The 530,361-nt window shown below is 41.1% G+C and overlaps 13 protein-coding genes across 33 annotated transcripts; 7 read left to right on the top strand and 6 right to left on the bottom strand.

The window, feature by feature from the left end:
* Positions 1-79,296: 79,296 nt before the first annotated feature.
* On the top strand, positions 79,297-241,599 carry TMEM108 (transmembrane protein 108). 5 transcript variants are annotated; one of them, XM_063420538.1, is made up of 6 exons: positions 79,297-79,423; positions 86,952-87,081; positions 157,591-157,672; positions 230,666-231,778; positions 240,022-240,173; positions 241,271-241,599. In XM_063420538.1, the coding sequence occupies exons 3-6, from the start codon at positions 157,633-157,635 to the stop codon at positions 241,391-241,393; spliced, it is 1,428 nt and encodes a 475-aa protein (XP_063276608.1). In that variant the 5' UTR covers positions 79,297-79,423; positions 86,952-87,081; positions 157,591-157,632; the 3' UTR covers positions 241,394-241,599. The 5 variants fall into 5 exon arrangements, with proteins under 5 accessions (XP_063276608.1, XP_063276582.1, XP_063276598.1 ...); XM_063420512.1 differs by having other exon boundaries at positions 240,019-240,173; XM_063420528.1 differs by lacking the exon at positions 79,297-79,423 and adding an exon at positions 79,429-79,562 and having other exon boundaries at positions 240,019-240,173.
* A 2,814-nt stretch (positions 241,600-244,413) lies between these two features.
* BFSP2 (beaded filament structural protein 2) lies at positions 244,414-267,438 on the top strand. Its single transcript, XM_063407608.1, has 7 exons — positions 244,414-245,440; positions 253,627-253,709; positions 255,603-255,759; positions 259,170-259,331; positions 264,365-264,496; positions 264,954-265,174; positions 265,971-267,438. Exons 1-7 carry the CDS (start codon positions 244,985-244,987, stop codon positions 265,972-265,974), a joined length of 1,215 nt encoding a protein of 404 aa, XP_063263678.1. The 5' UTR covers positions 244,414-244,984; the 3' UTR covers positions 265,975-267,438.
* A 5,752-nt stretch (positions 267,439-273,190) lies between these two features.
* Positions 273,191-290,278, top strand: CDV3 (CDV3 homolog). 4 transcript variants are annotated; one of them, XM_063407629.1, is made up of 5 exons: positions 273,191-273,569; positions 275,924-276,003; positions 278,187-278,329; positions 279,542-279,704; positions 287,563-290,278. In XM_063407629.1, the coding sequence occupies exons 1-5, from the start codon at positions 273,342-273,344 to the stop codon at positions 287,585-287,587; spliced, it is 639 nt and encodes a 212-aa protein (XP_063263699.1). In that variant the 5' UTR covers positions 273,191-273,341; the 3' UTR covers positions 287,588-290,278. The 4 variants fall into 4 exon arrangements, with proteins under 4 accessions (XP_063263699.1, XP_063263707.1, XP_063263716.1 ...); XM_063407637.1 differs by lacking the exon at positions 287,563-290,278 and adding an exon at positions 281,184-286,423; XM_063407646.1 differs by lacking the exon at positions 287,563-290,278 and adding an exon at positions 280,933-281,177.
* A 2,016-nt stretch (positions 290,279-292,294) lies between these two features.
* On the bottom strand, positions 292,295-316,906 carry TOPBP1 (DNA topoisomerase II binding protein 1). The gene is made up of 28 exons (XM_063407596.1): positions 316,862-316,906; positions 316,446-316,533; positions 315,719-315,853; positions 315,049-315,192; positions 314,354-314,535; positions 314,040-314,233; positions 313,049-313,228; positions 311,969-312,138; positions 309,861-310,024; positions 308,662-308,909; positions 308,058-308,377; positions 307,099-307,271; positions 305,866-306,077; positions 304,995-305,284; positions 303,586-303,759; positions 302,609-302,718; positions 301,438-301,561; positions 300,914-301,066; positions 300,317-300,425; positions 299,527-299,719; positions 298,506-298,732; positions 297,290-297,453; positions 296,226-296,340; positions 295,523-295,690; positions 294,471-294,607; positions 293,463-293,552; positions 292,877-293,038; positions 292,295-292,534 (listed from the first exon to the last, which is right to left on the bottom strand). Exons 2-28 carry the CDS (start codon positions 316,524-316,526, stop codon positions 292,391-292,393), a joined length of 4,563 nt encoding a protein of 1,520 aa, XP_063263666.1. The 5' UTR covers positions 316,527-316,533; positions 316,862-316,906; the 3' UTR covers positions 292,295-292,390.
* Positions 316,907-318,590: 1,684 nt separating this feature from the next.
* On the bottom strand, positions 318,591-326,367 carry LOC134562865 (C-C chemokine receptor type 5-like). Of its 3 annotated transcripts, none has more exons than XR_010083273.1 (3): positions 325,745-325,870; positions 320,938-322,113; positions 318,591-319,170 (listed from the first exon to the last, which is right to left on the bottom strand). XR_010083273.1 is itself a non-coding variant. In XM_063420497.1 (3 exons), the coding sequence occupies exon 3, from the start codon at positions 322,100-322,102 to the stop codon at positions 321,032-321,034; it is 1,071 nt and encodes a 356-aa protein (XP_063276567.1). In that variant the 5' UTR covers positions 322,103-322,113; positions 325,745-325,840; positions 326,232-326,367; the 3' UTR covers positions 319,662-321,031. The 3 variants fall into 3 exon arrangements, 2 of the variants coding, with proteins under 2 accessions (XP_063276567.1, XP_063276558.1); XM_063420497.1 differs by lacking the exon at positions 318,591-319,170 and adding an exon at positions 326,232-326,367 and having other exon boundaries at positions 319,662-322,113; positions 325,745-325,840; XM_063420488.1 differs by lacking the exon at positions 318,591-319,170 and having other exon boundaries at positions 319,662-322,113.
* Positions 326,368-333,424: 7,057 nt separating this feature from the next.
* On the bottom strand, positions 333,425-343,099 carry LOC134562856 (C-C chemokine receptor type 5-like). Of its 2 annotated transcripts, none has more exons than XM_063420476.1 (3): positions 342,980-343,099; positions 337,070-337,226; positions 333,425-336,433 (listed from the first exon to the last, which is right to left on the bottom strand). In XM_063420476.1, the coding sequence occupies exon 3, from the start codon at positions 336,420-336,422 to the stop codon at positions 335,352-335,354; it is 1,071 nt and encodes a 356-aa protein (XP_063276546.1). In that variant the 5' UTR covers positions 336,423-336,433; positions 337,070-337,226; positions 342,980-343,099; the 3' UTR covers positions 333,425-335,351. The 2 variants fall into 2 exon arrangements, with proteins under 2 accessions (XP_063276546.1, XP_063276536.1); XM_063420466.1 differs by having other exon boundaries at positions 337,074-337,226.
* An 8,644-nt stretch (positions 343,100-351,743) lies between these two features.
* On the bottom strand, positions 351,744-357,698 carry LOC134562849 (C-C chemokine receptor type 8-like). The gene is made up of 2 exons (XM_063420454.1): positions 357,604-357,698; positions 351,744-355,400 (listed from the first exon to the last, which is right to left on the bottom strand). The coding sequence occupies exon 2, from the start codon at positions 355,389-355,391 to the stop codon at positions 354,336-354,338; it is 1,056 nt and encodes a 351-aa protein (XP_063276524.1). The 5' UTR covers positions 355,392-355,400; positions 357,604-357,698; the 3' UTR covers positions 351,744-354,335.
* A 31,695-nt stretch (positions 357,699-389,393) lies between these two features.
* On the top strand, positions 389,394-392,007 carry XCR1 (X-C motif chemokine receptor 1). The gene has a single exon (XM_063420438.1). It carries the CDS (start codon positions 389,467-389,469, stop codon positions 390,469-390,471), a length of 1,005 nt encoding a protein of 334 aa, XP_063276508.1. The 5' UTR covers positions 389,394-389,466; the 3' UTR covers positions 390,472-392,007.
* A 4,550-nt stretch (positions 392,008-396,557) lies between these two features.
* Positions 396,558-441,131, top strand: FYCO1 (FYVE and coiled-coil domain autophagy adaptor 1). 4 transcript variants are annotated; one of them, XM_063407558.1, is made up of 19 exons: positions 396,558-397,082; positions 406,171-406,347; positions 407,848-407,954; positions 409,065-409,190; positions 411,186-411,292; positions 412,138-412,281; positions 413,016-413,109; positions 413,391-416,021; positions 416,907-416,999; positions 418,006-418,124; positions 419,009-419,176; positions 419,608-419,757; positions 421,194-421,399; positions 421,734-421,878; positions 430,679-430,762; positions 433,580-433,675; positions 435,330-435,540; positions 436,825-436,934; positions 437,381-441,131. In XM_063407558.1, the coding sequence occupies exons 2-19, from the start codon at positions 406,293-406,295 to the stop codon at positions 437,454-437,456; spliced, it is 4,722 nt and encodes a 1,573-aa protein (XP_063263628.1). In that variant the 5' UTR covers positions 396,558-397,082; positions 406,171-406,292; the 3' UTR covers positions 437,457-441,131. The 4 variants fall into 4 exon arrangements, with proteins under 4 accessions (XP_063263628.1, XP_063263644.1, XP_063263651.1 ...); XM_063407565.1 differs by lacking the exon at positions 396,558-397,082 and adding an exon at positions 397,175-397,981; XM_063407574.1 differs by lacking the exon at positions 430,679-430,762 and having other exon boundaries at positions 396,560-397,082.
* A 14,740-nt stretch (positions 441,132-455,871) lies between these two features.
* On the bottom strand, positions 455,872-457,782 carry CCR9 (C-C motif chemokine receptor 9). Its single transcript, XM_063390601.1, has one exon. It carries the CDS (start codon positions 457,780-457,782, stop codon positions 456,613-456,615), a length of 1,170 nt encoding a protein of 389 aa, XP_063246671.1. The 3' UTR covers positions 455,872-456,612.
* A 6,395-nt stretch (positions 457,783-464,177) lies between these two features.
* Positions 464,178-471,564, top strand: TMPPE (transmembrane protein with metallophosphoesterase domain). Of its 3 annotated transcripts, XM_063407526.1 has the most exons (3): positions 466,331-466,540; positions 466,868-466,922; positions 467,009-471,564. In XM_063407526.1, the coding sequence occupies exons 2-3, from the start codon at positions 466,904-466,906 to the stop codon at positions 468,412-468,414; spliced, it is 1,425 nt and encodes a 474-aa protein (XP_063263596.1). In that variant the 5' UTR covers positions 466,331-466,540; positions 466,868-466,903; the 3' UTR covers positions 468,415-471,564. The 3 variants fall into 3 exon arrangements, with proteins under 3 accessions (XP_063263604.1, XP_063263596.1, XP_063263614.1); XM_063407534.1 differs by lacking the exons at positions 466,331-466,540; positions 466,868-466,922 and adding an exon at positions 464,178-464,316; XM_063407544.1 differs by lacking the exon at positions 466,868-466,922.
* GLB1 (galactosidase beta 1) lies at positions 464,182-504,223 on the top strand. The gene is made up of 16 exons (XM_063407514.1): positions 464,182-464,316; positions 474,224-474,393; positions 479,999-480,149; positions 480,436-480,496; positions 481,296-481,390; positions 482,573-482,753; positions 483,936-483,994; positions 484,875-484,996; positions 485,078-485,118; positions 485,591-485,703; positions 488,536-488,610; positions 493,971-494,060; positions 495,169-495,282; positions 496,282-496,413; positions 499,719-499,955; positions 503,717-504,223. Exons 1-16 carry the CDS (start codon positions 464,263-464,265, stop codon positions 503,984-503,986), a joined length of 1,965 nt encoding a protein of 654 aa, XP_063263584.1. The 5' UTR covers positions 464,182-464,262; the 3' UTR covers positions 503,987-504,223.
* A 15,490-nt stretch (positions 504,224-519,713) lies between these two features.
* On the bottom strand, positions 519,714-529,938 carry CCR4 (C-C motif chemokine receptor 4). Of its 6 annotated transcripts, none has more exons than XM_063407451.1 (5): positions 526,271-529,938; positions 526,056-526,185; positions 525,284-525,344; positions 522,783-522,903; positions 519,714-521,552 (listed from the first exon to the last, which is right to left on the bottom strand). In XM_063407451.1, exon 5 carries the CDS (start codon positions 521,534-521,536, stop codon positions 520,460-520,462), a length of 1,077 nt encoding a protein of 358 aa, XP_063263521.1. In that variant the 5' UTR covers positions 521,537-521,552; positions 522,783-522,903; positions 525,284-525,344; positions 526,056-526,185; positions 526,271-529,938; the 3' UTR covers positions 519,714-520,459. The 6 variants fall into 6 exon arrangements, with proteins under 6 accessions (XP_063263521.1, XP_063263541.1, XP_063263551.1 ...); XM_063407471.1 differs by having other exon boundaries at positions 526,056-526,126; XM_063407481.1 differs by having other exon boundaries at positions 526,056-526,474; positions 529,149-529,938.
* Between the last annotated feature and the right edge of the window lie 423 nt (positions 529,939-530,361).

Below are 530,361 nucleotides of genomic sequence, written 5' to 3'. Positions count from 1 at the left end.
TAAATGAATGGTGATAATGACCTGAAAACAGAAGGAGCTTTAAATGAAAGACAAGTGACCAACTTCTGCACAACATCCTTTCTGTTAACTCAGAGGCTGGAGTGACTTTTAAGGCTGTATACTACAGGCATAAGCAAAGTGTGTTAAAAATCTTTCACAAATCACTATTAAATTGTTTTTGCCTACACTGAAGGGAATTGAAAATATTTTATTGCCTCATTCATTATTCAAAAATGTCTGTGTCTGATTGAACATGATAAGGGAATTCTAGTGAGGACATAGAGTTAAAAGACGTAGAATGTAATTCTTAAAAGATTGCTTTTGTTCTGGATTATACAGGCTTTTTACAAGGACATGGAGTGATAGCACAAGGGGCAATAACTTTAAACTTAAAGAGGGTATATTTAGAGTAGATGCTATGAAGAGTTCTTTACTGTAAGGGTGATGAGGCACTGGAACAGGTTGCCCAGAGAAGTTGTGGATGGCCCATCCCTGGCAGTGTTCAAGGCGAGGTTAGATGGGGCTTTGAGCAACCAGATCTAATGGAAGGTGTCCCTGCCCATGGCAGGGGGGTTGTAACAGATAGTTTTTAAGTCCCTTCCAACCCAAACTTTTTCATGAGTGTATGGTTCTATTCTCAAAAGGAGACTTGCTATTGGGCTATTTTTTATTAACTTGTCTTTCCCTAGTACTGTACATTGAGCACAGAGTGCAAGTCTGAGTAAGCCAAATGGATGATCTACTTACTCAGCTTCTTTGTTTTATATAACGAGGCTTGATGATTTTCAGTTGAGAAGATCTATTTTGAATCTGGTACAGTAGTTCCATAAAAGCTCGAAACTGCCAAATCTTAGAATTACTTTGCTGGTTTTTGCCCTGTTGTGACATCTGCATTTTGTTCATCTGCATGGAAGACATCTGGACATCTGTGTCTGTCTTCCTCGGAGACCTTCATGCCAAGCATCTGCAGTTCCATGATTCACCAGCCAGTCTGGCTGGTATGTGGGGTTCTGGAGCCATGTGCAGCTGAGGGATGGCTGGTGGATGGTGGAGAGATAGACGTCTTTCATTTTTCTTGTGCTGAAGCATGGCTGTGGCTATGTCCATCGTTATGACTGGCTTACACCTTGCAGTCTTCCTGTGACCCGACATGAAATTGCGTAACTGGGATTTGAGTCATTTGAGGTGGTGTGAGTATAGGAGACAGGGTAACTGTTTGAACTGATCACAGTTCATCATTAGCTCAACAAGTTAGAAATTAACACTCATAAGCAGGACTTTGTCATAAACTTTTTTAGAAGGAGGACTGTACAATTGAAGTCTGAAGAAATGTGCTGAAAATCACGTCTAAAGTCTTAGGATAATTTATTTCAATAGGCATGTTTATGAGAGTCTCTAATACATCTCTAATACATTTTTTTCTTTTCAAGCTAAAAATGATTAAACATACCTGTGGTTAATTGTAGGCTGCTTAACAAATTCAATCTTAAGGCATAGTTCTAAGTTCAAATAGCTACTGAACCTGCTATGTTTCACGCAATAACTTTGCTACAGTCTAGCAAGTTGAAATCATCAGCGAGAGGCCTGAAAGTTACCTGGAGCAGAGATGGTGAAAATCATAATGAAGGAGAGGACATCTGCTTTCAAATGCTCCGACAAGTTTACATGTCATAGCCCTTTGCCACTAGAGGACAGCAAGGCCTCAGGAAAATGGGGCTGTGTGAGGCAGTGAGAGGAGAGAAATTGCTTACACAAGAGTTAAGAAAGCCTGAGTTCAGAAATTACATGCTTCTAGGCATAATCAATCTTCTTAAAGGTTGAGTCAGTTTTGGAAGATAGTTCAAGACAAAATACGGAGGAAGAAGATAAATAAAGCTGAAGTTTTAAAAGTTTTACTATAGTGCTTTGTCTATCACTTATAGATAATGTTATTTGAAAGTACAATACTAATTAGCTTTGAGAGCTGTATGCTGTTTCCATTTAATTAATATATAGTTTTGTATTTATTTCAGCCAGAATAGAGCTTTGCTTTGAGTTCTTAAATAACTCATAGGTGTTCTGATTTTTGATGACTAAATTAGATACCCTAATGTAGAAAGGTTCTTACAGTCTGTTATTTAGAAAGGAAATAATAGACTGAACACACTGAAAAGGAATCTTTTGCTTCTACACCTATTACTTGAATCATATTTATGTCTGTAACTTCTAATATAAGTACTCATTAAAGGTTTGAACATAAGCTATAGGAAATGCATTTGGAACAGTGCAATTCATAACCAAAATCAAACTTTTCATCTTCATGGGTTTAGTATGTCAGACAAGAAAAAATTATTTAATCTTTATGGTAAGTCACTTGGTGATATTTCTCCATCAAGAGTTCAAAAGCCTCTTTGAAGTGACCTTAGTTTGTCATAACTCTGAATTGAGTTTTAACCGAAAATTACACAATGAGTTATAATCCTAGAAAGAAGAGCTCTTGAGCATCTATTTTATCATCACTGGATCATCACTGAACTGAGAAGGACATATCAGATTTTGCAGTCTCATGGTCATTTTATTCCAGGCCAGTTGGATTAATGTATATGAGCACAAGGCTGAGGAACAACTAATCTTGGTCACCAGAAAGGTAGGGTGAAAGTGAAGGAAATATCCAAACAAACAGCAAAATAGAGACACAGTAATGACAAGCAATTGCTGTTGCCATGCTCTTTATTGCTTCAGCCTAGAGCCAGAAAACATCAATGGTGCATAGCAAGGGATGAATATAGAGAAATATGCTGAAACTTGCTCCTAATAATTTTGACGATCACTTATGAGTGCTCTTTACAAAATCTTCTTGTGTTAGTGGGAATGTGAAATTTAATTGGACCCAAGTGAAATTTTGCGAGTACTTTCATGCTGCATTGTTCATCCCCAGAACATCTACCTTCCTGGCAGAGCTGAGTGTCCCAATAACTTATCCTGTTTGGGATTTGCAAATTAGGCATCCTAAATCTGAACAAAATTGTCTTTGAAAACACATGGAAATGGCACTGCCAACATGAAAGTTTGGTACCTGAGTGAGTTTTTTAGCCAGTGCTTTTTTAGCCTGGAGTGATTAGATCCTGCATCTTATCTTTCCCAGAAGGTTGCCTTGACTAAGGTGTTGTAGGCAGGACTGGACTCAGGCATTCTGCCGCTGTCTGGGGACAACTAGCATGTCATACAGCAGAGAGTGCATGTTTTATGGGACCATAATGAACTATAGGAATCATGATTCTCTCAGTCAGTGATTAGGATTCCTTTTCTCTTCCAGCAAGCTAAAAAAAATGTATTCTGTCTCCATATGTATTCAGCCATACCCAGATAAGGATGAAATGAACTCTTACTTCATTTTAGATGCCTGATTCTGGGAAGCACCAGAGATTTCAAGAGTGATCAGGTATAAACCATAGTCATCCTTCATCATTCCTTTAGGTAGCTATTGTCTCTGTCATTCTGTATTCTGTCTGCAGTCAAGTGTGACTCTGCCCTTGTAGTTCTCTAGAGAAGTCAGACATTTAAAGCCACAGAGTGCACTGTCAGGGCAGGAGGCTTAAAATTTGCTGTGACAGTGCTAGAAGATGTCATATTTAACTCTCTTGCTAGAATAGTCTTTATTCAGGGGTGCAAGTGGTTGCAATTCACTAAGGTACCAATTTAGCAGTGTCCTTAATCATGCCTAATCTGTAATCATGTCAGTATTTACTTTGAAATCCAAGGGGCTAATTCCTTCCTGATATTTTTTCTAGCAGTTGGTGTCATCCTTATCTTCAAGCACAAGCAATTTTGTTTTTAGGAGTCACAAGGACAGCCACAGAGATTTTTTTCCCAACTTGTTCAAATGCAAAAGAAAATATGTTGAAATCCTGTGAGAAGTTTCTTCAGAAATCCCTGCATTGTTAGGCTAGGGTAGAAGTGTCATCAGAGGCATGGCATGTAGGATGTTGAATCCCATCTTTAAAAAAATAAATACTAGAAAACTTCCCAGAAGTTCTTTGTACATTTGAAACTCTGATTTCAGATCTAAACGGGTCCCATCAAAGGATTATATGCTCTGAACTTCCAGAGGCAGGTCCTTTTCATCTAGCTGAAAATTAAATACTAAGTTTTTTTAGCTTTTCATTGATTCCCCCCAGTTTTAATTATGTAGCTTGAAGTGCTTATAACAGGGGTGCTGCTATATTTTATTATGTGTACTGCTCAACAGGATACAATTTCAGGAAATTAATTGGATAGTGTGGAAATTGATGAAATGAATGAAGAATGTTAGGTATTTTCCATGGAGTTCATGTTATTAGATAGAAAATGTAGTTACTTGTGTGCTACATTAGTTCTGCATTTATGAGCTGAAACTGGCAACCACATGATGTAGAACTTTATCTCTAAACCATTATGTGGCGTATTTCTGAGTCAGTTTACGTAGTTCCCTAAAAAGATTCTCTGGAGTAGCAGCTCTTTTTAGTACTTCATTTTTCTATTGTGTTTAAATTCTCTATATGAGACATGCATTGAAACCAAATTACGTTTCTCTTTTTATAACTGCAGCAGATTCTGAATATCCTGAGGCTATACCTGAGTGGCATACAGAAAGATTAGATAACCATTGCATAATAGGAGTGTCTGGAGAACACTGGAGCTGCAAACACTCTTTTAAAAATATGGAATTTTAAAAATGTGACTCAAATGAAGAAGGATTTTGGGGTCAGATATGTATTAAATTAAGTTACAGCTTATGCCTTGAAGACTTCAAAAGAAAGGACATAGCACATAATTATTACTTCATTTCTGAAAAGTATTTGCCCAGTTGTCCTTTACAAACTTATTTTTTCTCCTTTCTAGTCTTCATTCCCATGTCACCTTTCACCATCTTTCAGTACATGCCAAGGGAATAGTCAGACAACCAGACAGACACTAGCAGGGCCTCTTCACTCCTGTACTCAAGTACGAGTGCTGCAATGGCCAGACATTTCTCTTCACTCTTTTAGGTATTGCTCTGTACCACAAGTCTGACTTCATCCCCTCAGATCCTAATTTAGTCTTCTGTCTCTTAAAAAAAACCCCCAAAAAAACCCAAACAAAAAAAACTAAACCAAAATGAACGAAACCCCCCCCAAACCTCAAACAAACTGCCCACCAACCAAAAAACCTCCAACAACTGCTGTTTGAAAGGACATCACATATGATAAAGGAAGGGAAAAATATGAGAGGTATCTTTTTGGCTTGGGGTGGACATAGATGAAAGTATGTTCTGGCAACTGGAAGACTGCAGTCTCATCAGTATCTCTGTGGTAGGAAGCAGAGAACAGGTGTTTCAAATCATGAAAAAAAGACAAGGCAGAGTGCTTGGTGTGAGGTACAATTTAATACATGCTAGTATCTCAAGCGCATGAGAAAAATGTCTTTGAAGTCATGAGGGCTTAACTTCTTTTTGAAAGTTTCTGCTCTTCACAAAGAAAGCAAGTGGTGATGAGAAGAGAGACCTAACTCCCCAGGGAATTTCTAAGAACAAACAAAGCAGAGTTTTTCTGTTGAACCCTGGAAAGACTGGGGACTAGAGTAACGCGAGACCAACCAGTATGGTTTCCAGCACGTACTCCGCTTTATTCTGCGAGATGGCCGGTTAAGTACAGAGCGAATAGTTTACAGTTAGCAGGTGCACTATGATAGGCAGTGAACATACAGAAGTATGTAAGCAATCTAGGATTAAGGTGGCTACGGAGATCTAGTGCCATTACCTCTACGCTGCGAGTGGCCATACCTTAACACATACCTAGTAGGAGATAAGTTTATCTGCTACTACGTATGCTGAACGTTTTGCGGCCTACTAGGCCCAGGCCTGAGGCCTAGTTTGGCCTAGTCTGGAATAGCTCAAATGGTATCTGTGAGCATATCATGCCCACGATACCTGAGAAACTCAGCCACATTTTTCTACTTGTTTTAAAGACCTTTTAAGGTCCTTTTAAAGACTTTTGAAGACCATAATCAATGGAAAGGGGAACCAGGCTATAAAACATCTTTTCAATGTATTTATAAACAAGAAAATGTCACTTTATTCTCAAGCAAGGTAAATAAAGCCATGAAATACATAGCGCAGACCTGTCAAAAATATACTGCCTTTGATTCAGAAGAAATATTTCCCACTACTTGTTCAAAACAATTTTAAAATTCTGTCTGGCAATGAGACTAGTCTTCAAAACAGTAACCCTACCTAGCTTTAAACTGTTAAATGTCAGAGCTGAGCTAATGTTCACAATGGAACTAAATGATGAACAGCACCAATTGAATGACCTTTATTGAGTAAACAATTTGTTGCAGTCTCTGGTGAAGCCTTTCCACTGACATGCCTTTAGATTAGAGGATACGTTAGAATAAACAATACTGATAGCTAACAGTAAACATTCAAAATACTACTTTATTTCCCCATCCTCCCTAAAGCCTGTCACTTCATTCTCATGTACCTGCTAAAGAAATGCCCAAGGCTGCTTGAAACATTCAGGGATTTCTTTGAAAATTAATCTGCATGGAAAAGGAATTGAGAGCAAGGACAACCTTCTTCCTGCTACTCAGGTATATAAGTAAATTTTGGGTTAAGGGCCATCTTGTGTCAGGAAGTCAGGAAGCAATGAGCTTTTCTTTTCCCCCACAACACTTGAATAGCTTGGAAATTAACTGGGCACAAGTGAAGTACCTTTGCTTTGAGGTATCGTGCCAGTGCTTCCTCAGGGAATCAGGAGTACTGAGGTGGGGCATTCATATCTAGCAAATAGCAAACTCGTGTGCTTAGTTTCAGAACCAAATGTCTCCAAAGTCCTTCTGCTGGCAATGTGGCCATGCCTTTTTGGAATTGCCTTCTAGGGTCCATTCCCTGCAGAATGCGCAATGGAAATGAGGCCATGTCTCTGTTCACTTCTTGTTGGAGTTTAGGGCATGATCTTAACACAGAGTAATGTCACAGAATTACAGAATGTGTTGAGTTGGAAGGAAACCACATGGATCATTAGTCCAAGTCCTGGCTAGGCACAGGACCATCCCCAAGAGTCACACCTTGGTCCTGGGAGGATTATACAAATGCTTCTTGAGCTCTGTCAGGCTTGGTGTTGTAACCACTTCTCTGGGGAGCCTGTTCAGTGCCTGACAAGTCTCTGGGTGAAGAACCTTTTTTTAATGTTTAACCTAAACCTCCTCTGACTCAGCTTCAGGCCATTCCCTTGGATCTTGTCACTGGTCAACAGAATGCCTGCCCCTCCTCCTGCCCTCACAAGGAAGCTGCAGACTGCAGTGAGGTCTCCTCTTCTCCAGGCTGAACAGACCAAGTGACCTCAGCCACTCCTCACCAGGCTTCCCTTCCAGACTCTTCACAATCCTTGCTGCCCTCCTTTAGACACTCTCTAATAATGTCTTTACATTGTGGCTCCCAAACCTGCCCCCAGCACTTGAGGTGAGGCCGCCCCAGTGCAGAGCAGAGCACTGCTTCCTTGCCTGGCTGGCGATGCTCTCCCTGATGCACCCCAGGATGGCCTCCTGGCCAAGGCACTGCTGCCTCATATTCAACTTGCCATCAACCAGGACCTATCCTGGAGAGGATATTGCAGTGTTTGGATACATCTTTTCAAAGGCCAATGTGTGCCTTTGGTTAGCCTGAAACATGGGATGGTGTTTAAGTGGTTATGGTTTGTTTTTCTGAGCATAGGCAAATACATGTTTCCTATGAAGTGTCTCCTTAGGCACCAGGCACTTTCAGAAGGGTGTGAAAGTAGAATACCAGCCTAAGAACGCAGCTCACAGACAAATGTTCAGAGCACAGATGGGTTGCTGTGCCTGAAGCCCACAGGGAATGAGCAACAGAGCTGAGCATGTGTTTTCTTCGATGATGGTTGGGTAGAGACTGTTTGGTAGTGGGTTCTGATTTTGTGTTTCAGTGCAGTCATGAATTTTCATGAGGTTTAAGAAGATACCTATTTAGTTAGTCACACTGTAGGAAAATTTTGGTGAATGTGTGAGTATCTTGCTCTCTTAGCATGTTTTCATTGGGAGAGAAGAATTGGTTCTTTTGTCAGTTATTTAAAACGAATTGGTGAAAAACAAGTCAGTGCTAAAAAGTTCCCTGCCCAATTCTGTGCTAATTAATGAGGAATTAACTTAAATCTGTAACAAATTCAACTAAGAAAGTAGTCAGTCTTTCTGTGTGGTAAATAGATTCTTTGTCAACTTGAAACCTGTCAGTATGTTTATCAGGTAAAGACAATTGACCTATGCATGTTCATGCTTCTGATATTAATCTAGCTGTTTATCTCCTTTTATGTGTTTTCTCCTCATTAGTTGTCACATGCATCATTTATGATCTAGTTTTTCAAAGCATAGATTTCTGTACATTGGTTCCTGTATATCCTCTTGTAAAGCTTTGTTGTAGAAAACTTAAAAATTAAGAGGATCATATCATATTAATGTATAAACCTGTTCAGAGTGACTGAAAGAAGCAGCATATTTTCCCTGCAAACTGATATTGTCTCTTTGCAGGGTTCCAGCTACGTGGAAAGGACATGAAATTGTTTGATTGATTTTTCCAGTAAGTGATGCACGTATATTTGGTTACCTGAGACATCTGAAGTTCATCTAAAACAAGCTGTGCAAGATTTGGTGTATTTGGTAGGGTGCTTGCCAGTGTTCAAGGTCATGTGGCTGGGTGACCTGCAGGAGCTCTCAGAACAGCTGAGGTATTACAGGAGGACAAAAGGACGGGAAGAGTAGGAGGCTGCAGGAGAGCAAGGGTGGAAGAGTGAGCCTGCCCCAGGGCAGCACGTTTGGATGTAAATGGGGAGGTGAGAAGTGGATATTAACAGAATTTCAAGCAGCTACACTTCCATATGGTTAAACAGCTGTGTGCTTGCTGCTCTCAGAAACATGTTTTCCTATTACAGCTTGGAGCTGATTCATACAGAGTTGCACTCCAGACCATAGCATAATGAAGCAGAGCCTTGCTTTCTATCTGGGTTATGATATTTTAATTAAATACCAGGTAAAATATTAAAAAGACCTCTAGGTGACTTAGAAATTTAATTTCCTTTTTCATCAGATTTCTTAGAACAGTGTTGGATTGGTCTTAAATTCTGTTTGAACCAGCATAAAAATGGGCCTAAATACCAGTGTCTAATGTGCACCCATAATTATTTATTTTAAAGAATTTTAGTGTTTGTTAGGAAGTGTAGAAAATGAAAAATATTATTGTTGCACTTTTTTTTTTTTAAATCACTTAAGCTGAATTGTGAGAATGAAGAGTAAACAGTGGTATTGGCAGAACAAAGTAGGAATTTTGCTAAAAACATAAAGGAGAAATCAAAGGTGACAGAAATTGAGTGCCCTGAAGGATTATTTTTTCTTATTATATAATTTTTTCCTAGACCCATAATACCTCTGAACAGATTATTCTATTCTTAATTTTTGTATCTTAAAAGTCTACATTATAATTTACTCAGACTGTGGAACCTTGCATTTTCAATCTTCACTAATGTCTGTTGTAAATACTATGCATTGATGAAAGAAATTACTTTGGGGGGGGAGTTAATATTTTGTTTCAGTCTCTCTTGCTTAACTTTGTTATAATCCTTTAGGTAAGCATTTTTAAATAATACATATTAAAGAGAATCAAAATATGGAATAAATTTGGAAGATTTTAGGAAGGTAGCAAAATCTTAAATGTAGTTGAAATGTTTGCTGACACATCTTTATTGTGACAAAATATACTGTATAACAAAGCTGTAACGAATGGTGAGATTACATAATATTTGGATTTGAGTCGTTCTTCTGGGCTTTTGGTCCTGAGATAAAATCCATCCACTTCAGATGCAGTTTCAACCGCTCTTGTTTTTCTCCATTTGTAAGTAGAGCAAATATGACTGAAGCATCTGTGTACAGACGTAGGTAAGAGTCACTCATCCATGTCTTTTCTGCAAAGCTGCTGCATTTAACAGGGCTGGAAATCCACAGCCTTCACTCTTTAGACCTTCCTTTTCCTTCCTGTAGAATTCCTGCAGACCCAAATTAGCCCGAAATCAGTGAAGACAGAACAGAACCCAAATAGTTCCATAAATGACATGTCATCTTGAGGTGAGGCTGTGACAGGAAAGGACTTCCTACAGTTTAGACTTCTGCAGAGGAAAAGTTCAGTCTGTGTGTAAATAACTCTTTTACATATTCTGTGGGATGGATGAAAATTGTAGTATAGTATCACACATGGCACCATTTTCATCACATTTCATAATTTTGTAGAAAATGGCCTACTTTATTTGCCCACTTCTTTCAAGAAAAACTGTGTTAAAATACTTCAATTGTGATAGTTCCATGTCCATATTACTTATTCATACTTTCACTCAAACCTCCTGAACTTTATGGAAAAATATGTACTGCATTCCATTTTTAAACCACCTATTCATGCAGCCCCATATCCAAAAGAAGTTGACCTTTGAAGAAGTGACCCCTAAGTGTTCCACTGAAATACATACCCACTTTGCAAGCAAATGTGTGTTTCTTAACAAAGCAGATAAAAATCCTTAAAGGTGCTTGTGAAAAACTCTAGCCCTTTTTGCAAAAATATAAAAAATCACTAGCAACACAACTGAATATAATAAAAGATGTAAAGAGAGAACTGCTTTTCCTTAAAAACAGAAGCAAAAATTTCTCTCCTAAGAGAACCTTCAAAAAGAAAAAGTAGGATTATTTCAATTGCACGGTTCATGTCATAAATTTTCTAAAGAAAGTGTAATCCTGTGTTAATGCAGCTTCTTTAACTTGACTGTACAAGGTTCATTTTGATCCCAAAAATCTCTTCAGGAGTTTTAATATCTCTCTCAATACTCTGGAAGAAGAGTGAGATTCTACAAAGGAGACTTTGCAGCAGATATTTAAAGTCTTCCAAAAAGAGATTTTGTAATTTTCATACATCAGTGGGGTTATTTTTTTGTGTTTGCAGTGACCCAGAATTTTAATATGTTTCTTTTTTCATCACTTTCAGTATATATGGTTATAAACCTCTTTTAGAGTCACTAATGATAAAATTCTTGCAAACAAATATAAATGCATCAGAACTGTATTTTCTAGGGTGGCAATTCTGAATCACTCTAAATTTTTCAATCAGCATTGGATTTCTTTCAGTCAGTTAATTTCCTTCAATTATGATGTTGAGCTAGATTCAAGGACTGCTCTGTAATATATAGGAGAATTTATATATTTTTTTAATCTCAGTGTCAGGTGATTTACATGATTGTAAATTCTCTTCGTGGATATTGAGTCTTGCAAACGGGGGAGGGGATTTGGATGGTGGCATGAGCATGGAAGTTAGAAACCACCAAATGAAAGCAGAGGACAAAATGGTGTGAAAGGAGAAAAGTATAAAATAAATGAGATAATGAAGGTTATAGATGAGCATTCAGTTTCAGAAAGTCAGAAGAATGTGTCTGACAGACCACAAAAACAAGTGCAAAGGACAGAGTGGATTGAAAAAGAATTTGGTACATTGCACATTTTCATCAGAACCAAGCTTTGCACTTAGTTGCCCAAGCCTTCAACTTCTCAGGTACACTGGTTGCATCAAATGGAACTGAATTGATCCCATCTTTCTTTTGCCTGATACCAATCAAAAGACAAGAACATGAAGAAATTCTTAGGGCCCAGCAGGCTATGAAATGCATTTTGAATAATGCAGCTCCTTCTACAATACCAAATTAAATTTATCAGCTTAGTTACTATGCCAATTAGCTATAAATAGATCTTGTCATTAGATAACACAACAGCTGTATATTTGATATGATTTACTTTGCTTCCTCTGATGGCAAACACTGCTACACCATAGTGCCAGATTGATTTCTATAAAGGGATTTCTAGCTGATATAAAATATCATCCCACTGACTTAAATCCATCCAAGTCTCAGTTTAGGTCGGGTGTTTGGCCAAAGGGTTTGATAGCTGATGCCAAGAGGGGGAACAGTAATGCAATAAAAAAAAAAAAAAAAAAAAAAAAGTGAGTGATGAGGGGTCTTCATTTTAAAAACACTTATCTGATTTCTAGGTGAAAAAGTTATGAGATGATAGGTGCAAGCTCCCATCTTACTGAGCAGCTCATTTATGTATACTGACTGCAGAGTCCTGTGAACAGAACACATGACTGCATACCTTAATTCTACCAAGGAAAAAACTTTCACATACTCATTTGCTTTGCTTTACATCAAGGAATGGCAATGAATTTAATTGTCCAGCAAATGAGAACAACAATCTGCTGGCTTGTTTTGTAGTACTGGTAATTTCACAATGTTCATTACTCCATTTCCCATCCTATAATAAAAGAGATGTATTAATTTAATAGAGATATATTATTTGAACTTATTATTTTGGATCCATATCAACTCATTTTCCCCAAGTTTCTAGTAGTATGATTTCTAGATAGTATCAAAAGGCTTTTGACAATTTGTGCAGCAGTTGGCTATGAATTTCTCCAGACATTTCTGAGCTTTGAATCAAATCCTCCTCAGATAGGACCCATGAACTATTGCTGATCATACAAGAATCATCAGACTGAAATGAGTTAAACTACTGCAAAGTATATCAGACTTGCAATGAGTGCCCTGGGTTACTACATCGGCTAAGAAGAATGGCTCAAGGTCCTAAAATTGCATGAATAGTGAGAGCTTCTCTTCACTTATGAAGCAGATAAAAATGCAGTTCCCTGATTTGTGTTGACTTTTAAAATTAATGGTAGTCCTACAGAGCCCAGTGCTAGCAATGAAAAAAAGCAAATGCAACCCCCAAACCCCATGTACATTTGAAGTTTCCTCTTTAGAAATTTAAAATTAATTGTGTTTTACCAGAATCAAGTAAAGTTTGCTTTTCAAACCTTTCTAATTTTACTTAAAGGAATATTGAAATACTTACATAGATTCTAATTTGTATTTCTGGTTAACCATATCAGAGTTTTAACAGTTGCATTTTTCCTCTGCTGATTTTATGCCTTTTGAAAACTGTTTCCCTCCATCATCTGTATGGAACAAAAGCAATCTCTTGGGCTGATTGTCAGGGAACTTTATTTCCATATTTTTAAACTATGTGGAAAGAAAGAGTCCAGCTACATAAAGCTTTCCAGAGCAAGGTCACTCAGTGAACATATTAAATAGTAAGCATTTGACAGAAGGTACAAGGGCACTGTTATGCTTTGGGCTTATATAGGCACATAACTCCCCAGTGGGCAGGAATAGTTGAAGTATAGACTGTTTGTAGTGTCTAAAATGAAACATGTGCAGTAAGCCTTTGAAGGAAAAAGAACTAATTTTACTGGGTTTTGATGTCAGCAAAGAGGAACCTGACCTAATGTCTTAGACAGCTGTCACCTCCTTAAATGGCATACAACAGTGGATAATGCAAAATTAAAAGCAGTTTTGTTTAAAGGCAAAAATCAAAGAAAGCTGTGACCTATGAACTGTTCTGCAGCCCTCTGTATGTTCTGAAGTGCAATGATCTTTGCTGATGCTATCTTCAAATGGAAAAGTGAATTTGAGTGGTTCACAGAACATCAAATTTATAGTGTTGTTTATCAGAAGATATTGAAAAACTTCAGAGAATGTTCACAACTCTTACAATGAGGCATCTTCAGCTTGAGTACTTTGCTGTGAAAGCTGTGGCACTGTGTATTGAGAAAGATGTGAATGCCAGATAATGTTTACTGAAATAAAAATTCTTATGCATTCCATCATGGAAAATATTTTTGCACATTTTTAAATTATTATGCTGCATGTACTGAAGCAGTGTGTTTAGATATGATAGCTGTAATATTTCACTACACAGTATTTTAGTTAATATAGTGTAATTAATTACTTAGTGTAATTTAATACTTAATATTTTGTAAATATGGAAAAGGCCACCATATTATATATGTCTTCTTGATATATGGGTATTAAGTATTTTAATAAATGACCTTTTTAATTTAATAAAGGAGAAATATCCACTTCAAAATATTTTGAAATTCCGAGCCCTTTTCAATAGTGATATAAATTAGATGGAGTGGCAACCATTTGATTGTAGTGCCTTCAGTTTTCTTAAAAATAATTTGACTTTGGGAGGGAGCTTTAATACACATAGAGCACAGGGGAGAGAAACGAAACCCCTTTCAGTGCCTTTCCAGTATGTCAAGTGCTGCTTATGTAAAGTTTGTTCAGCATCCCTATGGAGTTCCAACAGTGAGGCCTTGACCCTCAACTGGGATATGATAGCTTAGATTTCTGTATCTATGAAGAATCCCTTTTAAGTCATTGGTGTACACCTGAATGTTTTTGTCACAGTTTATCATCTGTTCTGTTTGTTTTAGAAGACCACAAGTATCTAACTATATAAAACTAGGCTCAATATGATTCAAAAAGATAGGGCAAGCTAAAGAAAAGGTTGATACCACAAAAACTGCCCTTTTAACAAAATAAGGTCAATGTCAAACAGTTTTTAATCTTGTTTAAGGAAATATTGACATGAAAACAATGCTGTTCTTGATTTCAGGTTCACCATTCATAACATAGATTTTTCTCCTTGCAGAGAGAGAGGGGAAAGAGATCATTCACGATAAATAGGCAATTGCACCTGCAGGCAGATGACATCTACCAGCTGTAACTGAGATCAGAGTTGCACCTCTCTTCCTTGAAGGAAGACTTTGAGCACTTTGCCATATGCCTATAAAAATGGATTCTTTTGGCTTTACTGTGCTCTGGCAGTTCAGCCAGATGTCTTGTTTATCTATATTTGCTTTTTATGTCCTTATGAAAAAGGTCTTCAAACAGTGTAAGTAATGTATACTCATCAGTAAACTACAACACCCAAGCTTAAAGAAACATCGAATTACCTTTAACACCATAGCTTGGACAGAAGATTCTAATTACTTGCAAAGAGGAGATGGAGAGTGCATAGCTTCCCCATTTAGAGAGGAGCATTTAAGAAATCACTTACCTTAAGTTTATTGTGTGACATTAAACACTAGGAAAAGCAACTATAGGTTTTTCAGAGCCACATCCTCAGATAGAAAAATATGTATGAGAAACCAGGTTCTAATAGCAAGAGTGTTGTTATGCTATGGATCTCATTTCATTGAGAGCTGTGCACACAGAAAAGAAAAACTGTGGTTTTAGCCTATAAATTAAATCTCAAATACAAGCCTACATATTATAAAATGGGTGTAAATGAAGACCAAAAAGGGAGGACAAGTATTCAGTGAACTGGTTTTGCTCAGTCTGATGGCCCTTTGTGTTAGCACGCCAGTACAGCAAAGAGAGATGTAAGGAGAATAACAGGGCAGCTGTGCAGATGTTGAGGTTAACATATGCCCAGAGCATCATAGCCAGGAAGAAGGAAAGCATAAATTATGTTGCTGTTTGCTTGCTTGCCTGTTCATTTAGTGAGCCTAAAATGAATTTGGCATTGACAGATCACCATGCCTGTAAACTTTGTTTGAGAGGTAGAGATACATATACACATTCTGTAAATGCATACCAGCCTTTTCTGATTTCTTGTAAGAAGAGAGGGCAGCCAGTGGAAGCATGCCAAGAAACAGCAGTTAAAATATGAACTTGGAAAATTACTTTTTCAGCAGCTTTCTGGATATGTATGAACAGAGCCATCTTGCACTGATCAGACCAGCAGGAAGGAGGCGGCAGTATTGCAAGGTAACGAGATGCAGATCCTACAGTTTGATAGCATGCACAGAATCTTAGAGGTGGAGTGGAAGTTTCTAACTTGATTGAGATTCAGATGCAATGTGTGAGGATTTAAGAGGGAAGTCTAACTCCAAAGTAGTAATCTGTTTCAAAGCTGCTGTAATGAATACTGATGAGAGAGATTTGGTGATTGGCAAAGGAAAAGAAGGGAGAGATTAAAAGAAAATGTAAGAATGTCTTAGTTTTACTCATGTTGATGAATCTGTGAGACAGAAGGAGACATCTGAGTCATTCAGTTTAACACTTATTAGTGAATCTGACTGGGTGAGTACATGGTTGTCCAGTGTATTCTTAAACAAACTCCAAAGCTGTGGCTTCTGCAATTTATCTACTTATGCTACTTACCTATCTTTTATTGATTCACTATCTTTATCACTAAAATATTGTTTCTAATGCCTAGTCTGAATTGATTTTGCTACAGGTTGTGTGTCTCCTTCAGCCCTTTTTTACCATATTAACTATCTTTCATACTTCTCGTGAAAAAATAACATAGTCACTTCACTTAATTGTTCAGTCACTGATGGACGTAGGATTTTAAGCTAGGTATGTGTTGGATTGGTTCTCAAGTTACTGAGGTTCAGTTTCAGTGTATATTCACATTTCTTCTCTCGCTTCTGAAGACCAAGAAGACCAAGAACCTCCATTTCATATAGGATCAAGGAAATTGATTGATAAAACTTGTATGGAACTTTTGGATGACCTCCCTGGTGCAAACCCCCGTTCAAAAGAATGCCAGCCAAGATCAGGTTGCTAGCAGCTTTCTCCAGTCTTTAATATCCCAAAGAATGGAGATGTTGCAGCCTCTTTGAACTTCTTTTAGGATTTGACTGCCTTCACGGGAACATTTTTTTTTCTCTATATGCTCCTACGAAGTCATTGAAGACCAAGATGAGTCTACTTCAGTGTTCTCCAGTTGCTGCTTTCTATTATTAAAAACAAATACTGAGGAATATTTGTATATAGTTCTTTTTGACCAATGCATTTTAAGAGCTGACTAGACAAAACTTGTTCCTTCCCCAAGAGATTTCTGAGCAAGGAAACATCCCTCATTCCCACCACTCAAGTTTGTTTTGAATGATTTTGCAAAAGGCCTGCAGAAATCTCGATTTATCTGATTTTGATTATTTGGCTTCATGTATAACCTTTCCAGAACAGATACCCCTTTATTTTTTATTTTTTCCTGTTCATTCTTATGCTTTCAATGAGTTCATCCACATTCCAGGCTTCAGAGCAAATTCCTCTGCAAGCAAATGTCACCTTCTCTCTTTGCTCTCTTCTATCTTCCTGAAACAAACTGGGTTAAATGTGGGGCAACTGAGTTATACATTTGCATCTCTTATTTCACACTCCTGGTCATCTGATTTTTACCACCTCATGGTTTTTTTCTTTATTATAAAGATATCTAAGTTGATCAGTGCTGTGCAACATTTGTTCCTTTTGTCCTTCTCATTTCATCTTCAGCCATTTGCTCAGACAATATTTCTTTGTCCCATTATATTGGATTACTATTAGTAAAACTGGATTAAAATAGAATTTTAAAAATTGAAAGAAATCAACACTTGTCTAAAATTAATGTGTAGAAAATGTGTTTCTATGGAGTAGGTTTTCTCAAATGACCTGTAAGCACTTCAAGTGCTGACTCTGTAATGTAAAGAAACATTACAAATAAGTTAAGTGCATGGAATGTCATGGTGAGAACTGATATCTCATGTTCTGAAAGGATGATCACAAAGAATACAGCACTTTCAAGATTTTATTACTCTATAAACTACACCCAGAATTTTAAATGAAGGGCTATAATCCTGTGAGATTGGAACATATAGGATGGATAAATTGAATTTATATATATCTATTTCCAAACATAACATAAGCAATAAAGCAGTTAATATGTACTATGCAGTAAGAACTGCACTAGTATTTTTATTACATAGTTAAGGGCAAAAAACATGCCAAAGGAAGGAAAACAGCATAATTATGAAGTTTAAAATTGCTTCTAGCAGCAGGGGAAGTAGTCTGAAACAAAAAATGTTTACTTTGTAAAGTATTATTTTTTATGAATGCTAAATGTGAAGGTCAACTGACTCTGTGGCCTCAACTTTTGTTTTGTAGAGTAATGTGGGCTTTGTTGGCTCTGATATGCAAGATTCCTGTGATCAGAAAACATAATTATAGAAAAGCAGAATTTGAGTGTTGAAGCCTAATGACCTTAGTGTATTCAATTTCATGCTATTCAAAGACAATTACACTGAGTTTTTATAAGGCTATTTTTAATAGCTGCTGGACATTTTCCATTTAAGAGAGCACTTCCTATAATTACAGAGCATGAGAAACCTAAACAGCTTTAAGAAATTTAACCCTTTTAATTTCTTCTGGGTTCATTGCTGATTACATCATCTGACTCCTAGTTGTCAAAGTTACATGGAGATAGTCAGGAAATAAATCACTGGGGGTGCAGTGAACAGGGTGCTGAGCTGTCTCTCCTCTCATTGAAGTCCAGTAAAAGCAAAAAGATTGGATAGTCTAGATCAATCTACTTCAGACTTTGTTCTTATCTTGACTAAGAAACTCTGGACAAAGTATTTAGTGAGTGTTTTTAGGCCATTATAGCATAGCGTGTCTGCTTTCTGACTCACTTTTGCTTCCGCAAAGAAAGTGCTCTTCAGACAAGATTTCAGATTAACCTTAATTTTGCTTTAATTCAAAACAATATCAACAGTATTATAGATAAAGAATGCCCTTGTAGCTAATGTTATTGAGTATATTCAGGGACCTTGGTGTATATTAATTGAATGGCTCAAGGCAACTGTCCAATGACTGTCAAGGAAAACTCCCTCTTTGCCACTCCGCTTGATCTTCACATTCTTAGTGCTTTTCCTGATGGTCTTCTACTGAGTTTGACTATCCTGTATTCCTGTACAGGGCAACTTATGTGTATATGTATGTATTTATATATCTATATACACACACATTCCCTCTAATTAGGCTTCACAATGGAAAAGCAGTTTCTTCTTTTAATAGTTTAAGAAAGACAATTTATTCTCCTTTTACTGCAGAAGTAGTCTTTTTACTTCTAGCTTATTTGACTTTCTAGAAGTATTTTCTCAACTGTTCTAGATTAGTCACAAATCTTTATTTCAGATACCAATATCCATTAATCACAGATCTGTGCTCTTCTAATTTAGGTGTGAAGACACAATTGTGGCTTGTTGTCTATCTGTGCAGAATGCATGTCTTGTGAGAGCATTGCTGTCTTACAGTCTGTCCTTCAGGCTCTCTGCTGTTGTTTTTCCTCAAGTTTAGTGATGAACAGAATTCTGCAGCAGCAGCAAATTATTTCCTGAAGAATTCAATGGATTGCTAGAATCAGATCCTAATATAATACTATAATATTTCCTATAAAGAAACTGTCCATATCTTTAAATGTCTACAACACTTACCAAATGTTCTTTTTTTGTAACTTACATATCATATCTCTTTTGGTCTGACATCCTGATTGCTCATTTAACTGTAACTGATAATAAACTTTAACAGATGTATAAAAGTATTGCATTTGTTCTGTAATTGGCATTTCATTGCCTTATTTGTGTGCAGCAAATCTCCTTCAAGGTATTCATTACATATATTCACTTTTTTCCCATGTATTTATAGGTATGGAGATGTAGTTCAAATGTTTTAGGGAAAAAGCAAATGGATTAGAAATTTAATGTGATGTACCTGGGTCATAAAAGGAATTTATTGACTTTTGGCAAACATTCATTTATTTTCTGTCATTACAGTATATTCTTACACAGTAACTAATGGGATAAAGGAAATACCAGGTTTGCCTGACTGCTTGGATTTTCGGAGTGGTTTTTACTTCAGCTTTACCCCTGTTCTCCCTCTTTCCACCTCTTCTTTCCAGTTTGGGGCAATATTTTGTCTTTGTGGCCTAAGACAGTATATTGTCTGGAAAGGTTGTATCCATAAAGCAGCGGCTTGGAAAGATGTAGTTCCTCACACAGCTATCCATTTTTCACACACATGTTAATATATGTGACCCCTTTATGTTTCCTGTGAGCAAGGGAATTAATTGCTTTGTTCCTAGTTGCAGAATTATACTGGTAAAAGGCAGGAGAGTTTCCCCTTTTTCTGTAAACTGTCAGGAAATAATTTGTATGGTCATTTCAGTTTTATCATTTGATGTAAGATGCTTCACTCTTCTTATAGATTACTATAATTGGATGTGAGTGAGAGATTGTAATTGCATTGACTTGGGAAGTTGCAATGCTACTGAAACTGATCCCATGTCCAACAGTGATCCATAACTGCTGTATGTTCCATTATTTATAGAACATTCTCTGTGTTAGGTCAGTTTATTCCTCAGTTTAATTCCAGTTCTTCCAAGGGCAGTTTGAAAAATGACCCTGTTTACAGGCAGAATCCTGTGTTTCTGGTTTCTGATCCAACTACAGACTTGATTTAATTGTCTCATGGAATGGCAGTTTTCACTTACACAGTCATTGTGCTCAGGCCATCTGCAGCTTTACAAATGCAGTGGATGCAAGGTCTTGTTTTTCAGAGATTGTGGCAAATCATCATTGGATTGTAAATTTATGGTGGGTACTGCCATCAACATCTTAGCTGCTTCACTGGTTACCAATCTGCAGCAACAATATAAAGGAGAAAATTAGACCTTAATGACAACAGTTAAATTAAAGTAGTCTGTTAATTACAATGGAAAACCCCTTCAACTTTTTTAGTTTTCTCTTGTAGGATGGAATGGTCAATACCACTTCTCTTTTATGAGACTTCTTACAAGCATGGAAAAATGAATCCTTTATGTCACTTTGGTTTATATTATATTTCTAGGCTGACTGCTTTAAATATTGTGAGTTCAAACCCATTACTGCTTTGTTTCTGCAACTATGTTCATCACCATTTTGTTTCTTGAAAGGAAGCAGACTCAAAAGTCATTTTCTAGAAGATTGTGACTTTCTAATTTTAACACTTTGAGATCTGAAATTCAAGTCTCTCTGAAAGAAAACAGAACAGGGAAATCTGTTTTCTACTTTTCTTTGATGAGTGCTCTAAAACAGACTTTATTTCTGAGCACTAAAACCAAAATTATCTGGTTGCAGTCTGAATAAACAAGCTATTCTTCTAAGCAAGAATATATTTTGGAAGTCAGTGCAACTTTGAAGACAAATGGAGACAAATTCAGTAAAACAAATTCTGACCGTCTGCAGGTGAGATGAGAACTACAGCCATGCATATTTCACAGTGACCTTAGAAATATGGTTGTCAGGATATGTGCTATAGCTATGGCTCAAGTATTGCATTGCAAGATTTAAGACATTAACATGAAGTAACACTTTAATTTTGAATTCCTGTTTCACTCTTTATATACTTTATGGCTGTAGTAGTTCAATTCCAGAATAAATTAAACCTGTAATTTTTCTGATGATCTTTAGATAAGTCTTTGCAATTCTCCCAGTTTATGGAAAGAAGTTACTTATGAGAGACCATGGGATGAAAAATAGAATGCTTTTTCCCTTCTCATTTGTAGGTGGATGTTAGGCAGGACAACAACAGCTAATAACCTTATTTTTGGCAATATTTTGACTCATATAATTTTTGAAAAGTGAGTTAAAAGCTTGAACTGTGCATAGATCTAAGGAGCAATTATTTTTAACCGAGAGTGATTTAATATTAATAGTAAGATGCTTTTTACTTGAAGAAAAACTAATGAAAGAAGAAACTGCCATGGGCAAAATTAGATGGCATAAAGGACCATTTGTTTTCGTATTTTTGAAGCAATTGGTGCACCTGGGGCCTTTCACAATGCAAATAATGGGGAATGTTGAAATTATTGCTGCGCTTGCTTTCAACTGAAAAAATTATTAGATTCACATTCAGAAATGTTTTTGCAATATTTTTATTAATTAATAGCTGTTAAGAAGAACTCGGAGAATTAAAAGTATGAGATAAATCTAGTCACCATGTAATTACTTTAAAATTAGATTAGCAATAAAGACTTCATTAAAATTTTTGTAATATAAACCGACACAAAATATTTAGATATTGAAGAGATCAGTCTCTAAAATTATTTAGATCACACTTATAAGATTAGAGCCTTTAGCTTCTCTCTCTTTGAGATAAACTCTTCTTCAGTCTACTGTGAAATAAATCCCTGTAAATTGGAAATCTTGAAATTATTCTGTTGGAACTTGCTTGAATGCCATTAAAATATAGAGAGGGTAATTTTCTTTGTATCCCACTCACCAGTAACTGTGCTTTTAAATTGTAAATCCACTCTGTCTCCTAGTATGGGCATCTCTTTACTTTGTGTGAAACATTATTCTGCATAGTTATTCTACTTATTCTGTGTACTTAGTGTTAATACAGGAAATAGTGTTAACAGAGGAAGTTGGTGTGCATTAGCTATTGAATTTCAAATTCACCTGTTAACTTCCTCATCTAAACAGGGCTATAGAAAAACAAAATACCCATATTCAGGCTCGTTATAAAATAGAATTTACTAGTCAATAGTCTTGCATCTCCTTCCTGTTATTCCATGAATTTTCACATAAATAAAGGCAAGGGTGCATATTCCCATTAAATCACCTCTGTTCATGCAAATGCTATTGTTACAAAAATTCTGACCATTTTCGTATACATTACATACTGTATACACCAACACCATATCTGTAGGGCATATCAATATGCAACTGTATATGCCTTTATATGTACTGAAGATACTACCTATAACAAGATCTAATTTAAAACTTTATATTTGCTCCTGAATCTCAAGATGTAAAAAGACCTTCTGCCTACTCATTATTATGAAATCCATTTTGCTCTACGTGCATAAATATCTGCTACTGAATTTTAGTGATATTTTAATTTTAAACTAACCTCACTTTTCTTCATTCTCTCACAAAGATGGTTACAAGAACAGGCTGGTCTAAACTACTATCAATGTCTAGCTGTTTAAAAATCCAGTAGGATTTTTAAATGCATTGTGCATCTTCAGTCTAATCTCGTGTCTAGTGTGATCTGGATTACAATTTTCAGTAATCCATAACAATTTCTTCTCCAGGACTGTTTATTCAGTTGACAATAGACAAATGGGACATGTCTCATAAATGTGTGATTCTCTTGTACTCATCTGAGATTATTGGAAGAATTTTGTATTTTGAACAGAAAAGCTGTGGGTTTTAAGGTCTTGTCTTTACTGACATACTGAATATCTAGAGCATAAAAAGGACAATATCTTCTATGTAGATTTTACACAATGTAGAAGTTATATTTTTTCTTCTTGCAAATCTTGATTGTTTCCTTTATAAGAGCGATTGCGAGTGAGTGTGCTATGGAATGATATAAAACAATTGCAGTCCATTCATCATTCTTACTGTTTTAATTTTGATAATTCATGTACTCCTACAGAAGGAAAATACAAAAGACAAGAATAAAACTTGGCTTTGTGAGTTTTTTAGGAAAGAGAATGTTTTTGTCTGCAACAAAGACAAAGAATGGAGGATTTGCTACTTCTTGCAGCCCTTGCAGCTGCTTCAGGTTGAGGTGACGGGGGGCTCACAGAGAATAGTGATGGTGACATGAAGTTTAGTGGGGTTTTGCATTGCTGTTTCAGAAGGGAAGCAGTAGCTCACACTGAGACAATGCATGCCATATGCACTCACGGACATACAAAGTAAAATGCAGCAGTATGTGACATCCTCTTGAGGCTAGAGCACCTTCTTTTCATCCAGCCCATTACTTCAGTTTATAAAACTGACTGAAGGGAAATGTCAGGAGTTAACAAATACAGCTTTATTCAGAAAAGGAAATACAGTTTTAGCTGTATTTACTGAAGCACAATGGTAATCTTGTAGGAAGATCTGCAAAAGGAGCTGTTGTTTGTACATCAAATGAGACAGAGCATGGCATACAAAGCTGCTTTGTTTCAAAGTGATACAATATAAGCTCTGCCTGTGTTCATGTTGCCCTTATGGATGTTGCCACTTCTTAGCTATTTTTCATTCATTCCCTTTTAGCACAGAGGAGATACAAAAATATAAAAGGACTGCTCAGAAAAGGAGAATATGCTCGAAACATAGTTATAACCGGAGGAAGCCTGGCGCATAAAATCCTAGTAATTAATTGGAAATAATTAGCAAATGCCTTAGGCAAGGAGATACCCTGAATTCCTCCTGGAAAAGAAGAAAATTATGTTTTTCTGTTGTATTTCACTCTTTTGAAACCTCTATAGAACTTGAGAGATCTCCTGAAATTAAAATGCATCAGTCAGAATCCAAATGCTTCAATATTAAGCTTGAAAGCCATGAGTCTATGTGGTCCTTAGTGAATACCAATAGGTACAGATACAATTAGAAAATATAATACTCAAAGCATATGAAAAGTGCAATGTATGATATATAGCTCAGCAATCTTCAGTTATGAACATGGAGTTAGCTGAATGCAGCAGTGTGATTTTAGCTCTCAGCTGAATTCATTCAAAGAAAAAGAAAGCTTGCAAGATTGGGAAGGGGGTGAGATACACCTCTTTCCACATATCTGTGTATCTGTGGAAACAATGTACTCACTTAAGGCAAGTACTAATTTGTACTAATTTCTGTGTCTCTGTGTTCATTGAGGAATATCTTCCTTTCAGTCATGCCCTTTCTCCCGTGGCTTTGCAAAACCTTGCTGCTTATTCGCATGGAACTTGTAGCTGTATGGGAAAAGGACCTGGATGGAAGAGGTACACTTATATTGAAAATAGACATCATCACAGCTACAGCTGTAACAGAGCACATGACCATCCTTAAAGGTCAGTGTCTCGGGCAGGGCCATTCTAGGATCATGGCTGTTGCCAGCTGCTCTTTAAAATTGTCAGAGGATTTACATGTTCTGGTGTTAGGCTAGAGGAACAGAGTTAGACACTCTGTGGCAGTTAGCGTTGAGTATTAAAAGCTTAAGTCACAAAGTTGACAGTTTGGATCAGAAGTTGTTAAGAATTTCATTAGTATGTATCAAAGTATTGAAAAGGAGTGGCTAATTCTGCATCAAGATTGTAAGCAAACTGCCAAGTAAAGCACAAAAAAATTCCTTGGGGGGTTGGAGACCAAACTGTATTAGCAAATAGGAGTTTTGACCCAGGAAACACTGTGATTCTGTGTCCAAGCACTTGAATAAATCAATTCGTTTTTTTCTTTATTTCCCTTGGTGTTGGAGTTTTAATACACAGAAAAGGCCAGCGTAGTGTTTTGGAAAGTAACCAAACTTCAGAGCAGTATTTTTTTGCTGTGGTATTCTGCTCCCTTTGGGGAATATTACACTGAAAAACTGAGGATTAAAACAACTTAATGGAGAACTATCTAGGCCTACTGGTGGGTGATGGGTAGGGGGAGAATATTTTTCAGATTTCTTCCTTGCCTGGAATGATGAAGAGCTGGTAAACACAGCACTGAAGAGGGAATGATAGAAGGAAGTACCAAAAATTATAATCAAACATGCTTGATGTTTGATTATAGTTTAAAACTTAGGAGAGTGAAGAGATGGTGCTGAAGATGTTCTGTTTGTTTTCAAAACAGAGAATAAGAAGGGTGGCAGGGGAGTAGAGGAGATTGTGTGTGGCCCATGGATCCAGAAGTCTTAAAAGAAATTATTAAAATTAAGCAATTAAAAAATCTTATCTAAAAAATAAGTAATCTACTTTGGTGGGGAGACGAATCCATGGCTCTCAGGGGATATAATGAATCCAAATGTTGTCCATGAAACCGGATGTTGCATCTGGGTTCCAGTCTGACTGACAGATATGTAAAATCTCATGAAGACAGACAGCTCCCCACTGGCTCTGCATCTGAGGAAGGTTCCTGTGCAATGTTTTAATTAAGGTTATTTATTTCTTTATTATGATGATTGCATTTTAATTGCTCGTGAAGCACTCCAGGGGTGGAGGTGGAGGTGCCTTATAAATATTATATGACAGTATGTAAGGAAAATGTTGCAGTTTGAGAAAATTCTTCTGATGCAATCTAAGAATGAAAGCAGAAATGCTTCTTTAAACCCTCTCATAGCTTTTGAATAAATAACATTATCTTATTAGTCTTCTCCATTTAACATAGGTGACTGGCAGTGTAACTCATAGCTGTGTCCAAGTCGTAACTACGTAAAAAAGATCTCTGATGTACATCTCCACTTTCAGAACTCAGTGGGACCTTTTGAAAAGGATCAGGGTAGACATTTATACTTCCAGTGAAAGCACTGCCTGAACAAATCTCTACTGGGAAAGCAGAATGGGAAAAATAGCAAAATAAGGAAAAAAAAAATCCTGTTTTATGACAAGTCTCTCAGCTGTTTCTTCTTCAAGTGTTGCTTAGGTTTGTGTTTCACAGATGGACGAGGTGGAGGTGAGATCCACATAGTACAGTGGCATGCTCTGCTTGCATGGCTTTATAAAAGCCTTAGGATTTCTCTGTCTCATGCAAGGAATGGTTTTGAGATCAGGAATTAAAGCTCTTTGTTTATATTTCTACATACTGCTCTTCACATTCATAGATTCTTGCAGTTACAAATTCTTGTTTGTGGTAGAAACCTGTGTTATGATGCGTTGTAAATTATTTGCATCCATCTGAAGCTGGATGTTCTTTTTCTGTTAGCTATTTTTGCAAATTAATTCTTGAATCATAAGCGTGCTTATGCATGGACAAAGGTATTTTTTTCCTTCTATACCATATTTGTTTTTAATGCTTAATTTATGAATTCAGAAAATGTTTTTTTTCAAGATGTTTTTTATCTGGCCAAACTGGGCTTCTTTTTTACTTCTTTCAACATTGAAAATCATTCATTATAGAATAAAAATAAAACTGAAGCATTTCATTAATCTTGAATTATTTGACATTGTACAACAACTTCAAATTTATTTGAGCATTTCAGGCTTAAATATGCACTTTAATTAGGAAGAGATTTCATAATTTTTCACACAAACACTGAAAGAGATATCTCATTGGGTTTATAAACAAGAACTTTAGTACTATCTGTCAGAGAATTTTTTTATTCTGCAGTAAACATAAAAGCATATGTACATCTCTAATTTTCTCCATCTTACAATCTGAAGATTGTCACATACAGTAAAGCACAGGAGCCTGGGATACTGTCTAAATGGAAGTTTTTGTACTGTGACAGTAGAGCCTAAAGAGTTCTGGTTCTTTTTTACACCTCTTCAGCCACCTAAAAATTGATTTAAACAATGGTTATCTTCAGGAATAAGGTACCCTAATTTGTGGCAGGATAGTTCCATGTAGTTTCTGTGTGTATCAATAATACTGTGGGTTGATATTAATTCCCTTAGAAACTGTTTGCTTTGTAACTGTTACCTTTTCTGAGCTAATTCCTTTATCTCAAATAAAATAGAATTCTGGATGTGAGAATGTCCTGTTGCAACCTTGCTGCTAAAAATAGTATCACTGTTAATATGGCTACAGCTTGCTGTACATATGTGAGTGGTTTTCATGTGCAGAAATCAAAACTACAACTTCCAAAACAATTTTTAGGTCTTCTCTGTCCTTATTTTATCTGCCTCTGCTTTATTTTGCTGGCAACGTGTCAGAAAGAATGTTCTGCTGGTCCTTTGACAGTAAAGAAACTTCTCAGCCTCTAAAGAAAATAAAAATACACTGGGGAGGGATATTTTAGGTGCCACATATCCATGCTAATGATTCAGTTGCCAGAAGTGCATACACTGATGTCTCTTCCTTAGCCATTCACTATTACATGAAGTTGTGGTAGAGCCATCTCCTCACCACTACGAATTCCCTTCTGTGTAAGTTCTGTCCTTTGAGGGCTACAGGTTCAGGGTAGCAGAGCCTTCGTAAGTAATTTCTCCATCACACTGTGGTTATTCCATCATTGCACACAAATTATTTGCATATGAAATACGACAAAAATTTTTCAGTTGTTCCCTCTTTCCTTTCTTTCGTCTCTCTCACCTGCTTCCTTTCTTGTCTTTATAGCCCCTTAGTTTATTTCTGCCTCTTCCTCTGGTCTCTCTTCATCTTCCTTTTCCTCCTACCAGTTCCATTTCCATCCCAGACAATGCTGTCTGATGCAGTGCCTGCAGTACTCAGACTGCTACAGCACACAGAGGCATATATGAGCTAGCTTTGTACTTACTCATTTTGGTATTGATAGCACAGTTTGTGTGCTGTATCCATCTGCAGCCCTCCACTGAGTGCTCTGGGCACTCTATATGATGGATTGAGAATTACAATATGAGCTTTGGCAAAACTTTTTACAACTGTTATCCCCATTTTCTGATTATAGAAAAGAAGGAGGAAAATAGGGGCAGGGAGAAAATTAGTCCATTTGGTGTCCAGGAAGTAACTAACTCCTCAGAGTTGCCATGATCCTGTTGAAATAGTGCCACTATAACTGAAATACTCATAGAGGGAAGGTCAGCACCTGTGTATGTTTTGAGGGAAGAGGTTTTCTGTGAACAATTTAAATAGCATAACAAAATGTCAAAAAATGCTTGGTATAATTTGTTCACACTGTCTGAAAGATTTTTTTTGAAAGATCTTCTGAGGCCTGATAGAACATTAGGTTTAAGTTTTTAGAATATTAGGTTTAAGTTTTTTCCATAATCCACACTGAATTACCTGCTCCAGGTGAAACTCTGAAGATTCTTCTGCAGAGATACATGCAGCTGGAAACTTCTGTCTCAAGTGTATCTTTAAGCTGAGAAACCTTTGTTATTGTTTTTCAATCATAATTCTTGAAACATGAAGAAATACTTCAAATCTTTATGGATACAAATACCTAATCTTCAGCTTTCAGACTTCAATCATAACCTGACTGTTAATAGAAACAAATTTTGCAAATGCCAAAACAGCTTTATTTCTTGGACACACATTTCACTTTCTTCTTGTTAAGTGCTGCAATTAAATCCACTAAAGTCCATTTTCTCTCATCCATTTTCTTAGAATATGAACATGATTGTTTAAAGAATAAACAGAATCTATTTTAGTTCAATGCATTTAGTTCAAGATTATTTTGGGCTAGTCTTCTTTTTGCCTAGTTTTTTCTTTGTGTGCCATTGTCCCGTTTTAGTAATGTCTATGTTTAATGTTTAATGTTTTACGTTTTATGTTTAATGTAAAGTAATGTTTATGCAGTCTTAAAGTGTCTGCGCTGATATAACTAACTATTTTAAATGCAAGGCAACAAGAAAGCCTGCTCTTACTTAGATTCCAGCTCCCAAAATGAAAAGATTTTCCTTCTTTTTTTCTCAAGCAAAAAGACTTTCCTTCTTTGTATGTTTTGTGCTGAAAATTCAGCCTATAGTTATTAAAGAGAGATGGGGGAAGGAAGATCTCATAATCACTGACAGTGGTACTTGATGATCCAAAAGGTCTTTTCCAGCCTAAATGATTCTATGATCCTACTCAGAACTTTCTATTCCAAGGTGCAGGAGATCTATTCCTAATCTCTTTCTAAATGCCCCAGTCAGGGAGTGTTTATGATAGACACAACTCACATTACAGGAAAACATACAAGTCTTTCAGGGTCTACAGATTTTCCTTCTAAACATTTAAAAAGTAGGTGCAACAAATACCCAAGTCATAATGAAGTAATGTCAACTGGGGGGTTGAACAGTGACTGAAGAATGCCAGTTACTCATTAACTCTTGAAGATTCTGTAGGAAACCAGACATGAATATGTTGACATCATGGTGTTCATTTTCATTTCTGTGCTTTGTTTCTCCAAGTAGTTCTTTGGCTGGAAAAACAAGATAATTTTGAATTTTCTCACTCTTCGTTCCAGGAAAGTCAGATACTTGAAATATCTTGTGCATCATCTTGTCATCTATATTTTTGTAAGCCTGAAGGTATAATTTTATTTCTAGATGAGTTTGGCTGTAGTTCTTTTTTCAGTGGTTCGCAAGTATTTTATTTAGCAGGATTTGCTGAAGAACACTGTCAGTGGAAAAAACCTGTGTAACTTTTTATTTAGCCTTTATTTAGGTGAGATCACTTTTGACTGGTTAAACTAAAGACCCTGCCAGGTGAAGATGTAGTTGTAAGGTTTGACAATGAAGCTTGTTTGAGATTTTGTCTTTTCCAGCTCTCCTTGCTTCTGCACTGCAATTTCCTTTGGGGAAAACAGGTTTCTTTGAGCCAGACAAGTTGTTTTTAGTTCTTGTGCAATTGGCTTGAGGGTATTTTCAGTTTCTGTCTGCTGTGTGAGAGACAGTCACTTTCATTTTCTGATGTTGGACTAATCTGGAGGTGTTTTGCTTTTTATGGTTTCTGTTGTATCCTCCTAGTATCTGTTTTCCAAAAATAAAATTTATGAACATAAATTTATGATTGCTATATACTTAGAGTTGCTGTAACAAACTGCTAAATTCTTTACTTGATTTCTGCTGTTCCTGCTTGCCTTCAAGTACAGAGATATTTTCCAAACTACTGAAAAATATAGTAGCAGTTGTAGCTGAGATATATTGTCATCCTGAGATATGATCAAGTGGCAGAAATATACTTAAAATTATTGATTTATATTAGCCATCACAGAACTGGTATTCAATAAGAAAACTATATCTCCGTCGGTGTGCTCACAGAGAGCCAACGGGCTCTGTCACCGCTGGCCCAGACACAGCGACAGAGTGTTAGGGGGTCAGTCTGCAAGCTCGCAAGCAGTACTGACTCCCGTGGGTTCTTTGCCTGGCAGAGGCTTATGCGAGCGATGGAGATCCGACGGGCAGTGGAAAGAAAGGAGGAAACAATTTCAGACGAACAGAGGGTTTATTGCAAACACCTCCTCAGCCCGAAACTGCTCGGGGGGAGAGGGGTGCGGGGGGTTTTTGTCCAAAGGATTTGGAGGGGGGACAAAGGGGGTGGCCAGCCGCTGCCAGCCAACCGGGGCAGGTTGCCAGGGGATACAGGTGTAATAGAACATCGCTTGGACTAATCAGGGGAAAAATAGGAGGGATTTACAAAGGTGGGAGAAATGACAGGCAGCTAACCGTGTGTCGCATGGCAGGTGCCGGAGTCATGTGAGTTAAACAAAGGAACCATCGAGGGGTGGGATACAGGGAACCCAACAAGTACAAAAGTATAGAAAGCCTAACCGATTAAATTAACACACTGCCACATATATCTCCCTGAATGCTGAAAACATTAGCTATATTTTAATTGTGAAACATTCAATATTTGCATGCTTTTCAAATTCAGTGTAACTTGGCCAGCTGGTTATATATTCTTTCCAAAATCAAAATATAGCTATTGGTGTATGTCTTTATGAATGTTTAGAAACCTAGCCATATGTATGACACACTAGGTATTACCAGTTTTTCTTAAAATTTCTGTAAAGGGCCTGAAGATTTAGGCCTATACTTTCTATAACTTTTATTGATGCCACTGTTTTAAAAAGAATAACTATATAACTATATTCAGAACACAATCTTTTTCTGTGGATGTTTTTATAATGTAAAAAGTACAATCTATAGACCTGAAATACAGCAGATTTGCCTCCCATGACTATTGGGTAAGAAGATGACACTTTGAAGATTGTAATAATTTTAGCAGAAACTATTCTGTTGAAAAACATCACAGTATATGGAAATGCTACATGCTGTTATGTGGTGGTGTTAATTTGCATTAACAATGAATGCATTATAAACCTCTTACAGTCTTTTTAAGTACAGTCATGCTATGTGTTTGGTGGTGGATGTATTTAGAAGTTTAAATACACAAGCTTTGACAACTTCAAAGTGCTTTTGGTTTGAACCCCATCTAACAATGATGTGTAACTTACCTGAATTAAATTAGCAACCAAGAAAATAGTTTTTTCATCCTGCCTTCATTGAAAAGTCCTATTAGGATTATTTTTGAAGTAGCATTTGCCCATGGTTGTTTTGGGAGAAAGAGGGAAGCATACTAACTAATAAGGATGACAATTTTCTTGTTCATTTCTACAAATCACTTTTTAGAATCATATTGCTGTTGATTGCAGTTTTCATTCTGCCTGACTCTTCTGTCATGCAGGGTTGGTCTTTGGTGAAATCCATATTGTGCAGAATGGATCACACAGTGTAAATTCTTGCAGGTTGCTCTGTACATTGACTTTTGCTAACTCTGCTTCTTAATCCAGAAAAATATCATTAGTAGAAGCCATGTGTCCTATATAGCTAAAGTGTTATACAGCATCCTAATGCTAGAAGCAAGGCTTTGATGGAATTATTATAAATAAGACCATATGCTTATACAAAAATCTGACAATGGTGACTGCTTAATTCCATCAGTCATCAATCAGTTCCCAAATACTGTATGTGCAAAATATATGTTATAAAGGGTTTTAAAAAAGAAAACTTTAATGTAAATGTATGTGTGTGTAAAAAAATCTCTTATTCCAGTTTGGGTTGAAGATATATATAGAAAGAAGCTTATACAAAGAAGCTCCATTTCAATTCAATGTAAATGAAGGAACAGTTAATTCACTTTTGTTCAGCCATAGCAAAAATAGGAAAAGGAGAACACAGTCCTGGATAAGAACAAGCAGAAACCATTTAGGCTAATGCCTTTTCTTGGGAAATGATAAAATATGCAGAAACTAGGATTGACTGGAGAAAGGAGAGAAGGAAAAGGAAATGCAGACAAATTAAAACCAAAGAAGCCAAAGTCACGATGACCTTTAAAAAACTGAGGGAGGCGCAGTCTCATGCTGAGTCCTGACTGCAGTAAGTCATGGAATTACTCGCTGGGCTTCAGGGAAACAGGAGTTTTCATTCCTTTGGATACAAATAAGGATAGCACTCAAGCTACTTGTGCTTCCAGTATCAGTTATTCCTCCCCAAAGAAGTAATTTGAAAGCTCCCACATTCTGGTGACCAAGCAGATATACCAAGACAGTCTTCTATTAGTAGCTCAGCTGATCTGATCACCAAGAACAGTAAAGCATAGGAAGACATTTGAAAATTACATGCAAGGGTGTATTGGAAATGTGTCTAACGACTTGTTGGCTTGCTTCCAGAATTAGCTGCTTAGACTGTGGAATCAAAATGAGCATTTGGATGATGTAACAGTTCCTACTGCAGAGCACAGATAATAAATCTGCAGTTAGTAATTCGCTCACTGAATACATTTAGGAGGCCAGACATTTTGTAGTTAAAACATGTAATGGCAGGGAACTTCCCATCTCTCTAGGTTTCTCTGCATTTATTCAGCAAGCAAGGGGTGGGGAAATCAACCCAGTCTTAATTTTCTACCCTTGTTTTTCAGCTGTCAGAAAGAATTACAGTTTTCTCCTACAAACTGAAAAATTATGACAATAGAAATGGATGGATCAGATTTGCTATTCTTGTAAGTGGGTACAATCCTATTGAAATTAAAAAAAGTGCCATTGAATTTGCCTGAAAGTATCATTATACTCCTAAGGTTTCGATATGTAGTTCATAAATATGATATTACCATTGGGTTCATGTACATGATCACTTTCATTTGCATCTCTTCCAGCTTTTTGCCATCTAATTCCTGTAACTGCAACTGCATCTGTCTATAAAAATATTTTTCTGGTTAAGATGGTAATTTACCAGTTTGAGCAAAGCTTATTGTAGGAAAACTACTTAAAGTCAAGTGAAGTTTTAATTTTTTATCCTACACTAGCCAACACTCAGAATTTCAATACCTTTAAAAATAATGATAGTAGAAGATTGAGGTAATCATTGATTGATAGTAAAAACATGGGTGCAATAGTATCAGTTTCCCACAGAAACAAAGGGAGAGGGGTTTTGAAAATATGTTCCAGCTTAGCCTTTCAAGTCAACTTTCCTGTCAACACAGATGACTGTCTGCTTTCTGAGCTAATCCTGATGTTTCTTTCCCTGGTCAGCCAAGTAGTAGAGCTACTGAAGGTTCTCACTGGCTTCACACAGATCAAATGTACTCTCTAAGTTTTGACATAATAGAAGTTGAGGAGAGCATTCTCTGTCAGCATTATACTAGCCGAGAGGCAACACAAACGATTTACTCACCAGGTTGCCAGCAAAGTAAATATGAATTAAGATACCTTTTTTGGGAAATATTGAAAGCTGTAATATTAAATATCAAGAGACTGATTTGTCAAAATAAATGGGATGTATAAACCAAAATTCAAACTTCAGTGATGTTGTTTTCACTTCTTCACAAATTACTGCTTTACTTTCTTTACCTCTTCAAGTTCTAAGTTCAGAAAAACTTGAGATAAAGTAACTTGATAAAAGGTTCCCAAAAGCAAATATTTGCAAAGTAGAAAGAAATCAACAGATGTTATCTATGTAGCATCTATGTATTTCAGAGGCAGCTTCCCCTAGATGCTATTTCTTCCCTGGCAATAGAATAAGGACAGTGCCACCACAATTAATATTTTCTTTGTTTACAGTCTCTTCTGCTCATATGAACTTCAGTTCTTATATTCACTCTTTTGTTCGTATTCAGTTCAGTGAAGTAAATCCTTTTGAACATGAAACCTGCAAACAAAGGAAAGGAGAGAATGAAGAATACTGGAAAAAAATTATAGAGGAGGAGTAGTAGGAGTAGGAGTAGAAGTAGGAGTAGCAATAGTAGTAGTAATAGTAGTAGTAGCAGAAGTATAGAAGTGACTGGAGCCCCAACTGCAATTCTCAGAAATCCATTGATGCAAAAGCATAATTGCAACAGAGTTGTGCATAATTTTCCCAGCAAACTTTTCTTATTGTGGTTGTTGTGTTTGGAGTTTTTTAAATCCAATATTGATAATATTTGCATGAGTCTGACATTTGCTGCTTATTTTTCCTTATAAAACAGATCAACTACCAATCTGTCTACATAGGAAAGAAATATTGTACCAACTGTGAGCCTGTATCCAGACAGGAAAATAATCACATCCTTTCATCTTCAGTGTATGCAGAGATGTCTGCAGTTGAAACAGACACAGAAGAGACAGTGACTAACTAATTCCTGCCTTTCTATTGTTAGGATTCAGACAGCTTGGTCAGCAGTCAACACAAATAAATTCCAGAAGGGAATTACAGTCAAGACACTCATGTTCTCCCATTCAGCCCAAAATAACATGGGATGCTGTTACTTCCAGGATGTAACTCCAGAAATGACGGGTAATGGAAAACAAGAACCATAGTAAAGAAGTTAAGATGAGAATACCTAGCTGTATCAACCTTTATTTTCAAATTTTATTTTTATTTAAAGAATTTACTGGTTGTGATCTGTTATAATTCAGTTGTTTTCTTTGGAAGGGATTGAGTAGAAATTATTTTTATAGCTTTCTGTAGGTGATTATGAAAATAATTCATGCAAAAAAGGACCTATCTTTGGTTAACTTAACCTTCTGAGGCTTTTATGGTGTACCTAGCACTGTGCTTTCTTAAGAGTACCACAAAAAGTGACTAAGGAAATGTCACACTTGGGTAGCAGTTTCTTACTGGCTCAGAAGCATGCTACAGTGCATACTGAAATATGCTGTGTTTTATTTCCTATAATGTGCTACTTTGCCTAGGAAAAAGATGCCAGTTGTGTGAGAAGTGACTCGTGGGACAGGATGTGCTGATCCAAGGTAGTACAGAAGATGCAGTTCCTGATTACTTACTGGTTTATCATGGCTGTTTTCTAAAGCTTTGCGAGACTCTGCTTCTACAATATCTTGTTGTGCTATTTAACACCCTGTGTATCTAAGTATTTAAAATATTGGAAAGCATATGCTATTTATTTGGACATTGTGCAGTATACTAACTGGACCTTTTCTGAAGATTTGCTAACTTAATATACTGCCTGTGGTCAAATTTTATCTGAATGTCGTGGTTTTGGATGTCCAAACCACAGCCTTACCCAAAGGTGCTAGGTTCTGCAGAACTAGGAGCAATGGAGTCTTCTCTCTTTGTTGGCTTTGGTGGGGGGGTTGAACATCTCTGGCCTAAATCACCACTGGCCTCATGTTAATGCCCCCAGAATGGCTGTACAGTACAAGTCATGGGCAAGGATGATGTATAAACCTTCATTTTAGGGGCTGAGGAATGGACTCAGTATTTTTTGATGCCTAAGATCTGAGGGGTAACGTAGAAGATCTGAGGGTGTGCCTTCATGTCTTCTTTTCTGTTTTTCTGGCATAGTCTCTTCTTCTATATTTTTTTTTCCTCCTTCCCACACAGGTTCTTTACACACAATGAAATCCTCTTTGGTTTTTTGTTGTGTGTTAGGAGTGGTACTTTCCAATTCAGTGCCCTCACTCAGACTTTTCAAAGCCACATTGCTGCTTTCTCTTGCTCCCATGTTTCTTCCCTCTACCCACTGCAGTGGGATGGAGTTGAGAACTGGAGACACAAAAAGCAAAGATCACGGGTTGAGTTAAAAATTTACTGGAAATGGCAATGGGATAAGAAAATGAACAGTAAGAGTCACGATATTAATAATAAGAGTGTACAGAAGAGAAAGTGGTTCACATGCAAAATGCTCATTGAGCCCGACCTGACCCAGCTGCACCCAGAGCCCTTCCACTGCTCTCTCCAGCTTGGGACTGGCACCTTGCTAACCCGATCCCCCATCTATCCATGATTTTCTTGACTGGAAGGAGCCCCTTCCACCTGGAAGACCCTTCCTTCCCCCCCACCCCCAGCAATGACATGTGGTGATATAGAATAGTCTCAGTGGCCTAGTCATGGCCCACTCCTGGCTACTGCAAAAATTGACCCTGTCCTGGCCAGAACCAGACACTTCTATTTGAATATTCCTATAAACAGCGGGAAACACTTTGGAGTCTTATTTTTCTCTAACTCTGCTTTTATTTTCTTTTGAGATTCTTATTGTTGAGAAAGGTCCTGTGACAGTCTTTACGTGTCTGTGAGGCCTAGTAATTTTTATTTTTTAATTCTCTTTCTATTGTATTGGGGATTTGGGGGGATGAAATTCTACTCCTGGATGTAATATTGGAAGTGAGGATTCACCCATGATTTTGATATTAGCATTATATCCTTAAATCTGTATTTTCTTCTTAATGAAACCTAATGTGTTAGCATGATTTTTAGGTACTGGCTGAATACTGAACAAATGTCATTATTCAGTTCTCCTTGATGACTCCTTTTTCTTTTTTCTCTTTTTTTTCACTGGGATCTTATAACTAATTCAGAAGTTATCAGTGTATATGAGTAGTTTAAATTGTTCTTTCCAAAGTGCACTGCCTTGCACTTTTCTACCTTCAATTTAATATGATCGTCATAAAATCCAATTGCTTTGTTATAATAGGTGCTGGTGGAGCTCTTCCGAATGGCTCGTTCAAAGGTTCCTGAGCATTTTTATCCTGCTGCCTTCTTTGTCAGTATGGTAACATGCAGGAGTTAGGAGATCAATATGAAACCCCAATGGGAAAGCCTTGTGCAAGCTAAGAGAAATAAAACCTCCACATACATTATTATTAAACCATGTTCCTCTTATTAAAAAAATGACCTTTTTTTTCCCTATGGGCTTTTAAATTACGCCTAATGTAACCCTTTATTTTTAGACAAAATTTAGTTGGCAATTCAAAAGGATAAGACACCATGGAAAATTGATGTTTTTTTCTAAATGGCATTGTAAAAATCCTTTCCATAAGGGGAGGCGCTAAAATATAATGATGTATTTGAATAACAAAATGTACTTTCAAGGAGAAAATAAATGAGAAAATGTTCATAAATTTTCGGAAGCCCCTTTAAATAGACCCTATAAATAGAGAGAAACAAATACAATACGTTCCTAAAATATGATAGTATTGCATGATTTCTGGCTTGGTGGATGCCATTTCAATCTCGAGTCATTTGCAGTGTATGTGTACCCCTACACTTGAAATATCGTTAGTGCTGTACCAAATCCTTTATTGCTCTTGGCATTTGATGGTTTTCCAACTAAAATTAGAAAACTAAAGTTAGAAAACCTGACCTTTTAAAATTTTACTTATTTGCATTTACTTGGCAGAGCTTTTGCTCTCACTAAGCTTTTAATTAATAATACAAAAATATTCTATTTTGAAGCTTTGAATAAAACAGTTTTCCATTATATTTTTTTTTCAAAGGCAAGTGTTTGGTTTTCACTGTAAATTGAAACTGCTCCCCTTTTTTTGTTCTCGCTTATCCCATGTTTCAGTCTGTTTGTTGATTGATTCAGGAGGATCTTGAAAACTTTTAAAACAAATTCTTGAAATAAAATATGTTACTATATTCAGGGTAAATTGTTCTGACATGAAAAATAAAATTCACCCAAACTAAAGGCTATACTGAAAACTGGATTTAAGTTAAGATTCCAGTAAATTTACTTCTTCCAGTGCAAGGCCATCTATAGTTTAATAAAATTATCACCTTGTAAGTTGGTTGGTATTAATGAACTTTCTGGGATTTTGTGGTCACAGGGACATCCATGTGTCAATAAAGCTATTGTTACTCTTTCCCTTCTTGTGCATCTAACACTAGAGTAGTAATGAAATTTCATGCTTGATCTTAGCAATAATTTCATTACCTAATTATACATAAAAATCAAATCTCAGAGGATTTTTTCCTATGGAGTCATGAACCTCCCATCACATCCATATTTATCACTCACATGAGAAGATTAGGTTCAAATGCTTGTGTGGTACATGTTGCATATGTAAGAAGGAATAGAAGAAGCTAGAAATTAAATCAAAATGGTGTTAATTGCTAATAAATGCAGGATGCACAGCTGGAATGAAATTTTCTTGTTGTAGGTAGAGTCAAGATTCATGTTATTTAGATGTTTGGCAGTATCTGCAAACTTGGTCTCCTCTATATATTCTTTCTATTTCCAGTGTTTCAAAATGTGGACTTGGAATATGAGAAATCCACACTCGTGCCCAATCCTCCTTATCCTCACTCTGGAGATAGCAATAACATAAACCTATGGGAGAATACTGCATTTGACAGAATATTGCTATTTATATAAACTATTCATTTGCCTCCAATACATATGAGGAATATTATATGGAAAGGTTCTTTCTTACTCCAAATACTCAATATTCCCTTACAAATAATATCAAGATACAGACACAGAACAATATCATTTTTCAGATTATCATAAATATGAGGATTTCATAGGGTGCAAATACACTACCTCACAAAAAACCATGCAAGATGCCAGTCAGTTCTTTCAATAAAATAAACATCTGCTTGCCTGTTGTAAACAAAGCACCAAGCCATATTTCACAATTGCATAATAGATGGCAATATTTTTCTTTAGTATTTTAAATAACAGCCCCATGAGAACTCCATTCTGTCTTTCATGATTAAAACATTTCTACAGAGGGAGTTAGAGATTAAAATCTATTCATTATGGAAACTATTTTCATGTTGTTGGAGCTTTTATGAAAGATTCCAAGTTTCCACACCATTTATTAGGCAATAACATCACAAGAGAGAACCCCCAGGAATATTTTAGATTGGAGGAAATCTAATAAGGACTTTCAGAACTGGGGTGGACATGATTTGAAAATATTTCAAAGAAATCTTATCATTACTTTAGAGATAGGGAATAACCTCCCTGCCCCACCCTCCCATACTATCCATTTGGACGAAAGTCATATCTTTGCAATTAAATCCAAGTTATTATGAGTCATATGGTGACTTTCCATTTGGTAATGGCAAACAAGGATGTTGGAGCAATAGTCATCAAAAGGATTCACTGAGCTGGAAAATGCAGTTTTGATGATAAACTCCAAATAATTTAAAACCTATGGAGATGTGATGATCTTTGCCAGGCTTTGCTGGCTTTTTACGGAGAGAGATTTAAAACTGTCATCTGTTTAACAGTAATTTTGCTGGAAGATACAGCAACTGAACAGTGTAAAAACATCCAAGGGGAAAAAGAGATAAAAGTGGGGTTTATTTTGCATTAGATTGCCCTGCAAAAAGGTCAAATGTAGACCTGTGACCCACTGGGTGAAAAGCCCACCTCTTTTTCCAGTGGAAAGTGATGGATTTTTCTTTCTTTTGCTAACATACCCAAATCCAGAAAGATAGCTGTGCTTTTCTTTTTCTTTTTATTTAGAAGTTTCTCAGAATTTTGTGGATTTTTCTTCTTATACTGTAACCTTGGAGCTTTGAGAATAAAAGAATTAGAAATCTTTTGTGCTCAGAACCAATGCAGGGTAAGACTGCTGTTTTGACCATTATAATACACTTTAGCTCAAGTCTTAGTATACTTGTGAAACCTGTCAGATAGAAGAGATTTTCTGATGGTAGGCAGCTGTCTATGCAGAGCTAGGGAAAGGCAACGAATTCCCTGAAACTGCTCAATGTACTAAAAGAGGTACTAATGTAACCTTAATACATGGTAAATACATCATCCTTAGCTGTGATATTACAGCTGCCTTGTCCAAACAGACACTGCATTTCTTTATTGGTTTTATTTCTTATATTTTAATCTATTTCTTTAAAATATTGTCCAACTCTGGCCCTGCACAGGACACCCCAAGTGTCACACCATGTGCCCGAGAGCATTGTCCAAATTCTGCTTTAACTCTGTCCGGCTCGGTGCTGTGATCACTTCCCTGAGGAGCCTGTGCCAGTGTCCAGCCACCCTCTGGGTGAGGAATCTTTTCCTGATATCCAACCTGATCCTCTCCTGACTCAGCTTTAGTCCATTCCCTTGGGTCCTGCCACTGGTCACCACAGAACAGAGATCAGTGCCTGCCCCCTCTCTTCCCCTCACAAGGAAGTTGTGGTCTGCAGACTGCAGGTCTCCCCTCTGTCTCCTCTTCTCCAAGCTGAATAGACCAAGTGACCTCAGCAGCTCCTCATGAGGCTTCCCCTCAAGGCCCTTTGCCATCTTTGTAGCCCTCCTCTGGACACCTTTTAAAAAATATTTCATTTCATTTCAATGCTATTTTAAGACAGTTACTGTTCAAAGGCTTCAGATTTTCAAGGACGCAATAAGAGAGCGCCAGCGCTTCTTTAATCTATTGCCTTTGGCTTTACCTCCTGGAGCTGCTAATCTATATTTATTTGCTTTTATTTTTTGCATGTGGTCAGAAAGATCTCTGCAAAATTATTTTGAAAAGCTTTTCTTGTGTGAATGTGCATGTGTCTTTGTGCCTGTGTTTATATAGGGGAGTATATGATGGCTCATTATTAATCCATACATTACAATTTCATTTCTCTTCTGTGGTATTTTTCAAAGCCTTTACAGACAAGAGCTTCTTTTCTTTTAGTATCCATCTGCTCTGGATGCTTTTATCCTTATTACAGTCTCACATAAGTAATAAAATTGAGAGTCATCTGAAAACTGTTGTGTGTGATAAAAAAGATTCATCATTTGTCCAGACCAGAAGGCTGCAGCCATCCAACATAAAGCAACACTGTGCAGGGATATCTGCACTAGAATACCAGAAATTATATAGTTGTGTTCACCTAAAAGCAGAGCAGTGCTAATTGCCATTGCTGAGAACACATCTCTAGCATGAGGCCAGTAAAAATGTCAATAGAAACTGCTGCAAAATTAATCCAGTCAGGAACCTGCCATTAGCAGCCAGAGTCCCCCTTCTACGGTAACTGCTAAGTTCCTGGAATTGATCAGTAATTACACAAATTGGCAATCTGCTTTGTCATAAGACAAAACAGTGCAAGACAGTCTGACAGATAACAAAGAGATCTATTCTTTCCCTGTGCATCATTTTGAGCCTTAGAAATCATACTTCTTACTTCAGTATTTCCTAGCACTGTATTTTATAGCATGGTTTATTTTTGTTTCATCATGGTTTTTTTTATTCTTTCTCAAATAATATAAATTATACTTCAGAAAAGGAAAATAATTTACTTAGAGTATTCTCTGACATATCATCACCATCAGAGTCAGGAGTGGAAATATCTTATTGGATCAGTCAGTTCACTCCTTTCCAAACACAACAATTTCTTATGATTTATAATGGCTGCAACCAGGATTTGAATTTGAATTACTTATTACTTTTATCTTTTTGCTGCATAAACTATTCCATGCTCTGGGAGAGCCCACGAACTAAAGGTATGTTCACTGCAGGGCAGACAAACCTGGACACACAGCAGGATGGTCATTAATTTAAAGTTGTATCAAAGTAAGATTTGTGAGACTATGATTTTGATTTGCATGTAGAAAAATTTAAATTCACTGACCTAAATGAAATTATTAGGTATTTGTGACAATGAAGAAGAGAAAAAACCCAGGGAAATAAAGGGGAAATAGAGGATGAAAAATAACAAAGAAAAAAAAAAGAGTAAGGGAGGAGGGTTTTGAAACAGATTTTGAAATTGTTAATATTTAGGCCCAGGTAGAGATCATATATAGAGAAATTCTAAAGAGGAGGTCATTAAACCCAGTAAACTTCTATGAGTTGATAGATATAGAAATAAAAATCAAATTGAATTGTATAATGTGTAATGAGTTTCAGAGTGCTCCTTACTATCATGGCTTTTGAGCATAGGACAGAGTCCAGCTACTCAGTGCCTGATAGTTCAGAATATTCTTCAAGAGTTGGTAACAAAACTGTAGAAAACATGGTCATAAATAAATGGAAATAAAAGCCAGAGCATAAAAGGAATGTGTTTTTTTGCAAAACTCTTTAATTCCAAAACCTGTCAGAGGCTGAGATGAGCTGGAAAGATGACAGAAAGCTCAAAACCACATAAATTATGCTCTTGATAATTGAGAATTAAAACTTTGCAGCTGCTTCTTCAAGGAAGAAACCAAATGGTTCTAAATAGGTAATTTTATTCCACATTAATTCAGCAAGCACCCTTCTGACTAGTGCTGCCCCCAGTGACAACAGTGAGTGTAAAAGCCAGGAGCTCTGGTTGCAACTCCTTTGTAGCTCCTTAGCTGCTTCTGTAGTAACTTCCCCTGAATGTTCTAGGTTGGAGACTGCTCTCATTTTGAAGCCCTAATTCTGATGTTGCTTTTCCCAGCAGGACACACAAAGATTTTGGGGAAAGTCACTATGAGTTTCCTAACCAGAACCAAATTCATAGCTCAGAGTGCAGTGCTTTAAAGGATGGAATATTTAATTTTAGAATAGTGTGTTATGGCACAATTACATTAACTGGGAACATCCATACTACACTTTTAAAGTATCTAACTTCCTAAGTCCTTCTGAAAAGGGAGCAATCTGTTTATAAAATGCAGCCTTCATTTGGAGAAATGACTCCTTGTGAAGTTGTTTCCTAGACGTCAGCAACTTCTCTGTGGCAGTTTAATTATGGAATAGCATTCTTTATATATTCTAGTTACAACTAATTTCTTATTTAAGAATGAGGGCAGAGGATAAAGTCACAATAAAATAAAGATAACCTGAAGCTGGCTCATTTTGTTCTCAAGGGATAAAAATTCACAGTCTGACTAATAAATTTTATTAGAATTTCCTATTTTATTGCTAGAAAAAAGAAAGTACTGCAAATAACTAACCGGAAAGTAGCATGTTGAGTTATTTGCCTTCATAGCACATAACACATTTAAATATGCAGTCTTTCAGCAAAGACCTCAATGAGCTAAATTACAAGGCAGTGTGCTGTAGGTGGACAGAAACCCAGAAACTAACAAATTAAGTTAGGGTTTTCTCATGGAAGAGCAGAATTTGCAAATAGTCTCAGTGCCCTCATCCCCTAAACTCAAAACAGGTGGATATATTCATGTCTTCCTGGAGAGCTAGTCTGCACTCTGAGCTACAAATTCAGTTCCAGTTAGGAAATTCATAGTGATTTCCAAAAGTGTTTGTGTGCCCCACCGGGAAGAGCAAGAGCAAAATAAGGGATTCAAGATGGAAGCAGTCTCCAACCTAGAATATTCACAGAAGGTTACCACAGAAGTAGCTGAGGATATACAAAGTATTTACACTCAAGCCTCCTGGGTTTTAAAATATGTACATCCCATCATTTGTTACTGCTCCTGGTAGGGTTAGTCAGAGTCAGGTGTAATTTTCCACTGTCATCTCTGAGTCTTCCCAGACACATCAATTAATAGGCTTTGTCCTACTGATCATAACTGGCTTGAAGCCAGGTACTTTGTCTTTCTGAATTTATGTTTTCAAGCAGGAGCCAGAGAGACTGATCTGTCATCACTAATCCACAGAATACAAGAATCTATGAAGAACTTTTTCCTTCCCTTTTGGGTGGTACCTTGTAGTTCTGGGTGATGCAGTTGTCAGAACACGGTGATGATAACTGATGCTTTTAGTTGCATAGGAGATACTACAGAGAACTGACAGCTGAGTGAAATTGGGCCTAAAATCCCAATGGAAAAGAAATGGAGACCAAAGGTTTCAAATTGATTATTTGTGATTAGACATATAGGTTTTCTTCCTTTTAATTACGTAATTCTGAAATCCAAGTATGTCCAAATGAGTTCCAAACATAGATTTTCAGTTGCTGAGATATTAGGAATTCTGTATCTGAATTCTGCAGCTGAGCCTACTTCTAGTGACCCTGATCACCTCTCAGTTGCCTTTCTGAGTGCTTAAAACTTACCTTACAGGCATTAATTGTTGATATCCTGGAGGGTTTTTTATGTATACCACTGTATCTAGTGGTATGCTGTTTTCTGTCAGAAGTTGGCTGGCCTTAAAATAAAACCCTAAAATATTTAATGATAGAAGACTCTGGGAGACACATCCCACACCAACAGCTTCTTAAACCTGGGGGTGACTTGCTAACAGAAAAGACCTTGGGTGGAAAACAGTTTATATACACAATTTTTGAAAAAAAAAAACCATTTTGGGTACAACCCTCCAGAAAAAATGGTGCTCAGCATTTTATAATCTTGGATCTAGAACTGTTACAGGAAGTGAAATTTATTTCAGGTCCACATGTTCACAGTATCCCAGGAAAAGTGACGTTGCACTCACATTCAAAATGCCATTGTTTTCTGTCAATGTATGAGGGATTTCAAGTAAGTAGTCTAAACCAGTACTGGCAGTCAAGCACATCTTATGAGTATACATGAAAGGGATCCCTAATTTTTTAACCTGTCATGATATATTTAAAAATATTTTAAAAATAGTGTATCTGCAAGTTTCTGAGCTGCAGATTAATTAAATAAAATATAAATATGAACAAGAACAATTATCCAGCATAAAAAATATTAGCTATTTCATTTTCTCCTTTTGAAATGTTTATTAAAATTATCCAAGATACAGAAATCGCTGCTGTGTAACATTGCAATTCTCAGCAAGATATCTGTATTTTGTTATTAGTTCATTAAATCTTTATGCCGTTCATTTTTAAATGTTTTAAAATAGAATACAAATAAACCCTGATTCCGGTTCCCATTTCTAGACTTTCAGAAAACTCGATAATGGCCCCAAACCAACAAGTTGATAAAAATGGAATGCAGACACTCTTCATGGTATTATCACATGAGCAGAATGGGAGTTCAGGGTCCTCACATTTTCATTAGAACTGGAAGAGAGTGCATTGTTTAAAGCCATAAACCTGTTTATAAGAAAAACCTGTGCAAGATCTATTTTACCCTCAGATTATATCTTAAATTAGGCAGCCAAGCATAAAACTATTTTCCCTCCCCTCTCTGCACCCCCATGAATCTTGGGATAGCTTAAATACCTAAGCTGAAGTTAAAATCTTGGTAATAGAACTAGCTGAACTCCCTAGAAGGGAGTGCTTGGTCAGACATGGATTTCTTACCAGCATAAACCTTTGCTAAATGCACATAGAACTTGTAGTGCCCATACCATTCTGCTTGCCAGCCCAAGTGGACATTTCTCATGCAGCATTTGTGTGGGTTTTGTTGCAGCAATGATGGTCTTTTGAACACAATGAAATTAGGTGTAAATCAGATCATTTAGCTGTTGCTTCAAGGCTCAACACTGAATGACGCTTTAGGTCTTTATTTCATATCCTGGGTGCTTTTTGTGGCATAAACCAAGCTCCATGTCATTACAGCTTTGCATTTTGAAATTTCCTATGCAGCCTAAAGTTAACAAACTGATTAAACTATAATTTAATTGCATACCTAAGCTGTCATCACTGTCATCGCAGTGCACACATGTCCTTCTGCTTTGCACAGAGCTTATTTTGATGGGTTGATGAGATGGTGCAGAGACCTTGATATAACCTAGAATCATGCCATATGGTTTCCCAGGAATTATTTGCCCCAGCACTTGGCTCATTCTTACTGCAGAGGGGACTGGCTTTGGAGTAGGCAGAGTTGAACACATGCCTTTGATTTTGAGGGTACTTACATATTTTGATTAATGATGCTGTGGATCTATATCCCTTTCTGGGAGCTGTATCCAGGAACGTGTTCTTCCCTGAATAGATCTTATCCAGCATAGTGTTATTGTGAAATAACTGTTCTATAGAGATGCAGAAATCTCACCTTTTGGTACTGTTTTGCAAATCTGAAGATCGGCTGGGGATATTACATTTTATTCTAGGTGGGTTGTGAGGTTTTCACCATTGTGTGCAATCCTGCCTGTCTAAATTACATATTCAGATAAGAAAGAAAAGATCTTTCTTTTCTCCTTGCTAAAAACTATCACAAAATGGTGTTTGCATGTAGGAAATTGTCTCACATGAATATTTTAAGCCTAAGAACACTGCTGCCAAACATTGGTTAAGCAATAGGGATTCAAAACGTGCTTGACTGCAACTCTAAATGATTGATTCACAGAAAAATTTAGATGTTTTTAAAAATTCCAGAGTTGCCCTTACATTGATAATCTTTCTGTCTGAATTTGCAAAGTTTAATTTCTTTTAAAGTCTTTACATGAAGAGCGAAAGTGACTTCTGATATCATTTTAAGGGAATGATATCAGAAAGTCATTAACTACCATTTAAAACCTATAGTTCAGACTACAGCTCTATACATCCCCAAATTTAATATGGTTCTAATTAGGATTTTATTTTCAGAACGTACATAATTCCTTCTCGCAAATTAGCCATTATTAGTGAGTCATTCTCTACATGGTATGCATTATAAATCCTGATTTTTGAGAATGGATGATCTTGACTTTCTGGCGGCAATGTTTTCACCTTCCACTGTGTTTGCTTATTCCTGTGGGATGCCGAGAACCCTCGGCTCTCTCTGTCTTTCACACAACCAAGCTCTGAGCCTACTTAGATTCTTTGATTAAAAGTTTGTTCCTGCGTTTGCTTTGCACTCCCAAAGGCTTTTCTTCCAGGCAGCCCACATTCATTAAAGACTCTGTGGAAAACACATGGGACAAACTTAATTGAGCAGTGCCAGTCCAGAATAGCAATGCATGTTCAGTGAGAACAAGGTGCAAGACAGTTGGCATCTTGGGAACTGTAAACCATCACCAAGGTCTTCAGAGACAGGTGCATTTGCTGGAGACAGTGCAGTGTGTCAGGGGATTTTGCATCTCTCTTCTGTAGAAACAGGAATTTTAAAGGTTACTGTTTATCTTTCCCCATTACCAAATATCACACTACTCTTGAACTATATGTAGTATGCATTGTACTCTTCATCCAATTGCTTATTCCAGATAGTTTGGGGTCTTTTTTTCTATTGTATGTAACAGAAATGGACTTTGGTCCTGTTTCTGCATTTACTGAGATACATCAAGTGTGCCAGCCACTTGAGCAAATGGCAGATTGAACAAAAAAACCCACCAACACTGTGTTACTTGGGGTATTGAGTAGTGTATGCACTACCTAGAGTAATAAATACCTCATTGATAGCTAGCAAGTACTTTTACATTAGGAATGGAAATCAGGAATGAAATATAATGTAAATTATTAATCTCTGATCTAAAATATTTACATTATTGATTGAAATACAACTACAAGTGTGATTTGCAAAGTTACCGTGAATATTATTTAGTTTAAAAAAAATAAATAAGTACCAAGTAGACATGATTTCCCAATAAGGTGATTCAGCAAAGAATTTTTGATCTTGGTGAAACAAATTCTGCATCTATTTCCCAAGTGACTTTAAGGAACTACAGAATTAGGATATTTATTTTTAAATGTAAATGTTATTAAAGTTCTGGATTTTCCCCAAAGAACTAGAATTTCTTCTCCCTGGCAAAAGTCATAGAACATGATATTTTGTAAAAATGGTGGTTTAAGTAGTTACAGTAGAAATTGCAAAGCTATTGCATACAGATCTCTTAAAAGCAGCTTTTCTATGTTTCCAGATAAAGAGATTTTTGCAGGTTGTGTAGGAGTCCAGACTCACGAGCAACAGTCAGCAAATAGAACCCCAAGTCAAACAAAAGATTGAAGCATCCTGAATGCAAAATAATCCACCTGATAATCACCAGTGCTCCTGGTGATGCAGTCAGGCTACTGTTTGGTTTCCTAGATTTTTTTTAATCTGTTTTCTGAAGAAAGGTGAATTGAGACACTGGTTGTCCTTTTTTCCATAGAAAGGAGAGGTGATGGAAAAGGTTGTTTGCAGCTGTTTTTGAAAGAGAAGGAAACTAAAGTTTGATGTTTGAGAAGGAACTAAAATCGATGAAGTATGAAGCTAAGACCCTTATGGAGTAAAAAAAAAACTTGTTTACCTTTTCGTCTTATGATATGTGTTCAACATTTTTTAAAAAATCTGTTAGGTAGCACTGTCCCAACTAAATAAGCTTGTCTCTGGAAATTCCAGCATCTGCACAAAAATGAAAATTATCACTTAAAAGCACAAATATCTCATAATTTCTACTTTGTAAAGCTTTTCAGTATCTGTAGAAGCCATCTCTCCTCCTAATGTTATTGAATCAGCCACTGATGTTTGGTAGGTTAGGCATATGCTGATGCTTTTTCTGCTACTTTGCTTGTAAAACTAGGACTCGTTTCTAAGTCTATTTTATTTTTTAACTGGTTTTCAGAGTCATTAATGTGATTTTGTTGTATCTAATTGGAAGTTGTATCACCATCCTGGTGATTTTAAGGAACAGAAACAGCAAAAGCTTGGTTGGGTGGCCATGCTTAAGAAGGACCCAAACCTGTTGTGCTGGATGAGTTTGGTTGCAGGTAAATGATGAATATGCCATTAAGCGTTTCACTTTTAACTCCTTATTCTAGTACCATAAGCCCCAAACCAGAAATAGGTCACAGAAATTCTTTATATGTTGTCAGTTAAACGGACACAGTGCCTTGCAGGAATGATTGATATGGCCAATTAAATCCCAGCATGTTACATGCAGCTGATATTTTTGAAATATTTCTATTCAGTCCTACATTTTTCCTGTTCACAAGAACAAACTTATAACTCCCATGCTTTTGGACGTGATATAAATAAAAAGAGTGAGATTGTAGGGGGAGTTGAAAATAAACCAAATAAGTTTGCGAAGTATGCTATGGAATTTAAGACAGTGAAGACATCAATATTTTTAGTGCTTCATTATTTCATTCACTTCTGAGGGGTGAGTGACAACCTCTGACTAAACGACCAACAAATCTTTTCCTTGGATGCAAAGCAAGAAAATTATTTTTCACTAGAAAAACGTCAGAACCTTCAAAATTTACAGTTTCTTTGATCAACACATGTACAATTTAAGAATATATTTTCATCAAAAGTACACTTAGTGGCAAGGCAGGGTAAGATTTATGTACCATACAGCTCAATCATTTAATAGCCTTCTCAGAGCTATTATTTAATACAGAAGACAGTATGTCAGGAGTCTTAAAAGCCTACTTTTAACAATTTGTTGTTTTCTGAATTATTCATTTCTTTTGGAAATTATGCAAGTTTTTGCAATTCAATTGTGTTTGACGATGAGAACTTACTGTGTTCTATGGGCATAACTTGCCTAAGTGAAAGGTCCTTCTTCCATGCTGAGAACCTGTTTTTAATCATAGAATCACAGAATGGTTTAAGTTGGAAGTTAAGATCATCTCTGGTTTTCCTGAGTCCCAATGTTGGGATATGCCAGAGGTCAGTAGTCCAATGGAAATGTCCTGATGCAGGACATCTTATAAAACAATTCACAGAAATGTTTCTGCAGCACAAGTGCTATTGTTGTATACTTCAATGACCACACCAAAGATTCACTCTGTTGAAAGTTTCCAAATGCATTTGGATTGTAATTGCCATCTGCATTTGCTGTTTTCTTATCTTTCAACATCTTGCTCTGCTAGAAAAGCACTGTCTTCTCTGAAAGCATTGACTTCAGTCTCCCATGGCTGGTCATTTGATGAAACAGGTTTATTATGTGGGTTTCTGAGTGAGAAAACAAAAACAGCAATAAAAAGAAAGCAGATTGGCAGTTGCTATGGCAATTCCGTCCTTTGCTAGGGTTTAATACAACTCTTAGGAGCTAGGGGGAATGTTGGAAATGGTAATTATTCTTTTTTCAAGGGAATGTAATTTTCCATTGTGAACAGAGATTAGAAAGTCAACAATTTTACTGGAGCAACTGGAATCTAAATTTTATATTATGCATTTCTTAAGGAGGGGCAAGGGATATTTTCTGTAAAATAGTTGTATTGTTACCTGCATTTCCAATTATGTACTGTCAAATTCTATTTCAGATTATTGGCTTTTTTTACAAGTGTATATTGGTGACAATGGTTAATAATATCTGAGCAAACACAAACCCAGTAAGGTATGCTATTTGTTGCAAAGAGATTCATTCATTTCGATATACAACATGGTGCTAAAATAACTTAGTTTTTTTCCCAGAACCTGAGAGGAAATCATTAAGTGAAGTTTTGGGACACAATTTTGAGGGATGATCTCTGCGGATTGCCTGAAAATGAGATAAAGTTGCAATTATGTGGTATTTATCCATACTGTACATTTAGTAGATAAAAAAGGGCTTCCAAATTAGAAGTTTGATGCCAACCCATTGTTTTAATGGAGAAGAAAATTCTTGTGACAATGTACGTACTACTGCTGCTATGGAGTACCTCTAGGGTAAGGGTAGACTAAAGGAATATGCAATAATACTATTCTCCATTTATTATTCTAATTCCACAGGCATCTAATGGCTCTCATTATATATTGGTTTCTTATTCTGAGACTCTCCTTATATTAGTAGTTATTCAATATTTTGCAGTGATGGATTTTTTTATATTTCTAAGGATGGATATTGAATAGGTTTAGTGGTTTTTTTGGAAGTGTAATTCTTGAAATTCTCTGTAGAAACTGCAGCACAACCACAGGACATCAGTTGTGTATCACTTGATATTTGTTTCCAACAGAGTTGAGTTTATAAGAGATAATATTTGTTGTCAAAAAGAACAATTGATTCCTACCCTCTCTTTTAAAATCAGTGTACTTATAAGAAAAAATAAACTTTTACCATTTGGGAAGAGTTGCATCCAACACCTTGTATTTACTAACACGGATGTAACACTGAGGAACATAGAATGAAATGCTCTCACTGCTGTATCTGGAAAGACAAAGGACATATTCTAGGAAAATTAGCTAAGAATGGAGAAGAAGTCATTTTAAATAACAACAGATGAAAATATAGAGTCCAGCTAGCAGCTGAGTCACTGTATATGCTGAAATAAGCCTGCAAATTCAATCAAATAATTGTCTGGCTTTCCTTTTTTTTTCCTCGTGTTTCCTGCAAGATTTTTTTTCAAAGAACATTGACAAGGCAAGATAAATGTACATTTTAGAGCCCCATTTTAATTAAATTGTCATTTCATTTTAAAAGATACTTTTTAAAGTATATGGCAGCAGAACGCAGTCAAATTTTGAATTATGCTCTTGTTTCCCACAACAGTTGTATTCTAAAAAGAACTTCAAAGGAGAGGAATACTGTAAGTCATTATTTTCCTATTGTGATCCAAGAGATTATGATTTACAAAACAAAACCAACATTCAAACCACAACACAAAAGGGAAGAAGTTAATAAATTGCAAGGAGGAACACTTCAAAGGCTGAACATGGTGTCTTTCTCTCTGGTTAGTAGTAGCTGCTTCTGATTCACGCAAATGAGAGAAAAAGCAATATTCTTGTGTGCTTCAGTTTTGAGGTACACAGGAGCATAGGACACCTGGGTGGAGAGAAGACTCTATATGCATGTGGATGTATTCTACCTCTGAGGACATCTGCTCCTCACTGTCATCGAGTGTAAAAGGAACACTTTAAGTGAAATTATTAAAAAAAAACCCAGGGTAAATAACCTCTATGTACTTCAGAAATAAAGGGATATTATCCTAAAATCCTCATATACTTGCAGTATTCTGAGAGGCTTTCAGGGATGACTAAATAACATTCTTGGAACAATTAGTACTCACTTTTTGTTTGTTATGGGACATTAATTAGCCTTGGAGATGGCCCAAAGCTGCATAACCTACCTGCACAAATTTTCATACCCTAGTGTGCTCTGTAGGGAATGCCAGGCATGACTGGGGCTGTACTTGTCCCATAAGTGACCCCCAAATGTAAAAGATCAGATGAATCCCCTCCTAGGGACTGTGGGCTGAGAGAAACAAAGGTGTTACATAGCACTTCACAGCTCTGAGAATCCATTAGGAGATCTCACAAAGAATATTTCTCCAAGAGAAATCATCTGACCAGAAGCCTGCAGCAGAGCTCTTAGAGCTCCCAGGGAATTACTTTGCATGCTAACTTTGCATGTCTAGACTTTTTGAATAATTTGTGTTGTAGAGAGATGCTCCAGAAAGAGTACAGAAAAGTATTTTCTCAGGACTCTGAGGAGGGAAGTATCAATTAAATTGTGCTGATTAGCATTTTATAATATTTTCTTTGTATTACCATCCAGGAAGTAATTTCCTATTGGTTCTATGCCATAATCCAATAAAACAGTTTAATACAGTGGAGCACACAAGTGCCAGTGTTGGTGAGAACACTTTCTCCTCTGGCTGTCTGCATTACAGGTTCCTCAACAATGGGAATATACTTACAAGAATGCAGATTTTTTTCTTTCCCTGTAATGGTCACAGACATGAACAGAGTTGGAAAAGGTCTGCAATATTCAAGTCACAGAAGGGCATCTCTAAGTGTATACAGTTGTTGCAGGGTTCTTTGCCATCTGTCTCACCTGGAGGTGCAGAGGTGAAGCAGGCTGGGCTGATCTAACAATATTCTGCAAGCGACTGTAATGTTGGAGAGTGAGATTTATCTCTGCATGCTCTGCCTCTACACTGATATGACCCTGAGTACAAACCCAAAGCAGACTAAATCTAGTGCTCTGCAGAGCTACTCTAGTTAAGATCTGAAGAAAGTGTTGAGTCTTCTCAGTCAATTGCAATTGGCTGCAGAGGTGTGGAACAATTATTCCAATCAGAAACACAACACACACATTGTCTTCCTCCCTAGCATCCTAAAATCTGGCAAAGCTTGCATTCACGGAGCTTGACCCTGTGTGCTGTGGCTAGGGATGGAAACATTTTGAGCTGTAGGCTGCAAAAGCAAAGAGACTCAAATCCTTCAGCACCCTCTCTAATGAAGAAAGAGTAGTAGCAGCGGGGAAAGTGAAAAAGCCAATGAGCAGAAGAAAACAAAGCAGTGGGATGTGTTCTGGAGCATCTAAATATCTGGGTGCAAGAACACCATCTCAATGACATTATCTTTCCTGACTTAGGTAATGGAGGTTGCCAAAGTGAGACACGGATTCTAGCAGCTTTGGGAGAAACAGAACAGGAATAGACAGGTTTTGCACACAGGCAGATACTTTCTGACCAATTAAACCTTTTTAGTTCTGCAAGTTTCTCTGTGATAATGTAATTCTGATACAGTTTTACAATGTGATAAGCTTGAAGAGAACAGGGATTTCACAGTAAATGGAGGTACAGTGAAAGTGTCTTGTAAGGTTCACACCCCATACATCAATGTATTTAAAAACCTGAGTAATTTTGTATGACATCTTACATTTTAATGTATTAGTTAAAATATGGTTCATGGTCTAAAATTAAACAGCCTGGGGTGATCATATGGTAGAGGATAAAATATTAATCTCATTATAATTACAGAACTGAAATATAAAAGATTTAAACTTAGTAGTGTTGCATTTTGAAAAAAATATTGTATTGTAATTCTGGGGGTTTATGTGAGCAAACATAGGATTTTAAAATATTATTTTGTGGCCTTAATAATGCATTTTCTGTTGGATTCAATTTCTTCTTTCCTCTGTAAAAAAAGCAAACTAACAGTGTCCTTTTCACTGAGTGGTACAGAGAATCATGTTACAGAGAATTTCCATATTTAAAGGTACATTTGCAATAATACCACATGAGTAATGGAAGAAAATGCTTCCCTCCCTGCCAAAAATATACACACAGCAGAAAAATCCCCTTGAAGTCTACACAAGGAGGATGTGAAAAATAGCCTAGACAAGAGTCATCAGAGGGAAGGAAATACCAGTTTTCAAACAGGAAAAAGGTTGCTAAAGAAGAGATATCCTGGGTCCATCCACTCTGTTATTCTAAATGTAGCACCCTCAGAGGACATAAAAAGCCAGTAATTTGTACCAAGAAACAGCAATCCACCTTCATTATGTGCTCCCTCCCCTGCTTATTGGACATCTTAGACACAGCAATTATGGTGAGACTACATGGCTGGGAGCCATCATGGAAAAGACATTGTTATGAGAGAACTGGAGAACCTGCTTAACTTGAAATGAGGACAGCTCCCATTCCAGCTGTGATTTACTATTAACTGCAATGACACCAAGGTTTTCTGACTCAATAGCTTTTGAAGCACAAGTTTCTGGCCTCTCTACGGCCATAAAAAGCCATAATAATGTTATAATAGGATTTTAGAGTGGAGAAAGGAATGCAGGATGCAAATTCAAATACCACTGGGCAGGTTTGTCGTAAGAATATATGGCTAGAGACAAAATATCAATAAATCAAAATATTTGTAGATATAAACTTAACTCAGACTTCAAAAAATGCTTGTAAAGGACAGGATACAGTCAGATTCACATGAAGAAAGCTATTGCCAAACACATCAGCCTTTTGCTACCTCTTCAAAGTCTGCAACAAACAGTTTAAGCAACAGCTCTAGTAAATAAATGAAAATTATATGGGGTATTAGATGTAGATCCTTTTCCTCATTTCAAGTTTCGATTATTGCAGACATGCCATTCACCTGGAGCATCCTTGTTTAATTGTGTAGCATTTATGATGCTTCCTTTGGAATTTTTTGTCATGTGAGCAACTTCTTCAGTAAGAACATAAGCTTCTGGGTCTGTTCTATACTCTGAATCTCATTTAAAAAGTGGCACATAGTTGTCTGGGAGGTCCAGATCAGTGCCCACTCATTAATATCTCATCATTTTAATGGTTCTTTCACTTTGCAGTATTGTTGTTTCATGGTTATAACACCCAGCAGTGCTAAAGAACAGCCAAGAACAAGGCCCTGTAAGGGACAGATTTCCTTTTTAAAAAAAGAGAGGGGAAACGGCACACTTTTTTTTTCAGTTTTTTGAGTCTTTGATATTGACTGTCAATCAGGTTGTCATCAAATACAGTCAAACATGATGATCTTCCCTTCAATCTTGTCAACAAAGGAAATGCCATTCTGCTCTTCATTGTTTCTCTAGTTTTCTGTTCAAAATGCTGCACATTTCATGAAATTGAACATACTCCTTGCATCAAGACTGATTTTTCTGTTTTTGTAATAAGAGACTTGATAAGCCTCCAGCCACTCTGATTCTATTCTCCTTTTCTTCCTTGTATATATCATCAAAATTAAATGCAAACCTACACTTGTGTCACAGGCTGGTATTGAAATTTCTAAGCTGTGCTTTTCTGGTGTGATGAAGAATGGGAGAGTTTGAGCAACTCTTTCCTAAAACAAATAATAATTCCTCTGGCAATACATTGCTTGCTAGATGAGGTTAAGTGAGCACGCTCTGACCTAACTACCAGTTCATTTGTGCAAAAAAATTTGAACTATTTGCATTTTTTGCAATCAGAAAGAAAGTATTAGTTGTACAGAGCAACTTGTGTACAATGGATTTCTGGAGCAAATGTGCAGATATGTCAATACTCCTGCTTCACTGTCTCCTCCATAACAATTGAGGTAAATCTTTTTTGATCTTTTGTCCAGTTAAAGACATTATGACTAAAAAATGGCATTCTCAGGGCTGCATCCAAAGCTGTAGCAGCAGCAGCAGCAACAAGAGGGAAAAGACTGCATAATCTGTATTTAGGAACTGTCCTTTGGCTTTCTCCCATCCACATACCAAAGTGAGTAAACTGCTGTTAATCTTAACATCAGCAATCTGAACCGGAAATTAGACCATGTCCATTATTTACAGAGGAGGGGTGGAAAGTAAATAATCTATTTTAGCATTAAATTGCAAATTTGGAGAGAGATATGCAGGTTTTGGGTGATATGACAGAGAGAAATAAATCTTACTGCTCTCCCAATTTAACACATCAGATTCTAAAGACATAGAAGTGGTTTTATTTGCTGCATCCCATTTGGTTACTTCCCTCTTTTGGACTCACATCTTAATGCATTTACTCTCCATTGTTTTTGCAAGAGACCGAAGTAAAGCTTGGGTATACTATCAAGACAGAATAAGGAAAGTATGGGCTCTAAGCCTCCTTTCAATTACACCAGTGTAAAGGAAAAAAATTAATTGAAATTACATTTCCTTGGTGCAAGACCTGCTGACATCAATATTGCCTCTACTATGAATCTAGTAAAGTAAAAGATAGTTGATGGATTTCTTGTTCACTGTGGACAGCACCTGCTTTTCCATTGACCACACCTGAACATCAGGTTACAATAAAATTTTGCTGCTTGTTAGTCTGTTGTTGCCAATCTGGTGCTTTGATATAAAGGAGAAAATAAAATTGTACAATAGTACAATAAAGTTCTTTGCCATTGCCAAGTTTTAAGGAGTTCTTATCTAACAGGAAAAGACATTCTTTCCCCATTCCTTCATTATGCTTTTTTTTCCCTCTTTCATCCAGTGTTGCTTTTAAAGTCTTGTTTCTTGAGTGATGAGAGAAAAATAAATCTTTTTTGCAAAGAAATGAGGATAACTTCTTTAAACTCTGCTCTAGGCTGCTTTCTTTGTTGCTGTGAGTCTGCAGCCACTTGGTATAAAACAGTCCATATTTACAATCCAGAAAGACAACTTCTGGAATGTGTTGGAGGCTATTGACCCTAGAAAAATAAGCTAGCATTTCCATTTAACTTCTACCCTGGAGGCTTCTCACTCGCATGTCAGGATTCATGGTCTACACAAAAAATCAAGCTTAAAAAAACACGCAAAAGGGCTGGGTAAGCAAGTGTAGAGCAAAAGAGTTTCTTGCATATCACAGCATTTTTTGCATATGTCAAAGAGCTTTCTGGGGATGCTGATGTAAATTCAAACAGGAAGTGCAATTTTCTTAATGTCAGGGATATAGCATACTCCCAGCTATGCCTTCAATTTTTGTAAGTAATGCTGTTTTTCTTCTCCCTCCACCACTCCCTTCCTGCTGCCATCCCTTTCACCCCCTTGCCTTTTTCTGCCCGGCCCTATTTACTTTTGATCCATTCATTTTTTAACTCAGTGTTTTCCCTTCTTACTTTCTTCAGGGAAGCTAAACTCAAGAGCATAGCCTGAAGTAATTTAGTTCTTCTTTGCAAGATGTTGCCCGTAAGGGTATACTACTATCAGGCAGATATGTTTCTACTCCATTCAGTGCTTTTCCCTATGCACTCCTTCCAATATGGAAGAATTCATTAGCTGATTGACTCCTATCTCTTTCCCCACAGTGGCTGGTAATGTTATCTATGAGCATTCAATTTAAATCCCAGTCCAACTTGATGTTGTGTGGTCATGAAAGAGCAGGCTAAGGCTGTGTCTGTACTGAAGGATAGTGAGATCAAGCAGGAGAAAATTGGGTCTTTGTTCAAGAACTACAAATTCCTTACATGCAGCACTATGTCCTTTGAAAAAAGAGGTTTACAGCTTCCTCACACACACAGTAGGGCTTATCTTCTGGTAATGGAAATGGACATTGATCCACTGGATTACTGGAGCTATTTGGATCGAAAACAGTTGAGGACTTGGCCCCCTAAACCTGCTTTCCCATGCTTTTTCTCAAGGAGAGGCTTCCAGTCAGAATACACCAGCAGCAGAGGTGGTTTATCATCACTGTTAAAAACAGAGACATCTCTGTGAGGAGCACTAAAGAGAGCAGGGCACACCTGAGCTGCAAAGACCATTGACATGGGCTTGAGCAGCCTTGCTGCACATGTGCATCAGCTTAGACATAGCGTAGTGCCAGGTTATGCTGCTGTGTGTTTTCAGAAGTTAATTGCTATCTCCACATGAGACTGGAGCATATGGAACTGCCATGCCAGTTGGAGTTGTTGTGGAAAGCAGTCAAAATAGGGGTTTACATGGCTGAGATCTATTCTGCTGCTATCTAGCACTTAAGTGTGGTGGAAGGTGGCATATCAAGGAGGGAGTTGTCTTTGCTGGTGTCATCTGACTGCTGCTCTGAAGCAGCAATGAACAAATAAGAGGATGAACCTGCTAAGAGGACTTTTTTTGGCAAACTGCATATAAATTTCTCATATAAAAGAATGATGATTTCATTTATCCTTCAAAGACATGAAGGTCAAAGAACAGATAAAAAGTAAATAATGCAGATTTCTTAGGACTAAGCTTTTTCTGCATCCTTTGCAGTGTTCTTCCCTCTAAAGACAACTAGAATTACCATACAGAAGGGAAGGGAAGGTTTGATTGCTTTCTTAGTAGGAACGTTTGTTTGACTCCTTTCTAGTGGGTTTTTTTTGCCCCATGGCTTGAGGCTCTTCACCATTAAATCACTGAAGTTCCAGAAACATAGGCGCCATACTCATCTTTCTATCCAGTCTTTCAGGATCAAGAAAAGATTTGCATTTGAAATGTTAGTAAATTCTTAGTCCATCTGCATACTTTTAGACTGGCTGCAAGGTTACCAACAGGAACATTTGGTATGCACTTGGTTATCAGACCTATGTTGTCAGTGTCATTCCTTCTCCAGTTGTATGCAAGTTACTTTACTTAACTAGTTCCATCAATATATTAAAAAAAGATAGGTTTTATGTGACTATCATAGATTTGCAGATGATGACACAGAGGATATTAGCTGAACTCTTGCTCGTATTTACTGATTAGCAAATATATTTTGCTGTAGATTGGAAATGTCCTTCTCCTTTTAGTGCAACCAGAACAGATGTTGGCAGATAAACGTAAAAGGCAGGCTGCAGGATGTTAAAAGGTCCTGAAATAAATCTGGACACATAAAATTATGTCACAACTATCACATATAAGGTGCCATGCATCCATTTTTTATGCAACTAGCTTAAATTTCATGCTTATAAAGTTGTGTAGATAAAAATTTTGAAATCAAAAGCCTAAAATCTGACACGTACAGCTGTATTCAGACACATAAATAGAAGTGCATGACTAAATTGATAATAAAGGTACCTGGCATGCTATTTCTTTTAGACTCACAGCTTACATGATGACTGGTGATTTAGTAAATAACATTTCTTACATAGAAGAGCTACAGCAGGTCAGACAAGAAGGTGACCTTCCCTGGCATCTTTGGCAATGTACAATAGCAGATGCTTTAGAGAGAATATTGAAAAATTACAACCATACACTGACACTACTATCAGCATATCCTCCCAACTTCTGTCTGTTTAAAACATTAGAGGCATCTCTTAGAATGGTGTTTTCATCCATAATTGCAAACTATAATACTATTTGATTCCCATTTAAGGATTGTTCTTGCATGAATTCACCTAGCAATCTTTTGAATCTCTTCATACATTTGTCCTACTGTGGCCATCAGTTCCGCTGCTGAATTATTTTGTTGTGTGAAATTGTTATTTTTTGTTGTTTCTTATGTCCCTGCATTTAAAAATATTGTGGTAAGCTCAATCTTTCCTGGTCTCTAATTATTGCTTCAGTATTTTAAGAATTATTTAGGAGTGTGATTTTTACTTGGGAAAAAATAAGGTTCTCTTGTTTCTGGTGTTCTTTGGTGCTAACTAGGCTAAACTTCCCTCTCTGCTAGCTTCCAGGAGGCAGACAATGACAGTACCATATGTCATGTGTGATGTTCCCAGGTGGCAGGTAAGTGATTCCTAAACACAGGAACAGATTGGTGATGTTTTAGACTCCTCTCTCTCTAACGTAAAACACTTCAATATATCTCACTGTTGTAAAAGAAAATCAACTTCTTCAAATATTCTTTTAAAAATGCTAAAATTAGCACACACCTGAACATTTCAGATAAATCAGAATAAAGAGATGAATTCCCAGTAGGAGAATGTGTTGTGGAACTTCATAGATCTCTTCCCTTTCTAACTTCTGTTATACTGTCATTCACATTTTAAAAAATTTATGTTTCTGACAAACAGAAACCCTCTGGAACCTATTAGAGAGATGTAAGCAGCCTCTTAAGATGAGGGTGGTGTTCACTAATGGTACACCAGTACATCTGAAAGTTTGCAAAGATTACCTGTCCAATCGGCCCAGCAAATCTGAGCACTGGGTGAGAACTGCATTTGCTGCTGACCTTAGGGTGCCAAAACCTCTATTTATTCCTTCCTAATGCATCTCCTTCACATTTCTGCTACTATTTCAAACTGCTTGTTAAGGAAAAGATGGTACAATTATGACCTCAAATTCTGACTTTTTGAGAAAGAAACGGTAAAATAGAAATGTACCAAATTTGATGGAAAAATATTAGAAGCTTTTTGGATTCAGGATACATACTGCTGCAAAAGGGCCATATGAGGAAAAAAAAGATCCCCAGAGCAGCTAATAGCCACTAACCAAGACATTCATTTGGGTTAAAAATAGATCTGGTCAAATCAATATGTTGAATACAGAGCAAGGGCTCAAGCAAGTGCCATTGTATCTGATGAATGCCTTACACTGAAATTATTGGCTTTTCCAGGATGGAAGTCTCTCAGACTTTGGATTCAGTTCCTGTGCTTTGTGTAAGAACGCCACCTCTCTTGGCAGCAGAGAAATTAACCCTTGTGATGGATGGTTAGATGTCTCCTGTCTAGAATATGGGAGATCCAAGAATGGCAGCTCAGTGGACCTGTGCCTCTCACACGTTAGGAGTTGGTTGCCTTGATTTAAATAATCTCTGTTCAGCATGTCTCTCATTATTGCTGAGAAAATATTGGCAATTCTTTATAAAAAGAGCAGTCAATGACTGAAATCTCAGAACTTTTCATGCATTCTCATTTTCTGACCAGTTGTACAAAAGCACTCATCAAAGGTCTGAAATTATAATTCCTTTGTAAGGGTTGTAGGTTTTAATTATACAGTACTTTTAAGAATGTGAAAAACACTGCAGTTTGTTGGAGAATAAGGCCTGAGCATTGTCCTTATAGTTACTGCTCCATCTAGGTAGAAATGCTTTACTCCTGAAAAAGGTTTCTAAACATCAAAATGAACATACAGAAATAATTTCTGTAAATTATATGGCATATACAATATGCAGCATGGCATAGATGTTCAAGTGGTTCAATATGGGGTGATACTCATGACTTCAGCACCCCAGAGTAACTAATCCTTTCACTGTTCCTTCTGCTGCTTCTCTCATTGCCAAACACATGTTATTCCTTCTGTGAGGGCAATACACTAAGACTTTTTATCTTACTCTATCATTCTCCTTTAAACAGAGTATAAAGTCAAGGCAGTCAGTCATATTTTCAAACCATTTTATTATTGGGTTACAATTGCGCAGCACACTCTGCTCCTTTCTCCATAACTGAAACTAATCCTTAAGGGAGATGCAGAATAAATTTGTATCTTCTGTAGAATGCCAGTCATGTCTTTATAATGATACAACAAGGAATTTTAAAAAATTATACAGGATCATCTTCTAAAGACAGCACTTGGCATTGCTTAAAATTAACTGCTGACTGTTCAGATCTTATAACTTTTAGTGGGTACAGTAGTGGAGGTCATTGCATTTTTCACTAGTGTCTCCATGACCATGAGATGAGAGATGCGTAATTTAGCATCATTTCATCAGAAGGATGTCTGTTCTGGTTTACAGCTATTATTTATGTCCTGTGATATATATTTGAGCTTTAAAGTAATCAGATTTTACTCACCATGTAGACTAAGGGAAAACTGGCAAACTATAGGCAGTACATGAAACACTTGCCATGTACTGAGAAAGAAGTAAAAATCAATCTCTTTTTTTTCACTGCTAGTCTGCAGATGGAACATTTATTTTTTTGAAGTATTTCTGTGTAATAAAATTCTGAGATTCTATTTGATTATCTTTCTCACTTATAATGCATGTGGAACTTAGTCTGTATAGATAATTAAAATAGACAGATAAAATGAATTAAGTTTTTATCAGCCAAGCACTGTGGTTTGGGCTGAGTCGAAAAATCTGAATCTCGTTTCACATTCAACTCTCCTTATGAGTCAAAGACATATGACGGCACTGGAATCATGAATTCTGGAACAGCAAACTCTGTAAATAAAAGGCAAGTATAGATATGGAGGAAAAATGTCAAATTTAGATTCGGAGTTCAGATCTGATATTTTGATTTAAGTTAAACACCCTTTATCTCTTTCTGCTTTCAATTCAGAAAGGTAGGCATTGTTTACCCTGTTGTTAGATTCCCAGAAACTAGGCAGTTCCTGCCAGCTGCATTCCATTTTTTCATGCTGTGCTTCCAATCATCATTTTCAATAAATCTGCTATGCAAACTGACCTTGATATTTAATGTAGGGATAAACTTGTCTATTGCTACTGAGATATTGAATTTAAAGCATGGGAAATTGTGTAGTCTCACTTCAATGCATTTTGCCATTGATGGTATCTCTCAGTTTATTCCTTAAACTCCGATGGTTGCTAAAAGCTGGATCAGAACCTCAAGTCACTTCTCATTTTTCACTCTTACCTAGGCAACCTTTTCTGGAAATCAATTTTATTAAAACAAACAGGAATTTAAGCAATACTTCATATTTAGGACTGTTAAAAAAAAAAAAAGTGATGTGTAGTACCAAAAGGCAGTGCTGGTTTCTCTTCGCTGTACCTGGAAATGCTACTCCAAGGGATGACACATCTCTTGGTCTCATTCTCATGCAAAGCCAGTGGAAATGCTGTGTGTTGGATAAAGCAGTGAAGATAAAGATGATAATAGAACTGTGAAATAAAGCAGTAGTCCAGATGCTGAGAAAATAATCTGGTTTTGCTCCATTTGTAGATAACGCAGTGAATGAGTTTAATAATTTCACTTGTACTAGGAATTAATTAAGACCTTAAGGCTTGACCAGTACAGAATAATCACTCTAATAATCTACCGTGTGCAACCTATTTATGTCATGGAAAAGGCAGGGATAATTACAGGTTATAAATAACTTGGTAGACAAAACATGAAGACAGAGATCTCTCATTGTGTTTTTTATATGAAATCAGTACCTTTTGATCCCTTTTCTCTTTGATTTCTTATTGAAGAAAAGATAATAATCTCACATTAATATGCTTCCTTTTACCTCAAAGGACATCAAAAAGGTATACTCACATAGTAGCATGTGTGTGTAATGTTTTACAAAAATATGAGACCTTCCATTTGATAGGAGATACCAAGTAGATGGAGGCTTAGAAGACGGAATGGGAATATACCCCAAATAACCATTTCACATTTATTGGGCATTTAAATCTCCAGAACAGAACTAGACCAGGTTGGTCGAGTTCTGGGAAAGGGATTCTTGAACTTTTTAGGCCGTGTAGCATCCAGCATTTCAGGTTTATAAATGCACAATGCCACCAGCTTCATGACAAGATGGCTGCACAAATTTAGCACAAATCACTGACCTCCATGATACTGAAAGTGTTGCATATGGGTAAGACCTTATAAAATATGGGCCTTGTTTCCCTTGTAAAATCACAGCTGAGGCCTGCTACTTGGGCTAAGTGGAAGAGGACTGTGGGAAAGTGACTCAGCTGAATTAGAGGTGGAAAAACAAGTTGAATAACCATTAGGTGTTTCCATAGTGGTGTATGGCAGTTGGTTGAATTATGTTCATTATGATTGAAAACTAAATAACTGATAAAGGCCTAACTGCTTAAAAGGCCTGGTTTTTGCAATAAAGCACCTCTCCTTTGCAGCTGCCCGGGGACTCTGTGTCACTACAGACCCTCACGAAAACAATTTCATCAAAGCAATTGAGAATTTCAGTGATTTGCAAAGGCCAAAAGGATTAGTTTTGTCTCATCATCTGGATGACAATCACGCCATTGCCATGGTGAAGAGGAACTGTGTAGGTGCTGATTTGGTAACTGTTGATGCTCCTATGGCTTCAGGCTGGAGCTTCCACTGTCAAGCACAGTGCTGGCCAGATCCTCATGAACTTGTGGAAACAAAAGTAATAGCCTCAGGTTTTCCACAGGAGAATGAGCTAGAGAATGAAGGAGAAATAGTCCCTCCCTAGAGCTGGTTGCTGTGTGGCAGAGGACATAACATTTAGGATCAAATCTTGTCATTCCTTATCTGCAATAAGCACTGCATGGGCCAACCAAAGTAGGGGAGGATCAGACAGCTCAGAATAAATGCTCTGAGAAGCACAGGCTAATGTACAGAAAAAAACAGCAGTTGTGTTCCCCATGGTCAGCATAGAAGCAACAGTGTATGATCACTCTAATAAACACATCAGAATACAGAAACTTTGTGTCATATATATTAGGTTTCATTCTTAATTTTCTTTGTGTATTAGAAACACATGGAAAGGAGGCAGCTGTGTGGGAATGATACATGGAAAACTTTGCAAATGTTACCAATGCACAGAGTTAGCAAATAAATTTGGTAATGGAAAATCATGGAATCATAAATTGAGGTGTGATGCAGGGTTAGGTTCGGAAGGGGCCTTAAAGATCATCTAGCTCCAGCTCTCTCTTCCATGAGCTGGGACATTTTCACTAGACATGGTTGCTTAGTGCCCCATTCAGTTCGGCCTTGAACACTTCCAGGGATGGGACAATAATATCTTCTCTGTGCCAGTGTCTCACCACTATGACAGCAAAGAATTTTTTAATATTTAATATAAACCTGCCCTCTTTCAATATAAGGCCATCACTCTTTGTCCTATCACTACATGTCTGTGTAAAAAGTCTCTCTCCAGCTCTCCTGTAAGCTCCTTCAGGTACTGAATGATGCACTAAGGTCACCCTGGAGCCTTCTCTTTTCCAGGCTGATCCACCCCAAACCCCAACTCACTCATCCCTTCCTCATAGAGCCCTAATAATGTAGCAGAATCTTAGGCAAAAGGAGGAAGGCAGAGTCTGAGTACACTTTGGAAACAATGGAAGAAACAGCTTTTAGGCTGTGCTCAGAACCTTGCAGGAGTGATCTGAAAGCAACACTGGCGTGTATGGAAACATAGGCAGGAAGTTTACATTTTGATGAAATCTGTCCAAGCCTTTCTTCCCCCTCAGTGCTTCAAACAAACCACCATGTGTTACTCTAATGAATAATGGGGCCAGAAATGTGAGCAGTAAATAGCATTTTATATTGTTCCATCAAATAAATGATGTTTTACATATCCTTTTAATCTTGGCTCTGTCCACTGCATTATTATGGCATGGTATAAGTTCTGCTAATGTAAGCCTTGGTTACAAAAAGCATTGAGTTTCTCAGATGTGCTGTTTCCTTTTGGAACAGCAGCAATTGAGACAGACTGGTTTCCCCAGGGCCCAGAGAAACTTTTTTCTTTGAAGTACTTTTTCCTGTTGATAATTTGGCCTGATCCTATGATCTTAATAGCCAAGTTGTTTGGTGGTTTTTCATTGTTGTTTTGTTTTGTTTCTACCATTAGGAACATGAGTATCTCCCTTTGTTCTATAATACCATCAGCCTGAGACCAAATTTGAAATCATCAGTTCAGTGGTCCAGCAACTTAAAAATCAACCATAGTCTGTTGTATACCAAGTATTTTCTTCCTCTTTTTGGTAGAACCTCTGCTTTAATCTGCATGGTAGACATAATATTGATATAGCACACACTCTGCCTCAGACTGACGCATAAAAAACCCACTTCACTGTCTTGTCGCTTACCTGGACAAGAATTTCTTGATTTCACCAAGAACAATCATTATCAAAAGCAATGGGTCTTTAGTGGTGACAACTTCTGTGATGACTGTCAGGGTAAGGACATAACAGAGAAATGTCTTGATTTTTTTCTAATCAGATTCAGAAATAGGGTACATTTTTAGCTAAGAGTTAGTAAAAAAAAGTTTTAAATCTAACCAGTTGATGATAAAATGACAGATGAATGACAATTTAGGAACACTGGTATACATGGGGATTGAGATCCTAGTCAGGGGCAAAAAACTATGGGGAAATGTCTGCATAGGGCATCTGTAGCACTTATTTTTATTCTGTATTCCTAAATACTTGTGTGATTTCATTCAGATGTGATACGCTTCATTGAATTTTGCTTTTGCATAGTTATATATTATTTCTTGGCTGGTTTCTCCAATGTAACACTTTTCTTTGTCAGAAAGAACCTTGGATTTTGTCCTCTTCTCACAGGTGTTTCCTTTTCCCAGACTAGTTTCTTAACATTTCCAACACTTCCCATTTATTTCTCCCCAGCTGTCATGCCATACCAATACATTCATGCAGTAAGCATCTCAACAACAGAGTAACTGGAGAGAACGTAAATCAGCACAGACCAGCTAAAAATCTGTCACGATACAAATTTATGAAGCCAGAAGGTCTGTAGATTTGAACCTCAATCACAGCCATCTCACAAAGAAATTTGCAGCCAGTTGTGTGCACCAATACCTACCCTATAATAACCTTCATACGCAACAAAATCTATTGTTCAGTTTCAGGGAAGTTCAGTCTTCTCTCTTAACTGTTTCTCTTACCTATTTTCCTTCCCTCCTTTTCCTTGACAAAACCAGGAAATCAGGCCTTATCAATAAACTCTTCTTTAAAATTAATGTACAAGGCACAAATAAGTAGTCTTTGTGTGATATTTGTGTGTGTGCATGACAGAGAGACAAAGCTTATGAAGAATGGCATTAACCAGCTGATACAGTTGGGACACACAATTAGGCTCCACATGCTTGTGCCTAGAAACATGTCCATTTCTCCTGACTGAATCATTTGAACTAGTAAGACGATGTGCCCATCTTACAGACCTTGCTTTATCAGAACTATAAGAATAGGTTTTTGTGCATCACAGTTTCCTCAACTCATGACTTGCTAGCAAAGCAAAGTCACATACAGTAATTAATCTGGCACTGCAATCCTGTCAGCACAGGGTAAATTTGAGTGACAAGAAGGAATGAATGTGAGGGATCGAACACTGAAACATCCAAATGGTTCACTGAAAACTAAATGAAGATTTAAGAACACACCTGTTCATCAACCCTGAGACAGCAGTGAATAAATGTGTTTCAGTAATGATCCAAAGAAACAACAAGGCATAGCCCTCTATTACTGGGACTGACAGGAATAAGAGCATGGGAAAAAATTAATTGCTTGCCTTTGTTATCCAAACAAAGATGGAGAACATAAAGTGAACTGATACTTCTTTTTATGCTTGATGGGGTAAAATCTGCATGCTTGACTTATGCTGAGCGCAACCTATTTATAACCATGCTCCTGCAGACTTAGTGGAATTTTTCCTGCAATCAGATGTTCATTGCAGTATCAATGAACCTTCAGTCAGGACCATGCCTTTCTATTCTTCAGTAGAGCAGCACCTGCAGATGGGTACTTGCAATGTGAATAAATGTGTCAGAGTCGTCATCTTTTATTTTTAGCAAAGTGGATAAAAAATTAGGAATTGAGCTATAGCAACCTCTTTCTCTCTGAAATATTTTGGGCAGTTGGAGGTCATTATAGTTGATCTCTGATTTTATAAAGGCTTATGTAAATTAAAATTAGGATTACATAATTCTATGCATTGAAATCCACTACCGTTATTTCCATGCTGCATAGCTAGCGAATGGATATGCAGTAATTAATTCAGAATTACTATCACAAGCAATAACTGATATAAGTATCCTCCTTCTTAACACAAATTCTTATATCTTCCTTCTTAACCCAAATAATAAATCCTAAGTCTACAACCAGACAGAGTCCCATCCTGTTTGTAAAACCCTGACTTATCCAGCATTATTTCCCTTAAAAAATTCCATTCTTTTTGTAGACTAACTCATTTCTATTTCTCTATTTTATAATATTTTCCTCCAGACCTTTAAAGATATGACAAATTAGGCAGCATTCTCAGAAGCAAATCATAGAAACATTTAAATCATGGTGAATTATTTCTGAGGAACAGTTTTTAAAACAATGTGAACAAGGCAGAATAGTGGGGCAGAATTGTGTTTTAACAACCAGTATGTAGAGGATGAAAGTTAAAATGAGAGAGATGGAAGTGAATTGCTTCTGGCTAGTGAAGTGAATGGCAACTTACCTGCACTTTTCTGTTAAAGGAATGCATGAAGAATGCCTCACTGTATCAGCATGTTGCTGCTGTTTCTAGGGGCATTTACTGTACATTCAATTAGGCAAAACCTCACAAAGAAACTCTGAGCTTTTAGACTCCCCTGTGTTGTCCTACTGTATCACACACAGCCTCCAAAATCTACCTTCATTCATGTCAAATTTGTAAATTTGTCCCCATGTTTTGAGCAAACTTAGGTCTGTTTTCCAATTATGTCTTCCCTCATATTTTCCATTCAAACAAGAGTAGTGTGCAGAAAATTATAAATGTACTCATTTATATTTTAGTGAACAGCTCTTTCAGTATGAAGAAGCAGAATGCTTCTTCTACCAGAAGCTGTAGAATTCTTTGTAGAATTCCTTGTTGAACAGGAAATCCCTCCCAGGTCATCCCCTTGAATCATCCTAGGTGCTAAAAAGAGTGGTGATAAGATCAGGAAACTTAGTATGACTTGTGCCTTATCTATTTTCTTTTGCAACCAAGGTTGTCTGATAAAAATGAATAAGCACTGCTAGACCATACTCTAGGTATGTTTTCTTAAGGAACTTCTTTTTCATTAAAATTGCCTATACACAAAGACTCATGTCTTTAGTATTTCACAATCATTTGCTGCTTTAGCAAACACTCTTGAAAGTAAAATTTCATTTTAAGCAAAATGCAAGAAAAATTAATTCTGCAAGAGTAATCTGCCTGCTTCAAAGCCAGTACCAAACACACAGGGGTTTTTTGCAAGGGCATAATATTCTTCCAGAAAAAAAAAAATCTGATACCTTACAAAACATTTGGGGATTTGCATTTTCTAAAGGAATTGTTTCTTACTCTTTCTGTTCAAATTTAGCACTGTTGTTGGTCCCATGACTGACTGGCGCAGTTTCCTGCTATTTTTAGTATTTCCTTATACCTTCATTGCTCAGTTCTCTTTAACTTTTTCACTTTATGGACAAAAATCACCCCAGACTATTTGTATGTCTGCTATAAAATTGTTAACCAAGAATGTTTGTGTCCGGCAAACAGATTTCATTTCAAAGTGAGATGTAGGTTATTTCCCTTCCTTTTAATTCTTATGTCTTTTCTAATCTTCAGTCCCAAAGTTGACCAATTACAATTACACTCCAGAGGAGATTATCCTGAACAGGTTTAACAAATGCAAAAGATGTCTCCATTTTCTTTTCATTTCCCCTTGTATTCAGGGGCATTAGTTATTTATAACCTGGTAATTATTTTTAGTCATTCAACTGAACAAGATAGGAAGAAAGCAACAGGTAATGAGAAGGTAAAATCACTTTTGAAGCTAACAAAAAATATGTTGTTTCAAAAACAAATCCTGACTTGCATCTAAAATAAAGTTCTTGATCCTTGGAGTCAACATCAGGACTTACACTGACGTCAGCTGGCCAGTACCACTGCCAGAGGTCTTGTGATGCCACTGCAAATGTGCAAAGGGATGAGAGAGCCAATAGCAGCAATTGAAGTACAAAAATTCTGGTAGGTCAGCATTATATAAACCATGAGTGTGTATTTAATTTTTTTTAATAATTTCTGGTGTTGTTCAGGCAGACTTTTAACCAAGTTTGTCTCTTTAGACTATATTTTATTTTGCCTGGGAGTATTGTGTTCCCCATATGATCTTTCTTGCTATGGCTAGGACAGAAAGGAAATAAAAATCAAGAGGAAAGAGGACAATCAGTTCTAGTTTGCTTTAACAGTGATACAGTCAAAGTTGATGCTAATATAAATAATGTAGAAACACAAACTTTTCCTGATGGACAGAAACTGTTGTGCTTGGAAAAACCTGTAGTGAGCAATGAAAAATATATATGTGCATATAACTGTGCGCATGCAGTTGACAAAGAGAAACAAATTCCTTCACTGCTTACTTTGAAAAATGGAGAATTACAACTCTTCATTAGGTAAAGCATTTCTTGGAGGAGATAAATAAGTAAGTTCCTCGCAAGACATTGGTGAAGGTTGAAGAGGGCTGAGATGAGGCAGATGCCACACTGAATGGCATTATAAATTAAAAGGTACCAAAAAAAAAAAAACCAAACAAACATTGGTTGGAAGAAGTTGATTATGGTTTGTATAAAGTTTGACTTGAATCTGTGATGGGGCTGGAGGGGTAGAGGAAGATGAGTTTAGAGATTTCTTATTGAAGGAGGATAAGTCTGAAGATTTAGCTGTCTGACACAGGTACTAAATAATTAAAGCTGTAACTTGTCTAGGACCAAAATGGTTACATCACAGCTGAAATGTGGTCAGTGTCTCCCAACACAAAAAAAAAACAAAAAACAAACAAACAAACAAAAAAAAATCAGACTGAGAAAGAGAAATTTAAATGAATTTAAATGTTTGTTGGAATTCAAACATGTTGCACAAGTGCTAAAATTCCATGGGCAAATTATATTAATTTTACAAATGCTCATTTTTTCTGTTCATTTCCTCATTCTTTCCTTTCATCATTCCAATAACAACTGTAGTGAGAAGCAACTACTCGTGATCTTCCTCTAAGACAAAACAAATTGAAAAAAGAACAGCACTAAAACATACTCTTTTTGACTGAATACAGCGTTGCCTTTACATTTTCTCTAATTAATTTTATTTTTGAATGGCAACTTAGGAAAAATAAATTATACACTGAGGTACTACTCACACAAGTGCAAAGTTCAGTAAACTATTAATATTGTGAATCTGTTACAATTTTCTCTGCTCTATTACATGCACATGATTTAAGTCGAAGCTCAACACATTTGAAAACTTGGACATAATTTTGAGTCCTGAGGGAGCAAGGCTTAATAAGTACTCACACTTCTTCCCACTTCATTATTACTAGATTATTGCTTTCTTATTCCGCTATCTTAACTTGTGTGACTTGGCTATTCAAATAGAAACTCATTGACTTGAAAATGAGCCCCTTCAGTTGGCTCTACAACTTTTGCCTTAGAGGAGAATTTTTAATGATGTAAACCTTGTGAAACTGCAGATACTTGCACAGGAAGAGAAAAGAATGAGGGAAATATTTCCACTTTGTCTTCAAGAGAAAAAGGGCTATGCAGGGAACATTGTATTTTTTGTTCCTGTGTCTGCAGCTCTTAACCAAAAGCTTTAACATTTCTGAAATCCTTATTCAAGCAAAATTATTAACTTCCAAGTCTCAGAATATGGCCACCGGCCTGTAAAACCATTAGGATCATCTTGGTTGATGTGTGTTGGACTGTGAGTTGCTAGAGGGTTAATAACAGGGTTGAATTAAGCAAACAGAACCAGACATAGAGATTGGAAACCTCCATTTTCCATGTACAGTGAGGAAGTTACAGGATAGATGGAAGAAATGTAAATTCTTCAACACCTTATGAAAACTCCTTTGCTTTTGAGCTGAAGAGCCTGATGCTAATGCTGATAAAACAGTTTATTTGGGAACACTTATGAAAGAGGACACGGATGCTGTGTTGGAACTGAGCTGCAAATCACATGTACTACTGCCAAATATGCATGTTCACACTCAGACATAGTTTGCTGTCTATTCTGTGAATTCGAGGCATGACATGACACCCCTAGTGAGAGATTCCCAAGTCCCTTTGGGTTGGTTGTTTCAGGTGAAAGAAGTCCTGCTACTATCAGTCCAAGCTCAGCAGCTACCAGCCTGATTCCTTTACACTCTTACCACAGGGCTGGGTGAATTACTACAAATTTCACAGCCTGAATACACCTATTTTCTTTCCAAGGATTGGCCTGTTGGCATACCAATGCATCGGATACTGCTCATTTCAGAGTGTGACCAATGTTCAGCCAAACATGTTATGAACATATTCACTCACATTTGGCACCCTCATTTTTACTGAACATAAGCAAGAAGGCAAAACATTTGCTGACCCATCCTTTCCAGGGAAATCTCTACATGACTCATGCAAATACCAGCAATTGTCCTCCCTGCACAGAGTAACTTGTAATTGCTTTAAAATCTAGACAAAATGGATGGAGTGCTTGCTTTATTGGATGTTCAGAGGTGATTGAGCTTACCAACAGACTAAAGACCTGCTTACAGACAGACATCTGCAGACCTGTCAGTCTGTGGCTGCATCTGGTTGACAGTGGGAGGGTTATTATGAGGAATGTCCCGACAGAGCATCACCTGAGCCCAGCACTCTCCCCAACAGGAAACCAGGGAATGGCACTCCTTAAGACTCATCTCTTCGATCGTAGTGCTGTGGCTGACAATTAATGTCAAAGTTGATTAATATAGGTAATTCATACACATTATGGGATATCCAAAGAATACCATCAGAACTGATGTGGCAAATGTAGAATTTGGAGCTTTGTATTGCAAAGCTACAGACTGGTCTTTCCAGAATTTTGGAAGAGTCAGACACCTGAACCCACAGGAAACTGATGGGCAGAGGTTGTTTAGAAGGTTGGCCCTGAGAAAATGGGAGCAAGCAGGGATGAAAGCAACAAATGGTAGAAATAGTAGGCAAAAGGAGGATGGCAAGGTGGGTGGAAAACAAAGAGGTTTTTTGCCCTGGAATATACTAAAGAAAAAAATATACTAAAAGAAAGGAGAGCACTCTCTGAAAATGATTTTATTTTTCCTGTTTGTGGAGTAAACAAAATATCACACTCTGAATTAAAACAATCAAAAGAAATCAATATACTAGAATAGAATTCACCTTCCTGGTTTCCATGTAATATATATTTTTACTTTTTTTCACAGAAAACAGCTATGTTTTATTTGTTTTTTTTCAATGCTCCACATTTATTTTAATATTAAACAAAAGGCAGATACCTTGGCCATATCTTCTACTTGGCTGAAATATTTTCAGACTTTAATTGGAAGTCATATTTAGACAAAGTGCCTTCTTTTTCTCAAAAAAGGGATAAAAAATATTGTTTTCAGAACATGGAAGCTGTTGTGGAAGCCTTCTGGAAAGCTGCACTGACTGGGGCATTTCCAGGAGTCACACCATCAGACAAGTAATGCACTACTGAATCAAATTCCAGCAGTATGTTTTGTGACCAAATGCACTTAAAAATCTCTACAAAAAGCTAATTTTAATGAATTAATAGCCCCTGAAAAAGACTTATAAAACTGTTTTGGTAATGCAGTTTTTCAAATACTTTCATCCAGCTATAAAGAAGAGATCCAGTAGGCTCTAAATGGTTATATTTTCATAGAACCCAGAAATAAGTGCCAGGATGGCAGAGGAATAGTTTTCTAATTGGATCAGGGACAGTGCAAACAATTTTAATCAGACATCTGTTTCTGAAGTCTCACCTCCTAGACTTGTAAGTTATGTGACAATTAATTTTAAGTACAAAGTCTAAATCTTGAGGTTGGAAACTTGAATTTTCTATTCCTTATCTATGCCTTCTCTCCCTGAAAGGCACAGAAGGATGTCAGAAGAAGACAAATAGCTCATCTTATTTTAGTCTTTTTAATTTGAGAACTGTAATAATGAATTAATCCAACACCTTGCTAATTGGAATGTGATTGTAGTTATAAAGATTTTCACATTTAGGAATAAGAACTGCACTATCTTTTCAGGGGAACTTTTAACTGAATATGACCTTTTGCAACTTATAGAAAGTCCTCACTGTATATATAATTTCTGCTTCTCGAAAGTTATTTTACAAGTAAATGCATCCAATCAAAAACTTCTGATGGTACTGTGAATGTGGACACAACTCCAAAAGAAAAGACATGCCATTTAGGAGAAAAAACAAGGAAAATTTTGCTTTACCTGTGTTTACATGACAGATGGTGAGCACAATCTTGGGTAATCTGTTAGTCCTCATGAGTGAAATCTATTAAGTTTAGAAAATCTATTTATTGCCAGGGAGATTAAAAAGTAATTAGCAATTATAAAGAAATCTGTAAAGGTCCTAATTATAATGAAGCAATGAATTCAGTTTCTGAACAGGAGGGAGGTTCTAAATACACAGGAAGTTTGTAGGGAAGTTTGTATCTTATTTGTTGTTTATTAAGAAAATAGCAAGCCCTATCTTTGTGGTGTTTTGGTGATGATGTTTGGAAAGGCCACCTGAATTTTTTAACCACAATGCTGACACAATAGCAACCACCCTAATACCAGTTTAATAAAACCCAACTGCAGTATTATGTACTTAGTTAAGAGCATTTCAAAACAGATAGGAAAATAATCTTAGATTTTGTTTAAAAAAAATCATGCATTTTAATATTTTCCTGCAGTTGCTTCTAGTTTTATTTAGCGCTTTACTTGCACCATTAAAATAGTTCTTTTTTTTTTTTTTTTTTTTTTTTTTTTTTTTCCTAAGAGCTGGGCATAAGGAGAATAATTTCATTTTCACACTAAGTTTCTATGAGATCTACATCAGCTGAGATCTTTGCTGGAAAGCACATACTAAACCCCAGCCTAAAGTTGGAACGTTTCTGTTGACCATACAGACATAAATTAGGGAAACACCAAAAATGAAGGGAAAGTCAGCAACAACAAATCCCTGGCGTTTATGGGACATTGAAGCTATGTGGCTTCTTGAAGAGACTTAGGTATGCTGTGAGGGGAGGTCTTGTTGGTCAGCTGCTGTGCAGCTTCTTCCCCGCTGTGCCACTGTTAATACCGACTCTGATAGACACGTGGTGAAATGGAACTTAAGCCTCCACTGGTTCTGGTGGGATGTGGTGGCCTTTGAGGAACATAACTCCCACCAATAGTGATTGCTCAAGCAATTTTTTATGGGTGAAGGCTACTTTAAACTAGTTTACTTGGTTGACATGTTTTTTAAAATTGCTTTTCTCTGTGTGAATTACTCTCTTTGTGCTGAACCAAAAAACCAAAATAACCCTACATTTACTTTCAGCTACCAGTGATCTTCCTCAAAAATGTGTTTCATTAAGGTATGAGTGAGGGATACACACATCCTCAACACATCTGGCTTTGAATAGTCTATTCAGCACATTTATAAGAGAAGCATCCCCATTCCAAAGCCTGATATGTAATATCTAGATACAGATCTAATATAATTCTGGCAAGCTTTGAGAATGTTATATTTTAGCTTACTCTTTTCGGTGGTATACTCCATGCTCTTCTGTGAAATCCCTCAATAGCCTCAGTCTTAGACAATGAAAAGTACTCTCAAAGTCTTCTGAATTCTCCTATAAACCCTTAGGTTTTTCTTTACCCCTGTGATAACTTTTAAAGCATTTTTAAATAATAATAAATTTTAACTTTAAATAATAAATAAAGTAGTTTGGGGTTCTTTTGTTTGGTTGAAGATTTCGTAGTTTTAATATGGTGCTTCTTTTCCTCCTTGCTTAATTAACTGCTTGGAGACTTCTGTTATGTTCATGCAACCAGCACAAGAACAACTTCCCCCTATTAGCAGCTGCCTTTTTGAGAGCCCATCTTAACCAATATTCATCAAAGTGAAATCTGTGAGCACTTTCCTAAAACTATTCAATATATGAGCATGTCTTATGAATAAATGACTTTGGCATTCATAGCTGATAATTTTTTCTTTCTTCAGTCCTTCCTTTTCTCCTTACAAATTCTAGGGAGCTTATTACATGCTTCTGAGAAACAAAAGAGGATAAAAAACCCCAAATATGAAATCAAAGGTTTGTGAAGTCTGTAGGCTTAATGTTGGATTTCCAGGACCACGTATAAACATTTAATTAAACAGTTCTCAGTCCTAGAGCTGCTAGATATTTATAGCTTCTATAGGTAGGTAAACATTTAGGACGCCTGAAAATCAGACTATTTAACCATGGATTCAGGGATCCAATGTTAAGCGTAAGCATAAATAAAAAATTACAGTGGTAAAAGAACCCTCCACTGCCTGCTCTTATATGAATTCACAATCAAAATTAACCCAGTGAATGTAAAATTAGAAACATTATTTTTAAAACTTGATAAAATGGCTCAGGCCTATGCTGTGGTCCTGAATGAATGAAACTCCAATATTTTCCTTAGTCTTCCCGGTATTTTTATTATTACTTTTATCAAATCTTTGTGAGGTCCTTCCTTCTTTCATTCTAACTCATCGTTCTTAGCACATGCATAATTTCATGACTTTGTAAAGACCTAGAGATGAATTAGATTTGAGATGAAAGGAAAAGAGATTAATAGTGAAAAGGAAAAAGCTTTCTCCCTTAAAAAAGTGACTCAAATACTACAGATTCACTGCCAGTGCTTTTCTGAGAAGTATTTATGATCACAGATATTTATAAGCCAAGACATTTTTGTAAAAATATATCAGGGATAGTTTTATGCATCTAAGGAACATATTCTTAGCAACTCATCCTCAGATTTTATTTTTAGAGCACTGCCACAATATTTTAGTATAATTTATTAAAAATTTATTATGCTGTTAGCTCTCAAGCTGTAAATGAAGCATGTAGGAGGAGAGGGATTACTACTGTACAGCTTCTGCAACAGGGAATAATTATAGTCCTTCTAGAATAAGAAGGGGGTGGAAAAATACTGTGTAATAAGTTGTGTATAGTGTTTCCTTTCAGTTAGAGACTTATTCAGTTTTAAAAACCGCAACTCTCTCAGCTCCTGCTGGGTGTTGTTTACACACCATGCGACTGGCCTACAGAGAGAAGAAATGGATATGGTCAGAGGACTCATCTGGGGCTCCTTGGGGCTGTAGCTCTGAGAGTTGACAGCTCAGTGTTGCTTGTGCACCTCATCCTGATGCTTTGAAGCTGATGGGGATCTATCAGGCTTCAGCTCTCTTGAGTGCTAAGGAATCCTTCAAAGACAAGGAGTTCTCGTATATACCCTCGTTCGTCCCATTTTACAACTTCCATTCATTTTGCAAAAATAAATTTTACTTTATATCTACACCAGTTCAATTTGGATTCTCTATGCACTAAAAATTTACATTAATTTTGGTTTGACACTCCTTTTTTTTTTGCATTATCATTAGAAGGTGAATAATGTCATGTGTTTTTACAAGTCTCATGGGGATTTTGAAAATTTCTTATAACTATAGTTATAACATCAAAAATAATTTTGTTCCAGCGAGAAAGAAACTCCAATTTTTTAATTTGTCCTTTATAATTACTTATGAGTTACAGTGCCTCAAGGGAACCAAACCTGCTGGCTTTTGGCCAGAGATAAGTCATAGCCTCTCTTCAAAGTGTAGATCTCTGAAGTGGCTGAACTTTAGTCTTCTTCAGAAAACATCTTTTAACCTGTAATATCTACTGCTGGCTAGTTAAATAAACTGCCTTAAAATGGTTAACCTCAGTATGTAAAACATAGGCAGACAAATGATTTCTCTGAAACATGGTTTCCAAATGTGGTTTGTCTGAACCCTGGGATAATGTTTTCTTAGCACCTGAAATTTCCTCCTGAACTGTATTAGAGCAACTATGGAAGAAAAAGCTTTTACAGAAAAAAAAAATATTTTTAAAGTTGAGCAGAGTTGATGGACATTCTGCCAAACAAACCCCCTCTGTGTGGAGCAAGAGGGTCTATTTAACTTCAGGCTGTTACTTTATTGTGTATAAGGCAGCAGGGAGATCAGGTTCCTTCTGTCTTTGACTATGAACTAGAGTATCCACAAACTGGCAGACAAACTCAAGGCTGCCAGCCTGGGAAACTCTCCTCATATCTATTTGCTCATCATATAGGAAGGTGAAAATTTTACACCTCCTAGTCAGTAATAGGTTACTCTGTTATTCCAGCTTCATTAGCATATTTAGCCTAATTATTTAATATTTGTACTGTGAAAACATAACAAACTGGAGATGTTGTTAGTTATTGGTGTGTGACATGGACTCAGCCATTCATGCAGCAACTTGAAGGAAATATTAGGCAAAAGTAGAAATAAGAAGGGAAAGCCAGAAAAACATGGCAGTGGTTGGTTTTGCACTTACAAAGTAAAATCTCACCGAATAATCCACAGTTTCAATGTTGGTGATATTTCACCAGCAGCAACTCTTTCTTTAATTGGAAGGAAGTCTTCAGAGAATTGTAAAGCCTGTTGAATGAAGTGCTGAGCAACCAGACAGATGGAGAGATCTTGTTTTGGTCTTTCAATTTCTAAAAGGGAGCATATGAGAAAGATAAGAACAAAGTTTTTAATCGGGCCAGTTGCGATAGGACCAGGGGTAGTGGTTTTAATCTAAAGAGGTTGGTTCAGAGGGTGGTAAAACACTGGCACCGGTTTCCCAGAGAGGTGCTGGACACCCCATTCCTGGTAACATTCAAGGTCAAGTTGGACAGAGCTTGGAACGACCTGATCTATTTGAAGTTGTCCCTGTTCATTGCAGGGGGGCTGGACTAAAGGACCTTTAAAGGTCCTTTCCAACCCAAACCATTCTTGATTGTTCCATACATCAGAAGCTCTGTGTACTGCTTCGCACTCTTAAGTCCTAAAGTCCTGACACACTCAACACTGACGTAATAAGAAATAAAAAGTAAGATAGCTACACTGTCAGAAGACTGGTGTAGCTGGTTCTTATCGGCTGATAATAATTATACAGCATTAGCAAACCTAAGGCAAAAAGAGGTAAGCAAAAAAAGGCAGAGTTTCCCCCTCCATTGGTTAATATAGAAATTACCGACCAATAATTGTGGCTAATGAGGGGAGAGGCAGCAAGGCTTAAATTTTTCAGGAAGCAGTAGTGGTTTGGGTAAGGCATTGAACTGCAACGGACCTGGGCTGGGAGCTGCCACTGTTTCTAGATCTGCACTTCCGAGGCTCAGTTTCTCTTGGAGCAGCCACACCAACGTCCTTACAAACGTTCCCTTGCCTACGGGATAAATCCTAACTCATCAGTAGCAAATTTCCTCTGGAGGTCTCTTCCAGCCAGGCTCAAACCTGTAAGAGTTGCCCCGGTGTAAACGAGTGGTAAAACGCTGCCGGAATGTCGAACAACCCACTGCTCGCAGCGGAAGGGGCTACGTGGAGCGAACCGCTGTGGCAGCCACCTGTAATTTCACCGTAACGCCGTATTCCTGCCAACAGCTTCTGCCGCGCATTTAACCTCTCCAGCCCGGCCCCCCTAAACCCCGGGCTTCCCCTCTCGGCGCAATCACGGCTAACCCCCCCCTCCCAGCCGCGGTAAGACCCTGCCCCTCATCCCTGACAGCCGCTGCCGCAGCCCCTCATTTCCATCCGCCGCCGCTCCGCGCCCCCGCGGCGGGGCCGCCGCCTCCCCCGCCCTGCCGCAGCCAGGGACCCTTCCCGGGGAGGCCGGGCCGGCGGAGCCCCGCCCGCCGCCGGGCCAGCACAGCGGCGGCAGCGGCGGCAGCAGCAGCGGGCGGCGGGGGGTGCCCGGCGGTGGATGCCCGGCAGCAGCAGCGCCGCTCGCTCCGCAGCGCAGGGGAGGTGAGCGGCAGCGGGGAGCGGCGGCTGCCTCCGGCTCCTGCTCCTGCAGGAACCGCGCGGTTCGGTTCGGCGGCACCAGCTCCGGAGCGAGGGGTGCCAGAGGCATGGGGCTCCGCTTGTGAGACGCGTTCGCTTCTCGGTTTGTCTTCTTGTTTCATGAGAGATGATCTGAAGTGGCAGCAGCCTGGTGGTTTGCGCCCATAGTTTAAGGGGCGCTGCGTTGTAAGTGTCCTTCTGCAGCGTACTGGGCTCGGTTGTATGTGAATAAGCAGTTTCGGGGTAGGCACGTAGTGAAAATAGCGTGTGGATTATTACTCTTTTCGAATGGGTGGGAGCTGTGAGGGAAGGTGACATTAGTGTCTGTCATTGCATGAAAAGCGTCGAATCTCGCGTAGAAGGCAGGATTTTTTTTTAAAAAAAATTGTTTTTCAAGCAGGAACTATCAGATGCTTGTCATGAGCAGTTTGCAGAGGTGTGTATTCGTAATATACAGCCAAAGGCACGAGACTGCTCCATATCATAATGAACTGGGAGCCTGTGGCTTGCATGATGTATTTAAAGTAGAACACTGCATGTAAGACGGCATCCTTTTTTAAAGATGTCTTGAAATGTAACCACAGAAAAAGCTTGTTGTAGTAGTGATAGGCAGTTTACTGGAGATAGCCTACATATATTTCTCTCATATAGTAGGAGGGGCCCGATGACTGATTTAGCAAAATATTTTAAAGAAAAGATTGCATAGATGATTGTAGCAGAGATAAAACAACTCTGGATAAGTAATTAAGGATTGAACAGACTTAAACAGGAAAAATTGGGAAGGAAATTGAACAATGCTATGAATAAATGGCCATACTCGTGCAGCAGAACTACAAAATACATACTGTATCAGAGAAAATTCACCTCTCTCAACTGCAGAGAGAAGTCAGGCATTCAAGGTCTGTGGAGAAAGTCCTTTATATGGAGACGCTAGTGTGGAAAAAAACACTAATTACAGCAAGTAGGATCAGTTCTTTATCCTATTGACAATTTAATGTTTAAAAATGACTCTCTGACTGTCTGAGAAGGTAAATCAGCACTGAGAATGTGCTTTTGTTAAATGAGGGTGTCATTTTACACCTGGACTTTATTTTTTGGGGAGATGGGGGGAGAGGCGAAAGTGTGTAAATCCGTAGATTAAGGAATGCAATTCTAAAGAAGAAAAAAATTTTAAGGAATAATTTTCTGCGAATGGTTTGCAGCACTACCTCTGGAAGGCAGATGCAACTGTTCAAATCTATCTTAAGTTCTGACTCTGATGTTTGCAGGGTGATTTTAAAAAGATAATTTGTAGGAATAGATAATGGTGTGGTAACAGTGACTACCTGTATCTGAAGATATTCTGGTGACTTAAAAACTTAACTAGACCTAGAACTATACATGCAAGCAACTGGCCATTGCCTCCTATGCTTTTGTCCCAGAGTGACCTGCTCCCCTCTAGTTTATGTCAGGCTTCTGTAAATCATAATCATAAAGTAATACTTCATGCAGATGCAGTGAAATTATTATGCTAAATTTCTGATTGTGGTGGACCAGTTATTCCTTTAAAAAAAAAAAGTTACTTCTGAGGAATCGAAAACTGCAGAAACACCTTTAATCCTGTTAGAACTGATGGAATTTGTTCGACCCTTGTAAATTTGTTCCACCCTTGTTCCCTAGACTGATGCCAGGTATGGAATAGTTTGAACTTTTGTCTTTCCACTGGAGAGATTAAAGAAAGAGGGAAGCCAATTACAAGTGTTACAATGGTAAAGATGCGATTATGTGATTGCAGCCAGGATCTGCAGTTACAACAGCCTAATGCAGAATAAAACAAATCTCAAGGTTATTATTGGCAAAATCTGTCAATATACTGCTGACATATCTGCAATATTGTGCATACATTAAAGAGATTTTATGTGTTGTCACTGCCTTTAAAAGTTTGAAAACGCTGGGCAATCTTTCCTCTCCTGGCAACAGGAGGCAATATTCCTAAGTGCTTGTGCCGTAGCATCTGCTCTGGTGCTGCCTTCCATTGGAGGTCTTGCCACAGCTGAGTGTTGCCTTAGCAGATAAGCTGAATCAGCACAGATTACATTTCTTCACAGCCTGCAGCTCCCCAAAGCAAGAATTTTGCTAAGCCTGATCCCTTGGTGGCCATGCAACAGATCTCAGTTGTATCAACAAAAACCGACCAACTCCTGCTCCAGTCTAGCTCATTGGATTATAGGCAGACCAGAAGTTTTGGCCATGCTATTAATTGGATTAATCAATTGCCAGGTAAATAGAGGCAATTAATGTAATAGATTCTAGTGTATGTGTTTGCAAATAATTTATTCTTGTCAGAACTAGTGGATCTGTGTTGAAAACTTTCCCAGACTTCTTCCATGCCATCATTGCTTGTGTAAATTATGAACTGGTATGCCTGGCTGTGCTAAACAACTAAATGAATTAATAAGCAACATATGATTTTTTTATTAATAGGTACTAAGTTTTTGCATCCAAAGCTCAGCTGTGTTGTGGAGCAAAAGTAAAGACAATATGGTGTCTACAACAGATCTCCTTTGAGTGATAGGGAGCAATTTCATGACTATGATACTGAAGATATTTAAAGCTTAAAATTAGTAGAAATTAAAGTGAGCCAAAAATCTTGTTATTCCCTGAATTATTTCAAGGAAACCACTAGACACAGTTACTGTGGGGTAACTATGAGCGACTCATCTGGAGGCACGTGCTGGCCACAGTAAATATACAAAATAGGAAGTATGAAAATCTCTTTCAAGTTTTTATCTTAACATCCACAAGGAGAAAGCCTCATGGTCAACTTTCTTGTCTGACGGAAGACTGAGTCATTCTTCAAAAGAAACAGGAGTGAACTCAAGTTATAACTTTGGATCTGCTTTGTAGTCTGTCATAAATAAAGCTTTTCAGACTTTAAGATGCTAGGACTCAGAATGGTGAGGTTAGAGGTGTTACCGATGGATCATTAGTTACATGAGTGTGGTAACTGTTGAAATAAGGAGTGAGGCGTGTAAGAAAGAATGACCTATCTCTTGCTCCTGGCTGATGGAGGAAATGAATTATGCAGAACACTTAGCTACCTCTTTGGGCAAGAACATGATACATCTCTGCTTGGTACTAAGTAATCCTTGCCACTGATGATGATATATGTAATCCATAGGTAAAACACTCATTGTGACCTTTGGTTTGCTGACAGCATTCCCTGAATGAAGTGTATGAGCTGGCATGCTTGCCAGTTTTCCTTTGAAAAGCTCTCTGGAGCTGGGTAAGGGTCCAACTTGTTCTTTATTATAGGAATGAATTCTCTATGTTTTGTCTTTGTTCTTTCTGCACCAGAAAAGCAGGTTTTATCCAGTGTGCTGGGAGGCTGAGGAAAAGATTTGCTAAAAATTGCCTTGGCAGTCACCATTTGGGAGCATGATATAAAGGGCAAGACATAAATGTAATTTTACAAGTGGGTAATGTATTAAATGCTGAAAGTAGGAGTACTGATCTTGCTCCAGGCAGCAGTGACCACTGGAGCTTTTCCCATATGAAAACCATAAAAGGAGCTGCATGATTCTTAGAGTAAGAATCATCTCTAACGTATGGGTACATTTTCAAAGTCATTTTTTCATAAGTCCATTCCATCTGTGAAGTGTGGAGACCTCAACTGAAATTCTTGTCCCACTGTTGAGGATCAACTTTTTGATTTGGCCAGGTCAGTAGCATACTATGGTGAATTTGTTTTAAAAAAAATGGGAAAAATTGGGAACAGGGCCCTGTTTACAGGGTCATAGAATTGCTGAGGTTGCAGGGAGGTTGTGTAGCCAACCCTTTGCTCAAAACATCTAGAGCAGGTTGCACAGGACTGTGTGCAGCTGGGTTTTGAATGTTTCCAGTGTCTGGGGTTGGAGACTCCACTGCCTCTCTGGGTCACCTGTATCTGTGTTGGACCAGCCTCACAGTGAGAGTCTTCTTCTGTTTAAATGCAGTAACTTGTGTTTTCAGTTGTGCCTGTTTCACCTTGTTCTTTCAGTGAGCCGCTGAGAAGAGCTTGGCTTCATCTTCTTTGCTGTCCCTCCTTTGTCACATGGACATGCTCCTTGCCTGTGGTCAGCTTGTCCAGTGAGAGTCCCAGCTCTTGCTCTGCAAATCCATTTTGCTAGCCAGTTGCCCTCCACCCTCTGCTAGCACAAAAGGAGAGGGAGGGCTAAACAGAAAGGCGAGAAGAAGAGAAAATGACAAAGAGAAAAGAGGTGGAGATGTGGTGGGAGGTGGGTGGGAGTGTGCAGAGGAATGCAGGCATCTGGAGACGTTATGCTGGTTGCAGCAGGCTGGTTTACCTCAGCCCCTTTATAGTGCTATTGAGGGAAGACCACATGTCAAGCCACAAGTGCTTTTATGCCTGGTAATTTAAGCAGGATTTAATGCATCCTGTCGTTGTAAACAATGACATCGGTATGAATCAACAAGGATGTGTGAGTTTTTTCTCTGAGGTTGGTACATACACTTCCAGGGCAGCCAGGAATTTTCAACAGTCTTTGCCATGGCATAAATTCAGGCAGTTTTGGTATGATTTCATAAAAGGTTTGGCTGGGCAGCTCACTTTGCCTTAAGCTATCTGTTAAGGCAGACTTTTCCAAGAATGGCCTTTCAGTAAAACATCATAATGCCTAAAAGAACAACAATAGTTTTATGACAAGCCACTACAACAATATGTTAGTTACGGAGGACATGGGTGAGAGGAGCCTTCTGTGGTCACTTAAAGGATCACTGGCATTCATATTTTAATCCAGTGGTAGTCCTCTAGAGTAGAGGTGCAGGACTACAGTTAGGAGTCCTTTGTGGTGGTTGTAAGATGGAGGTTGTGCAATAAGTTTAATTCTGTTGTTTCATAACACATGTACACTGGACCATAGAATTCCTTAGTGTTTGGATATCACACAGGCACACTGGGAGTCTTTCCTAGCTCAGAAGTAGTTGCAGCTTGTCCTTATCATTAGTCCATATCCACATCCACTGTTAATAGGTCACTCAAAGTCAATGGAGCAGTATCTGTACACCCTTTGTACTTTTGTTTTTTCTTCCAGAGGATTGAAAGTCACCCAAGAAACATAAAATATGGTTTTCCTTTTCAAAGTCACCAGAGGATCCATGTGATCCATGCTAAGGTGTTAGAACAGTGCCATTAAAATCTGTTTACCTGCATCCAGGCACATGCCAAGGCCTATGTCCCAGATGTCCCTTTTCTTAACCTGCTGCCTCTTTCTGCCAAGTCGAGTGGTCCTAGTCCATGTTTCAGTGAAGCTCCTCTTTGATCCACCATTCAGAGGACAGCAGCCACTCACCTCTGAGTCCTGCTTGCTTTAGGATCCTTGGTGTTACAGGGAAAGAGAGATCACAAAGACTTGCTGGCTGCCTCTCCTGACCTACAGGCCCTGGTCCAGCCAACAGGTCTGAGATGGCAGGACAGTTTCATGTGTTAGGACCAGATTTACTTATTTGAAGGTATTTGACATTATGTTTGATTTGTATTCTGAAGGAGTAACACAGTATTATGCCAAAACCCTGGCAAAAGCATGGTGCAGCAATTGTAATATATAGTGGAATTGCAATGCAAGCTGCTTCCCCATGCCAGTCTCTGCATGCTCCACTGTCATGAAGCAGGTGGATTTATTCTAATTAGAGAGATCCAAAACCGTGGGTTGAATACAAATATAGCCTGCAAATGTTCAGATAACCTGCACAGTGTGGCATTTTTGGTACTTTTCCCTAGCAGTTTGCATTGTGGTGCTTAATTTACAAGAGTGTGTGTTGTATTTCTCCCCATGTTAGGTCATTTTATCCTGTAATTCTGAAGGACAAATCTTTTACTTTACAGAAACTGCATCCTGAAACTTGTTGTGAGTAAAAGGAGAGCCTGTGTAATGTTGTTATTATTTGAAGATTCAAAATCAAGGATTCTGGGGTAATTGTGTGTGACCTTTCAGATCTGAGATCTGTCTGCATCAAGGCAGCGACACAGATACCTTAAAACATGTCCCAGGATCAAGGCTTTTCCTGGCTCCATCAGGAGTTTCAGGTCTGAATAGCAATCAAACCAGATGTCATGTGCCATCAGTGTGCCACCCTTCATGGTGAGAATTTACATCAGGATGTAAAGCTACAAATGGTTCCTGTGTCACCCCTTGTGATTTTTAGGCATTCTGACTGAAGTGAGTTAATTTTCAATTTTCCATTATAAAATAGGGAGGGAGAGAGCAGCCTACAGAGGATGTGTATACTGCAAACCACATATACACAAAGCTATACTAACCTTTGAAATACTCATAAACAATTTCTGTGGAGAGCAGAGACAGCTTTTAAGCAGCAGGAGCCAAAATATGGAAAGCAGCAAATACGCATCCCGTTTTCTGTGCCATGGTGCTGGAGCCAGGGGTGTCTGGTGAAATCTCATAATGAAACAGTTGTTTGAGCAGTTGAATACAGCTCAGCAAAGCAGCTCTTGAACTAACATGGGCTGCCTGTTTGCCAGTAAACAGATAATTACACTCCGTTGTTTAATTGAGCTTCCATGAAAACTGCAATATGTTTTTTGTAAGATCCACCATGAAAATGTGTTCTGCTTGTGGATCCTGCATATAGGGATCAAGATATTGGGGCGGGGTGTCAGGTACAGAGGTAATGCTCTGTGTGCTGAGCAATCTGCCGTGGGGAGTCAAGCATATATAAGTGGCTCCCTCATAGCTTTCACAGAGGAAAACTGTACTATACGAGCAGAGAACCTTTTGCTTGGTTTTCTGAGGTCATTTTGATTCAGGTGACCAAATTTAGATACCTGGAAGGCACTGCAGCTCTGGATACATTTGAGGAATCTCACTGTGATTCCCTGAGTAGTTAAATATATATATATATGTGTATATATGTATATAATCTCTGATTGAATTTTTCTACTGTCCCATTTTGTTCCTGAAAACCATTGAACAGTGGCCAGGGTCACTTTTTTGGAAGGTTTTTTCTTTTTTATTACCTTGATTGCTGAATGTGAATCTTGACCACTCTGTCAACCTCCAGTTTCTTGTATTAGTAGCTTTCTTATTCTGAAACTAGTATTTAAATCAAACTTAGTCTCTTTCCACAAAAATCAACCTTTACCAGATAATTTAACAAAGAAATTGACAATTCAGAGATGCAAGTTGTGCCATGTTTTTTTGTTAAGTGTTTGAATTTTATAAAATTGGGAGCAAATTGTGAAATCTGTAGGATATACACATATGGAATGTGACAGTCTGAAAAGTCTGAGTCTGCAAAGAAATCCTAGAGTCTTCTTCTTATACTCCCAAAAATCAATAACCTACAGAAACAATGTGGTCTGTAATCCATTAACTGAAAGCTCTGGAGAGCAATAGGAGCCACATGGCATAAGGCCATATGTATTTAAATTGAATGCCTTATAAAATGAGATGAATAAATATCTTGGAATAACACACCCATTTCTGTAAATTTACAGGTTGCACCAGCTGGCAGATAAAAAATAAGAAAACAAGAAGCTGGAAGAAGTTTGATTACCAGGAAGATCTGAACCAATGGACTGTATGGATATAGATATGTTTGAAGGCATCTGCTCCTCCCATTACAAAGTAAGGCACAAATTGATTTCTTTGCTGGTTTGGGTCTCTTCAGTGCAGTGCAGCTCCCTTTTGTGGCACTGCCCAAGATAATAGTGGAAGTGTTCTCCAAAGCTTGTTCAACCTAGGGGCTGACTGCTAATAACTGTGGCCAGTTACTCATAACATAAGTGGACGATATGCAGACCCTAAAAAGCCTCAAGTTTCAAAATCCAATGATAAATTTGGATCCTCAGGGCCTGTAAAAATCAAAGTTTTATTATATGAAATATCTGTTCAGGTACCTCTACAGGTTGTCTATTTTTAGCATGTGCTAATAGACCTTCCTGCTCACCTGAGGCATCTTTTTTATGTGCTTAATAATTGCTGTAGATTGAAGTAGACTTGAAACCTGTATGTAGTGTGGCAGCTAATCAGGATAAAGTCTCTAAACTGGTTGCCAGAAAATACCTCTGACGGGAGATGCAAGTTGTGCCACTTTCTTTGTACAATTTTAGCGTTTCACTTTCAGGATTGCTATATGGTTTGTTTACAAAGCCTGCTTAATTTTCCTTTCTATTTTTTTCCTACCAATCAAAATAATTACTTATTGGTCTAAGCTGAAGGTGGTGGAGATCTTGATAGATTTGCTGGGTGTCTTTTGCCCAGATATACTGTCACTTACTGTGAATGTTTCCTTTATCGAATTGTTTTCAGGGAAGGTACAAAACAGAGATTTTTCAAAAAGCTACTTGAAACTGGTAGAAACACTTGAGAAATATATGAACTGAACTTGTTTTAAAGTAAAATTTTTCATTTTTGAGATGATGCATTTCTGCATGTCTGGGGAGCGGCTGTGTGGGACTTCTTCATATTTTAACAATTCGGATCAACACAAGTTTGCTACAAAGCAAATGCAAAACCATATCAGCTCTGTGTTATTCAGGAACTCAAATCAGGCAGCTGAGCAGTTGGAAAAAGAGACAGCTGCAACTGGGCTTAGCTGGTCTCTGCTTTAAGCCAGAGAGGCTGAAGAGAGGACGTTCAGCTTAAGTCAGGGCGACACTTAATGTCTCCATTTTCACCAGCCTGTGTTAAATGACAAAGGAACAACCCTGTGCAGAGCACTGCCATTGCTTCTATTTTGTATGGAAATATGACCACCAGTGTTATAAGCCTGCCATTTCCACAAGTGTGAGATAACCAGTCTCCTTCTTTTGTGGAAGAACTAAATTTAAGAGATCCTTAGGTGGGGAATGTTAGACTGTGGCATTGCATCTTGTAGATATAGGCGGGGGGGGGGGGGGGGGCGGGCTCCCTTGCATGCTGAAATAACAGGAATGACATGTATAAAGTATTCAGAAAATGCAAAGATAAGCAATAGCAAATAGAACTTAAAATGAAAAAACATTCAAACTCTTGAGTACTTGGGACATTCCAGTAATTTTCCTCAGCTCTTGTTAGGAAGGAATGTACATAAATCATGAAAAACTGTAGGATCTGATCTAAATAGCAGACACTTCTCTAGAGAGTTCTATTTTCTCTACTAGATGGTTGTGTAACCCTTGGTGTCTACACTCCAGTGCCCCAGAGGAGTCCGTATTGCCACCAGTTATTGCCAGCTCCCATGAGTACAAATGCCTGCTGGTCTGTGCGTTCTTGTTTGAGCACCTTTACACAAAGCGTATGCAGGGAGGGTGGGGAATGATCGCTTTGGTTCTGCATCTGTGAAGGGACAATGCCATCTCCTGTGCCACCTTGCCTGCTTTAATCATGTCCTTCCCTGGATCAGAGCTTCTGAGTTTGTGCTTCTTGGCACAGCAGGGAGCCCAGCCTTGGACAGGGCCCCTGGCTGTTGTGTGGCAAGTAATCCCTCCAAATAGGATTTGCGTTCTTGCAGCAGCCGTTCTGGGCACAGAGACTGAATACATGGAGGCAAATTGTGCTTACACAGACATAGCTCAAGCCCAGCCATTCAGAACACCAGTCAGTGACAGAGCTGGACACAAATTGAGTATCTGAGTATCCAAAAAGAACTTGTACTAGTGGCTAAGAAAAATGTGCAGGGTCAGAGCAATCTGCAGTGTCTTAGTTAACTGGATTTATTGGTGCTGCTTCACAGCACAAATGTTGTTAGAGCCCCAGAGTTGCTTTGTTACTTTTCATTGCCAAAGGCTGTTGTCCCTGCAGTGTTGCTGTGTGGAAATGGGAGACTGCAACTCAGTTACCTCTGTGAATGGTCGGTCTTCTCACCTAAAACATCATTGCGCTTTCAGTGCTGTGCACTCCCTGCTTTAAAGCACCTGAGATGGTCTACTCTAGTGGCTCTTGCATTGGTGTAGTATATATAGTATAGTTGATAGAGTATATGTTGAATAGTGATTCTTGATGTTAGCCTGCAGCTGCTGGATAGAATAAATATCTGGAGGTAATAGTGGATTAAATCAAATCTAGACTTGCAATTTCTGAGCTTTTAAATTGTGGTTTATTTGTGGGCATTATTCTTGATAGCTTTTTGGCCATGATTATCCAGTTTTGGCTGAGAAATGATGGAAACACCAAACACAGCTTAGGAACTGAAGGAACAAATGACCTTCTGATTTATACCCAACACAAATATTCCAATATTACAAGAAGCTATGTGAGTTTCATTTAATATTCATTTCAGGAAAATGAACGCCTGAAAACCTCTGAAAAGTCATAGATTAGAAAAGTTAAAAACTGAATAAGCATTTTATTTAACTCATCCAAATATTTTGTAGCACTAGTTTTGTTGTGGGTTTTTTGCTTGTTTCCTCTGCAGAACACAAGGACGTTTTTTTCTCCATATTGAAGCACTGGTAATTTTTAATGAAAACATTTATTTTTAAACTAAGGGTAGCTGAATCAAAATGAGTTCACTTTGCTAGGAGTTTGCAGTCCAGTGAAAGACTTCCTTATAATTAAATTAAAAAAAAACAAAAAAAGATTTTACTAATGACTTAGTCCTGTCTTTCTCCTTTCTGGTGCACTGACTTTTATGTTCCTATTATTCACTTTTCTAGTAGTGCTAAGAGACCCCAGGCCTTGATGAGGCCTCAGTTGTTCTGCATACTGTGTTGGGTCCCACATAAATTGCAAATGCATCTTTCTGCAAAGAATATATGATCAAAGAGGCAAGAAAGATTAGATGGGTATGACCCAGGAGCACAGGGACAGTGAGATATTTTTCATCAGCATGGTAAGCAGTGCCTTCAGGAACCTGCAGGCAGCCGTTTACATATACAGCTCTGTAGCCTTGAGGTGGTTGTGTTGTAAGGTGGTGGAGAATCAAAGCCTTTCATCCATGCAAGTGGGGAAGGATCCCAAGAACTGCACATCGTGTCACTGTAGTACTCTCTCTATGCTGTTTTGATTTGAATAAGAGCAGTTTGATTGAAATCAGCTTGGAAATGGGAGCAGGTTCTTGGTGGTGGGGGAAGCCTTTTTCTTTAGGAAGCGAGTGTGGCATATAGCTTGCCTGTCCTGCTGTGTAATTTGTCCTGACATTTGCTGGCACAGTATGTTCTTACTAACTGCAGTGACATTTGCCCCGTGTGACATAATTCTGAACACTTTTTTATAATACTTCCACTTGAACTGAAAGCAACCAAACTGTCTTTTCTAATTTCAGCCCTCTTGATCCCTTGTCCCCAGTGATAAGTTCTGCCTTGCAGTGCTTCCCAGTGCTGCCTGAAGTAAAAAGATGAGATAGCAGCTAGCAACCCCAGGCTTTTCCCTTGTTGGTATTCAAGATCATGCTAGAAGTCACTGATCTTTTATGAGCTAAATCCTGAAGGAGTTAGCTTTGCAAGTCAGCCCTCCCCAGGCAGACATTTGGATCCAGAAGTAAAAACAGAGCCACCTAATAATCAAGTGTGTTTGTTCTTGCCTCTATTACTACTAACACTGGTCACTAGTCACAGAATATTATATTCAAAATCAAACAAAAGGATAATGGTACAAACAAAGATCACTGTCCAAACACACAAAAAGCATATTTTTGGTTTAGATGGGGAATTGTTTCAACTTTGTTTTCAATTTTTTTCTAAAAGGAAAGTATTCCGTATTCTTTAGTAAAGAATACCTAAACACTCGTTGCTGCTTATTCATTTGTTCAAACAGCCTGTGAGATGCAGCAGTTATTTCTTGATGATTGATGGAAAATAAAGTTGTTTTGATAGCATTTTCTTCATGTTGATGACACTGAATGTATCTAATTTACTCGACTTGGTGATCTGGCCCTGACAAGTTTGATCACTGTTTCTAGCAGTAAATGATAGTGTATCTTTTGGGTAGGAGACAATGGGGATGAAAAGTCTTCTGGGTGCCCTTAAACGTTGTTAAGTGTGGTGGGGAATTCACCACGAAGTGGAGCAAGTTTGGGATTATGGTCTCTTGTTCAGTATCTGGTATGGAAAATAAACTGGTGTATTGCATAAAATCAGACTGTGAAATCTGATTAAAAGTTAAACTTGCTGTGAACCTAGTCTAAGAGGGTCCATCAGTACTGGCAGAAAGAAAGAAGCAGGAACCTGGCTATGCAGGATGTCATAGTGCTTCCTCTGGTTTCTCACCAAGCACAGAAATGAAAACTGGGAGACTTTCAGATATTTAATTATTTAGCCTTAGGTTCCTCACAATCCATAATGAGCCATAGTTTTGAGGACAAACTTTTATCAGCTCTGTGGAGTGGGGAAATGCCCTTATCCCACCCCCATACAGATGGCCACTGAGATTAGCCCAGGATCATGCAAAGCAGAGAATTAAATTCCACTTCTAAAACTAAGTACCAGACTCTTACATCCGTGGGCTGATCTTTCTGCAGAATGAGTGGGCCATACCTTACCTGTCCTGAGACTGAGGATCAGTCTGTTACATTTCAGCTGTGCATTTCTAGGTCAGATTTAAAATGATTTTAAAAGGTCACACTTCAACTCTTTGCTCTTCAGGAAGAGAACTGAAAATAGTAAATGGAGTACAGAGAGCTACAGAAATTCAAGAGAGACTCAGTTTTCAAGAAGCAGGCCACACTGAACTTTTAAACTCTAATAAATCTGCAAAGGTGAAATTGCAGCTGAGACAGCATCACTTTGTGCCAAGGAAGTCCCTATAAATGAAGATTCTCATACAAGAAATTAAGTCGGTATAGGAAATCTATACAAGGTGACTTGTGTATTTGTTTTTGTATTTGGGCTATTAATCGCATGCTAGATTACTAGAAGTAAATTTTTAAAGCTCTATTTTTGGTTTAACTTTTACTTGTTTCTTATTTTCCTCTTGTTTTTTATTCCTTCTTACATACATTTTGTGATTGCTTAGATTTAATTGGATGTTAAACTGCTTTAAAACAAGCCTTTGCAAAAGCAAATGCAAACATTCTTTTAAAAACCTCTCTTTTTGGCATTTAGCATGCCAACAGCAGTGCTAAGAAGTCAAGGGAATGCCTGCAACTACAAAGGCAGAAGCACATCGAGTGAAGTTTCACAAGTGAAAGCCAGTATCTTCTTTTGCAACTAGCTGAGGATGTTTATGGCTGTGAAAAGCTTGCTGACTGCAGAGTTATCAATTCAAATAGCTTAAAAGTCTGGAAAGATTTTGACTTCTCAACATTCTGTAAAAGCCTGTTTTCATGCTTTTTAGTGTGGGATTCACAGTTAAACTGTTGACTTATTTCTAAATGTGTACAGGCATGGGGAACTGATATATATGATAGACTATGTTAGAAGAAGGCACAATGGTATTTTTTTTGCTAGAAAGTGAGACGAAAGATGATCTGGACCTGGTTTTACATGCAGGATCTGACTGGGGTTTTTTTTCCCTTGTCTTTAGCTAATTTCCTATCTGTCCACCTTAAATCTTTCCTTTGGTTGAACGGAGTAATATCTTGACTTTGGGAATGAAATGAGGAGGTGGAAATATATGTGCAGTTGCTGAAGCTCCAGATTGTTAAGAATGCAGACTGCTGCATTATACAACTTTGGTCTCATTTGAACAACATGATCAGCAGGCAGCATTGTCTGGGCATCGTAGCATACTACCAAATAAGTATTTAATTCCTTAAATCCTCTATTGTGGTTGTCTTTTGTATGCATCAATGTCATAACTCATGTTCTCTTTTATAGCTATTCAAAGAAAAGGTTGGTGCTTTTTTTAAAGTTATGTTCTTTGTCCTAATTCTTTTTTATGGAATACTCTGAAAGTTTGTACTTCTTGCTCCTTTAGCTGCATCCACTGCTGACTTTCCTTGCTCAGCTTAGTTAAATTTTGGAGGTAGGATGTATTATTGTCTGTAAACTTCAGGTAGTTCAGCTGCTCTGCCTTTTATGCTGAATCTTTTTTAATTTTCCCCACCATTGTCCAGAAGAGACTTTCAAAGCTAAGAATGACTTCAGAGAGTCACCTTGTTCTGTTCTTTCTGATTTGGTCTTACTAGCTACTCATGCCTTGTCTTATGGTAAAGGCAGTTCCAAAACTGGTGTATGTAAAGTCTTATTCTCAGAGCTCTTCTTTAAATTGAAAGATGTTTAACCTATCAGAATAAAGATACTAATTTGCAATTGTTTCTTTCTCTTTTCAAAAGTCATCTTCATGTCCTTGAGTAGAATCTCTCTTAACATGACGTCTTAGGCAGACAGGGTTTATTTTATTTCCTGATTCTGTCACAAAACCTAATCGCTTTCAGAATGGAAGCTGTCAGGTACCAATTGGCAGGAACCACCACACTTCTATTTTGTACTTTCTTTGTCAATTTAATAATACTGTATTCTTCAGTTTTCTGTTTCTCAGTAGTAGTTTGTATCTTTCTTCATATTTCATTAAGGCAAGACATCATTTATGTCTTGCCTTGATTTTCCCCTTTTGGAGGATGTGACATCTTTCTTCCTTCCCCTTAGGCTGTTGAAATTCTTCTTTCATCTTCCTGCACCTTTCCTGGTTAATTTTAGTTGCCTGCTTACGGGTGATCAATCTGTTTTTATCCAGCTTTACACTAAGCAGAATCTTCTTTGTGTTTCCCTCCTGGGACTGTCTTATCCCTTGAACTTCTGCTGTGTGGAAAAGTAGAAATATTCTGCTTCCCAATCACAAAAATATCAAACACATTTTCATGCTAGTAAGTAGCTTTTCTTGTTTCTTTACCTAAATGCATATCAAATAGACTTACATGGTGTCTCTTAATCTAATGCTAGCATTGCAATAAGTCCTGTGCTAAACTTACTAGGCATGGCTGACATCATGTCTTTCTGTCTCTTGCAGCATCAATTATATGTGTGTGTGTATATATATATATATATATATGAAACCTGTGCTTTGTGCTCTTCACATACTTGTGTAAAACTTCCCAGTGACTTTCAGCTGGGTATCTACTGAGTTTCCAGCCTTGTTCCATCCAGAATCTTGTCTAATTTAATGTTGTTGCTCTCATGATTCAAGTTGCAGAACACTTGACTTCCAGGCTCAGAAGAGTGAAGGAAACCTGGACTTGTTAAAAATTTTTTGGGAAGAAGTGAAGGTGGTAATTTTCGACAACCCAGCCAGAAATAAGTTGAGAAAACTTAATGCTTGCTTTGTCTCTGGTGTAACCGGTACTGTGTATTTTAAAGTAAGCTCAGAAATAAAAGACTGAAATTCATATGCTGTACACATGGCAGACCAGAGCAAAGCAGTCCTAATGAAATAGCAGTCCTTTCTCTCTTTACATGAGCAGCTGCTGGGACAGAAGCGCTGTGATTTTCTCCTGCACAGGTAGAAAAGGCACAGAAAAGTGATATTGTGTAACCTGTAAGGGAAATGTTCCTTAAAAATTCTCTAGAGTGTCAGCTTTCAAGTATGAAGGCTGTCTAGATTGATCAGTAGATCAGTTCAGGTATAGAAGAAACCATTCTGCAGATCTTTCCCTGCAAAACTGCAGAAAATTTCAAACTACCTCAGATATCAAAAGCACCATCTCATCTAAGGTGTGCATCTGTTTCAGTGGAGCAAAAAGGAAATAATTGGCTACTTTCCCAAATGTGTGTTTAGCTTGTAAGAACCATAGGGTGCAGAATACCAGCAGGGCTCCCTAAGAATTAGGTTTGAATAGATTGCTGCCAGCAGCAACGTCTTCTTAAAAGGAAAGGTGATTTTAGGTATCAGCAACTAATAGTACAAAACCAGTCTAGCACTCAGTCTGATAGCACCACTGTTGAAGTTTGGTGCTGAGGCAGGAGCTTGGGCGAGAGTCGAGGAAGGCGTTGAGGGCGTGGGAAGATAATTTTCACACTCTGCACAAGTAACATAAGCTCTGTGTATAATCTACTATCCTGAAATCTGACATGGATAGCTATCCTCAGGGGATATTCACAGACTAATTGTAAGTTCTTTGACGAGAGGAGGACTCACTGAAACATTGCAGGAAGTGTAGCTGTGAAAATTTTTCCACACGTTTTTTTTTTTTTTTCAGTGCTTCTTGTCTCCAATTTAACCCTATGTCCTACTGAATTGCCTTAATTTTCCCTGTCTGATATAGAATACATTAGTGGGTTATGACAAGTACTCAGACCTGCTGCAACAATGGGATCATTCACTATATTTCTTCAGACTTCTAGAAATATTGTTCAGTGGCTGTGGCACACAACCTTGCAGTGATGCAATGGCCTAGCCTCAGGCTTTCCCAGTGTTTTGTGTGCAATAATTAAACATTACAATACCCTTCTGAGGCAGCATCTGACCTGTGTTAGGCAGTGCTCTATGAGTAGTTACATTGTAATGATTGTAGCTATTTACGAGTGGAAGTGTGGTGTTGGGTAAAATCATGGAAGCTGGCCCCGTCACATACCACATATCCTTCTCCCAAGGTCTTAACACAATGATAACAGGAATGACAAAAATAGAAACTATGAGTCTCAGCTCCTGGGAGAGTGACTTCATCATTGGGCAGTGTCTCTTCCCTTAGGACCTTCTATGTATTTGCTTTAACCCATCTTCTTTCTACCTTTGTTATAAAGAAATAGTCTGACTGAATAAAATTTTAAATTAAGATAGTTGCAATAATACATCTCTTCCAGAGGGGGTTTGCATTGCTTTTCTTTTTGAGTTAGGTATACTAGGAATTATACTGAACTACTTGCTGTGTAGTCAGTTCTGCATGAAAATTGACAACATTCAAGCACTTTTTTGGAATAGAATGCCCTTAATGATCTTGCAAGGCAAGTAAGTTCTCTTAGTCTTGTTTGTTGAAAATCAACCAAACCACAACACTATTTTTTGTTTCCCTCATCCCTGTGTCACAACCCCCCTTTTTTTTTTTGTGTTAAAATGTTGTTAAAAGCTAAGATTCTCATTCTTTAGAGAGCTTGCACAACTTCACTCTGTCATTGTTTGGATTATGATGTGAGGTGTAATCAGGGTTTTTTATATCTTTAATAGTTTTTGCATTCTAAATGCAACAAAACTTGCAAAATGTGATCACCAAAGGACTGTTGAAGCTGATTTCTTATCACTGGAGCTTACAAGCTGTAGCTGACAGCTGGGTATACATGTAACTAGGTAAAGGTCAGAAGTAATCCACCTCTTTGCATTCTGGCACTGCAGACCCATTCTAAATACAGTAACTAGCTGCAGAGGTGGGTTCTGTTCAGACCTCCCTCCTGGCATGCACAATAGGATGAGATAAGGAGCTAATGAAAGCTTAGTTTTTTGTTCTGAAAGGGCTTGCCCAATTCCTTTTACTAAAGATCAGGCTGCCCACTGCTTTGCTTTAACATCATCATCATCCAAAATAACATACTGACTACTCCAGGGTAACACTGACCACAAATCCTGGCCAGGAACAGTAAAAGTAGCTGATGCCATAGTGCTGCAGGGGAAGGGCAGGAGCAGTTACAGAGACAGGTTCTGTGCACGTTTGTTCACTGGTTTTTGGGACCAGTCCCATGGCTGAATTTATTTGCTCTGTCTCCTTCTGTTTTAGGGACTGTGATTTATTTATTTATTATTAAGTTGTAATTTGGTTTTGGTTTTGTTTGATTTGGAGGTTGTTTTTTTTTGGTTTGGATTGGTTTGGATTTTTAACATGGTACTGGAGATACCACCTCAAGAGAATCCATAGAGGTATTTTCTCCCATTTATGCAGCATTTTCTACTGTGAGGATAATCAATTCTCTACTTAGTATGAGGCAGTCTTTAGTAATTTATGCTGGCATCTTGGCTGCAAACTACAGACTACATCATACATATTTTTGGAAAAGCACAAGAGATCACTTATTGAAATTAAAAGTAAACTTTCTATTGACTTAATGGTTGAAATTGTTTTTGGTGTTTTTGTGCAGTAGTTTTCAATGATTTAGACAGGACTGATCACAGGAGAATGATGAAGATTTAATAGCAAGAAATTAGGGTTAATTAGAAACCATGGGGTCCTGCAATCACCCTAGGGATCACTGAAGTAGGCAGGACTTTCGTTGAACATACTAGTTTCTTGTCTCCAAAACAGTTACGTTCCAAAGTGTGGATAAAGTTGTTGTAAAATGTGCTTCTCCAGATGTTGTCATTCATCAAGATAAAGAAGCTTATTTTTTGTTTGTTTCTGTTTTGGAATTATTGGAATAAACATGAATCAGTTTTTCTCCCATTGACTCATGAGTCAGTGTGAGAGATTTTGATCCTACACTGTTCATGATTATAGTTTTAATTGCAATGTTTTTATGCAGTGCTTTTAGTTGGACTTTTCCTCTAAGACTTTATATTATTTTTGTTACTTTATGTACTACAACACTGTTTAGGACATTTGAAAATTATATTTTGCTCAAACTCAAAATTTCCTCTGTCATTTTGCAGTAAAACAGTGTTATGTTACCATATTTTTATAATCTTCTGAAGAACACCATCACTTGATTAAAGCATAATTTCTGTTTATTTAAAAGGCTGAAACATTATAGTTTACTTCAAATCTGAAAAAATTAATGAGCACTCCAGAAACATCAGGGATGAATGATGAGTATTAGTTAGTCAGCTCCACGGCTTTTCTCTTTACTCCTTTTCCTTCACAGAAGGAAAAATTCTACTATTAATATTTTTATTCTTCTTTATTCAGTGAAGATATAACTCAAAATGTATCAATAGCTATCTGCAGAGTGCCAAAGAAGTCTAATAAGATAACAAAGTACCTTGAAAACTAATTGTCAACTTTCTGTACTTATTCTTGATTCTGGACCATGTATTTTCAGTGTGTAAACCACTGTTCTCTCAGATATTCTCTTCCAGTTATTACAGAAAGTTAATGTTTGGTATGAACAGGAATACAGACTCAGGTTTCAAAATAATTTATCTATTCTGATCTGTGAAATGCAATACAAGTAGTTTAATGTATTTTTTTAAATAAATAATTACAGTGTATTTATACCATCTTTCAATTCACATAATTACCCAGCAGATGATGAAAAAGATCATAGATAATTCATTGCCATGCCAAAGCAGCATTGTTCCTGGTGTCCTGTTTTCCATGGCATTACACAAGGGAAGAAAGTGTACACTTTTCGGTAACTTGAAGGACAGATTCCCCATAATTTCCTCCTCTTGTCTAGGTAAGGTTGAGGTTCTTAAACAAGTTTTGTTAAGAGGCTCGTTCTTTGTTGCAATCAGAAGTTCATCAATGTAGAATGACATTTGCTGAGATGAATCCATGTGTTTTGTGTAATAATGGAGCAGTTTATAAGCCTTAATGACTGGATGGTGAAATTGGAAGAGAAAGCATGTGACCCCTTGACTTAAAAGGGTCTGAAAACGTAAAAGTGTTGCTTTTTGAGGGTGGTTTATTAAGTGATTGGTTTACGGACTCTGCAGTAAACATTAGGTTTTGTATTCCAACCTCCTGGGAGAATTCAGTGGTTGGTAGGTTTCCTGGTTAGGCAGGAAAAGTTGTGGATTCAGTCCCTCATTATGGAAGTGGCTGTATTTCTTAACTAGAATTAGTAACTTCTTATGATCTAGAGAGAGAGGCTGATCTGTAGTATGAGTCTCTTCCCATTTCATAACTCTTTTTCTATGTGAAAGGATTAGCAGTTCCTCCTACTCATTTAAAGTCACCTTAATCCAGGTAAAACTTTTTTTCTTCTCTCTTCTTTCTCACAGCCCACCAGACTTACTCAACTAAACCTTTAGTTGTATTTAAAAGATAACTTTAAAAATGTTTCTTTTACTTTTTGCAAAATTACACTCAGTTTCTTCCAGAAATAATTTCCAGTGTGAAAGTGCTTCAAGTGAGCGCTGTCTTCAAGTTTTCGCACTCTCTTCTTTGTTTAATAGAGAAAACATTGAAGAAATGATAGAACTTGAACCTCTGTGGCTTGTTATTGTCACTTAAACCAGCTACCATAAGTGGTAACTGAAGGACATACAATCCAGCATTTATCTTGCTTGATTGGCAGACCCATTGACTGAATTTTATTCTTCCTGACACTAAGGAAATGAAGTTGCTTGCCCAGCCTTCTCAATTCTGGCCAGCTAATTATCTCTGTAGTATTAAATGCAAACAAACCTAAAAAGGCAAATGGTTTATGCTTGGTTTTGATAAGAGGTGTTAAATATTCGTTCCCATTTGTTGTCATTGTTAAGGAATTGTGCTGACAAAAGCACTTTGCTCATGAAATAAGAGGAAGGAGAGGGCAAGGCAACATTAATAGTACTGAGGGATGTGCATGTGGCTAGGCAAATTGAGCAAGTGGAGGAGGTGGGGTCAGAGTTCCTGACTTCACTGCTAATAGACTGATTTTCTCAGTTTAACTGATTTATTCTGTGACACAGAGTACCTTGGCTCTTCAGTACGCCCATCCAGAAGAAAGTTATGTTACCTGATTCAATAAAGGGTTCTGCAGATTATTTTGTAAAATGCTTTGGGAAATTTGAATGAGAAGATTTATAGCTGGATAGGCACAGATGTAGAAATAAATACAGAGATATGCATCTTAGCCTACTGCAGTTACAGAGCACAGCACTACTGCCACCAGTGGAAAGGACTGAAAGAAATCCCCTGGAAGCTGTTAAGTAATTTTTTGAATCTTTTCACACATGTACTAGATGTTGCATTTGTTAGGCAACAACTGTGGGGGGATATGCAACTTAGTGCATGGATAGAGGTAGAAGTGTGGGGAGAAATGATCATTTGTTGAAGTTTTTTAATTCCTTTGTAACTTCATCTTAGAACCAGAAGTCATTCTTTCTCTCCTCTAGAGCCCTAGCTATTTACTCGATGTTAAGTCATGTTGTAGTTTAAATTTTCCGGGGGGGATCCCCGGGGAAGGTTCCCTGGGAGCCCCCCGGGCTCTAGGGTCGTGGGTGTTCCCGTGCTGGCAGGCAAAGAGACTCCAGACGGCTGCTGAGGTGCTGATGAGATGAGGGTTTATTCAGAGTCTTACCCCAGGAAGGCAGCATGGTCACTGAGGGAGGAGGGGGAAGGGAAGGGGGGAGAGGGAGAAGGGGAGAGGATGGGGAGAGAGCATTCTCTGAAGACCACCAGGGCAGTCCTCTCCGATTGCACCCTTAACACAGAGGTTCAAAGTGGGCGCGGTAACATTCTACAGCCAATAGTTACACGATACTGCAGGGAGGATACAGACTTGGGATAAACCATACACTTTTCAGGGGTGAGCCAGAGCAAACCATTTCCATAAAATGCAATCCCACAAAGTCACTGGCATTTTACATGAGAGAATTTCAATACCCAAGAATTGCATCTTGAGGAGAAATAAAAAGGCTTTTTATTCAAAAGCATAATTTTCTTGAAGATAGGGTACTGGGTAGATGGTTCAGCTGGTTAGCTTCAGGATGGCAATTTTTAGATGACTATAGCAGCTCTTCTCTGAACACTTACTTCTCCTATGGCTCATCAGTTCCATTTGCAAATCACTCAGTTTTTAAACCATTTAACAACTCTGTTTTAAAAACTATTTAAAGCTGTAGTGATCTGCCAAAAATAACACCAACCTGTTCTTCTACAGCACTACAGGATTCATTCCCCTTGCTTTTTATCTTCCATGTATTTCTCCTTTAGATTCCTCTTCCTCTTTCTTCAGCTTCAGCTGTCCTTGTGGCAGTGGTGTTTAGATGGAGTAGAAAGCAAGAAGGGAGAGCTCCCTGAAAGCATTTTTGCTACATCACTGAGAGAGAAGCCTATTGGTGTATGTCAGCAGGGACAAGAGGCGAGAGGTAACAGATGGCATGAAAGAAAAGGTAAGAAGCCATGAAGGTACAAGGGAACAGTATTTGTCAAAGAAAGATAAGTAATGTCAAAGAAATGTGGAGGGAAAGGAGACAGGGACCTAAGGCAAAGTGGTCAGAGCTTGAAAGTGACAAATACCATTCTTCCCAGAAAGAGCCTTCTCTGGGATGAGTGGCCCACGGTGACCTGCTGAGAACTGAGGGAAAAGCTTTGGGCTCTTCACACGGAGCTGAAAGACCCTGTTTTTTAGATCAAAAGACAAACAGACCTCTCAAGTACTTTGATTCATGTTTCTCCTTGAAGTCCTGTGCCATTATGGGTACAAATTGAAAGAGGGGAAATTTAGGTTCAATATTAGGAAGAAATTCTTTACTGTGAGGGTAATGAGACTATGGAACAGGTTGCCTAGGGAAGTTATGGATACCCCAACCCTGGCCTTGTTTAAGGCCAGGTTGCATAAGGCCGTGAGCAACCTGGGAGTTGTCCCTGCCCAGTTTGGGACTAGATCTCTTTAAAGGTCCCTTCCAATCCCTTAACATTCTGTGATTCTACAATTAAGCCATGCAATAAGGGAAGAAGCTACAGAGCTGCAGCTGAAAAGTGCTAATTTTGCCTAACCAGTATGGCTGCATTAACAATAAACATGGCCAGCACACCCAGGGTCACTCAGGCCCTGAGCACAGCTAGTTACATGCAGCTCAGCTCTATATAATCAAACTTTTTTTAGTTGTTAGCTGATAGCCACATGTAAACTGCTTGCTTGGTGTAGTGTCTGTAGATTGCTAACACCTGAAGTGGGTCTGGGAATTGTCAAATCCGGGACAGTGACCCTCTGAGTGATTTAACAGCACTGGTGATTGATTTCCAGTACTCAGGGTGCAATAGTATGGCTTTCTCTGAAGGGTATAGAAGGGGATGGAAAGCTGACATTATAATGATAATGGAAGGTCAGAGGTAGGCAGTGAGGATGCACAATGAATCACATGGATCTTGACATTCTTGACAACCCAAAGCCTTTTGGGTTGACTTCACTCAGTCTTCAGGAACTGAGAGAATATTTTGAACAAGTTTTGCTTTTGAATGTCCAAACTTTGTTTGAGCCTCAGGAGCTCAGTTGGAAAAGTGAACAGGGACAAACTGCAAGCCTTCTTCCACAGAACGGCTTCAGTTTTTATCAGAACTCTCTGCACAAGGAGAACAAGATTATTTGGACTTTATTCCATGAGGACCAATTATGAAACAAGGCTAAAAAGAGGCACTTTTCTGTTGACTGCACACTTGCCAATGACATGTCAATGTCATTGTAATGCCCATTTGCAGCAATGCTGTAAGCAAACTTATACCATGGTTTATTTCTAACTAATTAAAGTCTTAGTTAGGAATGAGTAATTTGTACACTAGATTTATTTATTTATTTATTTAAAATCACAGAGGCAGGCATTTCATGCTGAGGTCTGCTGGCTCTATAATGCAACTTATTATCCCAAAAATGATCTGGGGTTGCTTCTCTGTGAATTCAGGCATCTGTGACGTTAATGTTACTGCATTTTATAATTGGTACTTGATAGTTTAAGTGGATAATCAGCTAAGACATAAATGCAGCTTACCAGGAAACAATTGAGAATTTAGGATAATAAGACTGATTAGACACTGTTATGCCAGTCTCATGCGAAGATAATTCTACTGAGTTGAAGTTGTACAAGTAATGTTATAAGATGTGCAGTGGTCAGGCAGGCCACCTTCACATATGCTTAACTGCCTATCTTTGAGCAGACACTGTCTACAAGGTATTAAGATCTTGTTAGTGAGAAACATTATATATGGTCCTCAAGTCTAGGGTCATAGACATTGTTTTCCTGGGATCTTTGCTCCTTCTTTCACAGAGGCATTTGAAAAACAGTTAATAAAAGCAGTCAAAGAGGTCATCATTTTAAATACTTTTCTCTTTATCTAGACACTGTATTTTAGATTAAAACATAAAGGGAGAGGTATCTTGTCCATCATTACATAAGCCTGGTGGCTTCCAGCATTCTTTGGGAATGCTTGTGTGCTGTTAAAACAGGTATTAAAGCTCTGTGAAGGAGGGAACTGAGTGCTTTTTTCTGGTGGACAAGCACAAAACTTGCAGCACACAATTTGTACAGGCTCCTAAATCAGGGCCCAAGCAGTGGAAGGAACCATGTGGTCCACTTGAGCTGTTAGGTAAAGGTGAACAAAGAAAGCTTTATATTACCTTTGGTACAAGCCTTCATGAGAAGCAATTCAGTCAGTGTCACAAAGATATCAGCCTTATTGTCTAGGAATCAAAGGGAGCTGACACAGCCTGGTGGGGAAGATGCTGCTGCTAAATACAGTGGTACAGGAAGGAGACGATTATTTGTAGCACAGACAGGAGACCACTCACTCTTTTGTCTCAAGGGCTCATTCTGGGCCTGATTCCCCAGGTCTGGGGATGGAGAGCAAATGGAGAGAGTTCAGTGATGATAATTACAAGTAGGTTTTTTTCTAGAGTATTCTTTCCTGATACCAGGAGTACTTCTACTCAAAAGACTGATACGTCAGTATCTTGTGCGGCTCTGGGACTTGCATAACCTGAATCATTTGGATCCATTTCTCAGATTCCTCTGTACTTACTAGGCTCATGAAATCCATGTGCTCTGAGGAGCAGTTAATGCTCTCTCCAAAAGTGCTGGCTAATCCCCAAGTGCGCGTTTGGCACGCCCTTGACAACTTCAATGTCACAGGAGCAGCAGCTGGAGCTGTGTGTTCAGTGGCCGTATGATGGTTGGTTGGGGTGTATTAGACATATGCTGTGTGTTGTGTTCAGGGCTATTTAAAGGATTAATTTACATGAGCCACGCAACTGTACTGAAGCTTGTGGTCTTCAGTCTGGGCTCATTACTCTGTCATGCTTAAGCACAATAAACCGTTCATCTTATTGCCAGTTTATTTTTGCTCCCAAAAATTCACCAGTGGGGAAAAAAAACCCCATGAGAATAGCAGAACACCTTCCATGGCTGGCTGGAAGGGAAAGAATGAATGAATGGATTTCCTTAGCTTTCCTGTTCTAGGCTCAGTCTGGCTGAAGCCAGCTGCCCAGTCTGGTTCATAGATCTGAGTGAGCCACAGTACCAAGGAAAGACACTGGGATGGGTGGGTGGGGAGCTTTTCTCAGATTTTTAAAGCAGAGGGGAAAGAAAATTACTGTTTAGGAAACAGGCCACCAGTGAAATGATTGATTTTTAAGCAATTTGGGAGAATGACTGCTTTTTGAGCTAGTAGTCCCAGCATTTTTCTTCTTTAGTTACTGACTATGTATTGGGTTATTCTTTTAGGTCTTTACAACAGAATTTTTTGTTTGTTTTTTTTTTCCCATAATGGCACTTTTCTATTTCCTGTACAATAAGAGTTATTTCATTGTGTCTTTCAAGCATAGGAAGCTTCACTTTTTTTTTTTTTCTTTCTTTGAAGTTAATAGATTTACTTTCTTGTTCTTAGGCTGAGAATTTTTTAATTATTACTTTGTTTGTAGAAGTATGGGAAAAGTCCTGAAAACTGTTGTCCAAAAGGAACTAGCCTATTTGAATTTTTGCTTTCATACCAAAGGAATTTCTGTAAAGGAAGGGACAACTCTGGTCTCTTTGTCACTGAGAAAATATCTGAATTGATTTCAGTAGAATCTGGTAAAATCAGCATCACCCTTAGCCACTGGAAGAAGACACTTTACATTATTGTCTTACTTCTTAATAACAGCACAGTACCGTTTCCATCAAGGTTAGACAATTCTGAAGCATGCTAATAAATATCTAACGATAGCTGTTCCAGTGTATTGGAATGGCTCTGAGTCAAGAAGATTGAGATGCTGATGTCTGTTCATTTTTTGAGGTACCAACTGTCCATTGACCTGTCCTTCTATCAAGCTGCTATTGCTAAGCTATGCATTAACTTTCTAATAAACAACTTTTTCTTTTCCCCCCCCACATTTCTGGAATGCTTGTTTTATTTCTTTATGCATCTATTTATTTATTTATAGTACATCCAGCGAGATGAATCTGCATGAAGAGCTGACTGTAATTCAGCTGTGTCATCACAGCAGATTTTTCCAAGGAGAACTGGAAAATCCCACTATGACAGTCACAGCCTGGCTGCACATCTTAAAACTTACTGCAGCTCTGAATTTTAATAATTAAGTGGATCTCAAATGGTTTTATTGCAACCAAACAAATAGACACACAATGAACATGACCCTGCCACTGTTGACTGACATAAAACATTATAAAATGTCATATTTCACAGTGCAGTTAAACACCCAACAGCCCCATCTCAGCATGGATGTCACATTTATATTGTAACAGTGCTTTATGATGGCCATGATTTTTATTGATGACCCTTGCTACCCATACAAAACATGTTTTCTTCTTGCAACTGTGTTATCAAACTGATATCACCCCTTTTCTCTCCTACTCCACATCCACAGCAACTTTCCACAGCAGATGGATTCAGGTATTTCACCTGTTCATCTGCTTTGAGAAAAATCACTCATAGGTTAAAACTGCAAAATGAAATTATAACATTTCTTACAGTTCCCCTCACAAAAATGTTTGTGGCGCAGAACCTTATGGAAGGGAAACAATCATATCAAAATCTTATATAGAAAGAAAAACTAATCCATCTCCTGCTAAAGATGCTGATTTGTGAGGTTTGGGAATGATCTTAGCTTTGATAATGAACTGAATACAAATCACTTGAAAAATATGAGCAGTTGCCCTGTTCCTTCACAGGACTTACATACACTAAGCTTATGGTTAAATACCATTTCCCCTATGGTCAGCCAAAGATAGTGTTAAAGGAAGGAAGTTTGTTTAAATTCAGAGAAGCCAAATCCACTGTCTCAAATGGTCAGTAGGAATAGGGGGGTTTGATTATTTTGGCACCTTTTACATCCTTATTCTTGCGAAACTGGAAGTACTGTGTGAATAGCGTCCCTCTGGGAAAAAAGTTGTATTTTATTTGCAGCCTGTCAGGAATGGAGAGATCTGAAACCTGGTTAAAATGAAAACCAAAGAAAATTGTTTGGATTGGGCTGCTGCCTGAAGAAAGCTTGCTCTGAATGCTGGACTATGTATTACTTCATGTTAAAAATGCCTCCACTGTTCAAACTATGTGTAGTAGATATAATTTATTTAGGGATGTCAGTGGAAGGTGCATTCTATGTTGGGATGGGAAGTAATTCGTATGTTTTGTGGAAAGAAACCTGATTTGGTTAGGAAAATTACTTGTAAGTGCAAGGTACACTCATGGCTGGAATTTTGGTCTGGTAACGTACTGAATTTACAGTCAGAATTTAGTTTTAGGTGGGATGGGAAATAGAGCAGGTTAGATAATCTTTCTAGCTGAATGGGGGAGCAAGTTTTCTAGGAATAAACAACCAGCTGATTTTTTTATTTTCAAGGTAGTTAATGTTCTCCAAGGTCTCTTCCTCAACCTTCACAAGCAGAGCTTAAACAGTGAGGGGTGAATCTTCAGTGCATCAGTTTCACATCAGCCCACAAGAAGCATTCTGCCTCTAAATGGTGCTGAGCCCTCACTGTACAGCAATGCATTGCCTGCACATGTGCAGCAGTTCTGCTTCTTTCTAGTTGCATTGAACACACTGCATTTTGGAAGGTTTAATCTACAGGGCAGGTCTTGCACAGTTGTCAAATGCATTTTTGTGATGAGGTAGTCCTCTGACCAGGGATGTTTAGTGTCCCAGAAATTCCAGGCAAAGGGTTGAAACTTTTTTCCCTGTCTGTAAAATTCCTCAAGCAGTAAAAAAACAGACATGAAAAGGAAAACAGAGTAGTGTTAATCACAGTTATCTGCTGTAATAGGCTTGGAATTCAAAGAAAGGCTGATAATCTTGAGGCTTCTGACATCCTTTACTGCAAAAAAATTGCTCAGTCACATTGGCTGCAAGCTCTGTCCCTTTGCCTGTCCTCCTGCATGGGCTGTGCTGCTCATTATTAGGGTCATGCTCTCCCGTGCTGAGTTCTGTGCAAACTTGGTGTGGGTTCACTTGGAAAACTGAAGATAAAAAAGCAGATATAGAAAACAGAAATATGTGTTCTCACCTGTTCTGTCTGAGGTAAAGCAAGTTGTTTACTGACCTTTTCTTGCTTTAATGATCTCTGTGTTCCATCTCTTATTCCAGGAAGCTTTGCTTGTCTGTTGGTGCCTATGACTAGAAAGCATTAATTTGGACACCTGGATGACAAAGAATTGTTTATTTACACTTAGGCAGCTGCAGTGTTGGAGTGCATCCTTTGAGGATAAGAGCACATGATGGACACTAATTGGAAGACTTTGAAAACTGAGCAGTATCTGCCTTGAATTATAACCTTGTGCTATGCTCTGCACAAGATCTGTAAGATCAAGGCAGAAAGTCTCACTGAGAACTAGGACAGAGTTTCAGAGACTGCAGAAAAAAAAAGCATTGGCAGTCCTAGAAATGCCTCACTCAGGGGTGAGTGGTAGACATGCCTCTCAACTGCATGGGCCTGAAGGACAGAAAAAAAAATCATGTGCTGTTGAGGAATTCCAAGCTCTGTTGTGTTAGTTTGCATGAATTGTAGATCTTTAGTAATTTAAGAAGGTACTAAGCCTCAAGACCTGAACAGGCTGATTTTTCATGTGCAGAGTTTTGCAAAGACTGCTTTGTAGATTGACTTTTTAGATATCTATGAGCTTTACAAGCCACTGTACAATGGGCACAATGAAAAGTATGTAACCCAGAAGTACAGACAGTGAAAACTATTATCTCACCAGGAAGTGTAAAAAGGGAACACCGTTGAGGCAAGCAGCTGAGTGAAAAACTTTGACAAATGGTAACTTTTTCTCTTTATCTCTTTGGAGCTTTTCTGGATTTGCAGGGCTGTGGGTAGAGTATCAGCTGGGGTAGAAACTAAGCATCAATTTTAGTGGGACATGCGTGGTGGCAATGACTGTGACGTGGAGGGAGGCAGCAGCCTCGTGGAGAATTACCTTGTCATTCACCTAAGATGGCAGCATCTTAGAAAGGGAACTAGAAGAAATTCCAGTTGTATCTAATCTAACAAGATGCATTGTTGTTGTAAGGAGTAAGTGCAGTGATGTTTGCCATTTTCCTTTGCAGGACTGCCTGGCAGCCAGGCTGCTCTCAGGAGCAGTATGTTGACTTGCAACAGAGAAAGGCTTGCTGTATCTTGGTCACCTTGGGTAGTTTCTGTAGTAGACACCAGTTCAGTGACAAGATCCTGTAGTTTTTGTGTGTCCCCTAGAAAGGAGTCACTGCACCTGCCAACTCTTTCTTTTGTAGATGTACATCAGCCTGTGATTAAACATAAATTTAGACTATTGTCCTGTGCCAGAAATCTGTTCAATGTTTTCATAATGCAGCTAGAGTGATTTTAGGCATGTGTTTCTTTTCTTTAACTTGCTTGCCAGTCATGTTTATGCCTTAAAGAGTACATTGTTCAGGGTACTGTTTGGCCATCTTTGTGAAACCCTTTTTCAATTGTGTTGGTGGTTTGTGTCTAAAGATGGAAAGCTTTTTAGTCTTGGTCCTTCACAGAAGCACTTCAGTAAAGATAAACACTTGGTATATAAAGTACAATGCTAGATGTAATGAAAGAGTTGTTTCCTTGAGTTATTTGGGTGCAGTGATTTTTACATGGATGCAGCTAGTGCTGGTTTCCCATGTTGACAGCCTTTTAGCAGGGGTGTTTCACTTATAGGGCTGTTTTGGGGATTTGTTATATGCATCGCTTATTATATAGGGAAAATGATATTTTTAAAAATAACTTCTACATGACAGCTTTACTAACCCTGGTATCTGAAATGCAGATCTCACTTTTGTGGAGATTTGAGGTTTAGAGGTTCACGTGTTCCTGTACAACAAAAAGCCTTTCATTGCTATGTGTGTCTTATCTCGGTGTGAAATGCTGACCTAAAGCCTTGCTTGTGTTTCTCTTTGTATATGCTGGCAGCAGAGTAGCTGGTATTGCTGCTGCAGGAGTAACAAAAGCTTCCAATTACCGTCTGTCATGTCATACTTATAATTTTCAAGATCCAACCACAACTCTCCTGGTGCAATTGGCTATGAATCATGATTGACATTAATAGCTATTTTTAAAAGTCAGAAACTGGGCTTTATTTCTGACAAGAGGAGCATGTTTGATTGATACTGAACTCATTACAGTAATACAGTCAAGTCCAGGAGTCCTGTGGTGACATTTAGGACAGCTTTGTTTCACATGCTCTAGTTGTGTAGGGCCTGCTCCAATGCTTTGAATGTAATGCCACGTTTGGGGGGTTCAAAGAAGGAAGAAGAAGGGAAGAGGGACCTGTAGAGGCAGTGAAAATCCCTTTTAGAGAGTTGTCCTATTGCTGAGTGGAGGAAAATAAATAAAATGTAACTCTTATGCATTGGCTTTAGCCATATTTTTGTTTGCAGAGATGAGAAACCTTTTTTAAGCCATGGCATGCTGGCATCGAACAATGCTCTGCAAGGGTAGTAAATCCCTAGTATTTGGAACAGACTCATTATATGCTTGAGAAATGCAGACTTTTGATTATCCTTATTTTCGTCATTCATACTTGATTGCTTCTTATTTTATATACAGTAAGTAGTTTTGAGAGATACAGGCAAAAATTTTTGATTCAACTTTAAAGCCAGACTAGAAATAAAACATTTTTTGCCAAAAAAACCCAAACAAAAACAAACAAAACAAAACAAGCCCCCTCCCCAAAAAACAAAAACCAAACCCAAACAAAACCAAAAAACAAAAAAAAAAACCCCAAAAAAAACCCCAAAAAACCCAAAAAAAGGCAACCAGACTTTTGTGAATTAAGTTGACAAAAGTAAATGCTGCACTAGCTTTAGTTGCATTGATTACTAGAAAAAGAAGAGACAGATGTGAATGAAGTCCAAAGGACACCACCTGTGGCCTGAAAAATCAATATATTAGAATAAATTGTGTAAAACATTGGCTGTCATTGAAAAGCATGTTCTGTCGAGAAAATCTTTAGAAGTAGGTGTTGTACGTCAGAAGTTTGCCTTGTATTCAGTCATTTGTCCACTTCTGTAAATTTTTAATAATTTGTGAACAGACTAAAATTAAATTCTGAAGGGTTTTCTTTTTTTGTGGCAAAGTTTGAGACTTTTCAGTGCTCAAAATATTTAAATTTAAGGTTAAGTGATAACACACTAGCATCTAAGTCTGCCACCAAAACTAGCCGTATAATTTCTGTGCAATGAGAGGTGTTTCTGGTGATTATGAGTCTGTTTCTGTCCTGTATAATAAAGTTTTCAAAGGGTTTCCTTCCAGCTCTCTGCCTCATTTTTGGGTTGTGAGTTTGAAGGGCTGGGCTGGCACCAAATTAAACAGCTCTCATGTCTGCTCTCTCTGTCTCCCTGAGACATGGAATAAGTAATAATAGACAGTAAAGACTAGATAAGATTAGAAAATCTGCATAAATAAATAATGGAATAAAAATCAAGTTTGACAGTCAGGGACAATTTTGTCTTCAGGCCAAGTGTCATAATTTTTAGAGAAACACCTCACAAATACATAAGTTTATGTAATAATTTGTGAAAATGGCAAGCCATGAAAGGCAGAGGTTCTAACATATCTGTACAGCAACATGACACATGAGTAGAATTTTTTTAATATCTAAATGTATCCAGTGCAACTTCTAAAATAAGGCAAACTTCAAGTAGGCATTTGTCATTACCATCCTCTGTCAAAAGGTGGGATAGAATATACCTATCTTGTAGTCCCTGGGAGCACTGCTAGTATTTGGCTGGCAAACAATAAAGGTTTTCTAGCAAAATTATGCTCATGGCTGCAAGAAGACAAACTCACATTTGAACAAGTATGTTGGATTATGGTGCCTACAAGCATATAGCAGCCATCAGGATCCAGAGCCAAATGTTTGCTTGTCTATGTACAAGACATTGTTGTTCTTGTAAGTGGTGCATGAACACTTTTGCAGGTAGTTACTGGACGTTCTTGTGAAAACTTGATCTTTCATTTGACAGCCCAATGGGCTGATACTGTATTTTAATTTTCATTAATACACATAAACTTGAATTGATTTTGCATGAATGTCACTGAAGAAAGGATGTAACTTGTGTGCAGGCCCGTTAAATTTTGTCCTTTTCCTTTTCTAGGCTGTGCTTTAAAAAAATTGAAAAATTAGTGTTTCTTGGCATGAACTTCAGATATCTTCTGAAGCAAACTTCCTTTTTTGAGCTGACTTAGCAAAGTGCCCTGTCTCTCTATAGGATTCATGCTCTGAATGCAAGTTTGAAATGCAAAGAAGGTGTCTGTTTTAATACCACCAGCCAGGAGCAGTGAAAGGAGTGCAGTTCTTCTTACCTTCAACATAATTGAGTGCTCCCAGTTCTACGGGAGAGACTACGGAAAGAAGAATCCTCAGTTTGGGAGCAACCAATGATTTGTCTTTGGCTGGGTTTGATTCCAGATCCTTGACCAGGTATGACACCTGACCAGGATCTAATAAGAGGATCATATTTTGAATTAAAAAAACCTAAGTAGAAATAGCTGGGGCAAAAGCTTTCAAGTACTTCTATATATAATAGAGAATATTTTTCTCAAGTACATGAGTGAATGTTTTATGTGAAATTTGTAATGACCATTATGTTCTTTTTGATTCTTGTACATATTAAAAAGCTGAGATATGAGATAGGCAGATAAATTTAATCTTAAGTTGGTTTTCTTTTATTTGGAAAAAACCCCAAAAATGAAGAGATATGAGACTTAGTACTATCCTCAATAGCTCTGAGGTGTGCTAAGGAGGGCTTGTGAAATTGTTTCCACTAGGAAAACTGAGTTCAAGTATTAGCTGAAGCTCCCCTACTCAAGGGGGCCCATGCCAGTATGAGTAGGCTCATGGAGGCAGCTCTGTAGTCCTGGAGCTCAGTATAAAGCTTCCTGGGTAACACTGAGCTCCTCCTAAGTGTTCTATAGCACAGAGCAAAGTAAAGTAAGTTTACTTCAGGAGGTTTAAAATTGATTGAAACACAGGCTCACCTCTGTTGGAAAACACCTAGGGAGGTCTGCAAATGGAGAAAGATTGAAAATCACTAGACTACACAATTATATATGTATGATGTCCTGGTTTAGGACAAATTAGGGGAAAATCTCCACAACTCCCACCCCCACCAGTGGGTTCGGGAGGAATTTCCTCAGAGGAAAAGTGGAAAAAACTTGTTTATTGAGAAACAACGAAAAAACACTCCCCAGCACAAGAAAAACAGTCCGAGATGACAACAAATGTTTTCACCAGTCCAAGAGAGGGTGAGCAGTCTCTGCTGGGGAGGGTGCCAAAGCTTCTCTCAGGTGCAGACTCCGGGGGGTTTTGCCTTGAAGTTCCCGAATCAGGGCCCGAAGCAGGTCTGATGTCTTCAGGGAAGGGGAGGAAGGAAAGAAGGGGAAAAACAAAAGCAGAAAAACGGCAAAAAGCAAGCAAAAAAAGCAGAAAGCGAGAGAGCAAAGCCAGCAAAGCGAGCCTAAGCTAGCAGCAAGCAAGCCAAAAGCAAGCAGCTGGGGAGGGGCTCGGCTATAGACAAAACAAACTGAGAACGTGGGAACAGAAACACACGATTTGGGATACAAAGCATGAAAATGTCCTGTCACCCCAGGACAATGATTATTACAGGGAGCTAATCTAAACACAGGTAAAAGCCCCCAGTATGGATTACTTTAACAACTGGCATCGTGTATATGCTGGAAAAGAAATTATTTTGATTTCTTCAGATGAAGTATGTTTAAGTGTTAAAGAACACTTGCCCCATCTGGTGGGACAAAAACCCCAGACAGTCTCACTGTCTGGTCTGTTTTGAGGTATTTTAGCCAACAGATAGAATGCTTTTATGGTCAGCCATCAACTAACTGTGATGAAATAAGACTTTCAAATCAATTATTTAGATATCAAATGCTACCTTGGCACAACTGTTATCTTCAAGCAATGACTTTTTAAGCAGATTGTACTCCAGAGAAAAATGAAAATGTCTTTCTGCTGTTAGTGTGATTTATGCTTCAAGAAATGTGCATACCTTGAACAACAATACTTGCATACTCAGTTTTATTTACAAGTGAAGCTTCTTTTCATAACTTCTACTAAGTTTTGCTTAACACATTAAGCATATTAATTACATGATGGATGGAATTGTTAACAGACCAAATTCTAATGGGTGGCACTAGTTACTACAGTCTGGATGTTTTTTTGAGCAGACTTTATGCAGTTGAGGTGAGTTTCACGCATAAATTCATGTTTAGATATTACATGCTTACTTTTGTCTAAAGATTGAGCTGATCACATGTATAGATATTTGTAGATTAAGTGCTAGACTATAGCTTAATACCCAAGAATTTTTAGAAGATACGAGTATGCTGAAAAATCTATTGTTTTAGTTTGGCTTCAATGTATTTGCAGTACTTGTTGTCATTTTTTAGCACATGCATATTAATGTTCTGGGGTGAATTTTTAAATTGGATTATTTTGTATTTATGTTTGAGTCTGAATGAAGAGCATTTGTGAGCTCTGTCTTAATTTCCTTTTAAAGAAATAGGTTGTTATAATACCTATGTGTGCTAGTCCAGTAAACTCTGCACTTTGCATATATGAAGAATGCAGAGTACAAGTTTGCAAGTTCTTCTGTGTCTTCATTCACCAACTTTCTGCTTGAGAAAGGGCTTGTGGTAGGAGAGGAGACTTTGTAATTACTGCAGATCTCTCTTTAAAATCATCCATATGGTTATCTCTTACTTTGCTCACTGAACGTTATTTTCTTAGCCGTGGTCAGGATGGAGAAAACATCGTCTGTAACATCTCTTCCTTTTACATACGTTCTTCTAATGTCACAAGAGAGTATGTTGCCTTCAGGTAGAAGGCTGGCGACCTGGTATCAAAGGACAGCATGGTGGCTGAGCCCTACCTCAGCTGCTCGGGCTATAGATAAACGCTGACACCAATATGGTGGATGGTCAAAATGGCGATTTATTAGCTTGTATCTTGGGGTTAAATACTCGAAGGGGTTTCGCTACGTCACAAAGGGATGGTGGGTCTTAGTAGTTAGTAGGGAGATGAAAACTACTGAAGTTAGAGGGAGTTGCATACCTCAGAGGGACTTTTTTCGCTTATCTCTATGGATGAGGCTATGGATGAGGGGGAGGAAAAGTCCTAGCTGCCTTCCCGTTACATTCTGAAATCTTCCGCGGCGCCTGTGTCCTTGCCTACCACAGAGTATCATTCTGAGGATAAGAGACAGCGGAGGATTCCAAACATATCCTCATACAACAAAGTCTTCCATTTCTGATTGTCGGTGAAGGCTCTCCACTGAGAGAGGAGTGCTCTAGAAAACAGGAGCAATGCCTTCTACATCTTAACCATTGACCAAATACAGAGTCACAGAACCATATAAATTGGTGATAAGCAGGCGTCTCTGGATGTCACCTGGTCCAGCCTCCAGCTCAAAGTGGGTTACTGCCAGCAGCAGATCAGGTGAAGCGTAGCTTTGCCTTGCTGAGTCTTGCAGACCTACAAAGGAGGTTTTTTCAACCTCTTTGAGCAAAGTAGCACTCCAGCATGGTAATTTTGGTCTTGGGCAGGAGGTTCAGCTAGTAATCAGTTGGTTTCATGAGCACACAGTTCTAGGTGGCAGAAGGAGGAACTAATCTCTCAAACTGTAAGACCTACACTGTAAATCAAAACATTTTCCATAAGTAGGTGTGCTGAAGAAAGCATAAAGGAGAAATTCCATGCTGGTTTTCTTTAATCACTTCAAAGCTCAATAGAGAAATTTGAAAATTAGTTATACAGACATGACTGTAAGCCAACACCTCTTTTGGAAATAGCAGAATTGCTACTCCTCATTTTGCTGATCATGTCATGAGGAATCTGAAGCAGCAATCTCAACTAACTGCAGCTTAGGCAATGCTTTATCAGCAAAACAGTTATGGATTTGTGGTTAGCAGCATATTGACCATGTATTTTAGTGCATTTGGCAATTTTATCGTTTAATCTGCTTGTAAGTCCTTTTCACCAGCTTGTAAGATAGGCATTCTCAAGAAGTGTAAGCTGCAGAGGTGATTGAGTATAATGGGACACTGAGATGAGCGTCTCTCATGGTTATGATGCCATTTTTTCTTATTGGAACTCTGGGAACAATTTGATAAATAATGTAATTATAGATTTCAATAAAAAAGGGCAAGAACAGAGTAGGTCAAGCTGGAGACAACCATATAGCACAGTGGTTGGTTTGAAAATATTTTTGAAAGTTGGAATGTACTCAATCTGAAGTCTGAATTAGGACACAGAAATGTACTCAACACTTACTTTCAGAAGTTATTTTTGATTTCTGCTGGAAATAAGACTGACTATGTGTCAGTGTAGTGATGGAAATCCTTTGAGATACCCTTGGTTTTGCAGTGTGCAGACACTCTTCGAGATTCTTTCAAACTATTTCTCATTGGAAATTTTGTGTGCATTTTGCAAGCAAATATGCCCGTGTCCTTGAATTTCAAGAACAAGCAATCAATTTAAGTTACCACTCATGGACAATGGAATACACCTGAAAATTTGCAGTATTTGTTCCAACAGTTCAGCAAGATTTCATGTCTAGTTATCAGGAATGCATGTGACTTAGAGATGAGTGCCTGAGGGCAGATCTTGCTTTGGGTGCCTCTTCCCTGCTGAGCCCTGCTGCTTACGTCTGCTTATCCAGACATGGATTTGCTGCAGTTGAGTTTGCAGGCTGCTATGGGCATTAAGTAGTTCAAAATGTGTTCTCACATTTTAATAACAGAAAGTTCCTGTCCTTCTGGGGCTGGATGGTAATAAAATTACTGTGTGGAAATGGATAGAGTACAAATGACGTGCTGCTGAAAAGCTACATGTGACAAGCAATATGGAAGAATAAGACATTTCCAGGGCTTTCATTTGTGCTGCATTATGTGAAATGGATGAGAAATGGTTTCTTTGTTCAGTCAAGATTTTGTTATGAGACAGCTAGGTCACCGAGGCTGACTTACAGGGAAAACAGGAGGAGAATATTGATGGCTCCTGATTGCTAGCCAAAACCAGGAGAGAGGGAACAGCAGTTCATTTAAAATCGAGAAGCGTAAAATGTCACAGAACACAAGAACACAACACTTGCTGTTTCAGGAGAAAACCTAGGTAGAGGACTTTTTGGTCTCACTGTGAATAGGCATCAGACTTGATTGTACATACAGTCACAGGTATGCCAGGTCTTAAAGCTGTACAGATACCATTACCAATGGCCTTCCCTTGCAATCCATTCCAGCTTTGGAGTACTTGCATCCACTTACTGCATTGAAAAGTAATGACTGATAAGTTTCTGTTTATTTCCATCTCTCTTCCTCCCTCTAACAGGTTAAACATTTTCTGTTTCTGTAAGAAATGAATCAATAAAAGTGGTCAGAACCCCTTGAAATGTACAACAAAGCTTATTTTCAGTGATAGGGTTGTTTTTTGGGTTTTTTTTTCACGACAGCACTTTAGGTCTATTATGTAGTTAAGAATCTTAACCTTCCCCTAAGGTAGGCAAGGTATATTCTCTCCATTTGCAGCTAGTTACACTGCAGAAAAGCAATAAAGTAGCTTATCAAAAGCAGTGCGGCATCATTTCCTGAGAGGAATCCAGGACTCAAAAGTTTCTAATGACACTGGAGTGTATGTTTGAAAGGCTGTGTTGCTGGCATAACGCACATAAAATTTCCAGGTAACCACACAAGTGAAGAAGAATGCTGTTTTCTGTATTTCTTGACTGTTTCCTCATGCCAGTCATACACCAGTCATTTAACCAGCACCATTTGCTAATATTTTTGTTAACTCAAGTTTACTGAGTATTCTCTCAGCAATACACTGAGAATGTCATAAATTGCTAGCAAAAGGGCAAGAGTCAACTTCACTAAACCACTTCCTGAGTCCTTTTCTGCATTGGGTACATATCCCTCTGTAGCATGTACCAAAGACTAGTTGATTTCTTGGTACAGCAGATCTTATATGTGATTGAATGGGATGAAATTCTTCCAAGGGTTAAAATAGTTATCTATGCCTGGTAGGGCTCCTTTTAAGTATGTTTGTTTACTTTTTTTTAGATTGTCTCCATTGATCATTGTTCAATGCCTTGTTTTCTCTTTTACTGTTTAGAAGTTACTTTGTTTTTTCTGCAAGCAAGGCAAAAGAGTTTGTACATAAAGAACACTGTGGAATATTACCTCTCTATGTTCAGAAAAATATGGAAACAAATCCAAACAACTAAGTGTACAAATTTTGAAAAAGAAAAATACTGTGCATATATGTAAGCATATTAATATACCTGCATACATAAGTAAAGATACAAACCCGTGCATGCTTTTCCTAAATCACTAAAGCTGCTTGAGATGCATCTTGTTCATAATTGTGTTTATGAAATTATCAACTTGAAGGCTGAGCTCTGGTAGACCGGGGGCTAGAGCTACGTGAGTCCGACCAATATGGTGATTAGGCACGTACTCCGGTTTATTTCCCGAGATGGCGGGTTATATACAGAGAGAGTCGTTTACAGTTAGCAGGTGCACTGTGATAGGCAGTGATAATACAGAAGTATGTAAACAATCTAGGGTTAAGGTAGCTACGGAGGTTTAGTGCCATTACTTCTATGCTGTAAGTGTCCATACCTTAACACATTCCTAGTACCAGATAAGTTTATCTGCTACTACGTATGTTGGACGTCTGAGGCCTACTAGGCCCAGGCCTGAGGCCTGGTCAGAGGCCCAGCTTGAGATAGCTCTTCCTTAGGATATAAGTCAACCTGTTCCTGCTACATCAACTCATGTACATCACCACTTTATTTTTCCTGTGTCAGGGAAAAAATGATTTGAGATGAAGTTGACTTTGTATGATAAGTCCAGAAAAGAAGGGGTACTTGTTTTATAGTTGAATACTGGCATAAGGTTCTTGAAAGCATAAGGTCCTCTTAGCTTATAGTTTTCCAGTCTCTCTGAGCTGGAACTGCAGGATTTAAGTCCATACGGCATTCTGACAAAAAAAAAAAAAAAAAAAAGAAAAAGTGGGAGACAGACATCACAGACCTTGATAAGCAAATCAGAAGACCTATTGATCCAAAAGTATTAAAATTGCTTGGAGTTTGATATGAGGAAAGCATCCAATTGTTTGTGTAGGTTTGGTTGGACAGCAGTTTAAAGTCAGTTCATGTTTAGGACCAGATGATTGAAAATAGTACGTGGACCACATGGACAGGTGCCTTGAGCCCTTGATATAATAATGCCTTTTTGTGTGGCCAGTGAAGATAGGACAGTTAGAGAGACATTAATTCTTGATGCGGGTTTGCTTTTTGCATTAAAAGTTGGGCATGGAATGTTGCTGTTGGTCTAGACAAATCATGTCTGACACTGGTTGATCTCTGCTAGCTAGCCAAGGCATACATATGAGGTAGCAGAAAATTTTTATCTCCTACCTGCTCAGGACTGCCTTTTCACAGACCCAAGAAAATCATAAATTGTACAGGGTTGTAAGGGAAATTCTTCTACTTCCCGCCCTTCTGAATACAGTCACAGCTTAATCATCTTTTACCTTTTTAATAAGAGAAAGATTCAACACTGAAACTTAAAAAATCCCTACTTTGGTGTTACTCTTGTGATCTCTACTGCCCATCTAACACTGTCTTCAGTGGCTTGTACAGAGAAATTCTGGTCTCATATACACAGATCATTTTTCATTAAGCTGAGCAATCGCTGGAGTAGAAGATGGGAGACTTTAAAATGCATGTCATGGCTTCACAAGAGTATGGCTTTGAAATTGTAAGAGAATGTCTACAGGCTGGCAAATGGCATTTCTCAGTGGAACATTAACAGTTGGTCATGATCTACCAAATGTACCTTGGAGTTTTTTCAGCCTGGTCTCTGACTTTTGCACCTCTGAAAGATGGCAACCCCAGCCCTTGAGATCACATTTGTTCATCTCCTCAGTCTTGACTCTGAGGTAAGACTGCCATCTATTGAATCCTCAACATCATCTCCCACAAAATTTAGCTTTCCACCTAAATACTGACCAGTTGCAGTCCTGCTTTGGTTATGGGATCTGACATGACTGAGGCCTCCCTGGCATGCCTTCAGGCTAGATTACCTTGCAAGCAGAGATAAAAGTGTCAGAAAGCAGCAGCTGAGCAAGAGCTCTTACCTTGCTGCACTGATTCTTTTTGCACTGAAGGAAGACATTACAGATGCATCTTTCCAGAGCGTGGTTGTCAAATGCATTTTTACAGGGCTGTCAACTGCAGTAGGATGCAGCTGTCTTCCATCAAAGAGAATTTCAGGCACTTGAGGATAATAGAAAGAAAGAGATAAGAATAACTTTCAGAAAACACAAAATTGGAACATGATTATAAAGAAAAAACCCTTCCATTCAGTTCTTTGATTCCTGTCAATGATTTCTACTTTCATTTATATGCAGAAATACTCTCAAGTGTAATAAGATTCATACCCTGCACAGTAGTACCAGAAATTTTTAAAAGCCGTGGTAGTATGCAATTCTGAAATTCTGCCTTCTCCCTAGACACCACTTCACCTTAATAGTTTGATAATGTGGAAATCCCATAAGCACAACACTTGAAATTTTGAATGTTTTTTTTGCATTTCAAGATGTATTAAGAGCCCTGTCTAAGGCCCATGGAGATCCTCTGCTGAATGCAGTGGACTTTTAAAGAAGACCCCCTCATTTAAAGAAGTAAACTGATCACAGCCCAGAGTTGTTTGAAGCCATGTGGCTCAGTGGCCTTTTCTGGATGCCAGTGCAGTGGGGCTCTAGCAGTTTAGCTAAACTGACAGGCCTTGAGCATTCTTTGTTAATCTCCAGGGACTTCTCTTGCAGAGTCATGTGTGGGAGGATGGTGAGGAAGCTGACAGGCTCCGAACACACAAGGATCACTACTAACCTAGCACCTGTTGTGTTTCAGACGTTGCATCTCCAGGCACTGAACAAACGAAAGGCGCGTGGTTAAAAGCTTCATTTCACTTGACATATTCTGCACATCTGTCTAGAACACATCTGTAAGGCTTTCCTTCTTTAGCAATTTTCCTCGGAATATCTCCTCTGTATAATCATCTCCAATGGTATCACACAAAGCAAGTTTCAAGCAAAATTGTAAATATGCACTGCAGGATGGAGCTAAGCATTGAAGATGTCTGATGTTTAAGTTATGACTCCTCAGAATATTAAGGATTATTATTATTTTGTGTTGCCTGCAGTGGAAATGTTTGCAGCTATGCCAGCTGAAAAATAAGGTAAATCACAGGCCCAGTTCTTCCTCTTGCTCTCCCCAGAAACTGATGTGTATTACTGGGAGCACTCAGTTCTGAAGTGTGGTGTATTCCCCTTCAATGATAAAGCAGTAAAGCTGCTTGTACCTGCAGATCCTTCCCTTTGGATTTAGGAAGGATAATGCTTTCCTATTCAGGCACCATAAATGAGATAACCTATGTCCATCAGAAGGCAATGGAAAAAACAAGGACCAAAGGTTAGCATCAATCTTATGCTAGTTTGGCATTGCCTGGACATTGGAAATCCACTGTCCCCTGCTCACTTCCTACAGCCCAAGGAGCAGAGACCTCATCTTGTTCTGCACATAGCAGTCACTTGTGGCCCTTCTCCCAAGGCTGTGAACTCCTAATGGAGCAGGAACTGCTTGGACATTGTAAAGTGGAGCATAAGAGAAACCTCCTCATCCCCCTTAGGGGGATAAATTGGATGGACACAGAAATGAGAACAAAAGGTTTTGGAGTGGAATGAGCAAATAATATATTTTACCACACAGAATATCAGCACATGCTGGGTGAACATACTGCTCAAAAGGGTATGTTCAAGTGCATAACTGTTCACATATGGGCTTGTATGCTCCAGTGCTGTTCTGTAGGTGTTCTTGTCACCCATTTTTCTCACTTATACACAGGCAAAGTTTGGCTTCACCCAGCCTAATCCTGCACAGTGATCCTGTATGAGGCCTTTCAGCACAATAAAAGTACCTGTGCAACTTCTCTCAGTCATCCTTGGGGCTTTTCATTCAGAAATCAATAAATTCTTCCTTGACTGCTGGGCACCCAGAAAATGATGACGGCCTAAGAGCTTGCTGTATGCTCCAAATTGCAGCATCTTGTCCAATTCTTGACTTCAGAGTCTAAGGGAGATTTGGTTCCCCTGAGCACATTGGGTAAAAAAACTGGGAAGTAGTTGGGAAATTACAAAAACAAATTTCCCCACACTTTGTGTGAAGTATTAGCCAGAAAAACACAACTAATGAGTTAATGTATGTGTTTTATTCCTCCTGAGGCAAATATGAATCTGAATCATCATTTGTTTATGCTGGACAGAGAATTTGCATAACTTTAATAGGGCTTTCTGTTAGTTTGTGACAAATAACAAAATGCCAATATATTCATGATTCCAAACCCATTAAACCTGTCAGCTTTGCAAATGATTGATAAAATGCTCTGATTTAGACTTGTACATTTAATCCACATTTTACTACCGCCACTGCTTCATGTATGAGGCACAGCATTCTCACCAGTTTCTCATCAGGGATAAGTAATTGGCCAATTAAATCATAGGCCATGATACCTTGTAGAGTGGAGTTAAATCAGTGATAGTCTATCTCTGAACAATTTGAATCTTAATGTAGGATAAATTAAGCTCCCTCCTTTCCAGTTGCCTTCCTATGGAATCCTCTGGTGTGAATAATGGAAAACCTGAATTTGTCAGTCAGGAAGGCCATTTCATCCCTTTTTTTTGTCACAGATTTGTTTCCAGAATGGGTTCTACCCCTACATTTATTACTTAGGAGACGTTACAGCTTGGTTGATAAAATAATACCTCCCTTATTTATGGCTGAAGCCTGACATCATGGCAGCAGGAAACGTTTTGTCAGGACTAGGATTCTGGGACTTGATTTTGGACTTTTCACAGCTTACTTTCCCCCATTTTCAGCTTCTTAGTGCTAGGAGTTGAACTAATATTAGTAGTCCAGGAGTGTCTAGAGATTTTGAGCTGTACCAGAGCTCCATTGTGTCACAGAGTCTATATAAACCCATAGTGGGGAAAAGTCCCAATCATTCAGAGACTGCAGTATAATCATGTGAGAAGATGGGTAACAAAAAGGAAATGATATCTCTCTTTTTCAGATGGGGTTTCACTATTCACACAGGATAACAGAACAGTAACGCTGTTTTCAGAAGTGTGGAGAAATAAAGCGTTTTGCCAAATGTCAAAAAGAGAATTTCTGTTAGAGTAGGGAATGAGCTGAGGTTTCTTGAGTCCCAGTACACTACTCTGATAAAAAGACAATCCTCCTGCTTTGTGATTTCTAAACAAAATTTAAGCATATCTCCCATAGGCTGGAAGCTAAGTAACATTCTTCTGGTAGATGAGAAAAAGGACTGTACCAAGTGGGGAAAGTGCAAAAAAGTAAACAGAGATCATAAAAATAAATTAGCTTTTCTTTTTTTCCCCTCTAAATAATTTATAGATATCTTAGCAACAGTGCTAAAAATGTAAGAGTTGCTTCTATTTGACTCAGAGCACTGCCTCATAGTTGGGGTATCTCTTTTTAGCACTCAGGGTTAATCTGGATGTTCAGCTAAGAAGGAACAAAAGAGGTGAAGTGTGTGTTGAAGTTCCTAGTAACAAAAATGGCGTATGTGACCAGAGTTTGCTGTTTATACTCTTGGATCACTTTTCTGCATTCCTTTGCTGGCAATGACTGTTCCCTAACTCAGCACTGAATGTTTTAAGCAAAGTCTCTTCCTGAAATATGCAGCAAACTCAAATCTTTATTTTTAAATTAAGCCCAAGCATAGGTATTTTTCCGTGGAGGCAGGGACTCCAGCATGGGAGGTACAAAAGCACCATTAAAGCCATAAGTTCTCTTAAGACAACAGAATCGTAGAATCATTTACATGGGAAAAGACCTTTAAGATGATTAAACCTAACCATAAAAAAACCAAACACAAACCTTTTTGGTTTTGAAGAAGCTGATAAAACATGGTTTATCTATTCTTAACCCATCCTTTGGTTATGAGTCAGACAACACATGCAGAAGCAGTAGCAGGACCATGAAAAGTCCTGATTTGGACTACATCTTCTACTGAATCCATGGACCCAGTTTCCAGTGGTGAGGAATTTGGTGTGATGTCATGTGGCAGTTGCAGGGGCAGATGAGAAGGACAGTAATGTTTCCTTTGCTTCACCAGAAGAAATTCCTGATGACAAGAGCAGAATGTCAGTCTTGATTTTTATCAGTGGGGTTTTCCCAGCCCAGCATAGAAAAATGAGGTTTTGAGCATTTCTTTTTGGTGCTCTGTGAACTTTTTGTAGGTGGATCATGTGTTCATACACTGAGGAAGGAACAGACTTGGCTTTTCACACCACATCAGAAGAGCTTGATTGCTTTTTTGGAGGGAATGTGTCCAGACACCATCAGGGGATAAGTAGTAACCAGCTGGTGAGAGGTATTTAGAACTGAGACACATTTGGCGATTAAGTTTTGACTTACACTGATGGCCTTCAGCCTCGTTTCCTTAATGGGGCAGACTTGGCAGCAGGGAGGAGTCAGAACACCTGTCTGTTGGCTCCCCCGCTCCAGCTTGAGCATCCTATCATTCCAAACACTGGACATCTGCTGCTAGACCCTGTCTTTGTGAGCATTTGCATACGTTTTCAAATACTTGCATATGAGATAAATGCCAAATTCAGCTGGGGCAGGGTGTCAGGGGTCAAAAACTGGACCTGAACACCATTGCTTCTGATCAGTGGGCTTATTTAAAAAGATCTGCAGAACAGTAGTGCAGCAGGTCTCAGCTGTTATGCATGGTAGGATTGTGCAGACTCTGAAAACCAGATGTAAAAACCACCTGCATTTAATCAGTCTGAGGAGAGTTGTCTCTGAGCTTTATCAGGACTTCTGATCAACTGCTGGTGCCTAACAACACCCAGGGAGGCACTGGGAGTTGTTATGTCACTGGCAAGATATAATGCTGTTGTTAATTTAATGTTCTTTAGATTGTTTAATTTGGAAATTCAGGTTTAATCAAATGTCAAACTCACTGTCCAAATTCCTAAATTAAACATGAATTGTTTGGAAGCTTCTCCAGAACTGCTCTTTGTTGCATCAGTCCCACAGTCACTTTTATTGGTTGCAGGAGCAACCATTTTGCAACAAGGTAATTTGGCCCTTACTACAGGAGTCAGAATAGCTGCCTTGAGACATACTGAGCCCGTTTTCTGTAAGAACCTGTGATTTTTGATAACATCATCAAAGTCATTTTGGTGGAGGCTGAACAGGAGTGGAATGAAAACCCACAAAAGGAAGGGTAATTCCCATTCTCATTAAGGCATTCATTTGGTCTCTGTATCTTGATGTATGTCTGCTTAATGACTGTCATCTCCCCGATCCTCCCGAGGGTATCCGTGTTTGTCTGCTTTTATAAGAAATGAGTCATCAAGTTTGGGCGTCTTTGTCACATAAAAACATCTACAAAGATCTGAATGTAAACACTAGGGTTTTGTTCTGCTGGTTAAAATCATATGCTGCAGGATTCTACTCTGCAAACGCTGTGCTAGCTAAAGTTGCTTCTAGTATCTTTGTGAAAAGGGGGAAGACCAGACTTGGAATGTAAATTATGTATGAATATTTGCTAGCAGATGAAGCTCTGGAGCAACTTTTTAACTTGATACTGGGATTTTTGATGTAGTGTTGTACATGTCTGATTGCTACAACACTGCAGCCTGGTTCCTTGCTAACAACAGGGCTTGTATGAAGTGTGTGTTGCTGAAAGGCCTGTCCCTCTTCTGCGTGTGAACGGTTCACAACAGAAGTACAGGTCCATCTGGATTTTATTGACTTCCTTCCACACTGGCACTCTGTAACAGCATTGAGGATGGGCTGTGAGACAGCAGCTATTCTAGATTATAGTACAAATTCCAAGTGTCTCCCCACATTGTCCTTCTGAAGAGTTGAAGGATTTGGACAAGGGCTTTGTGTGAGCATGTTATTGCATAAATGTGTGTGCTATTAGAACAATTTTCAGAACAGTATGGTTTCTGATCTTTTGTAAATCCAGAACAAATTAAACAAATGAAGTTTTATTTCATATTTTTCTTAAGCTAAATGAAAGCATAATTTAATCCTTAATGCAAAGTATAAGAAATAAAATGGTCTTAAAGTTAAGTCCCCTAAAATAGTGACATTGCACTCAGTCCAGGAAGGCTTACTGAAACATACTCTGCTGTTCCTCCTTTCTCAGGACCACAAACAATGCAAACACCCTTGCTCCAAAAATAGACTTAATCAATACCACTCGTATTTAGATTTTTATTGCATTTATGATTGTCTTTCTACTGTTCTTAATAAAACAAGCTAGCGGTAGTTCACCAATTCTGTTCTTGGTGCTACTGGCAGAAAGGCAGTTACAAATGTGTTCTGTTAGTACAGAATGGATTTTCAATATGCACTTAAATGTCAGCCTGACCCATGTACTCTTTTATGCTAAGAACACTGAAACTCGTGTCCCACATCTATTCAGGGATTGTCAGTGGTACCAAAACACTTGCATTCTGGGCGGTGTAAAAAGAGGTGAATCTTCCCTGCAATGCTCCAGAGAGATGCTGGGGTTGCTCTGTTGAGGCAGTCATAGCATTTGGTATTGATGGGACCTTTACCTTGCCAGATCCGTTGCAGCAGGATGTTACTGAAAACTTCTTAGCCTAGACCAGTAAAAGTGTTTGTGTTTGTGTGTAAGATGGGACTTCCCTCAGTTCAGCTGATCTGCTGAACATGTTCAGAAGCCAGCAAACAGCTGCTGCTTACCTTTTCTTTGCTCACTTGTAATTTTTGACTTGTTACTTTAATTTTGTTTCAGCCTTGTTTTTACCCAAATGTGACTCACACTTGTCACTTCCACCTGCAGTATATGGAGCAGGAAAGGAAAAGCAGGAGGGAGAAAGGGATAGGAAAGAAGCTGGCAGTGTGGTCAAATCCAGATGGTATAAGAGTATGTTTGGGGAAAGATATCTGGCTTCTGAGAATATTTTATACCCTTGTTATTTAATTTTTTAAATGACATAATTCTGTGGTTAATATTGCTTTGTCACCAATGTCTAACAGCTAAAATGTGTTCTTCCTAGTGCTGCAGAAAGCTGTGTCCCAACTAAAGTGTGAAGCAACATGTCAGAAAAACAAAGTGACATACCGAGTCCTGAGCAAGACTTCTCTTTTTTTTTTTTTTTTCTGAAGGGTAGTGAAATCTGGAAAACAGGGAAAGCTGTTTTGGTTTAATATATCTTGCTTTAATGCAGGACTGGTAGAGGACAATATGAGTGTGCTGTGAAGTGGACATACAGAATGGGTAATTTAATTTTGTTGCTGTTGTAATCTGCTGGGCATTTTTCCAAAACAAGAGTAGGGAGTAACTGGCATATTTCATTACAATTGCCCAGATGACTAAGAGGAGATTAAGCCTTTAATTACAAGATGGAGCATCCTGAGCCAGCATTACAGCTTGTGACTGAAGCCACAGTCAATCTTAGAAAAATCTAGAGGTTTTCAAATAGATGACCTGTATGTACCTGCTAAAGACTTTGTCTTGCCTGTTTACATATTTATTTTATCGAAATTACACAAATGTATGTATAAGAAGTTTAATATTTTCCATGAATTGGAAATATTCTGATGTGTCTGGTCTCCTAGCCATGTGGCATTGAAACAATCTGACAGCCAGTTCTTTTCCTCTGTGTTTGCATATCAGCAAGATAATTTTTAAAAGGTGCTACCCTGTGTGGATAGAACCTTTAAACACCATATTTAAACCCCTTGTCATCTTTTTTGACTTCTTCCTTCAAATTAGCAAGCCTGGTTGCCATCAGGAGTGAACGGTTAACAGTCTTGCTGATTTTACTTGCCATCAGACTGTCAAGTTAGGAGATGACATGCAATACTCATGTAAAAGTGGCAGAGAAAACATTTTTGGGGTTTTTTTTTCCCTTATTGTATAATAGGTAACAAGCCGAATGGAGTGATCTCAAATGCCAAAAAGGGCTGTCTTTTGACAATATTTCATTAAATCAGCCTGTATGAAGGAGCTGATTTCACTTTCACCCAGAACATTTATAAGGAATAATGATCTATGACTTGAATATTTTGTTTTTTAGGGTGCTCCTTCAACTCCATTTGGCTGTAATGGGGGTTGGAAGGGCTCAACTTATTGCAGGAAAAGAGCCCTAAAATTATGCTTTATGCACAAGACTTAGATGATTAAATTTGGGACCTTTTCAGAAAATTATGCTGGAATAGTAGCCAGAGCAGAGTGAAAACATTTATTGTGCTAGTTCATATACATAGGTTGAAGATCTGGCATGGAGAGCTGTATTGTGCCAGTGTTAGATGGTTTCCAGAGAGGAGCATAATGACATAATGCTTGAGTATTGCAGGCAGTACCTGGCTATGAAGAGCAGTCATTCTCTCTCAGCTGCACAAAGTTGCTGGATATGGGTGATTTTGTTATTCAGATACCTTAAGGCCTGGAGCAGCACCTGACTTTGATAAAGCTCTGGTGCTCTGGATGGTTCTGTTCTCTGGCACTGGGAGCAGGGTGCATTAAAAGGGGCAGTTGAAAACAGCCATCAAATTGGACCTCTTTTAACACACACACTGTGTTTTCCTCACATGTGTCTGACTCTGGTTGGCATGAGGTGGCCTCTTCCTGACGGAGGTCTCTAAGAAGAAAGCAAAAGTACAGTTTTTTAGACATGACAGTGTGTTTGTCTGAGACAGCAAAAACTAAGTGGTTGCAGACATGTCAGCTGTAGTTGAATGACTGAAATGTGGTGGCCATCAGGGAAGACCTAAAAAGGAGCACAAAATTCAGCTTTAATGGGATTACTGTGAAAAACGGTGTCCTATGAGCATGCAGTTTTTGATGTTGCTACTCAGAAATCCTCTGGAGATTATGGAGAAGCTGTAATTTTACATGGGGTAAGTGCACTTTTTCTCTTGAAATACAGCATATGTGGGCAATGTCCTAGTGAGTTAATACTCTTCAGCATCTCAATTCAGGCAACACTGCTGTTACATCAGTGGGATTTTTCTGCAACTTAATTGTCACTAAATAAGAGGAGAGAATATTTTCAAAAGTGAAAATATCCCTGCTAGCTTTTTTGGAAAGGAGTTTTACCTTTGAGGGCTTTGAAGTTAACATGAGAGAAGTCAGTAAACTAGCAAGCATTCTGATATGTAAAGGTCAAGGACAGCTATTAGATGGAGTGGCTGGCAGAGAAAATCCAGGCATTTAGCAGTGGATTCATGCCACAGTGAGTTATGATCAGGCAGTTAAATAGCAGGGTTATTTGCATCATCCATGTGGCTCTGTTATGCTATTAACCATTCCTCCTAGTGTCCTCTGCAACAATGTTTTTGAAAGTTAGTATTTAATTGCGTATATATCCTGAGGCCCAGATTTCTTGTCCTTGTGTTAGTGGCTTTAGCAAGGATATCAAGAGATGCAGGATAGGGCATATTGCTTTAGCTTAAGAAATTCAAAGACTGCATTAAAGCAGCTCTTTCCCTTATTTGTTCTTGTGTATTCTGCTTTTCATCCTTTGAACATGACAGGAATTTATTCTCTGTTCCCCAATAGTAGAGTGCATTGTGAGCACTGTATATGTCCCTCAGCTATGACTGAAAAATAAAGGAGAGAACAGTTGCAGCTATTCCGTAGCCAGCGGCAGCAATCACTGCATGCGGGGTTGCCTGCTTGGCAGGCTCTACAGCTCCCTGCTCAGTAGCTGGTACAATTACCTCAGTTTATTTATGGTTACGGAGGGACATAAAGAGTAAATTTGGGGAAAATTTCCATTTTCATGGTATACCTGAAAGCCTCAACCATTGCACAAACTCAGCAACCTTACCTTTGTTGAGGTAGAAGCTGAAAATCCATTCTAACCCAGCTATAAGGGCCTTGGGTGTGCTTCTCTTGTGACCTCGTGTCTGTGTTTTCAGTGATCAGTCCCATTGAAAAAGAAAGACAGTGGAGGGTACATCTGCACTAGTGTTTGAGTTTGGTTTAGGAATCTGGTTTTGATGTGAGTCCCTCCTGTTGTCTCCACTTCTTATGCTTTCATTCACAGCAGTCCTGATGCTTGTGAACTGGAGTGGTTTTGGATAAAACTGAAACAGAAGCTGCAGCTCTGTATGCAAATTTCTCAATCCATGGGAGACTAAAGCAAATCTAGTCCCAAATAAGCCACCCTAAAACATATAGGATGTGGTTTCTGGATCTTTAGCAACACTGTCATACAAAACTACTCCAGCTGGGCTACGCTACTTGCTTCATAGACGTAGCCTGGAACTACCGAGCTCTGTAGAGCAACTCGTTCCATGGAGTTCAGCTCAAGCATTCATGCATCTCTACTCCTTGTAGAAGACTGCATGTAGAAGACTGCATATTCAAACCCTCTCTTGATGAAGGTGGTGATGCTGATTTTCTCATCAGCCCCTGAGTACTCACAGCAGGGCAGGGTGAGATCACCTCAGGCACCAGCAAATTCCCAGCTGCAAATTCCCTCTTTTATCCTACCATAACTGTGGTACTTTGAACATGGAGGATCTGTATGAACTCCACTTTGATTTAACTTCCTCAGTGCTGTAATGAAATGCTACCACCAGGACTCCGGATCTGTTGAGGAACAGAAGAACAATTGTGACTGCTTCATTTCACAATTTGTTAATTAAAAGTTGCTGAATACAGCACAGAATACAAATACTTCCTGAGTAGCAATGTTTATTACTACTACTGCCTGGATGAAACAAGACAGATTATTGTAGTTCTGTAGTTGTTAAATGATCAACAGAACATACATTGTGTGGAGGCCATGGAAGTTCAGAAAATGCCCCACAGCAGCTGAACAAAAGAGTGGAGTTGCAGCTTATTCCCACCATGTGAGCTGGGTAGTAACCAGTACGGTTCACTCTTGCCAGGACAACTGGGTGGGCCTGTTTTCTTTCATGCTGTACAAGAAAACTGTCTGTGGTAGCCAGACAATGCTAGTGTTTTCAGTATTACATTACCATAATTGAAAATACTACTGAATTGCTAGAAAACTGCCAAATCAAATGTTCCAAATAACCGTGGTGCCATTTGTCTGAGAGATAATGTTTGATTTTCTGAAGAACCATACAGCATGCAGAATTAGGCGAAGGGAAATACACTGCATGGTTATTAATTCTTTAATACTTGAAACTACTTAGCAAAGAACATGTAGATCAAAGCTTTTGCCTGAGAAGATTGAGCTTCCGAGACAGGAGATAGCAGGAGCAGTCTGGAGCAATATAACAGAATCCTGGAGGATAAAAAACCGAACTGATTACATTTCCATTAGTATTAAAATCTCCTTTGTGTTCAGTTTAGACATTTTTGTGGCTCTTGAATTCCAGGTTAAATGTAACCTGTTAAGCACTTGATCCATTTTTCAAATTGACAGGCACTAGCTTTCCATTTTTAATAAATACACTTGGAATTTTGGTAGCTGTCCTTCAAGAAGAAAGCTAAGATGCTTGTTGATTTCTGACTGTTACCTTAGATTATGAAAGTGGTGGGTTGCAATAATCCATTCTTCATTGAAACCATCCCCAAAAGACATATTTCAGACAGATCAGATTTTCATGACCTCAATTGCTATTACTCACAGAATGGAAAAAGGAGGGATAATCCTTTTTTTCTTGTTCTGATGTGCATTTAATGATCTGATTCATATTTAAAGCCCAAGTCTACTGTAAATACATTCCCCATTGACTTCATTGGAAACAGAAATAGTATTTTATAGCCCAAAATCCTGTAAATCCAAAACCTGACCCTCCTGAAATCAATGACAATTATACCAGAGATCTTGTAAGTCGCAAAATTTGACCTCGGTCTCCTCTGGATATACATGGGAGCTTCGGAAAAATGATTTGGAGCACTAATCCAATTCAATTACGTGAAAAAGAAAATAAAACATTAAGGGTCATTTTCCCCTATTGGTGGCTTTTTAGCATTTCATGTACTCAGTAATTTGATAGTATCAAAACTGAGATTCTATGCTATCTTGCAGTTTAGCGTTACTGAAAAGGATCAGTTAAGCAAAATACTGACTTTCATTGAAAACCCATTATATTTCATTAAAATGAATTTCATTTCTCCTTGTATAAGTTATCGAAGAGCGTGAATTTCATCTCACAAATCTCTAAATCAGTTGAAGCAAATTAAGACCTCTACAAATCTTGTATGAGTAAGAAAAAAGTTGATAACACTGCATTTTTTATATTTCCCTGACATATAATTGTGTTTATTTCTGTAATTAGCACAAGTGTGAAAAATAGCACAGATTAAGAGAGCAAACAGTCCGGTTTATAGAGCTGAGGCTTTGAGTGACTTGGAGGGGAGTGCTGAGCCCTGGCTTAGTTAAATACACAAGCCAAGGAGCAAATCATCAGAACACACAAGTAGGCTTTAGGAGATGTTAATGCTGCTTATGTTAATAACCCTCCATGTGATACAAGAAAGTATATAAATGGATCTTTCACCATTGCTGGTTTTACCCTTTTGGTACTAACTGGCAAAGCTTCAATTAAGAAAAGGTCACCAAAAGGTTAAATTCTTAGTGGAATTTTTTCAGCTCTTTAAATGAAAAACACTTTTTTGTATCTTCCTTCTTCTCCCCTCTCCACCCCTTTCCTGACCCCTTTTTAATGGGTATAAGCAATACTGGAGAGTATTTCTGGGATGTTTAGGAGTCACCGTGGCCCCATTGACTAAAGAAGACATATGTTGATTTTGACCAAACACCTGATGTTTTATTTTATTGTGTCTTTTCTTCCAAAGAGATGCCTGAATCTTGACTGCTTTTGGAGGTTTTTTGGTCTTTAAAATGCATTTAACATTGCTAGATATCAACTGGCTTTTTTAAAACAGTGGCAGTAAATAAAAATTAACAGACAGTATAATATGCCATAACAAATATAATTCTATCTTCTACTGCTAATTAAAAGTTGAAAGTCAGATTTTTGCGTATAATTTGTGTGTAAATAGAGTAAATCTTTGTAAGTGAAGGCAGTCAAAAGAGGAGACTTTTAACAGTTATCTTTAATTTATAAGGTGATTTGTTTGTTAACTGGTTCATGCCTGCCACAATTTTGGGTGCACCTGAGAGTGTGGGCACCCAACCTACTGCTCTGTGTTTTAGCTGTGCCTCGTCCTCTGGAGGCACCATTACACCTGAGACTCTGAGGGATGCAGGGCGTGTAGAATATGTAACAGCACACAGCAACTTGCCTCATGGTGTGCATCACAGCCCACTGAACACACCTGAGGCATGTTGTGAAGCATCTTGGAAAGGCTCAATCACTTTTACAAACCCAAATTTACTTACATGCTCAGTATTGGTTCACTGGTATTGAAGTATTGAACGCTTTCATGAAGAGGCAAATGTGTAAAATTCAAAATGAAGGGGGTTATGTGCAGCAGGCTGGATTGCACCTTGAGGCATCATGTGAGTCAGAGCAGAAAGGAGAGCTTTTGGCTGGCAGTGGCAGGTGTATTGAACTTTTTATAGGTGTGATTTATGTTCCTCTCTGCTTTCCAGCCACTTCTGCTGGGCTGAGGGTGAGAGGAAAAAATTTATCCCACACCTCTAAAACACAAATCAAAGGAAGTTAAAATCTGCTAAATTTTCTTCCCTCCTTCCCTCTTTTTTGAATTCAGTATACCATGGTACCATTCAGTGTAATGGTAGCATGCTAGCAGCAGCACAGACATCATTGAAAACACTGAGAGAAAATCCTCAGGTCGTGCCATTAGCTATATCAGATGAAGCACTACTTAACAGGGCCTGGCTGTGTTCTCTTGAATTTTGAACACATTTTGTTGGTATTTGACCATCCTTTGTTAGTGTAGCATTATGGTTTGCATACATTTACTTCATGGCATTTACTCATTTCATTTTACTTCAGAGCATTTGCCACTGATGTCATTTTGTCTGTGCATGTGAAGTGTTGTGCAGTCAGTACTCCTGTTGGCACTGAGCTTGGACCTCTTAGATATGAATTACAACAAGCCTCAATGTTCAAAATGCAATATATTCTGTCAGAAAATAATTTTGCATTGAAAGGAAAGTGTTGTTTTACTAAAATACACTGCCATTTCACCTAATCTCTATTTGTCAAGTCCAATGTCAGACAAAGAATGTCCCTCTCCAGGGTATTTAATGCCCTCCTAATGTAGACACTCATGTGAGAAGCTCAAGGTGTAGATTCAAGTCCCTGGTTGAATCTGTCAAAGCAAAAATTTGTGCTAGTACTTTTCTAGATCAAAGGTGGAGATTTTTTTAGGGTTTCTGGGCTTGTGGAGGTTTTTTCTGCTTTTTATTTTTTTCTTTTTTGCCCACTGACATTTTAAATGTAAATTCCCTACCCCGGTGTGGAACTGCAAAATATCCAAAATGTTGGCAATTTTCTGAACAGAAAAGACCCCCTGCCCTTTAGTATAAATTGCAAAGAACTCTTTATTTAAGTGATGTGTCCTTCAGGAGGAAAACATGATGGGTTAGTTTGGATTCTGTATTATGTGCTGGTCTAGAACTCCATCTGACTTGCCCTGAAAAGCAAGAAACAAAGTCTCCAAACACTCCCTACTGCAACAAGGGAGCTTTTGCATGAACATACAGATTTTCGGAGCTGCCATATCCACACTGTTGTACAGATGAAGGAATGTGGGAACACAGTGTAAGCTGCTCTCTGCATTGTCTCCACTCATTTAGAGCAGAGTTTGCATTTGGGGACAGAGGGTGGTCCTTATGCTTTCTGGAAGACGAGGACACAGGTTCTTCCCAGCCATTGTGGAACTCTTGGGTGGGTGGGGAAGGTGCTTGGGGCTTCAGTGGAGCTCTTACTGCCTTCTGTTAGAGACAGAAGAAAGCTTTTGTTTTGTCCCCCTCCGTCTTTCTCTCCATTCCCCACATCAGAGCTGTGAAAAATCCCTTCTTATAAATACTCCTGAAATACGTGTCTGTATGTTTAGGTACACACAAGTGAGTGTATGTGGCTGTTTCTTGGATTGTGCTGGGGACGTGCAGGTGGTCAGCAGGTGGAGAGCACTAGCACACAGCAAATGACCTGATTAGTTTTCCCCTGTTAGTCCAAACAGTGCCAGCCCTGCTAGTTATTTCTGGAATGTGTTATAGCCACGTTGAGCAGAACAATTTTGTTGCTAAGGAATAGCAGCAACCACAGGGAAAAAAAAGGAAGGAAAACTGATTTCTAAGCTTCTTGAAACAATGTCTGGAGGGATTTCCCTCTGGACTTAGTACATTAATCTTTCCATCTCTTATCAGAATTACAGTGTATTCATGTTCAGGTATCATAGCTTGGCTGGGGGAACATTTGTAAACACAGACCAGTGTGTCTTCTCTGAGTATTAGGGGTCTTTTTATTTCAGGAAAGCAATTTGGCCACTTCAAATAAATCCTTTACATCTTGTGATTTCAGCTATTGGGAATAGCTCTGGCTTGACAACCTCAGGTACACAGGGCTTTTGTTTTTCCTTAGAAAAGGGAGAAAGATGATTTTTTTTCTGATGTGATGAGCACAACAGCACCTGATCTGCAGAGAAGCAAACCTAAGTAGTATGGTAGCAGCACAGAGTTCTTCACATCTGTCTGTCCTGTGGCACTCTTAATAACTCAGCAGAATTAATCCCAGTGGTGGTTGTAGAGAAGGACATGAGTTTGTCTGCTGTTGCTAGTGAATTGTAATATCTGTTTAGTTGCATAAACAGGTGCACTTTGGTGCTAAAACCTGTTTTCCGTAGCTGCTGTAGGTGGTCTGTGGGCATTCTACATGAACCTCTTAACTGTAGGTTTCTTAGCTGCTGTTCAGTAAATTGAATTGGAGATTGCATCTTTCTTGAAAGAGTACCAAGAAATAAATATGCAAATAAAGAAGGAAGTGGTGAGGGAGAAAAGTAAATCTGTATGTATCCCATCAATTGTAAGCATCACCTCTACACCAATATCTGGCTTAAAGCATCCACAAGAGCCACGTACAATTTACTCCTGTAATAGAAGGGGGACAGGTACTTTTCTGTGTGTGCTCACAGCTAATGGTCAGAAAACTGGATAAGTATAATATTAATACATAAATAGAGTCATAAGTATGAATTTTTGCTCTACATAGGTCCCTGTTTACCCTTTAGATATGTGCTACAAAATTAAGCCCATTTCACTAAAGAATGAAATAATAGAAAGCTTGGTCAAGAAACTGTTTCCTGCTTCAAGAGATGAATTCTCTGTAGCTATAACTTTTTTTGTATCACCAGAATTATAAAGCTGAATGTAGATTGTGTAAGTTTTATTTTTCTTGAGTATTACTGTCAAGTAAATCCATAAAAATGATTAAAAACTGGCTTCCTCTCGGCCCTTTCATTTGTAAGGAAACAAATGTGCCAGTCTCAGCAAACAGATGTCCACATCATAACAATCATCATCACAATTGGCTTGAAATCTTGCCTGTCTCATAAATGCATCTAAGGACTAAAGAGACGAGGAATTTTACCCCTCTTGGTCTCTCTAGGTCAGACCTGAGAGAATAGCAAAGGAGAGTAAAGAAATCTGCTTTGTTACTTGGGTGTTATATTGCATGGATTTTGAAATCCCATGACTCCTGTTGCTGGCCTTTAGGGATATCTTGTTATTAAAACAGACTTAAAACCAAAAATATGTAACAATGTGATTGTTACTTTATTCACACCATGCTAAGCCTGGGAGGGGGATGCATTAAGGATTTAGTGCAAAAGGAGTGGGAGAAGGAATTCAGTTTTATCCCCAGCCCTGGCACAGGCACTTGGATCACTGTGAAGGAAGGAACTTACCAGAACAGGGAGTTGATCTGAGTGCTGTGGGGCAATTTGGGGGAGCTTTGTGCAAATTCTTTTACTGATTCCTAAAAGAGTGTAAGTCAGACTCACTGGACATGCCTGAGATCTGGCTGTATGTTTTTCAGATTCAAAGATTGCATGAAAATGCAATTTCCTGAATCCTGTTTTTTTGTCCTTTCTCTGCATAACAACAACTCTTTAGAGCCAAGAGTAAATTTACAGACAAAATAAGGTGTTTAGACCAACACTTTATTGAAGCAGAGCTTCAGATTTGCTGTGGGTGCTATAGCTTATCAGCCACCAGCATATGCGAGAAATAAGAGCAGGATGCTTTGGGGGTGGCTTTGTTCCTGAGTGGCTTTGTGGATTTCCTAAAGCCTGAGATGTCTGCCAGTCAGTGTTGCTAAGTAGTGTCTCACTGTAGGGTGAGTGGGGAGATTGCTGGAACACTGAAGTCCCACTTCATGGATTATGGTGCTGTTCAGTGCCTATGCAAAGAACAAAGAGGCTGTATCTCAAAGCACTTTTAATAATCTCAATTGGATTTTTGGCGAAAGGAGTGGGTAATTTTAGACTACTACACTGTAGGGTAAGGTCCTGTACTCCCAAACTACCACAAAGTGTTTTCTCTAGTTTTTATCAAGAGTTCATGGTGCCATGAATGAAATCTGCTGTGGCACTGGGATGGGATGGATCTTTCCCTACAGTCCTTAAAGAACTGACTGTATGAGGAATCTTGCCACATGTGGTGTGCAATGCACGGCATGTGTGTCTTCTGCTTCCGGTGCTGTGACCTATCTTGTGTGTAGGACGGTGGGGGTAGGGAGAGGTGTCTGGAAAATATTTGTCTTTCAAAAAGACTACATCTTGTCTGCCTATACAGAAATGATAATGCTGAATTTCTTACAACGTTAATTTCCATGGCAACGAAAAATAATCTCATAAATGTGGGATTATTGCTTTAGGATCAAAGAGGGGAGAACCTAGGCTGTGAAAGAGAAAGTTCTCTATTTTAATATCTTAGTAGCAGAAGGAATGACAAAACAACTCTTGAGATTTGAGCACATTCTTCTTTTACTTCTTGATCACCTATAAACCCAAGCCTTAAATATTAAGCAAATAAAAGCAAGAATGTTAATCTCTCTTATTCTATTATCTTGTCAGCATTGTTCATTGCTTCTGAGTGCTCAGGAGATGATGATATAATTGCAGTGGAGCAATAAGGTATATCTAAAAGAAATCCCTTCTTCTTTCAGCAGTGCCCTCGCAGCAAGTGGCTGGAAGCTTTAGACCCCAAAAAAGAACATGATACTGTCCGTGTTGTGAAAGTAGGTGACTCATCCCAAACAGCTCTTAATGGGGACCCCAGTGGAAATATTTCTTCTAAGCAGGCTGGTTGGAGGGCAGCAAAAACATTCATGGGCTTGCTGAAGAATTCTAGATGGGATTCACTGCAGTTTTCACCATGGGAGGATTGCTGCAAGCATCTCAGTGTCCTCTGCTTCTTTTAATCACATGTCATTTTGAAGTTGTTTGTCTCTCACATACCTACTTACACATTGAGAAGCTACAGAGGAAATGTAGGTTTATAGAAAGGGGCTCACCAGCTGCCATTTTTCCTAAAAGAAAAGCTGCAATTTAACATTAACCTAGCAATTAAGCAAAAATTTACACTAACATGCTGCTTTCTTGCATAAAATCCCTCTCAGCAACTCTGAAAATGATCTGTGAGAAAGGTAATTTAATAATTCCCAGCATCTTTGATTTGGAAAAGCCATTTTCTGGCATGATTGATATTTCCTTTGTGTTAGCATGGGAGGCTGTAGAAAGACGAGTAATCTCTCTGATGGGTGTACTCCACGCTGGTGCCTGGGGTCCATGATACATTTGTCAGGCTTTAATTAAAGCTCCGGAGTTGAATTTCCACAGTAATTAACTTTTATTTTCTGTTATGCTATGTCTCTCATTTTTGACACTGACACTTTCCTGTTAGAGATAGGGGCAGCAATTGGCATGAAAAATAAATAATGTGGAATAATTTAAGAAATGGCATTGTATTTGCCATGACTTCTCTCAGTAGACAAAATCACATTTTCCTTCAAAGCTGTTTTGTGGTTAGCTACCTAATATGTTTTCTCTTCTGCATAAACACATATCCTATTACCTTGGTTACCCTTCCTTATGCAAAGTCCGATAGTAAAAAATCAACTTTTTTTTCTGTAGTATCCTCCATCCCTGTTACAACAGGTCTTTCTCATTATGTCTCTCAGAAATATTTTGCTACCTTGTGGCAAATCTTGACTTTCAAGCATGAATGTGTGCTTGTATTAATAGAAGTTAGGCACTTGTATCTCTCTTCTGCTTTTAATTCATGTTATTTTCACGCATACTGTGAAGTACTATTATGTATGTAGGAACACAAATAACGAAATCATGGATTCATTGTCATTTGGCTTGGCCTTTTAGGCTGAGAACAAAGCAGCCTTTCCTGGAACAGAGAAATGCAGACCTGGAATCCAGTCCCCTTTCTGTGTGAACTGCTGTACCTGTTGACAGACACACTGAGCTTCATTTTAAAAACTATGGGTTATTGTGGTTCTTTTTACGCTACCACAGCCTAAAATCTCCACTGTTTATAGACTCTCTTCTGATTTCCACTTTGAGTGGTGTCCCAGCTGGTTGTCACTGTGTCCTCACATGTTCCAGCCTGCATGTTCCTGTGCTCCTAGGTGGGATGGGTGAAAGCCTCCTTGCAGGATGCAGTAATTGAGTTAATAACTCTCAGAAAATATTAATTTCCCAGGTGTCTGGATGTTGTCACGTCTCACCCTCAAGAATAATCTTCCAGAGAGGAAGATAATAATAATAATCTTCCAGCTGCTTTCTAGCTTTACTTTTCTCAGGCCTGTTGGTGTAAACTAACTTTGGAATTTGCTTTCTGTAATTTGCAGCAGCTTCTTCTTTCCCAAATACTTGAAATGCATCCCTTGTTTCTAAACTGCAGATCTGGTCTTGCTGCTATAGCTTTGAAACAGGTGATGGGATGGGCCCTCCAAATGCAATATTACCAGTAAGGAAACAGCTAAGAATAGTATCACTTCTGAAATAAAGCACTAAAGATAATTAGGCAGAACAGTGCAGTAAATCAGGGTGGCACTTAAGGGCATGGCAAAGGCCATGAAAAAGAAAGGTAATAAATTGTATGGTGAGAGATGCTAATTGATCATTGTTTTCAATTTCAAGCTATGTCTCCAGATTTCATTTTAATATTTCTTGTGGCCCGAAAAGCAAATGCAGAGCTGAACTGATTGTGATCCGATAGAGGAATGGAAGCTGCAGAGAGACATGGACTATTCAGGCACCAAATTCCTGTGAAGTAATTCTGACTGGCAATATATTTCCAAATGTTTTGCATATCTATTATATAATATCCTGGCTCTACTCACCCCACTTGTCTTACAAAACTGTTCCATAACAGAATGTATCTGGGTGCTGTGAAATCCTGTATGATATTTTCTCTATACTTTCTGGGTTTTAATTTGTCTTGATTCTTCCTTGATTCCACCATCTTTATACTTCATGTGTCCATAAATTGTTTATCCACTGTCTATTAAAATTGATAATTGCAGATAATTTTACCAGCTCTTTGATCAGCTTTATCTCTGAATGTACTTCAGTGCTAGCATCTGTTTAGCAGTGCTGTGTCAAAGACTGAGTGGCATTATTTTACATGCAGTTGCTCTAGAGATGTCACAGGGAGGAATCTCATCTATGTGTTCCACTCCAGTACCCACTTGGAAGAGAAACTTGGGGTTTGTTTGATTTCTGACCCTGCTCAAGTTCCTTGATCTGACTTTGGACTAACCTGTGGTTAGTGACCCATCCTATACAGGACCTCGTCCCAGCTTTGTTAAGATTGAAAAAGAGTTTGTGTAAATGGTTACAGGAGATTCCCAAAGATGGGCCTTGCCTCAAATCTGCCATTAAACTGAATAATATTTCCTCCAGACACCTGGAGGAAATACTTGGAGTCTTGAAAAGCAAGAATTAATGTGCAGGGGTCATGCATTGGTAGAGAGGAATAGCCACTGATGAGGTCACAACTCTATAAACCATATTTGCAGCATTTCTTGGAAACTTGTGTGTGATATATTGTGTTTTATATCATTACTATTGATCTTTTTTGTCGTAAGTACATTTCCAAAGTGTCCTTCTTCATCTGCAGAGCATTTTATGCCATAAATGTAGTTCTTCCGGGATCTGTTTTCCACATAGAGCTATGACTTCATGTTTTACAGAGAACACTCTTACCAGGAGTAGAGTTTCCTGCCTGTTAATTGTCCTGTGATGGAGTTTTGCAGACCAGTCTGAGTTCACTTTGATCTTGGCTTCCCCAAGCCTAGTTTGATTGGGAAGCCCTGTTGCTGTCTTAGCTGCACTTCATCCAGTCAGCTCTCTCAGGAGGTTGGATTTATTTCCTAGAGCATAGGGCCACACTGTGTGGCTTTTGCCCTCAGCCAGCTCACATTGTCAGTAAAATATGTCTGTCCCTATCTGCATAAGGCCATGTAGATGTAATATTTATGTGTAGAGTGAATGTGTCTTGCCTGGGCTTGCAAGCTCTTGGCTCCCTGGGGAGGTACTTCTTTATATGTACACAGTGTCTAAGAGCAGCAGTTGTTGCCATTCCAAAACCTTTGGGATGTTTGAAACCCTGCCCTTCATGTGGAGAAACAGACTGAATGTGCATTCAAGATGCTTTTATGGTACATATCAAAGGTGAAAGCACACTGTGACATTGACTGGAATCATCCCATCACACAAGGAGGCTTTCAAGGCACCCGCTCATCATTTAAAGCATCTGTGGTCTTTCCTGACTCTTTCTGTAGCCAAAATATTGTCAACACAAGTTAGCTCAGCTGCTTTGCATCCTTGTGCTTAATATCTCTGACAAAATGATCATACGTTGTGAACAGGATTTAGTATTGACCACAAATCTCAGGCTGTTGATGTTGATACATAGATGTCTCAGTCAAGAAATGGAGAGAGGAAATAATGATCTGAGCTTTAAATCTATGTGTGTCATTTTATTCTTTTCACCTAAGGCTACAGGCTGCAGTCAGTCTGTGCATCTTAGTCCCGCTATAGCCATTTTGTCTCAAATAAATAGTTCAGTGTTCATGGCCAGAGAGAGAGACAGAGAAACTCAGCCTTCCATTTAGTGGAGATTCTAGGGCATTCTCATTATAGAGAGAAGACTCTGGTTTTGTGTCTTCTTTCTTCTCTTTTACTAAATGGGAAAATAGCTCTAGGAGGGCAGGGAAGAAAGCCTTTTGTTAGAGTACTCACCAGAATGATGCTTAAAGTACTTATCTAGGCTGTGGATAACTAGCTTAACCACCAAACTGGAAGGAGCCTTATTTTTCTGAGATGAGTTGAAAGGCCATTTTTCCATCCAAGAGGAATGGTCAAATATCTGAAACCTCAATAAAAGAAAAAAAAAATGGGGTGGGAAAAATATCTGACTCATCTCACTGAACAACACTTTCAGTTACACACACCATCAGAAAGTGTCAACATCATATATCACTCTTCAGTTTAATATTTCTACAGTTAACAAACCAGAGGTTGGGGCAACACTGCATCAACTCTGCTATTGCTGCAGTATTCTAGGCCTGTGACCTGAGGCAGTAAAAAAACAAGTCAAAACTTTAACTCCTGTCTAAGTAATGATTCTCCAAAATGCACAAGTAGGTGAAACTGGAGTAAGAAATCACATTACTCCTTGAATTAGCAGTTTGTGGCCAGTGCAGTTCCAAAGTGTGAATACAAGGGACTTGCACATATGTTAAGCTCCATACATCAATTGTCCTCCTACTGACATCTATAGTGCTGTTTGCATGGCCAGCCTGCTTCCAGAGCAGTCAGATGTCAGTAAAAGTGTCACAGACCCCAGGTAAGATAACTCTGAATATGTAGGTCTCATCTGCATTTATAGCACAATGGGAAAGACTTGACAGAGTGATGAAGATGTAAGAAATGGAAGCTTACACAATTCAGGTGCTGTGTGCTAAGTTACTCAGGCATTCTAATATAAAGACATGTCCTGTTTTTTCCTGAATCTTTGATAAGGATTATTCAAAGCTGCAATTGATTCATGGATAATGCAGACGTAGAAATATTTTCACTGGAATGCTGAGAGAACTGGTTCATACAGATAAGTTGTTAAAGAGGAATGGCACAAGATTTTCTTTCCAAGTGAATAATCATCTGCATTGCCCTCAAAATGTCTAATATCGACTTCTTCCAAAAAAAAGAACACCAGATTCAGTGGACCACTGCTTTTGTGACTGTGCCTGGTTTGTAGATCCAGGATCACTATGGCAAATCCCACTGTTCTTTGGTGTAAGATACACTGTTTTCTCAAGAAAACATGAAATGGTTTATATAAAGTCAATCTCACTCCCAGTCCTGACAAACTACTCCAGCACTGGTCTTTGTTTGCATTGTTCCATGTGCATTTAGCCTTCTGGTGAACAGCAAGTGAAAGTTTTGCTCTGCCAGGTTACAGCATGCTCAGTTGCACTTCTACCTGGTGGGAACAGATGTATCTACTTCTCCTTCTTCAGAAATGCCTTGCAGGGCTTTGAGACTTGAAATGGCTTATTATCTACCAAATAACAGATGTCTTCACAGATTAGCCTCTTGGAGTAAAAATACAGGCACACCATACAAAAGATGATGATTAGCTAGTTGAATAACAATAGACAAACTCCAATGCAGATGTACAGGAAACAAGGAAAGGATCAGACACTTATATTTCTGTTTTTCTGAGTTCATTATATACACATTCATTTTTACAATGACATCTTAATGTTAAAGCTGCCATTATGCAGCTTTCTGTTTCAAAGCTTCTAACTTATGATTTTTTCAAATTAAAATAATGTATTAATATTTCTCCCAATTACATGCTAATAAAAGACTTAATTCAGTTTGCATACAATTAATGCATTTGTTGCAAAAGTATTCCATATGTTACTTTAGTTAATTTCTTTAAATATATTTCAGTTAAAGATTTGCATTTATATCTTTCAGTATGAAGGAGATTGAAGAATGCTTCAGTGATAGATCTTGCAAATTATAATATATCTCTCTGTGTATGGTCCAGCAGAAGCCAAAATTTTGGTCACATAATTTGGAGTGAAGAGTCAGACACATTTATCTACACAAGTTCCCCTTCCTTGTGCTTTGCTTGTCTCCTTGCAAAGACTTGAGTGCCTGCTGATTTGGTGGGTCAGAGTCTTCCTGAATGCAGAAAACATAGACAAGGACTCTGTTGACCTTGAGTCTGGTAAAGGTTGCCTGATACCTATTTTAGTCTGTATTTTTTTTCATTTCAGTAAGAATAATTTAGTCTCTGAAACAAAAAGAAATTAACAGAACAGGGGGACAGGCAATCATGTTTAATCACGTTACAGTACCTTGTACTATTTTGTGGGATTTCCATGTCACAGATCAGGAAGTTGAAATCTGTTAGGAAGAGAGGACAATGCAGGACAAAACTAAGCTCTAACTAAGGTTAGAGCTTTTCTCATATTACTGGGAAACTACCACATTAGACTGCCTTCTGGTCTGCAAATTCCTTATGCAGGTATATTTCTTCAAATTTTGTGGTTCAGCTGTCCTAGGATTTTGTCAGTAGGGAGCATGCTTCAGATGGGGGAGATACGAAGATTGTGGCCATGGCCCAAGTGGTTGCCTTGGGTATTGAAGTGATTAAGAAAGGACAGGGCTGGGGTATGGTCACCCTGGAAGGGAATCTAGGAAAGGGACAAAGAGATTACTAATATGTGTAAATAAAGTGTTGAGACAGAGAGAGAAGGAGCAGAGGGGTTCTGAGGAGGAGAGGATGGGACATTTAAGAAGGGATGGAACCAATGCACAGGAGAAAGAAACGTGGACAGGATTCTGGGAGTAGGGACCAGACCAGCAGTAAGGCAAGGTCAGGTCAGCTCAAGGGTTAAAGTCTGGGCTCAGAACAGAAAAGGCTCCAGTTCTCTGGGGGATTGTTTTTATTTTAATTTTTAAAAAGTCATAATTTTCTTTTTTTGTTTTTAAACTGTGTAAGTTACACTTAAACTCCTTTTAAGGGTACAAAGCAAAGCTCACTTAAATATGGAGAGATTTCAGTCAACACTGCTCAGATGAATCAATATTTTATTTTATCATAGTAGTTCATTATGTTACCTCTTTGTCCTGTAACTGTACATCATTCAGAGCCAGCTTTGAAGCCAGCGTTATTAATTTCCTGGAGAGCACTTCTGTGGCTCTCATTATTTTGGCATCCGAGTACTTTAAAAACATTAATGAATTTATCTTCACGATGTGCCGATAACGTGAAATGACATTATGCACTGGAGAAAATTATGCACAGAATCATAATGTCAACAAGGGACATTTAATTTAGATGCCCAACTTGAGATGTTCTTGCCCTGACTTTCCAGAAACAGCATTGGATCATCCTCTCTTTGTTCTGGAGTTGGCTTCTGCTGAGTCCATCACAGTTGGAATTGCTCCACGCTTCCACAGTTCAGAGCGCAGGTGTTACATGCTCTGCTCTAACCAAACAAAGAAGATGCAATTAATGACTGCCTGCATGGAGTTTGGGGTTTTTGACCAATGCCTTAATGCCTTCTTTGGCATTAAGGCAGAGACAGAATCCAGTTCCCCAGGGCAGCTTTCCACTGCTCTAGGCACCATGGTCGTTTTCCAAGCCCTTACCTCAGTTTTGTTGGACTGTCTGTCCAGTGCCATCAGTGGTGAGTGAGGCAGAGATGCAGCAAACATCTTGTTGTGACCTTGACTTGCTGAATGTGTGCAGTCAATCCTTGCTCCTGCACTGATTGAGGCTGTATATTGAACTAAAAACCAAGGTCTATGTGTTTATTATTTGCATTGTCACAGCATGTACAGACCGTAGCCAGTGCAGATTTCTTGCACTGCTGGGATAGATTCACCAAAAGGGCTCTCATTCCTCCATATTGATTCATATCTTCTGTAACTCTGTTGTGGCAATCTTTGCATACAGGAGCAGGGGCTCCTGAAGCAGAGAGAAGCTGCAATTTTATTTGAAAAGGATCTTTCATTGTGTCCCTGGATGGCCTCAAATTGTGTGAGCTGATTTGAGGATAAGGTGGGAACCATGTCACAAAATACACCTGTGGCTGGACATCTGTCTTTGAGCTTGCAAGGCTGAACTCATGGATCAGAAGTGCATTGCACCTAAAAGACACAACATGTTTTCCCTGATTTTTTACAGCCTGTAGGAGCAAAGCTGTGGTGCAGTCAAGCAGGACATAGAAGTGACAATCTCTGTATCACTGAAAGATTTTTCTGTAGTAGGAAAAGAGAGCAATATAAAGGTACAGAGAATGTTTTTCAGATGCACAAATAGAAGTTAGTCTCCATTAACTTTCACAGTGAGAAGGAGGAGTCTCACTGAAGTCTGTACCTGCAAAAATGCTGCTGCAATAATCCAGTGTCCCCCACATCCTCCCTGTTCTGTTCAAGACCTTTCTTCCCCATTTTCCTTCATCAGTTCATTTTCATATTGAATTGCACTGTGGTGGGACAGAGTCACTGGAATTACTCTGGGTTTGCGGTCAGCAGCTCAGAACATGGCTTAGTCCATGTCAGTGGCAGTGTAGCAAAAAGTATTGGACACACCTGAAATGGCCCTCATCACATTTTAGATGCAGACAGTTATTCAGGCGCATGTCTATTTATTAAATCCACCTATCAGTCCTTCACCTAAGCAGTTCTCTTTCCCTGTCTAGGCTCTTCTTTACTACTGTCAGGAAAAAAAACCAAAACAACCTTCTTCAAGTGGTGGCATTAGCTTGCACTGCTCTATGAATCTTGAGCCACGTGCTGCATCTGTACTGAAATCTCTTGTCAGGGTCAGTGGGCTTCACCTGAGGAAGAACACCTGAGAAAGAACTTCACAGTCCCAGGCAGTAAATGAGAATTTTCACTAACCTATTAGAATAAGCTGTGCATCTGAGCATAATCTTACTTGACAGCATAATGTGGTTTTAGATGCTGGTGTTTTGAGATTTCCCTTTTTTTTTTTCATATGTATTTCCTTCTGGCTTACTTGCACCTCTGTATATGCCAGTGAACCTTTTGAAGGAGGGAAGATGAGCTGTTTAGCCAGTAGCAGTCTTGCTGGCTGCACAAACTGAAAAGGAAGAAAATAAGACACATGGTGATCTGCATGCTAAATCCTCTGTAAAGCTACAGACCTGTCATGTAGAGCTAAATCTCTGTCAGTGCCAGGTTTGCATCTTACCCTACCTCTCCTTCCTTTGCCTTCTGTCCCCTTCTCCACAGCCTTAAGTTGTAGACATCACATTGACACAGACTAGGGCATTATTATTCCTCAGAGTTGCATAAAAAGTGAATTTATATTGAGTAAAACCAATAAGCTGTACTGCTCTGACATTTAATTTTCTTGGAAATTCTTCATATTGAATCAGACAGCACTACATGCATTTTCAAATGAAATCCAGTGTTTGCACTACAGTAACCTTGTAGGCAAAAGAATGAATAATTTGGAAATTACCAAGAGCCTATTTCCTGCCTTCCTCCATACCTAAATGTTTATGTGTCTATATTTCTGTGTGATACCGTGTTAAATTTTTGTTTTATTTCCATCCACTGTCTCAAAATGGTGTGCAAAATAGTCTTCTATAAAAAGGGTTGCTGTTAATGGCTGGGTCACTGGTTGGTAGTCTCCTATTTTTTCTGTGTCCATTTCTTCCTTTGACATGAAACCCTGGGAAAGTTGAGGATAAATAAATGGTGTCCCTTGAACTTGACATGGCTGTAATAAACTCTCAGATGAAATGTCAAGTCTAAGCAGGTGTACTGTTCCATTTTCCAGTGTCTGTTGATCAGCCCACCAAAGCAGTGCAGTCATATTTCAGAGCTCACTTTATCTCCCTTCTCTTCTTACCATATTGAATGTCTGATTATAAAGGAGGTAGTAAATGGCTCTGTTAAAAGGAGGTTTAACCAGAGGGACGTAGGTCAAGACATCATCTTACTTTCTGTGTCAAATGATCATGCATTTATGCATCCATCCATTCAGATCTGCCAAAGATGTTCCTAATCTTAGAGCTGAAGTTGTTATAATTTCATAGAAGAAGCTAGTTCAGGCAGACCTTGTCTTTGAAGTGATGGACTTCATTTCAAGATGAACGTGTGCTCTAAAATAGCTGAACAAAGGAAACCAGCAAACACTCTAGTTGGGATTGCCCCTGAACTAACACCCTGTCATGGAGGCAAGAGAGTCTGGCAGAGCACACAAGAAGGTCTTAGAAATGCCCAGCCTTTCACATCTGTTTACCATACTGATATTTTGACAAAAAGTACTGTTATAAACCATGTTGGGTTTTCTTGGGATTTGTGGTCTGTTGAAAAAGCTAGCAGTATAGGTTAGTATTAAATACATTAATGCACCATTGAGACGGAATTGTTAAGAATTCAGAAGGTGGTTATGCTTTCCTACTGCACTTTTTTCAATTATAATAAAATGTTTCTTTCAATCTTAGGTACTTGTGTATGTCTATTATAACCTGTCATTGTGGAATTAGATCCTTATGCTGTACTTACACATTATGATTAGAGCTGGTTCAAAATATTCAATCCAAAACTGACATGGAAATAATCTTGAACATGTATTTTGATGGGAAATATAATATGATTTTCTTTTGACTGAAAAGGAAAAGGAGATCTGTTGTACAGGCTTATTAATTTTTTCTTCTTTTTTCTTTCCTTTTTTTTTACCTTTTGTCACTGGGAGAGTCCTGCTAGTATAAATTGGGAAGGAAAGTCAAACAGAAAACATAGCTATCATTTACACGTATATCCATAAACAAATATATATATGCAATTTAAAATTACAATAATTAATGCATTGCTTTTTATTTAATTTTTTGGCAACTGAAGTGGTTATGTTCTCCTTAACTGTGGGATCTTGTTTGGTACAATAGGATGGGCCACAACCAAAATACACAGGCAGGGCACTCTGACGTGGTTCAAAGTTCTTTTTCACCTGTCTTCAGTTCTCAGAAAGGCTGGGTCTGTGGGCTGGGCTCAGCCTCTGACAGAGCCAGGAGAGCACTACATTGCCATCCTTCACTGGTGATCATTTCCTCTGTGCTTTGTAGATGTAAACCAGCCTAGGGAGTTGAGAGGCAAGGCCGAATGGATGGGTCTTGGACTCGGGTCTGCTGTACTTATCTTACAGCAGGTCAGTTGAAGTTCCCCTAGAGATGGTCCAAAATTTAATTAGCCTATCTTGATCTTTTTCTTCTTTCATATCCCTCAATCTCCTTAATCTTTACAGTCTCTTGAGGAAAGTTAGTACAAGAGACCTTTTTTACAGATGAAGTTTTCAAAGCCAAAACCCAGTAAGTGAGATTTCTGTCAAAACAATTAGAGGCACTTTCATCTCTTAGCTTGCATCTTTAGTTCACTGTAAATCACATAATGCTGATGCACAATATTGAGCCTCCTTTGTGGTGGTGTCTTAAGGATTGTTTGTTTAGCTAGGTAATTGTGACATTCACTAAGGGGAAGACGATCTTGCAGTTAAAATGTTATATTGAGATGTTTCCATCTCTACTTCTCCTTTAAAAAGGAAAATCTGGGGCCTGTGTAACAGTGTTTTCGGGACTCCGATACAGATATGTTTGACAGCACAGGACATGCTTGCATTTTGGAGTACTTAAGCATCTTTGGCCTGAATTTTAGACATGCAGAGCATGCATACTCCTCTTTGTGTACAGCAGATGCTTTTCATTCTTGAAAATTACACCCAGTCAATCCATCTTAGGAATACAGTGCCATATTGTAAGAGAGGGAAAATAGTACCTTCTCTTTTGCATGCTTTTTTAATCTACTTGAAATACTTGCATTTAATCAAGCTGAATGATGTGAAAAGCCTGGTTTCAGCTGCTTCACAAAGGTAAACCCTTTTCTGACTCTCCTGTGTTTATTACAATGCAGGCAAAGCTATTTGCTTGCCTGTCCTTTACATTAAGTCTTTTTTTATTGTATATCCTACACAATGGGAACAAGAGAACAGTTTAACACAGCTGCAGAGAAGTTAACCCCATAAGCCTTGAATTCCCTGTAGCTGGAGAAAGTTCTAGGTGAGATTCCTTTTACAGATGTTGGCATCCTCATTTTCAGTGTTACAGGCTGAAATCAATTAATTGACCTTCAGCCCTTTGAAACTCAGTGGAGAGAAACAGCCCCACAAAAGGAATGGGCCCCTTCCTCCCAAGGGAAGCGTTTTCAACAGGGCACAGGCATCAGGCTGCAGAGGAGCCAGTCCACCTACTCATTGCAGAGAGAGCTTCAGGGAGTAAATCAAATGGCACATCCACAGTGTGGACACTCTGAGGCCCATGAGATGCCACAGAAATCCTCCAGGGAAAACCCACCATCACGAGTGGTGTGGAAGTAGAGCTGGTTTCTACATCCATTCCTTGCTGTGAATGAGAAGGAAGAGCAGGCTGTATTTTCTTTATTTTTCCAGGAGTTACAGAGACATCTTTACTAAAATAGTCTTGTGTGCCAAAAAAGTCTTTTAAAAGGCAGGAGAGCTTCCAGTGGTTATAAAGTTTTCCTGTCAAAGGGCAGGCAGTTTACACTGTTGAATGCTTCCTTGGTGTACTGCAGCCTGTGAAATTTTCATCATGAGCTTGAGATGAATATTAAAAATCTTTCTTTGGCTTGGCTGTCATAAGATCCACAAAGAAAATTTTGAAAAATTACACAACTGAGTCTTAAATTTGTCATATTTCATTTTAAAAAAGGTCTTTTTACAAGAGGACAGTGAAAAATGCTTTTCACTATGGACGTTTTCTGTACAACTTTCTTGACTCAGTTGTTCCACTTTTTTTTTTCATCATGCATTGTGAAAGATTATTCTCCTAAGAACTCAGAGAAGTTGGACTTTTTCCCTTCAGTCACCCAAAATAGCATGTTTCAAGGTGCATAATAAAATTTCAGTATCACAGTTTCAAACACCCATATATTCACAGGTATTGAGGGGATTGCTTACTGGGAAAGAGAATATTGCTAGGTGTCCACAGAGATTTCACAAAAATATTTCATTATTTCATCATTGGATATTTTATATTCAGCCATATACAAGTTCTAAAATGAGCACAGAAGTCTTCCCCTGCCCACCCCTAATATTTATTAATGACAAAATTCTAATTATCCCTACAGGTGCTAATTCAGTTTGATCTTTATGAAGCTGTTAGCTTCTCAGGGCTCCACAGACATGAATGATGTAAGGAAAGGCTTCTTTGTTTCTTACTCTAAAACTAGACAGACAGACGCACTCACTCATGTCTTTACACCACTGAAAACAAGAAGCAACCAGAACAACTGTTCAGACTTTTCTCCCACTGAAGCTGCCATAAGAAGTATTTGCCAATAGTGGGTAATTAGGAACAAAGAAATAGTCAAGAAATATTCCCTTGCACCATTGATGTAGTGTGAAGGACACTTAATAGCCTAGTGCTTTATAGTTTTTCTCATCTCCATCTCTGGGACTTCTCAGTTTTATTTAGCCAAGAGAGTAGCCCTGTCTGTCACAGCTTTTCCAAAATGGTCATCTCTCTTGCGAAATATCTTTAATTTCCACCCAGGTATTTTTCTTCTCAGTTTTCCCTACCCTTTGAATGATTGCCTTTTGCTGTTCAGTGATTGCTCATGAGATCACCATAGAGGCCAAGACATTAAATAGCCAAAGGCGACAGTAGTTTTACTCGGCCTTTTCCAACAAAGTCCTTCCCCTGGCCATGGTCACTTAGATGTAGGGTTCTTCATGTCCATCTGTTTTTATGACAGTGAACCTCAAGGGTTCCTTTCTTCCCTCTCCCTTTCATCAGCGCGCCCCAGGTCTGACATGTGTATAAAGGAAGATGGTGAAGGGTGAGCTAGCTGGCAACATCCTCCACTTGCCAAACAAATGATAATAGTCTTTAAGTGATCATCTTGCCTAGAGTTGTTCATGGAAACACTGTCACAGTTGGGAGGAGGGCTATGGGAACATAGGAACTGTTATGTTAGAGAGATGAGGGATAGTTAATGATGAAGTAGGGAAGCTGAAGAAGAGAGAACAATTGCTGGCAGGTTTCCCTTGTATATCAACGCTGCTTTCTCTGTGTGTTTTTCTTGACTGGTGCTTATCTTTGTGCTTATGGGGATGTGTGCGTCCAAACACCAATACAACAAACCACAGCCAGCCTAAGGTCCAGTGAGGATTGTAGATGCTGTGCATCTGAATTCAGAGGGGAGAGACTTTGGGAAGGTTGTTTATTTTCTGGTTTTGTTTTTTTTTTCTGGATGCTCTGAGGTTCTCTGCTTCCAAGTTTGTGTCACATAGGATGCAAGAAAAGCATGGTAGTAGCTCTAGTTCAGTTCCCACCTGACTATTCCTTAGGCACATGTGACAGCCCTGCACTCCACCACCAAGACTGATTTCAATCAGCTTTCAACCTGAGGGTTGACCCTACTCTTTGGAGACCTTAGGAAAGCCAAGGGTGTACACTTCTCTGGGTAAGAGTGGAAGTAGATTTGAATTTCTCATTCTTAAATCTGCAAAGAGGATTCTACTTCAAAGAGTGCTGAAAGATCTAAATATAAAGTGGACAGAAATACAAAAAATTCTGCACTCAGAATGCTATGAAGAAAGGTGGTAATGGTGGTTTGCATGTTCCAAGCAGTGGGAAATAAATCACAGCAAACAATGTGGCACATGTTGAACAAGAACAGAGAATTCCTGCTCAGAGGAATCTTATTGCTGCCAGTTAATCATCTTTTTATTAGCATGCCCTGAAGCTTTTTGGGATATAAATTTTGGAAAATAACATCTGGATCGTGAAAGCAGGCCATAAAATTAAGAAACAAACACAAATGAAACACAAAGTTGTGCTTGAGCCCTGTGTAGTCAAGAAGAGGACCTGCTTTCTTTTATGAGGCACACTGGAACAGAAACCTGTGGGATGCAATGGATGAAGACCATGGTGGTGGAATTTACACTGGAGGAGTAACTCCTGGGAGTAGTCTCAGCTCTGTTGAGGAGCCTGTGCTGTTGATGTCTTGTAAGAAATTCATTGAACATCCTGGGTCAATATTATATTGAAAGGATCAAGGCTGAAAACTGTGGTGTAGCACTTTCTTGTTTCCAGAATGATCCATAGCAGACACAAGGCAGTCCGAGATAACATCATGATTTAGGTGCTTCATGGATGGGAGTGGCATGTCTTTTGCCTGTCTCCTCTTTTCATTAACATTTTTCAGCTTCTTTATTCTAGTCTCCTGGTTTCCATTTGACAGACAACAAAAAAGAGTTCTCTAGTGACTGCTAGCTTTGACTCAACGTGCAATCTTCTGTTCTTTCTCCTCTATTTCTTCTTTAATTTAAGGCCTGGTTGGCATTTTTTCCCCATCAGACATAATGAATGGCTGGGAGCTGTCTGCTCTTTTGGACTCTTGTCTTCAATCCATCATTATGTCTTCATTGTCCTCTTTAATTTAACTGATATGTTGAGGGCATCACTTACTGTGAAAGACAATATTGCTAGCTGTCCACAGGGATTTCACACATCTATTCATCATCTTGGTAAGATAAACTATTTGTGATATTGTGTACTAAAAAATGCAAAATACGCAAGTCCATTTCAGAAACCAAGTGCTTAACCAGTATTTTCAAACACAGGTGTCTGTGGCTAGACATGTGACACCTTTTCTGGATACAAATTTTGTTGAATTTAACTATGGAAGATGAATATTTCAACCTTGAAATTGATTTGACTGCAAACTTGCACTAACTTTATTGCTTTGTTTCGAAGTATGTCAGTAGGTACACCAGTATGAACTGCAATAGAACTGAAAAAACAATCATAATTACACCTTTATTTCCTGGTTCTCAGAAGGAGTTCAGAGCAATTGGGAATATGCCCTTTCACTTGGAGGCCAAAATCTAGGAAATTAACTTTAGAATACTTAAACTAAAAAAAAATCTCAGGGATTGGGTATATCTGTATCAGATTTGAGATTCTCTCAAATACTCAGAATGGCCTCTCAAACATTAAAGCTCAGTATGTTTCAAAATTAGTCTTTTGGAGAAGTCTACTCTCAAAAACCTGAGGGAAATGTTGAAGAAATGAGTGAGGAGTATAAAATGGATACAAAAGTCAGAGACTCACATTAGATTTTGGATTATTGAAGTTTAGCACACATTTTTGAACTCATTTTTTTTCCAAGACCATTTCTTTTTCTGCTCATTCTTAATTTTTTTTCTTGTAAGTGACAGTTTGTGTATTTAAAACAGGTGGTGATATTTTGGTTTTAAATTCAACTGCCCAGAGTCAGGAACTGGCTGTGTGTCTGCACTTCCCATCTGCATATGCACAACTTTGCTAATCTATTAGTGCCTAAAATTACATACTCAAATACCTAAGAGAGCATGGGCGGGTGAACTAGAGCACTCTCAGCTATCAGCCACTCAATCTGTAACTTTCTTTGACTATGATAAATAAATTTACTTACAGAGAGGAGTATGGTGATGGCTGGATATGGGTTGATACTCATAGAGGATATTTCCTCTGCAGCTATTGAAATGCCTGACCGTGAGATTTTGCTTTTCTTCTTAGAGGTACAGAAGAATTTCCATGATTGGAAGGTATTATTGTAGAAACCGTGGCAACTTCAGAAGTCCTTATATATGATAGGTATATATTTGTAGTATAATAATAATAATAATAGTCATTCAACCCTTCATTGCCATCTCTCAAAAAAGTCAAGGTAGTAAATGATTGTGTGGTAAAAATGGCAGATGAAATTCCTTGATGATAATTGCAAAGTCACATCCACAGGCAAAAATTAGTCCTGGCTCTAAATATCTGAGGAGAGGCTTCAGAGGAGTTATTGTTACTTAGCAGGCAGCTGTATAAAACAACAGTGTAGAGCTCAAGAGCAGTGACGAAGACAATGACAATTGTAGGCACAACTGGGAAGAGAGTAGAGAAGAAACAGGAAATATCACTGTGCAGTATGAAACTCCAGTACACACTCAAATTTTGGTGGCTGCATACAATTTTGTTCCCTACTCTTGAGATCTGGAATGGGTAAGTTGAGCTTAAGGCATGTCAATTATCAGACATAAGGTATATCTTCCTTATGAAAAAAGAAAAAAGACAGGAATTCCTCAGCTTGAAAAAGAGATTTTAAATGATCTAATGAAAGACTATAATGTATTACTTAGAGGAGATAAGTGAGGAATAATTATGCTCAAGTTAAAAAAGTATGGCACCTTAAGAAATTTATTCCACTCAGGCTTGCTGGAGATGGAGCAGTCTACGGCAGGGTGTAAAGATTACCTTGCACTGAGGTTGTTTCACAAATCATTTCCCTGCTGTCCTGATGGCAGCTCATGTTTAAGTCAGGGTAATGGGCTTGCTGGAGCTTTCACCTGGGTGGGTGCAGCAGTGGTTCTTCTGTTCTCATTCAGGTCATCATTCAGGGACTTGATAGGCTGGCTCATCTGCCTCCAGTTTGTGCAGCCTTGATAGTCATTGGGAGCAGTCTCTGCCTTTGGAAAACCATCCCTGGTGTTCCTGGGATTCCAGAGTTATACAAATAAATCTTACTAGATGTCTCTTGCCTCACAATAAAACAAATCCTTGTTTTGCAAACATTTCCTGTACATAAGAAGCAGAGTATTAAAAACTGTGGAAAGTTTAATTGAAGTATTTTCTGCACGTTTAAATTGCAATTAGTTGAACTAGATGATCATTGTGGATCCCTTCTGACTGAAATGTCCTCTTCTATTAAGCCCAAATCACACAGTGGACTCTAAAGAAATTGAGACATTGTAAATTCATGGCAACGTTTCATTTATGTATGTTCACTGAGTTCTCTATGTATAATTTCATGACCATGTGGTAGAAAGGATAAATCTTCTATCTGAGACCAGCAGAAGAACACAATGAAGTTTTCCAGTGATAACCTCTGTTTCTTTGTCTGTATGCACACTAGTTCATATTCTTAGCACAGGGTAAATTACTTGTTTAAATAAATACATAACAGAAGCATACAATTTATTTTAACCACAATACCAGACTTTATGGGCAAATACCTTTATTTATTATGGGTGGCGATAATGTGGAGGTGGAAGAGAAAAAAAAATTGTGGTTCACAGCCAAGAACTGCATCATATCAACATTGCCAAGCATAGTTCAAATTATAAAGTCAATAATGTGGATTTAGGGTTGCAATTTCAGATTCGCTCTTTTTTCCATTGTATTCTTATGTCTTCACATGGGTCAATGCTTGTAAACCCTGTTTTGGTACAAACTTAATTTATTTGTACTTTGTGAGAATACTTGGGTATATGGTTTCTACATTGTCAGGGAATAATCTGGTTCTTGTCTTTTCCTGCATTTTTTTATTAATATCTTGATGGCTGCTAAACACATACCTTTTGTATATGCATGTTGGAATAGTGCTGTAATAGATTATACGATGTCTATTTATACATAAAGACTAAGGTTTTTTACCTCATCTGTTTCATCATTTGGTAAACCATAGGGAAAAAGGGATAAACAGAAGTCCCTCAGCAAGTTTCCAAGATAATACTAGAGAGTGAATCGAGTGCCAATTCTGATTAAAAATGGTAAGCTAATTCACAGGTGATTTCTTCTGTTTAGGAGAAAACACCTTGCAAATGCTGACATTTCTGCAAGTTACAGAGATGTTTTTAAGGTCCAGTTTTAAATGGAAAGTGTGGTGGAACCCAAACACACAGCATTTGTGCGCATAAATTTCCATGTGGAATAACTTAACAAAGCCCAAGCATCTTTTGTTACGGGCAAGAAAAGTCATGATCTTTTTGACTTTTCCACATAGAAGTCAAATATTGCTCTGTGTTCACAAGCTCTGCAGCATTTATGCAGTTCAAAGGTGTTATTCATTGGTTTCACTTGTTTATCTCATGTCTTCAAGACTGCATTTTAAATAAGCTCTGAAAGATTTATATGCATGTTAAGACGACTCAGAAATGTCCCTAGGAGATCAGAAGATGAAAATGTGTTGAACTGAAAGCTAAAGGATACTACATGCTTTTTAATACTGGCCTTTCGAGGAGGTGATCTCACTGTCCTGCTTTTCACAGTTGGTGCTGAATGTTTAGCAAATTCTTTTTTCTGGAAAATAGAGCTTGAATGTTGTGTTGTCTTTGGGTACTCAGTGAGACATTGCTCACAGCAGTGCTTTGGGACCACATTTGCTTTCACTTCTGATTTATGCATTTATTTTCCTCACAATGTGAATAATTAATACCAGCGTGATTGGGATATATCTTTTCATAATATCTTTTAAACCGAGGTGAAAAAATATCCATGTCAAGTGTTTGAAAATACCATCTGAGGACACATAAAATACTATTAGTTGCTCCCCGAGTGGGCAAAGGCAGGGAGGTAGGGTGGTCACATATCTTTGCCACATCACATTTTCAGGCAGGCACAAGAATTATGAGATCCCCTTTTGCACCAAGACAGTTCAGTTTAGAAGAAACAGAAAATGTCTAGAGACAAAGAGAAGGTTCTCCAGCCTAGGTAGCTGGTGGGGTATATCAGGAAGGAATGTAACCTACAACAGCTGACTAAAATGAAGCTAAAAATGACAGGACAAAGCTGCCCTCTGTGCTACCATTTCAGCAGAGTTTGGGATCTCCTCTTCTTCGGCACAACTGAAATATTCATTGGGAAAGGAGGGGGTGGGCTTTCTACATCTTGTTCTTCTTGAGGGATGTGAAAAGGGGGGGCTCAGGGAGAAAACTACAGCCCCATGTGCCCAGCACAGCTGCCTGGGGGTGTCTGCATGTTGTGTTTGCTTCTCCACTGAGGACGCTTCCTCCAAACTAAAAAGTCTCCTATCAAATTAATTTTATCAAGCCATAAGCATGACATGAAAGTGATTTTCAGTGTATTTCACACTCTTGAGACATTTTTCCCTGTTTGGCCATAACTCTATCCTTCCCTGCCATGCTGTTGGAGAGCATGGCTAAAGCAAGCAAAGTGTAATTAGGCAATTTCTCAATGCTTATCAGTACAATTTTCCTGTGAAGCTTCATCTGACTTTGTAATGAACAGGTAAAACCAGGCAGCCTTTATTTTTCATACATAATTTTATCCTTCTCTTGACTTTTTTTTTTGACAGAATCATGAATAAACTGGCAGACCAGCAGGACCACATGATACCATGAAGAGAAGCTTACAGGTCCTCTATTGCCAACTGTTTAGTAAGTAAATACTAATTTTTATTCTGTAAGAAAGAAACTATTCAAATCCTTATGTAAGATAGTAATATTTATGCAGGGCACAATTCAGGGGAGTACTTAACCACGTCTTGCTTCAGGTACCTGGAGGAACCATATGGAAGTTAAATTACCCTGTTGTCTGTGATATTTAGCAATGTATTAAAAATGAGTTAAAGGATCAGCTGATGCTGCAGAGTTTTATACAAGAATGTATGTAACTGATTTGCTGTCTCTTGCAACTGAGGCAACTGTCACCCTCAGAAAAATGAGATGTAGGTATAGAAGATGGTGGCTGGATGAAATAATACAACATTTTTGGAGGAGGAATCCATCCCTCTTAACATTTCTGGTGGTCACCACTCAATAAGATGTGTGAGTGAGAAGTCTAGGCTCACACATACCTAACTTCTGTGTCACTTCCTGAGATGAAAAGTTTCCTTTTTTTCTAAGTTTTGGCTTTCAGAAGAGTCCATCCAATGTGAAAGTCCAGCAAAAACATCAGGTGGAATTTAGACTGTGTAGACAGGGTCTGGCTCCTGGCTGTTCATGGAAGTAAAGGAAGGTTTTAGGTGTAAAACAATATTGACACTGTTGGGGCATTTTTGTATACTGACAATTTTCAGTGCAAGCATCATAAGCAACAACTTTTCTTCAAAATTGTAGAGATTAATTAAAATAGGACTAGACAAAGTGTAAGTTTAACCACTTGCTGTCATGTTTTACAAGGGAAATTGCTAATATCCAGTAAAAATGAAAAAAAAAAACAACAAACCAAACCAGTTTTTTTAATGTTGTCACTTCAATTTGGCAGAATGTCTGGCTCCAATATACATATTTTCATAGCCAGTTTTGTATGGATTTCTCTTACTCTGGCCAAAGCAAGAGAAAAACCAGGAAATCATGCTTACGTTGCTTGGAATGAGCAATGGAAGGACTGTTATTTTTATTGGATGTGTGAAAATTAAATCTAAGAAATATTTTGTGAGCTGTTACAGAAATCTGGTTACTATCATGTCTTTACTCGTGCTCATCAGGGTACAGAGTGAGAGATTTCTTTTGCTTTGCTAGGTTGGTTGATGTTCTTATTCCTTCTCCAATGACACAGGGGAAACAGAGGTGTGTCCTCATGACAGTAGAGGGGAGGCTCCAGAAGTGCACCCAAGATTATTTTGCTCGAGCATAAAGCTAAGCCAGATATGCCTCCATGACCTGCTCAGCAGCGCAACTCTGGTTCCCAGAGCTTTGGTGCCTAGCTGGAGTGCAGTGTGGGAAGAGCTTCTCAAGGAGAATTTTAACCAGAAACCTACTGAAGGCAGGGGGGGCTGTGGTATTTTTACCATAGCTAAGGACCCAGAATACTTTACTGCATTTTGCCATGTTGAAATGTGATTTAATTCTAAAACTAACTTGGTTTCTGGATCAACATTAGGTTCATTGTAAAGAAAATATGAAGCAGAACTGTATAAATATGTTTCTACCAACATGTAGAGAAAAGAAGGAAGGTATTATTAGTTCATCCAACCTATCACAGTGTTGTGTCTTTCTGTAACTATTTTTATTTTTTTAAATACCATGTTTCCCTGATTGGCAGCATTCCCCTTTGTTATCCCTGCTGCTTTAAACTGTATTTTCAGGGTCATATGTTGAAGAGATAGGTGGCAAATAGAGGAACACCGAATATAAAGAGGAAAAAACCAAGAAAACTTTATATATGTATATACACACACATATATAGTGTGACTGTGCAACAGTATTGTCAGATCTGTGATGTAATTTCAAAAGATGGTTTCTGAACTTACTACTTGTAATGACAGGTAGAAAACTGCTTTGTTTATCTGAGTGCAGCAAAACCTTGTAATAAATGTAGTTTCCATTAACAAATGCAGCAGCAACGATAGCTATATAAGAAGTATTTTGGGCATCTGAAATGTATTTTTTCACTGGTTGGTTTATAAAAAGCCTATGACAAGTTACTTAATTTCTGTTATGCCAACTTTCTTTTAGATGCCCTGAGGTGTGTTACCTAAGCTCACTTTTCCCCCAGTTACATCACAGTGCTAAAAACAAACTCCAAGACAGTGCATTGTGTCCAAGGAAAAGGAAATTACTTTAATGTGTTTCCTGTAACTGTTCTTTATGGTATAAGAAAGGCCTGCAGCATGGTCTTATTTGTTTCATTTGGACAAAAGAGGAACATTGCTGCTACTATACAGTTGAAGAAAAAGCAGACTTTCAGAGAAAGTATCAAAAGAGGGTTTTCTGCTTTGGGCTGATTCACCAATGTCTTCCACCTGCCTGCCTTCCTCATCTGCAACTGCAACAAGTGAGTCTGTGGTGCTGCCTCGATAACGTGGCAGTGTTTTTGTCTTGTCTGCTGTGGCATGAATGAGTGATTGAGACCCAAGGCTATTGAGAGAAGTGCCCTATGTATGCATCCTTGTAAATGTGAACACAGGGCATTCATAAACACAGAAAACCTAGGATAGCTGGAACAAAGTGTTGATGGGTTTTGTAGACACAGGGATCAGCTGGAGAGACAGGACTGTGTGCTTGTGGATGTGCCTGTGGCAAAGAAATGTCAGAAGAAGCAGTTTCACCTCCAAACTGGTGTGTTGTTATGAGGCTTGCCACATTTTGTTTGAGTCCCAGCTGTGCTCCTGGGCCAGTAGTGGCTACACTCATTTGTGAATACTTTCCCACCTCTCTCCATTTGTGCTCTGTTCAGCTGTGTTTGTGCAGTGCCTGCGACAGCAGGACTCTGTACTCTAGAGGGCTTCTTGGCTTTGGGGCTGGAAGAAAAGACATATAGTTATTGGTTTGATTGTCAAACAGTGGGATTTGTTAGCTGTATTTTTAAAAATCAAACCCATATATAAATAAGATTTTGATGGTAGCTTATGTCTGGGTTTTTTGGTGAATTTCATACGAGTTATGTAAACATTCTATTGCCATCCATATTCTTTTGCTGTGCTTTCCAAAAAGAGCGCATTCCATCCATTCATGCCGATCAAGAATAGCATGTGAAAATGGCACTAGCAACAGCTGCTCTTTTGAATAGAGTCGTAGCTGGCTTGAATCTGATCCCAGCTGTCAAGAGGTAGAGTTTGTGAAAATTGTAGTGCTACACTTGGCCCAGGACAGGGGCTCTGGGCGATGCCACTTTACCTCTAGTCATTCATAATTTATGAATAAGTAATCAAACATGTGATGTAAAACTATAAAGAAGTAGTGCTTTCATACTGTATCTTCAAAGATTCTATTTAATCTGAAATCTCTTAAGACATTAAAGAAAAAGAAAACCTTAAAAGATTGAAACAAAAAATTTGGAAGAGGTTTCGTAGTAAGAGCTCTTTGAAGTCACTAGCTGGATTGAGTTGATGAGGACCAATTAAAGCAAAACATGTGTCCACAATTTGCTGCCATTTGTTCTAGGCACATCTTTATGGATGAAGTTTGTTGCCTCTGTAATGATGAAGATGCAAATGTCTTTCCCATGAGGCTGAGCGATCTCCATTTTTTATAAAGACCTAATGTGATGATTTAAGCCCTACAGCGTGAGCCACAATGTGTCTGCGTTTTCTGTAATAAAACATGCACATGATAATTTGCCATGGGTGCACTGTTCACTCAGGGCTTCCAAGTTGCATATAAGATAGAGAAAAATGTGGGGACTGGTGGCTCGTGAAGCTCTTGGTGCACAACCTCTATATGGGACATTCTTCCACAGGCATTTATTTTCCTGAAAAAATGCAAAGACTTATTTCTTGTTTACTTACAGCACTACGGTCTGTGTGAGGACCTGTCACCATAGCCTCTGAAACAAACGGCCAAGTGCTTCTTCATGTCATTAGCACTTAGTGTGTTCCCAAGTATCACTCTTTCATCTCAGAAGCCTGGCATGATGCCCAGCAATATCAATAGGAAGAGTTTCCTATTTGCAAGTATGTACCACTCTGTAGTAAAATGAGCAAAAACAGCTGTGAGTGGCCGTGCCTTATAACACAGGCTGTCACGAGGCTTGTATCCCCTTGCTGTGGATGCAGCTTGCCTTCCCCAGTGTTAACTGGCAGTCTGGCTGCCTCTCAGTCAAGTCTTTGCAGGGAAATTCACCCTGTAGAAAGGGTTAGCACAAGCCTGCACTTCATTCCAGTCTGAAGCAAGTCCAGGGGCTCATCCCTCTTCTCGTAAATATTTGATAAGCAATGTGAGTTTGTGAAATCCCTGTATTAGAGAGGACCCAGTCATAAGTATCTTCTGAAAGGCACTGAGCAGCATTACCTCCTAATGCCTCTTGCCTCTGGTAGGAGCCCACACCCACCAGCTTTTCTGTCTATTGCCAAGTGCTGTCTGTGAATAATTACATGTTATTAATAAGATGGTATGCACTGATGGCTCGTTTATACAATTACACATGGCTCATTTAGAGCAAGTGAAGAGGCATGGTAACAGGACAAAAAAACTGCTGCCAGATGCAGGGGAATAAGCTGCTCTCTGCCCACAGTAGTAGATGAGATGTGAAGAAATGGATTTATAGAGCAGGTAGCTTGACATTAGGTATCAGGCAAAAATGCTTTATCAGGTTAGGGTATTGAAACCCTAGAACAGGCTAGTCAGGAGGATTTAAGTCTGCCACTGAAGCACCAAATGGAAAAAAAAACCATCTCTCAGGGGAGACAGAGGTCATCTAGATGATTTCAAAAGCTCCCATCAAATCCTCTGTTCCTGTGACCACTAGGTACTGTGTCCTTAGTGCAAATGAGCCTGCTTGCTTCCACAGAGAGCTCTCAGCTTGCACAAGCCATGTATAATTAATCCCTGAGCTAGAAATGTACAGCTGACATGGGCTTAAAGGTAATGGGGATCACTTGATACACATCAGCAGAGAGTGTCTTCCTATCATTCACAAGGACTCAGAGAGAGGAAAGAAAACAGCATTTTTGTTGTGCTCTGCTAGACTGGCAGGTATTAGCTTGAGCATAGACAACAGCAGGCAGTGGTTATCCAGCAACAGATTCCATCTGGTTTTCTTAAAAATTAGAAAGGTAAACAGCCTCTAGCTATGCAGTGTATCATGCACAAAGCTTTTTGGGATGCTCACTGGGCTGAGGCATTTGTTTTTGAGAGTCACGTGTCTTGGTAACAGCCTGCCTATCGGGCTGCTCACAGCAAGCAATCCCTCAACACTTCCTTTTCCCAGAATTCAATTAAAGGTTGTTGCTTCAGTTTCTCAGCAAAAACTGCCATCTTGAAAAAAGCTGCAACGTTGGAAAACAGACCTTGTAAAAAGGGCCTTTAAAAGCAAAACAATGCACCTTATAAAGCAACTAAGTAGAATATACACTTTCTTATCAGATGTAGGCTCCACTGTCCTTGATGTGTCCTTTAGTGAGATTTCAGCTGCACATAAACACAACAGGGAAGGTTCCTGTTTGCTGCCTGAATAAGCAAAACTCTGTGAATTGGATGGCTCTTGCAATTCCAAAACGGAGATAGTTCCCATGAATAGCTTGCAGTATTTATTTTAAATTTCCTGGTTCCATGAGCATTTGTGCCCTTAAAAGCATTACAGTTTGGTAGGATTTCCCAGATAATGTGAACTCCTTAACAAGTTTGAGGTGCATCTGTGGGGTGGGGATCTTCTGCCTTGTTTTTCCAAGAGCAGTTACAAATTCAGGACATAGCAACACAAACAGCTAACATATTGTGTAAAATTCTCCACTTTTCTTGTATATTTGCTGAAACACAGAAAGAATGTGGAATAGGCCTGGGGCTGTAGAATTTCAGGTCATGGTTTAGGTCCTTGACTCTGAATTTGGGATAAAAAGCCAACAGGCAGTTAGGTTATTATATTTGCTCTTTCTATTTGCAAACAAGTGATTCGTGCCTTTGCACATATCATTTGATAGTCCTAAGTATGTTCTTGGCATTAAGCACCTTCAAATTTATACTTATACTGGTGCTATTTACACTAGGACCCTGTAGATTTTTCAAAATTAATGAGCACGGATTCTTCACAGTGTTTGTATTCATCAAGCATTCACACACCAGTTGTGTGACATTCTGGTAACAATGTCCATGATTAGTATGCTAGAAAACCAAGAGATATTAAGTATTATTATATAAGAAAACCAAGAGATATTAATACATATTAATAGGTATGCTTAGCCAAATTTTAAAATGCTGCAAGGATTTGGTTTTAAAATTCCTTACCACCTTAAAGCAATAATCTGACATAAACCCACAATATTACTTCCATCTTACGTCATGAATTATTTGTATTTTGGACCCGAAGTGATCCCCACTGTATGACACCATATCTGTCTAATCTGTTTTAGATTCAGTACTGTTTGCCTCAAGCCCTGAGAGAGATGTTTTAGAGGGAGAGAGAATAGGCAGGAGTACAGATGTGACTCTCCTTTATTTTCCCTTTCAAAAGTCTATTCATCTATCTCTAACAAAAATGAAACCTCAGGAACAAAAACGTAGCAGCCTGTGCAAATTCATGTGTGTGTTTTGAGACCCAGCATCAACAGAAGGAAGAAATGTTGCTGATGATCAGGCCTAGCAACCATGAAATATCAGTCCTATTGAGTTCAATGGCAAAATTCCCATTGACATTAGTAGGATTGGGATTTTATTCCCAGCATTCATGTTCCCAGCTTGCTTTGATATGTTGTAGTATAAAACAAAAATATCCTGTCAAACATTTATTTCTTTCCCCAAAGCCTTTTTTTCTTCCTGGCTGTGCCTAGGAAGCATTGTTATGGTTTCTGACACTATTGCAATTAAGGCCTAATTCAGCAAAGACAGTTAAATATGTAAATTGAGTTGTTAGCTCCAGCCAGACTGCTCCTGCAGCAGCCACTAGCCTTGGGCTTGAATCGCCATTGAACTATGTTCCAATAATTTGAAATAAGAAAATTTGTATGTCAACCTGCACACTGGTGTCTCATGTCCATGAATTATCCAATGGCTATGACAGTGTTCCTGCAGGAAAGAGAGAAAAATTGCTGTTAGATACTCTGTTACATTCTTATCGGATATTCCCCGTGTGTGGACTGCCCTGCACAAGGATTTGTACCACTGCTAGCAGTACCAAAGCAATATTTAGACCCCTGTGCTTAGGTGCTGAAACTTTTATATGTTAAAAGTGGCTCTGACTACTTGCAATGCCTTTGAACTTTTCTCCCTCCAGCCACCCCTTGGCATGCTACATTCCATTCTTTTTGAGCAGGAAAGCCCTAACTGTGGATGTTATGGCAGCTTTCATTGCTCAGTTGTGTGTCCATTGTAGCTCACTGCAGGCTGTGTAAATAATTTACTTATAAAATTGGGCTCACTGCAGGCTTATTGCTGACCTTAGCAGGAAACAGTTTGGAAGAAATACACAGACACCAAAGTGTCACCTAACTCGGCACCATGTGATGGGTATTATCCTTGTCACTTCTCTAGACAGAAAATATGTGGATGCCCTCTGCGGGTCTACAAAAATTCTCCAAAGAACTTGAGCATACACCAAAACTGAAGCACATTCAACTCAGTGAAAGACTTCAGAACTCCAGCTGTGAAAAAACTTGGTGTGAAACATCATCCAGGTTAGCCTTTGGAACAAAGCCTTTGCTTCTAGAAACAGTGCATCCCTCTGGTCCTTGTGTGAAGACAGGCATCTGCAAAACTTCCTTGACAAATCCAGGCCCTGTTCATAGTTGCTATGAATGCATTGTTTTGTAGCACATTATTGGTTTAAACTACATGCATCCTCTAACATCTGAAACCTCAAGGGCAGGATGTGCTCCCAAGGTCTGGGAAAAGCCAGAGTCTGCTTTCATATTATTTTATTCCCCATATTATTTTTGGATAAGAGGAAGATGTTTGTTATATATTCTATGCAAGATGTTTGAAAAGTGACCTTAGGAAAAATTCTCTACCTCTGCTCTGGTAACTTAAAGCCATCCCTCTGCTGGGTTCACAAAAGTTTCTTAGGAAATTAGGAGAAAAAGTTTATAGCGGGTCACAGCCCTTCAGCTAGAGAAGGCAAGGGAACCACAACACTGAGGCCGTATTTCCTTGGTGTTGAGGTGCTGGGCCTCCACTCTGGCTGGGTGCATCTCATAATGTGCATCACGAGTGCCCAGGAGGAACCACCACTTTAAGTTTTGAAGGAAGAGTGCAGTATAGCCCAGCCAGCTTTCCCATGACTGAGCTATTCCTTTTGCTCAAGACCAGGCTCCTGGTCATATCCAGGGCCAAGGACAGGATTTCTGGGGCCAGGTTTTCCATATCAGCAAATGCTTAATAACTGATCTTGGCACTCAGTGAATTTTCCTAAGTACCTAAGCAGATTAACCTGCTTTCTTCCTGGTGGCTTGAGCAGGGAACTTCTGCAGGTGGCTTGAAGAAGTGCATGAGGCACGTCTCTAATGCAGAGTGCCAAGATACTTTGGAAAATCTGATCGCTTTCCCTCGAATTTAAGGCAGCAGTCTTTGTTTCAAAACTATGTAGTGCTATGCAAAGCATGAATATTTTGCCTCAGAATTCAGAGTAATAGTCAGTGCTTGCTAAGACCAAGTTATAAGGAAGGGGGTGGCGAATGAAGGCACGTGGAAGGAAGCAAAACACTGTGGGTGGGTAGAGACATGGCTGGATATTCCTCATTCAAAAGTAAATAAATTAATAATAAAGTAAATACATCCATTTCTTATTGCAGGTTTAATTGCAGTCTTTAGGTGTATGTCACATACCCGTTGAAACACTTGTGCTGATTGGATTCATTGTGTGGCTATTTTGTATTTATTAGATTGTTGTTCCTTACTCTCACTACAGCAGCATGTAAATATCTTTTCAGCCACTGCTATCATCAGTAGAAATGTGAGTGCTGTGACAGAACAAAGCTTACTCTGCTTGGAAATCTAAAATACTGCTTAGAGGGAAATGTTCAGACCACACAACAAATTCTGTCTCATGAGGTTTTTAACCCATGAACCTTCCTTAATGCTAGAAAAGGAACAAGCAATTCCCTCTCATCCCTGAGGAATATTGGTCTTAAATAAGTTGATGACCAATGTCCTCAGTTGTTATGAGTCATTGAAAGAGACCCTGAAAGAGTTTGAAATTTTTGTGCACTCATAGGAGACTTCAAATCACATTTTATTGCGACTTTCAGAGTGAACCAGTGAGTATTAGTGACAATACTTTGGTGTAAACTGTGAAAAGCTGAATGATTTCTGGCCACAGTATAAATCCATTTTGTAAAACCCATGGCTTTGTTGCTGCTGGAATTCCCATGCAGACAGCCTGGGAGGGACGCTCAGTTTTCTAATATGAAGTTTGTCATTCTTTATGCATTTGGAAAAGTCACTGCATCCTTCAGTTAGCATTGCATGGGAAGGACGATGACTTTGCACTGTCTTCTAAAGCATTAGATTTCACTGGCTTCTGTAGAGGCTACAAATTCATTATGCTATTGCAGCTTCTCATTGCTGAGGGCATTAACAATTAAGGTGCAAACACCACAATGAAGATGTCAAAGAGAGGAAAGTAAAGATAACAAACAAGGAGAGAACCTGATAAATGAATATCAGCATGCTTGCAGAGCAAAACACTTGGGTTTGTATAGACAGACTTAGTTTTGCCTTAAAGCATAGGGAGAGAAAAAAAGTGGCTTAAAATCCTGTGAACTTTCAGCCTTGTCTTGGAGGTGGAATGGATCAATTATCTCCCATTTTTTGTTCACTTCATCAGTGCAGTGGTTTGACACTATTTTTTCCTTTGAGAACCTGACCATTTCACCTAGTTCAAAGCTGTTTTGTTGTGCCATTTCAGGAAGGAAGAGCTGTTTTTCTGATCAAGGTTCTGTACATGCCTGAAAGCCTCACATTAAATCCCTGCCCCAGGACCTACTTCTTAATGCTGAGGTTGTGAAGCATAAAGTTAATCACATTACAGTCTGTACTGCACAGAGGTGCCCTGAAAGTTATTAAGGATGAAGCTTGTGTTGGAGAAAGGGCAATAGGTGCTTAGGGAAGGAGGATCCTCCAAGACTGATTCCCAGGAGCAAACAAGGAGGATGTGCAGGAATGGAGTAGTGTTTACAGCTTATTAGGAATGGGCAGTAGCAGCTCTTTCTTTTTTTTTTCTTTTTTTTCCTTTTTTTTTTCTTTTTTTTTTCTTTTTTTTCTTGTTTTTTGCTTGTTTTTTCTTTTTTTTAATGCATAACAATCCCTTATGGGAGAGATCATCTACAAGATAAGAGTGATAGAGCCCTGGGCCTCAGCTATGCACACTGCAGTGCATCTTTTCTTGCCCTTGGGACATTTATGACTGGGACCATTAGCTTCAAAGTCACTGCTCGGCAAGTATGTGACTGACAGGGAATCAGATATAAATCCTCTAGCCGCTGAGGTGGAGATGAATGGAGACAGGATAATGCAGAGAATACTTAGTGTACATTGTCAAAGAAAGGGCTCCTACAGGAAGGTCCTCTTTCCTTGCAGTTTACAGAGCTACAGAAAACCTGTGGTGAGTGGGGTGCAGTGTGCATAGACTTGACTAGATGTTATTTCAGGAAAATTTGTTTCAGAAATGAAAGGCAGTTCTGAAGAAAAGTCTTGGTCTGAATTGTTGTTGGGAACATCTCTTAATGCTCCTAGCTATCAAGCTTCTCTCAGTTCCAGGGTACCTGTTTTCACCAGTATTTTCCAACATGAAAAAGATCCCTCTTTCTTGCGAAGAAGGTGGTGACAACATTTAACGACTTCTGTCACTTCTTCTCAGCCCTGAGGAAGCCACTGTCTCTTCCTGTGAATGTTCCTTGCTCTTGGCACTTCAGTTCTACCAGAGCAGTGTGCCTTTTCCACAGTGGTTTTCACTGCTGCATCAAAATTTTCAGCTTCATTCCCCTGGTTCCGTGGCAGCCCAGAGCTGCAGAGCACAGCTCAGCACAGCAGCCTGTGCTTCTGTGGGCTATGGGCTGGCTGTGCTCCAGAGCAGCCCCATCACAGAAAGAACAGCTTGAGGGTTACAGTCAATTAGCATAAATTGCTAAGGGCCCAAAATATGTTGCAGAGCCAGTGTGGATTGTTAAGCCTCGAAACATGTTCCCTTTTTCTTGCTTCTTTTTTCTCTGCTGATTCTGTGGAGGAGAAAAGGCTTAGAGCCCATTTTTGTCATTCTCAGAGAAGGGATGTAGCTGATGCAGCTGGAAGAATAGGGCCAAAAGCACCTCCTAATACCCAGCAGACCCTGGGCTGTTGTTTTTGTCACTGAATTTCTCAGTATCTCCAGTTCCTGCATGTCTTATCTATTGATTTGTAAGCATTTGTGGCTAGAGGTTGACAGTATTTGGATGTGTTATGCAGTGCTGAGCATACTTTTGGCTCTTATTTAGTAATTACAACAATTAATAAGAAATACCATATGGCTAAAAATATTGTAACTCTCAAAAGAATTCTTGGGCCATTTATTTTTTGTGCATATGAGTGTGTGCCTCATTTAAGCCAATTATTTTTGTATTAACAGGCATTGGTTATGCCATCCTTCTGCTTTTATTTCTAGTGGTATTCAGATTATTACAAAAAGTGTGAAGAGTGGATGAAAAAAAGAAATCAGTTTCCTAGTATTTGTCTTCTAAAATTAAATTTTCTGGTTGAATAGTCCTACCTTTTATCCTCAAAGGGATGTGTCCCCTAGGGGGAACATTCTCTGCACCCTCAGGTGCCTGCTGTCAAAATGTCAGAGGATAGGAGAGGAATCCAAATGGATTAATGAATCCAAATGGATTAATGAATCCAAATCCTTGTTTGGAAATCAGATGGTGTTTGATCATGGCTTTACCATCTTTAACCACAAATGTGAAATTTATGGACTAGGGACATGTCACTCTCAAAATTCATTTCCCAGGTTGTGTTCCCCTCTTCAAACACTGCAGCAGAATACGATAGAGTCCCTCTTACTCCCCCTCTTGTCAGTTATGGGAGACTGGGAAATCTCAGTATTCAGTGTTCCAAGATGAAATTTTTAGGTCTAGCAGAGATGGTCCTTTTTAGTAGGGCATAGACAAGTGTAAAGCCTCTTTTGTCCTATGGATTGAAGGGATTCAACCTTTATATCTGTGGAGGAATGGAGATTGTACATGGTCCTGGTGTATCTCCAGACTGCCTCTGTGTGTCCCACTTTTTGCACTGGAGGCTATGACAAAGTTTCTGTTCCTTTCGGTGATATTTTGACAGCAACGTGTTGTTACTGAGCCTGTGATCTGGTGCAAAGGATGCATCCATGTGTGTTTGTACTGGGCAGCAGCATCCACAAGGGAACAGGAAACACAGACCAAGGACTTGGGTTGCCCTGGTACTTAAATCATCAAAGTAGCAGAATTTTAAAGTAAGGAATGAGCTTATAGAAGTGTATTTCTGTAAAATTCAGCTTTTAGTACAATATGATGCTTATTGCTGTTAAGAAAGGACTAATGTAGTGCACCTATTTTAATGATAATTTCAGAACTATTTCTTGTGTTTAAATATTAAGTAGAAATTATTGAAAAGCTTTGACTACTGCCTTTTTGAGAACCAAAGCACAGGTAAGTGAATTTTTAAGATGTGATCTGATATGCTGAGGGGGAACACAGGGGAGAGACATGTAGAAGAATTCAGGTTTGTGTTAGTACTTTTTAAAAAATAGCTAAGGTGTTATTTTGTGAAGTAAAGTTGTTTTGTGGTGGCAGATGTATAAAGACATTGGTTGTTTCAATGTCAGGTGTCACTGGCAGATGAATAACAAGATTGTGGGAAGAACTGCAGTCAGATCAGCAAGGCTGGTTCTTACCAGTCAAAGAGCATTTGGAGATTACAGTATAGCATGGAGAATTTATTGAGGTGATTTATCCACAGTGCTTGTGAATACATTACATCCATACTCTGTCTCTACTAGTGTAGAGTGGATCTCAATACCTACAAATGTATTATTGATGTTACTTTAGAAAGCAGCACGTTTTTGCATGGTTTCAATATCCTTCATGTTCATGGATTTTGAACATAACTCTAAAACTTGCAGTAAATCTTCTGCTGTTGAAATAAATAAATTTGGGGAAAACATAAAAAATACTTACACAATTACATTTGATAACATTACTCAGTCAGCCTTTCTGCTGCTGAGAGCTCCTGACAAACAGAAATGGAAATTTCTGTAGAAGGGACTTCTGAAAGAAGCAAAGGAGGAAAATTGAATATTCTGGTTTTGCCTGCGGGGCTGTCTTCTTGTTTTGGAAGCTTCCGTCAGTAGGTGCATTTCGTAGAAAAGACAGGTGGAGAAAAGCAAGCTAAAAAAAGGTGACAGACAAAGCACTGTTTCATGTTAAGTACTCTGTTTTTCCTCTGCATCTATAAGTTCTTGTTCTGTGAGGGAAACAAAACCAAAAAGACTTGTTAGAGGAGGAGGCCAAGAACTTTTTTTTTTACAGTCAACGATAAAACAATCATGTGAGAAAAGACTGTACAGTTCGTGTGGTTTCCTCTGTCATGGTATCACAGAGGGTGAGTTCATCTCTCTGCTTTACAGTGTGAAGCAGTTCCTCAGCTGTTCACCTCATGCTCACAAGATCCATTAGCTGACCATGCTGACGTTGCCTGCTGCCCAGTCTTGCAGATCCATATATTTTGTTGCTCAGCATCTACAGCCAGGGATGAGTTACCAAAAGAAGTAATTCTTTACAGCCACCAAAGAATGATCCCTACCCAGGATTTTTTACTGCAGCATTTCTGAACAGTCCTTGTGAAGTGCAGAGAAAGGAGTCTGGCAGAGCTGTCCCTTTTGGCATCCTCTTGGAAACTACCACTGGAGACAGGAGGAGAAGAGTGGTGTGTGCAAGGGTAGCTCCCCCAGCAAGAGTGGGGAAGATTGCTGTCAGATCAGTGTGGCACCCTGCACCTCAAAGCTGTAGTGAGAGAGAAAATGAAGTGGTTACAGGAGGCCAGTCATCTGTGGCTGATCTTTCATAGCAAAACATATTTTCTACAGTGCATCTTCCAACAGCAAGAGTAGGAAACAGTCATGACTTTAACAGTGAGAAAATTTTGCCTTTATAACATTATTAGCTGCAATGGTTTCACTTTGACAGCCCTGAAATACACAAGACACTGAACTGAGAATTTTGAATTTTGCAAAATTCAAAACTTGTATTTTTGCACTGAGTTATGCCAGGACACTGTGGAAGCCTCTGATAAATCATCTTTAAAGCTTATGTTTGCTTTTCTGAGTAAGCCAATATATATTTGTACAGAGGCAGTAATTTTTATGCAGATAAGCTAGGATGCCAATAGTGTTATGTTCGTCATTTTATAAGATCAAAAATGCATTCATTTATAATATTCATTCCAATCTCAAGACCCGGTTAATTTCAATGAATTTCAGGGTCTGGTTTGAGGGACAGTGTTTTAATGAAGATATAAATCAGCAGTCATAAGCACCTCTTGCTGTTTTCATACGTAAAATGAGTAGCTGTAGGTTCACTGATAGTGCTTTTGGTCACTACTGAAGATGTATTTTTCCAACAGGTCTGGGACTTTGTCATTTGTAATAAACTGTGAGAATAATGGATTCAGAACTGTACGTGTCTGAGGGCGAGAGGTACCTCATAGTCTACTGAATTTGCCACATATTTCAATGTTTTAAAATATTAATTTATTTTTATTACATTTTCTAACCAATTTGTCCATTGTTCAGCATGAGAGAATTTCAGCCTGTCTGCCATACATGCATTAAGCACATCTCCTACCCTTTGGTAACAGTCACCAGCCTCTGTAGATTGTTAAGGCAATGCCTCTAGGGCAAGTTTGTTTATGAACCACATCAATGCTGTGCTTTCTTCCCCTTCTCCTACCCCATTTTCATTTGCAGAGGGCCTTGGCACTGCTGTTTGTCAGAGGAATGTGGTAGGATTGTTGAACAGGAAAAGGGGAGAGGCACAGCTCTGCCCACAATACATTCAGGCAGCTATCTCCAGGAGCTGCAACAGCAAAGGACACGACATGGAGAGTCATCAGTGACTTTGCAGATGCAGTAATGTTCTGGTGAGGGTAGTGGAATTTCAGTACTGTTTTGAGCTCAAAAGCCTTTACAATCCCCAGCAAGGGCTGGGAACATGTTTGAGTGCTCTACAAACATAGAGGTGATGGATATGTGTGAGTGAAGTGTGTACCCTGCTGTTTTGTGGTCTGGCGGAGAAAACATTGCTGTAATGCGTTTCACAAAAATGTTGCAGAACTTCTGAAGTATTTTGTGAGGAGACGCTAAAGTTACCAAACTATCTCCTACAGCCTTCACAGAAGAGGCAGAAGCTAAACTGTGTTATGGGTGGCTAGTCTTCACCCCAAAAGAGTGCTTCATGGCACAGTTTGGAGATGATGTAAAGCAGAGACCTTGGAAATGTATGTCTGACTGCTATGCTTCTATAGTATTCCTGTCAGCAGACTTCTAGCTATTTATTCAGCTTTGAATGGAATTATATTTGTGATGGCTCCTCTCTAAAGCCAGTTTTTGTGATGGAGGGGATTAATGGGTCTCTTTTTTAAAGGAGCTTTTCTTAGTTCTAAGTCAATATGCTAAAAGCACCCTTAGGCTGTTTTTAATGTATGTTGGGATTACAATACTCTAAAACATTGCTGGCAGTGATGGAGCACATGCAGTTTTCATTCTTTTAATTTTATTTCCTAGCATTTGAACAGGAATTAATCAGACTGTGAGGAGACCGCTGCAAGGTTTAGGTAGAGTTATGGCTGCCCAAGCTGCTTTCCTCAAAAAAAGAATGTCTGTCCATTTCTCTGTGAGCCTGTCTATGCTGGCAGTCACTTCATCAAATACTTAGCCTGAACAAGAGAATGGAAAGTCCAGCTGAAGAGAAGTTCCAGAATTATTGAAGAAGGAAAAAAAGTAGTCCTAAACTTCTCTAAAGGTCGTCGTTAAAATTAAGATAAAAATCGTTAACCTGCTTTGGTAAAGAGGAGCCTCAGCAGGTACAGGTCAGTCAACTAGGCAAGAGTATACATGCATGATGGGAGTGTGGATGCATTGGAAATTAGGGTTGTAGATGCACTAGAGGTTTAGTTTTTAGTATTGTTTAAGAAATACGTCACAAAAGTGAACGAGAATGCAAGAGCCTGAAACATACTCCATTCACTCCACACCAAAAAGAAACACATCACCAAAGGGAAACCCTGGGATCTCTGCTGCTCCCAGTACCACCTTCAGGTTTCTTTCTGAGTTTTCATCTTTCAGTATATGAGTTTCTTGACAGCAAATTCCTTCATTGCCATAAGGAACAAATAAAAGTAGTTTATTATTAATGCTTCTATCGGGTTTAAAGATCATACTCTGTGTTTCCAGCAGTGTCAGACCACTCAAATTTCTTTAATTCACTGAATCAGATTCTTAGTGGACAGAAAGAAGGGCATGATTAGCTTAGTTTAAGTCATTATTGCTCCATGGAAATAAATCACAAGGCAAGTAAGAGAGTTTTGTCTGGCTTTCTTGTGTCCTTCTGCTAGAGTTCACGTTATTGAAAACGCTGTTTATTCTCCAGGAGCTGGTCAGGTAATGGTCATCTTCTGGGCACAGCTTTACTGCAATTAATAAAACAGTGGTATTGTATTTCAAACCCATAGATTTAGTAGAACATTTATTTGCAAAACCTAAAGCTAGTAGATATTAATTAAAATATTTTTAAAAGGATGTACCTACTGTTTTCCACTTTAGTGTAGTCCCAGAGAAATATATATGTAAGGTCTGTGCCAGTCCTTTTTTGCGTGCAGCTGTTCACATAAATGCTCTAAGTGAAATCCATCAAGCATCTCTTAATTTATTTTCTGATTCTTGATAATGTCTTTCTTTTGCTAGTACAGCATTTAAGCATTGTCAGAACACAGCTTCAGATTCTCATCTTGATTGCTGTGATAATTTAATTTTCAGGAGAAAAATTTAATTCAATAGATCATGTTTGGATTTATACTAATGTTAAATGTGATCTGGTTCATTCTTCATGTGTTCCAATGAGAAAGCCAATCTAGTGAATTATTTTAATATTTTCGTATCCCTTCTTTGCTGCAGTTGCTTTAAGTTTGGCCTATTTATGACAGCCCTAGATAGTAAACAGGTATCTAGGCTGGTTGACTGTCACGTGAGAGACCAGTAGTGGACATCTGGCTGGGGTGGGATGCTCTGTAGGAAAATGATCCCCTGAAGTGCACCGATTTTGCAGCTATGCACAGCGCAAGGAGGAAAATTGTGTGGAGTGGCAGATGGATGCCTCTGGCTGACCTCGCTGTAGGTGCAGGAGGAGCAGATGGCAGGCAGGGTAATGTCCACACATATGATTTTAGGTACCTTTGACCCTCAACATAGCTGGGTACAGTAGCAAGGAAGACTGGAATCTTGTGGGTCACTTTTCTGTGGTGCAATGTGCTCCTCTAGAAATTCAGACAGAGACACAGTTATGAACAATTATGAAAGAATAATGCTGTCCATTATTTCTTCTTCTGAGGCTCTTGTGGTGTCTTGCATGGAACAACTGAAGAGCTCACTCCCCATTAGCAAGAGCTACAAATTAACCACCTGTAACTGTTTCTGTGTTTCATGTGCTATAAATACATGTTGTAGGTAGAAATAGGTACTGTAACCCTGTTCGTAATTAGTTCTGTGCCTCTTTTGCAGGTGAGAAGCCAAATCTATACAGGAGTAGTTATGATAGGTTACTAATTGAGATAACTTACTATGTAAATTGTGTGAAGACTCTCAGCAAGTTAGTGATAGAATAGAGCTGGAGTGCCACCTTTTCTGTGTAATTCCTGGTTGTGGTAGGTTTTTGGTGAACATGCCCAGATTCTGAAGTTTTCCTCAAAACATTTGTTTTTCCTTGACTGGTCTTAGTTCGTGTGATGATTTGATCAAAGCAGGAGAGTGATGATTTGACCTGAGATTGCTTTTATTTCTCTGAGTGATGGCTGAATAATTCTCCTTTTTTCTTGAATGAAGTAATGCCTGATCATGAACAGACATTAATCTCTACTGAGAACATTTTGTATGATGGGAAAATGGAAAGAAAATGAATCACGGCTTTTATGCAGCACTTGGCTTTCTTCTTCTGTAGCAGAAAGAGCTGAGTGGGTTATAGGAAGGGTCCCAGTCCTTCTCTTTTTGGTCCCAGCCAGCAAGCAGCTAAAGGCTAGATACAGCAAAGTGACTGCACAGCCAGGATATAGAGACCAGGCTAATCTCTGATATGACAGAGCCCACTGACTATTGAGGATCCCTGCAGCCACCACAGCAGCAGTCTTGCCCACAGTAATTGAATCATACAAGGAAACCCTAATTTTGGGAAGCTTCTTCCTCTCACCTATGAACAGACCCATCTATCTCTCTCTCGCACCTTTTGGGAGCCACCGGAAATCGGGTGTAGAGATGAATGAGGCTGTTTAAGGTGAGGAGGGTGAAGTTACTGCTGCCAGTAGAGTTTCTCTCAAATACAGCCATTGTCAGGGTTGTGCTCCTCAAGTGTCAGGGACAAAAGCTGAGGAAAACTTTATGTAGCTTATTATTTCTGATGAGAATAACAGTCTTTTTGCATTCAAGCAGGAGAAGGGCTCATTTTTCAAACCCTGTGCACATATGTGCAATGCCATTCTGGATCCTAATGCATTTGAAATCTGAACTGAAAGAAGATGAGCAAAAGCACTATTTTCGCATTGGAAAACTGAAACAATGTAGAAACTGGCTTCTTCAAGATTGGAGGGAGATGTGATGGTTCTAAACTCTACCCTCACTAAGTGCTTTAGTGCACATTCTTCACTCAGTTTGTCAACCAGCCTAGCTTACTGAATTATGGGGAAAATTGATGTTGTGTTAATTTCTCTTCTTTCTGGTCTTCAGGACTGTAGATATTAAAAATAAGCAGCACAAGTAAATAATTTGATTTTTATTCCACTCAGAACTGTATAGTAATTGTAAATCCTGCAGATAGTTGCTGTGTGATAAGCACTCTGCTCACACAGGGAACTTATCTTAAGGGGAGGTGGAAGTCCCCTGTTTCCTTGTAATCAGTATGGTTTTGTGAGGGAGAAAAGCAACATGTAGGTTATACATACAAAGAGAGGCTTTATCCCCATAGTGGATAAACTACAGTGAAGTGGTGGTGCCTGTTAAGCACATGGTAGGATATAATTTCCTGCCACAGGACAATGAAATAGGTGTATTTCTTTCCCTTTTTAGTATATACTGAAACCTTTGCCCTTTCTCTTCACTTGTCATTTTTGTTAGAAACTGACCAAGAATATGGTCTGATCATATTATGTCTCCTATCATATCACAGTACTCAGTGGGTAGACTGAGCACACACTGAAATGTTTGTGTGCACCTATTCCTTACTCACTTTCCCTGGAAGAGGGAAAATGTGAGGTTACACATTCTATTAAGAATCACTCAAATCCTCTTTGATTATGTTGGGTGTTTTCAGCTATGCTGAGTTCTCTTACTGTCTCATGTACTTTTTTTTCACAGTTCCTTTATCTGTCATGTATTTTTGTAGTCATTGTGCAGCTTCTCTTGGTCTCTCACATTTACTCAGCTTGCTGACCATGGCCAGTGGCATTACCCTGCTGCGTAATGCCCAGATAGGAGCCATATCTTGTCTCAAGCATGGCAAAGCAGGGCTGAGATCTTGCTCTGAGTAACTGGCTCCACTGCCACCTTCTGTGTTTAAATCTCCCATTTAACCTTGAAAAACTTGCTCCATCTTTTGCCTTGTTTCCCCATCCCTGCACCCTGCCTGGCCCATGTCTTGTGTGGAGACTGGGACATGCAAACATAGCAGAACTCGTGGCCGTAAGTAATGTGGTGATTTAATGTCATCTTGTGGGTTTTCTTTTTAAATGGAAGCCAACCGCCTTCAGCAGCAGTCATAGATGAAAAGGTCTTTAAGTGCTGGTGAGGTTTAGCAGGAAAGGAACCACTTATTCTGTGTGAGCCTGAGTGTACCTTGGAGGCTTCTCAGAAGGAGAACATTTGGAGAAAACAAGAGCTGATTTCAAGTCCACTCAGACCATCCTCTGCAAAACAGGCTCAGTCCTGTGCTATTTCTTTTGTTCATATTGCAAATTGCAGTTAAACACACTTTCACACTGATCCTTTGCAATCACCTTATAAACCAAAGCATAGACTTTTGGGGTTTTGTTCCATGTGTGCATAGTTAGTGGCCTGATTAAGACTTTGCATGTGTACAGAGAAAGATTGAGAGAAACAGGAGCTGGCTTATCAGCTCAGGAGAGGTGTCCTGCTCTGGCTGTGGCTTCTGGGGACATGCTTAGCATGGTGAATATGTGAGTGTAAAATGTTTGTCTGCTCTGAGGATGAGCACATACTGTACCTGTGAGGGAAGGGATGCTGCTCATCACCTTGTGCTTGCAAAGCATTTGGTGCCACGTGCCAAGCCCAGTCACACTCATTCATTTGATACTCTGCTACTAAAAGCTGATTTTATAAAACTGCTTGTTTAGCACAAATTCACAGACACTGGAAACAGAAGGAAAAAATATTTTAGGACACACGGTTTATTTTTACCCTCTGCCAATTATCTCCAGATGTTCCCACCTCATACTTTCCAGCCCTGAGACAGTCCTCTCTCAAGTCATACCTTTTGTATAGAAATTACCTAGGAATAACAACTAAGGTCTATTTTTATCTCTCCCAATACCTCATGACTACACAGGACACGAAGCCTAATTTGTATGACACAGAGCTAGAATTATGTGGGAAAGGCCACAAAATTTTTCCTTGTCTCCTTTTCTTGTCTGTATACCTTTGGTTTTGGTTGAGCTTCATTTATTTCCCATTAACCCATGTGCCACTTCTGGTACATTGTTCTTGTTTGAATGTAAAATGCAATGGACAAATACTCTGGTTCATTGCAGAAATTGTCCAGGGAAAGTTAAAGGTTCCAGTAAATAGACTACGTATTTTGGAGCTTTGGGTCTGTCAGGCAGTCTAGCCTGACATTGATCAAAAACCTGATTAGGAGTGAACCTCCCTTGTTCTTCCTTCTTTACACAAAGCTGGAGGTGACTTGGAAAGTATGCTTGAGGAACCTTTCACAATAAAAAATCACAATATAGCTTAATATATAATAATAACCACTGCTACCTACTGCCAGGGAAAAGGCACACGGCACTTCTTCCTGCTGACAAGACCATGAACATGGCAGAACGAAGATACTTAGTTTGTCAGCATTAGTATTCAGAGTGAACAGAGCTCTGTGATAAGTCATAAGATACCACTTCCAGATCTGGAACTGCTGCTTATGTATTGTGCTGGCTGAAATTAGGAGGGATGTTTGTTTATGTGTTTTTACTTTTTCTGTACTTGAAGCACTACCAATTTTAAATCAGATCTCAGAAAGGCATGAAGCTAAGGTTTTAACTTTAAAAAGGAGGCATTCCTATTTCTCTTTCCATCATCTCATAGCCCTATATTCAGAGAAATTCGATTTATTTCCTTGCAGGCTTAGTGATTGGACTAAAATCCCACTAATGGCTGCACTGCTGTCTAATGTGCTGTGTGGACCTGCCAAAATGTCCATGGTGCCCCTTTGCAGCCAAACAAGAGCAGGGGCCCTTGCACCAGGTGCTAGCTCTACAGTGAGAAATAGGTGGTCTGTATTCCCATCCAAATACCCTCACCTCCCATCTTCCTAGACATTTCAAGAAAATCATTTTGGAATTTGGCAAGGGAACAGGAGATCATACATGGACAGATTCCCCTGCACAGACAGCAGAGCAATTAGGCCCAATTTAAGACGACAGTCATCCAAGCTGTTCTGCGTGGAGCCAAATTGAAGTATACCCAAAGCAGATTGCAGGATGTGAGCCTAAATTTGAAACCTCAATATTCTTAGAACTTTCCTTTTATATTTAATTATTATTTACTGTTTGTTTATTTTGTAGCAGTTCTTCCCTCCATCATCAAGCAGAGCATTTCCATAAAAATCAGCCAGTAGATTTCTGTAAACGTGTCAGAATCAAGCTTTCCTTATGAGTAATAAAGAATACATTTATGGGACATTTCTTTTCCACAATGTAGTGCCAGCTTTTCTTTCCACCGGGAGAGACTGTCTGTTCCATGGCAACTAGAATAGAAATATGATTTTTCAGTTGAAGTATCCTAAAGAGGCTCATAACAATGAGGCCCACCTAAGACTGATGGGAGGGAATTGGTGATTTTGAATAAAGTGTCTGACCATTTTAGACAGGGATATTATCTGAAACAGTGGGGCAGAAATTCTCTGAAAACCCAGACACTGTCAGGCAAAGAATTAACTTCTTGTTTGCTAAATTGAATTATCACTGGAAGGGAAAAAAAGCTACGTAATGGTTTACCGAGGCTTTGATTCTCTGTTGTTGTCAAACCTCAGCTGTTCTGTGGAAAGGAGTAGTGGGGTCAAAATATAGCCCTTGTTCCACACCATGGAGGATCAATACCTGCAATGTAATTCAGGTAGTTGTAATTACAAGGTCTTGACAGCTTTACCTGTAGGTTAAATGACAGTCAATACCAACTTGGTAGATTTCTTTTTCCTGAAAGCCCCTAAAGGTGTGGGGTTTGCTTCTTTCTAACAAGAAGAGATCTTTGAGTCCTGGAACTTCTAAATTATGTGCTTTGCAGACTGGTGTATCTACTGAGCCTGGGTGTGTAGGATAAACTCTGCTTCATTTACCCCAAGGAATCCCATTACTTTGCTTTCTATGCAGCCTGCAAATCATCCTATTTTATAACGTTCAGATTTTTTGGGTAATGGTAGACATGGAGAAAGGTATTTCCAATGACCAGGACCAGCTTCCCTTTCATGTGAAGGACAAGGCTGAGGTTTCCAAAGCAGCAGCATGTGGTGGTGGGTGGGATGGCAGCTCTGGAGTCAAATCACCAGCACTCCAGAAAGATATGCTGGAGAGCTTTTTGGATGGATTGCTGCTGCTTCTGGATTTCAAGTGCTGTCTTGAAATTCTCATCCACATCTGCTGTCACTGTGGATTAAATTATTTGTGTTCTTACTATACAAAAGGACAAACCATAAGGCTCCTTGTGTACTTGTGTGCATGCAGGCACTCATGCCTACCTAACACTCCTCTTGTGAGCTAGTCACAGGGTTCACAAGAGACATTCTACCCTGGGAGGACTCCTGCTTTACTGCAGCACAGCTCACCACTGCTGCTCGGCTCTTACTGACTTCCACCAGTGGCAGGAAAAGGATGGTGCCCAAAACAGCCAGGGCTCAGTGGGACCAATCACCATTGCACTGATAGGACCTGCTTGGCTGACCCTACGTGTGAAACAGTGCAGGCAGTACATCACTGAAACGATACACGTGCAACTCTATACATTAAAAATGATGGTACAGTGCTAATCAGCATTGAAATAAAAGCAGCACAGTCTGCTGTCCTAAGAGACCCCAGTGCTGGGGCACTTGGAGCCCAGCTGAGCACAGCCCAGCTCTCCATACTGAGTCCCAAAGCCCAGAAATGAATCATGTGTGAACGGGCTGTGGTACTGTGTGTGCATCAGTTTGATAGTTTTGGGTGCTGCTGAGCAGTCCAACTTATGTAGCATCAAGGACAGGGAAAAAAACCCCTGTGTTACATCAGTTTATGAATGTAGAATGCTTTTCCTGACATTCAGTATGGTCTGTGGCACTGGAAGAGTTTATAGACTGATCTATGTACTTCCTGGGAGCGTATTCATGTTGAAAATTTTATATTGTCAGCCTGCATTACAAGGAAGAACAAGTAGATTTCTTGCCTTGATCTCCCCATCCAGAACCTCTCAAAAAATTTGGTATTTACCCAACAGCTGGTGTGCCTTTCCAACAGACTTTTCTGTGTATTTGAAACAATCCAACAGCTCAAAAATTTTAGTTGTCTGTCATGTCAGTTCCCCCATCTGGATATGAAGTAGACATGAAAAGAAAAAAATCCTGAGCTTCAAACAATCATATATTGTTAATTATTACTGCTGATGGAAACTGAAAGAAAATCCGTGTCTTGCCCTTGCAAATCATATTTATTCTCCTGCTTTATATTTCATCTGAAAAAAATAGCCTCCTTAGTAACATTTAGAAGTCACACTGTAGTGTAGAAAGGGAAGTGTGCCACCCTATGAATAACAAACTGTCAGGAGTACCCAAAACCTATGATTTTTTAGAGGTCTGTCATCTTAGAATTCACCAGACTAAACCATACTTAGCTGGGGAGACCAGATGAGATAATAGACGAGTTACAGACTGTCCCTGCTGTGGACAGCTGGTAAAGTCATTTAATTTTTAGCCGGAGATTTATCTGCAGACTTTCATTTAAACAGCCCTGAATACAGAAACAGAGAATTACATCTGTCTATTTAAAAGTATATATATAGTTTTTATATATTTTAAAGAATGAGAACGTACTTAGGAGTCAAGATGTAAGTTTTCAAACTTAAGTTGTTCTAATAAAATAAAAATTTCTTGATGCACCAAGTCCACAAAAAAAAAATTGAAGGACAGTGTGAGCAACATAACCTTATATTTTCCATACGGATTTGAAATGAGGCTGTTTAACAAAATGGAGACATCTTTCAGTTTGAAATTTCTGTAATCTCTCTGCAATTAGGGGATAGACAGGTAATCGATTGGAATTTTGATTTTTACTTGCACTGCAAATCCATCCTGATCCTTGTTTTCACTGAAACATTTGGTGTTAAAATAATTTGGATCTCCATTAGGTAGGAATGCCTAGAACAGGATTTACGACTAATATATGCAACGAATAGGGAAACAATATTTACAGGCATCCCTTGAGTCTCAATCAAGGCATTAGCAACGGTTACTGTAACAACAAAGGAAGGTGCATCCCCTCTTGGCAAATACCTGTTGTTTGCTTATTTCATATGCAGCTCTCTGGTGGGTTTTTTGTGGTTTTGTTTTGGTTTTTTTTGAAGAACATTTATTGATTGTTCCTCATTAACAATCATGTTGTATTGAATGAAAAGAGTCAAGTTGTGTTTGATATACTGCCCTCAAACCCTTAGGCTTAGCATATCCGTCCTGGTTCCATTTTTTCCCATACTGCTTCTATTCATTAGTTTTAATGGACACTTTGAAAACCGCATGAGTAGGAGCTGATTGTGCTTAATTATTTTCCTTTCCTTTCCTTTCCTTTCCTTTCCTTTCCTTTCCTTTCCTTTCCTTTCCTTTCCTTTCCTTTCCTTTCCTTTCCTTTCCTTTCCTTTCCTTTCCTTTCCTTTCCTTTCCTTTCCTTTCCTTTCCTTTCCTTTCCTTTCCTTTCCTTTCCTTTCCTTTCCTTTCCTTTCCTTTCCTTTCCTTTCCTTTCCTTTCCTTTCCTTTCCCTTCCCTTCCCTTCCCTTCCCTTCCCTTCCCTTCCCTTCCCTTCCCTTCCCTTCCCTTCCCTTCCCTTCCCTTCCCTTCCCTTCCCTTCCCTTCCCTTCCCTTCCCTTCCCTTCCCTTCCCTTCCCTTCCCTTCCCTTCCCTTCCCTTCCCTTCCCTTCCCTTCCCTTCCCTTCCCTTCCCTTCCCTTCCCTTCCCTTCCCTTCCCTTCCCTTCCCTTCCCTTCCCTTCCCTTCCCTTCCCTTCCCTTCCCTTCCCTTCCCTTCCCTTCCCTTCCCTTCCCTTCCCTTCCCTTCCCTTCCCTTCCCTTCCCCTTTTTCCCTTTTTCCCTTTTTCCCTTTTTCCCTTTTTCCCTTTTTCCCTTTTTCCCTTTTTCCCTTTTTCCCTTTTTCCCTTTTTCCCTTTTTTCCCTTTTTCCCTTTTTCCCTTTTTCCCTTTTTCCCTTTTTCCCTTTTTCCCTTTTTCCCTTTTTCCCTTTTTCCCTTTTTCCCTTTTTCTTGTCTTATATTGTAGGAACATACCAGCTTGTTCATTTTGGCACATCCAACACCTAGATATGGATATGTTTAATCTGATATTATCTTACTGAGATTGGCAAATATGTTGGACCAGAGTACAGGAGGTTCCCTAGAGAACAGCTGCTAGTTTAATTTTGCTTATGACTGACTTTTGTCCTAAAACAAAAGAGCTTATTGTTCCATTTTAAGCTAGCTAGATTAGCAGTGTGCTGTTCATTTTTTTTTTTCCTCTTGGGTAGAGATAGATTGGCTCTTGATGACTCTGATTAAATTCCTTTTTTCTACAAGAGTAACACAGGCCAATTTATGTTCTTCTCTCCTGTTCAGAACCATTTACCCATCTAGTTCTATTTCTACAGCTTCTGTTTTCACACATCTCGCTATTCTACAAGTCTAGATACTATTGAATTTCCAGACAGAGTAAATAGACATGTCAGATTTACCTTTTATCATTATTAGTGTGCAGAACTGTCTCAGAATCCCTTTTGTGCATGTCATCTCTAAGCCTTAAATCTTCATCTCTTCAACTTATCCATCAGGATAATCCTGAATAACTTTAATTATTTTTAACATCATTCCCATTTTGCTCCTGCCAGGAAAAGTAGAGATAATTTTGGGGCTCAACATAATACTGTTTATCTGATTGTATCTGTTACTGAGCCCTACGTCTATACTTTACTTCATCATATTTAGCAGAATATTGGCTACATAATTAAAAAGGAGAACAAGGCATGTTGTAATGTTACTCGATAATTATATAAACAAACCATAACTCCAAGAAGTGACATTTTAACCATCGTCAGCTAATTGAACTTAAACTTATAAATAACTGGGGATGTAAGACCTCTGTTTGAAGAATGTAGTCCTGCTCCTTCAGCGTGCCCATAATTCTGCTTTCTGAGTCACCAATTCCCAAGCTGCCTGTTTTTCTCCCGATGGCAGTGCTGTACACATGCATCATGCAGCACTGACACAAACGCGGTTTATTAAGCCACTTTCATCTCTGGTTAAAGTAAATGCTACTGCTGATGTCTGCTGCAAAGTCACCAATATCAGCTGAAAAAGTTCTGCTATTGTTGTCATATCAACAGGCCATAATCCTTCAGAGCTCTGGAAAAAGAAAACAGTGCCAGCTACTGGTTCAATTGGAAAAATAGATTATTTTGGGGGTGCCTAACGAGCATTTTGGCATTTTTTAATTTAATTCTCAGCAAAGTTTGTTCTACACCAATAAAATTTAAATATATATTTCCATCTCCTTGGCAAGTAATACACAGATTTATATCAAAATGCTGCCTGAACACCAGTCAGGTGCAGCTAAATGCCCTACATGCCATGCCAAGTCAATTCTTTGTTCCAAAACCATTAAACAGATACATCTTGCAGAATTATTATCCTCTCTAAAGTAGCTGCAAACTAATTTCATTTTTCTCTTTACTGTCAAGTGATTTTTTTTTTTTTTTAGTTGGAAGTGCAAAAGGAACAGGTGACACCTGACAATGGAGAGGGGAGTGAGATTTTGTCTGAACATCCATTTCTGAGCAGGCGGTTTCTTTATGACCTTAGCATGCATTTCAGCAAGCAAATTCAACACCAGCTGCATTTCCCCTCACCCACAACAAAATTATCCTTCTGGGGCTTAGCTTAGTTTTCCAAGAATTTTCTAGCCTTAAAAATTGTGGGAAAAGCTCAAGAATGTGACCTCAGTGTCACAGGACACCTCATTGCAGACAAGTGTTTTAGGTGGTTAGTTTCTTGCTCCATTTTGGGATGTTTTGAAGCGCTCCCAGCTTGCATGCTGACCCTACTTGCAGCCTCCCCACAGCGCATGCAGATGCTTTCCAACAGACACATACATGTGTGCATTTTGCTCACTAGACTTTACCAGAAAGGTTTCCTGGCTCACTGCTCTCACCAAGCGATGTTTGTCTTTCTCACTTACACAAGACCTCACCTCTGGGAGTTGCAGCTGATTCCAGTTTCCATCCCTCTTTGAATTCCCAAGTTACCAGAGGATATGAGACAGCTCCCTTCACAAAATCCAGACCCCTCAGAGTCAGGATCTCACAGCAGACATGGCGGTGTGCTGTGGCTTGGTGCTCTTGGCTTGTGCTGATTTGGAGTTGAGTGCTTCCAGCAGCCACCAAGGTGCCCAGCTTCTCCTGGGGGCCAGAGCCCTAAGCCAAGAGAACTGAGCCATGATCCACTGCAGATCACACATTAAAAACAGCTATCAAGGTTTTCCCAAGCCAGTCTGATCTACATTTTGGAAGCCACTTGAGAAAAGCCATCCTGGAACACCTGAGACAATGTGTGCTGATGTAGCCTCTGCTCTAGGTCCCTACAGCTCCTTTTTAGATGTCATCTAAAATGTACAACTGAGACGATGCAAAAACTGATGACTCCAGGTTCTGTGTAGTGGGCTTTATCTTTGCTTAAATTTGCAAATAGCCTGAAATACTAGTTTTGAGCAAATAGCCCACCTTACTGAGATGTTTAGAAACAAAAGGCACAAAATGAAACACTGAAAATATTGGAGTGCAGTATAAATAAAAGCAGATTATCTCTTAAACAACAATAATGATGATTATTTTTCCTACTTTGTCCAACAGTTACATATTTTAAAATGATGTATATCTGTCCCACAAATGTTGTAATAACTAGGTACTTTGCAAAGGAGCTCGAGCCATGCTACCACTGAACTGTTGCAGTCAGGGCTGTAATACATATATCTGTGGTGAGGTGTATGGAGAGAAATTTGAGTGTATTTGAGTATTTGAAAATCGGAGTTTGACTTTGTGGTGGGTTGACCTTGGCTGAAAGCAGGTGCCCACCAAAGCTGCTTTGTCACTCCCCTCCTCAGCTGGAGAGGAGAAAAAAAATTTATCATAAGACTTGTGGGTTGAGATAGGACAGGGAGAGATCGCTTACCAGTTATTGTCACAGGCAAAACAGACCTGGACTGAGGAAATCAGTTTAATTTACTGGCAATCAAATCAGAGTAGGAACAGGAACAGACTGATCCAGCATTAGTCCTGTAGAGGGTCACAAATCTTGCCAGCAAACCTGCTACAGTGCAGACATCCCCTGGCATCACAGCATCCTTCAACATTTATCTGCTCCAGTGTGGGTCCCTCCATGGGCTGCAGGTGGATCTCTGCTGTACAGTGGAACCTCCACAGGCTGCAGGGGATGGCTGCCTCACCATGGTCTTCATCACAGGCTACAGGGGAATCTTTGTTCTGGTGCCTGAAGCACCTCCAGCCCTTCCTTGTCTACTGACCTTTGTGTCTGCAGAGCTGTTTCACTCACACACTCTCACTCCTCTCTTCTCTGACTGCAGTTTCTGCTGTGCCCTTTTTTCCCACCTTGAATGTGTTCTCCCAGAAGCACTGCCACTGTCACTGATGTGTTCAACCTTGGCCAGCAGTGTGTCTGTCTTGGAGCTAGCTGGCATTGGCTCTGCCAGACCAAGAGGAAACCTCCAGCAGCTTCTCACAGAAGCCCCTCCTGTAGACCTCCTGCTACCAAAACCCTGCCATGCAAACCCAAGGCAGACTTACAAGAATATAACCATCTCAGAGGAGCCAAATCCCTTGACAGAACTGTTGAGCAACACTGATGTATTCAGACATCAAACTAGATGGAGGCCAACTGTTTGGAATCACAGTCTCTACCTGATTCTTCAAGACCTTGCTCATATCAGTATTTTGTGGAGGATGCCTGTTGGTTGTCTCTGTAGAAGGAGGTCCTCCCCTGATCTTTACAGTGAAAAGCTCACAGGCAGTTATGCAAACTTGGAGTGCTTCTGAATAATGGGCTCTGCTTCACCAGTTGTCCACAGCTGCAAGCGGTATGTTCTTCATGCAGACCATGCTGTATCATCAGATAAAATGGCAATATTGCCTCCAAATAATGATCCATTTACCACTGTGTCCTGGTCAGGCTCGTATCAAAATATTTTGAAACTTATTGGTAAATGGTGAGTTTTTTATATGGGTGAAAGTAGCTCTACTTTAAATCTTGGGGTTGGTATCAGAGCACTGGAGCCAGCTTTGAAACTTTTGTCCATGAGTATTTCCTCCTCAGCCCAAGACAGTTTATCCTATGGTCATGTATAAACAGTAGCACACTGATGGATAAACAGTGTTCCTGCTGTGTCCTGTTTGGGAGCTGTAATTATTACTCAACAAATTACTGAGTACCCTGCTGAGACATTATTTAATGCTACTTCAGGTGCACAGGAACTGATTAATTGAATGCCCCTGTAAGCAGCCATTACATTTCAATAGGATTTTGTTGTTTTGTCTCTCCTCTGTTGAGTATTTAGAGGATTTTTTCATTGCTTAACTACCCCATATCACAAGCATTTGCATCTGAGGAAGAGGGAGGAGATCTATCCCTTCAAGATCTGTCTGGGACTATGACTTCACCTCTGCAACAATGTGCACCACATAAATCGATGTAGATGATGGTGGTTAGTTCTTAAGCTAATACAACTGAAGGTTTTCCTCCCCATCTAACACATGCATTGGATTAGCAAAACCATTTAACATGACTCTTGGTCACAAAAGAGAGCAGTAATCATGGAACTTTAGCCAGTGAATCCAAATGAATATGTCTGAGATGGAGCTCACCCCTTGTATGGCGGCCAGGATTGGGCTAATCAAGACGAGTTAATGGAAAGAGAGTTTGGGCTGCTTGTGAGTTAATCCACAGCAAAATTCTAAATTAGCTGTCTGGATACAGAGAGAATTAGGATCTTTTATAAACCTTTAAACTGTTCACAGATCATGTTTTATTCTGCATTTTAAATCAGTCTCATGCAAATCAGGCCTATGGGAGAAAAAAGGGTTAGTTAGATACTGATTTCTAACCTGCAGTTTTGCTTAAATTATGTTTTTCAGACACTGATTTACAGACATGAAGTATAATTCTATAATCAGAACCTCAGATAGACTAAAACAACATGATTGCTATGGCTAGGGGAATGCTGTAAATTTGGATCTGCCTCCGTTTATGCTGCAGTAAAGAACTATTTTGCTCTTTCATTTTCCTTTATTTGTTAGACTTCATCCTGCAGAGAAAGTAGATCTGCAGATAGCAAAAGATAGTTTGTAGTTCCATGAATATATTTCTTTTAAAACATAAACAAGTTCTCACTTTCAAAGTGGTTTTTAGTGTCCAGCTGCCTGACGCTGAGACTTTTAGTGGTTTTCATCAAAGTGTCTGTGAGCCTTGTTACTAATGCCTTGATGATTTCTCAGCTCTGATTTCTCTCCCAGGTAACCAGCATTGTTAGCTGGATAGGTACCTCAAGCTCCCTGGTTAGATGGGTACCAGCACGTGTGCATGATCACTTCTCAGTTTATCTCTGCCACAAATGAACATCAGCCGCACATACTTGGAAAAACTGACTTGATTAACAAGTCCTCTTTCTTCTTTTCCCTTGTGCTCCTTAAAGACCTTAATTAATCTCAGTGGAGAAAAAATAATAATCAACACTTAAACAATGAGTTTTTGCTTGAGACTCTGGGCAGTGGTTTTTAAGCAGCTCATGGTGGTTCAGTCATGTGCAACTCACTTGAGCTCAGTGAGTGCTGCAAAAGCACTATGCAAAGCAGTTTGAAATTTGTACATACAGCAGTGTATAAACATTAAGTATGAATGCTGTCTGCTTTCAGCTAGCTTTTCATGCCACATCTTGTACATGAAGAGGCACCAATTCTGCTGACATCTTTATGTGGGAAGAGGAAATCACAGTTTTCCTGCTGTCACCTTCCCAGACAATACACAAAGCTGGTAGTTTCTGTGAAAATCTTCACATCTTATTCAGTATCTTTTCCTTTGTCTTTTTTTCTTTATGGTCTAATGTCTGTAGACTTTACAGTCTACAGTCTATACCTGTAAAGTCTTGTAACTCTAAGCAAGTAGTGTTGTCAGTTTCTTAATTTCTTGGGTGCCTAAAGCATATGGGACTGCGTTAGTGTGTCCTCAGAGTATTGTATTTAGTTTAAGTCCTGTTCTTTTGCCCAAGAGAGCTATGGATTTCAGCAGCTGAATCTCATTTAGACTGGCAGTGTAGGCTAGGTCAGCATTTTTGTTCAGATTAGGATGATACTTTTGAAGTGAATCTCCTGCCTGTCGCGATTGCTGCACTTTGGTTCACATCAGGGAGCTTTCACAGCGTGCTGCAGTTTGATCCCCATGGGTGAAACCAGGCTGAAGTGCTCACCCTGGGAGCACACTGTTGCACCTCAGCTGCTGATGCATGCTAGAGATAATCAGAGTACACAGTGTACATACACAGGGTAGGTGTTGGTCTTCAACAGCTCCAGCACCACTCCAGAGCTTCCCATCAGTTGCTCCAGAGTACTTGCTAACGTGAATGTTGGTGCTTGTTTCTGGAGTCCTCTGCTGCTCCTGGGTCACGTTGGGTTGAGTGTGCTCTCTGCTCTGAGCCAGTATTTCTGGGTGAGCCAGGTTGCTCCAAACAAGTCAGTCACTAACATCACGTCTGCACCAAACCCATTATCATTCCATAGCAAAATCATTGCTGCTGTGAGATTTACTACATATATGTGCATGAGGTGAAATGAAGAAAATTTTTTCCTTAAAAATGAGTTGACAGGATAATGAATGAATGAACGTGCAGCTCTTACTGACACTGGATCCCTAATTCAGAAGTCATCCTGCCCATGTTGAAGTCATAATTACCACCAAATGGGAAAAACATCCGTTTAGCCCATGCTGCATTTATTTTAAGTTGCTTCTTTCTCAGTTTCCACGTGCTATCAGATTTTGAGTCCCCTGTTGTCAAGTGTCATTACTTCAGAAGGTTCGGTCAGAAGAATCAAATCACAACATTTTCAATATCCCTCTTCATACAGCACTTTCCCGTGACAGGAAATGCAGTACAACTGACTTGGTAAATGCTTGAAATAATTGAATAAAATCCTATTTGGAGTGCAGAATAGAGAGGTTCAAAGCAAATGGTTTCAAATCCAGAGATCAAAATAGAAATGCTACATAATGGGTGTTGAAGGAGCAAGGAAAAAATTTCCTTCCATTATAATGAAATTCTGGGTTCTTTCAGGTTCCCTTGCAGCAATTCTGATTTTTTTCATCATTTTATGTTTTAAACCACAATTCAGATTTAATACTGTGCCAAATGAGATAATTTATCTTCGTCTGACTGCATATTTCTACTTAATCTACTTAACAGATTTCTACTACAGCTCTGTCAACCATAAACACAACTCTACCCTTACACAGATTTGTTTCAGTGCTTGTGTCTGTGTGATTACCTCTCCTGTCTTTGCTTCTGTAATCTTTCTTTCATGCATAATGGCTTACAGCTCAGTTGTGACTTGTCAAAAAAAAAAATGTTTCGTATGCATATAGTTATGCTGTTGGGAATATAGCATCCCTTCTTAATCAGAAAATGCATTTGGAGTATACAGCAAAACTGCTACCCTACCATGCTTTTCACTGATACTGTATTTTAGTCCCTTGCAACATGGAGTGTCCAGTTCTCAATTATCTTTTTGTGCTACAAATAAACAAGTGTAATGTTTTGCATATTCTCAAGTGTAAATAGTTTTGAAATTGATTTCTCCGGCAGGTCCTGTGTTTCCCAGCCTTGCTCCCATTCAGCATATGGTTAACATTGTACCTCTGGAAGTGGTTCCAGCTGGTCTTAATCTTATTCCACATCTCTAATGGGCACTTCAAACTATTTATGCTGGTATCTACACTAGTAAATTAAGCGTTCCTGCGAGCAGTCCTGAGAGCTGATGCCAACTGGCAGGAATCAGTGGGCTGCTGAGGTTTACTGACATCCCCAGGCTGGGAAACTGTCCCAGCCTGCACAAGAGAGTTGCTTGCTCCCCACTGCACTTGGCAGCAGTTTGGTAGCCCTGCTGGAGCAGCTCCAGTACTATGTCTGAGAACCCTTTTGCTTTTGGATGACATGGACAACTGCAACCCAGGACCTGGGGGTCTTCCCAAGTCTTAATTAATTAATACAGGCAGAGCTTTATTCCCGGCTGGTGTGCTGTATTCCAGGGAAGTTAGTAAGTGCAAGTCCTTAAGTCAGATTTACAAATTAAGATTCACATTTTTCTGAGATGGTGAGATTTCTCAGCACTTCCGAAAGAAACACTTAAAATTATTCATACTGCCTGGTTGTCATGCAAGTGAAACAGCGCTAATGGTGTAAAGCGGTCAGAAGTGAGTTTGCATGGCTGTTCTGTGGAGCACTCTAGTACTGAGCAAAATCTGAAATGTTAACTTGGAGATTAGTATCAGTGCTGTGTCATAGAAAATGGGTGTGGAATTACTCCTTTTAGTTAATTTATAGTCCCAATTTCTGTGATGATGAACTGTGATATGACCCAGCATGAAAGACATAGAAAAATTTCTGTGTTTTTTTCCAGAATCAAGGAATGAAGAGAAATTAACATATAACAAGCCTCATTGATTTCTGTTAGGGTGCTCTGTTTGCTGTCTTCTATTGCAGTGTTATGATTTGCTTTGATATTGAATTAATGTGGGGTAAGAGAGCTCTGTGTTACAATTTATGTCTCTTGGATGGGGAGTTTGAACTGAGATAACAAGAAAGAGTTGCATTCATTCAGTCTCCTTGAGTAATGGTTTTAGTTACCAAATCATTCTTATTTTCAGTAGAGAAAAAAAGGTTTTTAAACATAAATCAGGATATATGACAAATAGTTCTCCCTTTCAACTATTTTAACACAGTGTGTTTTTTAGAAATAGATTCCATTAATAAAAGAGTAAATCGTGAGCCAGAAAGTTCTGACTCTTTTTTTTTTTTTTTTTTTTTTTCAGTGATGTATTGTAATAAAGCTTATTCCTGAAGTTAATATATGTCAACTGATATTTGTTTAATCTGGGCAAAAGAATTGCAAGAACAGCAATAGATCATATTCTGTTGTGTTGCATTTTTGGTCCACTGAAATAGATCGTAACAGGAGCTGGTAGTGTTTTTTGCCAAATAAAGAAAAAAAGAAAGCTGCTCTGATTAGTTACTGACTAGCTCATCTCTTTAGGATGTTGTCACTTCACTTATGTCACCTTTTCTTCATCTTTCCGTAATAAACAAGATCAGCTGAGAAACATGGAGAATTTTTCTGCAATGAAATAAAAATGAGGAGATCGTTAATGTTCTGGTGTTAACATCCTCTCAATAGGGAGCTTCTGTCTCAGTTCAAGATAATAGACAATGAAGCTCTAAGACAGGAGCAATTTAAATTACATTTTAATCAACTCTCAGGAGGGAAGGCAGCATTATGTGAAACTGCTAATAGAAAAACAGCAATGTTTCTTACTCTATCATTTGCGTGTATAATGCCTGAACAATCCGATGAATTAACAGATTATCTCCTAATTCAAACACTTCTGTGATGCTTTAAAAGAAATCCCATCCTACCTTCCTGACACTCTTTCAGAACAATAACATCAGCAATGGTGTTACCACTGCTTCATTGTGACTTTGAATGGAAATATTTTTTCTTCCTTAGACTTTTATGCACCCTGTCAATGTTGCTGGAACAACCTATAATCTGTGTAATAAGTGCTAGAGATTTGGCTGGGTTTTCATATAGCTTGTTCTTCTTTCAGAAGGCAAACTCAATCAGCAAAATGTACCAATTGTAACAATTATTTAGTGTGAGGTGTCACTGACAGAGATGAAATGGCAAGTGTGCGGTGCTAATCCCACTTCCCAGGCTGGAAATGGAAACTGTTGATCAAGAGCAGCAAATCAATTTGCTAACTATAGTTCTAAAAATAAGGTGTGCTGCAAATAGAAAATTAATGGGAAATGGATAATGTTGAATGGATTGATCAATGGAAATGTAAGAGAAGACAAATGATGTGTAACTTTACTTTTCCCTGGGCTAATCAACTTCATGCCCATATGTAACCAATAAAAGGAGAGGCAGAGTACACATTAGTAAAAATTAACCAACGACACTGAACACTGCTCCTCTGCAACCCTGAGGAATTAGTGCAGGAAAGAGGAAAAATGTTTTACATGGAAAAAAGCTTGTATTTTCCAGAGCCTTGGTTTAGCTGAAACAGATCCACTGTGTGCTTATATTATCCCTGGATCCACCAGTCTGTAAGAAGGAGATACTGGAAAGGGGAAAAAACAGAGGTGGGGACATTACTGGAGGGAGAAGGAGTAATGTCTAAGGAACTTGCACTGGAATAGAGGAAATATTAAAGTTTAACTGTTCATTTCCATTGCGGGGTTTAACTTGCAATGATGACAATTCATGGTTTCACCTCACATGCTATCCCAATGACTGATTTGGGATTACTTAGGATAAAATAAAGTGAAGAACTTTTCCTCTTAAGGCTGAGAAATGTTAGTGAAATTTAGAAGAAACTAAGCAAAAGCAGAATTTTGCAGCTCAGAGATGCAGTTGTGCTAGAACCCAGATTAATCTGAATACCTGCAGTTGGGCTGTCTTTGGAATTCCCACCTTTGAGAGGGAGGATAATTCATGACCTTTTCTGGGAGTCACACAAATATATCTGCATGAGGCTCCACTACTGATCTTGTGCTCGTTGAGAGCACATACCTCTGTGTTGCTCTAGGAATCTTGATTCCTGATACGGAAACCACAGCAGTGTTTCTCATTCTCCTCAAGCCAAGCATGGAGTAGTGAACAGCCTGGAGAGAATCTAGTGTTTTGGTGCAAAGGTCTGTATTTGGGATAGCTTTCTTTCATGACAATGGGGGGCTTGAACATATTTTTAACAGAAAATATTGATTTAATAGGTATATTTGTACTAATCTCTATAAAACTGAAAACACTGATTTGATGATGAAAACATTCTGATTTTTGAAAAAATAGAGAAATCTGGGGGATGTTTGTCTTCAAGAAAAACAAAATGAAACTGGTTTTTTTGTTGTGATGTTTGAAGATCCCCAAAATCTAGTTGCCTTTTAAAATTCAAACAAACAAAAGCACAAAAAAAATTAATGCAGTGACAATTCAATCCCCCATTTCTTTTAGGAATTATTTGCCAGTTTCTTTCAGGATTTATTTGCCATCTTCTGACCAGGAGTGTATCTGATCAGGAAGCTCAGCACAGAGCAAGCACAGAATCCAGCACAGAGCAAGTTCCTGATGATGTGAATGCCAGTGCTGTGTCCTGCAGGCTGCTCAGGGCAGTTGACTCTTTTGGCAGACCAGAGATTTCAGCAGCCTGCACTACAAAGCGGGCACGTCCTGGTGAAGGCTTGTTGGCTTTATGCTACTGACTGCAATCATCACAGCATAGCTTCATGTTAAAATCATGAAGCAGGTCCAATCCCAATGCCATCATGGCTTTGCACAGGCTTTCCACAGGTATATCCATCAGTCAGTAGCTGGAGTATTTTGTCAGATCAACGTGTCTTCCCCATATCTGATCCTTCTGCTTGTGGCAGTAATAAGATTTATGAGACTTAAGGCACCAGTAATTGTCTTTTCAAAATTATTTGTATTTTCTATGTGCAGAACCAGTTTGTAATTACTCCATAATTATTGTGGGCTGCTGAGATATATTCTGAGATGAGCTGTATTTTTATTTAATTAATCAATTTCCTGAACATGGATGATTATAATAAGCACAGTGGCAAGTCTGGAGCAGGCCAGTGTTGATACCCAGCACAGTGAGACATTAACTGAGATCAAGTCCAGCTTGCATCTACTGCCATAAGCTATCACAGGGCTTCACTTGATTACTTTGGGAAGAAAAGAACTGGGAAAGGGAGGATCTGAGGTGGGGATCCAGGTACATGCATGAGATGACTGGGTGACCTTAGAGATGGCACGTGCTGTTGAACAGACCAAACAGCACTTCAACAAAAACTTAAATGATGTTTGAAACTCTCACAAGAAATGGTGCTTTGAGAGAGTATATAAGTCAAATAATGGTACTCTTTATTTGGTTCCACAAGCTAAGGCACGCCGAGATTCCTGCATTAGGATGTGACCATACTGTTCTAGCATTTGGGATCCATGAAGTATCCATGTTGTTGGCAGTGCCTGGATATATGGAGAGCTTTTAATCTGGCATGGCATGTCATCCCAAGGAAAACACTGTGCCTGAATCTTCAAAGATGATCTTGTCTCATTGGCTTCCAGTTGTGTTTACTGGCAACCTGCAGCGTGTTGCCATGCAGCTGGTGTGCAAGCTGAGGAGAACATAAACAACACAGTTGGGAGACAACACATGCTGTTTCAAAAAGAAAAAAAAAAAAAGAAACCAAACCCCAAAAAAGCAGAAAAAAAAGCAGCAGCACATTTTTATGAGAATTCCATATGGAAACAAAGCACAATAGGGAATCAATCTCACAGATTATTATTTTTGTGGAAAACCTTCCCTTTTCCCTGAAGCTTTCTCTTCAGCAATCTTCCAGTGTAATTCCTTACCACTGACTAAGGTTTTTGGCAGGCTCCAGACATGGGTCTCGCCTGCAGCTGACCCTTTTGGATGCTGCCATCCTGTAGATAAGGGGTGCCAGGGCCACCTTATCTTTGCCATTACTAAGAGTCAGCTCTAGTAGTCCAATAGCTCTAAGGCAGCAGCATCCATCAGCTGAGGGCTGTGGCCAGGACACCCAGCCATGCTCTGCATACACAGCAGTGAATGCTGGAACACAGGCTGCTGGTTTTGAGGGCAGTGGCAAAGTATGCTGCTGTAAGCCACATGCTTCCTAGGCTGTTAAGCTGGCAAGACAGCTTCACCTCCTGGTTGGCTTTCTTTCCTGCATCCCCTGCTCTTCCACCTAGCCATGGCTTTTTTGCACAACATCCAGGTCCCACAGTGCATGTTCTGTTTCCTAGATGTCATGACAGTAGCTCATGAGAGCTGTGGCTTATTTCAGCAGATACAAGCCACTGATGCTGAAAGCATTGCCTGTTTCCTCCCATTAATTGCATGCAAACTGCTTTAATCCCTTGCTTCCTTCTGTCTGCTAAGGACTGCAGATCAGGAGCATGCCAGGGAAACAGGCAGAGGTCACACATGGGTTTCATCTTTCCACAGAGACCACTGTGTCAGAAAAGAACGCGAGGTCAAAGGCACCAGTGGGCATCAACATCTTTGACTTCAGAGATGGCTTTTCTCATCACCGCTTGGCCTTTTCTTTGCTCTGTCAGTATCTTGCTACCCTGGACTAAGTGTGCCTCACAGCCTTCTTAAGCTGTGCTTTGTGAAGGCAAGATATTGTCAGTGCTCTGTGTCGGATCCAAAAAATACCTGCAGAGGGTCAGGCTGAAGGGAGTGCCACAGCCTTCCTGCTGCAATGGGCTTTGTCTCTGTGTTTGTAAAACCAGATGTCGAGGATCATACATGTGAAAAGGCGAGTGGTTGGTAAAAAGTAATTTAGTAAATAAAATAAGTGGATATCACATCCCCAGCTGGAGTTATTGAGGTCCTAAGTGCTTGAAAGTTATTAGTCAGGCTCCAAGAAATCCTGAAATTGGCTTAATATGAGATTAGAAAGTGGGTTTGGGGTTCATGTAGTTCTTTTCAATACTGAGGCATTAAGGGCTCACATGGGTTAGAAACATATTTTTATTAAAAAGTGAAGCAGGGATTTTCACTGAGGCTGCTTCCATGTTTGAAGAAGTTCACAAAATGTGGCAGAACTCACTGAGGCGGTTTCCTCAGTTTTTGATCTGGGGAGGAGAGCAGCATCAGCTTTCAATGCGTTCCTCTAACTCTGCAGGTGCCAAGGCAGCTGCTCCAGATTTATTATATGACTTCAGCATATGAGACCAGAGACAAAGTAGACTTCAGGTGACAAAAAAGTGGTACAATAAATTTATGATCAGTCTTTTCATTGGTTACCTTCTAATTACCTTTTGTACGTCTTAATTTTCAATGTCAGGAAGCAAAGCACAGGACAAAAAAAGTGGACTATTTATAATGAACATGACCTTCACATACTCAAGGCCATGGTTTTTGCAGTAAAGGTGGTTATTTCTGGTCAATCCATTTGTATGCTGGCACAAAGATCTCATATGAAGATGAGGATTTTTTTTTGAGATATTCATGTATCTTCAAGAAAAATAAAATCTTTTAATTGATGTAATCTCTTAGTAGCAGTACCAAGGTACATTTTAATAAGAGCAGGCTAAGAATCTTTAAAATTCTGTATCTTTCTTATTGATACAAACTAAACTCACAGCACTTTTAATTAAGTTGTCAATGTGATGACAGTGACATTGAGAAGGTAGTTGCACAGTCACTCCTTTTTAATGATATCTCTTCTTGGTAATTAAAGTAATTCCAGATTTATGAGGATTAAAAGAGCCATATACCTTAAATTTGTTCTTAGAGGTTCTTGTAAGAGACTGAAAGCATTGTGTCAATGTAGTAAAACCAGAGGCAAGGTAATGACAGGTAGATGATTCTCCCTTTCTGAAATCATGTCCTTTGTCTTCTGGAACATTTTTACATCTATTGTATGCATGGCTGGAGAGAGAGCACAGGCTGCCCACAGACACAGAGAATACGCTGGCATAGAGGAATGATGGAAGAGTGTTTCTGAAGGAAGAAAGGGGTGCTGCTTACTGTGGTGCGAGTCTCCTACAGTAAAATTTTACCTGCCTTTTAAATGGGAATAATTGTTTGGGGCACTTCAATGTAAAGCATTATGAAGGTTGGGGAGTAAGTTCTTAGAGGACAGGTAGTAGCAGCCTGTTCAAAATCAGAGTGCTCTGATGTTTCTGACATTGATGCTTGGAAATTGAGGCATCTGTATCCAGAAAAGGGGTCAGTGATGTGCCTGTCAAGTTAATTTCCTTTTATTCCCCATATTTTTCTTCACACACTGCAGTCTCTTCATGTGCAGAGTTTCTGTTCAGCAGGTAGATTTGTGCAGGGCAGTGGAGGAGGCCAGGTGGTGGCAATGCCATGTGTTCCTGCCTTCAGCCCCCTGCCAGTGCCTGCCACAGGCAGAGTTAGCTCGGTGCCACTGTTCCCCACGTGCCCAGCTCTGTGCTGCCCACCCACACCAGCAGGACTTCCATTAATCGCCAGTGCTTCTCCCTGAAACAGCAGTGTGTAAATAAAGCCAGCAGACTCGGAACAGGAGCTGAGAAAGGAGGTCTCTGGGCAGGATGCAAGGGACTGGCCAGTGCCTTGGCTCTGTCTTGCATGGAAGGGGGCACTTTGCCCAAGCCCTGACATCTCCTGCCCATAGCTCTGGTTTGAACAAGATCCTTTTCATGTATCAGAATTAAGGTGCAAGGTATTCCTGCAGAGATGCCTTTCCCGTTCCTCAAGTTCCTGTCTCCTGCAGGAGGACAGATCAGCAAGCACACTCTGCAACATATACTCAGTAACTAACTACTGCCTGCCTTTTCATGTGTCTGATTCTTGACATCTGTTTTTACAAAGCCAAAGTCACACCTTAGCTACCTGGAATGGTGAGGCATTCACATGCTGAAATACTCCTCTGAGGTAAAATTGCCACTAATGCCAATGCTACTCTTACTTGGGGCATTGAAGGTTTAATTTCTTAACATAATAAGCAGCTGCCACAGTGAGTGGCAGCCAGGAGAGCCAGTGCTGGGAAGCCCTGGCTTGTAGGCAATGATGGCACAGCTGTTGCCAGCCACATTGGGGCTGAGGCTGCATTCCAGGGTGTCTGGAGCTGAGCAGGAGCACAGGCGTTTTCCTTTTTCCCTGAACTGGGGCATGCTTTACCCACTAGGACAGTTGGCTTATGGTTGCAGATATCCTTTAAATGAAAATCTTGTTCACTCAAGAATGCCTCAGGATTCTAAAGGAAAATGCATAAATGAAAACACAAACAGTGAGCAGAAAGTGGTAATTAATGGCCAGTGCACATGTGCAGCATGGCTGATAATGTTGCCTGGTAACAGAGGAAGCGGTGGCAGAGCCTCACCAGGAGCCAGTGAGTCCTTTTCAAGTCTGGGGTTTTGCCCAGGGGACAGAGAGAGCCCCACTGACAGCTCTCTCCTTATTGACCTCCGTTTACAGATGTACATGCATGCATACATGCATACTTAGATTTCTTTTGGGGCTGCAAAATGCCATCCTGAATAAATAAATACATGAGCTCTCTCTTTTCATCTCAAACCAGACACTCATGTTTTGCTGTGAGGTGCCTACAAAGGGCTTTGAATAGCAGCATGTTCAGTGGGGAGAATTTTTGCATCCTGTTCCTTTGATCATGGTAGCTTGGTGAGAAGGAAGCAGACTGTCTTCAGTTCTGTAACTAGGTAGGGTGCCCAACTTGACAAGGAAAAACTGTTCTTACCCTACCAATTTGCTTTTTATGACCTAAAGAGCGTTATAGAACAATTTATGCATTTGTAAGTGCATTAGAAAGAAGCTTGAAAAGAAAATTGGTGAATTCCTCAGGAATCAGCATTTTTTCAGTCCTTAATATATTCTGTTCTATGAAATTATAATCTGTTTTCCTTGGGTATTTTTTTTACTATGTTTTCCACAACTACAAAGCTAGTGTCCTTTTGTGTTCCTGCTGCAGTACAAGACTGTTAAATAAAATTTGCAAACCATGAACAAGCAAAAATATTTTATTGTTGGAGCAGCTACCAAGGCCACAAAAAGACACTCCTGAATTTACACTCCCAGCAGGCTGCAGCAAGGATTTTGATTCATCCACTCTAAGTCCCACCTGGTGCTGAAAACTTGAGGCCCAGGATGGAGTCCACCCAGAAACAGCATGCACTGTCGAGTCAAACGTGCTCTCACAAACAAAATTTCCATCTTGTAAAGATGGAACTAATTGTATTAGGTGTTTCAATGCTGATGCAAGTCAGGCAGATTATTAATGGTTCTCACCAGCTCTCACAGAAGTCAGAATAGTCTTTATCTGCAGCTGACAGGTACCTCAAAAGGATGTGCATTTTCTTTTCATTCAAAACTACCTTCAAATAAATTCCTTCCTGCCAGAAGTGTGGCAGAAATTGCTGGTGGCCAGCATGAGCTTCTGGGAGTCATCTACATCTTTATTAGCTGAGTTTTGCAATTCATTCAAGAAATAGTTTGTTGCTCTCAGTAATTTGTATATGTTTTATTAAAATGTTGATGGCCTTGACTGGAAATGAAATGAAAGGATTTTTAATTTCTAAAAAGCCTGTAAGTAATTACCAGTTCATGCCTAGGAAACCATAGAACTGCAGTAGAGCCTCAGACCTTTTTTAGCGTCTACCTCTAGCTATTTTTTAGAGTGTAGAAGATTAGAATTAAGAAAACCTATTAAACAATTGAATGCCTGCTTTTACAATAACTGTAATCTAATAAAAGATTAATGCATCAGAGCAGATCTCTGTGTGTTGCCAGTGGAAGGTTTTTGACTGAGCCGTTAGAGGTGTCACTTTCATCACAGGCTAATGACTAGATAAATAAAACAACGTCACAATAAAAGAGTTTCAGAAGGCTTTTTTATGGTAATAAAAATTAATTGCCTACAATCAAAAGCAAAAATGTAAGTACACAAGGGAGATCCGTTGTTTGAAGAGAATCATAAAAATTGTTAGGAGAATTAAAAAGTTACAACACAAACAGTGTGATTCCTGTCACCACAATCTTAGTATGCAATGAACAGCAGAATTACCAGCTTCATTTTGAAATTATAGCAACACTGATTGAGGACAATAAAGAATAAAAAAATCTTCTTTTAAAGGCACTTTCCATTTACAGACTGCATTATTCAGAGACCAAGTGCTGAATCCACTAAAAAACATTTCATGTTTAAAATCATGACTCAAAACAACTTTGCAGGAGTGATCTGCAGCCACAGTTCTAATTACTTGCAGTACACAGGACAGATGGATTTTCTCTTTGCTTGGGATTGTCACAGCAGCAATGAACTGGGTGTTTCTGAGTGAGAGACTTAGTGAAATATTACCTAGCACATTGAGCAGCCATGAGATTGGAGGGAAGGTTAGACACCCTGAAAGGTGTTTTTCTGCAGCTCTGAAGCCATGAAATTGAGCAGCAGCCAATCCCTTTTAAAGACTGCTCAGTAATGAGCTGTAAAAAGCAGGGTAGTTCAGTGAGATGCTGCTTTATAAACAGTAGGAGAGAGATTTTGGCTAGCAGACGAACTCCTTCCAGCATCTTGATGAAGCAAACATCATTTTCCTGCTGGGATGCTGCCCATTAGCATCAATCCAAGCCATCGTGCTTTGGGTCTTCCAAAGGAGTATTTTACACTAATGACATTAACAAGTATAAATTCAGATAGCACCTTTTAGCCTTACTCTGTGTGGTTTGTCATTACTAAACACAACAGTAATCACAATAACAATGTATCTGAAGCGAAGTTAGGACATGGAAATACAGTAGCACCTCCACAACCTTGTGTTGGGTTGATCCTCTGATCTTAGTGGGAGCTTCATGCCATGGAAGTTGGGTTGCTGTTTAATAGTGCAAAATACAGCTTCATGACTCCCTACACTGGAGAAGAGAACATAGCCAGCAAAGGCTGGTTATTTTCCTTTTCTCTGTTTGCTGTTATCCAACTGTATTGGTTTTTTCCCAGCGATCTGCTGTTGCCACACAAAACGTGTGACAATGGCGATCGCCGTAAGGAAATGATTCACTGGAGGTTGTTGTGAATGGTGTCCTCACCTCCTCAATGTAGAGCACAGCCTGGGTTGGTAGGGTTCCTCCCTGACCACCTGCTCACTTTGAACATTTTCTGATGACAGTCTAGCAGGATAAATGCCGGCCATCAAAACTTCAGTTTAATGCTGTAATATGAAGCTAATTGAGCCTCAGCAGCCATGGGGGAGTGACAGAGAAAAACAGGTAAGCACAGCAGGATGGACTTGGGTACCATCTGCCATCAGGAGTTCTTCATAACCTGGCTGTTCTCATTTTCTCCAAATTACTTCTGCTAGGAAGGGGCTACCCCCTGGAAATTAGCTCACTCTTGTTAGGTACTAGAATACATATTAACATACTTAATTTTATGTGTTCATATTTGGTAATCTCCATCTAGGAACTCACAGTTTGAATGGATGTGGGAGAAAACTCATGGTAAAATTCATTTTTATCTCACATAAAATCTATTACATTTCTAATTTTGGCCATTTTTTAGACCTGTAGTCTTTGGACCAATTTTTTTCATGACTTTACCTCAACACATTAGCTCCTAGGAGCTGAGTTTGGTTCAGAAAACGAATTAGCAAATTAAAAATTAGGGGTTTTTTTAATGCAAGTTATTTCATTCTGGACATTGAGAATGAGTAACCTTCCTAATGTCAAATTTAGAAGCACACAAGCCCTGTTTGCCTTCATTTTTACCCATGGTTGAGGCAGCATATTTTGATTAGTCAGGGATCATTTAGATAATCCTTTAAAAGTCTGGCCAGTTTCATCAGTTTTTGTGAGCTTACTGCACCCACCTAGTTGTTTAGGAAAGCACCAAAATCAGATCCTCAGGACGCTTTTGTCTCTTAAGAAGCTAAAAATTCTCACAAACAGGAGGTTTTATCTACTTATGGCAAAGATGTGGTTTCGCCTTAGTGTAATATTTGAGACAACGTCCTGGCTTATCCTGTTCTTCCTAGATGCCGTTATCTGCAGTACCACTGAAATACAAACCTGATGGTCACCTTCTGTGCACCTGTGAACTTCTTACCTTACCCCTGCACTCAAAACTGTAATACACTTTGTGGTGTATCAGAGGAAAAAATGGTTCATAAGGATCTTGGGTATCCAAATCTTTGTGTTCAGTTGTGTGTCAAAGCTGTCGAAACTGGAAGGGTTCTCGCATGCCATATGTATCCATGTTGGATATACCTCCACCATCTATGGCACAATAATAAGAACAAGATGCAGGCCTAGAAACTGACAAAAATGCAAACCTCAAAGCTGCCAAATTAAGTAAATTTTGTCAGAGAAGCAGTGAAAGCATCTGCAGGCTGCATCTCATGAATTTCATAAGGAAGAGAATTCCACCAAATTGGGGCCAGGCATATCCCAGATGGCACAGATGGTTTAGCAAGTGACAGATTGGAAACAGAACCCAAATTATGAGCAAGTACATAAACAGAAATCAAAATTTCTCCAATAGGTAGGAATCAAAGCCTGAAGGGTCTTCAGAGGCAATAATAACATGTTAATTTTAAGCCTTAAGAAGTAGCCAAGTTGAATGCCTGAATAAGGATGGAAGATGACAAGTTGTGAGAAGAGCACACAGCTTTTCAGTGGCTGCCAACTTTGGAGTAGATTCTCAACAAAACTGAGAGGCAGAAAATGGCCACCCAAATGCAGTTATAGTCCAACCTGTAAACTGCAGGAAAGCAAGTCAAGATTTCATTAACCGGCTCATTGCAAGACCAGTCTGGATACTGGATGGAAAATATTACATTGTTATGTCTTTTTAAATCAAAATCCAGTTCAGACTAGCTTTTATGACAGCCAGTTTATAGATGGGTAAAAATGTGCAAATTATAAAAACAGTCAGTACCTGTGACCATGTGAAGAAAATGTGTGAAAACAATAGGAGCAATGCAAAAAGAATCAGAAGTAAGAATATTTCAATATCAATAAGGGAGGGAAGGAAATCACAGCAAAGTTAATCCTCAAAACAGCATGTGGGAAAAAGTGAGAGGAATCTTAGCTCTGACTTAAACAAAGACTGATTATTTTATTCTCCAGTAATATTAGCCACCCTATGCACTTTCTTAAAATCCAAGACAGCAAAACATTTTAATTAATTGAACATTAATTATACTGTAGGGTCAGGATAAGAACTTTGGAGTGTGAAAATACCAATTATATGTTTGTTTGTATATGTGTATGTACATGTATGTACACAAGATATATTTATACACACGGACATGTAAAATGTATGGATAAAATTTTACAGCTGCGTCTCCTACTCCCTTTAATGCAATGGCAATAAGGCTTCTAAACAGCCATCCCTTTCTTGGCAATGCTGTCCTTCATTGCTGATTAATCCCTAAGTGTTAAACATGAGCTGTGGGTCTTACTTGTGTGTGAGAGTTGGTTTTGTGGCCCAGGGAAGGATTTCTGTAGAATCAGAGTGATCAGGAGTGTGCTGTGAAGCTGGCATGCTCTCTCTTAATACCTCCTAGGCTTTTCCTGGCATTATGGACAACAAGTATTTTCCTGGTAAAAGGTCAAATAATAAAAACAGTGGTGGTTTGGTATTTCAGGCATAGCTCTTCTGTGTGGTCCTTTTACAGAGAGGCTATAGGCATTCTTTTCTTGGTCTTTTTTAAGGAGCTGAATGTGTTCCACCTCCTATAGCCACATGAAAAAGGCTGGAGAGCCTCAGTAGCTCTGCTCTCTCCCACCATGCACACTTCAGTTTTCTACATTCCCCTTCAGTTTTCAGGGTGGCAGAGGGACATTCAATCTGATAGGTTTTGTTTATGCTTTTATCTGGCCAAGTGCATTAAATGCACATCCCCAGGATCCAAGGGTCAAGCTCAAGATCTGGATTTATTCTAATGTGGATACAAGGAACTGTCTCAGGCAGAGCTAGCTCCATAATACTTTGGTGTAAAACTGTATGATGGCCCTTCTGTCACCCATTGTCAGAAAAAAACAAAAACAAAAGCAAAAAACAAAAACAGAAACAAACAAAAAAACCCAAACAAACAACCAAAAAAAACCAAAACAAACCAAAACAAAAAACCAGAGGAAAAAAAAGGTACATGTAGCCTATGAACAACCCATAAAATGTCTGAGAAAATTAAGTGGGAAAAAATCCTCTGTATTTATATTGAGCAGTTTTTCTTGCTGGCCAGCTGGTTCACCTCTTTTTTTATGTTTTAATCTGGTCTATCTGATATCATCTCTGTACCGCCTTCCTGATTTCTTTATGTTCTGTCAGTCTCTGCCCTACTCCTTGCCCTACTGTCTTTCTGAATTTCTTTGATATTCAGATTGACTCAAATATGGTCTCAGATCAAGCAGTGGAAAAAAAGCAGTAATTTAAGTCACATTATAAATCCCAGATAGACACTAGAGGTTTCTCTCCATATCTGCCTCCCTCCCCTCCAAACATCACCAGCATGTTTTCAGGGTCTGATTCTGCCTGCCTCCTTTATCTTTCCTGAATACAGGAGAAAAATCCCCTGTGGGTGGAGAACACAGAGATCCTAAAGCCTCTTGTCTCCTCTGATGTGCAGCACGTGCTGATGGCATGGGAAGGAGGGGATGGAGCTCTGCCAGGGGGAAATCATTGCTGTGCTCCTTGGGTAAAGGCAGCAACCCTGTAGCTTAATGAATCGGCGGCTTTCATCTGAGGAGGGGCTTGCACAACATCCCTAATTGGATCTCTCTGAAGAACTTCAGGTCCTAGACCATCACCTGGAAGGGGCAGGTGGTACCAAACATGGGCAGACAAGGTATGGTGTTGCTTAAAGAGAAGAGAAGCTACTGGGTTGGAGACAATGCCAGCACCAGCCTCGTGTGGCTGCTGTGATGTGACAGAGCCCACATCAGTGATGGCATCTCAGGCACAGCAAGAGACCCTATTAAAAATAGAAGAAAACTGCCAGCCTTCCTAAAACAGCACAACCTCCTGTGTGACAATTTATCTGACCCCAGAGGGATGCCAGCATCCCTGGAGGACATCTGCATTCTCACCTCGCTCCCCCATCCCTCACCCTCACTGAAGCTGTGCCATCCATCTTTGGGCTCACCCCGCTGACTCCACTGTCTCTGTGGGTGTCTGATGTGGATGCTGGGGGCACCGGCAGGAGCCTGTGGGAGCACCTGGTCAGGAGGTAGGAGCCTGCATTAGGGCTGTGCCAGGGAGCAAACAACTGACAGATAACTAAACGTGTCTTTAGGCTGTGGTCACTACCCCTTTGAGAAGACTGGTAAAGGAAAAATGCATTGGTGTGTTCTCTGTTAGAAAAAATGTGTTTAAAGTCTCCATGTCTGTCCCACCATATGTGGAGGTGGAGATGTTCTTTCAGTGGAGGCCTGGGACAATATGTGATGGGCTCTCACTAAGCAAGAAGACGCAGATACCAAGAAATTTTTCCTGATGACTGGGAATTGCCCTGTAATTCCTTGGATGTCCATATTTTGCCCCTGCTGGAGTTGCTGTTGATTTCAAAGGAAGCAAAAAGACAAATTGGATTTCTGTGTGTATAAGAGGGTGTATTCACTGGTGACAACTTTGTCAGAAACCAAATGGAGTCTTCAAACTAGATTATCTGATTTTTTTTTCTTGCTCCCTCTATTATGATGATTAATTTTTCTAAGTAATTTTGTTCTTTCCCTTTCATAGTTCCACTTCAGATGCCTGATCCAGCCTACTACTTTCTCTCTGACCTCACAGTCTGTTGCCATGGAAATTCAGCTTGGTAACTTCAGTGATGGATTAGGCAGAAAACAAAAGATAGACTGGATAGGAAATTGTTACCAAAAATCCATAAAATAAGACTCCTTAACACCAATGTGGCGTTAAGAAGGCATTCTTTATTTGGTGCCAGATGTGCAAGGGGATATTTGCACCAAATTATTGCCCATACAGAGTACAGAAAAGGCTCTTGTTTATAGTAGTTTGCATGCATATTCATTGATTTCCCAGAAGAAACATGGATATGATAATCATTTCCTCGAAGTCATCAGTTATTTCCTCCCTCATCAGCGCACGTGTTCTCTTGTCACAGAGGTCTCTCTGGTGGGCTTTGATGGTCACTGAGCCTGAAGTTGTAGTTCACTGCTTGTTGAACACAATATTACTCCCCAAATATGGGGCTGAGGTGGCACAACTAGTCTAGTTCATTACTTTGGAGACCCTTGATCAACAAAATGTACTCTCCTCTCCCTCTCCTTGGTTAACATTTAATGTGATCCTCCAAGCTGTGTGGTTTCAGAGGCTAATGGTTTCGCAAAATAATCGTCTTTTCCCTACCAGCAAATAGTTCTTCATCTGGCAACAAAATGAACTTTTATTTGCTAAAAGGGCAAGACCAGTTGTGGCTGTGCTTCTTCCAAGTCTGAGGAAGCTGCTGAAAGCAAAGTCCTGACTCTGGATTTGCTACACGATGCCTGGGATTAGGTTCTTGCCCAGCTCATACATGACTGCACCAGGAAAGTGGTATCCCTGTCAGCCCAGTGCTGCAGGAGAGGTTCAGTCTGTGCCTTTGCCCACTGCAGGTGGGTCACATCTCAGTAGCCTGCAGACAGGTGCCAGAATTTTATCAGCATTTCATCAGCCCCTGCTGGGAGCCAGGGCTACCAGGTCTACATGGCTTCAAATCCTTGATTTACCAAGCTGAAGCACACAAGGCTCTCTTGTTTATTTCCCTCCCAAGTGAAATATTTTTCTATGGAAGGTCTTGTAGAAACTCCCAATAAGAAGCTCTCTATTAGCGAGACAAGGCCAGACGTCCATTTAATGTTTTGTCTACTTGCACCTAATCTTTGCAGTAGAAAGTTGTGAAGGGTATGCTTGGCCCCAAGGGTTTATGTGGTGATTTCAGTGGGTTTCCAAGAGGGTGGGTGAGCAGCGCTGCTGCCCCCATGCAGCGCTGCACAAGTTGCTGACAGTGCATGGATAGGGCCAGATGTGCAGCACTTTGCAGATCAGCTCCTGAGAAGCAGAGCTCCTGCTGCTTCCAGGACACTGCTTGACATTTTGGTACAATCTGACGACTTTCAGCGTGTGCCCAGAGCACTGGATTGATGTCACTGTGCTGGATGTGGGCCAAGCATCCAAAGGGCAGTGAGTTGGTTAACATGATAATCACATTGCATCCTAGTCTCTCCATATGACAGAGCTTTCTATTCCTGTTCATGACTCTGCCACGTTTTTCTCTGAGGGCAAATGTGACTTAAGCAAAGTGGCAGATGGGAAAGAGACTAGTCAGCATTCATCAGGGAAAAGAGGTATCTGTGATGTAAAACAGTAATATTTGAGATTATAAACATCAGGAACAACTCCCACCACTGCTGGATAGTTTGTTGGATAAATCTTAATTTATCCAACCAAATACTGTCTGTTTGGTTGGATAAATCTTTGAGGACTGGGAGTCCTCAATAAGCAATAGGAGTGGTGGAAAAATAATAACCCAGTGAGGGTCAAGAAGCCTTGAGGTGGCAGGGACTTCCGTGTCCAACCCAGCAAAGAGAAGGGGGAGCTGACATATCTCAGGAGAGGTGGTGCCTCTTCTCTGAGGGTTGAGAGCTGCAGCAGCTGGAGATTGTGCATCTGGCTGCAGGCAGTGTTTAACAGCTGGCTTAACATCCAGCCCTACCGAAGGGCAGAGCTGCCCTCACATCGTGGGAGTTATTTGGGTTCCCAGCATGATTTTATGCTCATGCCAAGAGTTAGAGCAGTGCAAGGTCTCTGTCGTTCTCTGGAGACAGAGTAGGGCACAGGAGCTTGTACAAAATGAGAGCCAAACAAAAGGTTTTGGCTAAAGCCACTTTAGATTGGTGGAAATGCTTTCTCTGATGGCAGTGGCCCCAGGATCAGGCCTTGAAACTTTGCATTTGGCCTTGAACAAACACGAATCGTTTTTGATGTGGGTTTATGTCATCCTAAGGATTTGCCAGCATTCCCAGCCCTGAACTGAACTCTGGAGTCTCCAGCTGCACCTGCTTCTCCTGGGTTTGTTCAGGCTGAGTTTGGTGGTATTCCTTTGAGTTCCTTGGGACAAGGGCTTTCAGTTGCTATGTGCTGGGTAGTGGGCTTAGCTCATGGAAACTTGTTTCTGGCTGCTTTTTCCAATTTCTTGGGCACAGCTTGGCGTCATAAACAAAGAGAATATAGGCAAGCAGACCATAGGGAAGGAAGAGGGTCTTGATGCACCCATCCAATTTCTTCTTTATGGCAAGGATGACATGAACCAGCAATCCTTTGCTATTGAATTTGGTATTTTAGTGGAGAACATAGAAACATTGTTCCTGCATGCATTGCTCATGCCATACATTTTCCACCATCAGTCTGAAACAGAATATGGACTGATGAGATCAATATTCGATGAGCAAAGCTGTAATATCACCAGATGAACCAGAAGAACTTTCAGCTGACTGGCAGAATCTTTTCTTAATGTATCTATACAATACTTCAAAATATTTGCAATGTATTTATTTCCAATTGGGTCTAAATCCTCCAGCAAACTTCAAATTTATTACCTCTGCCGTGTGCAAAATACCTTCTTTATACCTCATATCAGCTTCCTTTCAAACCAGATGGTACTTAGAGTTTATGGCATACTACATTATAGTCACTTACCATCGTATGTATTGTGTTCTTCCATGGCTCTAAATGTTAAAGGACACCTTTTTGCCCTATTTGAAAGGAGAGGAAGAGCAGAAAACACATGTATTAGCAAAATTGCTGTCATTTATTTCATCACATCAAGGCTGAAATAACCAATCCATTATAAGGGAGGTAATACATCATACATTATTTGCTGCTTGCTATGGCAAGGCACTGGCTCAGCACATATAGACTTATGGATTTGGTACATGGAAAACTGTAATGAATGCGCAGTTGTGATGAGCAAAATTCATGCTAATATTTACTGCTCTACACAACTGCTGTATATCAACAGCTTTCCCCTCCCTTCCTATTTGCCCCCTTCTGTACATGCAGGCAAATATTCCAGCTATTTAATTTCCATCCCAGCTATCACTCAGTAGCAAGCTTGTCAGCAGGGCCTCCGACCCTTTAGAGGACAGAAATGGAACAGAGGCCTGAGGGAGGTTGGTTTGCCATGCCACTGTGACCTCCTCTTTGGCTGCTGTGCCTGTGTGTGAAAAGAAGCTCCAGAAAGATGCTGCCTGCAAACTTCTCTCTCCACAAAATAGTTTAATCAAAATGTTTTGGATCAACTGGAGAATGTCCGGCTATGCAAAGCAACAGTGAAATTTGGCATCAAATGTTTTGAACTACTGTAACAACATGGTACCTTATAGTGGTGTATATATATTATACTTCTTATTTTTATACCTAGAAAGACATAAAAAGTATATGTTACAGATAGAAAGATAGACAGATAGACAGACAGACAAATAGATCTGTTATTATATTCTTACAAAGCCACCTGATTGCAACACTCCATAATTTATTGGGTGCCTTTATTTAAGCCCCTGTTCCATTGATGGCAGGGTCAGAGTGAGGCATAAGCAGACTGGATCAGCTGTGTCCTGCCCCACTTTGAGTAGGAAGAGGACAGGACACTGTGGGGACACATATGGCTCTGTCCTTGTGCTCCCAGGAGCTGCAGACAACCCTTCTGCAGCTTCATAAGAGGATTACTATGGCAACTCTTGGAAAGGCAGGGATGGGCAGGCAGCATGACTAATTGTCAGAGCTTGGGTGACTTTCCATGTGCTCCCTGATGCTCTTTGCATGCAGCCTTTAGGTCCCTTTTGAAGTAAAGCAGAAACATGCACATGTCCAAGCCTGGCTCTTCACAGTCGCTGTCTATTGATGCAACAGGGCGTGCTTGAGGCTTGGTGCTTACAGTTTCTGGACTCATTAACTATATGTCCATGAAGTGAATCCATAAAATTAATTAACCCTGAATGATGCATCAGTAATCCCTGTGGTGCAGACATCAGCCCTGTACTCTTATTTTTGCAATATGGACAGCAAGAGCACACTCCAGGATTAGTTCTGGCCAGAACACAGCTACTCCACAGGCACATCCCAGGCAGCTGACCCTGTGCTAAATCTTCTGCCCTTTGGAAAGGCAGGGAGAAACCCCAGGTCAGCTGACACCAATATAACTTGTTTCACGTGCAGTGCAACAAAATCATTGCTACTATTGCAGTGTACCATTATTTTCAGGGTCTGAAATATTTTTTTAACCAAATTTTTGCTGTTTTCCTGAATGCTGGGTTGCAGATGATTTATAACTACAACTATCCTGTTATTTTTAAATAAGAATGCTGTATGCTCACTGAAAGTCAGAGTGGCAAACCTCCTATTAATTTGTCTCTCCACTTTCCTAGCATTCCCAGGTCACCCACTTTGGCACTTGGAGAGCAAATCCCCATGAATATGCAAGCACTGTAACCTGTTTCTGAAGAGGAACAGCTGCACTATTACACTTGGTTTCTCAAAACAGCCAGAAGATAATGGGTCCAGATTTGTCCTCAGCTCTGTTTCTGTAACTCCTGTGATTTCAGTGCCTTGTAGGTGCCTCATGGATGGGCAGATCTTGCTTCTCTTTGTGTCTTGTTTTGCCCTGATTGTTGTCAGACCATCAGGGTGAGGTTGAACCTGATGGGAAGCCTGGTGGCACAGGTGGACTACGCAGGCTTTTTGTCTTGAGAACATGAAGCAAAAATGGCAGAATAGGTACCTGGGTCCTTGAGAGATATCTGTCTTTTGCCCACACCACTTCCCTTCATCACCATAAAAAATGTATTTCAGCATCTCAGTGATGCTTCCTTTTGGCGATCAAGACATGGACATTTGTGTCTTAGTATTTCTATGTTTGCCAGGAGAGCTTGAGAAGGAGCAAAACAAGTCATTCATGGCTCACTAGAGCAGTGAGTGGTTGCAGCTTTTGACAGCGTGACAACTGAGTAATAACATGTTTTCACATGGTCGCCCCGCGTGATGTCCTCAGCATCTTCATGCTGAACTAGAGATTCCCTGTCGCAGGGAATGACACGTGAAACAGGATAGTTACATGGTGTTTCATAACCACAGCCTTTGGCTAAGGATGTGCATGCAGTTAGGCTGGTCAGGAGCTTTTCAACTGCAAATAATTCTTATCTAAGAAGGGACTAAAGGTAAACCAGATTTTTTTTTTTTTTTGTATTTGTCTGTGTACCTCACGTGCAACAAAACAAGTCAGTTTGCAAGCACCCAACTCAAATTCCTCCTTGAACCTTCCAACATGAGCATTTGGAGCTGTGGGGTTTACTCCCAGTGGCTCGGACTTCTAAAGATCTCATTTGATCCTATCAAAGCTGCAGAAGGCAAACATGGGTACAAGTGTTCCTTGGAGAGTGATCAGATGACTACAATGTCCCTGCAATGCCTAACATGGAGCAGGCTCCTCATCCAGCCGACTTTTCTCAGTGTGAAAGGCATACGTATATCAGATGATGATAAAACCCCTGGGCAGGCTTTGTGAGCATGGTTCTGGCGGTGGTCTGGGCTTCAAGGTTCAGCTTGAAAGATGGGGTTGCCAAAGCAGGCAGTGAGCAAAGAGAAGTCTTACATGTCTTCCGAGTCTTACAGTCTGACTACATTCCTGATAGTCTTCTTGGCAGGGTTCCTGTCTGTGAGACATGAGGAACAGATAAAAATTTCCCTGAACAACCTATGATTATCTGATGCTAAGAGCAAAAATGTCTCTTCTAGCAAAGAAGAAAGCCAAAGTCCCACTCAGGAGCATGTAGGCTCTTCCAAAGCTAATTTGTGATGGAGGTGTGGGAATTGTTAATTACTTCTGTGGAAACAAAACTGCTATTACTGCTTCAGATCCATTTCTTTTTCCAGGCTCTTCCCCAGTTTTCACTTGTTCCTAATTTTCTCAAGGAAGTTCCTTGAGGGGTAGCAATGTACCTTTCAGGCATAGCTCAGTCTAAAGGTGAATATTTTGAGAACTCTCAGCAAACGCAGCCTGGCTGTTTTTATGACATGTGGGAATGAAGAGAAACCAGCTATTCCTATTTGTTCCGGTTGCAGCTTCTCTGACCTCATAACTCAAGAAGAGCTGATGCTAGGAAATTTGAACCCAGCTTGTTTTATAGACCTCACTGATGAAGGAGAAAACAGTACATGGCTGAAGAAAATCAATATTTCTAGAGCTGGGAGCAATTAGAATTGATGGCCAAATTTTGCTTTGAAATACTGCAGCACAGCCCTCCTGAAATGCCAGTCTGAGGGAGAGCTCATCCTGGCACAGTTTGTACATATTGATGGAGAATTTCATTTTTCCTAGAATGTTAAACAGAGGTTGAAGGGAGGAATGTCAGATTTATTCTGCATGAAAGGCCCAGTTCCAGCTCTGACGCCAAACTCTGGGCCAAAGTATAAGTAATGTTCATTCAGCAAGGAGTAAATATCTCAGCCATGCCAATAGGAGGTTTGTGCAATGATCAGAAAGAGGATTTTTGCCATATACAAGCAATTAGCTTTTTCAGATAACATTATTTATTCTGAACATAGTTCTTACATCCAGTAGTGCTTGGTAAGAAAATATGCCATCTTCCATTCTTGTTTTATTCTGTTCCCTTTTTTCCTTCCTCTGTCTTTCTCCGTACTCCCTGTCTTGGGGTATCTCCTTGTTCTTCCTTCTTACTTTCCTTCCTTAGAGCAATTCTCTAAGGCTGCTATCTGCAGAGGTTTCCCTAATATCTTACCCATTCCAGGGAGTAGTAAAGAGTTAATGTTGGAATTCAAGTATTCAAGTTTTTGGGCTTTGACTTGACATGTTGGTGGCAGTAGAGACAAACTTTCAATTTTTAGAAACCCAGAACACAGGTATAGATAACATCTCATCAAAATATCAAGGGATTGGTCACATAAATCCATCGAGTAAGTTTGAATCAGCCTTTGACTTAGGTTTTTCATTGGGTGAATTTTGTTGTTTCTGTCAAGCTGAGCACTTGTGTGAAATTCCACATAAAATTCCATCAGATCTGCCCCTTCCTCTTCAAATAAGCTTCTTGACCTAAGAAAAACCACTGTAGACTGCAAATCATTAAAGGGAACAGACATATTAAAACCCCTTAAACCCATAACGTATTTACAGAAAGTGGATTTTTCCACCTCCTGCCTTTATTGAATCGTCACGTGCCGTGTCAGGCAAACTGCAAATGAACAGCTGTTATGAAATCAAGTCTTCCTACTCCTAAACCATCAAAAGACACCTCCACAAATGACCCAGCCATCCCCTGACATCTCATGACAAAATTCTCTGCTTAGTCTGACAGAGGCGTCCCTCAGCAAAGCCTTCCAGGTCTAGCTGAGGTCAGTTTGTCAGCTAGGGCTCTGTTTCACCCAGTTCAAAAGGATTCTACCTCTTGTGGTTTGGAGGCAGAGTACTCCATTCTTACACCTCAGCTGAGTGTCAGTTGTCATGACATATATTTGGGGTTAAGCAAATGTGGTTGTGTCTTCACTTTGCATTAGGAGGCATCCTTTTAAATGGATTTTATATTCATATGCTGCATGCCGTGTGTACATGGTAGAAGATTTTGCCATAAGTAGAGATAATGCCTCCAAATGAGTAATTTTGCTCAGGGAGTGTAATAGAGATGGACAAGGAGACTCAAATGCCTGGATTTTTATCTCCTCTCCTAATGGAGATGATGCTGCAGACGCACCTCAGAATGCTCCATCTGATTCACAGTACTGCCCTCCTAAAGTTTTAGCCTGCTGCAAAAAAAGATCTGGATCTTCATTAAAACTTAAAGGATTTTAAAGAATAATTTCTGCTGCAACCTGCTGGTTTTATCCCTGCTAAGCTTTCCCTTGACTTTGTCCCACATGGGCTGCATGGCAGCAAACAGGAAAGCCCTGATGTAGTGTGCAACTGGCACCAGAGCTTTTCATGTCCTCTGTTGTTTGGGAACCACAGTTCCAGACAGTTGTTTGGGAACCACAAAGGGAGCAAGATTTAAAATGTTTCCCTTTCAAGCAGCTGTGAGGCACAGCAGCTCTCTGCGAAGTGACTCAGCCTGCCCTTGGGCACATCTCTCTGCTGCCATTGCAGAAACCATGCGGCAGAGCTCTCCAGCTGCATCCTCTCCCCTTCCTCCCCATCCCTGTCCTACACTCACATCAAGGTCCATCACAGGCAGCAAGATAGAGCTGTTCAGATAATTCGGTGCCACACAGACAGTGTGGGTTTTGTTGAGGGAGGCTGTGCTCTTCCTGTGCCTCCAGAGATGCTGTATAGGTGACTGGGCAGTAAAGAATCAGCTAAAATCTCATGCTCAGATAAAAGCTTGGTGTCAGATGTTTTGCTTTCCAGTAACTCCATATAAAAAAATGAATCTCTCTTTTGTTTTCAGGGATCATTTTTATAACAAGCTTGTAAGAATTGTCATCATATTCCCCTTTTAATCATGCTCTGCCAGGAGCAGCTGCTCCAGAGGTGAAAGGGTGTTTGTGTCCAGCTGCTCCCAAGAGCCCAGTCAGTGAGCAGAGACAGCACTGCCTCTGTTTCAGTTCAGGGTTGAGCCTTGCTCCTTCTCCTCCTCTCTTCTGGAAATATCACCCCTGGACTGACTCCAAACCTGAAATGTTTTAGCCCTGTTAAATAATTATTGTGATAGTTATATGTCTCTTAAAACCACGGGCTTATTAGGGAACTGTCATTTTGATCTGTGCCTTAGGTGGTACATTCTTCCCTCCTTTCAGTTCTTTCTAAACTGTTCCACATACATTTTTAACATGTGCCAAAGATTTCACATAGGAAAAGAGGGTAAGTTTGGAAACAGCACTGGATAAGTTAGGTAATATGATGTAATTTCAGGGAATAAGTCTGGATATGTTTTTCCTCCTGCATGGTATGTGCCACGTAGCTTGGAAGATCAGTTAGTGCCTTGGTAGACACGTGCATGGTAGCTTGATGATTTTTCAAGGGACATGCTGAAAAAAAGGAAGTTAGCCAAGCCTGAACCCAGTGCAAAGAGTTACACAGCCTTTGAACTTCAATTAGTAACTAAACTAAAAGATGAATCTGACTGTAGAAATTAAAAATATGTCAGAAAAAAAGCCTGTAAAGTGCCCAAGGTGCTGCTGATAAAAATGGAACATTCACGTCTTAAGAAATGTATTTTTTCATAATTATCAGTTTATGGATTTGTACTGTTCAAAGCCCAAACAGTGAATGTTCTGTGATGGATGCACAATAAAACAGGACTAATTGGAAGCATTAATTTAGACTGAGGCAGGAGTTGACATGGAGCTCTGAGTAAGAGATGCTTTCTATTACCATAGCAAGTACAAAGTGCTTGCCTGTAATTTGCAAGCTCAAATCACACCACCTTCACAAACAAATCATTGCAAACTGTTGCTGTGTCATTTTTTCCTCTTTTTGTTTTATTGCTCGTCTGATAAATACCTTGGACCCAAGGTCATCTTCAGGAAATAGTTGCAATGCAATAGAAACATTGCTGTAGGTGCTGCTGTGTTTCTGGCCATGTACTTGACAGTGAGTGAGCATGCAGGAGCAGCTCCCAGCAGGGACACTTTTGAATAAATATACAGTAAAGAAGCTCAGAGGAATGGGGGAGTAATGTATCTCCATAAAGAGCAGTATTCTGTACATCCCCCCAAAGCTCTTCTGTGGTTTAAGCCTGTAAGAGCAGAGGTACATGTCAGTGTTGCTGCTCCCCCTGCTTTATCTGCCTGCTCCCACCTCAGTCCCGGTTCAGTAAAGTGTGATCATGTGTGACACTTCTGGCACGTGGGTGATGCCACCGACATCAGATGGAAGCAGCTCTCGCTCCAGAGCGTTTCTGAGGTAGTGCTCAAAACAAGAGGTCAGATTCTGATTGCATGAAGATACAACCTCAGGCAGATTTCTTGTTACTTTAGAGATTTCGGCCACAGACCTTGGTTCACACCAGATCACTTGTTTTTAGCCACTACATACAAGTTACTTTTTGTGAGTAATCTTGGACTAAGCAGCTGTTTTACACATCTTCGGTATGCAAGTACTTGAGTTTTATTTAAATCTCCTATTTGACCAAAACACTGATGTCCAACAAACAAGGTAAAGGGGGAAATTAAGCACCCAAGCACCCAACCGAGGTTGTGCTAAGCTATCACAATGGCTTCAGAAGGTCCACCCACACTCAGATTTGAAGAGAGCAAAAGATGAGCCTTTCCACTCCTTTGACTATTTCTTGCAATTCTTAATTGCCCTTAATCTTCAGATTATTTCTTACTCCTAATTTGGTCACTGATCTTCAACTCCCAGCTGTGTTTTACTTCTTCAGTTCCATTTAGTGTTTCCTCTGTTCTCCTCTGAGAGTCATTTGTATGTTGGATAATCTTCCTAATTGCACGGGAGTTGTCTTGGATTTACGCTGCTGCAGCAGAAGCCACCATCAGTCCCAGGGGACTTTTCCTGACGCTGCTCTCTGTGGTCCTGGAATTGGTACTTCCAGCAAGCCTTCTGTTATTTATTTCCATCCAGTCCTTTGAACTCATACTGAGCAGGGCTGAAGCTCTGCACTTAAAATTATGTCCTTTGTATAATGCTTCTTGATATTCCTTCCTCACGGTGTCCTGACCTTTGCTAAGGCTATTGCTAATATATTCTCTTAGCCATGGTAGTTAATGCTAATGCAAAGACTAATGTTCTCCTGCAGCTTTAACGCTGATGTGCCACACTTAGTGCTCTGTCTCCAAACAGAATTATGTCCTGAGACTGCACTTTACTGTGAGAGTGATTTTGCTGTTCGGGTACAATGACAGCTGAGAATGCTTAAAAAGAGAGAGGAGGGGAAAATGTAATAAGGCAAAAGTGTGACAAGACACTTCTGTCAGTATTATCATTGCATTTCATGGGAATATAACATCTGACTGCCACACAGCTCTTCCAGCATCTATCTGGTGAGGACTCAGAGTGATGTTTAATTGTAGTTCATTCAAAGTGCTTGAACAGAAAGTTCTTTGTTTGTCAACAGCTCCACTGCGCCCTAGTTTCAAGATTATGTTTTGCATATTAATAAATTAAGTCCAGACCAAGGAAAGCCTAGAAAACAGCAGTGTAGGCAGTAAAAACATGTTATTATCTATTTCAGAGATGAATTTGTCTTTCCAAACGCACCTCTGGGTATGTTTGCACTTGCACTGTTTCTAAGGAAACAACTCACAGCTGTGTTGGAAGTTTGTTGCCAATGTGCCAGCAGATCTCAAGCCCTCTCTGAGGCCCAAGCAGTCACACATATTCAGGGCAGTGCAGTGAAGCCAGGTGCTACCACTGAGGTAGGCACTGACACTACCAGAAATCAAATGTCCCTGTTCCATGGCTGGCATTTCTGCATTTCCACCAGAAAAAAAAAAAATCAATAGTCCTCAAGAGCTGTGCAGAAGGGTCACGGGCCAGAGGCACATCTCCCTGCAAAGCACTAGGACAGGCACCTCGGGACTTGGCTCCTGCAGTGCTTTCTCAGCATGGGACACCCACGTGCTGTAAAGGCAGAGGTTTCTGAGCACTTGGTGCTCTCAGTAGCCACCCAAGATTGCTGCACAGCTTTGCACAGCCACTGTGCTCTTGGAGGGGAGATGGTGCAGGGGAGAGAAAGGAGAGCAGCCGCCCTCTGTTTTGCCTTCTGATGCCAGCTCCCATCTGCAGTTGCTGAAAAATAACCACTGTGCTTTGGGAACTATGTTATAGCCTGACTGAAATGAAATGAAGCTCCCAGTATAGTTTCTGGAGGGAGAAGGAGAGAGATAAGATGTCCACATCATATCTCCAGCAACATAACTGGTATTAACGAAACAGAAGTCAAGGATGAATGAGCATTGAGGCTGAGCTAACTTTCACATCAAGAGAAGATCCCCAAAGGGCTGTGTGCTGACAGGGCAACATGGAAAAGCTGGTACACTTAATCTCTTCACAAGGGCTGTTCTGTGAATAATCAGAAGTTGTTAGGGTTGTCAGTCCAATTTCCTTCCAAAATAAAATTAAGTGTGGAGGTGATGACATTTCAGAAATGGGTAAAGTAAATTCTTTCCTGAATATAAATAGAGGCAGGTTTAACGAGAAAGGAGAGACAAATAAAATATCTTACCTGTAACGTACTGTGTGAATAATGCTGCAGTAGGGTGTCTGCACATTATTATTGCTGTAATTCCAAACAGTTTTTCTATGTTGATGGTGTCAAGTGCCAGCCCATCATGTGTAAGGCAGGATGACTTTAGTCCACTAGGAACACTTAAATCATTGAATGTAAATGATGCTTCAGCCATGCAATATATGCCTGTGAAAAGACAAGACCAACACATGTTCAAAATTGCATTCCAAAGCAGCACACACACAGCTGGTAGTGGATTTTTTTTTAATGCAAATGGGGATGTAAAAAGAGGCCATCCACACAGAAAGGTGAAACATTTTACTCTGTTGTGTAACTGCATTCATGCTGAATTGCAAATATGAATTGCAGAAGTGAATGAATGGCAGAGTTGATATAGCAGATTTTTATAAAGTGAGATCCTTTTCCTAACTTCACGTGTATTTCCATTTAAGTTACTCATCTCCTGGCTAATCAAATACTCTGTGTCACCGTGTCATCTCATCCTTCTGTTCCTTGTGTATGATATTGCATACTTCCACCTCTTGAACCGAATTCAGAAGTAATAACACTGAGTGAAATACAAGCAGTGGAATCCTGCTCTCATTAGCAGAAATTATATCCAGCTCTTGCTGTGACCTTACTTATAAGTACATGTGATTTACTACAGCAACTTGAACCATCATTCCTTCCAGACCAATACCCACCTCCAAAGCATGGCAAAAAATCCATACCTGTGCAATCTTGCAATTCACCTAATGGAGCAAAACCCCCATTCTTCATCTCTGCAGCCAGCAGCTGATATTTTCAAGAAGGGAATTGGATCTTCTCCTTTTATGTTTGTATGTCCTAATGGAACGTGCACCTCTGACATTGTGGAGTTCCAGGCGTGCACCTCTGGTTTTTTGCTGCACTGGAGTTTTGCTGACCCCCTCCGGATATAAGCAGAGCTCCTTGGAGAGTAGCTCACAGAGCATCCATGTGGCTCAGTGTGCGTGGACCATGATGAACATCAAGATTATTCTGAAATCAGCTTTAGCCAAAGCCAGGTTCGATTCAAGACTGCAAAGAGGCAATACAAATTTTTGTCCCAGGAGCCAAAGGAAAGTTGTCTCTAGTATGTAGGAAGGACGAATAGAAATGAAAAGTAAGAGCTCACTTCTTTCCTAGTAACCTTACATCCACTCCAGAGGCATTGCTAACCTGTATAATCCAGCAGATAATAAAATCAGATAATAAAAACAGCACATTACAGCCTATTTGGTTGATTTATGTGCAACCTTACATCCTTGTGCTGTTCTCACAGGAGAAAATCTGGACATGGAAACTTTCACTCCCTATTATATCCCAAGTCCATCTTGGGAATAATTTCCATTTACATCTGATCCTTCGTATCCCCAAACCAGTCCACAGTCCTCCATGCCAAAAATGCTGACTGTCTTGATCCTGACCTGGTTTGCTTCTCACTTGCCCAGATGATAAACTGGGATTGTAAATAATTTGCACAATCCTCCCCTGTCCCCTGCCCATTTACTCTGAGGCAGTGCCCCTTTTCCTTCAACTGGAAATGATAAAAAAATCAGAATAAAGCTTTCCTGCAGGTAAATATAGTAATTACTTTCTAATTGTGTCTTATCTGCTCATATAACAAATCAGTGCAAGTTCCTCATTACCAGCTCTCATTGGAGATCAAGCACAAGGATAACCAGGGCACTTGGAAGTAATAATGTGTTTGAAGGGGGCATAAGTGATAAATCATCCAAATTACTTTCAGTGAGCAGATGAAATGACAGAAATACCCTCAGGGTTTATAGAATTTAGCCAGCCTGTGCATAACTACAGCATCCCTCTCCTGGCTGCAATGTCAGTGTTTCTGTATCTGCAGCTGGAGATGCACAGCTTTTGCAAGTGGAGGAGAAAAAGATCTGCACCGTTGAAGCAGAGGGATCCACAAGTGGGGTGCTCTGCTCCACCTCACCAGTTGTCATACAGTGTGTTACAATGTTTGAAATCAGCCATGGATCAGGAGCTAGTGGGAAACAGAAACATAGGGTGGATAGAGGATAGATAGGCAGGGTCTGTTCCTTTAAATGTTTCCTTAGAAAAGACAAGTTGAAATGACTGTGCTGTAATGAAAGAGTATCTTGAGTCCAGAATAAGCTTCCTTGATTGATAGGTAAGTCAGTGTAAATTACTTAGAGCTGGAGGCTTAGTCCTGAAGAAATTAGGTTTGGAAAAGACATGTCATCTGGTGCTAGAATCAAATGCCTTGGACTGGATTGCATGCAACAGCAAGTGGAAGGATTTTGAAAGGCATGCAGCAGGCCTGAGAGCTGTGTGTTTTTGGAGAAAGGTTTATGCATGAAGAAGTGGCTCCTAGTTTCTCATGCTACCCACCACTTTCCAGTTCAGCAGGCACCAGACATCTTGCCTTGCAGGGGCCAGGAGCAGCTGATCTGTAAATGTGCTGTTTCTGTGAGAGGCAACAGCTCCAGTTTCAGCTGAATTAGGGTTTGCCCACTTACCCTCTAATATGTGAAAGAAAAATGCTTCACCATGGAAAGGCTATCAGGCCCTGTTCTAGACCACTCTTTATGCCAATGTACTGTTGCTCTATAGAGCTTGTTGTTCACTTGTGGTTCTGTAAAAACTGATTCTGAATGTCCACAGAAGTGGGATTTAATCTCCTGGAAAGTATCACAATACAGGGACTGCATTTCGCCTTTTCAAACATCTCTTTTATTTATCCCTTTTCTGGTTTGCTTTATGATGATGCAATCTAAATAGGTAGAGGGATATGAGGTGGGATTCCTCTCACCTAGTTTTCATCACCTGAAGGATGGACATCAAGTTAAAACCCATCATCCTCAATGTGATCTCTTTTGCTAATGCAGGAGAGGTGCCTCTCTGAGGTACTGGCCAGCCTCTAGATGGAGTGAATTGCCTGCCAGAGCCACAGCTACCTTCGACCAAACATGTAACTTCTATGTATGTGAAGTTACTCAGAAATCTTTTTAGGATGGCTTTAAATCCTCTTTTCTCCTTTCTTATCAGTGCTGGGAAGTGGACACCCTGGCTTGAGTTAGCATCAATGGCACCAACTACATCCCCGCTTTGGCAAGGTCCTATTTTAAGCTTTTCGTCAGAGGCCACAGTTATTTGTGTCATTGTCAAAATTCTTCAAAGGTCTGGTGACATCGATGGTAGGTCTCTTAGAAGCCAAAGGTTCTGCAGCAACACAAATAGGATCAGCAGCACTAAGTGCAGGTGAAAGAAAAGCCAGCTGCACATCCTTTCTGTCTCCCTTGGCAACAGCATCCTGCCAACAAAAACTGCTGCCAAGTCAAGGCTGGAAAGGAAGGGATGTGCATTTGCAAAGCTGGGGCTGGACAAGCTTTGTGTGAGGGGGGAGCTGTCAGAGCAAGGAAGGCTCATGTGCTTTTAAAATTATTTTTGGATTGTTCATGTGTTTTTGGACAAGGGAATGCACAGAGCCTCTGTCCTTATGAAGAGTTTTCATCTGAAATTCCAAATGACAGTCTTTGCAGTTTTGGGCCATATGTTTCCATCCATGACAGCACACAGGGAAGAAATCTGTGGTGAATTACTACTTACAGATGTGGCAAATCCCCCAGTAAAGGTTAAAATACGTGGCATGGTTCTCTTGTTACACCAGCTGCAGCTTCGTGCTAAATCATTGTTTCAGCAGCAAGCTCTTAATCAGCCCCGAGTTCTAGAAACTGCTAAACAAGCTGATACTTTTAAGGACCTTTTTTTTTTATAATGCACTAAATATCTTTATTTAGAAAAACCTTCAGACTGGAAAGAGTAAGGGCAAAAAGTGAACTGCAAATGGCTGGGAGACAAGGAGCATCATCACAAAAGCACAGAAATGCAAAGCAGACCTAAGATTATTATTCATACTTTGTTTTTCCACATCCTTCATGGAGTTGTCATGCCTGTGAATACAGACTTTGTGTAATTGTGGGTGAAATATGTTTGTGATATATGCACCTGCCTACTCTCCTGATAGGGACTTTTGTTCCCAAAAATCAGCATTGGCATTACAGTCAGAGTCCCTATAGCTGCTAGTGCTGCCAGATCTCAAACCTATTGTCACAACATCACTTCTTACAGATTCGGCCATAGCGTCAAAAAAGAAGTCTGACGGCAACATGCTTATTTCCAAGGCCTGAAAAAAACCAGGATGTTCTCACCTGGTATGGTAAGAGAGAAAAAAGAACTGGTTTTTCACTCTAGAAAAATACTACTAATTCATTTTGTGAGGAGCCCATGTAACAAACTGCTCAGACTGTTGCAGCACCTTTGGATGCAGCAGGAACTCTGAATCAAAAATTCTGAAAAAGCCCCCAATTTGTTGCTCTCTTGACATTTTCCTGTCCCTTTTGAAGGACTGGTATTTTGCTGCCCAGGACACATTTCTGTGCTCTCCAGGCAGCATGTTCTTCCAGACACCCAGCTGTGCCAAAGAGACAGAGAGAAACATAAAAAAAATAAAAGAAGTGGAAGAAGTGAGGCAGGATTATGACTACAGTAATCACAGGATCTGTGGTCTTCTCTGTGGTCACAAGTTGAAATTGCCCATTCACCCCTGAGGAGTGAAGAAAGAAAATACAGAGCGTGCATTTTGATGCCAGGGAAGGAGAAGGAAGAGAGGGTGATCACTATTTCATTCCCTGTATTTTCCTCTGACAGGAATATTAATATCATTAGAGATAATTGAATAAGTGGAAAGTCTGGTGGAGGTGCAGAAGGAGGAGGTAGATCTGTAAAATCTATCCACACACAAAAAGCTAAGCATTGCTCTGGAGAGAGGGCACGCTGCCTTGAAATAGGGACTGAACAGCCTCACAAGGGCATGCAGCTGGGGTGCTTGTTACTGTTTTGTTCCCAGAAAACGAGAACTGCCAGCAATCCTCTGGCCTCTGAATAGACTCGTGTCAGACAAACTGTATCTGGACTTGATGGGAAACCAAGCTGGAATACCAAGCAGCCCTTCGATCTGCTGGCAGAGAGGGGGACTGGCTCAGTAAGTGATCTTGCCTTGCAGTTGCAAAGGTACTCCATAAAGGAGTGAGCCCTCTCGCTGCACAGCCCTGCAAGACACGCCTGCCTGGGCTGTCTCTGTCCTCATTCCTTCAAACCAGTTCCAACAATAACAGCAACTCCTGCGTGCAACTGCCTCATTAGAGAGATGTATTTTTCCTTTCCCCACTGAGGGATGAAGCTTCCAAATCCTTGTGATGTGAGCAGGTGAGGATGTCTGCTGACAAGTCCAAATGATATTTTCAGGTAAGTGCTTACCTTGAACGAGCAGCTAGAGTCAGGCTCTTTCTTTTTATTACCCTCCTCTCAGTAATTACTGTTGCCCTGATTGTCAGTAAGCCTTTTCTCAAGCTTGAACAGCTCCAATGTCTGTATGTATTTAGCTGAGTAGGGGATCTAAATAATTTCTAAAGTACGTATCCCTGTAGTATCTCTGAGTCTCTAGTGCAGTGAGAGAACGAATCGGGAACTGCTTGCTCTGTGACTACACGGCACTGTTCTTTTTGTATCACCCATTGTTTAACTCTCTGGGGGGGCAGAAATTAATTTTGATTCGCAAGCTCACTCTCTCAAAGTCTGTGGTGTAAGTGCATTTTAAAGCAGCAATAATGGTCTGCAATGTTTTTGTATCTTTAAAGGACTGTGACTTCTTGCCACATGAAAACCGTACCTGCTATTACTGTTGTTGCAGAGGGAGTGTCAGCAAGAGCTGTTTGTGTTTGTACATGTGATTTCCAGAGCTTCTGCTGATGCTGTTTAATGTTACTGTAAATAGAGCTGTTACTCTGTGTGTCTCATTCCCTGCATTTTACCAGATGCTTGTGTGCTGAAGTTCAGGTTGATCACTCATCTATTACCAGGGAAAACAGACAATAACTTGTAAGTTGATATCTGGGACTTCTGGCATGATAGACAGACTTTTAAAGAAGAGAAATTTTCTATGCAGAGTAACCTACTTTTTCTTCCCTCAGTTCTGTAACCAATCATGGAGATTAAATTTGCTTAACTCTTTGTTTGTACAAAGGCTGCTTTATTGTGAGTGAAAATCGTATTGCTTAGACAGACTACAAAGAAATGACCGTAACAGAAGTAATAATATGCACTTTGTACACAATTTCCACCTATTAAAGATTCATTTTGCTCCCTGTAATGTTTTAGGTTTGTTGAGAGACACATGAGAAGTTATTAGTGTTGAGAAGAAAGCTTTTGTTACAACAATGCCATCGTTGTTGCTTTGAAGAGGTTTTGCACAATCTCCTCTCGCTATTAGTGTGTCAAGACAGGAGCACGGAGAGGCTTCAGCATCCTGCACTGTGGCCGTGTGCACCCAAGCCCTGGGTCTGGAGATAATGGGTCCTTTGTAGGACAGCTCCCGTTGTTTTCCTTGCCCACGGCAGTCTGAAATAATGAGTCCAGCAGTAGGTCTCTACACAAAAAGCTCCTCCTGACTTCCTAGAGCAAAAATGTTTGCCAAGTACTGCTCAGGCTGGCTCTGTTTGTCTTGCTGCAAGGTCCGAGGTAGCAGAGGCCAGAAGGGGTCAAACACCAGACTGAGCTCGTTGTGCATGTTCATTTGCTGTAGAAAATGTAAATGTGCAGCTCAAAAGTTTCCACTGTCTCTCTGGCAATTAGGACTTGATCCAAAGCTCGCTAGAGTCATTGGGAACCTTTCCACGGGCTTTAGGACAGGAGTTACATAAGTTTGTGTTGTTTAAAGGGGGTGCCCCAGGGAGGCTGAATGCATGAGCTGACTCGACAGCCACATGCCTGCTCTGCCATGTCATGCAAAAAGGCTGTTCTCAAAGTGGCCATGAAGTGTCCCGTGCAGCACCAGGCAGCATTAACTCCTCAGGGGAACCTTTTAATGCTGTCCTGTGCCAGGACACTGGCTCCTAGGGGAGCCTCCCAAAGTCCAGAGATAAAACAAAGAACATAAGCTGCTGAGGCCTGAATTGCTTATGTTTTCTGTTAAGGAGGGACACAGTTCTGCCACTTGTGTGCAAATAAAAGGGTCACAAGGAAGTTTCCAAGTGGTAGAACTCTAAGGATTTCATAGTCTAGGAAAGTGAAGTACTCCTAACCCCAGACTTTTCTGAGACTCATTGAAGACATAAACCATAGTCTTTTAAAACATTGATGTAAAGGAGCTACTTCATTTCCTTCACATACACAGTGATACACACCATTTCTGGGCTTCTCATGTGAGTGTGCAGTGGGAAGAAGCACTGCAGGGAGATCCTGTTGACATTTGAACCATTGCACCATGTCAGGAAGGAGTTTTTATGGCTAAATGCACTTCAACACCCTCTGTGTACATTCTGCTGTCACTCTGCTGTGTTTCATCCTTGAGTTAATTTTGTACTTAATATGCCCTCCCTGGTGCACTGTGGTCAATGCAAGACCACAGTTCACACCACAGAGATGTCAGGTCAATCAGCCTTCTTACTAGGGTTGAATGGATTTAATGTAGTCATAAAATTAGGTTCCAAAAGCGTGGATTTGACACATAGCATTTAAAAGACAAACCAGTTTGACCTGTTCTGACCTTGAGCTCCTGTACTTTAGAAACAGCCCCTTATGAAAAACTTCATGGTGTGAGCTTGCCTGTGAAATTATTATTATTTGCTATAACATATTTGCATCGGTCTGTATTACTGTTATGCCCCCAGATCATAAGGACTGCCAATCTTTACTCCAAAGGGCTCATGCTCTAAGTAAAATCAGGTCTAAGAGTCTTAGGCAGCAAAAAATGAAGGATTCTGGCAAAGACTGCAGGACTGCATTTTGGACTAAACAAGAACATTGGCTGTCTCACCTGGGATATCAAAATTCAGCCAGGAGAGCTTGATAGCAACCAGAAGGCTTCCTTTCAGTGGTAGGGGAATTGAAGTTAAGCTGAGGCACCAGGGAAGAGCTGGCATTGTACCCACCATGGGCCTTCATGTAGTACAGGTATGTTTGTGAAGCACAGAGGGAAGAGAAGGAAGGAACGTCACAGGTGCAGGATAAGTCCATTTCTGTGACAAATGCCTCCTGTGCCTTAGTATGGAAATTCAGAATATCATCTTCCTAGGCTTAAGGCAAAGTTGCCACCAAGAGCAGTCCAGTATCAGGGAATTCAGTAGGAGCCCCACTTTATAAGACTTTGCATATGCTCAATGATAGAAAACTAAATGGGAGCTCTGGGCAATCAAATCACTGCAAATCCAGACAGAGCATGCTTGGGTGATGATGCACAGCATCTAAAAATACCAATTCCAGCTTTACTTTTGCTTTTGAGCAAATTAATTCTACTTAAAAGAGCCAAGAAAACCCACTGTGAAGTCCTTATCATCAGCTGTTTCTCTCTAAATATACAGCACTGGCTATTTTTACAATGATCTGCTAAGCTGAATATTTTTCCAGTAGTTAGGGGCACAGATTAGCTCTGGTGGTTACTGAAGGAATTACTGTGGTACATCCAACCAGCAGAAAAAATGTCCTAAAAAGCTGAAGCTTATAGGGCCACAGTGGCTCTGCAGCCTCAGCACAGACTGTTAAAGAAAGAGTGGCAGATGAGCAAAACCTGACTGCCACAACCTGAGATGGCTAAATGTCATGGGAGTTATTGTTTATTGCCAGATAAATTACTTCTGATGTAGTATTTCCTATAAATATTTATTCATACTTCACAAGCCACCTAAAGGTATGAGCTAAATGCATCTGGTCTCCCATGCCTGATGTGCACTGACCTGCTACCACAACAGACTGCCCCGGGGAGACTATGAATCTTTATAGGAGCAAGCCTCAGATTTATCAGTATTTCAAGAAGTGGAGATGGATATTAGGTCGATTTTCAGCAAAAGATCAGAGTTTCTAACCCCAGGGCACAATATGCAGAAAAGCTGACAACTTCTTTATTCCTTCAGGAATATCCTGGAAAAAAACATTAATCCGATAGTGAGGGGATTTTTTTGTGTGTGAGGTGTGAGAGAAGGTAGTTACACAAAGAACATCCAAAAATTCTAATAGGCATTACAATCGTTATAATCTAGTATCTCATAATATCTCTGCCAACGCATTTTATCTTGCGTGCTCAGAACAGCAGGCCCAAAGTTTCCTGGAACATTATCTCCACGCACCAAATCCAACATAAATCGTCATCCTTTCCTCTTTGAATTTGTTCTGTGGCAGCAACTTGTCTTGGCATGAAATATTAGCCATATGGACACTAGAATATCCGCTTTGACCTTGACCTCAGAATAAGCGCTGCCAAAAATGTGAGGAAAACTCCTGCCTTTTATTTCCAAGAGTGATGCTCCATGGGTACAGCCCAATCTGCTCTCCTGGTTGCATCTCAGTGTAGAGAATTCATGGGTTTTACTTTGAATAGGTGTTCTGCTAAGAGCATATTGTCTGTGGCTGGCTAGGAACTGGGAAGCAGTATCCCAGACGATGGTTTATTTGGCAGAGATATCTATTCCAGAAATTAAAAAAAAAAAGAGAGCTAATTTTAGCATTAGGCAGTGGAAAGTGCATTACTTGTAATTGGCTCTCACCATGTTATTTAGTCAATGTTTTCATCTTCTGGATACTCTTCCAAGTAACAGGAGGCTGCTGGGGGCAAGATGAGCTGAATTTTTTTGGTTGCAGAGCTCTGCGCTTCTCTGGTTCAGAAATGGTGGGTAGTGATCAAAGCAGAACATTTAGCTGGGTAAGAGGAACAGAAACTGCTCCTTTGGTGAGTTTTTGCTACATTTATTGCAATGCTCATGAATGGGTGTGAACAATACTCGGCATTCAGACTAAACACATTTCATCACATTTGCATTTGCCCAGCATGAAACAGAACCAGCGCAGCAGACACTTAATCAGAGATCTTCTTTCATTTTCCAGAGTCCCTGTCTTCCTCTGGCCCATACAGACATACCCAAATAGTGTACAACTAAATGCCATAACAGTGCTCATGGAGAAAGCTGGCCAGCTAGGAAGGGTAGAGCAGGGAGCGGGAAGGCACTCCACAGTCCTGCCTGGAAGTTGATCATCACCCAGTTTGGAGTCCTGCAGTTCTGACAAACTCATCTCCCTGATTTGTTAAGACTGTGACAACATTTTTCACCTCAACGCTGCTGGTTGAAATTCACACTAGCACTAGTGCTAATGGTGCCATCTGATGATGCTCAGTGGACTGTGCAAAATGGATTTATTCCATGTGCTTCCTAATAGGCAGAGATCCACATTACACTTGACAGCTTCAACATATGGAAATGGTGACATGTGATTGATGTGGTCCCTGCAGGTCACACTAACTCACGGCGTATCAGCCCTGCATCCTGGGGAGGCTTATGCTACTGCAGCTGCCCACCTCCATTATCTGAACTAGGAATAAATGAGAGAATTGATGTTCCCAGAGGTGTGAATCTGGCACCTTGTGAAATTATGTGCAGCGCTGAGGGAGGTGGGAGGCCAAATTCACACAATCCAACCCCACAGCACACATGAGCACAGAGCAGGTTACAACCAAACTTTGGTGATGGGTGCGAAGGGCAGTTATGTTAGATCACAGTAATCACAATGTTTTTTTAAAATGGCTGAGTACCTGTGTTTTCTTGTTAATTTTTGACATTTGGAGTGACTAGATTTTCCTAAGTCGCTAAATAAAGCACAGCGTGTATAACCCAGGTAGCCCTCTCATCAGACATACCTTCTTGACCTAATTTTCAGCAAGGCCTAAGCAGCTGCTCTTTCAAAAAACAGATTGCTTAATGGCAGCCAAGACTGGAGGCAGCCAAATTTAGGGTTTTGTGGCCAAAGGAGTGAGCAGACTAAGGTTCCCATAATGATATGGACATTCATCTGGACACCTCCTGGCCGCAATGAAAATGAGGACGTCTGTTGTTTCTGTCCCTGAAACGTAGGATGCTTTTTAGCTTCTCCAGGGAAATCACCTGCCTATGGCATTTTAAAGCTTCACATGAGTTGATACTGCAAGGTTCTCTCTCTCTTTGCCAAAGAAATTCCCTGGTACCTTGCTCATTGCTCTCATGGCCATAGGGCCACCACAGCTCCTGCAGATCTGTCTTTCTCTTCCTACTTTCACACACAAGCAAACAAAGTTGGCTGCTAACTCTTTTGTCCTTCTTCAGAACATGGAAGGTATTCCTTCCTGCCATCCACACAAGCCATGCTGTCCCCATCCACTGGTTCCTCCCCAGTATCTCACCCTCTTTTTTGTGTTTTTTCCTCAGGTGTTCTACTGATCTTGGCACTGACAGAAGAGCTGGTGTTTTCTGTTCAGGTACTGTCTCCCACTGTCTCCTCCTCTCAGGGCTTCCCGATGAACACTACAACTATCACAGCCATGGGAACAACACCTCACCACCAAGACCACCACACGGCAGAGCCCCTTCCCACGTCTGCTCAAGCCATGTCCCACCCCATCAGCCTGGTGGGGAAAGCCCTTTCCACCGGGCAAGAGCAAGAGAGTGGCCCTCGCGTCGGCGAAAAGGAAACTTACCATTTATACAACCAGAGTGCTTTGTACTCAGGACAGTCTCGCCCCAAGGGGAAAATATTCCAGGTTTTCAAAGGCAACTTCTCAGAGTCGTCAGAGCCTTACCTAAAGACGACCCTGCACTCTCCTTTCCCTACCCTGAGCAGCCCTTTCACAGACCACCCCTTTCAGTCCCAGACCACAGCATCCAGCGATCCAGATGGAACGGGGCTGGCAAGAACTACACATTCAGACCCTTCTCCCCACAGCAACACCTCGGGAAGCCTTAGGGAAGCAGAGCGAGGGGATGGGACCGAGGTAGTAGTGCAGGAGGCAGATTTTGCCACCACAACTGCTGGACCATCAACTGATCCTGAAGCAGTGTCGGTGCCTTTTAAACCCACCCGCTATGGTGTGTGGGATATGCTGAGCAAAAACAACTCTTGGGTAACCTTGAATCTCAGTACCAGTGTCCCTCTGTTTGCTGGCTCTGGATCTGCTACAGCAGCAGCTGGTCACTCGGTTCAGACCAGTTTTGACGTCAGCGTCTCGTCCCCGGCAGCGGGAGACCCTGAGGGACTCACTCCAACGCAGCACGGCGCGGTGACCAACGCCACGTCGCCAGGCAGTGCTCTCGCCTCAGTGCCTGCCACGAGGTTGTCCAGCTCCACTTCCACAGCTGGCTCCACCGCCACTGGGAACTTCCTGAACAGACTAGTTCCTGCCGGGACCTGGAAACCAGGTGTGCAAGGAAACATCTCCCATGTCACCGAGGGGGACAAACCCCAGCACAGAACAACCATCTGTCTCAGCAAGATGGACATTGCCTGGATCATTCTGGCTATCAGCGTCCCTATATCCTCATGCTGTAAGTTAATTGCCACTTTATTTTGCTTTCTCTTTACTTAAGGTTCAGATTTGAGCCCACGATCCAAGGACTAGCTGGAGACCTAACAGAGGCAGGTCACCTTGGGATGGATTAGATGCACAGGCATTCACTGACCAAAGTGTTTAACTTCAAAGTGCAGAACTAAAATGTTACAGTCAAAGCATACTTGCTGTATTGCTATTAAAAATCTTGTGGGGTGACTCTCCATTTGAGGGTGTAACACTAGCCTGAACAACTCCAGAGTGTGAAGCAGCTTTACTCCAAGGTGTTAAAGACAGTGATCAAAAACTTGATCAAAGACAGTGACTTTAAGACATTCTTTTATCTAGGAGCTAGTATTTGCTGCCCTGAAATTGGATTTGAAAAGCACACTGCCAACCCAAAGGATTAACAACATCTGTAATGACTAATAATTCAGGAAACACCAGTTTTCCAATGTAATAAAATATTTCATTGCAGGCAGTGCATGAACTATCAGATTTAAAAATCTGATAACCAAAGTGCTGGTTTCCTCCATTTCAATTCCAATTTACAGTTGCCAAGGGAAGAGAAAGAGTAGGAAACCTTGGCCTTCAGACACCTGGAGTCAGCCCCCTGCAGGATCAGGGCAGGTTGGGTTTCCAGAGCTGGCTCAGGGTCTTGTTGTTTGACTCAGGTACAAAAAACTCATGAGAAATTATGAGCAAGCTTGTGAGCGCTTGCCAGGATGTCCCGTGCCTAGCTGGGTTGTATCAGCTTGGTGGGACAACATATTCTCTGGGGTCTCACTGTCATAGGGTGTGATTATTCTGATCTGCCTGGAGTGAAACAAAACCAAACATTTCCCAGCCTTTGCTGCCTGAGGAAACATGAAGGGATAGCAGCCAACAATACTGAGCATTAATGCTGTTATTTACAGCTATGGGCTGTACTGAGGACAGGGCTAGATGAGCTGCCTGAGCCAGTCTCACACACAGCTTGCACCAGCCAAAAAGGACAGTGCTGCTCTCTCCTGCTCTTTCTAAGGTGCAGGCACCTGATCCTGCCCCTCTCTTTCTGCCTGGGCCTGACTTGTCACCTCCCTGAGACACTTTCAGATTGTTAAATTGTTCAAAACGTATTCACTTCACTCTTTGGTACTTTCTGTCCACCCAGTGAGCTGAATCAGCTCCCCACAGAGTCAGATGAGCTTGAGACCCAGAAAGGATGACGCTGCAGGAATGCAAACCTGGAGAGGGGACCATACTAATCCTCTTAGCAGCTGCAAATTATTGGATTGGGTCAGCATATTTGTTAGATTCACAGCTCTGGGACCATCAATTCCGCTATTGCCAACATGGTTAAAACCAAGTGAGGACAAAGCTTAACGCTAAAAGATGGACAGTCAAAGAGAAACCAAAGCAGAATTTCCATATGCATTTCTGTGCAAGATGGAGAGGAGACACTGAGACTTAGCAAGCACATTTCTGCTTCTGTCAGAAGCAGAAATATTTGACAATTTGATGAACTATGCCTTGTCTGTCCATCAATAGAGGATCAAATAAATTCTTCCAAGAATTATGTTTTTGGCCAATATCCAGAAAGAAAGCTGAGCTGGATAGAAAGCATCTAAATACAAAATAAGAAGTATAAAACCATACAACACAAGCATGGGAAGCATAGCCAGTGGGTAAACTGGCCTGTGCATGCAGAGTGCCATATGTGAGGTAAATAATAACAGTAACAATAACAATGGTAGTAATAATAATAGGAGAAGTCTGATAGCAGGAGTACTAAGCCACTATTCATTAAATAGAGGTGCTAGCACTTCTTTCCATTTGTGCCATAATGGTATTTGTTCATGGCACTCTGCCTATGCTGGTTCTTGTATTCATAAGCTACATTTTTTTAAAAAAGTCAAATGCTATTTTGAAAGATGTCTGTATCAGCTCTAATATAACTGAGTGTTTTAACGAGTCAGGTATTTAAGTCTTGCTTTCAAGACCAGATTCCTAACCATGGCCTTCATTGGGACTCTCCTTTCAAAATCCGGAGATCCTCGGATGCATTTCAGCGTTGAAATGAACGGCAGGCAGGCATTTAAATGATATTTCTGGGGGCAATCTGCCTTTAGTGCCTAGGAAGTTGCTTTCCTCCGGCGTTTGGCGGCTGCTGGCCGTGCGTGCTGGGTGCGCGCCGCGGGCCGGCCGAAGGGCGCTGCCGCCACCTCCCGGCACAGCGCTGCAGCGGGGCGGGCACCCATCCCCGCCATCCGCGCCCCTCCTCGGCCCACAGCGGGCTGCGCCGGGACAGGGTGAAGAACAGATACCTGGGTGTCGTTTCATCTTCAAACAGGGAAGAAGTTTTCCGCCGGAGGCTTTATTGTTGTGGGCACGGATTGAGAAAAAAAAATATTGTGGTGCTCCTGCCTTGGGATGCTGAAAGGCCATAGAGACACGATCCCATGCTCTGAGCTGCCTTAGGAGAGACCAAGCCACGGAGAAAGTCACCGAGGAGCCCTGTCACGGGAGGGTACAGATGTGGGCTGGTGGCTCTGCACTCAGACAGCTTCGGGACCAGGCAGAGAGACGGCCTCAAGGCAGGGAGGTTAGCCACGAACCCTGGAAGGCCACGGGGAGAGGTGAGGAGAGGCAGCCCAGAGCCTGTGCGAGGCTGCAGAGCTGCAGGAATCAAATTAACTCGGCTCCCTTGTCCTGCTAATGAGGGGTGCCCCTGAGCCGAGCCAGCTCGCTGACCTCCGGGCTGTTTTTCCAGAGCCTTTGCAGAGCTGTGCAGTGGCCAGCACAACTCTCCTCTGCCAGGAGCACTTGTGTCTTTCCATATAATCTTCTCAGTGCAAGGAGTTACAAGGAGGCTGGAAAGCTACAAAGGAAAAGCTTTCTTTGGAGGGAGCTTGTGCTACCCAAAAATCCGTGGAAGGGAAAACACATCATGATACTGCAAAGATATCTCTGTCCCTCCCTGATCCCTGCATGCTGCTTGCTGTCACACCTTTTAGTGACAGGCACCTGTTAAATGAAAACCTGTGGGCATTTGAGCTTCTGTAGCAGGGGCAGTGACTTGCTAGAGAACAACCACAGGCGCTTTTGGTTCCTCATCCCCACTGGAAGAGGTTCTTGGGATGCTGCACTTCTCCTCACAGAGGACAGACCCTGGGGTTTCCTTGCTGGCCCATCCCTGCCGTGGGGATATGCACCAAAGAGCAGGAGGCAGCTGAGTGTTGGCTCAGCATCACTGTGCCCTGATACCAGTGCCTCACTGAGGACTGGCAGTGAGGACTGGTGACACAGCCCAGGGACTGTAGCATGAGCCGGAAGATCTGTGCCTCAGGAACTCACCTGCTTAAATAAGAGCTGGGATTTAGCCTCCCACCCTTACAATACATACTTCTTTACAAATGCATGGATTTCTGATTCCCACTGAAATCCCTGAAACTTCTAGCCAGAGGAGTAATGCTTTGAGTAGGAATGCACAAGCTGTGTCTGCTGTGTGAACCTAGGGAAAACATTTCACCTTTTGGCAGCTCAGTATCATGGTATAAATATGAGGGTAATGTTGCTAATGTCATGGGAAGGCTGCAAAAATGAAGGATTCCGTATCATGCCCTTCCCAGAATAGCAAAATCATATGTAACAGTGCTGTCATTATTGTCTTCATGTCACTCAGTTTGAGTTGGTTTTGCAGTGTCCTTCAGGCAGCCTTGACCATTTTTGTGCACGTGCTATTGTACATGTGTAGGTGCCTCTCTCTGCAATGCAGAACAAGACACAATACGAGCTCATTTTAAAACCCACTGTTCCAGTCCTTGGGCTCCTGGTCCTTGCGTCACTGTAACTACGGAATGACGCAATAAAATGTGGAAGAACAGGAGCTTGCAAATCAGATACACAGAAGTGAATTCATCCAGTCAGTTCTGCTGACACTGGAGAACACAAGAGGAAGGCTGAGCCTCTGAACACAAACATCAGCAGAACTCAAAGAACACGTGAAGAATTGCCTTGGGCAATTCTAACCTCACTTAGCTCAAATTTCATGCACTGGAAAGCCTATGCTTGCTTCCCTGTCTGAAGTGAGAGGGATCCCAAGCCCTGAGCCTAAGCCTCAGGTGTGACCTCAGGCTGAGCTGGAATGACTCCTGTCTCCAGATATAAGCAGCTGTAATCAACAACCAAATCCATCCTGCTACCTCTATCACAGTTAAGTGTGTGCTGCTACATATAGGAAACGAGGTAAATCAAAAGAAATATGGAAAAAGCACTCTTGGTCATTGAGGGAAGGGTTCTTTAAACTTAGTTTATGTTGTGATCTGCAGGCATACAGAGAAGTAAATGAAGATCCTTCACCCTGAATTTAGCATAACTTAAGTGCTTACAATTTCAGGTTTGTTAACACCTTGATTTGTGTGGGAACTGGAAAGTGGGGGAAGGGAGTATGCAGCTGTGTAAGAGTGGTAAAATATTTTACTGAGTTGAAAGGAAAGACTGTCAGAGAACTGTAGGGAATTGTCATGATCTCATTACACTGCATTAATGAAGCTGGTATTGGATGTGGTATATAATCATAGTGGGTTATATTTTAAAAAAAAATTCACCAGAAGATTAGAAAAGAGCCATGGAATGATTTAGGAGTGAAGAAATGCAACATAATTCCACTTGTCATGATGTAGCACAAAAAGAGGCTGAAGCCTGCATATATAGGGGAGATTTCAGACAGCATGGTGGAAGTTTTTAATGGAAAAGGCAAAAGAACATGGAGGAAGTGACAGTTAAAGGTGAAGGTATTTACACAGGAGTAATGTAAACGAGTCCCCATAATGGAAATTAAACAGTGAAACAAAAATTGTGGGAATATGATGGATATCTGGTCGCTCTGTATCCTTGAATAAAGTTGAGTATTTTCCTATGAGATGTGCTGTATCTTAAATACAGATAACGTTAAAGGTAGCAGGTGAAAGTCTCCTTTTAGGTGTGCAGGTGCTATGTGGGTGACAGTAGGTGATGGACATGTTCCCACCAGCCTAGAAACTTGAAAATCTGTAAGAATCTTATATCTCCCATTTGTGGGATGTTTCATGTCCTGTTTCATACATGGGGGGGCAGATAATGCAGAGGCCAAAGAATGTCCAGTGTCAGAGCTGGAGCTCATCGGCAACTCAGCCCCTGAACATGTGAAAAGATATGGGTTAGAAATGTTTCCAAAATCTCTGAACCTCCAGAGTGCCCTGATATTTCTTAACATGTCACAGTCTCTGTACAAGGGACTTGAGGCTGACACAGGGACAACACTGACGTGTCCTTCTCATGGCACTCGCTATTGACTTGAACATGGAGCAGGCAAAGGGAAGTTAGTTGAGCTTTGCTGACCCCCAGAAAGCAACCACAGGATTTCTTGAAAACCTGGGAAGAACTAAGCACATAACATACCAGGATATAGACAAGCAGGGTGTTGCAGATACTAGTTATCTCTTCAGCTCTGTTATTGTCATTACTGCCATATGTACCTTCCAAACCATCCCTGACTTCTGTGTATTTCATCCACTTAAAACAACCTCCCTGGCCATCAGAGTTGTCTGCCTGGAAGAGTGTTTCTGTAATAAATGTAATTCTGATTCTGGGAACAAAAGGATATCTAGGAATATTGGTACCCTGGTCCCAGTGTTGTTTTGGAAGTGGGAGGTGCTATGTTGACTACATTAATTGCACTGAAATATGCCCCAAATGTGGCATGTTATCTGGTAAATGTGGCACTTAATTCCATAATTTAGTGCTGGATCTGGCAGTGTTAAGTTAATGGTTGGACTCAACATTCCTAAAGGCCTTTTCCAACCTAAATGATTCTGTGATTCTGTGAAAAGGGCAGATAAGATAAGATAAAGAGGGAATACCCCATTCTAGCCCTACTGTCCTCACTTACCCTGTTAAACGAGGTTTCCTCTGCTTTGAATTGGGGCAGCATAGGTAGACATCCTTCTGCTAAAATACATATTTGTGGAAACTCAGGAACCCATTTTCCATGTTCTTCCATCCATTTTCTTGTGTCTGCACCACAGTTGGAGGCCAAGAGTGTAATTAAGAGAGGTGAAATTATTGCTGTTTGTATCCACACATGGCAAGGACATTCCCTGCTGGAAGAAGCTGAGATCTCTCTCAACTCAGTGTCACCAGCTTTCCAGCCTCTAAACCCCAAATCCAATACTTCTCTGTCAGCAGCCACAATATTTTATAAACTGTAAAACCTCAGGCTTTCAAAAAATTATTTGCACAGAGTTGACTTTGCTGGGGCTCTCATGTCCCCAGGCACCTTCAGAAATGCTCTGTGCCTTAGGGATGGATCACTTGTTGCTGGAGTACTGAAAAGCTCCAAGGAACGTTGGCTCTCACCACAGTGGTGAGGACTAAATACAAGTCCTGCATCACTTTCTAATCTTCCCGAGCCTGCAGGCTGGGCTGGGACACGGAGAGGGGCAGCAGCCTAAGTAGGGATAAAAGGAGCAGCCCTTCAGGAGGTCAGGCATTTCCCCAGGGAAGGAGAGCAGTCCTGGGGAGCCATGGGCTGTCAGCAAATGAAGGTGTTAGTGACAGAACTGCCTGAACTGAAAGACATTGACTTTTTTTTATTCTTACTAGTTTATTCTCTTTTTTAAAATAGATCTCTAGCCTTGCACTTTTGTGTTGCTATTTTTATGTGGTAGATGGGGTAAAAAATTAGACCCATGGCACATGGGTAGCTGCAATGTTTGTCAAAACATACATAACAGCAGTGATCTCTCTGCACTCTTTTCTTTCCTCTGAGTTATCATTCTACTACATAATTTTACCTGTAGCTGAGGAAATAATATGTTTTTCTGCTTCATGAATATTTTCTCTCTTCTCTTCTACCATGAGGGATTTAGAAATGATAGAGGGAATTTACAACAGGGCATTTTTTTATTTCACGGGTACAAATCAAGGCAAGTACTTGTGCAGCTACCTGTCTGTATAAATCAGGTAGATTACAAACACAGCGGGTCAGTGAATTCCACAGGTGTAAGGGAAGCAGACAGAGCTCCCACATTGGAGCCCTGAGCAAACCCTTGCACACACCCCAGCCTCTGCCTGAGCGAGGGCTGCTGGGAGCAGTGGCTCTGTTGCTGTGGGTTTGCCTGCCTCTCATAAAGTTGCCAAGATTACCCATCTGAATTGCAACAGAGATGAATACACTGAAAGCAATTCCAGAAAAGAACACTCAGCCAGCTTTGTGTTCAGCTGCCTGCTGGGAGAGAATTACCTGGGCATTTCTGGGGCCCAGGGATGCCGTGGTCCTGAGAACAGAGAGACTCCTGAACATCAGGAGTTTCACTTGCTGGTCACTTTGTCTTGCCTAACTGCTCTACTTTAAGATCAGATATTTCAGATTGTAAAAGCTTAAGTGTGCTCCATAGGTGGGGAAAAAAACCATTCTCAGACATTGCCCAATGCCCAGGCAAGTGTGGGGGAACAGGTTACCCTTACCTTGTCAGTAGATCCCACAGCTGATGGAGACAGGCAGGAAAACCCCAGCTCTGGCATTAACACTATCCTGGAAGTGTAAGGTATGTGAGACAGGTGCCACAGGGGATCTCCACACCACCTTACCCCTGTCTCATCCTACTCAGGAACCCATCTGTTCCCCTGGCTGATTGCTGATGTGTTGGAACATGGTCACAAACCAAAATCCAAGTTACAAAGGGCAGGCAACAGAGGCAGGGATCAGTGGCCCTTCAGGATAGCTTTTGGTATTGAATACACACAACTGCAGCATTTATGAATTTGCTATTTGAGCTAGGACAGGTATCTCTCACTGCCCAGCTGCTAATGTGCTCATCACTGCACACTCTGAACACACCAGAAGCAGAAAAGATCCCCACAGAAGCATCTTAGTCCCTGAGGAATACCCTCTCTCCTAGAGGGTCTATAAATCCCTTCTTAGGTATTAAAATGCCATCAGTTACAACAACAAAGCTTTTCATTAATCAGACAGCCACATCTTGAAGATTATACACTCACATCGAAAAGAAAGTAAAAACTGCATATTCTGCCAAGCCCAAAACCTCATCTACTTGGCATAATTGTGTAGGGTTTGTTAGCAGAGAGCTAGAACTGACTGAGACTGAAGCAGGTCACCAGCCCTCTCCTGAAGTAACACAGAGTACAAATCCATGGTACTGATGAGTCCTTATTGAAAGGAAATAACCAGATTTTTTTACATGTTTTTATTGACAGCAGTTCTGCTGACAGTATGCTGCATGAGAAGGAAGAAGAAGACATCTAACCCAGAGAACAACCTGAGCTATTGGAATAATGCTATTACCATGGACTACTTCAACAGGCATGCTGTAGAGTTACCAAGAGAGATCCAGTCACTGGAGACTTCAGAGGTACCTCTCTTGCAGAACCGGCGTCTGAAAACTGTACCTGAAGCCATGCTGGGAGGAGGGGGGAGGAAGGCGTGTAAATGAAGCCTTGAAATCCCTACACAGTCAGGGGAACAGCTTTTAGGGAAGGACTCACTCCTGCACATTTATTAGATGGCATAGACATGTCAGCAAAACTGGATTGCCATTGTGCCAGTGCAGATGTGTTCCATGTTGCTGCGTGGTGACGGGCCTTAACCACCTCTAGGTGGATTTGTTCCTGGGTTTCTCTTCCCTGTGCACCTGCAGCCAATGTCAAGCCATGCCATGATGGCTTGAGGAGAGCCCTTTGGGCTGGCTCATTACTGACAGTCACTGTACTGTGAGTGTGCCACACAGCATAAAAGTTTATGCTAAAGTGATTCTCAAATCAGCTAGCTGACTAGCTCATGTGACTAAATTTAAAAAAAAAAGTTTAGAAAGGAACCTCTGAGATGTGATTAGACAAACAGTCACAGCCACTTCATTAACCCCACTTTGCTGGCAATCATGTTGCTCAAGCTAAGACAGGACCTGGTGTAGCTTGTCCAGAATCAAATGTCAGGCCTATTCACATAGAGAATGGTCTTCAAAAGCTGGCTCATTTAAACCTGATCAGAATGTGACTGAACTGGGGCACACTCAGGTGGCTTGGACCCACATATGTGGCTTTATAACCTTAAAGAGAAGTCAAAAATGCATCTTTGAGGAGTCAAGCCCAGCTGAGAGAGAGGAAACACTTCCAAAGAGTCAATAAAGTGAAGGAAAAAAAAGCAAACCAAAAAAACAAACAAACAAACAAAAACCAACCAAGAAATGTGAAAGCTCCAAAGGGATTGGAAATTTGGTGCAGCTGACTTCTGGGTCCCCAGGCTGAGAAAGAATCAGCAGACCTTCAGAGGAACTTTTCACTCACAGCTCCTCCTGCCTGACAAAGGGAGAAACCAGCTCACCAAGCCTGGCTCTCCAGAGTCACAGCCCACAACATTCAGGCACCTTTGGGGGACTGGGAGGAGTGCCCTGTGCGCTCATGGAGGGTGAAGGGTGTGAAGTGTTCAATCTGCTTCTCTTGTTTTCCCCAGGACCACCTGTCCGAGCCGCGCTCCCCGGCCAACGGCGACTACCGCGACAGCGGGATGGTCCTGGTGAACCCCTTCTGTCAGGAAACGCTCTTCGTGGGACACGAGCAAGTCTCTGAGATATGACCCCACAGCTGCCCCCCTACTGCAGTCTCATCTCTACTGTCTCCAAATTATAAATAAATATATATATATTATAAATATAACCTTTGTGTAACCCTGAATTACAAGAAATGTTTTCAGCTTTTCTTTTGTCCCTCAGAATTGTCAGCCCCTTTTTTATAAGTGTGGTAAAACTTTACAGAACAAACTGTGGCTTTATAAAATAAAGGTATTTCTAAGCAAAACACCTGGCAGGCAGACTGTTTGCTTCGCTCTCATTTACAAACTGCTGCTGAATACACATGGTCTGGAAAAATATTGAGTAAGGCTGCTCTTGATGCAGGCAGCATGTAGTGGGTACAGCATCTTGCATCCTATGTGATACCACTCAGCTGAGCATAAGCATTCCTGCTCAGTGACATTCATGCTCATTTCTCCTCCTACTTCAGAATGATTTCAGTCACTCCTTTCCTTCAGGTTGCTAAGCAAGAATGCAAACCAGACAGGGCCAGCTCAGTTGCCAGAAGCAGTCCTGTACAGATTCTGTGCGAGTCTTGCATCCTTTCTGTGACTCCAGTGCTGCCTGAGCACCAGCTGGGATGAGCCCTTTACTATCCCATTTCCAGTTTGAGCTCCAAAACTCGAGCAAGGACAAGAACGGCTCTTTCTTCCTACATAAGTGTTTTAACCACACCACACATTGGACTCACAGCTGCTACACTTCAGTCCAATAAGCCTAGAATTATTTTCTGAAGATCAAACAGCCTCAAAAGAAGGCATGTAGAGTGCTCCCTTCAAAGGAACAGAAAATTCCTTTGAGTTTTTTAAAAATCTTACAATCTGGTGACTAGGGACTGCCACCAATTGAATCCTGTGGTTTTGGCCACATTTCCACTTCCCCACTGTTTTATTTATCTTGTGTGTTTAGAGTGCTGGTGCCACTGAATCGAGGTTCCTCATACCCTCTTCTCCTCTCTGGAACTTTTCCCCCTTAGGAAGGAAAATGCAGCATTTCAGAGAAAAATGGCAATTCTGTCCTACCCTGTTAAATGCTAGATTGCAGACTCTAATAGTGTTAGGGGGAAGGTAAGGGTGAACGAAGCTTAAATGATGGATTAAAAATAGGTTACTGCAAGGTGAGACTAATACGGAACACAGAATGACTTGGCCCAAATCGATGCTCTCTCTTTGAGTAACCCAGAACTTTACTGTGGGACCAATTTGCAGTTTTGCCTCTCCAAATGCTTTTTTGTATCATTCAGCAAGTGAAATGGCCTCTGTCCTATGAAGCCTTGTCCTCCTTCTCCCCACCTCTTCTGCTAGACACCAGTTCTGCTAGACAGTTTTCTGCCTTCACTCCTCACTTCATCAGGAGCAGGCTGTGACAGGCAGTTTAGCCCCTGCTCCAGCTGGCTGCTCCCTGCCACAGCTGCTCAGGTTTAATGCTTGGCTGCATGAAAGGGAAGCTTGAGCAGGACAGGGTTAGTGTAGCATCATTAACCACATGCCCTGTTCAAGGTGAGCCACAGCTGGTACTAGAAAAAAGCAGTGGCACGTCTGGTCCAGCTGTTCCCACTTGCCGACAGTGTCCCAGTGGCTGCTGTTGGTCAGAGCAACATGACAACTTTACTAAATGATGGCTGGAGCCAGATCCAGACTTGGCTCAGTCTGAGTCTCACAGAGGCTGTGTTTCTCCTCCTTTCTCCCCATCCCACACATGCACTTCTCCTGTGCCGAGGCACAAACCTGACTGTGGACTACAGGCTTCTGGAAAGTGGAAGATTGCAATATTACAGGGACTCTCCTGAATATTTGTTTCTCTGCTCAGCATCAGAGAGTAATGCAGGGCTTTCTCATCAGGTGATGGGCAGGCAGATGACAGCGCTGTGTATAGACGTGGATGGGCACTTTGGGAATGTATCTTTTCACCGTGGGGTAAATGCTATGTCATATGATACTTGTGATCCTCATGGTCAATTACTAAACAGCCTCCTAGAAAACACTCTTTGATAGGAGAGTAAAGATACCCTGAGAGTATTGCCAAGAGCAAAAGCAATCCCACAAGGATTTTTTTTTTTATTTAAAGAGGGGGGTGGACAGAGGGAACAAGGTTACAGAAAACTAAATTCAGTTCTTTGAAAAAAGTCCATCTTGTTACATTTGTTTTCTGCACATGGTGTTACATTTGGAAGGGAAATTTTCTAATTTGACACAGAGCAACTACACTGAAAATACTGTGTAAGAAATACTGGAGGATGCTTCTCATTTAAGCAGCACAGTTTGCTTGGTAATCTAAAGGCAGAACACCTAAACTAGCCAAAAGTATTTGCAAAGCTGAGAGACGCTGCACTCTTCCTGGTCTTCACATAACCTGGAAATGATGACCTGACTGTAAGCAGCCTTGCAATTCTCAAACTTAAAAAAACGAAACAAACTCCAGCCATCGAGCCAGTGAGCCGGGATTAGGTATCAGTGGAAGACAGGGATTTCTGATTGTATCTGATTGTATGCCGTCTCGCCAAAGACTCACCACTGCCCCTGCGCAAACCTACCCTGCATTAGGGCAATGCCCAACATCAGCACATTACAATCATGCCTACAAAGATGTGCACATGATGATCCTACACTGGAACAGCATCCCGGCTGTGAAGTATCCCTGTGTGGGTAGGAAAAGCCAGACCTAACGTTCTATTGAGAAGGATCGCACTGTACCAGGAACACATCCTACTTGTTATCCTAGAAACTACCCACCTGATCACTACCCACAACTAAAGAATAGTCACATACAAAGAAGAGCAGGGGAAATCTCCCCTTTCCCTGCAGTAAGTCTCTAGGATTGTTTTGCCCTTTTCTTTCAGTTCACAGTTGCCTCACTTTATCACCACGTTACACAGGTGAAGAAGTGAGACAGGCCCTTTTCGAACAAAAGTGCAATTGATTATGTGAAGTTAAACTGACTGAGAAGGGGTGGACGTGAGGGTGCTCGTCCCTATAAAATCTGCTGAGATTGTGTCAATACGCCTTGGGTGGGTGGTGATGCCAAATTGCAGAGAAACCCAGAAGCTGCAGCAGACCCAAGGGAGTATTCGGTGCTCTGCAGTGGCCAAAGGCTGGCTCGGCTCTGCTCAGCTGTGGCCCAGCTGACTCCACAGGGGTTTGCTAAGTTAGGAAATGTCTTGCTGAAGTAGACTACGTCTGGAGCCAGCACTGGTGTGAGAAGCAGATGCATTTGTAACATATCACTGGATACCTGTGGCCGTGAGGGTAGGAAATCATCCAGGTGTCAGCGCAGAAAACGCTGCTGGTATTTTAACACGTGCACCGTACTGAATCCCCGTCCCACTGTCCCCGTAAACACCATTGTGCTTTTCATCTGCCACATTTGCAGCAGCAGCAGCAGGGAGATTTCCCCTGAAATGGGACTGCTGACCCAGCAGCCGCCCGGACAATGTGACGGCCGCTCGCAGGCAGCACAAAGCCCCGTTCCAGAAGGCCGTCGCACAAAGCCGAAATCCCGCGCCAGCCCCAACCTGCTGGGCTCGGCACATCCCTGCCGCCAGTGCGGGGCCAGGCGGCCGGGCTGAGCGGCGGTGCTCGGCACGCTGGAGCGACAACATGCCCTTGCCGAGGCGCCGGTCGTCCTTCCTGGGGCAGCAGCCCTCCACCTCCACGGCGGAGAGCTCGGGGCCGCCCGGCCGCCGGGTGAGCGTCGGAGGCGCGGGCAGCCTGGCGAGACCCCCCGGCGTCTACGTGGGCACCGTCCCCACGGGCGGCGTGAGCAGCCTGGGCACCCGAGTGTCCCGTAGAGCCCTGGGCATCAGCAGCGTCTTCCTCCAGGGCCTCCGCAGCTCCGCCGCCGCCGTGCCCCTGGCCCCGGGGCTGGATAAGGGCAGGGGTCTCTCCTACGAAAGCCTGAACGGCTGCTTGGTGGAGTACATCGAGAAGGTGCGAGCCCTCGAGCAGGTCAACCAGGAGCTGGAGGAGCACATCAGAGTCTACCTGGACAAGAAGGCGGCCAGCGTGGGCAGCTGGGGAGAGCTGCGGGAGAGCTGGGAGGCGATTTACCACCAGGTGAGCTGGGGAGCGCTGCGGGAGAGCTGGGAGGCGATTTACCACCAGTGAGCTCCGGCAGCCGCGGGAGCGCCGTGCGCAGCTCCGGGCGACCGGGGACGAGGCTGCTCAGGAACGGCGCCTGATTTCAAGGCACGGTGCCCTAGACAGAGGGTTTAAAATCTGTATTCGTGATAATTAGCATTATTATGCCTATTAAGCAGGAGAATTGCCTCAGGCGTCGTGCGCGTGGGAGCGATTGAAATGCACCCCAAGGCGCCGAAGTCTGGGCTGATTAGGTGGGGGTTTTTTCCTTTTTTTTTTTTTTTTTTTTTTAATCTGTGGTTATAACACTGAGTATCAAAATTATTGAGAGAACCCTGCTAGGACTGAATTAGGTTATCCCTCAACATGATATCATTACAAACATGTTGCAGTTTGGTTTTTTTAATCAGCAATTCAGATTTTTACTTTATTCCCTTGTTGTCTTAAAAGCGTTTTCAAAAGCTCTATTTATTTAAAAGTAATAATTACATGGCTACAAATGAGTGACTCCCTGACTCCCTTCCTTTCCTTTGCCGTCATGCTACCATCCCTTACTCCCACCTTCCCCATACGGCACAAATGTTTATTGTGGGGCTGCGAAATGGTCTCTGTATTGACCTCATGGACAAGAAGGAGTTCCTTTTGCTGACCAGGAAAGCCTTGCAGGGTGATGTCCTGCTTGCAGCAGGCACAGGGCTCTGTCTTCTGAAGTCTTGGTGCTCCACACAAGCCTGGCTTCCCAGCTCCCAGGCACTGGGAGCAGACAGGATTCCAAAGACCCGGACTCTGGCATCTCGCACACCTCTTCCCAGCAGCGCTTGAGCAGGCACAGAAAACCCCACCACTGGGTCTTCAGAAAGCCTAAAAGCCAGCTTTAATGACTAGCTTGGAACGATTGTCTGTTTTAACTTGAGCTGGCCAGTTTTACTTTGCATTTTTAGGGCAGGTCTTGCCCCAGAATGCTACAAAGGTTGCTTGAACTCTGAATGCGTTGGCACAAGCTGTCGTACAAAGATCGTGTCAGCAGAAACACCCAGCTAAGCACCAGCTTTTAAAGTTGCTACCTTTTAGTATTAGTAAATGATGTTGCTGCATCCTGAAGGGAGCAGCTGCTGAAGTAAAGGGGTGCTCTGAATCTGGGGTACAAAAAGCCATCTCCTTGAACCTGTTATCTCACTGGGGAAGATGGGGACTTCGATAGGGCACAGGGAGTTAATCCTTTGGAATCCTGTGTTCTCCAGACCAGTGTCCCTTTTCATAGTCGTAGACTTCACCTGTAAATCCTACCAGGATTTATGGTTAAGACCAAAAATGTGGCACCATAGGTACTTTAGGAAAGACTGTTTGATTTTTCATTATATAAACCCTCAACACTGCAGTGCAGATGAATCTGCTCATGTAATAATTTTTCACCCAAATTGCTTTCCTTTCAACTTTTCTTTGTAGTCAACCTTGCCTGTACCTCCTTTTTATAAGTGAACAGACCATCTCATAATGAAATCTAGCCTGAATATTGGGCTCTTCCTATAGGAAAATCAGAAAAATAAAGCCATGTAGTAATAGCATTTGTGAGTATCATAGAAAAGGAGAGAAAAAGACTAGCATCATTCGTATCTATTTAACTATCAAAACACATCAGAGAACACATAAAATTTTCTGAATTGCTTCAATTAAACCAATAAAAGAGGCATCACTTAGAGGGTTTTGTCTTTCACGGATGTGATCCAAGCTGTTATGTACAATTCTGATTAATAGATTTCTTTGCTTTTTTTCATTAAGCATTTAACCAAAAATGAAAGTAGGACCCTATCCAGCCCAAACACCAATTAACTCATTCGTCCTGGAGCTAATTGGCAAAATTATGCCAGCATCAACATCAAAACCATCACATTTATTAAAATGACATCAAAATCAGTTGCTGCAGAAACAGCTGCAATCACACAAGTCAGAACCCTCCTACCACACGACATCCCAAATGGAAAAGTAAAAGGCATTCAGGAGCAAGGTGTAGCAGAAATGAGAGACACCTGGCAGATACATTCCTAAAGGTAATTTTTGTAAATGTATTCAGATTTTCTGCAGATGTCCACGTCCACCTTGATTTCTCTAACAGTGGCATGCCCCATTTTCAGCTTATGTTAAAATCTGAGCACCCATTTCAGTTCCCAGCCAGGCCCATGGGTTCTGTGGGGACAGATGCCTGGCAGCCCTAAATCCCCTCAGTGCCAGTCACATAAAGCAGCTGTGAAAGTTTTGGGAAAAAAACCCTGGAGCAGGCACCTGGTTTAGCCCAAGCACTCACGATTGGAGCAGTTTCTGAACAAGAAGCAGCAAAGGAAAGTACAGAACTGGGAGGAGGTCTAGGCAGCAGCCCTTTCCTCTTGCCCTGCTAACGAGAAGACAAGGGCATGGCCACAAAGGCCACAAAGGACTCTCCTGGTCCCAAAATGGCAAATGTGACAGGCCCATCTCTGCAGTGGCACAGGAGAGACCCCATCAGACCTGAAATCCCGTTTGGCTCCTGCCCTTCCTGGGATGTGCTCCAGCATCCCAAATCTTGCGTAGTGGCATTGCCAGCAAAACCAGCTTGGTGCCAGCATATCTCCTGACCACAGAACTAAGGGAAAAAACATGTCAGTGAGTGACTCAGAGGGGGTGAGTGAGGGCAGAGTCCCTCAGGAAAAGCTGCTCGTGCTTCCTTAGTCAGAGCTATGGCTGCAGCAGGGGATCACTGGTGGGAGCTGATGATGGAAAGCCACTAGCCAGCTCACAGGGTTAATTATCTGCCTGGGCAGCTGGCTTTTAGCAGAGCAGGTGGACACACACTAATTGGGACAGGCACAAAATGAGAGGATTTTTGCAGGAAAAGGGGAAATGAGAAATTCTTGCCAAGAGGAATTCATGTGACAGAATTACGATTTCATGACAGAAATATAAATTTTACCCTGTGCATACTCTTCTTCTCCAGGCTCCATTCTGGTCTTCTTCTATCTCTAGATAGAAAATTCTATCTCTAATCAAATGCGTCTCTTCTGCAGACTAGGAGACTGTTTGCAATGGCAATTCCTTCCCAGGGAACAGGGCAGCACCTGGGAGAAGTGGATGCTTGAAACAGTCTGAGTGAGTTTACAGAGAGAGGAGGGTAGCTCAGCCTCCATGGCTGTTCAATTACAGCTGCATGGGAGACACACAGATTTATTTTGTCTATGAGATGACACATAGTGCACTTCAGATCACAGGAGTAAACACAAATGCAGAAGAAGGAATCAACATTATGGACCAATTTTATTGCCGTTACTGCTGTGACTGATCATGACATCCTGTGCATGGCTGGGAGCATTTGAAAGACCTCCAGAGTTTTTCTATAGAACTAATTTTATTTGCACTCGGCCTTTCTATCAGCACTTTATCAGTATGAATAATAAAACTGGAGAATACCCAGGTCTAACAGCCACATTTGGCTCACACCCACTAGTTTATTTGCTGCAGGGTCAGAAGAGCCACTGAATGCTCCTTGTGACACACTCCAGCAGAACACAGTGCATGATCAGTGTCTGTAAATGGGTGAAATAGCACTCTGCTACTCATCCAAGGGTACAACAAACTCCCACGTAATGGCACAAAGCTTGACCAACTGCCCTACAGAGGATGGCAGTGAGTTAGCTTTAATTATGGTCTCTCAGCCACCTCCAATAGCATAAATTTGGGCTGCCTTCACAGGCAGCTGTGAGGGGGTGTGAGGTTTTATCCTTGTGCTTGGGCAACATTACAGTTTTAAAGATCATGTCTCTAAGAGGTATCTCCTGCTTTGAGAACCAGGCATTCTTTGATGCAGACCTGTGTACTTATAAAACACTTGATGTACCCATGAAGTGTACAGATTTCCCTGGATGCAGCAGGAATCAGCAGAGGAGCCATCAATCTCAGCCTCTCTCCAGGTATTACCTTTCCTGAGGGGATGCATCAAATGCTGCTCTCACCACCTTTGAGGTTTTCTCCTTCAGGCTCTGAGAAAAGGTTCAACATGGAAAGCATGACCAAGACCATTAAGAGTTTATTGCTTGGCAGTGGACTGCAGGCTTTCAGCCTGATTTTAGTTGTGAATTAAAACATGTTGGGGGCAATGGCCTGGTATCGACAATTTCCTTGCGTGTGTGGAAGGAATGACGAGATCCACATCTGATCTTTCCCCACACAGGCGTTCACTTTACTGAAGTGAACTCACAAGCCAGAGAAGTTTCCATTACATGAATAATTAAACCATGCAATTCATTATCCCAGGCCACACCTGAGGCCATGAGCTTTGTAGCGGTCGGAAAGGATTTAGACATTTGTAGGAAGAGCAAAAGTGTACAAAACTACAGATAAAGCACAGCTAAGAATTTGAAAGGCACAGTAAATCTTGCCATGCCAAACTTGGCCAAATCTCTGTTAAAAATCAGAAGCTGCTAGTCGCCAGGGATAAGGAGTAAATTCTCCCAGTAAGTGCCTCTATCACTTCACACTATCAAGTGTGGCATCTGCCCACACCCTTGAGGCAGCTGTTTTATCCCTGATGCCAGTTGTAACCCTGCAAATGGGCCAGCATGTTGATGCAGATTTTGATGAGACTTTTCTTCCAAAAAATGAACATTGCACTTTCGTGTCCATAAAATCACGAGTCAAAGAAAATCATTGCTGCTTTGTAGTTAAGATGTTTAATACCATGAATATTCACTGTTAATTCAAGAGCTGAAAAAAATCGTGATCAAAAGGTGTATGTGCATCACAGAACCAAGTGTTGCAAGACAATGTGTGACTGAAAGGAGCTATTATTATATTTGCATTTTTTTACCTCTTCCCATTTTGGCTCTTCGAATGCCACATGAATGTGAGCGACTGAAGCCTCCCAGAAGCTCTGTGGGACAGGCCAGCACTGCCTTCTGCTTTACAAGCAGAGGAGGCAATGTCTAAGTGCCTGCAGCATTGCAAGGCCTCTCATTCCCAATGGACACAAAGAAGGGTGTTTCCTAAACTGCTGCATCATGTGTTTTAGGGTGTGTGTCAGCAAAGTGGCTCCAAATCTGTCTCACTAATGCTGCGTGTTTGCATCCAGCTGTTGATTAACAGGAGAATTAAATCAAACAAAAGAGCCACTAGATGGAAGACTTAGATCTCTTCTTCTGGAGCCTAGGAAGGGGCTTTCACAGCTCATGCAGGTCAGAGGGAAACATGGTTTGTACCATGTTGGACAGTATTAGAAACTACTGTCCAATTACTTACCCTTCAAGTTCACTGTCAGATTTAAAGGGTGATTTCCAGGAGGGCTGAAAAGTTGATGCCTGCTGGTTTCCACTGCAAGTCATCCCTGAAGCCTTCCAAACATTAGTATGGGATCTTTTTTATGCCATTTTTACTTACATGGCAGAGTTCAGGGTTTTGTGCAGTTTTGGAAAGCCCTGGACTTTCTCACTGAGGCCTTTGCTTCAGCTGCTGGTCTTTGCAGAGTAGAGTTGGGGTATTGACTGAATCCTCAGGAGTATGGTAAAGACATCCACTGTGGGGCAGGTAAAAATCACCTCAAAGGCCTCAATAAATCCACAATAACACTAATGAAAAACACTTTCAAAAACCAGTCTGTCTCCATATAGGTGCAGAAATCCAGGCAGCAGCAGTTCACCAGCTATTGAGTGCTTCTGCTTTTGTTGAAGCCCAAAAGCCCTTCCACATTAGATGCAGCCTCTAAATTTAGCTATTAACATGCCTCTGAGTGGCCCTGGGCATCTCACAGGATTTAATGTTGCTTTTGCTTGCAGGATGCTCCCAATTCACTCAAAGACATTAATTTTCATCAGACTTTAGGTCAGATGTTGTAACTGTGTGTGATCCCTGCTGGACACAAATGGGTTTGTTTCAACAGAGCAGGGCAAATCAGAGGGCAGCATTTCTGCTCCTTGATTGAGGAAAAAAATTAAAGCTTCTGTGAAGACCCACACATGTATGAGTTGTCAGGAAAACAACTTGTGTAGGGAAAAAAAGAAAAAAAAAAGAAAAAAGAAAAGGTAGAAAAATAAAGCAATGATGAGCTGGTGTCAAAGAAGTCCCTCTACTTCTGTGCTGACTAAAAGCCAATACTCCATCCTTCAGGAGAAACTCAGGTGTCCTGGTGCAAGGAAGCCTGAGGACAGAAGAGTAGCATGTCCCCAGAGTCCCAGCTCTGCTCAGCTGCTCTGAAATGCCACAGATGGACAACCCAGGGTTTGTGGAGTTAGGATAATGCTGGTAAAGTGGAAAAAAATCAGGGAGAAGGAAATAAGGGGTTGAACAATGAAGAGCAGCCAGTTCTGTGTGCAGATGAGCACACAGAATTCTTTTTTACTTGTGTGCTGCACAGCAGGGCTGGCTGGTGTGTGGTGAGGGACCATCTCTTCGCCCACACCTGTGGCTTTTGTGACATCTCTGACTCCTGTGCTTTTGCTGCACTCCCCAGTTTTCCCATGCCAAAATTGGGGCTTTTTTTTTTTTTCTTTCCTCTGAGCAGCAGCAGAGAACCTCTCTCCTCTGTCCAGATGCTATTTTCATGACACGTGTTAGAACTGGATGTCTCTGAGATGGCCTATCTCTTTATCATATTGTTTGGAACTGGCCAAGAAATCCCACAGTTATTGAAGAAAAAGAGGTTCCCCATGCAATGGTGTGAAACAAGCTTCAGCCCCAGCCATCCTCCTTGTTTCTTCCTAACAGCAGATGAGAATTAAGAAAACCACTTTTTTAACTCTTGTTCCTCATCAGACTGGAAAGATGTAGAGTGCTTTTAACATCCTGACCCATTATGGACATAATGGATAGTGAAGGAACAGGTTATTTCTCCACATTTCTCCTTATCAGATGCCTTCAGGTATTACAAATTTGCTGGTCCAAATATTTGTAAGACATTTGGAGCAGTAAATCACTCTCCATGAGGGTAAATGTTAATTAGCACCTAGAAATGCTTCACCCTTGCATGCCCACCTCTACCCCATCACCAAGCAGCCTCGGGGCAGGTGGGAACATAGAGCAACAATCCCACTTGAGATCCACTCGAGATAATTAGTCTGGATGCAGCCTTGATGTTTCCACATTGCATGGTGTGTTTCACCTTGGAGGAGCAGAATGCTTTGGATGATTTGTAATCAGCCATTTAAGTTACAGACTCAATTATCTAAGGAAAGATTTTTCTGCTTCAAGAACAGTCCTGGCCAGCTTAAAAATCTGATCTTATTCATGGAGTAATTTAGTTTTGACTGCAAATGTCTCCTGAAAAAGAGCAAAGAAATGTTCCATTTAGATTTCCACAGTGACAGCATGGATCATGAGGTGACTGGAGCTCCCAGACTGTTACTTGCAGAGGTGATCACTCTGAGCCTGGTCCTGAATTCTGCATGTCTTTGGTCACCTCCATTGTGTGACTCCAGAGCAGGCAGTGGCCTTTTTTTCCCTTGTTATCATTTTCCATAACCTTCCTGAATCACAACAAGCTGCTAAGTCACAAGCCTTTCAGGTTTACTTACCCCTCAGGTGCCTCCTGGACGTTAGAGATACACCCCAGAGCCACAGCAGTGATACCTCAGTCTGATTTGCACCATCTTTCCAGCCAGTGTAACAATCTTTGAAGGCTTCTCAGGTCTCATATGTGTCGCGAGAGCCTAGAGGATCCCATAGGAGAAGGAAAGCGACGCTCTGGGAGCTGAGGAGGGCTCGCAGGCGGCAGGAGCACCAAGTATTCTGTGGCTCCCTGAGGAGGACGGCCCTGAAGAGGACTGCTGATATGGGAAGTAGAATAGGAACTGCATAAGTTCTGCTTGAATTGTGTCTACAAAGTATAAGTGGGACTTGAATGATGACAATACCTTGAGCACAGCAGTGAATTTTGCCCCTTGCGAAGAGCTGGTGGTCAGAATAAAGGTGTTGCTACAAGAAGATGAGGGCTTAGGAGGAGTAAGCAGTTTGATGACAAATTATAGCCTATTTGCAGAGAATTTGTGAACTTATGTGTACAGAAATAATTGATAAGGTTAACTGGAATGAGTCACTTCAACAGCCCTAGGATAAAGGTTTATTTTCAGAATCAAAGCTGTACATCTTCTTAAGATACATATGCTGAAGCTCTTCATTGCTTGAGCTCTGTTGTATCTTTCTTCTAGGTGGGTGAAGCAGTCCTTGAAAATGCTCGTCTTATGCTGCACACCGAGAATATCCAAGCCTGTGCTGAAGATTTTAAAGACAGGTAGTCCTGTGGTGGCACCCAGCTGGCCACTTTCATTAAACTTTGCCTTTGTGAACACTTAATTTGTAGGGGTGTACTGCTAGGGAGTAGAATGAGCTTCATTTTTTTAAAGTTGCATATTCGTATTCAACACCCTGATTTGGGAGAAAAATAATGATGGTGTTAACATGATTTTGGAAGATTTTGAAGATTCATAGTAACAAAAATGTGCACAAGCACAAGCTAAATGACGTAAGCTATTCTTAACACAGACAAGGTCTCTCACTGAGAGATCAGTATTCATTCAAAATTAGGTTGGCATTTTATGAAGGCAAACATCCATGGGCTTTTTAGTTGTGATTTTCAGTTTTTCAGTACCAAAACCAAGTGGTTTTGGAAGTAACAATCATTCTGCTACAGCCGCAGAGTGCAAACTGCACCACAACAGCATCATCATCAGGGTGACAATGTTAGACAAGGAAACAGAAATGGGCTGCACTGATTTTCCTTTTCTTTATTGAAAAAAGTAAGAAATAGAAGATTTTAAACACTGGAAAACTACTTTTTTATTGTCTTTCTGTTTGAAAAGCCTGATAGTCATGTATGAGTACATGAAGCTCTTTAGATTTCACTCAGCAAATATGATCCTTCTAGCTTTTTTTACTCCTAATGGTCTCATTCATTAACAAATAGCTTTTTGTAAGCTCTGACACAAAAATCGTACTTCAAACAAATTGATTTTTATATCCTATGGGTTTTATCATCCCTTAAACTTCTTCTTCTCTTTCTCTGGCATTATTTTATTTAATCATAAAACCAAAATGTGTTTATCGTTCTTAAGTTTGCCTTTTATTTCAGAAAGGTACAACACTGAGATACTAGTTTGGCTTTACATCCAGCAAGTTACATTCATATTTTATGTAGTTTTAGAAATTACTTTATAGAAGTGTCAGCTGACTTGGACAAGCAGTCTACATAACAAAACCAATGTTGAATCAATCCAGTGCATAGTGGGAAAGCTCCTGGGATCAGCTGCCACTCTCCAAAGCTTTAAACTGCCAGCAATGAATGTGGCTATCAAGGAGCACAGTGTTTATGAAGCAGGTTCCCAATGAACCTGCCAGCCCCTCCTCCTGTCCAACCTTCCTGGCCACCAGGTCCCCAGGCTGGACAGGTTTGGCACAAATGTCTCCTGCCCAAGGAGACTCACAACACAATCCACATTTCCTGTGGAAAGCCTAAACCAAAAAGCTACAAACAAGAGCAATGCAGCAAGCAGTGCTGTAGAATAAAACTGCTTGCCAAAATTTCCCTACCATTACAGCCATGATTTGGAAATGAGCTGTTTGTTCCAACAGCAATTCTAGCTGACAAACCAACCACAGAAATTTCCTCTTTATTTTGATACTACTGGGATTTGGTCTTAGGCGTGGGCCAGGACCCTGGAACATAGACCAGGCTTCCATCAGCATGTTCATTAGTAAAAGTAAGGCTTGATGTGCATGCTTTTTTTCTTTAACCATTGCTCTAAAAGGTTTTTATGTATTTAGTATTTTACAGCCGAGACAACTGAGAAAAAGCCACCCATAGAGATACTGTATATAAATATCAGATCTAGCGAGAAACCATGAGCCTCTCCATGTTTTTCTGGAATCCTATTAGGTTGATAACCACCATAGCATGCACTGCTAGCTTGGCCTGTTACACTCTGAATTAATGACAGGGCACTTCAGGCAGTTAACTTCAAGTATGAAGGGACAAGGTGACAGCAAAGTATCCTGTCTGTGTTTCTGTGCCTCTGTCTGGGACACATTTGCTAATTAGCAGAAATAGTGTCATTCAGAAAAAAAAGACAGGTTGTACCTGCTGAGCTGTGCTGTGTTGAAGTTTGACTTTTTTTTTTTTTCTCTGCAGGTATGAAAATGAGCAACCATTCAGAAAGGCAGTGGAAGATGAAATTAATTCCCTCTATAAAGTGATTGATGATGCTAATTTAACAAAAATGGATCTGGAGAGTCAGATAGAAAGCATGAAGGAAGAACTAACTTTGCTGTCAAAGACTCATGAAGAAGTAAGTCCAGACTCAGGACACTGCAAAGCCAATGTGTGCCTGTTCCACCTGGTTGGTATCATACATCTAGTGCAAAGCAAACATTACAAACTCTGCCTGCCATGTCTGGGTGGGGGGATTTTCCTGAAACCTACTCCCATTTCTTCCTTCTCTATTAACTCAGAGGCCTAACCCCTGAGGCATTATTAAATTACTTACATGCAGGTGTTAACCCTTTCTCGTTTGGTAAATGGGCCGTGGAGGAGGCGCTGTCCCTTCGTTTCTTGTCAGGCACCACAGGATGGTCAAGGGCTGCAGTCGTGTGTGTGGACATCGCAGCAGTGAGATCTGATGGAAGGAGCAGGTGCATGTGCAGGGCAGCAGCTCTGGTCCTGCTGCACTAATGTTGAGCATCAACCAGGTTCTTATGAGAATACTCTGCTTGGCTTAGCAAGATGCTCAGTTCCCAAAACTGAATCTCTCTTGTGAAGCTCAACACTGCAGCAAGTCACAGGAACAGTGGTGCGAAGGAGTGGCTCTAAAGAATCATCATCAATGATGCTGGCCAAAGCAGGTTTAATATGAGATGTGAAAGTGCAGTATAACTTTGATGGCAAGGTTCATTTTATTGCTTACTATATAATGAAGCTCACAAAGGAAAATTGGATTAGAATCAATCTAGAATGGTTCACATGGGATGGAGAGGGTAAAGGTGCTAAAGGATAAAGGTCCAAAAGGATTAGGGTCCCATTGGGTCATGGGGTTCAGACCCCCTTGCTTTCTGAACTCCTGATGGAGATTAGGTGCAGCTGAGTCCAAACTTTACCTCAGGCTTGGTCAATGGTTTATAGCTAAAGGATTTGTCAGCACCTGATCACTGACTAACACAAAACAATCCAATAGGATTTCCTATAAGCACAGCAGTAACTTAACTCTAGACCTGGGATGGCAGTATTCATACTATACTTGCTACAGGGTATTTAAACCAATTCACACACTCACACAAACAGACATGAAGAAGTTTGTATAAAGGTGCCTGATAAAAATTTCCCTCAAGTTCAGTGCAATACTCAAGTCAGATGCTTCTGCACATCTCAGCAGGTGAGGGCTGAACCTTGAGGACTAGTGGGGAAATCCCAGGCCCCACCACCAGCAACAAGGATTGAGTATTGCCAGCCTGAGAGCTTGCTAGCTCCGAGAGGTGTCCCAGTCAGAGGGAGATTGCTGCTCACAGCCCACTGCAGCCCAGGAGATCTCAAAGGGCCTCACTCAGGACTCCTGTTTATAGCGTCCCAAGATGATTTGCTCCAGTCTTCTGTCAGTCTCTATGCTGGGTGTAATCCAAGACAGTAATTACTGGAGTTTTCCTCAGGCCAGTAACAAAAATATTGTTCCACTTGGGCTATGATTCGGGCAAATAATATTCCAAGGTTATGCTAGGATAATTGGCTATCTCATCCCCTTCCTTTTTAGGCAACAGAAGCTCCTAGGAACAGAGAGTGTTTCTGATAAACTCGAGGGAAGCTTAATTGCCCAGGAGTCATTGATTGATTAATGCTGAGGTCTATAAAGAATTCCTGAAACCACAGAGACGCCTGAGCAGGTGGGGAGGATGCAGCATCAGACAGGCAGCCAGAAGAGGAGCCCATACTACCAAATTTTGCAATACTTTCCCACTTACTGCATTCACCAACACTATTTGCATGAAGGTGGTTTACTTCCTTCAGCAGGGATTTCAGGACTGAACACAAATCTTTATTCATGGGGACTTGAATATGGAGTTCTTACTCATCCCTCATAAGGAACAGCAAGCAACTGTGCTGGTGCCTCAAAAGTAAAATAGAGCTTGAATTGTGATGGCTCATGAAAGCAAGGAACCTAGCTTACATTTCTTACCAGTTGTTCCTCTAGCCACAAGATTTCAGCAACACTGGCTTGCCAAGATGAGGTTGCATCACCAGCTCCCTACTTGCATCAGTCTAATTCTGCCATTTTTAAAAGGCTGGCATTTTGCAGGAAATAATTAGTTGCTTCATCACCAGTGCATGGCAGGAGATAATGGAAGTTGTTTTAGATAAGAGGGTAAAAGAAAAATGATAGAAATAAACAAGATGCTCTTTAAACCGTCAAGTAATGCAATGACTGCTGTGAAACCAGAAAAGCCAGTGCTGATGCTGTTGTCTGTCTGTAGCTATGGCATAACGTGAACACCACCTTGATCCTCCAGCAGGGAGCCCTTGCAGAGTGGAAAGGTGCTCTTCTCTTTACCTTTTGGGAGTACCTGAGCATTTGCAGAACAACTTCAGCACAGGCCTGGTTTTCCCTTCGCAGCAGCACCAGGGGAAGCTGCTTAAGAGAAGTCACAGAAGAAAGGTTAGAAGCAACTATTTCTGAGCTCTGGCACAATAAAGTCCCAAGGACTTTCCCAAACGAATTCAAACCTTTCTTTCCACTGGTGCTCCCACTAGCAAATCCATGCTAAGTCCTTTTGAAGCTTTTGTGAACTTGGAGTGGGCACATTATGAGGTTTGCATTCTTGCAGGTTCATAATTCACAGAATTCCCATCCATTTTTTCCAGTATTGTCACTGTCAGGGGCCATTGCTTACAATTACAATTCCCAGATGCTTTTACACTACTTTTTTTTTGTGCCAATAACGCAGATAAACAGGTTGATATAAAGGATTGCAGTGCCAGGCAGTTAAGACACGTGAAAAATCTCATTGATTCTTGTGTTCCTGAACACAATACACAACTGATGTGCTACCTTTAAGTGTGCAGTTCTAGACCTGCTAATTCTCTTCTGGTCACATGTTTTTGGAGCACTTAAATGTAAAGAAAGAACAGAATGCTGCCACAGAGGAGAATCCTCTTCATCTAACAGGCACGTGCATAAAGCACACACTTGTCTCACACAAGCTGCAAGGCTGTAGAGCCCCTTCTGCTTTGCACATCTTGTATCTTCCAGCAGATGCAGGCCCATGCAAGGTCCAGCAAGGGAAGAGTTTTTGATATCATGTGAGCTGTCAGTTCCTTGGCCCAAAGTCTGCACTGCAGCTTTACTGGCAATGTTTGTAGTGATTTCAGATCCCAGCTGCGCAGTGTGCACGTGTCAAGCACTGGCTGCTGGAGAAACTTGCCACTGTTGAGAGGCACTGCCTTGGTGCAGGGCTTCAGTCTCCTTCCACCAAGGGGAAAACTCTGCCAGTACCCTAGATCTGCAGGAAGACACCCTATGCAGAAGCAAGGCAAATCCACATCTGAAAAAGAAACACTTCAGCACACTAAATCATTAATGTAGAGATACCTTTTGGGACCAAATTTAATTACTCTCTCTGCTTGTGGCACCAGAGGAGCTCTTGCTTGAGCTTCTCTGAAGATACCATTCACTTGTCCAGTTCACTTTCTCTATGTTTGTTATTTTTGTTCAAGGATGTGAAGGTATTATACAAGCAGCTTGCTGGATCACAGCTGGAAGAACTTGATGTTCCCCTGGGGAGTGGTCTGGATGACATTCTGGAAAAAATCAGAATCCACTGGGAGAGAGACATTGAAAAGAATCGTGCTGAGACAGGTGCCCTGCTCCGTACCAAGGTCAGCACTCTGTAATCCACTCCAACATCACAGGAGATCAAGCAAACACAAAATGTCTCTAATATTCTGCAATATCTTTGAGGGTTGGGGGCTTTGGGTGAGGTTTTTTTGTTTTTTTGTTTTTTTTTTTTTTTTTTGAAACAGAAAGATGTTAAAAATCTAAAGTATTTTGGTCCAAGTCCAAAGGAGAATGCACTTCTAAAGGCTTTCTTGGGATGCACAGAGTTAAGCACTGGTGGAAATGACCCTGCTCATATCACAGTATCTGTGGGAGCCTTTCAAAGGCTCTGAAATGTCAGCTAAGGAAAACAAACTTAATCACTTGATACCATCTGTGTAGGATAAGCCACCATTATTACCCTTCTTACTAGGGCTGCTCCTCCATGGAATAATTGACAGAGGTCCATAAATAAGAATGACAAAATACATTGCCCTTTACACTACAGACTCCTTGTTGGTTTCTCCCCAGTATTGTTTCCTTTGGCATCAGTGGGAAAACTAGACATTAACTTTGAAATGAAAAGTGATGATAACAGCCATTCCCTTTAAATAGGGATTCTCCTCTCCTGAGGCCATCTGAGTCTGAGCCTTTTAAGGCAGCTTTTTTTCTCATGAAGGATCACTCATTTTTCAGTGTCTGATTGAAGTCAGTATTTTTGCACAGCTGAAGCAATAAGTTCAGTGGATGATCCTATATGTTAGAAGCCATCTCATTCTAAGCTGGCTCTTACAGCAGAGCATGACAGAGTAAATCAGGAGATGGCGAAGGGCCTTGAGGGGAGCCTTGGTGAGGAGTGGCTGAGATCACTTTGTCTGTTCAGCCTGAAGAAGAGGAGACTGAGAGGAGACCTCACTGCAGTCTGCAACTTCCTCTTGAGGGGAGGAGGAGGGGCAGGCACTGATCCCTTATCTATTGTGACCAGTGACAGGACCCAAGGGAATGACCTGAAGTTGTGTCAGGGGAGGTTTAGGTTGGATGTTAGAAAAAGGTTCCTCACCCAGAGGGTGGTTGGGCACCAGAATAGGCTCCCCAGGGCAGTGGTCACAGCACTGAGCCTGACAGAGTTCAAGAGGCATTTGGACAATGCTCTCAGCCACATGCTGTGACTCTTGGGGTGTCCTGTGCAGAGTCAGGAGTTGGACTCGATGATCATTGTGGGTTCCTTCCAACTCACCATATTCTGTGATTCTGTGAAATCAGAACTGCAGCAGTGCTGTTGAAATACTTAGCAAAACCATATAAACATACACCTTTTGTCCAAGGTAAAGAGCTGCCATGGGAGGTGTAGGGGGTATCAAAGGCAAACAGCAAGAAAAAACAACAAACCCAAGAAATAAGTTTGCAAACATATGTGCGAGCTCTGAGTTAATTTTCAAAATAAAGAAGAAAAATCCTGTGACAACAGTAATACTGAAATTCCTAGGGAACATACAAGAAGCCAAGCAGAGGGGTTTACCCCAAAGGTCCCATCAAGTCTGTGAGAATGCCAGACTCATTAAGCAAAGTTTTCATAAAGTTAGTCTGTGGGGCCTGATTTTCAGCTCATACAGTCCAAAGGAAGTGACACAGTAATACACTACATGAGCCTGGAGAGTGCCTCCATACAAAGCACATGCAGCCCTGAAAAGCCAGGGTATCCTCAGCAGCCTCTTGAGCTTTCCCCAGAAAAATCTGTTCCTGACCCACTGCCAGGTTTCAGCAAAATGAGCGTCACTCTGATGGCATCAAATTCTTCCATGTTGCCACTTGCCTGTCCTTGTTCCTCCTCCTTCTCCTCCAGTGCAAAAACACCCTTACAACTTCTTTCTTCCTATTTCCTTCATACCTTCAATATCTGGTCTTTTAGCTCAGAGATATCATTTGGGGAGAAAATTGACAGCTCCTAGTACACTGCTCCGTCATGTCTTTGATACCCAACCCACCCCTACTCAGCCATCTGAGCCTCAGCTCTTACTAGTTTCAGGTGTTGCTGGTTTGGTTTGGTTTTTTAATGGCACAAAGAAACAGAGTACCACAGATTTCTGGAACCATCAGTTCTGGTTCTGCACAGGTTGTGGTAAGACATTCTAGGGGCTTTTTTCCCAAATGATGCAGTTTTGTGTCCCTTATCTTCTACAGACACAGATCAATTCAGATTTCTGCTATGTATACAGATGACAAGAGTTTAGCTTTTATCAACTAAGATTGTGGTTTTATATCATCTTTTGTGGTTGTGTCATTTGGTTATCCACACAGTGAAAAACTTTTTTTTGTGACATCACAGGAGGGAGAGCAGTTCCCTGCATTCCTTTGCTCTTCATTCCCAGTTTTTTCGGGGTCTCTCTAAGGATTTCCTTGGTCCCTAATAGATTAATTTCCATTTTCTGCACCTACTCTCTTGTGTACCTGTGACCAGCTCAGACCAAGATGTTTCAAATGATGTCCTAGTACTGACTTAGACATGAGGGTAGTATTTTTGTTATTTTCTGACTAATTACCTTTTGCTCATTTGCTTTGGCTTGTGACTAGATTTGCAGTCTTGGCTAGATTTTTCAAGGATGTTTGGGCACCAAAACACACCCATTTAAATTCATCCCTAATGGGGTTTCACATGGGCCTTTTTTAGATGAGTAACCTCAAAACTGAAGTCCATTGGTTTCACCTGTGCATTTTTTTGTCTGTAGTGGTCAAAATCTTTCCCCAAATCAACACAAGTGATTGAAGCCATCGCAAGACATGCATGATATTTAATATTTTTCCCTGGAAAGATGCTTTACTTATTGATGTGCTGTTCATTCATGTAGTTTGATTCCACACATCCACCCCTGCTCATTGCTAATCTATATGGTTTTCTGTCATCCATAAATCCCTCTAGTTCACGCTTCATTCCCAAAGCAGTAGACCTTGAGGCATCAAGCTGTTAAGCTTCTATCTTAATGGAACTAGAACCTAATTTTCCACTTCATGTTCTGTCTCTTGACCAGCTGTTGATCCATGGAAATGTTCTGCCCTGAGCACATAATTACACAGCTATCTCTGTTGTACTCATAAAAGGTTCTGAAAAATCTTGTGAATTATGCCAGTTTCTCCCTTTTTTGATACTTTGCTACAACTTTCCCAGAACTCTCAAGAGCTTTTCAAAATAACTTTCCTTTTTTAGATACGATGCTTGTCAACTCTGGGTGTTGGTGTTCCATTCCTGATCATTCTTTCATTATCTGGACTCCATGAAAAACAGATTAATGAGGGATTCTGCTCTCATGCACAGTTCTTGGCTCAGAACTGTACAGATGTTTGAAATCCACAGATTCCTAGGAAACACAAGCACCAACATGATAAAGACTTTGGAATACGATTTCATCCTCTCCCTCCATTAATCCAGTTGTTTGTGGTCACCATATGTATAGCCTTTCCCTCATGGAGCATCTTGGGAATAGGAAAAGTCCCCAGAAAACATGAATTGCCTAGTGAAGACAACACACAGACTACTTCTGGACTTCTCCCCAGAAGGAACCCAAAGCTGAGGCCAAGTGTCATGCCCAGTAGCACCCCACACCTGGGCACTTGGGGCTGGTAATCCTGTAAGGAGGGTGGGGAAACTATGTGTGTCCCAAAAGCTTTAGAGTTCATTCAGTGTGTGCTCACTTGCTGTGTCCTCCTCAGTGTTTAGGACCTGATGTGGCCATTTCTATCTCCTCCATCTGCCTGTTCTCTTGTTCACACCACTATGGTCAGGTTCACATCTCAGGGTGGCTCCTGGAAGGGTGCCAATGCCACCTGTGGTGAGGGCAAGCTGGATTTATAGGTAGCACTTGGGCTACCAGCAGGGTAAATGTGAAAGCTGGGCTTCAGGCAATCGGTGTAGGCTATAAATATAGATGAAAAGGGCCCTTCTCTTCCTCATGTATCTCTTTAAAAAGAGATACTCTAAACACATCTAAACACAATTAACTGAAGAGTAGCAGGTCCGTGATCACTGGTTCACCAGGAATAGTCAGGTAGAATTATGACTCTCTGAAGCACAAGTCCCAACAAATCATTTCCAGAAAACACAGGATCTGTGCAATTTGCTGAAAAGGACAGGTTTGGTGCTTGGATTGAAATTCAGCCCTCTGCAACACAGGTTCTTAAATCTAAATTTTGTTTGAGACTTAACTGGTATTTAAATGACCTTTTTCCACTCAGGCTATGTCATTCGCAATATACAAGGTGTGGGGTGTACATGGTAGTACAAAAAACTCTTATTTTTGGTGCACAGTCCTAGATTGTTTAAAATTCAATCTTACTTTTAAAATAAAAAAATGCATTATCAGAAAAGCAGAACAGGGTCAAGATGAAGTTTCAGAGTTGGATGGAAGTATTTTGCATAGTTTAATTTTAGCATCAACCACAAGAAATGTAGGTTTTGACTGAAGAATTGTACTTTCTAGAGAGCCCAGAGCTCTGGGCTGAAAAACCTTGATCTTGAGCCTTATTAAAAAGTATAGAAATTCTATTTTTACTAAGGCACTTTTTCCTTCACTTATTTTCAAGGAACCTGAACTAAACACATATAAAACCCCTCAAGCCGCAAGAGCAGGAAATAGCATAATTAACTTATGACTTAATTAACAGAAATTTTTTTGACCTCTGTGATATGACTTGCTGTCTGACTCATAGAATCTTATGTGCAAAAAGTAAGGTGTGAGTAGTTCTGAAGACACACAAGTTTTTAAGAAATATAGTATGGCTATAAAATGAACAATGACAGCAATGTTTTCTCTTTAGAGGTAATTTTAAACATGCAAGTATGAATTCTGAACAGCTGTTGTTGACACGGATAACATAAATACGCTCATATGCATAAGCCATTTTACAGTAAATGCCTAGAAAATATGATAATTTTGACACTAAGACATATCCAGAATTGTTCAACCAAGGGATTTAATACACAGGAATCAAACTCAGCGTCAGAATATCCACAAACTGTGAAAATATTACTGTCAGTTTTGTATGTAAGGAAGCTAAACCATAACTTGCGTAGGCTGTGATGACAGTCACCTTCTTTCTCCAGCTACAGGCTGAGACAACGGCTGCTGTGCGAACCCAGGAGGAGGAGCTGGTGGAGGGCCTCAGAACCGAATTCCACGAAACTGCCTGCAAAATACAGAGCTTGCAAGCAGAAACTGAATCTTTGAGAACCTTGGTAAGGATGGATGGGTTTTCAGCGGGTGTATTCTCCGTGAACTCAATGCACCTTTTGAGGGGAACATTCCTGTCTTGGGACACAGAGTTAAGAATGATTCCCATTTTCTACCAGATACTGTTTCCAGAGATGCCAGACATTTCTGGGCTCCTCTTGATTGAAATGGTGCTCCAAGTGTACCACACTTGACAACCAGGCTCCAAATTTCCATGTTTGGTGTATTCATACTCAATCTCATCAAGATTGCTTGCTAGTGTAGTACTAGACAATGTGACGACTGTCTTCACCTTGTGAAAGTACTTCAACTTTTGTAATGGTAATACTTCATATCAAGGTAGCTAAAGAAAGGAATTCTCAAAATATATGTGGTCAATAGACATACTGGCCAAACCTGAACAAAAATCCCTATGAAGCATATGGAAATTGACTGACATTGTTTGCTGTCCTGCCCTTGCAGAAGAGGGGTCTGGAGAACTCTTTATATGACGCCAAGCACTGGCACGATATCGAACTGCAGAACCTAGGCTCTGTCATTTCCAAGCTGGAGGCAGAGATGGGAGAAATCAAAGTCGAAACCGAGCAACAGCAGAGGGATCGTGAAAATCTGCTGACTAGCAAACAACAGCTGGAGAAAGACATTGCTGCATATCACTGCCTCCTGGATGGAGAGCAAAGCAGGTACTTGTCCTTAGCAGGATGGAGAACATGCTCCCTGGGAAGCAGCTGTGAGGTTGGTGGAGGCAGGAGGGCTGGGGTGCTTCTCATATTCCATAAGGCTAGATGGTAGATGGTGAGGTTTGGAGAAGCTACCAAAGGGGAAGAACACATCAAATCCCATCAAACAGAGATGCTTAATGTATTGGAGATGGATGGTTTCCAGCACTACCACAGAAGGACATGGTTTGGGAACATGCCATTAGTTTCACTTCTCTGAAAGTTTGAGATGTGATATTAAAAAGCTACTACCAGGAGCTACATTAGTGGCTGCCAAAGCAGATGTGTTCTTGTTTCTTGATTTGAATACATTATGCTGTCCCTCCTCCTCCCTTAATACAGTTCACATATTATAGCTGTGATCCTGGGAAAACTCCCTTTCTAAGCTTGTAAGTTCACCCTGAAGTCCAAGGATGGAATCTGGACCACAGACTATACCTTTTGTGAAGAAATGTGGCTCTGACTCTTAGGATTTTTCCCCTGGGAATAACCTGTATACACCTTTATTGTGGTCGGGTTGGGTTGCTTGGTTGGGCTTTTCTAAGATCCTTAATCACCCTTAGTCATGGAACCTCTGAAAATCTGATCCACAGATTTTGACTTGCTCTTCTGCTCAGGCCAGGGAGAATTTTAAAATAACCAAATCTTGCTGAAGCTGGTGAGATTTCCCCAGCTAAACTGAGCGTAGGACTTGGTTCAGCAATTTTCCTATTTGTAGTAGTGACCAAATTTATTTTTATCTTTTTTTTTTTACTTTCAGCTGATTATGAGATTCCCAGCCCACAGAAGACCATTGCCATTAAAGCCAAGGATGTCACTGCCAATTATGTTCGTGGAAGCTAAAAACCCATCAAAGCAGCCTGCTTTATTCAGTTTGATTCAACAATCAAAGTAGGTTGTAGCTTGAACAACTTTATTAGACCCTCTTCATGCAATTGCTTTGCTTACAGATTTCAATTTACTCATGTTGTTAAAATTATAATAAAAATAAAGAATATCAGGCTTGTGTTTGATTTTTTAATTTCCTTCCAGTATTTTTCATGATAGCTGGAGGGGGTTGGATTAAGAATACCAGTTCTCCATTTCCCACCAAGTAAACTCTTTCTTTTCACAGTACAAATATTTCAAGACTGAGCTACCCCTCCACTGTGCACACAGCACCCACATGGAAATGATGAGTGCTCTGTTGTGTCACAAGACCATCAGCTCAGTAGCGTCAAATCTCATTCAAATAATTCTGAAAGAGTTAAGTGCACTGTTAACTCAATCTGATTAATTTTGCAACATCTAAACCAGCAGAATCATTAATCCAAGCATCCCAACAGTACTTTATAAACACATTTTTAAGTCTAAACTTCTATCAAAGCTGATGGTGCAGGACAGCAACAGCAGTTCTGCCTGCATCCAGGTTACATCCTTTTACTTCATACTGGATGTCCAAGCCAGGGTTTCAGTTTGTGCAAATTTGATACTTTTTGATATATTTATATATTTTTATATTTGTTCTTATATGGTTGCTCTTTCTTTATGTCAACATCTCTCCAAGGCAGGTCAGCCACTCGTCTTTTGAACAGGAATCCACATGGCATCAACCTGCTGGCTGACCTTAGGTTGTTTCCTGTATTTTGATGGCATCACAAGGAAAAAGATTCGCAATCTTTCACTTTTGACTTTCTTTTATATTTTAAACATTGATGACCTCATTGTGTTGCATGTGCAGTACGGTCACGTAAAATGCCAAGATGGATCTTGCATTTTCAGAGAAACATAATGAACCCTAGCTCCTATCACACAAAATTTTAGGCAGATGGCTGGCTTTCCTTCACAGGTTTCCACACAGCAATGAAGTTAACCATGCATGTGTTTGTTGGATTGGGACTTCACAAGACCAACAGTTTCACCGGGTGACAACACAGTTCATTAAATGGACTCAAAGACTACTGAGAAATGGCAAATATTAGAGAACACAATGGCATACGGCACAGACAAGAGGTAGACTTTAGATATTTTGATTTTTAATTGAAACATTAGCTAAGAAAGCTACTTAGATTTTAATGACTGATAAAATCAAATACTGTATTCACTACACTTGATCCACCAGTGAATTACAGGAATAGGAACACGCATTTCCTTGTACATTCCCACATAAACGAAAAGTCCTTCCTGATGCAGCTGTTTGACAAATGATCCTTCATTTAATCTCTGCAAAAAGGCCATCTGGCATGTACCACCTGCAAGATTTTGATAAAAAATTACTGGATTAAAAGATTACCCAACAACAACCAAAAAAATAAAGGCAGATGATGGCAGAGAGCAGTGATGATGAGAGAAAATACATACAAACAGTGATACAGGAAATTAGATGGCACACGCCCTTGGGCTGGGGCTAACTGATTGGTGCCTAGGAAAGACCACTTTTTGGCATTAACAAAACATAACCTCCCACTCATTCCTGACACAGAAGAGAACAATCTCCCTATGATCTGAAAGTGAAGAGGGAATTTAAAAAACATAACATACAATCTGGATTACATCCATCTGCTATTTGCTAGTGATGCTTCAGGTATGAAAAGCAACTGACTATCCCATTGTGAAACTATTCTTTGTAAATGTCATTCAAGGAGATAAACCTGATCAAATTCTGAGTCCACAGTTATACTCAGGTGTGAAGGAAAGATTTTTTAAAGCTTTTTATATGCCATGATCCATTACACTCCATAAAAATTAAATTAGGTTAATACCAAGAGGTTTATTCATTGGAATAGAAATAGTTTATTTCCAAATCATTAGGATATTTCAGCATGGAAAAGTGTCTGGAAAACGAGGAAGCATCTAAGCATAAACAATGAATTTCCAGCAGCTTTTCTGTCTATTTCTAGCAAAGACAAAAAACCACAGAAAAGATTATTTTTGTAGATAGTCCGTCAGAAATCAAACGTAGCACATTTGGCCCTTCTGAATCAAAGTGCTTTCATATCGAGTGCTACAGCTCCTGTGAAGAAACCTCTTTGCACTTTTACACAGACTCCTGTGGGTACCTAGCCAGCTGTGCAGCCCCTCCAGGCTGCTTGGATGCAGTCTAAGCACTGACAGTCTTCACCGTGTGAGATGGGATATTGACAGTATGAGAGAGTAAAGGCTTTCACAATTATTTGTAAGCACTAAGGTTCATAAACTGATTTAGCTTTATATTTATGCTCCAGGCTAGCACTTGCTTTATTAAATACACATGATCATGTTTCCAACTGGTTTTCCTCTGAAAACACACTTTTTTATCTTCCACTGCAGTATCTTTCACACCTACATTCCTGTAAAGGAATTTGTGGCATTTGTTGTTATGAACACTTAGGATGCAGTCAGAGAGCACAGATAATACAATCTAACAGCCAGCTGCTGCACAAAAGGACATCTCTGCTCCCCATTATGTGCTATGTATTCCCATTGCACCATCTTGTGCTAGCACCAACATCTGTCTGATGTCTCAGGAGACAGCTCAAGATCCAAAACCAGCAGAAAATTAGCTGGAAAACTTCCCTGCCCCTTGGTTCCCTGAATCAGGCTACTGCAGGGACAGACATGCACCAGTGGCAGCACTGGGATGGGAGGGGAAGAGGAACTAGTCCAGACTGTAAGGCACAGCCACCCCCTCGGTGATAGCTAGTCACTAGGTCAGAATGAGCTGTGCTATCAGACCAAACATGTACTTTGTACTCCTCCTAGCCAGGCACAGCTTCTTTTGCACCACTGCCTGAACCCAGCAGGATACTGCTGCATCCCCTGGGGAAGGAAAGAGTGCCAGCTCTGTGTGAGCCCCTGCCTCATATAAGATTTCACACTGAGCAGCAACATAGCACACCAGCTAGGAACTGGTATTCTAGCCTATCATTCTACTGTTTATATTTTAGTATAAGAACTCTTATACTGATACTGTGGTTAAAAAGATTATTTTTAAGGTCACTTTCACTCTGGCATTGTCTAAAATGTAACAGTTTAACAAACCACCATGCACTGCTGGCACTAGTGCCTATGTTCAGATGGCAATCAGTGGTGGAGAAATGAGATGAAAGAACTTCTCCCTTCTGCTTGTAGAGGTCTGAAACTACAGCAAACTCTGAGCTTAGAGGAAGGTTAAGCTTCTAAAGAGAAGTGGGGCCATGATGTGACCAGGACTCCACCAGAACCCTCCTTCAAGCTGCTCTGCACCTAAGGGCACCTTCTCCAATTTCCTTAAGCAGGCACCTGCCCAGCAGTTACTGAATGCTTTTCTGCTTGTGTTCTCCAAATGTCATAGCAGTTCACAGTGCTGTCACCTTCACGTCACAGAATGGAGATAATTGGGTACAAAGGAAGATGAAACACTGGGAGACTAGAAATGGAAGTCCTAACCCTTGCATCACCCACAACTCACTCCAACTTTCTTTCCTTCAGTTTCTCCAAGTGAACAGTGGCTGCTGCATCACTTTCCCTACATGCAGTAGAGCATGAAGTAGTGCTTCATGCCTTGTTGCATAAAATGTATCAAGATGCACAGGGAGCAGCATCACGGCAGGACTTGCCAAAGCTACAGAATGGGGAAGAGGCAGGCAAGCACCACTGTACGGGGAGGAGAGAGACAAAGTCCTCAGAGGCCTGGGGGTAAATCCGTACCTGAGCAGAGGCACTTGGAGCGGTGTCTTGCCAAAGGCAGGTCACACAGGTCAGTGATGCACCGTGCAGCAGGGAGCCGTGTGCTGAGCTCATGCTCCCGGCACGGCAATGTGGCATTCTGGATATCTCCTTGCATTACAAACATCATTTCTGCCAGTCTGTGCCTGCGAGCCATTCTTCAGCCAAGTGTCCTCTGTGCAAGTATTGAGGGACATTGAATTCGAGAAAGGAAAACACAAAGAATGACCTTTTCTCTGCACCTAACTTTTTACACAATAACAATCTTAATGGTAAAAGCTGATGCAATGCATTCACAGAGAAATACAAACGCCGTGCATCAGCACATTTTCACAATTGTACATAAAAATAAAACTAGAGTGGGAGGTAAATCCAAACATAACTGCTTAACTAATGCTTCCTTTAAAGCACCGAGACGTCTTTAAATCTGCATTTAAGCCTTCCCAGGCCTAAAACACTGCAGCTATTTTCCATGATTTCTGCTGAGTCTGTTCCAGATTTAACAGCTGAAATGTTTCTTGGTGCGCTGCTCCTGACAGGTATTAGGTTTCTAATCCAGAGCTGGACATTCCAGCCTTACAGTACTGCATTTGCAAGAGACAAGTGACGCAGATGCTAAAAGCTGCGAAAAGGCATCGGGTTCACATTCTCCAGCCTGATAACGGGGCTATCCATAATAACACAATGAAAATATTTTACTAGTTGCTGAAATTCAATAAATGATCGTCTTAGAATCAGGCACAGCAGTGCGCTTAGTACATTATTAGGTTATCTACCACAAAAGCTGAGGGACAAAACCTGTCTGCTTAGCTGCATGGTATTACCAGTGCTGAGCCTGCAAGTCCCAGCACGGGGCGGTGCTGGAGGTATGTTGGATTCCTAGGAAATAAAGGAGCACAAACACAAGGGAATGCGGCACTTTGACAACAGGAATGTCAAACACCCACACCCAACCGTTCCCTGTCACACCTTCCACACGACCTTACATCAGCTGAAGGGGACAGTAGGAAGGGAGTAGCCAGGAGGCACAGAAAAATGAGACTTTGCTACCAAATTTGCTCCCTACTTCAGAAATTATTCCTATCACAAATGGAAAGTGTCACTGACCACGTGTTACCAAATGAATTGTTAAGCGTGCAGCTCTTAGCTCTCTACGGCCTGCTCTGTGCAGGCTAAAATCCTCTAAGTACACAGATAGTAAAAATATGAGGAGAACAGCAGGTGACACATAAAAAGAGGATTGTAACACATTTCCCAAAGGCAGAATGCTTGACTACAGTGACTGAGTTACTCACAGCTACGAAACACTTCATGAAAATGTCATGTATTTAACCACTTTCTGCAATGTCAAAGGCACCTTGCCTGTTTTTATGAACAACCTGAGAAATATGGATGGAAAACACTAAATAACAGCATTGTCATGGACATAAGTTGAGACTGTCAGCCTCCAAAGGGTGGAAAAACTTTTAATTTATATGCTAATACACACACACACGTAATTATTTCAAGAGAAAATATGACAAAGCACAAAATTATACAAAATAACTCAAGAATACAAACATGCTTACTTTCATATAACTGTAATACAAACCAGTACATATTTGATGGGTAATTCTCATTTGGGCTTACACTTTACCAGTAGGAACTTCTACCTCCTTTAGATGGCTGAGAAGTAATTGGAAACAGTGTTTCATGTAATTATTTATGACTCATGACAGGCTGAGGATGTTTTTCCAAATGTCCTGCCTCAAAGCTTTTGACATATTTTTAAGTTCACAGTGAACTTCTTAAATACCCATGTTTTTTTCCAGATAAAGGTCACTACAGTAACCCAAAGTGAGAGGTAACAATCTGCAGACACCAACTGTGAAGTTTGTTTTCCAGCATATATTCCCTAGGCTTCAATGCCAGTCAGAAAAGCAGCACAGAAGCTCGGGCCAACACATCCGGACATCCTAGACAGAGCAGTGCTTCAAGACTTACTCACTTAACCACACAGACCCAAGATGAAAGCTAAATGACTTCCTTGCAGCCCTTGCAATGAGTGTAAATTCACAGGCCTTGCTGAGTTGCGGGAGGCAGTGCCTCTGTCCCCACAGTCCACCCTGGGAATGAATGTCACCTTTCCTCAAGGGCTGGGGGAGCTGGGCTGGCCGAGCTGTGCCCTGAGCCTGTGGGACCAGCTGAGCACTGGGGCTTCTCTCAGCCTCCTTGGAAGGGATCCCAGCAGTGCTGAGCCCAAGGGGGCTGTCCCTGTTTCACTGTGAGGCGGCCCTGACAGGAAGGGCCTGCACCCGATGTGGGAAGCAGCCAAGGGCTTCCAGAGGAGCCATCGCTGGTCTCAATCACAGAGCAGCCAGGGTTGGAAGGGATCTCTAGCGATCTTGTCCAACCCCCCTGCAAAGGCAGGGTGACCCAGAGCAGGGTACACAGGAACGCGTCCAGGAGGGGTTTGCACGTCTCCAGAGAAGGAGACTCCACACCCTGCCCAAGCAGCCTCTTCCAGTGCTCTGCAATCCTCAGTATAAAGAAGTTCTTCCTCATGCTTCCTCACGTGAAATTTCACGTGATTTAGTTTACGGCCATTGCTCCTCCTCCTGTCACTGGGCATTATGGAAAGGAGCCTGGAATCATCCTCTTGGCACCTGCCTTGGAGACATTTATGTAAATTTATGAGACGCCCTCTGTGTCTTTAGATTGAACAGGCCCAGCTCCTGCAGTCTCTCGCATAAGAGAGATGCCCCAGTCCCCTCCTCATCTTTGTGGCCCTCCATTGCACTCTCTCCAGTAGCCCGTCTTTCTTGTCCTGATGAACCCAGAACTGGACACAGCATTCCAGCTGTGGCCTCACTAGGGCTGAGCAGAGGGGCAGGATCACCTCCCTCACCCCGCTCCCTCACTACACTCTCCCTCTGGACCATCGGGCCCCGCGGCAAGCACAGCGGGTGAGCAGGCTGCGGGCTCCCGCCCGCCTTGTCCCACCCACACGGTTCCCAGCCACGGCCCGGCCCGGCCCTGCCCTGCCCGGACGCGGAAGGGCGGGGCGGGAGGGGTCGGCACGAGCCCGGCTCCGAGCGCGCACGCGCCGTCCGGCCCGGCTCGGCCAATCCGCGGCCGCTTGACCGCCGCCCTCCCCGCGCCCGCCGCGCGCATTCTCACGCGCCGCAACGTCAGCGCCTCTCGCCCCTCTTCGGAGACACCCCCGGGCGGCCGGCGGCGCTCATTGGCCGCCGCGTGGCGGCGCGTGCGCGGTGGGGGCGCGGCCCCGCCCCGTCTCCCCTCAGCCCCTCCGCTCCCTGCGGCCGCGTCAGGCGTGGGGTGCGCGGGCCGCCGGGCGGGCCCGGCCAGCAGCCACCGCAGCAGCCGCAGCCGGGCGGCCGCGCTCGCCGAGCAGGCGAGGAGGGCCGCGCCGCTCACCTCTTGGCCCGGGCCGCCGCCGCGCTCCTTCCCCCGCCCGGCCGCCGCCATGGCGGAGACCGAGGAGCGGAGCCTGGACGACTTCTTCGCCAAGCGGGACAAGAAGAAGCGGAAGGAGAAGAGCAGCCGAAGTGCTGCCGCCTCCAGCGCTTCCAACGCCGGCTCCAACGCGGCGAGCGCGGCCGCGGGGACCCCGCGACCGACTGAGGGCGGCGGCTCCGGGGCCGCCGCCGCCTCCAGCGCCGCCGGCGGTTCCTCGGCCAAGGCGGCGAGCAAGGTGCGGGCGGGGAGGCGGCGGGTTCCTGCCGGCAGGGGGCGCCGCCGCCGCCCGGCCATGCGGCGCCCAGGGCCGTGCGGGGCTGGCGGCGCTCCCAGCCCCGCCCCGGGGCTCCGGGCGGGCGCTGCCGCTGTTTCTGGTGCTGGCGCGGTGCGGGGAGCCTTCGCCGGGAGTCCCGGCCCTGCGGGAGACGAGAAAGCTGCGCCCCTTCCCGCTCTCCAGCTCCCGCCCAGGTTTCTGGGTGTTGCGGCCGGAACCGGAGGTTTGCGTCAGGTGCCACCAGGGGCCGTGCAGCGTGGCATGTGGACCTTGGCGATAAGGTTCCCCCAGAGCCCGCCGCGCTCGGTGTCTCGTTGCCACGCAGGGTTTTGCTGCCAGTTTTTGTTTGGTTTTTTTTTGTAGCGTATTACAGTGAAACGATGAGACAGGAGAAGCTTAAATGTCCGTAGTTGAGTTAGTAGCTACCTGTTTCTTCCTCTGTCCTTGTTCTTCCTGTCCACAATATCAGCTCTGAAGTAAAGAAATTTAAACCAGAAATAGTTATAGGAGCTCTAATGCTGTACGTTTTTAAACTAATTTTAAGAGACACTCCGCGGTTTCCTGATGGTTTTTAAATTGTGGAGCTTGACACGTGCAGTACCCTTGATATATATTTGTCTGCTATAGACAGGACAGATAGGCCTTAAACAATTACTTGTGCCTTCTGCCTCTATTTCTGGTTTGCTTTTTTTGCCTCTTGGTCTTGTTTTCCTGTGGAGGCTTCAGCACGTAGTAATCTGAGGATATGTTCCCTGTCTTACTGCTGTAAATCGAATCTTTATCCCTATGACGTTATACACTCAGAATATAAAAAGATAGCTTGTGAAAGGGTTTTTGGAAGTTAAATACCTTGCTTCCTTCATACTTATATAGAGGATCAGTGATTTAAGGATATTATCTTGTTGTACTGGATGGATTACCAAAACCAGAAACTGTTATAAGAGCTCTAATGCTGTATATTTCAAAATGATTTTTAAGAAGTGCTCTCCTGTTTCTTATTGTTTAACCTGGGGAGCTTGACATGTGCAGTAGCTTTCTAAGTAGATCAAGGTCAGTGCTAATCTTTCAGCTGCTCTTCTGCTGTCTTGCTTGCAAAATATCTGGCTTTGACTGAAGTTAGTACTTGGATTAGAAACAAAAGTCATTAAATGTGAAAGGTATGCTAGCTTGGAAACTGTTTCCATGGAGATAGGGATATAAGAAATCTAAAAGATTTTAAAACTGTAGACTCCTGCTCCTCCAGAAGACTCATTCTTCAGCAGGCACTGCAGTTAACATGAGGTCACTTCCTACTTGTGCTGTTACTCCAAAGGAGGTCAAAGTTTCTTCTGTAGAAGATCCCAGCACAGGGCTCTAGAAGCAGCTTTATTCTCGGCTGTTCGATGGAAAGGGGCTGTACCTTTGGCAGACCTTGCTTGCAAGGTCTTCTTGTTTGGAGTAATATAATTGCATTTCACATAGAGTGTAAGAATTAGGTAAACTACAATTAGGCTGTGTGTGTCTGAAAGCTGGGACTGGGAACATGGGAGGACTGCTTATCTGTTCTGGTCCATTTTTGGTCTTCCTTAATAATCGCAGTATCTCCTGATGACACAGTAAGACAAAATCGTCTCCACTTAAGTGAGTCCATCTTTGCCCAAACAGACTGCCATTTTAAAATCCCCAAGTGGTTCTCTTCAAAGATACACATATTTTATGTACTGAGATTGCTGTGGTTTTGACGCTGACCTTTCTGCTGTTACGAGAACAGTGCTCAGGAAACAAGACTGTAAATGTGATTGTGTATGTGAAAAAGTCAAATGTACCGTTACTAATCTTTGTCATAAATCCACTGTAAGCTATTCCAAATGTTCTTTTTTGTTTGGCACGTGAACTAGATGTTGGAGAAGTAAATTTGAAGTTTGTGTGCATTCAAGCTGTTTTAAAAGTCTGCTGTTAGTGAAAGGGAGTGGTCTTGCCCTTCTATTGCCCTGGTCATGACTGCACAGCCCTGTTCCGTGTTGATGTTGTTCCTTGACTTCCTGATGTGTTTTTGCTGAGGTTTTCTTTCACTTGAATAACTTTTTGCTTGGGCATTTCTTTGCTGTTGTAGTGAGTTAAAGTCAGCTCTCAGATGCATCCCAAGTGACACACAGTAAGTTAAGGGGGGAGGGTGTGCAGTCCTTTCCCCTCTTGGCAGCAGGGAACACAGTTTGGTTTCTCATGGATCTGTACCTTCCCCCAGGTAGGGTGAAGGTTATTTTTGCATTATCTTAGTCATGTTCTTTTCTACTTTGGTTACAGAGAAAGTGACAACTTGTATTTTTCTCTTACAGGAAGAGGATGATTGGAAGGAGTTTGAGCAAAAGGAAGAAATTGATTATAGTGGTCTTAGAGTTCAGTCCATGCAAATAAGGTACTACTTTTTCTTCAGTATAATCCTTACCAATGTCTAAAAAGGATGGGTTTTTTTCTTCAGAGCTGCTTCCATGGAGTGCAGTTAGAGAGGTTTGATATGTTTCTGATAGTGCACAAGTTTTCTGCTGGGTAATTTAACTTTGACTGGTCTCTGCCAGTGTTCTTACTATTTTCTAAATCTCTTTTTGTAGTCTGGATTTGTCTGTTTTGCTTAGGACTTAGGATTTTTTATTACAAATGCTTAACAGTCACCTCCATAAAGATACTCAAATAGGAATTTCTCAGAGTAGTGCAGGATAGTAATTCCCACTGAATCATTTGACTGCTGTAAGGGTATCTGACTCAATCTACTCAGCATCTTCAGTTCAGGAGCAAATTCCTGAACCATTACATTTGTATTTCAAAAAACAAAGAAATACAGTTGGTAAAGGTAATGTCCCATGATGAGAACAGGATTGCATTTATGAATCCAATCCATGATTCTGTGTTTGTTTTCTTCATTAGACTTTTCCTGTTGTCTGGTGCAAAGTAGGTCTACTTATGTCTGTCCTGGTTAAGAGAAACGTTTCATCAGGTCAGAAAAAGGTTTTTTATGATGTTAGTTGTAGACTGAGAATGTCAGACAATCCTCATTGTCTGGGTATTGATGTTCATAAATAATCATCTTAAAATCAGCCTACCTGTAACCAGTGCAGTAGCTGCTTTCTACACTGAGCAGGTTCTGACATTTCTGGAATTACTTTTTTGGATCACAGCCTTCCTCCCTTTCGGTTAAGTAGTCCTTTGGGTCATCTGCATGAATTTGTTCCACAGGCTGTCCATGGCATTGAAGTGTCACAGTGGATAACCACATGTCTGACTGGACAGCCAGTGAGCTGCAGCTTCACTGCCTGCTGGTGCTGTTTGACTGAAAAGCCTCTAATTTGGTTTTCCAGACAAAGGCCAGCATTCCAAATACTTTTCATGCTGTGGTAGATTTTCAGGCATGTAGAAGTTTCTGCCACAGGATTTTGTAACCATTCAATTAGTAGATTCAGGGGAAGAGTGGGGAAGTAAATGGAAGAGAAACCCACTAGAGGTTATAAATGATCAGTCTTTGGAGGTCTCTTTGGTGAACCAAAGATACAGAGTGTCTGGAGGAGGTAAGATGCTCCCTGTGCTTCCTCTGTTGTAGTGAAGTCTGTAGACATTGCTTCTGACTGTCATTAAAACAAAGGGTATTTAAAATAAGGTGTTGAGGCCCTTGGGCCACCTGACCATGGTTGTTAGTATGTTTGGATGAACAGTGAAAGGCCATTTACAGGCATTTTTTCCTGTTCCTGAACATTACTTACACAAAAGGCTTACTCAGATCATGATTAGTAGGATTTGGTGTGTTATGAACTTGTGAATTCACATGTTGCTGCTGTTGAGATCAATATCTTGATTCTTTTCAACAGTCTCACCTTCCACATCTGTCCCATTTTAGCACACAGCTTTCTGTAGTAGCTTTGGCCAGCAAATTATTTTGGGTGTGTGACTACATCTGTGCAAAATAAAATAGTCTAAATAAAATACAGCCGAGCTTTTGCATTGGGTCTATCATTGAAAAAAATCTATTTTTCTGTCTTGTGCCTTTGTTTTTTTTCAGTTGCCTGCTTTAAAAAAAAGAGACCTGAGTTTGGTTGTAGATTGTGTACTACCCATACATATCGGGGTTTTTCTTAGGGGGTTGTGGTTGTAGGAAAAGTGAGCTCAGGACTTGCTTTCTTTCAACGCCACTCCACTATTTCTTCTCTTGACTAAAGCATTTTATGGAAGCTGGACTTGCAGACCTTTCCTGCTTCCATAGCCTGTCAGTCATCTTCTCGTTCCTTCCAAATGCATGACTGTGCTAGTAAGATAAAAGCCTTTCTGCTCAAAATAAGATGCCCATTTCTTTGATCGCTTTGTTCAAATAGAATTTTTTTTAAATTTCTTTAGGAGCTTTTTTTCCTTTTCAGTAGCTGAGTTACATAGCAGCATGCCAGAAATTGTTCAGAGAGAATTGCTAGTGCAGTGATTTCAGGACTCACATAGTCTGGCTGATTTTAGTATCTTCAGCATGGCAGCCATGGAATCTTGTCTTAAGAGAGTTGTGTAATCTCTGGCAAATCTTAAACCTCCGTTTGTCAGGTGCTACTGATCATTTCTCTCTTACAGTGAAAAAGAAGATGATGAAAGTGAAAAAAGAGAAGAACCCGGTGACAGCTGGGAAGAGACTGGTGGTGGTGGTGGTGTAGACAGATCATCTGGTCCCTGGAACAAGTCAGCTCCTGCACCAGCCCCCGTCATTGAACCGATCGGTAAATTGAACTCAGACTTGGTGTTTGTCCAGTCAGAAGTGCATCAGGTTGAATTGAGCTGCTCAGTGGGTAGAGCTCAAGGAACAGATCCTGTTCAGGCACCCTTTAATGAACTAATGGCTTGTTTGCCATGCCAGCAGCCATCAAGGAAATCTTTATGTCAAGGGATCTGAGGAACCGGTTTGAATTTAAAGTATCTGTCAGATAGCGGTTTTTTTTATTTCCAACTTCAAAAAGGGGGAAGCATTCCATCTTTGCAGGTGATCCCTCTGTTTTACATTCTGTAAAATACCAGATCTAAAAAATGCTGTTTTAACAGTGTCTGATCTGTTGTGGCTGTTAGTAGCACATTTTTCAAAACAGTTCTTAAGAGTATTGAGAACATGAGATGGCAAAATTGATTCTTTGCCTGATTTGTTTGGCTACTTCTGTGGAGCATGCGGCTCTCTGAGGCAGCAGTGCTCCAAGGATAACTCATAAATGGTGTTTATTCAGTCAGGAGGTTTAGAAATGATGGAAGGCAGTGACTTCTTTAAGTTACTTAATTTAGTGGAAGTAGGCAAAATGGCACTGGTACACTAGGAATGTAGGACATCGCCTGTAACTGTTTCAGTGAACCAAACCTGTCAACTAGGATAGGATTCAGTTCTTTTATTAACATCAGTGTTAACATCAGTGGAGATAAACTACTTAGTCATCCTCTATTTCAGAATATCCTTTCCCACTGAGAAATCAGTTGAAAAATAGCCTATGTTTTTTCTTGTTTGTAAAGGAGGTAAACCTAATCAGTGTTACTTCTTCTTGGATTTTTACTTTAAGTGCAAACTATTTGGACAGTCCCTTCTGCATCTGGAGAGGTGCATTAAATAGGATTTGGCATCTGTATAATTATGTGTTTAAATCTGTTTTAACTGTGTTTAAATTGTTGCTAATAAATTGCAAATCAGAAACATGAATTCCTTGTTAGTAGTTCAGATTCCTTAAATTTTGTGAGACAATAGGAGCCACAGTTCAATTTGACTGAGTGTAGGTTAAGTTAGGTGACACCTGATTTCCTGCCTTGTCTAAAATGCTTGCTTCCAAAACTTAGAAGGTGGAAAAACACACTTGTAAGATTCTTTTCATTTCTTCTTTGTGTGTTGGTTGTTTTGGGTTCATTTCATCTACAAACGCAGGCTTGTTCTCGTGTGTGACTCTTGTTCTTTTCCCCAGTTACAGAAACTCCAGAGCCGGTGCAGACTGGTGGTGTGTACCGGCCGCCCGGTGCCAGGGAAGGCGGGCGGCCACGGAGAGCACAGCAGGGACCACCAGAGATCTACAGTGACACGCAGTTCCCCTCGCTGCAGTCCACTGCCAAGCTCGTAGACAGTCGAAAGTAAGTGCGTTCCACTGAGTCCCCAAGAGACTTCTAACTGCCTTCTCTGAGTTCTTATTTTGTCCAAGTGCTTAAGCCTGGATCTTTCCGTAGTGGAAAGAAATAACTAAGGAGTGGTAAATGTATTTTCCAACTTGCTCCTGTGAAATAACTTTCATAGGATGTAGCCCAGTGAGACGGCCAAACAAGACTGCCAATTACGTTATATTTGATGGCTGAAGGATTTCACTGAATATTTCTGCTATTTCTGCTTCTCTCAGACCCTAGACTAGCCATGGTGAGGCTCTGTGTTACCTCCTTCAGCAGACAGATGTAGGAGCTCTTGAGCATGCAGCTGTCTTGTTAGAGAAGTGAAGGTGGTTTAACTGGAGGAGTGGGGTTTAATACAAATACAAATCACTACACTTGCTGTCTGAGCTGTGATTTACAGAGATGAGCTGCCCCAATTTTGCTGAAGTGTTTTGCATTATGTGGTGCTGAAGACTTCAGACTCACCCTATACTTGAATCCTGACCTTTCTATAACCTTATTCGCAGTAGAAGGGATGGCTAGGCCGATACTTAATTCACTTGGGGGATTTGGGGTGTTTTTTTGTTATTGTGGGGTTTTTTTTTCCATTCTGCTTGCTATGTTACTGTTTAATACAGCTTAGGAGAAGCTTTGCTTCCTCTGCGTATGTTTTTGGTGTAGCAAAGGAGACAAGCTGGTATTGATGCTTTGTGATTTGAATGGTCCAAATTGAGCCAAGGCTAAATTCTGAATGAGCATTCTAGAAAATTACTTCTGCTTTCTAGAACCTATTTTTCATAAATGAACTTAAATTTACTTTGAGAATGTTAGTGTAAACTGTGCTGGGTGATGAGCTTATTTTGGATATAAGGTTTTAAAAGATTTGCTTGAGAATGTTAAGGTGTCCGTTAAACTCTAGATCTTAGTGTTTGTTCTCTGTTTGTAATGTTCTTGTTGGGATGGGGTGGAAATGGAATAGAAATGCACAATTCACAACTTAGCGATAAGATATTTACTGATTACATTTATTTTCCCATAGGGATAAAGAAATGGAGAAGAGCTTTGAAGTAGTAAAATACAAAACTAGAGGTAGGGATGAGGTCTCAAAAAACCAGGCACTTAAACTTCAGCTAGACAACCAGTATGCTGTGCTTGGGGATCAGTAGAGCTGCACACACATTACAATTAAGGAATGCTTTTTGGTAACTCTTCTACTAAGGTAACTAAACTACAGCTAACAGCTATGATGAACATGCCACCTTATTTCTGCTGGATCTACTGCAGCAAGTGCAGACTACTTTGACATAAGTGATTGGTTCTCCCGCACTATGGAAGCATAATATGTTGCAACTTCTCCATTGGATATGGGGCAAATTAATGTCAATGATTGAACCAGAGTCATCAGTGTGCTTTAATTGCTCAGAAAGATACCTACAGCCAGTGGTCATTTCAAAATCTTTTTATGTTCAGATACTGAGCCTTCGTAAAGGTTGACTACCTCAGACTTGATGCACTCATTGTGGACACCATGTGGATCACAACTTCTGGAAGAGAAGGTTACAGCTGTTTTAGTGGCCATCTGAAACTTGAAACCAGCTCTACTGGATTCCTGTCAGAAATCCTGCAGAAGTCAGCCATTTGGTTCCAATTTGCTATAACAAAGATTTAAGTGACCTTAATGACAAACGTGTTCGTTCCCCTTCTGAGGAATCCTGTCATGTGTAGCCATAGCCTGCTAGAGACTTCTGGAGCGTCCCATACCACTCATACTATCCAAGTACAACAGAGCTGTAGTTTGTTTACCTTTCTAGAGTGCTGTACGGAAGTAACTGCAAAACAAATTAAAACTAATTCAGTATCAGATTTGAGGAATGATGGGTTTGAATGGTTTGTTTGTGTTAGCCATTTTCAAAGTTGTCTAAGTATATTTTTTTCTGTTACCCACAAAAGAAATGCCTGCCTTGTTTCTGATATCGATTTGCAGTATATTTAAACAATGGTAAGATGTTGTAGTGAAATAGGGTTTCTTTTGGTTTTTGTCATGAAGTTTGTCTTTCTCACCCTAAAGCACTAAGACTTCGAGTTTTGATTTGACACAGAGGTATCCAGACTTCCAACTACAGTCTTCAGCGTTTGTCCTTTAAAATGAGACATGTGGCAGTAGCGATACTAGATAAAAACCATCTTCTATCAAAACCAATTACTTGTTGAGGAGTGATGCGTACTTGATAAACAGAATAACTTAATGTGCAGAGAGAAAACTAAAGCTGGTAACTATTTGCTTGGCTACTTCTGTGAAGCATGCAGCTCTCTGAGGCAGCAGTTCTCCAAGTACAGCTCATAAATGGTGTTTATTCACAGTCAGGAAGTTTAGCAATAATGGAAGGCAGTGACTTCTTAAAGTTAATTTAGTGGAAGTAGGCAAAATGGCACTGGTACACTAGGAATGTAGGACATTGCCTGTAACTGTTTCAGTGAACCAAACCTGTCAAGTACCAGAAGTGTTCTGCTGTAACTGTTTTTCTCTTCTCTGAAATTTTACACCAGAAGCAAAATGAATTACAATAGTGGTGTGCTCCAGTGTTGAGGTTTCTCAGAGTAAATGCCAAAAAATAGACCCAACATCCATGAGTTGCCAATGGCAAGAAAAACAAGGGAACAAAACAAAGCTTGCTTATGTGTGTGGGAGTACTGTGTATGTGCAGAAGATAAGGATAGTTCAGGAATCACCCAGCTGGGTTCCCTTTGACTAACTGCTGACTTGCTTTAAATTTACTTCTCTGAGGCCAGTGCAGATTTTGCTGGTGACTTCAGTGGGGCTGGGGTTTCACCTGGTTCTTTAGTGCACAGACTAAAACTGGCCTTGTCCTTGCAGAGTTAACTGTCTATAAAAATTCTGCTAGAAGCTGCTATTAAAGAGAGGGCTCAAGAGACTATTACTAAAGTTGGAGACTTCATTTGGAAACAAAACCCCGCTGAAAGACTGATACCAATACCTTGGACTCTGAGCCATGTATCTTCCTTGAAAATCCATTGGTGCCAGCAAAAGTGTTGTTGTCACAATTTCTGTGGAATTCATGGTAAATGGACATGTCACTTGATGGGGTAGAGATGTGAAGTCTTAAAATGCTTGTCCTGATGCTCTAAAGAAATTGCGATCACTAATGCACATGAATAGAGTTTTAGTCTCCTGTGTGAAGGGTAGATGAGACTGTCTGTTGTACCACCTTTATTTGAGGTTTTTGGGCATGAATTCTGGCAGTTCAAGAAAACCCTGTAAAAGTTTCAAATCAAATAAAATGGAAATATACATGGATTCTGGAGTCTAGTGAGTCTTTACGTTTTAGTTTGAGCTCATGACCGTACAATAGCAGAGGAAACAAAGCATTTGCATCTCTTCAGGGATAGGCCATGAAGCAGGGAGTTGTCTTGATGGTCAGGTGGGCTCTATTTCAGAGCTTATAGCAGTGCATATCAACAAAACTTTTATTTATACATAGAAGTTCATACATAGTTTAGTTTGCTATTTGGCACAGTGTCTTCTTGCTCCCACCATAGAGGACTGGTTTGAGATTGTGAGTTAAGTATGAATGAAGCTTTAATTTGCTTTCCACTTACAAGTACCTCTGCTAAATTAAAGAATGGGGAAGAAAAACCCAACGTCTGGGTGGCTGCTATCACTGGAGCCCATCAGGTACTGATAATTAAAGGTGTTCTTTTGGGGGCTTCTCTCAAACATATCATTCCAGTTTCTTTCTGGAGGCATAAGGAAAAAAAATGGGAAGTGCAGCAGATTTCTGTAGTACAGAATGTTAAACTGTTTTAAAAGAAGTGTTTCTCATGTTAAATATAGCTGCCAGCAACTATCAAAATGCCAGTTGTATGTTCCTTGTACCAAGTAATTGCTCTGCATGCCTGAAATTTTGGAAGTCAGTCCTCTGTGGAAGCTGAGTATGCTTTGGAGAGTCTGAAGTCCAACTTTATCTGGTTTGTTGTTGCTTTCATTTGAGGCATGCTAAGAATGTCCTTTTCATTCCTTCAAAAGGCTCGTTGAAGGCTTATTCCATACACGAAGGGTTGTCAGCTGCAGAGATGAGGTTCTTTATGCCAGTCCATGTAATGCAGCCGTGTGCTGTTTCAAGGGGCTCCCTGGCCTGTCACATGCCTTTATGGTGGGCTGCTCATTAATTCCCTGTTTAAAGGTTCTGTTTGACTTTCTCTGGCTTACAATAAAACATAGCCATAAAGTTACCAACTTGCTGGTACAACGTGGAAATGTCCAGTGGTTACTGGGAAAAGAACAGTTTAGATTTGTTTCTCAGTGATACAGTCTATTTAAAGGTGGTAAAATGCTAAAAGCCAGGTAATTTTAATAAAGTTTGGCTTCTCAAATGCCTACTGTAGGTATCTAGAATCAGTCTTTACTTGAGCTGATGATAAATGTGGGAGAGGATTAGTTTTGCCCCTGCCCATCTCTCCCAGTTTAGCTGTCGTGTGTTTAATCTTATTCACAAATGAAGAGGAATGGACAATTAAAAGTGACTGTCTCCTGCTACTTCAGTTTTGTATTTGTAGCTAGCTTTACCGGTCATGTCCACGGTAACTTAGGTGAATTTTTAATGGTACCAGTTGTGCTAGAGGCCTGACACCACAGGGAATAGGGCTTTTGGTATTTGACTGCATCTGTCAGCTCTTGGAAACTTTGACCACACCATGGCTGAGACCCCTGTGTTGTTCAGGTCAAGTAAACACAATGTAAATTTGATTGGGCTGCGCATCTAGAGTTTGCTTATCTGAGCTTTTGCAATAGTTGTAGCTTTTTGCCTTTCTAATTTCTGCCTGGTTGAGCAGTTTTAAACTTGCCTGTGGTTTTCTATCAATTACTGTAACTAAAATGGAGCAAGGATTAATAGGGCTTCATATGCTTAAATAAGGTTGCTTATTTACAAGGTAGTAATATTCTTTCCAGTACTGACATGGTAAGAAATTTATACCTCATTGGCCCAAGAAGCTAAATTATACCAAAACCACCTTGAGCACTATAAAATCTTTATGAACAGCCACGTTCCAGGTTTTCTTGCTGGACTGTAACTTGGTTCCCAGATTCTCTCTCCCTGTTTTCAGCTTTTAATGTTACTGCTAGTTTTTAATGATAAATAGGGGGTTTTATGTGGCAGTATAAGAGAATAATATGTGTACCTAAACTTCAGATATCTGAATGTACAGAGGGGAGGAAATCTGACATACATTTGCAGATAAACTCCAGAAAAAGTTAAAAAGACAGCTTATCTGTAATGAGGTTAATACAAGAGCCTGTGAGCTCTAGCAAATGAAGGAAGAAATGACAGCAGAAAACACAACTGAGGAGTCTTGAGTCATAACAGTTGTGTATCTACATTTTGGCTTCTCAAGTATCTCCTGTAGTTCTGCCATGTTCTATTTGAAGTGAAATAGAGCAGGAAGGAAGATTAGCAAATAAATAAATTAGGGAGAGTAGAAGTGATGCAAATAAAACAGTTGCTATAAGAAGAGAGGGATTGGGAGGGCTATTTTCTAAATGATAGCTTTAAGTGCATAGCCTGAGGCAGGGAGTGGAGTAGTATCATGTTGGATAGTACAAATGCTGTGTGGGTTAGGCACTGCTTGCACTAACAGATCCATCTGACTTTAAATCAGCAAAACTGTTTAAAGTTCAGTGCTTGGGGAAGGCAGCCCATTTCATTTCTTCCTTTCAATAAACTGGGAGAACATGTTCAGAGAGAAGGTGGAATTTTGCATTGGTATGAAGCTGAACTGTTGCCTAGAGAGAACCGAGGACAAATTTCAAGATGGCTCAACAATCCTCTTACGAAATAAATTGTGTATTTAAGAAAACTATTTTTCACTTCTGCACAATTAAAGGCTGAGACATTGTTTGAAATAGCTATGAAGACTTTTTTAATGAGGTATTTTCTAAATGGTACATACATCATGGGTTTATTTTCAGTTGCTTAAGAGTATGTGTTGATGCAGCAAGGTTAATGGAGTTCAGTGACCACTTCAGCGAACTTCTGCTTAGCCAGAATACAAATACTAAAAACATCACAATATTAATGAGTCACCAGGAAAAGTGGTGTGTCTGGAATATTGGACTGGAAAATGTCATCTAAAACAACTGTGTGCACTGAAAAGAAGCCAAGCCTGTTTTGTAGCAAGAGCATGGGAAGCATGGGACCAAGAGAGTGGGATTTGGCCTTGGTTTTCCACTGAGCTGCTATGTTTAAGGAATTCCGTTTCACTTAGCCCAGTTTCCCCAGCTGTACCAAAATAACCAACAACCTACCTCACAGGGGTGTTGTGAGGCCAAAGCTGTTCTTTGTCAAGGGCTGGGGCTGATGGAGTGTTCTACAGAGGACTAAAATCTTTATTAAAATATCTTTATATTAGCTTTTATTATAATATTTTAATACTACTTTGGCAAAGGCTTATTTCTATGGAATGTAATATACGTCCTATTTAAGTATTATGTAATTGGACTTATTTTAGTATGTATGGGTAAGGAAAAAGTTCAGGCTGGGCACTCAACTGGTATTTCCTCTCTTCAATTATCTGTGCAACCCAAATGGCATATTAACATGAGGCTCTTTGTTTTTATGTGGAACATAATAAAATCAACATTGCTATATTTTGTAAACCCCATGACTGAAATAAAATGCTGCTCACAGTTGATAGCCATTTCTTACAATGTGGCTGTTTTAAAATTTGTTCAAATCATATGAACCAGCACTGTTCACTTCTGATGTTAAGTGGTATTTTGTCATAGGAATGTGTTTTTCATCTCCTCTCCACGTGTACTTTTCCCTGCTCTTTATTCTTTCCCTTACTTAAGTTAAAGTGGCATGCAGATACAAGAGAAATTGGGAGAGAGAATAATATTCAAAACTTGTAAAATCTGGTGTTAAGGCAAACTGTAGGAAGGGAATGAACAAAAGGGAAATAGCTGGCCATGGTGGGAGTTTTATGAAATAAACAAAGGGAAGAAATTATCAAAAACTAGGGATGAGTGGAGTAAGCAGGATGGGTAAGAGGAAGGAATACAGATACAGCATAAGATACAGATAAGGCTATTACCTTACTTATTATTATCTCCTGATTTATCAGTTAACTGCAGCTAAAGTAACATGAAATTGTGATTTATGAATATGTCTTTGTCTGTTTTTGGTGGTGATTTCAAAGTTCATTGCTCAGCTTTTACAATGGGGCTTCAAATAGAATCAGAGAAGACGATGGTGGCCTGCATGCAGACAAATGAGAGCTCTGGTGGGTGCTGGACAGAGATGAGGCCCAGCAGTTACTTTCTCTTATTGATATTTTTATCATTGTAGCACCTCTAAGACGGTTAACGTGCATCAGCAGAGACAGTTCTCTGTCGGAAATGATTACTGTTAAACATCAATGAGCTGGCATTTGCTTCAGAGAAAATGTTTAACTAGCTGAATAATAAGTACTGAAGAATAACATGAGCTTTTTGGAATACTTACGATGATGATGGTAATGAGTGATATTAAGGTCCATATATTGGTAGGTGGCTTAAAATTACTTTCAAATGTTTATCGTATATAGTGGGAAGGAGAATTGCTTTTAAGATGCATATCTATCCCTTTCTTAACAAATAAACTACTTTAGTTTTGCTGTCTTTCCAGCTCCAGGGAGCAGCTTCTACCGTTCTCTTACCACTTTCCTGCCTGTATTTTTCTAATATGTCACTTTTTTAAGGTGCTGAAAAAACAGCAAATATTCATATAGATTATCACCTCTAAGAGAAATAGATGCTGTAATATTTTTCCGTATTGTTTTGTCTTTAATACAGCCTAACATCTTATTCGCTTTCTTGACTGCAACTACACAGTGAGCAGATGTCTTCATCAAGCTGCCCATGGTGATGCCTAAATCGTCCCCTTGAAAGATCACAACTAATTCAGACTCATGTCACAACTTCTACCAGAGCATGTATGAGTGCTTTAAAACCTTTCCAGTATTTGCCTTGGTTTTTCCTGTTGACAACTCACCTGCCCCTGATTTGCCAAGTTTACAGAGTCATTAAGAGTATCCTGGCAATCACCATCAACCCAATAACATCCATGGGATTGGCATTTGCCATTTGATGTACTGAAGTCTTCAGTTTCATGTATATAATCCACTCTTCTGCTCAGTGAGTAGCATGGCAAACTCTTACTAATTTTTGCTCAATCTGGTGTTTTCTGTTCCTTTTCATGTCTCCTATCTTCTGTACTGAATTTCCATTCTAGCTCAATTACAGTAATGAAGTCATCACATTACATCTGTCTGCTTTATTTCAAGTAACTTGCCTACAGAAAACTGTTAGTTAAAATACTGTCATAAGCTTCCTTTTTTAATTAAAACAAACCACTTATTCTGTGTATCTTTCAGAGTATGTACAACCATACCAAAGTGATTCAAACCATAAAAACTGGCTGATACAATAGAACAAATTTGTTCAGAAGGAAAAATATGTGTATGGTCTCCCAGAGCTCAACTTCACTGGTTTCAATAGAGTTATTTCTGTCACACAAGGTCAGTTCCATTAACATTTGATTAGGGCTCATGTCACTTGAAGTCTAGGTGTGACAGCCAGAGTCAAGTGCCAGTGGACAAGCCCCATTGAAACTTGTTTCAAATTTCTGGGTTGTTCTCTTTGTACCAGAGATGAAGCAGATGCATCACTGTTACTTGGTCTCTGACCAGCAACCACATGAGCTCAGCCATGCTTAATCTAATATACCTGGAGTAGTGTTTAACTGGATATTGAAACTGCATTTAATATATCACAAGTATTTGTGATGAAGCAACACTGGAGAGCAGGCTTAGTCTTTGTGGTTTGTTTCATCTCTTCATTCTCATCATCTTGTGCTTTAAGGAGCATGGAGCTGTAAATGATGTTGTCTTTGGGCGCAGACTGCATTTCCCAGTCATGTAATGTTTACAGATACAAAGGATGTGTCCTAAGGGCAGACTCAAGCCTGGTAGGATGCCCAGGCTGGCCCTTGAGAGCTGCATTACCTCAGTTATCAGAGTACCACATCCTAGAGAGCAGCTGCCTTCCAGTACTAATGATACCAGGTTGAGAACAGTGTACCTTGGATTTTGCATCCAAATACCTGTATCTGTTAGATGTTCTGTTACAGCAGTATTCTGTCAAAAAACAGTCGTGGCTGCTGGCAGTTGATTAAATAGGCCCAGGGGAATTGGGATTTTTTTACCTTTTGAGGACCTGGGGGGGAAACGGAGCCAATGAATCTGACAGTTGTTAGAATGTAATACTTCATAGCCTCTCCCCTGCCTCTGGAAGCCTCACCAAAGCCCTGTCTTGCCACTGTAGCTCGGTACTGTTACTTACTGACTGCCCAGTAACCTTCAGGGCTGACAAGTTCTTTGACCGTGCACTGTGTCTCTACTCTGGGAATTGGGTAAAAGGCGAAGTGGCTCTGGAAACTGGCATGACAGTGTTTTCTAGGTAATGGGCGCTGCTCATTGTTTGTCCTGGAACTCAAAACTCAGCAGAAATCTCTTGATTTGACCTCTCTTTGTGCTGGAGTATTCCCTCCTTCTGTTCATCTACATTACTGCCATGCCAAGGATTTCTTAGTCAGTGCCTGAATTATTCACCACTTATTTAGAAAGCAGCAGGCAAGGTCTCCTGAGTCTTGATCATGCTGCATTGTTTTTGTCAGGGCTGTAGTATCACAAACGTTGTAAAACTGCCTAGCAAGTACATGCAGTCTGCTTGAGGAACTGAAACCTAGAGCCTCAGAGGCTGGGAGCCAAATTCCCACTGAATCCAGCTAAAGGGAGGCAGGAGCACTGCTCACAGTCCAACACAGCTCAGCTGTGGAAAGGAGTACGGTTGCATGACTGATAACGTTCTAGCTTAAACAAAACTGTCTTACCTGGACAGCAGGATCTAGCCTAAAGCATTTTAATTTTTTTAAATGAAAAGATTACCGAGGGAAGAATTGTAAGACGATCTCTCTGTAAGTCAAAAGGAAAAAAAACAGAACCTGAATTTGTTTTCAACAATGTACCAGAATGCCTCAGCACCAGACTTGATGTGTAGAAATTGAAGATAATTGTGTGTTTAGTGTTGTGCAAAAGAAAGAATGATATTGCCTGGCTGGGAAAATGGTTTGGCTGGGAGCCTATGGAGCACAGCAGTAACTGTTTCAGCAAGATAGAGTTCAATATGATCTGTTTCTGAGAATCCCTGTGTGGCCCCCACAGTTAACACAGGAACCTAATGGTGCCTGTATATTTATATAATTATGTTAACAGTTATAACTTAAGTTCAAAGCTTGAACTATATAAATTTTTGTCAGTAGATTTTTTTTTACCCTTGTTTATCTATCATGGCTTCTGCATATGACAACTTCTAACTGTGCAGTGCACACACCTGTTGTCTTTTTGTCCCATGGTAGAGTAATGGTATTCAAACTCTGTAAAGCACTTTTGTGATGTTTCCTGTGAAGAAAGCTGAAGAAAATAAATTTATCTTAACAGCACCAACTGAATTTCCATCTCCCAAGTTTGTCGTGCTTGTGTTGTGTTCCCCTGTGTGTGGCATACGGACAGTGATTCACCGGCTGTTGGAGGCCCAGCACAGAAGAGGACTGGCTCTGGCTGAACAGCTGCTTTCAGCTTCTGTTTCCCCAGCACTCCCTCACTGTCCTGCCTCACCCCTGGCTTTAAACCAGTGTCCACGAGGGCAGAGAACACTGAGAACATGAAGCACTCAGATCCCAGGTCACTGGTTTCACTGCAGGTTGGTACATGCCTGCTTTTAGCTGCTGCCCCCTCTGCCCTGCCCTAGGATTCACAGCAGCAGCAGTGGGTTTTTATCTCTAAAGTGAGAATACCAGTTTCCCAAATAACACTTGTTACTTCTGAAATTCCAGAACTAAGTGCATTTACTCTTTGTCAGACTAATTTTGAAGGGTGTCACACTACCCTTCCACAGCAGCTTCTGGGGACTGGGAAGAAAAAGTCACAGGAACCGTAGGTCTTGCCTGGTAATACTCACACCTACTTCAAAATGCCTGCAATGCAAAGCAGCACTTTAGAGGTAGAACAGTGAAATATACAGTTAATTCAAAGTTATTGTTAATTCAAAATCTGATGTAAGGCATTAAAAACTGCATCTTTTTTAGTATGTGGACTTGGAAAAAGTATGAGATGTTTGATGTTCACAAATACCAAAAAGCATCAAGCTGTTCTGAAAAAAAAACCCAAAGCAGGTGATAAGACTGTAGTCACTGCAGCTCAACATAGCAGTCTTGGCACAGCCAAGCCCCCAGTGATAGATTTCACTTAGATTTCACTTCTATAAAAGAATCAAATCCCTCACATTCACTTGCAGTCCTTCCTGAAAATTCCTTCAGGTCATCCTGACAGCACTGCCAAAGATCCGCTGCACTAAAGTAGGAAATGTGAAGCACAAAGCACAGCCTTGCACATCAAGACAAGCTGCTTTCCTGTTCTCTCTCACCTGGAGACAGCATGGCTCAGCTCCCTTGTCCCTTCCCCAAGCAGCAAAAGGTTAGTTCTGCTCAGCCCAGTGACTCTCCAGGTTGCACAGGGCTTAAATGCTTGTGGCTCAGTCTTGGATCTGCAACAAATACTGATGCAAACCCTTTCTAGAAAACAGTATTCAGCAGCTAAAAAATAAAATACCCTTGCCTTCAAAACAAAAAAGAGGTAAATTAAATAGACTTCAGTGTTACATGTATTTTTGCAGACAACTCCACTGGTCCTGTGTAACTGGATGCTGTGCTTTCTGTTCACTCAGGCTGTAGTAATTCCAGCTGCTTAAATGCAGCTCCTCAGGTTCCATGAGAACAGTTGTGTCCAGACCAGCACAGTGCACTCACATAGGTGGAGTTCAGTAAATACAAACCCAGACCCCACTGTTACTGAAAAGGTCAAAGACACTGTCAAATACTGTAGTTGTCTGACTAAGGACATTTCCAGCTCCCAGAAACTGAAGTCTTTGTCTGGCTCTGGTTCCTGTCACAGACTGAAACAGGGAACATGGTCAAGACAAATTTCATCTCTTGGGTAACAGAATTGTGTCTACAGTTGCTGAGCAGATTCATTAGCACTCAGGATGGTATCAACAGCACCTGTAATCTACAGAAATAATTTATTACATCCTCTATTAGTACAAAAATTTACAAGCCAGTTCCTTTTGTCTGGTTTCCCTCTTCCCTTCCAATAGAAAATATCAAAAGATGAAAAATAAATGTAAAAATCTAAGTCCATTTCTATATGGGAGATTCAATGGAATTCTCATCAAGTGGTATTTTCCTCGCAACACACAGATAAAAGATGCGATAAGCATTTTGCAAATTATTTCGTAACTATTATTATAAAACTGTGTCCACACAAAATCACTAGTCTAGTGCTGGGATAGTTTGGACATGTTGAAGTATGTTTTGGATGAATTCTTGCCATATTTTTAGATGTTACTGGTAACCAGAGCAATCTTTCCTACAAGCATTACTGGAAAGTTATTTTAATCTCAGGACAAGTTAGAAGTGAAACTCAAAGCTTTTAATTTTTTGGGCAAGAATGAAAAAATATAAATATGTATTTTAAAAGGTAGAAATTACGAACAGAGAATATGCTTAGTGTATTCTGGATCTCTTGACTCTGTTCATTTCCCCCAATGCTTTTCTTTTCTGGGATAATCCGATTCCAAGATCTGAGTTATTCTGAAGGTAAGGCTCAGCTTCTGGCAGGCAGTAAGACTCCATAGGGGGAGGTGGATCCTTCAGTAAAGAAAGAAAAAAAGAGTGGGTCAGCTCAAGAAGAGCAGTTTCTGACAGAACAGAAACAGCTCATTAGTTGTCTGAAACTGAAAATAACAAAACAAATATTACACACGTACATTTTAAATCCAATTTGCAAGCAGCTCCCTACCCTGCAAGAGATCCCACTGCCAGCACCAGAACAAGTCACAAGTCAGAACAACCCCCTGCCACAGATCAAAGCCCTCAGCACAGGCACTTTGTGGCCACAGTTCCTGGCAAAGGGAGCCCGTGACTGGTAGAGGATACCTCCCCTGCAGGAGCTGGGGCAGTGTGGCAGGGGGGAGCCCTGGGTGTGCCCACCTGGATGAGGTAGTCAGCGATGTACTCGGGTTTGAGGCAGTTCACTCCCTGGGCTGCCGCCTCTGCCACGTTCACTCTGGAGTCATCTGGCTTTAGCTTACTGAAGTCAGCAAAGAGGTGAGTTGCTTCTTTAAAGAGAGATGCAGAATGGCCAGAAAACACCTACAGACAAAACACGACCCACAAAAATAAAGTTGTGTTTCTTCCCAAGACCAATGCAGTTCATGACCTTTAAGTTCAACTCATCAAACTAACAGAAGCCAGTGGGAAATCAAATCCCATTTACAGCTGCATTCTGTACCATCACATACGTGTCCAAAAGTGTGATCCTTCCCGTCAGAGCAGTGCACAGAAATTCTACCTTAATTTCCACCAGTACTGCTGACTTGTGTGACCTCAGACAAGCTGCTCTGCCCGAAAAGCTTATTCCTCCCACCCTTTGACCATGTCTCAGCTACCCTGTGTAAGCAATTTTGTTCACTAAGACCTTTTACTCACATGAAGAATGCCCAACACAGAGTTAAACAGAAAGAAAAAAATAATTCAACATATACGTATTTCATTATCTTTTTCAACAACTACATACTTTTGCTCCTCCTGACTGAAGAAGGCGCCTGAATCCTGCTTCCTTGGTTTGATCAACATTCAGGATCACTTTCCAGCCACTGAAAGCTCCCTAGATAAATGACAACTCAGTCAAAATTATGCCGGTATTTACAAAGTATGAAGATTTTACCCCTTTTGAGACTATCCAGCAGATAAAGACTGGCAGTTACCTAGTTTTGCCTTTAAGTATGCACGCCCCCAAAAAAATCCACAGAACATACAGCTATTGGGCCACCATCAGCAGCTTGCCACCCAGGCCCCTCGAAGGAAAGACCCTTGCAGAGAGTATGCTTTCCAAAACACCAGACACTGCAAGAAATTTGTATTAAAAAAATCCCCAGTTACTTGGAAACATTTTCCCCTGTTCTGCCAGCATGCACTTGGTTACAGTAACAGCACTGAGGGCCAACTGCTTGCTTTCTACAAACAGCATGGTTTCCACACAGGCATGGAGGATTTGTTACAAGCATTCCTTTTAAAAAGGTTACTGTAAAACACACACCAGATTTTTCCTGACATAATTGAAACATCATCTTCCAATGAATCCTCAACTGCAGTGCCTGATTTGAGAGGAGCTGAAAGGCTTTGGGGAGTTCAAGTCTCACTTCCAAAAGTCTCCCTGAAAGACTATGAAACCAGTAACCACTTTTGGCTTCCTAGCAGAGCTGGGTTAGGTTAGCTCTCCAGTCAGAGCTCTGAAGAATAAACATCAACTTCCTGGCTGAGGGACATTTACATACATAAGTAGCCACATTCCAGCCTTGCAAAACCTGAACACTGGCTCAGAGGAGACCAAGACTTTTAATATACCATCACAGAAACTTCTTTAAAAAACAAGATTACTTTACTGGAATATACCAAGCCAAGACATTTTGCTCTTGATAACAAGACAGGTTACCTTCCCCTGACAGTGAAGTTTCTAGTTTCTTGGTGACAATCCCTATCCTGCTTACATTGTACAGCTTACATTACAAGAGTATCTATATACCTCAACAATACCCGTTTCTTGCCTCCCTTTATGAATTTTTTTCCTCCACCTCATGGCTGCCAGTGCTAGTTTCTTCTGGTTTACATTGATTCCAGACAGAACATTAAGTACAGACTTACTTCCCCACTCATAGTCTTCTTCCTGAAACAACAATAAACTTGAATTACAAAGCAGTCCTGCCAACTTTACCAGCAGAAAAATAGATTTTAAAAACCCACACCAAACAGAAAATAAAAGACCCTGAAACAAATCCTATCTCACTCTAGCTATATCTACGGATTTTAACTAGCCAAAACAGCTCTAGGTAAAATCAGAGATATGGCTCTTAATTGCACATGTTTATCTAAATTAATTCATATTTTCTGTGACATGAAGTCTTGTATACAACCTGATTCCTCGTGCAGTTACATCTGCAATAGAATTCAACATCAGGACAAAGCAACTCACTACACTGGATACCACTGATGATATTTCTGCAATGTCCAGAACAGTTCCAAAACAACTGAAGTTAGTTTTAATACTTAAAAAGGATATGAAGCAGTCTACAGGTATTACTTCAAAGTTAGCCTGGTCAATGTAGAAGAACTGTCTGACCCAGGAGAACTGCAAAATTAACAAGTTAGCAAGGCATCGGAAGAGGTAGAATTCAAAAACATTTAAGTACATGGTTATAGAATTAAATTATTTAAAAATAATGTATGTTCATTTATTGAAAGAATCAAGATCTTATTCCTGCTTTAACAAGAGCCATGTAAATTTAGCTGGTAACAGTGAGAATTTACCAAAAGGTATTCAAAGACTCAATTTTAAGAAGCAATTGTAGAAAGCAAAGGTATTTCACCTATCTAACATCAGAAGTTTGGTGCAGGACTAGACAAAGCTGGCCAGACAAGGTGGCCAAAAACTTCGCAGATTTTGGGTTCTCTAAAACTCCCAGGGCTTGGGCACCCTAAACTAGCAATTGGTTTTGAGAAGTTGTCTTTTCCTAGTAGTGCACAACAAAAATAAATGCAAAAAAGTAAAACACACTCGTGTCCTAGTGAGAGGGTCACCTGCCTGAACAAAGCAGCCAGCTCCTCTACACGCCTCCAGGTAGGAACGGTGAAGCACCCACTTCCCAGCTGCCATGGAAGCCAAGAACTTCTCATTCCGAAGGGGATGTCCCACAACAATGTGTGTGCAGCTCGGATCAAAGTACTGCTTCTCAAGTACTACTCCACCTTGAATTGAGGAATGAAGTGGATACAAATTATCTAAGCATCATGCTGCACACAGAAAGGGTAAACTCAAAGTGAGAATTATTTGAATTCAGGTGAAAACTCAGCTCAAATTTACACTGAGGGAATTATTGAAACGACATGGGCAGAAGCAGCTAGGGAGGGAGAGCAGCCAGTAAAGTGGCTCTGTAAAACACCACAGCAACACAAACAGGAATGAGAGACACCAGAAGAGAGCCCATCCTGGGCACTCCTCAATACTGTGGGAGTATCAAGTATCAAGAATGAGGCTGCTGTAAAGACAGCCAAAAGAAAACTATCATAGGACAAAACCATTGCTGTTTTATGGCAAAGCTGATTGCTCACATAATAGTAATTCTATATTCAAAGAATTGTTCACAAGCACAGAAAGCCATAAATTTGACACCTCAGATCTGATAAGTCACTCACAGAAGCCCTTTCTTTTTCCCAACAAGCCACAGCTGAGCGGACACATACAGACACATACTATTCTTTACATTTCACAAATATCTGGTACCTAATTTCTCAATCAGATGGCAGTAATCAATTCTTTCTTGAGGATTAAGAGAAGACAGCTGAAATTTACGGTGTTGTTCTGTTTCTTCATCTGCCTTCTTCTCTTCAGTAACAACCTAGAAATACAGTTATGGATTTTGAAAATATGACAGAACGATTAGGTTGACAGCTGACAATTTCTCTGCCAAATATTCTGTGTTATTTATATATTAAGTTTTCTTTTAGCCGGGAAAAGCAGAACCAAACCTGTCAGTCACTTGACAAAAAGCTTGGATCTTATCAAATTATCCTTAGGCTCCTGCTTGAACTCTTGGTTCCCCTTTTCTATAGGGCACAGCTGAACTAATCTGTCATAACAAGAAATCCTTCACTCACATCCATGGAATGCCAGGTTAAGCACATGAAGAAATCAGCATTGATCTATCACCCTGCCTCATTCATCCCCTTTCTATCAACTCAGAATACTATATTTTTTGAGAGCTTTTCCACTAACATGACACATTATGCCTCTGAAGACACAGAGCTGCTGAAACTTTGAGCATCAAGTGACACACTGCAGGAAAGACTATATATGCTCATCTTCCTTTCCCTTTCCAAGTCCACAGTAAAACAGAATTTTAAACCAGGTTTTGGCAGAAAAATGATTTCCCATTTGTACCTAAACATAAAATTCCAGATACCACTGAAGAAAAAAAGGCCTAAATTTTTTTCCATCATCCTAACAAGGCTGGAGGAGTTCCAAGTAGTACACATAGTAATTCTTCACTCCAAAGCCTGCCTTAGCATTCCAGCACTAACCAATGGGACAAAAAGCTTTATTTGTCTAAACAAACAAGCTGTATTTTTTTGAGCAAATACTATTTGTTCAAAATCTAAAAGGAAGGGGGAATATTGAAAAGAATAAAAAAAAGAGAATAGAAGAGAACTGCACAAAAGTAATCCACCTCAAGATTTTGAATGCAGATCTGCACATTTTATATTTATCACCAAATTCAAAATTTCCTAAAGTATTACTGCATCTCTCAGAAATACAAATCATCATGAATATTTTTCCATTTGACAAACCTTGTCTTTGGGCTCTGGTGCCACAGGAGGGTTAGCCAGGGGGAAAGCAATGCTGGGGGCCTGGGGAGTAGGAATCAAGTTATCCTTAACTGGCGTTTCAGGATCTCTGCATACGGGATTCTTCAGACTTTCAAACACATCTCCATCCCCAGCCTCAGGAACAGCTGTGAAAGTAAAGTGGCGTTGCATGACTTGTGTTTGGCAGAATATAATTATGTATAAAGTAAAAGATATAACAAAAATAAAAAATGCCCACAATCGCTGCTACAACGTGTACAGTTATATTTCACCTGCCTCTCAAAAAGATGCTCCTCCTTATATCACAAACCACCAACAGCAATATTGCAATCATGTCTTGCTTTTAAAAAAACACCTGAAAACCTCAAATTACCAGATTTCTTTGGCTAAACTGCACTGATTTGGTTGAACCAAAAATCAGTTGAATTGAATTATCTAATTTTCTTCAACCTCCTCTAGGACAAGGTCAGTTTTCAGGAAGACTGCTGCCACAGAAACTCTACAAGTAGATTGAGGGAAAGAGTTGGTGACAGCAGGGAGAGAGAAATAAAGGACTCCACTATCTCAGAACAGAAAGAAAGCAAAACAGATGAAAAAACATCTGGTTTTGGCAGAAAAGGTATGTTGCTTCTTTAGTTCTAGCAACAGACTTCAGACTTCATGAACAGGGAACATAAATAAAGTATCTTTACTGAATCCTGACCCAGGCATGTCCACGAGCAACTTGACACATCTTGGTTTTTTGGGTCCATCAATTAATCTTGTACCCCAATTTTTCACCTATAAATATTTCCACTACAATGGAGAAGATTTTGCTCATGGTAATTCTCATTTGAGTTCCACTATACTTACCTGAGGGGTTCAAAAAAACAAAACAAAAACAAACAAACAAACAAAACAACTTGGAAAATTTTATGAAGTCTTTCAAGTTGCCAGAGTATTTTTGGAGCCACAGCAGTCTATTTTTAGACAAGCACTGCCTTGGTGTTTGACCACAAATGAATGGGAAAGCTTCTCTTTAAAAAACAGCAACACATAATGGAGCTCAAAGATGTGAAATTGTATTTTTGGCATTTGAGAAATGTAAGCAGAACTCAAATGTTTGTAAGTAGAACTCAAATGCTACTGTATTTTAGAAGTCCCAAAGACCAAATGGATGCTGTTGCACAGAACAAGGATATTGCATTTCTAATTTTACCTATACCAGCCATCTCTGCATCGGGTACAGATCCTTTGAGGCCAGACTCATCCACGTTCTTACTGGTGTTACTCTGACCTTGCTCAAGGTACTGAGAAGGACTATTAGGCCACTGCAGGTTGCTGACCAGTCTTGCTCTCTCTTCCCTCGCAGTAGGATCATCCCAGATGATCTGCTCACTCTGGGATGGCTCTGTGTTTATGTCAGCCACGGCCTGGCGGGACTGCCTAAGGGAAAAGCCACAGACACCTTACAGGCTCATTGTACAGAAGACTTCCATTCTAGAAGGCAATGTGTTAATGACCACATCAACTGCAGCACCCAAGGGACCTCATTATTGGAAAGCATGGCTGGGAAAGGGGAGAATTTCACTATAGAAGCTATTCTAGCACCCTGGCTTTATGAGTCTAAGTGTCACCATGGTTGAAAACGGGCACCTAAAATACCAGTAGATATTTTTATTAATAAGTTATTATAAAATCAGCGTACCTTACTCCTTATTAAGTCTATTTATTTGCAAATAAGCACCATGCTAAATGAATAATTTTGCAAGGGTTCCATTACTGTCTTACTGCACATCAGTGTTGACGGAGTTCAAATCCTATTCTCCATTTGGAGAGAAAAATAAAAGAGAAGAAACATTCACAGAGGTGCTTTGCAGTAATGCCTACTGCCTCTTGATGACCTATATAAGCATTCATACACACTTTCTTCAAAATTTTTAAGAATACTAAGGAATGTGAAGAGAAAGGAAATAAGCCAGTTCAAAACCTGAACATTATAATCAATCATACTATTCTGGTGTTTTTAAAAAAGAAAAGATACCCACTATGGATTAAGACAACATTCTGACTTTACCTAGGACATCCAGGTAAAGATTCTGAATTACAGGAGAAGCAACTCAAGCACATCAGTAGAAACAGACTACACATCTGAAAACCCTGGAGATCTATTCAAATTTCAATTAATTTCTAATTACATGCAAGGACAGAGCAAGATACATTTAAATACAAACCCATACCTTAGAGCTTCCAAGACCCTACTGCGGCCATTTCGCACAGAGCGTGTGCTATCAGGAGTGGCTGGAGAACCATCAAAGCTGCTCCTGGAAAGGGATCCTCTTTGCCCTTGTGGTTTCACCAGTGATGTGGCAGACATGAGCTCCTGCAGCTGCCTTTGGAAGTTCTCCCTCATTTCCAGTGCTTGGGTCAAAACTTAGGAGAAGAAACAGAACTCATCACAACTCTTATACTGTAACAAGTGGAAAGTGAACAACTGCTCCCTGTTTCAGTGAAAACTGAAATTCCAGTCAACCTCTCCCCTCCGCCAGGACAGAGACTATACATTAAAAAGAGGAAAAGACCATGCATAAGAATATCAAAGAACATATGCCCTAAGTCACCTATTCTTCGACACAAGGAGAAATCTCCATTTGGCTCACTACTGAATCTCCTCACACAATCTAACTTAGATCCACAATTCTTCCACAACACGTTTATTTACATAACATATACTCCAAAACAAAAATTCATCACATTCAGGATGAACTTCAGTGTTTTAAAAACAAAGAAATGGCAATTATGTATCTTCCAATGAATGGTCATGATTTCTTGTGGGCTGTCAAGATCTTTAAAACAGAGAGGAAAACACTTTCCTGGCATCCAGCAGTAATGAAAGCTAGCTGTACTTGACCAGTATATTAATGTTACCTAAAGTTTCCAGATCTCAGCATTCAGCACCTGGAACTGCAAAGACTCATACTGATAGTTTGATACTCCATGAATATTGTGAAAAAAGCAATTCACATTTACCTCCTTTGGATTCACTTGCTACAATTTGTTCTTCCCCTACAGTGACTGTTTCCTTTATTTGGTCAGTAGTTATATCGTCTTCAGCATCATCTTCATCCACTGGAATAATCTAAAACCAATGAAGACAAGTAGATTTCTCAAACACCAATTTTTTTTGCTTTTTAACCATGTCTGATACTTGTATAAACTCTGAAGATCATTAATCTTGCCTTCAGAGTAAATCTAACCTTTCTGCTACTGCAATGACAGTAGAACAGTGAACAGTAGCATGGGTGACAACTCCTGTTTTGCCATCTTAATGTCTACTAAAGCAAGTTCACACCTGGGATCTCATTATCTAAAAGAAAAGACATCTACCTTTTCAAATTTGGAAAGCAAATCTTGAAATACCTGTGTTTTCCTCCATACTGCAGAAGATGAACATTACAAATGCAGAAAAACATCAAGGAACATCTGCAATAGCTACTATTAATCACTAGCTAAACCTGATTCAGGACATTGCTGAATTTGTATCAATGTTTTTATTACTATGTTAATATAGTTATTAACTGAATTCTGATCACTGCATGGAACACACATCCTTATCACACATTGTACCTCATTTCCCTCTGCTGGTTTTCCAGTTGAAAGAGGTTTACTGGAAGAGGAGGAGAGCCTCATGTCCTGCACTGCACTGATGTCCAGGCTCATTTTGGGATTGTAAGTGTGAGGAAAGAGAGATTCAGGAAGCCGTTTACATTCTTGGGCACTCTGTAACAATATAGTTAACAAGAGAAAGATGAGGGACTGAGGGACTGATTGAGATAAATTTCACACCTAAACATAGGAAAAGTACAATAAAAACACTGTACTTCACACATGGGGAAAAACGTGGTTGTCATTCTGGGAAAAATGTAGCAGAAGTGCTCAGTGGAAGAGAATTTATTTTCTCCTTCTGGAGAACAAGGAAAATGAACATCAGTGAAAAGAGATCATTCAATTTATTAATTCAAAGCAGGATGCAAAGCATCAGTCCTTATACATGTTTAGTATAAAAGCATACAGAAAATCCACTGCATATAACTGGTTTTAAGCCTTCATTTCCCTTTACTTTTAAATAGGGAACAAAACAAGCTTCATACCTCTAAAAGCCAATGTTCTGAAACGATATGTATACCCCGTTCTTTAACAGATTTGTACTCCTTATTGTTATCATTCTGTCCTCCCTTATAGATGAAGTGTGTTACTGTTTCATCAAAGCACCATCTGGAAAAGAGAACAAAACACAACTTGAAGATGGAATTTATATCAAAAATTGTCATAAATCCAGCTCAGAAATTGTCCTGTCTCTTGTTCAAGTTAAAGTAGTTTTGCCTGTTTCATTATGCCTCAATAAACAATGAGCCCACTTTCTTTGCCAAAAAACACAGCATTCAGTTTCATGATAGCACAACTTCAATGTGTTTTGAAAGCATTCCTGAAGAAAATAAAACTAAATAGGATGAACATATGGAAAGTAGGGGGTTTGATTTATGTTTTGTTTTGTTTTGAAGTGGAATTTTAAAACAGTTTCTGATAAGAATGTGTGATCCAGGACAAGAGCTTTTTCTTTTGTTGTCATGTTGAAGTAAGTGAAATACTGATCCTTGAGGCTCAAAATAAACAAAAATGAGGACTGTTAATTTTCAAACTGATAAAAACAAGTATTTGCTATGTAACCAAAGTATCTTCAGCATTGCTAAGGTACTACCAAACATAAGGGTAACTTTCTTCACACCATGAATAATAACACATGAAAGTCAGTAACAAAACGCATAAATCAGATTTAGTGGAAGCACAGTTCTGTCTTAAATCAAAAATGTTAGTTTGTAGCTTCTCTTCATGACATCCTATTTTTCCTAAGCTTTTCTAAGAACTCTGACTTAGCCGTGCTGACAATCTAGAAAATAATGTTTTGAGCCAGGGAGAAACACACAAATTCATATTAGTTTCAAAATGTAAAATATAAAGCAAATGTTAAACCATCCAAAAGCTAAACTTCTTCAAACCAAAGGAGAAAAAAAAAATCTGCAATTCAAGAAGACTTCTGCACAAACAGTCTTTCTGAGATGGATTTACAAAGAACACAGGGACTGGGGATGTGTCAGGGAAAAATGGCCTTTTTTCACATTACAAGTGGATGACTTGTAATCTTGTTTAGGATGGTGAAATGTAATGTTAAGCTGTAGCAAAAGGCATATCAGGATGCAAAGACTCAGAGTTATTAGAATTCACATCAGTGCAAAAGCTCAGAAGCCACTGTATTGCTGATACCTGTAGTCTGCTCCAAGAGAAGCTGCTACTGCATTCAGCTCCCTTTGCCTCTTACTAAGTTTTTTACTGACATATATAACAGCACCAGCTAGAGGCTTGGGCTCTTCTTCCTGGATAAGCAGCAGGGATAAAAACAGGAGAGTCATGATTGGAAGGCTTCTATATCAGTAACAAAAGTGCTTTAATATCTAGTGAAGCATGTAGTAAAATATACAGTGACAATAAAGGTAAGATAAACACACTTCCTCTATTTTTGATGTTCCCTACCCATGCTCAAAAGCCAGCATTATTAACATCCCAAAACGAAAGATTCAGCCACTCTGAACACTGAAACTAAGGAATTATCAAACCTGAGGCTACTGAAGTATTTCACTGTAGAGGAGTGAGAGAAGTAAGACTAAGGAGCGACAAAACAAGAAGTAGTAACCTTCCCTTTCCAGAGATCATTAGGTTTTTCACCCCTTCAACAGTAAACAGTGCACTAACATGGCAAGCAATACATAAATCCTCCCTTTCCTCCTACACCTTTTTGTTTTCTCTCACTTTTCTTCTCCTGTTAAGGACAGAGGAAGGCAAGAAGACACATGCTTTAATAAAGAACTTTGAAATTTAAGTTCAAGACAAAATACCTAACCCTGTTCAGCTGGAACCTGAGATTTAAGTGTGGTATCTCATTCCAATACTACAGAGTCTAAACTGGTATATATTTATATACCATGTTACTTAGCAACTGCTTAATATTCAAGGCAGTAGTGGAGATAGTAGAAAAACGTTTTAAAATTCTTTGCCTTCCATAAGGAAATTCTTCTGTCTTACATTCCTTTGACTGTCATTGAAGAACACATAATCATATGAATTTGTATTCAAATAGATCACAAGTAACAATTCAGAAATTGCTTTATAACTTAAATTACAAAAGATAAAGCTTTTTATTAATTAAACCTATGCTCCAGCAACTAAACCCCAGAATTTCCTACCACTTCTGGCTGTGCAGCAGCCAACTGAGGGCTGGCAGTAAGAGCTGCTGCGTGCGTTGTGCTGCTTGCCAGGGCCAGTTTCAAGTTTCTGCCGATGACTTCGGAGAGAGGTGTGCTCAGTTTCCTGGTTCTTTGCTCAGCACCTCTAGGAGTTTCCAGAGCTTCCAAAGCATCCTACCAAAAAAAAAAAAAAAAAAAGAAGAAAGAAAGAACTGACTGATTTTCATGAACACCTCATGAAATCCTCACTCTAGTGCAAGTTTTACAAATACATTAGGACTTCATATTCCTAAACCAGGACAGCAAACTACAGGAACAGCCACCATGTACTGCACAAAAGCTGTACAAGGAAAGCCCAATCTCAGAGTCTGCAGAAGCAAAGCAAGAAGACAAAAGTTTATTAATCTCTCTCTTCACTGCCATCACTGAGAACTGCCCCCAGTGGAAAAGCCAGTGAGCAAACCCAGGTATTCCTAATCCCAACAAACTACTTTAATGCACTCACACCTTGCCCCACAAGAGTTGCATATGAGTATGTGATTCTATCTGCATCTTTAAAATACCATTTCACACTGAACTTTTTTGTATAAAAAGAGAAATTTTGGTCTAGAATATCTTGCTTTTGAAAATTATCAGAGCCTTCACTTCACGAAGCAGAACTAGCTAAAGAGAACACTGGATTCTTCTATGTTTGCAACATGCTTTGTCCTATTGTGGGCAGAGGGACTAAAAAAGAAAACAGAAAACCCCCCCACAACAGAACAGACAAACCACAAACAATTACCCAAAAAACCTAGCAACTCTGCAGGAATTCAGTGCATTGATCTTTCAGTTAAGGCCTTTAATATTAACAACAAAGCTGAAGCCTTCCAAAGCACACCTGAGTCATTCAGGAGCTCTTCCAGTGCAGATACTCCCTAAGTGTCAGGGGGGTATTTTTGCTGCATTTTCTAGCCTGCTGTGGCCTTCAGAATAAGACACTGAACCTAAAATCCCACGCATTTTTCAGCTTGCAATAACAGATTTGTAATTGCTCTAAAGCTATTACATTAAAACATGCCATCAAAGCAGCATTTCATCAGAAAATGCAAACACTTCTTTCCAAATATCTGGAGCAACTTTAAGGTGCCTTGTCACATTTATCAGTCTCTAGATGCAAAGAACACAGACTAGATACTGTCTGAGGTGCAGGACATTACATACTATACACCACATACTATTCAATAAATTTAGTCCACAGGGCATTAACTAAACTATATTTCACCTAAATAAAGGTGAAAGTTTATCCAAAAGGGAAAGTCTGTATGTGAACAGTATAAAAACAGGTGAAAGCACAGGTTTCTGTGCTTACATTTATGCATATCTTAAACAGCACTGGCCACACAGACTAAAAAGTTTGCAAAAATTACCTTTACATCAAAAGAAGGCTTGAAAAACTTGTCATTAGAAAGAAACTTTGATGGGGTGTCAAGATTTAAAGATGGTTCTTTCTGGAGTGGTCCCCCTTGTGCAACAGGAGTTGTCTTCCCAGTATGATGAGAGATTACAGCTTGGAAAGCTTTACTCTGGAACCTGTTGATATCAAGGGGGGTCACAGCTCCTTTTTTTCCAGCTTCGAGGAGATGAGAAGGCTGGTGTGAATCATGAGATTTCACAGTTGCAGGTGTCTTGCTAAGCTGAGTAATGAAGCTCTCTGTATCTTTAAAAGAAACAAAGAAAACATAAGCAAGCAAACTGGTTTTTCGTTTGAACACAGACCCCACACACTCTCATTTAAACAACAACCATGAAGAACTGAAGAGAGGGGCATCAATCAAATCATTGCAGACCAACAAGTCTGAAGTCCTAAGATGGATCTCTCATCAACTGCCATGCAAGCTACAGAACAGTGTATGTGCCAAAAAGGACAAAATTGAGACACTGAGCTTGAATACCAACTGAATGATAACCACAAGACCCCACTGGCTCCACTAGATTTGCAGCAACTACACTGTATCATTTCTGTAATCACAACTCAACAGCAGGAAAAAATATGGTTGCATGTACAACCTGGTCTAATGGAAAGTGCCCTGTCCGTGGCAAGAGGTTGGAACCAGATGAGCTTTAAGGTCTCTTCAAACTCAAATCAATCTACAATTCTATCTTAATATTTGGAAAAAAATCCTTTAGCTCTAACATTTTGAAGGTGTTAGGAAGGAAAGTTTCCCTACACCTGCCTCCTTTATCGTAAACAAACAGTACAGTGGCAGAACCATCTCCCCTAACTTGCTAAGAACCAACCTTCAGCCTCTGCATTTTCAACCAAGAATTTGCTTTCATCTGCCCTCTTTCCTGTCCTTGCAGACTGCAAAAGCCAAGCTACAGTGACTGCTGGCAAATTCCACTTCTTTGCAGCTTCATACTTGGAGCCGTTCGGTTCTCTCACCACAAGATGGGTGCTGGCAAACATTCCTTTTTTCGCACTGGCCTTCCGCACAAAGAATTCTTGGACTCTACAATTATATTGATAAAACATTCATTTAGTCATAACAGTAACCTTGGGCACATTTGTACTATTATAAATCGTAATCTCACAACAGAAGAATAAGCAATAGAATTAGATATTTATGGCAACCCACTTTGCACTTTACAGCCTAACCTGCAGGAAAGAAAAAAACCTCAAAAATACCTCCCCCAAAACAACAAGAACAAATATGTTACACAGTAAGGTTTTGCTTCTACCTGCATTGAAAATAATATTTCCCATACACCAGCAATCCTCTAGCAATATCCCATTTTCAAATCAAACCCTTGTCTAACATTCTTCAGCAAGATGAATGGAACAGGCTTGCTTCCCTTCCGGAGTCAACAACCATCATTTCCAAATGAACAACATTTTTCTTTGTATTATAGCTTTTCTCTTATCATCAAGGAAACAATCTTGCAAAAAGATGCCAGGATTGAGAACTCATCAGCAAAGAATTTAGTTCAAACAGGCTACAAGCCAGATCAAATGATACTTGCTCTAAGCTACACAATTTTGCCATGTCATGACTAAACATGTTTTTCCTAAAGCTTTTCAAAGATCTTGGTGAATTCTAAGCAAATAGGACACCGTTTCTTAGGAGCTGGGATAGTGAATGGGGTTCACCATGCTTATGAGGCTGAGCCAGATAGCACTAAAGTGGTCCTTTCCTAGACAACCAAAGAGCAACTTGGAAGGCCACATCTCAAAACCTGACTTTCATCAATTCAAGAGCAGAGTAAAAAGTTGCTGAGACTCAGTTACTGGGAAATAAGCAACTGTGCATATTCTGATAGAAATTAGACTGTGTGCATTCTGATCATATTTCCTTAAAAGAGAGCAAAATGAAAGACCTACATAATGATGTCTCATTGCTTCAGCATCAGGTTTTGTAAATGAATGGAGTTCAAAAGAGCTTTAACCCCAATATTTGTACAGACGAAATGAAATGCATAATGGCAGCACAGTGGCTCTTTGGGAACAAGGAGAAACTATGAGAGGAGAAGTACCTGGCTCCCAGCAGTCCTGCCAGATAAACAAGGGAGTCTCTCTCTGCACCCGTGAACTGGCTAAAAGAAAGAACACAATCTTCCAGAGGAGTAGCTCCTTCCATTACCAGCACCGGTGTGAAAAGTGGATTGCATCGGAGATCTAAAAGGACCTGCTGTTCCACACATGTTATCTTCAAGAAGGTGAAAGACATAAAAATGTAAATCAAGCCAAGTAGTAACAAAGCCAACAAGATTTCAGCAACTCTACAACAGCATTTATGGACTCAACAATGAGCAATCCTGCTTCCATCATCACACCTGAGACAAATTATTTCCCTTTGGATCAAACAAACTATTTTTTAGATCACGTCTATTTTGTCATGTTTGATATACTGAAGCATTATTCAAAACTTTTCAATTACTGAAATTCAACCCTGCAGGTCCCCATAAAACTGTAGGTTTCCAGTTCAGTGCGTGATCTGAGGGTCTGTATAGATTTACTTCACAGGAAGTTACCTAATACTGAAAGTTACTAACAGCAGGTAGTCTATATGTGCCTGCTCTTGCCAAACATGGTTAGCCTTCTTTGATTTTTAAGCTATAAAGACTTGCTCTTCTGCTACAAATTAAAAAAAGCTATTAAAAGCATCAATCAAACAAAAATATCTAATCATTTTTAGTCAATTAGCTCCTTCTACAGTTCATTTAGACAGAATGCTGTCAGACCTCATATAAACCTGGGTCATGACAATGCAGTCCCATTTAATGGTCCTGTGGAAATTGGAGCGAAACAGATAAGACACCCTACAGATGCAGAGGCTTTAATGAAGGCTTTCATTTAGCACATTTCAAATGAAATGAGGCTAATATCTCAGTATCTTCTTTATATTTAAGCCATTATTAACTGCATTCTGACCAGACAAATTTCTAATACAGATACTGTTTATTTGGGAATTGAGGAAGGGTAACTCCCTTACCAGCCATGTATTTGTGACGACGTCACCCACAGTTGCCTTCACGGTGCACCCCAATAAAGGCACCACGGCGTAGTCTGCAATGGTTCTGCTTTGTGGTGGCAGAACCTCCCCAGCATTCTCCTTTATAATATCTGCAATGCAGGACTCATCCTCTTCACCAAAACCCAGAAGAAGAAATCTCTTCCTGAAAAATAAGCCTCCTTCAGCCAGCGCAGAAGACTCTACCAATGACCCATTACAGACAGAAGGCTGATTCTCTCCTTGGGCAGTCAAATTAGTAACATCACTGAAGGTTCTGGATGTTAGTTTTTCAGCTTCATCTGAAAGGTTAAAGAAAAATAAAAAAGGACCAAGCATAATAATTGTTTGCCAAGAACATCAAAGACAACCCAAAACAGTTTCATGAAGAAATTACAGGATTGTGCTGTTTTCAAGCCAGGTTTTAATAAAGACTGTTCTAAGCCTATTTAAATTTGAATTCTGAAACACAAAATAGAAGTTAACATACTAAATGTGGATAAAATTTTAATAAGCAGATTCTGCAAGCTCAAATGCTAATTATGAGCAGTTAAACTTTCTACAGCATGCTGAGCCTAGAACATACCTAGTGTAGAATAGTCATTTACATATTGAGAGAGGAAGTCATCTTCAGCAGCTTTCTGGTGCTTTGTAACGCTCACAGCGTCTTTCTTCAAGAGACTGGTTTTTTTGGGAAAAATTGACTTCATTCCAGGTGGTTCTAGAATTGGATTCTCTAACAGCTGGTAGTTTAGAGGGACATAGTGCTCCACTGGACATAGACAACCTTTACCAAATGACTCCAGCAACCACTTTGCTGTCACTATATGAGGCCTGTAAAATAAAACATTATACAAACAAGTTACAGCAGGTTTCAGACCAAAAAAAAACCAGTATACAGACACACACATGAAGTCTATAACTCTAATACTAAGCAAACTTTGGCCAGTTTACAGCCATTAAAAGATTTCAATTCTTTCAGTCTGAGAACAGAGCATTTCATGATTAATGTCTATAACATAAATTATACCTGCCACTGCTGCATTGTTAAGTTCTTCCTCCTCAATGTACTAATAAATACACATTAACACCTCTTTTCACCAATAAGAAAACTTGCTTTTCTACTCGCTGAGGTCACCCATGGCTACCCAAAAACACAGTACTGAAAAGCATACATGGACATATTACCACTAGCTGTAAACCTTCTCAATTAAATTAGGAACTACTTGGTATTTTCAAACCAATATGTGATTTCAAAGAATCATACAATGGTTTGGAAGGAAACTTAAAGATCATCTCGTTCCAACCCTCCGCCATAAGCAGGGGACACCTTTGACTAGACCAGGTTGCTCCAAGGCCCATCCAACTTGGCCTTGGACACGTACAGGGATGGGGCACCACAGCTTCTCTGGGCAGCCAGAGAAGCCTCACCACCCTCACTGCAAAGAATTTCTTTCTAATATCTAAACTAAACCTCCCCTCTTTCAGTAAGGCTCTTCCCCCTTGTCCTGTCTCTATATGTCCTTGCCAAAAGTTCCTCTCCACCTCCCTTGCAGGCTCCCTTAGGGTACTGGAAGGTGACAATTAGGTCACCCCAAAGCCTCCTCTACCTAATCCTCTCAGCCTATCCTCGCAGGAGAGGTGCTCCATGCCTCTGACCATCTTGGTGGCCCTCCCCTGAACTCATGCCAACAGTTTGATCCATCTTCTGTGCTGGGGAACCCAGAGGTGGTGCAGGAAGAAAATGAGGTGTAACTAGACCTTAAGCAATACAGTTATCACAACCTGTGAGCCGTCTCATCCAAGAAGTGTTTCAGCTCATCATTATTCTCCCCCACAATGACATGAGTAACATCTTCATTAAGTTGATTAAATCGAACGCCACCACCGCAATTAATAAGCCTTCTCATCTTGTCCAGCTTCCTGCCACTGAAGCCACAGAGATAGATCTACGAACAGAATGGAGCAACAAATAAAGCCTTAAAAATGTAAAAGAGAAAGGCAGGGAGGGAGGCAGGAAGGAAGGCAGGCAGGAAGGCAGGCAGGAAGGCAGGCAGGAAGGCAGGCAGGAAGGCAGGCAGGAAGGCAGGCAGGAAGGCAGGCAGGAAGGCAGGCAGGAAGGCAGGCAGGAAGGCAGGCAGGAAGGAAGGCAGGAAGGAAGGCAGGAAGGAAGGCAGGAAGGAAGGCAGGAAGGAAGGCAGGAAGGAAGGCAGGAAGGAAGGCAGGAAGGCAGAAAGCCAGAAAGCCAGACAGCCAGACAGCCAGACAGCCAGACAGCCAGACAGCCAGACAGCCAGACAGCCAGACAGCCAGACAGCCAGACAGCCAGACAGCCAGACAGCCAGACAGCCAGACAGCCAGACAGCCAGACAGCCAGACAGCCAGACAGCCAGACAGCCAGACAGCCAGACAGCCAGACAGCCAGACAGCCAGACAGCCAGACAGCCAGACAGCCAGAAAGCCAGACAGCCAGAAAGCCAGACAGCCAGAAAGCCAGACAGCCAGAAAGCCAGACAGCCAGAAAGCCAGACAGCCAGAAAGCCAGACAGCCAGAAAGCCAGACAGCCAGAAAGCCAGACAGACAGAAAGCCAGACAGACAGAAAGCCAGACAGACAGAAAGCCAGACAGACAGAAAGCCAGACAGACAGAAAGCCAGACAGACAGAAAGCCAGACAGACAGAAAGCCAGACAGACAGAAAGCCAGACAGACAGAAAGCCAGACAGACAGAAAGCCAGACAGACAGAAAGCCAGACAGACAGAAAGCCAGACAGACAGAAAGCCAGACAGACAGAAAGCCTGACAGACAGAAAGCCTGACAGACAGAAAGCCTGACAGACAGAAAGCCTGACAGACAGAAAGCCTGACAGACAGAAAGCCTGACAGACAGAAAGCCTGACAGACAGAAAGCCTGACAGACAGAAAGCCTGACAGACAGAAAGCCTGACAGACAGAAAGCCAGAAAGACAGAAAGCCAGAAAGCCAGACAGCCAGAAAGCCAGACAGCCAGAAAGCCAGACAGCCAGAAAGCCAGACAGCCAGAAAGCCAGACAGCCAGAAAGCCAGACAGACAGAAAGCCAGACAGACAGAAAGCCAGACAGACAGAAAGCCAGACAGACAGAAAGCCAGACAGACAGAAAGCCAGACAGACAGAAAGCCAGACAGACAGAAAGCCAGACAGACAGAAAGCCAGACAGACAGAAAGCCAGACAGACAGAAAGCCAGACAGACAGAAAGCCAGACAGACAGAAAGCCAGACAGACAGAAAGCCAGACAGACAGAAAGCCAGAAAGACAGACAGACTGAAAGACAGACAGACTGAAAGACAGACAGACTGAAAGACAGACAGACTGAAAGACAGACAGACTGAAAGACAGACAGACTGAAAGACTGAAAGCCAGAAAACCAAGAAAAATAAAGTAGAATGTTTAGGTATAATTTGTTTCAACTGCCATGGAACACAGAAAGCTGCAGCTTCTGAGAAGCAGCAAAAAAGTTAAGCATTTATGAAGATAAATATATCTCTGCAGATTAATCTAGCAAAGCTTCAATGTTTACTAATGGAATAAATCTCTGAAATTGCATAAACAAAAAAAAAACCAACCCAAATAAACCCACACACCAATTCTAGAACCCATTCACTCTAGTGCTTAAATATAGATGCCTATGAATATAAACTTTTGTACTTCCACTACATATTTGATGCAATTACACTCACACGTAAAAATAGGTAGACACACGCACATAAGACAAGCACGTGGACACAAAACAAATCTAGTATTTGTTGCTGACCACGGGAACAATTTACTTAAGCAGAAAGTGCCAGTGCTTCACCATAGTTGCTTTTGCATTGTTAGAACGGAACATTTCAAACTATACACTGTTAAACATACTCGACAGCCATCTAGCAAATCTTCAGGGGCTTGAAAAGAACTTATGTCCAAGTTTTCCAGCTCATCAGAAAGAGGATCCAGTCTGCTGCTCATAGCTGAACTACATGCAGTTTCATTAACACCACTCAAATTGATATTGGAAATGTGGCTGACGTCCGAAAGGGTATGATCTTTAAATAAAAATAAAATTGAAAAGGAGGCATTAGATTTGGCTCAGCTCTCTCTGCTGCTCCACTAAAGAAAATATAAACTTGCCACTTATGACTTTGTGGTGCTATAAGGAAATGTAAAGTTTGAAGAACAAAAAATACTAGGTAAGTAAAACCTTTCCTAAACTAAGGGGTTTCTTTACACACAGATCGAGCATCATCTTACAAGAAACAGTGTTGATACATCTTCTGTTTATTTCCTAAAGAATGGCATCTATGACACAGCAGCCTATGAGATTTGTTTTCAAAGCTGTTATCCCAGTTTTGTGGCCACCTAGCAGAAATACTTTTAAAATTAAACAGGACTCTACTGTAGAGAAATCAACCCTAATTTAAGAGGAGTCAGTATCAGGTAGATGCACATTAAAGCTGGCTGTATCCTTCGGGCTACTATGTGCGCTTACAAAATACTTTTAACTGTCCTTCATTTATTACCATGGAATAAGTAAAAACAAGTGTCTAAAGAAAAATAAAATAGAATAAGATTCAGAAAAACTTATTTGTTTCCCCCCCACCCCTAAGATTGCTGTGAGATTCATTCATTATAGACACTTGTTTTAAACTGTAAATGTATGAACAGTTGTGTTTTTGTAGTACTTACAGACATACACCACTGGTTCTAAAGCAGACAATCGTACACCTAATTCAAGTTTACTTTTTTAACAATCATCCACACATTTCAAGTGTACGCATGTTGGAATATTCAACGTGCATAAAAGCAATCTGTTCTAAGCTCAAGCTGAATCTAGAATTCAAACTGTCACACCACTATTTATAAAAACAAGCACCTTACTCATCTCAAAATAGTTCTTCCTCCTTAACACAAACGTTTCCTACCTCATTGAAACACATTTTAAAACATCTTACTTACTAGGAGGCTTGCAGGTGTCATTTGTAGGTGTTGATGTACTGGGTGCATTACTCAGTTTTGATCCAGCCTCTACTTTGTACATCGTCTCATCCTGACAGAAGCCTTTCTTGATGCTGTCAGAAAACCAGTGCACAGACACACAGTGCACATTCCACTTTTTGGCACATTCATATTTCTGACCTTCCAGATGTAAATAAGATTTTTTTGAAAAAGTCACAATCATTAAAAGACTTAAGCATCAAACAGTGATTGCTGAAAGATGGCTGGACATTTGAGAAAATTTAGAAATTCAAATAATTTTAATGGACAATACTATATTCTGTTACACCGTTGATAAGCTGCTTATGCTGTAATTAAAGTTGGAGTAGAAAAATCTCATGGATGGCTAACTCATGGTATGACAAGGCATTGAGGAAACAAAAAAAGGAAAAAGCTTTTAAAGCTTTCAAGCACACACACAAAAATAAGGTCAGAAAGTCCCAGCATATTTCACTGTAGGCAAAGAGAGGGAAATCAAGGGAAAAAAGAAAACCCTTCCTGTCTTCTCACAATAAAACTAAAATCCTTTCATCTTCCCAAGAGGAAGGAAAAGGAGCTTTCATTTTATCTTAATAGAGAATTTGGAAGGCACAAAGAATTATCAGGTAAAAAACATCAGGCCACAATCCAATTTCAACCACAGTACAAATTAAGTCCTATCTTGCTCTCCCCAGAAAAGATTTTATTTTCTTTATCTAGTCTAGGATTCTCCCTTTCTTTTCTTTAAATACTACCTACATCTCTGGCTTTTTTTCCTCTTTTGTTCTCTTTCTCATGTCTTTACAGCAAAGCAAAGGTGCCGTGTTACTCTTTCCATCAACAGTGATTCCCTAAAGAGAAGCAGTAAGAGCAACACTGAAGCAGACACAGCGACGGTTCAAGCTCCTGTGCTTACACACGTTCACCCTACTTCAATGCCACAAGAAAACAGCATTTATTCTGCCAGTTGTACCTTTTGGCTCTTGAACTATGAGGTGAGTGCACTCATTCATCTTGAGCTGGCCCGTGTAGTGCCCACCGTGCTCAGCAGTGAGGCGCTGCACTTCTTTCCTGTCGGAGCTGCTCAAGCCAGTGACACAAATCGTGCAGCCAAGGAACACGGGACAAGCGTGGTCTTCCATGTTAACATCTGTGTACCTCATTATGCTACAGGAATGAAAGAGAGACAGTAGCTGTTCTACAAGTAAAATCAACTAGGAAAAGAAATTACTCTGTACATAAGAATTACCATTACCCAAAACAAAATCAGTTTTGTTTTTTTCATACCTTTGCTGAGACTTATCCCACAATGTCTTAACCCAAGAGGGAAGCAAAATAGGTTTCTTCAGGGAAGCAGCTACCAAGTATTTCTTGCTGCCAACTTCTCCAGCTATAAGATGAGTTACTGACACGTTGAGGTCTCTGTATACACATCCACCCATCATTTGCACATACTTATGAACTTCTTCCTGGATGAGGAAAAAAACCCCTATGTAAAGAAAATTATCAGGGGAAAAAGAACCTGTGTGACAGTCATGTTCACCTTACAGCAAAAACATGGATTTCAATTGTCCATGATTTCCCCTGAAAACTGTTCAAAAAACACTAAATGGATCATTATGGAAGCCATAAAAACACAACTATAATTTCCATTTTATTTGCACTTATGATAAGATGAACATAATACCTAATTAAAAACATGACAATTATGCTGTATGAGCAAAATTTTGCAGATGGTCGACATTTTAGGTAGTATTACAAAAAAGGTATCAGAATAAATATAAAGTAAATGTATATACTCATATTTGAGGTGTATTAATACATGATAAACTACACATAGTCTACAAGCTACAGAAGACTTGACGGACCTAGACACAGGCAAAGTGAGACATATATGCTGTGACTGCTGCCTTAGCAATGAGCCATGCAAAGCAAATATCAACAAGAACCAGCTGAACAATCCGTCCTTGGGAAGGCCTTACCCTCACATCCTTCTCCAGGCTGGTACAGGACACTGTGACATCGGCCATGGTCATGTTGTACACGGGATACTCGGCTCTCGGAACACACCGCTGTGACTGCATGCAGTACAGAACCACCTGTGGTCCCACAATCCTACAGCCAAGCTGCAATAAAGTAACAGGAAAAGCACAAAGAAAATAAGCAGGGGGTACATGGGCATCAGGAAGGCTTTCCTTGTCCCTGAACTCTGAGGAAGGCAGGGCCCTCAGTCTGTCCTCCGCCTCTTCCTCCAGCACCTCCAGGTAGCTGACAGTTTTGTTTTTACTTTCAGTTCTGGATTTTCTGGCCTCAGTAAAAGCAGCTGATGCTATGGCCAAAGGATTCCAGCTAGCCTGTCTTTGTCTACTAGACAATTCCTTGCAGATCAAACCAAATCATGTTTATCAGGAGATAAATAGTATAAGAACCAGCTCAGGGACTCCAGCAGAATCAGAACCGACCATACCATCTACTTTTCCAAATGTTTGAAACTAATCATTATGCTTTGCTGGTTACCTTCTTCCCTACATCCAGGATGAAGTTCACACTGCTACACCCAGTGCAGGACAGAAGATGCAGGATGTAAGTACAGACATGAGTGCTTCTAAAAAGAAAAGAACTGAGCTCAAAGTAAGTTGCTGGGTGACATACCTTTTTGAGATGACTGAAACCCACACCTCTGAAAGGATCACAAATGTAAAGTGACTTATCATTTTCTTTTATACTGAGTACTGTTTCTTCTTCAAGGATCTGGAGATGTTCTTCTGACTGGAATTCTTTTATAGACTGCAGATAAATGATGTGTACAACAACATTTATTTAATTGGCAAATAACAGAGACACAATCCTGCGCAAACTACGCAAGTGCACGTCCTTGAAACAGCTCATGAAACAAAGCTACCATGCAAACATCAGTACTGGCAGTAGAAAGGTCTAAAACACCTCATGGGTGTTCCCCTCACTCCCTTGAGTCTTCACACTATTCTGACTTAAACAGCTGGCACAGAAGCCTTCAGGACCTGATCCTGCCACATGGTGCCTTTGGCTCCCACTAACCTCCCACGGTGTAAAACAGTGCACAGTGTCCTTCCAAAGTTTGTGCTTAGATGAGTGGCCACCTCCAGGCATTCCACGCTACATGTCCCTTTCCTACAAGTCACCAGGTTTTGAAATTGAAACTAGTTCATGAAGTTCTCCAACAAAACTGTTCTTGTTCAACAAGCTCTATTATACACTAATATACACCCTGCTATAGAAACAGCTTTATTTCCAGGTGCACGCACATAAGGTAGCTTATTGTATGGCACATGCAGCTAACTCAGACACAGAAATCACATGCCAGTTCACCAAGCTCACACGGGTGACCAAACCCACTTACCTCAAGAGCTTTAGAAAAATACTCCGAACTCCCGGAAGACTTTACGAACTTCACAAAAAACGGATCCTTACTACTTCTCATCCTTCAACTAAGAAGCAAAACCCAGTGAGCGCCCAGGCATTCCCGCTGCAGCCCGGAAGCCCTCTGGCCTCTGGCCCCTGTCCCTGTCCCCGCCAGCCCACGGGCCCGGCACACGCCGCCCGGCCTCGGCGACACCGACTTCAAACGGGGACGGAGGGGCGGGGACTGGCCGGCCCCCGACCGAGAGGCCTCTTCCCCGCCGGAAGACCCCTGTCCCCACCGGGAGGCCCTGTCCCCACGGGCCCAAGGCCGGCACGGAAGAGTCCCTGCTGGGCAGCGGGACCCGGCACTCCCAAGCCCCCGAGCCCGAGCCCGGCCCCGCCGCAGCCCCTCACCCGCGCGGGAAACCGGCGGTGCCGGCACTGCGCAGGCGCGGGGCGGGGCTGCACGGGGAGGCGGGGCCGGGCGGGGGCGGGGTTCGCGTCGCGGCCGCCGCGGGGTGGGGTCAAGGGGCGGGGCCTGGGCCGATGTGGGCGGGCCCGGGGTTCCGCGTGGCTGCGCGGCCGCGCTCCCCCCGCAGGGGGCGCTGGGAGCGCGCGTGGGGGAGCGGGCGGGGCGAGCGCCTCGCTGAGGGGGCGGGGCCGCAGGGAGGGACGGGAGGGGAACTTGGGGAATGACGGAGGGATAGCGGGCTGGGAGGGACCTGGAACAGCACCCAGTGCCAGCCTCCCCAGACATTTAGTGGGACACGTCCCTCTAAATACCCTATACCTTATCCTGCCATTGAGCTCTGCCAGGGATGGGGCATGCACAACCTCCATGGGCAACCTATTCCTCATCACTGTCACAGGAAAAAATGTCTTCCTCGTATCTAACCTAAATTTCCCCTCTGTCAATTTGTGCCCATTACTCTCTATCCTGGCACTGCAGTTCCTGGCGATGAGTCCCTCTCTGGCTTCCCTGCCCTTCAGATATTTGGTATTGAGTTTGCGAGGCCTGGTTTTTGGTAGCTGGGGGGCTACAGCAGTGGCATCTGTGAGCAGCTGCTAGAAGCTTCCTCCATGTCCGGCAGAGCCAACCCCTGGCAGCTCCAAAGGTGGACTGAGCCAATTAGAAATGGCAGTAATGCCTCTATGATAATATATTTAAGAAGAAAGAAACCCAAAAAGTTGTTGTGCTGTGGTAATTGTGGCCAGAGAAGAGCGGACTGAGTTGAGTTTTGATCAACCATCACCCTCAAGTCTTTCTTCACAGGGCTGCTCTCAGTTGCTTCTACATCCAACCTGGAGCTGTGTCTGGCATTGCCATGACCCAGGACCTTGCTCTTCACTTTCTTTCTTGTAGCTATGGGCAAGAACATCAAATGCTCTCCTTCCAGAGCAGGGTCTGGAATCCTGTACCCCACTCTTGGCATCTGCCTGCATCATGACAGGATGACCCTGCCTATGCATTCAATGCACCTCCATTCCATTCTCTGTGACCACAGTGGCTTGCTGTTGTTTGCATAATACTGATAATGCTTTTAGTGAGGGGAGCCATTCCATGAGAAGATTTTCTTAGGAAAAGAGATCACAGTATCAATTAGGTTGAAAAAGACTTCAGAGATCATTGAATCCATCCTATGACCCAGCACCACCCTGTCAACCAGACCATGGCACTGAGAGCCATCCAGTCTGTCCTTAAACACCTCCAGGGATAGTGATATCACCACCTCCCTGGGAAGCCCATTCCAATACCTAATCATCCATTCTGTCTTTCGGTGAAGAAGTTCATCCTAAAAAATGTTTTGTGGAAAGCACCCAAAGCCTGCCGGAGTAGTGCATGTTTGTTGGCATCGAACTTTACAGCAAGACCACATGATGGCACTGTAATCTTAAGAATGAATGGAAGTGTGTGCACAAGCCCACTATAATTGTTAGATATTTGCTATGTGACCTAATTACTTACGTCACTAAATACATTGGAATTCTTCTATATGCTTATTTGTTTTTAAGACCACTAATATCAATCATCTAGGATGAGTATGGGTTGTCTGAGATACTGCTTTTCCCATTGGTAAATGTAAACAAAATCAAATGTAATGACAACCAAAATATCATATTTATTATTAGATTATTAGTGACACGCAGTTAAGAGCACTGGAGTTATCTTGATGGTCCTGTGTTATTTGATTTTGTTAGTTCTTAGTCCACTTGTAAAACCCCAATTTTGTCCTGCCTGTTCTTTCAGTGTTGTGAAGACGAATTTATTTTCCTTTTTCATTCTTCTGGGCTATTCCAAAAATAAGGGAATGGGGGTGGGAAAGGATTAAGAAGTCTAACAAAAAGGTTAATCAACTTTAATGAATGGTATAATACAAAGCATTATTACAGTTATTAGCAGAGTCCTTAATTGAATGTACCAGCAGTGCAACCAAATACTGTGTTTGCAATTGTCTCCTTGAATGTGGATCACGATTCATTGTAGTAGCTGAAATATGAGTTGTTTTCATGTGCTGAAGTGTGATGGAAGTGATGGAAACTCTTGATAAACTGCTAATCCACTGGGCCACCCATATCAGTTCCACCTCTTTCCTCTGGAAGCTGCTTGTTGTTTAGAAAGTTCCACAATTAGAGGTCCATGCTGTAGAATGATCAGGGCAGTTTTGACATGCCTCTCAGAAAATTTGTCAGTGTGCTCACACACGTTTTGTTGTGTTTTGCTCCTAAAGGGCAGACAAAGATGCATTACTGTGTCTGGCATCAAAGCCCTCCAGAGAAAGGCAAGGTGTTTTCAAGACCAAGCAAAAAGGTCTTGCCAAGAGTAGAATAAAAATATAAAATTGTTTTCATAAATGTATTCTATAAGTTTAAAAAAAAGAAAAAGCCAGCCTGACTAGAAGGTGTGTATTTGTCATTATGCTGATATATTTACCCATTTAAAAAGCATGTACGAAGTCCAGAAAGTAATTGATGCACAGGGCCTTGAAGAAGAGTATGCAGATAAAAATCTTGTAAATGAGGAAGTGTGGCATACTTCTGTTTGGATGTAGTTCCAAAGTGGTGCTTAATATGAGAAAATAAATAACTCAAAACAAGAGGTTTGATAAATAAAGATTTCCCTATTTCACTTCCTGCTTTCACAAGCACTTTCCACTGTAAAATTTCCTTTAGACTTTTTGAAATATTTGCTTCTTTGAAAATATTATTTTTAAAACTGTCTAGAGAAGTTGAGAAACAGAAATTGCCCTTCTGGATAGGAACAGCAAACAAAATACTCACTTTTTATTTTCTGTCTCCAAAGTTGTCCAATACCATATGTCTTAGGAGAAATATCAGAAGTGTTAGAAGGAGAATGTGCCCCAAGTGAATAATTACTGTGATTATGATGTGTTCTTAAACACCTCAGTATCCTAGTATTTATTTCATGTTTTCTATGTGTTCCCATGCTTTACAGGTTCTGAGCTTTGTGCAGAATCAGTCACATCTAACCACCAGTCTTACTAATTATGGAAGTTCATGCTCTCTATAAAACTCCCAAATGGCAAAAAAACATATTTTCACAGCCTCCCAAATGATACCAGCTTCTAAAACAAAAATGCTCTATGCCCTTGACTCTGTAGAACAGGTAATACTTTTACTTATTCAGAGGTTTTGTTATCTTAAATTTTTATAACATACAGTTATCTCTAAAAACATTGGTGTCAATCCAGTTCGGAAACAATTTTCATACCTCTAACACTGTTGTGATTTGGCAGTCATTATGCCTGCATTAATTTTTTTTTAAGTTTTTCTGTTATGTAGGCTACAAAAAATGGCGAGCAAAATCACTGTACTAAAGAGCTAAAATACTGTTGACTCACTCTTCACATTTGATCCAACCTGGTTAAAGCTCCTTGTGAAACACTTTATTTTTAAAATACTGTTACCACACTGATTTTCTAATCAGTTATAGGACATTAGTTTTTTAATGATAGCTCAATTATATTATCTTTTTACAAGGAGTAACATATAAAACAGCAGATGAGTAAAAAAGAGTCTTCAGAAGTATCAAACTCAAAAGTTATTCCTAATACCCCTAGTAGTTAGAACTATTATAAGAAAGATCTAGGTGGTTAGGACTCAACCATACGCAAAGGAAAATATACCATGAAATATCAGAGCCAATTCTAAGTGTATAAAATTTTCCATTCCATGCTGTGTGAGAGACCTTAGCAATTTAGCATTATTTATAAAGATACACAACCAAACATAGTCAAAAATATGACTGAGACTGAGTTTAAATGAGTGAGATACGTTGTGTAATGTACAGTCAAGAAATGTTTCCGAAGAACTAGTGTACCTTTATAACCTCTAGTTCACTTTCAAAAATCCTGCTAGCTCAGGTCCCCAATCAGGTAACTTGTTACATCCTTTTCATGTAATTACAAATACCCAAGTCTGGGAGTGAATTCAAACTTTGGTAAATATGTATTCCGTGATTTTTTTCTCACCTGCCTTAGAGACAATATCCAGGAGAAATTCAGCAGGCTTTCATCCCAGAGTTGATCTCACAAGAGTCAATTCTGTTTTTTCACTAGACACAAATTATAAGGCAGCAGAAACTTCTTGTTCTCCAGTAGATTGTGTGTAGGTGGAGCTCGTTCGTTCAGCTGTGTCAGCATAGAAAACAGGACAGTATTTACACAAGCGGACTGCAATCTGCTTTCGGAAAAAGCTGCGAAGATATTTCCGGAATTTTTCTCCAGCAAAGGCATAAATTACAGGGTTGATACAACAATGGATCATTGAGATTGTTTCTGTCACTTGGATTGCTTTGTGCAGTTGACCATTTCCTTCACAAGTAGAGATGGAAAACACACCTTGAAAATCACGCAAGAGGATGCAAATGTTGTATGGTGCCCAGAAAACAAAGTAGATAATCATGATAATAAAAATAAGCCTGACTGCTTTATGTTTCTTCTCATTCCTACATTGCAGTAATGTCTTTATAATTTGTGTGTAGCTGCAGATCATAATTAACATTGGGACAAAAAGTCCCAGAATGTTCATTTTTAAAGTGAGGAATTGCTTCCATGTATTTCTCTGCTCTGATGGATAATGAGCACTGCAAGTATAGCCTGAACTTTCCTTCTGAGTTTTGTGAAATACTACCCCTGGGACAGAAATAAGAACAGCAACAGCCCAAGTGGCAACGCTGGCAAGGATGCCGTAGGTAACCGTCCTGGCTTTCAAAGCAAACACAGCGTGCACTATGGCCAGGTACCTGTCCAGGGTCAACAGGATTATGAAAAAGATGCCGCTGTAGAAGCCAAGGAGGTAGACACCTGACAGAATTCGACAGAGCGCCTCCCCAAAAATCCAGTCGTGAGCTGCATAATAAGCCCAAAATGGGAGAGAAAATACAAACAGCAAATCAGAAATGGCCAAGTTGAGGAGGTAGATGTCAGTCATACTCTTCAGCCTCTTGTATTTGACCAGGATAAGGACAACAAGCATGTTGCCTGTCAGGCCAAATATCACCACTAAAGAATAAAGAGGGGGCAAAAATTTGGCTGCAAAGTGCTTTTCCTCAGTTGCAGGGCAAGGTGTCGAATCACTGTAGTCAATCTCTGTTGTTAGTGGCCAGTCAGTGAAGTCTGTGGTTTCATTTCCCATGGTGTATTGGTCTGAAAAGGAGAAAAAAATAAAAAAGCCATTAAACTAGAGGAATCTCCAAGCTTTGCAGTGAAGAGAATGAAACATGTTCTCTTCTGAAAGGAGTTTTGCTGATGAGCATACAAGCATTACAATGTCAAGAGAATGAGATTGCGGAGCTCCCAGGAAACTCATCTATACATCCAACCTGGTGCATGTTGGAAGTGTGCTGTGTGTCATTTCCCATGTGTACATTGTCTTGTGCATTTTTCCTCCTCAGTAGACGTGCCTGGCCTAATCAGACACAGAGGAATTGTGAATTGAATCTGAGCCATGACTATTCTTGATTTCAGCACTGTGAGAGACTGGCCTTCCCTTGCAAGGACCCAGGGCCACAGAGGTGAGTGAGCAGCAGAGCTGTGAAAGCCCTCAGACAAGTTCTGCTATACCTGGGAAACGCTTGTGACTGTGATGTCAGCCCCTCCAATCTCGAAAGCCTCCCCTTTCCCAAGTCCCTGGTAGGACTGTGAGCCAAGAGCAGAAGCATAGATTTGTGTAGTTTGATCTCCAAAAAGCTCAGAGAATTCTCTTCTCACACACCCCCAGAGAACATGGAAGAATTCCTGTGTGTCCCAGGAGAAGCTAGGCAGAGGATTTTATGAAGATGGGTGTCAGAGGGACCAGAAGTGCTCCCTGGTCACCTAGTGAGGAAATGCAACCAATGCCTTGGGTAGCCACTCAAAGAGAGCTCCTTGCTGTTTGGTTAAAGGGCTGCTCTTCCTGTGCCATCATGACAGCTTTTGTCAGACACTTCATGGCAGACAGGCGGCTGCCCATGGCACAGTGTTGGTTTTGAAATCAGCCTCTTCCTGGAAAGGTCATGCCTGTTCTTAGATAAAGGCAACAGAGTGCTGCCCATGGCAGAAGAGTTCAGGCAGTGCCTCTGCCCCAGCTTGCTGTGTGATCCCTGGGTGCTCATTCTGTGCACCAGTGTTCACTCCTTTCCTGAATGCAGTGTTTTTCAGTGGTGTGTTCTGCCCTGTGTGATTGCAGGCATCTTTTGCAGAGACCACAGCCTCAAAACCACCACTGTTTCATTCTGTCTGCAGTTGAGCTCTGCAAGTCTAAATGTCACTGAAGAAACTCAGGCCATGGCTGGAGCGGCTGAGAGACGTGCCCCTGCTCTGCTTTTTGGTACAAGCTCATAGTGGTCCGTTCTGGTTAAAGGGACTAACTTAGACCTTGTGAAATCCCCAAAGCATCTCTTTGCATCTGTAGATAAAATCTCTCAGGAGAAAGGACTATTTTCTGCTGTAGAAACAAATTGCTTAAAATGCCAGTGTTCTTAATCTGTGTCAAAGTGGTTGACACAGCTAAACCTAACCTGAGGTCTTAGGGAAGGGGCTATTTGCTAGGTCTGTGACCTTAAAAATGAGATTCTGCTTCCAGCTCCTGATGGCGATCCTTATGCTGCACAGAGCAGATATGCATCTGTCCAAAAGGGGAAACTTTGTTGGAACAAAATCTGCACCTTGTACAAAAAGAAATGCTGCTTTTGCAAAACTTTTTCATGCTCTTTCCCCAAGTTTTTGAGTCTGGCTACCAGCTCTGCTCCTAGGAATAATAAGAACGACAACATCCATGTTGAGGCATTACTTTGGTATGTTGAGTATGGTGTAAAGTTTTCTTTTGGAGAATGAGGAGTAAGAGAATATTAGAAAATTGTAATTGTTTGGGTGTCAGCTTTGCCCAGATACAATTTCTTGATGACAAATAAGTGCTGTCAACCTCTTCAAAGACTGTCTTTTAGGAAACTCTGACAGTCTCTGTGAAACAGTTTTTTTCCATAGTCATACTATGTAGTTATTACAATGCAGAAGTATTGGTTTTGTTGGAAAAGGAAGTGACTGTGGCTTTGTCTGTTGTCAGTAAGTAACTTGATTTTAAAGTAGTTAAGGGTTTATAGACCTTAAGTACTTTCAGCAACACTTTAAAAAAAGTGAGTTTATAAAACACTCATTGGCCTAAAACATTAAATTCTTTACTTCAAAACATGAATAGACTTGGGCCTACCCAAGTAAATATTTAAGATTTCCTTCGACTAGACCTGCTAGATTCATGTTGCATGCCCTGACAGTGTATCCCTGCACATAGCTAAATATCCTCATTTACAATGTGACAGTCAGCCATGCTCTATACTGGGATTGTGGGATGTCAGACTCAGCACTTCCTGTGTTGCTCATTTTGCACCTGTGAGATTGTCATGCATAAATATAGGTATTGAAAACAACTAATTCATAAACTCGGAGTGGGATTTTATTAGTAGGTGATTGATAGGATTCATGCAAATATCATGGCAAAATGTTGCCTTGATATTACAGTGAGAATTCTTTTTGTGACAGACCCTTCTTCCCATTAACTGCTATCCCAGTGCCATCCCTCTTTTTCCTCTGCCTTCCTGGAATGACTACCACATCTTCCCTGCATCTTGTCTTCTTCCTTACAACTCTTTTTGCATGCTTAAGTTATGGTGCTTTTTTTCCAGTAGTTGCTTCTGCTAACCAAGGTCCATTCCTCTAGCCCAGCCTTTGCTTCAGAAGTCTCTCTGCAGAAGAATTTACTACTCTGAATTGTGTATAGTATCCAGCACATGCTGACAATGAAGACTAAAATACTGATTTGGAAACCAGAAAAAAGAACTGTAAGCAGGTTTGTGCTTTATCCTATAATCTTCCTGTTTTAGGAGACACTGTTGGCCTCCAGCTGAAATATTTCACTGGGTTAATCAGTTCACCTAAGTAGACCAGATTGTTCACCTGACTAGAAGGATCTGACCAGGCTTAGGTTTCCTGCTCATTAAAAAACCCTGAAAAGTACTCAACAAAAATTTCTGAAGAAAGAATATTTCAAAACAAAATCTGTATTATTTTGAGTACAGTTTAGATAAATGCAATATTTCTAGAAACCTGCAATCTGCTATAAAAATTCTGTTGCTCTGCTGGAGACTAGTAGGCAAGCATTTTTTAAAAGAAAGGCTCACCATAGAAAAGGTGAATAAACTCATGTCACTGTTGCATGCTGAGTTTCAGATCACAGATTTCTGTGTTTTAAGAGGCAAAGATTTTATTAAAGTGAGTTTCAGTTCATTGGCATAGTCCCATAAAATGGTAATAATTATAAGGCTGCGGCAGATGGAAGTAAAGTGCTAAGTTACGCTGAGTGTAAACAGGATCCAATGAGTCAGTGTCCAAAATACAACACTGGTTTTTCTGTAGTCATCCTGTGAGAAACATAAGTACTCTGAAATAACATTCAAACAAATGTTTTGTTTTGAAGTTACAGTTTTAAGATCCATATTTCTATCACTGCACAACATTTTCAGAGACAAAAATCAGGGAGGCATACTCCATTATGTTTTTTACTCAGATCAATCACTAGAGACTTATTTCTTTTGTATCCTAGATCCTCTGCTCAAGTATTTTAGTGATTTTGTCCTTTAAAACTAGTGTATTCCATGTAATACATGCATTTTGTCAGGGTAGGTTTTAAAGATGAGTACACTTGCAGATTTCCACTAGTATGTTTCACTTAAGACATCATACTACCTAAGTAGCTACTAAATGGTTTTTTTAAAAAAAAGAAAAAGAGGCAAAGATGACTTACCATGTATCTTATGGTGCAGGTGATGTCCTGTATTACAACACGAGTAATGCTAAAATGACTTGTCTGTCACAAGATGAAGGTCAAAAACATCTCTTCCTGTGTGAAGAAGGATGTATCAGTTTGAAATTTTCTAGCAAAAAGATCTGTTCTCATTTAAAAAAAAATGAAGGAGCAGTTCTCTTGTTCTCTTTTTTCTAAAAATGGATCATTAGACGTTACTTTTCTAACTCTTGAGACGTGCAGATATGTTGAAATTCTAGAGGATCCTCCTAGGAGTTGAAGTTTCACTACCCACAGCTGTAGTTTTAGAAAAAGTTTTATGTAATTATTTTATCTTTTTCTTTTAGCTAACCTGTTTGAATCAAGAACAGTTTACATGTGGTTCATCCCTTTACATTTTTGAGTCATTAAATTTCATTTATTTTTTTCTATCCTTTAACAAAATGTGGAGCCTTTGAATAAAGTTTGTGCTTCTATTCAGAATTACCTGCACTTTCTGGTGTCTTGCAGTCCTTATGTTTCAGGATAGTTGATCGATCCTATTTTTCTTTCATTTGGTCTTCTGGACTGTGTATTTTATTTTAATCCCTCTCATAGGACCAGGACCTAGTCTGCATAGTGAGTCTCATCTTTTAAAGCAGCACTGTTACTTACGTTTTGAAATTAAGCTTTAGAAAATTCTGATAAAATCTGATCTCTTATCGATTTCCTTCCTTGCAGTTGATTTCTCTGACTTTTAGAGTTAAAGTGAAGCTGCACTGTGAGCAGCTTTCTAGATCCTTCTGGACATCAAAGAAATGACACAGGAGGTAGGAAAAACACAGAAAGCAAGAAAGGGATGGTGCCTTACCAAATGTCAGAGAACCCCATAGAGAGAACCCCTGAGAAGATACTTGATAAAGTACAACCCCCTGCCTCACCTTGACATCTCTTAGTAGGGTTCTGGAGGATCTCATCCCATCAGTGAAGGCACTAAAGGGGGTGCCTTTTCTGCACTCACTCCTTGGTATCCTTAAAAGATTTTAAAACATGAAAAGCACAATGATGTCTTTCTTTGGAGGCTGCCATTCCTTAACGGAAGTCAAGGGAATCACAGCTTCTGAGTTATCCCTCAGATCTGTGGGGAGACAGTAAAGAGTGAAAAGCTCACTGTTTTCCTTGGTCAGCCCTTCTCTGCTTGAGGGACTAATCTTTATTCCACAATACAAATAGATTTTTCTCTTCCTTTCCTAATCAGCTGTTCCAATCAGCTGTTTAAAGGCTGGATTCTTAGGGTCAAAATTAAAGGCCCCTGAAGGATATTCTAAGGGTATGTTCACCCTCCCATGCTTGATGGACTGACTGTATTAAACCCCCTACACAGTCAGTAGAAATAGCTGCTTCTAATACTGTTTCCACTACACTTAAAACAAGTTCTCAATTACTGCCTAACTTTCCTGGATAAAAATATCTGCTTTCATACTGAATTCTTATAGTTCTGAAACAAGGTATTGTGTCAAATTATTTTTTCAATATATAATTTATAAACAATCTACATACTAAAATTAATAGATATTTTAAGTATCTCTTCATGAGGCCTGTATTGGTTGCTGTATGTTACATGTTACTTAACCCACTGGAGACTCCAAACCTTTTCATAATTTCGCGTTATAAGAATAGGGGAAACAGTCTCAAACCTGTTGCTGGACTTGCCTGTTTTTCATCAAATTTTTTTAATTCTGAAATATGCTCCTGCAAAACTTGCCCACAACAATCTGGCTGACAATAACAACAACTACCACTACTACTTAAAACTAGGACCTGTGGTAGGTTGGTTTTCAAAAATAGTCCCTTGTTCCCACAGATTCATTGGCTTTATTCATGTGTTTGATTCTGTTGATTATAGCTTTTAGTTCCCATAGCTCAGTCTGGTCAGCTAGCACAGTGTGGCATGTTATTTGCTGATGAAGAGTATTGCACACCAACAGAGGGCCTCTGCCATTCACAGTTACAGCAGCTGAATAAGGGGAACATACTTGGTCTGCTCGCAGCTGCATCTTACAGCTGGATGAGAGACTCCCCAGAGAGTGTGAATTGCTGTGGCACTTGGCAGCCCCAGTACTGCGTTGTGTGACTTTATTGTCAGCACCTGCAGGATATCTACAATTAGCTCTACCCCAGCTGCAGATAAGCAGAGCTGTTGGGAGGCCAGATTTGGTCAGGTCTTGCGTGTGGCTGCAGGCAAGCCCAGTCCCCTTGGGCTGTTTGTGGGGCAATGGTAATGTGCTGTTTATCAACGCTGTTAGGACAAGATCTTTCCTGCAGGAATTGGTCTCTTATTCAGTCTGAAATTCCAACACACTAATCTGGGACTGACCATCTTAATGCTGTCTCACCTCTTCCCTGCTGCCTCCATCTTGTGTGTGTGAACACAGGTATGGACAATTCAAAGCAACACATCCATTGTTGCAAGTCAGATTTTTTTCAGCTTTTCTCAGTCTCTTACCAAGCATTTCTTTGAATAAGTGCACTGCTGCTGTCAGGAATGCCAGTGGATTTTAAGCATCTTTCCCTAAGCTGAACCTCATCATTTTACCAAGAAATTGAAGCTGTTGTTCAATAGCAAAAGTAATGATTCAGTGGGTTGATATAGCTTTGAATTTTCCTATCACAGTTTTCATTCAGAGGTGAGTAGGAGTTACGTTTAGTGGTGTGATGCTCCTTTGTGATGCTCCTTCCCTCCATAAAAATATTCCTGGAATGGAAGTGAGCTACATTCCCCATCTGTGGGGCTCAAGTTGCTGTACTCAGCAAGTGTGCAGCCATGTACACTGGCAAGTCAAGCTGCAATTGTCAATCTCTCCTATCCAATGATTGATTATATGATTCATCCTTACAGTAATCAGCCCATCACGCTGAAGTGTCTGGTGTCTGAGTGGTATGGCACTCCCAGAGGAGATGCTGTAACTGATGTGAGAGTTACACCAGTACCGACCTGGCTACTGGGACACATACCAAAAACTCACGTACCACTGTGGTACACAAGTGTCATCAAGTGTAATTATGGGTACAGAAACCTGAAAATTCAACTAACAGTTTCCATTCAAGTTATTGCAAACTTGCACCACCTGAAGAAGAAAGGCTGGGGGGAAAAACGAATCATGGGACAGAATGACAGATACCTTCCTTGGGTATACACAGTGTGGTAGAGCACAACAGTCTTATTAAAAGTCTATCACTACAGCAAAGATTAATCCTTTTCATCTGGAGAGGAGGTCAAATGAAGACAAGTGAACATGAACTAGATGAATCTTGTAACTTATTCTATTCACAACATCTGTTCCAAGTTAGGTTAGTATTAGCATGTATTTTATTTCATCAGTAACAAGTGTCTTTGTCTTGAAGAGGCTGAATAAAGATGTCCAGTTCAAACTAATTTATTGCTTAGGCTATTTTTTCTTATTAGTCTTCTCTTTCAAGCCGTCAAGTTCAGGTGACTCATCATTTGAGCCACCATCACAATCACACCCAATCTGAACATCTGAGGTGTATTCTTATGGGGAGAACAGAGGAAAAGCATGATGTACCACACCCTAAGATTTGTATCATAGAGACTAGTGAAAAAAACAAAACACTTCACACATAGGTGTTAAAGAAGATGGGTTACAAACCCAAATTCTGGAAGACACAAATATTTCTAAAGCCTATGAACATTTCTTCACACTGTTGTTTATTGTCAATGATGTCAAAGGTTTGGGTTTTTTTCACCTATGTCTGTTTGTTTCTTCCTTGTAGATCTGGCACATACATCATACATTGCAGCATATCCTATCTCTATTGTCATGGTTTTATTTTTGTTTTGGCTTTCTCCAAGCTGTTCTTAGTGAACTATGTTTCCTTATGCAGCAAGGAAGAGAACATTGCTTCCTTCTACTATTTTATCCAGGTTTCTGATGTATGCTTTCCCAATTTATAGATAAAGGGTGTCGTTATACAATAGATTTTACTTTTGGGCCACAGTTATGCATTTCACAAAATTTAATCTCTCAGAAACTCGTTTTTACACAGACCTTTAATTCACACACCTTGGGTTTTTTTTCAAGTACATTTATAGTACATAAATTCTAGGTCTAGAGTTTAGTGTTTTAGGCCCATCTCATCTGTGCATTAGATATGGTCCTCCTGTGTACCTGTGACTCCTGGATCTTTTATCAAGCAGGCTGGCAAAATCACACATCAAATTTCTTCCCAGTGAAAACTAAGTCACACAAAGGGTGAACAGAGTCTCTTTGATGACAAAATTTATGCCAGTAATGCAATAAAATACCTTGAAAGAGTTGAAAATTCACCCAAGTATAGTACAGGATAAATACAAGAACTTAGGAAAAATGAAGGAAAAACCAAACATGCAGGAACCAAAATCTATAACCTGGGAAGTAAGAACAGGAGGACACTATAAATCAAGCTACAAAGAAAATGAAACTGTTGATAAAGCCAAAGAAGATTGCTTAGTCATTAACAGAGTTAAATACCTGCCTATAGACTATGATTGCCTCTTAATCATAAAAACCCCCTTCTTCACAGAGCATGCAGGGTAAAGGAAGTGTGCACTCCCTTAAATGGAGATCAAAGAATGCAAAGCCAAGGACTTCAGCTTTAGGTTGGTACACATGTGGGAAACATCGATTTTTTATTGTTCAAAACATACAAAAAATGAGCACCTGGCATTTTGGAGGTGTGCTAGCTTTGCGGATTCCTGACCTACCAGCCATCTCTGCTCAGATATAAAAGAAAAAATATCTCAGCTGGATGGGTGAATTGGCTTCTTGCACATCAGGTGAAAGAATCCATGCTCAGGACAAACACCAACCCCTAGAAACCAGAAAGTACTTTCAAGAGTCAAAGGTTAGATACAGTCTGTAATTGTCCATACCTTATATTAGCGTCTCTCCCACGTATGTCCAGATGGCTCTTTTACTTCCATCCCTTTGGTTTCCACTCCATTCAAAAGGTCTGGTATCAGGATAGGTTGTGTTGTTCGTGTTGTACGGGTAACATCTGACTGGCACAACCCTGTAGACACTTCTGGAGAGCTGAGTGTCACTTGGAGGTTTGTGCAGTTTTGCATATTGGCCTATATTTCTAAAAATGCTGCCCTCCTCTGTCTCAGTGTTGGGGTCCTTTCCCAGGATTAGTCATTCCAGACTTCAAACATTCAAACCAAGATTGCTCTCTCTGTCACCAGATGTACAAAACATCTTGGCAGCTATACAAACTTTGACAACCTTTTTTAAAATCCTTCTATTCAATTTTTTGAATAAAGTACAGGTCCTAGTAGGCAAGTGTCACCAGAATCTGGGTACAAAGCAATGCCTGCACCCCTTTGTTCTGGCCTGGTTGCTATAGATATTCTAAATGAACCAGAATTTTCCAGTTTGGTTTTTTTTCCTCTGTTAGCTTAAATGTTTTTATTCCTTTATTAGGGACTAATGCTTCTGAGGCCCCAGTGACCACACTAAACATTTCCTAGTGAAGGCCAGTAGACATCAGCAGTTGAAAACAGCAGCAAAATTAAATTTCAAAATGAGCAGTATCTGCCTGCTGTGCCGTTTAACCTGGTCAGCGTCATGTTATTCTCCTGGCGCTTTCTTTGTTTCTAATGAACTGCAACAAGATACCATGTATGTTTGTCCTTATATTCTTTGTATTTATCCCTCCTGTAATATTCACTGGAAGGAGAGATGTTTATTTTGGAGCTTCATAACTGAAAGTCTTTCTTATCTAAACCTCTTAAGGTTCTACTTAAAGTATTTACCTCTGGTCTTCCCATTAGTTTGTCAATTACTTTCTCAGTGTCTGTTAGGGCTAATAAAGTCATTCTCTCATTTTTTCCTATTTATCCATCTACTCCTCTTCCTTTATATCCCATTTTCATTTATCCTACATAAAATATGTACACATAAGGGTACTGTTGTGTTAATGAACAAGAGAGTCTTATGACAGGAACATCCCTAAGAACCGGTTACCAAAAGTTTCACTATTTCTGTTTGTCCATCATAGACTTACCACAGACAAACCACTGGCAGTGATTATAAACCTGGTGGTTTCTTGTGGGTGCTGTTCAGCACTCACCAGTACCACATAAGCACTTTTGCCCTTAAGGAAGTCTGCCTGACAGTTGGCAGAGTTATCTTTTGCTGTGTGGGACATTCCTCCCTGCATGTTTCTGAACACATGGCAGTAGCATCTCCTAACAGGAAGGTTGGACTCTGTCCTGTTCAGTGCATAAACTAGACTGTGTTACTGGGTTTGGAGCTGTGTGCAGATCCTTGTCCATGGCACATGGCCATTCTTTTCACAAGCATGCTGCAAGCTCACACCACATTATCTCTTCAGGAGTTCCATGCCAAAACTTTTGAACTTCCAAAATTTTTCACTTAGCTGTTCAACTTTTGTTGTAAAGCAACAATTTATTTGTGGTGTTCAAAAAGATCTTGTATTGAATCTGTTTCATGTTCTCATGTGATTTGTATATTCTCTCAAATGCTTGCTTTTATCCCCTTAATATCTCACCAGAGCAGCTCAGATGCCTCCCAACCACTGCAGTGGTTCTTCCTTGTGTTAGTTTCTTCCCTGCTATAATTTCAGTCCTGAAGTATTGGCAAATCCTTGCCATTTTCTTCGCACACCTCTAGTTCCATACACAGTTTGGGTGCATCTGCCTATGTCTCTGCTTTTACATACATGCTGTATATTCATCTCAATGTTTTTCCCCTGCAGACCTTGAACTGTGGAATATTTGTCTCCCGTATATAAAATTTCTACCACTTCTCTGCTGAGGTCACTTGTGTTCTCTTTCATGGGGGCTGCAAACCTTCTTAAACCTTCCCCAAAAGTATCTCCATCCCACTGTGACCAGACTGCCTGAAGTCTTGCTAGCCTGATTTCAGGCTACCTGGCCTGTAGCTGTACCATGGTGTAGCCCCACATGACTGATTAAGACTCAAAAACTGCCACAAAACTGTCCAGAGCCCTGCATGTCTCAGTGCAAAGCTGCAGTGAAGAAAGGTCAGAGGGGGAGTTGTTATGGAATTTAGCTTATCCTATGATGGACAGATGAGAAGAGGGTACAGGGGAGAGAAGGAGGTGTGGATCATAGGCTTAAAAAAAGGAATGGGCAGAATGAAACATGGAGAATGGTAGGGTAAAGCAGAAGCATATTTCCATATTGAATTTGGAGGGCTGAATTTCCTTACACATAAAACTTGCACGTGTCTGGGACAACAGACACATGTCTGGGATCACTCTATGTGGGGCAAGGTGATCTAAAATTTGCTGCAGAGAGTCTATGGAGAATCCTGTTTTTATCCCAATCTTAACAGAGTGATATCTCTTCTTGTCCTCTTTTATTCCCACACTTTCCCTGTCTATAACACACACAACCCTATTTCTCCAAATCTCACTCATTTAAAATCTGTGGCCCCAGACTCTTTCCAAAGCTCTTGTAGGTCACTCCTCTCAAGTTTGCTGATGGATAAAAGCTGTGCCAGCTGCAGAAGCTTCTGGACTGGGCAGACAATTCTCTGTTTGCTTGGTTTGAAGTGTGGTATTGCAAGTGCCCATGTGTCTTTTTCCCATCTCCACTCTGAGAGCAGAGCCAATACCCTTTTGCCTACAGAAGAGAACAGGAGCTACAGGGTATACACAGACGTCCAGACACTGATTTTATTAATTTCACTGCATTGACATGGAAACAGGAAGAAATTTAAGTCCAGCAAGATAAGGATTTACAATTAAACACAGCAATAGAAGTATCACACTTATACCAGGATTTCTATTACACTGAACAACTTTATGCTTTAACATTGCTTTCACATTGTTTCAGTAAAAAAAGTAGAAAAGAAAGGAAAACTATTATCTTTAAGCAAGAAAGTTTACTGTGAGGATAGTTTTTGGTCTTTTGTGTGATCTGTCTGTGGCTATTAACCTCACAAGGTTATAACAGCTGATGGGATAAGAGCTAACAACTAATAGAAGCAGTGCCTGGGCATTTTAAGGCAAGAGAAAGAAGGGTATTTGCACTACATAGATTAAGGCATCTGCTACCCAAATTAAGAGGCTGGCATTTTCAGGTTCCTTCCACGATTGGACAGTTAATCTTCCCCTGAGACTATTTAAATCCCAATACTGCTTCTGGCTCAGGCACTTCTTATTCTCTACTGACCACTCAAGAACCTTGAAGAGATTTGCTGTTAATTTAGGCATCTGCATCACATGCCTGACATTAAGTAGTGTGGAATTCCCTCTGGTGTCCTTGCTGGAGGTTAGTTGAACCTGCCCCTGCAGATCTCCATGAGCAAGTTCTTGCACGCATGAGCAGTGTCCTTCCAAGGAAATGGGGAAAAACCAGAAGGACGGCGAAGTTGCAGAAGGAGTGCTCACCTGCACTTCTTTACAGTTGGAAGTAGGAAACGGTCTGCTATGCTCCTCCTTCCTCTTCTTTGCTAACCCCGTGTCCCTAGAATCCCTTTCTTTTACAGGGAAATTCTTAGTAGTGGAATAAATGTATGGCCGTAGTACACCAGTAGGCCAATGGTCCTGAGTCTTCAATCAGCAGGCAGTTCTCATGGAGGCACCAGCTGGCTAGAGTCACTCTTCTCCTGGGAAGGCAGGAAGGTTTGCTGATTTTGCCATTCCAAGGCCACTGTCTTCTTAAAAGTGTATCCCAACAGTCAGACTTTCTGTGTGTGTGAAGAACATGTTTTTCCCATGCAGGAGCCTAAGCTGACACACCAGTGTCATGTGTTGCCGTGCAAACTCTTCTTCTACACACGATTTACCTATCCAGAACTAGGGAAGCCTGCTCTCAGTACTGTGCTCACATCCTTCAGAGGGTCCTGAAATTCTTCTCATACAGAAACTTGCATAGCAAATACCAAGGCAATTTTCATTCTAGTCTTGCAGATCTTTGCTGAAGGACCTTTATTGGTTTAGTGGTTTTTTATTCTTAGAGGGATATGACTTGTTGGAATCAAGCTCACACTTTTTAGGAGTGCATCGTTGTCTTGTGCACTCAGTAAACTTGGTGTGTGCAGTTGCTTGAAAAATTGCACCCACAGAAATCACAGTGTTGCTGATTAAAAGTAGACTTCGGGAAAAATCAGCAACTGAATGGTGATATGGCAGAGATAAAATTAAAAAGCAAAAATCAAAATGCTATAATTTAGTTATAGCTGTTAAAGGATCCTGTTTAAAAATTACTGCACTATTAGCAAAACAGAAAAATTCTTGGGTTAAATGGTCCCAGTAAGATCTTGTGAGATGACCTATTACCCCTTAGACTTTCCAATATTGTATTCTCCCCTCAGTAAATCTCACTGCATAGATTTTTGTAAAAGCCCACAATCATATTTGTCTGGGCCCTATTTAGATCTTGATGTGACTCAGCTATGCAGCTAATGTTTCCTGGAGAACTCCTTGATTCTTTTAGTTCAGCAGCGGAAAACACTGTAATCCCAGGGAGCAGGTGACCACAAAAATAGCGGTCAACATATCTTAAATAATGGCAGGCACTCCTTAAGGCAAAGCAAGTGATGCAAAACTTGCTAACTAATGTTCTGATGTATTTTTACAGTCCAGTAGAGATGTCATGCTCTGCAGTGGATTGTGTGAATGTTGAACTGGCTCTTTCCAATTTTTCATGATAAAGACTTGGACATTTTTTGCACAGGTGAGGTGCAACATGCTTTCGGAAAAAGGTATGAAGATATGCCCTAAATTTTTCTCCAACAAATACATAGATCACAGGATTGATACAACAATGGATCATTGAGATTGTTTCTGTCACTTGAATTGCTTTCTCCAGTTGACCTTTAAGTTCACAATCTGGGATGAAAAGTGAATTTTGAAAAGTGTGCAAAAAAGAAGAAATATGGAATGGCGTCCAGAAGATGAAGTAAAAAATCATGATTACAAAAATAAGTCTGACTGCCTTCTTTTTTTTCTCATTCTTAGATCTCAGTAGTGTTTTTAGAATTTGTGAGTAACTGAAAATCATAATGAGCATTGGAACAAAAAGTCCCAGAATGTTCATCTTTAAAATATAAGAGTACTTCCAATCTATTGGGGAATCACTTGGATAATGAGCACTGCAAGTATAGCCTGAACTTTCCTTCTGAGTTTTGTGAAATACTACCCCTGGGACAGAAATAAGAACAGCAACAGCCCAAGTGGCAACGCTGGCAAGGATGCCGTAGGTAACCGTCCTGGCTTTCAAAGCAAACACAGCGTGCACTATGGCCAGGTACCTGTCCAGGGTCAACAGGATTATGAAAAAGATGCCGCTGTAGAAGCCAAGGAGGTAGACACCTGACAGAATTCGACAGAGCGCCTCCCCAAAAATCCAGTCGTGAGCTGCATAATAAGCCCAAAATGGGAGAGAAAATACAAACAGCAAATCAGAAATGGCCAAGTTGAGGAGGTAGATGTCAGTCATACTCTTCAGCCTCTTGTATTTGACCAGGATAAGGACAACAAGCATGTTGCCTGTCAGGCCAAATATCACCACTAAAGAATAAAGAGGGGGCAAAAATTTGGCTGCAAAGTGCTTTTCCTCAGTTCCGATGCAAGGTGTTGAATCACCGTAGTCAAACTCTGTTGTTAGTGGCCAGTCAGTGAAGCCTGTGGTTTCATTTCCCATGGTGTATTGGTCTGGAAAGGAGAAAAAATAAAGCCATTAAACTAGAGGAATCTCCAAGCTTTGCAGTGAAGAGAATGAAACGTTCTCTTCTGAAAGGAGTTTGGCTGATGAGCATACAAGCATTACTTTGTCAAGGTGTGAAAGAGAGTGAAATTGCAGAGCTCCCAGGAAACTCATCTATACATCTGTGGAGTTACCCTGGTGCATGTTGGAAGTGTGCTGTGTCATTTCCCATGTGTACACTGTCTTGTGTTTTCCCCTCCTAGTGGAGCCTGTCAGTTGCCTGACCGAGGGGGAGGAGAAGAGGGATGAATTTAATGAGTTGTGGGTACCTTGGGGCTTTTTTTCTCATCAGTGGCTTTCCAGTGGAGTGTGGAAAGCCAGCAAGGCAGCCTCAGGAAAGCAGAGTGTCTGGCATGCCAAGTATAGTCTTGCTTCTCCTTGGGATCTGGCCACCTGCTCATCGTGCTGGTCCATCCTGTAGCCCTTACCCAGGGAGGACCAGGAATTGGTCAGGTGTGAATGTGCCTGCAAAGGCACTGTGACATGGGTGAAAAACAGCTGACTTCAAGCACTTCTTCAGGTTGCTTCAGGTGACAATCTGAGAGCCTTAATGCCTATGGGAATTAGGACAGTACTATACTTACCCACTTGTGCTATTGTGGGTGTGGAAGAGTGGAAAGTGGGAAGTGTTGATCTGGGTTAAAATGGCAAACACTGGGTCTTTTACAGAGCCTAGGGCAGGTGGAGGCAGTGGAAGTGTGCTGGTTTCAGATAGCTCTGGAATGGAATCGGTGCACAGCCCTGTAGAGAGAATGGACAGACAAAGACCTTAGCAAATGATCCAAAAGATGGGAGTTGCTGTTGGAGTGGCCTATAATATCTGTCTCTGTTGTGGCATCTTCCTGTCAGCTGAAAGACCTCTCCCCTGCTGTTTGGGGATGTAAGGAGTTTTGATTCCTTGTTTCAGTACTGGTTTACACCCTTTATTCAGGATCTGCAAAGTTTAGATTGGTAGAGTGTCTTGAAGGGTGCACGAAGGCAAAAGGCTGATATGGCCATAGCTAAGAGTGTGCTAAGAGTGTGTGTTCTTCATGGGATATTGTTCTTCACCCTTTGTCAGTCAGTGTTTCCAGGAAGGCAACAATGGGGAAGTGCAGGAGTTCTGCAAACTCTCTGTCCCTGCTGTTTTGGTTTAGGGACTGTTGGAGGGACTGGACTTCCCCTGCAAGAACTGGATGTCAGCCCTTCCAGTCTCCAAAGCCTCCCCTTTTCCCAAGTCCCTGGTAGGACTGTGAGCCAAGAGCAGAAGCATAGATTTGTGTAGTTTGATCTCCAAAAAGCTCAGAGAACTCTCTTCTCACACACCCCCAGAGAACATGGAAGAATTCCTGTGTGTCCCAGGAGAAGCTAGGCAGAGGATTTTATGAAGATGGGTGTCAGAGGGACCAGAAGTGCTCCCTGGTCACCTAGTGAGGAAATGCAACCAATGCCTTGGGTAGCCACTCAAAGAGAGCTCCTTGCTGTTTGGTTAAAGGGCTGCTCTTCCTGTGCCATCATGACAGCTTTTGTCAGACACTTCATGGCAGAAGGGCGGCTGCCCATGGCACAGTGTTGGTTTTGAAATCAGCCTCTTCCTGGAAAGGTCATGGCTGTTCTTCGACAAAGACAACAGAGTGTTCCCCATGGCAGAAGAGTTCAGGCAGTGCCTCTGCCCCAGCTTGCTGTGTGATCCCTGGGTGCTCATTCTGTGCACCAGTGTTCACTCCTTTCCTGAATGCAGTGTTTTTCAGTGGTGTGTTCTGCCCTGTGTGATTGCAGGCATCTTTTGCAGAGACCACAGCCTCAAAACCACCACTGTTTCATTCTGTCTGCAGTTGAGCTCTGCATGTCTAAATGTCACTGAAGAAATTCAGCCCATGGCTGGAGTGGCTGAGACATGCCCCTGCTCTGCTTTCCAGAAGACAGTCAATTTAATTACATGTTCGGCCATTCTGAAGTGCAGCAGGTCAAATTTTTGAAGTGTCTTAAGCTCATCTCAGCTTATTTAGCTGTTTGAGAGAAGGCTGATTTCCTAATATAAAATTACAGAGCATTCAGGATCCAGAGGACATAGTTTTGATTTGGATTTTTATCTTGGTGGATGTATGTATAATACAAATAATCTTCTTGAAGAACTTTTTTTGGTTACAAGGTCGTAAAATAATTTTTCGTGTGTGTATATGCACAAGTAAATATATATATATGTACTCTTATAATATATAGAATCATAGTACTGTAGAATCATAGAATCATAGAATTATTTAGATCAGAAAAGACCTCTAAGATCATTGAGTCCAACCATTAACTTAACACTGTCAAGTCCACCACTAAACCATGTCCCTAAGCATCACATCTACACAGCTTATAATGTCTCCAGGGATGGTGATTCAACCACTTCCCTAGGCAGCCTGTTCCAGAGCTTGATATCCCTCTCAGTGAAGAAATTGCTCCTAACATTTGATCTAAACCTCCCTTGATGCACTTAGCCTTGTAGAATCTTTGTATTTGTATAAAAAGAAAGTAACTTTTTTTCTTCCAAGTTTGGAACTTATTTTGAGTCATAAAACTGGCAGAAAATAATTGTGGGAGAAAGAAAACGAAAGTTGACTCCCTAAAGATTTGTCTCCTTTGCTGTCCAATCTTATATCCTGTGAAGGGTTGACCCCAGCTGGCAGCTAAGGCCCCATATGGTCAATCCACTCACTTCCCCACAGCAGGACCAGGGAGAGAATCAGAAGTGCTGAAGAAAGAAAAACTTTGCAGCTTGAGAAAAAGATCGCTGAATAAGAGAATGAAACTGAAAAAACCTACGAGAGGTAACACAAGGACAAATACTTGCCATGTTCTACCAAGCAGACAGATGCAGTCTTTGAGCAATGCCTACTCTGGAAAAACTTCCCTCTGCCCCTAGTTTTGTTCCAGAGTGTGATGTTATGAGGCACAGAATATCCTTTTGGTCAGTTTGGGTCATCTGTCTCAGCTGTGGTCATAAATCTAAAAGACATCACCATAAGGGCTGCTGGGAACAAAAGTAAGTCCATCCCAGTCAACAACCAAAATTTAGCTCTTGCCCTATACAATGGACACTGACCCTGGTTAGAAAGACAGCAGGTGCTGTGTTGTTTTGTTTACTGGCTCTGAAATCTCACAGTTTTTGTGTAGTCCTCCTTTTCAAAACAAGCACAAAATATTAAAAATATTTTTTGAGATGCTTAAAAAAATGCTTCCCCTTTGAACACAGGCAATGTTAATCACAAAGAACTCTGGAAAACTGACCAAGATAAAAAAATCTATTGGGAATTACTGGTTGAATTTGATTTTAATTTTTTTTCATCTATCTTTTATCATATTTCCCAGTTTTATGTTTTGTGCAGAGAGAATCATCTTCTGCAGAAGCTGTAGCCTTTGACAACATGTCTGGTTTTGGCTCTTAAATTATCTAGGTGTGACACTTCAGAAATAAGTGTTTTATAGCAAAGAAATCTCCAGGTTTATCTCTGCTCTTGTGCTGTTGAAACATAATTGGAGCAATTCTGATTTGAGAACTTGTATTTTATTATTTCATTTATTTCCCTTCTTTTTCTGTCCAAAATTACACATGAATATTCAGAAAGTCTGAATTATTTTCATTTGCTGTAGTGAACGTGGCCATCAGTGCCCACTGTCCTGACCACAGTCCCACTGTTTCTGCATGCACAGGGTAGTTTTGGTTGCTAACAGAAGTTCTGAACGATTTTTGCAGAAGTAGGCAATATGTCAAGCCTAAGGTAGACATATAAGAGGAGAACTTACTGATTTATCCTGTGTTTAACCATGTAAGAGTATCTAAATACATGAACCGTCCAATAAGAGGCCACTGTGGTTTCCCCTTGGAGGACTGGTTATGTTCTGAGTTGCCAAAGAAGCCGGATGCAGAGGGGTTTGGCCAAGCAATGGGCCAAATACCAGGACCCTGGAAAATGTTCTTGCAAAGAACATTGAGTTACATCTTAGATGGGAGGAAATTTGGTTTGCTGAATACTTGTAACTTTGTGAGCCAAAATAAATGTAATTTCATTTATCTAAGTTTTAACAAAGCTGCACTTACGGCAGCATCAGAGGTTCTTGTAATGAAGGTGCAGCCCTGAAACATCTTTCCAGATTTCTGTATTTTGGCTGCTCTGAGAGAAGGCTCACTAGCTCTTGAGCATTAGCTGCTATCTACAGTGTCACTTTAAGCTAGAAGATGTGTAGGTGCTGGTAGGACTATCAGACACTTCCATGTCATTCAAGTAAAGCAGCTCCTGAGTTGCTACAGTGACTGACTTATTTAGGGATGACATTTGTCACAGCGCGTTGAGTCTGCTGTGCTCTGGAGGGGATTTGGACAAAGTTTCCCCTTAGAAACCAGAACTTGCAATAGCTACAATCTACAAGAGCTTCTGTCCCTGGATGGAGCTCCTTATCTCAAAACTGAATGACCTTCCCAAAGCTCCCTTCACCTTTTTGCGTTTAAGACAAGATTTCTCTTTTGAAATGTGTGAGTGGGTACCACAGCGCTACTGCCCCCGCCCTCACTCTCCTCCCCTCATGCATGCCAGCATTTGGCACACAGAAAAAGAAATTGCTTAACGTCTCGTAGTCAGCTTAAAAGTACATGTCAGCAGCATCTGGGGCACTTTATGAAGGGAGAGAAGCACAACACAGCACTGAGTAATACTGAAACTTAAACAGCAAAAAAAATAATACCACATATTCTGATAGCAGGCTTTGCAAGAGAGGTACCCAGTGTTTCCTGCTAACAGCTCCACCTCTTTAACTTTGCCTTTGACTTTCTAGGAGGAGCAGAACTACAGAGAAATCTGTGCACAGACACCTACACTTGCTTGGAGAGCAAGCATAAAAGTAAGAACTTTTCCTGAGTTACCAAGAAAGATGAAGGAAAAGATGGAAGTGTAAACTAAATACTCTGTGTAACACTCTGAACTGATAGTTGCTCTCAAACACAACTTTTCATGTGATATTGACCACAGAATTTCTTTCTAGGATTTGACTGGGGAAAGTTGAACATTAGAAACATTCAGAATTACTTGCCTCCTATCTGATGGGTTTTTTCCAACCCTGCAAAACTTTGAAAGTAAAATATATTCTGGGCTGAAAAGCACAGGGTTATTTCTCTGTGAATCCTCAGGATGTTATTGTTTACATTCCCCATTAAAACCAGAAAGACAGTCTGGCAAACATTCTGAGCTTTTCTACAGTTAAATAGAGTCAGTCTACAAGTCTCAAGACAAAAGAAGTAGGATGTGTTCTTACCTAAACAAAATGTACAGTAAAGGAATATCGAAAGCAGTGAAAATTAGCATTCTGAGAAAGAGAAATATGAGAAAGGCATTCAATATCTTCCTCCAAATCATGAGTATATGTATATACTGGGCTCTTCTCTTGTGCAAGCTAACTTCTGGACCAGTATGTCAGGGGGTTTTTGTTGTGGTTTGGTTTGGGTTTATTTCAGTATCTGATAAAACATTGAATTCAGAGTCATTCAAGCAGCAGTTGTAGTCACAACCATTCTGAGGATGAACTCAAGTACAAAATGGAAGGCTGATAGTTTGGAGTGGAGATTGCCAACATATGCCATAGGCTCATGTGATATCCCATTATTGCTCCAAGGGTCCCTACACTGAGAAGTCCAAGGCCCCTTCTCTGCCCCAAAAATTGCTGTCAATTGTTCCAGGCAGATGTCAGTGCAATTCTCCCAATAATGTAAAAAAATGAAAATTAATTTGTAGGCTATTGTAGCTTTTTTGCTAATATGCAAGTGGTGAGTCTTATTTATCCAAGCAGAGGAGCTCATCTTTTCTTGTGCATGAGTAGAAAAATTCCACTGTAGCGCTGATGATTTTTATTCATGTAAAACCTCATTATCAAAAATTGCAATCTGGGTATAAACCAAATATCTCATTAGATATAGCTGAGATATGGAGTAAAGACTTTCTAATGTGGTGACTCAGAGACATCACATTAAAAAAAGGACCCAATCCCAATATTCCTTTGAAACATAATAATGAAATAACACTTTTAACAGATTAAATGTTGGAGTAATAGAGAGAAACAATGTGATAGGATAGAGAGAACACCTGCCAAGTGCATCTGATAGAGCAAGATGTGACTTAGATATGGAGAGCTTAGTTTAAGTATGAAGGATTTCATGTCTGACCAATTTTATCCTTAGCAGAATGCAACTTCAAGCTATCAATCTCCTGAAACTGCTTCAAAACCAAGACCCTGTAAGTTTCTGGTACAAAAAAAAATATTATAATTTTCTCCACCGATTGTCCAGTTGAATTCTCTACTTTCACATTTAGCCTCATCCCAAGCTGTAAGCTAGTTACAAGACCCAGTTGTTCCCAAAGATATTATCTCTGCTTCAATGTCAGCTCGACTGCCACTGCCATTAGGCACATACACTCCCTGCTTAGTGCATTTCTCTTATATATTTAGATGTAGAGATAAGGAAAAAATCAGCTACTCACTGTTTCATCAAGCTGGTCTAACAGTGGGTTCTTCTTTGTGAGCAAACATATAGCTGAAAATAGGAAACAGCACTTCCTGTGACATATTGCAAAAGGGGGGTAAGTTTCTTCTTCTCTGAAAAAGCTCAGTTTCAAGGATGAGGTCAGAACTGGTGAATGAAGACTTTATGGGTGCCTATTTGTTCTGCGCCAGCTGGAACTGGAGCAGTCAGTTTCAGAACCACTCCATCTCTACAGGGTTAAGACTGGCTGGTTCAATTCAATAAAATCCCATTCTCAGGTCAATAAGTATTTCTACCAGCTCTGGAAACTTTTAATCTCAATTTACTCCCTTCCAGTTTGAATCCATTACACCTTTCCTGTCACCCTGTGTCCTTGTAAAAGGTTCCTCTTCTTTCTTGGAGATACTGGAAGGGATCAATTAAATCATTCTGATGTCTTCTCTTTTTCAGGCCAAACAAACCAAATTTCCTCAGGCTTTCCTCACAGTAAAAGTCCTCTATCACTCTAGTTGTCTTGGTGGCCTCCTCTGGAGTCACTCCAACAGTTCCATGTCCTTCCTGTGCTGGCACCCCAGAGATGATGCAGCACTGCAGGTGGGGTCTCACCAGAGGGACAGAATCCTTTCCCTCACCCTGCTGCCCACACTGCTTTGGATGCAGCCCAGGACACGTTTGGCTTTCTGGGCTGGGAGTGCCCATGGCTGGGTCATGTCCAGCCTCTCATGCACCAGCACCTCCATGTCCTTCTCCCCAGGGCTGTTCTCAATCAGTTCATCCCCCAGGCTGTGCTGATACCAGGGGTTGCCCTAAACCGGGTGCTGCACTAGGTCTGCTGCTGTACCAGATTTGCACTTGGTCTTGTTAAACCTCACAGGGTTCCCATGGACCCACTTCTCAAATTTGTCCAGGCCCCCTGGACGCATACCATCTTTCAGGTGTGTCAACAGCCCCACTCAGCTTGGTGTCATCTTCAAATTTGCTGAGAGCCCACTCAATCCCATTGTCATTAATAAAGATATTAAACAGCACTTGGTCCTAGTACAGACCTCAGAGGGACACCACTTGTCACTGATGTCCATTGGGACTCTGAGCCATTGATAACTTCCCTCCAGACAGGATGGTCCAACCACTTGCTAATCTAAAAATTCACCCACTGAATCCATCTCTCTCCAGCTTAGAAGGAAGGATGTTGTGGGGGCTGTTCAGAAGTCCAGATAAACAACACCCATAGCCCTTCCCTTGCCCACTCCTGCAGTCACTCCATCACAGGAGGCCACTGGGTTGGTCGGGCAAGAGTTGCCCTTGGTGGGGCAGCGCTGGCTGTCCTGAATCACCTCCCTGTCTTCCCCATGCCCTAGTGCAGCTCCTAGGAGGATCTGTTCCATGTTCCTCCCAGGCACAGAGGTGAGGCTGACACGTCTGTAGTTCCCAGGGTCCTCCTTTCTACTCTTTTTAAAGATAAGTACAAAGTCTCCCTTTTTCCAGTCACCTGGGACTTCATCTGACTGCCACGACTTTTCAAGTATCATGGAGAGGGGCTTGGCAACTACATCAACCAATTCCCTCAGGACTCTGGGATGCATTTCACTGGGTCCCATAGATCATTATAAAACAGGACTGATGAATAATATGGCCATTTCTCTGCTCCCTATGGAGTCTTTTTCAATTTTATAGCAAGGTGACATTTTTCAAATTTGCACTCTTTTAGCAGCAGCTCTTGACCATTCTCTCTTAGACAGCAGGGTGTTTTCCTACAGTATTCCTGAAAAGCTGTAAGACTGGCTTGTGCTACAAGTATAACTGGACCTTTTCATTTCCTAAAAAAATTATTTCAGTAAACCCAGGGATATATAACCTGATCACACATGTTAGAGGGAGTATAAAAGAGACTCAGAAAGCTGTTTCAGAAAGAGTGCCTAAGCAAGGCTATAGGAAGAGCAATGTGGTGGCTGGAATCACATAAGGGAAGGGGCTGTGTAGATTTTGCTGTAAGCAGGGACAGAAAACCATTGAAAACTTTCAAGCCTGAGCAGAAAGTGCCTTCCCTACAGTGACACAGTGGACAACAGGGAGACCCAAGGCACCTTTTCATTCTATACCATCTCCCTCTGAGTTGCTGTCTGAATTTGAAATTCTTTTTTACTGCTCAGGTCATCTCTTCCTACTCAATGTACAGGCTGCTAGTTCAGAAGTCTTGTTTGCATGTTTAATCTTTTGTGAACTACTATGCCTGATAAAAAAATGAATTGTCTTTCAGGATCAAAAATCCTGCCCAAAGAACTTCATTTTCACTGCCTCATGGGAAAGAAGGGTGTCACCTGGAGAAGGGGCTTACCTCAGCTCTTAAGAGAGAAACTCCTTTGGAATCCATCGTCCAGGGTCTTTGTGTGGGTGTAATCTTCTGAGAACAGCAGAGGTAATCCTTGGCCTCTTCTCTCCCTGTCTTGTGAAACTGGGGCCTACTTCTGCCTTGCTCTGATCTTTTTGGAGTCACCAAGCTCCCAGCCAGTTCTAGGAAAGATCATAGGAGAAGTCTTCCTTGGAAGACCTATGTGCTATTTTCATAACCTGGGGGGTAAACGGCAGATTTGAGTTTGGCATAATGGGTTTGATGGATCCTTCTGGTGGTGAATGAGTCACTTCTGACTGATCAGTGTATCCTGACTGGAAGACAAGAGCACAGTTATGCACATATTTTTTGGAAAGAATTTTAATTCTTTTTGCCTCCAACCTGAGTGCTTAGACCGAAGACAAGTGGACAGGACAGTGTTATCAGGCTGTCTCAGTGCCTGAGGCTCAATTACTCCAAACTTTAAAAATCAGGAATGGTGTCTTTCCAAAATGGTAATGCAAAAAATCTGAAGCTTCCAAATGTTTGAGCAAGATTAAAATACAGGAGAAAAATGAAAGACATATTCGAAAGAAAGGAAATATTTCATATCAGACACTTAATTTTAAGGACCTGTGACTACATTTTGAACTGCAGCTAAATTACTATCATCTTATAGAGATTAGAGCCTGTTACAAAGGACAGAATCCCCTGAAAATGTCTTTTTCAGCTGTGCTGAGACTCGGAGGAAATCCAGGGGAAAGAAATTGTGTTCATTGGTCTAGAAAGCATGATTTGTGAGAAGTGATTGTGAAAGGACTAGAGGATCTCTCAGACTTAATTTCTATGATTTTACTCATAGTATCTTTCCTTTATGGGCTTTATAAAAATTAACTAATTCATATAACTGCCTGGGAGATAGAAGCAGAGGAAGCAATGGGAGAAGAGTCTCCCAAAGTCAGAGACATTGCCAGGAGAAGATTGCCATTTAAAATTAGGTTCTCCATCTCCATAAAAAAATTAGAATGAACAGTAAGCAAGGAGTACATAAACTTCATCAGGCTAATCCATTGAAATTCTATAAATAGGGACGTACTGCTTGACCAAAGGGAAGAATCAAAAAAGAATGATGAACTTCTGCAGCAAACCTGTCTTACTTCATCTGAAGCTTCCTACAAGCTGTCACAACTGTAGCACTGAGAGAACTAAAGCAAGGGAACCAAACCATGATGTTCTTCTATGACTCCATCAGTTGCTGAATGTAAGAGAAAATTAGCTATTTGTGGCAATAATACAATGTTATGTGCACACTGAAGTCAGGCTGTGGGGATACACTTAAAGGCACTGGAACAATTTTCCTTCTTTCTTGCAGAGTATCTTTCCCTGTGGAGGGAAAGAGATGGCTGGAGACAGCTTACTAATGGCAAAAATATTGGTAAAATTATCAAGGAGATTACTTAAATAGAAATTACTGTTCTTCAGCTATATGCCAGTAAGACCTTAGCAAAGACGGCCTTGCAGTTCATCTCATGTTCTAGGCTTTCCATGGAAGGAGAAATGATGAGTTCAGTCCCTGTGTCAAAGCCTGCTCAGGACTTCCAGGCAAAGAAGGACAGCATGAGGGGATGTGCATACAGAGGGAGTTGCTTTACTCTTGCTCCAATGTGCTTCAGCCTGCCCTTTTATGATGAAATTTGAATGAAGTAGATCTTTTGTGCTAAAAGAGGAATTCAGTAAATGTCTTAATGAGACCTGTGCTGCGGACTCCTCTCGAGCACCCTCACCCACAACAGCTCACATCTGACATTTTGCTGGCTGTCTTCGAGTTTACTGGGATGGGCGTGTGGCAACTTTGGTTGAGCACAAGGAGGAGCACAAAGCAGGCCTTTGCAAGGTCTGTTAGTAGGGAATTCGTTTCCAACTCCTTCAAGCTGAAAGTTGTAGTCTGCAGGAATCATCTCTCCCACCCTTAATTGGTAGCTGGCTATCTAAGGTCTCCCTCTCTATTCAATGGACAGAGGTAGGTATTTGCAGAGGGTGACAAACTCTTTTAAGTTACTCCACCTTAGGCTGGATTGAATCACCTTATGGAAGGAGCTCTCTTAAATTATATAAATAGTCTTAGGCAACAAGTTCAGGGTAGACAGCCAACTTGTGCATTGATAGAACTGTTTCAGGTAACCTGAATGAAGTCTTCAGGGCTTTTGGTGATGAGAAAACATTTATTTTGGAAAAAACATCAAGTCAAATATTTTTGTTTTGATGTTCTTTGGAGCTGAGGTGATTTTTTAGCAGCTAAGCCTGATAATGCTGTCTACTTCCATTGCTGAAGAGGAATAGATCTAATGTAGATTTAAAGACCAGTCCAGGTGGTGATGCACCCAGAAGCAGGAACAGATTTGTTATGGCACTATGAAGACTGTACTCTGCCCATGCTCATAAAATCTGCATGTGCTACCTATCATGGCACAGAAATAAGACTGCAAAGCCTGTCCTCTTCTTCTCCTACATCTTCATACACATGCAGGTGTTCTAAAACTGTGTTTTAGGAGGGGTAGGAAGATATATAAAATAAAACAGTTTCTTTTGATGGCTGTTCAGGTGTCACAATACTTCCTTACAGCTTTAGGGCACTTCACAGGGCCTTGTAGGAGTAAAACTTGGCAACAGAGATGTAAGTAAACTCGGAGTCTTATGTATTCTTAAGATATTCTGCATTACTCACAGAAGAACGACACAAGGACATATCAGTGCAATCTGCCCTTCATGTTAACCCCTCCATACAAACATTGTGGTGCTCAGTACCCCGTCACAGTGCTTGGTTCAGCTTGCAGAAGGCATCCTCCCAGCTGAGGGACTGGTTGTTTGGGGTTCTCTTTATTGCACTTACTGCAGTGCAGGACCAGGCCCTATTTAATGTACACTGTCCAGGCCCTTCTCGGACTGCAGAGTTCTGCTTTTCCCTCGTGATCGTGGCTCTAGCTCTGTCAGGCTCATCTCTGAGTCATTCACAGATATTACTGTATTTGTCTTACCCCATTTATGATATGAAGCAATAAATTTTGTCCATTTTGCAAGCGTCCACTAATTTGTGGAACCTGATTTGTAAACTTTTTCTCCGAAGCAAATTACTGTGCTAGGGCAGGGTTCTCATCTGTTGTAACTGCTGGTTCTTGCTCTTCACATTGATACTTGGAACATGAGGATCACAACAGCAGAGGCTATCCATGAAAATCTTCGTGTGAGTAGAAAGGGAAGGTGCTTAAATGGTGTACTAGAATTAGTCAGTTTAGGGTGGGTAGGATAAAATCAGCTCTAAGTGTCTCACTCCCTTGATGAAACTTGTGCCTGCCCTGTGATAAGCTTGCAGGTTCCAGTAGTAATTTGTGGCACAGGACTTGGCATCTCTGAAATGCAAGTATTCCCTGATTTTGCTTCTCAGGTGTCTGCAAGACTGCTCAGTGAAACTGAACCTGAAAGACACAAATGGCTCTTCAGCCTTCTCAGAGACTGGCCCCACACTCCTGTGCACCTACCTGGGAGACCCTGCTGTGTTTCTGAGAAAACTCCCCATGGAGAGTCCAGCAGCTTGAAGCCAGCTTGGTGGCCACAATAGACAAACTTACATACATAATGAATCTGATCTTAGTTATCTTCTGACAAATTTTATTTATGGGTGGAGACACCACTTCCTTCGTAACTTCTATAGAGAAAACAGAAGAATACACAGGGCTTCAGATAAGTCATAAAATTTCTTTTCACAGTCCACAGCAAACTAATCACACACAAGGTCTGCGGTACTACGACCTCAAATTCTTCCCCATCCTCAGCAAAAGAGGATGACTCTGGTATTTTCTGTACTGTGGTAGATTAAAGTTTATTGCATCCTCTTTATCTATTTTTTTTATTTTAAGGCAGTACTAATTGCTGTCTCATAATGGGAATGGAAGAGCTAGCTCACATCTTGGTCACAAGGGAGATATTTCACACCTGCTCTGTCAGCTGAGTGGTTGCAGATAGGCTGTTTTTGCCACTGTGCAAAACAGTCTCAGCAACAGTGATAGGAAGCCAAGTCTATCTGTATTTGTAAAGCTCTCAGATGACATTGCAGGAATTGTTTTACATTTACCACACGCAAACTAGCTTGTCATTCTTCTTGGAAAGATTGTGTTAGTGTTAAGATGAAAGCAAGCCACAAGTAAGTGATAAAACTAACTTCAACAAAAAAGTTGTGTGAGCAAGAGAATTTATAGGAGAGCTGATACTTCTGCCTCAGTTGTACTAAAGTATGCTGAGATAAAGGCCTACATGAAGGCTTACATGAATCCTAGGGGAAAAAATATTTTCATTGCCTATTTTTCAGTGCACTTGGTTTCACCTGAACCCTCAAAAGCTAACTATCACTTGTTACTTTGGGGAGTTAAACTTGTACACTGGTGCTCCATTTTACAAGACTTCATCAAGTCACACTGTATTTTCAATACTGCTGGATATTGGAGAAGATCACTGACTATTACTGTTTTTCACACTGCCCAGGGACCATTTCTTGTCTCCTAGCTGTTCATATGTTAAATGCATTAAGCATTAAATGCTTGCGCAGTGCTAACCACTGGCACTTCCAACTTCCCTCCCTCTACACATTTCACTGAAAAGACTGTCAGGGAAGTCCAAGCCTCACCAACCTGTGGTTTTTTGATCTGAAATCAGGGAGTCTCTCCTGAGGTATCACCAAACATTTTGTCTGACTGAGAAAGAAGCTTAAAAAAATTAGGACCAAAGGCTCTGGACATGAGCCACAGCCTGGAGAAGCTGTGTCAGAATACTGTGACAAGTAAGAACAGTTTGCCAGCTAGCTTGAGAATCAGTGTGAAGGAAGAGATCAGGATGACTCACTAGGGGGAGAGACAGACTGACCAGCTGACACTGGAGTGCACAGGGATGGATGAGAGAGGACACCTGATTATCTTCTTCAGGACAACAGAAGGAAACGAACTGCTGGCAGAGAAAGAGAGAGCAAGCAGCAGGGCACAGGAGTCATCTAAGGGCCACCAGAGTGGTGAGCAGACGTCTGAGATTTTTGGGTTCTTAAAGAAAGTTAAAGGTAGGCATGCTTTGGAGCTTAGTGGTGTTATGAGGTCATTTCAGCAGAAATTGCAAACCACAGGAAGTTTTGTATCTCACTTCTGGGTTAATTTATTCATGCATTTGGGGTTTGCACTGGATGATGTATTTTGGTTATAACGTATTTCTAATTAAGAAGAGCAAAACCCAGACACGGTATGAGGCAGAAGATGGTGTGAGGTGTGTTTCTGTATCCAAGATTCTAGTGTAAGGACTACAAATAGTTATAGTGTGTGGCCACAAATGAGCAGTGTCATTGATTTTGGCCATTCCAACTATCCTTCTTTATAACTTGAGCTTAAATAAGAGCAGGAGGTAATACATACTTCTTACTGGATCTTTTTAACTCTGATGTCAAGCCCCGGGAACTATTAGGGAAATTCCCAATGAGTGCTGTATCCTGCCATACTGAATTCAGTGGTGGATCTCAGACATGTGACAAATTTCTCATGACCCTAGCCTGGGGGGTGAGCCAAATGGAGAACATCTGAAATTCAGTATCACACCTTCTTAAGTTTGGGCAGTCTCATGGTAAGTCAACAGAACTGAGGAACAGTGTGAAAGCTCTGAACTTGTCAATCATAGGCTGGAGAAAAGCCAGAAGGAATCCCAAACAGCACCACAATACACGTTATTATTTTGCTTTTCTAACTGTCAGTGCTCCTTTACAGTGCTTTGCACAGTATTAGTACAGTTCACTTACTTTAGAGGTCTAGGAGGGGTTTTGAGGACGTGCACATTTGTCCAAGAGGCCGTAGAGTAGAGTAAGGTCAGACGTGGATAAGGTCACAGTGCCACAGGCATGATGCTACAGAAGGACAGAGAAGTCTGTGAAATACGTTAGATGAAAATCAACAGCTAGAACGTTCAAGCCCTTCAGAACACACAGTTCAGAGCTAGGTAGGGAAATGTTACTGAATGTGAAAAGGGGTGCTCAGTAGTTTCACTGGCAACATGATATCAGTGGTTTCAATGCAGCTTGGTCTCTGGAGAGACAATAAATGCTTTAGATGTTGCACATCTAAAGCAAGATCTCTTCTATAAACAGCAGTAATTTCCTTATTCCATCCTCTTCTGAACGGTGATCATGTTTCCACTAATTTAGTGGAACAAGATTGAACGATATATTTTGCCATATATTCACAGTATCACACCCAGCCTCAGGAAATCCAGGTGACATTAAACCTGACTGTTACTTGGTGCTTTTGCAGTGGTATTTGCAGCTGGCAACATCTTAGCAGCACGTGAAAACTGATCTGGTTATGAGTAGATTTCCTTTCCTTTAAATTTCTGCGTGTCAGAACCCTTGAAACTGAGGAAATAGTGCATCTGCTACCTGCTTTATTCCAAGATAATTACACCTGCAGAGAAAAGTAGATTGTCACTGACAAGTTTCTGCCTAAAAAAAAAGTATAATTGAAGAAATGGCAATTACAGTTCATTATTATTATCCTGTGAGTGTAATGCTCTTTTCCAGAACCCTTTCAGTGCATCCAAGTGCAAAATTTTTGAACATTGTTTAGTGTCTTCATAGATTCTTTCCATCACATACAAGAATAGTGGAGGTCTTGTGGTCCAAACCATTAAAATTAAAATTTCATGTTTAGAGAAGAGGCACAATGCTTCTGGGTTCTCTGCTGTGTACAAGTGCTTTGGGGTGATGCTGGGTGTATTTGTGTCTCTGTTCTAGTAGTTCTTACAATAAAAGGGGCAAAATACCCCTTTTTTTTGCAAAAAAGCAATAATAATTGCTTTTTGCAGCCACATTATACAGAGCAGTAGCCTGCTGAAGGGAGAAGTGTGCTCAGATCCTTCAGTCTGGGTCTGTGAGTGATTTCCTGTGCTTGGGCAGAGGATGTGGGGCTTGGATCTACGCTCCTCAATTCTTAAACCCCTGTCTTTTAAATAGAGCAGTAGAGGATAGGGGGTGGGGAGGGGAACTCTTCAGTGAGCCCAGCAAAGCACATTTTTTACTCTTTGCTTAAGGCTTCACATATAATTTGGGCTAAATTCTGCTGCTGCACACACATAGAGTATTATTTCAGTAGAAGCTGTACAAAAAAAAAAAAAAAAAGAAACCAGAGTTTGAGCCTTGTCTTGTGACCTGGAGGGAATCTTACTGTTCATTGGGAAAGTGCCATGGGGTGAGGGCTGGTCAAACAACATTTCCATTATCCTTTCTTCTCAAAATATTAGTAAATATTAGTTAAAGCAGAATATACAGATATAAGTTCTGTTTCTTCTCCCTTCCTCATCTGAAAGATCAACAGGTAAAATGATAATAAGTGTCACTGACTATTTTAAACAGAAATGCTTTTATCCCAACTCCAAAATCTGGCCAAAAGGAGAAGGTACCTGACCTGAGATGATGACCCACACTTCTTTTCAAAGTCCCTATGCAGTCAAAAAAACCCCACAGAAATGCACAAACAGAGATATTTATTTCTAAATAGAAATTTTCTGAGAAATAAACAATATAATAATTGAGTTGCAGGGCATTTCTTATCCATTGGGGAATAAAACCTAGAAATGTTACTTATGCAATCTGTAATAAAAGAAAAGGCATTCTCTATACCATATAATTAATAGCAAGAATATCTTGGCACTAAGGTTATTTTAAAAAAAATAGGAAGGATTAAAACATGAAATTATATTTTCAGAAGGAAAGGTAGAAATAGGAAAATATTTAAAATTTTATTACCTTAAAAAAAAAAAATCTTAAAAAACAATATCCAGGCTGTGTTTTCCCTCATTTCAGGTGTTCTCTTGATTAACTTAAAAAAATGTGTTTGCAGTAATACTACCTCAATTTAAATGTTATCGTTTCCCCGTGACTTTTTACTGGGATTTGGAGAACAAAGCCTCCTCAGCAGAAAAGTGGAGATAAAACTTACTTTGCTGAAGAGCTTCAGTGTGCCTCTCAATTCCATCAGATGCATTTTATGTGATGCCCATTCAAAAATAAGCAAACTCAAAGTTTCCTTACCCTACTTGAGGCTTGTGAGTCATTAGGCAGACTATCAAGAACCAAGACAAAAAAGGTGTAGCTAAAGTTTATTTGAAGAAAACATTCTTAAAATCGCAGAAAATAAAGACATTTGGGAAAAGAGATGAAGCCTACTTTGCTACAGGTCATTTTATGATGGTTACATTTAGCAGTGAGCTCTGGAGGTGCAGAGTTGGAGCTCCCACAACTCCAGAGGTGATGCAGAGCCTCCAGCTGCTCTGAGGACAACACTTTCAGGTGTAGAAACCTCCAGTGACCAGTATGGGGGACACCTGGAGCCATTGCATTGATATTTTTGGAGGCATCACTACCAAAGGCTGCTCTGGGTGGCAGCAGTTTCAAGGATTCCAGGGCTGTGCCCCTGGGACCATCCCACAACAAACAGGGTCCTGAGCTGAGGGCGTTTTTCATCTGGGAGCTGAGGCAAAGGGGAAATTGTGACAGTGTCTGAGGTGATCCCCTCTTTGCAATATGAAGCAATCCCATGCCTGTTCACTTCCCCACTTTCCCAAGGGCTGTCACACACTTGTCCCAGGGATGTAGGGATTCAGCTTCCACAAGGCAGAGCATACTTGGGGGTGAGGCAGAAATGACGCTTTTGTCAGACGGGAAAATAGATACTAGAGGAAGCAGTCTGCTTGCTGAAGCATATTAAAGGAGCTCTAAAACATGATTAAAAATTCTTCTGTGGCAATGTATGGTCACCATGGTACAATGCACTGGTTCTCTTGGGAAACCAATGTCCCAAGTTCTTAGGTGGCAGTTCACAGCATATCCCAACCAGAGGCACAGGCGTACTGCGTCTCCCCGGGGATGCTGCACGCACGGTACAACCTCCAGGAGCACCGCAGACCTTTGGCCAGCCCCTCACACCAGCAGAAGGCAGCTCAGGTGTGCTCACAGCACCCCTGCACCGTCAGACCAGCCAGAGAGCTGGCTGGGTGCCGAAAACGACTGTCCAGCCCCGGCACCGCCGGCAGGGCCGGAGAGGACACGGCCACAGGACTGAAGGAGGCCTTTAAGATGGGCCTTGAATGTCACGCCAGCGAAGGCGTAGATGATGGGGTTGAGGCAGCAGTGGATGAAGGAGATGGTTTCTGTCACCTGCAGGGCCAGAGCTATCTGGGAGCTCGCCTGGCAGTCATTGATGATGTGCAGGCTCTGCAGAGAGTCGAGGAACAGCGCAACATTGAAAGGAGTCCAGAAAAGGAAGAAAACTATGACAATGATGAAGATCATCTTGATCGCCTTGACCTTGTTCTGGTTCCTGCATTTTTGCAGGTTTTTTAGTATCTGAGAGTAGCAGCAAATGAGGATGCTAAAGGGAATCAAGAGGCCCAAGATATTGGCTGCAAACTGAGAAGCAACCTTCCAGGTATTGTCACCTGGAGGGTATGTGGGGACACACTGCAAAGCCTGCTCGATCTCCAGCTCCTGGCTGAACATGATGTTGGGCACAGAAGCCAAGCCAGCCACCAGCCACAGGATCAAGCTGATAATTATGCCATATGTGGCTGTCCGTATCCTCATGGCATAGACAGCGTGGACAATTGCTATGTACCTGTCTACGCTCATGAGGGTAATAAAGAAAATACTGCTATAAAAGCCTGTGTAGTAAATGCCAGCCATTATCTTACACATGACATTGCCAAAAACCCACTGATCTGAAGCGTAGTGGGCTTGGAAAGGGAGGGGCAAAACGAAGAGGAGATCAGAGGCTGCGAGGTTCAGCAGGCAGATGTCAGTCATTGTTGTCAGCCTTTTCCTGGTCAGGAGGACCCAGAGGACCAAGGAGTTTCCCAGGAGGCAGAAGATAAACACAAGGCAGTAAAGAATTGGCAGAAAGAGGGATTTAAACCTGCGGAAGTTGTTTCCTTCGTTACACGGAGCAGTGTTTTCATCGTATCCATAGTCATATTCTGTTGTGCCAAGGAACTGGCTGGTGGGATTCATCTCAGATACCTGTGCAGGAAAGAGAAAGGGTTAAAAATGTCTGGCAGTCCTGGCACAACCCTCCCATGGTGGCTTCTGCTTCTGTGCTGTGTTGAGCCTGTGAGTCAGCCTCCAGGCAGAGGGGGACTACAAAATGCAGTCTTGGTCTCAGACTGCAAGCAAACAGCTGTACCACCCAAAGGGCTGCCCTGCAGCCTGCTGATTGCTCCTGTACATGTGTGTGAGCACCGGGAGGCTCTCTGTTTCCCTGAAACTGGTTTAGTGCCACTGGACCAGCCCCTCATCATTACAATGACTGGGAAAAATTCAGGTCTCTAAGTAGTCATAATGATAAAAAAATACAAATCCTGCATCTGATCTAAGAATCTCAATTTTCTTGTGCTCCCTGGGGTGGGGAAGCTTTTTGCCTGTAGCAAAAAGACCCTCATAAAAGTGTTTTGCCTGATGAAGTCGTCACCAAGCAGCATAATCTCATTTTCAGCAGAGCAGGGCTAGGTACTGGCTCAGAGTGTGGAGACACACAAGCTACTTTTCCATGGGTGGGTCCAGGATTGCATACAAAAATCTCTGGAGCAACAAGGAGTTCACGGGGCTGCACAGAAACACTTGCAGTGCCAAGCTCTGAGCTGCCACCGATCTCCAGGGCAGCTGGTGAGCAGCATGGCTGTGCCTTTTGCCAAGGCACAGCAGCTTAGTGCTCCTGCCTGTTCCATCCAGCTTTCCAGTTTTCTAGTGTAGAGAAACCCAAAACATTAGCAGGAGTGGTTCCTCTCTTGCATTTCTGAAGAATTGCAATGAAGGCAGCCTCAAAATAGTAAAATAATCGGACATGCTCTCCGAGAGTGAGTCAGCACTTCAGCCACCTTTTTTTATTGTTTCAGAAGTCAGTTCATGACCCCTAGAAAAGCGGGTCGGGTTTCCAGACTTGAGTGTTCACATTTTAAGAAGTGGTGATTCTTTCAAAAGAGTTTGGTTTTTCACTGCTGAGATATTTGAAAGTTTAGGCTGTGCTGCACCTGTGTTGCACCTGCTTACAGGTTGACCACATCTTGAAAAAGCTTCAAAGACACAGAGTTGCCAGGAAGGAAGAACATTTGTAATAATCATTGCTGTTAAGATGAAGCAATAACCTGAATGGAAGTGATTAATTCTATAGAAGCAGAGCATGGGGTCTCCTGAATTAAAAATTAATGCCCGAGGATACAAAATGAGAGAGAACAGTGAAAAATTTTTGTGTTGATAGGAAGGAATCCTATCAATAATCCCCCCTTCTTGCCTGGCTGTGCCACCTGTGGGGGGAACAGAATGATCTGTAAGGATAGCCCAGAGGAATGCCAATGTCCATCCTCTGCTCCGGGCATGGATGCTGCTCATGCCTCACTGACCTGCCTCAGCTCTCCTTGGGGCACCAGAACTGTTTCAATTGGTACGTGCAATGCTGAGAAAACTGTTACAAACACAGCATTCAACCCCACAGAAGTCCTTGCTCATATACAACAGATAATAAGAATAACAGATAATGAGAGAAAAGCTGTGCTGCAACCCACATCGATAGTGTATTTCTCTGCTATATAGAGCTCTTAGCTGTAGCGAGGACATCTGCATTATTATTTTTGACTTTGTGTAAAGCATAAATCTTCAAATATTTAGTTGGTAAGTCACTAGATAATGGCTCTTCTTGCAGCAACAGATAAAGGTAGAAAATATTTCCTGCCAATGCTTTTGATGTGTGAACCTGACACACTGTGACTAAGTCATGCAGCACTGGCTCTCGTTTCTTAATTGTCTGTCAAGGACCTCTTCAAAGCAGTTCATAGAATCAACTACTAAAAGTAAAAAATATTCAAAAAAATGAATGAATTCTGTGTTATAGGTATATAGCTCTATAAATATGTAGATAGATATGTAGAGATAAATAAATCTAGATTTACAGCTATAAAGCATCTACTTCCAGCAAAATTCAAGTGTTTTTCCTGGGCTGAACAGAGACCCAAGATGCTCTGCTTCAGACCACCCTTACACCATTAGTGCCTTCAACAGCTCCCAAGCAGGCCACAGCATTTTCCATTTCCCCCTCTCCACGTCACTCAGCAGAAGAGTCAAACTGATGAAACAGTTTTACAGGAGCTGTCAAGGGAGAGGTGGCTGCTGCCGGTGCCCTGGTCGCCACAGTCAGCCTGGCAATAGCCCACTGAATATGGATGGACGTTACCTGTGACAGCAGGAACCCTCTGCTCTCTCTCTGCCCTGGCCCCCTTCTCCTCGTGCCCTGCAGCTGGGGCTCAGGGGTTTCCAGGAGGTTCACTTCACCTTCACTTGTGCAGACGGCTGAGATTCGGTGATATGCGGCTGTCGAATGGGCAGCTGCTAGATACAGGCTAGGCTTGGAGGCAAAGAGAAGATTTTCTATCTGTGGTAAACAGGAAAAGAGTGAGAGGGCTATCAGGCACCTTCTGTGAAAAAAAAAGTTCAAATACCTCTCTTCTTCAACACAGTAATGTGTAACATTCTTTTTAACGTGTTTGCTAAACCCTCCTTCTTCACATCCTCCCCTGACTTAAGTGAAAAATTTTGAAGTTCAAATGTCTCCATCACAGGAGACACCCAAATAAATTTGCAGCTTTTTACTGAAGCAGCTATACAATTTTCACTTTCTTCAGCTAGTAGCATCTTGTATACTGCAGTCTGATTTAATCCCTGCTCATTAAAAACTCATTAGCATTTTGAGCAAAATAAGAACTCACAGCTACTGATACCACTTTGCCATAATTTTTTAATCAGTTCTTATTAAGTGGCGATATTTCAGTTTCTTTGCTACCTTGGGGTTTTTTCAAGTTTATTTTAGTGACTTGAGGATGGAAAAGGACAAAATATTGAAACAAAGACAGGCTTGAACATTTTTATTTTATCCAATTGTTTTAAATTGCTTATGTTTAGTGGAACACTAAAACTGTAAATTGTGGGGGTTTATAAGTCAGACAAATTATTTTATTCATAATTTTGTTCACTTTTTATTCATTAATCTCAACAGGCACAATCTTCCTGACGTTTAAGAGCACAGGGAATACCAGAGGTTCACACAAGAGGTCCCAAACAAGTATGTGGCAGATCCAAAACACAATTTTTACTGAAGTTATTCACATGTTCTTTGGTTGCAGTTCCAGCCCAAAGTACCTTTACAAGTTGCTGATTGTTGCTGCATAAGTGAGTAGTGAAAGACTCTCCAAGAGAAGAAAAGCTAAATACTGCAGGCAGAAAGAATAAGAAAAGTGAGAAAACAGGCTGGAGGAAAAAAGGAGTAACATAATGAAGGACTGTCGTGGTTGGGGGGGGAGGTGAATTCCTCCAGGGGGATGTGGGCAGTCCAATCAGTGATCAGCTTTTCTGCTGGCACCTGGGTTGGTCACTCGGAGGTTTGGACACGCCTCTGAGGACACAAAGAGTTAAAAGCAGGAGTCTGAGGGGCTCGGCCTCTTTTCAGATCCGGGTTTTCAGCAGAGAGACGTCTCCAGTCTCCTTCCCCCGCCTGGCCACGAGGCTGGGTGGGGGAGGGGAAACACGTGGTCGGCTCAGGTAAGCCGGAGCCCCCCCGGCGGGGGGGAGAAGAGAAGGGACAGGACTGGAACTGAGCTGCCCCGTCCAGGATGGAGGGGTGGAAAACTGTGGAAGTGCCTTCTGTGTGTGCTCACCCCCCTCCTCCCCCCTCAAACTCCGAGAGAAGGTGCTCAGCCATGTGGGGGGTTGCCGAGCCTGGGAGTGCCTCCGTCTGCAGCACCCTGCTGAGAAGAAACTGTTAACCCTTGCTTGGCAGAAAGAAACTTTTCTTAGACATTGATTCTCATGACTGGTGGTTTTCGGAGAGAGGGAAGCGGCCTGGGACCGAGATGATAAAGCATGATTGGAAAGAACTCGATGGAAGAATGAGAGGAGTAGCCTTGGAGCTGGACTTCTCTTGCATAATGTCAGCCATGGACTGAACTTGAGTCTCTTTTGAACATAAACTGCATTTTTGGGTGGATGCAGCTGCCCCTTGCTTTTGCTACAGTGACTGGCACTTGGAAGAGTGGAGCGAGCAGAGAAAAGAGGGGGAGGGTGAGGTGGCACCCTCTGCCCTCAGGGCAGACCTGCTCCTGGAACCCCGGCCCCTGGGTGAAAAGGGGAGAGCTCGGCATGCAGCATCCTTAAAAAGCCCTGTATGTAGTTTTGGCCTATGAGACAGCGGTGAGAGCGCTGGACATAGGAAAAAGAGAGTGTCACCTTAGCAGACTTCTCCGGGCGGTGCTATGGGTGACATGGAAACACATAAGGGGTGGACCCGTGTTTTCTGAGGAACAGTCTGTGGTGCGAGAGAGACTCCTCTCTTCCTTGCTGTATTGAAGATTAGTTTGGTTTTGAGTGGTGATTGTTTGATCTAAAACCCAGGGGTTGGTCTGTGAAGAGTGATGGGTGGGGAGGTAGAAACTGGGAGAAGAAATGTTCTAAGAAGTTTTTATTTCTGTCTCTGTGTGTGTTTAAGAGTATTTCTGTCCCTGTTCTTATGTAATTAATAAAGTTTTGGTGGGGTTTTTTTTGTTTTCAAGATTTAAGCCTGCTCTGCTCTGTTCCTGATCACATCCCACAGGAGTTGTTAGAGAAAAAACATATATTCATGAGTGCATTAACATCTGGCCAGTGCTAACCCATGACAAGGACCTGGTATTAGTCAGTAGCAGTCAGAAAAACCCTGTCACATGAGATATTCAAAATATCAACACTGACCAGGGCATCATCCTGCTTCCAAGTACCCAGTTGGACTTATTACACAAGAGACCAGCTCCTCTTATTCTGTATATGTTTTTTTCAGAACTAATTTTTGAAAATTGTTACAACAGAACTTTATTTTATTGTGTTCTCTAAATATTAATTATATTATTAATAATATGTCAATAGTATGTCCTCATGTTACAGACACACATAACATAATGTAGCTTTATTCTATTTAGGTTTATTTATATTTGTTTAGGAATCAATAAGGTCAGCTTTCATTAATTCTTAGGAACAAAACGTTTATAAATTAAAGATGTCTCTTCTTTCATCATATGCTTTTTTTGCATTAGTTTGGTTGATAAGTAATTAACGCATCAAAAAACCACAATATTTTGAGATGAAATCAATAAAAGAATAAAACATTGCTGTATTTTAAAACATTAGTATATATTCTAAAATTGAAAAAATCTTGTCTTTTTTCTTGAGTTATTTTCTGCTGCACGAATTATGATCTTGCAAAAAGATTTCTGTTCGTTCCAAATGCATATTTTTAATTGGGAAATCTCCCAGCTGTGGACTTTTAGCAGCCACAATTCTGCAGGCAAAGGGAGGCCTGAAGCTGGGAGAGGCAGTAGGAAAATGCTCAGTGAGTTGGAGAAAACTGGAGCAAGCAAGAAGATGCAGATGACCTAAAAGGGGAGGAGAAGAGCTTGAATTCCAGAGAACAAAAGGTAAAAGAGAAGTGAGCACACGTGGTGACTGATATGGCTGGAGGATGGCTGGGCTGGCTGCTGTAGACTTTGGGCAGACCAAGGCACATTGATAACAGCTTGGTAATAAGGAGAGCGAGGAAAAAATTGTGGTGGTGACAGCATTTTGGAGAAAACAGGAGAATTATGGAGTCTGAGGTAACATTTCCAAGAGTAGCTCTGCTGTGTTTTGGGAAGTGATACACAGGTGTGAGTCCCTGGCCCCACCTGGCTTTCAGGAAGTTTTAAGTGCCTGCAACTGCTTCTGCGGTGTTAGTTGCTCCTAACACACAGACAGAACCTGAGCTTTTCTCAGCAGAGAGAGAGAATTCAGGAAAGGGGGAAGAGGATGTGATTTGTCAAAAGCAGTGAAAGGAATGGAATAGAGATGAGTTTAGCAAAGGTGCTGTTTCTGACTGTCAGCTGCAAGGGTAGGTAGGAGGTAAAACCCACAGGGGTGGACTTGAGAAGTGATGATAATTATGATGTTTGCTGAAATGGAGATAATTACAATGATGAAAACTAATAGGACATGCCTCTGCTGAGGCACAGAGAAAACCCACAGACAGATTTTATTCTTCTCCCCATGCTGAGCCTACTGGCTGAATTACATCTAACCCAAGAGGGGCATGGGCACACAGCCCTGCTGGGTTGAAGGGCAGTAGAGAAAAATAACCACCACTGTTCACAGGCATGGGGTGCTGCAAGATGCAGGTGTGCTGAACTTCCCTTGAAAGCTCAGAGGAAGATATCTGATGGAGGGATGAGAAGAGGTACATGCTTTCAATTTCCTTGGTATCAGCTATGAGCCAGGCTGTAATGACTTGTATCCTTCTCGACACTTTTTCAGTCTGTGAGTAGCAAACACCAAGCCCCGAGTTACACAGAGGCTACACAGTCAAACCTGAACTTTCTACCAAGCCAACACACAGCCCATTGTAGCTCACCTGAGGAGGATAAAAAAGAAAATGTGGTAAACCAGCAAGAGTGGTTAGATAAGAACACAGAAGTTAAAGGTCACCTGCACTCAAAAGTGCTAAACTCTAGCAGAAAGAGGTGCAGAGAGACTGCAAGGTGGCAGGAGAATCAGTGCAAGGGCTCAGTGTGGTAAAGCAAGATCATGGCAGGGATTCGTTTGCTACATACAGACAACCCAGTGAAGACTCAGCCAGGGTAAAAGAGTATTGACTCACCTTGAAAGACTACAGGCATTCGACAGCAATATTTACCCCTTTGGGTTCAAGTGATTTTGCTGCTGGGGCACTGGGGCTGTGGGGCAGGCTTGCTGTGGGAGAAGAGACAGTTGGTGTAAGACGGTCCTTGGTAAAATGTCTGAAGGAGATGCATGACCCAGGGGCTCTCATAGCCAGGGATAGGACAGCAGGCACCAGGCAATCTCCCCCAGGGCCTCAGGATGTTCCCAAGGTTCTGGGTGGGAGCTGAGGAGCAAGAAGTTCTCCAACCTGTTTGTTAAGAACCTATCCAAAATCCACCCCAGAGCTTCCTTCTTTCCTTCGCCAAAAGCCCTGACTGCTTCCCTGCAGGGTCCCTCCAACTCAATTTTAGCTGGTCCCTAATACCAGGGCTAGTGATTCTCTCCATACTCCTGTGGGATTTCCTGTGAGAAAGAATACCTTATAGCAAAACAGAGACAGCTGGCTGTGGGTTTCTCTGGTGCTCCAGCCTAGGGCCATTTTGGGTCACAGCACCCACCCAGTGCTGTGAGCTACAGGAGGGAAGAGCTGTATGGCATCACCACTTTGTGAAAAGGCTGGTGCAGGCAGTCCCCATTCAAGTTTAAAAACATAGCAAAAATATTGCTGTATGAGGAGCTTTCTGTTTTGTCTGCTCATGTTTTGGCAGTGGCTGTCAGGGTAAGCCTGCAGCAGCCACCACAGCCCCGGACAGATGGCAGGGCTGGACGGTCTCCAGTGCCTGTGCACCACACTGCTCACACTTCCCTTTCAGCTGCCACCACAGCCATTCCTTTATTTACACTCAAAGGTGCAATATCTGCTGTTTTATCTTCTGTCAGAAAAATTGCTTCAGTGTAGAAAAAACTCCCATGCAACCCTTCATATAGCTGAAGACACTGTCAGCCCAGAAGTGATCAGCACATCAGAGTAATGCACTTTCACTCCTCCAAACTGGCCAGAGCCCCAAGGTCAGGGGTGTGATGCTTCACTGAAGCCCTGTGTTACATGGAAAGACTGTGGCAAATGCTGTGGCCAAAAGGAATCGTGCTGTGGGACAAACAGCATGGTCACGTCTCCAGTTCCTACAGCCAGAAATGTTCACTGCCAGTGGAGACATCCCGTGTACACCAGCTCAGCTTCTGATATCAGTCCCAGAAGGTTTCCTTCTCCTGTGCCATCCCTGCAGTTCCTCAGCCTGGGGGTGATGGTCAGACAAGCTGCTGCAAAACCCTGTGCTTGCTCTTGTAGGAACTTCTCCTTCTTCCTGCAGATGGTCTAGATGAATTGAGTTTGAACACAGAAAGGAAACTGTGGTTGCCAGAGAAGGCACCTCCAGCAAGAGCTTTCTTTGGCCTCAGGAGTGCCGGCCACAAGCCCTGGTATTACTCTTGTTGTTCACGAAGGCAGACGTGAGGCACCTTCCCGACACCAGGGCACAGGCTCTGGTGTTGGGAGAGCAGCCATTAGGAAAATATGGCAAAACAAGCAGAGTGAGAGAGCCTACCTGGCAGGGTATTTTACAAGAAAAGGCTAAGTATTTCCTGGATCTACTTGCTGTCATACCACCCATCTAGAGAGTGGAGGACATGTTTACCTCAATGTTATGCTCAGCTTCCACCTGTCTCAGAGCTGTGATGACCAGCCAAGGCAGATGCTGTTATCCAAGAAGATTACTTTGCTCTGTCTTTGCTCAGCAAAATAATAAAAAGTTTCTTAGTCAAAAGGACTTTCCCTTTCAGATCCACTCTCACTTTACATCTCAGAGGGCTTACTGTGTCATATTGGAAGAGGGAAGAGATGACTTAGTTCAGCAGAGGAAAACAAACAGGATTAACTGCAATAGGGGTTATGGAATGTTCAGAGATGATGGGTTGCTAGGCTAAAATGCCTTGCAATATACCAGCAGTCATCACTGTTGGTGAGAAAAACAATGAGAAGAGCTCAATTTTGCAGGAGAAAGTAGCAGTGGGGAGTCAGGCTGAGCACGTCCTCTGCAGCATGGGAGCAGCTTGGCAAGTAGGGTTTTGATGAATGTCCCACCCCAGATTCCTCCTCCTGGCCATCTCTTCAGTCCTAATAAAGCTCTCCAAAGTGTTTCTGCTGCCTGTGTGGACCAGCAACTGCCCTTCCCCCACTGCAGCACCCTCAGTGAATCCATTGCACCCATCTTCCTTAGGGCAGCAGGCACTGCCAAGGGGGACACTGAGCCCTGGATGTCCAGGGCTGGCAGTCACCTGTGGGGTACAAGAGGAAATTACACACAGCAGCTATCTTTTGAGGAATCCTTGCCTGCTTTAGTTATTCTCACAATGTTTGGGTCTATCAGCATCAGCTATCAACATACCATCTTAGCAGGACCCCAGCATCTTAATGAAAATTCATTTCATCAGACCACTGCCAGTATAAAGGTAAAAATCTGTCACATGGCAGAACGATTCACTTCCTTTTATTGATGAGAATAACATATTTGTATGCCCATATATGAAGGGGGGGGAGGTTTGAGACTTTGTGATCAAGTAAGATTCTGAGTGATGGGTTTTTTTGACATAAAAAAGTATATTTTTTGTTGACTAAAATATCTCTGAAAGTCCCAAGTTTTTTGGGGGAAGGATTTTCCCCCTCCAAACCAAGAGGAAAAAAAAAGAACAATTGCAATACTTTATTCTGAGAAGTCCCAGACAGAACACTGCCATTTTTCATTTTCAAATGTGTCATTTTCAAATATAGCATTTTGTTTTATAAATAACCTCTTCTTTGAACCCTTCTTCCTCAAAAACAAGCAGACTTCAAAGCTTCAAAAACTTTCCAGTAGAACTAAGATGTGCCTGTTCTGCTGATAGCAGGCAGAAATCTTTATTTTTCTTTTCAGCTTGATCAGCAAAAAAAATTGACACCCTCCACTAAAATGTGGAGTTGTATTACCGTAACAAAGCGCTTGTGTATGCAGACACATACAAATGTGTACCAGAAAAACCTATTGGGCATTGTTCTGTCTCTTTCTCCTGCAGCAGATGCTCAGTGCAATAAAAAAGGCTGTGAGCCAGAGGGTCCTCCAAAAGCTGTTGCTGGGTTTGTGCAGGAGAAGCAGCTGGAGGTGTTTGGTGGGGTCTGGGCCAGCTCGCTCTGCTCCACACTCTGCTTTTCGCTGCTGGCCCCGAAGCCACAAGGATTATGGCTCTGACAGCTGCAGCTTTGTACAATCGTTTGGTCTCACCCAGGCAGAAATCAGAGCGTTGCAAAACCCCCAGCACAGTCACTCATTCACAGTAGTGTCAGCAGCAAGTGGAATTTTCTCACCCAAGCGTTACAACAGGGTAACTGGGACACAAAGGAGTAAACAAATACATCTCTTGCATATGGAGTCTTTGAGAATAAAAATCTTCTCCATCTGTCCCTTTCTTGACACTTTTCTTTCTCCCCTGAAGCACTTAGGTTTTTAAACCTTTGCTGTCCCAAACCTTTGGTTCACTGGTGCACTTCTTGGATTTGCATCTGACAGTGCTTTGGCTGAGGGTGGAGAGCAGAGAAGGCTGCGAGCAGGAATCAATTAGAACAGAGAAATCACAGAAGGCAGGGCTGCGTGGGACACTGGGTGATCCTGGAGTCCAGCCCCCCCATCTTGAAGGAAGGGCAGTGTCCCACTGTTACTCTTGCTATGCAGTTGTTCCACTTGCTCCTACAGCCCCTGCTTTCCCCCACCTTCACCTTATGAACCATCCTAGTGCTTCTCCAGATTCACTCCCGGTAAATTTGTCTTCATCCAGAACTCTCCTGGTATAATTTGAGCCAGTTATTTACCTTAGCCATCGAGGAACTATTACTTCTACCTATTTTAAAATATTTTAAGATAATGTTTTCCTTCACTCTTAAGAGCTCGCGATTCATGTTTTTTCCTCTGAGGTCATGCTTTCTAAATTGTTAATTGTAGTTGCTGTTCTTCTTTAGTGACTGTCCAATTTTTCTAAGTCTTTTTTTGCATTGCTGTGCCTCAAACTGGGAAAGCAGACTGGAAGAGTCTCCTGTCTGTAACTGTTTTCTTTTGCAGTCACATAGCACTGGTGATTCACAGTTCTTTTGTGCTGGATTTCAGCACCCAGATGCTTTCTTCAGAAGTGCTGCCTTCCCCATGCTGTGTTTGTGGCCTCAGCTGACCCTGCCCATGGGGAGAAGTGGTAATTTGTCCTTAATGCACCGTACCCCATTGTTACCAGGTGTTTTCATCCATCAAAGTAAATTTAAACAGTCATCCTGTCTCCCAGTACCACTTCCCAATATGATGGCATGTGTAAAAATAGCAAAATCATGCACCAGACCTTCATCCAGAGCAGCAAAGTGCAGCAAATGCTGGTTTGTACAAGGGCAGGGTGCAGTCCTGGATGCTGAATCCTTCTGGGCAGCTCTCCTGTCCAGTGGTAACCACTCAGGAGCTTGTCTGAGAGCTTGTGCACCTGCATAAAGGCTGTTCGAGGTGCTCGGAAAGCTTGCTAGCTCTGAGGTATGGGATACCACTGCTTTGCCAGGTGGCATCAGCCTGTAACTGAGGCTCATTTGACCTAGCTGCCTCTTGGCAAATCTGTATCAGCCCCTACTCTTTTTATTTTCCTGCAGCTGGCTTATTCCTTCTAGTGCTTTCCAGCAACTGTGATTGCACTGACTGGCACATAATTTCTTCCCTGGCACAAGCTGGTGGCTCCCCATCAGATTACCGAGTGTCCCTGTGCTGTCTGGCTGCCCAGAGCTCACCAGCACCCCTTGGCACTGGCCACGCTGGCTCAGAGCGGAGCCCCACCACTGCTGGGTGGCCCTGCAGCAGCAGCACCCAGCTGCAGCTGCCCACCCTGCGCAGCCCAGCCGGGGCACAGCTCTGATCCCAGCCCTGAGCCAGGCAGGGCCTGTCTGAGGCCACTGAAAGCACCAGGGGCTGCACCACTTCTGCCTCTCGCCTGGCCTCAGACCATGGCAGCCCAGTGGCTGTGAGGAGCCAGGAGGCCTCAGGGCGGGAAACTCCCCATGTGGGTACCCATGTCTGTCTGCATTTACACTGCAGGAGCCTCCTCTGGAAGAAACTCCTGAAGATTATCAGATTTTTAAAGGAAAAATGTAAAACACATGAAATCATGCTCTTAAAACAGGGAAGTCTGTGTAGTTTAAAACTGGGTTGATAACTCAGGGACCCTAGATACAAACCTTCACTCTGCCACTGACAGGCTGCTCTCAGCACGAAAGCATCATGCACTGAAATCTGGGCATCTGGCATTTCCCATCTTGACCACGGTGGCTACAATCTCACAGCAGGCACCTGTGTGGCATTGTCCTGTCTCCCTCAGGCCTCTGTCCTTGCCAGGGGCATGAAAAGAGGCTTTGTTGGGGTAACACACACCTACGCTGCTGCAGTACGAGCAGAGGTGTGAGGAGCGCTTGGCAACGGCACTGATAAATTTTGATCTGAGTCACTGGTAAACAGGAAGCTGATGAACAGCTTTACTATTTTTCTTAGTTCTTTAGGTTCTTTTGGTCTGATTTTCATAGCTATTCTTTTTCATTTACTTCTTCTCAGGAAACACATTTTTCTGCCACCTCTTGCAGGAAATGTGCAAGACACCAAGTGCTAAAAACCTCAAGGTTTGCTCAGCCCTCTCTACGAGAGGTGATGAGTCAATGGCCTGGCAATGAGGGCATCAGAATCTCTTCGGCAAAAGCTGGAAGTGTAAGGGTCAGGCTCACATAAGGCTAAAACAGTCTGACAATGCAGAATGCAGACACTTAAACACTTCTGTGCTGTGTGCAACCTGTGGGGGCTTTTCACCAATATCAGAGAGAGAATTTCAAACCTTTCTGGTGAAGACATCCAGAGGCAAAGGTATCTAGCGAGATGTGGCACCAGCTTCTTGGGAATGCATTTTTCACACCAAAGACCCACCCTGCTGTCAACACCACTGCAAACACTCCACATCCACCACCCACACCACTGCAAACAAGCAAAACAATCCCAGCTGCTGTGCAGGATTCATGAGCCAGAGCATGCTGGGGGAGAAGGAAGGCCCTTGCACGCAGTGTCCAGACACACATAAGCAAGCAGGGCAGCCTGTTCTACTGTGCATCACATATCCCTGTCTTGTCTGAAGCTGAAGGCAGCAGTGTGGGCCCAAAACCTGCAGGGATCAATGCTCACCATGTTTAAGCTCTCTCCTGATCTTGCCTGATGCTGCTTGAGAGCAAGCAAATAATCAAGTCCCTGCTGCTTACAGGGAGGCATGCCAAGGTTTGCCAGCAGCAGCCTGGGGCTGCAAATATGACTCTGGCTGACCATGCACTGACAGAAAACAGTTTGCTTTTTGCATTCAACTTCTTACCCTCTCCTCACCACAGCAGTGAGAAGATCCCTTAAGCTAGATAGGGTAAAACAGATTCCCACCACCTACACCATCCTCCTCCCCTGTGGGCTGGGGATGGACATGCACAGCTCACTGAAGATAATAGATATGGCCTAAAATGTTCAAAAACAACAAACCTAGCAAGAAGCTGGGCTGAATAAGAGAAGGACGAGTCACTTTCCTGTATGCAGATATGTGGGTAAGGTTTCCTTCTTGATAGCAAATTGCAGCTTTACTTTTTTCTAGTGTGGGTTTCAAATGAGTGGGATAAAGCAGATGAACATTTCCACTGCATAGTTAAAATCTCTATTTCCTTTTACAACACATACATTTCCTTTTGCTGACTCTTTTCTGATAAGCTCAAATAATTCCAAGGACCAATAATTCAAGACTTCCTACCTTGTATGTTGGTAGGCGGGAGAACAAAATGTCAAATTCATTAATCTTTTGAGGGTCTTTCTAAGCAGGACTTAACTCAAGACCAGACCTAATTAATGGACAAGAAAAATGGTAATGTGTCCATATTTCTTGGACAGAGCAAAGGACATCTGGGAAATCCCAAAGTCAAGAGCTTTAGGCACTCTTTGAAGAAAAAGAAAGTTCTTGAATTAATCTCAAATAATGTTCAAAACAAAGAAATAGTGGTTTGGATGTTTATGTTTCCTTAATCCAAAATGCTTTCTGCTAACTTTACCTTTATTCTATCAAATATATGCAAAGTGAATGATTCCAAACTTGGAAAACTCTTCCCAGTGCCAGCTTTCTTTAAAGAAGAGCTCAGTGTGTACATGGGGGCAGTCAGCACTGGGAAACCTTTGCACCTCACTTTGTCAATGATAGTTGCCACAAGCTGGGATAAAGTAAGCTTGTCTTTTTGACTATTTAGGACTTTTATCAGAAAAATGGGTCTGAAGATGGAACAAACCAACCCTTGTTTGTTCCTGCTATGGCTCATTTCAGCTTGGAAAATTAAAAGCAAACTTAAAACAGAAATTCATCTCTGTAATATAATAAAATAGATCCACAGTCCAAGGCAACAAAGTGAAATCACATTACAAAAAAAAGATGCAAAACATTTTGGGGTTTTCCTTGCTCTCTGAAATATGTTACTGTGATAAGACATCAAACAGCAGCTGACCACATAAACCAAGGCAGGTTAACACTTAATGTACTTCCCAGTAAGGCATGCTATTCAACAGTATCAGTGTGCTCCCATCATGATTTCATTTATGCTCTTGCTGTTTAGCTTGGTATAAAACACACCTCTTTGCACAAAAGAAAGAAGTGACTGCACAGGAAAATTACACATTGGTCTCCAGACTCTCTAGAAACCTGTGACAAAATAACATCATTAAATCACTGGGGATGTTAAAAACTCAGCCCTGAGAATATCTACAACTCTGACATCCAGTCTTGCTTTTAATATAGAGTTAATCTTATGTCTAGAATCCTAAGATGTGCTCTGTCTTAAGGTGCTGGCAGGTAACAAGATCACACAAATGGCCTTCAGGCATTACACAACCCTATCAGAAGCAGCATTCAGCACATCCATCCTGCTGATCCCAAGGGTGCTTGGTGGTCCTCCAAGAAACTCTTTGGGAAAAAACAGTCACACAACCAATACAAAAATAATGGAGGAACCTAGAAAGGATTTGGAGAGGTTGGTCTAGCAAAACAGCCCTAACTTCAGTTAGCACAGCTCCAGCCTCAGCATGGCTGTGCTATCCTGAAGCATTACAAAGGGCACAGCAGGAAGGTCTGCCTGCTCTGGGTGAAAATTGACCTTATTCAAGAAGCAAGGGCATCCAATCTTCCAGGAAACAAAACGTTTTCAGCAGCATCAGCAAAGGGACTGGCTCACTGTGGTGCAGGGCTGAGCCACAAGCTGTGGGGAAGAGGCAGCTGGGCAGGCAGCTGCTTCCTACTGCTGCCCTGACATCCCACTCCAGCTCCTTCATGGCCACTGACTGCACATTGCACTGCAAGGAGGAGGCTCACCTGTGGTGTGAGAACAGAGGGCAGGGAATTGCTGCATGTAGAGAAAATCCTGCCTGCCATGAAAAGCAGCCAACTCTGCTGGCAGTGAGCGACACACAGACTTCATTTGAAGTGTTTTCAGAGAACTACACAGGAGAGAAAGGATCAGCCCTTTAGCCATCACCAAAGTGTGAACACACAGCACCTGAGCTGAGAATATCCCCAGCATGCTTGTGTTTCACATCATCTCACCTCTAGCATAGGCACTCCCGGGACTGGGTTACCAAAGGTGAGAAGGAGCTGCAGAGCTGACAGAGGCACCAGGTTATCCAGAGCCGTGGGTGCAAAAACACAGGGATCAGCCAGGGAAGAAGGAGTGACCAACTTTCAACATAGCCTCTTCCAAGACAGTGCAAAGGCAGCTGCAGGAGCAGCAATTAGGCTTCCCAGAGTCCAAAAAAGCAACAGAGGAGCATCAGAAAGAAAACAGCAGGCTGTCCTAAAGATAAAACACCACCACTGCTCAGCCCCCTTGTAGCAAAGTGCCAGGGTTTGGGAAAGTTTTTCTCAGTGCTTGGTAGGTAAAGCAAATTCCCATGCCTTTGAGCTTTACCTACCTCTCAGTTTGGCTTTGCCTCAGCGTCCTCCTCCTCCTCGGCGGACAGCGCGCTTTAGCAGGACCCGCGAGGGAGCAGCATTCAGTGCTGCGGTGTGCTCAGCACTGCTGGCTCCTGAGGCTGTAGGGTTGCCCAGATGGAGCTGGAAGCTGGCATGGGGACAGCACTGGCTGCCTCTGGGCATTGAGGTTCCCCCCCTAAGCAAATAGTCAGATACAGTCCAGTTTTCTGGAAAGAGTGTTTCTGTATGTTTCAATATATGCGAGCTGTTGTCTCCCTGACGGCTGCAGCTGTTACCCAGCTTCTCTGTCTCTAATTGTGAATGTGGTCCTAGAGTGCCTACAGATTTCACGGTATGTGACTAAAACTGGCAAAATGCTCCATGCTGGAGCAATGCCGGAGCAGGAAGCAGAGTGTGAGTTCCTCAGTTCAGACAGCTACATGGTAGGTGTTTCTACACTTGCACAGCCTCTTTCCCTGTGTCCCATCTACTCTGAGTAGTCCTTTCATCCCTGCTGGACCCCACCACAGCATATCAGAGCAGCCTCGAGCAGAGGATGGCAAGGGGTATAAAGGCAGTCAGGGAAGAGCCAAAGGACGGATGCAGACAGCTGTATGCCACCTGTTCTGGGGGTCACCAGCCCATGGCAAAATGCAGCCTGGTGGTGCCTCTGCTGCCCCCAGCCCTCCAGAAAGGGACATCACAACACGGGGTGGCAGTCCATTGAGTGCAGCCATCCCTGTGCTAGCCCCTCACCCCTGCAGGCAGCTGCTTGTCTGCTCTCTCTGCACGGATTCAGCAATGGAGCACAAGCCTGTGGCACACTGAGGGGAGATCTAGGGAGGCCGCAGGCAGCCAGGGGCAGGGCAGAATGGTCATTGCAGCACTGACAAGGAAACAGAAAGCAGGCAATGAAGATGAACATCTTGCCAAACTTGAGCCAATCTTTCTTTTTTTGTGCCCTCAGATGCTCCAGTGCCTCTTCCTCTTCTGCTGCACCACACTGACCCAAGGAATCAAGCTCTGTTGCCTGCATTGCCAGCTGGGTGTGGAGCTGTCCTTCTGCAACCAGCTAACCCTTAACTTTACCTGCTGTAAAGAGAGAGCAGGATCTGGGCCCTGAGCACCTGGCTGGTTCCCCTTCGTGCAAAGCCAGTTTGGCTGTCTGCTCCAGCTTCCACTTTTGGCGTGGCAGCTGTGCAGCTGCCTGGCTCTGCAGAGCTGGGGGCAGGACTCCCACACGCCTTCTGCTCTGCCACCAGCTCTTGCCTGTCCCTCCTCACACGCCCTCCAGAAAACAGGGCAAAACCACCAAAACACACATGCTTTCTCCCATTGCCCTGTAGCTCTCCAAAGCTATGTGAGCAAAGTACTGTGAAGATCAGACCTGCTCATCAGAGGACAGGGAGCCTGAGCCAGGTCTGGGAACCAAGGGTGCAGACAATCCTGTCAGCAGCCAAACTCCCCCCATCCACCTTAGCCCAAGTTCTTTGTCTTCAAACCTTGTACCTCACTCTCGACTGCTCATTCTGTAGTGATATTTTTTAACACCCTTAAGACATGCTATTTTCTCAAAAAGAAAGTGAAAAAATAAGCTGAGGTGTCTCGGGAAGAGATGAATTAGGGAAATCTTTACAGGAGTTTTGCCTTCTGGGGACAGTTTCAGCTCACACATCTATCAGGATCCAGTCACAGCCCCAAAAAACAACAGGCTATGGGGGCTCCAGCTTTGATCCTGGTGGTCCAAATTAACTAAAGAAGGAAAAGATGGGACAACCTGGGTCAGCTACAGCAAAGCTTGTGCTCTAGCATTACTCTTGCTTTGGAGAGTTTACCAGAGAGCCAACAAAACAAGTTTTCTAAGGTAATGTAGCTGGATTGGGAACCTGCATCTGGACTGAGGTCCTGACTCCAAAACTCACCCTATTTAAATATCCTGACTGTTCACCATCGTGCATTAGGCCCTGATTGTCATGTGTTGAGGCACACAGTGCAACAAGAAGCAGAGGTTGCAAAACAACTTGCAAGAAAAAGAGGGCCAGAGCTAAAATTGCAAGGGGAGTGCTGGGAAGAGGAAGATGCATGAAGATCCAGGTTGTCCCTGCCTAGATTTTGCCTGCCTGATTTTAATTTTTCAAAAGTAAAATTAAGAATAAATATTTTTAATCATTATGATGTCTCCAATTCCACAGCAGAATGCCAGTTCACCCTTGTGTACTTCTCTTTCCTTCTCATTTTTCCCAGTGCAGCTCAGCAGGACAGTGACCCACAGGCCAAATGTAGTCCCACAAGTGCAGTTCCACTGACCACAGCAGGGCTACTGCACAAAGCACTGGCTGAGGTGCTCCAGTGGTGTTTCATACTGACTTTGGTAAAAGTGCAGGAAGTAAACAAAAATGTACCAGTCCCTGCTCCAGGAACACGTAGTGATGCTTTGACTGAGTTTCTAAAAAAGATGAGTATGGTGTTTTGTCTTCAAGACAGTTTAAAAGCAGGTTTTAGAGAAACTTGCATACAAAAGGTTACACTGAAGCTGACATAAATGTGGCTTATGTTAATTTAGTTTGCTTTGATGGGAGGAAGGCACAAAGCTGGTACAGAAATACATAAAAAGACGTAACTAGACTTAAACTGACATTTCATTTGCATGGTTTTGTAGTGCTTTAGCTAGATCAGCTCATGAACATCAGTTTTGTGTATGGCCAAACAAAGCTTCATAATCTCTTCCCAGCAGCTCAAATGCCTTCCGCCAGCCCCCTGTGCGAAAGCAACCAAATGGGGTGCTCAGACATTGCTGGCAAAGGCAGGCACGAGTTTTAAACTCACTTTCCTTTAAACCTGTTGAAGCTGTGCCACCTGACTTTTGCACAGCTGCATCAGAGGTGTGAACATATATTTCATCTCACCAGGGGATGCAAAACCTACCCTCGGGGTGGCCAAGACCAGTCTCTCATGTATAATGCTCCATCCATTCTTCTCTGAGGGAAAGCCCCCAAGAGCTGGAGCAACTAAAACCTCACCTGGAGATTTTGGAGTGTTGCAGAAGCTGTTTTGGTGGTGTTTTCTTCAGGAAACTTTATTTTTGGCTTTATTTTTAGCTGGCTCTTTGTAGCAGGAGATGTGAACCTGATGCCATTTTAATGAGTTTTCCAAGCTTGCTCACTATCTGCCTCAGCTATACTGGGATTGAGAAGTCTGGTTTTAGTAGGAGAGGTCCCTGACTCCCTAGGGTCAATGCTTTCCTCCATTCTGAAGTGGAAATAAACTCAGAACTTTAACAAACATGTTTTCTTCAAAGTGTTCCTTTACCATTTGAGGTAGAGAGATGTTAAAGAAATCAATCTACTGTCAGGAAAACTACTCCCACAATTAGTCATAATTCATTTGCCAGGTATCAGATGTCCACACTAAACTGTGGTTTCACTTCAGGAAAACCCAAACAGTCAAATCTATCATATGCAGTGGCATAGGCAGCATTTCCTCATCTTTTTTGTTCATATTTAAATTTCTTTTAAACCAAACTTCCTTTGCCTCTGATAAGGATATACAAAGCCAGGGTGGAAATCTTGTCACTTTTCCATCATTAAAAAAGATAGACATCGCTCCTTCAGCATAAAGGAACACAATTATGCCCTGTTGCTCAGACACCTCCAGGGACAGACTTATAAAATCCTAGAAGAAGGGTTGAAACAAAAATACCTAAATTTCAAGTAGGGTTTTGTCTGCATTACAAATTGAGATCTGCCACTAGAGGTACTAAAGGTTCACATAAAGTGTTTCATTAGTTTGTCTAACGTCTCCACTTGAACTCCAGTTGACTGTAGCAGGATTATTTATTTGTTATCTTGGAAGTATCACTGAAGCCAAGGGATTGTTCTTATCTGGTAGAAAAAGCCTTAATGACTGCAGTTTTGACATAATCCTTTTGTCTCTTTCTGCTGTTTTCTGCATGCTTCAATCACCTGCCTTATGGAGCTGTTTGAGACCATTTTAAAGAACAATTTAAGAATATGTTTAATAATTGTAAAGAACATCTTAAGAATAATTTAATTTTTTAATTATAAGAATAGTTTAAGACTATTTTAAGAATTTTAATGTTAATTAACAATGTGGATATACCCAGGTTGAAGCGAAGATAAGACAAAATATATGGGTGTCTTTGAGAAAGGGATCATTGAAACCTATTTATCATGTTATCACATTATGGGATTTTTATCAGACAAAGTGTGAAAGTAGTTGCTGGTGGGGGAGCTGTGATGAAAAAACATGCCATATTCTAATCTAAAATTCAAGCAAAAACACAACATTTTTGCCCCTGAGACTTGGGTATATGGTGCCTCTCATACAAGACTCCTGGTCTTTGGAAACACTGTGAAGCTTCTAGAAACAATTTGTCATTCTTCTTGCCCAGGGGCAAGCTGGGGACCAGGACAGTGAGGGTCAAGGATGCACAGCCTGGACACTGGAGCAAGGGCACCCTGCACCTCCCATGGGGCCAGGGTGGTCTTCACCTGCTCTAAGAAGGGGTCCCTGCCCTGGAGAAGTGCCAGTCCAGCCTGGGCAGGCAAAGGTGACAGGGCAGTGCCCAACCTGAGTCAGCAGCCTCTGCCACTGCCCACTCACAGCCGTGCCCTGTCAGCCCTGTGCAAGCCTGTTATTTCCAGCAGCCTTTGGGAAGTGGGGAGCGTTGAGAAAACAGCTTCAGCTGAAAAATAAAAATAATAAACAGGAATTTAAAAAGGGAAAACATTGTGAAAAGTTGACATCCAAGACTTCATTTTCTAAATGCAAGTCTTGCATTTAGAAAATGCCCTTCTTCATGTTCTGCCCTTGTGGTTTTTCTTGAAAATGTTGCTTGCAGTTTGAGAAACAAGAAAACCACTGGGTAATTAGAATGCCCATCTGCCTTCCCCCATGAAATATTTGCTCCCAGATGGGTGTTTTTCTTACTTTTTCACTAAGAACAAACCTCAAATATTTTCATTTCCAGTGTATCTGAAAATACACTATTGCTGCTGAGGTTTTAGTCTGGCTTCACAAATTGAGCTATAAATTACCCATGCACATCCAGGCAATGCTTAGAGCCACTCATGTGCTTTCCAGAGACCATCTGGGGAAAAACACAGGTCCCAGAAACATCCCAGCCAGGATGTTTGAAGGCAGCAAGGAGGGAAAAGGTGAGGCAGCAGTAAGACAGCCAGCTCCAAGCTGCTGTGATGGAGTTCCAGACTGGATGGGAGATGAAGTCCTGCAGAGGCTCACTGAGAGTGACTGAGGGGAGCAGGGGAGTGAAGAGGGAGACAAAAGAAAGATCTCGTCCTAACAGCATTGATGGACAGCACAGCACCAGCACCCCAGTGCCCTGCAAACAGCACAGGGGACCTGGAGCCACTTGCAGCCACATGCAAACCTCATGCAGACCTCACCAAATCTGGCTTCCCAGCAGGTCTGCTTATTAGCAGCTGATGTAGGTGTGGGTGTGTCTGCCTGCTGAAGAGCAGATATTAATCTGACCCATCCTCTGAAGGAGAGCTCTGTCTGTCAGGTCCCTTACCAGGGATCTCCCGGGCAAGGCAGGGGGTTACTCTGTTCAAGCGTGCCACCTATAGCTAACCACGACCAATGCACCCTGCTTCCCTCTGCAGTCACTGCAGGGACAATGCGCCTGGAGCTCGTCCCAAACCTGCCGGTCCTAATGCAAAAACCAGACAAACCTCTACAGCTTTACTTATAGATCCAAAAACCCCGATAATATCTGTATATATGCAGTCAAACTTAAATAGACACCCTTAACATGGCTAGAGAAGCACAGTGCTGCTGCTGAAGGGTGTGAGCAGGGTGAGCTGCTACCGAGCAGGATGACTACCAAAGCTGATATCCCAACAATCTTTCTGGATCTTAGGGTGCCTCCCACAGCGTGCACGTGCTCTAGGGAACTGTGTATACCTGAAGTCATACAATCATAGGATGGTTTGAGGTGAAAAGACCATCTGGTTCCAAGCCCCCTGCCATGCACAGGGACACCTCCCACTATACCAAGTTGCTTGCAGCCTCATCCAGCCTAGCCTTGAATGCTGCTGGGGATGGGGCATCCATAGCTTCTCTAGACAACGTGTTTCAGTGCCTCAACATCCTCATAGTGAAGAATTTCTTCCTAATATCTAAGTCAGCCAGACTTTACCTGCAGCAACAGGTTGTATCTTGTGCTGGAACAAGAGATATTGATGGGAAGAGCGACAGTGGGGTGGATGAAGCTGGGATATTTGATATTTCAATCACAGAAGAAAACCTGAAATGGAAGGACTCACTGAGGCTCCTCTACCAGCAGACAAGCTCTCCAAGCATCTTGGTTTTTCTTTCTGTGTCATGTCTGGTCTTTATAAACCTCCTACTGCAAACCTCACTTTGCTCACATCAACCGCAGAGTACTACTAAAAATTTTATACACCATGGGTGGCAGCATCTTGTGTAGGGCTCAGCAGAAGTTGGCCCTTTTGGTGCTGTGGGAAATTCCAAAGTAAGGGAGAATTGCATTTTGTTTCAGGAAAAGAAGAGGTAGTTTGTGACAAAAAGGAACAAAGCACAGACATTACTCCAAAATAATGCAGGTTTCAGTTTTGATTGAGATGAGAATGCACGTTTAGAGCTGGGGTCTACACGTCCAGTGATGTCTGAAATTCAGAGCTGAACAGGAAGTTTGGTGGTGCAGGGTCCTAACCCTGGTTGGGGCAGAGTTACCCAAGAACTGACACAAAGCTCAGGAGTCATTCACAAACTCTGCTTGCTGCATTTCACACAGCCATGACTACACAGGGCTTTGGCTACACCTTCCAAGACAGACAGGCTGCTGCAGAGCTCTAGGACCAAGTGCTTTGCATTGCCCACATCCTTTGTGCTCGGCTGCCTCTTGCCCAGTGAAGAAGCAGCCTCAACAGGCACACCAGGTGGTTTTCTAAATGCATGCTTGATTCCACTGCACTGCACAGCCCTGCAAGGGCCTGCTGGAAGATCAGGGCTGAGGGTTTGCTCTTTACATCTCAGTCAGCTCAGCTGCTGAGAAGAGGTACTGACGTACAAAAGTAGCTCTGGTCACTTGGGATGTGGCTAAAATATGCAGCAGAATTCAAGAGTTTTGCTCTGAGTCTTAAAGCCTTTGCAGGGGATCTTGAAAGCCTTGTGCTCCCTGGCGTTGAGACACCATGGGAATGCTTCTTTGGATGGGGACGGGATAGGGGGATCACATCCCAGTTTTGAAGAAGGAAATGTGTTTGTTAATTCTGTGTCCTGAGTGGATTCTTCATGTCATCCATGATTAACTAGCCTGAATTTCCTTATGATACACAAATGCATTTAAAGTCTGTTTTAAGTAAGGAATAATTTGAATAGGGAAGGGATCCAAGGTGTCCATTTTCCTAGTTTATTTCCACTTTATGCAGGCCTGGAGACTCGTGCTAACAGCTCTTAATTGCATTACTGCTTTCAGCTTCTTGTCTTCTGAGTTTTTTCCCTTTGATTTGTGGGAGGGAGCTGGCCACAATTCCCAGCTCAAAAACTCGATTCTCTTTGAAAGACAACAGTGGTTGTTTAATGTGGTTTGAGTGTAATATGAGTAAAGAAGAAGAACATGCCTCTGCCAGGTGGATTGAACAGGACAGGCGGCCTGAGTGACTGGAGCTATCTTGGCATAATTGTAGTGCAATCTAGAAGCTGGAGAAGTTTTGGGAAGAGCATGCCAACCCTTGTTGCACAAAGTATTGTTTGCCCTCACTGCACTTACCACAAGATCTTGCCAAAGGACAGATGGCCGGAGACATTATGAAATTGGCTCAGGAACTGGAATATTAAGATTTTGTCTCGGTTCACCAATGCCTGGCACACAGAGCCCCTGATGTTACCCCCTCCTGGGGAATGTGAGCTACAGCTGACTTTCTGCTAAAGAGCCCCTTATCTGGGTGGACTTGCTGCTGCTGGCCACCTGCTTGCTCATACTCTGGTGCTGAAATATGTGTGTAAAACAACATGGCATGGCAGATGGGAATGTGCAGATGTCTTCTGCAAAGTGGTAAAGCACGTTGAGATGCCTCTTGCAACAACAGTGAATCCTAAATATAAACAAATGAGCAAAATGCTAGAGAAAAAGATGTGGGAGTGTGGGACCAAGCCAGGTCTAGCAGGATCCTAAGAATTTCCGGGCTCAGACTGAATGTTTCAGCCAGTGGTATTAGAGCCCAAACCTTTGAATGGAACAGCTGTGCTCACAGGGGTGGCCAAATGAAAGGATTTCTCTGAAAAGCCTGTTGAGAGGAAAGCACGCACTGACTCTGCCAGGAGATGGATTTCACCTGGTGGCACAGACCAGATGCAGTTCAGGGCGGTCTCAACTGCAGTCACTGCAGCATCAGCTCAAGAAGTCCTTGCTGCTTCAGTTATTCTGGGGGAGCTGGGGCAAGATATTTGAAGAGATACACCATGCCTGGGCTGTGCCTCTAGTCTGTGAGCAGGCATGGCACACCAGGAGGAAGTGCTGGGGTTTGGGGAAGTAGTGACTAAACCAGGACAGGGATGTTCTCGGTTGTGGTCAATTGTTTCTGGTGCAAGCTATTAATTGCCTCATTGTTAACGTAAACAGTGCTCTGTATGTGCTATGTTTTAGGGTTGTTTTATCAAACGTGATTTATTTTGAATCATCAGACAAAGAGTGTTGGGAAATTGGCTGTACTCTGGAAATGTCCTTGCACAATGAAAATTCCTCCAACTCTGTCTTCTGTAGAAAAAGTCATTTTAATTATGAAAAGCTTTGTTTTCCCCAGTCAGTTCTGTTTTCCCAAAGTCTGACTGAGCCACCCCCTCACTGAGCTACTTCCCAACCACCATTTGAGATGCCATCAGGTTGTCAACCCAATAAAGACTCAGGCCAGTCTCCCTTGTAATCTTTTGCTTGTCTTTTGCAATTTTTTTAAGCTGTTATGGTCCTGATGACCCTGCATTCTGCACCTCATTTCTCCAAATTTAACCCAAAGAACAGCCCCAGCCTTTAGTTCTCTCCAGAAGTAGACGGCCATAAGCGCAAAGAGAACACGTATACACTATACATATGCAATCTGTATATAATCGTCTCCAAAACTCACAGGAAATGAGTGGTCAGTGGTGAGCAGAGCGGTTTCTTTTGTCTTCCTTTATTGTTTCATCTGGTTTTCTATCATCACCCTCTTCACAGGCTGCAGTGCAGAGTGGCAATTTTGGGAGCCAAGTAATTCAGATGGGTGGCAGCAGAGGGGGCAGCAGAACAGCAGCGAGGTGTGCTCAGATGTCCGATGTCCTCTACCTCCATGGCAGTAGCAGCGCTTCAGGTCTGCAGTGTCAAGAGATCTGTGCCAAAGATTGCCTCATCCAAACCTCCATCAGAACACAGAACAGCTGCCACTCTGAGAAAAGGCACGAACAACAGAGCAGCCAACAAATTTGTCCTGATGACAGGCAAATGCCATACTGTGACTTGCCTCGTGTTGAGGCATGTTATCCCTCTGGGCACAGGAGGCTGCCCATAAATCTGGGTTTAGTCTTCATGAGAGCTGCAGCATGTCCATTTCACAGAGCAAGTAGCAATTCACACCAGCAGAGGAGGGACCATCATACAGCCAGTGGAGAGGGGGATACAGAGGTGCTTCGTACATTGACCTGGCTGCAGCCCCTTGTTCTTCAGTCTTGCTTTTGCACCCACATGAAAAGGCTGCCTCAGCTGAGTTCCACACTGGGAGAAGAGTGCAAGGGCTCCCAGCCTGGCCAAGGCAGTCCATTGGGAGCAGTGGGGGCACACAGGGTGCTACCCAGCTGGGTCTGGGTGTCAAGGAGCCATCCAGGATCGGGGTAGGGAGCAGCTGATGCCAGTGAGTACAAGCAGGGTGAAAAAGGCAAACTCAAACTCTCTGATGTTCTGCAAAGCATAACAGGTGATGAAGGGAAAGCAAAACAAAACTGGTTAGAAAGTGCTGAGAAGACAGCAGTGACATATACAGTTCTCTGATGGTTGATGAAGAACTCAACATGAGCAAACCGTGTGTACTCACAGCCCAGAAAGCCAAACAAATCCTGGGCTGCATCAAAAGGAAAGTGGCCAGCAGGTCAAGAAAGTTGATTCTGTCCCTCTACTCTGCTCTTATGAGGCCCTACCTGGGGTGCTGAGTACAGTTCTGGTGTCCCTGACAAAAGAAGGACATGGAAGTGTTGGATCAAGTCCAGATGAGGCCACAAAATTGATAAGAGGACTGAAGCACCTGCCCTATGAAAGCGGGCTGAGAGCATTGGGGCTGTTCAGCCTGGAGAAGAGAAGGTTGCATGGAAACCTCATAGCAACCCTTCAGTATCTAAAGGGGGCCTACAGGGAAGCCAGAGAGGGATTCTTCATCAGGAACTGCAGTGATAGGATGAGGAATAATGGGGACAAATTGAAAGAGGGGACATTTAGGTTAGATATTGGGAAGAAATTTTATACTCTAAGAGGGATGAGACACTGGCACAGGTTGCCCCGGGAGGCTGTGGATGCCCCAACCCTGACAGTGTTCAAAGACAGGCTGGATGGGGCATTGAGCAGCCTGGTCTAGTGGGAGGTTGCACATTCCCCTGGGGCAGCAGGGTTGGGACTAGATGATCTTTAAGGTCCCTCCCAACCCCTTAACATTCTATGATTCCATGTTGTTTGCTTCCCTACACTACACCCAGCCTTTCTCTTTGTGCAAATATGGCTCAGGGGGTGGGATTTTCTCTCTTTCTCTTCTTTCTCCCTTTGGTTAAAGCCTTGCAAGTCTCTGGGGTTTCAGCATCAGAATAGTTTCATGAGTGGGAATAGTCTGATGCAAGTGAGCCCATTTAACAGTCAATAAAAACAGATTGTGTCTTCAGTGCCAGGGACGCTGACAGACTCTGTGACAAAGATGGGCTCCTTGCAGCGACACTGCTCATCCATCTCTCCAGAAAACACACCTCCCTCTGCCTTCACACATAGATGCTGAGGCTGACCCCCTCATCTCTCCCCAGGCCACATCCCAGCCTGCAGTCAGGAGCCTCAGGAGCAGGGCAGCACTCCCTTGTACATACTGGTCACATCAATGGCTGTCAGCACGGTTTCCATCTGTTTCAGCATCATTCCTGCAGCAATGGGCCCAGCAGGAACACTGGAAATCCCACCCAAAATGTGGCATGTAAATTCTTTAGACATATGGCTTATAGTCCTCTTGGGGGGGGGGGGGGGGAAAGGGGGGTGGATATAGCTTAAATACACCATTGGAATGGAATTTTGTAGAAAAATACAGTCCTATTCTTCATGGTGTCTCTGAGCTATAAAAATGAGTTCATGAACTTTTTTTGGAGGCTTGACTTTTGCTCAGCTTTAGAGAAAGACAAACTTATTCCTCCCAAAACTGTGATGTGCTCCCTTTGTCTTAATAGTCGCTTTTGTTTTTTGCCTATAAGAACTCATGAGGGAATAGAGTCAGCTTCTTTACACACTTTTTACTTAATAGACTCCTTATTCAGCTCTAAGATTGCTATTTAAATATGGTGCAGTGGCTGGTGAGATCTCTCAAGGACAGCCCCATCTTCCAGTATATCATCAGGAGGATATGTGTACATCTGCACACAGAGACAGGCAGGGGTCAACATTTTGCTGGCAGCAGAAACCTGCAGATATGTTCTGCTTTAGCAAGAAAAATAAGAAGTGGTTTTGCTTGGTTTTGATTGCCAAGAAACCTGGCTACTAAGAAACAAAGTGATGTTCTTTTTCAGGGCCAGATAATGGAGCATTTATGGTCACTGTGGAGCAGATGGGAAAGCAGTATGCCATGTCATTGCTGTCTGGCAAAGAGAAATGGGCTGGTGTTCGGGGTGCTGCTATTAAGAAAAATCAGAATTACATGTCAGACACAGAGATCGATGCACGCTCTTTGCTTGCAAGAAATGCATTTAAACTCTCACTCATCTACACTGAAGAAACAAATTGACAATTTCTCCACTCAAAAACCCTCAGAAAGCTCCTGTTTTCTGTTTCCTCACAGTGAATTATTACCAAAAGGACTACTTCTTATTATCCTGCAAAACTGCATACTCATCCCATCCCTGCATGAACTACTAGGAAAACCATGGCCAAACCCAGCCTGGCTGCAAGCAGGGGGCAATGCTCTCCTTTGCACCATCCTGCCGAATTAAAGGGCTGGATTTCTCCTTGCCCTAGGGTAGAATAGAGAATACCTAGAGCTGCAGTCCTGCTGGCACAAAGCCTGCTGCAGAAAACCACTGGCAGGATGCCAACCACCTCCACTTCCACACAAACCTCTTTGGCCAAGGTTGCTCCTGTCTGTGCTCGGTTGGACAGCTGCTGCCCAGCTGCTGCCCAGCTGCCGGCACTGTATCCTTTCTGACCAGCCTTAGCACAATAAAACTGCAATTTTGTTAATGGCAAACTGAATCCCAGTACCCAGATCATCAATAAAGATATTAAACAGGACTGTCCAACACAGATCCCTGGGGGACACCACTAGTTAGTGGATGTGGCACCATTCACCATGACTCTCTGGGCCCAGCCATCCAGCCAGTTCTTAACCCAGCAGAGGATGCACCGGTCCAAGCTGTGAGCTGCCAAATGGTATGGAAACTTGAACTCAAATGTGTGTTTCAGGATGGGTTCCAGACTCTTCATTTGGGATGTTTCTGCTTCCACAGATTGTGGTTATCACAGGGCTGATGGCAAGGACTGAGAGGCAGAGCTCAGAGGGAACAGGAGGTCACTGAGATTCTGGGCTGACTGTCAGTGTTGTAGCTGCCTTGTGAAACCCAGGGGCCACAAGTGGAAGCATTGGTCCCAGAAAATGATCCCAACCCAACAGAAGGTTTTGCTTTAAAAATAGGGTAAGAGATTCCTTGATGAGCTGGGCTTCTTGAGGCTTTGCAAAACTGAATTGGATAAGGGAATTTCTACTGACTTTTCACTTTACCTTGACCTTTTGCTTTATCTGTGTCCTGGAAGAGTTTGTTACCACATGCAGATTTCCTCTAAGGCAGACAAAACGTTCATCTACCATACTGTCCAGAGTACACTTGAGATTCGGACCAAGTCTACCTGCCAGTCATGACTTCCAGGACTTTCCTGTCCATCTCCTACCTGTGACTCCGAGGCTGTGCTGTGAGACAGACACCAGCCATAGTTAGGCAAGGAGAAATGTTACTTGTTGTGCTTTAATTTCCTTAAATTATATGGCTGCTCCATAAACCTGTTTGGAAAATTAAAGCCTCTTCTTGCCAGAAAAGGTCACATTTGGGATCTTTTCTTCCTATCTCAATCTGCAACAAGAGATTGGCAAAGGAAGCAGCTACCAGATAAATTTAGTTTAGGGGAACAGAAATTTATTTTATATGTTGATGTTTGTTGCCTGTGTAAACCAGCCTGCAAAAACATCTAATCTGTTTGTTTTCTTTCTTTTTTTTTTTCCCCTGAGAAACATAAAGAACAAGCTGTGAAGCCCAGAGACTTTTTGAATAAAGTGAATAAAAAATGCCATCAGTGTATGCCTTATGGTAGGGGCCTCTCCCTACTGCACTCCCCTTGTCTTTTCCAATTAAGATGAGATTAACCTCAGCTTGTCTGTGCAAATGCCAAGAATCTTCTTAAAGGGGGCTGTCTCAGCTGCCTCTGCCCAGTGAGGAGACTGGCAGAGCACAGAGTGGGGGCTGATGTGGCTCCTACCAGTGCCTCTTTCTCACTCCATTGACTGCAAAGAGAGCAGACAACTCCTCCCAGCTGCTCTTTCAAATGCTCAGTTTGAAAATGAAATAAACTGATGAACAATATGTACCCCCGGCTGACAAAAGTCCAACTGAATTTTCAGAGAAAAAGAAAATTGAACTGGAGATCACTAGTAGTATCATTTCCCCATTTCTATATTAAAATCCTTTTTTAATATGGTGCTCCAAAACAAAGCACAGCCCTGCTAGAAAATGAAGGCTTCTGGAGAGGCAGTTTTTCTGGACAAGAATGAAATAAATGTTGAATGCCTTGCTGAATGCTCTTCAGAAGGCCAGGAATGGCTTTAAACTATATCATGTGTTTTTCCTCTGTTTCTATTTGTCCTGACAACTGAAATTAAGGTAATTTCCATCTTTCAACCAACTTCTGCTCTCACTTGTACCATTATATATACATTGAAAACAGTTACGTGATTTGTATTTCTTGTGTGACACTGACATGTTTTTTACCTGTTGATTCAATCACATCATTTTTTATCTCCTTTGCATATATCTTAACTGAAAATCCATAGACAGTTTATCTTGTAGAATTGAAAGAGGGGAGAACAAAAATACAGGTTTTTATTTAGGAGTTTTGAGTTAAAAAGGAAAATATCTAAATGCCTTAGGTTTCTGCAAGGTTCTCTTTACCATCACTGACCTGATGGAGGGCTTCTCAGGCAGAAACATAATATCAGAACATATAATCCTGATCAACCATCCACAAGGTCTGATGCTTTGTAGGCTGGAGCTTCCATCTGTAATTCCATGGAACATGCACCAGGTAAGATGGCATATGATGAATGAACTTGTTTTGTGAAATGTGGCATTATCCAAGAGCTAACTTTGCAGCATTAAAAATCAAGCAAGAACAAACTACCTCACAGAAGCATTTTCCTGTGTTCTCTGGAAATGCTGGACACAAAAGCAGAGAGAGGACACCTATCCCCATGTAACCAAGCATTCCTCTAGCTCCTCCCAAAGTATAAGACAGCCCTTTCAGTCAGGCGGGTAAGAGGCCAAGGCATATGGAAATTTGGAGATGGAAACAGCAGGAATTACTAACAGGGTTTCAAATCACAGGTATTTGTCAGTATAAATCAAGTGCCTGCATGCTCAGCATCAGTGTCCTTGGGGAAGATGGAGAACAATAGGGACTATTTGGATTACAGAAACTATTTACCATCACCTATCATCTGAACTGTGAAGAAAACAGATGTGTTGGTACACTTTTTTATTTTGGCACTTAACTGTTATCTGACATAGTCTCAAAACATCTTTGCAAAATGGCTCTTTCTGCCTTGCAAGTATTGCTCAGCTCCTGACAGCAAGCAGGATGATGAGCAAATCTCCCTAGCAGATACCTGCTCTCTAACCACTGCCTACCCTCAGCAAGGGCGTGAAGAGCAGAACAACATGATGTGATGAGGGGCAGGACATGTGCAGGTCAGAATACTTCCCAGGCAGAGGCAGTGATCAGGGCTGAGGTCTTTGTGAGAAGTTTCCTGTGTCAGGGGCCAGCAGCAATTGTGGTGGAGGTCAGGAGCCGCCCATGAGCAGCCCTACTGGCTGTGTAGCTCCTGGCCTGTGGGTAGACCTGCCCTGGGGCTTGCTGGCGCTGAATGCTCAGCACAGAAGGAGACAGTAACGTGGTGAAGACAGATTAATACTCATCCAAGGTCCTCTCATCCCTGGAGAACCTTGATTATTCACTAAGAGGCTTCTCTACTCTCTTAGGACAGCTGCTAAGGAGCAGCATACCTCAGCCTCAGCTGAAACAGGACATAGTGATGGTAAGGACCTCAATCTAAACTATTCATTTCTTAAGTGTTGTCTGCACTATCATGTAAATCCAGACAGGATGACTGCCTTTGGAAGGACTTACTCTGCATGCCTGAAAACTGCAGCTTTGTACAAACTGAGGGCCACATCTTTCCAGTTAGAACTGTGACTCTGGTGGTAAATGTTCCAGGGCCACTTGGTGTCACACCACTGAATCCTACACATCCCTTTCCTGCAAAACTCACTGATCACAACTGTTGGGGGTTAGATTTGGTTTTTTTTTTTTCTCTTCTCACAGAATTTTTTCCCATAAATTTCCAAAAGCCTTGATGACTACTTAGTCAGAACAAAAAGAGTGCTTGAGGGATATAGCAGCACGAGGCTACACCTATTGTTTTTGAGTCCCTGGGAGTGTCCCTCAGAGGGGAGAGATGATGAGCTTTGGGAAAGGCAAAAAGACAGATCTGGGGGAGGGGGAGGCACTCTTGCTCTCAGCGCCGAGGAGGACGGTCAGGCTGCCCTCTGCCTCTGCCTCGTCCTGGGAAATCTATCGTCATCTGCTGTGTACCCGGGAATCCTGAGCTCGCTTTCTCCAGCCTCTCCCCCCACCGCCGCTGCTTCTTCAGACCTTTGAGGCTCTCCTGCTACCCTGTAGCCCTGCACTGCCCAGCCCTGCCGGGACACCCCTGCTGCTCCAGCTGCCAGCGCAGAGCTCCTCATCTCATCCACCAGCCCGGGACTTTTCCTTCCTTCCAGTTCGGCCTCTCGGAGTCCTGCAGGGGCACCCAGATCAAACTGCTCTGGGCTTTTTGTAAAAGAAAGCCCTCAAGGTTCTTGATTCTGTTTATTATTGATGCTGTAGTTGTTGTTGGTTTGTCGTTTTGTCATATATACTAGTAAAGAACTGTTATTCCTACCCCCATACCTCTGCCTGAAAGCTCCTTTAATTTTCCTTTTAATTGGAATAATTTGGAGGGAGGGGATTTGAATTCTCCATCTCTAGGGAGGTCCTGCCCCTTCCTAGCAGATATCTGTCTTTCAAACCAAGACAACAACTCACTGTTGATGGTCCCTGTCCTGTGCTGCCTGTGTCATGTTCTGCCTGACTGAACCATCCACCCCCACAGACGGCATTAAATTCTAGCAGCCAGAAGTGCTCCCTGACATGCTTTCCTGATATAGACACAGCTCTCCTGTCCTCCAAAGGCAGCATGTCTTTGTCTGGCTGTAGCAGGCAGATTCCACCTTCACTAAGAAGGAAAATGTCATTAGCACAATTTTGGCCCACGTGTTGGGTTTCTTTCTTGCAATTGTACTTTGAAGGAACTTGGTGGCAGGTCTCTCACTGGCTTCAGCCAAAACAGGATCCAAACATGGTGCTGCAGATAAGCCTTCTTCTAGGGTAAAGTGAATTTAGACTTTAAACCACTGGTCAGAGACATTACTGATTTTTCTGTACCTATTTTTAAGCTTAATTTCATGAAGAAATTAGGCTACTGTGACCTGATTGTATGCCATCTTCCCAGTCCTATTAACATTTGATCGTATTGGCCAGTTTCAACTCACCATCCACCTGGGAGTAAATTCCTGCCTGCATCTAGGCAGACAGGCAGTATTCCCAGAAAAGGACTGTGATGTGACCTCCGCTCATGTCACATCCCTGAGAATCACAGAGGTACACAGAGCGCCCAGCATGATGATGCTTCTGCCACAGCTTTGAGATGTTTAGATATCAACAAACCTCTAGACAAAAACCTGTCAGAAACCTGGCTTTTCCTGCTCTTGGTGCTTACTATTGTTGTTACTGGTACTGCTCAGCTTTTTAGGTTTATGCAGTGCTGAACTTTTGAACCAAATATTTTGGTTCAGAAATGTGAAAAATGCGAGATGATTAATTCATGTTCTTATGATAAACTGGAAATTATAAAGCTGTATAAATTTATATCAGGTAAAAGTCTATGCTTCAGGAGGTTTCTGCAGCAGATGGTGAAACTGAGCACCCTGAAAATCAGGCGTCTCCATTCAGAAGGGAACAAAAGACTTTGCAGCCTTCTCAAGTATTGGGAGGGGACCTGTTGAGATGAGCCGGTATCAGCAACGCACACCTCGGGAGCCACCTTCACAGACCATCAAGCAATATCACCCATATCTCGAACATTCATCAACTATAAGGATCCATAAAAACTGAATATTAACACATGGACTTGGGAGGGGAGCTCTTTTTCAATCCGACCGGAGAGGAATTTGGGTTTGAATAGCTAACCAAGAAACAAAGGGAAGTATGGGGAAATATTGCCAGAGGCAGAATAAAGAGTATAAAAACCAAGCCTCGAACATGGCAAATTCGTGAACCCAGCTAGAGACACCGGCTGCCAGGTCCTGTGTCTCTGGGGTCACCCTTGGCTCACCTTTTCCCGGGAGAACTTCTGTCAAGTAAGTTTCGCTGTTTGTGGGGTTCGTATTGTTTTGTTTTTATTGTTTGAAATTGTTATAATTTGATTCTAAATTTTGTAATTTGGATGTTAATAAACCAAACTCTTGAATTTGGCAATAAATTTGTCCTGGCGTTTATAACAAGAAACATCTGAGTTTCTGACTTCTTAAGTATTTCAGATTTGAGTGCTCTGAAGTAAGTCTTTTGTATCTACCTGTTCATGTTCTAATCATAAGAAGAAATGAATCCTTTGTCTCCCCAAGCCAGGAAAAATGACTAGTTTCACTGCTGCTTTTTCTGTCTTAAAACAGAAGCCTCCACAGTGGGAGTTTAGTTATTGAGTTGATTTTCACAAAAGATTTCATTTGATTTGTTGCCGTCCTTTGAAGTAGCTGCTGGAGAACAGCACAAGATTTGCACAGACAAATGGATGGAGAATATTATTTAGATTATAATTACTCATACGAATACCCTAATGAAACCAACGTCTGTGAAATGGGTGATTATTTCACATTTAACATCTATCTCACTGCTGTCCTCTACATTCTGGTATTTTTGCTCAGTCTGCTAGGAAACACTTTGGTGTTATGGATCCTACTGAAATATGAAAACCTCACATCATTGACAAACATCTTCATCATGAACCTCTGTGTCTCTGATTTAGTCTTCTCCTGCATGCTGCCTTTTTGGGTAGTGGACCAGTCTTTTGGATGGATTTTTGGTAAGTTCCTTTGCAAAGCATCAAATGCTGTTTTCTCCATCGGCTACTACAGCGGTGTTTTCTTTTTGACTCTCATGACTATCCTGAGGTACTTGTTTGTGGTGAACCCCCTTTCAACTCTGAGATCCCAGTCACAGAGCTGTGGTGTTCTGGTGTCCTTGGCTGTTTGGACTGTTAGCTTATTAATTGTGGTTCCTGAGGTGATTTACACCACAGTGCAAGAAGACTTGGAAGAGCACAGGTTCTGTGATTATGCTGACGGGAATTGGAAAAAGATGGACATTTATGTGAGAAATGTACTCTTCCTGCTTTCCTTTGGAGTCATTGTATTCTGTTACTTCAAGATACTCATAATCTTGCTTAGAGCAAGATCTCGCAGAAAGCACAGAACAGTGAAACTCATCCTCATCATCGTGGTGGCTTTTTTCCTGTGCTGGGCACCCTACAACATCCTCAGCTTTCTGATGACTTTTCCACCACCTACCTGTCAGTATGTGAAAGACTCCAACCTTGCCTTTCACATCAGCCGTAAAATTGCTTTCTCCCACTGCTGCCTCAACCCCGTGCTCTATGTGTTTGTTGGAGTCAAGTTCAAGAGGCATTTGGCACAGTTATGCAGTCTGTGTTTACACTGCAGCAATGGTCAAGCCTCCAGCCCCAGGACCTGCAATGAAGGCAAATTCCAGCGTGAAGGGACGTCCGTCTACTGAAGTAAAACCTAACTATTAGGACTGATCCTGAATGAACTTTCAGATTTTGCCATGCCATGGATAGCCTCTAACTCTTCCCTGAGAAAGACACACACATTTACTCTTTGCAAACATGCTGTGTATGGAAAATAACAAAATGTATTTGCAGTGGGATGAAGAGATGAGAATGCCAAGAAATTATTTCACTGGCCTGAAAGTCTTAAGTTCACAATTTTTTTGCACAGTGAGATGGATTTTCTCTCATTTAAACTCTCTTTTGAAAAGAAAAAATTGCTGTTTCCTTTGGGCATTAAAACATCAGGTTTTAACATAAAAGCTGTTGCGTATCTCTTTCTTACCTGACTTAAAATACTTGGATTGTATTTAGCAATGGACACATAGGTATTTGTGTAAATTTTACTGCTTTTCAGTGTTTATCAGTGTTTATCAGTTTACTCATTGCTCTTTTTTTTGTGGAGGGTGATGTCTCTGGATTAACTGTCCTGACAATAGCTGCAAGACCTCAGAGTTTCTGAAGGTCTCAGGGCAAATGTTCTTTTATCTTTTGGCAAATAAACATCTATAAAACTAGCTTTGTGTAAAAGTAGTCTTTTGGGTTTGAAATAAAAAATTTGGGAGAGCTCTAGAAGGAGGACAAGCTGTTAAACTGATACTTCACTAGGATAACAGTTTTCCTTCTGTTACTGCTCTTTACCACAGGATTCTTCCAGTCTTTGAATATAATTTCAAATGATTGCAGCACATCAACAGCTCATCTCCTGAGAAGAGTGTGAGCATATTTACCTCTAATTGCTCTTTCCCTCCTTTTCTCCCTTTGCCACAGTGCTGAGAACACTTAAACTTATAAAGAGGTTATAGTGAAAGAATAAATGGCTTTTTAAATAGCAGGATAAAAATGGCTTGCCTTATTTCCTTATTTGTAAAATTGATGTTTGGGCTTTTTTTTTTTTTTTTTTTTTTTTTTTTTTTTTTTTTTAATATAAACTGATAACCTTCTTCATTCTAGCTCAAAACGCTGTGGTTTTTTCCCCCAGGCAGTGTAACATATAATGCATATTCCAGTGTAGCTGAATGACAAAGTCCCTGGAAAGCAGAATATTTCATTTACCAGCATTTATATAGAAAGCCAAGGCAGTTTTGCAGTGGCACAAAGCAATGGTTTAGCAATGGTTCTAAGCAACAGTTTGGCTTTTCGGGCATCTGTCTTAAAATGTCTCTGCTGTTTCCACACTATTTCATTTGACCTCTAAAGATTATCTGGAACAGACAACAGATTCTTCACAGCTGCTGTGTAGTTCATAAAAAGCAGAAACTCAGATGGGCTCATAATACAATATCCTATTTCTAATTATATGCAGAAGCAAGAATACCTAGGGAAAGGAGTAAGAATGGGGTGAATATATCTGACATAGACCCACACAGTCTTCCTAGGGCTTGCCCACAGTTTCTACTTTGTGTTTCAGTTTGGTTGCCAGAACAAAGTGTTTGTATCATGCCCCTCGTCATCAGATGCACCATTCTGAACTGATCAGTCCTGGAATCTCACTTACTACAGTTAGTGCCTAAAATGTAAAAAAATAAAAAGGGAACTCATTAATTCTACAAGGTTTCAATTCACTTGTGTTCAGATAAACCATGGAAAGACAGAAGTTGTCATTTTTTCTGGCTGTGGTGGAGACCAGCCTTTGGCTATTGCTTCCTGACAAGAAACATTTGAATTGAATGCGGTTTCAAAACACTTTGGGCTGGGGACTGAATACTGTCAATTATTGAAGAGATAACTATTGAAGACAACTTATTGAACAAATTAGTCCAATTTCTTCTATTCTGGTAGGCCAGGGCCTCTTCATTGGCACCAGCAAATCTCCACAGGAAGAAAATACTGGGACTGTAAGTACCAACAAGGTCTCATGCACCTACATAATTTCAACAAGCTGTAATTCAACTCATTGTCCTAGAGCCACGACTGTGAAATCTTTACTGTTCATATATTTTACATCTGTCTAAAACAAAATTGAGAATTATAATAGAAGCACAAAAACTGAAATGATCCTGCTCTGCCCAGTTTTTAGCAAATTATGTAAATCTGTTTGTAACTTCAGCATATTTTGTTAGTGTGCCTTGAGTATGTAAAAAGAATTCTTGATATTACTCAAATGTATTGCTGCCATAACCAAAATAACTCAGAATGTAGATATGCTGCCTCCTGATATAATGAAGTAGTACTAATAAACATTCAGAAATTCAGTGGAATTCTACACTATTCTGACTATTGTTCTCAGCCTCTGATGACCACCTTTTAAGGTATTTTCAATCAAAGAAATAATTGTGGATTTTCATAGGTTAATTTAGCATGGAAGAGATTTCTGGAGGTGATCCACTGCTCCATGCTGCTCGCAGAAGTTTTATCTTCCTGGTCAGACAAGGTCACTCAGGGCTTTATCTGGTCAACCTGATAATCTGCAAGAACAGGGACTCCATAACTCCTCAGAGTCCTTGTTGCAATGTTTAATAACTCTTATGGTGGATGTTTTTGCTTCTACATAAATAAAATTTCTTTTGCTGCAACCTGGTGATGTTCCTTTTTCCTTGTCTTCTCTGTGTCTTCACATTAGAGAATGGAAAAGAGCCACCAGATCTCCCCTAAACCTTATTTTTTCCCTGGGGCTAAACATACCCCAGCCAATTTAGGGTCCTTATGTTATCTGCTTCAGCTCCCTGTTATCCATCCAACTCAGTGACCTTCCATAGGGCTGACTTCGAGTCAGTCAATGTCTCTTTCTTACATTGGTGGCCCCAAAACTAGATATGCTAGATATGCAGATGTGACTACAAGAATGTCAGGCAGAGTGGAATAAAGGTTTCCCTCAGCCTGATGACAGCACAGGCCCATAAAGAGTCCTCACTGCTGCAAAGGCATATGTCTGTGTTGTGTTCAACTTTTTGTCCACTCGAAATCCATCTTTTCCTGGCAAAGCTGACCTCTAAGCACATGTTTAAGGACACACCCTGCTTCCACTAATATCAATGATAATTTTGCTTCTAATCATAATCAGAGCAAGAATCAGACTCATAAATGTGTGCAATTTTGGCAAAGCACAGCCTGTACTTCTTTACTGCTAAAAGTGTTTTCACACTGAGAGTCAGGATATCTTCATATTTTCAATATTTTGAAATACTGAGTTTATTGAAATCATAAATAAAATTCTATTTTATCTTCTCCTTATGGTTATTCTGCAGCTGAAAATGCCCTTGCTCATCTGGTGAAGCAAAATACTGAGAAGAACAAAGAGAAGTGTGAGGAGGGGAGTACTCCCTCCATGTTCAGGAACTGCTCAGGAAACAAAACCAAAACATATTACAGTTTGTTTCATTCCTCCAAACAATGCTGCTTTCTTCCAACAAAGAGAAGCAAAGAGAGTATGCTCTTTATCCCTGTGCCACCCATATAGATGTATATAAAAGACTTTTCATTTAAACTGCACAGTCCAGAGTCCGTGTCTTGGCTCTCCCACGTCATTGCTGGTGCAGTTGAATCAGTACCAAACCAGATGAAATTCTTGGTACCTACTTTGTCCACACAGAAGTGAAATGCAGCCAGTTCTGATTAGTGACAGCTCCTAAAACTGATGTGCTCTGGTGGAGGTCAGTATCAGAAGCTGACCTGATATTTGGCAGAAAATTCTTCCAAGCTCCTCAGCCTCTTTGTCTAAAATGCCATATTTGCTTCTAGATGTTTTCCAGAGCTTTGCTGCCTCTTTTTATGTTGCCTACTCCCAGTTTTATACCTACTGACAATTATTTATCCACCTATTCAAAATGGAATGCAAACAAACGCAAAAAGTGCTTCCAAAGCTTTCTCCCACAGTCACAGAAGGTTTCTGATGATGAACAGCCGCCTGTTGTTCAGTCTAGCTACAATGGTATGTTAATCCACTGAGGGTGACCAGGGAAACTGGCAGTTAGCTACCCTCATAAAATAAATACCTCAAGTGCTAGTGGAAGCAAAGCCCTTCCAGTCGCTATATGACATCAATTAACTCTGCAAAAAATTAAAGAAAGCATGTAGCACATAAAATAATAGCAACAGACAGATGGAAGGAACACATTCTATGACACACCCAGAGACTGCTATGCCCAGGAGACCACTAAGCAGCAATTTAGTTGTTTTAGCTGATTGAGTTGGCTACCTCTATTACGCCGTGAAAAGACTTTTCCCAGCAACGGCTTTCCTTTTGGTGGGATGACTGACATTGCCTTTCCTGGCTAGTAAAATTGAAAGTAATTCCCATCTAGCCCATCATGGTTTATGAAGAAGTTAATCAATAAATTTTATCAGAGTAAAAATACAGGAAAGCAACATGCATGGATCAGACAATGTGGGGTTTTTTTTCTAGTGCAGCTTCCAACAAGGAAAGATCTCTAACGTCCTCTATTGCTAAGAAATGAGGAAATATGGAAAATTATAAGGAGGTGTCAGTCAGCTATGGACTAGTTGGAAACAGCATGTTTTTCTCTAAAGAAATTGATGTTTACATAAATAGGCAATAATTCAATAATTAACATCAATAATTAAATATTTCTGAAAGTAGTTTGTTACATTATTAAAAAGAGGAACAATCCATTCTAATTTATTATTTTTGAGTGAAAAGTAGAATTCCAAACAGACATTTTGAAATTCTTTTAAATAAAATCCATTGCAGTGAAATTTTATGGGATTTGATTTACCATTATTTGTGTCTGATGACCCTGAGTTTACTTTTGGAAGACACCCAGTTGCCTAGAGATCAATGGAAAACAAACACTCATTTTCAGCAGATGCTCCTGGCACTGCTGCATGAATCAGCAAAGCATGCCAAGAAAAGTAAGCCTGAAGGTTGTTTCCAAACAGTGTAAGACAGCCCACTGCATTTCACAAGTCATGTGCCTGCAAATATGCACAGCCCTATTACCTGCATTCCTGAGGGCACTGAAATGCTTTTGTGCTACTCAAAAAACATACATTAGATGGAGATTAATCACCAAAACTTAAGGTCACTTAGTAATTCTTATGTATGAGGGATGATGGACACAAGTCAGTGACCACATACTACATGTATTTCCTCAAGACTCTTGAAAATTTGATGCTTTGATCTTCAGCTTAAGCTGATGTTTATGACGCTAACAAAGTCACAAGCATTGTGGCGAGAACTGATGATAAACTGCTTGCTCACAAGTTTAATTTAAAATCGTTAATTTGCCAAAGCAATGTGGAAAAAAAAAAGCAAAGGAAGTTTTTGAAGTTTGCACTTCAAGTGCAAAACAAGCATAACCTATTTCTGACACTGGGAAAGAAATGTCCTTTCGGAGAATCATACGCATTATGGGAAGGATAAAATCTGAAAAGAGGAAACAGCCTGCTTGTAGAAGGGGTCTGGTGCTGGAAGTGTTCGGAGCCCTGTGTGCCCCTGTACCTCCCCACACCCTGTCTCAAGAAGCAACCTCTTGTTCCAGTTTCACACACGCTTTCTCCCAGTCTCTTACTTTATGAGGACATACTAATCTCTCTCCATGTCTTTCACAGAGTCATAAAATGAATTAAGCTGAAAAAGAGCTCTGAGATAAGTCCAACCCATGACCAAACACCACGACGTCAACCAGATCGTGGCACTGAGTGCCACCTCCAGTCTTTCCTGTAATACCTGAAGGGATGATGACTCTACCACCTCCTTGGGCAGTACATTCCAATGTCTAACGACCCCTTCTGTGAAGAAATTCCTCCTAATGTCGAACCTAAACCTCTCCTGGCACAGCTTGAGACTATGTCCTTCACCCGTTCAGTTTATGGATGAGGATTTTCTTTCACAACTAGCAGAGAGGGGAAATCTGCTGCACAGCACATTTATCATGCTTGACTTTCACATTTGCCTCGTTGTCTGCACAAAAAACTTGATAAACTGATGTGCAAATGAGGAAAAAAAAAGGAAATCCGTATAGAATAGTCTTAAAAGCAACAGTCAGTACTATATTAAAAAGTATTAAAACAAACAACGAAATTTTATTAAGTATTATTTTTTCAGTGGTGCCCAGCAACAGGCCAACGAGCAATGGCCATAAGCCAAAACTCAGGGAAGTTTCACCCCAGCGTGAGGAAGAACTCTACAGTACGGGAGACAGAGCACTGAACAGGCTGCACAGGGAGGTTTGGAGTCTCCCTCTCTGGAGTCATTCCAAACCCACCTGGACTCGTCCTTGTGTCACCTGCTCGAGGTGACCTGCCTTGGCAACGGGGTTGGATCAGGCATCTCCAGAGTCCAGTCCAACCCTACCGACTCTGTGACTGTAAAAAGCGACCCTGCGTGAGGGCACCAGAAACACCAGCCTCCCCGAAAGGAAACCACCCCAACGCTGCAGCTGCAGCCGAAAGCGGCGATTTCTCCCCGAAAGCCGCTTCAAGCTTTCCCCGCGGCGCTCTGCCCGCGCCACCCCGGGCACCCCCGGCGCCGCAGGCAGACACCGCCCCGGGTGTGGGGCGGCCCCTGCGCGGCCTCACGGGAGTTGTAGTCGGGCGGGGAGTGCCGGAGCCTCACCCCGGGCCGCCTCAGCGCGACATGGCGGCGGCGGCCGCGCAGGTAGGAGCGAGCCCTCCCGCACGCCCCCGGGGGAGCGCGGCGGGGCCGGGGGCGGGGAGGCGCGGCGGGCGGAGGGAGCTGGCAGGGAGAGGGGGAAGTAACTTCGCGACTTCCACTTGTTGCCTCGCGGAGCTGGGCTTCGAGGGGAGGAGCCCCAGCGGGGAGAGTTGCCGGGTGCCTTAGGGGGTGCCCGGGTCGGCTCAGCGGCCGGCTGAGCGCGGTCATGGCAGGGGCACATTAGCCCGGGGTGGGCTGGATGCTGGCTGTCATCGCTAGGGAGGCCCCCCGAACGGGGAGTCTCAGTCCCTCAGAGCCACCATCTAGACCCGGTCCCCTGAAGTGTTATCATGTACCCCGGTGAGCGCTGACTTGAGGCCAACATCAGCACTGCCCTCTGTTTTCTGCCCTCCTGCAGCTGCAGGGGGAGCAGAGTCACCCTGCTGGAAACCAAACACCCGCCCGTGTCCGTGCCCTCACCCCGCTGTAAAGTGCTGACAGGCAAATATTTGCCGCGGCCCTAATCCCACTTTGCCCTTGTGTCGGCAAATCTCCGGCGGATGGATAGGGACAGAGTTTTGCTGGCACACGGGGTGGCTGGGGCTGTCTCCAGAGCAGATGCCGGGTTTGTAGCCGGCCCTCCTCCTCCGGCTTATGTTGATCCTGGTAATCCAGAGTGAGCAAGGAGAAGGAAAAAACTCAAGGTTTTAGTGAAATGGTTGTCTGCCGCCTTCGGGCATTGGATTCCTCTCGGGCAGAGGTGCTGCGGTGGTGAGTCGGGTGTGGAGGGGCTGTGCCGTGTTCTGGAAGCTGGTGAACCCCCTGCTGCTGCAGCTGCCCGAGCCCTGGGCCCTGTGTCCTGTCCGGGTCACTGCATCCAGCCTGCTGCCGGCTTTTGCAAGGTTGGTTTGGCACACAGAGTTGGTCAGCTGTAGACTTCACTCTCCCGGTGCTGCGTGTCACTTGAAACCAAGCTTCAAGTTTTAAATTTCAAGTTGAAACAGCCGAAGAAGTACCAGGCCTTTGTTTCTTTAGTGCCAAAGAGTGAAAGTGGGTGATTTTGTCCAGCTCTGACTTCATATGCTCATGAATGCGAGCTAGGAATAAACTTTGAGGGTAAAACATATTCTCTGTCTTGTCAGTAACAGGGCAGCGTGTTCTTTCTTTCTGCCTTGCACAGAGCGTTTTATGTTTTCCAGATTGTATGATGTGCAAGGCAGTGTCTTGGAGTCTTCCAATGTTCCTCATGGGAGTGTTTGAATTTAGAAAGTGTTCTGTTCTAGACATTCCAAATAGTGTTTCCCTACATTCACATTTAGGAGACTGCACTGCAGTTAAAAAGCTGTATCTTAAGATACTGTGGTGCAAAACGAGTGATAGTCATTTGTGCTCTGCTTGTTGTACTACATTTATATATATCTATAGTATATATATTTGACAGCATTTGTTGTAAACATGGTTTCTCTACTACTTCTCAAGAACCTGTTAGTTATGGAGCCTGGTTTTCATGTATAAAGGAGTCTCTTACGTACACTGTTTGATAACAGTGAAAGGGTGTATTATGTTTGCAGTCTCTCCACTGCTAGAGGGTTACATAAAAGGAATAGGAAATTGTCCTAATATCCTGGAGGCTAGGTTCCTCTAAGACTTGTTTGGGGGGTGATCAAGACCTAAAGAAACAACTAGGAAGAGAAAACTGGTCAAGATGTGAGGAAAAGTGTGTAAAATTACAGAAATTATGTGATGGAACCAAGGAAAAATGTGCTGAAATTGTTTTTAACTGAGATTATCATTTGTTTTTCTTAGATGATCACATTTAAAAATTCTCAATTGTTTATTTGTCAGGTAAACACCAAACCCTTCTATTCGCTACATGTTTTTTGAAACTATTAAACTTAAGGGAACTGTAAGAGCCCTGAGTGTTTTTATTGTTACACATTGTAAATTTAATTAATTCGTTTGTTTGTATTACTGTGTGTTTGTTTGGTTTTGCCAATGCAAGGACACTTTGGCAGCTTGTGTCTTGTTTATATTTTGATGTTGTTAATCCCATTTTGTCCGTGGAGAGGTGGTTGTTTGTGTCCAAAAATTCTATAATGGTAATAATTTAAATCCTTGGCCCAGATATATTCCGAAGGTGATTTTACTGTTTGTAACACTGGTAGACGGAGCAGAACTTTTTCTGTGAAGGGCCTGGATCTTGGTGCAAGCACAGGGCCTTGACTTGTACGCCCTTCCTTTCCTTTTGCCCGTGTTGGTATTCTGTGTTGGCTGGTGGTATAGTGACCTCAGGAGATGTTTATAAATAGTTAACCCTGAATGAGTCCTGCTGGAAAGAAGGATGAAGACAGGAAAGGTCTTGCTACTGCTACAAGCCAGTTTAGGTTTTGAAAGTGAACTGGTTGGATCAGGATATCCCAAATAACTGGGCTCATGCCAAGCCTGCGTCATCTGTGAGCCTGGCTCCTCCCAGCCACGCAGCAGGACAGTCTCATACAGGCCTCTCCAAATGCTTTGGAATCTTTGGGATTTGTAACTCTGAAATTTCCTCTTCCCCCCCCCCCCCCCCAAATGGTGACCTTCACTGGAAAATTCACAAGAAAAGAGGGAGAGAAGAAATACTCTGTGCTTCCTGCTACAGTGGAAGGAAAACAAGAATTCTTTCTGTTGACTCTGGGCAGCATGACTCGCTCAGTGACCTGTCAGTTTGGCTTGTCTCAGCGTGGTTTTTGCTTGCCTTGCCCTCTATCTGGTCTACATATGTGTGGTCAAAACCTGTAATTTTCAGTGTTGCGTGTTGGTATTTCACTGGGAACTGTATATAGGCCAGGAGTTATTCCGGGGAGCTGCTGGCTGGAGGGAGGACACGTGAGGTGCTACAAGTGGGTAAGACTTAACACCCATCTGCCAGACTTCCCAAAACCATTAGCTGGAGGAAGTACTCCAAAGTACTTTTCAAAGTACTTCTGAAACCTCAGCTTGGAGGGACAGTGAGCAACGGTAGATACAGAGGTAAAAAATGCTGCTAAGGAAAGGTCCTGTTTAAAGCCAGGATGTAAAGGTTGTTGTTTCAAACTATGCTGAAGTCTCAGACATGGCTGAGATACTTTAGTCAGGCCAGGCTTGCTGAGGAAGTTAACAAGGCTCAGAGACCAATTTTGGAGACCTGAAAAACAGATTTTTTTGAAGTCTCCAAGCTGGTATGATGAGCGAGTTGAGTGTCATGAATGGCCAAATGCTCCTCTGCAGCTGGAAGTCCTTTGGGGTTTCTTTTCTGCAGGTGTCTACGTGGAGCTCCTCAGAATAGCACCTGAGTGTCATGTGCCTGGCTTGAAGAATGTGTAAAACATTTAAATAGTTGTATGAGATGTAAAGAGAAAGAGCAGATTTTGTGGCAGGGAGAGACACTGGGAGAATTGTTCAGGAGAATAAGAGCATGAGGGGGGACAAAACCTTTTCGCTTTTGAATGAATTCTGTCTTTTCAGCTCACCATACAGGGATTGAAGCAGCAGGGGTACCTTCTCCCGGGCAAGTGAAATAGGATGGGAACAGCCATGGAGAAGCAAGCCTCTGGGAGAGTTATGGTTGGGTTAATTGATAGATGTTGGTAAACAAGGTGTAGCATTCCTGACATGGGGTGAGGTCTGGTGTGTCCTGAGGGAAAAGGGCAGATGAGTTTGTTAAAAGTGATACTTGTGAAATTCCTGTTATCAGAAGAGACCTCTTCTCTTTGTAAACTGACTGCTTCCTCAAACAGGGAAGTTCTGTCACATGAGATAGGGCTGAGACAAGGTTGTCTTGGTGAGGTATGTACTAGCCCATCCCTGTGGTGTTGTTGGCAGAAAGTGGCCATTTGAGTTCACGTTGTTCAACAGTTATTGATGTGAAGGAATATCAGAGACAAAACACTCTTCTCCAAGTCAGGAATCTGTGTCCCTGGTCTGATACATCTGGCCTCTTCGGCAAAGTACAGTGTAAGGCTGTAAAAGGTTTCAAGCCAAGTGTTAGAGTGGAGATCCAGTTTGGTAGGTGCAGCATTAAAAAAATTTGTTGGGGTGCCAGCTTTGTCCACTCAAAGTTAAAAATTAACTGTGTCTCATGGAGTTCTTATTGTGCCACTGTATACTCTTGCCTGTTGCCTAGTTTTGATCTTTTTCCAAGAAGAGGTTGCAAATACAAGAAATAGGAGTGGAATGTAGGTCAGTTGTCCATAGACTAGGGAAGATTGCACAAAAAAACTTTTAAAACTTTACTGATTCTTTTTTCAATCTCTTCTGTTGGGTTAGGGGTACAAGCAGTATTTTATGAATGTTATTAGTTTGTGTTCTTATGCTATAAAATGCAAATATTCCTAGAGCTCAAGAGCCTTTCCACAAAAAGGCTTTACTGTAAGGAGTCCTTAACTATAAAAATACTCCTTCTCTGCCAAGCATTTGTGAAATGTGAATGTTTTTATGCACTTCATCTAGTTACTCTCTTTTTCTATGATACTCTGAGAATTTGTTTTTCTGGATGTGTGCTTTCTGCAAGTTGTCTTTCATTGCTAATTGTTTATATTCCCAAACCTTGTTTTTGTCACTGAAATGTGAAGGTTTGTTGGTGTAGAAAATGAAGGGGAATGATTAATTTAAAAAGAAAATTTCACTTCTCAGAATGGAAACCCTAGCTGTGCTAGCTCTTTCAGGCTGTGCCTGCCTTTTGATCCTCCTATTTAATATAGTCCAGTGTGTGTTTTTATGAGTAAAGTATGTTTGTATGCAGTGTTAAAGGACAAAGGGTTGAGTTGCTCTATAAAAAGTGTGTGTGTACATGACAGAAGAATCATGCTGTCTTTTTTCTATCTCAAACCCTTACTTCCAGCAAATAGTTCTTCAGCTTTATGGATGTGCAGCTCTATGCACGTGTACGGTACAAAATGAGAAAAGCTGAAGCACAGCTGCCGTGGATTTCACTGGGGCACTATGTTTGCTGCAACAACAAAGTATGAAGTAGTTTTTCAGTTAATTACTGGAATGAAATTATTTAACTAAATCAATGCTGCAACAGTCCTGAGAGTTAGGCACTTTCCCAGTTCTTCCTTCATCTTTGCCATGAAGTTTGCATGCAGTGGTTTTTTTGTCAGTGTGTCTTGTAGCCAACTGGATGACCAGGTCGGTTGTTTGGGTGGTTTTTTTTCCAGTGTGCCTTGCAGTTATCAGTCAGTATCTGCTTTTATAGAACATATCATGTTCACCCTACACAAAGCAATAAAAGTTAAAGTTGTGACTCACAAACATAGGATTTGTCTCAGTATACTTGCTTGCCTGTTTTGTTTCATATAAAATGTTAGAAAAGTCGTAGGATTGTGGGCACCAAATAATTAAAGGTCTTGTGATACCATCTGGGGCCATGTGATGAAGTGATCGTTTGGAATGACTAGACCAGAGTAATCATATTAACAAGAAATATTTCCATAAGCAGTAGAAAGTAGTGGATCTTGGTTTCAATAAATATTTTTTGCAAATCTGACTTACTGTTTATCTGAATTACACCAAGTCTGCAATGTGAGCTGTGCTCTCACTGCACGCTGAAAACACATTTGGGTGGGGAGTGGATTCCCTGATATCGAGCTATAATGGAGGGATCACTGTAGCTTTTTTAACAATGCAGACACACTCTGCTCATGTACACCCTCCCTGCTTCTTGTTTTCATTGCACATGGATAAGAGTAGTATTTTGAAGATGGCTACCTTCTGTCAAGGTTGGCTAAAACTGACCAATTAATAAAAAATAAAAAGCTACCTGCTGGAGATGCAAACATCATGTAGAAAATGAAGATAAATTTTATAGAATCAGATTAAATGTAGGTCTTTGCAGCTACTTCACTAACCAGTTTAATTACAGTCATTATACTTTGTTGCCTGTTTTATATGTGTCTCATTCCCCTTCAGGTAAATCTTTCCTTTTCCTGTATATGGACTATTTCCTTTCTGCTTCTTTTTTTAATCTCCAGGATATCCTCCTCTGTAAAGAAGATTGCCACCCCCACACTAGCACTTCTGCCAGCAGGGAAGGCAGGAACCACCTTCAGAGATCAGCAGGCATGGCCCAGGAGTGCAAGGAGGGATTGCTGGCATGCCCTGTCTTTCCTCCTCTGTGCCAGGTCCTTAGGGTAGCTGCACTGGTGTCATTGCAGCTCAGCAGTTCTGGGCAAGTCAATGCCATCAGCCTTAGTCCAGTGCTGTTATATAAGAAGTAACAAAGCATAATTTAAAAAGCTCTCGACCCACAGGAGGTCACTAGTGCCTGAGGAATGTATCATGCTGTTTTCACAAAGCAAATATTTACAGGTGTGCATACTAGGATAGGAAATGCTGGAGGAACAGAGAATTCGGGGCAAAATGTTCTGTAATCAGGAAGGACTAGATCAGGTGTTTACAGAAACTCTTCCTATTTTGAAACTGTGGGAAACCAGTTAAGATGCATTATCAGCTTTCGTTGCCGTAGGAAGTGAGAGCTCTGCACCTTTCTATGGGATGGACTGTGTTTCTAAGAACACCTCAGGAAGGACCATGGAGGGGAGAAGAACCTTTCTCCCCATTTTGTGGAGGAGAAGGCAGGTAGAAGAAGTTTCAGCACATTTCCCCTATGCCATAGCCCAGGTCCAGTGATCACCTCTGGGAAGAGAAGGGGATAAATGCCTGTCTCACCTGTGGCAGCTGATGCAAGGAAGAGGAAAGCTGTGAGACCTTGCTCCAGGCATTGAGAAAAGAGACAGTAGGGAGCAGGCAGAGGAGTGGGCTGTCATGTCTCCAGCTGAGTTGTGATTTCTTTTCAGGGTTCTCACATTCTACCTAGGAGACCCAAACATGAATAAAGATGCATAAAGATGGGTGCCAAAGCAGCCCAAGATCATGAACCCACTGGGGGCACAGAGCCTTCTCTTGCGCTGTGCCACTGAGCTGTTGTGCACCCAGTAGTCCTTTATTTGTGGCTTCTGGGCATACTCACTGATTTAAGCAGTGCTAATGGGGCTGGGGAAATTGAACTGCTTTAGTCCTCATCCAGTGAGTGTCTGCTTGTGCACCCTGCTGGGAATTAGCACTTGACAAGGTCCCGTGCTGTGCCTGGCTGCCATAGGATGCCCAGTGTCCCACTCCCTGCTGGTTATTGCAGAATAAAGGCTCAGTTCCCAACTTCCTACTCTCCTAGGCTCGCTGTAGATGCCTGCAGTTGGCCCGGTCACTGTTTTCCTTGCATGCCTCTTGCAAAGCCTTTGCATCTCTGGAGCCTTGAAGGAGAGCTTGTTCTGGCCTTTGGGAAGCACAGGCAGGATATCCTTACTGGTCCTTGCTCTTTTCCCTCTTTGTGTGAGGAGAAGCAGTTGGTTGGCCACACTTCTTGGCTTCCATTGCACAAGTGGCACAATCTTCTCACTTAAGCTCCTTTCTGTAACAGTTGCCAAAGTGAACAGATAGGGCTGATACTACTCTGTGTGCTTAGAAAAGGAAACCTTGACTTGCTTGGTTTGTTACTCTTGCGTTTTTTCAGAAGTACCCAAACTCAGCAAGAGGCCAAGAAGTGTGGTGCTTTGTATGGTCTCTGGGTAGCATCCAGAGAGGAACCTTGGACATGTCACATTGCTGATTTAAGGTAAAAAATGGTGTTTGGCACTGTAGGTCAGGTGGTCTGTGCTGTTCTGGTCTTCTGTCCCTGAAGCAACCAGTTGTGGTGGGGCTTTTGCAGGCCAAGGCCTTTCCCCAGACAGCACATGGTCCACATGGAAATGGAAACTAGTGTGTAACAAAGTGCAGGTATGCAGAGAAACACACGAGTAAGCCTAGTTTCAGCCTTCTCCTTATACTTAATGTTCTTCTGTCTCTGTGGCTTTGTTAATGTTTGCTTTGTTTCAAACAGAAAAGAATATGGGATTAATCAGGATCACTTCCTAGCAATATCTTAATACATAGGGTAGGAAGGATGATCTGTTTGATTAATTCAGACACCTACTTCAGCAATGCCAAGTTAGCTCTTTTGGGAGTGAAAGAATGGAAGGAGAAAGGAGATATAATAATGTGACCTAATCACATTAGATTCAAAAGTTTGTAAGATTTTAATTACAACTTAATTTCATTGTAGTTCAGCTTGAATTGTAACAAAAGCACTGATGTGTAACAGCAATTGTTCTAAAGATTCATTATTTAGGTGTTGTCTTTGCTTGAAACTTTGGCTGTACCTCTGCAGACAATTCTGAACAACCTTTGAACAGGATGCTTAGTAAGTTCTCTATGTAGTTTCTATGTGGCTTTTTTCTTTGAATGATTGTTCCCACATTAGTATTGGAAAGATTGCATCTCTAGGTATGGTTGTTTTAGTAAAGTGTTTGAGGTTTTTAATTAATTTTACCTTAAGAAAGATTTTTTGGTGAGAGCCAAGTATAAGTCATCCTAAGCAAAGAAGGTGATGCAAAGTATGTTGATCCAGCCAGGGATGCTGTAACAGAGCTTAAAATAAAGTGGTGTCATCTTACATGTATAGGGAACAGTGGGCTCTGAGAAGGGATTGAGAAGTGTTCCTTGTGCTAAAATCACGCTCCAGTACTAAAGATTTTAGTAGCTCTTGCACATTAAAAATATGCTCCAATATCAGAGGCAAGCATGCATCATTTTAAACTCCTTGGCCTGTGCCTACTTTGTGTCTTGAAAGTCTTTCTGAAATGGAAAAGTTGTCTTATCTTTTTACTCTGCAGCCTGTAGGGAAGATCTGGCAGAGGGTTTGGGGAGGGAAATCACGTGTCATTAGAACCTTCCTCAGGGTCACAAGATAGATTGAGTGAAATGCCAGCCAGAGCTGAACGGTACTACCAACTGTGCTGTAACTCCAGCCAGAGAAAATTGCTCTCTGATGTTTGCTTAGTAGTTTTGAAAGATATAACTGAAGACATAACTGAAATGGAAAGTGAAAACTAGGAGCAAATATCAAGGAGATTCCTGGAAAAGGGTTGGCCTTGGAATTCGTTACTCAATAGGATCTAAAATGCCAAAGCACCTCTCTTCTACTCATTTGAGCTGATAAAGACACTCGTTTTATTTTTGACTTTTACAATTGCAGGTGTCACAGAGAAAGAGAATCAGCGTCAACCCAATGGTCATCAAGGATATGAACTGTGCTGTTTTTATCTAGATGGATGAGAAGGTTAACAGCCCAGAAGGGGAGTTCCTTTTGTTTCCAAGATGGCAGCAACCAGTGGCGAAAGCCAGCTGCAGCGGATTATCAGAGACTTGCAAGGTACAGTGAGTGCCATGCTGACAGATACATTCTGGAGGCTGGCCTGCATCCTCCAGGCTTTAGGTAACAGACAGTAGGAGTTGTGTTTTCAATTGTGTAACTCTTTTCTTTTAGCTTTTTAGCAACATAATTCAAGGTGTGCAGTATGACTGATTTTTTTTTTTCTGTGAGACAAGTGCTGTACCTTCTGGACCCGAATTCTTAAATTCTGTAAATTTAAACATGCAAGAGAAGAAGTAAGTTTTACAGTTTACAGAAAGGTGTGTGTGTGAGGTGTGCATTGTGAACTAGTACTTCATTGGCATGCATAGAGCTGTGCTGCTACAAGGCTTCATGTGAAGTCAGGAGAAAGGGCCTAAAACTCAGCCTTCCTTAATGGGAAGCTGTTGTGGAGTTGATGCTAATGTGGGAAGGGAAAAAAACCAGGAGGCCAAACCTGGCTGGGAAAGGAGACCCAGAGGAAGTGTGCTGGAGAATTACACCTGCTGTTCTCGCTGCAGTGGAACCTGTCTTCCTCTAGAAGCAGCCAACCTCATCTTCAACAGTTCCCTTGCAGGCAGAATTGGTATCAGATTCATAACAGTTTTGCTGCTCTCTTCTGTTCTAATCAGCTACCTATACCAAGATTCTGATATTTTTCCTTTTAATTTTTATTAAATAAAAGGTATATGCACCAAAGCTGAAAATCTAGATCTTCATGTAACACAAAAAAGGAGATCTATGTGACGACTAAGAAGAAGAAATTGTAATTCGCAAAGGGTTATTGAGTGGGACTGGGAGCTAAAGCTCACACTTTCACCTGAAATAAGTATAAGACCAAGGGGAAACCAAGCTCAAAATCAGTAATTTCTCATGCTGAGAAGTACATCCTTTTGGCGCTAGAGTGTCCAGGGGGATAAGAGTGTATTTTGACTTGAGATTTCCTCACCCACTATGGTTGTACATTTCAGGGAAGAGGAGTTGCTGCATGCTTATTTTTTATGTAAATTATTTTTTCATTTGTGTTTGTAACCAGCACAAGCTGAACCTTCCTGAATAAAGCATGGAGAAGATAAATGTGCTGACTGAATGACTGTTCTCATGTTACTGATCCCCTTTAGCAGATTACATGCTTTGTCCTTTCTAATCAGAATTCTGTTTGTCCTGTGGCAATACCTTAATGTGCACATGAGACAGCAAAAAGCTATTTCTCTTCCCTCTGCTGAGGTAGCAATTGTCTGTTAGCAGGTTTGCTAAGTGTCAGAAGTGCTAGGTGTGTTTTTAAGAAGAAATAATCCATACAACAGATTGACACAGTTTGAACTCCTGTTTTCTTATAGGTGGTCTCAAATTGCAAGCTTATCAGTCATTTTTTTTCGTGCTGTTGTTAAGACATTTCAGCTAAAAGAAAATTAGTCCACATGCAGAATGTCCATGAAGAAATAATTTATTTAGTTGTTTATGGATTCAGTGCTATATCTCCTTTGCATTAGTTAACTGTTTTGGTATCTTGTTTTAAAGATGCAGTGACTGAATTAAGTAAAGAATTTAAGGAAGGAGGTGAACCAATCACAGATGACAGTGTCAACTTGCAAAAATTCTCCTACAAGCTTGAGTACCTTTTACAGGTAAAAAGTAATTTGTGTCATTTTTAATCCACCAGCAAAGCTTGTCTTTATTTTCTCTTGCTGACTCTTTAATATGTGGAGTTTAACTCAAATAATCATAAATATCCAGTTAAATCTCTCTTTCTATTTTATTTTGTTATATGTAATAAGAGGACTGAAATATGTGCTGCCTATTATACTTATTTCAAGTGAAAATAAATGTCATCAAAAGGCATCACTGGAAGTTTGACTGAGGAATGTAAGGCATTTCTTTATTGATCTGAAAGATCTGAGCTTGATTTTAAAGATATATCTTGCTAAATTATCCTGTGATAAAAAAACTGAAAAAACTGTGGTAATGATATCTTGACATTTTAATGCAAAATAAATACTGGATGTGAGTAATTTATAGAATTTTCAGCAATTTTGCTTTGGCAAGTTTTTTTTTATTCTATGGAAGGCTTAAGGCAAAAGGCTGATTTTTAATCTGGAGTGCTGTTTTTTGTTCACCCTTAAGGTTAAATAAAAGAGGACACTGCTGGGCAAACTGAAATTCAGTTTGCATAGTGTGGTGTCCACACATACCATAATCGTCACTGTTTGAAACAAATGCTAATTTGTAACAAATGCTAATCTAGCCTTAATCTAGGCCGAGGAGTTTTAATGAGGTTGCAGAGCAGAAACTGAAAAATCCTTTGGGATTTAAATGGTCCAAGGTGCAGTCCACACCGTTGTAGCTTTGCTGCTCTGAACGTGATTTAGCTAGAGCAGATTATTCTGGTACCTACATGTGTGCAACTGCCACACTGAATTGCACCTCTCTCAGCAACTGGTTGTTAGTGCCTTGCTCTTGAACAGCTGATGAATCTGCAGCCAGTCTTTGTCTCGGGCATTCTGAATGGATGTCTCTATTTTAAACCCAGAACATTATTATCTCTTACTTCAGTTAAGTAGCTTTTGTAACTGCATCAGTACCATGCAGTGTCTCTTTCCTTTCTGAATGCATTGGCTAAAGCTAAGAGGAGTCATGAAAGCTCATGCTGCTGGGAGAGGAGCAGGATTCCAAGTAGCTATATATAAGTATATTTCTATTTAAATTTTGCTCATTGTATTTTGTTTTCCTGGTTTAAGTTTGACCAGAAAGAAAAAAGCACATTGCTGGGGAACAGAAAAGACTACTGGGATTATTTCTGTGACTGTCTGGCAAAAATCAAAGGAGCTAATGATGGAATCCGCTTTGTCAAATCTATTACAGAGGTAAGTATATCAGTTAAGCATCAGAACATGTGGTTTATGTTTTGCCATATTTTTTCAGAGAGCAGTAGCCACAAACCAAAAAAAACCCTACTGCTTTTACCATATAGCAAAAAACTTGGAGGGTTTTTTTTCTAATTTTTGCTAATTTTCTAATGAAAAATTAAGTGAAGGGTAAAGCATGCCATCTTCAGCAAAGTTTATGGCAGGATCTGGCTCTAAGTGTAAGATGAAACGTTGAGCAGTGAGTTCTAGTCATTTCCCTTTCCCTTTCAAAAGGTAATTACACTGGATACACATCTTTCCAAATCTTTACAGCCATACACTGCACCTTAGGTACAATGTTTGCTGTCCACATGGAAACATTGTCAATGCCAGACACTCTGCCTTCCTGATTTCTAGCAGGGCTCCAGCAGGAGGTGGCATGGTTTTGTTTCCTAGTCAAATAGTCTTTAGCTACTTGTAGCTCCATATATGTAAATACTTTCCTCTAGTTCTCATCATGTAAGTTTGTTCTGGTCTCTCCATATTGCTTACAGAAAGTATCACAATTTACATTGATAATCCAATGGGAGTAAGGATAGGGTTAATTCTGTGGCTTCCAGGGTTTGGAGGTTTGTTTGACGGTTCTTAAGAGACTCACTAAATATGCCTAGTTAGGAAAAAACACTTGTAAGCTTCTGTGGACAGAGTAGGGATAGCATCTCCCTGAAGAAATGTTCAGATATCTGCAGGGTGAATGAGGGTGAAAACCATGTGGTAAATTAAATTTGCTGTTTCTGGGATACTTAGTGCTTAGGGGCCATGGTTTTTACACTTTGTATCCTGTAGAATTCAAAACAAAAATCAGTAAAAAGTGTTGCTTTCTTTGCTTTACATTTCATTCAGGTTCCATTTATAAGGAACATTTTTGTGTGTAGTGTGTTACACCGCTAAATGAAGAAACTGTGTTACTTCAGAGCAGAAGCCCAGTAACAGCAAAAACAGGGAAGCTGAGGGTATTGCTCTCACTTGACCACAGTGGGATACTGATCATCAGGAAAGAAAGCTTGTATGGCCTTTGAGCCTTCTTTCACAATAACCTTGCAAGCAAAGTTTACAGTAACCTACTAACTTGTGCCTCAGCCTCTCTAATATTTGTCTTGACTTCTATTTTAAATCATAAAGGTATTTGCTTTGTTAGTTGAATGAGCAGTTAGGTGAGAAATTCTTTCATCACACTCCTTTTCCATACCTAAATTGATTACTGACTTTGATGGAAAGAAGAAATGAAATACAACTATTCAGTGTTTCATTATTTTGCAGGAGACAGAAAATGCTTCAGATGTAAAAATAAAGTATCATTTTTTCAAGTCAATAGCTATAAAAAAATTCAGTACTGAGCTTTGTGATCCTCCTTACGTTGATTTAACAGCTGTCTTCAAAAAAAGATCCATTAATTTTGGTGATGCAGCTGTTCTTGGTCTGAAGAAAGAATTAGATTTTAATCAACTTAATGGCTAAGTATTAAGAAAGGCTTCTTGCATTGTCTGGGGTTACTGTGTCCATGGGGATGTATATTTGTATATATGTACATCTTTGTTCTATGACTAAATCTGTCCTAAAGCTCTTCCAGCTGTGGCCATACGCATCTTGAGTATCTTAAGCCACTTCTGCCTTTGCTGGGCACAGTGAGATTTGTCTTGTATTTTGAATTGCCCTTAGGATAGTCTGTGCTCAGGTACTCAATGTATTAGATGATTCACTGGTCCTGTGGTGCCTTTTATATTATTATGAAGTGGATAATAGCCAGCTGTAGAAACAAATTCATCATTCTGAAAAGATTCCACCCAATGACAGACTTAGGAAAAGGTGTTTCTCAGTGGCAGTTCTTACTAGCTTCCTTTACAGTGGCATATTTTGAGTATTTTTGTGTTGCTTTGTAGGGTATTCTGGCCATGCCTCTACATGATCAGAAATTATATTTAACTTTCTTTTCTTGTGGTTTCTCCCTTCCAGCTACGAACCTCTCTTGGAAAAGGAAGAGCATTTCTTCGTTATTCCCTGGTTCACCAAAGGCTAGCAGACACCTTGCAGCAATGTTTTATGAACACTAAAGTGACCAGGTGAATAGAACTTTTTTAACTAATGGGTGTTTTCTCAGTGTGATCAAGCAACATCACCTAACAGCTATTGAAAGACATTGAAATGCTTCCAAATGTTTGGCTTAGAGAGCTGGTAATAGGGATATGAGGGATCAGTGGCCTGGGTCACTGTTCTTACCTATCTTGGGCTTGTAAAGATTGAAAGTTATTACAGCTTAATATATGTGGAGTGGGTTGTGCTGATGCTTCTGTAGTCAGTTTCTAAGGTGATGTATTTATAAGTATTGAAGATCCTGGGTTTGATGGGCTATTCATCATGAGAGAGGATTCATTTGGATGTGTCGCACAAAGCCCCAGAAAGCATTTCCATGTATCTGTGGATGGTCACACAAAGGAACAATTTGCCCTTGGCCAAGAAATTCCAAAGATAGTTTGTATTTGGTTGGAGGGTAACTGCTAGGGCTTTAAGAAAAAGCCAGCTATTTTCACAATGTGTTTAACTCTGGGTGCTGCTTTCTGTTCCTCATTTTTGACTTACTAAATGTGTGCTTTAGGTGATTTACTGGTGATTATCCAGTGTATAGCAAATATTTTGTATTGTCAGTGATTTGCCCAAGCACTAGAACAAAAAATATTTTGTGCAGGGACTCTTTTAAAGATATTTATGTGGAATTAATTAAATTTGTTTAATTTCATTGACATTGAAGGGATGGGATATTGTTTGGTTGTCTTCATTTGTGTTTAGAATACTGTATCATAGTTTTTCTGAGGTGGAGTGAATAATGATGAAGTTTTTTTTGTAAGAGAAACTGCTGCTTCGCTTTTGCTTATGAATGAGTATTAATTCTCTTTTGTTTGTTTTCAAGTGACTGGTACTATGCAAGAAGTCCATTTCTGAATTCCAAAATGAGTTCTGACATTGTGGCTCAACTCTATGAGCTCACTGATGTTCAGTTTGACTTGGCATCAAGAGGCTATGATTTAGATGCTGCTTGGCCAGCATTTGCCAGGTAAGATGGAGCCACATCGTGATTTTGTATTAACAAGGACATAAAACACTTGCTAAAGAATCTGTAAAAGCTTTTGAGGGTAGGAATATTTGCATTTGAGCAGGTATACACTTTTTCCATGTGATTAATCCATGACCTGATTGTCCTGTTTCTCCTTCAGTGTACTGAGCTCCAGCGATCAGAGATGATGCTCTGTAATATGGCACTTCCAGTAGCTGCACTTTAGGCCCAAATCCCAAACTATCCTCATCTATACAGGCACACAAAGAAATCTTCTTAGCTTCCTCTGTTTCGAGAGCTGACATGCAGTGACTGTACAGCCAAGCAGTGTGCTTCACTTGCAGCCACGGGGATCCCACCTGCAAGTGGGAGATCACAAAATCTACCAGGACTGGTCCAGATCCATTTGTAGCAATGGGGGTTTCCTGGGCCCTTTGCTGCCACCATCTGATTGAGCCACCACCACACAGCAGTACAATTCCTTAGAGCAAGGCCGTGTTGGTTCTTGTGCATGAGGGAAGTGACAGCTACCAGCCCCATCACCTTCTATAGATGCCTTGGATATCCCCTGGCTTATTTTTAATCAAATAAGTTGCTGGCCGAGACAGCAGGTGCAGTTATGTCTTTTTTTATGTGGTAGTTACCACTAGGTAAATCTTAAATATACAAGTAGAAAGACACATATATATGTGCTTAGACTTACCTTAGATATTGTTTCTCTGTGTGATCAACAGGAGGACTCTGTCCTCACTTGGATCTTCAGCATATTTATGGAAGCCCCCAAGTCGCAGTTCCAGCATGAGCAGTTTAGTGAGCAACTATTTGCAGGTAAGCAAATTGCAAATAAATGTTTATATGTCATGATAGGTCATTGGTTGACACAGTTCCAGAGAAATTAATAGTTTTATGATGGTTATGAGTCTTATAATCTAAACTGCAAAAAGCATACAAGCCTCATTTCCTACTAGCTGATATCTTGTAGTCCTATGAAGGCAACACACAATGTCACTGTACATTAAGAACCTGAACTTGCTCTCATTTGAGCACACCATTTAAGTGAATGTTTAATGCTACTTAAACTTTCTGACTTTTCCCTTCTGTTTATTTAGGCACAAGAGTTTCCTTCCAGCCCTGATGTAAATAACTCACTAAATGTTGAACACCTTGAGGGCTACGAAGAGATGCGTTTAGAACTTGACCAGGCTGAGCTGAGGCAGAGAGAACTTCAAGATCGTATTCGCCAGCTAGAAATTGAAAACCAGGAGCTCCAGGCAGCTGTCAGCCTTCAAAAAGAACAAGTACAGGTAGAAAAGGAGAAGAGCAGTAACTACAGTGAGGAGAACTCCCGGCTGACAAAGATGATCACAGAGTTACAGAAGCAGTGTGAGGTCTCACACTCCACTCAGAGCACTGTCCATGACCTGCAGAAGTGCCTACAGTCACTGGAACTGAGTGCAGCAGAGCAGCAGAAGGAACACTCAACAAAGGTGGAGCAGCTGTTGACCAGCAAGGAAGATTGTGCCTCAAAATTGCAGGTTTCAAATCAGGAGCTGGAGACCTCTCGGGTTTTGATTGCTGTGAAGGATCTTTGCATTGATGAGCTCAAAGCCAAGCTGAGTTCCACAGAACAGAAGAACCTCAACCTCCTTGCAAAAGTTGATGCTGCCTTGGACGAAAAGGGACAGCAAGCCACAGCCCAGTATGACTCTGCCCTACAAATACGGGCACTGTTAGAGAAGCTTCAGGAGATGGAAAAGGAAAAGGAAGATATGCAAAGACTCAGTGATGAACACGCATCTCAGCTGAAAGCAGCAAGAGAGGAGCTGCTGCTGAAGGAGCAGGCGCAGAAGGAACTGGAATCCAGATATAGTAGCCTCACTGCAAACTCCAAAGAAGAGAGTGAAAAGCTGATTGGGAGCCTGGAGACCATGGCAAAAGAAAAGGATGCACTTCAGAAGGCCCTGACTCTGAAAGGAAAGGAGATGGCTGAGCTCCAGACCCAGGTAATGGGGTCGCTGGCTCAGGTGGGTTCACTGGAAAAAAATCTTGAGGAAGCCAGGAAGGAAAAAGAGAAAATTGAGGAGGAGTATGCTAGGAGGGAAGGAGCACTGAAGAAGGAATCCCAGTCGCAAGCAGAGCAACTTGAACTACAGGAGGGTCGCTTAACAAAGGTGAGTCAGACTATGTGTAGCCTTCAGGAGCAAAACCGGAAACTCATGTCTGAGAAGGAGCATCTTGGACAGAAAGTCAAGGAGCTGGAAGAGCAGATGGAGCAGCAAAACTCTGCAGTGAGTGAATTGGATGAGGAGAGCAGGAAACTGAAAGCAGAGAATGAGAATTTGCAGCAGTCTAGGAAGAAGATGGAAGAGAAGCTGAAAAATCTGGAAGCTTCTAAAGCCTCCCTAGAAGGTGACATAGCCAGGTTGAGAGCCTCTGAGAAACAACTTCAGAGTGAGATAGATGATGCCCTGGTGTCAGTTGATGAAAAAGAGAAGAAGCTCCGAGGTGAGAACCAACAGCTGGATGAAGACTTGCAAAATGCCAGGAGGCAAAGCCAAGTTCTAGAGGAGAGGCTGGAGGCTCTGCACTCAGAATATGAAGAACTGAAGCAAAGAGAAGAGACCTCCAAGAAGTCTCATGCCTCACTTGAAGCACAGCTGAAGAGTGCCAAACAGCATAGTTTACAAATGGAAAAAAGCTTGGACACCTTGAAGGAAAGCAAAGAGTGTCTCCAGTCACAGCTCACAGAGAAGGAAGTAGAACTGCAGGGCATGGAGAGCCAGTGTCAGCAGCTAAGAGCAGAAGCTGAAAGGTACAGGAAGAAAGCAGAGACTCTTGAGATAGAAAAGCTCAGTGTTGAAAAGACATGCCTTCATCAGACAAAACTTATAGAATCTCTCACATCAGAAAAGGAATCAGTGGAAAAACAGCAACTGCAGCAGGCAGCATCCCTGGAGAAGGAGACAAAGGAGCTGGCCTTCAGACTGAGCATGAGTGAAGAGCAGCTGGAGGTCAGCCGAGGTGAAGTGTCCAGGCTGCAGGCAGAGGTCCTCGATCTGCGAGTCAAGCTTCAGCAGGCCACTGATGAGACAGAGAGGATGCGAGGCGAGCTGGCAGTCACTGAGACTGTCTTGAGTGAGCAGAAGACGCTTGTCCAGCAGCTGAAAGAGCAGAGTGAGTCTCTCAACAGAAATCATGTGCAAGAACTGATGCAATGTAAAGAACAGGAGGAAAAGCTGAAAAAAGAACAGGAGAGAACAGCCCATCAAAAAGCTGAGCTAGAAAATGATTTGATAAACCTAAAGGAAGAGCTGTCTAAACTTAAGCGGTATTTGGAAAATGCTAGAGTGGAAAATGAAGAAAATAAAGATCTCCTCCACAGGACCAACACCGATATGGCTGAACTTGGTATTCAGATTTGTGCCTTGACCTCTGAAAAGGTGGATGCAGAAGAGCAGTTGGCCCAGGCCACAGAAAGGTTCAAGGAACTGGAAGAACAGGCAGCAGAGCAACAGGAGAAGCTGAAGCTTGACATCTCTAATCTCAGAGAGGAGAACAAGAGCCTGCAAGAGAAATTAGAGGAGGCTCAAATGTGTGCCGCAGCTGTCCCAAGTCTGCAATTGCAGCTGGAGACAATAAAGAAACAGGCACAAAGTTTCCAAGAGACCAGCCAAGAAGAGCTGTCTGCAATAAAATTTCAAATGAGCACAGAGATTCTAAATTATCAGACAAAATTCAAGGTAAATTAATGTAATTATTACAGCTGAGGGAGCTGCTTTACCATCTGCTGCAGCAATTACTGCATGAAATCCTAAGGTTTGTGTGGGTCAGGCTCTGAGACTAACATGCAACTAGCCTTAGCCTGGGAATCTGAAAATGTCTCTGTGCTCATGACCTAAGCCTATCAGAGGTAAAATAACTCTTCAGTTTTATGGACATTTATAGTGGAGAGGCCAGGTGATGCAGAAAAGCAAGTCAGTACCATGAGGGTGATGATTTCTTACAATGGCACAATGAAGGTGGCATTGGCTGTCCCTCTGGTCACAGCTGTGGTTGTTTCCTTTTTTTGTAGGAACATTTCAAGACCTGTTCCTCATACCTGTAACACTGCTTCTTCTAAGAACTGATTTTGATGACAGGAAACTTAAACTGAGACCAGTTGCTTTTGCATTTAATTCCCTCGAGTATTTTTACTTTCAGCTGCTCAAGGTAGCAGCTGGGAAGATCAGAGTTTTTCTTCCACAAAAGCATGAGTCAGCCCTGTATATGAAAGAGCACACCTAAAGGCTGAAGACTTCATTGTATTTGCTTTGCCATTCTGATAAAATGTCTAAGATTGGTGGTTGTTCAGAGGCTTATGCCACTGCACGGATTTGACTTTCTTTTTGTTGAGAATTGCAACAGCCTATACAAAGTAACAGTAAAACACAGTTAATGTGCCGCCATAAACTGAGTTTGCTTGATTGCAAGAGTTGAGTGTCTTTTTAGCTGTCTTTCACAAGGCACTGGCACTGCATTTATCCTACGCATGGCAGTAAGAGCACTCATAATTCACAGCTGGGAATTTTGTAGGTGCAGGGGTGGCCGCTGGAGGATTATTAACTACAGCTCAATCTCTCTGCCAGGCTGTCAGTGAGGAGTGTGGGAAAGTAAGAGAGCAACTTGAGGAGCAGAAGCGACAACAGCATGCAGTGGAGGAAGAGATTACAGAGTTACAAGTAGGTGCTTAATCTGAATTAAAACCCAAGGTGTTTGTGTCAGCAGGCATTAATGTTACAACTGGGAAGGCAAGCAGCATTTCTGATGACTGACTATGAATCTGAGAATGCCCTTGTATAAGTACAGGTGCTGCAGACAAATTACTGGGCATCTGACAGCCACTGAAGCAGAGGTTATGAAAAGCACAATGTCACTTAGGATTTGTCCTGCCTTGAAAGCTGGTCGGGTTTTATGTAAGACCTGGCTATGTGTTCTCTTCTTAAATGGGGGTGTGGGTTTAAGTTGTGTATTTCTTAGGCCCTGCATTCTCATACAGCTACATGTGTAGATCCATCTATTTGCAGGCTGCACAGGGCACTGAGTTAGAGAATTAATGTGGCTGAGAAATAACCCAGCCAGAAAAAAACAGAATTTATGCAATAAGTTTATCACTTGAGTTAGAAGGGTCGTACTGAGTTGTAGGAATCTGGAAAGAAGAAAGTTAAGATTGGTGGATGTGCCCTTGCCTTTAGATGCAATTAGGCAAGTTCCCTGAGGACTCCAAGTTTGGCAGACTTCTCTGGAGAGTCCTGCTGTGAAAGAAGTTGGGTTGTTTTTGATTGTCCTTCATATTCCATATGGGCTTTAATAAACAACATTTTCCTCCTATTTAATTTTTCTCTTTTGAAGCTTTTAGGTGGTGAAAAACCTTTCAGGGTGTATTCTTTTGCCATTATTTTTGAGAGATTTTTCTTGATAAGGAGGCAAAAACTCGACTGACATGGACTAACAAGAATTACAGGCTTAACACTGTCTTAGTTTAGCATGTATCCCTTATTCAGTGTGACAGAAGTAATCAGTCACTAGTATACAACTAATTACTGCCTGCTTATACAATAATATCTTAATTGGTCATTTGGCTGTAACTGATTCTTTTAAAACATTGTTAGTTGTCTTAGTAATTGTCCTATGCATGGTAAAGTCTTGTTTTTATGTGTAAGGAAATACAGTAATTCATTTTACTAGGCTGCAAACACGAGTTTGTGTAGACAGCTGGATGAAGCAAGGGAGCAGCTGTCAGAATCAGAATCTGCTCGGCTGCAGAAGGAAGAGGAAGTGACTTCTCTTAGAGAACTCTTGGAAAGGTGAGAGTTTGGTTTCTTTACAGAAGCTTTTAATTTGGAGGCCAAGCAAGGGGATAATAATCAAAGCATATTGAAAATCATCATGGTTTATGAATTATCATATGTCACAGGGTTTATATAGAACAAATAGTGTATGGGCACTGGCAAGGAATATCAGATTGACACTTCAGATGAGAAACATGGAAATTATCCAGCACACCTGAATGCATGGTTTAATTTTTACTGTATTGTTAATTTACCTGATATAAATTCATGAAAGTTTTTTTATAACCTCTTTTTACCTTGAAAGTTAAGCACAAAATTAAAACATTATTGGGATTTTTTTGTAAGGAACGGAAAATTTGTACTTTTGGGTAGTTTGTTTTTTCTCTCCTCTTCATGAAGTTTCAGGGAATTGTCTTAATGGCCCCACATACTGCATGTCTTTGTCAGGTTTTTTATCAGCTTTAATAATCTAACTCAGGATGTATTTTCAAGGTATCCAATGTGGGCCTGTGTGGTATGGGAGTCTGGTAGTCAGAAATAGATCTTCATGGGGCATAGGCTCACACAGACTCTAACAGGTTAACCAGTAAGCTAAGGTATTTTTATATCTTCGTGCTGATATCATCTGTATTATTCCTAGCTGGTAGCCATCATAAGCTTTACTATAAACAAGGCATCCAAGAAATTGCTGCTTTCTAGCTCTGTTCACCAGATAATGGATATATGTGCATTTTCAGTAATGCACAATTTTTGGGAGATTATATCTAACTCTAAAAATATGTACACTGAGAAAATTTTCCCTCAAAATACCTGTTTATCAGGGTGAAGGAGCCCTTTCTTGCACAGGGAAGACTAAAATTTACATGAGCTAAAAATGATACATAATTGTCTTTGATCAGGATCCAAAAAGAAGCTGATGAAGCAAAAGAGAAGATCCTGGATTACACTGAGAAGCTCAGCAAGGTGGCAGCAGACAAAGATAGCAGTGACCAGAAGTTATTTGCTGAACTGGATGACCTGACAAGAACAAAGCAGTTCCTTGAAGAGCGTTTGATAGAACTCATCAGGTTGGCATCAAAATACACAGCAAGCAGAAATTAGAATCTGTGCTTAGGATGTTCAAGGATACTGCTTAGCTAATCCAGGCTTATATTCCCAAACTGAAGATACAAGTAAAGGTCAAATTCATTAGCAGTTGAAATTTTGCATTTTCATAATATAGTCAGAAAATGTAACACCCAATAATACCTCCTTAATTTGCTGTCTGTTTTGAAAAGATATGTAGTTCTCTGCATGGCATATGTTCTTCTCCCTGTCTTTGCAGGGGCTTCAGTAGGTTTTTTGATCTACCTTTATGTCTGAAAGCTCCTCACAATTTCAGAAGCAAAGGAATTTTTACTGTGAAACTTTCACCAGCATTCCAATTGAGGTTGGTTAACAATAAACCAACACAGACAACTTCAATGTGTTTTTCTTTCTTTTAACTGTGTCACTGCAGAGATAAAGATGCTTTGTGGCAAAAATCCGATGCTCTGGAGTTCCAGCAGAAGCTTAGTGCAGAGCAGAGGTGGCAGGGGGACACAGAAGTTAATCATTGTCTGGACTGCCAGAGAGAGTTCTCATGGATGGTGCGCCGACACCACTGCAGGTCAGTTGTTGAATTGTATTGCACTGTTCAGAAGTAAAACTCAGTATGATCGTCCACATGGAGGAAATATTTCTTAATGTTCACAGTTCAGTGATCAAAATCGTTGATATTGTAGAGGCTGAAAAAACATATGAGCTTACAAGGGGATTAGACATTATTGAAAAGATCCCTTGACATGTATTAAGACAAAGATCTGGATGCAAATCCTGCTTGGGGAGACAGTTAGTTTCTCATTTCTGGAAACAAAGATAATCACACCCTGTATAGTGTGTTTCTTTGAAGGACTGTGCACTGCTCTGTCCTTGCTCTAACAATATTCAGTACGATGGCTTTGCTACTGTGATGGAAATATAAGTTCCAGCACCAGTTTCAACATGCTGTGCAATTATAAATTTGTTTACTTACACTAGGTATGTTCAGAGATAATTAACTATTGCAGAGTAATCTTTTTTCTTTTTTAAGTGGATATTAAATTATTTCCCCTACAGTTAGTATTAGTTGTCCAATCTAGATTTATTAAAAAGTATTTAAATGGTTACATTTCAGGGTCCTAGTGATATGTTTGGTTTGTCTCTTTACTGTTCCTTATCCTCATAACCTGATTTGTCACATGAGGAAAGAAGGAAGCACTGGAACTGTTTCCATTTCACGTGAATGTAAACAGCATTCCATAGGGATTAGTGAATGGTGAAGTCATTTTGGGTAATAACTTCCAAATTACTCATTTCTGCTAAGGTCTCTGAAAGCTGCTGGTGTCTTCTCCCAGTAATGATTTAAATGATTATGAAAACAAACCTATTAAAATCTCCTGAGTAGTAGTCATCCCTTAGGATGCTTTTCTTCATGAAAATCTCAACATGCTCATTAAAAAGTAGTTGACAAGTTCAATACTACAAGACTTCAGGGTGGAGAGGGCAAGAGGGATGAATGTATACATTCAATGTCCAATACTGGATTTTTTTCTTTCTGAAGAGAAGAAGGGTCATTATGAAGCAAAGGCATACAGATGTATTTTTAAAATCTTTATCATCAAATCAAGTTTTGTTCTACCTGTCTGAGATTTTGCCTGTGTAGTATTAAGTTCATTTTCTTCTTATGTAATTAATATAAATATTATTTATTTGTACTGTATCTTTGTGGACATTTGATTGTTTTATATCTTTATATCTATGTTTTTTTGTATTTTTAGTTTTTCTGGTTTACCTGTTTATTAAGGGAGCAAAGTGTGAATGTGAATTTCTGTCCTGTGCTTGTCACGAAGACTTGCTTCACTTCAGAAAGGAGCACGGTCTGTTAAGAGTTCTGCCAATGGGTGTAGCTTTCATGCTTTTGCAGAAAACAAGACCATTATGAGAGAGCCCCAAACCCTCTCATGGAGATATGTTCCAGCTGTATGTGGTACTTCTCTAATACCTTTGGTTTTGAATCATCCCTAGAATGTGCGGCCGCATTTTCTGCTACTACTGCTGCAACAACTACATGGTGACAAAGCTTGGTGGAAAAAAGGAGCGTTGCTGCAGAGCTTGCTTTAATAAGCCTAGAGTCATTGTGGACAGTACAGATGACTCTGGATCCAGTGCCAACCAGGAAGGATCACCAGCTTCACTGGAATCCCCTGTGTCACCATCTGAGAGGGCTTTTGGTTAGTTCATTGTTTGCATGCTGTGGAGAAATAAGTAGGGTTCTTTGACAGTCTCCAAGAAATCACATGGTCACCTCCTGCTCCAATGACCTGCAGGTCATGGAGTGTTTTCAGGGTGGGACTGATCCTGTCTTTGAATTTGATTGGTATTGAGAGAAATGTTCATGTACATTAAATGAATGTCAGCCCAAGATTTTCCAATAGCTTTAACAGTTATCTAATGCTTCTGTAAAAGAGGAATAGCCCAGGCTTCCCCCTTAAGAGTTTTGCTTGTTTGTTTTCCAGACAACCAGCTAATAGGGTTTATGTTTCTTCTCATGTTTTTTGAGCACAGTTGCAAGTGAAGCCTCTAAAGCACCAGATGATGCAGCTTTTGATATAATCACTGATGAGGAGCTGTGCCAAGTACAGGAATCAGACTCTCTCCACAATGAAAGTCAGATGGAAAGAGACTCTCTGGATCAAAGTGTGACAGATCTGTGAGTAAACACTGCTTCTCAAAGAGGGCACTCTTTGAAATTTGCTTTAGAATGTTCTTCTTTTTCCCCCATTCAGCAGGAGTAGTCAACCTCTGTGTAAAGTGAAGACATCTGTTCCCAGGCCATATGTTCAGTAGAACAACACAAGATCATTTTGGTCTATTTGCACAGTCAGCATTCAATCTAGTAAATCTAAACCACTCCATGCTCTCTCTCCACCTGCTTCACCATGGCACAGGGAAGTAGTCCCAGCTCTGTGCTGTCATTAGGTCAGCTGTCAGCATTCAGGCTGTCTGTAGACTTCCTTACTACCTTAGAGATGACAGCTTACAGAAAAGAACAATTGTGTAGCTACATCTGGCACAAGTTTGTTCTTTTCTTTCTTAAGAAAATGGGAGTGAGTGCATATTTCAGTAATTTTTTAACATCTATTTCTGCAGAAATTACCAATGAAAAGGATTTAAGGCCATCTGAATATCTAAATACTTGGTTTGCTAATTACACTGTCGTATTATAGTTTAATGTGTATCCATTTTTAGGCAAAATATTGTTTTACTATTGTTCAGATATTTCCAAATGTTTTACAAAAATTCTGCTCTGTAAAATATAATGTCTTTTGAGAAGAAAAAACAAAAGCAAAAAGAGCAATTTCACCTAGATGATGTACTTGCTTTTCTTCCAAGCAGAAAAATAGCATAAATCTAAATGCTAAACTGAAAATAGTCACAGAGTAAATAGTCTGCTGCTGAGAAAGCAGACCTAGACCCTTTTGCACTCAGCAGACCCATTTCCAGTATAAACCACAATGACTTGCATTTTGGCTTGAAGACAGACAGTACAGACTTGTTTATTTGGTAAAAAAAACTTTTCAAAATTCTACGTATTTGTTTCTTGGTAAGTACCTTAAATGTATTCTGCCTACTTTGTATACAGCTAACCCTGACAGTATATTCCTGCTTATCACGTGCTGGGCAGACATGAAAGAACTGAGCTTCACAGTGCCCTTGTGAATTTAGGATTGCCTTTGTTTTGCAAAAGGACAGTTTGTGGTGGGGATTTTTTGTTTGTTTGTTTTATGAAGAAAAAAGTGAAGTTTACTATTTCTTTTAATTCATGCTATCTGCAGAAGGTATATTACAGGTGAGTTAGCTCTGGAGAAAACAACCAGAAGAGAAAGTGGATCACCATTTGTTTTAATTTGAGATTAGTCTAAATTCATCTTGTCTGACAAAGTATTCAAGTAGGAAGGAAGGATTGCCACTAACCAAGGGGATATACTATTCTTGAAGAGCACCCATGGAACAATCTACTTGCACCATGTAAACTTTAAAAGGTTGTCCAGCTTTCCTTGTTGCCAGATTATAAGCAGGAGAGCCAGGAAATTGTGCTTTATCCTATGTTGCTTTTTGTTAGCAGTTTCATGAGCAGGTGGGAGAGGCCTACTGTGGTTGTACTCTGAACTTGAGACATTCTTTGCAGAGAACACAAATGACACCTGCCCTTTCCCTTGACTCCTGGGAAGGTGTTTGTAAGATCTCACTAGCCTGAGCACTGGAGAGGAGAATGGTCTTCTTGCATTGCAGATGACTTGAGTATGTTGTGTTGATTGTGGGGTTGTGTTATGGGAGAGATCTAGAAATTGATACATGAGTCAGATGATGGTGATGCGGTGCCTGTGGTGCATGTTAAAGAAAAATAGCAGGGCAAAGGGCTGATTGTGAACAGGTTTTCTCACTTGTTTCTGTGGTGAGGAGTACACATATACCCAAAGCTTCAGTCTCACTTAGCACAGGAGCAGGAAGTGCAGCATGAGATACTTTGGTTGTTTGTGAGTAAATGTGCCAGAGCTACTGTACTGAGTATAAGCAAAGGTTCTGCCAACCCTCTGTCCTGTCTTTGAAGCAGCCCATGAGAGATGTACTGAAGATTTTCCACTGTGTTTTGTCCCACAGTTCAAGGACCTGCAGTTCAATGACTTTCTAAGCTCCTGGTTTGATGGCTGCAGATTTCTTGGCTGTACTGGGCTGACCACTGTGAACTTCATGTAGACTTATCATCTTTATTCTTTTTCTTTCTGAAGTGTCCAGCTAAATGTGGCCTCATTTCTAGGTGGAAACCTCACATAGTCTCCACTGGCATTCCAATAATGTTCTCCTTGCATGAAATTGAATGTTTGGAGTAGAATTTGCTTCTAGTCTAGTACACTAGTAGATATAGTGTCTGGGGAGCACACAAAGGATCCAAGATTGTGGTTGCTAGATGCAGGTCTGAGGAAGACATACAAATAAGTCAGTTTTCCGGCTAAACTTCTTTATTGAGATCTGCTGAAAATAGTCCAAGCTAATTCGAATTGCCAGAGATTTGAACCAGCTGGTGGAGCTCTAAAAATGAAGGAGATGAGCAGCCAGGAGAGGGAAGGGAAGGGAGGCTTGCTGTCCAAGCAGAAAATGTGCGATTGACATGCTCTTTTGACATAGTTTCTTATGACCTTATTCTGGCTGACAGCAGAGATTTTCACACTGACCTAGAATACTAGTTGTGAGTCCTTACTGGACTTAAAATGCAAGTTGGTCCTCAAAGCAGTGAACCATCTTAAAGGACATTCCTGTTCCTATTTTTTCCCCTTTTGGTGCCTGCTGTACTTTTACTCTATTTTTCATTTGGTCTCTTCACTTTGCCCCACCACTGTTGTTCTTTCCTTGAACTGACATGAAACAATTACACTAAAATTATTTAATAACAGCAATTTTTGAGAGGCTGCCTTTATTGGTACAGATCAGTTGAGAATCAATTAAAAGTCATCTTAGTTATCAACTGCAGAGGTGTGTGGCCGGATAAGAGAGATGATTGTACCAGCATAACTCTGGCTGACCTTGAATTAGCTCTTTCCTAAAGGTTAGGATTAAGCAGCAGTTACTTCATCCTTTCAGGTTTGTTACATGTCTTTGGACCAACCTGATCAAAATCTTACATGTGAGAAGCTGAGATTAATTGTGCAATTGTGATACATGCTGCTACTTCAAGGCTCATTTTCTTTTGAAGTGTTGTATTTTTAAACTCTTACTTCTAAAGCATTCAAATTTGCATATTGCATTGTAAAACAAAAGGCCCCAGGATGAACCAGTGCCCTGGTGTTTCCATTTTTATGTGTTGTAGGCATGACATGCCTGCACTAAATGTTGCAGCAGCAAAATCCAGATCACAGACAGCAGAAGAGTGAGAAACACTAAAATTGCCACTAGCCTGGTACAGGAACAAAGAGTTTATTCACACTTTGGAAGTGGTAGAAAAAAACATCTCAGCCTGTCTGCACAGTGGTTGCTTTGGTTTGAATTTTTTTTTTTTTTTCCTTGATGACTCATAACACTCTTTGCTGACCTAATTACAACTCACGTGGCTGGGCAGGGTGTGGTGTAGCTGAAAGGGAGAAGTGAATTCCCTGCCCAGTGCAGAACCAGCCAGCAAGGAGAGGGGACAGGAGCACCTCTTGCCACCCCATGCTGGCAAAGCCTGTGTTGCAGTTGTGTGTTGAGATGGCACATGACATGTAGTCACACCACATTCCCTTGTAGCTTTGTTTTTAAGGATATTTCGCTGTGGGAGAAACAAGAGATTGTGTAATAAGGAAAGGATTGCCTAAGCAGCTGTTTCCTAAGGGGGAAAATGGTGAGATGGGCACACTGCTGCCAAGTTCCTTTGAGTTGCAGTGCTCTGATGGGAAGGTCCGGGTATTAATGGGGAGTAAAGGAACAAACAGAGAGTGTGGTTTTTCCAAGAATGATTTGAAGCAGTTAAAATTGCTATTTCAAAGCTGTAATGCAAAGGTCTTTGACCCTTTGGGTCAAGCCCAACCCTGCCTTTATTGCAAGCAGCCCACAGCTGCATCAAGTCCTCCCTTTGCTCCTCTGCAACATCCCTTCTTTCTTCTCCATATTCCAGTCTCTACACCTGTTCAACTGCTTTCTGCAAGAGCTTTTGCACACTTTTCTGCCCCGTGCACATGTTTTTGCCTCCAATTGGGAAGTGAAAAATCAGAGGCTGAAAGGGAGAACTGATGGAAAAAGGCTGGAAAACAACTAAGTAATCCACAGTTTCATGACAAGGGAACCAAGATGCCAGGGAAAACAGACTGGAAAGATGTCATGGTGCAAAGAATATGTGGGGAATTGGGGTGTGAGTTTGCATCTACAGAAATACTGCTCAGTGTTGGAGCCCGTGTGTGTGTGATATGATACCCCTGGTGTTTAAAGGGCCCTGTTAACCTGGCAACACGAGCTCTGTTATTAGATATGGGATACAAAGATGTGTATGGGCCTTTCAGACCGTGAACCTGATACTGGATGAAAGGCAGATGCTGCTTTATTACAGAAATTTTAGATGAATGCAAAAGGATTCTGTGTACAGACCTTGTCCTAGATGGAAAAAAAACCCCAAAACATAAAAAAAACAACCACACATGGAACCCAGCATGAAGATTGAAATATATATGTTGTTAATCCAGGAATTCTCATTAAATGAATGGGCTGATCTAAAATATGTAATATATTTGAAACAACTCATAAAAGCTTTCATTAACAAACACTATTCATAGAAAACCAACAGGCCAAAGGTTTGGTGTCAGGAAATTCAGATTATTAATGTCATTACTGTTATCTCATGAGTTTTATCTCATTGTTTTTTATACGTTTTGAAGATTGTCTGCACTGTCAGTCAGTTACCAGCTTGGATTGAAAAAGCAGGAAACAATGAAGTATCAGGATGAAAATAGGTTCATTCTAAGCTGATCATAGTGTTTCTACTAATGGTATTTTATTTCCTCTTTCACTCAGGCTCTCTACATCAGTACTTACAAACAAAACAAACAGAAAAAAAGAAGCTGAAAAATAGTTGCCAGATTTTCTAGGCAATTTTATAGTGGGTAGTGCTTGTGGCACTTTACTGCACTATATAAAGCAGTGAAAGGTTTAGAGTCTTCCTCTTCGGTGGCTTGCCACTGTTGAGCTCTAACTTGCCATTTGGCACATCTTGATTTTTAATAATTTTGTATTAGTACTTCCTGATTTTCATTCCTGTGAAGAAATAGAGGGTTAAGACAGCCATAAAAAACCCAAGAGCTTTTTGTTATGATAATTGCATATTCAAAGCTGATGTTCAATTTAAAGCTGCAGTCTATCATCTTTATCAATCTGAAGAAAGAGTAGGATATCTGAGTAAGAATAAACAGGACAACTATCTTTAGATATTATCTTGCAGAAATTATCTTTATAGATTTGTTCTTTTGAAGACTTTTAGCACACAGTAAAGTTTTAATAATTAGTAACTAGCAGATGATCATGGCTAGCATGGGAATAAAATAAGCAAGAGTCATTTGGATCACTTCAATAACCAGTTCTGTGTGGTAGTTTGGGTATTCTTCCTGACATATTGCCTTACCAAAATTAACACCTCCCAAAAAACAAAGTGTGGTGCAGCAAATGCTTGTGAGATCACCCAGATCAAGACAGAGATTAATTTGCCCCATGTCATTTGTTTGGTTTGACACATGTGCTTTGGTGGCAGAAGTAACAGCAATAAGCTGGTCAAAGGTGATAGACATTAAAGTTAACATTGAAGTGTATAAAGACCCATATAATCTGACATGCCACACTGCCTGAAGTCCACTCCTGAGCAGCAGAGTATGCCCAGAGTGGGGATCCAAAGATCTACATTTATATTCAGCAAAAGTACTGTCAGTTTCTGTGAGCATCTTCAGTTTCATGTAGAAGCTTAGTATGACAAAGACCAGTGCATTTCCTGCTTGGCCAAGTATGAAAACAACAAAATACATATGTGGCAGGAAGACTCTTATTAATATGAAAATTCTCATTGCTGTTGTCATAGGGATCAGTGATGGAGAAGTTGTAATAAAAGTTAGCAGTATCTGTAGTTGCCATGTTGCCTTCTTTTTAAAGGCAACCCGGAAGAAGACATACTGAGATTTTTTTTACTCAGCAAATAATTAAATCCTAATGCATCCAGGAGACAGACAAAATCCTAAGTGCTAATAGATAAGAATTGTAATAAAGCAGATATATTTGTTTGCTGAAGAGGATTGTCTTGACAGTCAAGACCTAAACACAACAGCTGGTGGATTTGAATACATCATCTGTTACGAGATTTATACTGATGGGGACTCAAAAGCATACTCAAAAGACAATTACAAAGAGGCTTCTGAAAAGAGTATAAGGATTAAGCTTTCTAATACATCAGTGATTTAGTGTTTAGATTGAGATTTTCTGGGGAAGCCCGTGAGAGAAGTAGAATTTGTTTTGCCAGATGTCACCATTTAGGCTCAGGTTGTAGACCAAGCATCAGAGTTGTTTGGCTTGGGTTGGACTTGTCCCAAAAGGCAGGTTTGAGTCTCGATGAGGTCTTCAGAACTTGTGGTTCATTTAAACCTCATCTTGTTCTTTAGATGTCAGTCACATCATCAGATGGCAGCACTTCTTCCTTTCTCCATTTCAAGTGGCTTACTGCAACGCGGAGGATTTTCATTAATGTACTACATCTGTATTACTCTCAGAGGGAGGAGTGACCAATTCTCTGTCAGCCCCTTCCATCACCCTCCCTCTCAAGTGTTGATGGGATTTTGCATTGTCAGCTCTCCAAGTTAAGGAGTGGCTTAACTCCTTAAGCCTCTCCTTAACTCAACAGCCCTGCAGTTAGGGCTGTTGCCAGCACATAAAAGTAACAGCCTTAAGACTAGTGACCTTTGCAAGCTGTTCACCTGGTAAATTAAGTCTTTTGTGAGATAGGTTTATTGGCTTTTTAAAGATTTAGCCCAAAACCTAAATGCCCTCTCTCTTGAGCTACCAAAACCATGTTTCTGTGAGATTAATCCTACTACAAGATATTACTCAGCATAAGATTAGCAGAACTCACCTCTGAATCCTTAAGATTGTCTGAAAGACCTCACCCAGTGAGTTCCAATGGACAGAATTTTGAGTGTCCCTTGGTTCTGCAAGAGAGGGAAACACTAGTGGGAGAAGCGAGCCCATGCAGGCAGATCTTAGCAGCCTGTGCTACCATAGCTGGAGTGCTTCCAGGACTCTGACTTGCAGAGCTGTGAGCTTGTATCTCTGATTGCTTGAGTTTGTTACTATAAAGAAAAAACAGCACCAAATCTGACTTATTTCTGCAGCATCAGTTATTGAAAGAACACTACTGACACAAGAAATGTAAGGCCATGTAATGCTCTTTAAAAACTGAGTTCTCCCTTGTGCTTCATTGCATATGATAGCAGTTTCTCTGCCTCTAGGAAACAAACTGGGATCAAGGTGCTAAATATTCACAAACTATTCCTGTCAAACGGGGAAGCAATAAGTTGTGATAACCACCTGCTTTTATCAGTTATTTTCAGGTGCAAAATAAGGTATGAGGATGACACAGCAGTGGCTAAGCTGTGTGGTAACGTATAGGTTGTGTGAATTTATCCCCTATAGGGAGTGGGCTGAGAGAGTAGCTGTTACTCCTGGATGGATCAGTCTGAAGAACATTTGATTGTAAAGCTGTGAAGGACCTTGGGTGCAGAAACCACCCTAGCTGCAGGGCACCTGCAGGCTCTGGGATGGAGCAGCCTCTGTGGAGGTGCAGGGAGGTCTGGGAAGCAGCTCTGCTAAAAGGACATGGGGCTCCTGGTGGATACTGGTGTAAACTCAGGCCAGAAACTGCTTCTGCTACATCTCTCGTATAATTCTGCCTCAGTTTCTCTTAATAGCCTCTAAAAAATTGTGTGGAAAGAAAATTCAAAGGTATCTTAAGTGTTATCCACAGAGGTGGCTGTAGCCTTGGTGATCTACAGGCTGCAATATTTGGGCTATACTAGCAGCAGCTTGTCAGTGTTTTTAGTGTTGATTTCTACTCGTCTGTTTGCTGCCTCCTGCTGGGAAGGGGACTTGAAAGCACCCTGGTAATCCCGAATTGCTTGTTCTGAACATTTTGCAAATACAGTGTTTGAAAGCTGTCTTCATCTCAGAGCCTTTGCCAAGCCTCTTCCCTATCACAATACAAAAAAAGAAAAAACAAACAAACAAACCAAGAAACAAACCGAAAACAAAACAAAACCTCAACCAAACAAAAAAAAAATTTTGCACGTTGTCCCCTGGAGCACAGAAATATTCCTTTGTCATGATTGTTTCCCTAGCTTACTTTCTCTGTATTGTCCCTTATCTTGAAGATAGTGTGACCAGTTTTAAGGCTGGGGAGTCCTTTTGTATTGTTTGTTGGTTGTTTTTCTTTGTTTCATAAAGGATGTAGCATAGCTAAGTCATACATACTTTTTTGAGAAGTAGCTGGGATTTCCTTTATAGCAATAAGCAGCTCACCCATAGAACACAGTGATGGATCTTCATGCCCATCCATCTTTTTTTTGTGTAGTTTTGCAGTTGTCTGTGTGATACTTTCCCATCTCAACATATATCAGGGTTTACCCTGAACGCTTCCATCCCTTTCCCACCCACATACCTTCATGCAAGACAATGTCTTGCACCCTGTTAAAAACTCAGTGAGCTCTGTATCCCCCTTGCTCCATCCCAAATCATGTCTCTCGTCTTGCCCATGTCAAAGGCTGTCTGTGGTATCCTTTCTTCTGATCCTTTACTGTCCTCTTTCTATTTTTACTGCTCTTTGTTGGGTTGGAGAGGAAGGCTAATAACTAAGTTAGGGTGCCTGGGGTGGGTCTGACCTGCTAGATAACAGCAGGCCCAGGGAATCATTGGTGCACTTCAGCGTAATGCCTTTGATTGTTTCTTTGCATTTTCAGATGTGTTTGCTGGGCTAAGCAGCTGTTAGGGGCTCTGTACAGCCTCCAGTCTCCGTTTCAGGTTTCTGCCTTTCCCTCAATTCGGTAAGACTCTCACCTGGGTGACAGAAGTTCTCTCCAGAAATCGTTGCACTGCTGACAGGCACATGGCTTGTGGGATTTCACTGCTCAGCCACATGAAGCTGACACCTCAGACACGTAGCTACAGCTGTCAGAGCTCAGGTGTTTATGAAAACAGAAAATTGCTGAGTCCAAATTTGAACCAGCTTTTCCAGGTTTTAATCCTAAAAGTGACGTCTAACTTTTAACTGCCCAAGCCATTTATGATGTTGGCCACAGTATTTTTAGTATCATTTGTAAGAAATGCTTTCCATGTATAAAAACAAGCACACCGGACCAGACCATCCACCCTAGGGACAGTGACCAATGGCATGTGCCTGAGGAAGTGCATAAGGAAAAGAATGAAGCAATAATTCTTCAAAATGCTCTATCAGCTTCCAACAATTTGTGTCTTGAGGCTTTGCTGAATCAGAGCTGTTCTCTTCTTGCTGAAGTGTCTTTTCTGTGTTTCAATTCTTTCTGCTTTTAGCCCCACTTCATTTCACTTTTAAAAAGAAAAAGAAGGGAAACAATACAGACTGTGTAAATAGATACTCCGGAGGGTGCATATTCATAATCTGAGGACCTGGCAAGCTGCAGGAATATCCTTGGTGCTGACACAAAGGGTGAATGGGTCATTCAAGAGTAAATTCTCCTGTCGGGGAAAAATGCTCCAGTTTAATCATGATACTGTTTCTTACGTTATAGCTTACCAGACCTTAGTTTAGACTGTTAGACTCAGTGAGATACCATAAAGAGAAGGAGAACTTTCTTTGTGATGGTATGACTCTTTGGCTTAATACACAAATTAGGAGATTTAGCATCCCCTGAGCCTTAGATGTGTGGTGAATCTATTGGTCGGAACAGCCAAGTGGCAAACTAACCTAACCATGTACTGGGTTGCAGCAGCAGGAATTAGGAAAATCATGTGTTAGAGGAGAACACAGAACATATATTGGTCCTGGGATTTAATTTCTATTTCAGGTTTCCAAATGAAAGGTGAAATTAATGGATTAAATCAAGAACTCTAATGGCATTGTGTTTTAAGTCTTGGAGTTTGACACTTCCAGAAAGCCTGTAATTGTGTAGTTCTCTTGCTCTGCATGAATTCAAGGCTGTGAAATTAAAGCTGTGTAGCTAACCTGGTGGGATGAGAGACTTAGTGCATCACAGCATGAAGCCAGTTGCTGTTCTCATTGTGCAAGCAAAACGTGTAGGTTTACAAACTATAGTTTAGTTTTCTAGTTTGTTGGTTTGAGGGTTTGGTGGGTTTTTTTCAGAATCAGTTTTATTACCTGGTTGTATAAAGATAGTTAACAATGAAATTATTTGTATCAGTAAGTATTTGCACAGATGTTGTACTAACCTTTATGGACCAACACTTAGTAAGTACTTCATTCCTGCATTCCTAATGTCTGGTTACAACTCAGATTTTGGCACTTAATGACAGCTTTGAATCTCCCATGCACATCCCAGCTGTCTCTTGACATTAACACTAGTGGTGTGACTCTGAAGAAGTCAAGAGTTATTCAAGAGACTGCAAGAATAAAAGAACAGGAATATTGAGATAACAGTTCAGGAAATGTATAGACAGTGGATGCAGTTTAATTTGCAGACATAACAGTAAATTTGTCCTGTTTCTAAACAATAATGCCACTGCACTAGACTGAGATGTGATTGCATGTGTTGACACAGTATATTCAAATGCTGCTTATGACCACCTGAAGGAGATATTTTCTCCTGCTCTTCTGCTCAGCAGTGATGCTTGTAGAGCAATGTCCCATTAGCTTTAAAAAATGCTAAACTGTGCGTTGGTTTTGAGAATTGGTCTAGAGAAAGTGTGGGAATTAGGCTCTCTTGGGGCATTACTGCACTTGGTGGCTCAGAGGCACATATGGTATTACATTTTATTAGATTCTGCTGGTTTTTGGAAGGAACCAACCAGCTGGTTCCCTGTAAATAAGAATGCTTGGCATTTTTCTGGGAATGACAGCTTAATTGTCTCAAACTGCTGGAATGCAGAGAAACAAAAGAAGAATCAGTCAAAGAAGCTCTAACTTACTTGGAAACTCAAGTTTCAGCATGTTTCCTGACTCTCACACTCATCCTTCTCATATCTGGTGCTACTCCAGTGTTCACCCAGAACATACATCTTTTTTGAGGTAAGGGGTGGATAGCAGATTCTTCCCTCTGCTTCACTGCTCGCTGGGTGTGGAGGAAACATCCTACTTTGTTATCTTGTATCTATGGTGTATTTGTGTTTGAATCATGCAGTATTTGTTGTATGAAAAGAAGACACATGGTAGCAATTCTACAGCAACAGAATATGTTTTGTGTACAATTGTCAGAATAAGAAACAGGATATTTCTATAAAACACCTCTCAGATTAAATCCAGGGAGACATCTTATCCTTTTGCAAGCTTTGTTTATGGGACAAGTGCAGACTGTTTTGCTTGTATCAGCCCCTCAAGTTCCCACCTGCCAGAGAATCTTCAAAACCTGTCATCATCTCAGTAAGAAATTTATGTTACGATTGCAGAAGAGATTTTCTGGACGTCTATGTGTATTCCTCTTCGCTCAGGAAACCAGGATAGGAACAGTTTTACATTTGTCTACAGTGGTAAGCAGAAGGGGGCCGCAGTTTTGCCCAGTTTTGTCACTAGAATGTGCAAAGTAAGAATCCTATAATTTGGTATCAGGACTATCAAAACATTTCTGTTTTAGGAAGGCATCAGCATGCACATCGCATTTGATCACATACTACTCAGAGAATCATGATTTTCCTTCTTTTCCTTGTTCTAGAAACAGCACGGGTAATTCTTCGACCTTTGATGAATCCGAAGACTGGCAAGTTGCTCAAGATGCTGAGATATGCTTGTTGAAGTCAGGAGAAATGATGTAAGCAGAACAATTTCATTGCTATAGGTGAAAGCATAAAGGCTGAGCTCAGATATCAACTATGTGAGCACGAGCCTTGCAGGCTCCTGGAAGAGCTGCTCCCTTGTGTCCCACAGTAGAATTTGGTCTGAGGAGGATGAGAGGGTGTAACTCAACCATGCAGAGCAGCAGCAATGAGCCAGGTCCTCTCTCTTTAGCCCTAGAAAACTTCAGTTCAGCTGGGGAATAAGAAGGAAAAATGTAAGTCCACATCACATGAGAAAACATTTCCTATTTTTATTGCAGGAATTGCTGTCAACACAAAGGGGGTTTAGAGAGAAGGCTATGCAGTGTAGAAGTCTGAAGGAAACTAGGAGGGCAAGTCAGGGAATGCAGCTCGTGGCCTTTTGGAGCATGTATCTGTTACTTATCCATGGCTTCCCAGAATCTGTTTTGGCTGCTCTGGTTGATACATGCCATAGCATAAAATGTTCATCTAAGCCTCAGCTCAAGCTCTGTGTACTGTGTGTGCACAATTCTCTGCAAGTGTCCTGCTCTGAAATTCCCAGTTACATGCAGTAGTGATGCAGCATGTCACTTGCACAGCCAAGAAGGGAATCCAATGTGTAGAAATGCACATGATTTAGAGAAATTCAGCTTTGCTCACTGTCCCCTTAAACCTAGCTTGGAAACTTTTCCTTAGTTAACAGGAGAAGTTTTTAAACTTTAGACTGCAAGGAGATAAATCAGTCCATGTTTCAACCTTGTTGCTGCTGTTCAGAGATCAAGGTAATGAAGCAGTAAAACTAAAATCATAGCTGGGCTGTACAGCAAAACCAAAAATGATATTTAGTTTATTAAAATCAAAGGTCACCTGAGGCACGACAGGACTGTGGTTTACTCTGATTTCATTGATTTGCAAACAGTTTATTTGGCCTGAAGTGACAGATGAGATTAGTTTTAGTTAGGGTAATGTAGGTAAGATCCCATGGATCTTAGAAAGTACAGGTTTCCCCTGAAGAAAGGAACCAGTGTTTTCCTGCTTGAGGGCCTCACTGTTCACAGTCTTAAAGAGATATCAGAATGAAGTCAGCTCACCTAATGCTGTAGGACTCTGCATTATCTAGATGCTAAGAATTTCCTTTTTCACTGGAAGTATTTTGAGACAGTTTTTTGCAGCTTGGCTGGGTACAACAGACCCAGATGTAGCGTTAAGCGCCTCAAAACAGGGCTGCTGTTCACATTCCATCCACCTGTCCCCTCTGTATTCCTGATCCCTCCTGTTTCCTGTGCAAATTTTTATATTCACCTAGGAAGGGGAATAAACCAGGTAACTTACTTTTTGTTTAAAAACAACAGTAGAGGGCAGCGCTCCTTTCTTATTTGTAGTAACTCTAAAAAGCTTTATTCCAGCACTGGTTTTCTTTAGTTGAAATGAAATAAATAAATGAACAAAATCCACTCGTGCCAGAGCAGTGAAGGTTCCTTAATATCAGTCAGCCTTCTGTAGTTTTTACCTTCATCTGAGGCTGAATTTTCACGCATCCTGTGGACCTGTCCCAAATATGCTGTGGAGTCTACCTAAATAGATGGAAAATAAAAATCAATGATTAGTGGTTTTATCTGAGTGAGTGCATTGGATCTCTTCAAGTAATTGTATATTTCTCCCTTACAGGATGAAATTACCCCTTACAGTAGAAGAGATCATGAATTTTGGAGAAAGCAACAGAGAGCTGTTCATCAAATCCAGCACCTACAGTATCATTCCCATCACTGTTACAGAGATGGGACTAACAATTAGCTGGATCTTCTCATCAGAGCCCAAAAGCATATCCTTCAGCGTTGTCTTCCAGGAGTCCGAAGACACGCCGCTGGATCAGTGCAAAGTAAGGCCTCTGTCTCCTCACTGCCTTAGAGGTTGTAGTGCTCTACACTCATCCACCTACAGCAATTGACAAGCATTGCAAGGAGGTCTTCACCACAATGCCAGTTGCTACTGCATTAAGGATTTGTCTCTCCAGTTAAGCTGCGGTTCTATTAAAGGCAAAGCTACATCTTTAATGTTGCCTGCAAAAGTTGAGTTGAAAAGCCCTGTAGCCTCTATTGGTTGCATCTGAAATTCACCCAGTATTAGTAAGCAAAATTGAATGTCCAAGTCTGCAAAATTATTCTTTTTCCTCAATTTCACTTAGTTTGTAAACTCTTTAAGTCTGTTTTTGCCAGGCTTGTGAGCAGAAGCCACAGGGAAACAGATAAATTTCTTAGTTTATCTACATTTCTTGCAATGAAACACATACTTAAGTGCCTTGATGGTGTGGAAAATCTCTTTGCCAGTGCCCAAGGTACCCAGTTTTACATGTGCTGTCCATATTTCATGAAGATTACACATTAGATGAATCTGTTTTACTCAACTCATTGCAAAGTTTTGCTGAAGACAAGGCAGCTGTTGGTTTAATCCACCGTGGTAGGGTGAGCTCTACGGCTGGGATTTACTGGGGGAATAAGACATTTATATAGCTTGTGTTAATTCACTGCCCAGATATGAACTCCATGTAAGACATCTCTTTTTCTTAATCTGAAAGCTGAATGGAGTGTGAATGCTGCTTCTGTCTTGATATATTTCTTTGGTAAAACTTCATGTTTTATAGGGTCATCCTTGATCTATGTCAGCTGCTCTTCTGACAGCAGTGCTAGGGTTTTACAGCAACATACACACAGAATCACAGATACACACACTTATGCTGTAAGCTCAGATAAACAATTAAGATTTGCAGAGAAAGCTTATTTTATTACACAGGGAGTATAAAAATATATATTAAAAGATATATTTTAGCTAAATCCTGTTCTTGGATATATGGACTTAATGTACCACTTGCTGAAGTTACTCAAGTTTCTTAGATTAACATGTAAAAGTTCAGGATCTGATTCCATCTCTAAAGCAGAGATAAATAGCCATAGGTTAGTGCTGTAAAGATATAATCAAAGGAAAACAGATGTCTCGCTGTGAGATATTAGTTTGGGTGAGTTTTTAATGCTAATCAGAACAATTAGTTTTGCAGGCATAGATGCACTTGGGAGTTTCAAGGTGGCTGAAATCAAGGTTTTCTGAAAGAGAATACCAGTTTATAGGGCAAATAGCAAACTTCATTGTGATTTGTATTGAATTCCAGGTTCTTATCCCTATGACTCGCTGCAACTCTCACAAGGAAACTATCAGAGGACAGGTGAAAGTCAGAAATGCTGGAATCTACACCCTGATATTTGACAACACATTCTCTAGGTAGGTCCTAGCCAGGCATAAAAGGTGAAATAAGCTTGGTTTTACTGACTGTGGAACTGATCGGATGTCCCATTATTCTGCCATTCAGATGTAAGTATAAGAAATCTTTCCTCGCTTGCCAAAAGGTCTTCAAGACTGAGTTTTGGTTCTTGCTCTTGTTTGGTGGGTTTTTTTTTTCTATCCCCACAGCAGAATTCCACTCTTCTTGAACCTCTGGGAGGGTTAACAGAAGTAAACAACTAATTTGTGACTTACTCTAAGAGAGTTTAGTGAGGATTATCATCTTTTTAAAAACAAATCTGATGCCATTGCACAGGCATACTTCTTTTTGACAACAGTGATTTTTTTTGCCCAAGTGTAAACTGAAAGACTGAACACACTTTTAAGGCTTCCTCTCTTGTTGGCTTCAACTAATGTGATCTTCTTGCTCTTTCTTTCCTTGACAGGTTTATCTCAAAAAGAGTGTTTTATCACTTGGCTGTTGAGCGACCTGTCATCTACGATGGAAGTGATTTCCCATAGCCTTTAATATAATATGTATTTTTAATTAAAATTTTAAGATATGCTATTATTTATGTACATGTGGAAGCATTCTGATTACCACTGTGTTTGAAGACTTTGAAACTATGCAATAGTTCTTGTGCACTTAAGAGGAAATGTGTACACTAAAAATGGAAGCCTTTTCAGGAACACTGATGGTTCTGTACTGTGTACAGATTGTTGAAAAGCCATGTTGTTTGGTTTAACAGGTCAATAATAACCAATTTTTTTTTAGTGGGGAGAAAAATAAGCATGGAGGCGTCTAAATGCAAACTGAAATTCTCTGCTGAAAATTGAGCTATTTTTCTTCCACAAATATCCTTCAAAAGGAAATTTAAAGAAAAATACCTATTTTTGACCTCTTCACTGAGGTGTAAACATAACCATCTCTGTTCTGCTGTACTTCTCTTACAGTCAGAGCAGCAATTATGCAATACTTCAGTCTGCACAGGCAAATATTGTAAGCCATCTGGAATTTTTTTATGTTTTCCAAGTTTTATAAGCAGCAAACCATAGGAGTTTTCTACATTTTGGGCTAAGATTTGGTAAGTCTTTTCCCAATGCTTTGGCACTGAATGCCAGTTACAAAATAATAAACACAAAGCAGCAACTCCTTTCACATCAGCTCACCGTACTCTGTACATAGGAACCCAGTTCCTACAGTGAGCACCAGTGGCAGAACGTGGAACATCCCCTGTGGAGTAAAGTACTGCTCACTGGTGATATTGGGAAGAGGAGCATTCCTTTTTCCTGCCTTAGCACCTTAGTCATCAGCATTCAGAGGAAAGCACAGTTTCTGAGGAGATCAGCAGCGTCTCTCTCTCCAGACCTATTGCTGTGGAAGGCAGCAATAATGTTTGAACCAGTCTCAAAACATCCATCCAAAATGGAATGCATATCCAGGCCTGGTGAGCTCTCCACCCTGGGGTGATAGTGTATTCTGTCCCTTTCCTAAGCCTTGCAGTTGCCCTATTTAACTGCTAACTTTCCATCTCAGATTTGGGGGCTGTTAACACTGCCTTTTAAGAGAAGATTGGGTTCTCACTTAGACAAAATTTCTATGCAAACCATCTGCTTTCTGTATAGAGTTTCAGCTTTTTGTCAAAATACCTGAAAGTGGATTGGATTTTTCTGTACAAAAAAACCTGTCTCCCAATAGAATGGCAAAACATCTGGTAGGAGAAGGAAGAAAAGCTCTTTCTCCCAACCAGCCCCCCTCATAATTTAAGTGTGTCTGATTTCTCATGTTACTGTTCTCCCAAGGAAACCTCAGACCTGGAGGGTTTTAGTGCAGCAGTTGGTAGAAGACCAGCACAACCTGTGGAGACTTGGTGGCAGCAGTAGTTGCATACAGGAGTCATAATGGGAGACAGAAAATAAAGCATGAGGGGAAAGAAGGAAAAAGGGCATGCATAAAGCGAAGCAAATGGTTTGGGGAGAGGAAAGGGGCAAACCTGTTAATGTAAAAGCAAGGCGAGGGAATTGGAGGAATGAACTCAGCTAGGGAAGGTGGTCAGAAGAGGCCAGCTGTGTTTATGTTTTGCTGGTCCAATCCAATACCCATAAGGGATTTCCCACCCCAAAAAGACTGGTTGTTTAAAACTGGAGATCACAAACCAAGTGTTGGACATTTATATAGGAGCAGTTGAGGAAGAGGGAAATTTCTGATCATAGAAAATAAAATAATTACACTTAAAGCTAGACATTGCTCATCATTTGTTCCAGTTGTTACCAATAATACTGTGATCTTGAAAAAGATTGTGAAAGAATGACTTCTTTTCATGGAGCACCTAGGATTTAGGTCTCTGGCTCATTGATAACTTTCCCTTGCCTTCAGCTGCCTTTTTCCCCATGGTGGTGGTGTGCTCCTAACCCTCTGCCAGGCGGAGTGGTCAGTGGAAGCTGCGTGCACTTAGTTGTGTGCATGAAAATGAGATGGACGAGAGACTGACGTGAGCAATAAACAGCAATAAATGGCACGGATTGATTCATGAGTTACAGCATATTTCAGTCTTGAAGCTACGTTTTATATTTAATTAGGCAAGAAGAGATTATTTATTGCTTAAAAATGGAGTACTGTGTACTATATGCTATGCAATTTCACTGAGCTGTTACTGAAGTCTGCTGCAGTTTTCTTTTAAGCTTTTAAGTGTGGTTTCTAAAAACATTTTGCTGTTGTTTACTTAGAATACTAATTTTACTGGGATATCTTTCTTAAAATGCCAAATGTAAGGTAAAGGGACACTGTCAAGTATCTTCAGCCAAAATATGACATCTCTGTTAAAAATTATTTGAAGTCTCTCTACTAAAAATAATTTGATAGCCTTGCCTCTTGATTTCCTCTCCACATCCAGTTCTTGACATTTTTATATCCTGCAGCAAATATTTTTACGCCCCTGTTCATGTAGCTCTTAAAATAATTGTCTCCATGTAGTAAGCCAGATGTTTCCCTGGGGGTCTCTCATGTAGGCAGTCGTGAGACTAGCTGAAGTCAATTTGGGAGAAGGGGAGTAAATCCACTGGATTGTTCTCATTTAGCATTTGAGTCTTTATGGTCCCTCTTCTTCAGGTTTTCCTGCCCTTTGAGGGTAATTTTATGGCTATTTTTTTCTCTCTCTGAAAGAGGAATAGGAGTGGGAGTCAGAACCTGTACTTCAAAGATGAAAAGAAAATGTTTACTTTTGACCCAAGATAGTACTTAAGGAGAAGAAGTTTCAAATTATGAAATATCAGGCTGGTAAGGTGCAAGTGGACAGGAGTGCAGCTGTTCAAAGAAGCTTCCCAGGAGCAGTAATCCCATCATAACAGAGGGAAGAGGCTGTGCAGAGACAGTACAGAACTTGACATTAGTAGAGACCTTTTGTTTAAATGTCCCAGACAGTTCATTACTGGAATCATAGAAACCCAGTAAAGGACTTTGCACAAGGGCAGGCTTGTGCAAGAGATTATTTCATGCAAGCACCTCATTCTTCCATTCATAAAATGCATGTTCATGTGAGCAATGCTGAAAAATCTGTTTATTTATAGGTGCTCAGGTGATTTGTTGAATTGGGCTTTTTATTATCTGCAGGAATGCAATAAAGAGAAAAGTATTTTAAATTGATCATGAAATTAATTTAAGGAGATGTCACATTCATAGGACAAAGAGATACGTTGTGGTCAGCATGAGCAATTAGATGTTTTTCTGTGTGCTGCAAAGGGTAAGGAGATATAGAGGGTAAGATTTTTTGTTACAGAGAGGTTTATGCAAAGGAAAGAATGTAGTCTCTTCAAGGAAATGACAGTATTCCTTTACTCAACATTACTCTATGTTTCTTTATGAAAAATGAAAGAGGTATTGCACAAGAGTGTACCACCTTACAAAATAGCAAAGCTACAAAACCCTGACTTCTTTCCTAAAACTGAAATTGCACTATAGTTTTAATTATGCTCAATCACTGAGGTTGTAACCTGTTCAGAAGCATCTTTTGGTCTTAACTGCCAAAGAATTGCAAGCCCTGTTCACATCAAACTTCCTGATTCAGATATGGGAAAAATCATGTATACCAGTGTCTGTACAGTTACAGAAATGTAAACGGTTGTGTTGGAATGTTTTTCTTGATGCTTTTTTTTTCCTTTTGTAACCTCAGGAATTTAAGAATAAAATGTCATTGCAAATGTTTGTCCCTTTTTTTGCCTTGTAGGGATAGTTTTGTGTGGAAGATAAATCTGATGGTTGTATAAACTACTTGAGGTTTTTATGAAATTTATATTGTGCCATCCCCTCATTTCAAAGCTACAATAACCAACAGAAGTTTCTGAGCATCTCCATAGGCATCTGGAGTCCTGGCTCCACATTCAGAAGTTTCCCTCTAGGAGAGGGCTCCAGCAAGGCCTAATCTGGAGTATGAGGGATCTGCAAAGAGTGAATTTTACATATAACCAGTACATGTGTAAGTGGCCATACCTTGCTGTACCTCAGCTCTGCAGGGAAATGTTGCAGCTGTTGGAAATCTTTGTGTCCATCTCCAGTAATGCATTTTTATCCATACTGGGTAATACCCTCTCCCCCGGTGCTAGGGGAAAGGCTCTCCCAACCTACTTCTGCCTTATATTTCTTGGTCTGTGCCCCAAGAACAGGCCTTGGCACACCCAGGATAACATTTGTTTGTGGGGACCATGAGAAGCTGCCACAAGGTTGTGGTAGCCTCTGCATTAGTCCTTGAAGTGTGTCCTAGTTTAGGACAAAATTCCACAACTCCCTCCCCCACCACCGGGTTCGGGAGGAATTTCCTCAGAGGATGTGATAAACGCCAATCACTCGTTTATTTTGAAATTTATGAATATTTAATAAAGAATAAAAATTGGTTACAAAAATATTAATACAATAATAAAAGTTTAAAAAAATTTTTCAGAGACAGGACAAATAATGAGACAACAAGAGCAAAGAAGGTAGCCCGGGTCTACCGTCCCCCCTCCCTCTCAGACAAAGGCTCCGAAGGAGAAGGGCCCCGAACAAAGAGAAGTATTCTTTTTTTAAGCCTTCAGTTTATGACTATTCATATCTTACGTAAAACGAGTAATTCTCAGCTGTTTCTCGTCACAAAAGTTTTCTGTTAATTAAAAGAACGCATGAGAGCATACGTCCTTGAGAAAGTTAGGTTCTGTGGATAAGAGGCCATAAATTCTTCTTCACTAGAAGGTTTAGGGGCCTCTGTAAGATTTAGGGGCCTCTGTGAATGTTATCTCTGTGCTGAGGAATTTCTCTTCTTGAGCAAAAAAATATAACACACATACACAGCTTCTATAGTACTATGACATTGTTAATTACAAAACTACATTCACTTACATTATTCTAATGTTAATATAGTATAACTTTTCTATCAGATTACATATAGTAAATATCTGCGTAGAGCCACACATACAATATGCCTTTTTCACAATTTCCCCCTTTTTCTTTTTTTATAATAACTGTGGCTTGAGCAGTATTTACTGAGTTCTTGCCTCCAGTTTACGTTCATTTTCTTCATAAATCAGCCTAGCTTCCTGAAGGGAGCCTTCTACTCTATTTTGTTTCTTTAGTACCATAATCCTCTGCACCGTTTTTGTCGTATCCATCTTTTGGTCCATCGTCACTAATTGCATACTTTGAACTACACTAGTGATAAGACGAATGAAACAAGGAATTAGACAAGGGAGGAATATTAAACCAGCAGTAGCACACAAGAGGAAAAAACCTAGTTTCTTCCACCACTCTACTCCCAGCACATTATCCCACCAGCTGGAACTGAGCATGGATTCCCACCTTTGAACTGGTACATGGGCGATTTTTCTGATATCATTGACTATATCCAGGACAGCTTCTCCATTATCATCTATTTTTAAACAACAATCTGATGTATTGAATTTTCCACAAACGCCCCCTTCTTCAGCTAATAGGTAATCTAGTGCTAATCTGTTTTGGTACACTGCGGCTCTGATTTGAGTTTGTTGCCTGGATATTAATTCCATGGCCAGACCAGTTTTGTTTGTTATTATTTCTACGACTGCCTGAAGCCTTATGATACGATTTAACATATAAATGGGAGTTCGATATCCCCAACTCCCGTCTTGTGCCCAGGTGGCTGGCCCATACGTTTCTAGTATTCGTTCAGGGGGCCACTCATCATCTCCCCATTTTTGGAATCCTCCAATTAGGTCTCTCTTGTTTCTTTTTAGATCCTCATAAACTGGTATCCCTAAGTGGTCCCCTTCAGGTCCAGGCAAAAGAAAAAATCCTGGTTGTATGACACCCAAAGTACAGCTCCCTTTCCACTGGGGGGGAAGTTTTGGGTATGCCTTTTTTCCACATATCCAGAACAGACCGTCTGGTGCTTTCCAATAATCCAGTTTTTGTTCATCCATATTCTCCCAAAATTTTGAAATCTCTGGGATGCCAACATAGGGATTTTTTCCTGTATCATTACACTGAAAAAGCCTGATTTCATAATTATATTTACAATTTCCTTTTTTTTCTTCTTTCTGGGTCCAGTACATGGTAGGTTCTTCTGGGACCCACCATACAGAGGTTCCATTACTAACCTTGTATCTTTTACAGGGAGTTTTTCCTACTTCATGGAGGAGCTTTTTTCCTTCACGCCAAAGACATTCTTCCCCTATAACTACTGAACTCAAAATCCATCCCCCTGGTCGATTTTCTCCCCTTATGCTTGTTTGGTTCCACTTAAGGAGCTCGATTGGGCCTAAGCTGCTGCCTTTCCATGGCCATTCTTCTGACATCAAGGCCCCTCCACAGACCCAACAATTGGTTATGTTAAGTTCTTTACTTATTCTTTCTCCCAATTCTACAAACAGATTTTTACCCATCTGTGAAATATCTATTTCTTTCTCTAGTTGTTGTTCCAATTTCTTATACAAACCATCCAGTGAGATTGGTACAGGTTTAGGTGGTGGTGTTGGCCTAGCCTGTTTGCTTATCAATTGCTCTTTTACCAAATCCTTTGCTTTACTCCCAGTAATGTGGGTGAAACACATCCATTTATCCCCTTTTGCGCATTCACTTCCCCTTAAATTTTCAGCAATCCAATACTTTTTCCCATTGTGTATACAATTTCCCAATTTGGAAGGGTTATAACAGTGACTGTTGACATGAGTATGAGAAATAAAGAAGGAGCCTCGGTGTCGTTCCATATACAGTTTTTTGTAACACCTGTAGCATGGCCTGGTCGATATCCCAAAAGGGAGGAGACAGAAAATGAGTGACAGAACCAGGAGAGGTCCAGTATGGCTTATACTCCCACCTCCCATGCCTATGGGGTTGCAGCCCACAGCAGGTGTATGTGATCTTCTCGGTGGCGATTATAGAGGCCAATCTGGTCTTGCCCTCTCCTCTATTGTCACTTTCTCTTGGCTAATTTCCAGGCAAATCGTTTCTGACACTCCTTAATGGTGGTCTCCCACTTTTCCTCAGCTATCTCCCATTCAACAGGCACTAATAACTCCCAACCACACAACCAAGTTATTATTTCAGTTTCTTCAAGTTCTGTTTGGATAGGGGGCTCAGGTGACACTCTACACTTCATACAACGAGAGCGTCGTTTGTGTGAACTACAGTACCAATTTTTTCCACAGCTCAAACACTTACATTTAAACCAACCAGCATGTCCAGTATTTGGGTGAATCAAACAAGGTATTTGGAGTGGTAATGAATGAGGTTGCAATTCACCCTCCTCTTTATATAAGTCACAGGCTAAGGCCAAAATACAGGGGTTTCTTGTCCGAAACAGTCCCGATCCTCCTGTCTGCGGTGGCAGTACTCCTCCCCAGGGAGGGTACCGGAGGTGTCTCAACGTTTGTCCAGGTGGTATTCGAAACCACTGATGCAAACTCGGTCTAACTTCCCAGTCCGGTTCAACCCTGTGTATGTTTCTTGGGTCATTTGGATCTCCCCAGTTCATTACCACTCATTGCCGTTTAAGAGTTAATTTCGTATCACCCGGTTCCGAGGATATTGTCCACTCCTTAGGCTTTTCCACAGGTCCTTTGATTCTGCTGGCGTGGATCCACCCTCGTTCTCTGGTCCGGATCGCAGCCTCAGTCGTCAGCAATACCTGAAAAGGACCTTCCCATTGTGGAGTTAAAGATTGTTCTTTCCATATTTTAACTAACACCCACTCCCCTGGATGGATGTTATGGATTTTAAAATCTAAAGGGGTGGTCTGAGGAATTATTCCTTTTAGTCTCAAATTCTCAAGAGTTTTTGCAATTGTGTTAATATATCCCTTAACACTCCTTTCCCCTACCTCATAGGTAGCATTTTCATGTTGGGTGGTCAGAAAAGGTAACCCAAACATCATTTCATACGGTGACACTCCCAGGTCTGATCTGGGTTGTGTTCGAATCCTCAGTAATGCTAAAGGCAAGCATTGTACCCATGACATTCGGGTTTCAACTATTAGCTTAGTTAAAGTTCTTTTTAAAGTCTGGTTCATCCTCTCTACTCGGCCCGAACTTTGTGGGTGCCATGGGGTGTGTAGTTCCCATTTTATTCCCAAAGCTTGAATTAATTGTTGTAACACCTTTGAGGTAAAGTGTGTTCCTCTGTCTGAATCTATCTTATTAATCATTCCATATCTCGGAATAATTTGTTCTAAAAGGGTTTTACTTACCACGTTAGCTGTAGCCTTGGTAGTGGGAATTGCTTCCACCCAATGAGTTAAATGATCTGTTATCACTAATAGATATTTCCACCTCTGAACTTGAGGAAGTTCAGTAAAATCTACTTGGATACTTTGAAATGGCCTAAGAGCCAATTCCCGACCTCCTCGTGTGGTTTTCCTCATAACCTTTCTGTTTACCCTTTGACAAGTTATACATCTTTCCGTTACCTTCTTTGCTACCCCATAAATTCCGATGCACCCATAGTTTCTCAAAAAATGATCACATAAAGCCTGAGTACCCCAATGAGTTTTCTGATGCATGTCTTCTAATATTCTTCTAGTAAGTGTTTTATTGAGTAATTGCCTTCCATCAGGAAGTTTCCATTTCCCGGATTCATCTAGTTCACCTCCTATTTCCTTCAATTCCTTTTCCTCTGTTTCACTAAATTTTGGAATTTCCAATTTCTCTTCATTTGTAGTTAATATCAACATTACTCTTTCCACTCCATTCTCTGCTGCATCCCTTGCTTCTTGATCTGCCAAATTATTTCCCCTTATTTCTGGAGTTACTCCTTTTTGATGACCCCTAATATGTACAACAGCTATCTCTTCAGGTAATCTTAATGCTTCTAAGACTTCCAAAATGAGTCCCTCATGTACTAATCCTTTTCCTCTTGAATTAAGCAACCCTCTTTCTTCCCAAATTTTTCCAAAAGTATGTACCACTCCAAAACAGTACATTGAGTCAGTATAGATTGTACCTTTTTTATGTGCTAAATATTCCAATGCTCTTTTTAGAGCATATAATTCACAGGTTTGAGCTGACCAGTTTGAGGGTAATTTCCCTTTTTCAATAGTTTGCATGTTCTTCCCATCAACTATTGCATATCCTGACATTCTTTTTCCTTCTAGGCATCTGGAAGAACCATCCACATAAATTATTTCTCCTTCTGAAAGGGCTTGTTCCTCAAGGTCTTCTCGGACCTTTGTCTGGTATTGGATAATTTCTAGACAATCATGTATTAAGTTATCTGTTGGTTCCCCATATAGGAATTGAGCAGGGTTTAAACTTTTATTTACTTCTAGTGTCAAATCATCACTGTCTATCAAGATTGCCTCATATTTTAACATCCTAGAGTCTGTCAACCATTTTTCAGCTTTTTGGTTTAACACATTTCGAACTGCATGAGGTGTGCACACTATTAGTTTTCCTCCAAAAGTCAGTTTACGGCTTTCTTCAACTAGGATTGCTGTAGCTGCTATAGATTGAATACATACGGGCCAGCCGTGGCTCACTGGATCTAACATTTTTGATAGATAAGCCACTGGTTTCTTTACTCCTCCCCACTCCTGAGCTAAAACTCCATGAGCTACCCCTTTTTCTGTATTTACATATAGATGGAAGGGTTTCGCTAGTGAGGGTAAGCTTAAAGCTGGTATCGAGGCCAGTTTTGATTTCAGTTTCTCTAATTTATCCTCATCTTCCTTGTTCCATCTTATATCATCCCCCTCTGTCAATTTTTTATATAAAAATTTCACTGCCTGTGTGTATCCTTCAATCCATAATCTACAATATCCTAATAGCCCAAGTAGTTTTCTGATCTCTTTTTTAGAAGAGGGAGAGGGAAGGGATAATATTCCTGCAATTCTTTCTGGGCTTAGCTTCCGATTTCCCTTACTTATTAAGTGTCCAAGGTATTTTACCTCTGGTTCCACAAATTGCAGTTTCCCTTTTGATACCCTCAATCCTTTTTCTCCAAGAAAATTTAAAAGCTTTATAGTAGCCTCTCTGACTTCAGCTTCAACTTCTCCTGATAGCAAGAGATCATCTACATATTGGATGACTTGTATCCCAGGAGGAGTGGGGAAAGTTTGTAATATGGTTTCTAAAGCTTGTCCAAATAAGTTTGGAGATTCAGTAAAACCCTGCGGCAATTTTGTCCATCTTAATTGCTGCTTTCTCCCGGTTTGTGGGTCCTCCCATTCAAAGGCAAAGATATCTCGGCTCTCCTCGGCTAATGGGCAAGCCCAGAAGGCGTCTTTAAGATCCACTACACTAAACCACTGATGCTGGGGAGGGACCTTACTTAGGAGAGTATACGGGTTGGGAACTACTGGATATCTGGTCCGAGTTCTCTTGTTTACCTCCCTTAAGTCTTGTACTAGTCTGTAACTTCCATCAGGTTTCTTTACTGGAAGAATGGGGGTATTATGAGGAGACATACAAGGTTCTAATGTCCCATCCCTTATCAGTCCTTCTATTACTGGCTTCAACCCTTCCCGTCCTTCTAATGAGATAGGATACTGACGTACCCGTATGGGACAATCTTCTCTCTCAATTGTAACTTTTATGGGGTCAATATTCAACCCTCCTCTATTTCCTTCAGCAGCCCATACCTCCTTTTTAATTTTCTTTTCATCCTCCTGTTCTAGTTTCAGTATTTTAGCTGTCATCTTCCCATTTTCTGGTATAACTCCTATTCCTAATTTTATTTGGAAATCTCGTCCCAATAAATTACTGCCTGCCCCTGGGACCAGCAAAACATCTCCTACCCAAAATCTAGTTTCTCCCTCTATTAATACATTTTTGATGACTGGAGCAGAAAAACTTTCTCCTTTTGCACCTACTACCTTTACAGTCTCTTTACTTACTTTATAACCTTTGGGAATATCTATGAGACAAGTTTTTTCTGCGCCGGTGTCTGCTACAAATTTCACTTCCTCTCCTTGGGGACCCACTTTTAGGGTTATCACAGGCTCTAGATGGTATTTGTCCCCTAAAAAATAGAGCCTGAGACTTCCCTAGTCACTTTCTGTATTCATCTCTTTGAAGATTTTCAGATCTTTTGCTCGTTTAGGGCAGTCCTTTCTATAATGCCCTTCACCTTGACAGAAAAAACAGACATTTCTGGAATGCCTTTGTGGCTTTGTTTGTGTTGGGTTTTGATTTTTTTCCATTCTCTTGTCTCTATGACCATCATATTTAGGAGCAGTGCCTGTATGTCTCTGATTTCTCTGGAAATTGGATTCTCTCATAGTAACTGCCATAATTTTTGCCTGTAGTTTAGTTTGTTCTTCATCTCTTCGAACATAGACTTTCTGAGCTTCCTTCAATAAATCATCTAATGGCTTCCCATGCCAATCCTCCATTTTCTCTAATTTCTTCCTAATATCTGGCCAAGCATTTGTAACAAAATTTATTCTCAATAAAGCTTTCCCCACTTCAGTTTCAGGATCTATTCCAGAATATTGTTTTATATTTCTTCTTAGTCTTTCTAACCATTCAGTTGGTGTCTCTTCTTTTCCCTGTTGTATTTCAAAAGCCCTTTTAGCATTTACTCCTCGAGGGGCCGCCTCTTTTATTCCCTTAATTAATGCACTGCGATAATCATTCATAAGTCTCCTCCCTTCCTCACTATTCTGACCCCACTCTGGGGGTTCTGTTGGCATTATGTCTTCCCCAGAGGGTCCCTGGGGATGTTCTCTATTCCAGATTTTTACCCCTGCTGTTCGAATCATCTCCCTTTCCTCCTGAGAAAATAATATCTTAATTATGGATTGCATTTCTTCCCAGGTATATATATTTGGTCCTAGGAATTGGTCAAGTTGTTCAGCTGTGCCTATGGGGTCTTCCAGGATCCCTTTTATTTCCTTTTTAAAATTCCTGACCTCAGAGGAGGTCAGGGGAGCATTTACGAACCCCGTTCCTCCCCCTCCCATGGGTACCTCTCTTAGGGGAAATAGCCCGATTTCTTTTTCCCATTCCTTTTCTTTTATTTTGTTTTCATGTGGTGAGTAATAATCAGGAGAAAGTTGCTTCCTAACTGCATTTCTAGTATTTTTATAAGGGGCATCTGGCAGAGACAAAGGATTCTTTTTAACCGTAGCGGCAGCGGTTTTCACAGAAACAGTTCCCATAACCGGAAGCGAGGATCTTGGAGGACTAATCATAGAGTTTTGGTCCTCCCAAGTAACTATAGAGTTTGAGTCCTCCAGAGGAGGGGCATGGGCGGGGTCTGCCACCGGAATTTCCGAAGGGGAAGCAATTTCCTGTCTACTCCATGTGGCTGGGCTGCCCACGCGGCCCATGGCGGCCGGGCCTGCCGTCTCCGGGACAAACGGGGCCGCGGCAGCAGCGCCCGGCATCGCTGGGGCCGGGGTTGCCGCCAAGATCATCGGGGACAGGACCGACGGAGACCCGCCACACACTGGCAGCGAGGGACTCGCCGTCCCAGGAGGGCTAGGAGCCGCAGCTGCCTGCGGCGCCATCACTGCGGCAGATGGGAGGGCTGGTGATTTCATAGCCACAGGAGAGGCGTGCAAGGGTCGGGCCGCCGCTGCCGCCGTTTCTGGCGATACTATTCCCGCGGCTGGCGGAAAAGCTTGGGGACCTGGGGTCGCGGGGGAAGGGGGCAAGAAACGGGCGGCCGCTCCGAGCGGGAGAGGGTCCGCCGCAATTACTGGCGGAGAAAGGGAAGGGAAAACCTCCCCCGCCGCCGCCACCGTGGCCGGCGAACCCGCCGCCGCCACCGGTGGAGAAAGGGAGGAGAGACCTCCCGCCGCCGCCACTGTGGCAGGTGAAAAGGCGTGCGGACTTACGGCTATGGAGGAAGGGGTCAGAAAGCCCGCTCCTGCTGCCCCAGGCAGACAGGGAGCGGCTACCGGGGCCGGGGGGGGGAGGGGTCCCGGTACCATCGGGGCTGCCGCCCCAAGCGGACCCGCGCCCGGGATGGGGGCCGGGGCGAGATCACACGACAAGCCGGGACCCGCGGTGTACGCTGGGGCGGGGGCGAGCTCCGGCATTGGGGCCGAGGGAGACCTCCCGCTGGGTCCTGACTCTGGCAATGCAGGCGTGCTTTGAAAAGGAGGGGGTAGAAACTGCAGAGGGTCCCATTCCTTTTCTCTCTTTTTCTCCTGTTCCCCTTCCTTCCTTTTCCCTGCTTTCCTTTCTTGCTTTGTTCCCGGGGTTTCTGTTACTTTAAAAATTTTTATTTTTCTATAGTCCCCAGTCCAACAGGCCGCGTAATTTCTTTCTTCCAAATCACTCTGTTCCTTTGAATTTATAAATTCATTTAAAGCCTGACAAATCCATTTTTCAAAGGAACCATATCTAGGCCAATATACGTGATCAGATCTTATTTTCTCTCTTGGCCATTCTAGCATACAGAATTGTATCATCTTTACTTTATCCTTTGTCCTTGTACAAGGGTTTTTTTCCCAATTACTTAACATGATTCCCAGTGGACTGTCTGGAGGAATTTCTGTGGATGGTTTTTTACCTTTTCTTTTCTTCCCTATCTTCTCTTTACTGGATTTCTGTCCCATTTTTCAATATTCTCTCTACTCCAACCCCCCCCCGTGTCTCTGTTCAGCTTCCCTTTACCCCCACAAAAACTACTTTTCTCCTTTCTCCCACACTATTTCTTAATACAATTTACCTTCTCTGAGGAACTATAATAAAGCTTAAAATAAAATAAAAATCTACACTTTCTATATTTTCATTCGTCCACATTCACTCCACTCTATTTTTCACTTAATCTCACACACAACAAAACAATCACAACTACAAGGTACCTTTTACTTTCCACACACTTTTACACTCTTTAACCTGGCCAGACAATGCCCTTCACAAACCCTCAATCTGGCAGTGTTGGGGGGTTCTCCCTTCCCAACCCCAGGTGCTCTTGGGTTTATTTCCTAGATTCTGCAGAATTTAACATAACCCTGGATGTCTCGGAATTGCTTCCTCCAATCCAGCTGGTTATCAAAACCCTCAATCTGACAGTGTTGGGGGGTTCTCCCTTCCCAACCTCAGGTGCTCTTGGGTTTATTTCCTAGATTCTGCAGAATTTAACATAACCCTGGATGTCTCGGAATTGCTTCCTCCAATCCAGCTGGTTATCAAAACCCTCAATCTGACAGTGTTGGGGGGTTCTCCCTTCCCAACCTCAGGTGCTCTTGGGTTTATTTCCTAGATTCTGCAGAATTTAACATAACCCTGGATGTCTCGGAATTGCTTCCTCCAATCCAGCTGGTTATCAAAACCCTCAATCTGACAGTGTTGGGGGTTCTCCCTTCCCAACCTCAGGTGCTCTTGGGTTTATTTCCTAGATTCTGCAGAATTTAACATAACCCTGGATGTCTCGGAATTGCTTCCTCCAATCCAGCTGGTTATCAAAACCCTCAATCTGACAGTGTTGGGGGGTTCTCCCTTCCCAACCTCAGGTGCTCTTGGGTTTATTTCCTAGATTCTGCAGAATTTAACATAACCCTGGATGTCTCGGAATTGCTTCCTCCAATCCAGCTGGTTATCAAAACCCTCAATCTGACAGTGTTGGGGGGTTCTCCCTTCCCAACCTCAGGTGCTCTTGGGTTTATTTCCTTTTTTTTTTTATTTTTTTTTTTTTTTTTTTTTAGGGTCCCCTTTTTCACACACTTTACCTTTTTCCTGGGGGGTTTCTCTCACTCCTTTTTACCATTCACTTTCGTCCCGGTGCTGGCCGCCTCCCTCGCGGGACAACGGAACCGCAGCGTAGGGGACTCCGCACTCGCTTGGAAGGTCCGGGTGTTACCCCAGCCCGCCTCTCAGGCACACACACTTTCAGCCCCCGTTCCGCGCCAAACGCCGCCACCCCCAGTCCCAGCAATTCTTACCACTCCGTTGTCCTTGGGTCTTTATTCTTCGTGCACACTTTGATGTTAGGAGCTGGTTACCGCGGTTTTTAGGGAATTCTTTCCCTTCTCTTTGCCTTATTGTCTCCCTTTGTCCTTGGATCTTACCCCTTTCTGGGGTACTCTGCAAGGACCAGAGCCGAGGCCGCCTAATGCAGGCGGGACGCGTCTCCCTGGTCTCTAATCCTCCCACAGCACCCGCAGTGGGGTATTTTAAACCGACCTCTGCTACCAAATTGTGATAAACGCCAATCACTCGTTTATTTTGAAATTTATGAATATTTAATAAAGAATAAAAATTGGTTACAAAAATATTAATACAATAATAAAAGTTTAAAAAAATTTTTCAGAGACAGGACAAATAATGAGACAACAAGAGCAAAGAAGGTAGCCCGGGTCTACCGTCCCCCCTCCCTCTCAGACAAAGGCTCCGAAGGAGAAGGGCCCCGAACAAAGAGAAGTATTCTTTTTTTAAGCCTTCAGTTTATGACTATTCATATCTTACGTAAAACGAGTAATTCTCAGCTGTTTCTCGTCACAAAAGTTTTCTGTTAATTAAAAGAACGCATGAGAGCATACGTCCTTGAGAAAGTTAGGTTCTGTGGATAAGAGGCCATAAATTCTTCTTCACTAGAAGGTTTAGGGGCCTCTGTAAGATTTAGGGGCCTCTGTGAATGTTATCTCTGTGCTGAGGAATTTCTCTTCTTGAGCAAAAAAATATAACACACATACACAGCTTCTATAGTACTATGACATTGTTAATTACAAAACTACATTCACTTACATTATTCTAATGTTAATATAGTATAACTTTTCTATCAGATTACATATAGTAAATATCTGCGTAGAGCCACACATACAATATGCCTTTTTCACAGAGGAGAAGGTGGAAAAAACTTGTTTATTGAGAAACAATGAAAAAAAAACACTCCCCAACACAAGGAAAACAGTCCGAGATGACAAGAAATGTTTTCACCAGCCCAAGAGAGGGTGAGCAGTCTCTGTTGAGGAGGGTGCCAAAGCTTCTTTCACGTGCAGACTCCGGGGGGTGTTCCCTTGACGTTCCCGAATCAGGGCCCGAAGCAGGTCCGATGTCTTCAAGGAAGGGAGGAAGGAAAGAAGGGGAAACACAAAAGCAGAAAAAGATGGCAAAAAAACAAGCAAAAAGCAGAAAGCAAAGAGCAAAGCCAGCAAAAGCAGCCTAAAGCTAGCAGCAAAACCAGAAGCAAGCAGCCGGGGGAGGGGCTCAGCCACAGACAAAACAAACTGGGCACACGGGAACAGGGGAAAAAAAAATAAAAAAACAAAAACAAAAAAAGAAAACCAACCACGATTTGGGATACAAAGCATGAAAATGTCCTGTCACCCCAGGACAAAGTGTCTCAGGGATGCTTTGAAATCCAAATCTGGTAATAATTCCTGTACTTTCACACCCTTCCATCACTTCCCTGCTGTCTGGAATGGGTGCTTCTATAAAGACGTCTCTGTTTCAGGCACAGCAGGCACCAGGTGGGCAGGTTTGCCTGCAGAGAGTGAAAGTTTTTCATGGGCTCTCCCAGCTTCCTCCCCCTGTCCCACAAACAGGCTGGTGCCACATTACATGACTGCCTGCACCACGGTGACAACACTGCACATGGGACAGGGACAAGTCCAGCTGCTTCTTCAAAGAGTAACAGCACAGGAGACTATAGCCCCAAAATGGGAACATCTAAGAAAAAATGGTCTCAAAGAGAAAGGAGGGGACCCAAGCTGTGGAATATCTCAGGCCTCTCCCAGGACTTCCAGCAACTGCTCGGTGCCCATCCTGCTAGAGCTGTGCGTAAAGCATGGGCCAAGTCCCCTGGGACTGCTCGGGGGGCGAGGGAGGCAGTGCCCTTTGCCTGTGAGGAGACCTCCCAGCATCAGGTGAAGGCTCGGGACACCCTAGCCAGGCACAAGAGTGATTATGGTAGGATAAATCCAAGTAAACTATCAGGGCAAAGGGACAGAGGAGCCCAAGAAGGGTTTGACCACAAGGAGCTGTGCTGCTGGCAGATGGAGGCCCCCAGCAGATGCGAGAGGGAGTAATGGCAGAAACCTCCATGACTGAGTCCCTGCTGTGTGTCGACCAACAAGAAGGGTTGGTGAGGAGACTGCAGCCAGGGGGGTGCAGGGAGGCAGCTTCCCCCTGAGTTTGTGTGGTGAGAGCAGCCTGGGGAGCCACCAGCAGCTGCTGGACTGCAGGCAGCCGTGGTGAAATGAACCCTGAGAAGGAAAACCACCCCCAGGGACGTTTGTCCGCAGCTTCCCCTGGCTAAGTGATGGGAGCAGCCTGACTCAAAGCAGGATGTACATGACCCAGGGACAAACCTGTCACCCCAAACTGCTGCAAGTTCATTGCCATTTCACCACTCTCAGCAATTTCACCTGCTGATTGAGCATGAATATTTCCCACCGTGTTTTGGAGAATGAAGGATCTTGACTTTCTGTGAGATGGCCACAAAGTTCAAGTTCCTGGGTCTGGTGAGATGTGGTGCAGGGAAGAGGAGCTTGCAGCAGCTAAGGTTTGCACACGTATTTGTTTGCATAATTCAAGGGCTCTTTGGGGGCCAGGAGAACCCTCTGCTGTGGGGAAGTATCTGCCCCCTATGTGCTCCCTCCTCCCCTGCCCTGCCTCCCCAGACTGCACCCCAGCCCTCGCCTCAGGAGTCTAAACCTGCTCTGGTGCCTGCGGGGTTTTCAGCTGTAGCTTCCACACCACAAGGGTTAGATATTTGAGATAAACCCTCCTAGCAAAGTTTTCCTTTGGCCTCTTTTGAGAGGGGTAAATGCTGTGATTGCAAGCAGGTTATGTGTGTGGATCCAGACTGGGAAGGATGTGTGGGCAAGAAGCAACCAGTTCATCCCTTTGGTGTATGTGGCACTGCCTTTATTTAATTTTGGCTTCTGTTTGCTGAGCACAAATGACAAGAAACTCCACACCCTTCTTACACATACAGTAAAAAATATGTATGTCTTTTGACCATTTTTCTTCCTAAGGAAAAGGTTAAAAAAAAAATCCTAATAAATGTATATGAAACTTGAACCTCATCTGCCCAGGTGTACCCTATTAGCTAGAAAAGCAGCATCAAACTTTGCAGAAAACTCTTATTTACCAACATGCTTTAATGATAAGTGAACAATGAAAACCCTTTTTCCCTGGAAGAGCTAAGTACCAGAAGGCAAACTGGGTTAAATGAGATTATTTAAAGCAAAGCCCCCTGAGCACTACATCCTGCAATTGAAGAGTAGGAGGTACAAGCTGCAGTCAGGCAGGATAGGCAAGGCCATGTCCATGTGGGGGGATGAGCAAGGGGAAACAGATAACAATGCCCTGTAGGCTCAGAATTTGGGGTGCATTACAGCACACCTTTTCTGGGAATGGCAGCCTCCACAACCTGATGTCTCATTCCAAATTTCATTAGGTTTGGTGCTTAATTACTCCCTGTCTTGCTTTCCCTAGGTTAAATATATTTTCTGAAGATACCAGTGCGTAACTGGCGGTCAGTTGAACCATGGGTTTGGGTTTTGTGTTCTGGTTTATGCCAGCTTTGCACCATACAGCAAATATCCCTGGGACAGACAACTCACTGTCTCTGAAACCCTTAATGTTTTATTGTGAGGGGTGATTTGTTTCCACTATCAAAACAGGAGCCATTGTACCTGACATCACACAGCTCAAATACAGGAGAATGACAGATCACATTCTGCAATGCCCACTTTATGTACGTGAACAACTGGCTTTTCTTTGCAAGAAAAACCACCTATGAAGCCAGAGTTGCATTTGCCCAGGCACAGAGAGCAGCATTTGCTCACTGCAACAAAGCAGTGTCAGAGCTAAAGGCCATTCTCCTTTACATGGGACGGAATCTGCTGTAGGAATCTGCTGGCAGGGCTCCCGAGTCAGGCCACCTTCATAGGGGAACCTGGTATGACAGCGAATGAAAGCTGAACGCCCTCCTGCTGCTTCCTATGGACAGAACGCTTCATCTGCCTCTGTAGCAGCCATAGCTGGGTTTATCACACACAGTGAGACTTGTTATTTCAGGTTGTGGTCTGAGCTGCAGATGGGGCAGCTGTCACAAAGATAGTTTTTGACATCTATCAGTTCTGTTTATAGCAAGTATGGTTCCATTTTGCTCCCATCTGCCAAAGGCTTCCTGTTCTCTCAGCCAGCAACCCTCAGCTGGGTTCTGCACATCAAGGACAGGCCCCCAACCCTTTCTGCTCCTCTGGGATAATCTTTGGGGTATACAGGTGCTTTCCAAAGAGCTTGGTGCTTCTCTGGAGAGGAGAAGGTGAGCACAAACTTACAGGATGACTTTGCAAGGAGGGGACATAACAGAGGAGGTCCAGTGAGTGTTGAGGATCAGGGAGTTCCTGACCCGCCGCCTCCCCAGCATGGCAAAGGACCAGTTTGAGCTGTGCTCTGGGCTGTCACAGGCAGAGGAGGGCTCCTGGTCCCTGCTCCAGCAGCAGCCCCAGCTTTGCATCATCCTGGCCAACGCCATCCTGAACCGCTCGCCAGCAAATACATAGAGGAAGGGGTTGAGGCAGCTGTGGAGGAAGGCGATGCTCTGGGTGACCTGCAGCCCGATGTCCAGCTGGTTGGCAGCCTGACAACTGTGCACCACCCCGGTGTAGGTGTTGATGGCTTTGATCAGCAACACAATATTGTACGGGAACTGAGAGAGGAGGAAAGCAGTGATGATCATGGTGATAATCTTCAGCGACTTCTGTTTTTGGAATCTTTTGGCTTGTAGGAGGGTGTTGATGATAAGAGTGTAACAAATCACCATGACAAGGAGCGGGAGGAAGAATCCTATGATGACTTTCAAGGCCAGCACCATGACCCTGAAGATCACACTGACGTTTGGTGGGTACATAATTTTGCAAACTGTTACGTCACCCACCTGTGTGCTCTGGCTGTAAATGATTTCTGGGATGCACAGGCTCACAGATGTCAGCCAGACAGCCAGGCACATGAGCCTGCTGCGCAGGAACCACCTTTGCTTACAAGTTTTAGCTTTCATTGCTTGGACTACAGTGATGTACCTGTCAAAGCTGATGCAGGTTAGAAGCAAGCTGCAGCCATAGAAGTTGATCTTATACATGCTGTTGACAACTTTGCACATGAAGTCCTTAAAGATCCATCCGTCAGAAGCAGCCTTGGCCCAGAAGGGGAAGGTGAAAAGGAGCAGGAGGTCGGCAATGGCCAGGTGCAGCAGGTACCGATCCATCATGCTCCTCCTCAAGTGGTATTTGCAATAGACAAGCACGACCAAGGTGTTCCCCACTGTGCCCACGGCAAAGAGGAGCCAAAAAAACACTGGCAGGAAGGCTTGAGCAAACTGCCTGACCTGCCTCTTGTCACACATGAAGTCTGTGCTGTTCACTGGGTTTGCACACAGGGACAGCACCGTACTGTCGTTCCTGTAGTAATCCAGGCTACCCTTGCCAGGATGTGTGACCTGCAACATGACATCCAGTAAATTTGTGTTGAGAGGCTCAGTAAAGCATACATTTGCCCCCCTCCACCAGATGCAATTGAAGATGCCTAATGTATTGCATTTAAATGAGAAAGTGCAAAGGCTGCCAGTAAAACAGGTCGTTTCAGATTGCTTGAAGTATGCAGCACAGCAGAGATTTATAAAAATGACCCATTGAGTGAGAAACTCACAAAAGGGCAGTTGACAACATCCAGCCGACTTTGGATATTAAAATGGCAGGCGATTAAAGTGTTATCTCTGTCAGATAATTTAAAACATAGTTTGCTTGTCTTCAAATACATAACAAAAGGAAAGATGCCCAACTTGGAAAGAGGTGGAGAAGAAGTCTTTGTGTTACTGCTACATTGAGATGGTACCAGTGGCTTGAAAGAGGCAGAAAACTGATGGAGACAAAGACGGGGGGAAGGAAAAGGAGATGAACAGTGACACAGCTGTATACTCACCACTCTTGCAGCTGCCATCTTCAGCCTGATCACTCCTCAGTCCTGAAGGAAGCTCTCTCGTAGCCTAGAGAGGAAACATGGGGGAAACAACTGATTTGAAACAACTCTGAAGCAGGACTGTGACTCTCTTCCTTGTACTTCTTCTTCTTCTTCTACCTCTAATAAAAACCTCAACTCTGAAACAACTCTGGCCGGAAGATGAACAAACCACATAGAAATTGATGTAGCTGATTTGAATTATTTAGTTATTTCCATTTTACAAATTTACATTTAGCCTACATTAGATCTTCAGCTTCTCTATAGCACTGTGCTGATTAAGTCCTATGATGTACTAGAGTCACAGTAATCTCATTTTTAACAAGCTGCAGACTCCCCAGTGTGCACATGTAAAAGTAATCTAAAAGCACTGTATCTTGTGAAAGATTCATGAGAAAAATTGAAATGTTCCTCTTAAATTGTCTAGCAACTAAGAAGGAAAAAGTACCTGGCTTTAGTAGTTCTTTGCAGTCTTAAATATTTGCATCATCTGCAGCAAGTGATTAATCTCTGCCTGCAACTTCTCCTTCTTATCTGTGAGTTTAGGCACAGTGCTTATTGCTGTTGGCCTGCAAAGCTGATCATTAAGCCCAGTAAACAAGAAAATATTGGGCTTTTTCTGCTGCAGATTGCTTTTCTAGTCAGTCCACCATCACAAAAGATAACTGAGCCCATGCGCTTGACACAAGACAAATGCACCTAAGTATTCCACATGTTCTGCTCAGCTTGTCCAGAATAATGCCTAGGGATGAAGCCTGGTGACAACACAAGGTGGGTCAGTGCAACTGGGGACCTTCAACTAGCACAGACCTTTCCTCCAGACCCCTTCAAAAGCAGCTCATGTAATCGAGAGGTCACCTTGCAGAGACCACAGCAGAAGCTGATGGAGCCAAACCTCCTCCATGGGGAAATGGCCCATGTTCATGCTCTGACTTCCCTCTGACTGCAAACTGTGGGCTGACTAAAAGCACCTGTGGCCGGCAGCAGGCAGTCAGTGAGCTCCTGATTTCTCCCCAGAACTCACTTCTACCAGGTCATTATTGCAGGGTCTGGTGAAGGGTGCAGAGCTGTGTATCCCCAGGGAGCTTTTTAATGTTATTTTCTTCCAGCGGTCAGACCTACCTCAAATTGCAAAGATATGATTGTAACTGGGCCAGTTTGGTAGGAAAAAAAAGTATTTGTAATTCAGTTTCTTTTCCAGGGAGGCTGCTTGTGGAAGAGAGAGACACGAATAGTGGAGAAATGAGGAGACTCATTGGGATAGTTGCTGCAGGAATGCCAGCCTGGATGTGGTACCCAGGAGTCACACTCTGCATGTGATGTTTCTCCTTTACATCTACAGTTAACCTTTCTGTAGGCTGAGGTGAGTGTGTGCTCCTGGGGCCTCAGCCTGATTAGATCTGTCACAGATTACTCTGTGATTTTCATGTTTTTGGTGGCTCGAACACAGGTGGCAATCTTACCTTTTTACCTATTTTTATTTTGGGTTGTTTTTTTTTTCCTGGTAAGCTCTTTTAATACCAAAAGGACAGTGTCTCATACCATATATTTTCTGCTCATGTGCATTATCTAGCACAGGGCAAATCAGAGGTTTCTGCTAGGCTGTGTCCTCCTGCAAAACACTTTCATTGGGGAGAAAAAAATACCCTTGAAAAAGAACTGGGTGCCTTTGGGCAGCTTCCAGTGTCTCTTTGGGAGGCTGGGACAGGAACAAGGAGCTGGGTCTAGTCCTACCTGCTCCAGGTTGACCCAAGGTCACAGCTTCCCACTGCTGCTGCCAAGGCTGCCAGTTGGCAGGAGCCAAGATTGCAGGGTCTGTCTCGTGCCCTGCAACACCAGGTGCCATGCAAACAACAGCAAAATGGAGCAAAATAAAAGTATGCCACCTTCAAGAGGAAAGATCAGGCTATTCCTGCTGCAGAAAGTGGGGAGACCCAGGGCAGGATGGCAGGCAGTCCCATAAAGTCCCTACTGGTGGCACATCTTTATGTGACAACCATCTAGAAGATTGTGGCAGGGAAGACTTTGAAAAGGAAGGCAGTAAGAAGTGGTTAATAGAAGCATGAACTTATGTCTTCTCTCTGGTAAGCTGGAATGCAAATGATGCTGATTTAAGTTCCCTTCCCTGCAGGAAGTGTGAGCACCAAGGGTTTTGCTTTAATGATGGTGCTCAGCTGTGACCAAATGCTCGTTTGATTCACACTTCAAGGAAATTTCCGAATCACAGTTCAGGCTCAGTTCCACTTACGGAGAAAACAGTGATTCTGGCTAGATTTTGGGTTGAGCTCTGCTGTTACTTGGCACCATGCTCATTCAGCAGCAAAGCATCTCCTTCCAAGGGGAAGGAGCCCAGGATGCTCCACACTCAACTGCAAAATCTCCCCTAAGGTAACTGGTTTTCATGTTGAAACTCTTTATGCAACAGGCATAGGTCTGCCTCTTCCACCTCCTGGGCCATCCTCTAGGAAAACACAAGGGAGGGAGTAGATCTCAGCCAAACACCAGGGCATCTGCTAAGGAAAGCACATGTGAAAGCACAGGCATAGTCTCTGGGATATGGGATTAGTTACTCTGAGCTTGCAAATGGCTACCTGACAGTGGATCCATGGTAATCATCCTTAATTCAAGCTAGTTTGGCCCTTGGTATAATGCAGGCTGATTTGGCTTTGGGAGAGCTACATTAACTGCAGTAGGGCAAAGGCATGCCCATGAGCAAAGCCTCTGATGCAAAGGATCTTCACATCCTTTGGCCTCTCCTTCATGAATCTGAGCGTTCATGTTCAGGATTTAAGTGACTTCAATCAGACTTAGTTAAATTCTCCCTGGAAGCAAAGTAATAAGTATAATTTAACCCACCACTTTACAGAGCTGGTCCCACTGTACTAAAAGCCCCCAGGGTAGATAAACCTCCAGACCAGAACACGGGCAGCTGCTCATCCTGTTCATTACTTTCCTGCCACATGACATTTGTTAAGAGAGTGCTGCTGACAACAGCAGCTTTTTTGCCCCCAAGAATGGGAACAGAAGCAGAGCAGTGTGAATGTTAGTCTTCTTACCAAATTTCTGCCAAACTGGTTCCTTATTTGTATCCTCATTCAATGCCATCCACAGTTAAATCCTTTCAAGCAAAATCAGAGACAAGGCTGTCAGTTCTTGCAATATCAGCATGCATTGTGAGATAACTTGTGATTTCCCTTCTGCTCATATTGATGCAAAACTAAGCATCTTCATTTTCCTTACTAATATATTGTTTTCATGTTCAAGAGAACTTGCAAGTGAAACACTGTTTTTTGTTTTGTTTAAAGTGAGATAATTAAAACCACCAGCATTTGTTATATGTCCTCTTTTTAACTTTGGGGTGATTAAGCACAATTTGGGGATGATTTTTAAAGCTCTTCATTTTTTGCAGGTACTGTAGGCAGAGAAGTACTTAGCTTGACATGTTGATCAGATGCTGGAAAGATTTTGCAGAAATAGAACAAAACTTAGGGTTATATCCTCTGCTGAGCCTGACCAAGAAGTTTCCTTTTTTCACAGTGAAAACTGCACCTGTGTTTGCAGTAAATCTGTCTTTTAACATACCTATTTTCCTTTCCTTAGGTAAAAGGAGGACAGTAAGCTGTCTCATTTCAAGCAGGCTGTTTGAGAGGTTCAGTAACTCCTCGGTGTTTAGGGGAGAGGCTGTGGCTGCAATTCACTGTCCACTATGTGGAGGATACGTGTAGTCGGTGAGATCAGTGCCTCTGATTGCAATTCCAGACAGGTTACTTGCCTATGCAGATTACACACAGGGGTCCCTGGGGATTTCCATAACGAGAAAACAAAAGGGTCTTCTTGTTCCAGCATGGGTACACAGTCATTAAATTTTTCCTTCTCTTCGGAGAGGTGGAGAGTTAAAGTGAAAAACCAGCTTGAAAACTCTCTGAATGGCCCTGGCAATTAGAACATCCATCACAAAAACTTATCAGCCCAGGCCTGCGCAGGTAAACTCCTAACAGCTGAAATAACAGTTTTGGCTGTAAGGATAGGTTGCAAACACACAGCTTGAAGGAAAAAAAAATATTTACAATACCCTAAGTGTAGCAACACTTTTTCTCCACAAAAATAGGACAGGTTTAAAGTCTAGGTACTGAAGATACACAGTTATCCAGTTTCTACCACAAAATAGATATACACATATTTCTGTGAACCTAATTCCTGTTTGCTGGCAAGGAATGTTTTAGCAATTCCTGTACAGAGCCATGTCGCCAGCAGCTCCTTTTACAGAGCACTTGGCAAGCAGGGACAGACAAACCAGACCCCAAAGGCTGGTGTTAAATATTCTCACTCCTGTCAGGTCTTTATACTCCTGTGCTGTGTATTCTTAATTAAGTTGGGAGCTGTCTGTGCCTGCTTGCCTAGTTTGGAGTACTGTTTTAGAATAAACATTCTTTTGGCTGCATCTGTTCTCAAGGGATATAAAAACATTACAGATCTCAGGTCCAAGTACTATTTTAGGAGAACCACTGGCTGGTTCTCACGTTTTAGGCTGGTTCTTACTGTGACTTTTAACTCCTGAGTTAACTCCCTGTAGAAGTGTGCAGGGCAAAGGGATAAAACGAGGCTCGCCAGGGATGCGCAATGGAATGGCTCACCAAAGATTGAGAGACTGTACGCCAGTGAGATCCTCAGTGGCTACACAAGGCACTGGTACAAAGAATTGTATTTGAAGTGCTTCTACACACAGCATGAGGAACAAGCAAGAGGAGCTTGGCTCAGCCCCAGAAATGCACAGTCACTGGCATAAGTGAGCCTCCAGGTAAGGATTAAAGGACAAACAAATAAAGCGGATGTGATTGTAGGAGTCTCCTGTAGGCCACCCACCCAGGATGACAATACCAACAAATCAGCCTTTAAGCAACTAAGCAGTACCTGTAAAACAACATCGGTGATAAAACAGGTCCATAAGATTCCTGAAACACCTATACCTCTTGGTACAGGTATGCTAGAACTGACCCGGAAAGGTGCCCTCCTTGATTTGTTGCTTGTTAACAGAAAGGGCCTTGTGGGCAAAGTGATGATTTGTGACTTTCTTCAGTGATGATTTGTGACTTTCTTAGTGATGATTTGTGACTTTCTTAGCCACAGCAACCATGAAGCAATCAAATCTCTGCTGACAGGAGGAAAAACAAAACTTCAACTCTGGTTACGAAGTGAACAAAACTCAAGCCGCTCTGGGAACTAGTTAGTGAGGTGACCTGGGGAAATGCCTCTTTCTGCCTTTCTGCCCAGTCAAGATGGCAGAGGCGGCTGTTCCGTCATTCCTCTGGGGAGCTGGGGCAAGTCCTTGGCCTTGGACCGGCAGGAGTGTGTGTGGTGCTGCAGATGATGGTCTGACCACTGGAGGTAGAGGCCAGAACTAGCTTTCTGATCTGGCACCTTTCGTGTGGAAGCAATCTTTGGAGATGTGCTCAGCACTGGAGGTTTTCTCTTGATTTCAGCGCAGGGCTCCCGAGAGAGGATGACAGTGCTTTGACATGGGAAGGAGAGCACCCAGGCCCAGTGCTTCCTGTCAGGCTGATGGGCTACCCAGGGGAGGAAAAGGTCAGCAAGACCCTTCCATCCTGGAAACTTCTGTGTCGGAGAAATCCTGGGATGGATTCAGTATCAGATGCTGTATCCAAAACTCTCCCCTTAGCTCCATACACTGCACAGCAGTGCTTTTACACGGCAAGCACCGCACCCAGCCGCAGGGCCCCAGGCGCACCTGACGTGCTGCCCGGGGGGGTGTCCCGAGAGGCGGGGGCAGGAGGAGCCCGGGCTCGGAGGGGTGGAGCGCCGCTGTCGCGGTGCCGGTGGGGAGGGAGGAGGAGGAGGAGGAGAGGAGGAGGAGGAGGAGGAGGAGGAGGAGGAGGAGGGATGCCCGTCCAGCGCGGGCCGTTTCCCGGCAGAGCCGTCAGCTGACGCCGCCGTTTCCTGGCTGCCGCCCGCCATGCTGCGGCTCCTGCTCCCGCTGGCCGCCCTGGCCGCGCTCCTCCGGGCGGCGGTGAGTGCCCGCCTCGCCTCCCCCTCCGCCAAGGACTCCCGGGGGCAGCGAGGGGCGGCTCTGAGGGGCGCGGGGGGCCGGCGTGGCCGAGGGAGGGCTGGCAGGGGCCTCCTCCCGCCGGGGGAAAGCGCTTCGCCTCGGTCCTTTTTCAAACCATGAGCGATTCAGGGCTCATGGGCGGCGCACCGGGCGCAGGGCCCGGCTTGTGGCTGCGCCGAGGGGCAGATCCCGGAGCCGGGGCAGGGAGGGGTCCGTGTCCTCCTCCCGAGCAGGCCGGCCCGCTCCCGGCCCGCTGGAGCTGAGGAAGGGCTGGCGGTGCCCTCCGGGGCCGATGGCCGGCGTGGCCGCCCGGCCGGAGCGGGGCTGGCGGCGCCGGCACTCCCTGCGCGCCCAGGAATCGTGGAGGCCTCGCTGAGCAGCCCGGGGCTGTGGGGAGACCGGTACGGACACTGCCGGTAGATCCCGTGGGGAAACTTGCTCCTCCTGTGGTGTGTGAGAGGAGGGAAAGGGTTTTTGCCTGTTCTCCATAGATTCTGCCGCAGCAGCCTTGTCCCGGGGGACGCAATACCACAGCCTAAGGACGAAACCTCTGCCTCCACCGTTCTCGTGCTTTGTGCCTCGAGTTTGAGGCAGAGTGTCGCTGTCACCTTGGTAGATGTAGCTGGATGGGACACAGGTGGTTAAAGATGTCTGAAAAGTAGAACAGCATCACTTGAGACCTTATGGAAGGGAAGGAAGATTGGGTCACAGTAAGTGTGGTCTCTGAGGGCTGAGGTTGTAGCTGAGCCTTCCAAAATTTTGAAGGTGGCAGGCAAGAGGAATAAAGAACAAATACTCTTCAAACATGGTAGTATTAGCACTTTTGGGGGATTTAATAGGTTAGTTTCAAATAGATAAAATACTGTAAATATACATGGTTTCAAGAATTTGCTGCCGTGGGAGGTTGTAGAACCAGGCATTACTTAACAGATTAAAAAAAATGGATTTGCCAAATTTAAATACATCAGGTTCATAAACAACATCCAGAAATGACTGTGCAAGAATTTGCCTTCTAACATCCCTAGCGTGGTAGCTTTGTCAGCTGAAGGAGTATGAGGGAGCAGACCACAGATTGACTAGGGTCCTGTCATTTCTTTAAACAGCATTTTTTACTGCTGTTGTCCAGACAGAGTTTTGCATGGTGTCTAGAGGACCTATGGACTTGAATCGGTAGGCAATTCTTGTGGTCTTATCTTCTTAGCTCTGTGTGTTTTCTGTAGAGACATATGTGTAAAATAGCACTATTTCTTAAGAGTAGTTTAGTAACAACTGAGAGGGCTTGAAGAGCTGAGGTTGGCAGGCAGGATTTCCCTTATCAGCCCACAGTTCCAGGACACAAGCAATGAGGGAAGGGGTCTTATTAAAACTTGGTCTAGTCCTCAGAGTAGATCAAAGGGTCCTGTCATCACAGATGAGCTAATGTTCTTTGAAATTAGCTTGAGGGCATATGCAGCAGATAAGCAACCTGGCAAACTGGTGGATTGAAGACCTCTGGGCTCAGGCTCACTGCTGAGCCCTACAATGCTGCTTTTGTGCCCTAGTTCTTGAGATATTTTTGGCGGTAATGATTGCTTGCTTTCTCTATCTGAGTGGGGATTGAGAGACAAGAAGTGTTTTGAAAATAAATATGCTATTATGGGACTATTATGTCAGACATGGTCTCTATTGTACTATCCAAACTTCTTTCATTTATGATTAAAATAAAACAATAGGTTTCTTCTAAATAGAAATGTGCAACGAGAGCATTAATAGGGACACTGTGACTGAGCAAAATACAGAGCAAACCAGGGAATTCTGCTGCCATTCAAACATAACTGATGCTTGCTTGTTTGTTTTCAGTCTGTGAGCAGACATGTATTAGATTGTGTGCTCCCCTCTGAAGGAGCAGGGTGTGGTATTTTAAGCCCTTTTCCACTCGGTTGCATCCTGTTAGACCAGGATATACTAGGAACAGGTTTGAGTCCTGGAAAACTATGTGTAGTGGAAGTGAGCTGGAAGTGAGTAGCAAAACAGAGTGTGAGTTTCACTGATCCCACTTATTTTCAGGGCTTTGGAGAAATCTGATTCACAGTGGCAGGCAAGGATATCTGCTGATCCTCTGCAGCTTCTGGGACCACGGTTGCATCTTTTCCAGTGGGGATTTCACTGCTGCTGTAGTATGTGTTGGTAGAACCTCTTGCATTTGGTAAGAATGATGTAGGGTGATGCCTGCTTTTCAGATGGAGCCAACTGCTTGGCAAGAAGAACAGAAATTACGTGTGAAGTTAGTATCAGAAGCAACTTAGTCGTAGAACGTGTATAGGCTTTACAAGTGCTGTAATGGTTGTTTCCTGGAGTCATTGCATCTCTGTTGTGATGTATTGCCGTCTACTATTAGGAAGTCTTGATGAGAAAAAAGCATTTAATAGAAAAGTGTGTGTGGGGGAAAAATAATTGAAGGAGGCAGACAGGGAGCTTGGAAGGGGACTTCCAGCATCCAGTCTTTTCTGTTGTCTGATTTTCTCCACTTCAGGACATCTCCTTTTTGTCTTTATGACCATGATTCTGCATGACCCAGCATGTAGTAGGTAGAGTAACAGTCCTTTATTGCAGTCTGGGAAAAAGGGAATGTGTGTGATATTTTAAAGTGGCTCATACTGGTTCCTGGTTGCAGGCTTTGTTGACCCAAGGCATCCGTTCATAACCACTTTATTGACTACTGGAGACTTCTGCAGAACAGAAGGGAACAGCCAGGAAGCAAAGATGATCTCCTTCAAGCAACTGCCCATTGAAGCAAAGGCTGCAGTGGCTGCAGGCGTGGTTTTCTTCTCCATGATGCTATCACGGAGTTACCTGGCGGAAAAACTCGATTTCAGGACACGGCACTGGCTTCTAAGGCTGCAAATGACACTATTTTTTAATACACTCATGTTGATAGGGTCTCTTCATGTTTGGAGAAGCACAGTCACCACGTTCAGCAGGTCTTCAGCTGCCAGCTCCTTCTGTTTCATGCTGTGGAAAATAGCTGTGTTCGTGTTTCTAGCTTTGGCTCATTCAAGCTTCTTTACATTGCTATTTCTTGTTGCAGAAGAGCCCTATTTCTTTTCTTTAGCTGCCTACACTTGCTTGGGGGCCTATATTATTCTCATCTTTTTCCTCTTCACTCTAGGCTCTGTAGAGCAGGCTTACAAGTTCTTGGCTGGGAGAGGCGCTAAGGCAGGCACTGGCAACAAGAACAGAACAGCGCTGAAACCAGTTCTGGCAGTCTTGCTGACTGTTGTGCTGACTGTTGCTGGGCTGTTAAATGCTTCCCAGCCTCCTGCTGTGAATTCAGTGGAGATTCCAGTTCACAAGCTGCCCTCAACAATGAATAACCTGAAAGTGGTGTTGCTTTCAGATATCCATCTGGGGCCTACAGTTGGGAAGACTAAGCTTGCCATGATAGTGAGAATGGTTAAGGCTTTAAAACCAGATATCACCGTGATTGTTGGGGACCTGTCTGATGCTGAGGCAAAGATCATACGACCTGCTGTGGAGCCTCTTGGAGAACTTGATTCTCCTTTGGGGACTTACTTTGTCACAGGAAACCATGAGTACTACACCTCAGATGTTAGCAACTGGTTCGAGCTGTTAAAGTCATTCAACATTCAGCCACTGCATAACGAGAATGTGAAGATTGTTTCACCAAAGAGCACTTCTGACTGGTTCTGCCTGGCTGGCGTGGATGATATTGAAGCAGATGTGCTGCGCTATTCGGGACACGGCATGGATTTGAAAAAAGCTCTCAGAGGTTGTAGCAGTGAGCATGCAATAGTGCTCTTAGCTCATCAGCCAATTGCTGCAAAGTGGGCCCTTCAGGAGAGACCAGACATCAATCTAATTCTCTCTGGCCATACTCACGGAGGGCAGATTTTCCCTCTAAATGCTGGAGCTTATCTTCTGAATCCATTCTTTGTTGGCTTGTATCAAGTTGGGCAGAACACCTTCGTCTATGTCAGCCCGGGGACGATGTACTATGGAATACCCATGAGGCTGGGCAGCAGAGCTGAAATCACAGAGATTATTCTGCGTTCTCCTTGAGGAGTCTTCCAGTTGACAGACTTCTATTTTTTTTTTTTTTCCCCAGTATTTTCGTTTTTCTGCTATGAAAGCAAATCCTTTTTCAAGGAAGCCAGAGAAGATATATTGGGCTGAACTTCAGCAGGTTTTATTAAGTTTGAGCAGAAAACACTAACTGTATCTTGGGCCTACAAAACAAATTTGGGACATGTTAAATTACTGAAGAAGTTAGATCTTTGAGTTCAGTATTGTTGAGGTTCTGCATTTAAAGATTACACTGATGTCATGAAGATAATGTGTGTCCTGTGCATGTTTAGTAATACCTATGTTCTGCAGCTACTTCATGTTCCACTCTTTGGTATCCATCAGGTAGCTGCCTTATCAAATCTCAGGCAGGTGAAGTTCTGAGCTCATGCAGTGAAGTCACTTATGCATGTTCTGCAGAAGGGCCTGCAAGAGTGTGCACTGAGTATGTAAACTATAGGAGGCTTATGCTAGAGTTGTTATGGGAAAGGAATAGTTTAATAGGTTAGGGGTTTTCTTTAATTGAGGCTGGATATCTTTATCGTGCTAGCTGTCTGCAGCATGCACCAGGGCTTCCAGTCTGTGCTTCTTACCAGTACTCTAAGTTGCCAGGCATCAGTACTGAAATTCAGTTTTGTCCAGTTAAAAAGTTAATGAGACTGACACCAAAAGGTGAAAGTAGTTGTCTTTCTCAGGCATTCTCCCCAGAACAGCTGGGCATCCAGTAATCACATACTGAAAATAGCTCTAATAAAAGCAAATGAGGAAAATTCCAAAATTAACTTCTGTTGCCATCTGAGCATACAGTACCTCCTTGTATAAAGCACTAATTCCAAAGCTGAAATACTCAGTGTCTTTTGTCTTCCTTCTGTATTTTTTTCTTTCTGCTTAATTTCTCCTCCGTCATTTTTCTTTTGCAAGAATAACTAGATGCTATTTGAAAACAATGCAAATAAGTTAATGCTTGAAATCTGTTAAAGGCTTTAATATTTAAGTAATTATATCCTCTTTTAGTGAGACTAAACTCTGCAACAGGTGACTTTCCCAAAGTGCATTTGCATGTCAGTGTCTTGGTTGTCTAGTAACTGCTACAGGATAATGAGGGATGGAGGATTTCTTCCCATCTTTCATAGAAGAGCTTATCATAAATTGACATAATTATGGGCAACTTGAGGTATTAGAGAGTAATTGATACAAACTTTCTTGTTTCTCTATCTTTGTGTTCACATAAGAAAGCCAGGATGTAAAATAATGTGTGACTTTTGTCCAGGCCAATGAAACACTTTACTTCTGAACATCTCTCTCCTCCTCTCCCACCTCATTGTCGCTGCAGGAAACATCACAAACAGTTGGAGCCTGGGAATCCTGCCTCTGTAGTCTGCAGCAGCAGGGTTTCCCTTGCTCTGCCTTTCTGCCCATCCGTGCCTGTGCTTCTCTCAGGCAGACCCACCACATGGGGCAAAAGAGAGAGGTTCTTATCCAGGAAACTGATGGAAGACCAAAGCTGTGGTGTTCACTCTTTTCCTGCCTTCTTGTGTGATCCTGAACCAGACAACCATAAACACTTGCTTTCATTCCTCAGCTTCTGTTCTAATATTGAAGGAGATAGTTGGGGGTGTGTTTGAAAAGTACCATAGTCTTTGTAAAGTTGAGGGGTTTTATAAGTTAAATTTTGAGGTTTGACTTCATCCACTCCAGACATCTCCCAGGCAGAGTTTCTAATTCCTATGCTGGTTTTGTGTCCTGCTCCTCTGTACAAATATCTTATATGTTTACTCAGGAATAATGAGAAATACTGTAAATGTGTCACGAAGGTTAGTGGAATTGTTGAAGTCAGTCCTCTTTCAGTCTCAAAACTGAATATCTTATCAGCCATGCTTTTTGCCAGATTAGATAATTTCAGTTTCCCACCACTTATAATTTTGTAAACTTTTTTTTTTTTTTAATTGTGTTATAATATCTGCTTAAGTATCCTAAAGTTTCTGTGTGTATTCAACACTGCCCACTTGTCCATGTGGGATCCATCTGAGGCTTTTTGCAGTTGGTGACATAGTGTCAGATGTTCTTATGAGGAGGGAATTTTAATAGGCTATAACCCTCTGGGTACATGTCAAGATGCCTTCATTTAAGAGCTGTGTTCTGGGTTTAGTGGTGCAGAGTATTCTTGCCTGGCCAGATATCCAGGAGGATTTTTATACTTGTTGCACTGAATGTTCTTACCATGTTAACAAGGCTAATTGTTAAGCCAGTTTCCTCAAGAGCAGGCATTTGTGGGACTGATTTTAGATCGTGCCAGTTGCTCAGTGAGTTGCCAGTATTATTTACTTTTTTTTCCCTGCCCTTTTTATTTCTCTCTTCATTCTGATCAAGTGTGTGCAAAAACGTAGCTGAAGGAGTCCTTCCATCCCAGAATTTCTTCATTACTGTGTATGTGCCTCTCTTGGAAGATGATTATGTACCCTTTCAGAAGCAGATATGCATCCTTTTAGGAGTGGTCATATTGTCATTTCATAAATTTATTGAGTTCTTCTGATGTAATTTAGTTCTCGTCCATTTTTTTTTGTATCTCTCTCTCTGAAAGGTTGCTTGGTGATTACTTCTTACTTAAAATGTTTTCTTTCTGTGCCAAAAGACTTCAAAGTCTTTTCTTATTTTGCTTTTTAATTATGAATGGAAAGTATCCTAGATCAACTTTCTGTTTGTTAAAAGGAATGAACCATTTCTATAATCTCTAACAATCTTCAGCAATCTCTAACTGTCCTTCAAGGTTCTTTCTGTACTTTTTCCAGTCTGATTTGAATGTGCACAATGCAGACCTGTGTTCAGTATTTCAGATGAAGAAAAATTGCTGTGCTGCTTATTTTGTTATTTTAATTTTTTTTTTTTAAATTTTATGTGTGTGTGTGTGTAATGTATTTAATCTGGACAACTCAACTAAATGAATATATATTTCATTCTATAAAAGACCAGTTCATGAGGAGGAGTTAATTAATGTCAGAATTAATAGCAGAATATAATAGTATTGTCACATTGTGAAAATTATATTTATTATATAATTACTATAGAATGGATTGGAAAATATGTAAATTGTGGTATCAGAAATGCTTTAAATGTTGGGATTTAATAAAACTTTATTCTTATAATCAAGCATGAGGCCTCTCATGACCTTTTATTTGTACCAGTATGCATTGTAGCAGTTCGTGCTGAATAGTTTTAACACACTCATCCTATTTACCAACGAAAAGCTACCAACAATAAACCTGACTAGTTTTGGAAACTCATACTCCCGCCGCTGAATGAGGCACGGTGGAAAGTGAGAAAGGAAAGGCCATTATTACATTTGCCTAAAGCCTGCTGGGAGAAGAAGGTCCAGACAGCAGGGGTGAGGATGTAATGCAGAGAAAAGGACCACTGAGAGGGCAGAGAAAGGTTACTAAGAGATTTTTTTGGAAGGAACAGAAAAAAATGAGTGATTTGTGGTTCTCAATTTTGATACTTAAGCTTTGACGTAGAGAAAGAAGTGTTCTGTGATTAGGCTAAGAGAAGCTAAAAATCTTCAGAGATGGAGGATTTGTACCAGCATTTGTTTCATTTCTAATTAAGAAAGAACCCTCTAAACAAGAAAAAATGCTTTCTAAATAAGAAAAAGAATGAGGGATTTTTGCCACTGATAAACAGTTCTGTGTGTTGAAGATGGGAGAAAAATCTTACATCAAGAGACATGCACATTATAAAATGTTGAAATAGCATTAAGGTTGCAAAAATAAACTCTTACTTGATTTGAGCAAGGACAAATTCTTTAGTTGTTCTTTTTTCTGTGTGAGTGTGCTCGGAGGATGTAAGGTGCAACATTGTACCATTGCCTGTAAGGGTCTGAATTTTCAGCTGGGCACTGATACGATTTGGGATGAAGGAACTGGCACCCCAAACAGTGCTGTTAGTGTGTGTTGCTTACCAAACGAGCAGACCCAGTGCCCCATCTTCTAGGCAGACAAAGTGAGAACAAATTCCCTGCATATTCATATTCAATGGTAAGTAGACAGTATTGGCAGAGCCAGACATAAATTCTTGAGGACAGCTCTCGGTTTTGTTGCAAGCTCTGGATCACCCACTGACAATGAAGTAATGCTGAGGAATTGATCATGAAGGAAGTCTGTTTACAATGAGTGATGAATGAGGTGAATTTGAAGTATTCTGGTAGCTTCCTCTGTCTCCTCACCCACATAGTAACACTGTGTCAGGAAGTGTATGTGCTGGGAAGATGATTTACAGCTATGGTCACAGCTTTAAAAACATGACTTCTAAATGGTAACTGGTTCAATGATAACCATTTTCGTAAATAATACTTCCTTTAAATTGTTTCAAGATAGACATGGTGTCTGTCCCTGAGAGCGTGTAAACATTTTTTGCAACATTCAACAGTTCCCTGCCATGAATGGAACAAGGGTCTTTTCCATAGGCCTCTTGATGTAGTTAGTCTGAATGAGGGGGCTAAATTCCTCTTACAGAGGGACACCACAGCAATTTATTTTGCCTCTCCTAATTTCCAGGGATAATTGCCTTTTAATGTGTAAGACGATTCTATCCATAGTGATGCCTTTTTTTGGTTTCTTTTCTGTGTTGTGTTTGGTTTCTGAGTTCCACTTACTCATGATCATTTTGAAGCACTCAGCTCTGCATTAGTGCTGTGACTTGTCACAGTGCCCCAGAGTGAAAACGTTTGAAGAACATGAAACATCTGCTTGGTGTCTGTTGGAGGCTGAACAGTTTCCTTCACAGGTACACACAGAACAATTCCATCCTAGTGCAGGGTGCCCAGCCATCAAGATGCAAGTCATAAATGAAAGATCAGGAAAAAGTCACATATATTTAAATTGAACAGGAAGTAAGCAGCTGCACGTACCTGTGCATCCTCTGCAGCAATAGTTGGCTTGAGGCCTGAGAACCTGGAGTTACTACAGCAAAATAATTTCCTATAGAGAATCTCAACCTTTGAGTTACATTTGTTCTGGAGCAGTTGGTTTGTATTTCCAGATTCTCTGTGGTCCTGATTTTGGAGAGGTCTGACATGCCCATACCTTTATTGAGTCAAGATTTATTTATCTTAATAATGTTCAGTAATCCTAAGAATGGGTCCATGTTAGTTGAAACATAGCATAAAAAGCTTCTGCTGTGCAGCACTTGGTAGCCCCTTGCTTTTCCTGTTTTCCTGCCAGCTCCTTGCTGTATCCTCTCATATCTGTTGTTACACGTCCACCACACAATTTCACTTGTTCACTGTTGGCAGAATGCTTTCAATTGCTATGTGCGTCTAGGACATTTTCCACAAATGGTTTTTTAGGTTTTCTGCAAAATAATGCCTTTGTTGCAGATGGAGCATGCTGTTGTCTTCCTCCTTGGAGTTTGTAGTCTTGAAATGATTGTAGTGTTACCTCAGTTGTTCTGTTTAATGGCAGTCTAGGGATGGGCATATTGCCTTAGCAAGTTCGTCCTCCATTTTTCAGGAGGGAGTGTGTTTTCTTTGAACTGTACCTGCTAGTTTCCTTGTTCTTTCATCCTGTAACACATTGCACTGGCTCCCTTTTGCTGATTTGTTGTGCTGATTTGCTGATGTGTTGTGTTGCTGATGTGTTGTGATTTGTGGACTGTATATAGCTAGAGGAAAGTCATTCACCATCTCTGATTTTAGGACCATTATATCTTCTATTGTAGACAACCCATAGATGTTGTATAGCCTGTTCTCTGTGTCTTTCAAGGCAGAAAAAAATGATACTGTGTATTTTTTTGTTGCTGTTTTTGTGTACAGAATGTACCTGAGAGGAGTTTTGGGATTGATTATGATTGCAACTGCTTTGTCAAGGATGGGAAACCTTTCCGTTACATCTCTGGCAGCATCCACTACTCGCGGGTGCCCTCGTATTACTGGAAGGACCGCCTGCTGAAGATGAAGATGGCAGGGCTTGATGCCATTCAAACGTGAGTAGCTCTGGACTTGCCAAGTGATTTGTGGTCCTGGGAGCTGTACGAGAAGTCTTTAAGAGGAATGCTACTGTTGTTACTTGTTTATTTTTTTTCCAGTAATAGGTGAGGAAGTGGTGGGGAGGTGAAGGGTGGTACAGGATGACGTTTAACCACATAAATGGGAGCACCTGGGCAGGTTGTAATCAGCAGTCTGGTTCCCTGATTATAGGGGAACACCTCTTGCTTCATAACCCAGGGTGCAAATGTGACCTGAAATAGTTGTTGGACTGTGAACTTTGGCAACTGTGGAACAATTGTACATGCTCTGCCTCTGCCAGGGACACTGTACACCCTGGTCAAAAGGCAGACTAGGTGAGAGGACACAATGTGTTAATTCAGCCTGGGTTGGTATCACCCACAAGCCTTGAAAATGCTGGTGAAGACTGCAGTAACATTTAAAAGCTATTTCAAGCTATTTCACTGGGAGCATTTAAATTTAGATAAATGGATGGGAAACCAGGTGTACTTCTTTAAAAAAAGTGTAAACAGCTTTCAGTTTTTTGTGTGTGTGTACAAAATCCTTAGTCCATTTTTCTTGTCTTTTCTCCCTGGTAATGTACTTAATTCAACAGATGAGGCACAGATTAAAAAATAATTCAGCTTACTCTTATTTTTGCCATAGCTTCCTTGACAAGGGGAAGTGGTGGAGATGTGTAAGGCACAGTCTTTGCAGGCCATGGTTCTAGTTCCCAAACAGGTTTGATTTCTTTACTTAAGTCATTGCAAGGCTTAGAGCTTCTCCTTGAAGCCACCTGCTTTTGTGCTATAAAAAGTGCAGGTTCTGACAGCGCAGAAGGGAGGCTCAGTGGGAGTGTTGCACCACCTCTCCTTGAAATCTGTATTGTTGTTAGACCTGCAAGTTGCATGGTTGTTTTGTACACTTGGGGATGAGACTAGGCAGAGTTAGTATGTGAAAAACAGTCAGCAGGGAAAGAAAAAAAGTTGAATTTTTCCAAATTTAAGGTTCTCTATTTTTTTGCATATCTTAAGACTCCTCCCTGTGTTGGGATGATGCAGTCACTCTCTGGTGAGTGTTTTTTGTGGTTGTTTTTGTTGTTTTCTATTAAAGACTCAAGTTCTGTCTTTGCTCTCATTAATAAGAGTAATGGGATTAAGTAACACACTTGCTTGGGACTGGGTTCCTCAATTTGCCTAAGTAAGTACTTTTTGCTGAAATAAGAGTAATTTAAATTTGACCTGAAAACTATATCTTTTGGTGTCTGGCTTGGAGGTCAGACAGTGGCTGTGTCCAGATAGTGGCTCTGTGACTCCAATGATCCATAGTGTCTCATACTTCCCTCATGTCTCTGATTAATTTTCCTCCTCTTTCCAGCACCCATGTGTTTTCAGTGTCCTTTGTTCATTTCCAGCTTTTTCAAACAGTCCTTTTTTTCTTTTTTTTTTTTTTTTTCCTTTTCATGTCTCTGCTTCATCACTGGAATTTGGAGATAGGAATAATTTCTTTTCATTCCCCTTGTCACCGTTATTCAATGGCAAAAATGCTGCAGGGCTGGTTTGGGTTTTTTCTTGTTGCTTTGTCACTCTTCATTTGAGATCTCCCACCAACAAGGTGGATTTTTCCCTCCTTCTTTTCTGCTTTTCTCCCTTGTTGAGATCTCTTACTGTGCTTTACTGTTTTGCATTAATGTCTTTCAGCTGTGCAGGAAGGAGTGAAGACTTGTTGCTTTGCTGGTGCCAGCTGATCTCTGTTGGTCTTGAGAGAGCTCGGCTGTGTCTGTTTTGGCACAAAAGGTGCTGTGCAGCTGACAAGTGGTTATGGCACCTGTGGCTTTAGGTGTTGTTGCTGGATCACATCATAACAGCTTCATTAGCCTCCTTTTGTTTTTCTAAGAGCATACTGAGATTCTTTGACCTTCTCTACCATTTTTGCTCACCTCTGGATTTTTTCTACGATGGCAAAAGATAAATCTAATAGTGTACTTTAGAAGCAGCAAATGCTCTTGTGCCTTGCCTTTTCTACAAGAACCAAATCCATGTGTCTTTCCAGTTGACACTAGTCACCCTCTCTTTCTCTCCTGATGCTAAAAAAGCACCTCACTGACCAAAAACCCCTTTTGTTTTCCTTTGAAGTTTGCCAATAATCAAGTCTTACTGCTCTGGATTACTTGAGATAAAGCTATAAATATTCATACTGTCCCAAAGAAATTTTCTGTGATTTTGGTAAAAAAATGGAAATCGGTCTGTGTGATTGGGGTTTTTTTCCCTCTTCTTCTGCATACTCTTTCCTGGATCAGTAATATTGCTAGCAAGGGACAGAGATACAAATTGTGTGAAGTGATTCTGGAATGAAAGGGCTGCAGCACTGCCAGACTTTCTGGCAGAGTGTGGTAGTTGGACTCCCATTCTTGAGGCCGTCTCTGAAGACTGTGATTTTGCTGCTTGGGATTTTTTTCCATAAGATAGGGAACATCCTGCTATAATTTGAAATATGGGAGCCTTCCTTGTTCTTATCAAGGGCTTCCCAGTGAGGTTTATCACTTCCATGGAAAAAGGATCCTTGCATGATGGGATTGTGCTTTTAAGTACCTTGTGGACAAAGCCAACCAGACATGTTCTCCTTCCTATTCTCTGCAGCCTTTTTTCCAAAAGGCTCTCTATGCCTTGGTGCATCATTCATCTCATGGCTGAGGCAGCAGCTCCTCCTGGGCTCCGAACAGCTGAAGTCAGTACACAAATATAACTTTTCTGCACCTGATAGTGCCTTAAGCAATAACAGAACATGAGAAAACAAATGACAGTAAGCTTGATCTTACGTTAAAGCCTAAGAGATCAAGGCCTATCCCTTCTAAAGAGCCGGTTGAAATTTAATGTTGTGGTTGTGTGACGTCCCAGAGGGCGGCAGAGGAGCATGCTGAGGAGCTCATCCCCACTTCAGCAGAGGTGTCTGGTCACACAGTTACCTGTCCTTGTTTTCAGTTTCTGAACTGTGTCTGCCGGCTGGAAATGCGTGCTGGCTGACAAAGGCATCTGGGAAGCACGGAAAGTTTGGGGTTTGTTTTGCACGGAGCAGATGAACAATTTGCCACTAGATGGGGCTGAAGATATACATAGGATACATAGGCTCAGCGGAGACACTTCCTGGAAGAATTTGCAGTTACCTTTACAGGCTCCTAGGAAGTTAAAGAATTTGAGCATTTGATTTGTCTTGCTCTATTTGTTGACTAATGAGCAAAAAGGTGTAAACCTGTAAAAAGTCCTTTTATGAAGGTGCTGCTGTTTAGAATATGGAATATTTTAATTATTTAATATTTAAACACAAATTACTGTTTCTAAAGGCTCATATATGAGTATTTAACTAGAATGCTCATTTATGAAAGTAGTATAATTTATTTAATTTTACTTTATTAAAAAAATCCCATCCTGGCATTACAGAGGGAATTATCTTGTGTACTAAGTAAGATGAGACTTTTTGCCTGTTGATAATCTCTGGAATAGGAGAGGAAAGCTGTGGCTTCTAAAGAAAGGAAGGTTATAGCATGAAGCTTAGAAATTGTGTGTAAATGAAAAGGAAACTCAAATACAAAAAAAATACCATATTTCAAGTTTGAAAAATGATGAGAGTTTCCTTTCTAAATTCATTATTTTGTAGCCAAAGCAGTACAGGATTAACCAACTGTAAATTTTTACAATGTTCTGTAACAATTCTACTCATTAAAGGTAATAATTTCAAAGTAAAATTATTTCATTTGAGAACATCACTAGCTGTAGAAAATACACTGGGTGATTAAAGTGTCTTAATAACAATTTTTAGACCAGTGTTTGAAACAAATTTTTATCATGATTCATTATATATTAAAAAAAACCCAAACGGTTTCAAATAAGTTTTTTTGTTGTTCTTCTTCCCTTTTTCTCTGCTAGAATCTGTCTTTTTTTTTCCAGTGCTGTGGTCAAGCATGTGACATAAATGAAAACTATTTCTGGAAGAATTTTTCTGTCTTCTTCCATCTTGAGCTTGAGGGAGCTGGAGAAACCCTTTCATCCTCACCTCAGACAGTATTAAGTGTATTTAAACCTTAAGTCATGTTTCTGAACAAGTTCATTAAACTCTCCAATGATTATATTTTCACATGGTTCATGTATTCATTAAATGCACATGTAGTTTGTGTTACAAGTGAGTTAATTGTGCTTCAGAAACAATTAGATCAGCTTGACACAGAAATAAAATATACCATGTAGAGGGAAAAATCTGCATTTTGATGCCCGAGTGCATTGCTTTGACTCCATCCTGGCACACAAATTTGAAGCTTTATCTTTTCAAACAGAGGTTTAAAATTTTGGCATTTGAGATGCTGTAATATTCAGAAAGGTTGGAAGATTATTTATTAAGAAATTTTTGTATTTCATGTTCGTGTGTATGTCTGTGTATGGGCATTTAGTAGTGTACTCATAAGAGGGTTCCTGTTTTTCTTCCTTATTTAGAGCATTGTTTTAGGGACTTTCTTTCCCTCTTGGGTAGTTTCTACAAAATTAAATGTGGAACATACTAACAAACCCAGGCAGTAAGAAAAGTGTCGCCTGAGAGGATCTTTGCTTGACTAGACAGAGTTCTGTGAATTTTAGAAATTTTAGAAGAAGGAGTTTTCACATTCACTTGAATCCTTGCTCAGGTTGTACTCGTGTAATTTTAATCTGTCTGTGCTAGACTGCCACTTAACACAATGGCAAACAAAACACAGTTGTCAAGCAGGGATCATCAGCTACAACATTACTCATGGTATTTGGTAGATTAGTGTGTCTTTGTTATCTTGCAACCAAGTGTACTTTTTTTATGTCTGTGAGATGTTCTATGCTGAGGTTGTGGTCTCCTAAGTCCTGGAGGTAGAAGATAGGTGTTCTTTCAAATGGTGATCCCCTTGTTTGGCACCTTTATTACTCAGTTGAAATTAAACTTTACTTTGTCCAAGCTCTTGGGCACCTTAACATCTATCAACTTAATTGTTATTTCAGTGGTGGTTTTCCAGAACTTGCGTTGTTCCTGGTCAATGAAAACTTTCAGGACCTAGATGCAATATCATTTGAGGCTTAGGTGTTTTTCAAGTTCTCTGCAGTGGCAGCTTCATAGACCTGTCAGCCTGGTTGGTGTTCTCTGTGCAAGCTGGGTGATCCATTCATGAAGGGTCATGTGCTGTTTTGGGCAAGCTCGTTCTTGGCCCCCTCCTTCACAAGTGGTTTACCACATCCATCTCTTCATCGGCTTCCCACCACTATGCAGCTGCCAGCTGCCTTCCCAGCTTCGAAGCTGTTTATTTAGTTTTGGAACAGACATCATGGTTTCAAAACAGCACTACCAGAACCTGTTCTGGCTCTGATAGGGACTCCTGCAGACATAACCTGAATTTCAGCATTAATTTTAATGCCTTCTGCCATATGAAATACCTGACAGTAGAAAGGCCCTAGAGTTACTCCCGTCTTTTACTGATCCAAAGGATGAACAGCATTACTGATCTCTGGGGCATGTGCAATAGCAGTGCAAATAGTTGTTTTTCAGAATTCTGGTTTAGTCTCAGTTTCCTAATGGAAGGTGATTTTCTCTTAATAGGTATGTCCCATGGAACTACCACGAGCCCCAGATGGGCACGTATGACTTTTTTGGTGGCAAAGATCTAGAGTATTTCCTGCAGCTTGCCAATGACACTGGACTGCTTGTTATCCTGAGAGCTGGACCTTACATCTGTGCAGAATGGGACATGGTATACAACCTTTTGTAACAACTCACCTGTAGGGTAAATCTTAAAGTAGACAAACTTAACTTGGTGTATTCTTAGATGAGAGTCTTTAGTGTATTAAAATCCATGCATCCTAAGTGACTTCTTACAATACAAACTTACTCTGTATTTGTTTTTTTTTTTTCATTAGGAATTACTACTTTCTTGTAGAAAATCAGTTTTCCTGTCTCAGTATATGTCTTGATAAAAGGACCAGTTCTTCTCAGGTTTCCTAAAAATGTCACTGAAGTGTTTCCCTTTCTTTTCCCAGGGAGGTCTTCCTGCTTGGCTGTTGGAAAAGAAATCTATTGTTCTCAGGTCTTCTGATTCAGGTAGAGGCATCAAAAAAGGCAATTAAAAATACACTGTAATAGCAAAGCAACTTGCTGTTTGAGGCCATTACTAGATAATTCATATTTCAGCTGAAATTTTCTTGTGAGTAAAATCTTCAATACTTTTAGTTAGAAGTGTGCATTCAAAAAGTGTGTAGAAAAATCAAAGTAGGGGAGAAAGTTTCCAAAGTATTGTCAAGTTGGTGCCAAGAGGGGAATCATTGTCACTGCTGAGGAAAAGACAGGTGTCTTCAGCTTTGGGATTTTTGGGTTTGCCACAGCCACTCATAATGGGGATCCTTCTTGGCTGGTCAGTGTGCAATCCAGGACGAGTTACAGCATTCTCATGTGCTCCTGTTAATGGACCAGACATGGAAGAATAAGATGAGACAGGAGCTTAATGTGCATCTAGGGGATGAATATATAGATATCATATCCAACTTCAGTTCTGCTGATTGTGGTTAAATCAACTATTTAAAACATAGTACGTAGATCAACAGTTGAATTTGTCTTCCTGTTGATATGTGTTAGGACAACCTATAAGACATAATGAAGTCCCTTTGATAATTTTCCAAGTTTGTCAGTATTTAAATGTTTTATTTTTTAGTAAACTGTACTGGAAGCATTTATTAACAAGTAGAAGAGCACATTTGTTTAAGTGTAAGAGCAATCTGTTCATTAAATGCTGTTCATAATTTACATAATTAGAACACTACTTAAAGATGACCGATATGTAATTTAAAACAAAAGTAGAAAAAGGCAGAAAAGTTGTGAAACATGTATACTTTGTGTATCACAGATTACCTGGAAGCAGTGGAGAGATGGATGGGTGTCCTTTTGCCAAAGATGAGGCCTTACCTGTATCAAAATGGAGGTCCAATCATTATGGTGCAGGTAACTTTCTGAAAATCAGATGAACCCAAGCAGCATGAATGCTCTTGCAGACACTCCATAGGTCTTCGGTGGTGGTGTCACAGGTATTTCTTAAATTTCAGGTAGCTGCAAGATTCTGATGAAATACCTTATCCTAAAGAACTGGATCCACTATTTCTAGAACTCAGAGCACTCATCTGCTCTGTCGAAGTTGTTTTCCACAGCTGTATAAAGCAATAGAGAGAACTTGTGTAGCTTTTTAGTTCTGAGGTTTGTGGCAATTCTCACATAAAGCCAAAATACGTTACATGTTGCCTGAAACAATCTGACAGGGAAAAGGGGAATAAGAATACCCTTAGCTAGAAGCAAAAGCAGTATGGAGTAAGCCTAATTTAGCAGCTAACTGAAGTTGTAAATGTTTCGGGACACAATTTTGTATGTTCGTGGTGGGTAGCTTCTGTCCTAAACTCCCTCTAGATGTGTGGGAGTGATTGTTCCATAAGTATTTGATCATAACAAAGCTTTATTTCAATTTCTGTAAACTCCCTGACTGGCACAGGATGGGATGAGATCCTTCTTGTAATATGCCCAAGATAATTTTGTTGAACAGTGTGTTCTGTCTGTTGAGCAGAAGCACTGGGCAAAATTATTCTGTGGCAGAAATACGATCCTTATAACAGGATTTTCAGAAATAACCTTCAGGGTTGGAACCTATTGGATCTAGAGCTGAAAAGTTCATCTCCTTGGAAAAGGGGCAAGATGTGTACCTCTCAGCAGTAGCAGAGCTGTTCTCCCTTAAGTCATTTTTAATCCATTACAGGTTTTTGTGGTTCATGTGATCCCTTTGTAGCTGTCTCTGTTCTGAATGTCCAGTTTTGCTGCAGTTTTGATCAGTTCACAATCTGTTCTAAGGTTTTATTGGTCTGCTTAGGAGGTGGGTTATAGATCTCAAATTTTAACAGAGACTGTATTATGATCACTGTAGCAAAGTAGGGGCTTTAGGGAGAGCAGAATTTTGCAGGAAAATGGCTTATCTCTGCACAGTGAAATACAGGTGAGAGGAGTGAGTCTTCTGCTCCTCAGATCTGGAGTTAAAATGATGTTTTCAACATTGCTATCAAAGAAGATGGTTGGACTTGTGCTTTCTGTTTTGTTATCAGATGCAGACTGAATTGGCTTTACTGACTTGCTTTTACTCTGCAGGTAGAGAACGAGTATGGAAGCTACTTCGCCTGCGACTACAACTACCTGCGTTTCCTTCTGAAGCTCTTTCGCCTGCATCTTGGGGAAGAGGTGGTGCTCTTCACAACTGATGGTGCCAGCCAGTTTCACTTGAAGTGCGGGGCCCTCCAGGGTCTTTATGCAACAGTGGACTTTGCTCCAGGTTGGAGACTGCTGTTCGATTCCAGAAATTCTGAGTTCTGTGTGTTTGTGGCAGGACAAACTGACTTGCCAAACTTGCCTGCTTTGTTTAAATGGGCTAACAGGCATTTATGTGTATTTGACATACCCTTAAACATACAAGAATCACCCATGAGCACCAGTTAGAAAGTCATCATCACTTTCTTGCATCTTGAAATCATGACTAAACAATTTACGCTGCTCATAGCATATATCTCCTAAAAATTAGCAATAATACGTAGCTTAGATTCCTTGTATTTTTTTAATATTCTTTTTTGGTGTTGGAGTTTTTTAATGTCCTCTTCTATCCTGGAATCCAGCCATCCAAATAAATTTTTTTTAGCCAGAGTTTGTTAGAAAAAAAAATACTGTTGAAGATCATCATTAGAAATGTATACACTGCTACAATTTGCTGTGATGTAGGCCTGAAGCAATTTGATGGCTAAGCATCAATAGTGTGATCAGAGAATACCCTCTTGATAGGAGAGTTAAGGATTTAAATGTTTGTATACTGCATGGACTTGACAAAATAGGCATAAGGTACAAGAAACAGTCTCCAAGGCAGATATTTTCATTTTTTAAAATTGTGCAGCCTCTTCTCTATGGTATTCTCTCTACAGCCAAACACATGTGGTTAGCAGGGAACTGTTTTCTTGCAAGTTGAATGAAATTGTGAATGTCTTCATGAGTATCCTTTATGCAATGGTGAACCACTCACTAGAGTGGTTATTTGCAGCTACTGTGGCTCGAGCCAGTAGGAGTGATCAAAAGTGAAACACCTCTTTAGAAATTGCCTGGTTTCAGTTCTTCTCTGTAGCCTTGCTAATGTAACCCCACACTTAGACTTTCCAGTGATCAATAGCAATTCTGACACATCTCAGACTTCTTTGTGCTAGGATGTCATTTCTGAGAAAAGCTGGGTTTTCAAAAGATCTATCTCAAAAGCAAAGACATGTATACAAGCATGCATATGTGCATGTATATATTTAAAGTTTTGCAAGTTAAACATCAGAATCAAAAGTATTGATTCCCATGTTTGCTGGAGTATCTTTCTTGTCATGATTTTTGCTAGGCTGAAAGGGAGGTAAGACACCAATTTCAGTAAAATGATGGATCCAGAAAGTCATGGATATAGCAACTCAACTTTATTTCTTTCTGTTTATAGGTGGCAATGTCACAGCAGCATTCTTAGCTCAAAGGAGCAGTGAACCGAAGGGCCCTTTGGTATGTGTTTTCACTTAAACTTTTTGTATCATTTCTAATCTTGAAGTTTTTAATCAGAGAGGGGTTGACAGCAGCCCAGTGAACAATTTTAGAGACCTGTTGATGAAGACATAATTTCCAAGTCAGAAAAAGTGAATAGAGGAGCTTCTCTGTGTGTTTGTCAAATTAACTGCTGCTCTGCAAATGCTATTTTAGTCTCAAAAAGTAATGAATTTGTTTTGGTAGTTTTCCTTGCTAAGACAAATGTTTACAAAGCAGTGGAAACACTAAGAATGGTTAGATGAGTTAGTGAGATACGTGTGTAGGTGGAAGCTAAAAGCAAAATTAAAAGGGCAGATTAGAAATTGCTTCCTGTTTTCAGCTACCCTAGAGGTTTTACAAAACCTGTAGTGGGATGTGAGAACACTGGAAGCCAATTTGACAAAGGGAGAAGCTCCTCTGAGGGGACAAGATTATCTCTATGCTAAAGAGTCGTTTAGAAAGGAGTTTGAAATATTTTTAATTACATCCAGTAATTGTGTATGCTATTCTGCAGAGAATATGTTGGTTCCATCATTTATTTGAATGCCAAGCATCTGAAACACATCCTTGTTGACAGATTCCCAGGAAATCCATACTCTTTGATGCTTAAGCAATTGTTTTCAAAGTGTACCTATAAAATTATTGAAACAATCCTTTAATTCCTTTGACCTGTAGGCTACTGAAAAGGACTGATTTAGTATGTACTTTGCTGTATTTGTAGTAGTTTAAAAATGGCTCAAATTAGTCAAGGTGCCTTTTTTTCCTTCCCTCTTACAGTTAGGAACCTTAATTCACATTGCATTCTGTTCCTGTTCCCTCTTCATGTTTTCCCTTCCTCTTTTGCCCTTCCTCCTTTCAGGTTAATTCTGAGTTTTATACTGGATGGTTGGATCACTGGGGGCACCGTCATTCTGTTGTGCCTGCAGAAACTATAACTAAAACACTTAATGAAATCCTGGCACGTGGTGCTAACGTTAACCTGTAAGTGTGTGTTCAGTAGAGCTTAATTTTGGGGGGATTTCTTTCCCCAGTTCAGCAAAACCTGATTTTTTTTCTTTTTAGGTACATGTTTATAGGTGGGACTAACTTTGCCTATTGGAATGGTAAGAAATTATTTAAATTATACTAGTGGTTGAGAGGAGCTGTTTATGAATTAGGTAGTAATGTATTTTTGAAAGAATAAATTATGCCTGCTTGCACATGGCGAAAGACATGACTGCACTAGCTGTTCTTTGCTTATTGCCAACATGTTTTTCTATATCCACGTGGTGTTTGTCTTTGCCAAGGCTACTTCTGCTTCAGCCAGTGCTGTGAAACAGTTGAAACACAGATGTGTTTCTCTTTAGATTATTTCACAGAGTGGTGAAAGCTTACAAGGACACTGTCCTCCATCAGGAACAGTTTTTTATGCCAAATCCTAAACATCAAGGCCTACACTGAATCTAGCAGTGCAGATTCAGTAAAAATGTAGCAGAGTCTGGCTGTAATTGGAAAGAATTCTGAAAGTGCATACCTTTGGAAAAAAACATCTCTTCCAGTGTTTGTATTGCTTTTCCTTTTTTCCTCCTCCCCTAGGCGCTAATATGCCTTACATGCCTCAGCCCACTAGTTATGACTATGATGCTCCCCTGAGCGAGGCAGGAGATCTGACAGAAAAATATTTTGCCTTGAGAGAAGTCATCGGTATGGTAAGTGTCTCCAGGACATTTCTAGAATGGTTCTTTGAACCATCCCTGATGTATTCCAAACTCTCTTGTTCTTGTGTTGGTGTAAGTTATTCCTCATTTTACTGTTTTCTGCAGTTGGGGGAAGTGAAATGGAACAAGACAATTAGGCCAACCTAACTGAATCTTGTTACAAAAGGCAAAAGATCTTGCACCGCTCCAGCTATTCTTTCTATTCCAATGGCTTCCTCCTTCCTTTTAGAGGAGAAGGATGCTGGTGTAGGTCTGACACTGACATGGTTCAGCTCTCCTTTTTTTGCTGTAGTTGTTTTCTCTGAAGGTCAGTCAGGTGAATCAGCTCACTCAGTAGGATGAGCGCCAGTGCTGCCACAAGGGGAGCAGAGGGAGGTGGGAAGGGTTTGGCTGGGAGTAGAGATGGAGGAGGAGTGTACAGAGCCTTTTCCTTGCAGCATCAGTCAGCCATTCAGTCAGCTTAGGCTCATGACCTGCTGTCAGCCTGATGTGTGCTGCAGATTAGTGCTTTGGCTGTCAATCCCAAGCTTCGTGTTGAGGTTTTGGGCCCCTGTGAGAAAGCCCAGGCTTACTCAAAAGAACACATCTTGGTTTTGTGTTTTCGCAGACTGCAGATAGTGGGTGGGACCATCTTTGCCTTGCTGTAAAATGCACAGTGTCTCCACAAACTGGAGATTGAAGTAAAACATGGAACCTGTGTCTTGGTTTTGAATAACTTTGCATTGGAGGCTGTTCAGATGAGGCTTAAAAACAGGTTCCATGTGAATCCCAAGGCTCAGGCTTGTAGTCGCTATCCTGTTGCATACCAGCAACATTCCTATTCACTAGAAGACATGTTTATTCCGAGAGTGGATCTCCCAAAATGTACTAAACTTGCGCTAGGGTTGAGAATGCCTTTATCTCTGTAACACTGTAGAAGGCCCGCTGTGGATTTTTTTCTTCAATTTCACTATTATCCCTCAGCCTGATGGGATAAATGGATGGGATAATTTTGATGGCCTTTCCAAGGGGAGTTTCCTGTCTTGATACAGCTTTTCTCACCAGAGAAATCCACAGAATTCCTGATTTTGAGTTGTTTTCTTCAAGGTGCAAGACCCCTCTCTGAGATGTAAGTAGTATTCTAGTGCAGTGAGAGAGCCTTGATAAGATGTGACATGTTCACTATAACATCAGGAGTATTGGGTCATTTTTTGGTGTGATTGGTTTGTTTCTTACTTTGCATGTTCACAGATTTTCAGTGAAGATTTCTTATCATTGCTGTGGATTCTAAACCTGTAACTATTAATCCCCTCAGCTGCAGTTTGAGGTGAAGCTGATGAAAGAAAATAAAGTTGCCTGTAACAAATGACTGTGTTCAACATGTTAGCTGTGCTACAAGGATAACATTAAAGTCTTCCTTTACAGTTTCTATTAGTTAAAAAATGTAATGAAGAATTTCAGTCTAGAGTTTCTTTCAACTGCTGGCAGCATTCTCTTAATTTTTACTATTTGGGCTGAAATTCCTGCCCAATTTGAGTTCTCCTCTTGGGTGAATATAACTTTTGTTTTCTTTAAATCTGGATGTCTTGATTGTTTTCCAATACAAAGGAGAAGAAATTAACTTCTTACCAGAAATGTAAATCAGGCTTTCATCCATCCATAACTGACAGTTGACAGGATAGCATTGGGAATTATACTGCTGTGGTCTGTTCAAAACAAAACACAAAACCCCCAATTAAACCAAAAACCCTTTCAACCCCTAATCAAATTTGTTTAAAAAAAAAATCTGACATAGTAAGCGCTCCAAAGTCACCAAATTTGCAGATGGAGATATTCTTCACAAGAGTGGTCTTTTGTGCATGTTTTAAAATGTAGGCTTGGACTGCTTGTTCACATGGATATCTCATCTGCAGAAGTTTATTCTCTAATATGCAGACAGGCCACATCTTGTTAATGAAAGAACCGAGGGGAAGAGTGGCTGTTAACTAATGGCAGGAGAGGGAGAAGTGGATGATGGCAAGGAGAAAAGAAGGTTGTAGGTGCAGAAAGGAGAAGGCCAAGGTACTAGGCAGAAAGCCACTGTCTGGTCTGCCACACCTCAAAGGTGTCCAGGAAAGTAGTGAGTGGAGGCCCTTCATCCCTTCTGTCTGCTGATTTCAAGTGATTCTTCTTAAAAGTATAGGACAAGAGGAAAACAGAAGTAGATGGATGGTCATTTCTTTGTCATGTTTCCCTGTGACTATTGGACAGTTGTCTACAACAGGAACCGAGGAAAGCTAAAGATGGAACTTCAGGGTTTCACAGAGCTGGGGTCTCCAGGCTTGTTTCTCGAAGACCCCAGCCCAGGCAGTAATGGAGTAGCAGGTGGTGGTGGTGGAATATCATAACACTGAAAGGAAAGGCACAAGAGGCTAATAATCCCTATAAGGAAGTGTTATTGATGAAGGGTCAGGTGGAAATAGTGTCCTACAGGTTTTGAAAGGTTCACTTAAGCTCCCATAAACTGGGGGGAGGACTGCAAAAAAGCTGTGGAAGAGAGTAACTCAGTCTGTAGCTACAAGAGGGCTCCAAGGGCACTGGGAATTTTTGTAGTTCACCTTGTTCATTATGCTTTTTACCTTTACTTAGTGTTAAATAGTTATTAAAAATTGTTCACTATATGAGATCAAGTCAGATTTTTTCTTTAAAAAAGAGGACTAGATGTGGCTGTAACCTTTAGGGAGGTTATTTACTTAAAGCCAAAGTTATAGTTTTATAAGTTGTGAAGTGTAAAGCGAAAATTCAGTTAAAGTGTGTTTGTATTTAACCTGTGTGCGTGTGTGTTTTTTCTCCTTCTCTTTCTAGTATAAGCAGTTACCAGAAGGTTTTATCCCTCCAACAACACCCAAATTTGCATATGGGAAGGTTCGCTTGCAGAAGGTAAATTAACATCTGTAATACACTGTGTATCTTTTCATAATGCTCTCTGTTTGCTTTTAATAAAAAATGTTTATGAGGGTGTCACAACAGGCTCTAGACATCTGCAAGATAAAGAGGAAAACCTTGAAAGCAAACTTTGAGGAAGAAGGGACCAGAGCTTGGGAGTTAGGAATCATGCCCATATTAGAAAATTATCAAATGCATCTTACCTGGCTGTAAAAAGATAGTATGTGCATGAAGGTTTGATAAACGGAAATTAATATATTTTCAGCACAACAGATTCATAGTTGTTAAAGATAACTCATGTATCAGTAATGTAGCTGGGGGAATGTTACCATGAGACTTACAACAAAGAGTGTCTTTGTAGCTGGTGATGCCTCTAAAGTGGAAGGAAAACTAGGATATTTTAAATACTTCTAGGCATTTAAATTTTGAATGTTGAACATTTTTGATAAATTTGAAAATCTTATGGATAAAGTTTCTGACAAGATCTGTAGCTGATGAGAAAAATTAAAAATCAGTTTCCTGCTGAGGGAAAAGCACACAGAACTAGGCACTCAGAGTGCAGCCTTGCTATGTCCTGTCTTACAATAGTGGTATAGCTGGTCACAAGCATCTGGGGTTTGACCATAGCACCATCATTTTAGGACCAAGGACAATTTTTTGTGAGATACATTTGAGAACTAGGTTTCTGCAGTGAGTGAAGTGGATGGTTTAATGGGCAACAGAAGAGACAGCAGGTATGAATTTGGCTATATTCTTTCTGCTGGGCACAGACAAGTTTTGAGATAAAGGATTACGGCAGTTGATGTGCTGGGTACTGTAACTCCTAACGCTTTGACTTTATACTTTGTAATTTCAATTTAGTAGTTATTTTTCCAGTTAGTGATGAATCTCATTTCTGCAGCTAAAGCATTGCAAAATTTAGTCATGATAAGGCTTTGCAGGCAATTTCAAGTCATTCCACTCAAGTGGTGGGCAGAAGTACTTTTTGCATAAAAGTGGTTCATCTTTGAAGTTGAAAGAGATCTATATCACAACCTTTGAGTGTCTTCTTGCCGTGTGAGGTTTCACTGAACTGGCAGTAGTGACTAATTATAGGCTCTTACTGCTGCACCCACCGTCGTGGCTGCTGTCTTCGGCTGCGAGCACTAGGCAGCCCAGTTATCAGATTTTGGCTCTCTCATCTTGTCATGGGTCATGGCTCTCAGATAAGGCTGTCCAATTTTCATAGAATGAAGAACTTTCTCTTTCATGCCTTCAAGAAATGAGTGCTGCTGGACGCTCATAAAAGAGTCAGATGACAAAACTTGCTCAAATATTGCATCTTTGACCTGACCTGCACCTTCTAACTTTCTGATTTTTTGAGGAATTGTTCCGTTCTCCAGGCATCAGTTATAGGAATGCAGATGGCATGTCTAAACTGCCAGATGTAAGGTTCCTGTCATGCCTGTACATATACTGCCACTAAAAGCCTCTGGAACTGTTTTCTGTGAAGATGCCTTTTGCTCTGTGACCCAGTGCTTAACTTCAGCAGCAGTCTGCTCTGCTGAGTTACCCTGCAACACAGGACAAGTCTCCAATCACAGAGGGTTTGTACTGTGCCAGCTCAAAGCTGCCTTCCCAACTCCATTCTAGCCCAGCTGCAACCGGTTCCAATGCACCTTGTTGTGTGGAGAAGCCTTAATGTATTTTGGTGAATATCAGAGAGGGAATATTCTAAATCACAGCACTTAGCTTTGGTAACAGTAAACTTCCTAGCCGTGTCATTTGCAGTGACAGTCAGTGCTAACACAGGTACTGTGTTGGATCTTCACAGCCGAGGTTCTGCAGTCAGTCTGTCATGGAGAGCATTGTGCTGGATGGAGCACATGGATGGAGCATACATGGAGAGCAAGTATGAAGTAGCATCATACTTCAGTGAACCAACTCCCTTGACACTTTTGCAGAAAGGATGAGAGAAAAGAGACTCTGGAGTATTTTCAGGGGTCATATGGTGTACTTTACAGAGGTACATGTAAGCAGAGCAGGCTGTTCTCTGTATTTTTTTTCCTCAAGATACTCTGGCAGTTCAGTCCTTACGTACCAACTCCCTTGATGAGGCAATTGTTCATTTTGAGCTACTGATTTATGTTAAAGAATCCTTCTGGGTGGGAAAAATACAGTTTATTAAAAGATGCTGGAAACACTGACATTGCTATGTAAGTACAAAGGCAGGAAAGCAGGTGATAAGGAAAAATCTTGTTGCATAGATGTAAAAGAGAAGTGTTGAAGATGGGGAATGAGGGCAAGCAAAGGCAGAACTGCAGTAGATGGGCTCCAGAAGTGTGAACAAGATGATAGGTTTTAAGGATTTAAGCCTCAGAAATTGGGAAGCATTCTTTCCAGAGGGAAATAAATTAATCTTAGTTCCTGCAATGTGTCCATGTGGCTGTGCAGGCTTGTGAGCAGACAGCAGTTTCTAGTTACCACTTGGGGGGCCCTGAGAAGTCACAAGGACCTTACACTTGGGTTTTGAAGACTTTGCTTTGGAGGATTAAAAAAGTCATGTTTTTTATTTAGCTGTCATCTGTTGTTTTACAGGTTGTTTTTAAAAATTCCTGACAATATTTGTAATTTTTAAGTTTACAGTTAAATTTCTCTTGTGGTACTGATTGCCACTAAGTAGCAGTCAACAGGAATTTGCAGCAAGACCAGATCTTGTCTTGAAGGTTTTTTTGTGTGTACCACCAAAGACTGAAAAGCTGAACAAAAATAAACTACTGAAGCTTCAAAGAAACAAGCTTCTACCAGTCCCTAAGTGAATCACATGTGGTTGACCCATATTCAGAATAGAAGCCCCTTTGGTAGCAGGGACTTTAAAAAAAAAAAGTCAAACAAGCACATGTACAAGCTGCTCATACTCAGGTCTGCAAGGCACAAAGCAGCATTCACTGCCACTTAGTAGCTCATTCAAGTGATAACCATGTCTCAATGGTGCTTGTATTCATTTCTGGTTTTTCTGTCCACCTAGGGCTAAGACTATTAATACGCATAAGATTGATAAATTCTATAAATTAGCTTTGTCAGTGTTACCTTGCTTCACAGCTCCTGCTGAAGACCTGGTAGCTAAATCTCTCCTGTGGCCTGGCAAGCTCTGCATATTGCTGTAACATTACTGGCTCCCTTGGAGGAGCACAACATAAGGAGTGGACCATGTGTGCAGCCTGGAATGTTTGGGAAATTTTACTGTATGAAAGATGATTGCTATTTTAGGTACAACTTTTAAACTGAAAACATAAGAGTAAAATACTTTCATCAAATTTTTGCAAGCCATGTTTGAGTAGCAGTCTTCTTGCCCAAGTGAACATGCTTAGAACATGCTTCCTGCCCAAGTGAACATGCTAGTGAACATGAACCTCCTGACATTTTTATATACATGTATATTTTATATACATTTGGCATCCTTGTAGTTGCTTGTTCCTACCTAGAGCTAAGACAAGCTCATTTCAAAAGTCTTTAGATCTGTGTCTACATGGTTGTTGTGGTTTAATCCTGATAGGCAGCTGAGCCTATGCAGCAACTCACTGTCTCCCGCAGTAGGGTGGGGCAGAGGATTGGAAAGGTAGAGGTGTGAAAACCTGTGGGTTGAGGTAAAGACAGTTCCGTAGGTAAAGCAAAAACTGCACGCATAAGTAAAGCACAATAAGGAGCTCATTTGCTACTACCTTTGTGCTCAGCCTTCCCCAGGGAAGCAGGGCTCCATCACAGAATCCTTAGCGTTGGAAAAAACCTTTAGGGTTACTGAGTCCAAGCTTTAACCCAGCCACTACTGTGTTCTTCACTAAACCATGTTTCAGAGTGCCATATCACACACCTTTTGAACAATTCATGTGTGTTGGTTACTTGGCAAGATAAACACTGTCACGCCAAACATCTCCCCTTCCTCCTTTTTCCTCCAGCTTTTATTGCTGAGCATGACACCAATGATACAGGATATCCCTTTGGTCAGTGGGGGTCAGCTATCCTGGCTGTGTTCCTTCACAGCTTCTTGTGCATCCCCAGCCTACTGTCTGGTGAGAGAAGCAGGAAAGTTCTTGCCTCTGTGTAAGCCCTGCTCAGCAATGACCAAAATATCCCAGTGTTATCAAGAGTCTTAGCAAGAATCCAAAACACAGCCCCATGCTAACTACTGTGAAGAAAATTGACTGTATCCCAGCCAAAACTGCAGACTTAATTATGTGTACGTAGACAATTCATGCTGGCTTCTGTTGCATCACTGCAAAATATTTATGTACATTTTAATATTTCAGTACAACTTTCATTTAAGTTCTGCAAAAATTCAATATTTTTTTACCTTCAGAAATTTGTACTGCTGTGAGTACTCCTACAGTATAGTTTTACATGATTTTAAATACCTTTTTTTTCTTTTTTTTAATTAATCATTTGAATGTAAATCTGGTATATGAGAGGTATTTGAATGTTTAATGTGTAGTTACCACTTAACAGTGAGGATAATTCTGCGGAAACAGACTGACATCATTCATGAAAAATTGCACGTGAGTGATTTTTTGAGCTTGTAAGACACTAGGCATATTGTATGCATTTTGACTAACCTAAAACTGATAGTGGTGTTTGAGAGAGATTCTACCCAATTGTAGATGGGTAGAATATTCCATAATGGCAATAAAAGGCAGTTTAATTGTACACGTCTTAGACCTTGTTCAGCAAGATATTTATATGGGTGACTAGCCTAAACCTTTCTCCCAGTCTCATTAAAACCAGTCCAGCTACTTACATGTGACAACTTAATTCCAACCTTAGAGTTTCTAAAATCATTTGAGACTAAATAGGGTAAATTCATCTTGGATGGCTCTTGAGGGAATTAAAGTGTATCCCTTCTTAGCTCAGAATGATTCCAGAGTAATTCAGTGAGAATCACTGGCATTTTCCCTAGCTTGATTCTAAGTATAACTGAGCAAAATTTAGATAATATATTGCTTTATATTAGTCATCAGAGCAGCAGTTGTGTTTTTTTATGCAACTTTTGTGAGAAACTCCTGGGGCAGTTCTGGTTAAATAATAAAGGGTCACTTTTATTTTTTATTTTTATTTTTTATTTTTTATTTTTTTATTTTTATTTATGAATGCATAGCAAAATTAGAACATCTGTTTTTATTAAAAAAGTGTCCTACATGTAGCATGTTTCTTTCAGAGTTCATCAGTTGTCTCTGCTGTACGGTATTTTAAATGTGTCTGCAAGGATGGTGTAAAGATTTGTTAACTTGCTGGACACATGGAGCTAGCTGACTTGATGGCTGGATGTGCAAGCTGTTATATTTGGACTGGAACTTCATATATCTGCCTTTTTTGTGCTGCAGGCAGGCACTGTATTGGACATTCTTGATGGACTGTCACCTTCTGGACCAGTGAGAAGCACTTACCCATTGACCTTTGTTGAGCTAAAGCAGGTGAGGATTCCTTCAACAGGCACTTTGCAGTCATTTTGTGGAGTTTATTTGAACAACCCTCTGTGGTATTACTCTTCTTATGTCATATCTTACACTTTATCTTGCACACAAGTAATAGTATTGTGAAGGTATCCAGGATTTTTGCATTGGAGGCCTTTTCATATACTGCTCCTGTTTTGCACCTGAGGTTTTCTTCTTCCGTGGATGTAGATGTCTGTGCTGTCTAGGCTTTCACCTTGATTTCTCTCCTCTCTGAAGTATTAATTTTTAGGTCTTAAGAGACTTTTTTTAAAGTCATCTTCGTAGCCCTCTGCTGGATCTGCTCCAGTGGTTGTGTGTCCTCTTTTTCTGAGGAGCCCAGAACTGGACACAACACTCCAGATGTGGCCTCACCAGGGCTGAGGAGAGGGGCAGGATCATCTCTCTTGACCTGCTGTCCATGCTCTTCCTAATGCCCCCAGGATATCACTGGCCTCCTTGGCCCCCAGGGCACTGCTGGCTCAGGGACAGCTTGTTGTCCACCAGGACCCCCAGGTCCTTCTCCACACTGCTGCTTCCCAGCAGATCAGCCCCCAGCCCATGCTGGTGCATGAGGTTATTATTCCCCAGGTGCAGGGCCCTGCACTTGCCTTTTTTTGAGGTTTGTTACTTACCTCTCCACCCAACTCTCCAGCCTGTTAAGGTCTCAGGAATGGCTTATGACTTATTTTTTTCCATTCCTGATGGGGAACGTAATGAAAATTATTCCAAAATGTTCCTGATGTAAACCATGTAGTATTTCATTGATAATTAGATAATGTTGACTTGATGAATATATCAACTTATGGGCACTGGGTGAGAAGTAAACTTACAAATTTTTTATATAAACTCAGTTATAAAGGGATTTTCACCAGTTTACCTAAAGGTCACCCATTACCTAAAGGTCAAAGCAAACTAATCTGAAACGGTGTCTGTGGTAGTCGGTGTCTGAAGTGAATGAAAGTTAGCATTTCAGTGCAGGCGTGTGCGCAGAAATGGGGGACGTTTTCAATTCATGACGTGAATTGAAACTACAGAATGACTTGGTTCATTAATCTGTTGGGGTTTTTCTTTTCTTTTCTTTTCCTAGTATTTTGGGTATGTACTGTACAGAACTACACTTCCAAAGAACTGTGTGGAGCCAACACCGCTGTCTTCACCTTTAAATGGAGTCCATGATCGTGCCTACGTCTCTGTCGATGGGGTAAAAACATTGTTTGCCAGTATTAAGTTTTGCCATCAGTGGCCTTCATTAAAATTGAGGATGCAGGCTGGTTTTTTTTTCCTTCCTTTTTCCAGATCACCAAAGCAACCCTGATCTGATTTAATCACATGAGGAAAATAAGGAAGTATAGTTGATTCACACCAGATGTTCAAATTAGTATTTCAGAAAACATGACTCTCTATTGTCTTGCCATTTTTGACATATATGAATGTTGATACATATTCATGATTGAGATGAATAAAAGACCTAGAGAATGGATTTAGTTACAGGTTTATGGAATATCTTACTGACATATATACTTGGTATATATACTGCAGTACTTTCTGCAGTATTTGCAAAGATTTTTTTATTAGTTTTCTCTTTTTTCTTCCTTTGAGAGTGGAAGAAGGAGGAGGCCTGGGCCTATGTCTTACCTTATGAAACTGGCTCCTAACCACAGTTTCAAAAAAAAAAAGTTTATTGTACAGAATGTGAACTTAGTCTTTCTTTCCATAAGCAGGGTTTTGGCCTTCCTTAATGAGAATTAGTATAAAGTAATGTATTTTACAGTCATTTTTTTAGTTAATATTTGACCCATATTGACTCATCACCTTTGTGTCCAGATCAAGCTCATCTTTCCTTGTGTTGTGGGAATAGGAATAAATAAAACTAAATATTGATGCACACGTAATTGGAAGATAAAGCCAATGATTAAATCACTGATATTGCCAAAATCTTTTCAGTCAGTGGACTAAATTTGGGAGCTTGGTTTTTGTGAATCAGATGCATCAAAACCCACTATCACATCCAGCTGATGTACTGGAATGTGACTGTTGATGTAGAAGCCCTTTGTGTGTGCAGAGAGGAAAGGGGTTTTCTTCACCCTTTTTTTTTCCTTTGTCACTTTTAATTTCTTCATGCAAGTTGAAAGAAAAAATAACAGGGCTTTTTTGATTTTCAGTGGTTATTGTTTTCTTCTTCTTGTTGGAATTCATATAGGTACCTCAGGGTATCCTTGAAAGGGACAAATCACTTAAGATAAATATAACTGGGCAGGCTGGAGCAAATCTCGACATCTTGGTAGAGAATATGGGCCGAGTCAACTTTGGCAGATACAATAATGATTTTAAGGTAAGTAAAATCTATTGAGTTATTGAATTGTGATGGCTTTTCATCTTTTCCACAGGTTAAAAAGAAAGTAGTGAATTAGGAAGAGCAAAAAGGTCAGGATTAGACAGCTGTAACTTTACCTAAAATATAACTAATCACTAGTTTCTATCTGAGTTTTTCCAGTCACCAAAATCAATGTGAAATTAAAAAGTGCTAGACATCTTTTAAACTTTATTTGTTTGTTCATTTACATTGTCAGCCAAAGTGTCACCCACAAGATTTTCCGGTTCAGTTGAGTTTGTAGATAACAATAAATAAATTCTTCCTGTAAATTCCAAAAATGAAAATTCTGGAAATTGGTCCAGAACTTGATTGCACTTGGAGTCTTGTGAATCCTGGGATTCCTTTTGGAGGCTCTGTACATAAATACACCTTTGTGTCTTTCTTCTTGTCCATTTCATTTGTCAGTAGTAGTACTTTCAGTACTCTGAGAGTGGCTGGGATGGGCTGTCCACGAGCACTTTAGCACGTGAAAGTGCCAATTCACCCAGACTGACCCGGTGTTAGAGATAACTGTCAGAGAGCTTCCCTGTGCTTCTGGGTGTGTGCTACACTTTGGGACTGTCACCTCCAGGCATGAGTGGCTGTGGTGGGTTGACCTTGGCTGGCAGCCATGTGCTCACAAAGCCATGTGCCTGTTCTGTCACTCCTCCTCCGCCAACAGGAGAGGGGGAGAAAATATGGTGAAGGATTTGTGGTTCAAGATAAGGACAAGGGGATCACTCAGAAATTACTGTCATGGTCAAAACAAACTCAACTTGTGGAACTCAATTTATTTTAAAATATGTTATCGAGGAGGTGCTCTCAGAATCACGGATGGGCTCAGCAGTGGGTCTCTTTTGGAGTCAGCTGAAGCTGTCTTTGTCTAACATGGGGCAGCTTTTGGCATCTCATCAGAAAAGCCTCCACTGCAGCTGCCCTTGCTAACAAACCCTTACCATGTAAACCCCATAGCATGGGGTACCACTAATGTAGCACTAGGAAGGGCAGGGGCAAAAAAAAACCTTTTCTGGTTTTAGACTTAATGGGATCCTACACATGATAGTTGATAAAAGACAGGAGTGCTGTAGAGGTCAGTCTTGTATTATGTTTGTGCTGTGTACAGTTCACAACATGCCTTTTTTTTTTTTTTATATATTATTAGGATGCAGTAGGTAGCAGTAGTGCCAACTGTGTTCATACTGTCTCTTCAAGGTGCTTTGCCTTTATCTGGGTGGCAGGGGAGGGAAGCTGGGACCCCAGTGTTGTGCCTTCATGTTGAGGCAGCAGAAACATTGTTTTTATTTATTTATTAACAGGTCAGACAATAAAGAAAACCTGTATGCTTAGTATTAAATTAAGGTAAGAGAATAAAGGTTTAGAGGTTGGATTAAGGAGGTGCTCTGTTGTTGTGGTTGAGCTGAAATTCACATTTATACCTTTTAACAATTTAAGAGTGAAAGCAGGCTTAAGAGACATGTCCATGGTGAAAATAATCCTCTAAAAGCAGGTTCTTTCTGTGTAGAAAAGGCAGCCTTCCTAGCATTGCACTGTGTGCGTTGCTTCTTTCTACAGAATCCATCCCTCCTGCTCTCCTTCATGTTGATTTTGAAAACAGGATGTAATTATACCTTAGGTTTTAAAAATTCATGTGCTTTTGAAAACCCAGTTAGGGGAAGAGTTTCCTGCCTTGTGTTGCCTTGCATTTTTTAGCAAAATAGGTTTTCAGAGTTTTGCTTGTCTGGAGTTCTATCACTCCTTTGAGCTTGAAATGGAACTAGGCCTCTAGCTTTTGGGAAGAAATCTTGAAAAAATTTTGGTTTTAAAACATCCTGTTGATCTAAGTCATGTTGTTAAAGGAGACAAAGGAAGGAAGACTGTGGCTTCTGGATTTTTATGTGTCTTCTCACATGCACACTGCCACCTGTATCTCAGTCTTGGAAAACTTATATCCACATCTTGATACACTGAGCGCTAGCCCAAGACATTAACTTGCACAATAACAGAGAAGGTGATATTTGCTTCCTACAAATCTTCTCCAGATAAGGATCATTGAATGTGTATTCTTATGCAGGACCTAAGTAAGAATGTTTAATAGGCACTTAATATAATTTGAAAAATCACCCTGTTCACAGTGCCTACAGATGACCTTAGGGCAGCAGGTTAAGAAGGTTCAGCCTAAAGTTGTGTTGCATTACTTCAGTTGATTGCTAAACAGAGCGGAGTCTTGGTTGTGTAGAAAAGTTCTGTCACTTAACTTGACACTTGCAGATACTTTATTTCGACATAAGCAAAATAAGCTCCTGTTCTGTAAAGTGGACTTTAGGTAAAGGAAGAGAAAACCACTTAGTGCTCGTACAGATGGTGAGCCTGTTGGGGACAGTGCAATGCTTATGAGATATCACAGCAGGCACAGAACATAGCAGCAGCTCTCCAAAGCCGTATAAACTGTGGTTTTGCTTGTTCCTGTTTGATGTGTGATGTTTGCCCCATAACTTATGTTGCACTGAAAACCAGCTTCTGTGCAGGGTCTGTTCAAGCATTTAAAACCAACCCTTTGCATTGCACTGAAATGCCACTTTAGAAACTATTACTCTAACAAAATGAGGGTGTGTGCAGGGGTAACATGATGGTTTTTTCTTTCTTGTTAAATTATGACCTTACCTTGCTTTGGCATTCGGTGTGCCTGGAACCACTGTGTATGTGGTCTCATAGAAATGACACAGGATTCCATGGGCTTGAAGCTGACTGTAAGCTGAAAGTATTTCACTGAATTGGGCATGTGCATTGATTTTATGATACTGCATCTTATCTGGAAAAGATTTGTGGGAAGCAAGTACCACTTTCTCTGCTATTGCGCAAGTTAATGTCTTGGGTTAGTGACTCAGTGTTACCAAGTGATGGTATCTCAGGCTTAATGATATTTAATGTTGCTTCTTTTTATTCATGCTTAGGTTTTGGAATCATGTTCATGTTAAAGCAAAACAGAAATTTTTCCAGTTACAGTACAGATTTTCAAAAAAACCCCTTGTGTATCAATGAAAGCCTAAAACTTTGAAGAGGAACAGATCTTTCACAGGGAATAAGTGGAGCTCTTTATTTTTAAACAAATCTTATAACTTGGTGAAGTCCAGATGCTTGTTTTTTTCATAAACAGATTGGCAGCCAGCTGTTACTTTGATTCAGTTTTTATTCATGAATGATTTATAGTTGCAGCCAAATAACTCCAATAACATGAGCTAATTATATTACTGTGTTGTTTTTTTCTTTTCTTTTCTTCCTCCTAGGGTCTAGTTTCAAATTTAACTCTTGCTCAAGATATACTTGTTGGATGGGAAATCTATCCTCTAAACATAGATGGAGCAGTGAACTATGACATTTTTTATCTCCTTGATCACCCGAAGACATCTGTCACAGCACTGGATTATGAAGTACCTACATTTTACACTGGTACTCTTTCAATTCCTGGAGGGATTCCAGACTTGCCACAAGACACCTATGTCAATTTTCCTGGTTGGACAAAGGTACAAGTTTTTGCTGTAAAAACCTCAAAGTCCACTTAGAAAGCTACTGAAACTTTCATGGACAATCAAAGTCCACCTATCTTAAATGGGTAGAAGTTGGTCGTAGTGGTAATTTATTTAAATTACTAAGAAATAGATTCTTTGCTTTAAGTAAATCGGGAGATAAAACATTAAGAAAAGGGAAACATATTCAAAAGATTCATGGTGTTGATCTAGAAAGTGAAGCATCACAAAAAGAAACCAAAACCAAAGCAACCAATCCACCCAAGTTTTTCAACAGTGAGAAAGATTAACTGTCAGGCTGTTTAGAAGTGTTGCATTTGGTTGTGCAGGGTTTTTTTGGATCATATTTGAGGTGCTGTGTGAGGAACTATGGATCCTGTTGCAAAGCATAAAGAGTATTGGGCGCTGTGGCTGGTGGTGTGCTACAGATATGGATGTAATGCATGGAGAACGTTACCTGTACCTGGACTAAATGGATCAGGGAGCACTGCTGTGAGAAGCTTGTGGGCAGATCTCTGCCAATGGGCATTTCTCACAGGGCTGGAGTGTAGCTAGAGCAGGAAGGAGTGTGTTTTCTCAGTGCCATGTTTGAAAGCACCAGCATGCAGGATGGGTGAGGAGCAGCTCAGCTGCCTGCAGGGAGGCACAGGGAGCAGAGTGTGTGCACTGAAGTGCTGCTCCTCTTGGAAGCCTAAGTGTTTAAGTCCAGGCTTTAGGGAAGTGGCAGTGTTAGGCAGCAAAATTGTTCTTTTCTGAAACAATTAATTTACTATTAAAATAAAGTGGGAGAAGGAGCTGCTGTTGATCTGTCTCCACTGCCAGTACTGTAGTGGTTAAAGCACTCCACAATATGCAGAAGGCTGTGATTCATTGTATGCTCCTGGTGTTGCTGACATTTAACTTGGATAAGGAAATTTGACTTAGTTCCTGTTCCTGTATTTGTGCATGTCACACAATTGCTGAATGAATTTCCAAAAATAGCTTATTTTTATGGCAACTGGAATCTTAGACCTTTTTAACAAATTCTGTGACCCTATCAGACATAAATCTGCTTCAGGAAGTGAGGTACCTGCCAGTTGGCAAACTTATATTTAAAATGTCAAGGTAGCCCAAGAATTCCTAGGTACTGGCAGAAATCTTTTCCTCTGATCTATGGAAACCTCTGTTTTATGTAGTTTGTATACCCTGTAAAGCAGTCCTGGGGAGAGATTCCAGATGAACTTAAGTTTGGCTGTTGAATTTATCCTTCAAGCTTTATATGGATTGGATGAGAGTTTTAAGTAAGATACCTGGAAACAGAGACTTTCAGATAACTTTACAAATGGGTAAATGCCTTTAAGGTAGAGGGCCTTAAACATTATAAATTCCACTCAGGTCCCACTGTATGTGGGCCTTAGTTCCTTGCATGGCACTGGGATTCTTAGTAGGGGTGAAAACTCACCTATCTGAGTAGTTGAAACACCACAGAAAGCAGCACTTATCAAGAAAACTTAGAAGTCCTAAGGATGGTTCTGCCTTTGCTAAGGCAAGGAATATAGCATGAGGGACAGTCTGGAAGGAAGGGTTCATTATTAACAGTCATGGCATACATTGTAGCTTGCTTGCCTTCAGTTCTTTTTAAACCCTTCAGTAGTAATAAAACTTACTCCACCCTCACATGAGGAATCACGATGCCCTTAAGCATACATTCCACTGGGTGAATATTTAGATTTACTGGGCCTTTTTCTTCTTCAAAAGAAAAGAGAATTCGGAGTCAGGACTGTTCTTGTTTTCTATGGAATCATGGACTGTAATTGCTATCACTGCTAAAGGAAATCTTGCTAGTGAAGGTGAAGTTCCACCCTCTTTTATTTTGTCTAGGGCATATTTATTAGTAGATATAATGTCATAATTTGCTTGTTTAGTGCATACAAATTCCTGAGTGTGAAGCCTTTAGAAACTGCAATGTTAATAAAGACAGTTTAGAGTTGAGAAATTTAAGTTCTTAGCTTTACTGGACAGAGGAGTTACAACCAGTGAGTGTTTCAAATCAGAAACAGAGACCTGTCTGATCATATCTCCTGCATCAGAGCTCTAGTGCAGTTGATTCCCAGAGCAAACACCTACTTCCCACAGGTTCCTGTCATTCTCTGTGAGAGGAGGGCTACTGTCTAGTGAGTGCACTCACTCATCCAGCTTGTGTGTTGGGAGTCTGCATCCATGCTATGTTTTCTTCTACTACAGAAAGTAGTGAGCTTGAATAAAGATAAACTTGATTTTAAAAAAAAATGGCATTTGAGGTTTATTAACACCTTGGCAGAACAGTGCAAGATGTACCATGGAAGTGGATACAGAAGTGAAATAACTCAACTGCATTTGTACATTACTAACTCCTTAAAAAGTTTCTCATGTGAGTTTCATAAAATTGTTTTCATAAATACCTGAAAAAGGAAACACTAGAAAAATACCAGTAAAGCAGCTTGAATGGCAATACTTGTTGTATTACATTTGTGCTTCTGTAAATCGTGTTAAAATATTCTGATTTCAGCTATCCCAGACACCTTTAGAAATCATTGAATGCAGTAAAAGTCCTACTTTCCACGGATTCAGACAATTTTATTATGTTTATCAGTGTACATCCATGCCATGAGTCTGGTTTTCCTCTATGTTTTGACTACCAAAGACCAAAGCAAGAGCAAAAAACACAGATGCAGATAACTGCAGTTATCTGCAGTTATCCTTTTCTTGACACTGAACTCTTGTTTGATATACAGTGAAAAGACACTTTGGAGGAGTAAAAGCAAATTATTTATGCAAATCAGCCATATATCCTCCCTCTGTCTTGCTTAAGAACCAAGACTCAGCTTAACTCAGTAGGAGTCAGTTTACCTTTTGCATTTATTACATTTATTAAACATTCTGCAGTCTGCCAATTTATAGACTTTTGGAAAAATCTGCATCTATGTGACTTCAGTCAGATAAATTCAGATAAATTAGTGTTTTGACTTTTTTCCTTTTTTCCTTGCCCATTTTTTAAAATCTTTTGAATTTAAGGTATTTATGATGTTAGGATAGTATTTGGAGTTAGGGGTTCTGACCACCTCAACTATAAAAAGCAATTTTAAAAATTTGTATGCTACAATTTCATTGTACTTAAACTAATACTAGCAGATCTCAAGGCTTTAAATGGCTGTGTGTAACTACAACAGTACTTCATTGCAGTGTGATTTCACAAGTGTTTTTGTTGACTAAGCTGTTACAAGTAAGAGACATCTGAATCTCATGTGTCTAGACAAGCTGTGTCTTGTCCTCAAAATCTCACAGTGCAGGGACTACCAAGGTAGTGTAGTCGTATACTTGTACAGAGAACCATAACAGCATTAGGAACTGTTTTTTTCTTCTGAGACTTCATTCTCCTTTTAACCGTTAGCTTCAAAGAAATACAGTTCTCAGATTTGTTGTTGTCTTAAACTTGGGACAAAAATCAGTGCAAGGAGCCTGCAGTTATTTTTTCTAATTATTGTCATTTTTGGAATTATTGCAGTATTTAACCACTTTCTTTTTAAATGTTAGTGATGGCTTTAACTGCTTAGAGAATTAAGTTCTTTTGACTGTCATTAACATTTTCTTGTAGAGATTTTCTATCCTTGTGTTCAATCAAACTGAAAGGTGAAGGGAGTTCAGTTACTATATCAAGAATGTTTTGCTTAAGTCTATTTTGTCATTTCATCTCTGACAAGTTATTGAAATGTTGTTATTTTTTCTTTCTGTCTTAACAGGGGCAAATTTGGATCAATGGCTTTAACCTGGGTCGCTACTGGCCAGCCCGTGGTCCTCAGCTGACCCTTTATGTTCCAAGGAATGTACTTGTTGCATCAGCACCAAACAACATTACGGTGCTGGAGCTGGAGCGTTCCCCTTGCAGCACCCAGGCGTGCGAAGTAGAGTTTGTAGATGAACCTAATATCAATGCAACTCTACTGAGTTATCAGCATGAAACTGATAAACCCCCACTCTTTGTTAGAGAGCTGTGGATGACGCATCTATAATGATTGGAGTGTTTCTTTATCTTCCCTGCTCCGCCCTTTGCTTCCCTTTCCCTCAAACCATACTGATTAACACTTGAGTCTTCGAAAAAGGGAAGTTGTTTAGGTGAGGCACCTTCTTAAATTCTTCAGAGCCATTTTATTTTAAAATCTCTCAGTTAAATATTGATAAAAAATTATCAATATTTTAAAAGAAATACAATTTCTTTTTAAAAATAAAAGCTGGAGCTTTGAAATTTGCCTTGGACTGTGAAATTGAACTCAACTGGAAGGTAATGTTTCCATCAGCCTAGTAAAAATGTACTTGTACAAATGCTTGTACTCCGCTTACACTGCAGTAAACTTCCTATGCTTTTACTTTTTACTATGTTTTGCAACTGGAGAGGAGGCTACAGAAGGGGTGTGCGGTCCCCACTACCTTGCTAGTTTACTTAAGTGGACTGGTAAATCAGAGCTGCCAATAGACAAGACACTTTCAGCTTCCTTATTAGAGTATCCACATCATTTTAGTTTCATTGGGCTTACTGCCAGCACTGAGTGGACCTCATTTTTTAAATGCAAGTGACTTTGGGGAAGTTTCAGTTGATTTCTTACAGGACCAGTGAGAAAAACTGTGGAAGAGAGCACTCAAACATCAGCTGGTCCAAACAGCAGTAACAGGGAGTCTGCATCTGTCCCCTCTTAGAAAGCAAATTTACTGCTTCCCTATTGCTATCTTTGAAGACTTAAAGTAAATGGATAAGTACAAGGACATGTGAAATTTAGGCTGCTTTGGTGGAACTACAACCTCTGACTAACCTGCCTGCAGAATGTGATTTTAAAATGATTAATTTTTTCTTTAATTTTTTTGGATTGGGTTGGGGGCTTTTGTTTTGTTTGTTTGTTTTGTTTGATTTCTTTTTTTTCCTAGTGGTCATGGCATACCTGCTTTTCATAGGCCAGCACCTGGAAGTGGAATGCATTAAGTTAAAGAATTTAATTTTTTTTAGTCATTAATTCACATCACCTGTTTTGTTCCAGTAAACAGTGGTCTTTGTAAGTGCCTGATATCTGCAAAGATGCACAAACTCCATCAGTACATCTGATTTTCTGCAGACAGAATCTTCTTTTTGATTCTTGTGATTTTGGTGTCAGTCATGCAAATTCAATCGCGATATTTAAACAGTAGAAGATGATCAAATCAAGTATTTTCATAATCTGTGATTTCTTCCCTTGATTTTTGTCTGACTTTATTAAAATGGTTCTTTAAAGATTAAAATCTTCCTCTGTGTGTTTGAGAAGGAAAAAAGGGATGAGAGAAATGTGAACAGTATTAAGGGAGAAATGAGATTGTAAAGTCTCTGTGGATGAGAAGTTATTCTTGTTGATTATTTTCTCTGTTATGAGGATCTGTACAAAGAAAAAGGAAGTAGCTGTAATGGGCTGAGTGTACACTGGAGGTGCCACCCTTTTCTGATAGGGCCAGTGCAAAATCCTGACTATTTCTTCTGGTGAGGACCAATACTGTCACTGTAGAAGAGAGTGTAAAAAAGCACCACCCACTTCATGTCTGCTACATGTTTGGCATGTTTGATGGGTTTTCAAAGGAGGCAAATGTGACTCATCCAAGACAGAGAAGTTCTGCTCTTATACTCTGACCTCAAATGTCAATTCCAGGAACTGAGGACTGTGTGTTCAGTACCCAGACATGCTGGATTCTTGGAATGCTCTGCTCTGACCCTAGATTTTTTTCTTTCTTGGCATCATCCCTATGGAGAACCTGGAGTATGCTCTGCATGCAGTTAATTATCAAGTATTAATTACCTGACAGCTAGGCTTTGAAAGTAAGGGATGAAACAGAATTAGTGGTTTTTGTGGCTCAGAGTGTGCAGAATGACAGTACTATTCGTGTATTATTTAAGCTCAGTGCTGTAACAGGTGAGACTGTTTTTATTTGTATGGCAGTTAGTGCTGTGAGGGCAGTGAAACTCCTGGTTCTCACTCCAACTTCAGTTTATATGTACTTGTAAAAATGTAGTGTGATCTGTGAAGCTTCGCTCTTCACCATAACTGTGTAATATTACCAGCAGAAAGGCTTTGCATCAAGAATTATAAACATATATCTGATTAGTTCTAAGAATAACAATGTGGAAAGAACAGGTTTAAAGTTTTTCAAGTCAGGCTCTAGATAGCTTCTTTAGCACACCTGCCTATTTACTGTTTCCAGTGAAGTGGTCTCCTGCCTACAGAAAAGAGCTGAAAGTTGTGGCCCTGATTCCTAATCCTGTCCTACCTACATGGAAACACTGCTGAAGATGGTGTTTGAGTATGCAGAAGGGAGGTCCCTGTGGCAAAGGACATGCAGAGTACAGCTCTAGCAGGAGGTACCTGTTGTCAGTTGCTGCTCTACGCAAGGATGTGACTGCAGAGTGTTCTGTCCTGCCTGTGTCCACACCGGGGCACTGTGCCCACACCACATGCCTGGGACTTACCTTAGGTTATCTATCCTTGGAGTCCTGCTGGGACTGAGTGGGATACAAAACAGGACAGTGTGGCATTTGCTCCTTTGCAGCCTCAGGCAAGTCAGTTATTTTAACCTGTCCTCAAATTAGTTCAGCCATATCTGAGGTGGGAATGTAGTGAGGATGAAACCTTCTGACTGAGGGCAAATGAGTAAGAGAAGAGGGACCATAGAAGTTACCTGGCTCACCTTGACCCAGAGCGCAAGGCATTGATGGGTCTAGTTTCAATTTGCTTTTGAAAGGCAAGATGTGAAAGCATTGTCAGACCCCTGGCTAGTGTCAGTGGTGTACTTGTATGAACTATTCCAAGGGCTGGAATTCAATAGGATGGTCTCTCTGGTGGAGCTGGCTGCCTCCTGAGGGCCTGGAAAGAAGGAATATTCCTAATGCTAAAACTGTGTGTCCTCAAATCTTTCCTGCTGCATCTCCTTGGGAATTTGCAAGTGCTGTGTTTACACCAGAGCTGAATAATGAGCACAATGTTTTGATTTTGGCAGACAATGTAAGTATGGTATTTGGTCAGAATTAGTTCATCAAAACCAGAAGTTTTGCACTGATCCCCTCTGGAAGGTAGGCAGCTGCTTGCAATTCTGTAGGGGAATGCCCTTTGAAATCTACCCATGGAGTAGTTGTAGTGGCTCAGCTTAGCACAGATTTATTTTTTTTCAGCTCTGGAGTGGAGTTTGAAAACTTAGTCTGTAATCCTGCCTGTGCATGAATGAAAGCCTTTAAATGGGATTATATGGGATGAATGAGCACTTAGAAGAACAAGAACTGGCTGTGTGCTATACAGTTGAATTCTGTTTCTTACGTATGAGACTCTTTCATAATGTAACTATCTTACTAAGTGTTAATCAACATTTTCTAGTCCCTGAATGACAGGATTGAGACTTGACCTTGTGCTCCTTTAGACACTCTGTGCCTTTTGTAATTCTCTGGTGCAGACAGCTCTCCAGTCTCCTGCTATCCAATCTCCTTGGGAGCTCCCCAGTGCCTGTTGTTTTCTGGTTTCTTGGACGATACTCAACAAAAATACTAATTTTTTATTTTTACAGTTTGAATACTCGAAGGAGTAACTAGAAATAATCCTTCTGCCTGAACAGCAAGCACTATACACCTGACAGATACGTCAGGTGTTCAGAAATTACAATTACAGAAGGATAATCCTGTGGTTTGCAGTGTGCTCTGAAGGAGGTGGTGCTGTTATTGTACAGGCTGAGAAGGTGACAACATTTAACAGGTAACGCAGGATGAAAGGTTTGTGAGAGATGATCTAGCCCTGTGTCTCTCTACCCTAAGGCAACATCATTTGTATCTTAAATATTCTCAGTGTGTTTATTTAACCTAGCCTTCAAGATTTCTTGTGATGAAGACTCCAGTCTTTCCTGGACAAGTTATTTCAGTGTTTAGTATTGCGAAATTTGTCAACAGTATCTGAAGCTGTCATTGCTGTATGTAAGCCAGTTATCACTTTCACTGTCCACAGCCAACACAAAGTGTGTATTTGTGCTCTGAGGCTGTTCTGTGCCTTCTCTGTTACTTTCTTGTCTCTCTTTAAACTAGATTTAGAGAAATTTTAGGAGGTGCAGGGTAACACAATGAAGATTCAGCAAGGATGTGGAAGGGCAACTAGCTCCTGAATGATTTGGTCCAGGTGCTACAGCATCTCTTTTTGATAGAAAATACTTAGTTGTAAGAGAATTGTCTTGCAGGCTGGGACTTAAAGGCCTAGCAGTTAACCTCAAAGTCCTAGCTGGGAGATCATGTGACAAGAAATTGGAAACTACAGAAGAATGAGGTCTGTTTTAATGATTCTCCTTCAATGAGAAGGCAAAGCTAGGCAGAAATATATTATCCTAGAGCTTGGTGCCGTGGGCAGAATGGAAAAATGTTGGAAAAGTACATCACAAGGATCTTTTTGCTGAATAAAGTATGTACGTTTAAAAATCCCTTTTCAGAAGATATTTCCTGTTGCTTATTACATTATCAAATACAGGAGTATTTGGACCTTCCACTGCTTTGGGGGAAATTTGAAGCTCTGTGTTACCTCAAGACATTTCACAGAACCAGCGCTTGTTTCAGGTAATGCAATCCCCTTTGACTAGGATATATGGTGTGGCCAAGGAATTTGGGATATACTTAAGAACTCCCATTTTGGGCTTTAGCACATACACCTGTCCCTCAGGAGGCAAGTATATACAGAACTCGAAAGCCAGGATCTTAGGAAGGTCCCACATTTAGCTCCATAGAGTTGGAATGGGAGGCACAGCCTTGTTCCTGAGACTCCCGAGCACACTTTGATAGCAGACCCTGTGCCAGTATCATGGTAAGATCGAGGTCTTGCGATCCAACAACTTTGGTGTCGTGCTTGCAGCTGCATAATCGTAATTTAGCCTTTTAAAATCTTTTGGTAGACAAGAGAGGGGAAGAAAACAGCTCTCTAATAAAACTGAGAATTGAGTTTGAAACTCCAATTGGAGGTACCTTTGTTAAGTAGAGTGGATCTGTTGAATACCAGTGCAAATTCAGTAGGAAATTGCAGCCAATATGTATGGTCTGAATTGCTTTTCCTGTTTAGGTTTTCTTATTCACTGTAAGTATATGCGCTATTTTTATTAAACTTGGTACTTCGGTAGGGCTCATGCTTCTATACTAATATTAACTGAGCATTTTCAGTGTTTGTGAATGTGGACCAGAGCACAGATCTGGGCAAGTGTGGGCAGATGCCTAGCAACTCATCCCTCTGATACTGTAGATGAGAAATTCTTAGCTATTTCATGTTTCGTTCTTCCTGAACTCTTGCTGGTTCTTCCTCTCATAGTAGGGAAGGCTTATGTGTAGAGAAACTAAAAAAAAAAATTCCTTCAATATGTCTCTGTTTGTCTAAAATGGAGTTGATCACCAATCCGTCTGCCTAGCCATTGGCAGTTTGCAAGATGGAGGAAGATGCCTGTGCATTGAGCTTGCTTATGCCTGTCTCCTTTCTTTCAAATTTCATTCAGAGCTTCCTTTTCTCAATTTCCTCTTGGCCAAGTGTACAGAGTGAACACTCTTTATGAATCTCTAGTCTAAATCTAGCCAGAAGTCTGCCCTGGCTGTGGACTTGTCCAGTAGCACTGTCCAAAGCACTTGCCCTGGGAGAAGGTGAACTGCTGTGGTGTGTTGTGTCTTGTGGCTGTAGGATCTGGTTTTGTTCCTGTGCTATGGGTGAAGCAGTTGTCCAAAGCACAGGATGAACTGTTGAGGAGAAGGAGGAAAAAGAAACTGATAGCTTGCTCCTAAGCTTCCTCATGCCTTGCCTGTTGATGAACTTTAAACCTTTTTTCTGTTTGCTGAAACTGTTAGTTCGCCTGTTCGCAGCAAACAGAAATGTAGTAAGATAGAAACTGTGCAGAGGAAAAATTTGCACTCTTGTCTCCTCCATGTTAAATTCTATTTCTGGATGTTGAAACACTCTGCTGTACCATCAAGGCTTCCTGGAAGACTTAATTCTGAGAGATGAGTCTGGATCTTGCGTACGCTTTTTATATTTTCTTTTAAGCTGTTTTGCTTTTTTCCCCCCTCAGTTTTAGGATGTGGTCTGTCGTAACAATGAATAGGTAGACCTAGTGTGCTGAAGAACCCAAGAACCTGATACTGATCTCACAAAGTGTTAGCATGATTTCCTACAAAATAATGTCTATTCTGCTACCCTGCATCCCCATCTGTGTTGCTTTGCTGATCCTTTGATCCAGAGCAGTATCTACTTCAAAAACTGAAGTCAAGACAATGTGAGTCTTTTGACTGCAGCCATACAGAGGCACTTTGAGACATGACTTTTTTTAAAGCACTGAGTTCATCTAGCTTGTGTTGAAATAGAAGAAAGTTTAGCAGAAACAATTAGCACCAAACTGCCCATTTTTAACTTTTTCTAGTCTAACCTCCCAGGTCTGTTTGCTTTGATTAAAGGCTTCAGAGATGCTGGGGAAAAAAAAAAGGTAGATCCTATGTGGATTAGCCAAATTTTGTACTCTTCTTTAATTGTGTCTTTTATTGTGATGAGGGACCACATACCACCCCAAACTAAGCTGTTTCACCCATTCTAGGAAATAAGGAGAACTTGGAGAGATGCCAGTAATTTAGATGCAAGAGCAGAAGTTACCTATGCTGAATTCAGCCAGGAGGCGCTTTTTTTTTTTATTCTGGAAAACTGAGCATGTGCAAAGATACTGAAAAGAGATCACAGTAATAGCATACCTGACTTGCATGAAAGTTGTTTCTCCTGTTACTGTAATACAGTAGAAAGTGCTGTAACTAGGGATCTTTAAGCACTGTGGAGCCACAAGCAAAAAAGAATATTCAGTGTTACAAAACATGATTTGGATGTGAAGCCTAGTGAAGACTGGGGAAGGTATAACAATATTTTGGGTAAAGGGTGGGTTCGTTTTTGGTTTTGGTTTTGTGTTGGTTTTGCTTTCCTTAGGTTTTTTTGTTTATTGGTTTTTTGGGGTTTTTTTTCCTTTCTTTCTTTTCAAACTAAACAGGTTGGCATTGGAGAGGGGAAGGAAAATAATTTCCTTCTGGTACCTCCAGCTACAGGGTGTGGCCTTGCATCTCACTAAACTGGCAAAGGTGAATGAAGCTGAGCTCTGTAGTTATCAGATTTCTTAACTACAAATGGAGAATTTTTACATGAAAGAAAGCAGATGAACTGTAGTAAAGGCTCAGCTCCCCTGGCTGGATATGCAAAGTGGGGAAAATGAATCCAAATCCTAATAAAAATGTGCCTAACTGCAAGATGAGGAATGCCCACCAGTTCCATCTCTGCTCATACTTTCTCTCCACCTGCTCGTCACCATCTTGTCTTTAATTTTATCCGAGCAAGGTAGAAACCATGCTGGTTCTGTCAGTCATTGATAGGCATCACGTATTTTCAGTTCACAAAACAATAGGTTAGATGATGCTTGGTTAGCTTTCACTGTGGTTGCTGGTGAGCAAGAACCTTCTTTGGACACATAACCATTAGGAAATCATGCTATACTTGTCCTGCAAGGTGGGTGAAAGAACATACAGAGATTCCCAAGGTTACTCCTGTCTCTGAGTTTGTTAAGGATTTGGCAGAGCTCACAAGAACTCTTTTTTCTCAGAGGCTGAGGGCTTTAAAAATATACAGATCTCAGCTCATTTTTTTTTCATTTGTTCTCATTTTCTCATTTAATAGAAATTTGTTTTTTCATATAAAAATAATGGTGCTGAGTTTGCCTAAGGTCCTTCTAGCCCAGTATCATCTTTTGAAGACGAGCATATCTGATCTCCTTTTGAGTTTCAGCACCTGGAAGTTTAAGGTGAAGTCTTTTATTTGTACAGAGCTGAGCTGGAATTTCAGTGCTTTTAAGCTCTTTTCAGTACAACAGACTGGGCTTTGACTGCTGATTCAGCTGCTCGTTTGCCATGACTCAATTTGCAAAAACAGCACCCCAAAACTCTGAAGTTCACATGCTGGAAGGCAAACTGGAGTACAGCAAGTGCAATAATTTAAAAGTATAAGCTCTGTTCAACAGCCTTGGTTGGTGCTTCACAATGTATTCTCATTTTGGAGATTGCTCGTTTGTTGTCAGGCTGTAGACCTGTTGATGCAAAATTGTGATGCTGGTTTGGCTTTGAAAGGATGTTCCTGTCCTTTCTTGAGAAGTTCTTTGTTTTTTCCTGTTACCTGTTTTAGTGTGTTCATGCAAATTGGTGAAACCCCCTACTGATTACAAATGGCAAAACCTCAAGTAAATTGGGCAAGCAAGTTAAAAGAGGTTTAATCTTCAAACCTTCGTGATTCAGGACAATCACACATTGACTGAGAAATGTCAGGAAGAAATTGCTTGAAACTGAAGACTTATGTTTAAAATAATGCATTATGAAGTTATTTTCATCTTCTTTGCAAGGAGATGAAACTTTCTGGGCTGTGAGTAAATGACAGTGCATGGTTCTTGATGTCTAGAGACAAAGCAAGAAATCTAGCAGATAATACACAGATTTTTGTTTCTGTAATACTATATAATTGTAGTACTTTTCGTCTCCAAAATGTCTTGTTTTACTAAGGAGGGCAAAGTTTTGATTTCTATGTGGCAAATACAAGACTCAAATTGACCGACACTCCTTGCAAAGCTAAAGGTTGAACCTCAACAGATTTTGTTTGTTTGTCTTCAGGGAGAAGTATAGGACAAGGGTACTACAGTCTGGTTTGGGTCTATTAACTCAGATAGAGAGGCACTGATGGGCATGGCTAGGTTGCTTCTGCCTGGTTAAAGTCTGCACCACCATGATAAGGAAGCCAGTGCAGCAGACAGTGGAGGCATGTAGTAAGACGGTGTTAATAAAACATGGGGTTTTTCCTAAACATGACCATTATATGCACAAATAGAACCGGTGCCAATTACATTCTGCCCCCGTGCACCACAGTCTGTCTGTGTGGGACTCTCATTTGCAGTCACAAAGGAGAAACGCACTTTCATTCAAATGTCACGCCTGGCTGCTGAGTCTGTACGAGGTCTCACCTACGAGGTCCTCAGCCACTGCTCTTGTTGGAGTACACTCACGTCTCGCACCATTCTCTGACCAGGCAGCTGTGGCTTTTGCTGTGAAGGGTCTCACTGATTTTTTTTTTTCATTTATTTTTTTTACTGTGTTACTGGTTTTTTACAGTGAATTTTGCAGCTTTCATTTTGCTTTTACAAAAGTAGTAACTTTGTGGAATCTTGTGGCCTCAGGTCTAGAAAACATGGCCGACTTTTTTAGGTGTCCCTGAAATTAACATTGATACTAGCTACCTATTTGCTCCATTGTTGGGCAGTATCAGCTCTTCCACAGCTGTCTCTATACAATTAGTTGGCATTTCTAGAGCTTTTTTTACATTTCTCCAGGAATGTGGAAGCCTCTATATACCTACTGAATCATGCTGGTATGACAATTGAAGAATTTGGCATGTGCTCTCCTGAAAATTCAGGTCACATTCAGTTGTGTCATATTATGACTGAGGTTTTCATTGTGAATTACCTTAGAGAAAAGGTGGGTTTTTTTCTTCCCCTCTGTTTCTGAAACTATTAATAGTTGCTCTGCCTCTGTGCAAACCCATTTCTGGAATTTGAAACAAAAACAACATGCAAATTAAAATTTGGCAGGACCTTGTGTATCTGGTACTAACGTTGCTTTCTCAGTCTCTGATGCAAACTGTAGTTGTCACTTAAGAATTGACCTTTCATAAATGCTAATAATGATCTTTGATTGTTTAAATTTTATTGACATAGTTTCATGTTGATAGAGTTTATAAAATGCTGTAGTCTTTTACACCATAGGCAGTAGATCAAAAAAAATAGGAAAAATATTCCCATTTTTGTCCAATAGTCTTCAGTGCTCATCACTTCACTGAAATTTTGCTTATAATGCTAGCTTTTTTCCTAAATTCTGGTATATTCCTATGGATATAGGAATAATAAGCTAGTAATAAGCTAGTTATTGAGCAATGTGGTAGATTTATTCTATTTAAGCTGCTTAAGTGTGTTAAATAAGACAAATACTTGAATTTTTTCTACAATTTTTGGTTACATGAGGACTTCTGAAATTATGTCCCCCATCAGAAAAAAATTGTAATAAGAATTCAGAGCAGAATAAATTAAATACTTTATTGCAGTAATGTTGACAAAAAGGCTTGGCTTACTCCAAAATAGCTTTAATGTGGAGATGAAATGAAAAAACAGAGGAAATTTTAGGCTAAAAAGTCTTTATAATTAGCCAACGCACCTGCTGTCAAAGATTCGCCTTTTCCATATTTTCATAGAATCATAGAAGTGTTTGGAAGTGAGTTGAAAGGGACCTTTAAAGGTCATCTGGTCAAACTTCTGTGCAATCAGCAGGGACATCTTCATGAAACTGCCTTGTCAAAAGCAAAACTGCGGTGTCGTGACGAGACAGGCACTGTGTGACCACTGTGTGCAGAGAATGGGATCTTAAGCGAGCGAGGAGGTGAATGGATTGACTCCATGTGACTGTGGAGATGAGGTGGTGGTGTGTGAGGTTCGTGCAAAAAATCCAGAGCAGCAGCAGACAGGCACCAACCTCCCGTGGGAGATTTTGGAGGTTCCCTAATGTTTCTGAGGAAAGGAAGCAAGTAGTGGCCTGTATTATGCAAGGACAGGCTGGTAAAGCAGAACTGAGGAGAAAACAGCCAGAATCTTTCCTTTTGTAAACTCTTCAGCCCCTTCTCTGTAGGACTGCAGAGTTTTGTGTGACACCTCATACTATGGGTTTCGCTGTTCTAGAAAACGTAAACAAGATTCTTGAGAGCAAGGGCAGACCTGTTCCCCGCAGCTTCTCAGTGCTGTTTGTCTGCAGGGCCTGCAGGACACGTCATTGCTCCCTGCTATCAACCAGGTATATTTTCTTTCCATTCCCAGTGCTAGTGAGTGAGCAGAAAGGGCATAAGCAACAGCAAAATCCATCCTTATATTCCTTCTGTGCACTTTTTGCAGCTTTCCCACATACTTTGACAGCAGAAAAGGCAAGTCAGTCTGCGGTCATGGTCTTGCCTGTGGTCAAATTTTAGTTTACCATTTATAAGCAAGTACAGAGATGTGTTGTGGTCTTTCCTCACTTCGATTAAGATGCTTTTGTGTACTACTACAGTACTGAGCCAGTACTGCTCTCTCTGTTTATGAGTAATGGTGACAGTTTAAATGCTAGGGAGGGCCCCTCTCTTCCATTGTCTTGCCCAAACCACAGGACTTCTGTGGAGATTCTTTAAGGAGTGCAAAGTTCCTGTGCAAAAGAGACAAATATGCTTTTCATGCAGGGATGTCCACCCATTGTTCTAATCACTGTCCCAGGTACAAAAGTCTCTTCCTGAACTTGGCTGCTTGGACCTTCTTGGAAAAGGCTGATTGACTGTCACTAGTCTCTCTTGAGAAGACTGCATTTAGTAATGTCAATCTTCATTCAGTCTCTGTTGTCCTACATGTTGCTAGCATCAGCAAGAGTACTTTTTATGAATGTTTCATATCTGGAAAAAGATCAGATTCTTGCAGATCAGATTCCTGATTACTTGCCATTGTTGTTAAGTGCAAGCAATCAAACATCTTTTAAAAAATTCTTGGTGCCTTAGTAGTTTTGTTTTGCAACACTTGAATTTACAAAGGGCTTGCATTATGCAGTTACAGAGCTACTTATACTGGATTTGTTCTGTTACTTGTTTCTAAACAAGAAATTAAAACCCAGAGAAGCTTCAACCCTTCAAAGATGACTTGAAAAATAAAACATAAAAAAAAAAAAAAACCCACAAAAAAACCCACAAAAAAACCCCAACCTAGTACAAAAACTAAAGGAGTGTGATCCATTGATCAGTCATGTATTTGGGCTGCATTAACATGGAGGACTTGATTTTGTTGGCCTGGAACAGATAAAGAGCTTCTTTATTTTTGAGCTTCATTTCTGTAAGAAGTGTCTTTGCCTCAATGACTGTCCCATAAGATGGGATTTTGTTAGTTTTTGTGATGGATGTTGCTGCTGTGATGACTGTGAGAAAGAAACTCCTCCTGGGAGCTTCTAACTTGGTGTCTCCTCAGTGGTAGGGCTCACTGCTTTAGGAGTGATTTCTCCATGACTGCCATTGTCACTTGGGTATATCATTGCTGTGTCACAGTAAGATGATTGCAGATACAACCACCACTCCTCATTTGAATGGTCTTATCAGTTACACAAATGCTACAAATCTCACCACTATTGTATCATTTCCAGTCTCCTCCTTTCATGACTGGAGTAGCAAAGTTGAACTTTCAGTAGGCATTGCCTTAAGCACTATTTTAATGATTATTTTGATTGGCATTATAAATGGACTTTGATTTCTAAATGAAAATCAAATCAGATGGAGTTGTTGACATAAGAGGCAGGATGTGATGCAGTTGGTCTCTGGTTGTGTTAAGAGAGAGATTTTGGATAAAACTGCAAAGAATTAAGAGCTCTTGAAGGAAAATCTGTGATGTAGATCCCTGCTGGCAGTTTAGGAACATCCTGGTAACAGAGGAGCACTGTGGTGCCTGTGGAACTGTACTCCCCTTCAGTGCAGGTGTGCAGAGCTGGGACAGTGACAAGCAGTTTGCAGTCTAGGAAGGAGAATTGCAATTCCTCACTGGCTCTAAGACTGAGAGGAGAAGATTGACTGGGAGCAGGCTGCTGGCCACTATGCTGCTTCTGCACGATTAAAAGGGGTAAAGCTGTCCTCCAGAGTAAATGTGGAATTCAGCTTTTTGTTTAGGGAGTGACTGTAATGGCCTAAGCACGCTATGAAAACCAATACACTTGTTATCTTTTCACCATTATTTGCATTTAATCTAATTAGCTGATTTCCCTCTTCATCTACCTTACTGTGGCTGCTTAGCATAACTTAAGAGAGGATGCAGGGTGGCCTTCTGAGGAACTTTGATGTAAAAATGTGCCTTTAAGAATGAGTCAGCTTTGCTTCACTCAAATGTCTATCCATTCTCTTTCACGGTTCAGTGGGTTCGTAAGTACATTCTTCATTGCTGGCAACTCTTGTTCAGCTAAAATAACACCTTTGTCAAGTGACATTTTGAAAATCCCTGCTTTATTTTTGTCTGTATTAGTACTATTATCTCATCCTTTCTCATCAGCAGATTTCTAAGCTCACTCTCAAAAGAGGAGGGGCATTGTCTGCTGCAGCTTGGTGCATGGGGGAGCGGGGCTTGTTCAGGTCGACAGAGGCCACCCATGTTCAGTGATCTCCAGCCCCAGGACCTGAATTCCTGAACCCATCAATTTAACATGAACTCCCCTTTGCACCCAACGCAGCAAAGCTGCTCAGACTTTCAGCTGCACAACTTTGAGCTCAGTTGCTCGTCCAGCACACGCGTTGAGCAGGTGTGAATATTACTAGGAGAACTGGAAGAGGCTATTTGGCACAGAGAAACAAGACAACATGCACTTGGGAGGAGTTCTGGCTGCACCAAGCACCCTCTGCACCAAGGGAAATGTGCACAGGCCGTGGGGCACAAAGCCGAGCAGTGACATGAGGCACATCTGAGTTTTGTGGGGGAGAGGGGCTCTACACTGCCTCTGTTTGTGGCATTGCTGCATGGCCACTGGGTGCACCCCGTTAATCCCACACGTGACCATCCTCGCTCACCACAGAGTTTGCCCAGACCTGGACCAGCCTGCAAGCCATCCCCTGATACCACACTTCACCCTCGGCATCTCTTACAGGACAGCTGTCAAGAACCTACAGCTTGCTTGTTCCTTGTTGACTGTCATTTTTGCCAGGCCAGCACAGGCAGCCTTTCCCTTACTCTGGGAAGCAAGGGCCATTCTTGCTGACTAGAGGGATCACAGAGCAGGACAAAGAAAAAAGAAGCTGCAGTGGAAGCTGTCTGGCTTCCAGGTTAGTCTGTGCACCAGACAGGTGCTCAGCTCAGCAGTTCACAGTGCCTCTGCTATCAGCGTGAACATCTGTGAGGGTGATGTGCCGTAACCCCTTGGGATATTATGGTGGCTTCACTGACATCTGGGAGAATTTGAAGCACCTCACTCTTGAAATTTGTCTTCCTTTTCCTTTTCAAAAAAGGTGATGGATGGCATAACCCACTCTTTCTATCAGTTTTTCCCAAGTGATTTATGCAGTGGCTTCTAAGGTTTTGAGTAGTAAGAATTTACAGTCTTTTTCTTGGAAATAAAGGCTCTTTCTTACTTCAAGTAAGGCCTTCCACAGTTGTTATTATTATCTGCATTAATGCAGATCCTTGCTCATCATTCTCAGCAAACTGCAAATGGTAGTGGATTCCCATAATTATAATGTGTGAAAAAGGCATATTGTGTGTGTGGCTCTACGCAGATATTTACTATATGTAATATGCTAGGTAGAAAAGTTATGCAATATTAACATTTTAAATAATATAGTAAATGTAGTTTTTAACATTGAATCTAAGTAAGAATTGTGTGTAAGGTATTGTCCTTAGCTCAAGAGCAAAGAGAAGATAACCCGGAGGTTTCTACACAGAGAGAACAATTACAACAAGCCAGACTAAAAACCCCTCTTGGATGTTTCAGAGGGAAAGATGCATATCTCCTCAAAACCACCCTGGCCAATCCAGACCATGCATATTTCCTTGAATCCACAAAGCTACCTGGTTAAGCCAGACTCCAGGACGCCAGGGGTTTTGCAAAAGGCTTTTGGCAAACGGGCTTTTCTTAGATAAAGTATGCATAATCATTAAAGTTTGTCCTCAAAAATAGAGATGCTTCTCTCTAACGGGGCCCTTCTCCTTCACAGCCTTTGCCTGGGAGGGAGGGGGGAACGTAGTCCCGGGCTACCTTTCTTTGCTCTTATTGTCTCATTATTTGTCCTGTCTCTGAAAACTTTTTAAACTTTTATTATTGTATTAATTTTTTTTGTAACCAATTTTTATTCTTTATTAAATTTTCATAAATTTCAAAAAGCGAGTTATTGGCATTTATCACATAATGGATACATATGTGTGTGAGATTTAAGTGTACTGCATTTCATTTTCAGTGTTGTATCATGAGAGAGGACACATGGAGATGAGCTTCCACTTATTTCTCTCATTTAGAGTCATAAGTTCAATATATTCAAAATACTACAGTATTTTTACATTTCTTCTTCAGCGCTTTCCTGATGTATTTTAATGCCTTGTTTGCTCTTTGCAGCCTTGGCTGAATGCTGAGCAGGCACCTCATTTTTGACAGTGTAAGAAAATAATCCATCTGGTTTATACTCAATAATCTGAATTGTTGTTGTCCGGCAAAGTGACACACCAGAAATATCTTCTAATACATATTTTTCAACTCTTAATTTGTCTGCCACCATATTACTGATATTTTTGCCTCTTTTAAAATATTTGTTGTGCCAAAATCTAAACACTGCAGTGTGAGTTTCCTTCCTGTTACAGATCTCTGAGTAATTAATAGCCTGTGAGCGGCTACTGGGGTATCACACTTCGCATTTTGCTGTTATCAAATGCAATGATTCTATGTGTGGTTTCTAAGTTATGAGAGACCCTTTTCTACACAATCTGTGTTTTTACTTTCTTTTGTTTTGCCAGATACATCTCCAATGAATGAAAATTGAGTCTTGGGGTTAAGCACTTTTGGAAGAAAGGGCATACATTTTAAAATACATACGTATAACCAAGATGCTTCCAATTTATTCACACATGCTGGAAAATAAGCTTTTTAAACACTTTTATTCAAAAATATTCAAAACATTTTCTATATTAATTCAAATACAGAATTGTTATCCTGAATTACAGTGATAAAGTGATTCAAAATGCCTATATATATACATCAACATATAGGCATATATGTCAATCTGAGAGAAAATGCACCTACAATGAAAAGTTATGGCTTTGCTTTGTGTCTTCGTGCACATAGAGAATAGATTTCATCCTTTTTCTCTAAGACAGGGTGTATATCATCCTCCCTGAAATGAAACATTTAAAAGTAGCAGGTACTGCTAATAGCTACCTAAGAGTCACAAGTGAACAAGTCCTACACAGACCAAGTGCAGAATAAAAAAAAATATGGTTATAATCATCCTTCTTGAATACATGAATATGTTTTCCAAGTGCATCTGCTGATGCCAAGGTGGTGTCTCACCTGTGCCCCTCCGTGCAGGCCAATGTACTGATGCTGGTGAAAAAAGAAGCCACGCAGTGCAGTGCTTTGCACAGAGCTAAGCAGTGATTTGTAATCACAGCAGAGAAACCTTGCATGTCCATCTCCCATGTTCCACATTTGGGACACCTTCTGTCATAACACTCAGAAAATCTAGAGGCACAAATAAAGCTGAAGTAAGTAATTATCCAACACTAGCTTGTTGTTAAATGTATCTGCATTTGCTTAGCTTTTCCAAGTTCCTGCTTTTCAAAGTTCCTGCTGTTGTCAGTTTGCTTGCTGCCGAGTTTGGTGGCTGGTCTGAAATGCGTTACAGAGCGTCTTGGTCGCCTGTAGACTGTGTGTGGAATGAGCTGGTAGATTCAGTGTGGTAAGTCATGTGCACTCCACACCACTTGCAGAAATACCCAGGTAACTGCCAGTTCTTAAAGAGCATCTTCAGGTACTTCTTAAACTTCTCCCCCATGAAGAAGTAGATGACTGGATTGAGGCAACAGTGAAAAAGACCGAGGATTTCTGTTACCTGGAAAGCATAGTCCAAACTCCTGCTCATTTGACAGTTTTTAATGACTCCCATAAATTCCAGCAGTTGCAAGAAAATAACAATGTTGTAGGGGGTCCAAAAAAAGAAAAACACAATCATGACAACAAAAATCATCTTCACAGCCTTATTCTTTTTGTCATTTCTACAGTGAACTAATGTTTTAATGATCATGGAGTAGCAAAATGTCATAATTATAAAAGGGATTAGGAGCCCTAAAATGTTGACTTCCAAAGTGGAAAAAAGCTTCCATGTTGTGATATTGCCTGGAAATCTGGGCTTGCAGGTAGTATAATTTTGTTCATTAAAAGACTCTCTAAATACAAGCTCAGGGACTGAAGCTGAAAGAGCTACTAGCCATACAACAAGGCTGGTAATCAAGCCATGGAAGGCAGTCCTTGCTTTCAAGGAAAACACTGCGCGAACAATTGCCAGGTATCTATCTATGCTCATAAGCATAATAAAAAATATCCCACTGTAAAACCCAACCAGATACATCCACGAAATGATTTTACACCAGGGAGTTCCAAAAACCCATTGGTCTAGTGTGAAATAAGACCAGAATGGCAAGGATAAAACGAAGAGCAAATCTGAGATGGCGAGGTTTAGCAGGTACACATCGGTCATGCTCTTCAGCCTCTTGTATTTGAAGAGGACCACGATGACCAGAATGTTTCCAGCGAGCCCGACCAGGAATACCAGGGAATACAGAACAGGTAGGAAAGAGGCTGCAAACCTCCTGACGCCTTCTTTACTGCATGGCTTTGGAGCATCGTAATAAGTATCGTAATACTCATAAAAGGTTGAGTGTTCAACTTCAAGGGACTCTGTACTTGAAGGACTCATGTTTTTTCCCCCAGTTCTGAGAAGGGAAGAATATAAAAATGTCAGTGACTTTCAGTGCATCAAGGCCAAATGGTTACTCCACAAACCTGAATCACAAGTGACTGACTCACTGCAGCTTCTCAGACATTATGTAAGCATTATGGCACAGAGGCATGTGCACACTTGAACAAGGCACTGTCCTTAGCATGCATGTGCTTAGTCCTTGCAGCACTGTGCAGCTTGCATGTCAGGCACAAAGGGATGTTCAAATGGATGACAGGAAAGCAAATGGGTATGAAAGATGTGGGCCACAGCTATCAAATCAGACAGTTAAGTTCCATGTAGAGCAACGTAAAAAGCAAACTCATTGTTCATAGCAGTTCAGAATTACTCTCACCCACCTTTCCCATCAGGCATATGTCACCCACCATAAGAAGACAGTAATAAACATGCATCAGACTTTTCTTATGAAATTACATTTACTTAAAGCTGTCATGAGCTTTCAGTAAGTGCTTACTTTCAGTGGCTAAATGAGTAACAGGAATCTGTCATCTTCCTCTATATTGTTTTCTAATAGGCAGATACAGAGTTTTAAGTGATGTCACTTGGACACAGGGCAAATATATTGGTGACTTATGAGTCTGTCTGTTATTCACATCACAGCATCATTCTTTGAGCCTAACATACCAGAAATTCAAGTCTGAGTTCTGTTCTTACTTGTGTGCTAGTCACATTGCAAGAAGCATTTTTTAACCTAACATATCAGAACTCTGAGCTATGTTCTTCCCCTTTGTCTTCATTTTATGAATAGAAAGCAGAAGAGAAGTGAGTTTCTTTGCTTTACTTGTCTTTGCCCTGTGTTGCTGCTACATACCAGCAAACATTGACTATCATTAATCTGAGACCTACTGTGTGTAGTCCCTTTCCAGCCTACAGTTCTGTTCCATTCTACACAGAGAGGAATTTAGTCTGATTTATAAGTCACAAGGACAGAACTGTTGGACACCGATGGTGTAGAAATGACAGCTTGTCAGCAACTGCACCCAGACATACCTGAATCTAATCTAGGTTCAGCAGAATATATTTGAATACTTAGAAACATATGCTCACAGAATACACCCACTTCTGATGATGCAAGGATTCTTAAAACTGCCTGAAAAAATTATCTGAGCAGCTATAAAAGGTAAATGGTAAAGAATTACATTCACACATATCGTGAGTTACATGATAGACAAGTATTTAAGCAATAGCATTTTATGAATTTTACCTTTTCTCCTCCTTTCTCTTCAGATGATGTGAAGAAGATTCTTTGCTCTAAGGGTGCAGAATCACTTGCATCTCTTCAGGTAGCTCTGCCAGTGAGGTGCTACCCACACAGTGGTATCCAGCTGTGAAAAGCAGATATCACTCGCTAGCTGTGTCTCTTAGCGGAAGCTTTGACTTCCTTAGATTGTATCATAACTACTCTCCTTGGTGCTCATCAGAGATAGTACCTTTAAGTCAGAAATAGAATTAAACACATCTTATAATGTTAAAAAAACCCACAGTTTCCACTGGGAGACTGATTACGTAGTTAAAGCAGTTTCATCTCATCCAACAAGCATTAAAACTGATGTCACTAAGCATAGATGTCGCTCAGCTCTCATTCAACTGAAACGTTGTTCTTTTCTTAATCTCAGAAAAAAAATCAAAGAATCATCTGTAGTGAGCAGAGATGAGGCAGGCACTTGGTAGGTGTGTGGGAAGTGTGTCTAGTCCTTCTCTGACAGATAACTAATATTGCAAGTTGCATTATGTAATTTTAGAAGAAAAAAGCTGTATGGATTTAGTGTAAGGAAGGCTCCTTTTAATCACTGTTGTTTGATCTTCCTAACTCCTACTTATCTTACTAAAAAAAAGAAATGAAGGCATGTTAATTCACACTACCTTTTTGCTTGATGTTTTCTGTCACGGTTTTTATATACAGCAAATATACCTCCTGCCTCTGACCGGCACAAAATTTAGCAGTGGTCAAAATACTGAGTAAGAAGGAGGATTTGCGCACGCCTGTGTGATCTAAGGGCAGAGTGTGCGAGGTGCTGAGGTTTACTGTGGCTCTCTGTCACAGCAGGAAGCTCAGCAGCTTCTGTGAATTTCTCTTGAGAGTGAGATGAGCTTTGTATCTCTTTTGGGGCATCCTGAGAAGGGAGAAGAGGGCTCAGAGGACATCTGGTAGTCAAGCAGGAGGATTGTGAGTCCTGCTAACAGAACAGCTGTGCTGGCAGCTGGCAGGTGCTGGTCTCTGTTTTCCAGAAAAGGCCAGCCAAGCAGAAGTACAAGCCATTTCTCAACATGGGAACTGCTTTCTTGTGATCAGCATAAACTGAAAAGACACAACAAGAAGCAGAAACAAGAAATCTACAGAAGATGGTAGTGAGAGTAGGAAGAATTAGACATCTCTGTCCATAAGAGATTATACGTTTTCTTGTTTGTTCTCTGGTGTTATTCCAGACACAGGCATAGCTTTTGTTCAGTTATGCTATTTGCTGCTATCTCCTATGCCTCTGACACTGTTACACTGCCCAATAACTTATGTTTGGCTGAAAAGCTTGAAGTGAAGACAGCATGAGATGTAGGGTCTACTGGTTTCAGGTTTTGCCAGAGTAAAACAGCTGTGTAGGAAGGACCTTGTCAGTCATCTTTCACAAGCTGAGTCAGTAGAGATTTTAAATCAGTCTCCGGGAGATGTTCCTGCAGTACACTTAATTGCTCTTCAGATCACATAGATTTTCTCTTCAGTTTACTAGCAGTCCTTAAAGGATGTGGACATCAGATAAGCAGACAACACTGTTGTATGCATTTCATCAGCTCTGCTCACAGAAACCAGACGCTGTTCCTCTTGTTATTCTTTTGTCTCTGTAAGGACCTCAATAATCTCTTCTTTGACATGTTGTTGCACTAGAGTCACAAGTTCAGCTCTTCAGCCACAGTAACAGAAAATCTTTCTTTGAGTACATGCTTTTCAGGAAAAAAACCACTTCTTGCTCTTTACAATATTCTCTTAGCCACTGGTGTTCTTAATTCTGGCTGTAATTTTTTTTCTCTTCAATAAACCACCATGCATGTGCATGCTTAGCTTGTCCCACTCATTATTTTCAGCTCTATCAGACTAGGCATCTTTTTTGAATTTCATCAGTGATGATTATTCTTGACTTCCAGATGAAGAGGTGAAAAGAACTGAATCCAGATATTAAATCTCTTCGAAATGTAAGAACCCTGTTCAGTTAAGGAATTACTTCCCATCAGCAGCAACATTTTGTGAGATGTGTTGACCATCATCAACAGTCTTTCAAGACCTGTCCTTAGCACACAGGCCACACTTCAGATATGTTTCTGATCTTTCAGGCATACTGTAAACAGGGGAAAGGTCTGCAGCCATGTGAATTCCAGTTTAGAATGATCCATATGGCACTAGCCTGAAGAAAGCACCTACTTGGCACAGTGCCTTTTGCCCAGTCCTTCTTTGGAAGGCTTTCGGGTGGCAAATGCACCTGCCCTAATACCAACTCACTTCATGCTAAATCGCCGAATGGGAAAGGCTGTCTTTGTAAGGAGACTGAGCTAGAGTGTTTCTGCAGAAAGAGGAATGCTCAGCCACAAAAAAGAGAAAAATGCTTGCAGCTACAGATGCTGAAAACTTGCAATGTGTGAATGCCAGAAAAATGAAGGTTAAAAAACATACCTGCCAGTTTGTGAAAATCAAGAGGATGTGAATGAATCCCAAAATACCTTCTGATGGCTTATCAATGAACAGAGTCCCTGGGAGAACCTGCAAGAAAGGCTTCTTTCCCTGGAGAGAAAACAGGAAAAAAAAAAAAAAAGAATCTCTGAGCAAATGAGACCATGCAGAAAATAGAGGAAAGGTGTTGTGAATACAGGTCCTGCAATCGCTTGGAGAGAAAGAAGAGTGGAAGGGATTGAGTATAGCTGCAGGCTCCAGTAGGGGAGTTCTGAGGGCTCCAAGGTCCCCCTGTAACACATGGCAGCCTGTTTTTTTCAGCTGCTTCATGGACAACCTGGCAGAGACTAAGAAAAGGAGAATGGCAGGAGGTGGCAAGATTACAGGGAAAGGAGGAAGCGTTTTCAGTGATGTTGCTGTAAAACTAAAGGTTTTGAAGGAAGAAAAGGTCATTTTACCTCTTTACTAAATGGTAACAGGATATGTGGCACTGACCAATAAATCATGAGTGCTCAGGGGTGGACCACACCTGAGTGGCCTGACTGGAAGGAGATTCACCTTTTATATGGGATGGGGGGGAAGGCGGGGGGGGGACACACACGTTAAATGCAACAAGAAGGAACTTAATAAAAGCAAAATGTGGAACAGTCCCATACCATAGAAAACTTTACTTCTCACCAAAATATTATCTCAGCCACTCCCATCTTTTTGGGAAGTCTTACCATTAATTTGCCATTTTACAAGAGGCATAGGAGTCCTGCCCAAGGAAGGAATGGAGATAGACATTTACCTAACCCACCAAGTAGGTTGTGAGACACTTACCACTCATGCCAGTGCACCATCCACTCTCTCTGATCTCAGTGCCGGCCAGGGACAGGTGGTTCAGACAAGTCCTCATTTGGCAGAGGCCGGCCCACAAGGGAAGCAGATGACAGTAAATAAAAAGGGACAACTATTGCAAGAATTAGTATTTTGACTGATTGTGTGGATTAGCACAGGATGCAGGCTGCCAAAGTCACAGATGGACAAACATTTACCTTTCTCTTCAAACCATCCTCTCCCTTAGGTGGCCGGCTCCTTCATGCATGGTCTGGCCTTCTGGGGTTCTTCTTTTGCAAGTCAGGTGAATTTGGATCACAGTTTGCACATCTGTAGCTCTCATCCTTTCTTGTCAGCAGTGTTTGTGCTACCCGTTCATGTACAGTTCCTTTCTTTGTAGTTTTTAGTGCATTCCAAATTTCCTGCAGCAAAACTGAGAGCAATCTGAGAGAGAACTTAAAAAAGGAAGTGAATAATTTTGTAGTTTTAGGAACAACCACTGTTGTTGTTTCTCAGGTGATTCACTCACAATTTGCTTCCATCTTTTTGAATGCATGAATCCCCTTTGGCTAAGATAGCTGTTTGTGCTGACAAGGAAATGATTTAAGCCAAAACAAACTTTTCCTTGTTCAATGCTAAGCTGCAATTCCCCTCATCTTTTCTTCTTTCAGTGAACCAGCCCTGTGCATTCTACTGTTTGTATCCACTGGTGATCCTGTGAATGTTGTCAGTCATCCTTTTCCTTAGCCTAATTTGCTTTCTTTCTACATGCTGTGCTTGCAAAGCTGCTATAGACAGAACAACTCACACACAACAAAAAAAACCAAACAAACAAACAAAAAAAAAAACAACAACAAAAAAAAACAACCTGAAACTTCTCACATCAAACATGACAGAAATAGACATTTTGTATGCTGAATTTTACCTAAAATAAATATTACTGATACAAAAAACATGAGTTTTATTCTTCTCTAAATGTGAAATGGCACAGCAGGGAGCTTTCTTGGTCATGTTCAGTGATCTGTTAAATATTACCAAGCTGTTTACAGGTAGGTAACGAAATTGGGCTGTTTTTACTCTGAGGGGCAGTTGATACCTGAGATTTATTTTTTTTTTTCCTAAATACCCCAGCCATCACCTAATCATCACTATGAGGTCCTATTAAAGGCTGGTCTTTCTAAAGAAAAAAATAAATATGCATGGCAGTGGGGAATAGCAGAAGCGTTCTCAGGCCACTTTGTTTGTTGTTTATTGTGATGAGTTTAGATAGAGAGGAAGGATGGCAATGTGGTGTAAAGGCTTTGTGTTCTGTGTGCATTGTGTTGGTGCCCCCAAGTCTCCAACACTTCAGTTGCTGGTTGCCTTTAAAAGTTTATTACATGACTGGCCTTATCCTAAACACCTACATCTTCAAAGTCTCTCCTGGCATGTTCCTCCCATGGCAGACGTAATATAAAGGAGGCTAGTTAAAAAAACTAAAGTTTTTGCAGAGATCAAGAGTGAGAAAGAACTAACACTCGATCTTACCTATTACTAATCTTTTCATGTTTGCTAAGGCCCAGGCATGGAAAAGCTGTTTCACTGCAAGGGCTGTTCAGCCAACTTATACAATATTCAGTTCATTTTGGTAGCAAGGGAAACCACTCAGGACACCAAAATAAAACTGTGACAGGCACAAAAAAAGGGTTTCATTGGAGCATCTCTGTCATCTTTGTGATTCACAGGATATTCTGATGTGCTTTGTGAATTCTTGGTGAAACTGCCTGTAGTTAATTTTACATCCACAGACTTCCATTTGCTCACAAGCAAATAAATAAAACCTCAGAGAAATTGATGTTTCTTCCATCAGCACAATGTAGTGATTAATTTTTTCTTACTCTTCATAAACATATTTTTCACACTCTACTTGCTCATCAGTGGCTCCACTTGGCTGACTGGGGTGCCCATGCTTTAACCATGAGTGACTTTCAGTGGAGTTTAATAATGCCACCTTCTGGTGGAAATGCAAAGAAAGCACTGACACTGAAGACGGGTAGAAGGAATGATGGAGTGAGCTTGGGGCAGAGGGTCCTGTGCGAGCAAGGGTGATTACAGGGATAGTGAGAGGGTGTGGTGACTCTGGAAATATTTGGCTCCAGGTGATGTTGGCCTTGTGCATTGTCTACAGCTGCACCTTCTGAATCTGACTGGAACTGTAAACCCTGGCCTGGGCATTCTGTGTTGTTTTTACTGTAACTTGAATTTTGTCCATCCCTTCACTGTAGCCTCCTGAAACCTGAACTACCAGGAGGATCTGGAGAGCGAGGCTCAGCAATCAGACTAAGGAGAAGGAACTGAACAAGAGACCAAGTGAAGGTAAGACTTCTTAATGATTCAAATGAGGGCTCTCTTGGGGAAAAAAAAGAAACAAAACAACAAAACAAAACAAAAACCCTCCCAAACATCAAAAAAACCCAACAAACAAACAAAAAACAACCCAAAACGAAACCAAAACAAAACAAAAACCACAAAAACAAAACCAAAACAAAAAAAAAACCCAGAGAAGCTGATCACAATATGAGGATACCTATTTTCTAAGACAGGAGTACAAGTGGGAAGGAGACTACAATAAAGCAGAGAGTAGCTGCAGAGGGGCTCTGGAGCCCCTTAGGGCTTAGAGAATGTCAGCTCTATTACTGGCATTCCCAAAAGAGGCAAACCCAGGTTCGAGGCTCCTCAGACACAATCCTTCCAGGGCAAGGAAGGTGTGAGGTGAAGGTCCTCCATCTGTACCAGAAGGCCTAGCATGACATCTCTGGGAAGTGCTGAAGAAGCAATTCCTGGGCACGCTGACCCCGTTCCCCAGCCCTGGCTGGTCACAGGCATTAGCACAGGGCTGAGGCCCTTCCAGTGGGAAATGTTCCCACTGCCTTGTGCTCCAGCTATGGCCAAACTGGGATCCGTGTTGCTCAGCAATTGCCTGTGGACAAAGATGGTTCCACATCCTGCTCCAGGTGAGCTTCAGAGTTACCATTTCCTTCTGATCCGCTCCTGCCTGGTTGGAGACTGGAAAAACGATCGAAGCAGCAGCAGCTGAGGCTTTGAAGCAGCTCTCACCTGTACGGAGCCGTCCTGCTGCGGGCACAGGAGATTCCTCACGGGAACAGCAGCTGGTGTGCGACACCGGAGGAACGGTCTCGTCCCAGGTGCGTGCAGCCATCGCGCTCTGCCTCCTCAGCTTTGTGGTGTCCTCCGACGAGCCCTGCACGCACGGGCCGCCGCCATCTCTGCTGGCAGTTCTGTGCCTCTCGGTGGCGCTGGCGGCAATTTTAATGTAGAAATTTGTGGGCTAAACGCGAATTCCTCACGGGAGAAATGCAGCTTCTCAGCTGCCTGCATTGTCCCGGCGTATTGGACCTATGTATTGAGGAACTGTGGTGCTCCAGCTGGAGATGGAGCAGTGACAAATGCATGCAATTTATCGGAGACTTCAAATCTGGGTGGGGAGGGAAACAGACTGTTCCAGCGACAGCTGCAGCTGGAAAGTGGATTACATCCCCTGTACAGTGAAACAGCAGTGCCAGAGCCCTTGCTTGCATTCTCTAGCCCATCCACTAAACTCTGCCTGCAGTGAAACAAAGTTCATGTGTTTCATCCTCCTGATTGAAATATCATGGTTAGAAATGTGGTAAATGCAAATTGTTCATCGAAAACAAACCATTTTCCTCATGTTCAATGGGAGTTATTTCACAGTATTTCTTTAGAGAGAGGAATGAAAAATTCAGTATATTAACATTTTTGTGTTGCATATTAACGAAACAAGCAAAATCAGACAGGAATAGCTGGTGGATTTTTTTTCCCCATATTGAAAACAGCACATTAACACTGGCCTGTAAAACACAGATCTTGAGGTTTGGGTGTGTATGGTGAAAACAGAGCTCTTATGGTGGCTACCAAGTAAAGTAGGAAATTCTGCTTACAAGTGGCAGCAGAATTATTGCTAACTTCAACAGAAACTATATGTATGTGGTGAAGTGTCAGAAACCAATTTTTAATAGTTAGAAATTGTTCTCAGTTTTTGCTTTGATTATTGAACTTGAATTTCAAAATAATAACTCTGGATGACACAGATTTTCATTAGTGTTTCGAGGTCCTACAGAGTTAAGAAACTGAAGGGCAAACAGTGGAACTTTGAGCAGGACTAGGTATGTTCTTAATACAGAAAATACTTAATTCAGGGGCTTTTTTAGAAGTGGTTGTTAATGCCCTTTGACAAATATGCATCACGCTTGGGCTATAACTACAGAGGAAAGACATTACCTGATGGGAC

The sequence above is a fragment of the Prinia subflava genome, chromosome 1 (genome assembly GCF_021018805.1).
Source record: "Prinia subflava isolate CZ2003 ecotype Zambia chromosome 1, Cam_Psub_1.2, whole genome shotgun sequence".
In the NCBI taxonomy this organism is placed as follows: domain Eukaryota; kingdom Metazoa; phylum Chordata; class Aves; order Passeriformes; family Cisticolidae; genus Prinia; species Prinia subflava.
This window is presented reverse-complemented; position numbering and strand designations above follow the sequence as displayed.

Excerpts from the sequence above, each read along its gene's own strand:
- TMEM108 (XM_063420512.1), top strand. The coding sequence starts at position 157,633 with ATGAAGAGAAGCTTACAGGTCCTCTATTGCCAACTGTTTA. Across the intron at positions 157,673-230,665 it reads CCTCTATTGCCAACTGTTTA|GTGTTCTACTGATCTTGGCA; the intron begins GTAAGTAAATAC and ends TTTTTTCCTCAG. Across the intron at positions 231,779-240,018 it reads CGTCCCTATATCCTCATGCT|CAGTTCTGCTGACAGTATGC; the intron begins GTAAGTTAATTG and ends TTTTATTGACAG.
- BFSP2 (XM_063407608.1), top strand. The coding sequence starts at position 244,985 with ATGCCCTTGCCGAGGCGCCGGTCGTCCTTCCTGGGGCAGCAGCCCTCC. Across the intron at positions 245,441-253,626 it reads GGGAGGCGATTTACCACCAG|GTGGGTGAAGCAGTCCTTGA; the intron begins GTGAGCTGGGGA and ends TCTTTCTTCTAG. Across the intron at positions 259,332-264,364 it reads GTGCCCTGCTCCGTACCAAG|CTACAGGCTGAGACAACGGC; the intron begins GTCAGCACTCTG and ends TTCTTTCTCCAG.
- CDV3 (XM_063407620.1), top strand. The coding sequence starts at position 273,342 with ATGGCGGAGACCGAGGAGCGGAGCCTGGACGACTTCTTCGCCAAGCGG. Across the intron at positions 276,004-278,186 it reads GTTCAGTCCATGCAAATAAG|TGAAAAAGAAGATGATGAAA; the intron begins GTACTACTTTTT and ends TCTCTCTTACAG. Across the intron at positions 279,705-280,752 it reads AAGCTCGTAGACAGTCGAAA|GGATAAAGAAATGGAGAAGA; the intron begins GTAAGTGCGTTC and ends ATTTTCCCATAG.
- TOPBP1 (XM_063407596.1), bottom strand. The coding sequence starts at position 316,526 with ATGAGAAGTAGTAAGGATCCGTTTTTTGTGAAGTTCGTAAAGTCTTCC. Across the intron at positions 313,229-314,039 it reads CATAGTTCAAGAGCCAAAAG|GTCAGAAATATGAATGTGCC; the intron begins GTACAACTGGCA and ends TACATCTGGAAG. Across the intron at positions 301,067-301,437 it reads CAGAACATTGGCTTTTAGAG|AGTGCCCAAGAATGTAAACG; the intron begins GTATGAAGCTTG and ends ATATTGTTACAG.
- LOC134562865 (XM_063420497.1), bottom strand. The coding sequence starts at position 322,102 with ATGGGAAATGAAACCACAGACTTCACTGACTGGCCACTAACAACAGAG.
- LOC134562856 (XM_063420476.1), bottom strand. The coding sequence starts at position 336,422 with ATGGGAAATGAAACCACAGGCTTCACTGACTGGCCACTAACAACAGAG.
- LOC134562849 (XM_063420454.1), bottom strand. The coding sequence starts at position 355,391 with ATGAATCCCACCAGCCAGTTCCTTGGCACAACAGAATATGACTATGGA.
- XCR1 (XM_063420438.1), top strand. The coding sequence starts at position 389,467 with ATGGATGGAGAATATTATTTAGATTATAATTACTCATACGAATACCCT.
- FYCO1 (XM_063407558.1), top strand. The coding sequence starts at position 406,293 with ATGGCAGCAACCAGTGGCGAAAGCCAGCTGCAGCGGATTATCAGAGAC. Across the intron at positions 430,763-433,579 it reads TCTGCCTTTCCCTCAATTCG|AAACAGCACGGGTAATTCTT; the intron begins GTAAGACTCTCA and ends TCCTTGTTCTAG. Across the intron at positions 435,541-436,824 it reads CGCCGCTGGATCAGTGCAAA|GTTCTTATCCCTATGACTCG; the intron begins GTAAGGCCTCTG and ends ATTGAATTCCAG.
- CCR9 (XM_063390601.1), bottom strand. The coding sequence starts at position 457,782 with ATGTTGCAGGTCACACATCCTGGCAAGGGTAGCCTGGATTACTACAGG.
- GLB1 (XM_063407514.1), top strand. The coding sequence starts at position 464,263 with ATGCTGCGGCTCCTGCTCCCGCTGGCCGCCCTGGCCGCGCTCCTCCGG. Across the intron at positions 464,317-474,223 it reads CCGCGCTCCTCCGGGCGGCG|AATGTACCTGAGAGGAGTTT; the intron begins GTGAGTGCCCGC and ends TTTTGTGTACAG. Across the intron at positions 485,704-488,535 it reads TGAGAGAAGTCATCGGTATG|TATAAGCAGTTACCAGAAGG; the intron begins GTAAGTGTCTCC and ends TTCTCTTTCTAG.
- CCR4 (XM_063407461.1), bottom strand. The coding sequence starts at position 521,536 with ATGAGTCCTTCAAGTACAGAGTCCCTTGAAGTTGAACACTCAACCTTT.